This window comes from Mastigoproctus giganteus, chromosome 7 (assembly GCF_048544385.1).
Source record: "Mastigoproctus giganteus isolate SK-2022 chromosome 7, ASM4854438v1, whole genome shotgun sequence".
Taxonomy (NCBI): Eukaryota; Metazoa; Arthropoda; class Arachnida; order Uropygi; family Thelyphonidae; genus Mastigoproctus; species Mastigoproctus giganteus.
This window is the reverse complement of record NC_143581.1, coordinates 215894547-216382071: the sequence shown is the minus strand read 5'-3', so window position 1 is coordinate 216382071 and position 487525 is coordinate 215894547. Positions and strand designations below refer to the sequence as shown.

The following is a 487525-nucleotide window of genomic DNA, read 5'->3' as shown; positions in this document are numbered from 1 at the left end:
TTAGATGGAAGTATGTGCGACACAGGACACTGAACCCAGCGAAACACACAAAGGCTGTAATGAGAAACATAAAAGATCCATAACCAAAAAGATTGATAAAACCTATGCAAGTGTCCAAGACTGCATAGTTAGAAGAAACTACAGATATTACGCTTTAATTTCTGCAGACTTTTATGAGAAACATAAAACTGAACCACCCAGAGAGAGAGAGAGAGAGAGAGAGAGAGAGAGAGAGAGAGAGAGAGAGAGAGAGAGAGAGAGAGAGAGAGAGAGAGAGAGAGAAGTAGAAGGGAATTACCAACCAAGAAAGAAAAGAATAATGATGTCCAGCTCAGGACCCTGGGTGTGCCAAGCCCATACTCCCTTACAATGTGAGTCCCTGGGGATGTGCAGGATGTGTAAATAAGACCGTCACATTGCTTGTACCCCTTTGTAGTTATCTGGTCCTCTTAAATTTTTTTTTTTTTTTAAATTCGTGCTTCGAAGTTCTGGTGTTATTCTCTTTTCATTGCACAACTCTTCACCCACTGCCCTAGCGCTTGTGAAAACCCGTGTAGGGAAGAGTTGGATTCGATTCCCCGTTTCCGGCTGAAGTTCATAAATATTTCTTTACATAAGGAAGGAACCTTTATTAGATCATTTATTATTATTATTATTATTATTATTATTATTATTATTATTATTAACCATATGGCGCAAGGAAGTCTGAAGGTTATGCTGCACCAGCAAAAAACAAAAATATTTTGAATTACCCCGAGAGAGAGAGAGAGAGAGAGAGAGAGAGAGAGAGAGAGAGAGAGAGAGAGAGAGTCAGAAGTAAAAGGGAATCACCAAGAAAGAGAAGAATGATGATCTCCAGCTCAGGACCCAGGGTGTGCCAAGCACATACTCACCAGATGTGAGCCCCTGGGGACTTTTCATACATCTCATCCCAGTTAGATCGAAGGATGTGCGACACCGGACATTGAACTCTGCGAAACGCACAAAGGCTGTAAAGAGAAACATAAAAGATCCGTAACCAAAAATATTGATAAAACCTGTGCTGGTTATTGTTATTATTATTATTATTATAATTATTAGCCATATGGTGCAAGGAAGCCCGCGGCTTATGCTGCACCAGCCAAAAAAAGATTTCTGAACCACCCAGAGAGAGAGAGAGAGAGAGAGAGAGAGAGAGAGAGAGAGAGAGAGAGAGAGAGAGAGAGAGAGAGAGAGAGAGAGAGAAGTAGAAGGGAATTACCAACCAAGAAAGAAAAGAATAATGATGTCCAGCTCAGGACCCTGGGTGTGCCAAGCCCATACTCCCTTACAATGTGAGTCCCTGGGGATGTGCAGGACTGCATAGTTAGAAGAAATTACAGATATTACGCTTTAATTTCTGTAGATTGTAAGTAAGACCGTCACATTGCTTGTACCCATTTGTAGTTATCCTGTCCTGTTTAAAAAAATTTTTTTTTTTTTTAAATTCATGCTGCGAAATTCTCTTCAGACCACGTGTTCTCAATCCTCACTTTGTAAAACAAGAGTAAGGCGTAAAGATAGTTGTTGTTGTCGTTGTTGGACGTTAGCAGAACAACAACTTTAGTCCTTGTTGCGCAGTATATAATTTGTCTGTAAATTACATGCATTCTGTGGTCGATTTGCTGATAATTGGACGAAAAATTCCAGTTTTCAGGAGAAACAACCATGCTGTCGTCGCATGAGACTGATTAACACAGCCACATTGTGAAAAAATACCCATAAAATTCATTGCGTCATTAACGAGATTCTGATTATACCAACTGTGCGATCCACGAGGTCCGTAACGACCTCTTCCATAGAATTGTAACAATACAGAATTATTCAGAACATCAGTGTACTATGGAACATTCAGGGTTCCAATTACTATGACTAGCAGATCTAGTCCATAAGCGAGAATCATCCAAAACCCACAGCGTGTGGATCATCATGGAACAAATGAATACTTCGGCTGTGTTAGGGTAACTAAGATTAAGAACACGTGGACTTATACAGTGGTGGACAAAAAAAACTGCATCACTTGTGAATTTTTCAAATAATGTGTTTTGTGCTTGCATTGTGGGTTCCAGAAATGTTCGAAATGCATTTGTCAAATGGGTTATACATATCTCTGTGAATGAAATCCGATAAAAAGACTCTGCCTGATATACCTAATTGCCATAAATATCTTTCCAAAGGATAAAATGCGTAATTAATGAAAACATTAAATCATGCAAATGGCAATCATGACATTTTAAATCATGTAAAAAAATGCAAAATGAAAATCATACATAAATGCAGCTCATGCATTTCCTGGAAATGCAAATCATACAAATGGCAATCATGACAATCAAACATACAAATTGTACATTTTATTGCATTTACGTGTACAAACAGAAATGAGAAGTTAAAGTAATAGAATTATGTACCGTAAATCATCAAAATAAGTCCTCAATATTTTGTTCTTCCTCCTTGAGCTACAATTTCAGTTTTGCAGCGATCTGGCATAGAGTTAATTAATTTCTGGGTATACGGTTGTCCAATTTCGTGGTACTACACCCTTCAAATGCTCTCCTGCAGCTGAATCTTACTTGTTGGCTTCTTCTGAGCCATTTTAGATGACATTAAGTACCAACAATTTTCAATAGGGTTCAAAGCCAGCGTAATTCCAGCATTTCTGAGGTATGACTGCACCTTAAGGGAGAAAAACGAGGGAAAACATTGGTGTAAGCATGTTTTAAGCCTTATGAGACAAGACGACGAACTCATCATTAAATCTAAATAGAAAAAAAACTTATAAATTTTGATGTGTGGTAAGGTGCTCAATCCTGTTGAAAAATGAAGTTTTCTCACGTCTGTGTGGTGATCCCTAATAACGGGTTTCAGGCACTGCTCCAAGATAACAGTGTAGGTCTCTACATTCACCGTTCCGGTAATAAACGTAATTCGCCCCATCCCTTTGCTTGTTAGGCATTCCCAGACCATTTGACCGGCGGGGAAGCCGGTGTTATGCAGTCAGGAGGGTATAGATCCGATTTTCGTCTTCTGACATATCGCTTTCCATCCGAGCCTTGAAGGTTGAATTTATATTCGTCAGAAAAGATCACTGTGACCCATTTCTCTTTTGTCCATAAAACATGCACTTTAGCCCAAGCAAGTCGCTTCTTCCTAATTTGTTGGGTCAACAAAGGCTTCTTCTTGGGCAGATTGGCATGCAGATCACATTCCGAAAGCCGTCTTTGGATAGTTCGTACACTTGTTTCAAGACCAGCGGCCATCTCAAAGTCCAGTTTAAGATAATGAGCACTAGCATGACGATTGCGAAGACATAGCCATTTCAAATACCGAACTTCGGAAGGCGTAGTCACTCTCTTACGGCGTGATCTTCCAGGTCTTCTCTTTACATCACCGGTTTCACGCTTTAGTTTCAGCAGCCGGGATACTGTTGACTGGTGGCAGCCTATTTTATCAGCAATAGCGCGCGTAGGAACCCCATCGTTGGGCAGAGCAACAGCTACACTTTTTTTCTTGGCACACCCTTACAATGGAGCCAATGGAACATATTGAACCATGCTTACACCACCGCAAAACAGGATATTAATGAGCGTGTATACGCTTGCAACGCCGTATTTATAGAAACAGCTGAAGCAATACCTTGCAATTACTGTCTGGTGCAATAGAAGCGTTATATGACGCAATCGCTTTGCTTTGTGAAAAAAAATGACTATAATCAAACAATATCTTTTACGTTTCACCACAAATATTACTGTTTTTAAGGTGATGCAATTTTTTGTCCGCCACTGTATTTCCATGTGCACTAATGAAGTACAGGCTGGTCATTAAGTCCTGTACAGATTTCAAATAACCAAAGTTATACAAATGATAGAACCATTTAGTAAAAATTATACAGTGGTGTGCAAAACGTAAGGACCAACACTATTTCTAAAGTTTACAACCACAAAACCAAATGAAACAGCGTGTGGCGATTTGCATAACTATGGCCGTTCAGTTGAAAGCTGGTGCACATGCAAAAATTTGAATCGTGAGGAGAGGGCTCATATACACAGATAAAAGCAGCAGTTCAGCAATTAATTGCAAATTACTGAACGGTGAGCACGCTTGTTAGAGACATTCGATTGGTTTCATATAATGCTAAAGACAACGAAATAGCCAGTAGACAACATCTCGATGACTTTACCCGGGGTCCAATAATTGAGAAGCTCGAGGAAGGTCGAAGTGCGAGGAGTGTGGCTGGAGAGTTCGGTATCGTCCATAGCATCGTCTCACGTACAGGGTCGACTTTCACAACGACAGGTACAACTGTTCAAAGGACCAAAGTTGGTTGTCCACGAACAACAACGCCCAATAATGACTGCTATATACTCCTACAGGGCAAGAGGAACCGACACCAGACAGAGGGATCCATTGCAAACCAGCTCCACAGGAGAACAGGACGCAGCATTCCCTGGTTTACTGTGGCCAGGCGACTCCACAAAGTGGACTGTCTGCCCGGCAACCAGTACGCTGTGTTCCTTTAACACCTGCCGATTGGAGACACCATTTACAGTGGTGCATCGAACAGAAGGACTGGACAGCAGCGCAATGGGGTAAGGTACTCTTTACTGATGAGTGTAGATTCGGGCTCAGCAGCGATTCTAGATATCAGTTGATCTGACGAGAGGTTGGCACACGATATACTGAAAGGGATCGATATGGCAGTCGAGGTGTTCTCGTCTGGGAGGGGTTATCTTGGATGGACGTACACAACTCCAGATACTGGAGGGCGGTACTGCGACCAGTGCACGCTACTCTATCGAGGTAACCCTTCCCCATGTGCATCTCTTCCGAGGTTCCATTGGCCTCGAGTTCATGTTTATGGATGATAACGCCACACCCCATCACACTGCAGCTGTTGATATGCTTTTGGAAAGTGTTCAGTGTTCAGTGTGTTGAAGGTCAAAACCGTACCAGGGGTTTCTCCCATCACCGAGAGTTTACATTGTCTTGTGATATAGTATAGTGTAAATGCCAGATATTTAAAAGTGAATGGATATTGTACAGGTAGTGTTGTGCACCATGGTTCATCTGGTCATTTAGCCGCTGAGCCCTTAATGGGAACCAACGTTGCCCACACTTCGCCCCATGGAGGCAGACCAGGTACGCCATCACATATTTTGAACTCTGGCAGGCCCTGCCACCTAATTTCATCGGATTACAATGGCAAGGGCGTATAAAAAATAATAATAAAATAAAGAAAATTAATAAATAAAAAAAAAATTTTTAAATAAACAAATAAAATAAAAAAAATAATAAAAATAATAAAAATAAACAAATAAAATAAAAAAAATAATAAAAATAATAAAATAAAAATAAAATAAAATAAATTACTCTGTAGGGGTTATACGCAGAAAGGTGAATAAGACCGAAAAATTGGGCGAACACAAATTTAGTGCTTTTAAGTTTCGACTGTGGAGAGCATACATTGTGAGAAGTAGACAGGGTGGGTGGGGAGACTGAAGACTGGAGGGATAGAAGTTAGAAGTGAGGGGTCGATAGAGAGAACAACCCCTGCATTTAACAGTGGGACAGGCCCATGTTCCACCAGAAGGAAGATTACTTCCTAATTTTTTCCCCACGGGTGTTCTGCAGGTTGCCAGTGTTGGGTACCGCTATGTCAATCAGATAGGTAGCCTTTTCCTTTTTGTCCACAAGGGTTATGTCCAGTCTGTTGTGCGGGATTCTCCTCTCCGTTATTATGGTGCGATCCCAGTACAGCTTGTGGGTTGGGGTCTCTAGTACTGCCTGGGGTTCCTACTTGTAGTACGGTACACTTTCTTCGATCAACTGTTATTTCCTTGCTATGTGCTGATGTATTATCCTAGCTACCTGACCGTGTCTATGAGTGTACTCAGTCTGAATAATCACCTTGCGCCCTGCAAGAGTGATCACTGTAGCTCACCCTTCAAGTGATCTTGATGGAGATCATTGTATAGTCTGCAATGGAGTATCTTTTCTGTCATTCTTTCTAGCTTCGTTTGTGGCTCCTGATTGGGGAGGATTCCTCGCTTAGTTTGAGTGGGGTATACCGTTTGTCTATCTTCCTTATGGCCTGCTGGAGTGCTGCTGTGTGTTTCTGAAAGTAATCCTTCAGGTTAACGATCGCTGCCTTCTGTTGCGCAGTGAGGAATATCAGGCCCCTTCCTCCTACATTCCGACAATTGTGAGTCTCTCCACGGCAGATTTCGGGTAGTGTTGGCGTCTCTTGGTCATCATTATGCTTGTCTTTCTTGTGATATCCTCCAGCTCGGAGTTAGTGCAATCTATAATCCTGAAGGAGTATATTAGCACTGGGACTGCATAGGTGTTTATAGCTTTAAGTGTGTTCCCTCCGCTCAGCTTTGCTTTCAGCAGGCTTTTGAGGCTCTGATTGTATTTTTCGGTCAGGCAGGCCTTAATTTTCTTCTGCTGTAACTGCTGAGCCTGCATAATCCCCAAGTATTTGTAGGCCTTTCCCACTGCTACGGCTTCGATCTCTTTACCAGTCTGCAGCTGGTAGTTTCCGCTGACCAATTTTCTATGGTGCAATCCGCGGGTCTTGCATTTGTCTGGACCAAATTCCATTCTAATATGATTATTTAATTCTTCGGTGATCTGGAGTATTGCTGGAAGTGCGTGCTTCTCCCTTCCAGCGTAGAACTTGATGTCATCCATGCACATCAGGTTGGTGAGGGTGTACAGGTTCTTCTTTCCTTCTTTGAGGTTATATCCGTACTTGCTACTGTTGAGCAAGGTGGATAGCGGGTTAGTGCTAGACAGAACCACAATGGGCTCAGGGCATCTCCCTGAAAGATTCCTCTCCTAATGGGGATTGGCCTGTTTGTGATGTTTACGACCTTAATGGTGGTACTTCCGTTTCGCCATCGTTTCTCCTAGTAAGTTTGCCACTATCCGATTGACTTTCTAGATGTTCAGCGCCTCTATTAGCCAGCTAGAAGGCACGGACTCGAATGCCTTGCGGTAATCGATGTAGGCTGTTTACATGTTGCGGCGCTTATTGTAGGCTTCCTCAATAATCGCCGCGTCTATGGTTAATTGCTCCTTGCATCTTTTGCTCAGCCGCTTGCATACTTTCTGCTGTTCGGCCATTATGTTCTGGCTCTCCAAGTAGTCTGATATCTTCCAGGTTAGGCAGCTGCTCAGGTCCTTGTACATTGTTGGGAGACAGGCGATTGGTCTATATTTCGTCGGATTTCTTGTATCTTCGTCTTTATGCTTCAGACATGTGATTCCTTGAGTGAGAAACTTCGGGATTGTCTCTGGGTGCCTTATCATTCGATTGAACTGCTCTGCCAGGTGCTTGTGTGTGTGTGTGCACGTGACCTTCTTGTACCAGTAGTTGGGGACGATATCTATTTCTGGATTTCGCCAGTTGTGAGAGTTTTTGATCATTTGCTTTACTGCTTCCCGAATCTCCCAACCTCTCATATCTTGTACGTCCCTGGTTTTCTTTTTTTTTCTTTTTTTTTTTTATGCAGACCCTAAACTCGAGAGGTATTAGAACCTATAGTACTTAGTACCGTGCTTAGGTTGGAGGTTGGGAAGACAAAGAAGATATTTTTGACCATGGGCTTGAACTTCTGTAGACTGAAATTCAGAAAATACGTAAGAAGGAAGGTTGTTCCAGAAAACGGCAGACTCTTCTCATCATAGGATGACAACGGTCTGATGAGAACGATAAAGCTCTCATCATATGATGAGAGCTGCGAGATGAGAGACTGCTTCTACAGAGATGGGATACACTTAAATAGAAAGGGTGCAAGAATATTTGCTGATGCTATCGAGGCAGTGTTAGGTGGGTCGGAAAACTGCTAGCTTGGGGGGGGGGGGGGTACAAGGACTAATAGATTAACAGTAGCCACTGGCAGAAGTGAAAGTGATTCTTGCACTATTCTATTGGTATGGGCAGCAGCCTGGAAAACAAGATGCAGAATATTTCAGAGACTGCTGGGTGTCATTGCAGTGCAAGTAAACACATGGGTTGTGTTTGAATAACTAAGAATAAGAACAGGTGCATGTGTACTTGTGTGTCCACCAATGCTAGGAGTTTGGTAAATAAATTTGATGAATTTGAGGTATTGCTCAAAACATCAAAGGCAGATATTGTTGGGATATCAGAGACTTGGCGCCCCACAGATATAAGGAATGCAGAACTGGAATTTGGGGAGTACAATGCGTACAGAAAGGATAGACAGGTTAGGAAGGGAGGAGGGGTTATGGTATTAGTTAAGAAACACATAAAGTCCAAGGAAGTGAAACCGGTCGACATCGCTGGACAGTGCAGTGTCCAGTCAGTTTGGTGTAACATAAGCATTGGGAGATCAAAATTGAGAGTAGGAGTGTGCTATAGGTCTCATGACTCTGATGAGTGTAATAAGGAAATGTACAGGGAAATAGAGTGGGCCAATAAATCAGAGAGTCTTATAATGGGGGATTTTAATTTCCCAGATATTGACTGGAATTTGTGGGTTGGTCACTTACACACTAGCAAGGGTTTTGCGGATTTATTGGATGATTGTTTTCTACATCAGCACATTCGGGAGGCAAGTAGAGGAAGTAATACTCTTGATCTGATTATCAGTAGTGATTCTTCAAGCATTAAGAGTCTGCAGATAACGGAACCACTAGGTGGCAATGATCATAGTGTGCTGAAGTGGGATTTACTTAAAGAGGTAACTACCATCAGGGCTAAATTGAAGGGTTATCTTTTATAAAAGCGACTACGATGGTCTGAGACAGTATTTAAATTAGCATTAGCATTAGTAGAGGCATTTGATGCAAGAAAACAAACTTATGCAGCATCAGCCAAAAAAAAAAAAAAAAAAAAAACCACTCCCACTTCACCCCTCTGTTCGTTCAAAATACCTGTCCAGCTGAGCCTTAAACTTATTTAGACTATCAACTTCCACGACAAGGGATGGAAGTCTGTTCCACCAACCAACCACTCGCTGGCTAAAGGCAAATTTCCGCACGCCTATCCTACATCTGTCTTTCCTCAATTTGAATTTATGCCCTCTCAGGTGATTATTCTGAGTGAGAGGAAGAATCCCATCAGCATTGAGCATGCTCAAACCATTCAATGCTTTATACACCTCTATCAGATCACCTCGCTGGTGCCTAGTCTCCAGACACTGTAATTTGCAAATCTTAAGCCTTTCTTCGTAAGAGCACCCCTTTGTTCCATTCACTAATCTTGTTGCCCTTCTCTGTACTCGTTCCAGCAGCTCTACATGCTTCTTGAAATGAGGCCTCCAGGCTTGTATACAGTACTCTAGGTGTGACCTGACCATTGCCTTATACAAGGGAATAATCACCTCCTTATCCCTGCTAGAAAAATTCCTATATATCATTGACAATACACCATGAGCTACTCTTGCAGCCCGTCTGCACTGCTCAGAGAACTTCATATCTGCCTGCACAACCACCCCCAAGTCCCTTTCATTCTCTACCACTGTCAGTGCAATACCACACAGTTGATACGTTACTCTGGGGTTGCTGTTTCCCATGTGTAGTACTTTACATTTGTCAATGTTAAACTTCATTTGCCACCTCTCAGCCCATCTGCTCAACCTTTCCAGATCCTGTTGCAGCAGCATAGTGTCAGTAGTGTCCTAGACAACCCTGCCAACCTTTGTATCGTCTGCAAACTTCGACATTAAGCTTGATATACCATCATCAATATCATTTATGAATACAGAAAACAATAATGGACCCAACACTGAGCCCTGAGGGACTCCACTAATAACATTAGTCCACGACGAGCAGTGTCCATTGATTACCACTCTCTGTCTTCTCCCCCTCAGCCACCCCTTTACCCACAGCAGCAATTTGCCTCCAATGTCACACTGCTCCAATTTGTGCAGCAGTCTTCCATGTGCAACAGTATCAAAAGCCTTTCTAAGATCCAAGTATATAATATCAAAGTTATTCCCTGCATCCAGTTCCTTTGTGACTGCATCATAGTATCCAATCAAATTGGTCAGGCAAGACTTCCCCTTTACAAAACCATGCTGTGTCGGAGCTATCCTAGGCAGTCTGCTGACGAGGCAACTAGTGACGGTCGTGTTCAAAGCCCTAAGTGGATTTTTCTTATTTATTGATTTGAAATTATTGTTTTTCTAAAACTTTTGATTTAAATTTAGTAGTATAACATTATTTTGTGATTTTTTGATTAATTTGGTGTATTTATTCTTTACTCGGCCTTGTAAAAGTATCGGTAAGGGTTTCCACGTGTTCGTAACTACCGCTACCGTTAGTAACTTTCCCGTCATTGTGATACCGTACTAGATATACCGTAGGTTATATACCGTACTAGATAGCGTTAGTTGAACTTCGTTAGCAGTTAAATTGTACGTTTAAATAAATACATATAACGACTTTGATTACAAACGTAATATAATTAATAACATAACATAATTAATTAATAAATTAATAGAATCATGACTCAGACCAGAGCAGCAAAGCAAAAGGCTCAAGCTAATGGAAGTGCTGTGGCTCAGAGTAGAACTGAGGGGGGCAGTTGTCCTCTGACTGACAGCCTTATAAAATGCACTGTTTGCTTGATGTTTGCAGAGCAATCGGGTACGGGACATGATACTGCCAAGGGGGATGTTTTTGTGTGTGCGCGATGCAAGGAGTGTATCGATATCAGGCAACAACTCGGCGTTCTTGTGGGCCTATATGAGAGCTTGAAGGACAGGGTGGATGCCCTCGAAGAAACTAAATTGAGGGGCCCATCAAGCTCTCAGCTGCCCACATCAACGCCAGAGCTTGCACTTGGGCATCGAGTGACACAGAGACAACCCCTAAGGCAGAATGCGCTGGTCCCGAAGGAACTAGTAGTTGTTGGTGACTCTATTGTCAGGGAAACGGGGAACATGCTTTGTAAAAAAGATAGGTGGAACAGGACCAGGGTATGTCTGCCAGGGGCAAAGGTTGATGACGTTATAGAGCGAATATCATCTTTTAAGGGCACAAAAGGTGATATAGTTGTACACGTTGGCACTAATAATATTAAGAGCAGGAGACCGGCAGAATCACTTAACAAGTACAGGTCACTGTTGAACAAAAGCCGAGAATTAGGGTTGAATTTGAAAGTGTCTGCAATTCTGCCCTGACACGATAGGAGGGAGTATATGATGAGAGCCTTGTCGATCAATTTGGCCCTGGAAAGATTGTGCAAGGCTCAAGGGGTAGAATTTTTTTCAGCCTGGACTGTACTTGTTAACAGGAGAGATTGCTTCTACAGGGATGGGATACAATTAAATAGAAAGGGTGCAAGAATATTTGCTGATGCTATCGAGGCAGTGTTAGGTGGGTCGGAAAACTGCTAGCTTGGGGGGGGGAGACAAAGACCAACAGATTGACAGTAGCCACTGGCAGAGGTGAAAGAGATTCTTGCACTGCTTCTATTAGAATGAGCAGAAGCCTGAAAAACAAGATGCATGGTATTTCAGAGACTGCTGGGAGCCATTGCGGTACAAGTAAACACATGGGTTGTGTTAGGGTAGCTAAGAATAGAAACAAGTGCAGGTATACTTGCGTGTACACCAATGCTAGGAGTTTAGTAAATAAATTTGATGAATTTGAGGTATTGCTCAAAACATCGAAGGCAGATATTGTTGGGATATCAGAGACGTGGTGTCACACAGATATAAGGGATGCAGAACTGCAATTTGGGGAGTACAACGTCTACAGAAAGGATAGACAGGATAGGAAGGGGGGGAGGGGTTATGCTATTAGTTAAGAAACACATAAAAACCAAGGAAGTGAAGCCAGTCGACATCGCTCGACAGTGCAGTGTGGAGTCAGTTTGGTGTGACATAAACATTGGGAGATCAAAATTGAGAGTTAGAGTGTGCTATAGGCCTAATGACTCTGATGAGTATAATAAGGAACTGTACAGGGAAATAGAGTGGGCCAGTAAATCAGAGTGTCTTATAATGGGAGATTTTAATTTCCCAGATATTGACTGGAATTTGGGGGCTGGTTACTTACACACTAGCAGGGCTTTTGTGGATTTATTGGATGATTGTTTTCTACATCAGCATGTTCGGGAGGCAAATAGAGGGAGTAATACTCTTGATTTGATTATCAGCAGTGATTCTTCATGCATTAAGAATCTGCAGATGAATGAACCACTAGGTGGCAGTGATCACAGTGTGCTGAAGTGGGATTTACTCAAAGAGGTAACTACCATTAGGGGTAAAGGGAAGGGTTATTGCTTCCGTAAAGGCGACTACGATGGACTGAGACAGTATTTAAATTCTATACAGTGGGACCAACTGATGATGTTACCAACAGCAATTCAAAATGGGAAGCATTCAAAGAACTTATCTTGGAAGCTACTAGGCTTTACATACCAACTAAGAAATATTGTTCAAGGTTTAGGCCAAAATGGATGTCAGATGAACTAATGAGGCATATGGCAGAGAAGAAAAATGCATGGGATACATACAAATTAACACATGACACAGAAGCCTATGATAGATACAAGTTGATATGCAACCAAGTTACAAAGGAGGTTAGGCAGGCGAAGGCAGATTACGAGAAATCCTTGGCAAGGCATGCAAAGAAAAACAGCAAAGAGTTCTTTACTTATGTAAACTCTAGAAGGAAGGGGATGAATCAGATTGGTCCACTTGATATTGATGGGTCAAGTGTTGATGATCCTGCTCAGGTAGCTAACAAACTAAATGAATATTTTGCATCGACATTCACACATGAGGAGTTATTCAGCGAGGGGAATGCCAGAGGTGTATTCAACTCTAGCAGTAAGCTACAGAATCTTGAAATAACTGGGAGTAAAGTCGAGGAGAAACTGTTGAAGATAAACACAAGAAAGGTACCCGGGGTGGATGGGATCTATCCAGTTATATTAAAGGAGGCAGCAAAGGAAGTAAGCAAACCCTTAGCCATAATTATGAGAGCTTCCTTGGACTCAGGGGAGGTACCCATAGACTGGAAATGTGCAAATGTGACCCCAATTCACAAAGGAGGATCAAAGGCTGACACAAGTAATTATAGACCTGTGAGCTTAACTTCTGTTCCAGGAAAATTAATGGAGGCACTGGTTAAAGAAGCACTGCAGGATCATTTAGACAAGACTTCAGTTATAGCTCAGACACAGCATGGTTTTGTTAAGAGGAAGTCTTGCCTGTCCAACTTGATTGGATACTATGATGCAGTCACAAAAGAACTGGATGCAGGGAATAACTTTGATATTATATACTTGGATCTTAGAAAGGCTTTTGATACTGTTGCACATGGAAGACTGCTACAGAAATTGGAGCAGTGTGACATTGGAGGCAAATTGCTGCTATGGATAAAGGGGTGGTTGAGGGGGAGAAGACAGAGAGTGGTAATCAATGGACACTGCTCATCGTGGACTAATGTTATTAGTGGAGTCCCTCAAGGCTCGGTGTTGGGTCCACTATTGTTTTCTGTATTTATAAATGATATTGATGATGGTATATCGGGCTTGATGTCCAAGTTTGCGGACGATACAGGGGTTGGCAGGGTTGTCGGGGACACTGCTGACACTGTGCTGCTGCAACAGGATCTGGAGGGGTTGAGCAGATGGGCTGAGAGGTGGCAGATGAAGTTTAACATTGACAAATCTAAAGTACTGCACATGGGAAACAGCAGCCGCAGAGCAACGTATCAACTCTGTGGTGCTACACTGACAGTTGGGGAGAATGAGGGGGACTTGGGGGTGGTTGTGCAGGCAGATATGAAGTTCTCTGAGCAGTGCAGGCGGGCTGCAGGCGTGGCTCATGGAGTGTTGTCAATGATATGCGGGAATTTTTCCGGCAGGGATAGGGAGGTGATTGTTCCATTGTATAGGGCGATGGTCGGGCCACACCTGGAGTGCTGTGTACAAGTCTGGAGGCCTCATTTCGGGAGGGATGTGGAGCTGCTGGAGCGAGTGCGGAGAAGGGCAGCAGGATTGGTGAATGGAGCAAAGGGGTGCTCTTGCGGAGAAGGGCTTAAGTTTTGCAAGTTGCAGTTGCAGTGGGCACCAGCGAGGTGATCTGATGGAGGTGTATACGGCCTTGAATGGTTTGAGCGCGCTCATTGCTGATGGAATTCTTTCTCTAGCTCAGAAAAATCGCCTGAGAGGGCGTAGATTCGAATTGAGGAAGGACGGATGTAGGATGGACGTGCGGAGGTTTGCCTTTAGCCGGCGGGTGGTTGGTTGGTGGAACAGACTTCCGTCCCTTGTGGTGGGGGTTGACAGCTTAAATAAGTTTAAGGCTCAGCTGGACAGGTATTTTGAACGAACAGAGGGGTGAAGTGGAAGTGGGTTTTTTTTTTTTTTTTTTTTGGCTGATGCTGCATAAGCTTGCTTTCTTGCATCAAATGCCTCTACTAATGCTAATGCTAATGCTAATGCTATAACTGAAGTCTTGTCTAAATGATCCTGCAGTGCTTCTTTAACTAGTGCCTCTATTAATTTTACTGGAACAGACGTTAAACTCACAGGTCTATAATTGCTTGTGTCAGCTTTTGATCCTCCTTTGTGAATTGGGGTCACATTTGCACATCTCCAGTCTATGGGTACCTCCCCTGAATCCAAGGAAGCTCTCATAATTATGGCTAAGGGTTTGCTTACTTCCTTTGCTGCCTCCTTTAATATAACTGGATAGATCCCATCCACCCCAGGTGCCTTTGTTGTGTTTATCTTTAACAATTTCTCCTCCACTTTATTCTCAGTTATTACAAGATTCTGTAGCTTACTGCTAGAGTTGAATACACCTCTTGGTTTCCCCTCGCTAAATAACTCCTCATGTGTGAATGTTGATGCAAAATATTCATTTAGTTTGTTAGCTACGTGAGCAGGATCATCAACACTTGACCCATCAATATCAAGTGGACCAATCTGATTCATCCCCTTCCTTCTAGAGTTTACATAAGTAAAGAACTCTTTGCTGTTTTTCTTTGCATGCCTTGCCAAGGATTTCTCGTAATCTGCCTTCGCCTGCCTAACCTCCTTTGTAACTTGGTTGCATATCAACTTGTATCTATCATAGGCTTCTGTGTCATGTGTTAATTTGTATGTATCCCATGCATTTTTCTTCTCTGCCATATGCCTCATTAGTTCATCTGACATCCATTTTGGCCTAAACCTTGAACAATATTTCTTAGTTGGTATGTAAAGCCTAGTAGCTTCCAAGATAAGTTCTTTGAATGCTTCCCATTTTGAATTGCTGTTGGTAACATCATCAGTTGGTCCCACTGTATAGAATTTAAATACTGTCTCAGTCCATCGTAGTCGCCTTTACGGAAGCAATAACCCTTCCCTTTACCCCTAATGGTAGTTACCTCTTTGAGTAAATCCCACTTCAGCACACTGTGATCACTGCCACCTAGTGGTTCATTCATCTGCAGATTCTTAATGCATGAAGAAATTCTATACAGTGGGACCAACTGATGATGTTACCAACAACCAATTCAAAATGAGAAGCAGTCGAAGAACTTCTCTTGAGAGCTACTAGTCTTTACATACCAACTAAGAAATATTGTTCAAGGTTTAGACTTAAATGGATGTCAGATGAACTAATGAGACCTATGGCAGAGAAGAAAAATGCATGCGATACGTATAAATTAACATGTGACACTGAAGCTTATGATAGATATAAGCTGGTCTGTAACCAAGTTACAAAGGATGTTAGGCAGGCGAAGGCAGATTACGAGAAATCTTTGGCAAAGGATGCAAATAAAAACAGCAAAGAGTTCTTTTCTTATGTAAACTCTTGAAGGAAGGGGATGAATGAGATTTCTCCAGTTGATATCGATGGTTCAACTGTTGATGATCCTGCTCAGCTAGCTAACAAACTAAATGAATATTTTGCATCGACATTCACACATGAGGAGTTATTCAGCGAGGGGAATGCCAGAGGTGTATTCAACTCTGGCAGTAAGCTAGACAATCTTGTAATAAATGAGAGTAAAGTGGAGGAGAAATTGTTGAAGATAAACACAAGAAAGTCACCTGGGGTGGATGGGATCTATCCAGTTATATTAAAGGAGGCAGCAAAGGAAGGAAGCAAACCCTTAGCCATAATTATCAGAGCTTCCTTGGACTTAGGGGAGGTACCCATAGACTGGAGATGTGCAAATTTGACCCAAATTCACAAAGGAGGACAAAGGATGACATCAGTAATCATAGACCTGTGAGTTTAACGTCTATTCCAGGAAAATTAATGGAAGCACTGAATAAAGAAGCACTGCAGGATTATCTTGACAAAACTTCAGTTATAGCTCGGACACAGCATGGTTTTGTTAAGGGAAAGTCTTGCGTGACCAATTTGATTGGATACTATGATGCAGTCACGAAAGAACTGGGTGCAGTGAATAACTTTGATATTATATATTTGTATCTTAGAAAGACTTTTGATGCTGTTGCATATGAAAGACTACTGCAAAAATTTGAAGCAGTGTGGCATATAAAAACTCTTACTCTTAACATATTATGCCTTGTTGCATTTAGTTATTTTAAATATTACTATATAAACCTTTTGGCATCTCTCATATTGTGTGATTATCTTGACGACTGGGTCGTCATGTGTGCAATACCACGGTACCTGCCCATCCACCGATGATAGGTCAACAGCTTTGAAACGGTGCTGTCTGGGTCGTCGTGCCAACCGAGAATAAAGTCAGAAACACACTATTATCACTTCACGTGTATACCTGTCTAACGTCAAATGGGGGGGAGCTATATTTACCAATTAATTTATTGCTTGGAGGTGCACTGTTGTCATTGGCTGAATTCACAGGATAACACGTCGGCTTTCAAGGCCGAATGACATTGTGAGGAGTTCAGATTTTTCTGTTCGAAAAGAAATTTCGTTAGGCGTGACCGCGTGACTAGAGGAAAATGGATGAAATGCTTATAGAAAATTAAATTTTATGCAATGCTGCTTTGAGAGCACAAATAAGAATATCTGAAAACAAAAAACAACATCAAGGACGTTGCACCTGTGCCTATTCTGAAGCAACCTCCACTTCAACCAACTACTCGGCATACTCACCGCAAATGTCCGGTTACAGAAACGCTCAAAATTGATCAAAGGAGGAAAATAGAGCAGCAGTATTACTATTAACAAATTTAGAGTACGAACAAGTCGATCATTTCAATTTGCCCAACTCCTAACAATTTCTTACAAGTTCAATTTTTAGGGTTGAGAAGTAGTTTTTTGTTGTTATTAAATTTCATTAAAATTTTGTTTGGTATTTTGGCAGAACAAATCCTTATTCAAAATTAAACTTGCAGTAATTCAACTTTTCTTAACTAATTTTTCCTTAGCGCTGTTGAATTTCGAAATTGCGTATTTTGTCCTTGAATGTCATCCTTAATTAGAATATATAGGAAATTAAATTCTTCTTTATTCATCCGTAAGTACATCTTGAAACGATTTTCATCTTTTTCTAAGTCCTGCAATAAATGATAGAGTTCGCCTTTTTCTGTTCTCTTGCAGTTGATGGCGTGTATCCATTGCGTACTCTTTTGTTTTCTCGACTATAAGAAAAGTTCATGCACTTTCTAAATCTGCTTCAAAATCTGAAGAGGAGGATGAACTGTGGAAATTCATTTTGCTTCAGCTTTCCTCAAAGAGAATGACACATATACAATGTTACAGTATTGCCAGACGTACCCCATTTCGGGCTATAATACCCCTTTTTTGGAATTATAATAAATTTTCAAGATATCCATTTTTAAAAATTTGAAATGGGGTTGAAAAAAGCGGAAATCATAAAGCACCCTGTCGAGATGATTATTTAGGAAGAAAGAATTAACTGATGATAAAGTTGTTGTTGAAATGCACCCTTAAAGAAAAAAAAACGACGTTCTATCCCATTTACAAAGAGGGTTATGAAATATTTATATTACGCTAACTTTGTAACCTTTTACATTCTATTTGACTTCTTTTTTTATTGCATTGTAATGTTTTAAGGTTCAGGCAACAAACTTTTTTTTTTAATTTAAAATTCACAATGTGAATATCGATTTCCTATATGAAGAATATGTTCTGTTGAATTCATTCCCTAAAAATATTGAGACAAAAGACCTCAAAAATACCACAGATGTTTGGATAAATTTTTTTAAATGAATACGAAGTACGTAATACAGAAAAAAAATATTTTGTTTTTGCTTTGCCTCACTCAAATGCAATGAGTGAGCGAGTATTTAGCTTAATGTTTAAGGCATGGATAAAGGATAGAAATAAATTAGCCCTAAACAATGCTGAAAGAGAACTTTTGGTGAAAACCAATCAATTTTACAAACATCTGAGTTTGTAAAATCTTATCTTTGTAATTTTATCTTTGTAAAATTTACAAACATCTGATGTTTTTACAAACATCAGATGTTTGTAACTGTCGATAGTACTGTGCATCATACTAAGCAGCAACGTATGTGCCGGTTGTCCTGAAGCAAGCTGACGTTTCTTCTTCTCTTCATTTCTTTCTTTCAAAACACATAATTTTGGCCTCTCAATTTTCACATGCAAATTATTATATATTGGAATGATAGATGTATAGATGTATTATGTCTGTTGAAGCGTGTGTTCATTGGCCGATTTTGCATGTTGTTAGGCTGAAAAAACCAGAATGACGAGGGGTAAAAAGCTCACACCCTTTGGTTGAGATCGGTGAACAACAGCTTTGAATGAATATATATACGTCTGATATCTACACTAAAAAAAACTGCTATTCATTTAATCGCCCTCGTGGGCTTAGCGCAGTTGATAGGATTAACCTACTCCCCAAACTGAGTCCCATCAGTGATGCGAAGAATTTTTATGGATTATTTTTCTTAACGTGGCTGAGTTAGTTGGTCTCAAGCGAGGGTAGCATGGGTTTTTCTCCAAGAAACTTGGGTTTTTCGTCCAGAAAAACAGAAAATCGATCAAAGAGCACATGCAATTTACAGACAGTATATACGGAACAATATGGTCTTAGTCGCTGATGCGCCTAAAAAAAAAATCCATTTTATATCCAAAGTCAGGAAAAACTGTCTTTTGTAGAGTCATCGTTGCAAAAAATGAAAAAGATAGGATCATATTTTATTTAATTTCATGCGATTCTTGTGCTTTATAAAAAAAAAAAATTCCACAACCCACAGATTATGAAACACTACAAGACATTTATTCACACTTGAATACATTTATTTTCTGCTACATTTATTTACACTTCAATATATTTATTTTCTGCTACATTTATTTACACTTCAATATACAGTATTTATTTTCTGCTACATTTATTTACACTTCAAGACACAATTTCTATGTCATAATTAATTTCTGTTCAGCTTCTGCCGCTAGTCGTCACTGTATGTTTACATGTGCGTATTGTTTCTTACATGGGGCTACCAGTGGGAGTCTTACGCTGTGTGTCGTATTATGTTATACGTTGCATTGCATATTGATTTGAGTGCCACATAGTTGCAGCTACTACTACTGTGTGGTTGCAGTTATTCGCGAGTTTTGATGTAATGTTGTTTAGTGTTGCTGTAAGCTGAGTATGAGAGAGTGATGCAGCTGATGCTGTGTGATGGTCGAAAAAGTTTAAGGTACGTTCACTATAAACATTAACAAATTCATTTGAAGTCTGTGAAGCCCCAAAGTGCAATAGATAATATGACTAATGAATATTAGTTATAATGTCAACGTTCTTACCAAGAGTAGGGAGTTCACATCTACTTCAAACTATTCACCAGTTAAATTAACTTGATACACACATTAAAACAGCTACAACAGAAGCATGGTTTTAAATATAGTGGTACGAATACAGTTTTGCAAACTGTACTCAGTTTGTATTGTTTTTGTAACCTTGCTTGCTTAATATAGCACATGGAGTGGCGATTCCACATTTAAAGTTTCGCAGATTTTTTTTTTGGTGTTTATGGATTTTTATGTTTAATTAAGATAAGGGATAAAACTGACATCATGATGTGTAATGGCTTCGTCTACTGTATTACGATAACAGTACCGTACAGTTTTACTGTAGGGCAGTAAAACGTGCAGGGCAGCCTTCTTTGCTGCGTTTCGTGAAAATCTAATAAAATACCTAATTTAACTGCTCTGCTTGTCAACCAGTTGAAAATTCTCATTCGTTGTGCACATTATCCAAGTTTGTTTTAGTTTTTTTTTTTTTTGTTCAAGGAAGTTGTGCTACACTAGACATGATAACATTGAGTAGTTTTATAAATATGTTTTCACACAGCTCTCTCTCTATACACACAAAACTGATATTAAATCAAAACTAATGCTACTGGCATTAGTTTTGATTTAATATTTAATATCAGTTATATTTATATATACATATGGGCTTCGCAGATTAGCAAAATAGAAAAAATGGAGATTAAAATCTTACAATTTGAATGCACACAAATCAATGATTTAAAAAAAAAAATTCTGCTTATCCTCCTAGAGAGATGATGACATTAATGGATTTATGAATGAAATGAATGTACCAAGAGTAGAAATATTTGTTGACCCCCATTATGTATATGAGTTGTATTTAAAAAGTTCAGAGACTGATTTTATATCTGGAAATTGCAGTATCACTGCAACTTGTTCAGTGACTCAGCTACAGTGCTGGACCAAGGTACAGCACTGTACCTTGGTCCAGCAAGGTATTTTCTTGCCCCAGGCAGAAAGAATTTTCGGGTCCCCCTTTACTAAGAATATATATACTGTATATATATATTTTTTATGATTTGTAAAATTTGGCACTCCTTACAGAAGGGCATCACAGGCAGCCTTCTTTGCTGCGTTTCGTGAAAATCTAATAAAGTACACCTAATTTAAGGTGTGTTTCTGCTACATTTATTTACACTTCAATATATTTATTTCTAAGTGCCTTAGCACTTAGAAAATAAATATATTGCTAGCAGTGCCTTAATCCAGCACTGCTCAGCTAGACATAGTAATGCAAGAATTGTCCATTTATCTGCAGCCAGTCTGAATTAGTGTATATTGAATGGGAGGTGTTTTTTGTTTTTATTGCATTTTAAAATGAGTCATTATTGAGTAGCATATTTGCTTAAAATTAGGGAAAATTGCAACACAAATGTATAAAATATTAAAAACAGCTTTCACAGAAGGTGCTGTATGCCATTCAAGACTTTTCAGTGGTTTTCCAAGTTTAAAGAGGGCTGCTTGTCCATGTAAAATGATCCTCACTCTAGCTCCCCCTTTCATCTGATCAGGAGTGATTGATGTGTAAATACCTGCAGAATTGCTAGTGGAATTGGTATTACTTATAGCACAAGAGTTGGGAATGCAATGCATTTCAGCCAAGTTTGTGTCTCACATCCTTACTGATGATCATGGAGCAGCAGGTTTTTGCATGTCAGAATATTCATCGGTGTTTTTTTTTTTACTGACCTGCACTTTATTTATTCATCTTTATTGGTGATGAATTTGCTGCTGTATAGCTATGACCTGGAAATATAGGGGCTCAGTTTTCCTAGTAAAGAACTCTGTCTTCTCCAAGGCCCAAAGAAAGCAAAACAGTCTCGATAAAATATGAAAATTGTGCTTATCATATTTTTTTGATTCACATGCCACTGCATTTGAATATGTCTCGCATGGCCAGTGAACCAGCAATACTAAAAATCAGTTCTACAGTGATTACTCAGTACTTTTTAAAGAAACCATACCTCTTTGCAAGAATTTCTTGCAAAGAGGTATGGGTAACGAGGAACCAATTTAGGAAATTATTCAGAATGTGACTCATGAGCTATTAGCAATTCCAAAAGAGGCTTATTAGGCCTGATGTAGCTGAGTGGTCATGAGCAAGATTGTATAGCACGCGTTCCTTGAGTGGACTGGGGTTCAAGCCTGTGACTATTAAATACGATAAATATTTGTATCGATGATTTATTGTAAACTCTACTGACTTGGTTTCGTGCCGGAGTATAAAAGAAAATTAAATGCATCCAGAAGCATTGAAATCGATATATACAGTGTCAAAGAGACTACTTTAAAGAAAATTTATCTAAATATCTGGTAAGCTTCATTCCAAAATATTAGTTCAGTACCTGTACTTTTTTGATCACATACTACTTATAATTTCATTACTATCAGGGTACTCCTACACTGCATCTTTAATTATGGATTCTATAATTTTTCCTGTTACAGAAATTAAGCTTACAGGTCTGTAGTTGCTCAGACAACTTAGAATTTCCATTTGTGAATGGGAGAAATATTTTCACATTTCCAGTCTTCTGTAACTTTATCTGACTCTTAAGCATGTTTCCATTATTACTGATAAGAGTTTAGTGACCTCTTTAACTGCTTTTATTGCAGTAAAATGCCAGTATAACAGATTAAAGTAGGCAAACAAGTATATTTGTGTAATGAAATTTCTTTACACTGAAATGCAATAAAAAGCATCAGAACAATAGTTACATATTACAAAATAATTATAACAATAGAAATTTATTACTTACAATTTTATATTTTTAATAAAAATTCAAAAATTTAAAAATGTTGTGGTTTTATGCTTGTTATTTTCAACAAAACAAAACTTTTGTTCGTTTTGTTGAAAATAAAAAAAAAAGAAAAGAAAAAGAAAATTATAATTAGCTCAAAGGTACAGTGTCTTCCATTTTCATATTTATAAAATCTTAATAAGTGCAACTATCGGGTGATATGATGTACACAACCATACTTCTTCAGACAAAGCTGCAATAAACAATTTCAGTAATTCTGGGTCCTTATCTAACAGCACATTTCATGAAATATGGTATGTAACTCTGTGCAAACAACTGTCACTTCCAAAATTACTCAAGTAAGAAGTTAGACAGATTAAATTAGTTTCAAATCAGAAATTAAACTGCCCAGTTACCAAATCAGTATAGCATTGCCAGATTTAAAGCCTAATAATCAAAGAGTTAATGTTGCATTGTTTAAGGATTTTCTTTTCACAAATTTCATATACTGATTATATTTTTTCATTCATTGAATGCTGAATAATTATCACCTCAACTAACATCCTTCCCCTCTCAAAAACAAAAAAAAAAAAAAAAACTCTTTATGAATATAAATGCAGAGAGTTTGTGAGCTGTTTCCTTGGGTTAAACTGTACTGGTTACACTACTTCCCTGTTGTTAACTGATATGGATCATTTCTTTCCTTTTAGTATTCACATATGCAAAGAATTCTGTACTACCTTCCCAGACTTTGCCAAATTCTTTTCTTAATGTCTTAACCTCTCATCCCATGAGTAACTTGGTTACGTACTACTTTATACATTCAGTATTGAACAGAGTCTCTTGATGATTAGTAGATGTCCCAAGTAGCCTTCTTCTTTGATACCAATTTCATCAATTGTTTTTCAATTTCCAATTTGCACCATAGGTTTCCCAGATGAAATCATGCAAAGCCAGAATTATTTTATGAAACATTTTACATATAGATTGTGTATCCCTTAGAAATTCAGCTGCTTCTACTGGATCAAACTTAAATTATGTCTAAGGCCAGTATAATTCCTTTTAAGGAAATCCTTCCCCTTACCTTTAATAACTGTAATTTCCTTTCCTTGGATACTTCCTGTACCAAAATGTTATAATCACTGCTGACTAGTGGCTTATTAACTCAAGATTTTTTACCAGCAGAAGACTTGTAACAATTGCAGTTGGGTATTGAGCCATCTAGATGACTACTTTTTATATCAACTTGTTAGAGATGCTACCTGGATAGTCAAAATCCCCTTTAATAAGAATTGATTTGATTACTAACTTTAGTTGCATAGTCAGAATCCCCTGTAATAAGAATAGTCAAAATAACCTGGATAGTCAAAAAAATCCCCTGTAATAAGAATTGCTTTGATCATCAACTTCAATTGCATATACAGCTGATCATCATACTCAATGCATTCATTAGTTCTGTAGTGTGCTTCTTGCAATTGTGTTATGCCCTTCTTTATTGCGCCCCAAACTGATTCTAATGTTCTCCATCCAATGGACATACTCTTTTTGAATCTGTTTTCTTGTTGGAAGCATACCTCTCCTCCGTTTCTATCATATCCTTTTTTTTTCCCTGCACACATTGTATGTACCATATTCAAATTCTGCATCCACTGTATCAGAATGGCATCATATTTCTGATATTCCTATTATGCTGACAATTTTTGAATTAATTGGCATTTTTTATATTCATATTTATCAAAGTTAACTTCTAGCATTAATATACAAAGAGAGAGAGAGACTGTCTTTTATGTTTTTTGTATCCAAAACTGATCCCCTGTATTACTTATTGCAGTGCTTTCCCCAGGAGTTTTCCAAATAGGTATTTGATTATCTGAGCAACTTTTCAGTCATTTCCCGTTATTTTTCCATGGTTCCAAAGTCTTAGTCAATTCCAGCTCACCGTATTAGTATTTTGAAAATTCTCAGCAGGCCCTGTATTATCCATACTATTTACCAAGTTACTGTATAACTGAAGAGAATAGTTCAAAGTAGTGCACAAATCTTGATCTGTGTCACTAATCTGTATCTTTCTGTTGAGACCCCCTACTTTAATCTCCTCAGATTTTAGCAGTTTCCCTGGAAATTATGACTTCCTCTATAATATCAACAAAGATGTTTGCACACTTTTCTGTTCAAGTGAATTTCATCTTTACTAAACAGTGCTTATTTAAACCTGACTTTTTTACTTTTACATCTGACTTTCTCCAGACAAGAGTCCATAGAAAGAAAAATAGCACTGGAACCTACTCATAAGCAGCCTTGCAGAGTTCCTCAAGTCTAAAGTTAATCAACAAGGCTCTCATAATTGCAAAGGAATCACAATAACAATTTGACCTATCTCATGGCAGTTTCCAGAATTGGTTTGATTAAATCTGATATACTCTTTCTATATGATTGCTTATTAAATATGTTTCCATTAAAAGTTCATTTCAGAACAGGTAAACTTTTACTTAGTAAGAGCTACTTCCATTTTTGACATTAAAAACATTTTTACTGGCATTATTCCAGAAATTTTGTAACAAAAAACTGTCACGTGAAAAGCGTTACGAAAATTTATTCCAATTTAATTTATCTTTTTTTTTTTTTTTTTTGTCCTTGCCTTTTTCCCATTATATATATGAGGTCAGTGTTTTTATTGTTTTGGCATTAAATTTTTACGGCTGGATTCCCTTCCTGATGCCAACCTTCACCCTTTATCCGGGGTGGGGATATGCGGTGGTCATTCCCTGATCTTCCACATCCTCCGTATTTGGTGGTCACAGGCTCGAACCCCGGTCTAATCAAGAAGCATGCGCTATGTTCTACTGCTCCTGCCCACCTGGCTACGGAGGTGCCAATTTAATTTATCTTCTACTGGACCAAATTTAACGAAATTTTGCACAGAGCTTCATCTTAGCTCTATACTATAGGAAAAACTTTCAAACCTCTGAAAATTGCAGTAGTTTTTCCAGGATAGTGGAAAATATGAACATGTGAGCAAAGAAATTTTCTCACTTAATAAATGGGTTAATGTTGACATATAGCATATCGTTTGAAAGCTAAGGAACTTTGAAACAGAAATATAAGGTTTTAAGATACAAAAAAATTTTCAGAAACTGGGAAATGCATTAATTCGAAAACCCACCTGATTTCAAATCACCTAGTGATTTGAAATTTTCAGATTGAATGTAATTTTTTTCTTTACAATTAATTCTGAGGCTGGAAAAGAGTTCTGCACATTTATGAAAACATTCTTCAACTTCTTCTCTTCTTCTTCTTCTTCTTTGGTCCTTAGCTGGCAGCTGGGGGAGGCGGTTGGCCACGCAACCAGTATGCTGCTGTAGGTGCCGCAGGGTTTCGGACTTGCTCTGTGATGTTCTTCCATACCTTACGATCAATGGCATCAGTCCTGGCCTGGTTAAGGTCGAGACGTCGGCTCTTCAAGTCATTTTCCACTTGCTTGGCCCACGTTTTCTTGGGACGGTCCGTTGGATGCTCCATTGGGTGGGTCGTTGTCTCCAAAGGAGTCTGGATGGTATTCTGTTCGTGCCCATTCTACATACGTGGCCAAACCATCTAAGCCTTCGCTTCTGGATTTGGTCGGCAATGCTTGGTTGCTGTTGGCATCTGGCGCGGATGGTATCATTAGTGATGCGGTCACGAAGAGAGATGCCCAAGATCTGCCGCAGGCATCGCATTTGGAATACCTCAAGTTTGTTCAAATCTAACTTGAGACAAATCCATGTTTCCGATCTGTAAAGAAGAATGGGCAGGATCAAAGTCCGGAAGAGTCGGATTTTAGTCTTTGTGGAAATGTTGGTCCTCTTCCACAGACACCATTTGAGCGAGGCGAACGCAGTGGCTGCCTGTCCAATTCTGCTGTGGATTTCCATGGTGGATGCAACTTTCTTCTCCTGGACCAGCGACCCAAGGTATTTAAAGTCCTGCACTTGCTCGATCTGGACGCCTTCGAGATAGATGGTGGCTTGCGACCCATCTGTTGTCAGGGCCTTTGTCTTACCAGCATTGATCTTCAAACCGTATGGCCGGGCAATGCGGGCAATGTCGTAGAGGATGTCCGTGGCTTCAGCGTCGTTACTGGCAAGGATAGCACTATCATCAGCAAACATCAGGTCAGTCACATAGTGATCCTTGTCATATTGTATGCCCTGTCTATTTCTGAATGCTTGCCTCATAATGGCATCGACCACGATGTTGGAAAGCAACGGGGAGGCTACATCCCCTTGGCGAACTCCAGTTTGGATGGTAAATTCCTCAGATAAATCGTTCTGGATGCGCACCTGGCTGGTTAAACCGTTGTATGCAGTTTGGAGGAGTGTGATGACTTTTCGAGGTACATGTTCAACCTCTAGTAGTTTCCATAAGGCAGGCCGGTGGACACAGTCGAAAGCAGACTTAAAGTCAATGGAAACAATGACGGTTCGCTGTCCACACCGGATCCTCTCCTCCATCAGCTGACGAATGGCAAAGATTTGATCACAGCATCCTCGCCCGGGTCTACATCCTGCCTGTTCTTCTCGACTGGTTTGCTCGCGATGTTTTTGCAGTCTTGACTGGATGATCTTCATAAAGACCTTTCCGATGATGGAAAGGAGGCTGATGCCACGGTAGTTCTTGCAGTCCCGGTTATCACCTTTCTTGTGGATCGGTACGATAATGGCTTTCCTCCATGTTAGCGGAATTTGTTCAGTGCACCAGATGGTTTTGAGGAGCGAGTGTAGTCGGCGAAGCAGTACATCTCCCCCGGCTTTGATCGCTTCTGTGGTGACTTGGTCCACTCCTGGTGCCCTGCCATTCTTCAGGGATTGTATGGCTGCTTTCACTTCTTCTACTGTAGGCTCAACATCGACCATGGAGACCTCAGGGGGGTCGATCGAGAGTGCTGTTGCTGGCGGTCCCTGAGGTGGGTCGTGATTATACAAAGCTTTGAAGAATTCACTCCACCGTTGCAGGCGTTCGGATGGTGATCGCACGAAGGTCCCATCAGCATTCTTGATGTTGTCACTAGTCAATTTGGTCTTTCCACTCAGACATCTGAGGGTGCGGTAGAGAGTGCGGTACTCATTCTTGGATGCCGCCACTTCAAGATCGTCTGCCACTTGGTTCCAGTATGCTTCTCTTTCTGCTGTCATTCTTTGTCGGATTTCTCGGTTTAGCTGCCAGTACCGTTCAAAGTCGACCAACTTTGCCTGTTTCCATTTGTCCACGAGGTCGAGGCACTCGTCTGATATCCATGGTTGCGTTCGACGTCGCGCAGGTGGACATAGGGGCTTGGCACATTCCAGGATGGCATCATAGAATAGATCTGCTTTTCTTCTTCATTTATATCCTTGGGCACGGCCAGCATCTCGAAGCGGTTGGATAGGGCGATCTGATATGCCTGTTTGTTGGCAGCATTCATTAACTGCCTCCAGTCCAGCTTGGCTGACCGAGATGATCTTTTTGCATGCCATAATTTGAGCTGCACCTTAGCCCAGATGAGGTAGTGATCAGATCCGCAATCAGGTCCCCTCATGGCACGAACGTCCATGAGTAATGAGCGAAATTTGGCATTGATCAAAATGTAGTCCAGGATTGCTGAGTCCTTGCCAGATGGATTTCGCCATGTAAGTTGATGTTTTTGAGGCTGCTGGAAATGGCTGTTTCCAATGATCAGGTGTGACTTGGCGCATTATGGTCTTAGCTGCCGATGCGCCATAAAAAATCAAATCAAATCAAATCCAATGATCAGGTTGTTAGATGCGGCAAAGGACAACAAACTTGGACATCATCAGATCTTTTGATAAATACTACACGTAATGGAACAACTATAGATGTTGTATTTAGTCATGAACTGAAATTTCTTTAATGTAAAAATTATATATCCTACTTTAGTCATCACAGACCGTACTTTCAGTATCCGATATGTAATTCTTATTAATAAAATAAAAACATTGTTATATTATTATCCATGAATTTTATTAATATCTGAAAATTAAAATGTTTTTAATGCCTGCCGATGACTCTTAAATGTAAAACACGTTAAATATGCTAGGGGCAGGACACATGTACCTGGTACAGAATTTTAATATTGAATTCCATAGGTCATACATTATAGCTTATTTCAGGTACAAATCATCTTATCAGAGCATAGTATTACTCTTGAAGGATTTCTTAAATTGGTATTTACATAAATTTTCTCTAAAATTTGCATGTGGTGATGATTATATAACTAATAAATTCATTTCTATAACTTAATGATGTGGTCTGCGGTCTGCTGACACACTACAGAATAATTTTGGATATCTGGTATAGTATAATAGTGGGGAAGCATTTTTTGCATTTTAAACTAAGTAATCTAAGTTTTCTGTATTTATAAATAATATTGATGATGGTATATCAAGCTTAATGTCCAAGTTTGCAGATGATACAAAGGTTGGCAGGGTTGTAAGGACACTACTGATGCTATGCTGCTGCAACAGGATCTGGAAAGGTTGAGCAGATGGGCTCAGAGGTGGCAAATGAAGTTTAACATTGACAAATGTAAAGTACTACATATGGGAAACAGCAACCCCAGAGCAATGTATCAACTCTTTGGTACTACACTGACAGTGGTAGAGAATGAAAAGGACCTGGGGGTAATTGTACAGGCAGATATGAAGTTCTCTGAGCAGTGCAGATGGGCTGCAAGAGTAGCTCATGGTGTCTTGTCAATGATATACACGAATTTTTCTAGCAGGGATAAGGAGGTGATTATTTCCTTGTATAAGGCAATGGTCAGGCCACACCTTGAGTACTGTATACAGGTCTGTAGACCTCATTTCAAGAAGGATGTCGAGCTGCTGGAATGAGTACAAGATTAGTGAATGGAACAAAGGGTTGCTCTTACGAAGAAAGGCTTAAGTTTTGCAAATTTCCTCTATCAGATCACCTCGCACCGGCGAGGTGATCTGATAGAGGTGTATAAAGCCTTGAATGGTTTGAGCATGCTCAATGCTGATGGGATTCTTCCTCTTGCTCAGAATAATCACCTGAGAGGGCATAAATTCAAATTGAGGAAAGATAGATGTGCGGAAATTTTCCTTTGGCCAGCGGGTAGTTGGTTGGTGGAACAGACTTCCATCCCTTGTTGTGGAAGATGATAGCCTAAATAAATTTAAGGCTCAGCTGGACAGGTATTTCGAACGAACAGAGGGGTGAAGTGGAAGTTTTTTTTTTTTTTTGGCTGATGCTGCATAAGCTTGCTTTCTTGCATCATATGCCTCTACTAATGCTAATCCTTTTGTTATAATGCTTGGAATAAAAAGCATGAGATTTTAGTCCATCCAGTTTATGATATAAAGAAATGTATGTATTTCATATGTTCTCTGAAAGTTCTAGTAAGTATTTAACTGTTATGAGGTTATTTAATTGTAACATTTTTAAAGGCAAAATTTAGAGTGCTATTTTTTAATGAAACTTTTATGCATTTATCTTTCTTGCAGAAAGCGATTTAAATATGTAGTGGCCCTTCTCCTAGTTTCTCTGTTTACTTTGGAATGGCTGATATATATAATTATACCTTGGTTATATTGGCCGGCTTTCTCATCTACATTGCCAGAGGCCATCAGGATACTTGTTGTTGCAGATCCTCAATTGTTAGGCAATCGTTTAACAGGAACTGATACGTTTGGCTTCATCTCACAGTGGGATTCAGATAGGTATTAGTTTTATTCTGACTTGGAAAATGTTCCTCATAAAATATTTGTATTAAAAATTCAGTTCATGTTGAAATATATTTTCTTCTCTGTTTCTTAAATATGAAAATGTGTGACTACAGTTACCTTCTGTTTTTATTTTTAATGTATACAAGGGGGCTTTACTCCCTGCTCACGCCTTTTCTACGTAAAATGTAGAGGTATGATGAAATAAGAAAAATCTTTTCTACATAAAAGCAAAGGCATATTACGAGAAATCTTTGGCAAAGAATGTAAAGAAAACAGAAAAGACTTCTTTACTTATGTAAACTTCAGAAGGAAGGGGATGAATCAGATTAGTCCACTTGATATTGATGGTTTGATTGTTGATGATCCTGCTCAGGTAGATGACAAACTGAATGAGTATTTTGCATCTACATTCATACATGAGGAATTCTGCAGGGAAGTGGAAGTCTGATGTTATCAAACTAACAGGGAGCTAAATGATTTTGCAATAACTGAGAGGAAAGTGGAAGAGAAATCATTGAAGTTAAACATAAAAGAGGCACCTGGGGTGGATGGGATCTATCAAATTATATTAAGGGAGGCAGCAAAGGAAGTAAGCAAACCCTTAGCTTTAATTATGAGAGCATCCTTGGATTCAAGGGAGGTCCCCATGGACTGGAGAAGTGCAAATGTATCCCCAATTCACAGAGAGGGAGATCAAAGGATAACACGAGTAATTAGACTGTTAGTTTAACTACTGTTTCAGGTAAAATAATGGAGTCACTGGTTAAAGAAGTAATGTAGGATCATCTAGACAAGACTGCAGTTATAGTTCGGACATGGCATGGGTTTGTTAAGGGGAAATCTTGTTTGGTCAGTTTGATTGGATACTATGATGTGGTCACAAAGGAATGGGATGCAAAAAATAATTTTGATTTTGGATTTCAGGAAAGTTTTTGATACTGTTACACATAAAAGACTGCTGTACAAATTGCAGCAATGTGGCAATAAGGGCAAGTTGCTGCTATGGATAAAGGGATGGTTGAATGGGAGAAAACAGAAAGTGTAATCAATAGACACTGCTCTTCTTGGACTAATGTTATTAGTGGAGTCCCCTAGGGTTCGGTCTTGGGCCCATTGTTGTTTTTGGTATTTATCAATGATATTGATGAAGGTATATCAGGCTTAATATCCAAGTTTGCAGATGATACAAAGATTGGCAAGGTTGTTAATGACAGTATGCTGCTCCAACAGCATCTAGAAAAGTTAGTGAATGGGCTGAGAAGTGGCAACTAAAGTTTAACATTGTCAAATGCAGAGTACTCTGTAGTAAGTAAATAAATAAATAAATTTTCTGTTTATACTCCGGCATGACAACCAAGTCAGTAGAGTTTTTACAATAAATCGTCAATACAAATATTTATCGTATTTAGTAGTCACGGGCTTGAACCCCGGTCCACTCCAAGGAACGCGTGCTATGCACTCTCGCTCCTGACCACTCGGCTAAGTACTTGCATTTGTCAATATGGGTAACAGTAACCCCAGACTAATGTACCAACTATGTGGTACTACACTCAGGGTAGTTGAGAATGAAAAAACCTGGTGTTAATTGTACAGTCAGATATGATGTTCTTTGAGCAGTGCAGACACGCTGCTAGGACAGTCCATGAGGTTTTGTCAATGATATACAGTAATTTTGCTATCAGGGATAAGGCGATAATTATCACTTTGTATAAGGCAACAGTCAGACCACACTTTGAGTACTACATACAGGTCTGGAGGCCTCATTTTAGTAAGGATGTAAAGCTGCTTAAACGAGTACAGAGAATGATGGTGAGGGGAACAAAGGGGTGCTCTACCTTGAGAGTAGAGCACCCCTTTGTTCCTAGTCTCTGGAGACTAGGCACTCACGAGGTGATCTTATTGAGGTGTTCAACCCTTTGAATTCTTTGAGCAAGCTCAATGCTAATGGGATTCATTCTCTTGCTCAGATGCTACACTTTGATCTTAGCCAAAAGGCCGAGAAGCAGTTTTGCTCAGATGCTGATGGGATTTGCCCTTGCGCTTGAGGGAGCATAAATTCAAATTAAGGAAAGAGTTGCAGAATAGATGTATGGAAATTTGCCTTTAGCCAGTGAGTGGTTGATTGCTGGAAGCAACTTCCATCTGTCGTGTAGAATTTAAGAGTTTAAATAAATTCAAGGAAAAACTAGACAAATTTTGGAGGGAATGGATAAGTGAAATGGAAAGGGTTTTTTTTTTTTTTCTGGCTGATGCTGTATAAGCTTGCTTTCTTGCATCATATGCCACTACTAATGCTATCTCATAATACCTAAAAAAAAAAGTGGTTTCTTTGATTTCTTTACTGGAAATTCTAGAAATCTGTATTAATTATCACATAGACAGGAAAAATGCAGGTTCAAGTTTAATTTATTCTTAATAATTACATGCGTGTGCCAAAAAACAAATTTAAAATTATCAGCATCTCTTTCATTCCATTATTGAAGTACACACTCTTTACATTTTGTGGTAGCATTTCCAATCATTACACTCTTGCTTTGCATCATGGAAGATTGGCTGATGTCTAATTATTGATGCATGTGGGTTTTCAATTGACATCTTGCTGGTTGTCAGTCAACCTAATAAGAGAGATAATATTCAAAACTATTTGGATAAGAGATCCAATAATTTAATTATTTCCAAAAATAATTAAAAATATATGTTTTTAATATAAAAATTATATTAAATTATTGAATTCACTTTTTGAATTCAAATTTGAATTCTTTCTTTCTTTTTTTAAGGTTATAAGTTTCTTTTTTTTTAAGGTTATATTTTTTACCTTATTTAATTGAGTGAATATTTAAAAACACTAACACAGCCAGTTATGAGATAAGGATTAGCTATTAAGCAATGTGTGTATATATATACAATACACTTAGCACTTTTAGGAAAAATTAATCCAGTCAGTAGAATGACACATGATTTTTACTGCATTGAAAAGTTCATAGCTTGCAACATGAAACATGCCATTAATAGTCACTACCAAAAAACACAATACATACTGGGAAATATAAGGTTGTAATTTGGGTAATAGTAATCCCAGATTATTTTATTACAGTTGATAATAAAAATAACTCTGGTATAATTGCTATGAAGTGTTAAGGGAAGATAATTATTTTTTCATAAATTTTGATATTTTTATTTTCAGATTTGTTCAAAACACTTTTTCCATAGCCACTCAACATTTTCATCCAGACGTTACTATTTTTCTGGGGGATAATTTAGATGAAGGAGTGGTTGCAACAGACAAGGAATACCAGCGTTACCTCAAAAGATTCCTGAACGTTTTTAAAGCTTCCGATTTTAGCAAGGTATGGAAAGCTTAAGTGAAAAACATTCATATCCACATATCTACCATATGCACATATTTTAACTCTTGTGTGGCGCTAGATTACTATATCACAAGTGATTGCTTGTAGTATATGTACAGAGTGTACTTAAATTGATGTCAGATGTTCTGGGGGCGTATTCCCATCAACCAAACATTAAAAAAATTCATATAAACTGGGTCTAGAAATGCTTAGTTTCTTTCCACATGCCTTGATACCTCTACCAAGTCATGTAAACATGATGCTAGTAGAGATTCCGCCGCTCAGTGGAAAAGATATCTGCAATGGGTAGTAGTGTTTTGTTTTGCTGATTGGCTTTTGCTTTGTTGTTTACAAATGTTAGTTGGTTGTGGAAGATACTACAGGTTACTTTGGATTAACGAAATCGTAAAGAAAATGTATTTGGCAATTGAAATAGCAGAGATGCACTACACTTATGGTCTTGCAGATGGGAATGCATTAAGAGCACGTGAACTTTATTCAGAAAGGTATCCTGACAAGCGTTTACCTCGTCAAGAACATTCACACAAATCCACCATGCGAGAGACGACTCATTTGAGAGAAGATCTTTTGACACTGGAAGAACAAGAGAGGTACGAAATGCTGACCTTGAGGAATGAGTTCGTAATGTGGACGAAAATTCATCAGATAGTACAAGAAAGAATTGCAGTAAGGGAAGGAGTTAGTCATACGACTATTTGGAATATTCTCCATGAAAACCTTCTGTACCCTTATCACCTTCAATGGATGCAAGGCCTTACTGAGATAGACTTTCTGTCATGAACAACATTGTGCCAACTCATTCAACAAAAGTGTGCTGTGGTCCTGAATTTCTTGGCATTTATCTTGTTCACTGATGAGGCTGGTTTTACACGTAATGGGGTCTTAAACTACCATAGCAACCACATCTGGAGTGAGGACAAACATCAACATAAGTTCACTCTAAACGTTTGGGCTGGAATCGTGCATGAACATTTGATAGGCCCCTATTTTTTACCTCCGCGTCTGACAGGAGACATTTATCTGTAGTTTATTGAAAATGAGTTGCACCATTTAATGGATGATGTACCTCTGGACGTCGTCTGACAAATGTGGTTCGTGCACAATGCCACCCTGGCTCACTTTAGTTGGAGAGTTCGTCAGTATTGGAATGGCCATTTTCCTCAAAGATGGATTGATCGTGAGGATCCATTGAATGGATTCTTGATCACCAGATTTGAACCCAATGGATTTTTATCTCTGGGGATATTTAAAGTCCATTGTTTATGCAACATCCTGTGCCTGATGTTGACGTTTTAAGAGATTGTATCGTAAATGAATGTGAGCAAATACATAACACTCCAGGTGTATTCAACAGAGTACGACAAAGCATGGAACACAGGCTCAGAAGATGCATTGAAGTAGGAGGAGACCATTTTGTAACAGAATGTTCTGTCTTGTGTTTAATTTGTTTTTGTTTGTTTCTGTTAAACTTTGTCTTGTTTAACTGCGTTACTTGTTCTGTTGGATTGCTTATTAATTGTTTGATATTGTTAAACAATAAAATTCCTCTTACCTCAGAAACTAAGCATTTCTAGACTCGTGTTTATATGAGCTTTTTTTAATGTTTGGTCGATGGGAATATGCCCCTAGAATATTTGACACCAATTTAAATGCATCCTGTATATACACTGTAATTATAAAGGCTTATAATGTGGCTGTATAGAAATTATTTTGTTAATTTTTTATTTTTCTGTTTAATAATACTTTTATATTTATATGCACTGTAATTCTGAAATATCATCTTCATAGTTGAACGGTGATTTTTTTTTTTTTATAAATAACTTTGTAACCTAAGTGGTGGTTACACAGGCTGATTTGTTCATTCCTCAGGCTTTAGAAATTTATAATATTGTCATGTTTGTATGTTTATCAATAAATATTTTTGTCTAGTGACTAAACTATATATATCATAAGCATAATACAAACTTTGGTTTCTTTAAAAATATATAATAATAATATAATAATAACAATCATCATAAATGAAGTTTATGAATAAACAAGTTTCACATAATAAAAAAAAATTATAAAAAACTTTCATAATGCCTGCAACTTCTGTTTGTTCAATTTTTAGCTTATAATACAGCTGCATACGATTTAAAAAAATTTTTTTTTTATTGATTTTTTTTCTGGTCAACAGCACTGTATAGGCTAGATCATTCTAAAAAATGACTTTATATAAGTAAGTTAAAATTAAGCTTAGCAATTTGTCTTTATTTCCTCAAACTAGTTCCCATCAGCAGCTCTATATGAAAAATTTTCTTTTGCCTATTTGAAACATTTCTGGAACTTTTTTGCTGATATTGAGTATAGTACCCTCAACATATGCTGCTGGACTTCTCCAAAATGTGTCCAGAAAGAAGTCGGATGGAATCAAATTGTGGGGGGGGGAGGCGTTTTTCCATCAGAAATTATCTCACCTGTAAAATCACTGAGAGTTCCACGTAAAATGAACTGGATGGTAGCCCATGCCCCATATATGAGTTGCTCCTGTGATTTTACGCATTATGAAATAATCTTCAACATATAAAGTTGTAACATATTTTTTCACCTTATTAATTTATTTATAGTTATAAAAATGTTTCATAACAAATTTAGTTAAAATTCTGTTGTTTCAGGCTATTTTTATACCCGGAGATAATGATATTGGAGGAGAAGACAGTGAGCCATCTGCTGAAAAAGTACGTAGGTTTGATTTGTACTTCAAGAATGAGGTTATGGTTCCATATAAGTCTGTAGAATTTGTAAAAGTAAGTGAATTTTCTCCTTTTTTATTTTTAATTTTTTCTATAAAAGAGTTTTTCTAAATCTATACAAGTTAAAAAAGTATACTGATAGTCCTCCAAAAAAGCTACCTACTTGGTATGAAACTATTATAAGCCTTCAGTGTACCCTACTTTCAACTTAATATACTGTTCCCAGTGATGAGTCCACTTTTCAATCACTAATTCAAAGGTTGGCATCCTTTCAAGGCATCTAGACATCATTTCAAGATTACTCATAGCTGCATAAGCTAAACATTAAACATCCAAAGAGACATCACTAAAAATGTTTTTTGATCTCAAAAAAAAAAAATAAATAAATAAAAATAACAGAAGTCAGTGTCATTTCTAGAAAATAGGATGGATAGCCCAGTAGCTTATTTCTTTAATTGAAATTTGTTCAATCTACATACAATGTACATTGCATACAGATTGCACATAATGATGCAAAGTTCATAATCAAGATTTGCTATAATCCATTCAGATGTTTTAACGGACAGATGATGATATCCGGCCCATTTTTTTTTGTTGAAGTCTTTCTGTAGTGTGGTTCATCCTATTGGCTTTTATTTCCTCTCAAAAACCTGAAAGTGTATTCCTGTGTTAGAGAATGTTCCTTAAATACTGCCGACTATATCATGGTATTAGTTTCAGCACCTGTTTCCCCAAGTGAATGCTATTTAATGAACTTTTGTTTAAATTTCAAATCCATATCAGGTACTGTAAACATATTTGTACTCACAGGCCTTCCTTAGAAATGAACTGAGTGCAAGTGAAAACATGCTTGTATTTTTTTATTTTTTTTTTTTAATGATAATCCCAAACACGAGAGGTATTAGAACCTATAGTACTTAGTACTGTGCTTGGATTGGAGGTTGAGAAGATGAAAGAAGATATTTGTTGACATTAGACTTGAACTTCTGTAGACTGTAATTTTCAGGAAATACGTATGAAGGAAGGTTGTTCCAGAAAATGGCAGTTGAATGAATAAACGAGGAAGATGAAAAGTTGGTTCTGTGAGTTTGAAGTTGGACAGTAAATGGATGTTGGCTGGTGGCGGCACGTGTTCGGACTGTTTTGAAAGCGAGAGAGCGAGAATTATAGAAGCCATTTCAGAAGAACAGTGCCCATGGAAGTATCTGTAGAAAGGGCATGCAGCAGAAACAGTACATCTATGAGACAGCGAGTGGAGAGACTCTTAGAGAGGAGTCATTAATTAACCTAACTGCCCTCTTCTGAATAGAATCTAGAAGCCTGAGAGAGGTTTTGGGGACACCGCCCCAGATGTGGGAACAATAATCGATGGTAGGGTGAATTTGTGATTTGTACAGAGTGAACAGCTGTTTGAAAGAGAAGTAACGCCGAGAGCGAAAGTGAAAACCAAGTTTTTTAGATGCTGAGGAAGCAATATTTGTAATGTGCTTGTACCAAGAGAGATTAGAAGTCAGAGTAATCCCCAAAAGAAATATATCATCTTGCATAGAAATCGGAGTATTGCCAAAGATGAGCATAAGAGCAGAAGAATCCTTTTTGTGAGATAGTAATAGTAATGCTGACCGGGCTAGCCGGGTGGGTAAAGTGCCTGCCTGGCAACCCAAAGGTCGCGGGTTCGAATCCTTCCTCGGGCTTGGATCACAGTAAAATGCAAAAACTTTGGGAGGTGCATTATGGCAACAGAAGCCGATGCGCCAACAACTAACCAAAAAAGAAAAAAAAAAAAAAAAAGGATTAGTAATAATAATCATGGCATGTGATGCAAGAAAGCAAGCGTATGAACTTGTGCAGCATCACCAAAAAAAAAAAAAAAAAAAAAAATTCGCACAACCAGTCCCTCTAAATGTTTATCCAGTTCCTCCTTAAATTTATTTAACCTATCAACTTAAACAATGACAGATGGAAGTTTGTTCCAGCAATTAACTACCTGCTGGCTAAAGGCAAATTTCCACACATCTATTCTACAGTTGCCTTTCCTCAATTTGAGTTTATGCCCCCTTAGGTTTGTGATCTGAAGAAGTGAAAGAATCCCATCAGAATTCAGTGTGCTCAATCCATTCAAGGCCTTATACACCTCAGTCAGATCACCGTGCAGGTGCCTAGTCTCCAGCCACTGCAATTTGCAGAACTTAAGCCTCTCTTGGTAAGAAGATCCCTTCATTCCCCTCACCAATCTTGTTGCCCTTCTCTGTACATGCTCAAGTAAATCTACATCCTTCCTAAAATGAGGCCTCCAGACCTGTAGTAGTAGTAGTGGCATTTGATGCAAGAAAGCAAGTGTATGAGCTTATGCAGCATCAGCCAAAAAAAAAAAAAAAAAAAAATCACACCATTCCTTCCAAATGCCTGTCCAGTTCCTCCTTAAATTTATTCAACCTATCAACTTAAACAATGACAGATGGAAGCTTGTTCCAGCAATTAACCACCCGCTGGCTAAAGGCAAATCCACACATCTATTCTACATCTGTCTTTTCTTAATTTGAATTTATGCCCCCTTAGGTTTGTAATCTGAACAAGTGGAAGGATCCCATCAGAATTCAGCGTGCTCAACCCATTCAAGGCCTTATATACCTCAATCAGATCACCGCGCAGGTGCCTAGTCTCCAGCCACTGCAATTTGCAGAACTTAAGCCTCTCTTGGTAAGAGGATCCCTTCATTCCCCTCACCAATCTTGTTGCCCTTCTCTGTACACGCTCAAGTAAATCTACATCCTTCCTAAAATGAGGCCTCCAGACCTGTACACAGTACTCAAGGCATGGCCTGACCATTGCCTTATACAGAGGGATAATCACCTCCTTTTCCCTGCTAGCAAAATTGCTATATATCATTGACAAAACCCCATGAACTGCCCTGGCAGCCTGTCTGCATTGCTCAGAAAACTTCATATCTGACTGCACAATTACTCCCAGGTCTTTTTCATTTTCTACCACCTTAAGCGTAGTACCACACAGTTGGTACGTTTCTCTGGGGTTCTTCTACCCGTATGCAGTACTTTGCATTTGTCAAGGTTAAACTTCAGTTGCCACTTCTTAGCCCATCTGCCCAAATTATCTAGATCCTGTTGCAGTAGCACACTGCCATTACTGTCATTAACAACCCTGCCAACCTTTGTATCATCTGCAAACTTCGATATTAAGCCTGATATACCTTCATCAATATCATTAATAAATATACAAAATAACAGTGGACCTAACACCGAACCCTGTGGGACTCCACTAATAACATTAGTCCACGAAGAGCAGCACCCATTGATTACCACTCCTTCTCCCACTCAACCATCCTTTTATTCATTATAGCAACTTACCCTTAATACCATTCTGCTCCAATTTGTACAATAGTCTTCCATGCTCATCAGTGTCAAAAGCTTTCCTGAAATCCAAATATATGATATCAAAATTATTTTTTGCATCCAGTTCCTTTGTAACCACATCATAATATCCTATTAAATTTGTCAGACAAGACTTTCCCTTAACAAACCCATGCTGTGTCTGAATTATTGCTGCAGTCTTGTCTAGATGATCCTGCAATGCATCTTTAACCAGTAACTCCATTATTTTACCCGGAACAGAAGTTAAACTAACTGGTCTGTAATTACTCGTGTCACCCTTCGATCCCCCTTTGTGAATTGGGGATACATTTGCACATCTCCAGTCCGTGGGAACCTCCCCTGAGTCCAAGGATGCTCTCATAATTATGGCTAACGGTTTGCTTAGTTGCTTTGCCGCCTCCTTTAATGTAACTGGATAGATCCCATCCACCCCAGGTGCTTTTCTTATGTTTAACTTCAACAATTTCTCCTCCACTTTGCTTTCAGTTATTAAAAATCATTAATACAATTTGATAACCTTCTGCCATTTTCAAACCTTAATAATTCCTCATGTGTGAATGTAGATGCAAAATACTCATTCAGTTTGTTTGCTAACTGAGCAGGATCATCAACAGTCGAACTATCGATGTCAAGTGGACCAATCAGAATCATCCCCTTCCTTTTAGAGTTTATATAAGTAAAGAAATCCTTGCTGTTTTTCTTAGCATCTTTTGCCAAGGATTTCTCGTAATCTGCCTTCGGCTGCCTAACCTCCTTTGTCACCTGATTACAGACTAGCTTATATTTGCCATAGGCTTCTGAGTCACTTGATAATTTATATGCATCCCATGCATTTTTCTTCTCTATTACGAGTCTCATTAGTTCATTAGATAACCGTTTAGGCCTAAACCTTGAACAATATTTCTTAATAGGTATGAAACTTTTAGTAGCTTCCACGATTAATTCCTTGAATGCTTCCCACTTAGAATTTACTGTTGGTAACATCGTCAGTTTATCGCACTGTACAGAATTTAAAAACTGTCGGAGACCGCTGTACTCACCTTTACGGAAGTAAAAACCCTTTCCTTTACCCCTGATGGTAATTAAATCTTTAAGTAAATCCCACATTAGTACACTGTGATCACTGCCACCTAGTGGTTCCTTTATCTGCAAATTCTTAATACACGAATGATCACTGCTGATAACCAGATCAAGAGTATTACTTTCTCTGGTTTGCCTCTCGAACATGCTGCTGCAGAAAAGAATCATCCAATAAATCCACAAAGGTCTGACTACTGTGTGAGTGACCAACCCACAAGTTCCAGTCAATATCTGGGAAGTTAAAATCCCCCATTATAAGACATTCCGATTTACTAGCCCACTCTATTTCTCTGTACAATTGTTCATTGTACTCATTCGATCATTAGGCCTATAACACACTCCTACTCTTATTTTTGCTTTCACAGTGCTTATGTCACACCAAACTGACTCAACAGTGCACTGTTCATATATATCAACTGGATGCACTTCTTTGATTTTATGTTTTTCTTAATTAACAGCATAACACCTCCTCCCTTTCTATCCTGTCTATCCTTTCTGTACACATTGTACTCCCCAAATTCCAGTTCAGCATTCCTTATATCTGTGTGACACCATGTCTCTGCTATCCCAACAATATCCACCTTTGATGTCTTGACCAACACTTCAAATTCATCAAATTTATTTACTATACTTCTAGCATTGATATACATGCAAGCATACATACTACTATTCTTAGTTACCCTAACACATCCCATATACCCACCTATTTCAGGATGACTGCCATCCATCCCTGAAACCCCCAACACCCCACGCTCCAGGTCGCTACTTATTCCAATAGAAGTATTAGAATAAGTTTCTGCATTTCTCAGAAACTTCATATCTGACTGCACAATTACTCCCAGGTCTTTTTCATTTTCTACCACCCTAAGTGGTAGAAAATGAAAATGAAATTCACCAGCGAGGTGATCTGATAGAGGTGTATAAAGCCTTGAATGGTTTGAGCATGCTCAATGCTGATGGGATTCTCCCTCTTGCTCAGAATAATCACCTGAGAGGGCATAAATTCAAATTGAGGAAAGATAGATGTAGGATAGACGTGCAGAAATTTGCCTTTAGCCAGTGGGTGGTTGGTTGGTGGAACAGACTTCCATCCCTTGTAGTGGAAGTTGATAGCCTAAATAAGTTTAAGGCTCAGCTGGACAGTTATTTCGAACGAACAGAGGGGTGAAGTGGAAGTGGTTATTTTTTTAAAATTTATTTATTTATTTATTTTATTTTATTTTATTTTTTTGGCTGATGCTGCATAAGCTTGCTTTCTTGCATCAAATGCCTCTACTAATGCTAATGCTAAAGTGTAGTACCACACAGTTGTTACGTTCTTCTGGGGTTACTTCTACCCATATGCAGTACTTTGCATTTGTCAATGTTAAACTTCAGTTTCCACTTCTCAGCCCATCTGCCCAAATTTTCTAGATACTGTTGCAGTAGCACACTGCCATTACTGTCATTAACAATCCTGCCAACCTTTGTGTCATCTGCAAACTTTGACACTAAGCCTGATATACCTTCATCAATATCATTGATAAATATACAAAACAACAGTGGACCCAACATCGAACCCTGTGGGACTCCATTAACAACATTAATTCATGAAGAGCAGTGCTCATTGATTACTAGCCTCTGTCTTCTCCTACTCAACCAGCCTTTTATCCATTGTAGCAACTTACCCTTAATACCATTCTGCTCCAATTTGTGGTGCGTCCATAGCCAGGTGGGCAGGAGCAGCAGTGCGTAGCACACGCTTATTGATTAGACCGGGGTTTGAGCCCATCACCACCAAATACGGAAGATGCGGAAAGGTCAGGAAATGACCACTGCATATCCCCAGAGCAATATGGCCTTAGTTGCTAATGCTCCTAAAAAAAAAAAAAAAAAAAGCTCCAATTTGTACAGTAGTCTTCCATGCGCAACAGTGTCAAAAGCCGCTGTCTTTGCCCCATTGGAGAATTACCTGGAGAGGTTTCTCGAACTGGAAAGTGGATTGCAATGTGCTATCAACCAAACTATGGATAGGATTTCCACTCAATGGAAGAAGGTCATTAATATACAAGAGGAAAAGAGTGGGGGAAAGAACTGAACCATGGGAGCCAGCATTAGTGGAGAAGTTAGAAGACAGAGGACCATCTACCATCCCTCTCAGTGAGTGATCAGAGAGAAAACTGGATAACCAATTACAAAAAACAGTTGGCAAACCATAAGATGGAAGCTTGTTTAGAAGACCTTTATGCTAAACACGATCAAAAGCCTTTGAGATGTCAAGAGCAACTGCTTGTGTTTCACTGAACTTTTCCATTGAATTTTTCCATGAATGAGTAACATAAGCCAGGATATCACCAGTGGATCGACACTGACAGAATCCATACTGGCGATCATTGATCAAACAGAAGGTTTCTAGGTAGTGTAAAGGTAGGCAGTTAATTGATTTCTCCATTACTTTAGAAAGAGTAGAAGTAATTGCAATGAGATGATAATTGGATGGGAGGAATTCGTCACCCTTTTTAGGAACTTGTTGGATTTGAGCAAATTTCCAAGCAGAAGGATTAACTCCTTTGGAATAAGAAAGTGAGAAAAGGTGGCAAAGAACAGGAGTAAGTTCAGGAGCACAGGTTTTGAGAACAATTGCAGAAATACCATCAGGACCTGGAGCTTTCTTAGCATCAAGATTCGTCAAAATCCTTCTGACATCTTTTTCACGGAAGACCAGAGGAGGCATTGAATGGAGAGTGTTGGGAATGGTGGGAAGTGTTTTTTACCAAGATCATTAATACATGAGTCGGAAAAAAAATGGGATGCTAGCAGGTCAGCTTTATCCTTGGCTGAAGTGACAACAGAACCGTCTGGTTTTGATAGAGCTGGGAACAGAGATGGGCAAAAGTTGTGGCCAAAAGCTTTGGCAAGAGACCAGAATGCTCGGCTACCATTAGGGCAAGAAGCGAGTTATCTACTCTTAGCCTGTTCAAAATCTAGTTTGGACTGATTAATAACTGCTTTACAATTGTTGCGAGCTTTGATGTAGGCAGAAAATGAAACTAAAGGATTGGAAACAGCCAATTATGATATGCAACATTGTTCTTTTGAAGAGCCTTAGCACATTTATTGGAAAACCAAGGTTTAGATAAAGGATGAGATTTTAAAGTGGAGTGTGGAATAAAGGATTCCATTCCTACAAGAATAATTTCACTGACACTGAAATGTTGACATCAGAAGTTTTGAAACAGTAATCCGACCAAGGAAAATAAGATAAGAAATCTCACAGGTCATCCCGTTTTGCATTCTTGTAATGCACAACACAAGGATGGGAATAGCCATGAGATAAAGGCTCCATTGGAGAAGAGACAATCACCAGTTGTGATCTGAGGTACCTAAAGGACCACTCACTTCGACTGTGTATTTAGAAGGGTTGTTTGTGAGGGAAAAGATCAAGCATGTTGGCTGTATGGTTAGGATTGTCCGGTATTCTGGTAGGTAAATGAACAATCTGTGTGAGGTCATTAGTAATTGCAAAAGCCTCAGCATCTTGTCCAGCTGGGTCAGTGTGACTAGAAAACGGAAGCTAGCTGGTGTTGTGAACATTAAAATCACCAAGGAAAATTACCTCATTGTTAGGAAAGTTCGACTGGAGAAAGTCAGGTTGCAAAGAGAGGAAGTCAAAGATCTCCAAGTGGTTAGTGGAGTTGGGAGAATGGTAGAGATAACAGATGAATTTGACAGAATGAGGAAAAGAGATTTTAAGCCAGAGAAGATTGAAAAGGGGAGATTCCAAATTACAAAGTCTCTAACAGGGAATATCGGAACGGCCATATGCACAAGTGCCATCTTTGAGGCAAAAGGAATCACACACTAAATAATTTGGCAACTGAGATGAGCAGTAGTTGAATCAACCGATATCTGAGATTCTCTCAGAAAAAGTACATGGGGTTTGGCAGACTGCAAGTGGAAATGGACATCGTTGAGATTAGAATTGAGACCACGTATATTTTTGAAATGAACTAGGAAGTGTTTTGGAGATTTAGATCTTTTCGCAGATAAGCTTACTCTGTTAGTTTGACAATTCATGGTGTATTCAATAGTGAGAAAAAGTTGGGGGGAACATGCTATATGAAGTAATGAAATTTTTGGATATGACGTACACATAGTAAGAATTTATCCAGATCCTTGACATAATGTAGCCTTGACAATGCCCCCCCACATGCACACTACTCAGACTCCCTCCAGTTACTATCTGGCAGAGTAGCAAGATTATACACTAGCTGATCCGAACCTAGAGCTGTATCCTCGTAATATAAGGAAGATTGGATCTTGCCATGATGTCCATCATAACCTCAAAAGTCATCAGTCATACTGCATGATGGAAGAGATAGGGAAGGGTTGACCGGAACTTAGCTCTGGAGACTAAACATGGGTTCCACCACTTCAAGTCTCCAATAAGCAATGTGGTGGTATTGCACCGGTTGATGAGAGTCATCTACCACCTAGTAAAGATTACCACCACATCTACCACCTAGTACTTGTATCACAGTTAGATGTGTCATGTGGCAGAAGCAAAAGTTTCCACATCAGCCATTTGATGTGAGTTGCTTCAGTTTATTGCTTTTTGAACAACTCTCACAAATAATATATTTTTAATTTTTCTGTTTCTGCTGTCAAATTATAATAATAGTAGAGCCTATGTAGATATGCAAAAATATGAATATACTAGATCTCTTAATTTAAGTTCCACTATTCAGAGGCTTCTGAAAACAAGATGGTCAAATTTTACCCCCAGGTGGTGACTGCTTCTGTTTCATATGATGCAGAAGAGAAAGTTTCAAAAGTCAGCATGACTTGAAGAGTTTCTCGGTTTCATAACATATATTGCTTTTATGTTGTACTCTTTGCTACATAGCTGAAGTGCCTACTTTCCCTAAACACTATTTACCTTTTATATAAATATGAATATTGAATGTGGTGTCACAAATTATTTCTTCTTCTACCCACATACTAAAATTAACTGTTTAGGTGACTAATTATCAATTAATTGGCTAATTAGTTCTGAATGAGTCTTGTGATGAAAGTGTATTTAAGATGTATAAAAAGGCATTACCCTACGTTGCATCTATTATTGCCTTTTTTCAAAAGAAAAATAATATAATTAGAATTGAAAGATAGTAATTTTTTTTTTATTACATCATACCAAAACAACACAGGTTTTTCATGTCTCTCAAAACATTTGAAAACTCATTAAAGTCTTAGCTTTTTTTATATGATGTACATGATGTATGTAAGCTTATATTATATTATAAGAGTAATTTTTAATCCTGCCGAAAAATATTTTCCTATTTATAATAGAAGAGATGGAGGAAAATAGATGGAGACATTTATGAATATTCAAGCACACATTAATAGAATATTGCAAGAATAATAAGATGATGTTTTCAGAAAATTTCAAAATGCATTAGTTTGTGACCACATTGCTCACAGAAGCTATTTAAGTCTGAAGAATAATTTTTATTAATTGAATATTTCTTGTCTTTTTTTTTTTTTTTTTTTTTCTTTTTTAATCACTTTGAATTTAGAAGAAATTGAGAAAGGTTTGTTCATATTCAGATTATTTAACACACAAACTACTCAGGCCATGGTGTGTCAGTTCTCATGGTGTCCCGGTTCACACATTTTGAAGTATATTATGCCAATACAGAGTTTGCATGTTGTGCAGGCTGAAAAACCTGGAATAACTCACAGGGAGTGCCATACTTCATCTTCTGAGATCAGCTAAGTACAGCTTTGATTGAAAAGGCCTTTAAGAATCTCCCTCCAGTCTCTGATGGGATTTGCATCCAGGCTTGTATAAATGAGTGACAAGTGGCAGAAACTACTTTGCTATCACAGAAGACTTCAGAAAGCCTAACACATCTTCAGATATAAATGAAAGTGAATTTTAAAAGCTATCCTTCCCTGATCCTGTCATTGACCATTTCCATTCAGTTTTCACTTTCATGATATCTCGAAATTAAGATCCATGATTATGTTAAGTTAAGCCTATATTAAAAATTATTACTCTTAAATTATATTAAGTAAATTAGTTTTCTCTTATATTGTTCAATGGCCCATTGCCAGTGGAGTTTACAACTTCATTCAGATTCATTTTACAATGGATCATGCATTCAGATTCATTTTACAATGATCATGCATTTTTGGCAGAAGCATATGGATTTGACCAAAGGATGTTCATAACAGTGACCATCTAAAATTACTCCCTGATCATGACTAACCCCTTTGATTACATCCATAATACTGATTACAGTAATTTTTTTTTAGTATTATTGTTTAACAAAGCTAACATGACGACTACAAAATTAAAATTTTTGTTAATTTTTATGTGATTTGTAAGTATTGCCCTGATGGGCGTCTATGAGAGCTTGAGGTGTAGGGTAAATGCCGTCAAAGAAATTAATATGAAGAGCCCATCAGGCTCTCAGCTGCCCAGCTCAACAACAAAGCTCACTCCTGTGCATCGGGAAATACAGAGGTAATCGCCAAGGCAGAATGCACTGGTCCCAAAGGAACTAGTTATTGTTGGTGACTCTATTGTCAGGGAGACTGGGAATATACTATAGGTGGAACAGAACCAGGTTATGTCTGCCAGGAGCAAAATTTGATGTTGTAGAACAGATATCTTTTCAGGGCACAAAAGGTGATATTGTTGTACACGTTGGAACTAATGACATTAAGAGTAAGAGATCTGCAGATTTACTCAACAAGTACAGGCCAATGTTGAAAAAACATTGCGAGTTAGGATTGAATGTGAAAGTGTCTGCAATTCTGCCCAGACACGATAGGAGGGAGTACATGATGAGAGCCTTGTCAATCAATTTGGCCCTGGAGAGATTGTGCAAGGCTCAAGAGGTAGAATTCTTTTCAGCCTGGTTTGTGCTTGTTGACAGGAGAGACTGCTACAGGGATGGGATACACTTAAATAGAAAGGGTGCAAGAATATTTGCTGATGCTATCGAGGCAGTGTTAGGTGGGTTGGAAAACTGGTAGTGTGGGGGGTTACACAGACTAAAAGGTTAACAGTGGCCGCAGGCAGAGGCATCTTGCACTGCTTCTATTAGAATGGGCAGCAGACTGGAAAGCAAGATAATGGAGATTTCCAGGATTGCTGGGAGTCATAGTGGAACAAGTAAATACATGGGCTGTGTTAGGGTGGCTAGGAGCAGGAACAGATGCATATATACTTGAATGTACACCAATTCTAGGAGTATAGTTAATAAATTTGATGAGCTTGAAGTGCTAGTCAAGACATCAAAGGCAGATATGGTTGGGATATCAGAGACATGGTGTCACACAGATATAGGCAGTGCAGAGTTGGAACTTGGGGAGTAAAATGTGTATAGGAAGGATAGACAGGATAGGAAGGGAGGAGGGGTTATGCTGTTAGTTAAGAAACACATAAAATCTAAGGAAGTCATCCAGTTGATGCTGGTGGACAATACAGTGTTAAGTCTGTTTGGTGTGAAATAAGCACTGGGAAAGGAAAAATGAGAGTAGGTGTGTGCTGTAGGCCTAATGAATCTGATGAGTATAATGAGCAATTTTGCAGAGAAATAAGAGTGGGCCAGTAAATCAGAATGTCTTATAATGTGAGATTTTAATTTTCCAGATATTGACTGGAACTTGTGGGTTGGTCACTAGCACACTAGCAAGACTTTTGTGGATTTATTGGATGAGTTTTCTACAGAAACATGTTCGAGAGGCAACCAGAGGGAGTAATACTCTTGATCTGATTATCAGTAGTGATTCTTCATGCATTAAGAATCTGCAGATAAAGGAACCACTGGGCAACAGTGATCACAATGTATTGATGTGGAAATTATTTAAAGATGTAACTGCCATCAAGGCTAAAGGGAAGGGCTTTTGCTTTCGTAAAGGTGACTTCAGAGGTCTCAGACAGTTTTTAAATTCTGTACAGTGGTATCAACTGATGATGATACCACTGTACAGAACTTCTAAATCCGAAGCCTTCAGGGACTTAATTTTGGAGGCTACTAGGCTTTTCATTCCAACTAAGAAATACTGTTCAAGGTTTAGTTCATCTGACATCCATTTAGGCCTAAATGGATGTCAGATGAATTAATGAGGCTAATGGCAGAGAAGAAGAATGTATGGGATGTATATAAAGTATCAGGCGACACAGAAGCCTATGGCAGGTATAAACTAGTCTGTAATCAAGTCACAAAGGAGGTTAGGCATGCGGAGGTAGATTATGAGAAATCTTTGGCAAAGGATCCAAAGAAACAGCAAGGAGTTCTTTACTTATGTAAACTCTAGAAGGAAAGGGATGAATCAGATTGGATCACTTAACATAGATGGTTTGACTATTGATGATCATGCTCAGGTAGCTGATAAACTGAATGAATATTTTGCATCTACATTCACACATGAGGAGTTATTAGTATTAGTAACGGCCGCATGGTGCAAGAAAGCCTATGGCTTAAGCTGCACCAGCCAAAAAAAAAAAAAAAAAATCCGAACAAAACAATGATAAAAACAAAAAAAATAAAATAAAATAAATAACTAAATAATAATAATTAATAAAAAAAAAAAAAAGGAAATTAAACCTATCATCCTATGCGCTTTCCTTACCCAAAAGTACTATCCAGATGACCTTTGAATTTCTCCAAACTGTCGGCCTCTACCACCCATGAAGGCAACTTATTCCAGTAATTTATAACTGGCTGGCTAAAATAAAACTTCCTGCAGTCCAATCTAAACATTTCCCCCCGTAACTTGAATTTATGTCCCCTAGTTCTAGCATCATTTATAATCTTGAAAATTTTGTCCTCATTCATTTTACTGATGCCTCTCAGAGCCTTAAACACCTCAATCAAATCTCCTCTAAGGTGTCTAGTTTCCAAACTCTGCAACCCACATATTCGAAATCTTTCTTCATAAGGACGCCCTTTTGCCGATCTCACCAGGCGAGTTACCCTTCTTTGCACCCTTTCAAGAAGCTCAATGTCTTTCTTTAGGTGCGGTCTCCATACTTGAACACAGTATTCCAAGTGTGGTCTAACATAAGCCTTGTATAATGGGATTATCACGTCCCTATCTCTACTTGCAAAAGTTCGACAGATCATCGATAGGACACCATGGGCCTTCCTTGCAACCTGTTTACAATGCTCAGAGAATTTCATGTCTGACCATATCGTAACACCCAAGTCCCTTTCCTCCAGTACTGGGTTTAGTTGAACTCCACCAAGTGAATAAGTTTTTTTGGGATTACTGTTTCCCAGGTGTAATACCTTACACTTTGTTGGATTAAAGCACAGCTGCCATTTTTCTGACCATTCCTGAAGTCTATCTAGGTCTCTCTGAAGAAGCTCAGCTTGACAGTGATCATTAACTACTCTACCAATTTTAACATCATCTGCAAATTTAGACATCATGCCCTCTATCCCTTCATCAATGTCGTTTATGAATATTAAAAACAACAGTGGTCCTAATACTGATCCTTGGGGAATCCCACTTCTTACATCAACCCAATCTGAGGAATAGCCATTTATCACAACCCTCTGCCTCCTGCTCTGAAGTCATCCTTCTATCCATCTAAGGATTTTCCCAGTGATTCCAACCTGTTCCAGTTTATAAAGCAACCGCCATGTGGGACTGAGTCAAAAGCTTTGCTGAAATCTAAATAAACAATGTCGAAATTATTCCCTAAATCCAGCTCATGAGTGACCCTTTCGAAATAGCGAACCAGATTTGTTAAACATGATTTTCCCTTTACAAAACCATGCTGAGTATCCTTGAGAATTTCAATTCGATCCAAATGATCCTGAATTCCACCCTTGATCATTGCCTCCATGATTTTCCCTACTATTGAAGTCAGACTGACAGGTCGATAATTTCCAACTTCACTTTTAGAGCCACCCTTATGTATGGGAGATACATTTGCACTTTTCCAATCCAAGGGAATCTCCCCAGAGTCTAGTGATGCTCGCATAATTAGCCTCACCGACCGGGCTAGCTGGGTGGGTAAAGTGCCTGCCTGGCAACCCAAAGGTCACGGGTTCGAATCCCACCTCGGGCTTGGATCAAAGTACTGCAAAAACCTTGGGAGGTGCATTATGGCCACAGAAGCCGATGTGCCAACAACTACTCCAAAAAAATAAAAAAATAATTAGCCTCAATGGTTCAATGCACTCGCTTGCCGCCTCTCTTAAGATTATAGGGTATATTCCATCAACTCCAGGAGCCTTACTGGTCTGTAAGCTCGAAAGTTGTTTCATTAAATAATCTTGCGAAATTTCAATATCATTAATTACATATTTTTTAACTTCGCTCCCACAATTTCCCATTGCCACAAAAGGCTTTTCATTTGTAAATATCGATGCAAAATAACTTTTGAGTTCATCTGCAACGGCAGCTGGTGTATTTATTACTGTCCCCTTTCCCTTACGTAAAGGTCCGATCTGGTTTGTCCTGCTCTTCTTGGCATTTATATATGTGAAGAATTCTTTATCCCCCCTCTTTGCTCTGTTTGTTAGTGATTTCTCATAAACTGCCTTTGCCTGTCAAACCTTTTCTGTGGCTCTATTACACATCACCTTGTAGCTGTTATAGGCTTCAGTACTTTTTATTGCTCTGTAACCTTTCCACCCCACCTTTTTCTGCTCAAGTAATGTGGCAACTTCACTATTCATCCAACTTGGAACCCTCCTCGTGGAGTATTTTTTTAATGGTATATATGCATTCAAGGCATCTGTGATTAATGTTTTAAAAGCGTACCACAGTTCAATTGTATTCATTCTCTGCGTGATATCTACCCAGTTAATAGAGGCCATGTAGTACCTTAAGGCATCGTAATTTCCTTTTCTGAAATTAAAACCCATTCCTTTGCCTTTTACTTCTGCTACCTCTCTCGTCATCATCGACCGTAGAACTCCGTGATCACTTCCTGCTACTGGTTCCTCTACTGTCAGCCCTGTTATGCCATCTGATTCATGTGTGATGATGAGGTCTAGGATATTCTTTCCTCTAGTACTTTCCCTGACGTGTTGATACAAATAGCAGTCATCTAGTTGATTTAAAATTTTGTTCTCCATGTTGAGTTTCCTTCACATTTACTCCAATCAATTAGAGGCAAATTGAAGTCACCCATAATAAGGCATTGATGCTTACTTGCCCATTCCATTTGCTTGTAGAGGCTTTTGTCATAATCTTCACAATCACCTGGTCTGTAGATTACTCCTACTCGCATTATACCTTTGTTTCCAACTAACTCACACCATACAGACTCTATACTAGCATGTAAAATGTCTGAATCCGGGAAAGCTATCGTCGCACTCAGGCTGCTTCTGATAAGAAGCATTACCCCACCATCCCTTCTATCTACCCTATCCTTCCTAAATACATTATACAAACCGTACTTAAACTCATCATCCGCAATTTCTGGGTGGCACCACGTCTCTGTAAGCCCTGTTATGTCCGCGTTACTTGTTTTAACCAGCAGTTCGAATTCTCTCATTTTATTGACAACACTTGTAACGTTACTGTATAAACAATTAAGATTTACTGTTCTTGTATATTTAACAACCCTAACACAACCCTTGAAGTTTTTTAATTATGATATTAGCTACTCACTCACGTGAAACGTCTTTGCCCCCAGAACATCTAGATAATACGTCCAGTTGGGGTAACAGATAAGAACTCTTAAGGTATGTGCAAGAGTTGCATTGACCAATATTATCAGATAAACGCGTGTCAGTATTACCCACATCCCCCCTAACTAGCAGTTTCCCTGAACCTTTAAGGTATCCTCAATGATACTGGCAAAAACTTTTGCACCACCTTTGTTTAAGTGTATCCCGTCTCTACAAAACAAATTCCTTCTACCTTCAAGTGTGGGCCATGCTGATAGAAATTTACCCCCTAAAGCCTTGCAGATTCCTTCAAGTCTTGAGTTAATCCACAAGGCTCTTAACATATAATCCCTCCTATCGTGTCTGGGCAGAATTGCAGACACACATAGACATTATGGCTTAGCTCGCGACATTTCCTCAGCATGGTCCTGTATTTTTCCAACAAATCGTCAGATCGTGTACGTTTAATATCATTTGTCCCCACATGAATAATAATATTTTCTTTACCCCCTTTAAAATCTGACAATCTGTTGGTGACATCATCAATAGTTGCTCCCGGCAAGACATACCCTGGTTCTGCTCCATCTATCCTTATTACAAAAAATATTCCCCGTTTCCCTGACAATGGAGTCCCCTAATAAAACAATATCCTTTTTAACCAGAGTAGTTTGCACTTGGTTTTTCTGTTTTGAGGCTCAAATTGGGTGTGCATCACTAGGTAGATTGCTGGAGTTTTGAGTCCCTGACGAGCTCCCAGATGCATTATTTTCGAGGGCAAGCACTTGTTTTTTTCAGGGACTCGAATTGTTCCCTCAGTGCACCAAATTGTAATTTAAGATCGGTGCACTCCTTACATCGATCACAAAGAAAAGAATCCCCAGGTGAGGGGATTCTTTTCTTTGTGATTCAATTATTCAATGAGGGGAGTGCCAGAAGTTTATCAAATGCTAACAGGGAGCTAAGTGATTTTGTAATAACTGAGAGCAAAGTGGAGGAGAAATTGTTGAAGTTAAACATAAGGAAGGCACTTGGGGTGGACGGGATCTATCCAGTTATATTAAAGGAAGTAAGCAAACCTTTAGCCATAATTATGAGAGCTCCCTTCAACTCACGGGAGGTCCCCATGGACTGGAGGTGTGCAAATGTATCACCAATTCACAAAGGAGATTCAAAAGGTGAAACAAGTAACTACAGACCTCTTACTTTAACTTTTTCCGTGGAAAATAATGGAATCGCTGTTTAAAGAAGCACTGCAGAATCATCTAGACAAGACTGCGGTAATAGTTAAGACACAGCATGGGTTTGTCAAAGGGGGCCCTTATTTGAACAATTTGATTGGTTACTATGATGTGGTAACAAAGGAACTGAATGCCAAAAATAATTTTGATATCATATACTTGGATTTCAGGAAAGATTTTGATACTGTTGCCATGCTGGAAGATTGCTGTACAAATTGGAGCAGTATGGCATAAAGGGTAAACTGCTACAATGGAAAAAGGGATGGTTGAGTGGGAGATAACAGAGAGTGGTAATCAATGGACACTGCTCTTCGTGGACAAATATTATTAGTGGAGTTCCCCAGAGTTCGGTGTTGGGCCCATTGTTGTTTTGCATATTTATCAGTGATATTGATGAAGGTATATCAGGTTTAATGTCCAAGTTTGCAAATTGTACAAAGGGTGGCAGGGTGTTAACGACAGTATGCTACTCCAACTGGATTTAGATAAGTTGGGAAAATGGGCTGAGAAGTGGCAACTGGAGTTTAACATTGACAAATGCAAAGTACTGCATACGGGTAGCAATAACCGAAGAGAAATGTACCAACTGGGTGGTACTACACTCAGGGAAGTGGGAAGTGAAAAAGACCTGGGTGTAATTGTGCAGCCAAATATGAAGTTCACTGAGCAGTGCAGACGTGCTGTCAGGGCAGGTCATGGAGTCTTGTGAATGATATATAGGAATTTTGCTAGCAGGGACAGGGAGGTGATTATCCCGTTATACAAGGCAATGGTCAGGCCACACTTAGAGTACTGCGTAGAGGTCTGGAGGCCTGATTTTAGGAAGGATGTAGAGTTGCTGGAACAAGTACAAAGAAAGGCAACAAGATTGGTGAGGGGAACAAAGGGGTGCTCTTACCAAGAAAGGCTTAAGTTCTGCAAATTGCAGCACCTGGAGAGTAGGCACCTGTGAGGTGATCTGATTGAGGTGTATAAGGCCTTGAATGGGTTGAGCAAGCTGAATGCTGATGGGATTCTTCGTCTAGCTCAGACTAAGAACCTGATGGGGCACAGTTTCAAATTGAGGAAAGATAGTTGTAGAATAGACGTGCGGAAATTTTCCTTTAGCCATCAGGTAGTTGATTGGTGGAACAGGTTTCCATCTTTTGTTGTGAAAGCTAATAGCCTAAATAAATTTAAGGCTGAGCTGGACAGGCATTTGGAATAAATATAGGGATGAAATGGGAAAGGTTTTTTGTGGCTGATGCTGTTTTAAGCTTGCTTTCTTGCATCATATGCCTCTACTAATGCTAATGCTAACCTTTTTTGAAGTTTTGAAAAATGTGTAACTAGTTTAAGAACAGATTCATGTTAATTCAGTGCAAGAAAATTTGATATATGGAAAAATTCAGCTTGTGACAATTGAAGGATCTGACAGTTCAGTAACTACAACAATTCTGTGACTTCCATATGATGAATTTGGTACGTGACAAAAAGCAAGACAAAAAATTCAAACTCTTAAGGAAAGCCATAGTACCTCAGTTTCCCTCAAATTACTCTAACAGATCTTGAGGTATAAAAATTTAGAGTTAGAAATCAAAAAGTGAAAAGCAAAGAAAATAGCTTCTAATAAACATACCATGCCATAAATGCACAAACTTAAAACATACCATGCCATAGTTAATTTAGTGATTATGCTTAGTGTTTCTGATAGAGTGCACTATCTGCCTTTTGCTTTTTAATGCCTATTCCAATTTTTTATGGTGATATACAAAAAAGTACCATGGACAGGTTAAGGATTGGGAAACAAGAGGAAACTTGTTCACACTTTATTTTCACTACTGTAGGTTGCATTTTTGGGAAATATGTATGAACATAAGAGACGAAAAGTAAAGACCATTAGCATTTGCATTAATAAAGGCACATAATGCAAGAAAGCAAGCTTATGTAGCATCAACCAAAAAAAAAAAAAAAAAAGAATCCTTATTTCATCCATCCACTCGCTCCAAATGTTTGTCAAGTTCTGCATTGAATATATTTAAGCTATTAACTTCTAAAACGACAGATGGAAGTTTGTTTCAGCAATCAACCACCCGCTGGCTAAAGGCAAACTTCCACACATCTATCCTACAACTGTCTTTCCTCAATTTCAATTTATGCCCTCTCAGGCGATTATTCTGAGCAAGAGGAAGAATCCCATCTGCATTGAGCATGCTCAAACCATTCAAGGCTTTATACACCTCAATCAGATCACCTCGCAGGTGCCTAGTCTCCAGACACTGTAATTTGCAAAACTTAAGCCTTTCTTCGTAAGAGAAACCCTTTGTTCCATTCACTAATCTTGTTGCCCTTCTCTGTACTCGTTCCAACAACTCTACATCCTTCTTAAAATGAGGCCTCCAGACCTGTATCGCTGCTAGAAAAATTCCTGTATATCATTGACAAGACACCATGAGCTACTCTTGCAGACCGTCTGCACAGCTCAGAAAACTTCATATCTGCCTGCACAATTACCCCCAGGTCCTTTTCATTCTCTACCACTGTCAGTGTGGTACCACAGAGTTGATACGTTACTCTGGGATTACTGCTTCCCATATGTAATACTTTACATTTGTCAATGTTAAACTTCATTTGCCACCTCTCAGCCCATTTGCTCAACTTTTCTAGATCCTGTTGCAACAGTGTACTGTCATTAGTGTCATTAACAACCCTGCCAACTTTGTATCGTCTGCAAACTTGGACATTAAGCCTGATATACCACCATCAGTATCATTTATAAATACAGAAAACAACAATGGACCCAACACTGAACCCTGAGGGACTCCTTATAATAACATTAGTCCACGAAGAGCAGTTTCCATTGATTACCACTCTGTCTTCTCCCACTCAACCATCCCTTTATCCATAGCAGCAATTTGCTTCCAATGCCACACTGCTCCAATTTGTGCAGCAGTCTTCCATGTGCAACAGTATCAAAGGCTTTTCTAAGATCCAAATATATGATATCAAAGTTATTCTTTGCATCCAGTTCCTTTGTAACTACGGCATAGTATCCAATCAAATTAGTCAGACAAGGCTTCCCCTTAACAAACCCATGCTGTGTCCAAGCTATAACTGAAGTCTTGTCTTGATGATCCTGCAGTGCTTCCTTAACCAGTGCCTCCATTAATTTCCCTGGAACAGAGGTTAAAATAACAGGTCTGTAATTACTTGTTTGTAATTACAGACCTGTTATTTGGTCTGTAATTACTCCCCCTTTGATCCTCCTTTGTGGATTGGGTTCACATTTGCACATCTCCAGGCCATGGCTACCTCCCCTGAGTCCAGGGAAGCTCTCATAATTATGGCTATAGGTTTGCTTACTCCCTTTGCCACCTCCTTTATTATAACTGAATAGATTCCATCTACCACAGGTGCCTTTCTTGTGTTTATTTTCAACAATTTCTCCTCCACTTTACTCTCATTTATTACAAGATTATCTAGATTACTGCCAGAGTTGAATACACCTTTGGCATTCCCATCCCTGAATAACTCCTCATGTGTGTCTTTCGATGCAAAAAATATTCATTTAGTTTGTTAGCTACCTGAACAGGATCATCAACAGTTGAACCATCGATATCAAGTGGACCAATCTGATTTATCTCCTTCCTTCTAGAGTTTACATAAATAAAGAACTCTTTGCATCCTTTACCAAAGATTTCTCGTAATCTGCCTTCGCCTGCCTAACCTCATTTGTAACTTGGATACAGACCAGCTTATATCTATCATAGGCTTCTGTGTCACATGTTAATTTACATGTATGTATCCCATGCAATTTTCTTCTCTGTCACATGTCTACTTAGTTCATCTCACATCCATTTAGTAGGCCTAAATCTTGAACAATATTTCTTTGTTGGTATGAAAAGCTTAGTAGCTTCCAAGATTAATTCTTTGAATGCTTTCCATTTTGAATTTGCTGTTGGTAACATCATCAGTTGGTCCCACTGTATGGAATTTAAATACTGTCTCAGTCCATCATAGTCGCCTTTATGATTTACTAAAGCAAAAACCCTTCCCTTTACCCCTGATGGTAGTTACCTCTTTGAGTAAATCCCACTTCAGCACACTGTGATCATTGCCACCTAGTGGTTCCTTTATCTGCAGATTCTTGATGCATGAAGAATCACTACTGATAATCAGATCAAGAGTATTACTCTCTCTAGTTGCCTCCCAAACATGCTGATGTAGAAAACAATCATCCAATAAATTCACAAAAGCCTTGCTAGTGTGTGTGTGACCAACCCATAAAATCCAGTCAATATCCAGGAAATTAAAATCCCCAATTATGAGACTCTAATTTACTAGCCCACTCTATTTCTCTGCACAATTGCTCATTATACTCATCAGATTCATTAGGCCTATAACACACACCCACTCTCATTTTTCCTTTCCCAGTGCTTATGTCACAGTTCTCCCCTGAGCCACAGCACTTCCACTAGTTTGAGCCTTTTGCTTTGCTGCTCTGGTCTGAGTCATGATTTCTATTCAAGTTAAATAAAATTCCAATACAAAATATAACCCTAAACCTATATCCCAATTCAGTTATAATACTATATACAGGGTGCTTCAGTTAAACGTTTCAGAACTTCTAAGAGGAGTAGGGTACATCCTGACAACTCGAAATCATATAGCAATGTGGGGTCGGAAATGCTTTCCTGAAGCGGTGTTGTACACAGAAGCACCATAAAGAAAAGAGACCGTAAGTGAGAAATCGTTTTAATAATACATGAAAAGAAGCAAAAGGTACATGGATTAAAGTAAGTGTTCGAAGTTTCTTCCACGGGCTACAATGCACGCCTCACATCTCCGACGCATGGACATCCGAACATTCTGGAATACTCCAGGCGAAATCGAATTTCTTCGGCAGCTACTGCGATTCTTGCAACCAGCTCCTCAGCATTGTCAACAGGGGTGTCATAAACTAGCGATTTCATATGACCCCAGAAATAAAAATCAAGACATGATAGGTCGGGTGACCGAGCAGGCCAACCCACAGGACCACCACGTCCGATCCACTGTTGACCAAATGTGACATCCAGGTAGTTACGAACATCTCCGCTATAATGGGCAGGGGCTCCATCGTGTTGGAACCACATTGTCTGTTGTGTCGATGCAGAAATCTGTTCATCTCTCAAAAGTTGTGGCAATACTTGCTGCAGAAAGATCAAGTAGATAGGTCCGGTTAGACGACACGGTAACAGGTAAGGTCCGATGAGGTGATCTCCCATAATACCGGCCCATACATTGACCGAAAATCGAATCTGTGCTGCACGACGTCGTATTGCATGCGGGTTCTTGACCGCCCAGATATGGTCGTTATGCGTGTTGAAAATTCCTTCCCTTGTGAAGGATGCCTCATCGGAAAACAACACTTCAGCAGGAAAAAGGGGATTTGTAGCACATTTTCTAAGGTACCACTGTGCGAAAGCAATACAAGGTGCATAATCCTCCGGTTGCTGTGTCTGGACACGCTGCACGTGAAACGGATGCATGTCTTGTTCTCGGAGAATCCTCCAGACGCTGCAATGGGAAACCCCGACTGCGTTTGCTAGACTTCGTGTACTCGTTCTTGGATTCCCCTGTACATGCTGCAGCACATTCTGTTCGACGGCTGGAGTCCGTGCTGTTCTTACCCTGTCCCTGTCGGCTCTTTCAAATGAACCTCTCTCAGCTATCTCAGCTAACCTCTGGTGCAGTCTTGCAAAGAAATTATGACTGGGAATACGCCTCGTCGGATATCGTTCCTCGTACAAACGCTGTGCGGCTGGCCCACTACAATTTGCAGCCCCGTACGCCAAATGCATATCGGCTAACTCTGCGTTCGTGTAATCATCCATCCTACTAACTTGGCGTTCTTGTTCAAGAAATTCGAAATTCGCCTGGAGTATTCCAGAATGTTCGGATGTCCATGCGTCGGAGATGTGAGGTGTGCATTGTAGCCCATGGAAGAAACTTCGAACACTTACTTTAATCCATGTACCTTTTGCTTCTTTTCATGTATTATTAAAACGATTTCTCACTTACGGTCTCTTTTCTTTATGGTGCTTCTGTGTACAACACCGCTTCAGGAAAGCATTTCCGACCACACATTGCTATATGATTTCGAGTTGTCAGGATGTACCCTACCCGTCTTAGAAGTTCTGAAACGTTTAACTGAAACACCCTGTATATGTATTTCAGTATCGAATATTATCTCTGAGTTATATGACTATGACTTACGTTATATGACTTTCTTATACCCTGTCAACTTATATGTATTAATTTAGGATGTTACATTTGTCAATTCCCCCAAGCTAGCAGTTTTCTGACCCACCCAACTCTGCCTCGATAGCATCAGCAAATATTCTTGCACCTTTTCTATTTAAGTGTATCTCATCCTGTAGAAGCAGTCTCTCCTGTTAACAAGCACAGACCAGGCTGAGAAACATTCTACCCATTGAGCCTTGCACAATCTCTCCAGGGTAATTGATCGATAAGGCTCTCATCATATACTCCCTCCTATCGTGTCTTGGCAGAATTGCAGACACTTTCATATTCGATCCTAACTCACGGCTTTTTTTCAGCATTGTCTTGCACTTGTTAAGTAATTTCTGCCGGTCTCCTACTCTTAATATCATTAGTGCCAATGTGTACAACAATATTACCCTTTGTGCCCTTAAAGGATGATATCTGCCCTACAAAGTCATCAACCTTTGTCCCTGGTTCTGTTCCATCTATCCTTTTGCACAATATGTTCCCCGTTTCTCTGACAATAGAGTCACCTACAACAACTAGTTCCTTTGGGACCACCGCATTCTGCCTTGGGGGTTGCCGCTGTGTTGCGTGATATTCAAATGCAAGCTCTGGCATTGAAGTGGGCAGCTGACAGCTTGATAGGCCCCTCAATTTAAATCCTTCAAGGGCTTCCACCCCTGTCTTTCAGCTCTCATATAAGCCCATAACAATGCCCGATTTGGCACCTGATTTCCTTGCACTCCTTACATCGCGCACATACACAAAGCATTCTCCTTGCAGTATCATCTCCCATTCCTGATTGCCTTCACAAACATCAAACAAGCAGTGCATTTCAATAGATTATGATTCAGAGAACAACCCCCCCCCCCCCCCAGTTCTCCCCTGAGCCACAGCACTTCCACTAGTTTGAGCTTTTGCTTTGCTGCTCTGCGTCTGAGTCATGATTTCTATTCAAGTTCAATAAAATTCCAATACAAAATATAACCCTAAAAACCTATATCCCAATGCAGTTATAATACTATATACAGGGTGCTTCAGTTAAACGTTTCAGAACTTCTAAGAGGAGTAGGGTACATCCTGACAACTCGAAATCATATAGCAATGTGGGGTCGGAAATGCTTTCCTGAAGCGGTGTTGTACACAGAAGCACCATAAAGAAAAGAGACCGTAAGTGAGAAATCGTTTTAATAATACATGAAAAGAAGCAAAAGGTACATGGATTAAAGTAAGTGTTCGAAGTTTCTTTCCACGGGACTTACAATGCACGCCTCACATCTCCGACGCATGGACATCCGAACATTCTGGAATACTCCAGGCGAATTTCGAATTTCTTCGGCAGCTACTGCGATTCTTGCAACCAGCTCCTCAGCATTGTCAACAGGGGTGTCATAAACTAGCGATTTCATATGACCCAGAAATAAAAATCAAGACATGATAGGTCGGAGTGACCGAGCAGGCCAACCCACAGGACCACCACGTCCGATCCACTGTTGACCAAATGTGACAATCCAGGTAGTTACGAACATCTCCGCTATAATGGGCAGGGGCTCCATCGTGTTGGAACCACATTGTCTGTTGTGTCGATGCAGAAATCTGTTCATCTCTCAAAAGTTGTGGCAATACTTTGCTGCAGAAAGATCAAGTAGATAGGTCCGGTTAGACGACACGGTAACAGGTAAGGTCCGATGAGGTGATCTCCCATAATACCGGCCCATACATTGACCGAAAATCGAATCTGTGCTGCACGACGTCGTATTGCATGCGGGTTCTTGACCGCCCAGATATGATCGTTATGCGTGTTGAAAATTCCTTCCCTTGTGAAGGATGCCTCATCGGAAAACAAACATCTTCAGCAGGAAAAAGGGATTTGTAGACACATTTTCTAAGGTACCACTGTGCGAAAGCAAAATACAAGGTGCATAATCCTCCGGTTGCTGTGTCTGGACACGCTGCAACGTGAAACGGATGCATGTCTTGTTCTCGGAGAATCCTCCAGACGCTTGCAATGGGAAACCCCGGACTGCCTTTGCTAGACTTCGTGTACTCGTTCTTGGATTCCCCTGTACATGCTGCAGCACATTCTGTTCGACGGGCTGGAGTCCGTGCTGTTCTTACCCTGTCCCTGTCGGCTCTTTCAAATGAACCTCTCTCAGCTATCTCAGCTAACCTCTGGTGCAGTCTTGCAAAGAAATTATGACTGGGAATACGCCTCGTCGGATATCGTTCCGCGTACAAACGCTGTGCGGCTGGCCCACTACAATTTGCAGCCCCGTACGCCAAATGCATATCGGCTAACTCTGCGTTCGTGTAATCATCCATCCTACTAACTTGGCGTTCTTGTTCAAGAAATTCGAAATTCGCCTGGAGTATTCCAGAATGTTCGGATGTCCATGCGTCGGAGATGTGAGGTGTGCATTGTAGCCCATGGAAGAAACTTCGAACACTTACTTTAATCCATGTACCTTTTGCTTCTTTTCATGTATTATTAAAACGATTTCTCACTTACGGTCTCTTTTCTTTATGGTGCTTCTGTGTACAACACCGCTTCAGGAAAGCATTTCCGACCCCACATTGCTATATGATTTCGAGTTGTCAGGATGTACCCTACCCCTCTTAGAAGTTCTGAAACGTTTAACTGAAACACCCTGTATATGTATTTCAGTATCGAATATTATCTCTGAGTTATATGACTATGACTTACGTTATATGACTTTCTTATACCCTGTCAACTTATATGTATTAATTTAGGATGTTACATTTGTAAATTCCCCCAAGCTAGCAGTTTTCTGACCCACCCAACTCTGCCTCGATAGCATCAGCAAATATTCTTGCACCTTTTCTATTTAAGTGTATCTCATCCTGTAGAAGCAGTCTCTCCTGTTAACAAACACAGACCAGGCTGAGAAACATTCTACCCATTGAGCCTTGCACAATCTCTCCAGGGTAATTGATCGATAAGGCTCTCATCATATACTCCCTCCTATCGTGTCTTGGCAGAATTGCAGACACTTTCATATTCGATCCTAACTCACGGCTTTTTTTCAGCATTGTCTTGCACTTGTTAAGTAATTCTGCCGGTCTCCTACTCTTAATATCATTAGTGCCAACGTGTACAACAATATTACCCTTTGTGCCCTTAAAGGATGATATCTGCCCTACAAAGTCATCAACCTTTGTCCCTGGTTCTGTTCCATCTATCCTTTTTGCACAATATGTTCCCCGTTTCTCTGACAATAGAGTCACCTACAACAACTAGTTCCTTTGGGACCACCGCATTCTGCCTTGGGGGTTGCCGCTGTGTTGCGTGATATTCAAATGCAAGCTCTGGCATTGAAGTGGGCAGCTGACAGCTTGATAGGCCCCTCAATTTAAATCCTTCAAGGGCTTCCACCCCTGTCTTTCAGCTCTCATATAAGCCCATAACAATGCCGATTTGGCACCTGATTTCCTTGCACTCCTTACATCGCGCACATACACAAAGCATTCTCCTTGGCAGTATCATCTCCCATTCCTGATTGCTTCACAAACATCAAACAAGCAGTGCATTTCAATAGATTATGATTCAGAGAACAACCCCCCCCCCCAGTTCTCCCCTGAGCCACAGCACTTCCACTAGTTTGAGCCTTTTGCTTTGCTGCTCTGGTCTGAGTCATGATTTCTATTCAAGTTCAATAAAATTCCAATACAAAATATAACCCTAAACCTATATCCCAACGCAGTTATAACACTATATATATGTATTTCAGTATCGAATATTATCTCTGAGTTATATGATTATGACTTACGTTATATGACTTTTTATACCCTGTCAACTTATATGTATTAATTTAGGATGTTACATTTGTAATAACTAGGTCACTATATTTATTTAGTTAAAAAAGTACAATTGAATTGACAATGAAATTTAATAAAATTAATAAATTTTACTGATTAATTGATATCTAGTTGTATTAATTGATATCTACTGTACTCGCTATCTAGTTTTCCGTTAAACTTCACGCTAGCACACGTATCGTATAACAAATTGCCAAGTTACGAATGGTTAATCTATGGACACGGTGTTATTTACTTTCCAAATCACGCTATCTAAATTCAAAATAAACTACGGAGCTTGATTAGGTCTATAAGCTACTTATAGAAAATAATTTAATCTAACAATTAAGTCAATAAAGCGACTAAGTATAATTAAAACCTAGTGTTCGCGGGAGCTGCAAAACCTGTCCACACGTGGATTTGATAACCTTATTGATACTTGTTACTTGTATCAGTAAGGATATCAAATCCGTGGCATGCAGTAACTATTATCCATTAACGGATAATAGTTACTGCATGTCTTCTGATGTTTGTTTTCAATCGACATTATACTTTTTCTTACTGAAAGCAGCTAAAGTTAGTGGATTAAAGACAGGTGCATCAAGAGGAAGGCAGACAGGTCAACTTCCCAATGTCTGGGCATTATGGGGTGCACAGAATCAGTCTTAACCCCCTACATACAATATGGATGGACAGTCATGCTGAAGTGTTAGAAATTAATTTTTTTTTATTTGCTTTTCTTTACATCTAGATGCTCTCTCAACAAATGTTTTCTAACAACACCTCACCCACCCTCATCCAATCCATATTACTAGTTTCAGCTTAAATACTTTTACACAAAATAAATGGATTAAAAAAAATAATAATAATAAAAAAACACACACACACACACATATATTTTTTCCAGGATCCCTTACTAAACGGATGGTCAGTTACGCTCCCGGTATATTCAAACACACGCTTCTTGATTAGACCGGGGTTCGAGCCCGTCACCACCAAATACTGAGGATGTGGAAAGGTCAGGGAATGACCACTGCATATCCCGAAGCAATATGGCCTTAGTTGCTAATGCTCCTAAAAACCAAATAACAACAACTTTGCTTTTCACTTTTTGATTTCTAACTCTAAATTTTTATACCTCAAGATCTGTTAGAGTAATTCGAGGGAAACTGAGGTGCCATGGCTTTCCTTATTCTTACCTCCTTTCCCCCTTATGTTAGCATAAACCTTGTTTTGCACATGTATATAATGAATACACTACAACTCAAATGATATTTATTGTTGACTCATTTTCTGTATTATTTGTTTCAAAGTTGTCTGTTGGGCTAACTGTTATTTTGCCTGTTTGCTGTTAAATTTAAATATAATTGCCTTAATGCATATAATTTTGATAATTTGGACCTAGTTAAACAGGCAGATAACAAACAGAAACAGATAGCCTTGCAAATTATTGATTTGATATATTGAATGTTGCTAGCCCTAAAAAACGTACCATTCGAGGTATCCTATTATCAATAATTAGTCTCATAATCATTTTGTTTCTTATTATTTTATTGCTAATTATATGTTTATTTATAGCATTATAAGGTATAATGCAGTAAATCAGCACAAGCTGTCTTAGTCTTTATAGGTTCTTTTTGCCTAATGGCTCGCTCTGTATCAAACATCTGCTCTTTTGGGTCTGTAGATTCACTTTGAGCACTTATATTGTACATATACACTGTTACAGTAGTAATTATATGTATATATTATTTTAGTTTTTTAATTTATTTTTTATATTTCTGCATTCCTCCTAAGTCATCAAAGTTACTTTTGATTTTTGTCAAAATAAAAAAAAAAATTAATAATTAAAAAACTATATTTAATTTTAAACTGAGATTTTATTAGTTACCTGAATTTTGCTTTGTTTTAACTAAGCATATATCTTTTTATATGATGGTAGATGATACATATGCCATTGATCCCAAATTTTCTTGTTTGCAATATAAAATTGCACCCAGCATATGAATTATTCTTCAAGTAGCTGTTCTATTTATGCCTGGTTCTTTTACGATATGGTATTGGCATTTCTTTGATGACTAAGAAATTTGTTAAATGCTAGTGGTTTTCCCACTTGCCATTCATTTGGGAGGTCTGGGTTCAATTCCCACTAGAAGAATTCTTAAACTTCCTTCAGGTGTAGAAGTAACACCCACTCCCACTATGAGTAATTCTTGCCTTTTCAGCCTGCTCAACATGTAAGTCAGCTTGTAAATACATTCAATGCAGACATAATACCCTGTTGTAATATGGCCCGAGGTGCTGATACACCACAAAATCAACAACACTCATTCACTCTGTAGGAGCTGAATTTGGATTCAAAGCACTGAAGTTTTTAAAGGCCTTTTCACTTGTGGCCTGTCCCAGAGAGAAATATTAGGTTTACCAATGAGGAATTCCTGGTTTTCATTCAACATCCACAAACCAGAATGTTCGCACTCTTCTAGGCAGGCATGATACAGAAATACACAGAAATAAATACACAGAAATGTATTTATTCCAGAATTGGCAGTTTCTCTGATGGCAGTGAAATGAATAATGTTTTATAGTGGCATTAATACTGAGTGTACACGATCTGTTTAATATGAGAAACGTATTGACCATTTCCCATGTTTCCATAGATTGTTTGCTAATATCTGTTCTGGTTTTTTGAAGATAGTTCCCCAAGTGTACCTGAATATTCTTCACTTACTTTCTGAATCTCTTATTTGCTGGCCTCTTACTATTTGAGTAAGATTGGTCCTTCAAATGTTACTCATCGGTTTACATGATAATGTTTGGAGGTGCAAATGAAGCCCCAATACAAATAATTTTGAATAAAAATTATCCATTCACGGATTGTCATCATACTGCTGAAACACCATTGATGAAGTCATCTTAGATAACATAGCTGACAAAGGTGCCTGTTGAGACAGATGTTACCATTTCTCACATTATTATTTAAGGCTAAATGAAGTGTGTGTGTGCGTGGGTTTTCTCTTCTTGTTTTCTGTTTAAAAATCTATTTAAAACTCCTTAGCAGGTTTCAAATATTAATTATAGCACTTTCTTTCAGGTAAATTATCTTACTAGGTCTTTGAATTTTATGACGATCCCACCACCACCACCTGGAGCAATACGTCTTGTATTATCGCACATTCCGCTAACGCTGTCATACAACACCTTTGCCATCAAGGTATAAATTTTTTTTTGTGTGTACTAACTGAAATTAGCATATATGAAAAAACTATTTTTAGAAGCATTAAGAATATATTTTAAGATACTCTTGAGATACGTATTGCAAAAAAGGCTTTAATTCAAAAACCTATTATGTAATATGGCCACCTTTGGCCTATATTACAGCTGTAATCCTCCTGGGCATATTTTCTACTAACTTCTGGAATTTGCCTTAATTCCTAATGCAAAGCAGCTGCCAGTGCATGTTTTGGAACAAAGCAATTTTGGCAGCAACCTAATATAGCACTCCAGTTCGTCCCACAGCATTCAGTGTGGCTGAGGTCTGTCTGGGCTCTGAACTAGCCATTTCAACTTTTTGATGTCATTGTCTGAAACCAGTCCATTATGTCATAAGGTGTTGTTATGCCGATACTGACAAAACCGTTTCAGTAGTGCAGCCACAGGGTAGTTAGCAAATAATTGCCCAAAACACCTATGTAGGCCATGGACTGAATGGTTTCAGGCACTACCAGCATCAAACCAAGCCTGAAACAACCCCTTAACATCTGGTCATTTCCACCAAACTTCATGGTTGAGATAAAACACTCCAATAAGAAGGTCGGTCTGGGCAATTTTAGCACCCAGATACATCCATTGGAACAAAACATTATGTGGTGAGATTTGTCATTCTGCATCTTCTTACACTGTTTTAGAGCCTGTGAACACCTCTTCAAATAACATTTCACATTGATAACTACCAGTGTGAGCTATAGTGGACTCGCGAGAGCCCATTGTTATTTTTTTTGAAAATTTGCGAGCCCATTGTTGAAATGATCATTTATTTTACAAATGAAATCCTGAATTCAATTATTGACTGTCTATAGCTGGAACTATGGTGGGGCGAGCGGGCCCCATTCCCAGCATTTTAATGGCACAATTGACCAGTTATGTATTTTAAAATTGCTTCATTTTTGAGTTAATTACAATCGGACCTTTGTTTAACGAACTTCTTTATAGTGAATCTTTTTGAATTCCACTTGATAATTAGATTTAAAATAGTTTCTGTAGAATGAATGGATTACGAGAGACAAGTTTGTATGCATTGTTCTCACCTCTGGCCTTTAGACAATTTAGTTAATTAGAAAGCATAAATTAAGGATGAAAGGGATTACCATGCCACAATGTTAGTGGTGTCTGTAAAACCTTTGGAGCCACATTCAGAGAAGTCCCACTAGTTAATATGCTTTCCATATCCAATCAGAGGATTAAGAAGATTCCCGACATGGATAATAGCCTCTGATCAACCTGTGTTGTGGTTCCCCTTTACTCCGACAAGGAGTCATGTGTTTTTTGGAGAAGTGAGAAGTGATCTACGCATTTCAATAAATTTCTCCTGTCTATGCTTAGATGGTCACAGTAGCTGAATATCCGAATGATTCCGATATTTTGCACACTATTCAAAGAACTAGTGACAGTAGCGACGTCGAATGGGGAGTGCCTCCGTAGCCAGGTGGGTAGGAGCAGCAGTGCATAGCACACGCTTCTTGATTAGACCGGGGTTCGAGCCCGTGACCACCAAATATGGAGGATGCGTCAATGTCAGGGAATGATCACCGCATATTCCCAGAGCAATATGGCCTTAGTTGCTAATGCTCCTAAAAACCAAATGACAACAACAACAACAATCGAATGGGGGGGACAAGGCAACTAAGATACAGTGTATTCCGTTTATTTGGGGCAAATCTTAAAAAATAGAAACCAATCGAGAAAATAGCCAGGGTTTACTTCGCTTAATTGGGACAGCATTCCATTTAATCGGAGCAGGAGACCGCAGCACTGGAGGTTACCCTATGATTGTCTCCGACGGTACCACATGGTTCAGTCGAAATTCTAGAGGTCACAACCATAAAACAATAAAAACAGTTAGCAGTCACCTGTTTATTGGGCTGTTAGTGAAATCTATCATAAACAGACAGTAAACTTGATCTTACTGAATTTGCGATAATACCGACAGCTGGAATTCTGTGGGTTATTATGGTGAAATGTGTTTACACTTCCATGGAATCTTCAATCATATAAAAAAATTTAATTTTCAGATCTTCTCTTCATTCCTATTTTTAAAGCTTTGTAACCTCGTCACTCTGTTTTCACTTGTGTGTATTGTGTTACTTGGGCGCCTCCGTAGCCAGGTAGGAAGGAGCAGCAGTGCGTAGCACACGCTTCTTGATTAGACCGGGGTTCGAGCCCGTCACCACCAAATACGGAGGATGCAGAAAAGTCAGGGAATGACCACCACATATCCCGGAGCAATATGGCCTTAGTTGCTAATGCTCCTAAAAACCAAATAACAAAACAAACATTGTGTTACTTGCAATTTGTGTGTGCCGTGTTCTTTGTTATTGATTGCTTATCTTTTTACTATTTTAATTTTAACTTTCCCCCCACCCACAAATGTCAGTGAACAGAAATGTCAACTAGTTCGTATGCACATATTACAGTACGTATTAATTATTCCGATTTTCACGTATCATTTAATTTTTTAATTGGTAAGATAATAAAGGGTAAATTTGTGCTTAATATATCTTTACTTTTATAGCCTGTGGATAATATTCCTCCTATATTCTCTAATTAGAATCGCTGTTTAATAGAATTAAAATTCAATTCACAAACATGATCACGGTGACCGGCGCTTACTACACATCATATAGTGAACGGTACTTTACTATGGTGAGTTCGTTGTAATGTGATTTGATTGTACAGTGAACTAATTGTAAGGGGGGGGTACATTGTAATTTTAACTATTTACGTGAAACTTCGGATAATTGGGGCAGCCACTTAATCGGGCCAAAATGCACTAGTCCCGATGTGTCCCAAATAACCAGAATGGACTGTATTAAGTAAACTTTCCGAAGATGAAATGTTGGCAGATTTGGAACTGCATTGAGGCTTTCACTGTGAAAAAAATGTTCCAAAATATAATAGCATACAGCCAATAATTAAAAAAAAAAAACTGTATGCATGAAATCACCAATCTCAAAAAAAACCAGCGTGAATTAAGGATTATAGCTAAGGAACTCTATGTGGAAACTATAAAGATTAGTTGTGTGTTTTGGCCACAATGGGTAGCTTGAAACTTGCGGACGGCAGTTGAGGGTTGGAGTAATTATCCCGCTTTGTGCAAACATTTTGAATCAGAAAGTTAAATATTCTGGATTATTAAACTGACTTTTCAATCTGGAATTTCTTAAAGATTTAGCACTTATGATCGACATCCTGCAGGAGCTCAGACCTTTCAGAAGCTTTACAAAGTCACAGCATCAGTATAGTAAAAGCAGATAAATTAATTAATTATTCTAATTATCAATGCTATGGCCAATTTGAAAAATTATGAAGCTAAAATTGAGAGCATGTTGAAATTGAAAGAAATTGAAGGAATCAAAATCGAAAGTAAGAACACATTTAAAAAAATTACCTCATTACAAGTTATTAAGGATAAGTTTGCAACAGAGTAATTTTAAATTAAATAAAGAATATAATGATACTATTGACGATGAGGAATTGAAAGAAATTTTAAACATATGCTACCCAGAATCTTGGAATATGAAAGAACTTTTGTCTCCGTGGTAAGATGGTGAAAAATGAATAAGAAATTTAAGTTTTCTAATAAAATATGAAATAAAAATTAATTATTTTAGAGATTTTATCGAAGACAGTTTATCTTTAAAATCGAGTGAAATTCCCTTTTCAGTTAAGAAAGCCAGAAATATCTTTGAAACCATTGCGATTAGCAGTGCTGAAGCTGAGCAAGCTTTCAGCGTAATGAATAATATTGTGACAATTAAACACATTGCAGATTATGATGATAACCATACATCTAAATGGAAAACCATTGCTTCAATTTGATCCGGATTGTTACGTCACATCATTCCTCTGCAATCATTACTATTGAGCAAAGCAGATCAACAACAATTATTAATAAAGAAGTAAATCTATATGGCAATTTTTAGAATAAATTTTTCTTGAATATTTGTATAATATTTTTTTCATGTAATCTGATGTTTGCATACCTTTTCTAGAAGAGTGCTTTTTTAATATTTGTTTTTATATTGTAGAATGTTTTGTGATAGTATTTGTGATATGGGAAATATTTCATGTTATTTTTTATTTGAAATATTAAAATTTTATCATGAAAAAAAAAATGTATCCATTATATTTCCCTAGTTTTTAAAAAAAAAAAAGAAAGATGAATAAAAAAGTGGCACGTGCCGAGCGCACACACACACACACACACACACACACACACAGTAGATGGTTTTATGTGAACCTTTCTTGTTTCTTTTAGGTATTTTGATTACGAAATAAAAGAGCTTTTGTATTGTAAATATTTTATTGAACATTCACAAAATCATAATTTCTGGAAGATAAGGTACAACGAATTAATGATAACTAAAGTAAGAGATGTATACTTGCGATTGTATCTAAATGTCTCTAGAAAACAGCGTCAATTGAAGTACGGATCTTGTAGTTGAAACGACATATGCAGCTGTTAGGGGCAATTAACAATGGAATATTACGAAAATGCGAGACAAAAAAATAAATTGTTGAGAAATATTTGTATTGTTGCAGTCATACTTCAGGAAGTATGATTGTGACCTCATACTATTCAAAAATTCTAAAAACAACTTGAGACACTATCATATCCAGGTATCATTGTAAACGTGGGGGGGGGGGGAGTTATGATAACCAGGCTGACTCCAGATATCATACCAGTAACAAAAAATGCATCACACACTCTAATCACACTACTAAGTGAGTGCTCGGAGAAGACTAGTAGCGTGAACATGGGAAGCACCTCTGGCAGAAGCCGTGGATGACATCACTTCCGTGACTGATCAGATTTACTTGGCAGGAGTTCTCAAGGATGTTTCACCTCAAAAAGTCAGCAAAACTGCGAGCCCATTGTTAAAATATTCACAGCTTGATAACTATGATATTGAGCTTATGCATTACTACCCTACCATTGAATCAAGACTATGCATTCCCTACAGATGTAATTCCAAACCTTTTTCCAATGAGGTATTACCCAGTCTTCTATCTTTAAATAACATCCACTGCAATGGATTTTAAGAGGTTTGGGAAAGTTACAGTTGCATTCACAGAAAGGTTAATGATATGGTATCCAATCACCATTCCATGTTGCAAGTCTTAAGTTTCAATCCATGTCTCATAAAGTAAACTGCAGCCATTATCAATCCACTGTAGGATGGAAGCCTCCTCAACAATTCATGTTGAGGGAAATGGACCATAATCTGCCACACTGGTCCATTGCAGTTTTTTGGCAGATCAACAGTATTTAGCAGTCAGGGGCTTGAACCTCGGTCTAATTAAAGAGTGTGTGCTATTGCACTCCTGTTCCTGACCACTCGGCTATGGAGGCCTTCTCTATGTTCATACTGGTTTCTAAATATACTGTTGCTGCACTGGTAGACCTGCAAGTGTTATATTGTTGTGTCTGAACTGATATTCATGCCAAGGAAGCTGGTACAGTACACAATGTTTGTTGAGGGGTATCCAAATACTTTTAGCCATGTGGTGTATTTGTTCATTACAGTAAGTTCTTACTATTTTGTCGTAGATACATTCCTCAGAACTACGAAAACAATGAGACCAGCTAACCTATATATGTATTGACTTGTATATGACATGTATTGCACAAAAGATATGTTCCAAAGGGAAAAAGATATATATATATATATATATATATATATATATATTATTTATTTGAGGGCACCTCCGTAGCCAGGTGGGCAGGAGCAGCAGTGCATAGCACATGCTTCTTGATTAGACCGGGGTTCAAGCCCGTGACCACCAAATACGGAGGATGCAGAAAGGTCAGGGAATGACCACCACATATCCCTGGAGCAATATGGCCTTAGTTGCTAATGCTCCTAAAAACCAAATAACAAACAACAATATTTATTTGAGTATAAAGTACTTTAATAAACTATAAAAATATATCTAAGGAAAAAATAAATTGTGGTTCTGCCCTCTTGCCACTATGTCCTTGCCCTCTCTCTCTCTCTCATGTCATATATGATTTTGAGTTCTTAACTGTTTTTTTCTCCTTAATATAAACTTTGTATAACATAACCTGTAAATAAACAAAAGAGACAGACCACTAGTGTATTTCTGAAAGGACCCAGATGCTTCTGCCCCAATTTTTCTTAAAGAATCGATTTGTTTAATTTGTTTTTCTTTCTCTTTGTGAAGTTCTTTCTAACAAGAAATTTTATCTGCAATCTTCCTTGCCATATCACCACTATGTTCCACCTTAGGATCCTATCTGAGATGATTTTCATAGCTTGATTTATTATCATATGAAGGATTTCCAATAGTGACTTACATATCAAAACCTTTTCTGGTGCAGCTTATTCACCTGCATCACTTGTAACCATGTCTTCCATTTGTTTGTGCAGCATGATGAGATCATTGTTGGCTAAAGTCTCTCTTTAAACGTTTGACATCTCTTCCATATTGTCTTCAGTAACTTCATTAAAATCAGCCTATTGTGCAAGCCATGCAGCGTTGTTCTGAATATGAGACAATTCGGAATTGCATCATGGAAACATCATTAACAAAATCAAACCAAACTGTTTTGCACACCTGGTTTATGCATCTGACTGTTACTTTATTTCATCATGCCTCTCTTCTGTATTTTTCACTGCATTCACAATGTTATAGTTGTGCCAGAATTCCCTAATAACCATGCATTTCTTTGATAAGCTGTGAAAATATGCTTCAGATAATAAGCCTTAAATGCAGTAATCAGTCCCTGGGCCATGGGCAGTGATAGTGGCTAAGAGGAGAAAATTTCTCAGAATTCACAGAAACTACTTGTTACTAATCTTGACTGCTGCTGGTAATGTAGTCACTGCTATGATAGTCCTCTTTTAGATAACGTTCCTTCTGTAATTCTGGTTGGTAAATTAAAATATAACCTTGCATTAATGTTTACTAAAGCATGCTAAACACAAAAATCTTGAACAATAGATCTACATCAGTAATCCAAGATTGCTGGTACTTTTCTTGAAAACAAGCTGAAAAATACAAACTAAAATTTTAAAGCAAGCCACACCAATCCAGAAAAATACTAATAGTATTAGCATTTACTGTAAGGTGCAAGGATGGCCTAGGCATTTGCTGCACTAGCAAATCAAATAAATAATAAAAACCTTTCTTATGTGTTCCATCCCTCATGCAGCTGACTTTTAAATTCCCCAGCTGTCAGCATCAGCTATTCATGGAGGTAACTTATTTCAATGCTTCACAACTAGTTGGCTAAAATCTGTACCTCTTACTTGTTATTTGAATTTGTTTCTTAGTTCTAGTAATCTGTAACCAAAATTTTTCGTCTTGATTCATTTTACTATCGCCTCTCAGAGCATTATAGATCTTAATGAAAGCCTCACTAAGGCACATAGTTACCAAGCTCTATAGCTCACACATTTAAAGATATTTCGTCATGTGGGCACCCTTCTGCTAATTTTACCAAGTGCATTGCCCGTCTTTTCAAGAACCTTTTTTCTTTTTTCCCAGTTGTGATCTCCATATTTGGACAGAGAATAGGGAGGATGGAGGGCTGTTATTCCTCTGTGAATATAGTTTGATTCTCCTGTCTCACCATCAAATGTCCAATAAATCATCATTAGGATGCTTATTAGCATCATTAGGTCTCTCCTTGCTGGTATCTCTTGTAATTTATAAGTTATTTTGGGATTATTTCCCAAGTGCAAAACCTTGTATTTTACAGCATTAAAACAAATTTAACTGCCACTTTTCTGCAGCCTATCCAAGTTGTTCTGAAGGAGCACTTGTTGACACTGGTCAGTAACTTCCTTACCAATCTTGATATCATCTTCAAATTTTGTCGTCACTGCATGTTGTCACCTCTGTAATTTCCCTTCATCAATATCATTTAAGAAAATAAGAAACAACAGCTGTCCCATCACCAATCCTCTAGGGCTCCATTTCTGACACTAGCCCAATCTGAAGAGAAATTCTAGATAATTCCACTATTATTTCATACATACGACTTGTGAGTGATTCTTTTAAAATAGCTAACAAGATTAGTTAAACAAGATTTTCCCTTTACAAAACCATGCTGTGTTTCCTTGAGCATACCATTATAATTGAAATGCCTCTGTATTGCTCTAGTGAGTAGCACAGTTGGTAGAATCATAGAATCATGGTCTCCCCACACTGGGGGAAAAAGACCTGAGTTCGAGTCCTGTGAATGATGTAAGGAATTTTTATGGGCCTTTTTCACAACGTGGTTGAGTTAGTTGGTCTCCAGCAAGGGTAGCATGGTTTTCTCCCAGAAATTCTGGTTTTTCATCCATACAAACAGAAAATTAACCATAGAACACATGCAATTTTTCATCATCACAGAGCAATACGGCCTTAGTCGCTAATGCTCCTAAAAACTCTGTGACAACAACAGCTCATGTATTACAATTTTAATCATTGCCTACATGATTTTCCCTACTGCTGAAGTTTGACTGATTGGTCTGTAGTACTCACTTCAATCCTAAAACTGCCTTTTTGGATTGGTGATACATTGGCATGTCTCCAATCCAAAGGAACATTCCTTGAGTCTGATCATGCCCTCAGAATTAATTTTAACATTTTGATGCACTCTCTCTCACCACCTTCCTCAAAATTACTGGGTATGGGTGCCATCAACAACTCAGGTGCCTTACTTTCCTTTAAAATTTTTTCTAATAAACAGACCTCTGTAATTTCAATATAGCTAATTAATAACAATCAGATTCACTCACACAGTTTTCTTGGCAACAGGTTTTTCATCTGTAAAAATCAATGCAAAGTATTTATCAATTAATGAGCATCATCAGCTGGGTTATCTGTGACTTTCTCCTGTGTCCATTAGTAATGATCTTATCTGGTCCTGATTCATTGAATCTGATTCTTCTTTGTATTTAAATACATGAAAAACCCTTTGGCCCTGTTCTCAGTTGTTGATTTTAATTAGACATTTTTTAATGTGGTACAGTAGAACGTCGGTTATCCAGAATAATTTGAAAGGCTGATCTTTCTTCTTTTTTTTAAATAATGGTAGTACAGTAAGCTCCGGTTATAGTGATCATGTTTGCAAATTGAATAAATTGAATTTTGATTAAAATAAGCGAAAGATTGAGTTTACTACCTGTTTATAACAGATTGTACAAACAAAAAGCCCAATAAACTGAAAACTGCATATTATTTTTTTATTGTTTTATGGTTGTGATCTCTAAAATTCTGTGACCTTCAGAATAGAAAAATATCACAGAGACTACTGGGTTTTCTCAGAAACCATGAGTGAATTTCTGATTAGTTTAGCTCCAGATTCGGTAAGAATAGTATTGGCCCGAAACTGTGATTTATTATTTTTCTCAATTTTTTTCAGTAAAATGTGAACTAAAATAAATCACGTAGTTTTAACATTGCAACAAAAAAACTGAAATTATTGATAGAATTAGAAAAGGTGGAAACTTAGGAAATCTCTCCAAAGCTTTTAATGTGGGAACTTGAACAATTTATGACATCAAAAAAAATTCCAGTGCTATAACAGAATTTGGGTTTGTTATGGATAATGAAGGAGGATCCTAGCAGGAAAAAAGACTATGTCAAAACCTGAAAATGCCACTTTAGAGAGTGCACTTTATTTGTGGTTTCTTCAGAAGCGAAGTTAGGTAAACCAGTGTCTGGCCCAATGTTGTGTGAAAAAGCTTTGCATTTTAATCGAAAATTAAGACATAATGAATATTTTAAGACAAGCACAGGTTGGCTGAAAAACTTTAAACTGAGACATGGTATACATGAACTAGATATTCAAGGCGAGAAACTTTCTGCAGATGAATCGGCAGCAGTGTCCTTTAAAAGTAAGTTTGCTTCAGTTATAGCAAATTACGAGAAAGAAAACATTTATAATGTTGATGAGATGGGCTTATTATGGAAAGCATTACCGAGAAAAACCCTAGCCACTAAAAGAGAAATGTCTGCACCATGTTTTAAGATGAGAAAAGAGAGAGTTACAATTGCTGTGTGGAAATGCCACTGGAATGCACAGATTGTCCGTGCTTGTTATCGGTAAGTCGAAAAAACAGACCATTTAAAAATGTTTTCTAATTTTCTTGTTTTGTATAAAAATGCTTGGATGGATGTTTCTGTTTTCTGAGATTGGTTTATAATATTTTTTTATTTAATTAATCTCATTTAATTTAATCATCAAGTAAGATTAAATTTATTCAATCTTACCAGAAAAATTATTCGGAAAAAATTTTCTGCTTCGATTATCTGGAAAATTTGGCTATCTGGAAGAGGTCTGACATCAGTTATTCCAGATAACTGATGCTCTACTGTACTTTCATTTTCAATTTTGAAAATAATGGCTCTCTTTTAGACAATATCTCCCCTAAAGTAAAGAAATTGTGACCCTATTTTATACAGTATCTCCTTTACATCCACATTTGAGAATGGGAACTCATGAATGGTGCAATTGGGTCTGGCCCTTTAACATGCTGATTCCTTCTTTCAAACTCATCACAAAGTTTAGTAATCTCTGTAACACAAATTTACTGTGGGTGGTTTTCATCAGTTTTTCTCTATTTTTGAAATGCTGACTTGCAAAATAGGGAAGCTTTGGGGCTAGTTTTTCTTTAATTGTGAAACAAGAAGTTTTTAGATTTGAAAGCCTGTAAGGAACTTATCATTTCAATAATTGACTTTCCCTTGCAGCTTCAGATGCAGGCTGTTCAGGTTGGTAGTCTTATCTTTTAGGAACTTATCACCCTTTTTTGGTAGCATAGTTGGTAGAATAACCATCCTCCCCACACTGGCAGGAAAAGACCTGAGTTTGAATCCCATGAATGATACGAGGAATTCTTATGGGTCTTTTTCACAGTGTGGCTGAGTTAGTCAGTCTTGAATGAGGATAGCATAGTTTTTTTCTTCTGGAAACTTAGGTTTTTCATCTAGCAAACAGAAAATTGACCACAGAATGCATTCAATTTACAGACATAATATTTAAGGTACAATATGGCCTAAGTTGCTGATGCTTCTTAAAAATTCTTACCACAACAACAGGAACTTTTCACCCCTCAGTTAGAAAAGCAATTTTATTTCAAACAGGATTCCTGAAATCTCTTCAGGAATTTTCCATGATGCTGCCACTTTCTGCTAGTGTGATTACTGTGTTTGCAATATTTTCTTCAAACTGTAACTAGAACAGACACTTTGCAAGACAAATGTTTTGCACATATTCAACTTTGTATACTTATCTGTATGATACAAGGAAGAAAGTTTATATAATATCAGCCCAAAAAAAACCCCTACCCACAACATTTTGTCCATCTTCTCTAATAATAATCCTTCCATATTGAAATTACTCACTTCTGTAACACTAGATGGAGGCTTGTTTGAATAGTTGATGATTGTTCTCTGGCCAAAAACAAATTTTTATATGTTTATCCCACCACTATCCTTTTTCAGTTTAAATTTATGTTCTTTCTTTCTTTTTCTGTCTGTCTGTCTGTCTGTCTGTCTGTCTAATATTTTGAAAATCATTTGATTTTGACATCACCGACAGTAAGAAAAGTTGCTAAAGATCATAAGTGCTTATGAAAGGGACATTAAGAAAATAGTTGGAATAGTAGATTATTCATGTCACATTTATTTCTTATTATAAGGGATGAAGTCAGAGGCATTGGAAATAGTTTTTTCTATTTAACAAATCAGCTACTTGTAGTTTGCAGCCTGTTAGTTGGGAAAACTAGGGACATTCATTTGAATTTGTTTCATTCCTTTAACCTTCAGATGACATTGAGCCTCACAGTCAATTGGTCGGTATTAAGTGAAATCCAATGGTAAACATGATGTGAGATGAACTGTTGGTGAAAATGAAATATATAAGCAGAAGACAACTTACAAGAAAATTAATCTATTATGATGTATAAGAACAGTTAAACATTGGCTATTATCTTTTAATTAGGAAGGATAGAAATGTTAGTTAGATGGGAAAAATAAGAAGAGAGAATGATAGAAACAGAGATTTACAAGAAGCAGCCAAGTGTGAGGAACAATCTTTGGGTTTAGAAATTGCAGAGACCAGAGTGATTTTAGAATCACTGGTTAATACGTATTCTTTGTCTCATTATTGCTTTTCATAGTATACTTTGATTACCAGTTATACTTAAGTTTTATTAGCTGATTTCATTTTATCTGTTACACTTAAAATTTCTTGTCAGTTTAATTCTAGTTTAACAATTTATATATAGTTTATGCAAATTTTTATAACATTTTTTCCCCACCTGAACTAGGCTGTTCGTGATCTCAGTCCCCATCTGATTTTGTCTGCGCATGAGCACGTGGTAAGTGGAATTATATAATCGTATGGAAGACTGAATTCATTATTATATACAGGTATATAATAGAAATGAGTAGTAAATGACTATATATGATAGAGATGGATAATAAATATTAGAAAAAAATTATTGCTACTCATAAATGGAAAGAGCAGTGATTCAGTTGTTTTCTTGTTAGTGGTGTCTTTAAATGCAGTTTTTGGAAATGAAATTAAATTGCAATTAAGCAACAACTGTAATCAACTAAATTTTGATAAAGATTTCATAAATACAAAAAAAAAGATTTTTCTGGAACATGGGAACCCTCCCCCCAAAAAAAAACAAAGAAAACCAGTATTATACATTTTACCTTCCATACTTATTTTCCTTTAAAATGGGGAATCCTAAGCCATTTTACTGACAGACCTATGTGGCCATAGGCTTTGTAGACTAAAGTCATCATTACATAGTCTTTTTATGCTTTTATTTTTCTTTTTTCCTCTTCATCTTCTTCTTCTTTTCAGACATATATTATGATTTGTACTCTTGATTTTTTAAGGAGTCTTTGTGTGCTGTAATGTAATAACTAGATCGTATGTATAGCTTAGCTTAATTTTCAGCACACACCTCATAGTAATTCGCTTAGCTGGTGGAGAGTTTTACCACATACATAGTGGTTGTAGGATTCTAATAACTTACAGGGATTATGGGTTTAAAACTAAGTTATGGGCTATAAAAATTTTTTTTTTTTTTTTTAAGAAAGGAAAGTGCACCTTCCATTCCATGGTTGCCTAATTAAATTAAATTAAATTAAATGAAGAAAAAATAGAAGCTAATAGTCGCGCACGAGCGACTTTCGAAATTCGTCTTCAGTTAGCTATAGTGGGGGTTGTTGTTGTTGTTGTTATTATTTGGTTTTTAGGAGCATTAGCAACTAAGGCCATATTGCTCCGGTGCGGTGGTCATTCCCTGACCTTTCCGCATGCTCCGTATTTGGTGGTGACGGGCTCGAACCCCGGTCTAATCAAGAAGCGTGTGCTACGCACTGCTGCTCCTTCCTAGTGGGGGGGGGGAAGGGAGAGATCACGCTTGTGTTATATACGGGTTGGGTTCCTGAAATGCTTTTCAGTGCATGTGGAAACTTAATGCATGCTAAATTCCAAATGGAGGAGAAATTGGCGGGAATCTTTTTGTTTAACATGTTGAGTGATGTATGGCGCTTAAACCATTCGATGACGAGGGCTTCGTTTTCAAGGATTTTGTAGCTAGAATTTAATTTAACTACTGTGATGGCTGAATCGATGAGTGGGTTGTGATTTTGAGATTGGACGTGTTGTGTTAGTTCTGTACTTGCTGAATTAGTTTTGAAGCTATTAAAGTGGTAGTATGCACGTGTGCTGGAAATTTTTGATGTCCCGAATTTTGCTGTTGTACTGCCTATGTAACATGCTTGGCAATCTGATTGGCATCTGATCAAATATATAATGTTGTTGTAATCTTGTGTCTCGTACTCGTGTGTTGTCTTGTATGAATTGAATTTGGAACTTAATTTGTTATAAGATGTGAATATTAATTTGATATCTGTATTTTTAAAAATCTGTTGAAGTCTTCTAGCGTATTGTTGATGATATGGGAGCGCGATAAGGGGTTTATGTATCTTATTCTTGTTCACGTGGTTAATAATTTTGTTTGGGTTATTAGGGTTATTATGAACTTTGGTGATGGTTTCTTTTATTAGTTGTGATGGGTATTTTCTGTCTGAATTTTTTGGTGGGGTATTGCAATTCTACAGATAGGTCTGTTTGTGTGTGGCTATATTTTATATCTGATATACAACAGCATTGTATATCTGGTTGTATAGAACTGCTTTTTTGATGTATAGAGGGTGGTGTGAGTGGTAATGTAAGAATTTACCTGTGTGTGTGTTTTTCTGTATATTTTGGTGCCTAAAGATGTGCTTATTTTGTATACAGTGAGGTTTAGAAAAAATTAATTTTATTATCGGTTTCTACTTCGAGGGTAAATTTGAGTCTTTCATGTGTTGTGTTAAAGGTGTTCAGTAAAGTATTGATGGTGGTTCTGTTGCCTATTAAGAGGGTGATGTGAGTTCTAAAACTCACATCACTGTTACTTGACGCCAAACAATTTAAATTCCAAAATAACATCTACGAACAAATTTTTGGCCTTCCCATGGGCCTCGGTATCTCTGCTCCTTTATCCGAGATCTACCTCGCATCTATCGAAGAAAAAATTCTCCAACCCTTTCCCCCAGGAATTAAACTATACATGAGGTATGCAGATGACGTCCTCTTAATAGGCAACAGAACCACCATCGATACTTTACTGAACACCTTTAACACAACACAACACATGAAAGACTCAAATTTACCATCGAAGTAGAAACCGATAATAAAATTAATTTTCTAAACCTCACTATATACAAAATAAGCACATCTTTAGGCACCAAAATATACAGAAAAAACACACATACAGGTAAATTCTTACATTACCACTCACACCACCCTCTATACATCAAAAAAGCAGTTCTATACAACCAGATATACAATGCTGTTGTATATCAGATATAAAATATAGCCACACATAAACAGACCCATCTGTAGAATTGCAATACCTCACCAAAACATTCATCGACAGAAAATACCCATCACAACTAATAAAAGAAACAATCACCAAAGTTTATAATAACCCTAATAACCCAAACAAAATTATTAACCACGTGAACAAGAATAATAATAAGATACATAAACCCCTTATCGCGCTCCCATATCATCAACAATACGCTAGAAGACTTCAACAGATTTTTAAAAATACAGATATCAAATTAATATTCACATCTTATAACAAATTAATTTCCAAATTCAATTCATACAAGACAACACACGAGTACAAGACACAAGATTACAACAACATTATATATTTGATCAGATGCCAATCAGATTGCCAAGCATGTTACATAGGCAGTACAACAGCAAAATTCGGGACATCAAAAATTTCCAACACGCGTGCATACTACCACTTTAATAGCTTCAAAACTAATTCAGCAAGTACAGAACTAACACAACACGTCCAATCTCAAAATCACAACCCACTCATTGATTCAGCCATCACAGTAGCTAAATTAAATTCTAGCTACAAAATCCTTGAAAACAAAGCTCTCGTCATTGAATGGTTTAAGCGCCATACATCATTCAACGTGTTAAACAAAAAGATTCCCGCCAATTTCTTCCCCATTTGGAATTTAGCACGCATTAAGTTTCGACGTGCACTGAAATGCATTTCGGGAACCCAACCCGTATATAACACAAGCGCTCTCTTCCCCCCCGCCCCCACTATAGCTAACTGAAGACGAATTTCGAAAGTCGCTCATGCGCGACTATTAGCTTCTATTTTTTCTTCATTTAATATAATTTAATTTAATTAGGCAACCATAGAAGGAAGGTGCACTTTCCTTTCTTAAAAAAAAAAAAAAAAAAAATTTTTATAGCCCATAACGTAGTTTTAAACCCATAATTCCTGTAAGTTATTAGAATCCTATAACCACTATGTATGTCGTAAAACTCTCCACCAGCTAAGCGGATTACTATGAGGTGAGTGCTGAAAATTAAGCTAAGCTATACATACGAACTAATTATGATTTGTATTAATCAGCCTAATGTGCAACTGTTTAAATGTTGATAATAATCTATATTCAACATTCATATCACTGTCCAGTTTTAAAATATTTGCATTTATGCATATTTTAGTTTCCATCTTAGTTGATGTTGAAGCAACATCAAAGCAAGCATAATTAATCAAATCTGGTTAACTGCAAATAAATGAATTGATTGAATGAGAAAATGTTTTTTTTTTTTATATATAGCCATTTAATAAATATATAAGATGTTTATATACCTGTAGCTGTATACATTTTTTTGGTTTGTCATTTTGTGAATAAATTTTTTTAACATGCACAAGTTATATGGAATTGCACAGTTTTAATTTATTAATTCTATTCCAGTCAGTGAAGTTGCTGTCTCACCGAAAAACAGGTGTGAGAACCAAGCTGATTTCATCATTTGCATACAATGGTATTCAGCGAATCAATCTGACAGATGAAGAATATTTATGTGAAATAATGGTCCCAACATGTTCATATAGGATGGGTGTACATAAAATGGGCTTTGGTGCATTGATTATAAGTAAGTACTTGAAGTTGTCAAGCTCTTAGTTTTGTTCGGTGCATTCTTATGTTAGAAGGTTGAACATGTCCTTGTCGCATTTTTATTCTTAATATATGGTGATCAGAACTGCACTGTGTGCTTAACAGACTCATTTGTGATGGAAATAGCCTACATGATTTTTGACCTTCAGTGATCTCAGCCTTTCATCTGCTCTACTTTTATGTTGATTGCCACTTGTTTGAAAGTGAATTTGAGCATAAAAATGATTTTGTCACTTGAAGCATGATGTTTCACATATGCTCTGTAGTGTAAGGGAGTACATTGAGTGGGTAGAACTTTCAAAAAAGTTCCCTGATGTCCTTCCATGCTGCGGTACATGGCAATTAATTATCAAATTTTGTAAAGCTGATTCAGTTATAGTTGCTCTGCCATTTTGCATACTTATTATTGTTAACTGATATAAAAATCCAGGAAATTTTGGTTTGCATATTGTCATGTCTGACTAAGTGATTTTGTAAATAACCACTAAAGGTTGATTTCTTATATGGTAGCAGACAAAATCACTTTTTAGTTAGCTTTTGCTTGTTTGCCTATACAAGATTACGGCCATGAAAGAATTTAATGGTATGAATTATGCCAAGCATATGGATTATTGCTGAAGGTTTGATACTTTATTACTACTAATAAAACGAATATTTTGGGTATTTATTTTTTTCTTAATAATTCTGGTTTTATATCTCCAATTGTGTCAATAGCCAAGACAGGCGTTTGGTTAGTAGAAAGTCCACACATGATAATGGAGGCATTATTATGTAATCAGGCAATTGCTGCATGGCATACGGTGTAGTAAATGGGAAATTGTATTTTTATGTCAAAATGATTAGCTAAAAATGCTATTTCAGATTTGCATCCCTTCATAGGTAACGTAAATGAAGAAAAATTGACCAGACTTGCTTATAAGAGGATAATGTCACTCACATGCATAAAATTTAATTTTTATTTGTTTATTTATTTATTTATTTATTTTTTGGGTAACGTAAAGAAAGCCAACACAAGAACCATGGAAACTTATACCGGTCAAAAGCATTTCCTAGTACCGCAGCTTCTCCCTGAATTCTCGGTAAGCAGATGGTTTGTGTTATTGGAGTTCATGAGTGGGCTGAAATTTACTTATGGGTACACCCTCCAGACTGCCTCAGTCTTAGGGTGTTTATCCCACCTTCCCGCTGTTTTAACCTGATACAAAAACGACTTCTACAGATGGTATGTGTGTTATCGGTAGTTGCAGTAGAAGTCATTTTCCTATCGGGTTAAAATAGCAGGAAGGGGAGATAAACACCCTAAGACTGAGGCAGTCTGTGGAGGGTGTACCCGTAAGTAAATTTCAGCCACAAAGGCAGTACACTCACGAACTTCAATAATCTGCTTTTAATAATGAGAAAAAACTAATCAATACATCGTTATCGACTTCTACTGCCATTACCGATAACATGCACCATTGTTTGCCAAGAGCGCAGGGAGAAGCTGTGGTACCAGGAAGCGCGTTTGACTGCTAAAAGTTTCCCGTGGTTCTTGTGTTGGCTTTCTTTACCATTTATCTTTTTTTTTTTTTTTTTTGACAAAAAAATAAATTGAATTTACTGCTGCAATGCTGCCTATCAACTTTGCTTACAAGCATTAGGAGCAGTTTTTTATTTATAATAGTTTCAAAAATCAGTGCAGATGTACTCTTTTAACAAGATAAGATGTTATACTAGCTGAAATTAAAGAAGGGTATTCAGTTCAGATCCAGAGGGTGATGAAACTGGATTGAATAATTCATATATAAATGTAGGTGATAAAATAATGGGTTTTATTTACAGTAATACCCCGAAGTTACGTGATAGGTGGGTCCAACGAAAATCGCGTAAGTCGGGGTACAACTTTGCATATAAATACATATAAATTTTGTTTAATTGGGACCAAGGACTAACAAAAACACTAGTTTAGAAGAAAAATATTTAGTAAAATTGCAGTTCTTTATATTTATTAATACAAAATATGTATTAAAAAAAATAAATGAGTTACGTAAAAAAGTTATTTCGATGGCTTCATAAAATCTAACAAATTCGTCTGACGACACAGCGCCTTCTTTTTTTCACGCAGAATTTCTTCGTAGCAAGCTAATAATTTTTTTATTCCTTGCTTTGTAGCTATAACACGTTCTTCGTTGGAGTTTGTGTTCTAAAATTTTTAAGCCCTTTTCAATTGAGCTGAGACCTGTCAAGCTTGCAATTGTCATGTGCTTTTCTGGGGAAACTGGGTCTGAAGTGTCGGATACTTCAGTGACGTTTTGCTCACGCATCTCTATGAGCTCATTCATTGTCAGCTCCTGACTATGTGAATCCAACGGCTCGTTGACATCATCACCATTGACTTCCAAATCTAATTGCCTGGCAAGATTAACAACTTCTATCACATGAGCGACATGATCAGTGTCTGGCGTTGTTTTCATCTCGTTTTTGAAAAAAAATGGACAAAGTTTCTTCCAGACACCATTCAATGTTTTTTTGTGAATTTCATCCCAAGATTCTTCAATGATTCTTACGGCATCTAAAACATTGAATTGTTTCCAAAAGTCTTTAACAGATATCTCACTATTTTGTCTCATAGCTTCATTCAGACGTGCAAACGAACGACTCGTGTAGTAAGCCTTGAACGTTTTGATGACTCCCTGGTCCATCGGTTGAAGCAAGCTGGTTGTGTTTGGAGGCAAAAACACAACTTTCACACGTGGGTCGAAATTAATTAGGGTGGCAGGAGGGTGACCGGGTGCATTGTCAATAAGAAGCATCACTTTAAATAGAATCTGTTTAGACTTGCAATAACGTTCGACTTTGGGTTGTGGTGACCGAACCAGTCCTCAAAAACAGAAGCTGCCACCCAAGCTTTATGATTTGATTTCCAAATCACTGGTAAGCTAATTTTAGATATACACCAAACGAAAAAATCAATAACCGCGTAACTCCGAGTTCGCGTAAGTCGGGGTATTACTGTATTTTTTATACAATTATTTTTTTACAAAATTTTGATTCTGATTTTATTTTTGACAATAATCCCACTCTGTTTGGCTATAAAGTTAAAATAGCAAAAAAATTAATATTCAGAACCATTTATATACAGCACTTAGTTTTTCAGTTTTTACAAAATTTCACATTTCTTGGAAAAAATTAACTCAAGCTCACATACATCCTTGTCCAGAAACTCATTTGTGAAAGGATTAACATGAAAATAAAATTATTTTATTTAAATTTTTTTTTGATATGAAAAATAAGAAATAAAGTTTGTAATTAATTTATATGAAAAAAGTTAGATTGAAAAACCATGTTTATGTTTGAATTAATGACTTGAAATCTAATGCCACAAATTATTTTATTATTTAAATACATTTGCTTATTATATATAAGCAAATGTATCTCTTCCTGAAATTTACTACATAAAGGCTGCTATTATATATATATATATATATATATATATATATGTATATATGTATATACAGTTGGACCTCTCTTTAACGAACTTCCATATAGCTAATTTTTTTGATTTCCCCTTGGGCATTACATTGAAAAAATAGTTTCTGCATAATGAACTAATTTCAAGAAACCTGGATATGCATTGTTCGCACCTCTGGCCTTCAGATAATAGAGCTAATGCTGTAGAAAGCATGAATTAATAGCTAAAAGGATTAAGATTTAATTCCTTTAGCTTTTAAGAGCTAAGGGATTGATTCTTAAGAGCTAAAACATTCCACAATTTAGTCTTGCCAGTAAAATCTATGCAACTGAGAAGTCAGGTTTTTACGAGTTGCCCGTAAAACCTATACAACCAAAACCTCTTTGGTTTTGGTTGTATAGGTTTTACACTTGTAAAACCTATACAACTGAGAAGTCACACTTGTCTACTTCTATCTATGTATCCACAGCTATTGGCAAAGATTAAGGCATATTCGTGTAGATCTGGGAATTAAAAAAAAAAAAAAAAAAATTGCTTTAAATTTTAATATCCCTGCCAGTATGTGTCAACCATTCTGAAAAACAGTGTTTCGATTCTCAAACTGTTTGAGCAAACAGGACCCAGGCAAAAGCATGTGAAATTATGCCTGTATGAAGATGTAGATGAAGCCGTTTTTAAGTGGGTGAAGTTGATTTGAGACAAAAACATGCTGATATCAGGGCCATGAATAAAAGAAAATGCTATGGAGTACACATCTTTTCTGGGGCATAAAACATTCCAAGTCAGTTCTGGTTGGCTGGACAAATTTAAAAAGTGCCATGGCTTACTCAAAAAAGTTATTTCTGGTGAAAATGGAGTCACAATTGAACAAGACTGTACTCATTGAAAGAAACAATTTGAAAAACATTACTACGAATACAAAGGCATATTCAACGTTGATGAAACGTCTATTATTCAAATGTTTGCCGAACATGACACTGACTTTTAAAAGTGATAAATGTTTAGGTGATAAAATAGTAAGGACAAGAATTAGTCTTGGTTTGTGTAAATATGACTGGTAATGAAAAACTGAAGCTTTTGGTAATAGAAAAAAGTAAACAACCCCAATGTTTCATTAGAGTTGGACTACAACAAAAAATCTTAGATGACAAATGAAAATTTTGAACAGTGTATTTTAAATTTTGATAAAAAGATGATGCAAGAAAACAGAAAAATTGCATTGATTCTTGACAACTTGCCCTGCTGCTTTCACTCGGTAATTTCGAAACTTACAGGTGTGAAGCTAGCTTGTTTTCTTCCCTCTGAATACTTCATCTAACTGCAACCAATGGAAGAAGGCATTATCAATAATTTGAAAATGCACTACTGATGGTGCATACTGAAAAAAATTATACTGAGAATAGAAACCAACCAACCTATAGATTCTGTTATAGATTTGCAGATGTGCACATGTGTAAAGTCAAGATGTGACGGACATCTTGACTTGAACAACAATTAAGAACTGTTTTGCAAAAGCAGGTTTTGATAAAATGCCAATTAAATGCCAATGAGTGGGATGAACTACTTGAAGATATTGAGCAATCTTGGGAAGAACACCAAGTGAGAGTTTTGAGCAGTGGAGAAATTGTTCTTGACGAATTTTTAGGAGTTGATAATGATGTCATAGTAGCTGAATATCCGAGGACTCTAACATTTTGGAGAGTATTCAAAGAACTAGTCACAATATCAGCAGTGAGTTGGATGAAAAGGAGAACAATATTAAACCCACCAAACGTCAAATGTTGGCAGCATTTGAAACTTTGTATCGAGACCTTCAATGTGAAGAAAATGTGCCAGAAAATATATTTGAGTGTTTAAACAACTGCAAACATTTTCATGAACAATATACAGTAAAATCCAGTGTACAACAAAAAATAACCAGATATTTTACGAAATAATTCTTATTAGTGCACATCATGTAAGTAGTCATTTCTTAATAGGTATGTATTAATAAATTAATTTTTTTAAAATGATAGAAAATTTATTCATTCCCACTTATTTCTGATTTATTTCCTATCTTTTACTATATTTCTGAATGTTGAATTACAGTATTTTTCATTGTTGAAGCGGTCATATTTCTTATATAACGAAATTTCTGTTTAACAAATTTTTTCAAGCAAACGATTGATTTTGTTATATAGAGGTCCAACTGTATATTATTAGAATTAACATTAATGGGAATAGAGTTTGTGGCACTAATTAACATTAAATAAATTGATTTTAACAATTTGCAGTCACCACTATGTCATCATAAAATTCCACTTTCTATTTGATATTGTAGTGACTGCAATGTTTGGTATTACCAGTTATAAAATTTGTTTTCCTGCCTCACTGGTATGGGAAAACAAATTATTGTAATGTTATCTAGTAGTAGTAGTGGCATGTGATGCAAGAAAGCAAGTGTATGAGCTTATGCAGCATCAGCCAAAAAAAAAAAAAAAAAATTCACACCATTCCCTCCAAATGCCTGTCCAGAGTTCCTCCTTAAATTTATTCACCCTATCAACTTCCACAATGACAGATGGAAGTTTGATCCAGCAATTAACCACCCGCTGGCTAAAGGCAAATTTCTGCACATCTATTCTACATCTGTCCTTTCTTAATTTGAATTTATGCCCCCTTAGGTTCGTAATCTGAACAAGTGGAAGGATCCCATCAGAATTCAGCGTGCTGAACCCATTCAAGGCTTTATATACCTCAATCAGATCACCACGCAGGTGCCTAGTCTCCAGCCACTGCAATTTGCAGAATTTAAGCCTCTCTTGGTAAGAGGATCCCTTCATTCCCCTCACCAGTCTTGTTGCCCTTCTCTGTACATGCTCAAGCAAATCTACATCCTTCCTAAAATGAGGCCACCAGACCTGTATGCAGTACTCAAGGCGTAGCCTGACCATTGCCTTATACAGAGGGACAATCACCTCCTTTTCCCTGCTAGCAAAATTCCTGTATATCATTGACAAAACCCCATGACCTGCCCTGGCAGCCTGTCTGCATTGCTCAGAAAACTTCATATCTGATTGCACAATTACTCCCAGGTCTTTTTCATTTTCTACCACCTTAAGTGTAGTACTACACAGTTGGCACATTTCTCTGGGGTTACTTCTACCCATATGCAGTGCTTTGCATTTGTCAAGGTTAAACTTCAGTTGCCACTTCTTAGCCCATTTTCCCAACTTATCCAGATCCTGTTGCAGTAGCACACTGCCATTACTGTCATTAACAATCCTGTCAACCTTTGTATCATCTGCAAACTTTGACATTAAGCCTGCTATACCTTCATCAATATCATTGATAAATATACAAAACAACAGTGGACCCAACACCAAACCCTGTGGGACTCCACTAATAACATTAGTCCACAAAGAGCAGCACCCATCGATTACCACTCTGTCTTCTCCCACTTAACCATCCTTTTATCCATTATAGAAACTTACCCTTAATATCATTCTGCTCCAATTTGTACAATAGTCTTTCATGTGCAACAGTGTCAAAAGCTTTCCTGAAATCCAAATATATGATATCAGAATTATTTTTTGCATTGTTCCTTTGTAACCACATCATAATATCCTATCAAATTTGTCAGGCAAAACTTTCCCTTAACAAACCCATGCTGTCTGAATTATTGCTGCAGCCTTGTCTAGATGATCCTGCAATGCATCTTTAACCAGTGACTCCATTATTTTACCTGGAACAGAAGTTAAACTAACTGGTCTGTAATTACTCGTGTCACCCTTCGATCCCCCTTTGTGAATTTGGGATACATTTGCACATCTCCAGTCCGTGGGTACCTCCCCTGAGTCCAAGGATGCTCTCATAATTATGGCTAAGGGTTTGCTTAGTTGCTTAGCCGCCTCCTTTAATATAACTGGATAGATCCCATCCACCCCAGGTGCTTTTCTTATGTTTAACTTCAACAATTTCTCCTGCACTTTGCTCTCAGTTATTACAAAATCATTAAGTATCCTGCTACAATTTGATAACCTTCTGCCATTTTCAAACCTTAATAATTCCTCATGTGGGAATGTAGATGCAAAATACTCATTCAATTTGTTTGCTATCTGAGCAGGATCATCAACAGTCAATCCATTGATATCAAGTGGACCAATCAGATTCATCCCCTTCCTTTTAGAGTTTATATAAGTAAAGAAATCCTTGCTGTTTTTCTTAGCATCTTTTGCCAAGGATTTCTCGTAATCTGCCTTCACCTGCCTAACCTCCTTTGTGACCTGATTACAGACTAGCTTATATCTGCCATAGGCTTCTGAGTCATTTGATAATTTATATGCATCCCATGCATTTTTCTTCTCTGTTACGAGTGTCATTAGTTCATTTGATAATCATTTAGGCCTAAACCTTGAACAATATATCTTAATAGGTATGAAACGTTTAGGAGCATCCACGATTAATTCCTTGAATGCTTCCCACTTAGAATTTACTGTTTGTAACATCGTCAGTTGATTCCACTGTACAGAATTTACAAACTTTCTGAGACCACTGTACTCACCTTTGCGGTAGCAAAAACCCTTTCCTTTACCCCTGATGGTAATTAAATCTTTAAGTAAATCCCACATCGGTACACTGTGATCACTGCCACCTAGTGGTTCCTTTATCTGCAAATTCTTAATACACGAATGATCACTGCTGATAACCAGATCAAGAGTATTACTCTTCTCTGGTTGCCTCTCGATTTATATGTAAACAATCTGAAAAAATAAATTGATGTTTAGATTCAATTGTTCACAGGGTAGTAGTGGTTTTATTTCATTTTAGAAATCACAGAGTAACTTATACTCTAAGAAGTGAAGTATTTAGCCATGGTGTCAACATCTTGTGAAGGATATTTCTGATGAAGAAATGGTACAATTTTCTGATCGAAAATTTTATTTAGTTTTGTCAGATAGCGAGAATGATTATTTGAAATCGAGATATTTCTAGTAACAATAATAAAGAATTTTATAACAACCTGTCACTTGAAAATGGTGTGAGAATTTCAAGACCAAGCAAGGTAAATGAAGTTTCATTCAAACATTTTCCCCCTTTACTATTTTGAACTGTGGATTTAAATTGACTACAGCAGGCTCTCGTTATAACACAGTTCGCTTTATGTTGATTCTCTATAATGCTGTTCTTATATTATAACCCGTATCTGACTATAACGCTGTCACAAATCACTATAATGCTCTTTTACAGATTGGCACATTTAACGAAATTGTTTCATTTGATGCAGTCGATAGCTTGAAAATGAATAGCAAAACAGCATTAAAACGTTTCCCATGCCGCCTTGAGAAATTTTCCCACGCTCAGTGAAATTTTCTTGCATGCTAATTTAATTGCAGTACAGTGACTTGTTATGTAGTTCAGAGATCAACATTTTAAAAAATGATCAAGTATATTGCTTGTAATATTTGCATTATATGCATTTATCCAAAGTCTAGTCATCACTTAGTACAGTATTAGACATTGTGCATAATGGACAGTTTACTCAAACATTGTACCATAATTAATGCAACCAACACAGTTACATTTTCGAAGAGTTAATAATGGCGGATAAGAACGAAAAAGCAACGTCTAGACAGTACGAAGACTACAAATGTAAGAAAAAGACTGAATTTGAAAATTAAATTAGACATTTTGAAGCGAAACGATTCCGGTCAACGACAAGCGGATGTGTGCCATAATTTAGGACTGGCAAGTTTAACTGTAAGAACAATTATAAAAAATAAAGAATTAATTTTAGCAGTGGGAAAGACAGCTGTTCCACTGCAAGCAACTAGGGCTAGGCCGGCTATTAGGATTGAAATGGAGAGAGTTTAACTAATTTTATTGAAGATAATATCCAATGCAGAATTCAGTTAAGTTAAACATTATAAAATAAATGTGGAACCATTTAAAAACTAGTAAGGGCTGGTTGAATAGATTTAAAATTCAAGGAAAAGCTGCAAGTACAGATCAAGGAGCCAAACTTTCAAAAAAGAACTTGTTAAAATTATTGAAGAGGGGTGTTATGTGTTATACTTCTCAACAAATTTTTAACATAGATGAAGCAGGACTTTTTTAGAAATGAATGCCTAAAAGAAGTTTCATATTGAAAGAAGAAAAAAACATGCCAAGTTTCAAAGCGGTGAAGGATCGGTTGACTTTATTGTTGGGTGGTAATGCTGCGGGGGATTTAAAATTATACCCCTTTTAGTTTACCAGGAAGAGGGCCAAAGTACAACCCAAAATCGACACATTTTTCATGATTAAATTCATCAGTTAAATTAAATCAATTTAGATCAATTAAATTCACAATTTTAATTGGAATTTTAAATTTAATTTTGATACGTAAGTAGTTACCACATAATTATATACATATGTCATGCAAAATATTTAATATTCAAACTGTATTTGAATATTTAATATTCAAACTGTATTTGAATATTAAATATTTTGACCGACATTTGTGCATCTTTTCACTACCATTTATTATTGATTAGGAAATATCCTATGGCACCGACTGCAACTCACAAATACATATGTTACCTTATGGCAGGGGTGGCCAACAAGTCGATCGCAATCTACCAGTTGATCGCGGCTTTAATTTCGGTCGATCGCGACAAATTTTAAATATATACATATATAAAATAGATTAGTCAAAATCTAAATGTTATTATTATGCGCCCCACTGCATACACTTATTAAAATCCGTTGAACCACATGACTACGCTTGTCGCTGCTCAGCCGATAGGCTTGTCTATTGAAAATTCGCGCAGTTACGTTGCGGACAGCATAGTGTATGCGTTGAATTCTTATTTAGCTTACTTAATATTAATAACTAGACAGTATTTATACGTTAATTTAATACCCTATGATTTAAAATGAATACTACGAAAAAGAGTAAAAAGTATCATTTAATGATAAAAGAAATATGTTGTTTGATTTGCAATGATTCCGTGGCTATACCCAAAAAAAGGAAATTTAGAAAGGCACTTCAACACACTCCATAGTAAACACCAATTGGATTTTCCTCCTGATAGTGGCCTTAGAAATAATAAATTAAGATAACTTAAATCCAGATTATTCGCACAACACAATTTATTCGTGGCACCTAATTTACAATCTAAAGCAGTAACTGTCACATCATTTCAAGTGAGTCTTGCAAAAAAATGCAAACCATTTTCTGATGGTCAATTCATCCAAGATGCATTTTTAGAAATAACAGATTGCCTTTTTGAAAATTTTAAGATCAAAAATGAAATTAAAAGTGCTCTTCAAGATCTGCAATTATCTCGAAATACTGTGACGAAAAAATGAGAGCGAACGTTTGCGTGCTGATATTGCTAATTTTGTGTCTTTTTCTTTATAACTGGATGAATCTACAGTTGTCAGTGATACAGCTCAATTGCTCATTTTCATTCGTATGGCTTTCGATGATTCTGCCACTAGAGAAGAACTGCTGGGTATGGTTTCATTAAAAGGAAGAACTAGAGGTCTTGATATATTTAATGAATTCAAAAATTTTATTGAAAAAAATTAAATTACCACTATTTAAGCTCATATCAATAACAACAGATGGAACTAAAGCAATGAGAGGAAATCTTAATTGATTCATCGCATTGAGCCAAAAGGATGATGAATTCCCAGATTTTTAGAGTTCCCACTGTATCATCTGCCAACAAGTGTTAGCCAGAAAAAGAATGAATACCAAAAGTGTTATAGACACAGCTTTCAAAATTGTGAATTCCATCAGAGGACAGTCTCTTCAAAGGAGACTTTTCAGAATGCAACTCGATGAAAATGAACCAGATCTGATATTACACACAGATGTGAGGTGGCTGAGTCGGAATAAGTTTCTACAGAGAATTTGAAATTTGCAGAATGAAATTAAAAAATTTGTTGATCAAAGGGGAGATGATTATCAGCAGCTACAAGATGTAGAGTAGTTATGTGATCTGGATTTTTTGGCAGATTTTACCAGTAAATTAAATGATCCGAATTTGGAATTACAAGGAAAAAATAAAAATGTGGGTGACATGATTAGTAGTATTTCTGCATATAAATATCAATTTTTGGCAATGGCTAAGGAAAAAATAATTCGATCATTTTGCAAACATGCAAGGTCATTTGCAAAAATATCCTGTTTTTCAATTTAATAGCGAAAAATATGTGTCTGAAATTGAGAAAGTTGTGGATGATTTTTAAACCAGATTCAGTGATTTTAAAATAATTGAAGTTCAATATATTTCTTATCCAGAAATTGCAGAAAAAATCGCCAAGATTTTTCAAATAGAGAAAATATTACTTGAAAATTAAATTATTACATTGCGAAACGATATCTTCCTAAAAGCCAGATAATCAGAAAAAGACTTTTGGATATATGTTTGCCAAGAAAAGTACCCAAATGTAAAAAAATGCAGTGAACTTTTAAATTCCTGTTTTGGTTCCACATATCTATGTGAATCAGCCTTTTCGTATTTGAAACAAACAAAGACGAAGAATCGCTCTAGTCTTATGGACTTGCTGTTGTTGTTGTTATTTGGTTTTTAGGAGCATTAGCAACTAAGGCCATATTGCTCCAGGAATATGCGGTGGTCATTCCCCGATCTTTCCGCATCTTCCATATTTGATGGTCACGGGCTCGAACCCCGGTCTAATCAAGAAGCGGGTGCTATGCACTGCTGCTCCTGTCCACCTAGCTATGGAGGCTTTCTGTGGTGTAGTTTTTTACTACACCACAGAAACTCTTTCGAACAAGGTAGATTCTGATTGTTCTGTATAGTGTAACTGGGTTTCTGTTTCGCTAAAGATGTTGTTTGGTGTTATTATTAACATAGTACTAAATGAAAAACTGATATATAAAAGAATTTCTGTCTATTCCACATTGGTCTGTGGAATGGATAGAGAAGAATTCCATTTTTTAAGAATGTATTTAGAATTTTCTTTAGATATTTTGGATGTTATACTCTACTCAGTAACAAAAGAACAAACAAAAAGAATTCGAAGCAAGTAATTTAAAGTGAAAAATATTGTTGATTATCTGGATGAAAATTTGCAGAAATATTGCATTAGATCAGTGGTTCTCAACCTTTTTTTGACTCTAACCCCTTTCGGCATAATATTTTTCATCCCAAACCCCTTTCAACATAATATTTTTAAAGCAAACTACCAAACCTATATTCTCTGAAATCGTATAATATTTCTAATTTTTTATTATAAAATATTTCTGTACTACATTTTTATAAGCAACATAGCATAATAATAAAAATTATTATTAAGTATTATTTATACTTTGTAAAGCAGTTATTAATCGGTCCAAACTAGATTTCGAACAGGCTAAGGGTAGAAAACTTGCTTCTTGTCCAAATAGTAGCCAAGCATTCTGGTCTCTTGCCAAAGTAATTGGCCACAATTTTGCCACATCAGCGAAAGATAAAGCTGACCTGCTAGCATCCTATTTTTTTTCCAACTCATGGATTGATGATCTTGGTAAATCACCTCAAACCATTCCCAGTACACTCCATTCAATGCCTCCTGTGGTCTTCCGTCAAAAGGATGCCAGAAAGATTTTGATGAATCTGATGCTAAGAAAGCTCCAGGTCCTGATGGTATTTCTCCATTTGTTCTCAAAATCTGTGCCCCTGAACTTACTCCTGTTTTGTATCATCCTTTTTCACTTTCTTATTCCAAAGGTGTTTTTCCTTTGGAAAAACACCTTTGGAGTAAGAAATTCCATTGACTGGATATGAGTAAATTTTGAAATTTACTCATATCCAGCCAGTTCCTAAAAAGGGTGACAAATCCCTTCCATCCAATTATCGTCCCATTGCGATTACTTCCTTCCATCCAATTATCGCTCCATTATGATTACTTCTACTCTTTCTCAAAGTAATTGAGAAATCAATTAACTGCCAACTTTTAAACTGTCTGGAAATCTTTCATCTGACCAATGATTGCCAGTATGGATTCCATCAGTGTCATTCCACTGGTGATATTCTGGCTTATGTTACCCTTCTATGAACAAATTCAATGGAAAAGTTTGGTGAAACTCAAGCCATTGCTCTTAACATTTCAAAGGCTTTTGATCATGTTTGGCATGAAGCTCTTCTAAATAAGCTTCGATCCTATGATTTGCCAGCTGTTTTTTGTAATTGGGTATCCAGTTTTTCTCTGACCGCTCACTGGTTAACGGTTGATGGCTCTCTGTCTTCTAACTTCTCCACTAATGCTGGTGTTCCCCAGGATTCAGTTCTTTCTCCCACTCTTTTCCTCTTGTATATTAATGAACTTCTTCCATTGACCAGAAATCCTATCGATAGTTTTGCTGACGATAGCACATTACATTCCACCTTCCAGTTAGCCATTACATTCCACCTTACCTTGCTGTACTAACTTCTCGAATATAGACTACCATTTCCTTAAATGCTGATCTCCAGGTAATTCTCCCACTGGAGATCAGCCTTTCAATCCTTCTAAAACTTAGTCCTGTCTAATATCTTGCAAAAATGATTCTTCCGCTCCTATGTTTATCTTTGATGACACTTCGACTTCTAGGCAAGATCTTGGCGATTACCCTGACTTCTAATCTCTCTTGGCATAAAGAACATTACAAATATTGCTTTCTCTGCATCTAAAAAACTAGATTTTCGCTTTCAGCGTTACTTTTCTTCCAAACAGTTGTTGACTCTGTAAAAATCACAAATCCAGCCTGCCACGGAATATTGTTCCCAGATCTGGGGCAGTGCCCCAAAACCTCTCTCAGGCTTCTAGATTCCATTCGAAAGAGGGCAGTTAGATTAATTAATGTCTCATCTCTAACAGAGTGTCTCTCCACTCTTTGTCTCAAAGACTTTTCTATAGATACTACCATGGTCACTGTTCTTCTGAATTGGCTTCTATAATTCCCACTCTCTCTCTCTCTCTTTCAAAACAGTCTGAACACATGTCGCAACCAGTTAACATCCTTTTACTGTCCAGGTTAAAACTCACAGAACCAACTTTTCTTCTTCCTTATTTATTCGTTCAATTTCCGTTTTCTGGAACAATCTTGTTTCTTATGTATTTCCTGAAAATTACATTCTGCAGAAGTTCAAGTCTAATGTCGACAAGTATCTTCTGTCATATTTTCAACCTTCAACTCACGGTACTAAGTACTGTACTCTAGTTTCTAAAAAAAAATACTTATACATAATACAATGGTCTTTGAGAATGAAAAAAAAAATTAGTATGGAAAACATTTATTTAACATGATATACTATAAGATAGTAAACTAATTATAAGGAATTGTGGGAGATGCAGTTTCTTTCTTTAGAAATTCTTTACTTTTTATTTAATTTTATTTTACTTTGTTTATTATTAGTTATATTTTGTAGTTTACAATATTATACCTATGTAAATCTAAGCAGAGGTCATTACAGAATTTTTATTGCAAACCCCCTGGAACACTTTCGTGAACCCCTAGGGGTTCGCGAACCACCTGTTGGGAACTGCTGCATTAGATGTGAAAGTACTGTTGGTTGTCAAGGGTAGAATTTCATTCATTTTTATTATAACCCTCAAAAGCCAACAAAATGGGTCTGTTGTGTATTTGTTTTAGCTGATTCAGAAACATATGGGTCTGTTGTGTATTTGTTTTAGCTGATTAATAAACAGAATACTGGTGATAATTTTAAGATGATTATAATAAAAATGTTGTTGAACAGAATATCATTAAGCAAGGTAAACCGGTATTAAAACCAGTTATACTGCTTAAAATAAAATTTGCAAATGTTGACTTTTAGGCTAATTTAATTATTAACTGTAGCAGCCTCTTAATGCATTCATTGTAATACATTTTCTAATATCCCATAATCAGTTTCCATTAAGTATGGAATTGTAATTATGAAAAAACTTCAACATGATTATTAATATTATTAGTTAAAAAATATTGCTGTTCTAATAATAGTAGGAGTAATTCCAGTATGAATATATAGGGTTTGTCTTTTACAAAAGATATGTCTTAAAATTTTGTTTTATCATTTAGATCCAGATGGATCATTATTGTATAGTGTTTATTGGCTTCCATCACGCTTATTCCATCTCTATGCTTATATTGGCCTCGGAATCATATCATTGCTATTGTTATTTCCATTTCCCTTGTGGCTGGTTGCTGACTATCTGATGAGGAAATCTGATAGTTCCATGTAGTTATTCCTTTTTTCCAAAAGTAAGTAATAAAAATTTTGTAAAAATATGTTGCAGATTTTTAAAATTTTTTATTTATTTATTTTTTTTACTTTTAATAATGTGTCAGAATGCTACAAAACTTATCAAATTTTTTTGAAAGCATTGTTTGCATTATTGTAAATGTTTTTCATCATTTGGAAATTACCATATATTTAAGAGTAATGATTTTTTGTAGTAATAAGATTTAGTGCCGAATAATATAAGAAAAATATTAAGTAAATTTTTTTGTTCTTACTTTATTAGTTTGCAGCCAGATGGTGGGATTTCTATTTGGCAAAGTAGTCTTCTCTAGTGTAATGTACCTGCCCCAATCATCTTGTTTATACCGGTCCTTAAATACAGACAAAACCACCACATGAAATGCTTTAAGAACCTCTTAGGTGCCCTTGAGCTGCTGCTACTACTGTTACTCCTATTATTCTGGTATGCTGTACATTGATAGGCTGTCAGAAGCTAAGTTTACCTACATGTGTCAAGCTTGTCACCCCATTATTTCCTGTACATGAGTTCATCTTATTCTTTATTGAAGCTCCATGTGTTACTTATGCAGGAAAAACACAATCCAGCAAAAAAATTAATTGGCTGTAATATTTCATACCTAACATAGCTATTGCCACCACAGCATGAACTACCATCATCAATGTATCTTCAAATAACACAATTTTCATTATCATCTGGAGCAAAACAGAACAGCCAGGACAGGACAGCCTGCAAAACAGTGTCCACGGTTGCACTCCAAGTCATCTGTGGCAAGCTACCAATCCAACATGATGTAGTCTTTCACCATCTTCAGTACTACAGAAGAAAGAGCCTCCCTGCAAGAAACAGAGACTATGCAATAAACCCTAAACATGTCAAAAAAAAACAACAAGAGAATAAACCAAGAAGTGATGCATGGAAAAGGGAATGAACTGGCTCTCTAGGAAGAGCCACATATGAATTCCTACCAGGAGCTAAAGTATTCAACAAACAATACGCTGCATGGTTCAGCTGCACTTCACCTATTGTTTTTGCTGACTAGACATGGCAGCATAAACTCAAAGTTATATTCTCTTAGATTAACAGGCTCACTCCTCTGTGGATCACCAGAGACAGTCAATCACCTAATCTTCCAGTGCCACATTTATCAGGCCTAAGAGCTCAACTACAAATACTCACTGATGTATATGATCAGGAAAAAATCTCATCTCAGCTGCTGAAAGATTCAACTCGTTTGCTGACTTTGCAGACAGCCTCTTCAAGTGCAGGCAAAGAATCCTTACTACTGCAAACAGAACCCAGATGTAGGACGGACACCGATTTGGACACTCGGCAACAATGAGAAAGACCAAAGCACAATGCCAAATTGAAGAATCCTGATCGGAACCAAAGGGTTCCACTTTTCTCAGAGGATGCCTCTCTCTTCCATCCCCTGCTGCCTAAAACTTTACCCCTTCCATTCCTGAAACCTGACTTCTCCCACTGACATACAATCTTCCTTCCACTCTCACCTTTTTTTTTTTTTTTTTTTTTTTCTTTTGTGAGCCTTCTTGTTCTGTGCTTTATGCCTGCATGGATGCCAGGCACTGGCAAACAACACTCAACAGAACAAACACACCCACCACCCACACTCACCACACTGCCGGCTACAGCAGCTAATGGGAGGAACCCTGGAAACCACCAAAAAAAACATAAACATATCTGTATCATCTGAGACAAGTCCTCTGTGACAATGTAATGGTTTTACCACTTGTCACTCATTTGGAGAAATATGGGTACAAGTCCTGTTGACAACTGGAGGAATTTCTAAACTCTTCAATCAAGGCTGTAGTCAGCCAGTCTCAGTCAGTGGGAGTAGAGTTTGTTATGTTATTTGGTTTTTAGGAGGATTAGCAACTAAGGCCATATTGCTCCGGGATATGCGGTGGTCATTCCCTGACCTTTCCGCATCCTCCGTATTTGGTGGTCACAGGCTCGAACCCCTGTCTAATCAAGAAGCGTGTGCTACGCACTGCTGCTCCTTCCCACCTGGCTACGGAGGCGCCTGTGGGAGTAAAGTTCCCCATGAGTTATTCCGAGGGTGTTTTAGGCTGCACCATATGCAAATCGGCACATGAACACACACTTCTACAAACACAATACTCACAAGCAGATTTGGATAACACCTGTGGACCATTAAAATAATTATCATTATCATCATCTGGGACATTGCTAATCCCACACTGGTATAGTTGTATGTATTTTGCCACTACATACTTTTCTTTTTTTTGATCCAGTTACATATTTACAACACTGTAGCCCACTTCATCTTCCCCATTGGAACCAAGGAATGGCCTGGAGCTGGCATCCATGTGTTTCATCATTCCCATTTCTTTCAATAAATCTTAAATGATTTGTTGAGAGAAATATCCAAGGGATACAAACTTTATAGAAACTGAAATTATGTTTATCTGTGTTTCTCATTGGCAATTATTGCTGTTTTTGCTGTTTCTGTTATTATTTATGAAAAAATATAATGCATTAAAAAAGTTGTCTTTTTTTCAACAAATCATCCAAATATGCTGACCAAACTTTATTCATCAAAATCTTCATTCCCTGTTCAACTTTATTCAGCAATATCTTCATTCCCTGTTTGTCTTTTTATATATTTGTCCTTTAGCATCAATGAAAAACAATAAATGGAATAATTACTTTGGTAGAGCAGTTGAGAGAGTTATGCAGCACATGTGCCACTTATGCTACACACTCAAACTGTTGTATGCCTTTCACACTCTTGTATTTGATGGTACACTAAAAGTAAGACCTTTCATATGCCTTCCTTTTGGGTTCTTTTACTCTTTTTCCACCTTGGCAGTTTGTCTTAGCAAGACTAGTTTTCTTTCTTATGATGTTCACAAACTTATAGTATTCCAAGAGTACCTTAAGTATAAAATTGAAGTTCCAAACTTATGGAACTCTGATTTTGTACTCATTTGGCATTCTCTGTGTATAGTATTCTCATGAATGTTTTTCTTGTGTGTTATCATGTAAATATACATTATGCACATTTATAGAACATTCTTTCAGGCACCTCTGTAGCCAGTTGGGAAGGAGCAGCAGTGCGTACACATGCTTCTTGATTAGCCCGGGGTTCGAGCCTGTCACCACCAAATACAGAGGATGCATAAAGGTTAGGGAATGACCACCGCATATTTCCGGAGCAACATGGCCTTAGTTGCTAATGCTCCTAAAAACCAAAAAACAACAGACAGAACATGCTTTCATGAGAATCTATAGCACCAAGCATATCTCATCAAAATATATAATGATACTTTTATCTTGCCACTTTTCTTCTCTCCAATTAGCATTATGTTGAAAACAGAAATTTCATCCTTTCTGATATCTTTATTATGTATTTCTAATTTTGATCATTTTATATTTAAATCTGTTTTACATGCTTCTCCTCCATTTTTAGCAATTCATTGTTAACTTCTTTCATTCTTATTTCCCAGTTGAACAATCAAATTATAATGGCACCATTTCAAAGTGAGTTGGCTTTTCATCCACCGATGAAAGGCCAACTAGCTTCAAAATGGTGGCGTCTAAGTAGTAGTGGTTGTGATGGTGTCCACTTAGAATAAGTGACAATAGTCTTCTCTATTAGGTGGGTCGGAAAACTGCTAGATTGGGGGGATACAAGGACTAATAGATTAACAGTAACCACTGGCAGAAGTGAAAGTGATTCTTGCACTGCTTCTATTGGAATGAGCAGCAGCTTGGAAAATAAGATGCAGGATATTTCAGAGACTGCTGGGAGTCATTGGGGTACAAGTAAACACATGGGTTGTGTTAGGGAGCTAAAAAAAAGAACAGGTGCATGTATACTTGTGTGTACACCAATGCTAGGAGTTTGGTAAATAAATTTGATGAATTTGAGGTATTGCTCAAAGCATCAAAGGCGGATATTGTTGAGATATCAGAGACGTGGTGTCACACATATAAGTAATGCAGAACTGGAATTTGGGGAGTACAACGTCTACAGAAAGGATAGACAGGATAGGAAGGGAGGAGGGGTTATGCTATTAGTTAAGAAACACATAAAATCCAAGGAAGTGAATCCAGTCGACATCGCTAGACAGTGCAGTGGCGAGTCAGTTTGGTGTGACATAAGCATTAGGAGATCAAAATTGAGAGTAGGAGTGTGCTATAGGCCTAATGACTCTGATGAGTATAATTAGAAACTACAGGGAAATAGAGTGGGCCAGTAAATCTGAGAGTCTTATAATGGGGGATTTTAATTTCCCAGGTATTGACTGGAATTTGTGGGTTGGTCACTCACACACTAGCAAGGCTTTTGTGGATTTATTGGATGATTGTTTTCTAAATCAGCATGTTCGGGAGGCAACTAGAGGGAGCAGTACTCTTGATTTGATTATCAGTAGTGATTCTTCATGCATTAAGAATCTGCAGATACAGGAACCACTAGGTGGCAGTGATCACAGTGTGCTGAAGTGGGATTTACTCAAGGAGGTAACTACCATCAGGGGTAAAGGGAAGGGTTATTGCTCTCGTAAAGGCGACTACGATGGTCTGAGACAGTACTTAAATTCTATACAGTGGGACCAACTGATGATGTCACCAACAGCAAACTCAAAATGGGAAGCATTCAAAAAACTTATCTTGGAAGCTACTAGGCTTTACATACCAACTAAGAAATATTGTTCAAGGTTCAGGCCTAAATGGATGTCAGATGAACTAATGAGACATATGGCAGAGAAGAAAAATGCATGGGATACATATAAATTAACATGTGACACAGAAGCCTATGATAGATATAAGTTGATCTGTAACCAAGTTACAAAGGAGGTTAGGCAGGCGAAGGCAGATTACGAGAAATCTTTGGCAAGGGATGCAAAGAAAAACAGCAAGGAGTTCTTTACTTATGTAAACTCTAGAAGGAAGGGGATGAATCAGATTGGTCACTTGATATCGATGGTTTAACTGTTCATGATCCTGCTCAGGTAGCTAACAAACTAAATGAATATTTTGCATCTACATTCACACATGAGGAGTTATTCAGGAAGGGGAATGCCATAGATGAAGTAAACACTGGCAGAGTGAGCTAGATGATCTTGTAATAATTGAGAGTAAAGTGGAGGAGAAATTGTTGAAGATAAACACAAGAAAGGCACCTGGGGTGGATAGGATCTATCCAGTTATATTAAAGGAGGCAGCAAAGGAAGTAAGCAATCCATTAGCCATAATTATGAGAGTTTCCTTGGACTCAGAGGAGGTACCCACAGACTGGAGATGTGCAAATGTAACCCCAATTTACAAAGGAGGATCAAATGCTGACACAAGTAATTATAGACCTGTGAGTTTAACTTCTGTTCCAGGAAAATTAATGGAAGCACTGGTTAAAGAAGCACTGCAGGATCATCTTGACAAGAATTCAGTTATAGCTCATACACAGCATGGTTTTGTTAAGGGAAGGTCTTGCCTGACCAATTTGATTGGATACTATGATGTAGTCACAAAAGAATTGGATGCAGGGAATAACTTTGATATTATATATTTGGATCTTAGAAAGGCTTTTGATACTGTTGCACATGGAAGACTGCTGCACAAATTGCAGCAGTGTGGCATTCGTGGCAAATTGTTGCTATGGATAAAGGGATAGTTGAGTGGCAGAAGACAGAGAGTGGTAATTAATGGACACTGCTCATCGTGGACTAATGTTATTAGTGGAGTCCCTCAGGGTTCAGTGTTGGGTCCATTGTTGTTTTCTGTATTTATAAATAATATTGATGATGGTATATCAAGCTTAATGTCCAAATTTGCAGACGATACAAAAATTGGCAGGGTTGTTAAGGACACTACTGATGCTATGCTGCTGCAACAGGAACTGGAAAGGTTGAGCAGATGGGCTGAGAAGTGGCAAATTAAGTTTAACATTGACAAATGTAAAGTACTACATATGGGAAACAGCAACCCCAGAGCAACGTATCAACTCTGTGGTACTACACTGACAGTGGTAGAGAATGAAAAGGACCTGGGGGTAATTGTGCAGGCAGATATGAAGTTCTCTGAGCAGTTCAGATGGGCCGCAAGAGTAGCTCATGGAGTATTGTCAATGATATACAGGAATTTTTCTAGCAGGGATAAGGAGGTGATTATTCCCTTGTATAAGGCAATGGTCAGGCCGCACCTTGAGTACTGTATACAGGTCTGGAGGCCTCATTTCAAGAAGGCTGTAGAGCTGCTGGAACGAGTACAGAGAAGGGCAACAAGATTAGTGAATTGAAGGAAGGGTTGCTCTTACGAAGAAAGGCTTAAGTTTTGCAAATCACAGTGTCTGGAGACTAGGCACCGGCCAGGTGATCTGATAGAGGTGTACAAAGCCTTGAATGGCTTGAGCATGCTCAATGCTGATGGGATACTGCCTCTTGCTTAGAATAATCACCTGAGAGGGCATAAATTCAAATTGAGGAAAGACATGTAGGATAGATGTGCGGAAATTTGCCTTTAGTCAGCGGGTAGTTGGTTGGCGGAACAGACTTCCATCCCTTGTTGTGGAAGTTGATAGCCTAAATAAATTTAACGCTGAGCTGGACAAGTATTTCGGAAGAACGGGGGGTGAAGTGGAAGGGTTTTTTTTTTTTTTTTTGGCTGATGCTGCATAAGCTTGCTTTCTTGCATCATATGCCTCTACTAATGCTATTAGTGAAACGTTACTTATTCTAGGTAGTGCAATACATGGGCAATTCATTGTGAAGGATGAGCACAATATGAGATATACAGATGAAATGATGCCTTTCACGCTATTACCGTCTACACCAATATATAGATATAGAATCTTAAAATATTATGCCTAGTTGCATTTAGTTGTATTTATATTACTTTATGAAATATATTAACTTATATTTCATGAAGTAAAAAAGCTAAAAATTGTGATGTATCATATTCAACCCCCCAAAAAGTATTGGACCCTCCTGGATAAAGAAGCGAATCAGAACGGTGTATAAGGAAGGTATAACAAGCCACACAAATTAGTTATTCTCATTGTGGGCACAGACAGCCAATTTGACTGATTTAGAGAGGGAATTTATTGTTGGATGTCATACTGTTGACTTGTTGATTCATGCAACTGTTGATAGCCTGTGCCATCCAAAGTCAACTACTATTGATGCTCTCACAAAATGGAAGCATGATAGTAGCAGCACTATCCAGCATTGATAGGAAGACCATGGGAGCTCACCCCATGTGACCAGAGGGTACTCAGAAGGCCAGTATAATATTCTCATCAGATATTCCTATAAAATATCAACCAGGAGTTTAAGGCATCATCAGGAGTAAAGGTCTGTACCCAATTTTCATGGGAGAGCAGCAGCACATTAGCATCACCAATTGCAATCAATGGCCTTGCCATGTATGGCATATTGAGTGCTGTACTTGGTCCAGCATTGGACCAAGTGGTTTTGTGGGGCGACAGAACTTGCTATACCCTATTCCAATTAAATGGGTGGGTGTGGATGATGGAAGTCTGGAGAACATTTGCTGTTGCAGTGCATTGTGCCAACAGTGAAGTTTGGAGGAGGTGGTTTGTGATTCCCCACAACCACCAATGCCTAACAACATTTTTGACAGTTCCATGCACCCTACAGTTGCTGTTCTCTGGTACAGATCCTTGTTTGTTTCAACAGGATGCTGCCTTATGCCATACTTCTGATGGTGTTTTAGAATGGTTCATTGACAATTATACAAAGCTGGGAATGGCCAGAGTAGACTTTCAGTTTGAACCCTATTTGGTCTGCAGGAGGAATGGAGGACTGTACCTACTGCAGTCTATTATTCATTGATATTAAGCCTGTCCAGGCAGGTGGATTGTATCATATCAGCCAAAGGGAAATTGACACCCCTATTGAAGAGTGACAGTACAAAACCAACACATGGCCAGATACTCTTTGGAGAATAGCATATTTCAGTGCTAGCATTTTACTACCTAAAATTTTTCAACTTACAGTGAATTAAGTAGTTGATATTATACTGCTTAATTCATTGTAAGTTAAATTGACTCTGATATTTGTTAAAATTTATATTTGCTTACTTATTTTCATTTATGTATTTTATAGAAATCTGTTCATTATTCGGAGAGGACCATATGCACCTATTCTCTGTTACGGCAAAAAAAAAAAAAAAAAAAAGACTTAAAATGATACTCTCTTTTAGAGATTATATTGTTTCCAATATAAATACAAGTTTTTATATATTGTTACTTTTTTTTTTATTTAAGTGATAATACATTGTTATGAACATAATAATTTCAGTCCATTTTATTAGAGAACTCAGTTTATTGTTAAGTATGAAATAACTCGAGAGTCTGTTTCTCTTTCTATATTTAAAAGTGGAATTTTTTTTTGTTTTTGAAACAGATATTATAATTAGTTGCATATATTAATTTAATTAAAAATAAATGACCGAATATAAAATAAGCAATTTTCTTATATGGGAATTTATTTTATATTAAACTTTTATATCTAATCACTCTGAAGAGAAAAATTATACATCTATAGCTGGATACTTCAAAATTTTTAAATACTGTTGAGTAATTCTTTGCCCATTTCAGTATAATTTTGAATCGAATCAAGGCTGAAATTAAAACAGAAATAAATATATACTGCATCCAAGACTTTTTTTTTTGCAATTTTTGCAATTTTTGTCCCTGTAATGATTAAATGGATTAAAATTTGATTAAAGCTGCATAGTCCAACTTACTCCACTAAGCAAATTAATGCTATTAAAGCACCATTGCAGTGGTATCTTTTGAATATATAATGACATATTGTATGCTCATTGTATAACATAAAAGTTACCATTATCACAAAAAACTACTCCAGGTTTACAAAATATTTTTTGTTCTGTATGCCTTTGTGATAGTCTTCATAATAGTAGTGATCAAGGCTTTTATTGATCACAGCAGATATATTGTGTACGACATTTAATATATATATACATGTGGATTACTGACATTGTATTATAATTGAAACAGAGAGTCAGCTTTTCTAGAAGCTAACAGTGGTTCTTTTTTGCCCAAGGAGATTGTCAGGAACACTATTGTATTTTTTAGAATCATTTGAAGAAACAAACTGGGTATAGGTCAAACAGATGATACAAAACAAGAAACAAACAGCAGTTAGTAATCCTGTCAAATAGAACCAGGCTCTCGATGTTATCTGGTTAACTTAAATATGTTAGTTAAAATTATGCTATCCTATCAAGTATAACAAATGATAAACTTTACCAAAATTACCCACAGGCTGGTAAAATCCACTTTGAGCACTGTACACAGCTATAGTACAGCTGTGAGTTTGTTAAAATCTGAGTATAAAGGTTACACAATGTATAAGAGTAATTTGTATTGCTCTTGTACTTTAAATATCTTTAGTGCCTTAAGTGGGAAATATTTGTGAGAGTGTGTTTCTACTATTGTTTCACCAAGGTAAATAATTTTTATTTACTTTCTTTTTTTTTCTGTTTTTTGTTATTGCATGCTAGATTTGTATGCATATATTTACCATTGTTTTTATTTTATTTAAAGGCACCACAATATAAATTAATAATTTGTCTAGTCGTATTTTGTGTTCGGTAGATATTATAAATTTAATCTTGTGTAGCATGAATATATATATAATTATATATATATTCATGCTGGTAGGGTAGCCACTACTAGCAAACAGAAGTTAAATGCAGACCAGCATGCAATAAAGTCAGGGAATTAAGGGTTTTTTTTTTTTTTTTTTCTGTTGTATTGCTTAGGTACCTCTTTATTGCCTGTATCTATTTCACTTTTTTTTTTTTTTTTTCTTCTTTTTTTTTTGCTATTGAAAATATTTCATCAATATAATTAAAGACCAACTAAGATCCATCTTTTAATAGTCAATTTTTCATATAAAAGAAATATAAGAGCTATTCAACTAAAAAGTTGAAAAAGACTGATACCTATGCGAACTGTTCTTTTACCAAAGTGAAATCTCCACGGATATTAAGGTACATGCCCCAACTTTTCACTAGAAATGAGACACTCATTGCATAGAATGATGATGACTTTTGCTGAAAGAATCTAGTGGCCATCTGCTTTATATTAATCATCCTTGTCTTTCATTGCTTGCTTGAGAGATTCAAAGACAAAAAAAGCCACAAGGGATTAACTTAAAAGCATGGGGAGGATTCCAATGCCTTCCAGTGATATTAATCTAAGTTTTCCCATTTAGGAATGGTGGTACAAGAGCTGACACTGTTATGGTGAAAAGGTTTTGGACCTTATTTCCATCATTATTATTCTGGTGTATTGTAATATCTTTGACTGCTGATTATTGTGCCATGCTGAAAAAACTGATTCAGCAGCAGTCTGTAATGATCAAAGAAAGAAGTCGGTATTAACTTAGTCTATACTTGGCATGGACCAAGAATTCTTTAGTGGTGGGAGAATGCAGTGTTGGCATTGCATACTAAAGAACTTGTTATTAAAAGTGTAGTGATGATACCATAACTCATCTGTAGCGGTATGTTTGAGACATTCATAAGCCTTCTGATATCAAGTAAATTGTAGCAGGCTTATTTCTCGTTTCCCTATTCTGAATTCTTACATCGTTTATACATAGCTGTGCTCCCTATACATCATACAATGGTAGTTATTAGCAGATTTACCTTCCAGTTGCCAGAAAATTAATTACAATTATGCTGTGTGTTCCAGTTTGGATACTTCCATTTTCACAATACACTTGATGTAGTAATAGGCTACTAATAAATTAAATTACCAGTGAGCTCAATAAGTAGGTAACAGTGGGTTTGATAATTAAGATGAACTTTTAACACAGGCACAGCCATCCAGAACCTAATAACAGGTTTGCACAAGTCCAACCAAGCCTGTGGCAGCATATCCCTGATTTGGTGTGTGGGAAAAACACTATTATATGCATCCTGCAGTGGTCATGCATTTCTTTTTATATGCAGCCCATGTAATGGTCATCAGTCTATGCTGGAAATGTCAAATTTGTCCACATTTCATTTGGATGCCTCCCTTATATCAAATAAGTATATAAAGAACAGAAATTTGTTAAAAGTGACTTGATTGTATCATGTCATTTGTAGTGGTTTTTTTTTTTTTTTTATTGGTTGTCATCCTATACCTCACTGAACAGATGTACTTATTACTATGAATGATAAACTTGATCATATTGGTTTCTGACACAGAATTTTTTTTTTGAAAGAAAGCTTATGCCATCCATCTGTCAGTCATACATTAGTAAACAAATGTTACTCACATTCAAGCAGTAACTGTTGTTTTTTTGCTATTTTTTCCTGTGGCGGCATAAAAATTAGTTCAGATTGTATTTCTTTATGGTAATTACGAATCATAATAAATATAAGAATCTTGTGTAGGATAAAGAAATTTTTAAAGTTCTAAATAAAAAGATCATCATGGCAGGTTTTTTTTATTAGGTAGATTATTAATTTTGACTTGTTATTTTTTAACTAAATTTGAATGTATTTGAATCCATACCAGATGTTAAAAGTGATGAAGTTTCCCATTCGTATGATCGAAAGATTTGCCATACAGTGCCTAATCTCGCCATCTGCTCTAGCTTTTGATGGTATCAGTTAAAATTTTAATTATATTTGCTATTGCAAAGCAAATTTATCAGTTAGAGAAGCCTGCACATAGCTAATAGTGGCATATGCTGTGTATTTCCCCTTTTGGCCATCAGCTACACTAAAATGAGAAATTTGCATTTTTTAAATTATTTTCATTATTCATGTATCGCTATGTGATTGTTTAATAAATGTATCTATTGTAGACCAATATTTAATAGATTAAATAACTCACACTAGTACTGAGTTAGAAGGAAAGGAACTTACGTACACACCTTATATAGTGAACTGCTGATGATTTAAGCTATTTGCTACCACAGAGCTTTCTGATTTATATTGTGACAAAACCACCATCATGCGACAAGTGGCAAAACCAATCATCATTTGGTGAGGTATAAGTTCAAATACCCTCTGAGATTGAAGGAATTCTTTTCCTTTCTTTAGTTGGAGCTGTAATTAGCTAATTACAATTTCATGCATGCAATTATAAAATTGTTGGAAATGGTTGAAGAAGCCATTTTGAGCCACCTTCTCTCATTACAGTAGTTTACATTTAACTGTTTCATTAATTCCTTATTGTGTGCATTTTAACTTTCTGTAATCCTGTACTGTGCATTTAACTTGCTGTAACAGTTTAAATGTTTTAAACAATTTATTTTTAACAACATCCGATGTTGATATATAGCTCAATCACCAACATTTTACTATTGCCATGCAAAAACTGGAACATGAACTGTGACTGCTCTCCCTATGAAATTTAAACTTGTTGCTTCCACATAAGCATATCAAAAATAACATGCTGAACACGTTTCACATTCTCTCATCTCCAAGATATGGGAATTTTTTGAATGTTACTTGTGTATGTTCTTTCCTTTTTAACATGGTACTAGTGTGAGTTACCTGAAGGTTAAAGAAATAATTAAACTTAGCTTTAATTTAGAAGTTACTATATATGTAAATATTGATTTAATTATTTATTAATATCATTTAGTAAGTATAATTAAATTTTTGTTTGTTAAATATATTCTGTTAACATCTGTACATATGTAGGAAAATAGTTAACAAATTAACTGTGGTAAATGGTTTTTAATAGACATGTTCAAGATTACTATGTGGAAAATTGTGTGCATTTTTGATAGCATTCTGTATAAAGAAGGGTAGGGAATGGTTTTAAGGTTTTATTTTTACTCTTCCTGGTTTCTAGTTGAATTTCATCCTGCTAGGGTAGTTATCACACCAGTTAAAGGAAAACAAGAAATAGTTGCTGTCATATAAGAAATACTAGTAGCAATAGCAATGTAAAATTAAAAGGATAAGTAGCAGTTTTAGCTTTTGTAGTAATAAAATCCATTAGGCTGCTTCTGAATATAACAAAATATGGAACTATAATAATTTTGCAAAAAAGCACCCAAGACAAAAATTTCATAGTTTGCAAATGTCAGGAAGGATTTTTATATATTATAATTATTTAAACAGTTTAAATCTCAAAGATCAGAAGAGATATTCACTTGATTTTGTTGATTAAGGAAATGCACTGTATTATTTTTACAGAGGAAATTTTTGTCAATAGTCTGAACTTGCTCAAAAATAAATATTTGAGCCATGATGTATTAAAATTGCTCAGCTATGTGCCTTTTACTTCAATATAAACATATTTTATGCAGGCATGTGGTAAAACTGTTTTGAAAGAGTTTTGTATTTTGTCTATCTATATATCATATATATCACAAGCACAATTTTCTAATAAAAAGTCCACATTTTATTTATTCTTGAAGTACTTATTTTATTAAACTTTGAAACTAATATTGTTATATGAATTAATATACTAATAACTATATATAAATTTTATGCACTAGGTGGATTATATATTTCTGATTACAAAAGGTATGATTTTGTGTCCTGAGGCATAACTATGCCACTGCACTCATAGTGGAATATGAGTTCAGAAGGGGTCCAAAGACAAAGATATTAATTTTAAAAAAATAAGTAAAAAAATTTACATTTCTCCTTCTGGGTGGGGCCACTAATTTACATTTTTTTGGTGGCCAGCTTTCTGTAGTTATGTCCTGTTTGCATTGTAGATGTACCTGAAAGTTATGAAAAATAGTGAATATGGTCTGTGTAATCATATTGTTTCATCTATGCATGTGTATGTTTGTGTCAGTGTTTGTGTAGATTAGGGCAATAGCCTCAGTTTTGTATGTAACTGTGAGGAAACTAAATTTTTTACAAAATACGTCAATCTCATATTATGGAAGCACTTTGTCACATATTATAAAATTGCATTATACACTTTAAATAAAAAGCACTGCTCCAAAGTGAAAAGTATACAGTAATTGGGAATTTAATGATACAATTCTGAACATTTTCAGAATGATTTGTCATTTACTTGTAAAAGAATAAAAACATTCAAAGGAAAAATTAAATGCAAATAGAAACATTAAGGCATTCTTTTTCTCAGGTAATGCACATCTTTCCAATGAAATTTTTTCAAGTGATGATGGTAATATCAAACCTTTTCTATACCATTACCACAGTCATACAGCCTGTGAATCAGGAAGCCATATCAGCCATAAAGGTTTGTATTGAAGGAAGAAGTCAAAAAGCATTTGGTTATTTTGACCGTTTGCAAAATGATTAGAATATTAAGTGAAGGAAGGAAAAGTTGGTTTACATGGAGGAAGAGGACACCTTAAAGGGTCTTATTGAATATGCTAATTTTGATATGGAATTAAAAAAAATATATTTTTGTGCTCTAAGAGAAATGAAAAATGACTTTACGAAACTGAAATATGGTAGCATCTTTACTGAACAGAAACTCTGATTTCTTCAAAAAATAAAAACAGTATGATTGAGAAGAGACCTATGTCTAATTGAATTTATTATTACTTTGTATTCACTTCTGTTTTTAACATAAGCACTCATAAACTTTTCTTCCCCATCATATTTGTTTCCTAATATTGTTAAATTAAGATAATGTTGCTGAACTGTGGATAAATTTGCTTGATTTTATGAATTATATCTTGAACATATTTGGACTATTCCCCCCCCCTCCCCCTAGTCCAGATTAGTGAGGTTTTATTGCTATTTATTTAAAATGTATGCCATCATCCAGGCCATGGTTATAGTACTAGTTGGTATCTCGTTGGTGGATAAGTTGGCAAACACAAGTGAATGACCGATGATCCAATGATCAGCAGTTTCTAGAAAACCTAGTTTCCTCACTGAAGGTGCAAGCAGAGGATTGGCTGCCACAAACTGACTGGACTTGCCGAAATTAGGTTCACTTGACTTGAGTGTCACCTGAATATCAGTAGTTTCAGATGCAATGTCACCTGAATATCAGTAGTTTCACTGAAGGTGCAAGCAGAGGATTTGGCTGCCACAAACTGACTGGACTTTGCCGAAATTGGGTTCAGTTGACTTGAGTGTCACCTGAATATCAGTTCCATCAGCATTTTAGACTCCCTGGTAGCAAGCACAGCTTGGCATATCTGAGAGAATGTCTGTGACACCCTCACAGCTGTTTACAAAACTCAGGCTACTGCCATAACTTGTACAATAATGATATATGGCTCTCACAGAATGTGGTGTTTTTGCTGTAAATTTATTTGAGTTTTTATTCAACATTTAAATAATATAGCTCCAAATAACTTTGCTGCCCTTTTGCTAGATAACTAGTTGTGTACTGAATGTGATGGTACTATGTGTTTTTCTATTTCATCCTTTCCTTTTGTGTTTAAATGCAAATGCATAACTATTTGCAATATAGCATGCTAAGTAAACAAAAACTATTAGGGCTAAGAGTAGTGCTCTTCTGTCTGAAAATCAGTATTCTTGTAACAGATGGGATAGATGGTACCCACATTAGTACTCAGAGGGTACTTAAGTGCATTAGTACTTAAATACTGATACAGATTATAGTATATAGCCTATCAGTACAAACAGTTAGTGTGATATCAGTAATTTTAACTAATTGAGAACTGGATAGTTTAAATACTCAGTCAGCAATAAATCTGCCAACTGAAGTACTCTGTAATATGATGTATGTGTATATGCATTTAAGTGCTACAAAACACTATAGTGTGTAACAAGAATTATTAATGGAAAAAAAAAATTGTTTCATTAAAAAAAAGAACAATTAATATGAACATTCAAACTAATTAAATTCTATTGCTTTTGAGTCATTGAATTTACAGTTTTAAATGCCAGGATGTATTAAATAGTGGTACATTTGAAAAAGTTTAAAATGTTGTTCTGTAATTAAATAAATCTTTTACATCAGTTCTATTCCATATCTGATCACCCAGTTGTACCATTACCATTTTTCTTCATTTTTAATGTACTATCATTATTGGCTTGATAGATAAAACTAAACTGTATTTTTCATGGACATTTTTATAGCACACATCAGTCAGTCATAAGTACAAATAGCAAACTACCATAGAAGGCTTTGCTTAATTTTACCTCACTTGAAATGTACTTTTAAAGATTTTAAAAAGAGCCAAATCAGATTATATAAGCTTTGCTATTTTTATTCACAATACTGAATGTAATACTATATGCCCAATTCCCATGGCAGAAAAATTTCTTATCCTGCACATTTTTCATGAAAATAGGATTCTGAATATTAAAAAACACTTTCCCATGCCATAAATAAATTATAGTAAACAGCAGAAACTGTAAACATGATTCACCAGTAGTTAAGGAAATTTTCTTTAGTAAAACATTTTAGCTCTATTCAATGTGTGTGTGGAGGGCATTGCCAAACATGGATAATTGTCGATTATCCATGTTTGGATAATCGACATCCCACTGTACATGATTTCATTAATAATTTTTCTGGCAATACTAGGAAAGTTAATAGCTAGTTCATAAACTGTGGTACTACTTGGTTGACTGCTGCTGTATAGGATATATAGAAAAGTTCCTCATTGCTTTTGGATATGGCTTGATCATTTCTGTACTGAAACTTCAAAAACATTGAGAAGCACTACGACAGTATTTGAGATATCATCAGATTTAGTCTTTTTGTCAAACACTGGTTTATAAGCAAAAATAGTTTGGCCAAGACCTTTGGTACCTGTTAAAGTTTGAGCTTTCATTTGATATCTTAGTCTTGCCTCTAAGACTTGATTATTGCATCTTACTGTTTGGACACAGTTGATTCCCTTTTGTTCTGCTGTTTTAATTTATTACCAAAGAAAGGTTGTTTATTGATTCTTTGTATTACTTAATGTTTTATATGGAAAATACCAAATTTGTTAGCTAATTTAGCCCTGTGAGGGCATGTAAACCCTCAAATAACTGTTCCCATTATGAAATTTTAAGTGTTTAAAAAAAAAACTACTAGTATAAGTATGTTTTATTTTTTACAGTGCTTATGGTATTATATCGTAGGGGGGGGGAACCCTAATGAGAATTTTTAATTTCAGCTCTAAAGGGTTTTGGTGAAAATCAGTTCAAAACTCATGGACAGCACTCTATAGTGGTTATGATCACTATATTATCCTCCCACACCAGGTGAAAAAGACCTGAATTTTAATCTTATCAAGAGAATTTTTTTTTATTTTTTTATTTCACACTGTGGCTGGCTGATTTAGTCAATCTCAGGCAAGAGTTGTACACTAACCCTCGCCCACCAGAAAATTCTGATTTTCTATCTAGCAGTATAAGCAGACAGACAAATCACAGGAATTATGTGGCAGTTTACAAACAGGATACTCGGGAATCTCATAGCCTTAGTTACTTTGATATGAAAAGAAAAAACAAAATGAAAGAACATCTTTATTGAGCAAAGTCCTTCCAATGTGGAGTGTGACTATTTTAAAAAGCAGACAAGTGCCTTCTGTGCCACTACCCAAAGCATTGCAACTCAAGCTTTGAGTAACCCAGATGATAATATCCTAAATTGATTGAATAGGAAAAAAACCATACATCAATATATATTGTCCTTTCTTTTCTATGTACAGTTCCATATTTTTTTGCATTTTTGTTGACACTCTAAACATTTCATTTTCGGAAATGAAAATGAAATGTTTAGAGATTATATATACAGAAGTGGTAGATAATCTGTCCTCAGTCAAGTTTCAGAAAGTTTGTTTACTTGCTTCAGAAAGTTTATTTATTGCTTTGCTACTGTTACCCTGATCACGGATGTTTTCCTTAAATTGAAAAACCCTTTGACTTTTTTCCAGGTTTTTGCCATAAAATTTTATTGTTCTTCATATTCCTATACATATTTTTCGCAATGAAAACAACATGCTATTCAGCCTGCCAGATATCACAACAGCCCAAATATTAATACAACAGCCCAAACATCAAATATTAAACTGAATGGCCATTTCATTTATCACCATTTTACAAGTACTGAGTAAACAGGGTGTTCATCACTGCATTAGTGGTACACAGAAATCAAATTCTCATGAAAAATTATTAAACTGATCCCAAAAGTAAAAAATAAGTATCATTGCACAACCAGCTATGCTTCATATGATTTATTACAAATATTAGTGCCTTGCTTAAGAATAATTGCCCCAAAATCTTAAGGTGACATTTATAATTGTGCTGTAGAATATTAAATAAAAATGGCAATAAGTTTTTTATGTAAAAAAAGGGCATTGTTATTATTTGCTTCAAATTTATCTCTACAGTGCTGTGTTGCAGTAAAATAAATACTTAATATCAAATTTGCTTTTGATATCTGTTTGGATAACAAAATCAAAGATATACTAGAAACATTCAGTGCTAGTTTATAGTATAGTATTTAGTAGTACCAGAAGTGTGATTCAAACCCATGACCTTGATTTCTTGAGCAAGCATGCCACCCAAGACCAATCTGACAGTACATTTAGAAAGAATGTAGATCTGCTGGAATTGGTGCAGAGAAGGGCAACCAGATTGGCAAAGGGAACAAAAGAGTGCTCTTACCAAGAAAGGCTTCGGCTCTGAAAATTACAGTGTCTGGAGGTTAGGCACTTGTGGGAGATCTGATTGAGGTGTTTAAGGCCTTGAATGGATTGAGTAAGCTAAATGTTAATGGCATTCTTCCTCTTGCTGAGACTACACACATGAAAGGGCATAAATTCAAGTTGAGGAATGATGGTTTCAGAATAGGTATGTGGAAGTTTGCCTTCAGCCAGCGGCCGTTTTATTTGTTGGAAAAGGCTTCCATCTGTTGTTGTGGAAGTGGGTGGTGTGAATAAATTGAAGGAAGAACTAGGCAAATTCTTGAAGGGTTTAGAATGTTGAAGTGTGTTGGTTTTCTTTTTTGCTAATGCTGTATAAACTTGCTTTCTTCTATCATTATCACTAATTCTAGATAGGTCAGTAAAAGAAGCCAAGAAATATTTGGTGCACAAGTTCAGTCTAATGCAATTAAAATGTAAGAATAAATCTAGTGCTGTGAAATATTTAAAACAGTGAAAAAAAAACCAAACTGTCTCTTTATGCATTTTTTAATATCCACAAGAAACGTGAGTCTGCTTCTTCTTCACATTATGTGGAAAAGGATTTGGATTTTGATACTCATCTGTAATGAATTGTATTGTTTTTTTTCCCAGGTGAAAAAACAGGCAGGCCAAACCATAGAATACACATAATTTACAGACATGATGTACTGATGCGTTATGTCCTTTGCTGTTAGTATTTATTCCAAACAGCTAAAATTGTTTTATTCTGTCACAAATAGCAACAATTTTTCAACAAATTGTTTCTGTTGAGATAGTTTTAAATAAAAAGCAATTCCCCAAAAATTAAAATTAAATAAAAATTAAAAATAATTTTAATGAATAATTTAAAATATTGCAATCTTGGAAAATTTACAATATTTTTAGTATTGAAAATTTTCTAAGCAAGATGATTTATAGCTTTCTTCTCATCTAAAATGATATTTATAAATATTGTGATAATAATAAATAAATTTTCAGTCTATATGCCAGGCCGGCCACATGGGTCAAAAGAGAATATGAGATTGAGAAAGAATATTACTATATATTTCATAATATCATTGGATTTTAATATGGCATGAGTATCTTTATAGTATCACTGCTTTTTTTCTGCGTTACATATTTTCTACACTGTATGTCATTGTTTCTATGCATTTGCAATATATTAAATTATTCATTTTGTGAAACATTCAGTACTAGGTTATGGTATAGTATTTAGTAGTACTAGAGGTGGAATTCAAACTCATGACCTTTATTTCTTGGGCAAGCATGCTACCCAAGACTAATCTGGCAGAACAGGTTCACATTTTAGCTTAATGCTAATGACTACCTCTGTATGGAGATTATATGTACATATGGATTTTAGTTCAATTTTGATTTTCGTGTGCTTTTAATTTGAAAAAAAAATAGTAGTACATAATACTATTCAGTAATACACACAGTATACTGGTATTGCTCTCAGATAATACCTGCACTTATAGTTTTTATAAAATGTATATGTTGGTGTGATTTTTTGCCATTTCTGCCCACATTAGACATACAGTCATGATGCACATAAATATCAAAACAAGTTAAAAACAGCAAAGAAATCTTGCAGTTTTTGACTTAGTAGCACAAGATGTACTTTCAAGCATAATAGTGTAATTTATAGTTAATAAATATAATACTGTAATTTATAGTTAATTTACTTATTATCCCGTTATGCTGATTACATAAAGTGGCAATGATAAGAAACCAAGGAAGGCTTCAGTACTGTAAATTACAGTATCTGGAGACTAGGCACCTGCAAGGTGATCTGATTGAAGTGTTTAATTATTTGAATGGGATCAGCAATCTCTCATTGCTGATGGAATTCTTTCTCTTGCTCAGACTACACACATATTTCCTTTTGTTCAGAATAATCACCTGAGAGGGCATAAATTCAAATTGAGGGAAGACAGTTGTAGGATAGATGTGTGGAAGTTTGTGTTTAGCCAGCGGGTAGTTGATTGGTGGAACAGACTTCCATCTTTTGTTGTGGAAGTTGATAGCCTAAATAAATTTAATGCTGAGCTGGACAGGTATTTGGAACAAACGGAGAAGTGAAATTGGAGCGGTTTTTTTTTTTTTTTTTTGGGCTGATGCTGCATAAGCTTGCATAAATTCAAATTTAAAAGGCTGGTTGCAGGATAGATGTGTGGAAGTTTGCCTTCAGCCAGCAGGTGGTTCATTGTTGGAACAAACTTCCATCTGTTGTTGTGGAAGTGGGTGGTTTGAATAAATTCAAGGAAGGAATAGACAAGCTACTTGAGGGATTGGACAGGTGATGTGAGAAGTTTTTTTGGCTGCTGCTGTATGAGCTAGCTTTTCTTGCATTATTTGCATTACTAATAATCATGAGCTGATGCATTACCACACATTGAATGAAATATGTTTCAAAGTGTAATACTGGTGATTGAGATTTGTTACAAAATATTGAATGAGTATGGAGTTCTTGATTTCTTTAGAAGGCTGCAATTGCTGTGTTTTTCAGGCACTTCTTTTAAAATCAATCAATAAAAAATGTTAATCAACATCAATAAATCATTTGAAGTATATTTGATTGTACAGGTGTGTGTGTGTGTGTGCATGTGTATTTTATTTATTTATTTTTTTTTTTTTGTTATACTTATTCTATTTCAATGATTTCTCATGATATTTTTGTTTTTGTCAGTAATGGGCATATACAGTAAATTCTCATTATAGCACTTTTGAGGAGACTACTCCTAAAAGCATGTTATAAGCAGGGCTCCCTTTTGGGAGACTATTTTTCATATTTCATTGATGCTTTGGTAGATAAGGATTTTTTTTTTTTAGTATTATGAAGCAGTGTATGTAAGTTGCAAACCTGCAAACTTAGTATAATAAATTTTTTTTTTTTTTTTTTTACCTTTGCTCTTGCATGCTATTAAAAAGAATGAAATTTGAAAAGGATTTTATTAAATTAACCTAAACATATCTTCAGTATTATGAATATGATAAATTTAGTATTAAAATAATAATGCTGTTGTTGATGCCATATTGAACATATGCACGTGTGCGCACACAACTAAAATATAATCCTCTTCCTTCAAAATCAGGAGAAACAGGATTATATCTAAGTTTATTGGGACCTTAAAAAAACAGCTGAATGGGAGCACTACAGATGTTAAAAAAACTGCATGGCACTTCACAGGATTGACCATATGGCCAGAAGAAAAGAAAAAGGAAATCAAATGTGTGAGAGTGCTCTAAGCAAAAGTGTTAAGCAGGGAACTTGCTGTATGCCACACAAGATTGTTGATGTCATCCTTTTAGAACAGGCACAAGCAACTTATTTCTGATTGAGGGCCTGATTGAATTGCATGTGGTGCCTAACAGGCTGGAACTCTAACTTATCAGTATTATATTTAAAAAAAATTGTTTCTTTTTTAATAAAGCACGGTATTCTTCAATTTAGAAAAGAATTTAAGAACGCATCAGTGAAAAGCCACTGTTGCTTACTTGCTGGTACTACCTTTTTCTCTTCTGCCAAACATATGCATTTGAAGAGTATAAAAATTTGTAAAATAAAACTCCTTAAAACAAAAAATATATGCGAGATAAATGTACATTTCTAAAATGGATTCTCATTAATCCTTTCATGTGTTATGCATGTTTAACACATGTATATACACGTTAAATAGGTATGGGCTTCGTGGCATATGCTTGTATACCTTTTGAAGGACATTTCAAATAAAGAGTGCTTACATACGTTTGTTCAGAAATGTTCAATTGTGTGCTACTGTATCTTATCTGAGTTTCAAAGTAATTGCAGACTGGTCCTAGTTTATAGTCATAAGAAAAGTTCTAAATCTTAGCTTCAATTTTTTGATTTGGGCTTACAAAAGCTGGTATTGAATAAATTTTTTGGATTTCTGATATAGATGTGCAAGAAATGAATCAGGTGATACATAAATAGATGTAGAGGATATTACTGCATAGAAAACATAACAGTAAGCTTTTTTTTTTTTTCATGTTTGCAATTTTTTTTTCATAATTGTCTTCAAGATTTTTTTAAAAATTCTAATCTGATTTTCAACAATAATTTCACTCTAGTGTTGGGCAGTCAAGTCAAAATAAAAACACTAATATTTAAAAGCATTTGTGCACCACATGCCTATTTTTAAAAGACTTCCACAAAGAAACCATCAAAAACTCACTGCCTATAGCCTGCATGCATTTGAAAAATTCACTGTTGTGAGCCTATATGCATTCTCAGAACTCGCTGCCATGTGTTGCCAGGAACTCGTATGCAAAATATTAAAAACTACATGGCCATGGGATAAAGATCTGGGTCAAAAGAAGAAAAGCTTCAAACAAACTACTGTATACTGTGAGATAGCATCCTGTCACTAGAAAATTTAATCAGAAATATTGGCAGAGTGGATTATTTGCAGACAAAAAAATGGTGGGGTTTAGGAATTATTGAAATGCTCTTCTTGTTTATATCTTCCTGTTCACTAGGAACTTGCGATTCCTAATGAAATTATGTTAATATTTTGGGAATTGTTATTTGCTTGTATTTAGATTTTGGGAATTTTATTTTAAAATTTTTGCACCCTTCAAATGCAAGTGGTTGAAAATACAAGGTAATTTCAGAAGAAAATGTGACTTTTTGTTAGTTCTTTCTTAAATTCCATTCTGACTTTGAGAACACAGCTGCAGTATTGGAAAAAAAAAAAATTGCTACTGGAGTACTTTATATTCAACAAAAATACGGTAGTTATTAATTTGAACCAAAAGAAAATTTGCAACAATTAATGCAATGGCCATGGTCAACAACAGTTACTACTGCATAAAAGAACTTAACTTTGGTTGTAAAGATAACACAGAGTCCTGTGATCAGCTAAGTGCACTTGTAGATCTTACATTTTTTATTTCTCAATGTAATCATACTTCTACCATTCTTTCTTATTTGTTTGTGTATTACTAAAAGCTGTCTGGGGTTGAATACAATCAGCAGGCCTGGAGTTCCTTATATTTGTTATACAAGCTTTAACAATTTAAACAAACACATCTTGAATTTATTTTGGCAAAAATAAACTTAGGTATTTGGTAATTTGCACTGATTAGTAACCCTTTTGTTTTAATGGTGGTAACACGTGATTATGTGGTTCCACAGATGGTCATATATGTATATTTTTGTATCATATCAATCTATAGTTTACTTCTGATTACTGGTTTTAAAACTGACAACTTGATGGCTAAGACATTGCACTGGTTATTTATTATATGATAAGTGTATTTTACTTATCATTTATTGTAGATTTGTTTCAGTGATCTCATCAAATGCACATATTGTGCCTAATTTTAACTGCTTCAAATAACAGTATTTTTGCTGTGTATATTGTGTAGAGTTACTGATGAATTTTTAATATATATAGCAAATGGTTGTATCTTTGTAAGTTGCTATTTCATCAGATAAACAACTGATATATTGTAATATTAATATTTGTAATATTCACTCAAACATTTTAATTTGATAGCACAACTTTATGAAATAACATTTTGTATGAATAAAATCTTTAAGGAAATATATTTCCTATATTTGAATGGCATATTTTTAAAGAAGCACTAAACATTACTGTTTTATGCATTTGCAATGATGCTGTTAAATTATTTTTAAGAATTCCTTCTCTAGAGCAGTGTTTCTTGACCTTTTTCATGTATGAGCCAGCTTCAAGCCATTTGAGACTCCAAATGGGTTCATGATCCCATGTTGGAAGCTTTGCTTCAGAGAGAAGTCAGGGCCACAACTTGTAAGCCTTTGTTATTGTAAAATTTCTTCATTTTTAAATGTTATCTTCTGTTAATGATGTAGATAAAACTTAATGTAAATGCTTTGTTTCTTACTTTATGATGTAAGAAATTGTAATTTTGTATTTCAAAAATATTTTAAAAAATTCTGTGACTAATATTGTATTAAATAGTCCTTTAAAACTAACAAGGCTTTGTCTAGTTATTTTTCATTTGTATTTTCTGTAAAGAATATAAAACCTGTATTTTTATTTACAAAATTATATACAAGTACATAAAAACCACATTTACAGTTTTAAAAATGGACTGCATTATAGCACAGAATTTAAATGAGCCTTAGGTGTGCAGTGTTACTCCAAAGTATATTCATCATAAAAATGTTATTACTGCATGTATATATGCAGGTATACAAGCAATGAAAAATATTAAAAATGTAATATCTTGCAGCTAAACATTTGTCATAATAGTTGGTATAAAGATGAAATCTTGGAACAGTCATATGTATCTCATCTGGGATCAAATTGATGATATAACTAGTACTTCAGATCTGTCAGATTTTTTTACTATGTTTCTAACATTAACATAGAAGCAAGTACACACCGATGAGCCAAAACATTATGACCACCTACCTGATATGATGTTGGTCCTCCACATGCAACCAAAACAGTTTGTACCTGGCGAGGCATGGACGCTACAAGATTTCTTAATGTGTCTTGTGGTATATGGTACCAACACGTAACCAGCAGATCCTTTAACTCCTGTAAGGTCTGTGGTTGAGACACCACAGATCATCGGAGTTGCTGTTCCAACAAAAACCACCAGATGCTCGATGGGATTGATGTCTGGGGAATTTGGAGGCCAGGGCAATACCTGGAAGTCTTCCTCGTGTTCCACAAACCAGTCTCGAACAATCCGAGCTGTGTGGTATGCCGCATTATCTTGCTGAAAGATGGCACCGCCAGAGGGGCCGTTGCCATGAAAGAATGTACCTGGTCATCAATGATGTTTAGGTAAAGTGTAAAGTGTGTTTGAGTCAGATGGCACCAGGGGTCCCCCCCCATCTCCACGTAGTATACATTGTCATGTGATACAGTACACTAACGGCCAGAGATTTAAAAGTGTGTGGATCTTGTATATTTGTAATGTTTTGTACCGTTGTTCTTTTGGCTAATGGGACCCACCGTTGCCCACACGTAGCCTTGTGGAGGCAGACCAGGTACAGCCAGTTTAGTTATTTACTCTGGCAGGCCCTCCCACCTAATTTCTTGAGATTTCAGTGACTAGGACCTAAAAAAAAAAATAAGTTACTATATTTTATGCTGAAAGGGGGTAGGCCGAACAGTAATAGGGTTGTTGCATGGTTGACTTAAGTTTTTGAGTGTGGGTTTGGAAAATTTTGGTTTCATTAGATGCGGTCGCAAAGTTAGAGGGTGGGGAGACTGAAGACAGGTGGGGTCAATAGAGAAGGCGACCCCAGATGGTCAGTGAGGCATGCCCATGCCCCACCAGATGGAAGAAAATGGGGTGGTGAGGAGGGGAGGAGACAATGGACTTCTGGACCGAACACGAAACAGCGGTGGACTGCATCAGTTTCATGTCCGGTCCTGTTGCAAAAGGTCCTTAGTCTGGTTTGCCCAATCTTTCCGTTTCAATATTTCAGTTCAATTAGGTTGACTTGTTTCATTCAGTTACTGGCTTTAGTTGTGATGAATAGCAATAAGTGTCCTCCGCCTAGAAACACCTCTTGCGCAAACTTCGTGAAGGCAGGAACTCCTCCCTCGAGTCTAGAAGGTGATGCTCCAGTCCTGCTGGTAGATATGTGAGTTCTGTCATACACTGCAGTCATTAAAAGTTTCAATATGTTGCGATACTAGATCATAAGTATTCGGACACACCATCACGTTTGGAAGAACGAGTAGTAATGAAATTAATAAAGTGTAAGCCAATAACTTTGGCTCCTATAACAACATTGACCCATTGTTGGATACTTTCGGCAGGAATATGTCCGTTCCTACTTCACTGCAGTCTCCAGTTGAGCTGCAGAAGAGCCATTTTGACCGCACACTTAGCTGGTGTTCCACTTCATCCCAAATGTGTCTAATTGGATTCAGGTCTGAACTCTGGGCCAGCAAGGCTAATTTTTAGGCTTCAGTTTCCCCAAACTACGTTTATAGACTGCTCGCTGTGTGGGATGGAACGTTACTGTGCTGAAATATGGAGGGACATATTTCTACAGCACTATCAAGGTTTGGTCACTTCGGAATTGGCTGAGATGTTAGTGTATGACTCGGTATTGATGGTTTTTGTGATTGCAACTAAAAATGTCAAAATCTGAATCACGAGAAGAGGCCCCCTCCCTTCCTAACTTCGCCTGCTTCCTTTATTAGGTATGTTCAGGGTCTGACGGCACCTAGGATTTCTCCCATCTCCGTGTATGTTCTCAGTATCGGACAAGCCAGAGATTTAAAAGTGTGGGGTTTTTACTATGTAGTTTGTTGTGCCCATTGTTCGTCTGGCCTGTTAGCCGCCGGGGCCCTAGTGAGACCCGACATTATCAATACCTGCCACGGGGAGGCCGGCCGGATGTTACCAATATTTGTACTCTGGCAGATCCTGCCACTTACTTTCCTGGGATTTCAGTGGCTAGGACCAAAAAAAAAAAAAAAAACCGCGGTTGAAATTAGTGATACTTAACAAGTTAGTATTAATAGTATGCGACGTGGGGCTGTGCGGTAAAAGTGAGTTTTAAAAACCAAATAGGTTCGGGCAAGAATTTTGATGTTCTCTTTTAATTTTGACATGTAGGGCTAAACGCTGTGCAAGACAAAAGTTTGGGGGAAGGATGAAGACTGGGGGGGAAGAAATTGGAAATAAGGGGCCGACAGAGTAGATGGCTCCTTCAGGTAGTGAGGCATGCCCGTGTCCCACCAGAGTGAGAAAATTGGGGGGGCGAGGAGAGGCAAGCCTCTCCTCCCCCCTTCCCAGGAGTTTGGAAAAAAAGATCTACTCAAGAGAGCGGCTTTGGGTCGCCAATAGGCTGTCCCGGCGGGAGAGTGCCACCGTATGTTGTCTCCAGTTTGCAGGCCCTAAAAAGCTGGCCGTTGAGTCTCATCTAGGTGGGACACTAATAGGGGGTTAAATCTTGGATGTCATCCAGACTGCATGTGGTCTGGGTCTTATTTTCTGGTCATTATCTTGGGGTCATAATCAAGTCTACTGGCTATCATTATGGGGTTTTATCCCTTCCTTGATGTTTGCTAGTCCTTACACTACCTTTTTTTTTTTTCATTATGTAGTGGGTCTATGCTGCAAGGTCTTGGGGCAGTGTTCCTTTGTTCTGATGTCTCGACTATTTAAAGGTGTTTTTCGCTTCCATTGGCGGTAATCATGACTCTTGTGGTTAGACAATATATTGTCGCTTGTCTTTTCTAGTGCATTTTGTAGTCAGTCCAAGGTCTGACTACAAAATGGTCGGAAGGGCTCCGGCCAAGACCTGTAGGGCAACAGTGCTAGTGGTGCTGCAGGCTCTGGTAATGGTTAACAGGATGGTTCTATGGATTGAGTCGATTTACGGCGGTTGATGCCTTTTGATACCAAACCGCAGAGGCATATGTTATGGCTGGTAGGAATGTCGTTTTATAATATAAGGAGAGTACGCGACGTTTAAGTCCCCAGTCACGACAGACCACACGGCCAACAGTGCAGAGTACTTCCTTATCTTTGTCCTTAGATGTGTGAGATGCTGCTTGAAGGAAAGATTACAATCTAATATCACAACCAGGTACTTAAGCTGGCTTTGGAATTTAATTGTGGTGTTGTTCACCTTTATTTGAGACGGCCTGCGCAGGTCAAGGGAGCCTTTCAGTAAGATTGAGGATGTTTCAGTCGGTGAGATTTTTAGGCAGTGTAAGATGGTCCAGTCCTGTAGTATCTTGATGGCATGGTTTGCTTTTACCTCCAACTGGGCTCTACTGTCGGCAACAATTTTCAAGATCAAGTCGTCGGCAAAAGCTTGGGTTTGGACGTCACCAAGGTCCATGGCCAGGAACTCATCCAGGACAATGTTCCACAGGAGCGGCCCCAGGATGAAACCCTGGGGGAAACCCCTGCAGACACGGCGGTTTACCCTACCATAGGGTGCCACGACACTAATACTCCTGCCGGTAAGGTAAGACTTGATAGCGAGATACAAGTTGAAAGGAAGGTTGGCTAGCCTTAGTCTTTCCAGGACACTCGGCCACCAAATAGTGTCGAAAGCCCCAGCAAAATCTATGGAGATGATTAGGTAGTATTTACTGTTGGAACTGGCCACACCGTGCAGCAGATGTCTAAGTGCCTCTACTGTTGAAGACTTGGGCTTAAAGCCGAACTGGGTAGACAGTGCAGTTCAGCACCCTTGTAATGTGTGTCAATTCGCGCATATAGCATTCTCTCAAATAGTTTGCTGTTCACCGGTATCAAAGCTATCGGTCTGTAGGTGGTTGGCTGTTGTGGAGGCTTCGTGGGTGTTTTTGGGATCAGTTTCAGTCCCGCAGTCTTCCAGTTTCTTGGGAAGATGCCTTGATCCAAACAGTTATTGAACAGATGCTTCCTTTATTGTGAGCACTATATATGATGACGCTCTTCAGGCACTCTCTACACCTACAAAAGATCTCATATGAAAATTGTGTAATGCAACTCGCCTCCCCTAGGACCTATTTCTACTGTCCAAGAACGATGGGCTGGGCACTACTGCAAACTACGTATGGTGTTTGTTAGTGCGACACAGAGCCATTAAGCCCATCAGCCTACTACTTACAGAGACGCCATTGTGAACGTCTAAAATCCAACGTAATGCTTTTCAAAGACTTCAATTGGCTCTCTTTCATCACTGAAGACTTGAATAATTTGAAGTTGTTTAATTAAAAATATTGGTTATTTCGAATAATTATTATTTCATTCTTTATTTATTTATTTTTGCCCATTTTAACCTCCTATTTTGTATAACGTAAAAATCACATTCATCTTTATATAAGAAATTTACCTTTAAGCATTTTATTTACAGTTCTATATTTTTCCTTCTTCGGATTAATTAGTTCATTTAAGAAACTTTGAAGACGATTGAAATTCGAGATCAATAGTTTGCGAAATGGTTCGTTGTTGCAGCCTACGAGTAAGGGATTTTCTTCTTGGAATTATTGATTTAACATTTACCGAAGCCATGCTGCTCTGCTTCCCAGGCTCAAACGGAATCTGCATTTCAAACACGCCAAGTAATGCTCGGATTTCATTTTCACTTATTTACAGCCGATTTCGGAATAGATTAATGTTTTTTTCGTAGCCTTCTTTCAGCTTGGTAAAATAAATAAATTAATTAATTGAAAAACATCTTTATTTATATTTGTTACCCACGTATTCAGCTAATAGATTTTTGCCAAGCGAAGTATATTGAGCTTTATATGTATTCGTTCAATATTTGTCATTTTCATTTGTTTAAATCCTTATTTTTTCATGAAATGTTTCTGACCAGTTGCCCCAGAATTCGCCCTTAATTCACAGCATTAGATCTAGGGAAAAATCAATATTAATTAACATTGTATTTTCGAGGAATTCAAATGATCTTGAATGCCTTTCTCTACAGGGTTCGCCACGTTTTCTGGAGGTGGCAGGAATGAAGAAAGTCTTATGCGTGGATTTTAATCCACGAACCAAGTACCTTTGTATAAAGCATGCCACGGCCCTTTAAATTAAATAATAATAATAATAATTTTAAAAAAAGATATATGTATATGCATATATACACCTGGATATTTTAAAGCTGAACAGCATCAGAGTTACTTCGAATTATTCAAACTTCTAATTATCCAGTTTTTCACTCTTTTTACTAAGCATGTCAAATAATCATGGGAATTTACCATTACAATATGAATTCTAAGAATGTGATCTCTATTGGAAAATGCAGCATTAGGAAAGTAATATACACTCTTTGTTGGAAACCACTGTTCAAATTTCACTTTTTTTTTTTTTTTCTGTAAGAGAGAATATTTAACAGGCTTATGTTTTCCTGCCGCTCCAAATATAGCACGGTAACCAATCTAAAAGTAACCGTTTATAAAAGTCAAGTTTCCAAGCCGTTGCTGGTATCAATAAGAGATCAACAGTTGCTTGCTAACGTGTTTTTTTTTTTTTCCCCCCCCTTTGGCATCTTTTCAAAGCCTTTGGAGTTCTTGTTTACTTCGGTACAAGTTTCAAAATTTGAAAACTGTAGTTTAATAAGGGAGAAGAAGAATCTACTTTCTAACCGGTGTCAGATTAAGCTATGGGATAACAGGGTCCTTGTCCCCTTTGAGTCGTTTCGTTTATCCATCTTGTGAATTCACAGTTCCACGATCTCCTCTTTACTCTTGAGATAAGTGGACAGTGTCAGGTAGAATTCCGTATTCTTTAACGATTTCTGAATTTCTAACTTCTTATTTGTTCCTTTATCTACTTCGTTAATCACATCTACTTTTTTGGCGAGTATTCGACTTCTGGATGTAACTCGTTTATACATGTTTGGCAAATACCCATTCAACTTTGGAGAAACAGTTTTATGACGGTCACAACCGCCCTTAGGTAGCAAAGTAAAATTCTTATTTTTTCTAGGGAAAAAATACTTCGGCAAATAAGTACGGCTAGACAAATTCCTAATGTAAATAATTGCCTGGGCGACATCGAATTATCCAACGGCAGACTTTGAATTAATTTTTCCTGAAAGATTATATTTCAATAAAGGATGCTGCGACTCCTGGGGTTATAAAGTTTGGGTGGTAGTATCCGGTGTATGTCTAATTATGGTAATATTATTTAATCACAAATTACTTTTTAATATAACTATTACTAATACTGAACAATAAATGTAAACTTTTTTACTTATTTACTTTTTTACTTCGTTTTTATACGTTTTTTTTACGCTGTTCAAAAATATCCTCAAAATTTATGTAGTAGATTTATACAGTTATTGAGAAATATTTTTTGTCCTTGTTCATCAACATTGGAACAGTTATGTTATAGAGGTTTGCTAGAAAAATAATAAAAACCATATAACTTAACATAGCTTTGTACAGGTAGTAAACCATATCTTATAATATCATATAACTTACCATATCTTTCTATAATATCTTTATACAGGTAGTAAATTTATTACATTTAATTGAAATTTTTAATCATTATTTCTTCTTAATAACCTATTTAAATTATTCTTAATAACCTATTTGGCCGCTGGGAACGCTACATGTATTTACGTGAACGCGCTATGCAAACGCTTTATAGTATTTTAGAAAGGTGAGTGCGGTAGCAATTTTCGGTGTTTTTTTTACAAACTAAAAGTTGTTTAATATTAACTGTAATTGCTTTTTATGTTGCTTTATGCTCATATTTATGCTTAAAGCAAATATAAAATGTGAAGTGTGTGCGAAGTTTGAAATTATATTCGTTTCAGTTTATCACTATCTGTATTTGTATGGATCGTCTGCTTTGATTAACTTTACTTGAAGGTCAAAAACTAGCACTGCAATATTTTGAAGTGAAAAGGTATAATTCCTTATTGGAACTTTCTGTTTCTGCTCTGTGAATATGAATACCAGCGTATCTTTCGTTCTACACTCAGTTTCCTACGCCAACAAGGAAGATAACAGGTAGGATTTTTTATTTTTTTAGCATTCCGAATTTCCTTTTTTATCTTTTCAATTTAAACCACTGTGGAAATTAAGCAGTGGCGTAGCTACTATGGTGCAAGAATTAGCTAAGCGTGAGGGCCCATGAAGACAAGGTCCTTGAGTTTGTTCCGATATATTTTTTAATAAATATAGAAAGAAAACTATATCAAATAATAATAATAATATTTGATATATATACGTAGTTTTCCACATAGGTTATTACTTACGTTTCTCGTAACTGTGGCTAGTGTTATTTTTTAGTAAAATTTAGTAAAATTTAAAATAAAAGACTACAAAAGAAATTCTGTATGGCAAAGCAGATTGAATAATATTGCTCTACTACCTATTGAACATAAAAAAGTCACTAAAATAAACCTTAGACAACCGATTAGTGATTTTGCATACATAAAGGCAGTCAGATGAATTTTTATATATGCGCCCAATTTATAAATTAATTATAATCTTATAGGTTATAAATTAATTATAACCTTATAGATTATAAATTAATTATAATGCTATAGTTTTGCTTATATTGATGTACTGACTTTTCCAGGAATTTATTATATTTGTTGAATATTACTTAAAATGCACATTATAAATAATTTCTTTACTAGTTTACGTTTACGGCTGTAAAGTTCTTTGATTAGTGGAGACATGAGGCAAGGAGTACCCATGTTCTATCAATGATTTATCGAATATTTGCCATTAGAGATAGGGAAAGCATAATCCCACTATATAAGGCAATTGTAAGACTGAAGTTGGAATACTGTGTTCAAGTATCGAGACCGCACCTAAATATAAAAGAGATATCGAGCTTCTTGAAGTGGTGCATAGGCCGGCGACCTGCCCTTTTAGTTTTTTTTTTTTTTTTTTTTTTTAAGCCAGCTAGTTGTTAATTGCAGGAATAAATTACCTTGGGTAGTTGAGGCTGACAGCTCGTAGAGATTCAAAGGTGAGCGCACTAATTGTATGAGGAGGAAAACACATAAGATTATTATTTTTTGTTTTATTTATTTTATTATTATTATTTATTTATTTATTTTATTATTATTATTTATTTATTTATTTATTATTATTATTTTTTTTTTTCAAAATGTGGGCTACAGAGCTTGTCAAGCAGGCAGGCCTTGGAGGAGACCTGATTGAGGTCTATAAGGCTCTGTGAGAGTACAGTAAAATAATAATTACAGAACTATGGACCATAAATTAAAATTACTGTGAAGAGGTTCAAATTGCCTTGTAGGAAGTTTTCGTTCACCCAGCCGGTTGTTAATTATTGGAGAAGTTACTACCGTGGGTCGTTGAATTATTCAAATAACTTAACCTTTGTGGAAATTTTCATTGTTATTGAACTCGTATAGAATTTATTGTCCAGGAAATCTTTAATAACAACAGATAATGTGCGTATATTGCAATATGGCCCATCACGAATATAAATTTTAAATTTTGAATTTCTATTATATTTTATACAATCCGAAATTCTATTATTTGATAAAACCTCAAAATTGATTTTGACAAAGTACATATTGCTCATTACAGAAACAAGAGAACCCCTTATCGTTTTTTTTTTTTTCCCTTTCAATCTGGGTGGATGACCCCGTAAGAAGTAACCCAATTGTAGGTATACAGCGATAAGTTTTTGTACGTGTCTGTGTAACACTTTACCTACACGTTCTGTATAGATTTATCTGGGTATGTCTTTTGTGATATTCTTTCCCCATGAACTAATACATATATTTTAAAAAATATATGTATTTATGTATTAGATATAGTATATAATACTAATGAATTAAAACTGTAAAAATAGTGGGGAGATAAAATAAACTGGATATGTCGAATGCACCAAAGCGCGAAAAGCAGCAGCAAAAGATGCAAATGTATATATATTTCTATATTGTAATAAATATGAGTTACACGACGGCCAAAGGCCAAAAGCAAAGATAGCCGAAATATAAATAAAAGAAATAAATAAAAAATAATTTAAAAATGGTGACCTGTAAAATAAAATAGATTACATGAAAATAAAGGTAATGGTAGCTGGCATCAGATAAGGGTGGGCAAATTTGGATATGGTTCAAAAAAGGGTAAATAAAAAAATGCAATTAAATCTGATGTCAGCAAAGGTAAAAGTTGACACATGATCAGGTATTTCATCAGGGGGACTACATCTGACCATGTATCAAAAGACTGCGTTTCTAGACTAATTTCTGATTTCTGAATTTGACTGCGTTTCTAATGATATAATTAGGATACCTGGTTCCTTGGCAACGCGACGCTGTTACCCCTCTTGCTAGTCGACGAACCCACCGCTTGAGAGTTACGATACAGTCGGCTATAAAGTTCTTTGATTAGTGGAGACATGAGGCAAGGAGTGCCCATGTTCTATCAATGATTAATCAAACATTTGCCATTAGTGATAGGGAGAGCATAGTTCCACTGTATAAGACAATTGTAAGACTGAAGTTGGAATACTGTGTTCAAGTATCGAGACCGCCCCTAAATATAAAAGAGATATCGAGCTTCTTGAAGTGGTGCATAGGCCGGCGACCTGCCCTTTTAGTTTTTTTTTTTTTTTTTTTTTAGCCAGCTAGTTAATTGCAGGAATACATCACCTTGGCAGGTATATAGATTCACTGCATTCACGCAGACGGTAATTTGATGTCAGTATGAATAAACGTCGTGAGTTAACCGACTTTGAAAGAGAGATGATAGTGGGTGCCCAACGCATGGGTCACTCTATCGCGGAAGTGAAGCAATTGTACTATCCCCGTTCGACAGTATCAAGAGTGTATCGGGAATACGCTATATCCGGTATAACATCTTATCGTGGACGGTGTGGGCGAAAAAAGGTGGTGGATGAACGTGACCGTCGACGTCTGTCTGGCATTGTTTCAACCAACCGGAGAGTGACAGCGGCACAAATCACCACCGACTTCAACGAGGGAGGTGCCAAAAAAACTTCTCCACCAACACCATCAGGCGATCATTAGCCGCAATAGGTTATGGGAGCCGCCGACCCACCAGCGTCCCATTGTTAATATCACGACACAGGACTGTACGCCTCAGCTGGGCGAAAGAACATCGGTACTGGACCTTGGATGATTGGAGACGGGTCTCCCGGTCCGATGAGTCCCGTTTCTAGTTATTTCGAGCGGACGGGAGGGTGCGTATCTGGCGGAAACTGCAAGGAGCTATGCAGCGGTCATGTCAACAAGGAACTGTTGAGGCAGGTGGACGGTCGGTAATGGTTGTTTGTTTGTTTGTTATTTGGTTTTTAGGAGCATTAGCAACTAAGGCCATATTGCTCCGGGGATATGCGGTGGTCATTCCCTGACCTTTCCGCATCCTCCGTATTTGGTGGTAGCGGGCTCGAACCCCGGTCTAATCAAGAAGCGTGTGCTACGCACTGCTGCTCCTTCCCACCTGGCTACGGAGGCGCCTCGGTAATGGTCTGGGACGTGTTCAACTGGCAGCACACGTTGGTACCTCTGGTACGTCTAGTCGCATCTGAACGAATTTTTTTTTTTGGTTGGTGCAGCATAAGTCTCAGGCTTCCTTGCACCATGTGGCTAATAATAATAATAATAAATGGCGCTGCAGCAAGCTGCAAGATGTCGTGATCAAGTTCAAGTAGCTCAAATCCGGTTGCAATTCTTGGGATGATCTGATCCCGTCAAAGAGTGGACGGATATATATATTGCATAGTATTAGGGTCAGGTGTCGCCTGTGGTTTCCCACATCTGCGGCATATGTACACTGTGAAGAAGTACAGAATTACTGTAAATGCCAAAAAAGTGTTCTGTGTTGAATACGTAGTATTGTGTTGGGTGTCCTGGCATTTTGCCGCAGGGCCCCTGGTGGGACACCACGTTGGCTCCACACACCGCTAGTAGGTAGCCAGACTGCCCATTATTCTCTGGCTAGTCTCTGCCAGGGTCGCCTAAGCTTCCTGACAGAGACCAATGTAAATAAAAAAAAGTTTGTGTGTGGGCTTTAGAGTCAAGAAAGGGAGGAACAGGTAGAAGTATGGGGGATGAAGAAGGCATCCCCCAGGTATAATGGAATGCATGCATTCATAAAGCGAAAGTAGGGAATGGGAGTGAGTGGACGGATAGTGGATAGAGCAGCCGTCAGCAGTCGCTGGGCGAATGGCGAGGACACACGCTTCATTAATGGTCGCAGTGAATGTTGGCAGTCCCGCCCTTGTGTGAGTTGATAGACGCAAAACGGTATAACGTCTGACCATGGACTTCTCTGCGTGGTAGCACAGTGGTATCGTCACCGTCATCTCCACACCGGGTATAAAAGGCCCGGGTACGAAATCCATCGATGACGCCGGGAACTTTAATGGGCTTTTTTCACCCGTGGCTGAGTTAGTCTGTTTCAGGCGAAGACAGCAAGGTTTTTTCGCCCAGCAATACAGGCAAATCGATCTGAGAACACACGCAATTTACAGACACATTACACAAATGGGTATATAGTAGAAATTCGGCTTGACTCTAATAAAAATAATTTGAATTGCCCATGGACTGATTTTGTGTTGTGGGTTACCATTTCAGGTTTTCCGAAACTTTTTGTGTTATTTCGTTCAATATTTTTCTAAATTTTTTTCTAGTCCCGTCTGGGGCAGAACTTTTCCTGGCTCCAAGTTTTTTTCTGGGAAAGGGAATTCTCTTTCTCGCTCCCTTCCTTTGGGGATGGATTATTCTGCTAGTGCTGTTGACTTGGGCCGTTCACAGCACGGGATTGCACCCACCGATATTGCGCTTCCATTGATGGGTGCTTTATCTTGCCTTTAAGGCAAAACAACAGTTGGCTGCTTGAGATCTTTCGGATTGCTGCCTCCTAGCAGCAAATTGGGCGGATGATAACACGAACACATGGGCTGTGTTAGAGTAACTAAGAGTAAGAACAGATGCATGTATACTTGCATGTACACCGACGCTAGGAGTATAGTAAATAAATTTGATGAATTTGAAGTGCTGGTCAAGACATCAAAGGCGGATATTGCTGGGATATAAGGAATGAAGAATTGGATTTGGGGAGTACCGTGGGTACAGAAAGGATAGAAAGGGAGGAGGGGTTAATATGATAGTTCACACTTTGGTGGCCGAGCGTCCTGGCCAGACTCAGAGCTGCAAATCTTCCCAGTAACCTCTATCAGACCTTACAGAACTACCTATCCAACAGATTCATAGTAGTGAATGCGCCCTATCAGACCCTCTCTAGAAGCATCCACCGGGGCTGCCCGCAGGGTTCGGTCCTGGGACCATTCCTATGGAACATCGTCTTGGACACCTTCCTCGTCTCGGACCTCGGAGAAGTGGATGCTCAAGCATTTGCCGATGACCTCATTCTCTCCGTCTCGGCGAACTCAAGGGCAAAACTGGAAGAATCTGCAAACCTGGCCTTGGAGCTACTGCAGAACTGGGCAAAACAGAATCACCTGAGAATATCACCAGAAAAAACCAACTCAGCCTTGCTGAAAGGGAACTTGGACCTAAGACGGCCTCCTCAAATTAAGATAAACCAGAGGACAATAAAATTCTCCAAACAACTCAAGTATCTAGGGGTCATCCTTGACCACAACCTATCCTTCAAAGACCACCTACAAAACATCCGAACCAAGATTAGGAAATATGCTGCCCTCGTTGCTAGGGTGGCTCGAAGGGACTGGGGCCTTGGCCGGCGTACGCTACATATCTTCTACAAAGCCATATTCATACCTATCATCACATATGCCTCTGGCGTATGGTATCACAAGGCTACTACCGCAGTCAACCGACGTATCATCAACTCAACCCAAAGGTCGATTCTACTATTTACTTCTCGTGCCTGCAGCACGGTGAGCACCCACGCTTTACAGGTCTTGACCGGAGTCCTCCCCCTTGATCTGGAGATTGTGGGCAAAGGTTTACTTTACCATCTTGCAAAGGGCACCTCAAGGACCTGTCTCGGACATACAACTGACCCAGCAAATAACCGCACCGCTGAAAAGAAGAGGCTCTACGCTCACCTGCTGCAGGTGTGGCAAGAGAGATGGACAAACTCCCATACAGGGGAGATAACCAGAAAGTTTATACCTGACGTCGGCAGGGTCTACCCTAAGTTCCCAACGTGGTTCTCACCTGGACTCCATGCAGCATACCTTCTCACCGGACATGGCGCCATCAATGCCAAACTTTGCCTTTTGGGAATTGAAGAGGACCCTACCTGTGTTTGTGGTGGTCTAGAGAGCTGGCAACATCTAATGTATGATTGCCAGCTTTATGACGACCTCCGCAACATCTTAATAACAAAGATCTTATATTGTCCTAGAGGACGGGAACACAACATACTGGAAACAAAACAAGAGTACCTGGCTTTCTCCTGCTACGCCCAAGAGCTGTTCGCAAGAAGACGAGTGCTCGCTGCAATGGAGCAGAACTGAACCCTATACATGACAACCAGGAATAACAACTGAACCTACTTAATAAAGGACAAGAACTGACTTACTAAACTGGACGGGACCTTGTCCCATGAGTGATATCCCAAATGGGAACACCAATGCCACTGAAGACCAACTGCAGCTTGCTGCTCGCCATCTTGGCTCTCAAACCATGCTCCCTTGCATGGTCCTATCTTTTCCTCTCTCCCCCGGCAGGGGGAGGGGACGGTATCTTCCGTCCCCTCACCTCCTTGCCACTCCCCTCTTCGCCTGGTGGGGCATGGGCCTGCCCCGCCGATTATCTGGGGTCGCCTTCTCTATCGTCCCCATATTTCTGTCTTTTCCCCCCAGCCTTCTGTCTCCCCCCACCTCTACCTAATACGCAAGTGTACCCCACATAACTTAAAATTTAATGACTAAATTTAATTCCGTTCACAGTAAACTCATTTGGCCTTTCTACACAATTTTCTTAACCCCCACTGAGCGAAAATTTCATTTTATTATATATATATATTTTTTATTTTTTTTTTTTTAAGGTCCTAGCCACTGAAATCTCAGGAAATTAGGTGGCAGGACCTGCCAGAGTAAATATTTCAATACTAGTGTACCTGGTCTGCCTCCACGAGGCATAGTGTGGACAACGTTAGGCCCCAGCAGGGGTCTAGCGGCTAAATGGCCAGAAGAACAACGATACACAACACTACACTCATACAATATCCATACACTTTTAAATCTCTGGCCTTTACAGTGAACTGTTACATCCACAATGAAAGCAACGCGGAGATGGGGGAAACCCCTGGTGCCGTTAGACACGAACACACTATACACTATACACTATGCTAGTTAACAAACACATAAAATCTAAGGAAGGGCATCCATTTTACATTGGTAGACAGTGCAATGTCGAGTCATTTTGGTGTGAAATAAGCACTGGGAAAGGGAATATGAGATAGGTGTGTGTTATAGGCCTAATGAATCCGATGAGTATAATGAGCAGTTGAGCAGAGAAATAGAGTGGGCCATTAAATCTGAATGTCTTATAAGTTATAATGGGGTATTTTAACTTCCCAGGTATTGACTGGAACTTGAGGGTTGCTCACTCGCACGCTAGCAAGGCTTTTGTGGATTTACTAGATGATTGTTTTCTACAGCAGCATGTTCCAGAGGCAACCAGGGATAGAATACCCTTGGTCTTATTATCAGCAATGATTATTCATGCATTAAGAATTTACAGAATTAAAGGAACCACTAGGTGGCAGTGATCATAGTGTACTGATGTGGGATTTACTTAACGATGTAACTACCATCAGGGGTAAAGGGAAGGGTTTTTGCTTTCGTAAAGGTGACTACAGTGCTCTAAGAGATTTTTTAAATTCTTTACAGTGGGACCAACTGATGACGTTACCAACAGTAAATTCTAAATGGGAAGCATTCAAGGAATTAATCTCGGAAGCTACTAGACTACCAATTAAGAAATAAGGTTTAGACCCAAATGGATGTCAGATGAACTAATGACACTCGTGGCAGAGAAGAAAAAATGCATGGGATGCATATAAATTATCAGGCGACAGGGAAGTCTACGGTATATATAAGCTAGTCTGTCATCAAGCCACAAAGGAGGTTAGGCAAGCGAAGGTAGATTACGAGAAATCTTTAGCAAAGGATGCTAAGAAAAACAGCAAGGACTTCTTTACTTATATAAACTCTAAAAGGAAGAGGATGAATCAGATTGGTTCACTTGATATCGATGGTTCGACTATTGATGATCCTGCTCAGAAATCTGACAAACTGAATGAGTATTTTGCAACTGCGTTCACACAAGAGGAATTCTGTAGGGAAGTGGACTACAGAGTTTATTAAACTCTAAGCTTAATGATTTTGTAATAACTGAGAGCAAAGTGGAGGAGAAATTGTTGAAATAAAACATAAGAAAGGGATCTGGGGTGGATGGAATAGTTATGTTAAAGGAGGCGGCAAAGGAAGTAAGCAAACTCTTAGCCATAATTATGAGAGCATCCTTGGACTTGGGGGAAGTCTCCATGGCCTGGAAATGTGCAAATGTATCTCCAATTCACAAAGGGGGGTATCAAAGGGTGACACAAAAACACAAGTAACTACAGACCTGTTAGTTTAACTTCTTTTCCGGGGAAAATAATTTAGTCACTGGTTAAAGGACTCCATTATCCAATAGTATCCAATTTGATTGGATACTATGATGTGGTCGCAAACGAACTGGATGCAAAAAATAATTCTGATATCATATAATTACAACACCCTACATATATGTAGGATGTGGCAATTTGGCTGCAGCGACATGAACAGATTGATTGCTAATATAGTAACCACTGATGACTCTCCTTTGGAAGTCGATAAACACAGCGCTTCGATCCATCTACAGTACAGTACTATGCCTCTCTCTGCTGCTTACCTTTTTTCTTCTCCTCAATCTCTCACCCCTTCTATTTCAAAAAAAAAAAAAAAAATATATTATTTTTTTTATTTATTTATTAATTTTTTTATTTTTTATTATATTTTTATTTATTTTATATTATTTATTATTTATTTTTTTATTTTATTTTTTTATTTTTTTTTATTTATTTTTTTTTTTATTTTTTATTTATTTATTTTTTTTTTCGGCTCTCCCTGGGAAGCTCAGGCTAACCCCAGGGTCGGCCAGCCAGAGTTCTCTTTCCACATACCTGGTCCGGCTCCCAGTGCCAGTGACGGTAACCAGCAGTCTGTGGTGTTCCACAGACCCTAGGCTAAGCGGCCAGATGAACAACATAACCCGCACTAAGCAAACATGAACATACACTAACATATGATATCTGGCCTTGACAGTACTGTACTGTCTTACTTCACAAGAGATTCAAATGCGGAGTTGTGCGAAAGCACCGGTGCCGCTTGTCAAAAAACACTGTCACTATGTCACTAGTACAGTACTATGTTTCGTTGACCGTCTGCGCGGTAGCACAGCGGTAGCGTCACCGCTCTCCCCACATCGGGTGGAAAAGGCTCGGGTTGAATCCCGTCGATAACACGAGGAACTTTAATGGGCTTTTTTCACTCCTTGGCTGAGTTAGTCGGTCTCAGGCGTAGATAGCAAGGTTTTTCACCCAGAAACTGGGTTTTTTAGTCCAGCAAAACAGGCAAATCGACCAGAGAACACACACAATTCACAGCACAAATGCGGGTTTATGTAATCAATTACAGGTAACCCTAATATAATAATATATTTCGTTGGCTGTGTGGTATCATAGAGTAATTATCGTAAAGATTAAACAGAAATTGTTGTCAGTTCAGAGGTTTATGCTATAATGTATGTAGAATAGTTTCAACCAATGCTATGCAGGTGCTTGCTGGCCATTTACCACTGAATTTGTATATAGTTTATCGGGCATATTGTTATTTTATTAAGAAAGATGTGACTGTTTCATTTATGAACATTAGTTGTGATCCAACTAAAGATTTGGCCACGGCCAAGAAGGATATATTACAACAGTTGATATGTAAATAGCAAGAAAGGTGGGATTCTAGTGACACCAGGGAGGTAACTAGGTTATTTGTCTCCAGTGTCACTTTTGCTTTTTCTAATAAAATTAATAATTGGTTTTTCCCGGAAATGGAAACATCATATGTCCTTACTGGCCATGAGTCATTAAACTTTAAGTTGTATTATTTTAATTTGTTAAGTTCTCCATTGTGTATTTATGGATTGCTTGAAACTTGGAGGCATGTTCTTTATGACTGTAATTTATTTACTGTGCAAAGAGATAGCCTGATGTCTCAAATTGAGGATTTTAACCATGGTAATGAAAGTAGTTATTTGTCTAGTAAATTTAGATTTGAAGTATTGCAACAATATTATGTTGCCCTGTTCATGAGGAGAAGACACTGGATTAACCTTGCAGTTACGCATTAAGGCACTGTTACTACTAAATGTTACTGTTTCTTACTGTAGTTTTGTTGATAGGGGGTAAAGGTGTTTTGTTTTTTTTGTTATGTTTGTATGTGTATGTCTTCTTTTTTTTTTTTTTGAGGGCTTCCGGGTTTGGGCAGCCTGAGAGCCGGAATGCTGGCACCCACCAGTCTTGCACTTCACTAGTGGGTGCGGGCAGGATGATTGTGCTTAACTGAGATAGTCAACCCAGGCCCGGCTCCTTGTGCTAGGGACGGGGGCCGGGTTGCATTTGTCTGTTTGATGGTTGCTCCCAGGTGGTAGAGAGGCCTGTTAATGCACACACACACACACACACACACACACACACACACACACACACACACACACACACACACACACACACACACTGTGTGTGTGTGTGTGTGACATAATTGCATTGTGTTGTGTAATATAACCCCAGGGACTCACATCTGTTGAGTATGAGCTTGGCACACACAGGGTCCTGTGCTGGATATAATCATTCTTCTCTTTCTTGGTGATTCCATTCTACTTCTCTCTCTCTCTGGGTATTTCGGATTTTTTTTTTTTTTTTGGCTGGTGCAGCATAAGCCTCAGGCTTCCTTGCACCATATCACTACTACTAATAATAATAATAACACAGCACCACTCCACCAGGCCATAAGGAAGATAGATAAGTGGTATACCCCACTCAACCTAAGCGAGGAAACCACTCCCGCCCAGACGGTACAATCAACGAAGTTAGAAAGATGGGCAAAGAAGACACTCCATGGCAGACAACACTACAATAACCTCCATCAAGATCACATCAGTAACGTTGCTTCCAATGCATGGCTCACAAGCGGGACGCTCTTTCCCGAGACTGAAGGATTCATGCTGGCCATCCAAGACCAGGTAATCAACACCAGGAACTATAGAAAATACATCGCAAAGGCGCCCGGAATATCAGAGGACACATGTTGACGATGCCATCTGGCCTCAGAAACGATCCAACATATCACCGCGGGGTGCAAGGTGATCACCCAGACTGAGTACACTCATAGACACGACCAGGTAGCCAGGGTACATCAGAAGCTAGTGAAGAAATACCAGTTGACCAAAGAAAGTGTACTATACTACAAGTACGAACCCCATGCAGTACTAGAGACTCGAACCCACAAGCTGTACTGGGACCGCACTATAATAACGGATAAGAGCATCCCGCACAACAGACCGGAAAGAACCCTCGTGGACAAGAAGGAAAAGGCTACCCACCTGATTGGCATAGCGGTGCCCAACACTAGCAATGTCCAGAAAACCCATGAGGAAAAAATTAGGAAGTGCACGAACCTGAGACACGAGATCAAGGAGATGTGGCATATGGAAGAAGTATCAACCATCCCAATCATGGTGTCAACCACCGGTATGGTACCAAAGACTATATATCAGCCTAGCAGCAATAGGCCTCCCAGAGAACACCTCCAAGGAACTCCAGAAAGTCGCAATCCTGAACACCTGTAGGATAGTCAGAGATTTCCTCGACCGACAGTAACACCAGACATTACAACTACCCTGTGTACTTGGTAGCAGTACTTGTCACGGAGTGAAATTCCTCAATCAGGGAGAAATAATATAAGAGCAACAACAATAATAATAATAATAATAAAGGAAAATAAACAACCGAATCTTCGATGAGGACCCAAGAGGCTTCTATGGGAGTCTCGGAGAAGACCGGAAAGAAGGGAACGGACCACCCAAGCAGAAGACAATGGAAGAGTTCTGAGGAAACATATGGAGCAGGGAAGTAAGACGTAACAGCCGAGCCCCCTGGATAGAACTAGAACGCAAGAAAACCAAGGACTACAGAAATGAGAGAGCGGGAGATTCGGGAAGAAGAAGTAAAACAGACGATTAAGAACTCTCACCATCGGCGAACTCCAGGAATAGATAACGTCCACAACTACTGGTACAAGAAGCTCATTTGCACACACAAGCACCTGGCAGAGAAGTTCACCCGAATGATAAGGCATCCAGAGAAAATCCCCTAAGTTTCTCACTCAAGGAATCACATATCTGAAGCCTAAAGACGAAGATACAAGAAACACTGCGAAATATAGGCCAATCGCTTGCCTCCCAACAATCTACAAGAACCTGACCAGTTGCATGACCAGGAAGATATCAGACCACTTGCAGAGCCAGAACATAATGGCCGAACAGTAGAAAGGATGCAAGCGGCTGAGCAAAGGATGCAAGGAGCAATTAACCATAGATGCCGCGGTTATGGAGCAAGTCTACAAGAAACGCCGCAACATGTATATAGCCTATATCGATTACCGCAAGGCCTTCGACTCCGTGCTTCATAGCTGGCTAATAGAGGTGCTGAACATCTACAAAGTCAATCCGAGTGACAAACTTCCTAGGAGAAACAATGGCGAAATGGAAGTAATTCCATTTCGCCATCAAGGTCGAAAACATCACAACAGGCCAATCCTCATCAGGAGAGGAATCGTTAAGGGAGATGCCCTGAGCCTATTGTGGTTCTATCTAGCACTTAACTAGCGAGTTAAGTGCTAGATAGAATCTTAAGTGCTAAATAGTCTCCTGTCGATGTGGGCTACCGGAAGACTCTTCTCACGTCATTTTTGAATGCTCCATTTACGAGAACCTAAGATTGGCTCTTAAGGCAACGGTTCCAAACTTGTCTCTTCCTGGATGTGAGGAGATATTCATATCTATCAACAACTTCCAGGCCCTTCAAACCTGCAATGCTGCTTTTAATCGCAAGAAGACTTTCAACCTCAATGTTAATTCAAGAAATCAAACTGAAAACAGACCATAAATCATAATACAGCCTCTTGCCTCTTCTGTCGCCCTGATGACGTCATATACAAAATTGCAGATGCTGCACTTTTTTTTTGGCTCATCCTTTATCAACACTCTCTACAGCTAAATCGTTCCTCTGCTCAATGATATCACCAACCAGTGACTTCTGAAACCACTCCAGATTAGCAGAACAGATTTATATCTAGAACTTGTTCCTGTCTTGCAGATCTCGTTTTTGGATGACATTACTACTTCTGTTTGACTGCACACCTTTTCTCCTTGTGGACCACTTTGGGCTACACTGGATAAACACATGGATAAAGGCATTTAATTTTTATTTAATTTTTTTTTTTTTTTATTCTTCATTTCTTCGTCTTCTGCTGTCCTGTCTCCTGGAAATAATTGTGTGCGCGCGCACATTTGGCCAACCTCAACCGTACTGTTGAGGTTGGCCATGGTACATGCATACTTGTGGCCTACCTCCCCATGATGTAGACGGACACTGGGCAGGCTTTCCAGGTGATCGCCTGCCTGGTGATAAAACGGCCAGACACAATTAAACAATAAAACACACACTGCACAAACATAATATTACCCATATTTCTGGACTTTTACAGTGCTTTCTGTAATCATCACATCACAGGTGTACAAAGGCGGAGTTGAAGTTTAGTTCAAGTGCCGTTCTACATAAGATACTATACATGTTTACATCTCTACCTAAACAACATTGATGACCAAGTACACTCTTTCATAGCAACGGTCTTCCCCTCTGGCGGTGCCGTCTTTCAGCATGATAATGCGCCATGCCACACCGCCCGAATTGTTCGAGACTGGTTCGCGGAACATGAGGAAGACTTCGAGGTATTGCCCTGGCCTCCAGATTCCCCAGACATCAATCCCATCGAGCATCGTTTGTGTTGGAACAGTAACTCCGATCTGCGGCGTCTCAACCGCAGATATTACAGGAGTTAAAGGATCTGCTGGTTACGTGTTGGTACCAGATACCACAAGACAAATTTATAAATCTTGTAGCGTCTATGCCTCGCCGGGTACGAGCTGTTTTGGCTACACGTGGACCAACATCATATTAGGTGTCATCAGTGTACATCACTACTTCAGTAATTACACTACTTGCAATAAACATGCAATAAACACGTCACCATACTCGGGTGACAATGACTAAGGTTCGTTCTGCCCATTACTATTTTATAATATTTCTGCTCTAAGCATATTTGTTAGAAGTTCTCGTACGAAATTTCCCCAATTTTCAGAAACATGCATATTTCTTTCGCGAGAATTAATACTGCCATTTACCTCAGGTTAGGTAAAATATCCCTAAATATTCACCGAATTGAACTGGAAGGTGTTTGTTCTGTATCACGTTTATGTAATTTTTCATTTGTAATTTCGTGATTCATAAATGAATCACGAAATGTAAAAATTATGATTGTTTCAAAGTTTCTTCCCCCAACCCCCGTATGTCCCACTAAGGGGAAAACGGTAATGATGGACACTCATAGGCGCTCACCTTGTTTACCTATTAGTAAATTCGGCCCTGATCCCAATACAGATTTTGGGACATCAAGATGAATGGTGCGTCCATTCTGTCCAAACCATCAAATCACCGCCACGACGGGTAGACGTTATATTAGAGGAACTGTAGTGTGGTTCACATTCTTTCAAGATAAGACCACGTCGAGAAACGTTTTCCAAGCCGAATCCTGACTAATATGCGAGGAGAAGGACACTGGTTTTGGCTCCAGAGACGGTGTTGTCTGCACCAAGTAAATTGTGGTCTCCTGTGGGGGTAAGGCGAAGAGTAACATAGATTGTGGATCATCTTGCATAGAGCTCCCTTTTTGAAGATTTCTGTGTTCGCCTTGAAACTGAACTGTTCGTCCGTTCCGAAGGCTGAGAGCAAGGAAGCGAGTTACCTGCTGTCATCTCTCTATGTCGTCTCACTGTTAGCGTCGGTTTATACTTCGGGGCGACTACATAAGGTCAGAGGAATTCACAAAATAGAGAAAGAGAGGACATGATCACTGTATTTAGTAGTCACGTAGGCTTGAGTCATGGTCACTCAATCGCGTTTACTTCTGTACACATGTACTTGAACACTGGGCTACAGTGGTCTAAATACTTTGTCTATAGTCATGGATAGCTACATAGGATCAGAGGAGGGTACAAGATAAAAATAATACAAGAACAGTCGTATTTGTCAGGCACCCGGACTAGAAGCACGGTCGACTCAAACGCACGTACTACTGACCAGTCTAACAGTCGTTGAAGTATTGTGCCTCACCTTCGACTTCAAAGGGGGCACTCAGGGGTTATATATTTTCCTTGTTGTCCCTGCCTAAGATCAGATATCTTTCCCTGCTATCAAAAGCCTGGAAAGTTTCGTTGACATCCCCTTCGTCCTTCTGTTAATGAACCATCTCCTTGGACACTGTGGCACTTGAGTCATGCTGGTCTTGAGTAGGACCCCCGCAATTTTATACTTCGTGGTTTTTTTTTTTTTTTTTTTTTTTTTTTTGTTTTATACACCTGCAAAAATCGACTTTGTTTTATGGATATTCTCAATAGAAAGCCCGATCTTTCTGTTTACTTATTCCTTGTGATAGGAATGCAGCATAGTGGGACTTTAGCCATTTCATTGAGTATGCGTTTTTAGAATGGGGATAGAGATTGAATTCTGGTGTCCGCTGGATTGGCTGTTGTCGTCCTCCTCTTCTTTTTCAGTTGCGATAATCTGGAAATTACATTCTTCACATATTTAAGACTGCCCACACCTCAGCTTGCGACTGTTCTGCCATTATTCTGCTAATTCTTTATATTCCAAAAGTGTACATTGCATTCTACAGAAAGAGAAATCCCAATCAGCTGCATTCTGCAGCCGACACTTTTATAGCTGGCTTGATTTACATCTTCTTCTTGACAGTATAGTGGTTTCACCACTCTTTTCACTCGTTTGAAGGAGTCTGGGTTTCTATTCCTATCTATGACCGTGATTCACTACTCCATAACACAGCTGTCCAACGATCCAGGGACCAATTATGACGGATTGTGCATCAGGCATATCAACGCTGTGCATTGCGAGCTATGATGTTTAGTTTCCGTGCTGCAGTACTTTCGTAAAATTCACAACAATGCAGTTCCCTACGTATCGTCGTGTACTACACTGCTCGACAAAATTAACAAAACGCGTAGTAAACGTGGTGTAACTCGTGCAGCTTGCGATGAAGCGGAACAAAATTTGGTAGGGTGGTGTACCATAGAATAACGATGTAATGTGGCGGCAGCGAGAAACATCAGACAGGAATGAGGGACATTTATAGGGGTTGTATAAGAATTTCCAAAAATGTCACGTTACAGAAATCGATACAAGATGCTCGAAAATATGGTCACACGACATCAGTAAGGCGTTTCTTCTCCAACGGTTAAACTGGCCTGACAGCGTTGAACCATGCTCGATATAAGGGTGCCTATAAGATTCTGTGGTAAGAAATCCCATTCTTCCACCAGCGCAGACCTTAGCTCACCGAATGATCGAGGAGTTGGCCGTCGGCGTGCAATGCGACTCCTAAGAGCGTCCCACACATGTTCGATCTGATTTAAGTGTCATGATCATGCTGGTCACCGCAGTCGTCTTCAGTTTCAAGATATTGTGTGCAGTGGTGTTGTGTATGAAAAGAAAATCTGGCCAAATGCACCCCTAAAAAGTCACACATAGTGTTCGAGGATCTGTTCTCGGTACTTCTGCGCAGTTGCGGTATCCCTATTAAAAACATGAAAAGGGGTGAGGTCGTGGATCATTATTCCATCCCACACGAGAACACCGCCTCGACTATAAGTGTCCCTTTCTCTGATGTTGGAGGGATCGTACAGCATTCCATAACGTCTAGGATCTGTCTCATCAGAGAACAGAACTGTACCCCATTTGTCAAGGCTCCAAGTCACATGTTCACGGCACCAGTTTCGACTAGTTCTGCGGTGGTTTTGGGTTAATTGGATAAAATCCGCTGGCTTTCTTGCGTAGAGTCCACTTGAATTGAGCCTTAGCACAGTCCAGTGGCTACAGCAACCTCAAGAGAGAAAGTTGATGACAGGACATTGTAGGGTTCATCTTACTTAGAGCCAGACAGCGGTTTGTTCTGGTTGACTTAGACCTCGGATGACCTTGGCAAGGTCTTCTTGTAATGATTCCTGTCCCCTGAAACTGCTTCCATAGTGCCGAGATGACACTGCGTGACACATTAAGCCAACGTGCCATTCCCACCTGCGAGGCTTCAAGTTGTCCAACGGCCCGCCATCGCAAAAATCACCCAAACGACGATGACTTGCCATCGCGAGTACTGGAGATATGACTGTCTCACTGAGCAAGCCAAAAAAACAGGAATGAAGTGATGTGGTCGCATACCCGTGTTTTTATAGGCATGAATAATTTGAATAATGTGTGGCTCTGTAAGGTGGTAGATCGATTTATATTGGATACTCGGAATTTGCATGCCAGGATACCTATTATATCAAATGTTCGCCTCTGGCGACACTGTTCACAATAAAATATTCATGAAAAACATTTTGTTCTGTTAATTTTGTTGAGCTGTGTAATATCAGTTCCTTTTGCCATAGATAAACCATCACGACCATGAGGGATGGTAAGGGGGGGGAATTAAGCTTCCTAAAACTAAAGTTTTGCTTTATATGGTGCTATTGTATTGATGTGTCGACGCTTGTAAAAGTTACCAGTCTAGAACTCGAGTCCTCCCAAAACAAAATTTCTAAATGCGCCACTGGCTGTGGCCTCCCTGAGAGCCTTGTTGAGGATATTTTACTACGACTGACTGGTCTACCTACTACTGTTCTGAGTGCCCACCCGTCTTCTGTAAATTTTTGCCATCTCCGAACGTTTTCCAGCTGTAGTACATCATGATATTTCCATCTATTTTATTAGAGTCACCTAGAAATGCAATTTAAACTACCCACGTGTATTGTGTCTGTAAATTGCTTACGTTTTCTGGTCGATTTGTCTGCTTTTCTGGACGGAAAACCCCGGGTTCCGGGTAAAAAACCTGGCAATCTATGCTTGAGACCGACTACCTCAGCAACGGAGTAAAAAAAAAAACCTATAAAAGTTCCTTGTGTCAACGTGTTCGACGGGATTCGAACACGGGCCTTTTCCAGCCGGTGTGAGGGGAGGACGGTGACGATACCACTGTGGTGATAATCTGATAATAATCTGATAAATATCAGATTATCCGTAACTGATTACATAAACCCGTATTTGTGTCTGTAAATTGCGTGTATTCTCAGGTCGATTTGCCTGTTTTGCTGAACAAAAAAAACCCAGTTTCTAAGTGGGGGGAGAACCTTGCTATCTACGCCTGAGACCGATTAACTCAGCCACGGAGTGAAAAAAGCTCATTAAATTTCCTCGCGTCATCGACGGAATGACGGTGAACCCGGGCCTTTTCCACCCGGTGTGGGGAGTATGGTGACGATACCACTGTGCTACAGCGCACACTGGTCAATACGTCAGTCACAGTTCTAAAGTGTTGCAATTTTGGTCCAGTGACACAAACAAATTGGTTGCTAATATCTCATCCCATGATGATCCCCGCTGGAAGTAGCTAAGCTCAACGCTGTTGTTGTTGTTATTTGGTTTTTAGGAGCATTAACAACTGAAGCCATATTGCTCCGGGGATATGCGGTGGTCATTCCCCTTTTTTTTTTTTTTATGTGAACCCCCAAACACGAGAGGTATTAGAACCTATAGTAATTAGTACCGTGCTTGGGTTGGAGGTTGAGAAGACGAAAGAAAATAATTGTTGACATTGGACTTGAACTTCTGTAGACTGTAATTATCAGGAAATACGTATGAAGGAAGGTTGTTCCAGAAAACGGCAGTTGAATGAATAAATGAGAAAGATGAAAAGTTGGTTCTGTGAGTTTGAAGTTGGACAGTAAATGGATGTTGGCTGGTGGCGGCACGTGATCGGACTGTTTTGAAAGAGAGAGCAGGAATTATAGAAGCTAATTCAGAACAGTGCCCATGGAAATATCTGTAGAAGAGGCATGCAGCAGAAACAGAACGTCTATGAGAAAGCGAGTGGAGAGACTCTGTTAGAGATGAATCATTAATTAACCTAACTGCCCTCTTCTGAATGGAATCAAGAAGCCTGAGAGAGGTTTTGGGGGCAGTGGGAACAATATTCCATGGCAGGGCGGATTTGTGATTTATACAGAGTGAGCAGCTGTTTGGAAGAAAAGTAACGACGAGAGCGAAAGAGAAAACCAAGTTTTTTAGATGCAGAGGAAGCAATATTTGTAATGTGCTTGTGCCAAGAGAGATTAGAAGTCAGGGTAATCCCCAAAAGAGATATATAATTTTGCCTAGAAATCGGAGTGTCACTAAAGATAAGCATAGGAGCAGAAGAATCTTTTTTGCGAGATATAAGACAAGACTGAGTTTTAGAAGGGTTGAAATCAACTAAGTTGTCTTTGCCCCACTGGAGAATAATCTGAAGATCGGCATTTAACGAATTGGTAGCAGATTTTCGAGAAGTTGAAGCTGATTGAGCAGGTTTCTCAAAATGGAAAGTGGAATGCAATGTGCTATCATCGGCAAATGTATGGATAAGATTTCCAGTCAATGGAAGAAGGTGATTAATATACAAGAGGAAAAGACTGGGGGAAAGAACCGAACCTTGGGGAACACCGGCATTAGTGGAGAAGTTAGAAGACAGAGAGCCATCTACCATCACCCTCAGTGAGCAATCAGAGAGAAAACTGGATAACCAATTACTAAAAACAGTTGGCAAACCATAAGATGGAAGCTTGTTTAGAAGACCTTTATGCCAAACACGATCGAAAGCCTTTGAGATGTCAAGAGCAACTACTTGTGGTTCACCGAACCTTTCCATTGAATCAGTCCGTAAATGGGTAACATAAGCCAGAATAACACCAGTGGATCGACACTGACGGAATCCATACTGGCGATTGTTGATAAGATGGAAGGTTTCTAGGTAGTTTAAGAGTTGGCAGTTAATTGATTTCTCCATTACTTTAGAAAGAGTAGAAGTAATTGCAATGGGACGATAATTGGATGGGAAGGATTTGTCACACTTTTTAGGAACTGGCTGGATATGAGCAAATTTCCAAGCAGAAGGAAAAACACCTTTGGAATAAGAAAGTGAGAAAAGGCGGCAAAGAATAGGAGTAAGTTCAGGAGCACAGGTTTTGAGAACAAGTGGAGAAATGCCATCGGAACCTGGAGCTTTCTTAGCATCAAGATTCGTCAAAATCCTTCTGACATCCTTTTGACGGAAGACCACAGGAGGCAATGAATGGAGCGTGTTGGGAATGGTGGGAGGTGTTTTACCAAGATCATTAATACATGAGCTGGAAATAAAATCGGATGCTAGAAGGTCAGCTTTATCCTTGGCTGAAGTGATAACAGAGCCATCTGGTTTGGACAGAGGTGGGAGCAGTGATGGGCAAAAGTTGCGGCCAATAGTTTTGGCAAGAGACCAGAATGCTCGGTTACCATTAGGGCAAGAAGCAAGTTTTCTACTATCAGCCTGTTCAAACTCTAGTTTGGACTGATTAATACAAAGGGTACTAGGAAAGTTTTGCAATACAGCTTTGTTTATTTAATTTTTTCAAAGTAATTTCCTCTACATTCAATACACCTCTCCATCCTCCGAAACCAATCTTTAAACCAGTTCTGCCAAGTTTCACTAGGGAGTAAAGCACACTCGTTGTCCCAAGCCCATAGAAGGTCCTCATCACTGGAAAACCGCCTCCCTTTTAGCTTCATTTTCACATGCGGGAACGCATGCGCAAAGTCGCAGGGAGCAAGGTCTGGACTGTAGGGAGGGTGCTCGAGAAGTTTCAGTCCTGTCGTGGTCAAATATTCGGTGCAGGCTTTGGCGCGGTCAGCTGGAGCATTATCGTGATGGAAGTACCAGGTGTCCATTCTTGACTTTGGCCGCAGGTTCTTCATAGATCCAATGACTTTAGGCAGGCATTGTTCAGTATACCACTTAGCTGTGACTGTCTTCTGCGTGTCCAAAACGACACGTTCCACAATTCCACTCGATTTGAAAAATACGGCTATCATTTTCTTCTTTACAGATCGGGATTTTCTGACAATTACGGGTGTGTCGTCATCATCAAAGACCCAAATTTTGTTTTGAGCCTTGGTCGGCAGATCGTAATAGTACAGCCAAGTCTCGTCACCTGTCACGATGTTGTTCACATACCGAGATTGTCCCTTATCAAACTTTTTTAACATCTCCCGGCACCAAGTCACACGTCGTGTCATCTGCTCTTCAGTCAGTTGATGCGGCACCCAGAGAGAACAAAGTTTCTTCACGTGCAAATGATCTTGCAGAATCGAACGAATTGCTGGTGCATTTAGGCCCAAAGTATCCTCTATCTGTTAGTAGGTCACTCGCCTGTTTTCGTCAAGCATTTTCCTCACAGCAGTAACGTTTTCCTCCGTAACTGACGTTCGTGGCCTTCCCGGCCTCTCAGAATCCTCCAGAGTGAAATTTCCCCTTTGGAATTCTCTATACCACCTGAATATCGTTGTACGATGTGGACAATCATCATCTAGTGCAAGAGTCATTTCTTCTAAGCACTGGTCTATGGTTAAACCACTCACGAAATTATACCGCAAAACTGTCCTTATCTCATTTCGTGACCACGATGCCATCGCAAGCATTTTACACTCTCACTACTAATGAATAACTGAGCCCATCGACTTGGCGCGGCGGCTACTATGCACGTATGAACATGTCTCAACATGCAGCAACAAGCAGCTTCCTGTGATTCACTGTTGCGTCATATTGCAAAACTTTCCTAGTACCCTTTGTAACTGCTTTACAATTATTGCGAGCTTTGGTGTAGGCAGAAAATGAAACTGAAGAATTAGAAACAAGCCAATTACGATATGCAACATTCTTCTCCTGAACAGCCTTAGCACATTTATTGGAAAACCAAGGTTTAGATAAAGGACGAGATTTTAAAGTGGAGTGTGGGATAAAGGATTCCATTCCTACAAGAATAATTTCACTGACACGATCTGAGCAAACGTTGACATCAGAAGTTTTGAAACAGTAATCCGACCAAGGAAAAGAAGAAAAGATGTCTCGCAGGTCCTCCCATTTTGCATTCTTGTAATGCCAAACAACACGAGGTTGGGAATAGCCATGAGATAAAGGTTCCATTGGAGAAGAGACAATCATCAAGTTGTGATTTGAAGTGCCTAAAGGACCTCTCACTTCAACCGTGTACTTAGAAGGGTTGTTTGTGAGAAAAACATCAAGCGTATTGGCTGTATGATTAGAATTGTCCGGTATTCTTGTAGGTAAATGAACAATCTGTGCTAGGTCATTAGTAATTGCAAAACCCTTAGAATCTCGACCTGCTGGGTCGGTGTGACTAGAAAACGGAAGCCAGCTGGAGTTGTGGACATTAAAATCACCAAGTAAAATTACCTCACTGTTAGGAAAGTTGGTTAGTGGAGTTGGGAGAACGATAGAGACAACAGCTGAATTTGACACAATGAGGTAGAGAGATTTTAAGTCAGAGAAGATCAAAGAGAGGAGATTCCAAATTGCCAAGTCTCTGACAGGGAATATCAGAACGGACATATGCACAAGTACCACCTTTGAGGCGAAAGGAATCATACAGCGAATAATTTGGGCATCTGAGATGAGCAGTAGTTGAATCAACCGATAACTGAGATTCTGTCAGAAAAAGTACATGGGGTTTGGCAGACTGCAAGTGGAAATGGACATCGTTGAGATTAGAATTGAGACCACGTCTATTTGTGAAATGAATTAGGAAGTGTTTGGGAGGTTTAGATCTTTTCGCAGATAAGCTTGCTCTATTAGTTTGATAATTCATGGTGTATTCAATAGTAAGGGTGGGACATGCTGTATGAAGTAATGAAATTTTTGGATATGGCGTTCATGTGGTAAGAATATACACAGAGCCTTGACATAACGTGGCGTCGACAATGCTCCCCGCATACACACTACTCGGACTCCCTCCAGTCACTGTCTGGCAGAGTAGAGGGAGCAAGATTATACACTTGCTGATCCGGAAGCCTCCTAGAGAGTTACCAATAGGTTCGGTCCGGTGTACTAACTAGCAGCCGGCCTGGGAACACCGTTTGAGAGCTGTACCCTCGAAATGTAAGGAATATTGGATCTCGCCACGACGGTCATCATAACCTGAAAAGTCATCAATCATACTGCATGATGGAAGAGATAGGGAAGGGTTGACCGGAACTTAGCTCTAGAGACTAAACATGGGTTCCACCACTTCAAGCCTCCAATAAGCAAAGTGGTGGTATTTTACCGGTTGATGAGAGTCATCTACCACCTAGTACTGCCTGGTAACATAGAGGGGCGGCGTTCCTCCATGTGGTGTGGGCGCCACACCTCGACCCCTGCTTACGTTGGTTCACACCTGGGTGGTCACCCACCATGTATTTGTGCATGGAGGTTATACCCAGAATTAGTAACAGTCCCACCATCGCGAAGGTGCAAAATGAGAATTTCGCTGTCACAGACCGTCCGGACTTCGCCATAATTGGGTCTACTTGACTTGAGTGTCACCCGAATATCAGTTCCATCAGCGTTTTAGACTCCCAGGTAGCAAGTACAGCTTGTCTGGCTTATTTGAGAGAATGTCTGTGACAACCTCGAGGACCAGACCTTTCCGCATCCTCCGTATTTGGTGGCCACGGGCTCGAACCGAGGTCTAATCAAGAAGCGTGTGCTATGCACTGCTGGTCCTGCCCACCTGGCTACGGAGGTGCCTAAGCTCAACGCCTCGACTTATGTACTGTATTTCGTTGATCTGTTTGCTTCTAGCGTGAACACAGTTACTTTTATACCTGTTCCAACTCGTTGGGTGAGAATTATAGCATATACAGTATTTCCCAAATCCCAAGGGTGTTCTGATATTTATTTTACCTTTTGCATTATGTTGCATGACCACCATGACTTTACGCTATACATGTATTTTGTTATACGCTGCGCCAATTCATTGAAACTGTTCAAGCTATTTACCTTGCTCATGTATAAATTTCACGAAATGTATATGTTTTCAGGAGTTTCCATGAGTGTTTTGTTGGGTACGTGTGTTTCTGTGCAGCTAACAGAATTCTGTTAACAAAGGCATCAATTTATTTGTAGTTAATTAATTGTAATTCCACTAGAAAATGGATTTTCCCCTTCTAGAAAGGCCCTCGTGGGTAGCACATTGGTAGGATCGCTGTCCTCTTCTCATTGGATGGAAAAGACCTGAATTCGATTTCTGTTGATGACTGGAGAAATTTGTGCCTTTTTCACAACGTAGCTGTCAAAAACTTAATCAGCGACTAAGGCCATATTGGCCTTAGTCGCTAATGCTCCTAAACCTTACAACCACAACCGTCTAGAAAGAGGTTTCTTTGGGGGCGCCTATTACGTCTGCAGATGGGCTAGGAAATCATAAATTTTATACACAATGATAGTGAACCTATGGAACACATGCCGAAGTGATAATTTTCCGTGGCAAACCAAAGGTTCAAATTGCTTCCTGGGAACACAATATTCAGGTCTGGAGAAAGGGACTTCTTCCATTCAGTAAATATTCCACTCTGGTATAAGGCCTACATGAGTTTACGGAATGGGGACCTATTTCATCGCTAAAAGGTCTCACAAAGAGTTCAAGAATTTCGTCTCTTCCCCAGAGATATGACAATTCCTCTTCATTAAAAACCAGTTCCTCCATAATAAACGCTTTCCGTGAAGTGTATCGGTTGGTTTTGAAACTCTTTCCCTGTCCAGATGGCGACACGAGAACATTGAAAATTGGACTCCATATTTTATGTAGACTGAATTTGTACCTATCACTGCTCTTAGGTCTAAACAACATAACAACATACATGCGATACGTTGAAACATGCCTTTCTCTGCAATGAGATGAAAGGGTCACAAATCTTAAGTCTTCTGCATACCTTCTCTTCCATATCTGTGGGATCTAGTTCGGTGGTAGATGTTCCATTCAGAGGCAGCTGCAAACTCTGAAGAAAATTGCGCTTTACCGTCTCCCTATGTGGTCTGGCAGTTAGTGCCAGATATCGATCATTTGCTTCATTAGTGCATGGCGCCATTATATTTCTTAAAAAAGAATTACGATTTCTTTGAATTTAGTGAGGTACGACTGGAAAAATTGATAATGCGCACTTTATAGTATATTTTAGTGGTGCTAACATTAAATTGCCCATTGCGAAAACTCACGGCATATTTGATGTCGTTTAATTAGAATTGGCATCCTCCTCTGCTTTCCAGCTCATTCCAATTATTCACGAGATGTTCAGATAGAACTGAAAAAAGGGTCTATTGCTGTAAGAAAACCACACTATTCAGGAAATCTCTTGAAGTTCCCTCCATCATAAATATTTATCTGGAGGTATTTTAGTGGTGAGGATATGTGACCTCACCGAGAATTAATCAATACTTGGATATGATGGACAGTATCATCGGGACCCTTACATATACCAATGTATTGGTCGTGATGATCCTGTCCAATAAGAATCATGCTTTAGGTTTTCTTCGATACCGTTATTTGAAAGGTCGTTTTGAAATAAGGATACCACCTTTCTTTGAAAACTGCACAGAAGAGCTTGGTTAGAAGCTTGATATTGATCAGATGTAAGTGTCTTCAAAAGTAAAGAATTAAAAATTGAACACGATACAATCTATTTTATTTTGGATACATCTAACGACTATTGGTTGGTTATTGTTGTCTACGACTACAAAGTGTATTGGCATTATTAAAATTATGGTTATTTAAATTACAAAACCTGATTGTATTTTAACAATTTTAATTATAAGTTAAAATAGCCGCCCTTTTTAAATTTCACTAACCACTTAACGTTGGAGGCGTACTATCTGTGAACAGTGGAGTTACCCTGCCGCTAATGCTGAAATTGGCCCAAAAACTATGCAGTTTATAATTTTTAAAGTTACCTGAAGAAATGGACAAGCACAGCAAAAAAATCAGACAAGTCCCAAAAGTTAAAATTGAGCTTTATTTAACTTACTCCATTGTTATAAAATCTATTCCAAAGGACACTTTGGAAGAAATGTAGACTTGTAATGTGAATTTAGAGAAAGAGAATTTTTAACCTAAAATTAGTCTCTATGAAGAATCGAAAGGTAGGAAAGAGATATGCTATGACTACTAGATGTGTGACGTGTGTTCACCCTCTGGTTACTTTATTAATTCTCTTAAGATGGGGTGCACAAACAGAAGAGAAACTAATTTTTTTTGAGGAGTTATAATCATCATACTCCAAATTATGGAGGTTGAAGGTTCATTCGAATATACAACGGGATTTTCGATCAGAGGGAATTAGTGAAAGTGAGGGGAATAAGAAAGAGGGGCAGAACAGGTATGCGCATCCCTATCTTAAGATAACGAGATAAAAGCAGTAACCGGGTTCAATTTGTTGCGCTTTTTTTCATTGTGATTCATGTGTTCATTATGGTGTTATGCATGTGTATCTATCAGATAATTTTAAGAATATCTACGAGAATAAAGACACCCCCATTGGGATATTATAAAGAGAAGTGAAAACGAATCTGAACTTCTCAGTTCTCATTTGCGTCTTATGTACATGATGCACAAATGTCTACTTTGAGAAACAGGCGGAAACACACCTGTAGAAAGGATAAATCTTTTTACCATGATATGATAATGATTGTTGGAAGTCTTCAGAGATGAGCTGTAGGATGATATTGTGTCAGAATACAGACACAGAGCTACTTTCTTCTCTGGAGCAAGTACCACAAAAAATAAATTAAGAGGGCTAAACAGGTGAACAAGATCCGAGGAAGAAGTCGATGTCTGGCGCTCCGAGCAGTGTCAACATCACCTGAAGTACATTGCAGATGTTCGTTGATATCGTGGTCTGTTATCGCAGGTTCTGTTGGTTTCCTGAAGAAATGAAAGAAAAACTAACCCATCCCCACCCGAAAGGAAACCAATCTAATAAAATAGAATCTGAAACAGTTCAGGAACAATTCTATATAAACTTGTCGAAATATATGCTTTAAATATGCTCTAAGTAACAAATTTTCAAGGGAGAAGGGGGGGGGGGTGTTTGAACAACACGATCCCCACGGGCATTGTCAGCAAAGGAGAAGGGAAGAAGGTCTGCATTATTTACTGAGTTGTACCACTATTTACAGTTAATGAGACTGAAGCCACTCGTAATGGTCTGGGAGGTATTTGGTTCTTGGGTAATCCCAGCTCTTTTTACCCAGGGCAATAACTTCCCTGTCATGAACGCGACTCGCGAGGCAAACCCAGGTCTTCTTCCTGTTGATTTTTAGCACTACGGATGGTCCATGATAGCACCATAGCCAGACAGGTTCTGTAAGGCCACACACACACTCACACACACACACACACCTCTGTCTTTTTCTTTCTCACTCCTCATTCGTGACAGGGAATACTACGAGTCTCGTGGAGGTGACTGCTGGTATTTCGGTTAACTCCCATTCGTGTCTGATTCCGGTTTCTTTATAAGTTCACGAATGGGAAGATGCAGTTGGAGAGGATCCCTGAGGCGACGCAAGTCCTCTTCCACTTGAGCAATGGCATCGCGGAGAGAGTTGTATTGTTCAACATCTAACCCTTGCTTCTGTGCTTTTTTGTGGAACATGGACAGAAATTCTCTGTCCGTTACTTGGGGGAAAGTATATTCCTACAAAGAAAAAAAGTAAAGTAATAAACATTTATCGTATTTGAGCATACAATAATTTTATTTTTATTTTATATATTATTTTATTTTTATACAATAATTTTATAATAAAAGTATTAAATTAGCACATGGCTACAGGCATCGAGTGTTGGAACTACGATTCTAATTATGAAAATAGTCGATACATAATTACGTTGCAATATTCTTAAAATGAATTATAAACGAATAAAACAAATAGAAAATAGAACAAAAGTAAAAATCAAAATATAAAAGTAATAATAAAACAAACAAAAAAAAGTAAAAAATAACACAGCTCCGAAACAGCAACATTTGAATTCGAAAGCTTTCATCTTAACCCCTAAGCCAAGGGTCGGCAACCTTCTTTGAGTGAAGAGCCATTTTTGATATAATTAAAAAAAAAGAGAATCTGAAGAGCCGCACCTCACTCAAGCTGGGAGGAGGGGAAAGGGTGGGGGAGTTTTTTTTTTAAAAACGGAATAGAGTGAGAAGGTGTTTTATTAAAATAATATATTTTGAAATATTATTTATTAATACTGAAAAACCGTAACAAACATTCAATTAGGTACGAATTAATATGACTTTTCCTTCTGAACTTCTTGAGCGAGTCTCTCAACATCAGGCGAGTTATGCCGCAATTTTCATCTTTAAACATGCTGAGAGACTCGCATTGTTCAGATGGTTTCTTGATTTATTTTTAATATAGTTCATGTTCGAAAATATTTTCCCGCAGAAATTCGCCGAACCAAAAACTGAGAGAAGCCCAAACGCAAATATTTTCAAATTTATATACGCGTCCGGTAAGCTACTCCACGCATCGAACACAATTTGGTCTTGCTTTTTCAACTCATCTATCGCCGTCCATTTGTGTAGAATTGCAAGGGCAGCCTTTTGCCTTTCCAAATCCTCAATTTCAGTGTTAAGGCATTTTAGTATTGCACTTTTAAGTCCTCTAATTCCATTTCAAATTTTACTTCATGTGGGCTAAAAGTTAAAGAGCCGTAGGTTGCGACCCCTGCTCTAAGCGACCCGGGCTGATAACAGTGGGAGAATTTTAGCTGTGATAGAAAGCAAGGTTTCTGTTTCCAAGATTTTCTCGGAAGTTTTTGAAAGCATGCTGCTTCGCCATTTTGATTCATTTAAGGAATACTTATCCTCATAGAGTTTATGTTCGTGCCCTCCCCCATGTAAGCACAAGATCAAAAATTTTAATAAAGTACAGTTTCAGTATGCTCTCACCTGATTTTTTTGTTTATTTATTAAAATTAATTCATTTTTATACTTATTAAATTCACAAAGCCTAGTCAACCAAACTTTTTTCGTGTTACGCGGATTAGTTAGTACTAATCTCTTACAAAAAGCACATGAATATCTTACAAAAAAAAAAAAAAGCACACTCGTTCTACAAAGAACAAGCCTGACCAAAGAAAACGTTGCTTCAAAGCTGCTATTGTACCCAGAATGTCTAACTGACCAATTGATATCAGAAATAGTTCTTATTTTCTCAATGTAAGACGGTATCCTCAAAATCAAGATGCAACAAAACACTCACTGTGAACATTTAATGATAATTACAAAATTCGATATATCACAACCAAAAAGTTTGAGTGCCACGTCGGATTATGCTAAACACATTTTAACAGGAATTTGACAAAAAGTCTGTGTTCAATGTTACTCTTTCACTGGTGACACAACCTATCAGAAATCTGTACGTTGTGCACGAAACATCGAACACAACTATTTATGTAATTTAGCAGTACCCACATACGTGGGCGGCATTATTTGACTTTTTTCCCAGATCTGTGTACGGAACCCGTTTACGGATGTTAGTCTAGAGTCAACAAATTCATAAATCTGATCCTGACTGCACTAATATTTTATTCATCGTATCTTTTGGAAGCGTCAAATGTACAAATACATGTAATGTGAAAAGTCCAAAGCGGGTCGAACATCAGTCATCGACGAAGAACGCTTACTTAAAAATCTAATTTTAAATTAATTAATTTAAAATTAGATTTTCATTAAGTAATTTTAGTAATTCATTTTCATTCATTTATTTAATTAATTTAATTAAATTAATTTGTAAATTTAAATATTTTTTCTTAATTCTTACTCACCTGCCGAGTTAGGACAAAATAGGCATACATTGCCATAGTAGTTCCGTAAGTAATGAAGTAAGTAACTGGTTCCATGATGTCCCATGAGTATTCCCACCACGTCAGTCGAGCTACTACTCCAAATTGGACGCCCATCAATCCTAAACCCAACCAGGATAAGTACTGGATGCGTCGCCTAGCTGCAACAGCTAACTCTTCTCTCTTCTAGATAGTAGTAAAAACCAAATGATGAAACAAAAATTAAAAACGGAAATAACATTTTAAAAAGGCACTTTTTATTACGAACATACTTTCACAAATGTTTAAACTTTTAAACCGAAAAAAAAAAAAAAAAACCCCAGCCAGATTACTTATCGATTATCAAATGATTCTTAAAATTCTGAATACAGTTAAAAATAGGAGGAGAAGGTATAGAAAAAAAGTAGGCTATAAGTTTCAGATGCTTCCATTAGTAACAGTTAACATATCATATTTATTGCTGGACTTCAACACCAACTAAGAATATTTTCTGATGCAGACTGTACTAAGATTCCAATCATGGTCGCTTGTTATGTCCAAGCATCCCTTTCCGACGCTAATTCTCTGATGCCCGCCTTCTTCCTGTCGCTCTAACGGATAAAATTGATCGCAATTCAGTGGAATCTGTTTTCCGACGATTTTATGGAAACCACATTTCTCCTCCTCCTAACGTGTGCACCTACCAAATTCCTTCTTTAGTATCAAAAAAAGGGCTATTTTCAGGTACCAAAAAACAAAAAGTGCCAAAAGACACCCCTGTCAGCCAAAGATCTATAATTTACTTCGATTCTTGGGAAATATTTAGTTTCTTTTTGCCGAGAATATGCGTTCTTCCTGAGAAGTTAGGACAGAAATGGATTCAACTCAATTTGGACTTTTTTTGGAGATTTCGCTAAAGAATCCTTAAATATGTCTAATAGAATAACAACTACTCTGTATTTTCTATAATTTTGTCAGAATATAGATTATTTTCCCCAGGATCGGTGTCCTGGATTAGATTAGGTTAGTTTTCCATCGAACTGGAGGAAAGTTTTTTTTAGCTTTTTCTCCCCACTGTGTCCGGGTTAGTTGGGCTTGGGCAGGGGTTACATAGTTTTTCATTTAAAATGAAGCTTTCGTCCATCGCGAAAAAAAATATATCAATCATAAAACTCGCAACTTACAAAAATATAGTTAACCTCATGGCTTTAGTTAACTCGATGCTTATAAATAACCCTTTATGTACAATGACGATTTCTCTCTTTTAGAAAGGTTTTTAAAGTCATTCCAAATTTCGTTAAAATGGAACAAATGTAAATCCCGCAGTTAGACTATTTTCTATTGACATCTTAGATTATCCATATACTGTACACTGTGATTATCTGAAGCGCTGAAATATTGTTTGTGCTAGAGTGATGATTGGTAGATTGAATGGGATATGGTGGATGTGCAGAAAAGAAAAATTCGCGGTTTAAGCATTGTACATATGAAAGTGACTGTTTTTTTGTTATCAATTGATATAAATAATGCAAATTTATGTAATGTAAATTTATTATCAAGATATATAAATAATAAATTATTAATTATATCTGTTTATTCGTCGATCACGGAAAATTCGTGAAATACGCGTTGCAGTTTATTATTAAAAGCCAGAAGGTAATCAGTGAAGTACATGTACAAAATTCTGAAAATTACGTTGTAAGGTTTATATATGCATTTATTGTTGTCTTGTGTGAAAAGTTTGCGTGTACATTAGTCTAAAAATTAAAATAAAATTTAAAATTTTCTTTTAATTTTTAGATTTTTTAATTTTTACGGTAAGCATGAGAGGAAAAGATGGCACAATGTTTGAATATATTTTATTCGTTGGCCAAACATGTTATATGTATTTTATTTTTATTTTTTTCTTTGATCTTCTGAATCTGTCCAAATACAGTATATTTTTTTTGTCAGTTTTTGCGTAGGGTTAGGAAGAGGTTCCTTAGGGAATATTATCATTAATTGAACTAAAGGAGTAGTTACATTTACACGCGATTTGGAAAATACAGAAATGTAATTTTTAAACAATAGAAATAGAAAAATAAATATAGTATCATAAATTATATACAGCGTATCTGTTTAACTTTAACGCTAATCCAAAAAATATAAGACCTAAATGCCGAGGAGGTAGAAATCGGCTTAAAGAATTATGTGATTGTAAATCAAGTTCCTTCTCTTTCTTTTTAATTTCTTTATAGAGTTCTTTATAAGGTAATACAGCAGCGTAGAATTTTTTAGTCCTCAAAAATTTCGTGCATTCAGTAAATAAGAGTGATCTCCAAGATAGCCTCCAAAGTGACTTCATGGGTAGCACTGTGTCGGTGAGAATTACCTTTAAACCACACCACTGATTAAGATTCAGAAACTGGAGGTTCGTTTAGTAATAAGAGATCCAAGGATCCAGAATACTATGGAGGCAAACAGCGTTATTTACTTGATCTCCATCTACGGCATTGTCGTAACGCCAATTTTTTGATAGATGTGTGTATATATATATATATGTCGAATTATGTATTTATTTTTAACATATCGTGTATACATTACAACACGATTTTCGTAAGTAATTTATTTAGAATCCTAAATAAAAATAATTAAATAAAAGAGTAATTAAAAAATTATTAATAAAAAATTCAAAGCACCTGTAAAAGTAACTCAATGTGTATTTGAAATGCAGCGCTTTGCTAAAGCAAAGTGACGAAATGTGTTCTGTCATGTGCTTTATTTTAGTCTGTTTATTATGCACATGAATTTAAGTTTGTATGCAGGAGCCATTCCAGGTAAGGACTAAAGGGGCTGTATACCCCTCCCCCATAATAAAAATGGTTTTATTTTTAATGCTATATGATGATGATTAAAGATGACTAGATCATTAATGATTCCCCCAAACACTACGTTAGCCCTCACTTAGAAAATCCTGGGACGACCCTTGCTTGTATGTGATAAATTTTAATCTTTAATAGTCCGTCCAGCGTAACATTCATAGCAATGCAATTGTCGGAATATGCAAATCAGTTTCTTTAGAAGTCAGAATCTTTTTTTTTTTTTCCTTTTTAGGCAGTGAGCAATAGATTTTCATCAAATAATTTTAAAAATATTATACCATCTTAGCTGAATAATTTTGGAATGACTGAAATCATATATTAATGAAATTAACGCATTAAGCGACATGTTTGTTACTATTTCTATTAATGCTATTTTGATAAAATTTACATAGTCATAGTAATGTGTGTTGGTAAACAGAGCAAAATTATTAAGGGGGAAGAGTCCTTTGAATAATATATGAAGAATTAAAACTTCCAACGAATCTGATCCACTCAGGGGCTATTGTATTGACCTCGTCACCTAGATGGCTTTCATCAACCGGTGAAATACCACCACTTTGCTTATTGGAGGCTTGAAGTGGTGAAACCCATGTTTAGTCTCTAGAGCAAAGTTTCCGGCATCCCCCTCCCCCCATACTTCTCCTTCAACGCTAACCCAAGCACGGTACTAAGTACTATAGGTTCTAATACCTCTCGTGTTTGGGGTTCACATAAAAAAAAAAAAAATCAGAAAAAAATTTTACTGTTCCAATATAAATAAAAGACAAGCTGAGCAGTATCCCAAAGCAGGATTGAATTAATGAAAACTTTCACAAAGACCGAAAAATGAGCTTGGTTTGCTTCTCCTATTGTCTGGAATTTAAGAGGAAGCAAAATCAGCCACCATTTTAAATAAGTGGGGAAGTCAGGAATTTTCCCGGGCGGTTACCATCACCATGTGTAGACACTACCAATGCTTTCCTATATTGGTTAAACTCAAGCAAGAAAGAAATGTAAGAGTACGTACCTACCTTCTCTAAAGGCTCCAATTCTTGTCTCAGCCTTTCTAGTTGCCCCAGTAGATCTTTCTCCTGCTGTAGTTGGTACTGATCTATTTGGAGGACTTCGTACATACGGGCAATCTGAGTTTTGATGTTTGAAAGGGATTCAAGTTCTTCTGTTGTTAGCCTTCCTAAAACATAACGAGAACTACAAATTCACACTTCCTGGAACCAAATTATATATTATTTAAATTATATACCATATTATAAGTACATAAATAAGCTTTATAACATCAACATTTGGCGATCAGGTTCTTTAAGGAAGCAGTTTTTCTTTCAATTATGCTTTACAGAACATACTGTAGAGAGACGGTTCATGTGGTTGACTCAGCATATTTATTAAGCATACGATATTACGCAAACCGTTTTTATGTGAAGACCGGGTTAACTTTGTATAATTAATTCGCTGCTTATGAAGCCAACCGCCTGCAGAAATTTTAGTATCCAACTGGAGCAACCATTCAGAGGTCCAAAAACATGGAAACCGAGTTGAGCGATCCGGTTGTAAAGAGGGTTTATCCAAAGCCTCGCATTTCAAGTAAAATACTGTTCATTGGGTTCAGAGCATTGAGTACCACAAGGTGGATTCCGTCCTTGGTGACGGAACAAAAGTACGCAATACCTTTTCTATAATTGGGAAATAAATAAATCTTTATTGTTCAAAAGATGTACAATAACCTTTCGCAGCAAGTAAGCTGGGGGTTTTACAAATGCGATATCTTTCTTATATCGCATTTGTAAAACTATAACTTAGAATGGGCGGGTACAGATGCATCACAGGTGTACTACATGTGAGACCATTAATACGGTATTTAAGGGATACTGTATCTAGGAACTTTTACATTTCAAATCAGGAGCACATATCCTTTGGATTCAGACAAGACACATGGATTCAGACAACGAACATTTTCAAAAGGTGCCAGCCGAAACATTTTAAAAGGATGTCTGTCACAAATTAGCGAAGATTTGCTCGATATTTTTAAGCATTTGCTTGCATTGGCAGTAAGCATTCAGATAACACCAATTTGCATTACGAGCTCATGCTTTTAGGCGAGGTGAGAAGATGTTTCCTGGAGCATGTGTCCCAAATTTTCGGTTCTGAGATTATCCCTGCAAGCATAATTGTGGAAAACACGAGTCATTTTCTTCTACAAGAGAGGGGAAACCTAATTTCCACAGTATGAACTAGCTTGGATGCGAAATACAATTTGGCTATGGCCCATGTACTGAAAGGACAGAATTCATGGGATACCTGGTTCTTAGGCAACGCGATGCTGTCACTCCTCTGGCTAGTGGACGAACCCACCGCTTGGCAAGTATATAGGTACACTATATTCACGTAGACGGTAATTCAGTGTCAGTATGGATAAACGTTGTGAGTTAACCGACTTTGAAAAAGGGACGATAGAATGACCCATGCCCAACGCATGGGTCATTCTATCGCGGAAGTGGTACAGAAATTGTACCATCCCTGTTCTACAGTATCAAGAGTGTATCGGGAATACGCTATTTCCAGTATAACATCTCATCGTGGACAGCGGTGTGGGCGGAAAAATGTGGTGGATGAACGTGACCGTCGACGTCTGTCTCGTATTGTTTCAACCACCAACCGGAGAAAGTGAAAGTGTGTTTAGGGTCAAACGGCACTAGGGGTTTCCCCCATCTCCGCGTAGTTTACATTGTGGGTGAACCAGTTGACTGGAAAAGCCAGAGATTTAAAAGTATATGGGAATTGTATTTGTGTGGTGTCGTGTACCGTTGTTCATCTGGTCATTTAGCCGCTGAACCTCTGCTGAGGCCCAACGTTGCCCCGTGGAGGCAGACCACCAACCCATGACTTAAGTTACTCTGGCAGGTCGTGCCGCTTAATTTCCTGAGATTTCGGCGGCTAGGACCTAAACCAACCGGAGAGTAACAGTGACACAAATCACCGCCGACTTCAACGAGGGAGGTGCTAGAAACATCTCCACCAAGACCATCAGGCGATCATTAGCCGCAATAGGTTATGGGAGCCGCCGACCCACCAGAGTTCCATTGCTAACACCACGATACAGGATTATACGCCTCAGCTGGGCGAAAGAACATCGGTACTGGACCTTGGATGATTGGAGACGGGTCTCCTGGTCCGATGAGTCCCGTTTCTAATTATTTCGAACGGACGGGAGGGTGCGTATCTGGCGAAAACCACACGAAGCTATGCACTTGTCTTGTCATTAAGGAACTGTTCATGCGGATGGATGGTCAGTAATGGTCTGGGGGTATGTTCAACTGGCACAAGTTGGTACCTCTGGTACGTCTGTCGCATCTCTGAACGATCCAGGGTACATGTCCATCCTTGCAGACCATCTGTATCCTTTCATGGTCGCCGTGTACCCACAGGGCAGTGGACTCTTCCAGCAGGACAATGCACTTCCTCACAGAGCCGTGGTGACTAGAACATGGTTCGAAGAGCATTCCACAGATTTTACCACCATGGAATGGCCTCCCCGTTCACCGGACATGAACCCTTTGGAGCATCTTTAGGATGCTGTGGAAAGGTGCGGTCGAGCTTTGGATCCTCCACTCAGAAATGCGACGGAATTATAGACAGCGGTGTAGCAAGCATGAATGGAAATACCTGTGGAACGCTTTCGTGAAATAGTGGGCTCAGTGCCTCGCCGTGTGACTGCCCTTATCCGAGCGACAGGTGGGCCTATCCGTTACTAGGTAGGTATCCCATGATTTCTGTCTACTCAGTTTAAGCAGCCAGTATTCAGCTACATTCTGTAGATTCTTTTAGTATTAGTAATGCCCATATGGTGCAAGGAAGCTTAAGGTTTATGCTGCACCAGCCAAAAAGGAAAAAAAGAGTAAAATGATAATAATAAAATAAAATAAACAATTAATAAAAAAAGGAAATGTACAACCTATGCATTTCCGTCGTTCCGTAGGTAACTGTCCAGTTACCTACGGAACGCTTTCGTGAAATAGTGGGCTCAGTGCCTCGCCGTGTGACTGCCCTTATCCGAGCGACAGGTGGGCCTATCCGTTACTAGGTAGGTATCCCATGATTTCTGTCTACTCAGTGTAAGCAGCCAGTATTCAGCTACATTCTGTAGATTCTTTTAGTATTAGTAATGCCCATATGGTGCAAGGCAGCTTAAGGTTTATGCTGCACCAGCCAAAAAGGAAAAAAAAGAGTAGAATGATAATAATAAAATAAAATAAATAATTAATAAAAAAAGGAAATGTACAACCTATGCATTTCCCTCGTTCCGTAGGTAACTGTCCAGCTGACCTTTGAGGTTCCCCAAACTGTCAGCCATGTAGGTGGCTTATTCCAGTACTTTTTAACTCGCTGGCTAAAATAAAACTTCCTGTAATACAGTCTAAACATCTTCCCCCGTAACTTAAATTTATGGACCCTAGTTCTAGAATCACCATGAAATTTTGGTCCTCATTCATTTTACTTTTGTCTCTCAGAGCCATAATCACCTCAATCAAGTCTCCTCTAAGGTGCCTAGTGTCCAAGCTGTGCAACCCACATATTCGAAGTGTTTCCTCATATGGACGCCCTTTTGCCGATCTGACCAGGTGAGTTACCTGACTTTTTGACAACAGGAAGATGTGCTGATGCCTATTTTTTCAACACCACATAGGATGGCTGCATAGCCATATCTCACAATTTATTTCGGTACTAGGGTTGGGTATTTTACGTGACGAAATTATTTATCGACCAACCAGTGTATCCTTTGAAATTTTGTGTGTTGAGATTTTCTGCATGTGAATGAATCAGAATTTGGCGTCAAGTTCTAACTTCGGATCGGTGTACAATTGGATACTTGGTTGTTATACCTCCAATTTTAGTACTGGCTGCGGTTTTTCGATGTTTAAAAGAGACTGTTTTCGCTAGTCTCGTTACAGAGAAGAGCAACGAGATTCACGAGGGGAACAAAAGAGTTCTCTTACCAAGAGAGACTTCGGATCTGCAAATTGCAGCGTCTGGAAACTGGGCACTTGCGAGGAGACGTGATTGAGGAATGGTTGAAGTCTATGAACGGATTAAATAAAATGTTGATGGCATCCGTACTCTTAAATTAATGCCCCCTTATGTGTGCTCAGATAACACGGATATGGGGGAAGCATAAATTTAAATTTTTTTTTTTGGCTGATGCTGCATAAGCTTGCTTTCTTGCATCATATGCCTCTACTAATGCTAATGCTAACATGGGGGGGTGGCATTCCTCCATGTGCTGTGGGTGCCACACCTCGACCCGTGCTTGCAGAATAGCTGCGGGCAAATTTTCTTTCAGTCAGAAGGCAGTTGATTATTGAAATACACTTCCATCTGGTGTTCTGGAAGTGGATAATTTGAACAAATTTAAGGAATAATTAGACAAATTCCCAACATCAGCTGTCGATCCCCCCCCCCCGACTAGTGATGTTAGGAACTTTCTCTTATTTGTTGGCTGATGCTTTGTAAGCTTGCTTCCTTGCATCATTTGTCACTGCTAATACTAATACTATTTGAGCAGATTTTGGTGGGTTGATGAACAAGTGAAACTAGATAAGTTTTTAGGTTGAAGAGCTTTGAGTGGATTACTCCAGATACATTACCTCCATTTATGCTCAAATGATCCTGGTTAGAATTTTGATGCTAATAAATAGTATCAGTAACGCGGTTAACAGGATTCCCAATAGGACATACATTCCTTGGGGAATGCATGTTGTTGTTATTCTGTGGGGGAGTTGTTGTGTCAACTCATGTAGTGCAATGGTTCTTTCACTCATAAGGGAGGTAAGAAATCATAGGATGTCACCATGACATACGAAGTATTGTCTAGTGCGTGAATGACGGTTGGAATGTGGATGGCATCGAAGGTTGCTTGGATTTGCATTAGGAAATAAATTTAAGATGTTTTATACTGTACGAGAAAAAACACGTTCCATCTGAAGTTCTTGCAGCTAGAGAACATTTTTCAAAAGATTAAAACAATGAAATACGAAGTTTGGACTGAGTATTTCTCTTGATTGTTGCATCTCCGTTTCAGTTGCAACTTTGATTTAGTCTGTGTGCGGATTTGTTGCAGATCCTACTCTTTAGGAAATTTCTTTTTAATTTAATTATTATTTTTTTTTTGTTAGTTGTTGGCGCATCGGCTTCTGTGGCCATAATGCACCTCCCAAGGTTTTTGCAGTACTCTGATTCAAGCCCGAGGCGGGATTCGAACCCGGGACCTTTGGGTTGCCAGGCAGGCACTTTTACCCACCCGGCTAGCCCGGTCGGATTAAGAAACTTCATACATAGAAGTCAGAAGAATTGAATTCGGTTTCAGTGTTCTGTGAAAGTCGTTTCGGAACGCTATTTGATAAGATTCTAGTACTGTATGTATGTATGCTGTGCTGTACTCTAAGAGTACATTATTATTAACAACTTACTGAGTTTTAGCTACTGAAGCTAGCTAAAATTCGCTGGAACTAGCTCACAATATTTTCTTGAAGTACAAAAACGGTTGAATGAGAAGCATCTTTATTGTAATGTGTAGGAAATGATATAAGCATACATTGTTTGTTACTTTGTTTGGTTGTTACATTGCTTCCCAGTGATTAAATTTGGCCAGAGGTTAACAATAAAGACAGGAAAATCTTTTTGAAAAAAGGCACCTGCTAAGAAATCTACACAAATTAAATTACAGCCACTCCCCATTCACCCACCTTCGTGCAGTTATGGTCGTGTGCGACGAATGTGATCCCGCAATGTGTGCGGTACAGTTCTGTAGTAAGGTCCCGTAACGGTCGTATGACGTACCACGACATGCTGGTAAACCATTCCTTGAATGTGAAAAAAAAAAAAAAAAAAAAATGACCAAGCCTTTAATGTAGAAGCCACAGCTTTTGCTTATTTCGGTGTTGGCGATAATGTATACTTTCAAACAAAGCTTTGTTGCTTACTCTCTGGGTCGAAATGATGAAGCCATGTCTCATCCACCGTTATCCCCTTTTTCAGAACCTCACGATCTTCAGTAACCATCCGTAGCAGCTCCTCAGAACATCCATGTGAACTTGCTGTTGATCAGGTGTAAGTGGTCTTGGAATCCAGCATGCACAAATACGTGTCATATGCAAATGGTAATGGAGAATACCGTACGTACTTCCTACATATTCTCAACATCTCTGCGAGTTGCCTTACTGTTACATGATAAGCTTCTCTCACGGTTACAAAAGCAGTGTAAATATCTTCTTTCATCTTCTCAGCCTCCAACCCATGCATTGTAATAAGTACTATAGGTTCTAATACCTCTCGTGTTGGGGTTTTCATTAAAAAAAAGTGTTTATGGTTTCTGTGGTGATAGCAGTGGTTGTAGCTCCAGGAATTCCGATTTTTGTGAATGAATCACGTCCATCTCTAAAAATTCTAAACAACCCGAGAGCTGTGCTATACATGGAAGCACAGATTCACAATAAGCCTCTTTTAACATTTCATACCCTTCAGCTGATGTTTTCTTGAGACGGAAACAACATTTGAGAGCAGCATGCTGTTCCTCATGTGTCACGTCCATTGTTACGTCGGCGAAACTGAAGAGGCATAAATTTTACCGACCGCTCTCACGAGTCAACTGCACAGTTGGTATGTGATGCAGCTTGGTTTGGTCTTAAATTCCTGCTCAGCCAGAAATAGCAAACAGTACGGTTGCTCATGAAAAAATTATGATCATCCTTTATTTAACAGCCCTCGTAAAAGATGGAAGTTACAGCACAACTGTAAGCATACGCGTCCAGATATTTACAGGAGAACATTAAGATGTGCCCGAATTAATCAGGCTTAGTGGAACTCTCCGGTCAGACTCGGATCTGGGAAGAATAACAGCTGAGGATTTAGGTTATCAGGCCGTAGAGGAAGCCTATAGTGGTTTCGGCCGATGGTCACGAAGTATTCGTCATCTGTATACGGGATCCTGAGCAAATTTCTTCGATGTCCAGATCCTGGGCGCGCGAAAGCATCTGCTGTGGAAGAAATCGGTCGGACAGGTGGAGGCGTGTGTGAAAACGGATCATTCAGTTTGGAGTTCACCGAAGATAAGATGCTGGTATCTTCCAGGCATAGGTATCTCAGAAGAAGAGAGAGGAATGAGGCCAGCCAGAAGTTTAACTGTGAATGGAATCGCTTCATTCAGTAAGCCAAGGGAGCCTCAGAATATTGATAGTTGTTGGCCATGGTGTGGTCCGAAACTGGGGTGGTAATTTGAGTCTGTTTGAGCCCATTTGAGAATATGAGAAGCCAATACTCAGAGGCGTACACTGGTTTGATGATAGAGGGGAATTCCGATGCCCATATTTCGTCATTTTCCGGCTATTATGCTAATAACTTTAAAAAATGACATATAAGGTGCCAGATGTTTTTTAATAAAATTTTAAGATTTTCGGTTAACCTGTTAGAGATTTGAATAACTCACCGAAAACGTCGTTATATGTTCTATAATCTGTTTTATTTTCTACTATATAAGGCGAAGCTCCAAAAAGAATTTTCAAATAAAAAAAAAGTAGGTTTAAAAAGAATAGGTATTTCTTTTAAAAGAATAGGTACAAAACAAAATTATTATTGTAAGTGGCGCCTAAAGCCGTCTTCCTTACGTTGCGTTTCGCAAACTAAGTTTGGTACTTGTTCATTGATTTCATATTGCGGAGGCACCTTCGCCACGAGTTTCCCTGGTAGTGCACTACTCTAGAGTAGTGCACTACCAGGGAAATGCACTACCTATACTCACCAGATGTGAGCCCCTTTATATGAGATAGTAGTATTTAAGATCAGGCGCCACCAAGTGGTTTCTCACAATTGCGCACAATACATGAGATGCGAGAGGGTGCACAAAAATAAAATTAAGTGATTAGCGAAAGTCGGTGCTACGAGTGCTGTTATTGCACTCGTCGCGCCGACTTTCGCCAATCACTTAATAAAGCAAAATTATTTATTTATGCTCACGCAATAACTTATTTATAACTGCCATTATAATCATATTGAATTACCGTAAACAAGTACTGACTGATCTTTTTTTCTATTTGTCGCATAATTTTATTGAATAAATATTTTAAAGCAATACTGGAACAAATTTTTTTCTTAAATTAGAAACAACTGTGCACCCAGAAAATCGCAACCATACACTGTACGTTTACCAGTTTTTGATGTTGAAATTTTCTAAATTTTGAGAAACATGCCTTTCTCGGCCATCACACTTTGCTGTTCTAAGTGAAATATAATTTGGTTTTTTTGTTTTGTTTTTTCACAATAAAACTATGCATCTTATGGACAGAAAGTACGGTGGTCGTAGAACAAAGATTCGAAAAATGAAAATAATTGTAATATGCTTTAAAAGAATATTTTGAATAACTTTTTTCATTTATTTTAACAAAAGATAATAAATCAAATGCAGTTTGTAAGCTGTCATAACCTGCGATTACGTTTTACCTTGTCAAAATAAACAGAATTCACTTGTATAAAATAATGCAAAAAAAAATTCATCGCTTATCGTAAAAGATATTTACAGTTTCTTTATACGATCCAGTCACATGGGACTCTCATTCTCGATCATTTTACCGCAGTCTCCGGTATTATTGTGATAGATGAAGCAAAGAATCGATCAACCAGAATCAAAAATATATATAAAACGTAAACAGGCACATACTCTAGAGATAAAATTCATTTTTTCCTTCAAGTAAATGGATACTCTCTGAAGATGAATAACGAAGTATTTCTAGATATTTTGTAAGAACAGAAAAGAGAGGGTCTTCAATGATATGCCAACTCCTTTTCAATGTAGAGATATAAAAATCAAAATATTTCTATTAAATTAATGGGAAGTACTTACGGTGTGGAATAGTATTTATTTTTCGGTGAGTTAAAGCTTGTATTAACCTTCGTGGTGAGAAAAATGCACACACGTGAAGCTGAAATTCCCATTAGAAAAATTTATGTTCGCCAAGTAAAACACGTAAAAAATTGTATGCAGACTTTCACATCTGTTTCTAGGCCACAATAATTATAGTGCATTACAACTTAATAACTATAGAGGTCTTCCCTAATGTTTACACACGACATTAATTTTTTTCTCCATTTCTAACTAGGGAAAATTTTAAGCAAATAATTTTCATATGTTTGGCTAATAAAAGATTATTAAATCACTTTAATTCAGCACATAACTTTTTAAAAAAGTTATTTTATATTCCGATACAGTCCCAAGGTGGTTAGAGGATCATATTATAATTGTCTAGGTTTCTCTGATTATAAACAAATAGAACTCTAAGGTTCTTTACATTGGTGCGGGCGAAGTTTTTACGGCTCCAGCTAATAGAGAAGTTTTTCTTAAATTTTTACCATTTTATTGACTTAATTGGGATATCAATTCATTTTCTAGAAGTAGCTTTATATTCCTAATTACGATACTTACTTTATTTTGAAAGAGATTTTTTAGGTTATTACTTAGTATCGGTAAAACCTGCCGCCGTTGTTGTAGTATCGATACGGAATAGCGTAACGTATATCTAGAACCTGATAGCGTAAGGTATAACGTAAAACTAGATGGCGTAATACGTAGCACTGCAGTAGAAATCTGTTAGCTTAGTATAGTATTGGCAATTAATCAATTAAATTTATAAATCTTTTTAATTTTTATTGTTAATTAAATTGTATTTAAACGGAAATCATGTCTCAGACTAAAGCAGCAAAGCAACGTGCGAAAAATAGCGAAAGTGCTGTGGTTCGGGAGAGAACCGAAGGGGGCGATCCTCCAACGCATCACAATCCAAAAAGAAAATGTGCAAAATATGACATGTTTGCGGATCTTTCGCAAACAGGACACAGGACATGATCTAGCCATGGATGATGTCTTTGTGTGCATGCTAGGTGAAGAGAATGTGAAGAAATTAGGCGCCAACTCAGCGTTCTGATGGGCGTCTCTGAGAGCTTGAAGAGTCAGGTAGTGCCCTCAAAGGAATTAAAATGTTGGGGCATCAAGCTCTCAGCTGCCAAACTCAACGCCAGAGCTCACTCTTGTGTACCAGGCAACATAGCGGCAATCTTCAGGGCAGAATGCGAGGTTCCCACAGGAGCTAGTTATTGTCAGTGACTCAATTGTCAGAGAAACGGGAAATATATTGTGCAAAAAAGGATAGGCGGAATAGAATCAGGGTATGTTTGCCAGGGGAAAACGTTGATGACAGTGTAGAGCAGATATCATCTTTTAAGGGCACAAAAGGTGATATCGTTCTACAAGTTGGCACTAATAACATTAAGTGTAGGAGATCTGCGGATTTACTTAGCAAGTACAGGTCAATCTTGAAAAAAAGTCACGAGTTACGGTTAAATTTGAAAGTGTCTACAATCCTACCCAGACACGATAGGAGGGAGTACATGGTGAGAGCCTTGTCAATCAATTTAGCCCTGGAGAGATTGTGCTGGGCTCATGGGGTAGAATTTTTCTCAGCGTGTCTGTGCTTGTTAACAGGAGAGATTGCTTCTACAGTGATGGGACACACTTAAATAGAAAGGGTGCAAGTATATTTGCTGATGCTATCGAGGCAATGTTAGGGGAGTTGGAAAACTGCTAGCTTGGTGGGATTCACAGACTAATAAATTAACAGTAGCCGCAGGCAGAGGTGGAAATGATTCTTGCACTGTTTCTATTGAAATGAGCAGCAGCCCGGAAAGCAAGTTGATGGGGATTTCAGGAACTGCTAGGAGTCATGAAACAAGTAAATATATGGGCTGTGTTAGAGTAACTAAGAGTAAGAACAGGTGCATGTATATATGCATGTCCACCAGTGCTAGGAGTATAGTAAATAAATTTGATTAATTTGAAGTGCTGGTTAAGACATCCAAGGCGGATATTGTTTGGATATCAGAGACGGTGTCACACAGATATAAGGAATGCAGAATTGGAATTTGTGGAGTGCAATGTGTATAGGAAGGATAGGAAGAGAGGAGGGTAAGCTGTTAGTTAAGAAACACATAAAATCTAAGGAAGTGCATCCAGTCCAGTTGACTTTGATGAACAGTGCAATGTTGATTCAGTTTGGTGTGACACTGGGAAAGCAAAAATGAGGGTAGGAGTTTTGTTATAGGCCTAATGACATTGAGTACAATGAACAATTATACAGAGATATAGAGTGACCAGTAAACCAGAGCATCTTATAATGGGTGATTTTAATTTCCTAGATATAGACTGGAACTTGTGCTTTGGTCACTCGCACACTAGCAAGGCTTTTGTGGATTTATTGGATGATGGTTTTCTACAGCAGCATGTTAGAGAGGCAGCAAGAGGGAGTAACACTCTTGCTCTGATTATCAGCAGTGATTATTCATGCATTAAGAATTTACAGATAAAGGAACCACTAGGTGGCAGTGAATACAGTGTACTGATGCGGGATTTACTTAAAGATGTAATTACCATCAGTGGTAAAGGGAAGGGTTTTTGCTTTCGTAAAGGTGACGACAATGGTCTCAGAGATTTTCTATACAGTGGGACCAACTGATGATGTTGCTAACAGCAATTCTAAATGGGAAGCACTCAAGGTAGTAATTTTGGAAGCTACTATGCTTTTTGTTTCAACGAAGAAATATTCTTCTAGGTTTAGGCCCAAATGGATGTCAGATGAACTAATGAGACTCCTGGCAGAGAAGAAAAATGTATAAGATGCACATAAATTGTCAGGCGACACAGAGGCCTATGGTAGATACAAGCTAGTCTGTAATGAAGTCACAAAGGAGGTTAGGCAAACGAAGGCAGATTATGAGAAATCTTTGGCAAAGATTCCTCATCATCTGGATGCAAAGAAAAAAAACAGCTAAGACTTTTTATATAAACTCTAAAAGGAAGGGGATGAATCTGATTGGTCCACTTGATATCAATAGTTTGACTGTAGATGATCATTCTCAGATAGCTGCCAAACTAAATGAGTATTTTGCATCCACACATGAGGAATTATTCAAGGAAGAGGGGGTCAGATGTTTATCAAACTCTAACAGGGAGGTAAATGATGTTGTAATAACTCAGAGCAAAGTGGAGGAGAAATTGAAGTTAAACATAAGAAAAGCACATGGGGTAGATGGAATCTATCCAATTATATTAAAGGAGGTAAGGCAAAGGAAGTAAGCAAACCCTTAGCCATAATTATGAGAGCATCCTTGGACCCAGGGGAAGTCCCCACGGACTGGAGATGTGAAAATGTATCTCCAATTCACAAAGGTGGATCAATAGGGGACATGAGTAATTACAGATCTGTTAGTTTGACTTTTGTTCCAGGGAAAATAATGGAGTCACTAGTTAAAGAAGCGTTGCAGGATCATCTAGACAAGACAGCAGCAATAATTCAGACACAACATGGGTTTGTTAAGAGGAAGTTTTGTCTGACCAATTTGATTGGATACTATGATGTGGTACTCTGCGATATTTATTTCGCCAGGGCCCAGAGAAGATTGTTGTCGGATATCGGAAAGTGATTAATGAAAAGAGAAAGTCAACACTGTTCAAATATTTCCCCAACAGTCATTTCTTCATTGTGTATTTTATGTCAGAGGTTCCCAAACTTTCTCGGTTCCCGGCGCCCTTAGTGTCTCAGTAATTTTTTCACGCGCACCTAGACCAAAAGAAATACCTAACAGTTCCGTTAATTAAGTAGTTAGGTCCAAACAACTTAATAAGAAATGTTGAAACTGTGAACTACCTCGAGCCAGTAGTTCGCGCGGTGTCCGACAGATGTCGAGTATCGCTGTGTTTCCCTCGAAAATTTAAAATATTCCGCGGCGCACAGTTTGGGAATCGCTGTTTTATGCAATAAACATTTAATTCCATAATTATTTTCATTATCTTTTACATTGTATACAGTTAAAAAGTTATTTTTAAAATTCTTTATGAACATTCCAGAAGGTCAAGGACCAATTATAATTTTTCCTATTGATTATTATATTCGATTAACGTGTTTCCGTTTTGCGCGATGCGCTGGCGGGACGAATTAATCGCGTTAATCGAGGCCAGCTTGTAATGACAGTATGCTGCTGCAACAGGATCTGGAATGGTTGGGCAGATGGGCTTAGACGTGGCAACTGAAGTTTAAAATTGACAAATGCAAAGTACTGCATATGGGTAGCAGTAACCTCAGAGAATTGTACTAACTAGGTGGTGTTACACTCAGGGTAGTGGAGAATGAAAAAGAGCTGGAGGTAATTGTGCAGTCAGATATGAAGTTTTCTGAGCAGTGTAGACTGGCTGCCAAAGTAGGTCATGGAGTCTTGTCAATGATATAAAGGAATTTTGCGAGCAGGGATAAGGAGGTGATTATCCCTTTGTATAAGGCAATGGTTAGGCCACACCTTGAGTACTGCATACAGGTCTGAGAGCCTCGTTTTAGGAAGGATGTAGAGTTGCTAGAACGAGTATAGAGAAGGGCAACAAGACTGATGAGGGGAACAAAGGGGTGCTCTTACGAACAAAGGCTTATGGTCTGCAAATTGCAGCTTCTGGAAACTAGGCATTTGCGAGGCGATCTGATTAAGTTATATAAGGCCTCGAATGGATTGAGCAGGCTCAATGCTGATGGGAGTCTTCCTTCTGCTCAGATTACAAACCTGAGGGAGCAAAGATTCAAACTGAGGAAAGACAGTAGTAGAATAGATGTGCAGAAATTTGCCTTTAGCCAGCGGGTAGTTGATGGCTGGAACGAACTTCCATCTGTTGTGGAAGTTGATACGATCTAATTGATAGCTTAAATAAATTCATGGCAGAACTAGAAAAACATTTGGAACGAATGGATCAGTGAAATGGGAAGGTTTTTTTTTTTTTTTTTGGTTAATTCTGTATAAGCTTGGTTTCTTGTATCATATACCTTTACGAATGCTAATGTTAATACAAAGTTAGAAATACCCAATGAAGTTCAGTATTTTTATTCCTGATTAGATGACATTGCATTTTTAAAGTATAAAATATTAGTAAAGCTTATTACCAAACTAGTAATCTTAAGTGTCCAACTGATTATGTATAATCCTTTTCTTCTTGAGTTATAGCGCCTTTTCCTTCTAATTTCAGATAACTATACATTGTGTATTTGCCTAAAGAGAATAAAAATTTTATTCAGCACATAAAAGTCACAGTAGAGTACGTAAGATTAGTGTCAGTTGTAACTTAAGGTGTGTATTTCATATGTCACTACAAAATGCTACTTCCGATCAAGATGTTCTTCCCGCCTCCACTTGTAAGAAATATAGTCTCTCTCTCTCTCTCTCTCTCTTGAGCTTTGGGCTCCTTTCATTCAAGAATCTGTATTTAAAAATAAGATTCTAATTGCTCGGCTAACTTTATGCCTACTCATATGCTTTTTAGTGTTAAATTTGGAAGTTTAGAATTTATCTGCGCTATCATCCTCTGAATTGATTTGGTTTTACCTCCGATGCCATTTCCACCAAATTCGCTTCGCCAGCCTCTTTTTCTACCAGTAATTTTTTAACGTCTTCACTAATCATATCTTTCTTTTGGGAGCATCGGCGACTAAGGCCATGTTACTTTGTGTATATTGTCTATAAATTGCGTGTGTCCTGAGGTCGATTTTCTGTTTTTCTGGACGAAAATCCCGAGTTTCCGGGAGAAGGAGCCATGTACCCTCGTCTGAACCCGATAAACTCAGCCACGTTGTGAAAAAGACACATAAAAATTTTTCCTTCATCGACGAGATTCTAACTCAGGTCTTTTCCACCCGGTGTGGGAAAGAGGGCGATTCTATCAACTGTGCTACCACGAGAGCTTCAGTAGTCATATCATCAAAACGTAGCAAGTTCTACTATCATACCGATTCCGTTTTCTGCTGATTCGATCATATTTTATGAATGAACTGACTCTGGCCATACGTTTTTCCACAACGCACCTGTTGATAGTTTTACTTCTTTCAGCGATAAAGTTATGATTCTAATACAGTCCACAATTGAGAATATCTCCATGCCTCCATTACTGGAGACTAGGCACCTGCGCGGTGATCTGATTGAGGTCTATAAGGCCTTGAATGGGTTGAGCAAGGATTTCTTTACTTATATAAACTCTAAAAGGAAGGGGATGAATATGATTGGTCCACTTGACATCGATGGTTCGACTGTTGATGATCCTGCTCAGATAGCAAACAAACTGAATGAGTATTTTGCATCTACATTCACACGTGAGGAATTATTACAATTTGAAAATGGAAGAAGGTTATCAAATTGTAGCAGTGTGCTTAATGATTTTGTAATAACTGAGAGCAAAGTGGAGGAGAAATTGTTGAAGTTAAACACAAGAAAGGCACCTGGGGTGGATGGAATCTATCCAGTTATTTTAAAGGAGGCGGCAAAGCAACTAAGCAAACCCTTAGCCATAATTATGAGAGCATCCTTGGACTCAGGGGAGGTTCCTACGGACTGGAGATGTGCAAATGTGTCCCCAATTCACAAAGGTGGATCGAAGGGTGACACGAGTAATTACAGACCAGTTAGTTTAACTTCTGTTCCGGGTAAAATAATGGAGTCGCTGGTTAAAGATGCATTGCAGGATCATCTAGACAAGACTGCAGCAATAATTCAAAGCATGGGTTTGTTAAGGGAAAGTCTTGTCTGACAAATTTGATTGGTTATTATGATGTGGTCACAAAGGAACTGGATGCAAAAAATAATTTTGATATCATATACTTGGATTTCAGGAAAGCTTTTGACACTGTTGCGCATGAAAGACTACTGTACAAATTGGAGCAGAATGGTATTAAGGGTAAGTTGCTACAATGGATAAAAGGATGGTTAAGTGGGAGAAGACAGAGGGTGGTAATCAATGGGTGCTGCTCTTTGTGGACTAATGTTATTAGTGGAGTCCCACAGGGTTCGGTGTTGGGGCCACTGTTGTTTTGTGTATTTATCAATGATATTGATGAAGGTATATCAGGCTTAATGTCGAAGTTTGCAGATGACACAAAGGTTGGCAGGGTTGTTAATGACAGTAATGGCAGTGTGCTACTGCAACAGGATCTAGATAATTTGGGCAGATGGGCTAAGAAGTGGCAACTGAAGTTCAACCTTGACAGATGCAAAGTACTGCATATGGGTAGAAGTAACCCCAGAGAAACGTACCAACTGTGTCGTACTACACTTAAGGTGGTAGAAAATGAAAAAGACCTGGGAGCAATTGTGCAGTCAGATATGAAGTTTTCTGATCAGTGCAGACAGGCTGCTAGGGCGGGTCATGGGGTTTTGTCAATGATATATAGGAATTTTGCTAGCAGGGAAAAAGGAGGTGATTGTCCCTCTGTATAAGGCAATGGTCAGGCCACGCCTTGAGTACTGCGTACAGGTCTGGAGGCCTCATTTTAGGAAGGATGTAGATTTGCTTGAGCGTGTACAGAGAAGAGCAACACGATTGGTGAGGGGAATGAAGGGATTCTCTTACCAAGAGAGGCTTAAGTTCTGCAAATTGCAGTGGCTGGAGACTAGGCACCTGCGCGGTGATCTGATTGAGGTCTATAAGGCCTTGAATGGGTTGAGCACGCTGAATTCTGATGGGATCCTTCCACTTGTTCAGATTACCAACCTACGGGGACATAAGTTCAAATTAAGAAAGGACAGATGTAGAATAGATGTGCGGAAATTTGCCTTTAGCCAGCGGGTGATTAATTGCTGGAACAAACTTCCATCTGTCGTTGTGGAAGTTGATAGGTTAAATAAATTTAAGGAGGAACTGGACAGGCAATTGGAGGGAATGGTGTGATTTTTTTTTTTTTTTTTTTTTTTGGCTGATGTTGCATAAGCTCCTACACTTGCTTTCTTGCATCATGTGCCACTACTACTACTACTACTACTACTACTACTACTACTACTACTTCAACAGAATTAATTGTTTCCAAAATCCATTGTAATGAGTTTTAAAGGTGGATATAATGCCTTGATCTAATGGCTCAATAAAAGAAGTTATATTAACGTAGTACAACTGTAGTGTTAGGAACATAACTTCAACGTTTGGATGACTTAAATCTTTTGGATGGCCTGGTGTACTATCCAACAGTAATAAAACTTGAAATCTAGATTTTTCCACAAGTTCAACAAGCACAAGTTCAATAGTACAGAACGTACCACGCGGATTTCCCAACAAAATAAAATACAGGGATTTTTCAATAATTTATTTTGACTAGCGAGTCAACAGCGGAGATTCAAAAAGAGTGGAAATGTTGAAAAATTACATCCAACATAATTGCAGGGTTTTCCCCGCACAAAAGCTCAAAAATACCCTGTTATCCGAGGTTTACCGAAATTCTCTAACCGTGTTATATAAGTGTTGTGCAAGGATTGCCGCAAATTATCAATCGTGTTAGAGCGAAACCGTGTTGTGGAAGTACCATGTTATATGGGGGTTGCCTGTATATATATATATATATATATATATATATATATAAATTAGATAGTATGAATCAGAGCTGTAATACTCAATATGTTCTACGTTGATAATAATAGTAAATTAGTAAGAGGAGTTTACCTCAATATAGTACGTGGAACACTTCCGTATGATACCCTCCAGAAATTAAAACGGAAAAAACGAAAAAATCGACAACTTACCGGTACATTAAAGTAAAATATAAATAATTAAATAATCAATTTAACACAATTCAAAACAATTAAAATTCAAATTAACGTAATTAAAAGAATCTAACGAAAAAATTCAAAACGATTTTCCTTCCTGAAGCTGACAATGCTTTTCGACCGACTGTCGTGATCACAGGAATGAAAATTACCGAATCAGGCTAAACCTGCAACTTAAATAGTGATTATGTGTCTTCGCGCATGCGCGTAAAGGTCCACGCATCGGAGATCAAATATGGCCGCCGAACATTAACAGAATTCTCGTGTAATTTAATTTCAACGGTTTCTGCAATTAATAGTCGCGTATAATTACGTTGAACGTTAAGTATTTTGGCCTCGTTAAATAAAAAAGTATGTTTTTCGTTAATGGCATGAAAGGCTAATTCTGACGCTGCTGAACGAGAAGCACGAACAGAGGCTTCGTGTTGATTTACACGGATATTAAGAGAAAACCGCGTGGAACCCTGATAAGACGAGTCGCAATCACCGCAAGAAATGTTGTATACTAGATCATTAATTTGTGTTGCGAACGCCGAAAGAACCGAGCGATTGTTCAGTATAGTGTGTAACTTCCGTATAGGCCTAGCTATAATTTTAAATTCGGTATCTTTAAAGAATCTGTTAAGCTGTTTGTGCCACTGTTCAACATATGGGACAGAAATAAAGTATTTTTTGATATTACTATTGTTGATTGGTGCAGTATTTTGTATCCTATCCTTAGCTTGTACCCTAATTCGATTTATTGTGTTAATGGGATAACCCCTGTTCAAGAATCTGCTAGTTAATATTTGTATTTCTGAGTCTAAAGCAGAATCCGTCGTTGAATATTTATAGGCATTTAGAAATTGATTAAAGATAATCGATCTTTTGTAGGTGAACGGGTGGTAGCTATTATAATGTAGAAGCATACCGGTGTTTGTGGGTTTTCGATAGATGCTAAATTGTATTTTGTTCGAGTCCCGGGTAAGCGTGAAATTTAGAAAGTTTAATGACTTAGTATCCGTATCTTCCCTTTCCAATGTAAATTTGAGTCTAGAATGAATATTGTTAAACGAATGTAAAATATCTTGGATAGTACTACTATCGGTAATAACTAGAACATCGTCTAAATACCTCCCATAGTATGTGATACGGGGACGAAAAGGTGTCAAATGTATCTGCTCAATCGTTGAGAGATAGATCTCTGACATTAAGCCACTCAGGCTCAAACCCATTGGTAATCCAAAAATTTGTTTGTACACCTTGTCTCGAAAGGTGATGTAGTTAGCCTCAACTAATAGTTTAATTAAGTGAAAAATCTCCTTTATAGGCAGCTTCGTATAATTAATCGGTGTCGAGTTTTTATTTAACATATCCCAAATAATATCTAATGTGTATTCAACGTTTACATTCGTATATAATGATGTAACATCTAATGAGAATAAATTGTCATTGTCGCCGAGTCTACAATCTTTAAGATTATTAAATAATGTATCGTAATTCTTAATCCCAAATTGTATAACCTGTCTAAAAGGTTTTATAATGTTATATACATGTGTGGCTAAGGCTGAAAATGCCGAGTTCCTGTAGGAAACAATAGGTCGAATCGGAAATCCAGGCTTGTGTAATTTTACCTGACCAAAAAGTGCAGGAATATTGTATGTTCTGGACTTCAATTCCTTCAACTGAACCATAGTAATGTAGTCGTTTTTACGATATGTGGTTAACGTTTTATTGTATTGATTTACCAAATTGGTAAACAGTGTCGGGTCCACTTCACAATAAGTGGAGCTATCAGATACAACTGAATCTAACTTATTAATATAATCATGTTTATCTAGTATTACCACTGTATCTCCTTTATCTGCCCTCTGTATAATAATGTCCTTATTTTCTCGAAGTTCTCGTAAAGCTGAACTGTCATGTGTATTCAATTTAGGAAGTCGTGTTTCTTTTATGTTATTCACTACTTGGTTAACTTGTTGAATAAATACATCTTTTTGTGGAACACTACGAAGTCCAAATTCAAAATCAATTACGCATTGTTTTTTTGGCAGCTTTCGAGGTGGTAAATTATAATTTAATCCTTTGGATAAAAGTGAAATCTGGTCCTGCGATAGTGTACACGAGGAAAGATTTGTAACCTGTTTATATGTCGGTTCGTTGGATACTGGGTGAGGGGGTGTTCGTGAACTAGCCGACATATTCTGTGGTAGTGCGTTATGTGTCTGTGGGGGGGATGTCACCCAACTCGTGTGAACTTGGTCGCAAGCTCGCGACAATGTGTTAGAATTCGCATGAACGTGTCTTGAACTATTCGATAATGTTTGCAACTTATTAACGTGTCTGTTTTTTATTTCTGAGGCTTGTGCTTCCCGTCGCAAATCTATGGAGGTCTTCAATACAGACCAATCGTTCGGATGTAGATAATTTTTTAATTTATCGCGAAGCTTCCTAACCTGGGAAAGGTATTTTTGTTTATCCGAATATCGAGATTTTAAGGCAAGCTTAACAATATTACGTGATGTCGCCAGTGATAGTTGTTTTATGCCTGAAATTTTTTGATTTAAATTCACCCTGGCAAACTTCGGAACGATGTTGTTTTGAAGGCAATATTTTAGGAAAGAAATATGGTAACTTTGGGCCGAGTACCTTAGTGTAGATTTAATGTAATTTTGTACCAAGCCATTCAAAAAATCTCCCATAATTGTGTGTATCGATTGTATACTACTGGAGAGACAGGAAGTGAATGAAATAGTCAATAAGAGTTTGAAAATTAATTAGATAGTATGAATCAGAGCTGTAATACTCAATATGTTCTACGTTGATAATAATAGTAAATTCCATTTACTACTATATATATATAATGTAGAGGTAAATAATAGTTGCTAAGAAAAGAAAAAAAGGAAAGATGAGTAGGTAGTATAGCTACTAAAGGGCGAAAAAATTAACACATAGAAATAAACTATATAGAATAATAGACTATATAGACTAAACCCTATAAACTATATAGAAATAATAGTATACCCATCATTAATTAACATTATAAATGTAATTGATAATGTTAATAATAATGTAATTGTAAATGTCTATTATTAATATTTGCAACAAACGTGATGCGTTTAATTTTAATGTGGTCAACTTTACTCATTGGCTATTAAATATTTCTAAAAACGTCCATTCTAATATTATTCTTTCTCAGAATAATGTCTAAGAATGGCTACTATATGTAACGATTTTAATTTGGTAATTACTAACATTAGAAAATTCTATCTTACACTGATTTAAAATTCATTTTCCCTATCTTACCTACAATATCATTTTCATAAGGATTCAATACTATTAATTTCAAAAACCTATTTTCTGATCAGTTTTGTCTTAATAAAATTCTCGATTAACTTACATATTATTTTCCAGTATATTTGCTTCTTATCTTCTTGAATCAAATAAATTTTTTCCAATCTCATGTGTTTGGGTGTGCATATTTCGTACATAATAACACTTAGTTGTTACCGTATTCTACGGTGATTGTTTGTTATTTGGTTTTTAAAGGCCATATTGCTCCGGGATATACGGTGGTCATTCCATGACCTTTCCGCATTCTCCATATTTGGTGGTGACGGGCTCGAACCCCGGTCTAATCAAGAAGCGTGTGCTACGCACTGCTGCTCCTTCCCACCTGGCTACGGAGGCGCCTATTCTACGGTGAAAACATGTTATACCTTTGAATGTAATTTGCAGAATGCTCATACATAAATGATGAATACTAACTTTATACGCTGTCTTCCAATTTTTTTTTTTTATTTTTATATTTTAGTGGTAGGATAAAAGCTCATTATTGGTGATTTTTCACTTATTTCGGCCGGGGCACCGGTCTAAATTATCTCTCCTTTTTGACTTTCATTTCAGGATATTTGTGCTTTACTTTTATTTTATTCAAAATTTTAATCAAAAATTTTAATTTGTATACGTTCTCCTCCCACACGCAAATTTTTGACCTCCTGAGGTCGCTACTATCTATATCCTTAATTAATTTACTTTCTCCTATGTGGTTCTTTGACTCGTTCCCGTCATATTATTAGTTTCTTTTATATTAGGTAAATTCACTTCTATAACCAGTCAGCCCATATTTTATTTAGTTTTAATCATCCTTTTCACTGCCTTATTTACACATTCTGTCTACCGCTTTCTACATAATTTCTTTTTTTTTTTCATTTACTTTTTTTCTCAGTAATGTGTACATCTGCCACATGCTACTTATTATTTTTACTTCCATGTGCTTCTTACCACTATTCCCCCACTGGCTGCTATATATATATATATTTTTTTTTTTTTTTTTGTTTTTGTTTTGTTCCTCTGTCGTGTCAACCGTAAATTACATGCCCGCTTTCTATATATCCTCCCTTATACCCTTATTGTCACATATATTTTTACTTTGGATGTTTCTAAAAAATTTTCCTTCTTATCTTTCCCTTAATTCTATTTATTAATTTTACTTTGCCATGGCACGTACTTTATGTTAGAAACAGAGGACACTATATTGTCGTCTTTTTGTGCAATTCTGGTGGTTGACACTTAAGGAGATGTCAGGATTGTAAGATATGCGACAATATAATTGTATATAAGTATTTATTTATATCTATATAGTGTTTAATATATGTTAACTTTTTTTCACCTTTTGTAGTATTTTTATTACCTACTGTAATCTTTACTTTTTTTTCTTTCCCTTTTTTCTTTTCTTTTCTCAGCAGCTATTATTTAACTATATATTATACAATTATGACCGTTGAGTGGATGCTTTGTCTATCAGTGACCCTTGTCCAGAAACTTTTTTCCCTTTTTTTTTACACTCTTCCTTTTCTTTTTCATATAGTGCCGACCGGGCTAGCTGGGTGGGTAAAGTGCCTGCTTGGCAACCTAAAGATTGTAAGATATGCGACAATATAATTGTATATAAGTATTTATTTATATCTATATAGTGTTTAATATATGTTAACTTTTTTTCACCTTGTGTAATATTTTTATTACCTACTGTCATCTTTACTTTTTTTTCTTTCCCTTTTTTTCTTTTCTCAGCATCTATTATTTAACTATATATTGTACAATTATGGCCGTTGAGTGGATGCTTTGTCTATCAGTGACCCTTGTCCAGAAAATTTTTTCCCTTTTTTTTTACACTCTTCCTTTTCTTTTTCATATAGTGCCCACCGGGCTAGCTGGGTGGGTAAAGTGCCTGCTTGGCAACCTAAAGGTCGCGGGTTCAAATCCCGCCTCGGGCTTGGATCAAAGTAGAAAATGCAAAAACCTTGGGAGGTGCAATATGGCCTCAGAAGCCGATGCGCCAACAACTAAAAAAAAAAAAAACTTTTTCACTTAGTATCTCAAAAAAAAAAATTAAAATATCTCACAGTCTACTTTCATTGATAGTCATTAATACTGTTTCTTCCAAAAATGCGCTCTTTTTTATCTCTCTGTATTTATCCTCCTTATACATACCAATCTTGATATATCTCCTTTATTTGATTTTCATCCCCAAATTTCCATCTTTAAGCTGTAATATGTATAATATGTGTAATACCTATAATATGTGTTTCTCTTTCCTGAATCTGCTTCAAACAGTTGCTTAGTAATCGTAATTTATCGTCCATGAAGGTGAGGCTCCAATTCCTTTTAATCCTTTTAAGTTCCCCAAGGTTCTCCTTTAATTCCTCATCTGTTTATGCTATATATAAACAGTCTGTCGTCCCTGTTCAAATCGGCAGACTGGAACAGGCAGGTTGCGTGAAGTTTTACAAAGTTATTAATTGAGCGCTCTCTCTCTCTCTCTCTTGGTTGAACAACATGTTGAAGAATATGTTTCTTTCAAGATCATGAGTTTTAGGAGTTCGAGATTTACTCTCAAATTAAGATAAATATCTGGAGTAGCATTTATATTGTAAACGCTCCGGACAGCTACATAGGGTAAGAGGAGTTTACAAGATAAAAAAATAAAAGAACGTTTTTTTGCGGTCACATTGACTCAGGTCAACTCAATGTACTAACTACTGTACTTTAGCTTTGACCACTGTGCTACGTCATGCCAAAAATGTTCTGTTTATATTCTCACACGACCACATACGTGAGAAGGATATGACTAACCAATGATTAATTGTATTACATTTCGAGTCTGCGGACGAGGCTATTAGTGACGGTCGTGTTCAAAGCCGCTAAGTGGATTTTTCTTATTTATTGATTTGAAATTATTGTTTTTCTAAAACTTTTGATTTAAATTTAGTAGTATAACATTATTTTGTGATTTTTTGATTAATTTGGTGTATTTATTCTTTACTCGGCCTTGTAAAAGTATCGGTAAGGGTTTCCACGTGTTCGTAACTACCGTTACCGTTAGTAACTTTCCCGCCATTGTGATACCGTACTAGATATACCGTAGGTTATATACCGTACTAGATAGCGTTAGTTGAACTTCGTTAGCAGTTAAATTGTACGTTTAAATAAATACATATAACGACTTAGATTACAAACGTAATATAATTAATAACATAACATAATTAATTAATAAATTAATAGAATCATGACTCAGACCAGAGCAGCAAAGCAAAAGACTCAAGCTAATGGAAGTGCTGTGGCTCAGAGCAGAACTGAGGGGGGCAGTTGTCCTCTGACTCACAGCCTTATAAAATGCACTGTTTGCTTGATGTTTGCAGAGCAATCGGGTACGGGACATGATACTGCCAAGGGGGATGTCTTTGTGTGTGCGCGATGCAAGGAGTGTATCGATATCAGGCAACAACTCGGCGTTCTTGTGGGCCAATATGAGAGCTTGAAGGACAGGGTGGATGCCCTCGAAGAAACTAAATTGAGGGGCCCATCAAGCTCTCAGCTGCCTACATCAACGCCAGAGCTTGCACTTGGGCATCGCGTGACACAGAGACAACCCCTAAGGCAGAATGCGCTGGTCCCGAAGGAACTAGTAGTTGTTGGTGACTCTATTGTCAGGGATACGGGGAACATACTTTGTAAAAAAGACAGGTGGAACAGGACCAGGGTATGTCTGCCAGGGGCAAAGGTTGATGACGTTGTAGAGCGAATATCACCTTTTAAGGGCACAAAAGGTGATATAGTTGGCACTAATAATATTAAGAGTAGGAGACCGGCAGAATTACTTAACAAGTACAGGTCACTGTTGAACAAAAGCCGAGAATTAGGGTTGAATTTGAAAGTGTCTGCAATTCTGCCCAGACACGATAGGAGGGAGTATATGATGAGAGCCTTGTCGATCAATTCGGCCCTGGAAAGATTGTGCAAGGCTCAAGGGGTAGAATTTTTTTCAGCCTGGACTGTACTTGTTAACAGGAGAGATTGCTTCTACAGGGATGGGATACACTTAAATAGAAAGGTTGCAAGAATATTTGCTGATGCTATCGAGGCAGTGTTAGGTGGGTCGGAAAACTGCTAGCTTGGGGGGAGACAAAGACCAATAGATTGACAGTAGCCACTGGCAGAGGTGAAAGAGATTCTTGCACTGCTTCTATTAGAATGAGCAGAAGCCTGAAAAACAAGATGCATGATATTTCAGAGACTGCTGGGAGCCATTGCGGTACAAGTAAACACATGGGTTGTGTTAGGGTAGCTAAGAATAGAAACAGGTGCAGTTATACTTGCGTGTACACCAATGCTAGGAGTTTAGTAAATAAATTTGATGAATTTGAGGTATTGCTCAAAACATCAAAGGCAGATATTGTTGGGATATCAGAGACGTGGTGTCACACAGATATAAGGGATGCAGAACTGCAATTTGGGGAGTACAACGTCTACAGAAAGGATAGACAGGATAGGAAGGGAGGAGGGGTTATGCTATTAGTTAAGAAACACATAAAAACCAAGGAAGTGAAGCCAGTCGACATCGCTGGACAGTGCAGTGTGGAGTCAGTTTGGTGTGACATAAACATTGGGAGATCAAAATTGAGAGTAGGAGTGTGCTATAGGCCTAATGACTCTGATGAGTATAATAAGGAACTGTACAGGGAAATAGAGTGGGCCAGTAAATCAGAGTGTCTTATAATGGGAGATTTTAATTTCCCAGATATTGACTGGAATTTGGGGGCTGGTTACTCACACACTAGCAGGACTTTTGTGGATTTATTGGATGATTGTTTTCTACATCAGCATGTTCGGGAGGCAACTAGAGGGAGTAATACTCTTGATTTGATTATCAGCAGTGATTCTTCATGCATTAAGAATCTGCAGATAAATGAACCACTAGGTGGCAGTGATCACAGTGTGCTGAAGTAGGATTTACTCAAAGAGGTAACTACCATTAGGGGTAAAGGGAAGGGTTATTGCTTCCGTAAAGGCGACTACGATGGACTGAGACAGTATTTAAATTCTATACAGTGGGACCAACTGATGATGTTACCAACAGCAAATTCAAAATGGGAAGCATTCAAAGAACTTATCTTGGAAGCTACTAGGCTTTACATACCAACTAAGAAATATTGTTCAAGGTTTAGGCCAAAATGGATGTCAGATGAACTAATGAGGCATATGGCAGAGAAGAAAAATGCATGGGATACATACAAATTAACACATGACACAGAAGCCTATGATAGATACAAGTTGATATGCAACCAAGTTACAAAGGAGGTTAGGCAGGCGAAGGCAGATTACGAGAAATCCTTGGCAAGAGATGCAAAGAAAAACAGCAAAGAGTTCTTTACTTATGTAAACTCTAGAAGGAAGGGGATGAATCAGATTGGTCCACTTGATATTGATGGGTCAAGTGTTGCTGATCCTGCTCAGGTAGCTAACAAACTAAATGAATATTTTGCATCGACATTCACACATGAGGAGTTATTCAGCGAGGGGAATGCCAGAGGTGTATTCAACTCTAGCAGTAAGCTACAGAATCTTGAAATAACTGGGAGTAAAGTGGAGGAGAAACTGTTGAAGATAAACACAAGAAAGGCACCCGGGGTGGATGGGATCTATCCAGTTATATTAAAGGAGGCAGCAAAGGAAGTAAGCAAACCTTGGCCATAATTATGAGAGCTTCCTTGGACTCAGGGGAGGTACCCATAGACTGTAAATGTGCAAATGTGACCCCAATTCACAAAGGAGAATCAAAGGCTGACACAAGTAATTATAGACCTGTGAGCTTAACCTCTGTTCCAGGAAAATTAATGGAGGCACTGGTTAAAGAAGCACTGCAGGATCATTTAGACAAGACTTCAGTTATAGCTCAGACACAGCATGGTTTTGTTAAGGGGAAGTCTTGCCTGACCAACTTGATTGGATACTATGATGCAGTCACAAAAGAACTGGATGCAGGGAATAACTTTGATATTATATACTTGGATCTTAGAAAGGCTTTTGATACTGTTGCACATGGAAGACTGCTACACAAATTGGAGCAGTGTGACATTGGAGGCAAATTGCTGCTATGGATAAAGGGGTGGTTGAGGAGGAGAAGACAGAGAGTGGTAATTAATGGACACTGCTCATCGTGGACTGATGTTATTAGTCGAGTCCCTCAGGGCTCAGTGTTGGATCCATTATTGTTTTCTGTATTTATAAATGATATTGATGATGGTATATCGGGCTTAATGTCCAAGTTTGCAGACGATACAAAGGTTGGCAGGGTTGTCAAGGACACTACTGACACTATGCTGCTGCAACAGGATCTGGAAAGGTTGAGCAGATGGGCCGAGAGGTGGCAAATGAAGTTTAACATTGACAAATGTAAAGTACTACATATGGGAAACAGCAACCCCAGAGCAACGTATCAACTCTGTGGTACTACACTGACAGTGGTAGAGAATGAAAGGGACCTGGGGGTGGTTGTGCAGGCAGATATGAAGTTCTCTGAGCAGTGCAGACGGGCTGCAAGAGTAGCTCATGGAGTATTGTCAATGATATACAGGAATTTTTCCAGCAGGGATAAGGAGGTGATTATTCCATTGTATAAGGCGATGGTCAGGCCACACCTAGAGTACTGTATACAGGTCTGGAGGCCTCATTTCAAGAAGGATGTAGAGCTGCTGGAACGAGTACAGAGAAGGGCAACAAGATTAGTGAATGGAACAAAGGGGTGCTCTTACGAAGACAGGCTTAAGTTTTGCAAATTACAGTGTCTGGAGACTAGGCACCAGCGAGGTGATCTGATAGAGGTGTATAAAGCCTTGAATGGTTTAAGCATGCTCAATGCTGATGGGATTCTTCCTGTAGCTCAGAAAAATCACCTGAGAGGGCATAAATTCAAATTGAGGAAAGACAGATGTAGGATAGACGTGCGGAAATTTGCCTTTAGCCAGCGGGTGGTTGGTAGGTGGAACAGACTTCCATCCCTTGTGGTGGAGGTTGATAGCCTAAATAAGTTTAAGGCTCAGCTGGACAGGTATTTTGAACGAACAGAGGGGTGAAGTGGAAGTGGGTTTTTTTTTTTTTTTTTTTTTTTGGCTGATGCTGCATAAGCTTGCTTTCTTGCATCAAATGCCTCTACTAATGCTAATGCTAATTTCAAAGTTACAACTGCTCCACGACATAAATAAAATCAATTTGAATTGGTATGCTGAAAGCAAAAAACTAAGTCACAGACGGGATTTATAAATTCACCATGTTTTAATGTAACGATAACATATACTTTTATCTGCAATAATAAAGCCGAAGAAAATAAAATATACTTTGTTGCAATAAAATACATTATAAACTCTAGCAAACAATGCTCGAAACTGAAAGAAAAACCTTTCCCGTTATATACAAAATGTTATCTATACGAGGAGAATGTCTATTTGCCTCAAGGGTTTAAAATTTTTGCCAACATCAGCAATTCGCTTATTATTCTGTTGTTTTCGATACCATTTTAAGGCAGTCAGTGTCAGCTGACATTTTGACTTAAACTTGAAAAGAAAATACTCCAAATGATTATAACGTGAGTTCGCAGAAGTGACGGCAGTCTGATAACCCCTTTTGTACATTGAGTGACAGCTCTCCTCTTAACGCCAACTATATTTTGACAGCCTTTAATGACAGTTAATTGTACTCGTAAATTAGTGTGCTTGTTAGTCAAGTGGAAATCTGTCTCAGACAGCTTTCGTTACTGTAATCATCCCGGGGCTTAGATATTAGGAACAGATAATCTCTGATTAATAATGGTCAGCCGACTATGAAGGCAGAAGATTCAAACTAAGTCACAGACGGGATTTAGCAAGCTATAAACAGCGTATATCATGTTTCCAATAAGAAATAATATAAAAATAATAAATATAATAATAATGTAATATTTTGAAGACTAAATGCACAAGGCATATGTTATGGTTTATCGGTGTAAATACACCATAGTTTACCCATAAATGTAACTACATAATTAGTGTAACGGCATCGTTTGATTTTATCTCATATTGTGGCTACCTTCACAACGAGGTGCCAGGTATTGCACTACTTCGAATAAATAACGCTTCTCTAGTAGAGGAGACTAGTGTTATTTATTCTCAGTGGGCATCACCATCTAGACGCGATTCGGAGCTTGTTGGCTCGCTTATCGATGAGGGGGGCAGGCACCCTGATAATGCAAACATGCCATCACGGTTGCGAAGTAAATTCCACAACATGAGATGCCAAATGGTGAAGACAACGATTTAGTCTTCAAAATATTATCATTATCTTCACCATTTGGCATCTCTCATATTGTGGAATTAACTTCGCACCCGTGATGGTATGTGTGCATTATCAGGGTACCTGCCCGCCCACCGATGAGTGAGCCAACAAGCTCCGAACCGCGTCTGAGTGATAGTGCCCACTGACAATAAATAACAATAGTCTCTTCTACTAGAGAAGCGTTATTCATTCGAAGTATTGCAATACAGTATCTGGTATTTCGTTGTGAAGGTAGCCACAATATGAGATAAAATGAAATGATGCCATTACACTACTTATGTAGTTAAATTTATGGGTAAACTATGGTGTATTTACACCGATATTGTATAGTTAATTTCAACCCATAACATATGCCTTGTGCATTTAGTCTTCAAAATATTACATTATCTTCACCATTTGGCATCTCTCATATTGTGAAATTAACTTCACAACTGTGATGGCATGTCTGCACTACAGAGTAATAAGTACAGTGGTCACTTCCTCAATTACTCCCAGCGCCATCCTTGTATGAACATAGAACTGACGCAGCCATAAAAACCTAGAGAGTACTAACGCGCATGCCCAATGTTAATAAAGTCGTTACTGAATTTGATTAGTGTTTTTGATTAGCTTTTTTCGTTATTATAATTATAATTATTTGTGTAGTTGTCTACTGACATCGTGGACAGAAAGAAGTGTTTCTTTCGTAGCAAAGCTGGAGTGCGATTCCCCCGATTTCCGAAAGAACATTTAAGGAAATTAATCGTAATTGATACAACTGGGAAATATTTAATGAAATGTTAAAAAAAAAAACTCTTTTGAATAGCTAATTCATAACTTATTACATTAATTAATATGAATAATGTATTGATATTAATCGAAGTAATGGTTTATCTAATAATTAAATAATTTAAATCTAGATATTTCTAGATGGCAGCTCCCGAGTGAACTGTTCACAAGAAAGTCATAAGCAGGTTTCAGTCATTATCTGTATCAGTACCTTTCTTACAACACCAATATCAAAATTATCTGAATTCTGATAAGAGTTGTAAGAAAGATACTGATATTTGTATCAGCAAAGGAAGCAAAGCTTATCTCTCAGTAACAGCATGGAATATACACCGATGAGCCAAAATATTATGACTAGGCGAGTCATTATGCAAATCGAAGCAACTGCAGATGAACTACGGCGCGTGCTCGGGTCGGGACACGGTATAAAAACACCTGATATTAACTCCGTTAATCAGTGTTACCCTTGTTCTTCAGATGGGAAAGGCAGCGGACTTGAGGTTGACAAAGGCCAAATTGTAATGGCCACACGACTGGATCAGAGCATAAAGTGTAAAGTGAAGTGTAAAGTGTGTTTAGGGTCAAACGGCACCAGGGGTTTCCCCCATCTCCGCGTAGTTTACATTGTGGTGTGATACAGTTCACTGTAAAGGCCAGAGATTTAAAAGTATATGGATCTTGAGGTGTGTGATGTTGTGTATTTTTTTTTTTCATTCATTTATTAATTACACACAATATAGTCTGAACATTATGTACATAAAAGTATATACATGATTTATATACAAGATATATTTACATATAATTATATGCTCTGACAAACATTAAACTCTCGTGTGTGTGTGCAAGTGTGTTCTTATTCAGGGTAGCTCCCAGGCATAAGCCCAAATCTACCTTGAGAACTTGGGAATATATAGTCTTTACAAAGCAGTCCTTAAAAGGTATGTTAAATTACCTGAGTCTGATTTTACTGTAGCGCAATTCGCACTTGAAATCCCGCACCCACTGGAGGTAGTGCAATACCAGTGAGTGCCAGCAATCCCGCTCCCTGGGTTGCCCATACCAGGGAGCCAGCAGGAAAAAAAAAAAAAAAAAAAACACGTATAATAAAACACAATAATATTCAATAGTCTGGATGGCACAGCTATAAACTTCAAAAATCACAGTTCAACTGAATATTTCCTCAGCTGCTGTTTCACATGCACTGGAACCTCCAAAACCAATAACGATACTATCCAGCAATCTCCAACTGTACGCCATGGATAATAGAACCTTTAGACCACCAGACCCGACGCAATGAATCTGATCCAGCACGGCAGAATCCAGAATGGAGTATTCAAGATCGCAGCACAAAAGACAACCAACCAGAGCACCTGACCCAACACCATGAATCAGGTCCAGCAGCCCAGCCGCCAGCCAGATGTAGAAACAAATAGTGAAACTCCATGAAGACAATTAAGACACTAGGTTTGCCTCTGAAGAAAGGCTCTGAGAACAGTTCTTCTTGCAAAAACAGCAGCTGAAAATTCCTGAAATAAATTAAAACAGTCACGATTTGCAATAAGCAAATGCACTGTATCAAATGATAAGTCAGGAATATGCGCCATCAAAATCCGCCTTTGGTCTTCATACTCTCGACATAAAAAAATTACATGCATCCAAGACTCCTGCTCGCCACATATACAGAAAGGATCTGTCTCCAACCCTCTCTCATATAATTTGGCCCTAAGTGAGCTTAGGGCCAAATTATTGATAAGTTATAAGCCCAATCGGCTGTGGCTGATTTCATTTTTAATAACACTCACAGTGCTTCGTCATAGTAGAGAGTAAATCCCGATAAACCAACGAGTCTCGGTCATCCGGAAATAGTTATATGGAGAGGAATATGGACAAAGGCAGAGACCCTCTTAGGGAAACCCAAGGCAATGAATGCACTATCATTACAAACCAACAGAACGAAGGGATGGATCCTCGTTCCGGGACCCTCCAAACAGGTAAGAAGAAAAACAAAAAAGGTTTGATATCAAGCCTTTTTTGTTTTTAAATAGAAACAGCGATTGCGACAAAGGAGACTAGCGATGACAGGATACAGGAAACCTCCCTGGATCCTACCTTACCCGAGGGTACAATATATGAAAAATCCCTGTTCCTGAAAACTACTCTAGAATCCCTCTTTAAAGAGCAAACAAACAGTCACCACTGCACTAAGGGCTCAAATAATAACATTGTGGAACAAACTTGACGCACTCCTTGTCGAAGCCTACCTCGAGAGCGAAAGGGCCAAGGCTAAACTGCAAGCCTACGCTGAATGTGTGGTAAAACAAATGCCACAGTGTGCACCCACATATGCACAAGCGCTGAGGACCACGGCTCCAGATACCTCTCCTCAACTGCCACGCGTGGCAACTACTACAAAACGCTCCTGCCGACTCCACACCTAGTAATATTGAAACTGACCTCAACAGTATAACACCAGACTAGTGAAAAGGTGAAACAAACCATTATGAAGAACCTCTCACAGGATCTAAAGACTAAAAAATCAAATCTGTCCGAAAAATAAGGAACACGGGTATCATCTTTGAAACCCAGGCGAAGGAAGATGCAAACGAAATCCTCAAAAACCCGAGGATCCAGACACTTGGTTTAGAGGCAGCGTCCCCCTAGAAAAAGGGCCCCAGTATAGTCATTTTTAACACCAACAAGTATCTAACACCAGAAGCTCTGCAGGAGGAATTATATTCCAGGAATCTTCAGCATGAGTACCCAAATGTGGAACCAGCGACACTGATCACCCCAAAATTCCAAACAAAATCCAGGACAGGAGACCACACATTGGGTGGTTGAACTCACACCAGTGGCATGGAAAACGATTGCCCAAACAACCAGGGTTTTCATACATTGGGGCAGCCATCGCTTCAAAGAGCGTGTGTCTGTTTTCAAATGCTTCCGTTGCTGTCGATTTGGATATACGACGCACACCTGTGCCCAGACAGAGCCTACTTGCGGCCACTGTGCAGAGAAAGGCCCTGAGTTTGGCAACTGGCCTAAAAAAGATGACCCGCCCACCTGTGCAAACTGTAAATCACAGAAGATTCCAACGGACCACTCACTCAGGGACAATCAGTGTCCCATCTACATCAAACTAAGGGTGCGTACCAAATGAGGATTGATTATGGACGCACGCCTTAGACCTTTTAACCTAGACAGGGTCAACTTCGCGGAGTTAAACGCACAGCGATCTAAGGCCGTGGCCGGACAACTCACCAAGAAAGCGAATGAACAAAACCTCAACATCCTACTTATCCAAGAGCCATATGTGCACAGCCGGGGGGGTGAGAGAATATCCCCTATCCTACAAAATAGTTCAGGACAACAGAGACAACCCCTGGGCTTGCATTCTGGTTAGGAACCCTAGTATCACTGTAACCAAGATTTCCAGCTACTGTACATCCTGGGCCGCCTACGCCCATATTATAACCTCGCTCGGCGAATTCTATGCAATCTCATTGTACTGCCGCCCAGGGGGAGATATCCTACCAGGTGCCTGCAGAGTTTACTCACAGAATTCCAGAATGCCAGGATCGTCGTGGGAGCGGATGTGAACTGTCGATCCCCGACTTGGTTCAGCCAAACCCCAGGGCATCGCAGCGCCACAAATGGACAACACCTAGAGGAGTTCCTGGCAAACAGTACCTTCACTATACTCAATCAGCCAAATTAACCCCACCACCTTTTCCAGCACAATGTGGGAAGCCACAATTGATGTTACACTCGCCTCAAGGTCTCTGGCTGGTCACCTCTCGGGATGCATGGTCAGGGAAAGCTGGACCACATCGGACCACAGGGTCATAACCTTCGCGCTTTGGCGCACCATAGACAGGCAACAACCAACCCGACAAATCCAACATAGACACGCATACAGAAGGCATTCCATTCATTCATTCATTTATTAATTAAACACAATATAGTCTCAACATTATGTACATAAAAGTATATACATGTACAAGATATATTTACATATAATTATATGCTCTGACAAACATTAAACTCTCGTGTGTGTGTGTGTGTGTGTGTGTGTGTGTGTGTGTGTGTGTGTGTGTGTGTGTGTGTGTGTGTGTGTTCTTATTCAGGATAGCTCCCAGGCATAAGCCCAAATCTACCTTTAGAACTTGGGAATATGTAGTTTTTACAAAGCAGTCCTGAAAAAGTATGTTAAATTACCTGAGTGATATTACTGTAGCGCAATTCGCACTTGAAATCCCGCACCCACTGGAGGTAGTGCAATACCAGTGAGTGCCAGCAATCCTGCGCCCCGGGTTGCCCATACCAGGGAGCCAGCAGGAAAAAAAAAACAAAAAAACACATATAATAAAACAACCATAATATTCAATAGTCTGGATGGAACAACTATAAACTTCCATAAATCATAGTTGAACTGAATATTTCCTCAGTTGCTGTTTAACATGCACTGGAACCTCCAAAACCAACAACGGTACTATCCAGCAAATCTCCAACTTAACGCCATGGATAATAGAACCTTTAGACGACCAGACCCGACGCAATGAATCAGATCAAGCACCCCAGAATCCAGAATGGAACATGAATCAGGTCCATCACCCCAGCTGCTAGCCAGATGTAGAAACAAATAGTGAAACTCCATGAAGACAATTAAGACACTAGGTTTGCCTCTGAAGAAAGGCTCTGAGAACAGTTCTTCTTGCAAAAACAGCAGCTGAAAATTCCTGAAATAAATTAAAACAGTCACGATTTGCAATAAGCAAATGCACTGTATCAAATGATAAGTCAGGAATATGCGCCATCAAAATCCGCCTTTGGTCTTCATACTCCCTACATAAAAAAAATTACATGCATCCAAGTCTCCTGCTCGCCACATGTACAGAAAGGATCTGTCTCCAACCTTCTCTCATATAATTTGTCCCTAAGTGAGCCGTGTCCTGTTAACAAATAAGAAGTGTACATAGAAGGCGTAAACCAAGATGCCACGGTTTTTGCCAATGCATAGTTCACCCGGGGAATATATTTCCTCGTCACAGCTCCAACATCACCACTTTCCCATCTGGTCTGCCATAAATCCATTAATTTGTTCCATATTCGTTGTTTTTCTTCTTTAATATTATTCTCCAAATCGATTGTAATATCCAAAAACGTTATTGATGTACCCTTTTTCAATTTGTACAAAAACCCTCTTTAGACAAAAAATAAATCCAATGGCATGGTACCAGCAATTACCTGTAGGGCGTTTGTAGACGCTGTTCTAGGTACTTTCAATAAAGTTAATAACATAGAGCGCTGAAGCGATAAAAGTTTCGATCGAATCCTAGTTTTAGTTACCACAGAAAACCAAGCAACAGCCGCATATGCTACTCTCTGGAGAAAAATAGTCTTATAATACAATGACAACACCCTCTTATTCAATCCCCACTCCTTACGAGAAATCCTAGCAATAGAGCCTGTAAAGTGTCTTACTTTTACATTTAGGTGTGAAACATGTGGTAAAAAGGAAAGTTTGTCGTCTATGATTAATCCCAAATACTTAGTTTTAGCAACATAAGGAATTTGAATTCCACCTAAAAGAACTCTTGGAGGTCTGCCGTAATCAAATTGTTTCTTAAAAACCATAAAACAGGTCTTACTTGCAGAGATCTTCAATTTGTTCAAATTGGCCCACTGCATTAAATCATCTAAAACTGACTGTATTTTACTTTCCAATATAAGTCTTGAGTGCCCAGAAACTCCAATCACAAGGTCATCAGCATAGGCTATCTTAGCAAACTCTGTACTCTCCTTAACAAGCCACTGATCTAAAACTGCATTCCAAAAGAGGGGTCCCAAAACCGAACCTTGAGGACAGCCTCTCGAGACACTGGCACTATATGACAGATGACGTGCACGCACAGTAATAAATCTGTCCTGAAAGTATGACCTTATAGTATTAAATATGTAACTATTACACTCTGCAAGCACTAGAGATTGAAGGGCACTTTCCCACCATACCAAATCAAATGCTCCTTCAAAGTCTATAAAGACCATAAGGACATATTTCTCAGAAGAATCCTTGATGTAATTTAAAAGAGATGTTATGGCGTCCTCTGTAGAGTGCCCCTTCTTAAATCCATGCTGATCAGCAGAACACAGATGCTTATCCTCTAACATCGCAGAAATTCTGGGAGCAAGTAACCTTTCATAAACCTTACCCATGTTCGCCAAGAGAGAAATTGGTCTGTATGCTCTCGGATCAGTCCTGGGCTTACCAGGCTTATGCAATATCTTTAGCAGTGCCATCTTCCACGGTCTTGGAAAAGTACCTTCAGTGAAACATTTATTAAACAAATTTAACATAATTTGAGGAAAGTAATCATAAAACTTAATGATTACTTGATTTTCAATTAAGTCCAAACCTGGACATTTCTTAACGTTCAATTTAGCTACTGCTGCACCCAACTCCACCGAACTGAAGAGTTCAACTTCAGCGTCACTTGGTCCTGTAAACTCAGAGTTCATCCGGCGTATCTCCGCTTGTTCAGGTGAATCATCTTCAAGAAGATCCTGAGGAAATAGTCTTCAGAAGGCAGACTGGCCACTCTTCCAGACTACCTTAAGAGAAGCAACACAAACCCCTCTAAATAGAGGGGCTGAGCCCGGACCAACGCCAAACCGCCGTGGTGAACCTCATCACTGTCGCTGCAAACCGCTCAATTAAAAGGAAAAACCCAACTCCAGGGGCCGTCCCCTGGTGGTCCTTGGAATTACTCAGAGGCGAGGCGAACAGAGAGCACGACGTTCCTGGCCAGCAGCAGAAATAGACCAACTCCGTGACCACTATCGCGCCGCAAGAAATTTGTACACGGCTCTAATCCGACTCAGGAAACAGCGCTCACGGGAGCAACTAGTTTCTACGACCGGAAACGAGCACCCTGAGGTGTTGTCTACAGAATAACGACAAATGAACTCCCCAGGGGAGAAGTCATCCCCGCAACAAAGACGCCGCTAAGGACTTATACCAAGACCTGGCAGGATAATATCAACAACATCTTGGACAGCATGTTTCTGGGACATATTACTCCCACTACACCAGAACAGCAACAATTATGTTAATACAATGATACCTATACTACCACCAATAAGGAAGAACCGCTGACCATCACCGAACTTCACACTACTGCAGCAAAACTGTGCAACAAGAAATCACCGGGTATGGACCTACTGGAGCCTGAAATCGTGAAGGCTGTCGAAATAATTTCAGAGGTAATACTCGCCCTCTTTAATCACTGCCTTAATGAGGGATGCTTTCCACAAGCTTTGAGGACTGCCAAATTTCGCTTAATCTTGAAAAGTCCAAACACGCAACAGGACCTTCCGGAGTCATACCGACCGATAGCCCTTCTCTCAGTACTAAGTAAACTCTTTGAACACCTCCTCAAAGATAGAATCGAAACCTGCTACATGGCTGCAGGCCTACAATCACAGAATCAATTCGGCTTTTGGAGGGGCTGCTCCACTCTGGATGCCCTGGAAAATATTAACAGAGCTGCTGAAACAACAAACCATAAATATCTACTTGTAATCGCAATAGATTTTGCCGGGGCATTTAACACCCTGTGGTGGCCAGGCGTCCTCCGCAGACTCCGGAAGGCCAACTTCCCGGCCAACCTATACCAATGCGTCAAAACATATTTTGGCAACAGAATGGTTGTCGTAGAAACTCCATATCGTTCCATTTCCAGACAGATCTTCAGAGGCTGCTCACAGCCTCTGAAGATCCCACAGGGCTCAGTCTTGGGTCCGCTCTTCTGGAACATGGTCCTCGATGGTTTCCTAAACATAGACCTAGGTCGTGTGCAACTCAGGCATACGCGGATGACCTGACCCTGGTACTGCGAGAGGACAGCAGAGCCAGGCTAGAAACGTCTGCTGTTCGTGCCATTGACACTTTACAGAAGTGGACCGATGAAAACAATCTCTGCATATCCTCAACCAAGACCAACTCAGTACTGTTGAAAGGTACCCTGTACATCAGGACACCATCCCAAATCCGCATCCAAGGCACTTCAATTAAGCTCACAAAGGAACTAAAACACCTCGGGGTTGTCCTAGCAAATAACCTCTCATTCACTCCTCATCTGATCTACATACAGAAAAAGATCAGAAGATACTCTGCTCTGTTCATGAAGGTCTCCCGAGGATTGGGGCCTGCGGAGGAGAGCCCTCAAGCTATTCTATAAAACCGTATTCCTGCCTGCCATAACGTATGCCGCTGGCGTGTGGTACCGGAAGGCCACCACGGCAGTCAACTGAAGAAAACTGGACACCACGCAGCGGTATATATTACTTACATTTTTTTCATATTTACATACATTTTTATTACATACAAAGGGTACTAGGAAAGTTTTGCAATACAGCTTTGTTTATTTAATTTTTTCAAAGTAATTTCCTCTACATTCAATACACCTCTCCATCCTCCGAAACCAATCTTTAAACCAGTTCTGCCAAGTTTCACTAGGGAGTAAAGCACACTCGTTGTCCCAAGCCCATAGAAGGTCCTCATCACTAGAAAACCGCCTCCCTTTTAGCTTCATTTTCACATGCGGGAACGCATGCGCAAAGTCGCAGGGAGCAAGGTCTGGACTGTAGGGAGGGTGCTCGAGAAGTTTCAGTCCTGTCGTGGTCAAATATTCGGTGCAGGCTTTGGCGCGGTCAGCTGGAGCATTATCGTGATGGAAGTACCAGGTGTCCATTCTTGACTTTGGCCGCAGGTTCTTCATAGATCCAATGACTTTAGGCAGGCATTGTTCAGTATACCACTTAGCTGTGACTGTCTTCTGCGTGTCCAAAACGACACGTTCCACAATTCCACTCAATTTGAAAAATACGGCTATCATTTTCTTCTTTACAGATCGGGATTTTCTGACAATTACGGGTGTGTCGTCATCATCAAAGACCCAAATTTTGTTTTGAGCCTTGGTCGGCAGATCGTAATAGTACAGCCAAGTCTCGTCACCTGTCACGATGTTGTTCACATACCGAGATTGTCCCTTATCAAACTTTTTTAACATCTCCCGGCACCAAGTCATACGTCGTGTCATCTGCTCTTCAGTCAGTTGATGCGGCACCCAGAGAGAACAAAGTTTCTTCACGTGCAAATGATCTTGCAGAATCGAACGAATTGCTGGTGCATTTAGGCCCAAAGTATCCTCTATCTGTTAGTAGGTCACTCGCCTGTTTTCGTCAAGCATTTTCCTCACAGCAGTAACGTTTTCCTCCGTAACTGACGTTCGTGGCCTTCCCGGCCTCTCAGAATCCTCCAGAGTGAAATTTCCCCTTTGGAATTCTCTATACCACCTGAATATCGTTGTACGATGTGGACAATCATCATCTAGTGCAAGAGTCATTTCTTCTAAGCACTGGTCTATGGTTAAACCACTCACGAAATTATACCGCAAAACTGTCCTTATCTCATTTCGTGACCACGATGCCATCGCAAGCATTTTACACTCTCACTACTAATGAATAACTGAGCCCATCGACTTGGCGCGGCGGCTACTATGCACGTATGAACATGTCTCAACATGCAGCAACAAGCAGCTTCCTGTGATTCATTGTTGCGTCATATTGCAAAACTTTCCTAGTACCCTTTGTATATACAAATATAAATAGATACAAACACTTTCTATTTACAATCATCGCATTCTGCGTAAGAAACAATTTTAATTATACAGCTTCACTTGCAAGCAATAAAACACAATAAAAAATATACTATGAATGTATGTATGCGGATGTACTTGTTTTGGGTGGTACCTAGACGTTTAGTCGAACTCCACCTTGGAAAATCTGTGTTGAGAGAGTAACTGGGTCGACACTCTACAGCGGTCAATCACTGCCCATTTATAAGCATGAGTAGTTGTGCCTGGTCCTATTATCTAGTGCTGCTAAGAACACACATAGTTTCTATGTTAACAGTTGTAAGGTAGAAATATAATTTCATGAATACATCAGTCAATACTACTGTCCACTTCTAGAATTAGTAAACAAGGTGCGTCTTATTTTAAACACCTTGTCAGAAAAGGATTGGAATGCTGCAAAGTTCTTGGCATCTTGAATCAAACTATCGAGGTTGTCAGTCCTAATAGGTTGAGTGCTGTTAAATAGTTCTTGTCTGAAGTCGTCATATGCTGGGCAATAAAGCAGACCATGCCTCCAATCTTCTACTGCCCCACAAAAACACAAAGGGTCAGGTTCAAGTCCAAATTTACACAATTTATCCCGCAGTGAACCATGTCCAGTTATTAAATATGACGTTGTCATTGAAGGATAAAACCATCCCATAACTTTCTTATATACAGAAAACGTTGAATCTTCAATGAACTCCTTGGTAGTGAGTCCTGTTTCACTGGATTGCCATCTGTATTTCCACTCCTCAGTGAATTTTGTCAAAAGATTAATTACTTACAATAACAAGAGCTTGCAATACTGTAAGCACGCACGCTCTCCAGGCCCTGACAGGGACTCTTCCTCTAGACCTGGAAATAGTCTTCCGAGGCCTAACATATCAACTCTCTAAGAGACGGGAGGCTAACCACCTGAACTTCACCGTGGACCCTGAAACTGACCACAAAGTGGAACGCAAGCGTCTCCTCGCACATCTCAACAGAGCTGGCAAAACCGCTGGCAGACATCAACCAAAGGTGAAATCACCAAAAAATTTATTCCTGATATCCAACTGGTGTACCCAAACTATCCACCTTGGCTTTCTCCTGGACTTCTCGCCACCTACCTGTTGACCGGCCATAGCGCCATAAGAGAAAAACTCCATGGATTCGGATTGAGTGACATCCCCCTATGCCACTGCGGTCTACGCGAGACATGGGGGCACTTGATGTACGACTGCCCACTGTACGAAGATCTCCGCTGTCGATTTATAACCACCACCCAAATAATGCTACGAGACCAGGAATATCTGATACTAACTGAAAAAGATACCTATAGTGCCTTCACTCAATATGCGTAAGACCCCCTTCACAAGAAGGCGGACTCTCCCGCATCCACCAACACAACAGCAACAACCATGAAATGAATAACCTCTGACAGCAAACAGTACAAACCAACAACTAACTGCCTCAGTAAAAAAAAAAAAAAAAACCCATGATAACAGGATCACACGAACCGTACCTAACCCACAAAAAGTGCACACCCGATATGTGTACCTCCCCTGGACGGGACCCAGCCTCATGAGTGACTTTCTACTGAGCTGAATTTCAACCAGCCCAATGACACCACAGAGCTCTCTGCATATGCCAGCTATAATGGCAATCGGTGCCGGCGCTCTTGCTGGACCCATCTTTCTTTCCCCCTCCCCTACTCGCCAACCCAGATTTCCTCCTGGTGGGGCATGAGCATGCCCAACTGACTTAATGGGGTCGTCTCCGCTATTGATCCCATTTATTCTGTCTTTCTCCCCCGAGTCTTCAGTCTCCTCTCCCTCTCTATCTGCTCGCCAGCGTATACCCCACAGGTCAAAATTTAATAGTTCGAAATTAAGTTCGCCCACATTTCAGTCTTTCAATCTAGCGTTCAACCCACGCAAACGTAATTTTTTTATTTATTTTTATTTTTTATTTATTTATTTATTATTATTTTTAAGGTCCTAGCCACTGAAATCTCAGGAAACTAGGTGGCAGGACCTTCCAGAGTAAACTACAACTACTGGGTACCTGGTCTGCCACCACGGGGCGAAGTGTGGGCAACGTCGGGCCTCAGCAGGGGTCTGGCGGCTAAATGGCCAGAAGAACAACGGTACACTACATCACACACCTCAAGATCCATATACTTTTAAATTTCTGGCCTTTACAGTGAACTGTATTACACCCCAATGTAAACTGCGCGGAGATGGGGGAAACCCCTGGTGCCGTTTGACCCTAAACACACTTTACACTTTACCTAAACATCATCAAGATTCACTCGCTTCTTCGAAACAAGGAGGACATTGTTCTGCAAGAGGAAGAGACTTACAAAGCCTTCACACTTTTTGTGCAAAATCTGTTCACAAGACAACGGACCCTCCCCTCCCCTTGAGGAGGTATCCCAAAGGTTCACAAATCCATGAATAGGACAATATCAATCACGAGACAACAGCCAACCCTCAATGGCCCAGAGTAATGGAAACACAACTAAGACTGTGACTCAACTCGGTCAAAGACTCAACAGAAGACCAGAAGAACCTCATCTTTCCCTGTTGGGCACCTGGACTAAAAGGGTCATATGACTCAACATACACTGTTTCTCTCTTGAACGGTGCTTTCTTTCCCCTCCTGTGAGGAGAGGGGGGCTTTGTCCACACTCCTCCCCTTCCCCAAATCTCTTCCCTCTGGTGGAGCACGGGCCTGCTCCACTGCAGTCGCGGGGCCATCCTCTCTATCGGCCCCTTACTTCCTTTTCTTCTCTCCAGTCTCGGAGCAATATGGCCTTAGTTGCTAATGTTCCTAAAACAACCAAATAACAACAACAACAACCCTTCAGTCTTCACAGCCCTTTACTGTTGACTTTCACAGCGTTTTCAGCCCTACTCGTCCAAATTTAACTACATCAAAATTTCTTGCCCGACCCATTTAGGCATATAGAAAATATTATTTCAGCGTAGCCCCTTTCAAGCATCTAAATTATTCAATTATTCTAACAAATGCTAATAACTAACCGCGATTTTTTTTTTTTAGGTTCTAGCCACTGAAATCCCAGGAAAGTAGGTGGCAGGAACCGCCAAAGTACTATATAGATAAGTACTATATAGATATAGTACTATATTAGTGAATTGTAAATATATGAGTTGTAGAATGATTAATGCGTAAATACTGTATATATTAAACATAAAATGTGTATATAATATTTCGGGACGAGACTACGTGTTCAGTATATGTAACCCACTGCACGTAGTATCTCGTACCCTGATATGTACTTAGCACCCTCCTGGCACTTTGCCATCCCGGGGTGGTTTCCTTATGGAAATAAACAGATAATAATAATAGTAATAATAATAATAATAATAATAATAATAACACCCGGCCGGCTTCCCCGTGGCGAGGTATGGTAACGTCGGGTCCCATTAGGGGCCCTGCGGCTAACAGGCCGGTTGAACAAGGGCACAACATGCTACATACCACACGACCCATATACTTTTAAATCCCTGGCTTGTCCGATACAGTGTACATACGCGGAGATGGGAGAAATCCCAGGAGCCGTTAGACCCAAATATACCTATACATTATTTCTAACTAGGGCCGTTCTTCCCTTAGACCTGCCCCCTTTCTATCCCCCCCTCTTTCTCCTTCTTCTACCTAGAGCCCTCCTAAAGTTCTTTAGGAGTGTTCAGCACGACGATAGTAGAATCCGGCACGCCTTCACGTGGCAGGGTTGGTGGGGTGGAGGCAGCGACTCGGTTCTCTGCTCCCCACCTGCTAGGTTGCCGATCCGACCATTACACACAACAGAACAATGGCCGGAAGGAGATGCCATATTACAAGAAGAAATGAAGCGGCTAATGGGGAAAACTCCGGGCTCCGCTCACGCAACCCAACCCAACACACACACACACCATTTTTTTTTTTTTTTTTTTTAGGCTTCCAGGTATGAGCAAGCTGGTAGTGGGATTGTTGACACCCACCGGTATAGCACTACCTCCGGTGGGTGCGGGGTGTTCGTGCAAACAGCACAGACAGTGAAGGAGACCCTTAACCGGGCTTCGCGTGCGTAGGGATAGGCACCAGGTAACAGATACTCAGGTTGTGCCTGTTGCCTGGTGACAGAAAGGCCTGTTTTTTTTGTTTTTTTTTTCTTATAACATATTACACACACTTTACACTACAGGCCCATTAGTAGAATATTTGAACACAGAATATACAGGTGGAAATGGATGTTAGTCTGGGTGCCACCTTAGACAAGTACATATATAATAATAAACAAATAATACCCAAACATCATTGCTGACCAGGTACACCCTGGTCAACGGTCTTCCCCTCTGGCGATGCCGTCTTTCAGTAGGATAATGCGCCATGCCACACCGCCCGGATTGTTCGAGACTGGTTCGCGGAACATGAGGAAGACTTCCAGATATTGCTGTGGCCTCCAAATTCCCCAGACGTCAATCCCATCGAGCATCTGTGGTTTGTGTTGGAACAGCAACTCCGATCTGCGGCGTCTCAACCACGGGGCTTACAGGAATTAAAGGATCTGCTGGTTACGTATTGGTACCAGATACCACAAGACACATTTGGAAATCTTGTAGCGTCCATGCCTCGCCGGGTACGAGTTGTTTTGGCTCATCGGTGTATGTCATGAAATTCAAGGGTTATATTAAAGACTGTGACACACTGTTTTATTATTACTATTATTAATTTATTTAGTTTTCTTGCTTGTACTGGGCACATAAGTCTTTAGTCTTGCTTTTAATTATATGACTTAAATCGACATGCCTTTTTAATATACAGTTCATGTGATATTATTATTTCAATTTACAGAAGACTACATATAATTCAAATATCTTTCATATGTAATGAGAAACTTCATAAATTAGAAGAATTTCAATTATAAAGTGTGATGTTTATGATTTTTGTTATAATGCAAACTCAATTAAATAGTGATCTAAATGAAAGAATGCTGAACTACCTTTGTTAAAGATAATAACTAACTCAGTAATAAAGCAGTAAAAATTTAGTCACAGATAATTGTCTTTCAAATTTTCCATTGATTCCAGATTCTTTGTATTTTTGTGAAGTATAGAAAAAAAAAAATATATATATATATATATATTAGTGACTCTGGTTAGCAGCTAAATGATGCAGGGTTCGTTTCATAGGATGCCAGGCCTAAAATAATAAATAAATAAAGGAAAATAATTAAATAAAAATTAAAACCGAAGTCAAAAGGAGTTCAGTTCATAAAATCAAAACCTAAAACAAGAGTTGAGGCTAGTCAAAGTGACCAGATGTAGATTTATGGAGTTAAGATCAAATAAGTAATATTTTAAAAAATAATGGGCCCGTGACCACCAAATACGGAGGATGTGGACAGGTCAGGGAATGACCACCGCATATCCCTGGAGCAATATGGCCTTAGTTGCTAATGCTCCTAAAAAAAAAAAAAAAAAAAAAAAATATATATATATATATATATATTTATTTTATACATTTTAGCCAATGTATATATACATTGGCTAAAATGCAGCCTAGAAGGAGATTAAGATGACAATCATGTGTGGCAGTTGCAATAACATTAATAAATAAAGAATTTATATATATTATACTACTGTATATAAAATTGTGGGTAGTTATAGCAGGTTTCAGTATAATGAGACCAGTGCACCTGTCTCTCTGTACTGAAACCTTTTATTATTACATACCTGAACCCTGTAGTGTGTATATAAAATTCTGTATTTATTAATGTTTATTGCAACTGGCACACATGACTGCCAACTTAATCTCCTTCTAGGCTACATTTTAGCAATGTGTGGCCATTTGTATTAAAAAACCATTAAAAATATTGTTTATTAAATTGTTATATATGTGTGGAAACATAAGTAAATTATCATATTACACTGAAAAAATGAATTTAAAATATAAGGAGAAAAAAAGGGGGCGGAGAAAAAGGTAGGGGCGAAAATAATGGATTTGAACGGAGAAAGGAGCTGTCTGCATCGTTACCAGACGACTCTTATAACCGTTCTTTCTCTTTTCCCGAAATATTTACTTATGTTTATATTTCGCTATTCTACCGTCTTTCATAGCATTTTTTTTGTATCGAAATGATAATTAATTATAAATATCTCATACTAATAATCAGTGAATCGATATAGTACCCATCGCAACTAAAAAACAGTAGAAAATTCTCCAGGAACTCTTTCCGGCCTGTTTCCATGTTCATACAATGATGGCCCCACTTTATATGCGTTTTAACATGTAAAAGGAATTAACATTATCGTCTATGAGAGTGTCCACTCTGTATCTTACTACTCTGTGGTCTGCATTATCAGGGTACCTACCCACCCACCGATGAGTGAGCCAACAAGCTTCGAACGCGTCTGGGTGGTGGTGGTGCCCACTGAGAATAAATAATTAGTCTCCTCTACTAAAGAAGCGTTATTTATTCTAAGTAGCGCAATACTGGTATCTCTTTGTGAAGGTAGCCACAATGAGATAAAATCAAAAGATGCCGTTACACTACTTATGTAGTTAAATTTATGTGTAAACTATGGTGTAGTTACACCGATATTATATAATAAAAATGTAAGTAATATAAAAATAATCTACTCTAATCGTTACTATCTGACTCTGTTTAATCTGACTCATTAGGGAACTCTTTTTTTTTTTTTCTCGCTTAAATGAAAATAAAAAGTTTCGTATTAGAAAACCGAATAATGAAAATGCGTAGTAAGGAATAGTTAACCGAGAAATTACTGTATTTTTCGAGAATGTTCTGAGTGATATACTTACTGAAGTCAGGTGGGCACACCCGATATGTACGATCGTTGATCATCAGGTGAAAGTCATCTTGCATTAAGAATTCAATGCTTGTAGATGAGGCTATCCTAACGCCATCTGAAACAATTCCAAACTTTGGTTATATGATGTTATTAAAATATTTTATTTAGAATTAGGCTATATCTTTAAAAATAGTAATACAGATGTACACATTTAAAAATAATAATAATACATTTACGAAACACTTTCGGAGCCCGAGATTCCTTTGTGGAACGCGTTCAGAACAGCGTTCTGTAAAAAAATTTTTCAAATAGTCCGTATGTGTCCGAGAAACAATATTTAACTGCTGTATTTGTATATTTACAATTACATTGTGATTTACCATTAAATTGCGATATTTTTCTAAATTGTTTTTGTAATCCATACATATATTATATTGATCCATTTATATTTCTTTAGTTTTCTGCCCCAAATTTTATAGGTTTCATTTTGAGATGAATATGTTTATAGATATTTTATTTATTTATTTTTTCATATCTTTAAGATGTTACAGGTTTTCCTATACCAAATATAGTAGAAAAGCAGTTAAGCGACAGAGCATCAACTCGAGTTTCTAAAACCACAGAAATGCAGAATGAACTTCTTTAACCGCATGGTAAATGTGCAAGGTGCACTGAAGGTCACATCAGGCGAAAATATTCCTCTAGCAAAATAATTTTTAATTGATCAATGGATGTTGGTCTTCATCGAAGATTCCCCACAGGTCTTTGCAGTTCGTCCGAAATTGGTTCTTTTGAGATGGAACTGGGACTGTGAATGAGCCCAACAGTATTACATTACTAAGCCAAGAACCCTCTCAGTTGGAAGAATGACTACGAGCGTTCTCATACAACGCTGTATGGAAAGGGGCTCGTTGTTGTTGTTTTATACTTCAAAACATCTTAAAAGTTATGAGATGTTAATGTATTGTTTCTGTAAAATTGCAAGTATTCTATGGACTGCTTGTCCGTTCTGTTAGATGAATAACACGAATTTCTGGAAAGAGAAGGGAAATTCGTACATCTCTCACCCAAGACCGACTAAACTCACTAAGATGCGAAAAAGTCGATAAAAATTCCCCACCCTCCATATGAAGCCTTTCCCACTGTGCAGTTTTAATATTGGCATGTCTAGCTTCCTTTCACTTGCGAACGAAATTCCTGATGGAGGTAAGTTTTGCCCTACGACATCCTGCTCACCACTTGAACAAACTCAAATCGAGTGAGCTCATTTCGTTTAGCCATGTTGATTTTTAAATTATGTCTGTAACTTCTACTTATATATTATCTATGCTGCTGCACTGCCCTATGGAATATTTGTGCAATCCACAATTTGAATAAAAATATACTTAGTTAATGTGCCAAATACTTTTGCTAACATGGTTTATTTGATGATAAAAATATACGTACTTAAAATGATACTTACTGACAGTGGAGGGGAAATACTTCTACCTTTGATCGTCATAAATAGAAGCCTTTTGTTTATATTTGACAGGCTGGTTGAGTTTATCCGGAGCGGTTTCCGAGCGAGGAATGAAATATGACTTGAAGTGCACCCTCTCTAGAGTTTCTATTGAATGAGGAAGGCAGAAAATAGCATCGTTGCGCAGAGACTTAACACAATGTAATAAGGCTAAGCCTTGATGACGTTAAGTGTCTATTGATGGGTAGAAAGATTCCATGCAGGAAATAAGAAAACCAAAGATTACTGCAATTGTGCATGTCACGCACAGTATACCAACGACACATTGAAGATGGGAGCTCATTCTAGAGGACTACTCCTTTGTGAAGTTGCAGGATCATCAGAGAACGTGTGTACACACTGGCGGAAGTTGAAAAGCTCAGCGAGAGGCTCAAATGTCATATGCAATCTCAGCATAGCTTTGATTTGGATGGTTTTAATGTCAAAGCCGGTGATATATCTTGGTGACCCAGTTCGCCAGGACTTTGTGCTTACATTGGGAATCCGTTAGGTATATCGTATTGCGTATTTAACACCACATTTGGATATCAAAGTAACGCTAATGTTAATTGTAAAATTGCGACATGCTTCTAAACCGAAGTGAGAGGATAATTTAATAATTTATTGGCAGTTTCAACTTTTTAAAGATGAAAATGTAACTTTTGTTAATTCTCACCTGTAGTTTGTACATGTAGAAAGTCGATTCCTTTATCTTCGTCTTGAATATTCTTTAAGAAATCTCCTACGGTGCTGCTGACTGGTCGGAGTGTGAAGCAACACTTTTCCCTCCTGGAGGGTAGAGGGACTACTATGATGGGAAGGCCATGGTGGTAGGTCACAGTTACTTCTGCGGAATGGAACATCACTTAGTAAATGTAAAACTAGAACATTAATATATATTTGAATTAAACGTTGCCATTCAAAATTACTTTAAAAATTAAATTTTATCGTTCCAAATTTAGTCTCTCTCTGTTTCGTAAAGTTTATCATTCCAGAAACTTTTTTCATTCCTGAATTAGAAAACCAACTGTGAAATGCAGTCATTTACATACTGGCTTCACGGCCTTCTAAAAACCTTTATTCAGCCTTTCTCTGAGATTATTCTCTCAAACAACCTTTTTTCATCAATTAAGTATGTTTAAGGGAAAACAGTTCAAATTAAGATCCACTGCCCTCAATGCTCAAGTTTATCAATGACAAAAAATTTATTTTAATTCAGACGCACTGAACCCAAAACAAAATACGAATAACGAGTAATGCGATCAATACCCCTGGAAAAATCACGGAGAATGAAAAATCGTAGTCCCAAAGAATCTCCAAGTGTTTATGGATTTTTTTTTTTTTTTTTTTTTTTGCCAAACTGGGAAGGTTGCAGTGAAGCGTTCTTTAGGGATATGTTTGGAACACTAGTAAACTGCACTAGATGCTGATGATCGACTTGGAAATGTTATCTATGAAAAGAGTTTTCCATTGTTCAGAAACAGCCAGAAGTCACTTGGCTCGGGGTTCGATGAACGTGGAGGGTGTGGGCTCAAATTTATGCTCAGTTTGGTTCAGTTCAATTTGTTTTCCCTAAAAGATTCTTGAAATCTGTGCAGCACGATGGGGGAGGGGAAGCATTGTCATGGCGGAAGCGAAGATGAAACATAAGACGTGAACAGTCTTGCCGCAAAGATAGAAGGAATTTCTCCTTCAGCACTGCCAGATAGCTGCTAGTTGTTTTATGCTCATCAGTAACTTAGGCTATGTTGAACTGTATAATATAACTGTAAATTGGTTGTGTTCTGTGGCCGATCTGCAGTTTTGCTGGACGAAAAAACTGATAAATGACCGGCTTACTCAGCCACGAAAAGGGCCCATAAAAATTTCTCACAGACGTGATTCGAACTCAGGTCTTTTCCACCCACCGCCCTCGTGGGCAGCATAGTTGGTAGAAATGCCGTCCTCCCCACACCGGGTGGAAAAGACCTGAGTTCGAGACCCATCGATGACGAGAGGAATTTTTATGGGCCTTTTTCACAACGTAGCTGAGTAAATTGGCTCAGACGAGGGTAGCAAGGCGTTTCTCGCGAAAACTCCGGGTTTTCGTGCAGCAAACAGAAAATCAGCCACAGAACACATGCAATTACAGACAGTATATACGAAGCAATATGGCCTTAGTCGCTGATGCTCGTAAAATCCCACAACAACTTTACCGCTCAGTGTGAGGTGGACAGTGATTATACTATACTACCGCGAAAGCGATAGCTGTTTCCTGTAAATGTAATGACCATGGGAATAAAGCCTCCTCTAAGGCTCCATTCCCATGGACCAGCGGTTTCCAACTGGTGGTTCGCGAATCCCCAGGGGGGTTCGCACTAAAAATTGTGTAATGGCGTGTGCTTAGATTTACATAGCTATATTTTTGTAAACTACAAAATAGTTTAATATTAATTTATGGGATTCGCTCAAAATTTATATTTAGTTGTGGTTTGGGTCACGCGCCCTTATATAGCAAGCATGACAGGATATTAGTGGGGAGGGAGATTGGTTGCGAATGTGCCGATATGTATTGCACCGTTCCGCTGTGATAAAAGGGTTATAAAAATTGTAACTAATAATAAACAAAGAATACAGTAAAATAAAATTAATATAAAGAATTGCCAACGAAAGAAACCACACTCCCTCAGTTCTTTATAATTAGTTTACTATCATACAGTATATCATCTTAAATAAATATGTTTTCCATACTAATTTTTTTTTCATTCTTAAAGACCATTGTTATGTATAGGTACAGTACTTAATAATACTTTTATATTATTACGCAATATCGCCTAGTTAAAAAAAAAAAAAAGAAAGATTTTTGTAGTACTGTGCTGGAAATATTTTATAATAAAAATTCAGACCTATTATACGATTTCAGAGAATAAAGGCTTAGTGGTTCGCGAAAAAATATTATGTTGAAAGGGGTTCGCGAGTTAAAAAAGGTTGAGAACTGCTGCGCAGCATGGACACTATTTTGTCTGCACTTGCAACATTAAAAGTCCACAGTTGTTATATTCACCGTTCTCCCCACACTGGGTGGAAAAGATCTGAGTTCGAATCTCGTCAAATGACGAGAGCATTTTTTATGGACCTTTTTCACAACGTGGCTGAGTCAGTCGGTCTCAAGCAAGGGTAGCATGGTTTTTAATTTCAGAAACTCGGGGTTTTCATCCAGCAAAACTGCAAATCGATCACAGAACACGTGCAAATTATAGACATTATATACAGCGCAATATGGCCTAAATTGCTGATGAACCTAAAACCCTAGCAACAACGTTAAAGGAACATTACTATATTTAGCGGTAATTTTGGCGCTATTACAAGATGACACAGATATTATGCATTACCGATTGATGATTTAATTGATTATAATTATTACTTTTTAAAATAGTATACTGTATGTTTTAAATGCACATTAATTAATATAAAATATAATATATATACTTATATTAATTAGTAAGGATCTGTCACATGATACAATTTATCTGTATGGTGTTTGTTTGTTTGTTATTTAGTTTTTAGGAGCATTAGCAACTAAGGCCATATTGCTCCGGGGATATGCGGTGGTCATTCCCCTGACCTTTCCGAATCCTCCTATTTGGTGGTCACGGGCTCGAACCCAGGTCTAATCAAGAAGCATGTGCTCCTGCTCACCTGGCTACGGAGGCGCCCTATATGGTGTAAGGTTTCCAATATTTTGACTCGCAATGCGTTATCTACCCTTGTAACTCTCCTGAGTGGAGAATGTTGTGTAACAAGTCGGAAAACTATTTGCAGGACAGAGAGCGACAAGCGAATCGATACTCACCACATGATAACCCGCCTTTAATTAAACCCGATAATTAGGGTGGAACTTATAAAGTGTAGGAATGCACACTACAGCTCTAAAATTTAAACGACATCGGGAAATACTGCAGTAAAATGATGTTAAATACTCATTTTATTACTGGGGTAACTAATTGATTAAAATGTGCAATAACTGATGTTATTTACTGAAATAGAGAGCTCTTGCAATAGCTTCGTGGTAGGAATTATGGTGATTAATCAACTAATTAATTCGTACATTAAGCCAACAATGCGTTAAGCAAACGATCTGAGGTCGATTAAGCCTACAGTTATTCAGAAATAATATCCCAGTTTATATCTTCATACAGTACTTTTACAATTTTTTAATTGTCACTAATTATTAATAATTATCAGTATTTACTGCGTTAATTATCGAAAGTATTATGAAAGATACTTTTAAAAATAGCATATTAGTATTTAATCAGAATTAAAATTATTATTAATACAGCACTATTAAACTTTAAAACATTGTACAGGTAAATCCACCAGGTGAATTTCCTAAGACATGTTAACTGTGCTTGGAGGTTACTCCAATGGTTTCTTCCTTACGCTTGGCGAAAATCTTTTTTACGATCTCTCGTTTTTCACCAATAATTCAATGATCAACACGTTCTCTTCCGAAAAATGTTTGTGCTACGTCAAATGCGATTCGCGGTAGCCGTCCATCGATAACACTGCTGACAGTATGACAAATGTAAATAACTGTTAACATCGCTCCATAAAATGACGTACTGTATTATAGAAGTTCAGTTACTGCCGTGCGGTGAGTTGAGCAATACAATAATATACATAGCGCGGAATTACTTTTTTCTAAGACAAAAAAAAAAATTACGATGTGAACATTATGGTTTTTTTGTTTTTTTTAAAAGTGATTGTAAGTGGACGCCAGGGTAGGAGCTAGAAGAGAAACAACGTTTTGTGTATTTTGGAGTGTATAGTTCTTTTCTGAATGTAATTGGATGAGACGTTGTTTTAAAACTGCTAAAAAAATTCGTCGAATTTTAAAAATATGGCGCATACGATGGTTATTCAGCGTTAAGTTTAGCATAATTTTTGAATATCCATCTGTGTCACTAGCACGAAAACACGTATCACTCCACTTATAGACAGTCAAAGCACACACACAAACACGAATTTTCTGTGCGCATGCTCCAAACATTGGAACTCGCAATTATGCACCCATTTATTTTAAAAAATAAATGGCGCTGAATTTTTAATAATCCCAAACATGAAAGGTTGTTGAACCAAGAGTATTCCAATATGATGGATGGGTTGAGGAGTGTGAATCAAGATAGTTAATACTGGCCTCAGATATACAGTAGATTTTCGAAAACTAAAGCTTGGTTGCTTTGGCGGCCTCCCAGATTGTCCTGTAAAAACATATTATGCATCGTTTTCACTCAATTTCTGAGGTAAAATACTAATTTGAATTTAACAATGTTCGCGTGCCGTCCGAAAAGTAGTGTTACTGCATCGCATATCGATACAATAACGATATTTGCTAATTCTTGTTAATCAACAGAATAAAAGGAAAGTATTTTCAGTTAAATAAAACTTACTAAAAATAAGGAATTAAAATATATATATATATATTAAGATTTTTAAAAATGAGTTCTGTTTCCTTGAAAGGAACTGTTAAATGAATCTAGCGGCGTTATTTCACATATATATATTTTTTAAAAAAATATATATTAATGTTCAGTTATTATATAAAGTTTTTAATTAAAATTGAATAAAACAGATGGACATTCGCAGTTGGTTCTCAGCAATCTGGCAAAAAAAGAAGTAAAACGTAGATAAGAAAATACAAATTATGCGCCTCCCTTCTCACGTAACTATCCAGTTGACCTTTGAATTTCTTCCAAACTGTCAGCCTCAGCTACATACAGAGCAACTTCTTCCAGTAATTAATGATTCCCTGGCAAAAAGAAAACTTTCTATAATCTAGTCTAAACCTCTTCCCCTGTAATTTGAATTTATGGCCCTTGGTTCTGGAATTCTTTATAACAGTGAAAATTCCGCTTTCATTTATTTTGCTAACACCTCTCAGGGTCTTACATCCTCAATCAGGTCCCCTCTAAAGTGTCTGGTTGCCAAGCTGAGTAGCCCACATAATCGAATTCTTTCCTCCTACGGTCGCTCTTTTGCCGATCTTACATTGCGAGTTGCCCGTCTTTGGACCTTTTCAAGAAGCTCGGTGTCCTTTTCTCAGATGTCTCCATACTTAGACACAGTATTCCCAATGCGGTCTTACAATTTCCTTATGAAATGGGATTATTACATTCTTATATCTACAGGATGTCGTTCGTTAAATCATCGATAGGACGCCGTGAGCTTTCTGTCCGCTGTTTACACTACTCAGAGAACTTCATATCTGCCTATATAGTAACCACCAGACCACTTTCTTCCTCTATTGTTTTTAATTCAATCTCACCAAGTGTATAAATTATTTTGCGGTTGCTATATTATGTCATTCCATATTGGTCCTCCTAACCAGGAGTTCGAATTTACCCACGAATTCAGTCAGTTTTATTAACACATTTGACATTATTCTAGACAGAGTTAAGTTTAAATATTCTTCTGTAATTTACTACCCTGACATACCTCATGAAGTTAGTTAACCTTGTTTCCGCAGCTTTATCTTCCCGTTCATTTGAAATGTTGCCCCCCTCAGAACGTCGTTCCAACATCAGCTGTTGCGGCAACAGAAGAATTCTTGAAATGTGTGTAAGAATAACTTTGACTCCTATTATCAGATAAACGCTCATATACATTACCCTTCTCTGTCCCTCGTAACTAGCAGTTCCTCTGAACCTTTAAGGTATTTCTCAATGATACAGACAATAACCCTTGAACCATCTTTGTTCAAATGAATACAGTATTTACAAAACAAATTCCTTCTGCCTACAAGTGCGTTCCAGGCTGATAAAAATTTTCCCCCTTAAATCGTTCAGGGGTCCCATAAGGCTTTCAGCATATAATCCCTCCTCTCGTGTCTGGGCAGAATTGCAGACATATACACGAATGACCAACCTCGCGGAATTTTATTAGCATGATACTATATTTATCCATCAAATAATCATGTTGTTTTCAGGTTGTCAGGTTTAATATTGTTTGTGCTGATATGAATAAGAACACTCTTTACTCCTCTTAAAATCTGATAATGTGTTAGTAACATCATCAATTGTTGCTCCTGGCAAACACACCATGGTTCTGGTCCACCTATCTTTTTATTACAAAAAATTTTATCCGTTTCCTTGACAATAGTCCCCAAATAAAACTAAATCTCCTTCAACCAGAGCAGTATCCACTTGCCTATTCTGCATCACTTGGCATGCCACAAGATTCTTGAGTCCCCGATGAGATCCCAGTTACATTTGTTGCTAGGGCCAACACACTTTTCTCTAGTTACTCATATATATGCATGTATATTTGCATATAAATGCTAAATATATATATATAGTTATTATAGTAAAATATGTATTATATAGATGCTGAATATGTATCTAAACATAACACTATACAGTGGGCCTTAATGCAAAATAACTTATAAAGACTAAGATAGCCTGTGTAGGTCTACAATGCCAGGGTATGGCATTGCAGACCTACACCATAATTAGTGATAAATATATAATACAATAATGATTATGTAGCTAATTATTGATATATAGATACACAGGCTATCTTAGTCTTTATAAGTTATTTTGGCATTAAGGCCCACTGTATACTGTTATGTTTAGATACATATTCAGCATCTACATAATACATATTTTATTATAATAACTAGATTACAGACGGATGTAATGTTCAATCTACTATTGATGGCATTAATCTGATCTGGCATATCTTTTACTTTTATCCCTATATATATATATATATATATATATGTATGCGAACGCGTCTAAAAATATAAAAACGGTACCGATTTTGGTCAGATGGTTTCTCAGCAATTCAATTTTTATGTTCCTTGATGAGGGTATTCTTCCTTAATCTTATAAGTAAACGCTGTCTGTGACTTCTAGATTGATTCATCTCTTGAAAGAAATAGATGTAGTTGTTCTGCCAGTCTTCGTAAAGAAAAAGGAGGAAAATAACTTTAATATATGATTGACTGTAAAGGATTGTTGTAGTTCACCAAGAGCAATGGACGTTTCACTGTCAATTGCCGCGAGCTCTACAAAAAATAAAAGTAAGCTGATCCTTTGGTTTTTCTCTCAATTAGGGGCATTATTAACCGATCCTTCGTTCGTTTTGTTTCATCTTAATTAGGAGCATTATTAGTTGCGGAGCTCTTGCTTGGTCAGATGATCAAGCAGAGCTCTTTCCGCTGTTTTCTGCCCAAGATCAATTTCAGTTTCCAGTTAGGCTTGGCTTGAGATATAATTGGAGAAATTTGTGCTAACAGTATGTTTAACTAATCTTGAAAGATCGTGTGTATAGTATTAATCTTTATTATACAGGATTGTTAAAATTAAAGTATCCCGATGTAGAGGGCTCTGGAGCGAGTTCTAAGGCTCGTACTGAAGAGAAATTTGGACAACATGTACAATAAAGAATGCGCTCGCCATTTATTGGGGGAAAAATGTTACAAACGTTGTCACTATGTGGCGCTGCGGCAATACAAATCACTTGAACAGCACTACAATTGTTCAATGTGTCCTCCATTTTGGTCAACAACAGTTTCCATTCGAAGAATAGCATTTTCTACAGCAGAACATAACATGTCAACTAGAATAGCCAGCACATGACGTCTAATGCTGTCTTTCAGATCTACCAGAGTTTGACATCCTTCCCGATTCACCTGGTTCTTCAAAAACCCCCACAGCCAGAAGTCGCATGGGGTGAGGTCCGGTGATCAGGGTGGACAAGATGTCTGAAAACAACGGCTTATGATCCGTTCGCCTGTAAAGTGTTGCCTTAGCAATCTTTGGACACAACGGTGGATGTGGGGTGGCGCACCATCTTGCATGAATATGGTATCCAAATTTCGCAATTCCAGGGCTGCAACAATGTTGCAGCTCTGGTATTGCGAAACAGGTGCGGGGTCCAGTCGGTGTTACCTGTTCAAAAAAATATGGCCCAATCATGAATGTGGCCGTAAATCCACACCACACTGTCACTTTTGGAGAATGCAACGTGACCTCTTGGATAACTCGAGGGTTTTCTGTTGCCCAGATGCGACAGTTGTGCGTATTCACTTGTCCATTTAAGCAGAAGTGGGCTTCATCACTCCAAAGGATGTTCCATTACCAAGTGATATCCACTGTCATTCGCGCCAGAAACTGAAGTGCGTATGTGAAACGAATATCTGCATCACCAAGCTTTAGCTGCTGTAGCATGTGCATCTTGTAAGGATAGTACCGCAACACCTGACGCATTACTAGCATTACAGTGGAATACGGTATGTCCACTTCACGAGGAACAGTGGCACACTTGCGCTACTACATGGAGATTGACTTGATAAATCCATTACAGCTATAGCCACAACTTCAACACTAGAGGCGTCTACTCGTTTTGACGCACACTTGCGCTACTACATGGAGATTGACTTGATAAATCCACTACAGCTATAGCCACAACTTCAACACTAGAGGCGTCTACTCGTTTTCGACCTCTACCTTGTTGAACACCAAAATGTCCTGTCGCTTCAAATTTCGCAATCATTTTACGGACAGCACAAACAGTCCACGTGGGCCTTATGCGCTTCTGACGCCGGAATTCTTTAATAGCCGCAGCTGCATTGTTGCTGTTCTGACAGTACAGTTTCACTAATAGCGCCTTTTCCTGCAACGCTGTTGGCATTGCTGCTGTAGTGCAAGCAAACATCTACTGTATGATTTTGAAGAGACTGCTTTGCTTTTATACAGTAGAGTAGAGCTGAGTAGTGGCGTTGTGGCAATAACTCACGATTATGCAAATAACTTACGTTATTTGCATAATCGTAACTAAGATGGTTACGCGCCATACAGTGACAAATTTTGTAATTAATTTTTGTTTTCCAATAAATGGCGGGCGCATTCTTTATTGTACCTGTTTTCCAAATTTCTTTTCCGTACGAGACTTAGAACTCGCTCCAGAGCCCTCTACATAGGGATACTTTAATTTTAACAAGCATGTACTTACATATGTTCAGCTACAGCTAATGTTATACGATCTTACACACTGCTTGGCTACATTATTCGAACCTTGAGGTTTGGTCTTCTGTATATGCAACAATCTATGCAAAATTATATATTGAGCACGAATGCGCTATAAAGCTGCATGACCCGGTTAGCATATATCGGCAACGAGGAATGGACAGGTCTTTACAGATTCCCAAAAAGGTATGATTGTTGGTACGCGTTTAACTAGTGCTGAAGCAGAAAGGATGGTTGCATTTGTCGAGCGTTCAAAGAAATGCCAACGAATGGAAAAAAGTCTGGAAAACATTCGCGAACAGGCACAATTGTTGCCAAAAATGGAAGGTGACGGAGTGAGGTGCTTGACGTCTTGATCGGATTAACAAGTATAAACGATGGAATAATTAACCTTTGCATGGAATGCGAAACATCATAATGCATCAATAACCGCCTTGTGCAGTTATTGATACATTAATAACCGAACAAGGCGAAAACACCATAAAGACCACTGCAGAAGTAGGAGACCACAGAAGACACTGATCTCTGACACCAACCGAATAATACGACTGCAGTGGTTTTAGGAACAAAATGGGTGGACGCAAGAAGACTGGAAAGTATGTGATACGAGGATACGCTTTTCAGCATCGATGGCAGAGTCTTTGAGGCTGACACAAGACCTTCTCTCAGGCAGGACAAATTGGGTTTTCTAGCTGGGAGTCTAAAACACTGGAACTGATATTCAGGTAACACTTAAGTCATTTGGGCCGAATTTCGGCGAAGTCCGGTCGTTCTGACAACCAAATGGTCTGCTTACACCTCCACGGCACCTAACATGCTAAGGTGACCACCCAGGTATGAACCAATATAAGCAGAGGTTGAATTGTGGCATCCACACCACAGAAAGGAATATATTCCTCTCTGTTTCTGGCCAATACTAGATGATAAATGAATCTCATCAACCGGTGCAATGCCATCACTTTGCTTATTGGAGGCTTGAAGTGGTGAAACCCATGTTTAGTCTCCAGAGAAAAGCTCCAGAAAATGGTTGATATACAGCAGATAGAGGCAGATGAAAATCCAAGTAATATGGACCAAAAAAACCAAACTATTATATAGGGTCACCCAGTAAGTTATTCATTTTCCGATGTGTGTACTGTGTCTGTACATTTCTTGCTTTTTCCGATCGATTTGTCTGTTTTTCTGGTCGAAAACTCCAGTTTCTGGGAGGAAACCTTGCTATTTACGCCTGAGACCGACTAACCCAGCCACAGAGTTAAAAAACGCCCATAAAAGTTCCTTGCGTCATCGACGGGATTCGAACCCGGGGCTTTTTCCACCCGGTGCGAGGACTGTGACGATACCACTGTGCTACCCGCGCAGACTTAACTGTATGGAAAGTTGTGTCTGTATTCACCAAGTATGGAAAAACAAAGTCTGATTGGACAAATTGTGGCAGAAAAGAGACTGCCAGAAACTGAAAAGGATTGTAACCTGAAATCATAAAGCTTCTGCCTTAAAAATAACTGCAGAACTTAATGTGAGTCTTAACAATCCAGTTTCTCGAAAAAACAGTTCGGCGAGAATTTCATAAATCTGAAATTTATGGCAGAGCCTCTATTGCCAAGCCACTCGTTACAAACGGTAATGATAGAGAGACGATGTAACGATGTAAGGAACAAAAAAACTGGACATTTGTTGAGTGGAAACGTCATATTTTCAGATTATCTATCATTCATACTTTTTCCAACTTCAGGGAGAGTTTACGATTGGCGAATGTCAAAAGTAGAGCATCGTCCTGACTGTCTTGTGCCACCCGTTAAACATGGAGTATCAATAGTGGTTTAGGCAGCAATATCTTGGTATTCTGTGGGTCCTATCATCAGCTGAAGGGACGAATTACTGCCACTGATATTACTGTTCCTTTATATTCTGAATGACCAGGTTCATCCTATGGTGCAAACATTGTTTTTCCACAAGTGACTCCACGTTTCAAGATGATAATATTCCAATAAGCATAGCCAGATATGTCTAATCCTGGTTTGAGGAACTTGAAAATGAGTCGAAGCTTCTCCTATGGCCTGCACAATCACCAAATTTAAACATTATTGAGCTGCTGCTGTGGGCATATTTGGAGAGGAGAGTGAGAAGCAGATTTCATCCATCTTCATCGCTCAAGGAGCGTGAAACGTTCTTCCAAGACGAATGGTCCAATATTACTCTCAAGTTCAAGGTTTATTTGAATACATTCCACATAGAATGCAAGCTGTTTTAAACGGAAAAGGTGGTCCCCAACACCATATCAGTGTATACCTGTAACTTTTATCACAGATATTCCCATTATTTTATCCACTCTCTATACAACTTATTGCTAAAGTTTTATTTTTCCTCCTAGTGAAGTCAGCAATTAACGAAAAAAACTCCTGGCTTATTTTACACCTACAGAAATTTCTTGCTGTGTGAACCCAACCAAATCCTAGAACATCTCATAAAACAGACAGAAATATTACCAAGATAAATTGCTTCCTTTTTCACTAGTGAAACGTAAGGAAATGATGGATGAGTCAAAGTCAGAAAGCGAAATTAGTTCGCTAGGGTTTACCGAAAGAAGTAATTTTAACTTTTTACCGTTTAATGAATGCAGAATCGTCGGTAGCAATTAGAAGCATACTGAGAGAGGGGAAATAAGGAGAAAAAAAAAAGCATCTCTAATCAGAACTATATATAAGATCAATAAAACTGCCCTTTTTTAAAAACATTTCTTTATCCTAGCTGAAGACATTGTGTGTATACACTGTAACGTATACAGAAATTGCCTAAGCAGCTGAAATGGGTTAGGAAGACATAAACCGTTGATTGCAAAAAAAAAAAAAAAAAAAAAGAAAAGAAAAAAGTAACTAATAGAATTACAAAAACCAGTTAAGTAGCTCATTTGGGATAAAACGCCTCTCTTAATTCTGTGTTAAAGAATTTCAATTAATTAACAGAAATGAATCGCAGTACTCACTAGATACCAGGACTGCTTTAATGTACAAAGTTAGTGGAACGACTCAATCACAGATCTAACATATATTAATATTCGATTATTTCAATATTTCGTATTTTCTCGCAGAATTTATATCATCGTGTCATATTTGACTCCATTTTTGAGTTGAAAACTATGGGATAATATTTTTCTATATATGAAATTGTACAATTAAAACAAGTTCGACTCATGAAGGTTCTCAGACCGCTTCAAGACTGAGGTGAGTATTGCTTAAACCAGGGGTCGGCAAACTTTTTTTGGAAAGGGCCAGATCGTAAAATTTTTAGGCTCGGCGGGCCAAGTAGCAAGCTCGAAGATATTTACATGGGTAATTCTACTCAGAGCAACAAAGAAAAAAAAAAAAAAAACAGGTTCAAAATCTTTTTATTAGGAAGTGATATTTATACACATGCTGACACTTACAAAAAAATGAATAAAATATTTCCATTTATTAATAAACGTATTATAGAACTGGTTAAATTTTGTACTAATGCGATGAATGTAATTGTTTTTTTCTGAGATAATATTTCATCACACTGGAGTTCGAAGTTAGTACTTCCTATCATTAAAGTTGTTTGCAAATGGTCATCCGTTAATAATGATCTGTATTGCGATTTTACATATTTCATTTTCGAAAATGTCTTTTCACATTGGTAAGTACTCCCAAATACAGATATAAATCCCCGTGCATATGATTTTAATTCACGACCGTATTTATCTTCCGAAAGATATTTATAGAATTGGGTTAGATCCATTTCTTTAAACCTAACCTTTAGCATATCATCATTTTGCAGATCAATCACTTCCAATTGAAGGTCTGATGGAAGCTCCTCAATTGTACAGCCAAATGGATTTTGAAATATGGAAATGTCTTTTGCACTTGCATGAAGATCCGAAAAACGCTGTTGTAACTGTAAAGTTCAGAAAATATATCCGCCGCTAATTTTTTTGGGAATGGGGATTTCGCTAATATTTGAAATTTTTTACAGCATGGAAAATGGTCAAACTTGGTTAATGTGATTTGTGTTTCAAACAATGCAAATTTTTGACGATATGACTTTACGATAGAATACGTTTCACATATGAGCACTGTTTTCCCCTGTAATTTTAAGTTAAATTCGTTAAGATATCCCACGATGTCTTAATAAACTCCATTCAAATGCTAATTCCCATAGCCATTCATTATTAGATAATAGTGGTTGTGGGCAGTTTTTCTCATTTAGAAAAATTTCTATTGCGTCTCTGAGTTCAAAAAATCTCAATAAATCTTTTCCATTGCTGAGCCATCGAACTGCTGTATGGTAGGACAAATCAGGATATTCGGCTTCAATCTCTAATAAAAAATCACGAAACTGACGATGGTTAAGTCCACTAGAGCGAATAAAGTTAACCGCTGACACAACTGGTTCAATAACACCTGACAGATCGAGGTGTTTCCCACAAAGAGCCTGCTGGTGAATAATACAATGAATTACCAGAGGTTTTGAACGTTTAGTTTCTTCACAAGCCTTAAAAATTTGTCCAACTAATCCTTTTCCCGTTACACACATATTTTTACCACCATCAGTTGTGACATATTTTAATTGATTCCATTGCAAATTGTACTGTGTTAGCGTTTTCTCGACTTCCTTGAAGATATCTTCGCCTGTAGTTGTTCCATGTAGACTATTCATAGAAGATAATTCTTCAGTAACCTCAAACTCAGTATTGACTCCTCGAATAAACAGCAACAATTGGGCAGTATCAGTAATGTCTGTAGACTCATCAAGAGCGAACGAAAACCACTTGAAATTTTTTGTCTCGTCTTTTAATTGACTCTTGATGTGGCTCCCGATGTCCTCAACTCTTCTAACAGTTGTTCTCGCCGAAAGACTGTGAGATCGAAACAAATCCATTTTCTCTGGACACATTTCTTCGGCTGCCACAAGCAAACATGATTTAATTAATTCACCATCGGTAAATGGTTTCCTTTTCTTGGCTAATAAATGAGCTATTCGTAAGTTTACTTTAGTTACTGCTTCATTATCATTTTTTATTTTAACGAATAAATTGCGTTGTGATGATGCAATTACGTTTTAAACTTTCCAATTTTAGCTTCCGTTGATTTTCTGTGAGTTTTGAATATTGTGCCGCGTGCTTACTTTGGTAATGACGACGTATATTGTACTCTTTTTTTTTTTTTTTTTTCGCACAGCTATTGTGTTATTACATAATAAACATGATACTTTGTCATTTATTTCTATGACAAAATAATTCACACTCCATTCAGCTTTAAAAGCACGACATTCGAAGTCCACTTTTCTCTTCATATTTGGTCTTGAGGGTGACATGGAAACGGTGGGTAATAAATAAAAGGAAAAAAAAAAAAAAAAAAAAAAGATTGCAGAGCGCCGTGACAGACAATACCACGTGCGCCGCTAAAGCAAAACTGAGAGAAATGCTGGCAACACTTGTTCTACGGTAGACGACAGAATGCGAATATGCGACGTCAGTAGCGCCACGTGCGGTCATTATCTCAACTCGACTATCGGCTATTGCAGCGCGTAATTTGATTTATTTTTAATTTTTTTCATGTAAAAAAACAATATTAACCCGCGGGCCGGATCAAAAAGAGGGAGCGGGCCGGATTTGGCCCGGGGGCCGAAGTTTGCCGACCTCTGGCTTACACGAACATGTCAACACACTAACTCTTAACAACATCTGCATTTGAAACAGACAATACCTCCAAAATGGATCAGAAAGAACCACATTAATTCATTAATATGCTGAAACTATTCTATTAACTGTGTAAAATAAATAGGGTTATCACAAAATCATTAAATGTTCCATACTGTGAAGCAAATCAGTATAAGTTCTCTGTCTTCCAATACAAAAAAAAAAAAAAAAACATTACTTCTTCACAAATGGGAAGTAGATTGCTATTTATTTAAATAAATTTATGTATTTGACGTTTGAAGCTTTTCAGCAAACTAGCCTTTTATCGAGTTACAGAAATGATGCTCTAAAACTACTTGTACGTAATTATAATTTATATTATTAATTAAAAAAAAACAACTAAATTTAAATTTCATGATTCCATTAGAAACGATAGGAGCAATAGGAGGACTCCTGAGAATTCCAATAAGTTCGAAACAGAAAATGTTTGTGATTGAAATTACGGCTTTGCAATTTACGTCTTTCTTCTGTCTCCGGAGATATTGTAAATATATGAATTTCACCACTGGAGGCCGCCGATTACCCAACATCATTCTAACCGTTCCAGCAGCTCCCTTTCCTTGCTCGCTTTGTGTAAAAAGCTATTCCGAGTCTGCTTAAACTTAATAAACTTTAAGTTTATTAGCTTTAAACTTTAATAACCTTAAAATTTATACTGTCTTCAAACGAGTAATTTAGTTCTGTTTGGCAAACATTCCTCATATACGTAATATATATATATATATATATATATATATATATATATATATATATGATTGGAGTATTATATATATATATATAGCAGTTTCCTTCGTTAGCAGTAACTTTTCTTTCTCTTTCAACGAACGTAGTAAGTATGTTTGTTATCTTCATCTTTAACACGGATCAGCAAAGAAAAGTATCATGGTGAATTGAAAAGAAAGAGTTTGCGGATTTGTACTCGAAACGTCATAATATGCATTATCTGCTGTGACAAAAAGTAGGTGACTAAGAGGCAGGCCTAGGGTGTGAGGTTCAACTTCTTGTGGATGACTGGCAAAACATAATAACTCTACAATCCACTTGTCCCTATTAGACTTAGAAAAGCAAAGTGAAAGTTATAGTAGGAGAGGAAGAAGAAAAGAAACGGTGCAGAAGAATGAAAGGGACTAACTCCTTGAGCACACACCACTCAGACTCCTCGAATGGGTAACTCTGCCCCAGTGGGGAAGACTGTTGTTATCCTCGGAAACTCCAGGCAGCATAAAGCACCCCCTAACGGCACCCTTTCGTAACTAGTCGGCTTCATCATCGGTGGGTGGGCAGGTACCCTGGTAATGCAATATGCGATACAGTTGCGAAGTTATTTCCACAATATGAGAGATGCCAAATGGTGTATAAATAATGATGTATTAGAAGACGAAATACACAAGGCATGGGTTTAGGTAATTTACTATATAATATCGTTGTAGATACACCATAGTTTACCCATAAATTTGAACTACGTATGTAGTGTAAAGGCATCGTTTTAATTTTATCTCATATTGTGGGTGCCTTCACAACGAGATAGCTGTTATTGCACTACTTCAAATAAATACCGCTTCTCTAGTAGAGAAGACTACTGTTATTTATTTTCAGTGGGTACCACCACCCAGACGATCGGTTCGAAGCTAGTTGGCGTCATCATCGGTGGGTGGGCAGGTACCCTGGTAATGCAACATGCCATCACAGTTGCGAAGTTTATAGTTAATTACCTAAACCCATAAGAAATTATGCCTTGTGCATTTCGTCTTCTAATACATTGTTATATATACACCATTTGCACCTCTCATATTGTGGAAATAACTTCGCAACTGTGATGGCATGTTGCATTACTAGGGTACCTGCCCACCCACTAAGAGGTACAAGCTAAAGATTATAATGATTTATGCACCAACATCGAGCCATGATGATGAAGAGGTTGAAGAAATGTACACTGAAATTGAGAGTCTTCTAGATGAGCAGAAAACCCACTACACTATTATTATGGGGGACTTCAATGCTAAGGTTGGAAAAAGGCAAAACAGCGCAGAAAGAGGAACTATAGGAAATTTTGGAATTGGTGAAAGAAATAAAAGAGGTGAAAGACTTGTGGAATTTGCAGAATCTCAAGGACTGTCAGTAATGAACACTTTTTTCAAGAAAAGGGTGAACAGAAAGTGGACATGGAAGAGTCCAAATGGATTAACAACTAATGAAATCAACTTCATCCTCGCTAACAGAAGATATATTGTGAATGATGTTACCGTCCTGAATAAGGTAAATGTTGGAAGTGATCACAGAATGGTAAGATGTAGGAAAGGAAAGGAAAAAACTGACTCGAGTAAATAATACAAAGGTCTTTGAAATAACAGAGGAGGAGAAAAAGCAGTATGTACTGGAACTTAAGAACAAGTTTGAGCTTCTGCAGACTGCTCAGGACCAAGATATCGACGAGGAATGTTACAACTTTCTGAAAGTGATAAAGCCCAAGAAACCTATAGGGAAACAGAAATCCAAAGAAGAAAAAATTAGTCAAGAAACACTTGTCATGATGAACCAAAGACGACAAATGAAGAGCAAGAAAAACACTGACAGGGAGAAAATTGAGTATACTGAGTTATGCAAAGCCATTAGAAAGAGACTCAGAGAGGACATAAGAAGATTTAACACAAGAAAAGTAGAACAAGCATTAAGGGAAAACAAAGGATTTAAATCAGCAGCCATGAGCAGTAATACAGAAAGACAAATGATACTGAAACTGAAGAATAGCGATGGTGTACTTATAAACAGCAGAGAAGGCATAATTCAAATAGCAGAAGACTACTATAGAGAATTATACAAGGAGCGAGGGAATGATACCAGCAGTGGGGAACATGGATTGCAAAGTAGCAACACTACGACATACCCGATATTCTTCCTGATGAGGTAGAACATGCATTGAAGAAAATGAAGAATCGGAAAGCCCCGGGGGAAGATGAAGTTACTGTAGAGTTGTTAAAATTGGGAGGAAGAGACATAACACAAAAACTGGCAAGGCTCTTCACAAAGTGCATTAGAAAAGGTGTGATGCCTAAGCAGTGGAATAATGCAATCATAGTTTTGCTGCATAAGAAAGGAGATAAATCAGAAATTGGAAATTATAGACCAATTAGCTTGTTATCCCATATCTACAAGTTGTTCACAAGGGTCATTACTAACAGATTAGAAAGAATACTTGATGAGAATCAACCGAAAGAGCAAGCTGGCTTTAGGACAAGATTCTCAACTATGGATCACCTTCACGTAATATCACAGCTAATGGAGAAAGCAAATGAATATAAAACACCATTATGCCTGGCATTTGTGGATTATGAAAAGGCATTTGACTCCATACAGCATAAGGCAATGTTTCGGGCACTGGAAAGACAAGGCATAGATACTCCATATATTATGATTTTGAAGAAAATATATGAGAGTGCTACATCCTTTATTAGACTAGACAAAGACTAGCAAATTTAAAATCGAGAAAGGAGTTCGACAAGGAGACACAGTATCTCCGAAGCTGTTTACTGCTGCCCTTGAGGAAGCTTTCAGAAGATTAGATTGGTCGCAGAAAGGAGTCAATGTGAACGGAGAGTACCTAAACCATTTACGATTTGCAGATGACATTGTGGTCATAAGCCACGATCCCAAAGAATTAGACGAAAATCTTAATCAGTTATGCACAGTTAGTAAGGATTTTGGACTAAAGATGAATATGGCTAAAACAAAAGTAATGATGAACAAGTATGCCACGGAAAGGGAAATAATGATTGAAGGAGCAGTAATTGAAAAGGTGGAGTCATATACTTATCTGGGACAAGTTATTAGCTGTAATAATGATAAATGGCTGGAAGTCAAGAGAAGAATAAATTTTGGATGGATAGCATTCAGGAAATATAGTCACATACTGAAGAGCAATATCCCAGTTTGTCTGAAACGTAAAATAATGAATAAATGTATACTCCCCACCATGACTTATGGAAGTGAAACTTGGGCACTCACCAAAAGAATGGAAGAGAAGCTAAGAACTACACAGCGAAGAATGGAACGAATTATATTGGGAATCAGACTGTTAGATAAGAAGAGAAACGCATGGAATAGGCAGCAAACTCAAGTAAAGGACATTCTTATCAAATCTAAAGAACTAAAATGGTCTTGGGCAGGACACATAGCTCGAAGACATGATGACAGATGGACTAAGAAAATAACAGAATGGTACCCAAGAGGAGCTAGAAGAAAACCTGGAAGACAAAGGCGGAGATGGATAGATGAAATTCATGAGTTTTTGAGTAGTAAATGGATGGCCAGTGCTCAAAACAGAAGGAACTGGAAAGTTGCTGGAGAGGCCTTCATCCTGCAGTGGATTGAAAATGGCTGATGATGATGATGCCCACCCACCGATGATGAAGCCAACTAGCTTCGAAACGATCGTTTGGGTGGTGATATCCACTGAAAATGAATACTAGTAGTCTTATCTACTAGAGAAGCGTCATTTATTTGAAGTAGTGCAATACCAGCTATCTCGTTGTGAAAGCACCCACAATATGAGATAAAATTAAAACGATGCCTTTACACTACATACGTAGTTCAAATTTATGGGTAAACCATGGTGTATCTACACCGATATTATATAATTAATTACCTAAACCCATAAGAAATTATGCCTTTTGCATTTCATCTTATAATACATTATTATTTATACACTATTTGGCATCCCTCATCTTGTGGAAATAGCTTCGCAACTGTGATGGTATGTTGCATTACTAGGATACCTGCCCACCCACCAATGAGAAGCCAACTAGCTGCGAACCGGTTCTGTCAGGGGTTGCTTTATGCTGGCCGGAGTTTCCGAGAATAGGTAACAGCAGTCTTCCCATTGGGGCAGCGTTGCCTATTCGAAGAGTCTGTGACTTAGTCTCTTTCATTCTTCTGCACCGTTTCTTTTCTTCCTTCCCTACCATAACTTTCCCTCTATTTTTTTGCTTTTCTAAGTCTAATAGGGACAAGTGTATAGTAGAGTTATTATCCCACACATACAACTAGCTTCGAAACGATCGTCTGGGTGATGGTATCCACTGAAAATAAATAACAGTAGTCTTCTCTACTAGAGAAGCGTTATTTATTTGATTTAGTGCAATACCAGCTATCTCGTTGTGAAAGCACCCACAATGAGATACAATTAAAACGATGCCTTGACACTACATACGTAGTTCATATTTATGGGTAAACTGCACGGATATTATATAGCTAAAGACAATGTAATATATGTTCCGTCCCTCTCTGCACAGTCAATGTGACTTATCTGCCTTCCTAAATCCCATGTGTCTTTCAAAGTATTCAACTATGAACAGAATTTTTCATATTTCGATCCGGATTAGCGAGGGTTTACTGTAATTTAAAATGAATTTATTGAAAGTCATGAATTGTTAAAAAAGTATTTTTTGCACTTGAACAAATTATCAGTAAAATATTTTAGATTAGAGTTATTACCCGAGAAGACGAACTCATCTGCCTATGTGTATGATGTCCATAAATTTCATGTGTTCTCTGGTCGGTTTGCCTGTCTTACTGGAACAAACAAAAAAAAAAAAAAAAAACGGGATTGCTAGAGTAAAAAACTTTGCTATATTTGTCTGAGACCTATTCACTCAGCGACGGTGTGAAAAAGACCCATAGTTGTTCGTGTTATTGACGTTAAAATTCGAATCCAGACCTTTTCACACGGCACGGAAGAACAGTGGTTATAACCACTGTGCTACGCGAAGACTGAATTATTCCTTTTTTTTTTTTTTTTTTTTTTTTGCCATGGTAAAGTGTTTTTTAGCTTACTTTCCAAAAATGGAAAGAGGACTAACATGATTACCATGTGCATGCACGCGTACGTGTCTGTTGATATGGGTGTCCCAGTTAACTTTTGCATTTATGATCTATTCCAAATAACTAAATTTACATCAAAAGTGAGTGGGTAGTATCATTTGACAAAAGTATTTTCTGGTAAAATTGACACACGGTAATATTTTGACGTGAGTAGTTTTACCTTGATTTGTTATTTTGAAATAAGATTCGAGAGATAATAAAACATTGTCTTTAAATTACAATAAAATATTGTAAAAGTATTTTTTAATGTGAGAGACAAATTTTATGACAAGAAAAATCAGTAATACATATTTAAATACATAATGTGCGTTGTGTACCGATATTTGGGAGTAAAAAATTTCGAATCGCCCAGCACGTACTGAGATTCTAGTTACGGCTGCCTATGACCAGGTATTTTTTATTATGGTTGTTTTATTAAAGTTGAAGTTCTAGGTAGAATTACCTAGAACTTCAACTTTATTACTAGAAATTTCAAACTATAAATATTTTCGAAAATATTCAAATGAAATAACACTAGTCAGTTCGAAAATTTCAATCAGAAATAGAAAATTATTTTAATTTCTTAAAATAATTTTCTATTTTCAATTTTTGCTGATTTAATGATAATCCACTGAGCTAGTTACTAGTACACAGTTTGAAATTTCATGTCAGGAGCAAAACCTTTTGAAAACTCAAGTAAATGCTCGTTCCAAAAGAAACACCAAGAACTACATTTTACTGGCACCGCTTGTAAAATGGCATAAAAGCTAAGTGCTATTCATCGATCTGGGTTTTACGATTCAGTTATTCACAAAATATGCTTTTTCGCCTTTTATTCCAACTTTCAAATTTATGTATCGTCCATTCAGCACTTATACGTGCATGGAAAACCCATTCATGCGGTATCTTTGTAAGGTCACTGTTTTTTAGCGCAGATTTGGAAGAGGGGAGAGTAATCCAAATTAATAAACCAAGAACAAAAATTACAAAGAAATTCAAAATTTTAGTGATCCTTAAAACGAGAGTAAAGATAGAAAAACGGTTTCCCCCGCTGAAGGTCACTCCTATATCTTTTATAAACTATTTCTAGTTCTCGAACAACTCGCATCGAAAAGGATCAGGGATGATTTATTCCGAATTGGCCAGTCATTGTTATTAATGGTATCTCTGCAACTACGAAAGGACTGCATCGGTTAATCAAGAGTTTTTAATCAAGAAAGTCCTGAAAAATCTCCCTGATTAAAATTCCCCACTTCTCCTTTCATTTGTCAAAAATATTCGAATTCTAATTAAGGTTCAAAAGGTCTTTGCGATGGTGTCCAAAAAAAAAAAAAAAAAAGCCGGAAAGAGGAGAATAAATTAAACCTTTAAATTCTTGCCAAGGTTACAAATGAAAAGCATTTCGAGCAAATACAAGTAGAGTAGACCATCGCTAATTCAGACCAAAGGGATGAGAGAGTGTAGTATGAATTAGTGAAAAGTCCGAATTGGGGAATATAATTTTGTGTAAACTTTTAAGTCATAGTACATAAAAGGAAATTTATTCAGAATCTAGTCATATATTATAAATATGTATATTAACATATGTTGATCCACAGTTTGTGTGAGAACTACAGTACTGAGATGTAAGAAAAGGCACTTGTATGTATAATCGTCTCGATAAAATTTTATCGGAAGGATCTGCAGGAATATTATCTAACAATAAAAATATCCTAATCATTTATTTCATTTGTATTTAATTTTCCCTTTTTATATTTAATTTTTACAAAGTGATTGTGAAACCATTCTGACAGAATTTCGAAACCGTATCATTAAATTCTTGTTTATAAAACTTCTTCGTTCTGCGTAAATATATACCGTACATGCATAAAAAAGGCAGTCCGAAATCGTGAGGTTTTATAGTGTATTTTTATCTTAAGAATGTACTTTCTAAATGTAACATTGGCATTTATGGGTAAACCATGGTGAATTTGCGAATTTATCAATAAAAAAAATTTAGGAGATATTCAGTGGTCTATCAAACCAGTCATCTAATAAAACCCAACTGTTTTATAGAAATATATCAGAGAAGTATCACATTTGCAAAAAAAGATAAGCGTTGAAGCCTTCTAAGAGACTTTTTAGGTTATACCACTTCCCAAATTGGAAATGGTATTATGCGCTTTATTTTTGGCTTCTACCTCAAAAGAATGTTATCGAAACTCATTGGAATATGTTTTTGTCTTCTTTTTCTGTTGTTCTTTAACTTTACAGACTACAGCATTCATTCAGCATGCCCCTACGCTAAGCTCAGTAATCCCGCGTTGACAGATCAATACAACGTACGGAAGAAGAAACAAAGAACGCTGAAAGTTTATTGGAGTAATAGTTTGCCGGTTCCAAAAGAAAGAGCGTTAGTTGTATCTATTTCGCGTCTGTGTATTCTGTCGGTAAATTGCATGTATTCTATGGTTGGTGTTACTGTCTTGCGGGATGAAATGCACAAACTACCGGCAGCAAAAATCATGTATTCCTCACTGCGACACTTTCACTCTAATTCAACTATATCATGAAAACATCCGGTAAAATTTCCTCCCGTCTAGACGAGACTCGAACCCAGACCTGTTCTACATGGTGAGAAAGGACGCTGATCGTTATCACTACGAAATCAGAGGTAAGCGGTTGGTTTCTTAAAACACATAATATTTAACTTCACTTGCAATATGACATTTAAACGCTTATTACTTAGCATTCTAATTAGAAAGGGTTTATGGGAAAAAAAAATTAGTGTCCCTTAACTACACTAGTGCTCGAAAGCTAAGGAATAACAAGAACAGATCTCAAAAATCTTTTTATTAGGTTATGAAAGAAACGTTAGCGTGATATTTTTTAATGTGTCTTAATAACACAAAAGGACTAGACAGATTTCGATCTGAAAGTACAGTTATGCAAATTAATTCATGAACGGCCAAAAAGGCTTGCATAATCCATGAAAACCTACCCTAATAAGGCATACTATTTCCATCTTTGCGTTAGAGCTGAAGTAAGCTGAGTGAGGTCGGTGGAAGGGAGAATGCAACTGACAAAATGATTATCGTCCATTAAAAGAACGTCTTGACCAATTTCTACTGCAAAATGCAAATGTAAAAGGTTATGGATCTATCTCGACACTTACAACCGTAAAAATTCATCACGGGAACACACAAAGATTGTACTGCCATTGACAGTGATTTCTGCACAAGCCACTACACGAATAACCTCCAAACGCGTTCCTTTCCGTGATTTTAGCAGGATGAAACCTGATTTCCCCATTATCTCCAGATAAAAGTGCATCGAGAATCTGACTAAAGACTGATATAATTTGATCAAATTATTTCAGCTGAATAAAATTCAACATGGAAGCTGTTTGAGAGAAACAACCGTTTCTTCTGGGATTTTACCAATTCTAATTATCTTCGTTACATTTCATAAATCACATAACTGAATATTTTATCTGATCATGGTTTTTATGTACATTGCAAACTTAGCTTGTAATTTCTTATAAATAAAAAAATATATATTTTTTCTTCCTTTGCATCCTGTACAAAAAATAAATAAATAAATAAAATAAAATAACAATAAATTGAAACTTAAGATCCTGCAAGAACTATATATCTTAAAGAACATGGATAGTACACATTAGCATTAGCAAGGGCACATGATGCAAGAAAGCAAGCTTATATAGCATCAGCAAAAAAAAAAAAAAAAAAAACATATACACACACCCTTCTCATTTCACCCATCCACTCGCTCCAAAGGCGCCTCCGTAGCCAGGTGGGAAGGAGCAGCAGTGCGTAGCACACGCTTCTTGATTAGACCGGGGCTCGAGCCCGTCACCACCAAATAAGGAGGATGCGGAAAGGTCAGGAAATGACCACCGCATATCCCGGAGCAATATGGCCTTAGTTACTAATGCTCCTAAAAAAAAAAAAAAAAAAAAAAAGAACAACTCGCTCCAAATGTTTATCTAGTTCTGCCTTGAATCTGTTTAAGCTATCAACTTCTACAACGACAGATAGAAGTTTGTTCCAGCAATAAACCACCCGCTGGCTAAAGGCAAACTTCCGCACATCTATCCTACAATTGTCTTTCCTCAATTTCAATTTCTGCCCTCTCAAGCGATTGTTCTGAGCAAGAGGAAGAATCCCGTCAGCATTGAGCATGCTAAAACCATTCAAGGCTTTATACACCTCAATCAGATCATCTCGCAGGTGCCTAGTCTCCAGACACTGTAATTTGCAAAACTTAAGCCTTTCTTCGTAAGAGCAACCCTTTGTTCCATTCACCATTCACTAAACTTGTTGCCCTTCTCTGTACTCGTTCCAATAGTTCCACATCATTCTTAAAATGAGGCCTCCAGACCTGTATACAGTACTCAAGGTGTGGCCTGACCATTGCCTTATAGGGGATAATCATCTCCTTATCCCTGCTAGAAAAATTCCTGTATATCATTGGCAAGACACCATGAGCTACCCTTGCAGACCGTTTGCACTGCTCAGAAAACTTCATATCTGCCTGCACAATTACCCCAGGTCCTTTTCACTCTTTACCACTGTCAGTGTAGTACCCACGCAGTTGATATGTTACTCTAGGGTTACTGCTTCCCATATGCAATACTTTACATTTGTCAATGTTAAACTTCAGTTTCCACCTCTCAGCCCATCTGCTCAACTTTTCTAGATCTTTTTGCAGCAGAGCACTCTTATTATGTCATTAACAACCTTGCTAACCTTCGTATCGATTGCAAACTTGGACATTAAGCCTGATATACCATCGTCAATATCATTGATGAATACAGAAAGCAACAGTGGACCCAACACTGAACCCTGGGGGACTCCACTAATAACATTAGTCCACGAAGAGCAGTGTCCATTGATTACCACTCTCTGTCTTCTTCCACTCAACCATCCCTTTATCTATAGCAGCAATTTGCCTCCAGTGCCACACTGCTCCAATTTGTGCAGCAGTCTTCAATGTGCAACAGTATCAAAAGCTTTCCAAGATCCAAATATATAATATAAAAATTATTCTTTGCATCCAGTTCCTTTGTGACTACACCATACTATCCAATAAAATTGGTCAGACAAGACTTCCCCTTAACAAACCCATGCTGTGTCTGAGCTATAACAGAAGTCTTGTCTAGATGATCCTGCAATGCTTCTTTAAGCAGTGCGTCCATTAATTTCCCTGGAACAGAAGTTAAACTAACAGGTCTGTAATTATCCGTGTCTCCCTTTGATTCTCCTTTGTAGATTGGGGTCACATTTGCACATCTCCAGTCCATGGGTACCTCCCCTGAGTCCAAGGAAGCTCTCATAATTATGGCCAAGGGTTTGCTTACTTCTTTTGCTGCTTCATTTATTTAGTATAACTGCATAGATTCCATCCACCCCCAGGTGCTTTTCTTATGTTTATCTTCAACAATTTCTCCTCCGCTTTACCCTCAGTTATTACAAGATTATCTAGCTTACTGCCAGAGTTAATACACTTCTGGCATTCCCCTCCCTGATTAACTCCTCATGTGTGAATGTAGGTACTCATTTAGTTTGTTAGCTACTGAGCAAGATCATCAACAATTGAACCATCGATATCAAGTGGACCAATCTGATTGATCTTCTTCCTTCTAGAGTTTACATAAGTAAAGAACTTTTTGTTGCATCCTTTGCCAAAGATTTCTCGTAATCTGCCTTTGCCTGCCTAACCTCCTTTGTGACTTGGTTACAGACCAGTTTATATCTATCATAGGCTTCTGTGTCACGTGTTAATTTATATATATCCATGCATTTTTCTTCTCTGCCACATGTCTGATTAGTTCATCCGACATCCATTTAGGTCTAAATTTTGAACAATATTTCTTAGTTGGTATGTAAAGCCTAGTAGCTTCCAAGATAAGTTCTTTGAATGCTTCCCATTTTGAATTTGCTGTTGGTAACATCATCAGTTAGTCCCACTGTATAGAATTTAAATACTGTTTAACACCACCGTAGTCACCTTTACGAAAGCAAAAACCTTTCCCTTTACCACTGATGGTAGTTACGTCTTTGAATAAATCCCACTTCAGCACACTGTGATCACTGCCACCTAGTGGTTCTGTGGGGGTCGTGCTTGTTTATTGTGGGGGTGTTGTGGGTATTATTGTTTTTCTTGGTTGCCCTAATTTTCTTTATATTTTAATTATTGTAATTTATCCCCTTTTTTATATGTATATCCCCGTAGTCCAATCCTCCCACTTTAGCATCTGACTTGTTTGTTCTCAGAAGATTACCTGACTCGTAGGGGACCTTAATTATTTTAAGTATTTCTCCACAGGATTGGCTGAGTTTCGGAATGACAGACTCCAACACTTGAATGTAAAATAAAACAATGTTTATTAACATATCATACAGAAATTAGCAATAGTATTTGGTCAAACTATATTTGGCTGGTGACTTGTTAATTCATTAACCTTTATATGTGTAAATATCTTGTTCAAACTCAATTGTTTCATCATCAGATATTCTATTCTAATACACATTATTATTCATTATGACATGGTGTCTCTTCATGTTCTTTACAGGGACTTCAATAGGTCGTGTCATACACTTTACATAGATTCTTCCCACTCTTCTTCCGAACAGTCTGTATAATAAACCAACTACTACCTGCCAATGAACTGGCTCACAAAAACCTTCAGAGTTCGTGTCTCAATTTGTAAGAAAATTTCATTTATTCAATAAGACACCTTTTCTGCATTCAGGTCAACAGGAAATATTAATCAATTCAATTTAACGTTACCCTTCAGAACAGTTAATCCTCTATACCTTTATAATATCACTTATTAATTAGCCCCTACTTAAATCAGAAATACTCCCCACAAATCAACTCATAATAAATTGAAATTTCAACCTTCAATTTCATACATATTATAAAAACCTTTCCCAACATTAAACAATTCTCAGTTAACTATCATACCCTCTCCTTCCAGCAAGCATTTATATGAGGAGCTTCACTTCAAATTATAGGCTGCGTCCGTCTTAAATACATTACCCCTTTATTCATATATTCATTACTTAAATATACACATTTTTCTCCTAAAGTCCTCTCCTTAATAAATTAAGTACACCTATTTCGGTAAACTCTCTAGCACTTACGTGTTTGGCCTGGAACTTCCCTCTCTGCTCGGCTTCCTTTCATATCGGTCATTCAGGTACTGGAATGCGGGGGCGCTCATTTGGGGATCTCGGTGATTTATGGTGTTTCCCTACCGGGTACTGCACGGCTGGAATCAATCAGTGTTGCATACTCTTTACAGGTCAGCATTTCTTCTTCCGTGGATAGAGGGGTTTTTTAGTAGGTCAATGGTTCGACCACTCATTCGACTGGCTTTGCCTATATAATTCTCAGGGTGTGATTCTTCCTCACTATGGCTTCCATGTTTACAGGTGAACATTCCTACTGGCTGTCGGGATATGCAGAATTTCTATCACTGCTTCCATCTATCTCAGGTCTGCAGCTATCACCCAAACTAGACTACTGCTCTGCTTAGTATCGTTCTCCAACTCCTTCAAACCATCCTCCAGACCGCTCCGAGAACTTCTTCAAACTCCTCCGAAAACTTCTTCCGAATGCCACGAAAACTTTTCCAGAATGCCACGAAAACCTTTTCAGAATCTCCGTCTCAAAATTCCCTCTCCTTTCTTCCTGGCCAATAGGAGATCTGCACATCCCTTTTCCTGTGTTCTCATTTGTCTCCTCTCCTCTTCCGTGGGCGGGTCTTCTTTACTCTTTGTGCCCCAACTTCCGTGGACCTCGAACATACCAGAACAATCCAGAAAGAGAAGCGGAAGTTCCGGTCAGCTGAGAAGCGTCACAGCTCCTCCCGTGACCTCACGCGCGCACACCTGGTGACGTCGCCCACCTCTAATGGCGTTTCACCGTGAAATTTTTTTAAAAGGGCCAGCTTAAGCACTCTTGGCCCTTTCTATGGTGCATCTGCCTCTGTCTTAATGGGGGATTTGTCATGGTATATTACTTTCACTCACTCGTCAAAGAACTTCTATACAAACAAGCTACTACTAAACAGAGAGTGACTGGAAGGTATTTTTGAATTCCAGTGTTTCTTAATCCATGTTGTTTGTACCAGAAAACCACTATTCGTACTACAGTTAAATTCTCATAATATTTAACAATTTTTATTAATTAATGTAAGGACGGGTCCTTACAGTTCCTTTATCTGCAGATTCTTAATGCATGAAGAATCACTACTGATATAGTGCATAGTGTGCATAGTGTTAGGGTCAGGCGCCACCTGTGATTTCTCACATCTGCGCCATATGTACGCTGTGAAGAAATACAGAACTACTGTAAAAGCCAGAAAAGTGTTGTCTGTTGTATATGACATATTGCGTTAGGTTCTGTTGGGTGTCCAGCATTTGGCAGCGGGGCCCCTGGTGGGACCTCACGTTGCCCGCACACACCGCTAGGAGGTAGCCAGGCTCATTACTGATAATCAGATCAAGAGTATTACTCCCTCTAGTTGCCTCCCAAACATGCTGATGTAGAAAACAATCATCCAATATATCCAAAATTAGGCGCCTCCGTAGCCAGGTGGGAAGGAGCAGCAGTGCGCAGCACACGCTTCTTGATTAGACCGGGGTTCGAGCCCGTCACCACCAAATACGGGGGATGCGGGAAGGTCAGGGAATGACCACCGCATATCCCGGAGCAATATGGCCTTAGTTGCTAATGCTCCTAAAATCCAAAGAACAACAACAACAACATATCCAAAATCCTTGCTAGTGTGTGAGTGACCAACCCACAAATTCCAGTCAATATCTGGGAAATTAAAATCCCCATTATAAGACACTCTGATTTAATGGCTCACTCTATTTCTCTGCACAATTGCTCATTATACTCATCAGATTCATTAGGCCTATAACACACACCTACTCTCATTTTTCCTTTCCTAGTCCTTATGTCACACCAAACAGACTCAACATTGCATTGTCCACCAACATCAACTGGATGCACTTCCTTAGATTTTATGTGTTTCTTAACTAACTGCATAACGCCTCCTCCCTTCCTACCTTGTCAATCCTTTCTGTACACATTGTACTCCTCAAATTCCAATTCTGCACTGCTTATGTCTGTGTGACACCACATTTCTGATATCCCAACAATATCTGCCTTTGATGTCTTTACTAGCACTTTAAGCTCATCAAATTTATCAACTATACTCCTAGCATTGGTGTACATGCAAGTATACATGCACCTGTTTCTGCTCTTAACACAGTACCCGTAACACAGCTCATGTATTTACTTGTTCCACTATGACTCCCAGCAGTCCTGGAAATCTCCATTGCCTTGCTTTCCAGGCTGCTGCTCAATTGCATTTTAATAGCAGTGCAATAATCACTTTCACCTCTGCCAGCAGCTACTGATAATGTTTAGTCCGTGTATCCCCCAAGCTAGCAGTTTTCCGACCCACCCAACTCTGAATCGACAGCATCAGCAAATATTCTTGCATCCTTTCTATTTAAGTGTATCCCATCCCTGTAGAAGCAGTCTCTCCTGTTAACAAGCACAGACCAGGCTGAGAAAAATTCTACCCCTTGCACACTCTCTCTCCAGGGCCGAATTGATCGACAAGGCTCTCATAATATACTGCCTCCTGTCGTGTCTGGGCAGAATTGCAGACACTTTCAAATTCAACCCTAACTCACGGCTTTTTTTCAACATTGACCTATACTTTTTATGTAATTCCGCCGGTCTCCTACTCTTAATATCATTAGTGCCAACGTGTTCAGCAATATCACCCTTTCTGCCCTTAAAAGATGATATCTGCTCCACAACGTCATGAACCTTTGCCCCTGGCAGACATACCCTGGTCCTGTTCCACCTATCCTTTGACATCTCCTTTCTGCATAAAACTCTCCCACGGTGTTTGCGTGCCAAATGCTGATTGTCTCTGCATGCGCAAGAAGAATATTTTACATATTCGAGTTTCATATAATCCGGAACGTCGCCGTTTTTACAGAATTATGAAGTTGATTTCTTTCTGCTGCTGTCACCACTTTAATTAAAGTGGTCTCTCCGAAGATCTCAATTAAATTGTCTTACTGCTTTCGTACTGTTATACATATTCTGAAGGGATCGGCATTCTTTTAATATTAATCTCATTTCATCCATATGCGCAAAAATAACACAGGATTTCGTTTACTAATTCGTCATTATTTACTTTAATCGTATTATAAAACAAAAAGGCTCCCCAGGTTTACTCGAACCTTCCAATAAGTAAACAGTTGCTAAGAGAGAGAAGAAGAGGATGAGGCCCATTTATTTCAGTCACTCGTGGATTCATTTCATTCACTTGGAAGAATCGACAGCAACAAAGCCCAAGATGTGGGGCTGTCATTTAAGACAGAAAAACGTCTTTATAAATGATTTCTTAAAATATCCGAGAACATTTTTAAAACCTTTTAAAAAATGTGTGCTTTTTAAAAATTCCTGAATGATTTTAAATAAGTGTATTCGTTTTTAAAAATGCCTAAAATGCTTTTAAATAAATAAATGTCTGTAGTGCATTTAATAAAAATTCTGACGCGCTTTTTAAAATACCATTTTTAATATCAAAGATGGGCTTTTAAAATGTTTATTAAAATTCGAATGTTTTAACTTTTTAATGACTAAAAATATCTTTTTTAAAATGCAAGAAATACCTTTTTTAAAAAGTACGAAATGATTTTTTTAAAAAAATGTCTTTATAAATATCTGAATCGTGTGTGTGATATCGCTGGTGGCTCCTAGGCATTTGCCCATCCCCACCTTGTTCATCTGTGGTGGTCCAGAACTTTCGCAGATCGGGTCCGAAAAAGTGTTGGCGCTCGTGTCAGCCTAATGTGCTGGTCTGGATCCACTATCACCTGTTCTGCTGAAACGCACAAAATCCCGCACCCACCGGAGATAGTGCAATACCAGTGGGGGGCCAACAATCCCGCTCTCAGGTTGCCCAAGCCAAGGAGCCAGCAAAATAAAAAAAAAAAAAAAAAACTGTAAATTAACTAGTAATTATTTTACTCAGAAATTCTGATCATTTTACCTGACTTGAACTTAGCTATTAGATATTACAACGTAAGGAAATTTTAAAGTTAAAACTTTAACTGTATACAAAAGCATTTAAAAGGACAGCTAGTGGGAAGTAGTCACGATGAGACTACTACCACAGGAAGCATGTTGATATTCGTCACTCCCGCTCCAAGATACACATCTGAATTGTGTGAAAAATGTGCGAATTAAAGTAATTAAAAAAATTATTTTTAAATATGTAAATAAATATTGCATTAGGTATGTATAAAACGCCGTTGTTGTTGTTGTTGTTTGGTTTTTAAGAGCATTAGCAACTAAGGCCATATTGCTCCGGGGATATGCGGTGGTTATTCCCTGACCTTTCCGCATCCTCCGTATTTGGTGGTCAGGGCTCGAACCCCGGTCTAATCAAGAAGCGTGTGCTACGCACTGCTGCTCTTGCCCACCTGGCTACGGAGGCGCCATAAAACGCCGCTACAGTATTTAAATATTTAAAAAACATCTAAAAATATCTTCTCATTAAAATATCTAAAATATCAAAATTAAGATGTCCGAACATGTGTTTTTGATATTCATTTTTTCTCAGGTACTACATGGTACTTGTTTGACTGGAGAAATTTGGTCATACTGAGACTCTTCCTATAGCAGGGAGAAAAACAACAAGCGATTCAAGGTCACTAACTGAGCTTTACACTCCATACTAACGCTATGAAAGAAGCCAGCGAGTGACATTGAGCTATGTGTTGTTTCTCTCTCTGCTATAGTCCAACCTGGACGTCAAATCTCCGAGGAGTTTATTGACGGGGCATGTCAAGGCATTTGTCTGCGCGGGTAGCACAGTGGTATCGTCACCGTCCTCCCCACACCGGGTGGAAAAGTCCTGGGTTCGAATCCCGTCGATGACGCGAGGAACTTTAATGGGCTTTTTTCACTCCGTGGCTGAGTTAGTTGGTCTCAGGCGTAGATAGCAAGGTTTTTTTCCCCCAGTAACTGGGGTTTTTTCGTCCAGCAAAACAGGCAAATCAACCATAGAACGTACGCAATTTACAGACACAGATACGGGTTAATGTATTTAATTACGGGCAACCCTAAAAAAAAAAAAGTGTGCCGAGCGCGCATAGGGGAAGTTAAGTGAAACTTCTTTAGGCGAACATTTATCACTTAACCAACGATCCCGTATTGACCGTATGTATGCCACAGGCAACGAATCCGCATGAATGGAAGCCTCAGAGATAGGAGACGTTTCGTTGCCAAATCTAGTTTAGGCAAGTGCTGTGGCATTGCATGATATTTAAAACCATTTGACTTCGATAGAGCCGGAATCACTTTGTTCTTGAGAGAACCATGGCAGCTGTTATAGGCCGACATTTGGCTTACATTCTCATATGCTGTTTGAAGAAGATCTGTGCTACAATCTGCAAATCGTTTTTGAACCAAAGACGATGCTGGGTATTACGCCCGCTACATGTTGAACGATTTGATGGAGTACAGTACTTCTGGCAGTCGGTTTTGGCTTCTTCACTTTTCGTTTACGACTGGGCTTCGAGGTCTCTTTATCGTTTTCATTTGCAGTATCAACTTCCACAACTCCTTCTAAATTCACTTCTAACATTTCTGGGGAGACGTAAGGCTCTGAAAATGTGGATGGGTCTTTTCTGGCTTCTTTGTTCAACTCCATCGCACGCTGTAATTTCTTCTGCTGTCGAAATAGCTTAGATCTCTCCTTTGTACTCAATGGAGGTGGCTTCATGGTCGCATTGCACGTATACGTGCGCTATACGCCTTACAACGCTCACTATTAGTCTTCGGCATGTTGAATTATAAATTCTTTTCCGTCGAAATTTTTTATTAAATACGGTGGAGAATGACGCGATCATTCTCTGATCAGACTGATTGGGTCATGTAACTCGTGCCTAGTACAGAGTGGTGCGATGGTGGTGGAAGGGGGGATGAATAATTTCGTGTCGCATTTTCTTGGCAATTTTTGTAAATCTACGGACGCATTGCACATGTACGTGCGATATACGCATCACTCACCCCAGGTTTACGATTGCTTCACTACGATCAAATCACTTTAACATGGACACTCCATAACAAAATGCCGTCATCACATGATATGTAGTACACAGAAAGGACAGAATTCATGGGATACCTGGTTCTGGGGCAGCGCGACGCTGTGACCCCTCTCGCTAGTGGACGAACACACCGCTTGGCAGGTATATAGGTACGCTGCATCACTGCATTCACGTAGACGGTAATCCGATGTCAATATGGATAAGCGTCGTGAGTCGTGGATCACACTATCCCCTTTCGAGAGTATCAAGAGTGCATCGGGAATACGCCATTTCCAGAATAACATCTCATCATGTACTCTCGCATTGTTTCAGCCAACCGGAGAGCGACAGTGGCATAAATCACCGCCGACTTCAACGAGGGACGTGCCAGAAACGTCTCCACCAAGACCATCAGACGATCATTAGCCGCAGTAGGTTATAGGAGCCGCTGACCCACCAGAGTCCTATTGCTAACAGCACGACACAGGACTCTACGCCTCAATTGGGCGAAAGAACATCGGCACTGGACCTTGGATGATTGGAGACGGGTCTCCTGGTCTGATGAGTCCCATTTCCAGTTATTTCGAGCAGACGAGAGGATGCGTATCTGGCGGAAACAGCACGAAGCTATGCACTCGTCATGTCAATAAGGACCTGTTGAGGCAGGTGGACGATCGGTAATGGTTTGGGGCGTGTTCAACTGGCAGACGTTGGGATCTCTGGTACGTCTAGACGCATCTCTGAACGGTCCAGGTTACGTGTCCATCCTTGCAAACCACCTGCATCCCTTCATGGTCAGCGTGCACCCATAGGGTAATGGACTCTTCCAGAAGGGTAATGCGCTGCCCCACAGAACCTTGGTGACTAGAACATGATTCGAGGAGCATTCCGAAGATTTTACCACCATGGAATAGTCTCCCTGTTCATGGACATGAACCTTGTGGAGCATCTTCGGGATGCTGTGGAAAGGTCCGTTCGCGCTTTGGATCCTCCACCAAGAAATGCAGCGGAATTATAGACAGCGTTGCAGCAAGAATGGATGCAAATACCTGTGGAACGCTTTCGTGAACTAGTGGACTCACTGCCCTTATCCAGGCGATAGATGGGCTTACCTGTTACTAGGTGGGTATCGCATGATTTCTGTCCACTCAGTGTAAGCGCCGGTGATTGTGATAACGTTTACGAATTGAATTTTAATTCTATTAACGGCGATTCTAATAAGCGAAAATAGGAGGAATATAAAAGGGTATAAAAGTAAAGATATATAAAGCACAGATTTACACTTTATTACCTTACCGATTAACAAAATTAAATGATACGTGAAACTCGGATGAGTATTTTCCAAAGTGAACCGGCGCATTTAGCCTTGTACGATAGTTGGCTGTTCAGAGAGCCTGCAATGCTTTTACTTATGGCAACGTCGCATTTTCGTTGCGTTTTTTGTCGATTCAAGAATACAAGTTACTCCCATCTGAAAACTGCCTGGACTGCGCCTAAAGAAGTTTCACTTCAAAACGCTGCCCCACCCGACTACATGAAAAGGTCCCAATAACCAGTAATACAGTATTCATTTTCCCGACACCCCACTACACACACACACACACACACACAAATAAATAAATAAATAAAAATATATAAATAAAAGATCTCCCATTGATACTATTAATTTTGCCCTGACAGAAATAATCAATTCAAGAGACAAAATTGCTAGGATGCACGGTGTTACCGAATGCTGACTTAAAGTTTCTGACGTAACTATTCTAGATTTAAGATTAATCATCTCACACGTTGGGGAAGTTTGATTTGTCTAACTTAAGAAGCGTCTTTTTTTTTGCATAAATGGTTCTGTCTGCTAAAGGTTATAAAAATTATAAGTTACTTAAGTTAAAAAAATCAAAAGCTTTTTTTCTCATTCTCTGGTAATGCAATTTTCAGCCGCTGTTGAGCAAAAGACGTTTGAATCTGGAACAAATAATCCGTACCTAAAAAAAAATTTCAGCTCATCTAGAATTTTTTCCATTAAATATTTTTTCCACATATGTTATGCAATAAAAAGAAATTAAGCTGTCAGACTGTAACAGTCATCGTCTGTCTGTCGGCCTGTAAGAATTCTGCTTTGCAAATCCATTTTCTAGTTATCGCAAAGAGCATTTTGTGTTATTATTCAGCTGCTAAGTAAATATGTTCTTTAAAGATTTTTGTAACAAAATTTAACCGTGGTTACTCAAAGAAAATATACTCGATTTCACTCTTGTGTAATGTCACCTTAATAACAGCAAAGTAAACGTAATAAAAATTTTTGCCTTCTTTTTATTTCTAGTACTAATAATTCATAAAATAGTTGCCGAAGTTAAACAATCGTAGCTTCTTGTCGAAAGAAATCGCACGCGATCCACAAATATCAAGAGCTTAATGAGATGGTTTCTCTTTCTGACCGCAAAAAAATTGTACAAAAATTTCAATAAAAAAAAAAAAAAAAAAAAAAACACACCATGACAAACTGAAGTTAATTAGTAGCACGTCTAAGGCGTACGATGCTTCAGACGTGCCTGAGAGCAATAGTTCTTATAATTTCTCAGATACTTAAATTTCATAAAATAGTTTAAATACACTACCTCTCAAAAATATTCAGACGCCTATAATGCAAGCCTGATTCCAGGGTTAAATAATAGCAGCAGCCCGTATTAATCATAACTAATACGGTTTTTCAGAGGGATATGTTTGTCTACTTAAGGTTTTATGTGATATCACCCTAGATGATATCACATAAATCCTTATCTACAATATTGAATTAAATTATAGTGGTTTGTGCTCACAATAATAAATTAAATTATAGTGGTTTGTGCTCACAATAATGAATTAAATTCTAGTGGTTTTTTAAAATGTAAAAATGTCTGAAAAGTTTATAGAACAGCTCCTTAACATGAAATTACTGGTTAAAACGAAAAATAACTCTCACCAAAAGTTACTGTCTCGTAACATTTATGGGAACCCTGCAATGGGGGTAAAGAAAGGGAGACTCCGTAGACAGGACATCCTCCCTGTTTTCAGACTTGGCTCCATATAACTTCATTCTCTTTCAGAGTATCAAAACTTCGATAAAAGGGACCGACCTTCATGCTGAGGACAGGCTGTGCGAATGAATCTGAGCCCTCTGAAATTACTGATTTCGAAATTACAGATGAATATTTATTAGAAAAACTTTCGAACCTAAAGGTGAGTAAGACTCCTAGAGTGGATGGCATATACCCATTAATTTTGAGAGAGGCAGCCATAGAGTGTAATTGAACCATTATTGAGGATAATTATGAGGGCATCATTGGACTCGGGAGAGATTCCTTTGGATTGGAGAAGTGCCAATGTATCGCCAATATATATAGAAGGTTCTAAGGGTGAAGTCTCTGTAACTGCCAAGCGGTTACTCTGATGTCATTGGTACGGAAAATGTTGGAGGTAATGATTAAGAGTGCAATGGGTACATTTAGATACAGTATTCTGAAGGTTTTGTGAAGGCTGTTTTAGTAGGCTATTCTGACACACTCGTGAGTTGGATGTTGGGACACATTTTATTTGGATTTTAGCAAGACATTTGACTCATTCTCTCATGAGAGATTAATGTATAAGCTGGAACATGTTGGAATTATTGGAAAGACTCTAAGATCACAGGGTAACTGCAAGGCAGAAGGTGTTCAGCTATCAATATATGTCAGAAGTGGAGTTCTCAAGGATAGGTTCTTGGACCACTGTTGTGTCCGAGTTTCATAAACGACATCGACAAAGGTACAGGGGGTATGATTTCAAAATTTCGGAACGATGTAAATATTAGGAGAGTCATTAATGATCAGTGCCAAGCAGTGCACCTTCACGATGACTTGAACAGGCTTCAAGAATATTCAGAAAAGTGGGCTGTGTTTTAATGCAGAAAAATAGGACACACACAGAATAGATCAAAATAGGATACGGCAAAATAGGTTCTTTTGGAGGGGAACATCACCTCCAAAAGAACTTATACACTTATTGTGGTTCAAATAAAAACAGCAGAGGAAGAAAGGGATCTGGAAGTTACGATACGGACAAATATAAAGTTCTCTAAGGAGTATAAACAGGCGACAAGAAAAATTCATGGCATCCTATCGATGATTTACCGAACAATGATTTATCCTGTAGAAATAAGTAGGTAATAATTTCACTGTATAAGGCAGTTGTAAGACCACATTTGGAATATTGTGTTCAAGGACGTTGACCTCATCCGAAAAAATACAATGAGCTTTTGAAAGGGTACAAAGACTGGCAACTTGAATGGTGAGATTGGCAAAAGGACGACCGTACGTGTTAGCTACAGATCTCGGCAACAAGGTACGATTGAGGTTTATAAGGTTCTGAGAGGGGTTAGTGAAAATGAATGGTAGCGAAATTTTCACTGTTATAAAGAATTCCAGAACTAGGCGACATATTACAGAGTAAGAGGTTTAGACTACACTGAGTGGACAGAATACCTACCTAGTAACGGGTAGGCCCACCTTTCGCCCGGATAAGGACAGTCACACAGCGAGACATTGAGTACACTAGTTCACAAAAGCGTTCCACAGGTATTTCCATCCATGCTTGCTGCACTGCTGATCATAATTCCGTCACATTTCTGGGTGTGGAGGATCCAAAGCTCGAACGGACCTTTCCACAGCATCCCAAAGATGATCCACAGGGTTCATGTACTGTGAACGGGAAGGACATTCTATGGTGGTAAAATCTGCGGAATGCTCTTCGAACCATGTTCTAATCATCACGGCTCTGTGTGGAGGCTCATTGTCCTGCATGCAGGGTCCGTTGCCCTGTGGGTGCACGATGACCATGAAGGGGTGCAAGTGGTCTGTAAGGATGAACACGCAACCTGGACCGTTCAGAGGTGCGTCTAGACGTACCAGAGGTCCCAATGTGTGCCAGTTGAACACGCCCCAGACCATTACTGGCCGTCTACCTGCCTCAACAGTTCCTTGTTGACATGACGGGTGCATAGCTTCGTGCGGTTTTTGCCAGATATGCACGCTCCCGTCCACTCGAAATAACTGGAAACGGGACTCGTCGGACCAGGAAACCCGTCTCCAATCATCCAAAGTCCGGTGCCGATGTTCTTTCGCTCAGTTGAGGCGTAGAGTCCTGTGTCGTGGTGTTAGCAATGGGACTCGGTGGGTCGGCGGCTCCTATAACCTATTGCGGCTAATGATCTCCTGATGGTCTTGGTGGAGACGTTTCTGGTACCTTCCTCGTTGAAATCGGCAGTGATTTGTGCCACTGTTGCTCTCCGGTTGGCTGAAACAATGCGAGACAGACGTCGATGGCCACATTCATCCACCACCTTTCGCTGCCCACAGCGCTGTCCACAATGAGATGTTATTCCAGAAATGGCATATTCCCGATACACTCTTGATACTGTCGAACGGGGAAAGTGCAATTTCTGTACCACCTCTGCGATAGAGTGACCCATGCGTCGGGCACCCACTATCATCCGTCTTTCAAATTCGGTTAACTCACGACGTTTATCCATACTGACATCGAATTACCGTCTACGTAAATGCAGTGATGCGGTGTACCTATATACCTGCGAAGCGGTGGGTTCATCCACTTGCGAGAGTAGTAACAGCGTCGCGTTTCCAGGTATCCCATGAATTCTGTCCCCTCAGTGTAGATTGTAGGTAGTTTTCTTTTAGCCAACGAGTTGGTGATTACTGAAAGAAGTTCCCTTCTCAAGTTGAGGCTGACAGATGGAAGAAATTCGAAAGTCAACCGGATAGTTACTTACGCGAGAAGGGACGCTCATAATTTGTATTTTCTTATCTACTTGTTTTTTACTTTTTTTTTTTTTTTTTTTTGCCGGTGCAGCAAAAGCCTGGCTTTTTTGCACTCTATGGCTAATATTAATATTATTTCGGGTGTTTTAGAAGTCCAACAGCTCATATCTCTGAAATGGATATTCGTGTAGAAGTTCCAGAAATGTTTCCAATAGTAAATTCAACCTAAATTTACTTTTAAAGTCGTTTTTTTGAAGTTATTAACCGAACTGTGTATGCACTTGGAGCAAAATAAGGTTCTAGAAATGGTTTGGCAGTGTCAGTGCTGATTCGAGTTCAATAGAATATAGTTTTTAGACTAACTGAATTTGAAAGATTTTCGATATTCGATTAATTGTTCAATTAATCGAATACTATGACGACTGAATTAATTGATGGATTGTCGTAGATGATCCAACAATTAATTCGATCATCGTATATTTAGAATCGCCTACGTCAAAAGACACGCCAGTTCCCTGTTAAATTTTTGGAATTATCTGAGCCCCTTTTTATAAAAATTAGTTTGATAAAATTTAATAGTCTGTTTTAACTGGGGATGACCCTTAGCTGAAATTCTTCTGTAGCGAGCCCCTTAAGAAATTGGCAGCACACCCGTGATTGATATGTCCATAAGAAATAACAATTTCACTAGAAACTTTGCGAACAGTTAAACGTAGATCACTCCTGATCACATCACGAACAGTTAAACGTAGATCACTCCTGATCACATCACGAACAGTTAAACGTAGATCACTCCTGATCACATCACGAACACCAGCTATTGAATAATTGGATTTTGAAGTTGTAGAGCAACACAGCGAAGATCATCTTTGACAAGCGGCCTTCTTTAAGCTTTGCTAATCACTGAAAACCCTTCGAACGACACATAGCATCTTCTCCGAAAGCTGTTTTTAACAATTCTTAGATTTCTGTTGCACTTTCCATATGAAATAAAATTTGATAAATTTTGTGCTCTCTAAAATTACTTAAAAATTCGACGAAACAGTATAAATCACCTTCTATTCAATGCGCGCTATTTCAGTCTCTCTCTCTCTCTCTCTCTCTCTCTCTCTCTCTCTATATATATATATATATATATATATATATATCCATGTATATTTTTTATTTATTTATTTATTTTTGTAAAATGCGATGGGCTATTTTATCCGTTTCTGCGTAAAAGAAAATACTGTATATAGAAAAGAAAGCATATATATATATATATATATATATATGCAAAAACTGTATATACTGTATATGCAACAATATGTCAACGATATCAATAAACTGTTGAATGAGTTCTTAACGACAAAAGCGCTATCATAAATATCACACCATTCGCAGTATTAACAAAAGTAGCAGCTTAATAGCTGCTACTTATGTTAATTAGGATAAGTTGTTCTCGTTAGTTTTGCAGAAATTTTAAGATAATACCAAAAAGGGAGAGCACTGATTGTATTAAAATTTAATAAGTAATAACTACAGACGTAAATGAAGTTGAATGAAAGTAACTGGAAGTAGCAGTGATGTCAGACGCAAAGCCTTCGTGTTTAGAGTCGAATAATTATGATTTATTGTTGAAGTATTTTAATTCAAATGAATTGTAATTAATTAAACGAAGAAAAATCTTCCATGCATTAACATTTTAATTTAAACTAAGTGTGATCACTGCTGTAATACGATTTACTTTGAATAATAACGAGAAATTTAATTGTGCAAATGATTATCACGAAAGGGCCTTGTGTACTGGAGTTCATAGTTAAGAGAAAAATACAGTATAACCCAGTGAATGTATTTAATAACACAAATATACAGTAGAAGCTTTCGAGGCTGACGAGTCTCTTTATCAACTAATAGATTGAAATTTGAATACAACTAATATAGTTATGCGTGCAGTGACATGCGTCGCACGGACATGCGCAGCGTTTGTCGAGGTGTACAATGGTTGTCTCCAGGAAGGGGTGCATTCTACACCTCGACAAACGCTGGAGTAAAACAGCGCATGTCCGTGCGACAACAATAGGAAACCAGCTTGAATAACGTGACTTCACTCTCAGCTCACTGCACTCATAACTATATCAGTTGTATTCAAATTTCAATCTATTAGTTGATAAAGAGACTCGTCAGCCTCGAAAGCTTCTACTGTATATTTATGTTATTAAATACACTAAGGCGCATTTAAGGCTAGAGCCTCAAGCTGCGAACAAATTTAGACTATGTATATAAAGTGCTTAGCATCATAATACACAGCCATTTCTGAATAAACAGAAAATTTTTAAGGTGGCATCGTTTTAGGTTATAACGAGATATAACCTAAAACGATGCCACCTTAAAAATTTTCTGTTTATTCAGAAATGGCTGTGTATTATGATGCTAAGCACTTTATATACATAGTTATTAAATACATTCACTGGGTTATACTGTATTTTTCTCTTATGTGTAAATGAGTTTGAAAGCGATCATTTTTTTGTCTGCTGCTCTGCACTACGCAAGTTTTGGACATGCGCAAAAAATGTTTTAAAGCAGACGTGAAAAAAAAAACAGTTTTATGCAAGGATTTCTCTCCACTTATTTTACACATATCTGGTAATTTTCAATGAAGAAAAATTTTTCGCTGGTAAAGTCATCATCATCATCAGCCATTTTCAATCCACTGCAGGATGAAGGCCTCTCCAGCAACTTTCCAGTTCCTTCTGTTTTGAGCACTGGCGATCCATTTACTACTCGAAAACTCATGAATTTCATCTATCCATCTCCGCCTTTGTCTTCCAGGTTTTCTTCTAGCTCCTCTTGGGTACCATTCTGTTATTTTCTTAGTCCATCTGTCATCATGTCTTCGAGCTATGTGTCCTGCCCAAGACCATTTTAGTTCTTTAGTTTTGATAAGAATGTCCTTTACTTGAGTTTGCTGCCTAATCCATGTGTTTCTCTTCTTATCTAACAGTCTGATTCCCAATATGATTCGTTCCATTCTTCGCTGTGTAGTTCCCAGCTTCTCTTCCATTCTTTTGGTGAGTGCCCAAGTTTCACTTCCATAAGTCATGGTGGGGAGTATACATTGATTCATTATTTTACGTTTCAGACAAACTGGGATATTGCTCCTCAATATGTGACTATATTTCCTGAATGCCATCCATCCAAAATTTATTCTTCTCTTGACTTCCAGCCATTTATCATTATTACAGCTAATAACTTGTCCCAGATAAGTATATGACTCCACCTTTTCAATTACTGCTCCTTCAATCATTATTTCCCTTTCCGTGGCATACTTGTTCTTCATTACTTTTGTTTTAGCCATATTCATCTTTAGTCCAAAATCCTTACTAACTGTGCATAACTGATTAAGATTTTCGTCTAATTCTTTGGGATCGTGGCTTATGACCACAATGTCATCTGCAAATCGTAAATGGTTTAGGTACTCTCCGTTCACATTGACCTCCTTTCTGCGACCAGTCTAATCTTCTGAAAGCTTCCTCAAGGGCAGCAGTAAACAGCTTCGGAGATATTGTGTCTCCTTGTCGAACTCCTTTCTCGATTTTAAATTTGCTACTGTCTTTGTCTAGTCTAATAAAGGATGCAGCACTCTCATATATTTTCTTCAAAATCATAATATATGGAGTAACTATGCCTTGTCTTTCCAGTGCCCGAAACATTACCTTATGCTGTATGGAGTCAAATGCCTTTTCATAATCCACAAATGCCAGGCATAATGGTGTTTTATATTCATTTGCTTTCTCCATTAGCTGTGATATTACGTGAAGGTGATCCATAGTTGAGAATCCTGTCCTAAAGCCAGCTTGCTCTTTCGGTTGATTCTCATCAAGTATTTTTTCTAATCTGTTAGTAATGACCCTTGTGAACAACTTGTAGATATGGGATAACAAGCTAACTGGTCTATAATTTCCAATTTCTGATTTATCTCCTTTCTTATGCAGCAAAACTATGATTGCATTATTCCACTGCTTAGGCATCACACCTTTTCTAATGCACTTTGTGAAGAGCCTTGCCAGTTTTTGTGTTATGTCTCTTCCTCCCAATTTTAACAACTCTACAGTAACTTCATCTTCCCCCGGGGCTTTCCGATTCTTCATTTTCTTCAATACATGTTCTACCTCATCAGGAAGAATATCGGGTATGTCGTATGTGTTGCTACTTTGCAATCCATCTTCCCCACTGCTGGTATCATTCCCTCGCTCCTTGTATAATTCTCTATCTAATATACTAACATTAAAATTTAATATAGTTTTAACCAACAGCACAATTATTACTATTTTCAATTATTTCCCCCTTTCTTTGTTTGAATGAGAAAGAGGGAGAGAGAGAGCGCTCTACTGTAAACCTTCCATTTACGTGTTAAAAATTCTTATATTTCCACGTTAGTTGTTTATTGTATTTTTTTTCTTTAATATTAAACCGCTTTGCTTTCTTTTTGAATATTTTGGAGTATTCAAATAAATCGAAAATCTTAGACAGACGGAAAATTTTACTTTCCATTTAAAGTAATCTCTTTTTTAAATAATTTCCGAAATCATTTCTGATTTTTGAAAATGCTGAACTGGAGGTTTTTTGTCTTCTACCATTAGGAACGTGCAGTGCCTTTTTCCTATATCACATGAAACGAACTGGCCACATTGTGCCTCATTAAAACAATTATGCACACGAAGCATATTTGTAGGAATGACATAAATGCGAGCTCAATATCATGCAATGTCTTTATGTAACCTAGCAACGCGATGTACTTTGTAATAAGGATAAAAAAAAATAAAATAAATAAAAAAAAGAAAGGCGTGCAAGTGATTTGAATAGAGAGAGAGTCAATAAATTCGAAATTCTATTTTTAGGGCTAATAATTGTTTAACTTAGTCATACAAGGGCTTCGAATTTCATTCTTCCAAAATGACTCATTATTCTGAAAGAAATATCTCACGATAATTATTCATAAATAAATAATCATTCATAAAATAAATTTGATGAGCTTGAAGTGCTAGTCAAGACATCAGAGGCAGATATTATTGGGATATCAGAGATATGCGGAAAAATAGATGTGCGGAAATTTGCCTTTAGCCAGCGGGTAGTCGGATTGGTGGAACAGGCTTCCATCTTTTGTTGTGGAAGCTAATAGCCTAAATAAATTTAAGGCTGAGCTGGACAGGCATTTGGAGCGAATGGAGGGATGAAATGGGAGTTCTTTTTTTTTTTTTTTTTGGCTGATGCTGCATAAGCTCGCTTTCTTGCGTCGTATGCCTCTACTAATGCTAATGCTAAAAAATAAATAAAGCAAAAACAGAAAGAAAGTGATTCTTGTCCTTTAACAACCCAGACCTTAAAATGCAATCTGATGAATAATAAATTAATATAAGTACCATATATGAGCATAGGCTTCTACAAACAAACGTAATCTTATGACCTTATTCTAATCATACGTATATGCGATAAAGTTGAAGATATCGTTGGAGATATGGATCCAACTCATCCATAGATATCACAAGTATGGGATGTGCTGCGGATATATATACTGATCAAAACAATTATGGGATCACTGCATCTATTGCATAATCTACTGTATCGATATCCACTGTGGTCGCAATGAGAGCACACGCTCACGGACTATAGTTCACGAATAAGATGTTTCGCAGACCCATCTCATTCGTGAACTATAGGTGCAAAAGACAACGTACCTGTCGATTTGCATATGCAGCATCTGAAAATGTCATCTCAGATGGATTTACCCGATTCCACTGCTTGGAGAGTTATCCGGAGATCGGAGGCAGGTCAGTCACAACGCCAGTTGTGCTATGCCTTGGTGTCCCACAAAGTGTCATTAGCAGGTTGCGGAGTCGGTGCCATGAAACCTGGACCGTTCGTAGACGCCCAGTTCAAGGTCTTAGACCCAACAACGTCGACCCAAGATCACTATATCTCTTTTTCTCTCTCCTTGCTTGTCCGTCACAATTGATGCGTGAATGCCATCCAGTTACTGGGATGTTTTACAACAGCGACAGGAACAGGAGTTGTCACACAAACTATCCGATATCATCTGCACAGGCATGGACTTTAGCATTAGCATTAGTAGAGGCATATGATGCAAGAAAGCAAGCTTATGCAGCATCAGTCAAAAAAAAAAAAAAAAAACCACTTCCATTTTCACCCCTCCGTTCGTTCGAAATACCTGTCCAGCTGAGCCTTAAATTTATTTAGGCTATCAACTTCCACAAGACTTCCACATCAAGGGATGGAAGTCTGTTCCACCAACCAACTACCCGCTGGCTAAAGGCAAATTTCCGCACGTCTATCCTACATCTGTCTTTCCTCAGTTTGAATTTATGCCCTCTCAGGTGTTTATTCTGAGGAAGAGGAATACTCCCATCAGCATTGAGCATGCTCAAATCATTCAAGGCTTTATACACCTCAATCAGATCACCTCGCAGGTGCCTAGTCTCCAGACACTGTAATTTGCAAAACTTAAGCCTTTCTTCGTAAGAGCAACCCTTTGTTCCATTCACTAATCTTGTTGCCCTTCTCTGTACTCGTTCCAGCAGCTCTATAATCCTTCTTGAAATGAGGCTTCCAGACCTGTATACAGTACTCAAGATGTGGCCTGACCATTGCCTTATACAAGGGAATAATCACCTCCTTATCCCTGCTAGAAAAATTCCTGTATATCATTGACAAGACACCATGAGCTACTCTTGCAGCCCGTCTGCACTGCTCAGAGAACTTCATATCTGCCTGCACAATTACCCCCAGGTCCTTTTCATTCTTTACCACTGTCAGTGTAGTACCACAGAGAACTTTATGGAAGAAGACCTAAATATTCTTAGTATTCTGACAAGATGACGAAACACTACTTGATATTCGTGTGTGCTCTCCACTGAGTGCCTAGATCATAGGATCAAAAAGAATTTGCGCACTAGAAAATCATTATTAGACTGTACCTGTACTCATCTGTGGTCTTCATGATGATTCCAGGTACAGCCTGCAGTCGAATTCTCATCGGGTCAATGTGTAGCATGAGAGATGAACCCAAAACAACCTTGTGAAAGTACAGGAACACAGTGAAATCAGCAGAGATGAACTGCCGATATGGAGAAGTATTAGTGTTTCTGATAATGCAGACCCTTCACATCAAGAATGGTAATAGATGAGATCCTGCAATTCACTGTTTTTCCCTACGATTGTGCTGTAGGCGAAGAGTTAGTTCCAATGGATGGCATTGCTCAACCTCATAGGAAACAGCTGGGTTGACTTGCGTGCTCCCCCGTTCCCCTCCGACTTGAATCCCATAAGGCATACGTCTGGGACGCCGCCCTAAAAAGACGTACTGCAGTTCGTCCGGACTGTTCAACTTGAAACCGGACTTACATATAGTGGCAACAGATTCAACAATTCATCCGCACCTTTATTTTATCGATGTATTGCAGGTGCGAAACATATCTGGCAGCTGCTGAGAATCATATACCGCATTAAAGTAGCTGCCCGTATACATGCCATCCAAAACGTGACAAAAACAATCCGTACAGGCTTATAGCTTTCTTCGACTTTACTACATCATGAGGTACTTGTGTTATCATATTTCTACAAGCATCATTTGCACAAATTGCGATCCTCTGATTGTTCTGACTAGTGTAGTATGGCAGATCCTCTAATTGTTCTGGCTAGTGCAGTATGGCAGACTATAGAATGTCAAGTTGTGTTTCATGATAGCGTGAAATCTATGCCACAATAGGACACACTGTGTCACTATGCAGGTCGGAAGAAACTCAGAAAATTTACGAGTGCTACGGAGGGTTATCGGGTGAGTGTGTCGATCAGTTTTGTACAGGTGGCCTCCAGTGGTCTACACATGGTGTGTTGTGAGAAAAGCACTTGACTAACAGTGATTATGCCACTGTTTTTCCACATTACTTGGTTTGGTTCCTATGTGAACGGAAGGACTCTGAGTTTTGGTTATATGGATATAGCACCAAGATAGTTAAGGTCATAAAGCATTAGTATATGGTCTCTAAATTGCGTGGATTATATGGTCGTTTTCCCTGTTTTGCTGTACGAAAAACCCAATTTTTCCGTAGGAAAACAAGCCCTGCCTCGAGACAAAATAATTCACCACGCTGAAAAATGCCAATGAAAGTTCCTTCCTTCCCCCATGGAATTTGAAACGTGGACTTTACCACACGGTGTGGAAGGACTATGGTCATAACCACCGTTACAGCCTCGAAAGCGTGATCAGTAAGACATTTTCTCAGCGAGGAATGAGTTGTCCTCTCTCTCTTTCGTAAGGTTCGGCGTTTCATCCTACAGATCTCCATAACATCCATTAAATTTGCACAAAAATATACCGATGCCTCATGATCTTAGTTTCCTGGGATCTTACCGGAAAACATCCATCCCAACTATTTTAAAGTTGATTAGGATTGTTTTCAACTCGTGGAATAAAACATCAAATTTAAGCCCGAAAACTTTATCAACGCAAACATATATATATAAAATTATTTTTAACCAGATTCTAAAATTGTTAATGATACTTAATGTTTTACTACATGTGTTTTTAGAATAACAGTCCTGAAGGTAGGGAATATTAAAGTTCTTCAAACCAAGCGCTCTCAAGCATTACAGACAACTGCAAACTTTAATCAGAAATTTTAAATTTGCTTGAAAACTACTAAAGCTAAATTTATGCTATTTTTTATCACCAATTTCTATATCAGCTAATTAACGAATAAAACTGGGGTGGAGGAGAGTTAATAAATAATAAAATAAAACCAACCCGCGTCCCGACTAAGTGGGCCATGTGTGAGAAAAGCAGAGCAAAAAAGTTGCTCCCGTCATTAGAATTCGGTTTGTTCAAAATTTTCACCGTAGGAGTTAAGATGTGTCAGTATACAGAATAGTGTCGGCTTTTAAAGAGATATGATAGCTTCATTTTTATATCGCTAATGTCTCAAATCGTAGGAATTTCAAAAAGATTAAGTAAAAATTAGTTACAGGATTTTTGTGAAGTACAAAAAAGGGGTTTACGGCTGAAGCCTCACACTACGAGAAAATTACTAGGCAAACAACTTAGTGCAAAGCATCATTTTAGGTCGTAGTAAATCATCGAAGTAGGTGAAGGAAATAGGATTATTGTCATGCTGTTGTTATATGGTTTTTAGGAGCATTAGCAACTAAGGCCATATTGCTCCGGGGATATGCGGTGGTCATTCCCTGACCTTTCCGCATCCTCCGTATTTGGTGGTCATGGGGTCGAACCCCAGTCTAATCAAGAATCTGCAGATAGAGGAACCACTAAGTGGCAGTGATCACAGTGTGCTGAAGTGGGATTTACTCAAAGAGGTAACTACCATCAGGGGTAAAGGGAAGGGTTATTGCTTTCGTAAAGGCGACTACGATGGTCTGAGACAGTATTTAAATTCAGAGTGACCAACAAAGTGACCAACTGATGATGTTACCAACAGCAAATTCAAAATGGGAAGCATTCAAAGAACTTATCTTGGAAGCTACTAGGCTTTACATACCAACTAAGAAATATTGTTCAAGGTGTAGGCCTAAATGGATGTCAGATGAACTAATGAGACATATAGCAGAGAAGAAAAATGCATGAGATACATATAAATTAACACGTGACACAGAAGCCTATGATAGATATAAGTTGATCTGTAACCAAGTTACAAAGGAGGTTATGCAGGCGAAGGCAGATTACGAGAAATCTTTGGCAAGGGATGCAAAGAAAAAGAGCAAAGAGTTCTTTACTTATGTAAACTCTAGAAGGAAGGGGATGAATCAGATTGGTCCACTTGATATCGATGGTTCAACTGTTAATGATCCTGCTCAGCTAGCTAACAAACTAAATGAATATTTTGCATCGACATTGACACATGAGGAGTTATTCAGCGAGGGGAATGCCAGATGTGTATTCAACTCTGGCAGTAAGCAAGATAATCTTGTAATAACTGAGAGTAAAGTGGAGGAGAAATTGTTGAAGATAAACACAAGAAAGGCACCTGGGGTGGATGGGATCTATCCAGTTATATTAAAGGAGGCAGCAAAGGAAGTATGAAAACCCTTAGCCATAATTATGAGAGCTTCCTTGGACTTAGGGGAGTTACCCATAGACTGGAGATGTGCAAATGTGACCCCAATTCACAGAGGAGGATCAAAGACCGACACAAGTAATTATAGACCTGTGAGTTTAACTTCTGTTCCAGGAAAATTAATGGAGGCACTGATTAAAGAAGCACTGCAGGATCATCTAGACAAGACTTCTGTTACAGCTCGGACCCAGCATGGTTTTGTTAAGGGGAAGTCTTACCTGACCTGTTTGATTGGATACTATGATGCAGTCACAAAAGAACTGGATGCAGGGAATAACTTTGATATTATATACTTGGATCTTAGAAAGGCTTTTGATACTGTTGCATATGGAAGACTGCTGAACAAATTGGAGCAGTGTGGCATTGGAGGCAAATTGCTGCTATGGATAAAGGGGTGGTTGAGGGGGAGAAGACAGAGAGTGGTAATCAATGGACACTGCTCATCGTTGACTAATGTTATTAATGGAGTCCCTCAGGATTCAGTGTTGGGTCCATTATTGTTTTCTGTATTTATAAATAATATTGATGATGGTATATGAAGCTTAATGTCCAAGTTTGCAGACGATACAAAAGTTGGCAGGGTTGTTAAAGACACTATTGACGCTATGCTGCTGCAACAGGATCTGGAAAGGTTGAGCAGATGGGCTGAGAGGTGGAAAATAAACATTGACATTTGTCAATGTAAAATTAACATTGACAAATGTAAAGTACTACATATGGGAAACAGCAACCCCAGAGCAACGTATCAACTCTGTGGTACTACACTGACAGTGGTAGAGAATGAAAAGGACCTGGGGGTAATTGTGCAGGCAGATATGAAGTTCTCTGAGCATTGCAGATGTGCTGCAAGAGTAGCTCATGGTGTCTTATCAATGATATACAGGAATTTTTCTAGCAGGGATAAGGAGGTGATTATTCCCTTGTACAAGGCAATGGTCAGGCCACACCTTCAGTACTATATACAGGTCTGGAGGCCTCATTTCAAGACGGATGTAGAACTGCTGGAACGAGTACAGAGAGACCGCATTTCAAGAAGGATGTAGAGCTGCTGGAACGAGTACAGAGAAGGGCAGCAAGGTTAGTGAAGGGAACAAAGGGTTGCACTTACGAAGAAAGGCTTAAGTTTTACAAATTACAGTGTCTGGAGACTAGGCACCGGCGAGGTGATCTGATAGAGGTGTATAAAGCCTTGAATGGTTTGAGCATGCTCAATGGTGATGGTATTCTGCCTCCTGCTCAGAATAATCACCTGAGAGGGCATAAATTCAAATTGAGGAAAGACAGATGTAGTAAATAGTATAGATGTGCGGAAATTTGCCTTTAGCCAGCGGGTAGTTGGTTAGTGGATCAGACTTCCATCCCTTATTGTGGAAGTTGATAGTCTAAATAAATTTAAGGCTCAGCTGGACAGGTATTTCGAACGAACGGGGTGAAGTGTAAGTTTTTTTTTTTTTTTTTTTTTTTTTCCCCCTGGCTGATGCTGCATAAGCTTGCTTTCTTGCATCATATGCCTTTACTAATGCTAAAGAAGCGTGTTCTACGCACTGATGCCCCTGCCCACCTGACTACGGAGGCGCCGATTATTGTCATTAAAAGTTAGTTGGTTATGTGCATACTAAGCGCCAAAAAAAAAAAAAATAAATAAATAAATAAGTATGTTCGTGTCAGACGGCACCTGGGATTTCTCCCATATGAGCCGTCAGTATATTGTGTCTGTAATTGCATGAATGAATTCCTCGGTCTGTGGAATTAAAACCCCAGTTTCCAGGAGGAAAACCATGTAACCCTCGCCTGAGACCGATGAACTAAGCCAGGTTGTGAAAAATTGTGAAAAAGCGTCATACAAATTTCCCGCGTTATTGGTAGGATTCAAACTCAGGCATTTTTTACTTCGTGTTGGGGAGCGGTGATTATAACCATCGTGCTCGCGGCGAGGGTATAATTACAAGTGGGCAATATTGTATAACGCATATCTTCTATGTTCAGTTTGCCTATTTTGTGGGATGAAAACTTGAAATTTGTTATTTTTTACTTCATCGTCCTCGTTTAATGCGTTGAAGAAAATAAGTTAAAACCAGATAATAGATTTTTCTTTTGAGTATCGTTTTCAGGGACAAAGTGAATTTTTGTGCTGTGACAGATAAAGAGTAATCGAGGTTTTTTTATTCCTTTTAGCATCTGAGCGCAAGGCACTTTCCACTTTTGTCTAAACGATTTCTGTTTTTTTCAGCGGAGTTTTAAATGTTGTTTTTATACAACAAAACGAAGTTGTTTGTTGTACAAAGGCAATATTTAACACCTCACCAATCCTTGGACTATTTCTAAACAAAGACCACTTTTGATGGCGCTTTTTTGGTGAAAAAAGATGTCTGTAGTAAGGGAAGTTAGAGCTTGACCGACAGTAGAATTGTAGAAGATAAAAACCGTACTTTTGATTAGTAAAGTCAGAAGTGCGTAGCGTTCTGTAGCCTTTTTTACTGCAGGGTATTGCAAATATTGAATAACAAATTATTTAGAAATATACACTGAGTGATCGCTGAATAATGACCACCTACTTAATACTTCGGAGGTCCTCTTTTTGCCCGCAGTACAGCAGCTATTCGACGTGGCATTATTCAACAAGATGTCGGAGGCGTTCTGGAGGTATGGTCAACCAAGCTGTGTGTAATGCTGTCAGCAAGGTAGGTATGGAGGTCATTGATGTATCCAGACGCTTGATATGCTTTTCCATAGTGTCCCACAAGTGCTCTATGGGATTGATATCGGTGGAAGTTCGAAGGCCAATCGATATGCAAAGTGCAAAGTGTGTTAAGTGTCTAACGGCACCAGGGGTTTCCCCCATTTCCGCGTTGCTTTCATTGTGAGTGTACCAGTTCACTGGGAAGGCCAGAGATTTAAAAGTGTGTGGATCATGTGAGTGTGTTATGTTATGTACCGTAGTTCTTCTGGCCATTTAGCCGCTGGACCCCAGCTGAGGCCCAACGTTGCCCGCACTTCGCCCCGTGGAGGCAGACCAGGTAACCACTAGTTTAAATTTGCACTCTGGCAGGTCCTGCCACCTAGTTTCCTGGGATTTCAGTGGCTAGGACCGTAAAAAAAAAAAAAAAATTGCATGGGAATATTGCGCTAGAATTAGAAAAGCCAAAATGGTGGGCGAACAGCGTGATTTAGAAACGGTTATTTTTGGCGTGTGGGGCATTCGCTTGCATACAGATAGAGTTGGGTAGGGAGAATGAAGACTGGGGGGATAAAGACAGAAGAATGGGGTCAATAGGGAAGACGACCCCAGGTGGAATCAGTGGGGCATGCCCATACCTCACTAGAGGGAAGAGTGGGGTCGGCAAGGGGGGAGGAGACAGGAAAGCCGTCGCCTCCCCCCGCCGGGGTAAGGGAGAAGAAAGGGCCGAACAAGGGAGCCGGCTCAGATCACTAACATGGCGTGCATGCAGCAAAGCTGTGGCTTCGTCAGGTCCGTGGCAGTGTACTGTCTATTAGTTGGTCAGTGTTGGGATAGGATTCCGTCCACTGCTGTTCAAATAATCAGGATGTCAGTGTGGGATGGTGTCACTAAGGGGATATAGATCTCATCCAGTGAAGTCCTAGTCATTGTTGTCCGTTTCATGCTGGAAGTCAGAACTGTGTTCCTCAAGCCATTCCTATAACAAGTGCCCGATGGCTCGGCGCATTGTCATCTTGGAAGATACCATCGCCATTCGGAAAAAAAGTGTAATATAGCGGGGTGTACACAGTCAGAAAGCAGTTGACGATAGCGGAGACCAGTGATACATTGTTCGACATGCACCAGGGGTCCGAGTTCCTGGCAGTGAAACATGCCCCACACCATACAACCGTCTCCCCCTGCCTGCACTTTTGATACCATGCATGAGATCAAGAGCCTCATGTTATTTCGTGGAGTAAATAACGTGACTCAATCGACCAGCACACCCTCTTCCAGTCTTCTAACGTCCAACTTGCATGTTCTTTGCACCAGGCGAGTCTTTTGCGCCGATGAACCTTGGTTTGGAGAGGATGCCATAGGGGTCGTCTGCTGGTATAGCCCATACATTCGAGCGTGCGACGCATGGTCATGCCAGATATTGTTCCGGGTTGTCCCATGTTGTATTGGGTAGTCAACTCTTCAACAGTGCTGCGCCTGTTCGCCTGTACGAGTCGATAGACCCGGCGCTCATCTCTAACATCAACCTTTCGCTGACCTTTGCAGTTTTGTCGTCGGGTCGTTTTTTGACCATTTTGGTGCCATTCCTTTACACTTTAACTACGGCGAGTTCAGCCGTTTGGGAAATCTAGGAACCAGCTCGTCGAGTACCCACAATCTGTTCTTTATCAAAGTCCGATAAATCCTTCCTTTTACCTATCATACTCGGAATTTTACTACCTTCTGAACCACTGACACCTTATCTATGCTACGTAGGTCGACTAACTCCGCACTCTCGTACCTCACATGGTCAACGGGTCGCATTCAGTTTTCATGAGTGGTTATATTCAGTGATCACTCAGTGCAGATATGTTTTTTCGCTAACTTTCAGAATAAGAAAATACGGTTAAACTGATTGTAATATAGCGAAATATTGTGTGTTCCGAAAGATCTTCAATTATTTTCATAAAAAATTTTTCTCTGTCACATGGACCAAGCCTGATACAACTTTACAGTTTTTTTTAAAATCTTTTACCATAAACGCTTGCATGCTTTCGTCCACAGCAGTTTCAGTGTGACCTCTGTGAATTAATTCAAAATATGATTACTATGATTACTAATTCTGAAATTATCATATGATTTTATAAATGAAAATCAGAGAAATGGAGACTAACAGTTTGATTTTTCCCCGAGCGGCCACTGGAAGGAGATGCGGGTCTTGATCGAGTTTTGCGTTAATTTTATAAGCCATTATACGGTGACATTGGAGCTTTGATTTTGATATTATAGCACGATATAACGTTACTTGTATATGCGTAAGGTGAAAAGGTCAAGGTGGGATCAACCATTTATGCCACGCATCTTTTAAGGAAATGGATGGCAAGGGAATGCTAATCGGAGTAGTAAATCATAACATATTTGATAAGGAATGTCTGGAGGACATAAGACGTTCGATTCTTAACTTACATAGCCCTAAGATAGCTCATGAAAGTCCTAGTAATGACACCAGTTTAGCCATTTTCGAACCAGTGAGAGACGTTTAATAAATAATCTCGATAAATAAAGGGACAAAAGTACAGAACTAGCGGGATTAATAGTCTGTTCTCAGCATAAATTGCTCTGATTGCTCGTTATGAACGTATTGTCAATCTAACAGCATGTGATATGGGTATCATTGGTTGGTTGAGGCTGAGTGATTAGAGTGATCAATATAATAGGCATGTATCGTATAAATTGAAATTATCAGTTTATAGGGATATACGTATCGTGTATTTGTCTGTAGAAGTATGTTCGAAAATCTTACTCTATCCGTCTGAGATCAGCTAACTATAACCTCGATTGAAGACTTGACAAATTCCTCCAGAATAGTATTATTATTATTAAAATCTTTTTTTTTTCCATATCGGTCGGCACCCCCGGAACAGCCTGGTTCGGCTAGAAGGGTGTACATTATAAATATTCAAAGCGATTACATTGAATTTAAAAAATGGGAAAACATTGTATTTACAAGTAAGCTAACATAGCCACTGAAGTTTCAAAAATTTGAAGGTGGTACAGTCAGTGGTCCTAGTTTATATGCTTCGTTCAGGGTGTCCTGACTGCTTCGAGCTGCAGAAAGCTGAGGCATCAAAGTTATACGGTCCGAACGTCTTCGTTGGAAACACTGATCATTTCAGGCTTTTCAAGTTTTGTAGTGAAGATCTAAGGAAAGTTGTTGCATTGCACCGGGTTCGTTCGGTGGTCCGAGGGTTTTTTCGTCACTTCCCAGATATCGGGTAAATCCATTCGGCCACAAAGGAGTTGTGCCAAGGTGTACAGATTCCTCCCCTTGATGATGGTTTCCCCATAGTTTCATGCAGAGGTTTGCGTACAGCAGCACGCTCCAAGAGATGGTAAAAGAGTGGCCCATCGCTCTGTTTAGCCATCTCAGGAGCCAATACTCGACCCAAGAAATCTCTTGAGCTGAGCAGAGGAGGCAACTGACCAGCGCACAGATGCATAGAGCGGTACGGGGTCAAATTTCATTGGATGTAATCCAAGTTGAATCCTCGAGGCTTAAGACCGACCATTTCTAAGATCGACCAGTACTACACTGGTGTGCACAGCTTAAGGACCAACACTATTTCTAAAGGTTACAACCACAAAATCTTTACTTAAGGTATTCTTTACTGATGAGAGTAGATTCAGTCTCAGCAGCGATTCTGGACGTCAGCTAATCTGGCGAGAGGTTGGCACACGGTATCACCCTGCAAACATCACTGAAAGGGATCGTATGGCGGTCGAGGTATTCTCGTCTGGGGATGCGTTATCTTGGATGGACGTACACAACTTCAGATACTGGAAGGCTGTACTGTAACCGGTGCACGCTACTGTACTGGGGTAATCCTTCCCCATGTGCGTCTGTTCCGAGGTGCCATTGGCCCCGAGTTCGTGTTTATGGATGATAACGCCACACCCCATCGCACTGCAGCTGTTGATATGCTTTTGGAAAGTGAGGACATTGTTCATATGGATTGGTTTGCCCATTTCCATCGATCTAAATCCCATCGAACACATATGGGACGCTCTGGGGAGACGCCTAGCGGCACGTCCACACCCACCAGAAAATGTTCATCAGCTGAAGATGGTGCTGACAGAGGAATTGACGATGTTACCGCAAGAACTTATCAAAAACATTGTTCTAAGCATGGACAGGCGGTGCAAAGCCTGCATCGACATTAGGAGTGGCCATATCTCCCACTGAGGACCACCTCTTCCCTTTGTCACATCTTTGGCAGTGATCCATCTGTATCATGGCAGCCAGTGCTATGTTGCCATTTTTGAATAAAGTCCCTCTGTACCGTTTTGTTTCCGTTGTTGTGTCGGTGTTGTTTCCTTCGTCATTTCTGTACCTCACGAGGTTCCTTTGATATGCCTTTTCCATATCCAGGCGACTCCTATGAGAAGCTACAGGTGAAAACCTGATTGGTCCTTAAATTTTGCACATCAGTGTAGCAATACAGTTCACCTCTTGATTTATATGTTGTAAACTAACTATTTTTCTTATTGGTTATTTATGACTAAATAATTAAATTATTAATCATTGCCATAGGTTTAACAAAAGAAATCTATAATAAAACGTGAAAGCTGTGAGGGGATTAGTAAAATGAATGAGGGAAAGATAATCTAATTGGTCAGTGACACAAAAACGAGAGGGCGCATCTATAAAATATTAAGGGGATATAGTAGTTTACCTTTGGGCAGCGTGCTGCGGAATGTTGGATCGAGTTGCTTGTAAAGGCCGCTACACACGTTCAGGTAAACCTGTCAGTTATGCCTGCGCAGTCACGCCTGTACAAGTCTACCGGACGCCACCAAGGCGCAGGCATGCCTGTACAGGTCCTACCGGACACCCATAATGCATTCATTCATTCAGTCGGCCGACCATGGCAGTGCGCTTGCCACGTCGCTACAGACGCACCGGTCTGCCTGCACAGGTCACTCCGGTTCAGGCAAATCGAATGATTTTCATATTTCCTCCGGTCGCCTGTGCAGGTCAAATTAACTGTGCAGTTTTATCATCCACACGCTCCGGTAGACCTGTACAGGCGTGCCTGCGCAGGCATAACTGACAGCTTTACCTGAACGTTTGTAGCGGCCTTAAGGGTGACCAAGGCGGAGGAGAGTTTGGAAAAATTCAAGGAAGAATTGGATATGCACTTTCTGACGATGGGGTAACACGAAGGTTCCCTCCCTCGTCAGAACCAGAATAAATTTGTTTCCTTGCATCATTATGCTATTTTATACTAATGATAATTAAATTTAGTCTGATTAAGCAATAAAATAGACGAAATAAAGGTTACATTACGTTTATTACTAACTTCGATCACTATTTCATAATGAACATAAAGATAAAATAGGTTAGTGTGATTGCAAATTGTAATTGTCAAGAATCTGCAGAATCAGTGTGATTCAAGCAACATTTTTATTGATAGTCAGCCGGCTATTGTTATTGGTACAGTTTGTGGGGCTGAAAGGCCTGTTTCATACGAACAAATTCAACCATGAGTTGCCCTTTAATTTTATGGTAGAGTGATTAAACCGAATATCAGCTATGTTTGCATTGACTGAATGAGAGTTCGCACACGGCGATGGTAATACAAAAATGATTGTACGGTGTTTAACTTTCAGTCTCATTGCATCTCCGAACAGGATACTGTAAAAATTTCGTACAAGTGTTAAAAGTTTTAGTTTGTCTGAAAGCCGTACTTGCCATCCTAGATTTGAGACAAACAATAACTTCTGTAAGGCGGTCAATCAGTAGGCCCCTCTCCTTCCGTAGAAGGAGCATGAGTTTTTGTTATTAAAAAAAAAAAAATTATAATGAAAATGCTACAAACTGAAATATTTTTCTTACCTCCATGAATGATCTCTCGTGTGATCGTCAAATTTCCTCTGTAGACCAAAAGAGGGAGCTGGTATACAAGAACTCCCTGTAAAGTAGAAAAAAAAAAAAAAATCCAAACATATTTTTAGATTAGAATAAAATACAATAAATCTTTAAAGATTGGACTAAAACCCAAGGGATGGTTATGAAAAATAAGTAATTTTGTTTTAATCTTTAGAAATGACAATAAAAAACGTGAAGTATGTCACGATATGTTGATATAAACGTAAAACAGGAAAGGGACAATGGCATGTTTAAAACTTAAACCAGTCAACGAATGTAAGAAATAGAAATTCAAAATAAAGAGATGGTGTTTTGCAGTGTAATTCGGATTCTAGTTAGTAAAATATTGATTTTTTCCTTCTTTTGTTTTGGTGAAGGGGCAAAAAAAAAAAAAAAAAAAAGGCAGTCTGCTTTTGTATTAGTGGTTCATTCCTTCCTTCTAAACATTCGTTGTGATCGGTTGTATTTTTTACTTCGATTTGCCGTCTATCTCATTTGCATTAAACCAATGAAGTGCATTCGTCCGATTCTCCCCAACTGTATATCGAAGAATGCTTTAACCCTGTCATTTACATTTGTTTCATGATCGATAAAACAGACGCATTTTTATCTGCCGAGACTGTACCGGTCTATAACCATATTATTTAGTTATTAGTTCAGACATTTAAAAGGAAAGCTCAATCCGTGTCAAATGTATGCACGTTGCATTGGCGCAGACTCTTAGTGAGAATTATTGTGGATTTAAAAAAAAGAACACTAAGTATTTGATGCTGTGATATTCTCAGTTATGCTTCGATTAAAGATAAGAAATTCCATGTCAAGGACTGCCTATATGAATAAAAAATTAATATAACATGGTGATATTATTAACATATGATTATGTAAAGTATTGCTCTCACAAAGCAGAGAAAATATTGCTCAATGAACCATACGAATAGTAAAACCTTTTATTTAAATTTATTATTGAAAATAAATTTTATTAAGTAATTTTCTGGCTATCTATTTTTGTTAATTAAATATTAATCGACAATTATTTCTAATTACTTAAAATAATTTAAATAATTTGAGTTATCGCTTTAGTGAATCAATTATTATTTAAAGAGTTATTTTAATGGTTTTAATTAACGTAGAAGAAAGAGACTCTTCAATTTTGTTTAATAAAACGATTCAGAACTATCTGAATGCATAAAGCATTTTAATTAAAAGGATCATGTTCATATTTTATGGATAGGTAAAAGCTTTAAATAGTGATAGATCAAATTAATCATTTATTACCACAAGTTGGAAAGCAACACTGGGAAAAATGTACTTTGTGTTTACAATGGTTTGTATTACACAGAATTTATAGGATTCACATATCTGTACAGCATAGTAGTTGAAAATTATTAGTTTTACGGTGGCTCCCTCACCTGGTAATTTACAGTACTTATAGTAGCGAATGTTATAGTATTGTAATAGATTTTTAGAACGAAAATTAACAGCAGAAACATTTTGGTCTATTACCTCATATACCGTCCAGAAAACAAATTTCCGTTTACGGCTTTAAAACTACCTGTAGGCTTTACCCGAACCTTTAGAGTAAAGAAAAAAAAGAAAAATAATCCGTTTTATGGACCTTACAGTGATTGTTTTGTGGCCCTAACAGTAGAACGTTTTCCAGTCACAGAAGGGGCTTTCAACAAGAAGTAATATTGTATCCACATTTAGAATCCTTCAGCGGGAATATGTCTTTAGAAGTCGGAGCAAAATACAATTTCACCGATATCTAAAATGCCAGCCTACTGCACCACTAGGAATTCAAAAAACGGATGAGTTTATGTAGCAAGGATTAAATGGAAATATTCTGGTGAATGTTGAATTCTTAAGGCGAGCTGAGATTCTGCTACCTCAAAAGGTAAAGCAGATTGAAATAGTTACTGAGTTTTTAGGCATTTACTTTTCTGTTATCCTCTACATTTGGCATATCGTATATTCTCATAAAATGCCCAAAGCAACAAAAAAAAAAAAAAAAAAAAACACTCAACCCTTATACAATGTCTGCATTTTACAGAATTGCATTTTTTTTAATTGGTAATTCTACGCCGGTTTGGATGGATGAGTAACTCTCGTGGCTTTCTAAGTATGGTATCACGGTAAATTAAAAAAAAAAAAAAAAAAAAACTGGAGCAACGGAAATTTAAAATTAAATAATTTTATTTTGTAATAGATTTTTATTTTATTTTAATAAAAAATTAAGACCAGAAATTTGTTAATCGGTAATTTTATTTAATTTGACACACAGCCACCACTTTTAGAAAAACTGACGAACTTCAGTTAATACCATCTTTCATCTTACACTTTGCAGTTATCATATTAGAAAAACAGATAGGGTAACGAATTATTTTGCATTTAGTAACTATTAAAATTAAGAATACATATTATCACAATTAATTTAAAATTGAAACTTTTGTAAATAAAATTTATTACATAACAGAAGCGTCAGCGATACCTCTTAAAAACGAACTTACACAATGTGAGCGCAGTGTATGAGTCACAATGGACATATATTTTATGTTTATCTTTTATCACCTCATTTTGGGAAATACAATTGTAAATACCTGATGAAGTTTGGCGTGCTTATTTCCGTCAAATGGGGGGGAGGTACATGCTACACACATTGGTAAAGTTAGTTTACATAAGAGGTATCGCTGCCACCATGTGAGGATTTAAACCAAGTTCAGAATTAATTGCAAAAACTGAAATTTAAGTTTATATTTTTAATAGTTAATAAACAGATTATCCAGACGCTTTTCCCCCTCTAAGATGGCGCTTTATATAGTCATCATTTAATAAGGGAACAAAAAAAAGTACATTCATAAGATGTTATACCCGAAGCTTATTATTAATGATGTAGAAAACAAGCAAACAAAACAAGTCGTAAGTGCTCCGACATCAGACTTTTTTAATACTTCATCACTGAATAAATAATAGAATTCAACAAGATTTTACTTCTGCATTATAATTTTATAGCCATTTCCTACTTTTATTATGCCCTCTAAGGATCTCATACGCATATAAATCTTTGTTATAAAAAAAGCAGTCCTATTCTTTGCTCAATAAAAGATAACAGGGCTCCACTAAATTTACTCAAGAATGTAGAACTACTTATGGAGACGGCTACGTGAACGGTCATTTTCTCCGGCTAAAATTTAACACGTGTGCTTCTGGCGTTGACGTAATTGAACGCAATGCACGGAGCTTATTTAAATACCATTATTGCAGTATTAACCAAGATTTAATAATTATTTGAAGGACTACTTAAAAGAATACCGCAACATACATAATAGAAAATTTGAATAACAGTGACGTTTCGAAGATTGTTACACATCTTCCGCAGAGCGATATTAGTCCATTATCAACTAACATTTTAGCACAGTCCATTGTTAGCAACGAAATGTACAAGTATTGTACCAAGTTACATGCGATTAAATACACTCTTTTTGTTTGTATTTTACGTGTTTCACCGAAGATCTCTTTTCTCAGTGACCAATAGTAATTAGTCATTACGATGGCATTTCCCTTCATTGATATCTCTTCTCCATTGCTTTAATCTTCTGGTGAGATCTTTCTCCTCGTTCTTTGCTGACATTACCAAGATTTTCAGGAAGGCAATCCAAACTGGTGAGTATGGGCTTGGCACACCCAGGGTCCTGAGCGCTGTCTGTCTGTCTCTCTCAGGGTAACTCAGGAAGTTGGTGCAGCGTAAATCTGAGGCTTCCTTCCGCCATATTATATTATTATTAGTCATATTATGGCTAATAATAATAATGTAAAGAAACGAATCTTGAAGCTCATATTAGAACTCAGCCATTGAAATTTAGCCAGCATTTTCAAGAATCATTGTAAAATGTGGATCCTTCTTTTTTTTCATTAACCTTGTTCATCGTTTCTACACATTGTTCATTCAGTGTTAGTTGGAGAGCATTTAGTAATTAGTTTCTTATTGAAGTCGATACAGAAAACTTGTGCCTTTTCGATTTTGCTTCGGCACGCTAATAATAGTTAATATATTATAATTAAATTAAGGTGTAGATAAAAATTACTCGCGTATGGAAATTTAAAAGCTTTTAATTTTTACAAAGTTTAATTATCAATAGACTTCCAATATATTTTTAGCAGACTGATATGGAAAGTTGGCAATATAAGAATTTAACGCTAATAAGCAAGGTAAACGTCACGTCGTAAGAAAAATTTTCTCCTATTACTACAAACTAAGGATGTTATTCCTTGAAGGTACTGTCAGCCATAACTATTAAAGAGACAGTCAGCATCTTCAAGGAATAACATCCTTAGTTTTTAGAATTAGGATAAAATTTTTCTTCCGACGAAAGCCACGATTTCGCTAATTGGGATGCTGATACTGTTGGTATACAGGTGGTAAGATGATATCATTATTATTACCACCACCAAAACTATCTTGGCCACATTTACGCACAGTAAAATTGTGAGTTATGCTTTCGAAGCATCGACTGCCTGTTCTGGTTGCATGACGACAACTATCGCAGTTTCTGAAAGCACTTAAAGCGAATTACGCTTACTGATAAATGTTTTCTCCCTTTGTTACGCACCTAATTGCCGGAAAATTGTGGAAGCACTTTGTAGCAGACTTATATTCGCTTGAGAGATGTAGTAAACAAAACAGTCGTATCTCAGCTATAGTCAGTGACTGAATACACCTGAAGCGAGAGGAAGAAACAGCCGTCGAATGGACTGTAGAGATTTTATTATCCGAATTTCAGTCAGAGGTTCTTTATTTATTTCCTTATTAGATTAGGTGTAGAAAAACTCGTTATAGAAAATCACTGCCAGAAGAAAACCTTCTCTTGATATGATTACAATATTAAACCAGCATTTTGGCTTCGCATTTCACCATAAAATTGAAGTACTCCACATTATACGAGTATTCAGTTATTCAAAGAAGCGCTGGTTCGGCTCACTTAATCGAGATTAATGAATTCATTTCCTGCACACGTGACTCTTTTAATTAAATAAACGGAGTAATATCGGCCAAATTTCATCAATCGGCTGCTTTCAGATCAAAATTAGTTTTGTGTAATACTGTGGTAGAAACCAACAGACGAATTTAAATAATTGAAACACACAATGAAAATGGTATAACACAGTAACATCTACACTGCCCTCACAAAAGTATTTGGACACCTTCGGCATCAATGAGACTACACGGGAGACTACAAATATAAGCAGCAGTCAGTATGAGTCTCAGTGCGCTGTTTCATAGTGTTTTAATTGTCGAGCACCGTCAGTCATCTATCGTAGCGTACTACGGCAGTCCATTCGAATCTTTCAAGGTCGACTGTAGCTGACGTTAGCAAATGTCGAGATGACATAACTGGCTCTTCATTGATCGCCAGTCCCTCTCCATAAGTGCTTTTTGTCCACATGATCGCTCCATGACCGTTGTATTACTATTTTTATGTCTTTCACATCGACTCCTTACCGTACGTAAAAGGCCTGGCTTCGATATCTGTAAGGAAGGGAATGGAACTCTCCTCCATCCTCAGGAAAATTTCTGGATCATTGATGTTATCATTATTTCTTTAAAAGGGAGGATATGGAATCGGAACTGAACCTGAAACCTTCCCAAGGCCAACGAAACATGCAAAGAAAATTTGGTATGGATCTCACACTTTTCCTTCTCACATAATGCCCGAGAAATGGAAATTTCTTTCATTTATATACACACATTTCTCTAGATTTCTGACCGTCCAAAACATGCTTTCATTTACAGATAATTCGAGATGGTTCCACAAATGTTCTAAAAGACACAAATATAAAATTTTATGAAAATGTTTATTATAACCAACGTTTCAAGAGTAATTACGTATTTCTATCATCAGAGAACTTTTAGTTACAGATTTCTCTCAAGTGTTTTAATTTCGTTGAGAATTGTTTAGAAGTCTTCAAACGTGAATTCTCTGATGATGAAAAAATGTAATTATCCATGAAATATCGGTGTAACAATTAGTTTAACCTAAACCTTTATCCTCATTTCATCAAGTGTTTAATGACGCAAGAAATATGAAACTATACGTACATCTTAGCTCTCCGAACTGGATAAAGGCATATTCTGTTCTTAACAAAAGTGAATAACATGCATCGTATTAATGTCGCAACATTCAATTTTCAGCAGTGTACGGGTCGATACTTAGCCGAACCATAGAAAATTCTCCAAATCACGCAACCTTATTTAAACTCTTCCGATACCACCAAACTTTGAGGCACTAATGAGTAGTTTCAGCATTTCCCCATGGAGATGAAACGTGCACACATTCATTATCACATTTACTTTGTAGCATTCAAGGTAAGCCCAAATCAAGCCCAGTTCTTTTGAATAAAAGCTAGTGACAGTTTTCTCGTCATACTAATGCATTAATGACAAATAGCGAACTTAATGAAGTCTTGACATAATTTCACTGAGTGATGTCCTGTTCATTGTATACTGAAGTATTGATTTTTATTTTATTGCTGTTTCTATGCTGCTGCAAACAACTGCAACATATCCTAGAATTATCGACAACAAAGATGAAACATTACAAAAATGAAGGGAAATAGTACTGAGAAATGTAATGTGCGTATTCATCTTTTCCTTTTATTTATTTATTTTTTCACTGCCTATTTTCTATTCAATCAATAATTCATTTCAGTAATAGCGAAGTGCACTCGGCAAAGCGTAGTTCACGATACGATTTCAATAACACCTTCTTATGCAGGTTACAGAAGAAGCTTTTTCTTAAATGGAAAGTATTTCAGGTGTAAAGACGCCATTATTTTAAAAAGAGCTAGGAAATTGTCGTCATACTTCAAAGCACACACAGGAGACATCTCAGCAAACAGTTTCTTTTCAGAGTGAAATAAGTCTTATTCGACTTATTCATCCAAAAATTAATTACGGAAAAAAATCAAATGAAGTTTTTCAAGAAATTAAAGGAAAGTAATGGAGAAGTTAACTTGAACACCGTACAATAGCAAATAATAGTATATGCTGTTATTTGTTCGCTGACAAGTCCTAAAAAAATTGTCATATTATGGTTACCCCAAAACAACCTCATTAACCATGTATTATATTCATAAAGTATGTGTTCTCTGGTCGGTTTGTCTGTTTTGCTGGACGAAAAACGTCTGGAGGAGGAAAAATTGCTGTCCTGATAAATACCGACTCAAACTGGCCACGGAGTGAAAAAAGGCCATAAAAGTTCCTCGCCTTATTAACGGGATTCGAATTCCTAAATGAAAATTATCTGGAAAGCGATTAGTCTCTCACTTTTTCCGCTGTTTTTGCATTAACAATTTTAATTTTAAATGAGAAATATAAGCCTGGTAATTGATAAGAAGACAGTGTATGTTCAACGTATTATAACCAATAGTCAATACTACCTCATTTTACCGGCGATATCAGTTTAGATTTACCCCAAACGTTGTCTAACGAATGCTCGACTCTCGAATTGTCTAATTTTAGCCTGTATCCACACTAAACAGATATATATGACAGACACTTCAAATTCAAATTGTTTAATGGCACCAGGGCTATCACTCATATCCATAGTTATGTCTTACTGTTATATCCATAGTTATGGGAATCGAACACACGAGTGGCAGATAGTGATGTATCCTGCTGACTGAACATATGCAACAGATAGATAAAACGCCTAGTGCGCGCTAAATGGTTATAACTGTGAATAGTTAGGCTCGAAACTATGTAAAATAATACTAGGCTATAGGTGACAGCGAGAAGATTTCATATACATACCTAAATTTGGCTAAGCTTCTATGGATGACCTCAGCTGCAGCATTTGTTCTGACAGTTGGTGTGGATCTGACCTCTGAACAGGGTCATTACAAATAATGAAACATGGCGTTTTCTGTGTGATCTGTAAATGAAACATCAAGCATCATGTGGACATCACCACTATCACCCAGGAAACACGATGATAGTTGCTTGTTATTGCATGATTCTGGCTGAAGAAAAACTTCTGAGGAAGAGAGTACGCGTGTCTACTTTTCCCTCCATTCACAAACTTATATAAGTGCTCGTGTCAAACCAGTCTGTGTATTTCGCACCTGTATGTGCCGATTTGATATATACAGGCACTGCATTCATTGGTAGTTACTTCAGGTTCCGAAACTTTTGAATTCACTCTACCAGTATTATTGTAATATAGTAGCCACAGAATTATAGTTCCTAGAATTCATGACTAGCACTTATTCAAATACCAGCTCAATGGGCTGCCTGGGTCAGTTAATTGTCTGACAGCTGCCTGGGTCATTGACATTTTAATGTTCTCAATTATCTGTTTGTATCACTGAAATTACTAAAATGGCACACCTTTTAACGAACTAAACAAGAACAGCACTATATTTAGTCACGAAGTAGCAGTAGTAGTAGTGGTGGTGGCATGTGATGCAAGAAAGCAAGCGGATGAACTTATACAGCATCAGCCAAAAAAAAAAAAAAAAAAATACACGACCATTCCCTCTAAATATTTGTCCACTACCTCCTTAAATTTATTTAATCTATCAACATCCACAACGACAGATGGAAGTTTGTTCCAGCAATTAACCACCCGCTGGCCAAAGGCAAATTTCCGCACATCTATTCTACATCTGTCTTTCCTCAATTTGAATTTATGCCCCCCTTAGGTTCGTAATCTGAACAAGTGGAAGAATCCCATCAGAATTCAGCGTGCTCAGCCCATTCAAGGCCTTATATACCTCAATCAGATCACCTCGCAGGTGCCTAGTCTCCAGCCGCTGCAATTTGCAGAACTTCAGCCTCTCTTGGTAAGAGGATCCTTTCATTCCCCTCACCAATCTTGTTGCCGTTCTCTGTACACACTCAAGCAAATCTACATCCTTCCTAAAATGAGGCCTCCAGACCTGTACTCAGTACTGAAGGCGTGGCCTGATCGTTGCCTTATACAGAGGGACAATCACCTCCTTTTCCCTGCTAGCAAAATTCCTGTATATCATTGACAAAACCCCATGACCCGCCCTGGCAACCAGTTTTCATTGTTCAGAAAACTTCATATCTGACTGCACAATTACTCCCAAGTCTTTTTCATTTTCTACCACCTTAAGTGTAGTACCACACAGTTGGTACATTCCTCTGGGGTTACTTCTACCCATATGCAGTACTTTGCATTTGTCAATATTAAACTTCAGTTGCCACTTCTTAGCCCATCTGCCCGAATTTTCTAGATCATGTTAATGACAATAATGGCAGTGTGCAGTAGCACACTGCCATTATTGTCATTAACAACCATGCCCACCTTTGTATCATCTGCAAACTTCGACATTAAGCCTGATATACTTTCATCAATATCATTGATAAATAATATTGATGTTAGCTAGAATAGTGATCAACAGACGCGTGTGCTGTTGTATCTTTGCATTTGACCATTCAGCTTTCGTATGTGATTTTTTTTTAAGAATATTAAATTTATAACTATGGTACTAATTAGTAACATTCAACCAGCACACGCGTTGAATGTTACTAACACCTACTTCTGGGTTTAATTACGTATACCCGAATTAATAAAAACACACATTAAAACAACTTTACCTACCACGCTGCTGGTTCAATTGGTATTGTTCTGCTTATAATAGCCAGATTCACAATGTCAATTAGTCATTTACGCAAATGACTAATTAACATTGAATGAATTAATTAATTGGTGCAAACGCACCAGTTAATTCATTCATCAAATTCTGGTTAATATCATAAACTCCATTCCAGGTTGAAACTTTTCGATTGATATATGTGATTTATGTTTGTAGATGTTTGTACAAACATATATAATTTATGTTTGTAGATGCAAATCGAGAACAGTATCATATACACTGTTGAAGAACGGCTTTGATAACGTATAATAGATTCTTCCATTAGTAAAATATATATATATATAATTAAACTTTAAACTCTAGCATTTACTTCGAGCCCAATTTGTTTTAAATCTAAAAGATTCAGTCCAATTGAGCAAGCCAATCTATTTTACCAACTCGACAAACATTTCGCTTCGAAATTCTTTTCTGTCTTTTTCTTGTAGCACTTGGGTAAAATGACCCCGACTGTGATCTCTTCATGACATGTAACAAGGCCTCAGCAAATCTATCACGGAATGAAGTCTCGATAATAGACCTTCGCCTACTGTAAAGAACTAACATTCCTGTCTGATAGTAGCAGAACTCCCAAATGGTAATTGACAAAGTTCAACTACTTACTCCACTTTCATCAAACTGATTAATTAATTGAAGTAAGTACTGGAACACACTTGATAATGATCCTAATATAGGCGGACATTAAAATTTACGAAGCACATTGGAAAAAAGTTCAATTTTTATTTTGTCTTACAAAGGCACTTGCAGGAAAACAAAGGCTTAACAAGAATGTGGAATTTGCAGCTGCAAGTTCTTAATGCTTTCTACCAGAATCGAAGACAGGACATTTGTCTCTGCAATCGATATGTAGGTCACACTCTCGCTTCTTATGGGAATGGGCAGCAGCAAAATGGGAGAGGGTTCTGTACTGCAAACGGCGCTACAAAGAGGGCCCAGTCTGTTTAAACATCCAAAGAAGAAAAAGAAAGAACAGGATACTTGTAATTAAGTTTGTCACTACGCTTTTGATAATGCGTAGTGACAAACTAATCTTCTCTTGTTTTTCTAATCTTCCCTTGTTAAACAATTAAGAAAACAAATTGCTTTGCCCATGCATAGAGATTTCAAGAGTAAAGTGTATGCTACTCATTAAAGGCCATTTTATGCTCTGTTCCTCGCTTCAAATTATACAACAGGTATTTTAGATGGAGATATAACCGATCATTTCATCCGGAAGAGGCTGAATTCGGGCCAAGGACATTTCTGAGATAGTAGAAAGAAAGATAACGACTTATCTACAACAAAGCGAATAATTGAATCGTCACTGCGAAAGATCGAGCTTTTTTGATGATGCAGTGAGCGTATAAGTAGGGATTGCTTTTACACCAAATATGCGCCTCGGTAGTGATTGTTGTTTACGAGTCCCATAAATAGCAGCAAAACTCCCCGTAGTTTTAGATGTGATCTCATCGTTAGACAGCTGTACTGAAGTTTATCGCAAACTACATTATTTCTTTCAGACAATTTTTAGTGATATATTTTTTCACTTGAGTTATGCACCACTTAAATATATCTAATAAGATTAATTGACTGATAAGCCCGGTATATTATTTGTTTAAATTAGCTTGATAAAACTTTGCGATATTGTTTAGACCTAACGATAACAAATGTAATCTTACATTAAGTTGCAGAGATGAATTAATAACATCACTTTGCTGGCGCTTGCTTAAAGTGACTCTAATTTGTCTATTCCTCATAATAAAAATATTAACCTTAAAAACATTCACTCATTAAAATCATACAGAGCACTTGCCACGTTCACGAGTTGTTTCAGTTTGCACCACTTTTATAACCGTGGAAATCAGATAAAATGTTACAATACATCATGAGTGAGAGGATAGCGCCAATGTTGTGCAAAAGGCAGAGTTTCAGGCAAGCAAAATTGCGAACATCAATAAACGTTTTACTGACCCCATAATAAATTGCAGTATACCAGCAGGAACAATAAAATTCATTTATTATGCAGTACTGTATTAAAAAAAAAAAAAAAAAAATTCAAAAAAGACAGACACACATCATCGGCTCCTCAAGTCCTTGATTCTACGAAACTAAATCAAGCAAACCCAGGTTCTTATTAAGCTTTAAATTAAATTTGCTTAATTATTAAAATATTTATATGGTATACGTATAGCACATATGGATGACACTGTGTTTGGGCATATTAGTATATATGCATAATATGCTATTTTCTTCACCATGTTCGTCCGCATGTAACTCAACTTTCAGCTAATGGATTTTCGTGAAATTTTATATTTCGCTCTTTTAGAACAATTTGTCAAACATTCCTAAATTTCATTAAAATCGGACCAATGAAAATCCGAAAATTATTTTTATTATTTTTTCATATATATCACACATAGGCTATACATACTGTGTATTGTAGCTGAAGCACTGGATATTGTTTGTTGCTATGCGCTAGTTGGAGGAATGAAGAAGCAATGTGGCGGGTGCACAGAAACGAAATTTTCCCAGTTCGTGCATAAAGTCATTCCTTTTGCTCGTTGATATGAATCGTACTGTTTTTTTTTTTTTTTTTTTGGTTTTTGTTTCCTGTTGGAAATCGTGAATTATTACTAGTTACTACGCCAGAAATGAAACGCATTACATACATTAACTAACTTGTCTACTTTCCTGACTAGTTCAGATAATCCACATTCCACTAATCGAATCCCCCAGAACCGCCATGATGTGCTGCGAAGCGCTCTTTAAAATATATTCAATTATTTAAACTTCGCAATAAATAAAACAATTGTAATTTCAAGAAATATCAGCTAGCGATTTGAAATTTAAGAATTTGTTTTATGGCAGACTGTACGAACAGTTAGACAACTGTATTATTTTTTATCTGTTTCTGGCCTACTAAGATTGAATTAAAAGGCAATGTAAAGGCAAAAGCCCTTTTCACAAGGAATCACCTCTCTTTTGCAGTGCTGTACTTTCAAATAAACACCATTTTTTATCTAAAGTGCAGAAGAATCTAATATTAGGCGTGTTAAGAGCGTAAAGCGCTCATTATTTTCTCTTTGTCCGTCCGTCCGTACTAAATTCAGCTCTTATTGGATGGATTTTTACAAAATTTTATATTTGGCTCTTTCAGAAAGATCGCTGAGCCATCCTAAATTTAATCAAAATCAGACCAATAGAAGTATGGCAAGTATTATTTCTTTATTCCTCTATCAACATTGGAAATTCGTTTCTATTCCGAGTGGACGGATTTTTATGAAATTTTATATTTGGATGTGTGGGAAAAATTTGTCGAGCTATCCGAAACTTCATTTAAATCGGACCAATAGAAATCCGAAAATTATTATTTTTTCTATACATACCACATAAGCTATCCATATACTTACAATCAAAGGACAGAATTCATCGGATACCTGGTACCTGGGCAACGCGACGCTGTCATCCCTCTCGGTAGTGGATGAACCCACCGCTTGGCAGGTATATAGGTACACTTCATCACTGCATTCACGTAGACAGTAATTCAGTGTCAGTATGGATAAACATCATGAGTTAACCGACTTTTAAAGAGGGATGATAGTGGGTACCCAACGCATGGGGAATTCTATCGCGGAGGTAGTACAGAAATTGCATTATCCCAGTTCGACAGTATCAAGAGTGTATCGGGAATACGCTATTTCCGGTATAACATCTCATTATGGACAGCGATGTGGATGGAGAAAGGTGGTGGATGAATGTGGCAGTCGACGTCTGTCTCGCATTGTTTCAGCCAACCGGAGAGCAACAGTGGCACAGATCACCTCCGACTTCAACGAGGGAGGTGTCAAAAACGTCTCTATCAAGACCATCAGGCAATCATTAGCCGCAATAGGTTATGGAAGCTGCAGAGCCACAAGAGTCCCATTGCTAACACCACGACACAGGACTCTACGCCTCAATTTGGCGAAATAATATCGGCAATGGACCTTGGATGATTGGAGACGGGTCTCCCCGACGAGTCCCGTTTCCAGCTATTACGAGCGTACGGGAGGGTGCATACCTGGCGGAAACCGCACGAAGCTATGCACTCGTCATGACAACAAGGAACTGTTCAGGCAGGTGGACGGTCAATAATGGTCTGGGGCGTGTTCAACTGACACACGTTGGGACCTCTGATACGTCTAGATGCATCTCTGAACGGTCCAGGTTACGTGTCCATCCTTGCAGACCATCTGCATCTCTTCATGGTCATCGTGCACCCACAGGGCAATGGACTCTTCCTGCAGGACAATGCGTCCCCACCCACAGAGCCTTGATGACTAGAACATGGTTCGAAGAGCATTCCGAAGATTTTATCGCCATGGAATGGCTTTCCCGTTCACCGGACGCGAATTCTTTGGAGCACCTTTGGGATGCTGTGGAAAGGTCCGTTCTAACTTTGGATCCTCCACCCAGTAATGCGACGGAATTATGGACAGCGGTGCAGCAAGCATGGATGGAAATACCGGTGGAACTCTCTCGTGAACTAAATGCTTTACAGTGTGACTGTCCTTATCCTGGCGAAAGTGGGCCTACCCGTTGCTAGGTAAGTATCCCAGGATTTCTGTCCCTTCAGTGTATATTGCAACCGAAACACTGGATATTATGTTTACTGTCATCGGCTGATTAGAGGAACGAATAGGCAGTATGGCGAATGTGCAGAAACGAAATGTTCTCGGTTTGCGCATAAAAGGCTTTGCGTTTTGTTCGTTTTTGTTGTTAATCATGATTTATTACTATTTGCTAATGCGAATTATATCGCATTATTTGCTGATCATGATTTATTACTATTTGAAATACAGTGCGTTACATGTCAGGAGTTAATGCTCCTGAAATGTAACCCGCTGCGTACATTCATTAACTTGTTCAGTGTTATTAGTAGTAGAATGGCCAAATGATGCGTGGAAGCAGACTAGTTCTAGTTCTGCCTCTATAAAAAAAAACCCAGTCACTCATATTTTCCCCATCGCTAAAAAGTGATTATCCAATTCAACTTTAAACTTTATGAAAGTCTCCGTCTCAGCTACCATGGAGAATAACTTATTCCAGTAATCTAACTAGCTGTTGCTCCCTAAGATATTTGTCCCCCCCCCGTTCCTGTCTCTTCTATCAGTCAAATTATGTTTTCATTCATTTTACTCATTTTGCCACCTCAATCAGCACCGTCCCCTACCCCAAATGCCTAGTTGCCAAACTTTGTAACTTCTAATGCGTTCCTCTAAGAAGAACAATTAGTGCTCGTTATTACCAATGTTGTTTATTCTTCTTTGAATCCTTTCTAGAAGTTCTCTTATCTTTTTTTAGATACGGCTTGCAGTCAACACAGTATTCTAAGTGTGTTATCGCCATCGTACCTAAGTTGTAACAGAGTTTGGTTCAGTCATTAACTACCCTCCATACCTTCAAATCAAGATAAAACCCTGGCAGCTCACCCTGCTCTCACTCCCTCAACATTATAATTTAGATCAGAAACAACAGAGGGGATCGCATCATCGAGCCCTCAGGGACTCTACTTGACCATCCATTCTGAAGATTGATGATTTATGAATATCCTCTGTTTCCTACGTTTCAGCCAGCCCCGATCAAACTAAGCCTGTAATCCCACTTCGTTTCAGTTTTACATGCGGGACTGTACCAAAAAGCTTTACTAAAGTGTATGTATATAATAACAAAGTTGTTTTTTGCATCAAAATGTTTTATGACCTCGTCATAGCAGACTGGTCAGAGAAGACCTTTTCAAAACCATACTATGATCTATTAAGGATACCGGTACTATCCAAATGGTCTCTTTTCTTATCCTTAACCACAGATCCCATGACTTTGTCCGCCACGGAGGTCAAACTCGCCAGTCTGTAGTTTACCAGAATATCTTTCGCACTTCCTTTGTGGATTAGAGAGATTAGCCACTCTAAGGGTATCGTCCCAGAATCTAATGATGATTTCAATGACATTAAGAGTTCGATATACTCATATACCGCCTTTTTAGTCTAACTGGAAGTATCGTCAATCTCTGGAGGCTTATTTCATTTCAGAGATTGTTAATCACTTATTTTATAGCAAGCTGACTGTACTTCATTGTTCAAATGCACCTTTGATTGTAAAGATCGTTGCAAATACCATTCCACCAACTCCAACTTGTAAAACGTTTATCTTATTTACTCCCTTCTTTTTTGTATTCGCATATGAGTGGAACTCCTTATCCTAGTTTTTTTTTTTTTTTTAATATATACTCTCTTTGCCAGGGATTTATCGTAATAATCTTTCACCTTTTCTACCCTATCAGGGGTTTTGTTATAAATATGCTTTCTTGCATTAAATGCCTCTACTAATGCTAATATGCTTATAATTATCATATGAAACGGTATTTCGCAAGAGTTTGTCACTATCCCATGCTTTTTTTTCATTTCCCCATTGAAATATTTCAGGTCGCTATCAACTTGAGCGTTTTTACTTTGTCGTTCTTCTGTTCTGAAATTATTGCATTAACCGATTCTAAGATAAAACCTTTAAACACTTAGTGGTGTCTCCTGTTAGTAGAACCCAAGAAGTAATTCAAACCACTATATTTCCTCCTTTATTGAAATTTAAGAAGTCCTCACGTTTTCCTTTGACCACTGAGTTTTCTTTGAACGCTACCCATTATAACATAGTAGTCACACTCTGCCATCGATTCCTATACGGCCCTTCGGAATCCTTGGCGGGAGCCAAGTCAAAGATGTTAGAGTTCTCTGTTCCGTCTCTGACATGCTGGAAAATAGTTATCCAGTTGGTTCAAAAATCTGACTCAATTGGCGTATTGTTGGTACACTATTTTAAGTCAATAATAGGTGAGTAAAAGTTACCAATCATAAGGTAATCGCACTTGCTTGCCCATTCGAGAAATAATTCAAACCACTATTATCATCTTTCCTTTACCAATAATTTCACACCATACATACATTTAAAAGATGTTCCTGTGCGAGATGTTTAAAAGTTATTGTCAGAAGGGGAGACATCAGTTAGTGCAAACTTGTAAGAAACAGTTGTTACAGTTGTCATGGAGCTTTCAAAGTTTTACTTTGTAAAATCAAAAATAAATAGCTGACGCTTCCTTTTGGAAGAAAATACAGTTTATTTGAAAGAGAGTGCAATACTCAGGCAACTCGTAACAGTGAATGGTCAGAATCGGTAGGAGAAACTTAAAACTATGTGAAAAGATTTTTTCTCTTTAGCTGGACTAAATCTGGAACACTACGAGCAAATAAAAAGGAAAGAATCGTCGAACTCTTCTCATATATTTTCCACGTGGAAAAACATTTGAGAAGAGTTCTTTGGAATGGTGTCCGCAATTTCTCTTCCATCTTTGGTTAGATTATTATTTTAAATCTGCAGAGCTTACCTGCTCAGAACTCACCGCTGAAATCATTGTTATGCAAATTACAAATGCTTTATCCATTCACTGGTTTCCGGACGAATGCTTTGGCCATTCCGGATACGAAAACCCCATATTAAAACTAGCATTAATGTCCATCTTCATTTTCTGCCTAAACTTAAACTGAAAATAAATGCAAGCTAAAATTCATTTTGAAATATCCAGGGGCAGAAAGCTTCTTGTCCAAGTAATTTTTTTTTTTTTTTTTTTTGATTTGGTAGTTATTGGCGCATCGGCTTCTGTGGCCATATTGCACCTCCCAAGGTTTTTGCAGTACTTTGATCCAAGCCCGAGGCGAGAATCGAACCCGCGACCTTTGGGTTGCCGGGCAGGTACTTTACCCACTCGGCTAGCCCGGTCGGCCATCCAAGTAATATTCTGGCTTTGTGGACTCTTGTTCAGTCACACAAATATTAAATAAAATATTGTAAAAAAGTTCAGTTGTCCATAATTTTTTTCTGTAAATCATTAAAAAATATATACACTATATATATTTTTAGAGACAAGTGGCTTTTTGTTCATTTAAGTTCAAAAATAGAATTTTTCATTTTGTGACGGGAAGTTTGATGCTCACGTTTGCATGAAGATAAGGAGGGTTTAAAAACAGTTGGCAGGTGAGTCATTATCAGCAGGCTTCACCTGTCGATCATTCGATATTGTTTTCCTGTGTTGCTACAGCCGCCACGTATACAGCTACAACAAAGCCATTTTAACCGGTATAAATCAAAAATAGCAACTCCCTGATATAATATGAAGTTCGATACAAAGGAAAAAATCAAGTTAATTATCTTTTTTTTGTAAATTTATAAGAAAGCAATTATATTAAAAAAAAACAGGAAGTTTTTATAGATAGGCTGCTACAGTAAGCTCATTAAATATGCTGTTATACGAAAGCAATTACCACAATTTGCATACTTCAATGAGAAAGAAATTGCCAATGCTTTAAAGTGAACTACTGTACATTTATTCACTTTGTGCGGTCTGCAGTGTCGGCTAGGTTTCTCTCTCTCTCTCTCTCTCTCTCTCATCTAAGCGGGTTTGTTTTAGTATAAAAGAATTAGTGGTTTTTCGATATCTTTCTGTTTTAAATATGTGGTTTAAGTTATTATTTTAATCAAAAGGCAGTCAGGAATTTTCTTTTATTACACGTACAGCGTTATGTCAATTAAAATAACATTTTATTCATAATAATTCTTTATTAATTTTCTTTTATGTAATACTGTAGGTGTATAATTAATGTAGTAATTATCATAAATTTAATGTAGTACATATACACTGAAAGGATAACGAAATAGGACTAACTCAATGGAAATAAGTGGACCACTGGAATAAAAGCTCGGCCCTGGATAATGTAGTGAGCATTCAATGCATGAGTATGTGTACAGCTGGTGTGGTGTTGCTTGTTACAAGGATGAGACGGACTTTCAACAAGGCATGATTATTATTGGTGGAAGGTAGGAAGTGTCTCCATTTCCGAAACAGTGTGTCTAATGAGCTTTTTCCAACTTACATTTTGGCAATACTGTCGTGTATGTACAATATAATACATATAAAGCCAGTAAAAAAAAAAAAAGCGGCGAAACAACCAGTATGAATAAAATCTGGTGCGAAACCGATAGTTAGTGAATGGGAGTGAGAGAAGAGAGCAGTGGCTTGTACGGACCAACAGATTTTAGCAAAGCTTTGATATATTCTTCATGAACGTCCTGTTCATAACTTTTTGCATTCGTGGCAAGATACTAGTGGACGAAAGGATAGTTAAAATATAGGAGACAGATAGCAGGGCTTTGCGTTGAGCTCCTCACTGCTAAATGATATTGATGAGGGCGTATCAAGTTTAATGTCTAAGTCTGTGGATGATACAGATGTTGGCAGAAAGGTTAATGACAAAAATCCGGATATGCTACTTTAAGAAGACCTAGATAACTAACTATACTAACTAACTAAATAACTAACTAAAAAATAGTTAGTTATAATAATAATATATAACTAAATAATAATAACTAAAAAATAACTAACTAAATCGACATTCACACATGAGGAGTTATTCAGCGAGGGGAATGCCAGAGGTGTATTCAACTCTAGCAGTCAGCTAGAGAATCTTGTAATAACTGAGAGCAAAGTGGAGGAGAAATTGTTGAAGATAAACACAAGAAAGGCACCTGGGGTGGATGGGATCTATCCAGTTATATTAAAGGAGGCAGCAAAGGAGGTAAGCAAACCCTTAGCCATAATTATGAGAGCTTCCTTGGACTCAGGGGAGGTACCCATTGACTGGAGATGTGCAAATGTGACCCCAATTCACAAAGGGGGATCAAAGGCTGACACAAGTAATTATAGACCTGTGAGTTTAACTTCTGTTCCCGGAAAATTAATGGAGGCACTGGTGAAAGAAGCACTGCAGGATCATCTAGACAAGACTTCAGTTATAGCTAGGACACAGCATGGTTTTGTTAAGGGGAAGTCTTGCCTGACCAATTTGATTGGATACTATGATGCAGTCACAAAAGAACTGGATGCAGGGAATAACTTTGATATTATATACTTGGATCTTAGAAAGGCTTTTGATACTGTTGCACATGGAAGACTGCTGCACAAATTGGAGCAGTGTGGCATTGGAGGCAAGTTGCTGCTATGGATAAAGGGGTGGTTGAGGGGGAGAAGACAGAGAGTGGTAATCAATGGACACTGCTCATCGTGGACTAATGTTATTAGTGGAGTCCCTCAGGGTTCAGTATTGGGGCCTTTATTGTTTTCTGTATTTATAAATGATATTGATGATGGTATATCAGGCTTAATGTCCAAGTTTGCAGACGATACGAAGGTTGGCAGGGTTGTCAAGGACACTACTGACACTATGCTGCTGCAACAGGATTTGGAAAGGTTGAGCAGATGGGCTTCGAGGTGGCAAATGAAGTTTAACATTGACAAATGTAAAGTACTACATATGGGAAACAGCAACCCCAGAGCAACGTATCAACTCTGTGGTACTACACTGACAGTGGTAGAGAATGAAAGGGACCTGGGGGTGGTGGTGTAGGCAGATATGAAGTTCTCTGAGCAGTGCAGACGAGCTGCAAGAGTAGCTCATGGTGTATTGTCAATGATATATAGGAATTTTTCTAGCAGGGATAAGGAGGTGATTATTCCCTTGTATAAGGCAATGGTCAGGCCACACCTAGAGTACTGTATACAGGCCTGGAGGCCTCATTTCAGGAAGGATGTAGAGCTGCTGGAACGAGTACAGAGAAGGGCAACTAGATTGGTGAATGGGACAAAGGGGTTCTCTTACGAAGAAAGGCTTAAGTTTTGCAAATTACAGTGTCTGGAAACTAGGCACCAGCGGGGTGATCTGATAGAGGTGTACAAAGCCTTGAATGGTTTGAGCATGCTCAATGCTGATGGGATTCTTCCTCTAGCTCAGAAAAATCACCTGAGAGGGCATAAATTCAAATTGAGGAAAGACAGATGTAGGATAGATGTGCGGAAATTTGCCTTTAGCCAGCGGGTGGTTGGTGGGTGGAACAGACTTCCATCCCTTGTCGTGGAAGTTGATAGCCTAAATAAGTTTAAGGCTCAGCTGGACAGGTATTTCGAACGAACAGAGGGGTGAAGTGGAAGTGGTTATTTTTATTTATTTATGTTACTTTTTTTTTTTTTTTTTTTTTTTTGGCTGATGCTGCATAAGCTTGCTTTCTTGCATCAAATGCCTCTACTAATGCTAATGCTAATGCTAATGCTATACGGCTAAGTGGAAATTGAGTTTTAGTATTGATAAATTCAGTGTACTGCATAAGAGTAGCAGTAATCCCATAACAACATACCAATTTGGTGGTACCGCACTCAAGGTGGTGGAGAACGAAAAACACCAAGAGGTAATTGTACAGTCCAACATGACATTTTATAAAGAGTGCACACAGACTGCTAGGATAACTCAATTTCCATTCTGTTAATGGGATTTGCTAGCAGGAACAAGGAGGTGGTTATCCAGCTATATAAGGCAGTGGTTAGGCTGTACCTTGAGTACTGCATACAGGTTTGCAAGACTCATTTTAGGAAGGACTATATCTATTGACAAATGAGGTGGGTAATTTTTTTTTGTGGTTTTTGCTGTATAAGCACATATTACATGAAATCATATTGCTTCCAGTTCTAATGCTAATTAAAAAATTGAACTCTTTTCAATTTTAATAGGATATCGAGGAATGAATGAGGTTGCTAATTTATTCTGTCTGTTCTTCGAATGTAAGTTCCTATGAAAATCACATTTGGTGGTAAAATAAGTAGTACGTTGTATAAAAAAATATTTTACGATAAGAAATATTCATCAAAAAACTCTCATCATGAAAAACTTGTAAATTAAATAATGATAAAATTTATTTTTAATTGAATTTAGTTTTTTTTTAAGTAGACAAATTGAAATCACAGTCATTCCGTCATTTCTTCTAAAGCACCCTTTGGTTTCAAAACATTAAATTCGCTGAATAATATATTCCACATCTTGATATTAAATCTGTTTCTTAAAAACTAACTTTGCACAGTATATCTCTGATGGTAGTAATTAGCTGGTTTCGTATACGAACTTCGTCTGGTATTTATAATTTTATATCCCCAAAACGAGACTGGTCATTTCTTGTGTCTCTATAGAAATTCAAGAAAGAAAACAGGACTCTGATTTTAAAAATCAGGACTCGAAATTCAAATTATTATTTTTTATATGAAATAAATTTAGTAATCACCTTCACAGACGATTTTGCAATAATAAAAGTGACCTTAGCGAATATAGATTCCTTTTTGGAAGCAACTGGTGCAGGTTTTAGAGAAAATTTTCAAGGACACTTGAAGTTCAATCAATGTCTATTGATTTCAGGGGCGATTAGTTTAGTCAGTCACACGGACCTCCTGGTATTTCCTGTCAGATCAATAACAGCTAAGATTTAACGGGACGATGCTTTAAGTCTACACCGTCTCATGAAAGATCAATATCCAACACGGGAGAGAATTCACAAATAATCGACATATCAATTTAAAGTTATGATTTGTTTTCTTCCATCTAATTTTATAATGAGTACATATCAGTTTTCCGTAAGTCCTATTTAGATTTGAACGTAAATAGAATTTATTTTTTAATGTAAAAAATTATCGTTTAAAAACTTTAATTTCGTGTTAAAGACAGTAGATGGCCCTGCATAGTTATGTCTTATGTAAAATGCCCACATTTTTCATATTAATTTACAGATATTTCCCATGCATTTCCCTCCCCTCCCCCTTTGCTGTGCCCCTTCTTGCTAAAGAGTTGTTTTGACCGTTTCAGCAGAAAATATAAATGCCAATCGTACATGAGTAACCGCTATCAGTTTCTTGTCAAATATAGAATGGTAAAATTCGACTTAGTTGCTTTCTCAGTTATAAATTCCCTTTGCCATTATTTTCCTAACTGAAGATAACAGTCGCTACGTAGAAGTAAGTTCACAAGTCCACGAAAATACGAGCTTCGCTCTCCCTGACAAATACTGGTCAGTGTGTCTGATGTTGACCGCGTGAGAAAAGTGTCCCACCCTAGTTCAAGCTCGGTGTGAGGCGAAAGTTCATGCGATAAGGAGCATATACCCTGGTGGACGATGAGCGAAAGGTTGTTGTTTTGTGGTGGCTTTTGGTAGAAGCAGTCGGTTAGTTAGTCTGTATGAGAGAGAGTGAAAAAATACAGTAGTTTTTGGAAACGGGAATTACGTTACAGAATGACTGTACAGAGAGAAGCTTGAAGAACAGCGCAAGAAGATACAGAATGAGCGAGCGAAGATAGCAGAACCCGAAGGAAGGCTGCGAAAGCACGGAATCCCCTCACCGAGTTCCGCCCCCCGTAGAATGAGTCATCCGTATTTAGGTAAGTCATCCCACAGCTATACATAAACCTTACTCCTCAATAATATAATTAATTATGTTAGCATTGATAAATTGTAAAATGTCCTAATACCGCTATCTTAAATAGCACATCATTTAGATGGTCGTCTATCACAATTAACGATAGATAAAATAGTGCACAATAAGTTAAAACACATCTTATGCGCGATAGTTTAGTATTGACACCCATCACGTTTGTATAACTATGTCACATGCCAGTTCTTGCCTGAGATGAAGTATCCACACGAAGAACACCTATGTGAAGAGCCCATTAATTTCCAAAATATCAATAGTGCTAAGAACTCTTAAATACTTCCATAAAAATCAATTTATATTATTGTAACCAAATGATTTAGGATTTGCTTGTCACTGCCACTAGGGCGGTAGTTATTAAATATGTACCATTTCTGTAATAGATTGCATTAAACTATGTTTTGTTTTAAACATATGCCTCAAGCCTATTCTCCATTCACACGAATGAGTAAGTAAAGAATTATATATAGAACTTTTATTGCGGGTACTCGAATTTCTGCCTAGAATTGGAAAGAGTTTGGGTATTGACACAACGCCCTGGTCAAAGCTGCAGTTTTCCTATTCCCTGCCGTTGAATAGGGTTACCGAGGGCCGAGACCATTGTCCTAATATGAAAAACCACTAGACAATCACATGAGTATACTGGGGTTATCATTGAACAAATGATTAAGGAAGGAAAACGTCCCGCCATACAGATGTGTTGTCCAGAGAAGTCCGAACGAAAATAATAATAATAAATAGTAAGAAGTATATATAACCCCCCCCCCCAGTATAACACTTGTGCCAATTGTGTCCAGGATTAAATATTTTGCGGGATGAAAAACTGTCTACACAGAAGAAGAAGTCACAAAGAGAAAGAATCTAAAGGGATTACTGATAAGTAGTAAGATTGTTGATTTCGTGCACTAAGAGAATAGGTAGGAGGCATTACTCCTTTGCAACAACACAGGACATCTACACTAATTAATAAATTATTGCTATTTTTATAATTAGATTTAATAAACAAATGACTACATGCTATAACACACTCTTGTTTTAAATAAGTGATTACTAACATCATAATTTTGTTTCAGCAACAGGTAAGTCACATTATTTTGGAAGACAGGGGCCCAAAATTAGCAATTAAATTTCCCAATTCCTAGTAAATTTAATTAAAAAAAAAAAAAAAAAAAAAAATGGAGGATCAGATTCCTCAAACAACAGGAACATCATCCCCCCTACCTCAAACACAACAGCCACCACCCACCCCAGAACCAGACAGACCGCATTCAGCAAATATCGCAGGTTTTTTAAGTCTTGTGCCATTATTCTTTGGCAAAAATGATGAAGGCCCTTCAGTCCAATTGTTTTTCGAAACTTTGGAGAGTGTTGGAGAATTAGCACTCTGGGGACACAGAGAACTGTTGGCAGTCTCGAAATCTAAACTTCGCTCTTCGGCAGCAGACTTTTTAGCCCAATCTTTTGAATTACGCGGGGAAAAGAATTACAACATATTTAAGAATGCTTTTTTAGCTCAGTTCGAAAAAACGGAACCAATTATCACTTCCCTTCAGCAGTTCGCCAGTGCTGTGCAAGAACCTTCGGAAACCATTGCGAGTTATAGCGTGCGCGTGAGGAATTTGGCAAGGGCAGCTTTCAAAATTCAGGGAGAGACACCTGAAGTATTAAACATTTTAGACCAGGCAATGCTGGCCCAATTCCTTAGGGGAATAACGGGAAAAATTAGAAAAATGGTGCTCACACACAATCCTTTAACTTTTTCACAGGCAATTGAGATTTCGAAGAGAGAGGAAATTAATGACCAACTTACTCACACAAAAACTCTCCCTGTACATGTTATTAATAGTCCTGTAAGGGCCGAGAATGAACGGGAGCGACAGGAAAACAATCCCAAACACATTCTTGAACCCATTCAAGATCAAATACGCGACTTACAACAATCGTTAAGTTCATTATCAATAAATCACGCAACAATCAACAATTTAGAGACACAGATAGCCGCCCTGAGTCAGCAGATGCAAACTATGAAGGTGGGCAAATTTTCCCCTCCCCACGGTCAAGCAGCATTAGGCGCTACCTACCTCCACTCAGACAGCGCAGTAGATCCGCTAACCGACGCTAACGTGACCTTCAGACCAGAGGTCGTTGACCGCCCGGAAAGACGCATAATCTTGCCATACTACGGCCGGCAGCAGGCAGCCAGAAATATGGTAAACAATCGCGAACGAAGGGAAAGACGCATTTTTGACGACCGTCCGAGCTTCCATCAACCCACTCAACTTTTCCGCAGTCGCCCGTGCACAAATTACGAAACGGACATGTACACTGCATCCCCAAAAATTAGGACGCCCTATGCTAATAATCAATATTGTAATTTTAATGAAAATCGAGATCAAGCTGCCAATAGAATGTATTATGCTGATCATAATAGGAGTAATATAGACTCTTATTCTAGGATAAGGAGAGGAACATATAGGAATGAGCATATTCAGGGGCAAATTCGGCCAAAAACATTTCAGGGCAGACAAAATAATTATACAAATACTGGAAGCTACAGGCGAGATAGAGATAGAAATTTATGACTAAAAAGGGGTTCTAAACTTAATAAGAAGGATTCGCGATGTAATAAAACCCTTTTGCCAACCCCTAACTTTAGTAAAGTTAGTAAGCCAGAAGTCAGAGACATCAGAACACAACATGGCATTTACATTCTGGAGGATAATACTAAACTACCTGTGGTATTGGGTTCTGTACAAAACATTAAAACTAGATTTCTTTTAGACACAGGTGCTGGCGTTTCTTTAATGAGTGCAGATTTATTTAATAAAATTAAAAATGATACATCGTTAGATTTCAGACCTCCAGAATTAACTGTAACCGGAGTTTCAGGAAATATTGTGCCTATACACACTACAGTAACTGTCAATATTAAATTAGGTAATGCAACTTTTAGGGAGAAAGTTTTGGTAACTTCAAAAAATTTTAGTGGCAAATATAACATCATCCTCGGCTTGAACATATTAAGGAAGTTTTCATTCAGCCTAGACTTAGGTAAAGGGATCATACGATCAGTTCCATTAGGGATTTGCCTGAGGGAAGAGGATATTCGGCAACAATTGGTGAATTCCACACCCACAGTTGCTAAGCTTACATGTAAACATGTGCTCCCAGCAAGCACAGAACAGGTGGTAACAGTATCTTGTGACCAGCTTGCTGCTCCTCCCAAACAACTAGTATTAGCAGGGCCAAATTCAAACTTAAGCCGGGATGATTTAGCAGTGAAATATTCGGTAGACCAGGTAGACGAAAGTGGGAAAATATCTGTGCTCGTCGCCAATTTAACAGCGGAACCGCTGCATCTTCCAAAAGGCATGGGTATTGCGTGTCTGGAGAACCTGAATCCTCAATCAATTAACCCTAAGAGCCAGGAAAGAGGCAAAAGGGAAGTTTCTCCAGTGACCATAGAGGACTTTAAGCTTGATCACCTGACTGCCGATCAAAGACACCAATTATCAGACCTGTTACGCAAATACTGGGATGTGTTTGCCAAATCACCAGCCCAACTAGGCAACTCAAAAGTTATCCAACACAGAATTAAATTGACAGACAACATTCCTGTTAGACAGAATGCTTATAGAACCCCCTTTTTACTAAAGGATGAGATTCGCAACCAGGTCCAAGAACTTCTAGATTCAAACATTATTGAACCCAGCTGCTCTCCGTATGCCGCGCCCATCGTCCTGGTGAAGAAGCGAGGTGGGGGATACAGGTTATGTATTGATTTTAGGAAACTTAACGCCAAGACGATCTCCGACGCATACCCGATCCCTTCCATGAGTGAGATACTTGAACTTCTGGGAGGCGCGCGCTACTTCAGCTCTTTGGACCTCGAAGCCGGATTCCACCAGATTGAAGTGCACCCCGCGGACCGCCACAAGACAGCTTTTACTACAGGGGAATCGCTGCTACAATACCGGCGCATGCCTTTTGGGTTAAAAAACGCGCCATCTAGTTTTGTGAGAGCAATGGGGCTTGTCTTGGATAATTTACAACGAGATTCCATTTTCGCTTACTTAGATGACATAATCATAGTGTCGAAATCTTGGTCCTCACACCTTTCGAAGCTTGAGAAAGTTTTCCAGCGCCTGAGAAAGTACGATCTGAAGCTGAAACCAAAGAAGTGTGAGTTCCTAAAAGAGCAAATAAAATACTTAGGTCATCTCATTGATAAGGACGGTGTCCGTCCCGATCCAGCGAACGTGAAGGCCGTTCGAGAGTGTCGAGAGCCAAGAACAATGAAGCAAGTGCGATCGTTTCTTGGGATGACAGGATTTTACAGAAAGTTTGTCCCAGAGTACGCAGAGATAGTCAGGCCGCTAACCCAACTTACAAAAAAGAACACCCCCTTTTTCTGGAACAGTGCCGCCCAAGAGGCCTTCGACAAGCTGAAGGTCGCTTTGACCACACCACCCCTATTGATTTACCCTGACTTTTCTAAACCATTTTTTGTGTCCTCTGACGCATCTAATTATGCAATCTCGGCTGTGCTAGAGCAACAAGTTGACGAAAATCAAAGACAGCCAATCGCTTACGCCTCCAGACTACTAAAGAAAGCAGAGACTATGTATAGTACCACAGAAAAGGAAGCTTTGGCAATAGTCTTTGCGGTATCACAGTTCAGACCATTCTTAATAGCCTCCAGTTTCACACTAATAACAGACCACCAACCATTAAGCTATCTTCTTCACTTAAAGAATCCATCCCCCAGATTAGCTCGCTGGAGTATGCTTCTACAAGAATACAATTTCAAAATCATATACAGGCCGGGTCGACTTCACTCAAATGCCAATTTCCTTTCAAGGCCAGTGTTAGAGGAAGAGGAAAGACAAAAGGGGCTTAAGAAATCCAAAACTGCTGAATTAGTTGCTCCTATAGCAGCAAATCCCACCATAGAGTCACTGATCATGCCGCAACAACAAACCAGAACTTTGATTAGGAATCTCCAAAGGGAGGACCCTAATTTGCAGGAGTTAATTGAGCAATTAGAAGGAACACTACAGGCAACAAGCAAAGTCCCAGATTCCTTCTATCTGAGTGAGGACAGGATACTGTATCACTACACTTTACCTGACCATGGAGCTACTCGCTCAGAGCCCTGTGAACAGTTAGTAGTTCCAACCAGCTTGAAAGCAGAAGTGTTGAAGTCCTGTCACGACAGTTTTCTCAGCGGGGGCCACCTGGCCCTACACAAGACGTTAGAGAAGGTTAGAAAACACTTTTTCTGGCTAGGCCTTTTTGGCGACGTCAAGAATTATGTGGAGACTTGTCCATCGTGTTTGGAGCGTAGAGGGTATAACCCTAAGGCAAAAGCAGCCCTGATGAGAGTTCCTAATGAGAACTCACCTTGGGTCCGAGTGTCCTTGGACATTTTGGGACCCCTTCCAATGACTTTGAAAGGGCACAAATATTTACTGATGGCAATAGACAATTTTACCCGTTACGCAGAAGTAAGCCCGCTTTATACCCAGAAGGCTGAGGAAGTGGCCACAGCTTTCATAAACAATGTGATCTCGAGACATGGGATTCCTAAATACATCCTAACAGATCAGGGCACTAACTTCATGTCATCACTGTTACGACAGGTGTGTAAAAAGCTAGATATTCATCAGCTTCATACGAGTTCCTTCCACCCCCAAGCCAATGCAAAGGTCGAACGTCTAAACCGCACCTTGGCAAACATCCTGTCTCATGTAGTGAACGAGTCTCAAACGGACTGGGATGTCATGGCCCCACTAGCAATCGCTGCGTACCACGCGGCAACCCATAGTTCCACACAGGAATCGCCAAACTTTTTAATGTATGGCAGAGATTTGGTGTTGCCATCTGACTTATGGCATTCCAAAGAGAGACATTCATATGCGTCTTTGGAAAACTATGCAGAACTATTGTGTGCACGCCTTCGCAGATCCTATGAAATCGTCTCTCAGCACCTGGAAGAGGCAGTGCAGAGGCAAGAGGATCGTAGAGCATCCGTTGCAGTAGACAAAACCATCCGTGTAGGAAGCCTTGTTTATCTTTTTACCCCTAAGATAAAACCGGGCACTACAAAGAAATTGGCTCGTTTGAGCACAGGTCCCTACCGTGTGATCAGTCAGCCATCATTAGTGAATTATGAAATACAGCACCTGTATAACCCTAAAGATAAACAAATTGTGCACGTGGACAGACTGACAAAGGTTATTGACAGGAAAGTGTTTCCCGAACTGAGAGTAGAGGAGTCAGAGGAATCAGAGGATAGCAATTCACCAGACCAAACAAGCACTACATCAGTGCCCAAAGAGACATGGATCTTTGATGAACCTTTAGTGGAGGATTGTGATCTTATCCCACCTATAATTCCCCGTCCAACTATGTCCAGGCCGACCAGCTTACCCGTATCAATCCCGTTGTCATCCCTCCCACCAAGAAATCAGGAGGGCCAACCAAGGACAGATCAGTTAGTGAGACCTGAGGGAGCTGTGCAAGCACCTACTCAGACCCACGGATATAATTTACGTAGTCGCGACCGAGTAACTCATGCCCCACCAAAGGAAATTGTGGTGTCCCAGTCACAAACTGAGGAATTAGTACCAGAGACAGCTTCAGTGGAAAGAGCAGATACAGTGGTTGACACTCCCAGCAATGTAGCTGAAGCAGAAAGAGTTGTCACCCCAGATCAGAGTAACAACACTCAAGCAAACACAAGCCAAAGCGAGCCACCAGATAGGATAGAAAGAGCAGTTCAGTGGATATTGGGTCCACATCTTGCTGAGAGATACCTTCGACCAAGCGATGGCAGTAGTTCTGATCTGGCAGGTATTCTGAGAGATGCCTGGAGAGACTAAAGTGAGGATAGTGATGTGTATCGGTTTCAAGGAGAAACAAGCCATAATTACAGTTACTAGCAAAGTGAATGCTTTGGCAAGACAGTTGTGTACACCGAACGACCAGTTTCAGAACCAGCACCAGTAAAATTTAAAAAATAATAATAATAATAAGATTGGTGACAGAAAGTGGAAGCGGGAAAAAGGATTGAGAAGTATAAATGGCACAGGTGGAAACACAGAAGAGAGAAGATATGAAAAAAAAAGGAGAGAAAAAAAAAAAAAAAAAATCTTTTTAGCATTCTTGTAAGGCATTCAATGTACAAAAGGTTCGATTCCGAATCTGTATCTAATAGCTAAATCGGGGAAGGAGGAAGGGATATACACCTGTATACACATCCCCTGCATAATAATGCATGAGATGAAAGGGACAGAGAATACTGAGAACTATAGGAGCAGATGTGAAGAGCAAGCACAAGTCTTTTTTTTTTTTAGGAGAGAATGAGGAATGATTGGGAATTTAATTTGCATTTCTGCTTAAACTGTGGTAGGACCATTGAGAAAAGGTTTCTTTTTAATTTACATATCACTTTACCAGTACAAAAAAAAAAAATTTATGACATCAGGAGATCAAGATTTTAGATAAGTAGATCATCTTCCTGTACTAATGTGAAAAAAAAACACTTGTGTTATTTCAAGAGAAAGAGAGAGGGGATAAGCGAAGTTATGATAAGAAAAGGATCAAAGTACATAACTGACCACAGAGGTGAAGAAATTGATCAGTTTTGTTGGATTCTGGCAGTGTGTTTTATCAGCAGCCAGATAAATGGATGGCAAATTGAATGACATGGCACAAGTAGGAAAATAGAATTAATTTATCTTTATAAATCTCACACAGAAGCACGAACCACTCCAATGAACCTTGAAAAAAAAAAAAAAACCAGAGATTTTGTATCCGAATTCTATTCAAATATGACCATTGAGCTAATACTATTAAAGCAAACACCTTTCTCCACCAAATATATCTAGACTTTATGAAATTATGCGGTATAAAAATGGAGAGAGGAAGGATACAGGTGGCTGAGGGAATGTCCGGAAATCCCCTAGTCACTTTTTGTTTTCCCTCTCTCTCATTGCACATCGAAATCCAAAAGTCAAGAGAGAGGATCCTAAAAAAAAAAAAAAAAAAAAAAGGAGAACAAGAGGGAGATAATATTTGGTTTCTTTTGGAGAGAGGATAGGGCAATTGGCCTGGGGACGGCTGGTTCCTCCCAGTCACTAGTTGTTTTTATCACTTTCCAGAGAAAAAAAAAATTTAAGTGAATAGGAGGTAACTTCTGAACTTCAAGATCTAGACTTGGGATCCATCTTCTTGTACTACATATATATAAATAATATATATTAAAAAAAAAAAAAAAAAAAAAAAACTTTACTGTGGAAAGAAATCCTCAAAACAATATTAATCAGAATTCTAATTCCGTCAATAATTTCTTTTTGAATAAAGTTTACCTACTAATGAGAACTTCATCATGTATGACAGTAGGGAGTAAGTGATAGTGCATTAATGTAAGAAGGTCAATATAGAACAAAACATATAGGTAATATTGACTATAAAAAAAAAAAAAAAAACAGAAACAAGATTGCTGAAGTAGTGTACTCATGTTCGTGCCTTCAAAAATCCAGACTGCTGATAAACAAAACATTGTGCTAATTAGGAGAATCAAGGGCTATTTTAAAATAAGAGAATGATTTCTAAAGTTTTTGTTTTCTGATGGGGATATTATTTTTTTTTCCATGCATGGCATGTTTGATTTTGCAAATGAATTGAGTAATTCGTCTTCGGAGAGGTATGCAAGGAAACCAAGAAAGTGACATTTGAGGTTGTGAGTGAGAGCAGGAAGAATGAATGAAAGGTAAATGCGGAGTATGTATGGTACCAAATACTCCCTCACCCGGGATTCAAAAGTATAAGGAGGAAAAGATGTGTAAGTGGGGCAAATCTTTAGTATGGAAGAGAGGATGGATGGAATGCATAAACAGAAGTATTTTCTTCACTAACTAGTCGTGTTTATCCGTCCTTGTTTAGTCGCGATGGTGGAGTTTCACAGGTCTGTACGATGCCTCATCGCTAGAATGCTGACCTTCCTCCTAGCACCTTTACGTTGGATACAGAGGGTGACCACCACAGAAAGGGAGATCCCAGCGCCTAATCAATCCATAGGTCCTTGTCAGGAGTCTTCTGGAGCTGAGCTGATTCTAACCCCGCAGCAGCTTTCCCAGCAAGAGCGGAAACAAAAGGAAGTAAGGCGGTCTCAACCCATGAGGAGGAAACTTAAGGCAGCCCTGGAAATGCGTTTTCCCTGCCACTATGAGAACCATGGCACGAGAAGTTTCCTAAATTGGAAAGGTGAGGTGCAGGTTTCAAAACATAGACTTGGGATGGTGAATCGCTTTGTCCGCCCAACCTGGTGCACACCTGCCCTTCCCCGGTCACCAACGACACACCCCCTTGGATCACTTCCTCCTTTCTCGAAGTGGATCGTCATTGATTTTCTATTTGCCAGTAACCAAGAAAGTGCACTCAAAGTAGAGGAGATTGCCCTAGTAAGTTGGGACCATCAGTATATTGCATCAACCCCAAAGGCAGGAGCGTTTGCATCTCAGCATTTCGGATCATGGTTAAGCATCCTTACGAAGCCATACCAAACGATCATAGCTATAGGAGAAAGAAAGGCACGAAGCCTGGAAAAAGTCCTTCCCTTCCGGACTGTGGTGGATGCTAAAGTCTTCTCCTGTCCCGATCCAGAATTCTTGCCTGATGCAAGAAACAATCCCTTTCATTATCCCTGGAACCACCTGGCAGACCACTGTGCAGTCCGCACAGTGAACCTTTGCACCCAGTGGCTGGAATTCATCGGTCTAGTGAAGGCAAGAAAAGCTCTTCCTGAGAACTGAATAGTGAAAGTGGTTTACCACAAGGCCATGTGTTAACAGCCAAGAAAGACAAGGCCAAACGTGGAGACAGAAGAGATTGTAATTCCATTCATTTCTGTGTAAGGAGATTGCTAAGGTCTACAATATTCAAAAGAAAAATTATATATATACATATATATATTTTATAGACCTAACTTTAATATTTTTATCAGCTTTACATATATATTTCTTTTATGTATGTTGCAGTGTTCCATTTTAGTTATTAGTTCATGTCTATGTTATTGTGATGTTTAGTTACATGTATACAATTATAATGTACTTGCTTAATTAACTTCAGATGCTTTGTGTCCATGACCTAAGGACAGTTACTAATTGTATGATTGTTTATGTTTTATGTCATGTCTGTGAGCCAAGTGAGGACTATGAACAGAAGCAGTGCCCAGAACATTCCTTGGAGGGATAAGCTCCCTTAGTGTGTCTCCAGCCTGCCAAAGAAAGACTTCGCCGAATCATGAACTAAGGAAGAACTTTTCTTTTACTGCCTGACAACCTCAGCCTGGAAGTCCAGATCTGTTTTCTGTTGTGCTTCAAAATGCTCACTTATTTAAACCAGGGAAACTGTTAACTGAAGCACGGACTTTAGTGGTGAGAAAAAAAAAAAAAAACAATTTCTCAACAGATGGGTGCAGACAATGGCCTCCATGTGGAGAGCGAACAGCATTGAGAAGTGTGAATACATTAAGTCCACACAGTGAACTAAGTGCTATACGCTTTGTTTTGTTTGTCTTGTATTTTATTTGATTATATCCATATAATATGTTAGTAATTAAGTTTCTTTTACATACTGTAAGAGGAGGAATGTTTATGTTGTCCCCCCCTGACAAAAGTCAAAGCCCCAGTAGGTACGTCGAGAATTTCAGTCTTAGTTGTGTACCCCGACTGAAATCCTCAGCGGTAGTGGCGAGGAGTGTAAAATGCCCACATTTTTCATATTAATTTACAGATATTTCCCATGCATTTCCCTCCCCTCCCCCTTTGCTGTGCCCCTTCTTGCTAAAGAGTTGTTTTGACCGTTTCAGCAGAAAATATAAATGCCAATCGTACATGAGTAACCGCTATCAGTTTCTTGTCAAATATAGAATGGTAAAATTCGACTTAGTTGCTTTCTCAGTTATAAATTCCCTTTGCCATTATTTTCCTAACTGAAGATAACAGTCGCTACGTAGAAGTAAGTTCACAAGTCCACGAAAATACGAGCTTCGCTCTCCCTGACAAATACTGGTCAGTGTGTCTGATGTTGACCGCGTGAGAAAAGTGTCCCACCCTAGTTCAAGCTCGGTGTGAGGCGAAAGTTCATGCGATAAGGAGCATATACCCTGGTGGACGATGAGCGAAAGGTTGTTGTTTTGTGGTGGCTTTTGGTAGAAGCAGTCGGTTAGTTAGTCTGTATGAGAGAGAGTGAAAAAATACAGTAGTTTTTGGAAACGGGAATTACGTTACAGAATGACTGTACAGAGAGAAGCTTGAAGAACAGCGCAAGAAGATACAGAATGAGCGAGCGAAGATAGCAGAACCCGAAGGAAGGCTGCGAAAGCACGGAATCCCCTCACCGAGTTCCGCCCCCCGTAGAATGAGTCATCCGTATTTAGGTAAGTCATCCCACAGCTATACATAAACCTTACTCCTCAATAATATAATTAATTATGTTAGCATTGATAAATTGTAAAATGTCCTAATACCGCTATCTTAAATAGCACATCATTTAGATGGTCGTCTATCACAATTAACGATAGATAAAATAGTGCACAATAAGTTAAAACACATCTTATGCGCGATAGTTTAGTATTGACACCCATCACGTTTGTATAACTATGTCACATGCCAGTTCTTGCCTGAGATGAAGTATCCACACGAAGAACACCTATGTGAAGAGCCCATTAATTTCCAAAATATCAATAGTGCTAAGAACTCTTAAATACTTCCATAAAAATCAATTTATATTATTGTAACCAAATGATTTAGGATTTGCTTGTCACTGCCACTAGGGCGGTAGTTATTAAATATGTACCATTTCTGTAATAGATTGCATTAAACTATGTTTTGTTTTAAACATATGCCTCAAGCCTATTCTCCATTCACACGAATGAGTAAGTAAAGAATTATATATAGAACTTTTATTGCGGGTACTCGAATTTCTGCCTAGAATTGGAAAGAGTTTGGGTATTGACACAACGCCCTGGTCAAAGCTGCAGTTTTCCTATTCCCTGCCGTTGAATAGGGTTACCGAGGGCCGAGACCATTGTCCTAATATGAAAAACCACTAGACAATCACATGAGTATACTGGGGTTATCATTGAACAAATGATTAAGGAAGGAAAACGTCCCGCCATACAGATGTGTTGTCCAGAGAAGTCCGAACGAACGAAAGTAAGTAATTAATAAGCAAGCAAGAAGTATAATAAATAAACCCCACCCCAGTATAACACTTACTTTGTTGATCTCGTAGATGTCGACTAACCCAAAATGCGTATTTTCAACTCCAGTAGTTCTACTGCTGGCATCTGTCGCTCGCGGAGTATTATGGAATTTTGTCAACGTACAACGCGGTCAAGTCCCCAGCTGCTACCGTATCGGCCATAAAAGCTGAGGTGTGTCGATTTATTGGCTTCGTACCAAAAATTAGATTTACCAAAGTAGATCCGCATTCTGTTGTAGAGGGCGATCTAGGGGCACTACTACGCATGCGTGTACTAAAACAAGCGCTGTTACTGTCAGCGGAACGAGAATATGGGATCAGGAATTATATTTTAAGATACTAGGAAGAGAAGAAGTTCAGTAAACGAAGGAGGGAAATGAGGAAGTAATCCACGTTTTTTTTTTTCCAATTTTGTTAAAAGAAAAACTATTTTATTAGCCGGATCCACAAGGGATAAGTAATTTAACAGATTGTTTATTATGGCCACCATTATTCTGAATTATCTCTTGACTTGCTTAGGGTTTAATGTTTTGATTTTATATTATTTTTTCGAGGATAAAAGTGATTTATTATGCAAAAATGCATAATATAACAATAAATAATTAAGCATTTATAATTTGTTCCGACGAATCTGTTATGTTTTTTAGAGATTAATGTACGATAAAACCGACTATTCGAAAACCATATTGGTTATTTTTCAATTAGCTGTCGAAACTTAAAGCATCATCAACGGCGATCGAATCGCGAATAGAAAGTATTTACAAAATAATATCAAAGTGCTTTCAGAATTCAGTTAATAAAAGTAAATTGCTGCATTCTCATTTCTAAAACCTCTTGAAATATAATTTGTTATTCTCCCATTAAAAGAAATAATCACGCTTACTATTCCAATGCAAACGCTGGTTCAAAGTAGTATCAGCGAAAATTTAGAAATTTATATGCAACCAAATTTTTTAATGTTCAAATAAAGTGTGATTACTTTAACATCTACAATATTCAATTTTCAAAAAAAAAAAAAAAAGTTGGAAGATCAGTTATATAGTTTTAAAATATTTGTTACCGTAAATGGTTACTGTTACTGTAAATGATTATTATTATTATTTTTTTTTTTTTCAGCCATATTTATCCACAGCATTTGTTTCAGTTTGTGTGAGTGCGCAACCCAACTTATAGCATTGCGCTTATGGCAAAATCCGTTTCACTTAACATCGCGTTTTCCAGGAACATGTCGATGACGTTATGTGGAGACCTCCGTACAGGGGCCAACTTAATGCTAGTGCGAACGATGCGACAACACTGGCCTTGCTCTTATATTGGCTGCGCGCTTTCTAGAAATATTTTTCATACCTATATTTAAAAAAAAAAAAGAATTCGGAAAAAAATATTGAAAGTATGTTTGGGAGAATTTTTTTTTCCTTAATCGATATGATTTTTATTTTTCTAAATAATTACTATTATACCACATGGGTTTTTTAAGTTAGTTTATTCAGTCTATTGACTAAATATAATATAAATTATAATATTAGTAGGCCGGAATCTTGCCGAAACCCATCGTCAGATCATATTTGGTTGTACTGGAGGACAAAAGAACAAATTGTAACAATTAATTATTGGTGCGCTAAACGAGAGAGCGAGAGTTTGGAAGATGACTCTCACTCTGGAAAACCCTCAAATTGGATGTTTATATTAACACACTAAATAGTAAGAACCAGAGCTGTAATGCTCAATACATTCTACGTTGATATCAGTATTTGTAAAATAATAAGAGAAGTTTACCTCAATATTGAGGTAAATTTCTCTTATTATTTTACAAATATTAACACACTAATAATTAGTTGTTACAGTTCGTTTCTCTGCCTTCTATTATGGTGTGATGATGGGTTTCAGTAGGATTCCCGAAACGTTATCTAATTGTATAGTGTATTTTATCAATAGGCTGAATAAACTAACTTAAAAACCTCAAGTAGTAATAGTGGTTATTTAGAGAGATAAATTTCGTAGAAAATCACCATGTGACATCCTTTCCTAACTGTATTAAAGTAATGTATGATTTATTTGTTTATTCATATATTTTTTACAACTAGATATTTTTATGTAGTTGTAAAAAAAGTATGTAGTTCAAAAACAAATTTTATTTCATTCCCTAAAAATTCTGTGAAGTATGCGAGACTTCCTTTATTAATTTTTTTTTAATAAAAGAAGTCTCGCATACTTTGCATCGCGTATCGAGATTTTTAAAGCTGCCCCTACCTTTCCATATAAGTTACAAAATCAAAAAAAAGAAAATCACTGTATTTTAACACGATGAACTATAGGAGAAGATATAAACCAGATTTGTCCGTGGATGTAAAAAATCAATGCGCCTGAAAGTTGTATCTTTTCTCTTGTCCGCTCCATGTTGGAAGCAATGAAAACAAAACGCGGTATTCCAAAATACAACAACAACAACAACAGAAAAAAAAAACATAACTCAATTTACAAGAAGTCATAATACAAAAGGAAATTTATCAGTACTGTACGGATTTATTCTAGTGAAAGCGAAAAATAAAACTAGAACAATCCCCTAAAACTTATGGCTGCTGACAGTAATACAGCCAGACGCTAAACTAACGCGCTACCATGGAAGAATAATAACGTACTTCTGGCAAAGACCCAGACTACCATAGATAGCATCAACCGATGAGTTTTATACCCTAAATTTTTCTTTTAAAGTTTTGTTATTAAAGCGAAACTTTAAAAGAAGACTTCCGACGGTAATACTTAAATATATTGAAGACAATAAGCGGTCCCAGATAAAAGTTTTATCACTTTATCGAAATGCAAAAATCTCAGTTAGTTACAATGGGAGGAAGTGAATTTATCACTTTTGAAATAACGACATTTTTATTAGTGCTATATGTGCTCGATAGATGGCCACACTGTACTTCTTAGATGAATGAATGCCGCTATTATCGACCTTCGTTTGTGAGATCTAAGCATTATATTAAAAAATAAATAATTTTTGTTTAAAAAATAAATTACTTTAGTAATCTAAACATTAAGTATTCCATGTTTTAAAATGAAACCCACTTTTTTTTATTTGGCTTGTATTTAAATAGATTAAAAAGACAGAGGATATTAATGACGTCATCACAAAATAAATTAGAATTCAATCAACCAAAACGCATCTGCATTGGAAAAGAAAAAAGTTTATATTTAAAGAAACAAACAAAATGATTTTGTTTCTTGAAATATAAACTTTAATTATATGCCTAGTAGAGGCCGTACTATTATTAATGATCCATTAATTGCTGAGCTATTGCAGGCGATTAAGGAAAGTTTGAGACTCTCATTCATCGCACTTTGTTTAGTAAGATAATTTAAATTTCCTCAAAGTTTAAATTAGCTGATACCCGATCAGTCTGAATAAAAAAAAAAAAAATTGACAAATATCAGACAAGAGGGGAGGAATACACAGAGAACTTAAAGGCTACAGTTAATGGAGGTAAGCACCGGATTTCTGCTGACATCTTATTATCGAAGGAGCTGACGAAGTTAAAGTTAAGGATAAAAATCAAGAGCTTTTAAATCTTCGGACACTCTACTTTAAACATCAATTTTTAGTGTGCACGGGAGAACTGTCAAGTGTCAATGCGAACTAAAATTGGATGAAGGCATGTGGCCATTTGGGATCAAGAAGTTCAGAAAAATGGTTGTTTTTCAGTCTATAAGGCAAGGAATAAGGTACAGTTAGAAGGGTGTCCGATAACAAAAAGAATAACTACTAGTGCATTTCGAATTGACACCATAAATTGTCAAATTGTCAGATTTTCAATTTAAATTACTGGCAAAACAAAAATGGCTGCCAAGAATAACAGGATCCCGATAATAATTGCTTTACATCCAGGAAGTGGACTTAAAATTCTTGACTGAGTTTCATTCCAAAATGAGATGGACTATTCAATGCGTTAGAAGAACAGAACAGGCAAAAGGTGTATGCGAGCAGTATAAGAAAGTTCTTTTAAAACGAAAAAATAAATTTCAAAGACAGAAAAATTAGATACAAGATGCAGTATAGTTATTAATAATTAATGTAACTATTAATTTGATATTTAAAAAATATTAATAGAATTATGACTTTATTAATAAAATAAAAAAATACTATTAAAAATAATTATTAAAACAAATATGCTAATAATATATAATTGGTAAACTTGTTATAAAAAGAATATTACTTTTTTTCAAATGTTTTTTAAAATAAATAATAATTAGATTATTTTATTCCTGAGAGTTTCAAAAATGAACATCCTTGATTTTATTTGTACTGCACGATTAAAATATTATTTTAGAGACTGTACCCATTAATTTACGTTGCTTCATAAAAGAAAATAATTCTCATTTTGAAGTATAAAGCCGTTAACTTTCCGTCGGAAACCTGTAATTGGTAAATTTATATTCTGCTTTCTAACTTGTTAATGATTCTAGTCATTACCTAACTTTAGAAATGATCCCGGTTTCCGATTTTTTAACTGCTTATCGGGAATGGTTAGTATAATCCCGTGAATAGTTTGAAATGCCCATAATAAGCCTAAGGATGATTGAAAGAATAAATCATGACGTTGGTAAACACTGGAAGTTTGAGCAGTAAAAAAAAAAGAAAAAAAAAAAGAACCCACGTACCTCCTTTGCTTAATTTATTATTATTTAACATTACATTAATTATTATTAATTAATGACATCGAGTAATTAACATTGATTGATTAGCAAAGCCTTAATTTTAAAAGGTTTAATCCCTCTATTCTAATATTAATCCCTCCGGCATCATCCTAGCTGAGAGTAGCTGCCATTTTCAGGAAGATTTTAATTTACCTGTTCAATGATTTTGCGTTTAAGCACTGTAGTATTTTCTGCTGAGAATTTTATGTCAATTTAGTGATAACAGATACTCAATTACAGGAGAACTATGAAATAAGGCGTTTTTTCTAAATAAAATCGATTAAAAACAAACAAAAATAACATGTAGAATGCGATATCACAGTATTGCTGAGAAATGTGTCGTGTCGCGCTAGAAATTAGTCCCACCAAAAATAAGTATTTTTTGACCATAAACAAATCATATATGCACTACGTGGTTTGCCAGTTTTATATTTACAAAACAGAAACCTTTATAAATAACAATAGGCAAAAATACTATCCAAGAACATTACTATTAAACTAAATCTTTACGAATCGCACAGAAAGAAGGAAAATATTCTCTCCTCCTATCCATGCCATGAATTTATATAGTAAAACTAAATTTATTAGTTCCCCAGAATTTTCAGACCCAAAAGTATTATCTTGTGTATCTCTCTACCTGTGAAATATTTTTTTTAACGACGTCTTCCCGTTTCATGTACACACGCTTAAGTGCGTGTACTAAGCGTATCAAGCTGTGAGCTGAATTGCCTGTTCGGAGGATGTATTGTCCAAAGGATCACTCTGGCTGTCCATTAAACTCCGATATTAGCTCTCAAACACTTTCTTCTGCTTGCTGATAAACCACTCGGCGGTTGTTTCAGACATAGTCTAGTAAAATGCACACATTGTCTGCGGTTATAGTCACCTAAACTTTCTATTAACACAAAGTTCAGTATTACGAAGATAATCTGGCTGGAGGCACCGAAGTGTTTTGATGCTGCCGTTCTTACTGGTTGCACAACTGGAAGATCTACTCTTTTCTTTATCTCTCTTTCTGCCCCCCCCCTTGGTTTTTCCCTTTTCACTTTTTGATATATATATGTATGTATGTATGTTTGCGTATATATGCTAAAAACCAATATATATATATACTTAATATATATATTTATTTATTTACTTTTTTTTATAGTTAATTATTATCTTAGTTAATTATTTTTATTCTTTTCTTTCTCTTCCTTTCGGATTTTTTTCCCCTCTGGAGTGGGCCCCAGAGAAGGGGGAAAAAAAATTTTTTTTTTTTTGTCTCATACTCTGAGACCATAGGTGTCCCATCTACTGGAACTGGCCCACCTTCCCGTGGTGTGGACGAGTACCTAAAAACATCTGTCCAGGTGACCGATGCTTCTGGGTAGTCAAGCGGTCAGAACATAACAACAGAACACACACATAATACACAAAAACCGACGTCACACACATATCTGGCCCATTTGTAGTGATACTGTTCTTCACAGAGATACGAGGCGGAGTTGAACTGACGTTCTAGGAGCCGCCCCTTACATAAACACATGTCCACACATGTCCACATTACGAAGATAGACGGGAAGTGACGCGCTTCCTGTCTATCTTCAAGAGAAGGAAGTGACGCACTGCAAACAAACGAATATCCGGAATATTGTAAAAATCTACATTATGAAATGAGAAATCTTCTGCTCTCACTCTCTTCTTTAAGCGAAAACAATTATTTTATCATCTGCGTGTAAATTTCTTCTAATTTAATCGTCTGCACGAGATTTCGAGTCTATGGACTTCAGTTAATTTTGAATGACGTTGTTGTGAGAAAATGAAATTGTTTCACGTGAACAAGTTGTCTAATTGGATTTACGAACAAAAATTAGCAATACCAAAAATCAATTGGTTTTGACTTGCGTTTAAGCTAGAAATTAGTGTCATGCGTTTGAATTTAATTATTAAACAAATAGATTAATGCTAGTATGAATACTCATGATTTAATACGAAATCTGTTATACATTATGAAACTGTTCTTGCATATATTGGTCGAGTTTCGCAACTACAAAGATAGATCATATATCACTCGAAGAGTCCCAACCAGGAATAGGGTTTATGAGTTAACCCGAACTTAATGAGTTAATTTTTAAATGTGAATTTAAATAATTGACGCCTTGCCTTTGGTTGACATTTTGAAGGGTGCCGTCCTTTGAAACGAGGTGAGCAAACTGCAGGTGAGCTGCAACTGCCCCCTGCATTGAAAAGTGCCTGTATCGGGGAAAGGAGGAGCTCTTCTTGTCCCAATACAGGCAAGGAGAGCTCCTCCTCTTTGCTGCCCTTTTTTGTGCACCCGTGTTCCCTGAACTCTAAGATGGCTCTGATTTGGAAAGTTGAATTAAAATTTTATTCAGTATTCCAGGTATCACAGAAATCCCACCTTGCCGTTTGGACCGAGATCGAGACAAAATGGAAAGATAAATCAGATATTTTAATTTTACTAATTATACTTCAGAATGGTAACAAAACAAACCCATTCAAATTGATTGCCACTCTGGTCACGATAATAATGTCGAAATAGTCACCTCGTAGAGATCATCAGATTTCTCTTCGATGGTCAGGGTTTGGTAACGGCTGCATGTCCATTCAATTGTAACACTACCTAATCAGAGGAAATTATTTGTCAGTTCCAGTTCCTGTCTGTGTGTGTGGTTTGGGTTAACAGACGTACTCTTTAGACAGCGTGTGTACTCTTTTTCGTGGCTTCTGCTTTTGTATTCTACTCTTTGTTTTTTTAAGCTGTGTCCACTACTGATTACGAGGCCACCACTGGTGGACTCGTAACGTTGATGGTGGAATGGTCGAAATAATTTAAAATTGATTATAATATGAAGCTATTTACATTCCATATTTCCGTTTATATAAATACAGTTATCGAAGTACAACTTTACATTTTCTCTCCAGACTGAACTCGGTCCATCACAATTAAAATTAATTCTCAGTATGAAAGGCCAGAAAGATTTCGGCTCTAAAATAAATAACGGCTTCAAATTTATAAAAGCATAATATTTTCAAAAAATATAAATGTAATATGCTGTATTCCCAGAGGTCTTGTTTTCGAAGTTTGGAGTGACACACCTGGGACACTATATGCAGCTCATTACGCTCACCATAGACGCCTCCGTAGCCAGGTGGGCAGGAGCAGCAGTACGTACCACACGCTTCTTGATTAGACCGGGGTTCGAGCCCATGACTAGCAAATACGGAGGATGCGGAAAGGTCAGGGAATGACCACCGCATATCCCCGGAGCAATATGGCCTTAGTTGCTAATGCTCCTAAAAAAAAAAACCAAATAACGTTCAACATAGCTTCACCTTTAGTGACAGAATTATTTATTAGATTTTATTCATAAATCATCCTCATTACGCTTAAAACGACATTAAATAGTTGTATTCCAAACAGTTCCCCATGAAAAATAAGTCATGGAAGCAAATAAAGACTGATTTATCTATTAAATCTATTAAATTAAAAATAACAAAAAAAAAAGTAGATGAACTTAATTATGCAAATTGGTTACAGCATACACAAATGTGTTTCGAATAGCTTTATTCAAGATATAAAGAATAAAAATTGAGAAAGAGGAATTTGCCCTTCTAGGCTCGCCTTATGCGATAAGAATAGAGATTTTAAAGATAATGAAACTATGCTACACAATTTCTGTGGGAAAGCCGTAATACAAGATAATGCAAATCTATCAGTAGCTTACGAACGGCGAACAAAATATAAATATTCAAGATAAAGAAAATGCACATCGGCAGATTGTGTAGATAGTATGTTCGAACAGCTTCATATTTCAAGACAAACGATAAAACGGGAAAAAGGGTTGTTCTTGCTTAGAACACTTCAAATTTCGTTATTTTTCTAGTTCGATAAAACACATTACCAAGAACAATACGTTATTGTATTACCACAGCTCAGAATTAGATAAATGGATAAAGTTCACGTTTCTTCGGGTATATAAAATTCAGTATCTTTATATTCACTTTATAAATATAAATATTAACAGAAACGAAATATTGCACACACACAAAAAAGGTCGTAATGCAAATCCAAACGATGAATTAAGAATAACGTAAACAAAGCAATTGATATCGAACATCCGTAGGGTACTTTAATATATACTAGTTGTATGAGCATAAATTTATGTAAAATCCTAATTACGTTGAAAGAAAAATGTATGGGGCACTCTGTTGCAGTCTATAAATTTTAAACGTAGTGTATGCAGTAAAATCTACTGTTTTTAGTAAAATGAATATTTTATACATTTCAGACGCCAGCTAGAAAGGTCTGCTTATTTAAATAGCCTGAAGGGAAAAGATTTCTTCGTTTGGCTATTTAATAAGCGGAAGTTTGTAGCTCGCGCGTGATTAATTGCGTATATTAAAGTAATCCTTTTATGCATTTTCTGTATTTGGCGACAATTTATAATAGCAATTATGCAACTTATTATTAATATAAATATTAATATTTTATAATTTAACCCTTTAGCCCATTTATTTTATGCGTTTCGTATTTTCATAAACTTACAAATGGAGAATTAAAAAAAAAAAAAAAAAAAAAAAAAAGAAGGTCTGCTATATACTATGTATCCAGTAAGTTTCTTAAAATAAACTTTTCTTCCCAACATTTTAACAGGAAAAAAAAAAAAAAAAAAAAAAAAAAACAGGGACATTGCCACAGCTGTGTTTTTCTAGATGAGGGGAGGTGGTGTAACTTTCGTCCAGCGTCTGGTCGCTACTTTTAGCGTTCTGGAGAGCTAGATGTGGGACCGTTGCCAATTTGCTAAAAGTATGGCAGTTATTCCTCGAGCAACCTCATGTGACAGCGACAAACGCGACCCACTTTGAAGCTTTTGTCGGTATTAGAAGATGTTCCCCTTCAAGATGGAATGTGAGCGACACATTGACGTCTAGTTTTCTTGATTTCATGAACGAGCAGTTGCTTTCTCGATTGCCTCCAGGCAAACATTGTCCTAAATCTTCGGTAAAAGAAATCGTGTGGCGTTTTTCGATATGGGAAAATTTGCAATGATTACGAATGCTTCATAAAAAAATTTACTACGAAGAAACAAAGACTCGTTGTAAATTCAGCACGAGATTCCTGCAGTAACAACACATTTCGTGGATTTTATTTAGGAAGTAGGATTGGATAAACAGAATAAAACAGAAGGCGTATGAGAGAATTCACTTCGGGCGGTGTACTAGCCCGATGTACTAGCTATTACAGGATTCTCAGCTTTAGTAGATGTTGTAGCCATGTATTGAGAATTCATTAGAGCTATGTAGTCAATATTAGTAGAGGATGAAATGGAACAATACTGAAGAATGATATAAGCTAGGTATTGCAGAGATAATTTTTGTCTCAAAAATGTATTATCTCAACATTGTTTATGTTCTGAAATTAATAATATATTCAAAACACGAACACATGTAGAAAGAAATATCTCTAAATAGGCAGCAGTATCAGGATACTGCTAGGATTTGGGAAAAATGGAAACCATGTCGCAATCCATGTGTCAGGAATAAGTATAAAAGGAGCTGTATACACACTAGAAGTAAGAAACTCAACGAAATACAGTATATGGGTTGAGGCGCATTGAGTTATTTCTAAAGGAGAGTTAACATAGGATGCCATATTGGCAGTTTGTTCAAGCCATTGCAGCAAAAACTTAACCTAGGTCGGGGATCAATGGCTATCATTTTGTGTTGAGTAAAATAAATATGAAAAACTCAAATATTTTCTCCGAGCCATTCATTTATTAGGCGTAAACAATTCAATTATATTCTGCTGTGCTGTTTATTCTGTTCACTGCTTTTTAAATCATCCTGTATAATACTTTGCAGCTCCCAAAATTTGCGTTTTTTGTAAGTTATCGCCGTCCTCCCCACACCGGATAGGAAAGACCTGAGTTCAAGTCCTGTCGATGACGTGAGGAATTTTAAGAGCCTGTTTCACAACGTGCTGAGTTATTCGGTCTCAGGCGAGGATAGCATGGTTTTTCCTCCTGGATACTATGGCTCTCAGGTTTTTGTCCAGCAAACAGAAAATCGACTACAGAACACAGTTAGTTTACAGACAATATTTACGGAGCAATATGGCGTTAGTCGCCGATGCTCCTAAAACCCTACAACAACAACCAGGTCCATGATAGCTGATGTAATCACCAAATGGAAACATCATTGTGCTACTACAGTCGGAAAACGTTCGGGTAGACGGGAGAAATTGAGGCAAAGACACTGGAGGTCGCTCAGAAGAGTGGTACATAGATCTTGTAAATCCTAATCGAATATTGTCAATCAAGAGTTCAGGGAGGCCATAGGAACTTATATTAATATAAGTACAATACGTAGGCAATTGCATAGCATTGGATTTTACAGAACAGCTGCAGTGCCAAACCAAACATTACAGCATACAATGCACAGCGTCGATTTTCTTGAAATGTTATGAAGTGACGAATCATGGTATACTGTTTTCCATCCGTTGACCGTGTTTGGGTCTGACGGATGCCCGAAGAACATTATTAAAGCGTGTTGTTCTAACAATGAAGTTTGGCGGAGATACTCACACCATCTGAGGCGTGCAGTTGTTGTTGTTGTAATAAGGTTTAGGAGCATCAGCGACTAAGGCCTTATTGTTCTGTGTATGTTGTTTGTAAATTGCTTGCGCTCTGAGGTCGATTTTCTGTTTTTCTGAACACAAAACCCTAGTTTCTGGGAGAAAAAACCATGTTACCCTCGCCTGAGACTGACTAACTCAGCCACATTGTGAAAAAGGCCCATAAAAATCCCTCCCATCATCGACGGTACTTGGACTCAGGTCTTTCCACTCTGTGTGAGGAGGACGGCGATCCTACCGACTCTGCTACTCACGAGGGCGGGCTGTGCAGTATGACATAGAGTCATACTGAAACAGAAAAGGCTATCTCATACCCATACACTTTTACATCTCTGGTCTAAACAGTGTTCTGTTTCACACAACAATGTATAATACGCGGAGATGATGAAAATTACTGATGCCGTTAGACACGAAAACACTACACTTTTTCCTCATCCGAATCCTGCTTCTAGATTCTGTATATTGACCTTCTGGATTTGTGCAGAATATCAATTGTTTACTAGACTAATCGGAGCGTAAAGTAATTCCCCATTTGTTCAGGTTCCTGATTGAGCTAAATAACCACACACCCCAGTTCGCTAGTGATGGGCATTAATTAATTATTAAATTATTAATTATTATAATTGCATATAATCTAAAAAATGGATTATACCCAAATTAATCGATTATTAAATCGACAAAAATGGGGAAAAAACGATAGCGGAAGGATTCAGTCTAATGTTATTTCTTTTTCTCTCAATTTCATAATCAACTAATTTTCATATAATCGATTATGATAATCCCATAATCGAATACTTCGATTATGCCCATCACTAATGTTTAACGTTTCAGAAGTTAAAATCACTAATTTTAACGTTCCATCACTAACGTTCAAGTTCCAGAAGTTAACATCATTAATGTTAACGTTCCATCACTAACGTTAAAGTTCCAGAGCGTCTTTAGTTTCGTTTATGGAAAATTACGCCATCTGAATTATTTTCTTCTTTTAGTACATTGATCCACTATTTCTTGCTTCCATCTTTCCCGAAATAGTGTATTGTTATAAAGGTAAAAATAAATGGTAAAAAAAGTTTGGTGGACACACTATCATTCTACGATATGTATCAAAGGAGGAGGAGGGAAACTTGGTTTCTGTAACTTTTGCTTTCTTAATAGCACAATCTGCTCTTACAATGTACGGAGATATTTCACGTGAAAACTGAAATGCAGAAGCAGATTATACTGTACTCTTCTCCACCCTGGCCAGAGGAGTGTGGACGAGTCTTTATTTGCTCGGTGTAGTGAATGGAAACGGCCATATTATGTTGTGTACTTTACGAAAAGTGTTACCGGAGAATCAGTTCTATTTCATCTCTGCGGGTACCCAGGAAGCCCTTTTATCGATTGGCCATAAGTTGAAAATTTTTTTATAACTTCATCTCTTATTGATCGAAAAGAAGGAATATGGTCTGATCTTAAATAGTTGGGCTCGTAAAATGAGATACATTTTGATGTCAAACAATTTTGCTTGTGGTGTGGATGAAAACACTAAGAACAACTTAGCAAGAACTTATAACTAGTATAATTAACGAGTATAACTATAGAAAACAGTAATCGAAAAAGTTATGTATTACACTAAGAACAACTTAGCAAGAACTTATAACTAGTATAATTAACGAGTATAACTATAGAAAACAGTAATCGAAAAAGTTATGTATCCTTCTTGAATGCTTCTTGGGCACTACTGTGTACCTGTGTTCTCCTACAGAGTGCTCCAAATAAACAGCTGTTTTTTTTTTTTTTTTTTTTTTTTTTTTTGGTGTTTAGTAATCAGTCATCTGCAATTGTTACAATAAGTTATAAAAGGTGCTGGAATGTTATGGGGTCGCCTAATATGAAAAGAGATACACTGGTAACAGCCGGAGCCATCTTATTCGGATCACCCTGGGCTTGAGGAAACTTTCGGTTTTATTGGTGTAAGTCATCTGTTCGACCATCTCCTAGTCTAAGTATTCTGAAGAAATCACAGACATTGTCTTTGGTTTAAAGAATTAAATAATTAAAGAATCATTGAAGCAACAATCAACCAGCCAACGTAGCCCTCTGACGGCTGATAATTAAACCACATTGATCCGTATGACGATGTATCTCAAGGGCTAATTTTATTCTGATTTTTTGATTTCATTTCCTCCATGCTACACTGTATGTTTTATATTGATCAATTTATTGTATACTATTAGTTGTCCTCGGCGTTGCCAGGGGAAACTCAATCATTATATAAGTAATACTTTGGTAACGCAGACACATAGCGCTCTAAAAAATCACTTGGATGAATGTTTTGAATAATTTCTAAATTGCACAATGAACACGCCTTTTTTTTTTTTTTTTTACACACCTTAAAAAAAATTTTTTTATCCTTGAAACGCATTTTTGGTGAACAACTAATCAGAAGAATTGCTGGATTACTGCCCAATACTAAACCAGATGAACAAAATTTGAGTTGAAAACAAAACCTCGACTAGCCAACAGAAGAAGTCTCTTATTCTAAAGAATTGCCGGATCACAACCTAGCATTATGATGCTTCACAGCTTAAAATTTGGACCAAATCGTAGCCTCGACCATGCTCTAAATGAAAAGGTCATGTCAAATTTAGTTGTACCGACACCTATGGTCCGAATGGGGGGGGGGGAGAAGAGCAAACTTCTTTACACAGTATATTATTGTGTAATTCTAAGCAGTATATGACCAATTTACAATATTAAATTGGGTTATTGCTAGAGATTTCGACTATGAACCACACGAAATCATGGCTAATCTATACTGTTTCTATTTTTACAAGCACATTTGCTACCTGTGGTGTCCTTGACGGTAATTACAGTCATCATAGGAGTATCGATTGTTTATCTTCAACTCTTATCTTCGTGAGCAGCGCCTTATCAGGTCTCCATTCTCCATTCAAACTCAATTCTGGCATTCAAAACAGAATGGAGACCATTTTATTTTGAATGGTCTCCATTCTGAATATTTCGCAGTTGCTATGTAATATGATTTAAATTGCTGTTTGGACTGTTATTCTTCTTGGCTTATTCCGTCCATAGAGGATACTTTGTCAACTAGATACCAACTATCTCCCAGTAAATATGCCATATCAATTAATATAATGATCCATATTTTTCCATCATTGTCCGTATCTCTAAAAGTGCAACTGTTTTCAGTGAAAATCAGTTTAATCTCTTTCAGCTAATACTCTAATGGGACGGCACCCAATTTGTTGTTATCAACGAGTCTCTCTCTCGCAAATTCATTCCATTCCATCTCACACGGACTTCAATTTCTGCTAGGTGTCTCTTCTACAGATATTTCCACAGACACTTGTTTTCATTTGAATTTGCATCTATAATCTCGTGCTTGCTCGTAAAGCATTTTCATCCTTGAATTATGTCCTACACCCACATGATCTTAATTTATTCAATAAACATCCATTTTTGTGAAAAGTACTGGCGTAAAATTTTAGAGTGTGGTGTACTTGCATTAAGTATTTGACTTTGCAGTTGGTGGAGACAGAAGGAAAGATGTTGATAAAGGTGGAACTCCTGATTATATGGAATATTTATCTGATTGTTGGTTCTTTACCATAATAGGATATGCTCTATTTCGTAAATTGGTACTGAAAGTATTGCATTAGCCCCCTTTCTATTCCACAGAATTCAGAAACATAAGTAAACGTGAGTATGATGGACAATGAATAATCTTTTGAATTTGTGCACACAACTTCTCTTAACCTGACAGCCTTGTAGCGCTTCAATTATTCTACCTTCTTGTCCTCTGGAAATTTTCTCTCGCTTAGCTAGAATAGGAGCAAATCACAATTATTACAATACAACTGCGCAGTCCCAAAAGAGCCTAACATAGAATAAAGTCCACAACTCTCAGTTGGCTTTACGAAGGATGCGTATACAATATCTAAACCTGTAGGTTGCTTTTAATCTGTAAAGTTAAGTGCAGCTCTCTTGATGAGTATTAGAAATTCTATTACCCTGGAGGCATACTTGCCAACTCTGTGTTTCTGCGCCTTAGAGAATTGTGTTGAATAACAGATACCTGCGATGTCCGACTGGCATTAAATACGTGCATAATGTATCCAAATACTTTAGCACCTTTATACCCCATCAAAATGACTTAAGTGAATCTTCAACAGCCCTATCCGTAAAATTAATAACGCTCAAATACAGCCCTTTGACTTAATTCATTAGTTTTCAATTTTAAAACGGATTTCTTCTGCCAACGGCGTCAACGCTTCCAGTGCTGTTCTTACTGTTAGTTGTAAGGGCCATCCTGGATATTAAAAAAAAAGTCTCCCCTAATTAATTTCTGTTTAATAGATATTAAACCTGAAGGAAGAAGCAGTCAGGCTAAGTCCATGACGAATATTTTTAGAATTAAAAGGAAAGTCAGGTATATCTGGAGACCACCTACGATGAAAGACATGTTTCTCCAACTGGAGAATAAATATAAGAAAACTTCGTATCCCGAAATCAGATGGCTGTTGTGAGTATACAAAAGCATTCGTGAAAATTAAAAAAAATAATAATAAATAAACTTTTAATCTGTGGCAAATACTTTTAATGAAAATCCTTTACTAGAAACAGTTGCAAGAAAAAAATCTACCTAATCAGAGTTAATAATCACAATTTCCTCCCAACCCCAAATTGGGAATCATCTACCAACACGTGACGTTTTATTAAACGAGCAACTAACCGGTTGACATGGCAACAAAGCTTAATCGGAACAGGGAAACGAACTGTAACTTAAATAGATGACAGAGTACCTCGACTATTCATGAAAAATTCAATGCATACCCTGCGAAACGTGTTGTGCACAAAATAAAAATAAAAGAAATAGCGGCTGGCCAACAGATGAGGTTTCCACAAAGGAAAAGAAGTGGTTTCATGACGTCTCAATTAATGTTTTCTTTGAGTACACAAAAACAGTTCGATATCATGTTTCTCAAGTAGCTTTTGAAAACTTGTAGTGCTTAGAATAAAAATAAAACAGCGCATGTCTGCTAACGAGGATATAACCAGCTGATGAACGAAATATGGAGAGGACTCTTCAGTCATTGTCCATACAACTTCAACTAAAGTTTTAACTTAGTGGAAAGAGAATCTCTCTCTCTCTCTCTCTCTCTCTCTCTCTCTCTCTCTCTCTCTCTCTCTCTCTCTCCCCTATCAGCGGTTGTGGTTATTTAAGCGAGGTTTGACCTTTACACACTTCCGACTGACCGATAATTGCCAAGCGACACAATGTTATGAACAGCTGATTGGACTTGTCGTATGAACAGCTGATTGGACTTGTCGTTTGGCCGTTACCACAACAACAGTATTTTACGCTTGGAAAGAATTAAATGCGAGAATACAAATCAGTAATATCACACTACACTGATAAAATAAAATGGAAAAATTATTTTTAATATTTACTAGGGGGCTGCGCTCGCTTCTTTTGATAAAATAAAATAAAATACTTACAAAAGCTTTCGACTCTGTGTGTGTGTGTCTCTTCCTCAGCTATGAATACATAAATACGTTACTATATCTATATAATATCGGTGTAGAAACACTATATACAACTCTTAAAGAAAAACTACGATCGTAGTGTGAAAGGCATCATTTCATGCATTGCACTACTTCCATAAGTAACGCTTTACTAATAGAGGCGACTATTTTCACTTATTCTCGGTGGGCACCACCACCCAGACAGTACCGTTTTAAAGCTAGTTGGCTTTTCATCGGTGGGTGCCTTTCACACTGCGATCATAGTTTTTCTTTAAGAGTTTTCTGTGGTGTATCTACACCGATATTATATAGAATCTTAAACTCTTAAAATATTATGCCCTGTTGCATTTAGTTTATTTAAATAAATACGTTACATATGGAAATCAAGAATGGTACCGCGTGGTCGTGTTAGATAAACGGCGTGTGACCACGATTAAACAGAAGCTCGTTTTTCCACAGAAAAACAAGCTTTTGTTACGTATTACTACGTAAACTGCATTTGTCTTCTCCCATTGGCTGAATAAATATTATTAGGAGGAAAATTATTTTAATGTATAGAAAGATAACCCGGTATTGAATTACAAAGAAGAAAAAAAATTAAATTTGGATTCTAAACCAATTCAAATATAAAATAATTAAAAATTATAATTTTTTTAAAATTAAAGTTTATATATAATTCAAAAAAAGATGTTTATATGACACCATCTGGCAGAAGAAAAATAATTACAATTTGCAATTTTAAAAGCAAAAAAAAGGAAAAGAAAATCGATTTCATTTCCTTACTCAAAACGCGTAATGTGTTTAACAGACAACAGCTGTTTTACGATTATTCTGAGCTGACTTTCATTTGTGGCCCACTTCGCTTGTTTTCATATCATTCCTATTCAATACGCCTGTACTATCTTCCCAAAAATAGATGCACACACCTAAATTACTTGCATTTTATTCCTCGAAGATTTCCTTTTAATAATTTATTTTCACTTCTTCCTGTGTATGATCTGTGGTATGACAGGAAAGGTTAATACCCTTGTGGGTGTTGCAGTTTCCCTTGCAATAAAAAACCGTAGCTCGTTTGACCTCTACTTCCGCGGCACAGCCAGAAATGATGACCAATCACGTAAAATGCTCACAGGTCACATATCGGCAGCGGATTTAGTGCTGCTTCTTGCAGATGCCAGCTTCGTTTTATGGGTTTTGATTGATCGCAAGGGTTCCAAACAGTATCGCATTGCTTCTGCGGTAGAAAGGTTTAAAGAACTTCGAAGATGTCTTGCTGATATATCCTTCGTCCACATAGCAATAAAATGGAGTTGTCACATCGACGATCGAGTAACAGACAGACTAGAGAGGCTGTCGCGATTTCCTTTCATCAAATAAGGTGTCGATGCCAATCTGATAAGGGCCAAATTACGCCGGTCTGCATATCGGGGGGGGGGGAAGCATTCTCTGCAGAAATTCGGGAATTCTGATTTTGAAAATAATTTTGTTCCATTTGTACTTTAATTGAAAAATGAAAAAGTCCATTTTCTTATACTTTTGTTTCTTTTTGTGTCAAAGCAGTTAAGGCTGTGAGGCATCATTGTTATACTGTATTTTGTCTGTATATTTCATGCATTCTATGTTCGGTTTTCCATCATCCGAGACCGATTAACATTGTCCACGATATGAAAAAAAGCCCCTAAACATTCCTCCAGTTTTGATGAGATTTGGAACTGGGTCCTTATATTTTGTCAAATTCGAACCAGGTGGAAAATTGAGTCTAGGAGATCAGAGCTCTTCTAGTACCGACTTCCCCTTCCTTCCTTCGCTGTCCTAGTCACACACAAAAAACGTGGCATTCTGTGTAACTAGACTATTGCCGACCAAGTAGCATGTACAGAACTTTCCACGTATTATTCTATCTTGCTCATTATACCGGACTTTTAAATTAAGAAGTTCAAAACTTTCATGCAGATAGAAGTAAACGTTTACAGTAGCAGAAGCATAAGCCATTAGTTACAATTATGAAATAAAATGCCTTTCAGGGTTATTCTGGAGGAGTCAGTAAACTACATTAAGTCACTTTCTTAATAAGCAGTTTCAAAGCTACACTGATTGGCCAATTTACTAGTAGCATGAGCTAATAGTGTTCGACGCTGTTTGCCCGAATCACAGCTCCAACACACTTTGGAACTAACAAAATGGTAAAAAGCGACAAGGTATTGGACCATTCATATAACAAACCTGTCCTCAATTCCTGGAGTTTTGCAAAAGATGGTGCCGACGAACACGCCTTTTCCAATTCATCCCACAGATGGTCAAATGGATTGAGAATGGATTGTTGTTGTAATAGAGTCGACGTTGTGTAATGAGTAGATGGTCAAATGGATTGTTGTTGTTGTAATAGAGTTTTAGGAGCATCGGCAACTAAGGCCCTATTGCTCTGTATATACGTTATGTGAACTGTGTTCCGTGATCGATTTTCTGTTGCTGGAAGAAAAAATCCAGTTTCTGGGGAAAAAACCATGCTACCCTCTCCTGAGACCGACTAACTCAGCCACGTGAAAAAGGCCCGTAAAAATTCCTTACGTTATCAACGGGACTTGAACTCAGGTCTTTTCCACCTGGCGTGGGGAAGGACGGCGATTCTACCAACTGTGCTACCCACGAGGGCAACCAAGGAAGATGCTTGAGGTCTTCCTCGTGTTCTTCATATCAATATTTCACACATTTCGCGCGGTTGATGATTGAATTGTCATATCGGAAGTACTCCTACCTATGTATGTAACATTCTTGAACACACGCACATCACGTGACGTCTTCGATTTGCATATTTTGCATAGATCGTTGCATATAGCCAAACCTCCATGGTTTTAATAAATTGATCAAGCAGTGTACTAATATGGAAGACCTGCAGAAATTACAGCTGTAGGACTTTCTAACAAAATAAGGAACACTTCACGGTTTTTGTACCAGAAAGGAATGAACCGGAAAAAGCAGAGTTCTTCACTTGAAATGTGGATACATAGCGTCATATCACACCGTATAAAGATATACGGTGTGATATAACGCACTAGGACCCTGTACATGCTCTTTTTTTTTTTTTTTTTTTTAACCCAAGCTTTCATACAAGGGATTTCAAAGATTTGAAACTGTAGTTGGGGCTATCGTTTCATTTGTCGAGTGTGTACTTGGCAAGGTCCAAGTCAGACAGATCATTTCCTGTTTTCTGGAATAGTGTAATGGATGTGTGCACACCCACAGGCTGACAGCTGCTTGTTTCGCAAGGATATCATCTATTTGCGTTTCGGTCTTCCATTCTCCCGCTCTGGGCTGGGGAAAGGTTTAGAGGGTCACTACATACCAACGCATCAACATCATTTGCGGATAACTACATTTATTGTTGATCTTGGTGAGTCCGTGTCAGATAACATTGTCACAGATGTGGCATCAATCAATAGCACTTTGCTTTTGTTTGGAGAGGGCTTTCTATACGAGGTTTACCATTTTTATTCAAGTATAGTGAATTTGAAATAACTAACACTTCATATCTTAAATTACATTGAAAGGCTTCATTAGTTTGAAAAACATGGTTTTAAATATTTAAGTTTATTTTTAATACCACTTAAATTTGCATTCTATTTTCATTTTATTGTCTTCAGAAATTTAATTACGAGTCATGTAGATTAGGACATTAACGCCTTTTGCTATTATAATAATTATAAGCACCATATTTGCAAATGAATTTTTGTTTATTACTTTGTTTGAAAAATATATCAATCTGTAATTTGATACACAAGACAACCACGATTTCTTTTAAATAAAGAAATCTACACTTCAAACTTTCAAATAAAAAAATTTGAATTATCTAAAACTAGTTGTAACGATGCCTGATCAAAATAGACTTTGAAAGAAATAAATGATGTTTGCATACCACTATTAGCGATGTTTAGTCTACTACTACTCACAGTGGAAGTTTTTGAAACTCGTACCAGTTGCTAAAGATACATGGCAAGGGACGTATAGCCTATTAAGGCATGTGCCAAAGTATGAAATCTGAATTGGCAACGTAGGCATTCTTTCTTCTATCTTCCGACTCTCCCGTCTGTGTTCAATGACCGATGCCTTATGGGATGTTAAGCTTTTCCTTCCCTGTGGATATAATTTTCATCCTTACGGCGAGAAATATATTTTTAGAAATGGAAATGTCTTTTGCACAGGGTATAGTAATAATCATGATGAGCTTGCGACGGTTATTTTTTATTTTTATTATTTTTTTTTTTTTTTGAAGTTTTCATGCCGACTTCTGTGATTGTAGTCAACATTAAAACTTGTCTGCAGTAATTCAAAATCCAACATTAAGAACTCGAAACGTACACTTTATGAAACCTTAAGATTAATTATGTTTACAACTCGGCGCAGGATTCTAAATTCGTAGCCGGAGTGCAAATATGCTCCAGGATTAATTAACTGATATTGCGAATACGAATAAATATATGCTTGAATATTTAATATTTTATCCTCTTACTTCAAAGGCGAATAAACAAGCTATATTACTGTAATATATTGCTAGCAGTCACAATGTACGCCGATTCGTGCCAAGAATGAGATGTAAAGATGTACATAGATTAAGACAAATTCTTATGATTATTGTTATATAAACATCATTTTGCTCTCCCAGTTCTTTAAGTTGGAACGAACCTCAACATTACGTGATTGGTTTTGCATCGGGAGAAAAGGTATTAATAAGCTTTAATTAATCAAGAAAATTATCAAAATATAACCAATTTCGAGTTTGTGATCTTTTTTACGTGAAACAGTGCCCTCTAATGGGAATAAAATGAAGCACCCAAGAGATGCTTCATTTTATTCCGGGGAAGGGGATATTCCCCACACGAAATTCGAAATATGATCAATAGGAGCCAGAAGGACAAGTTAGATGTATTAGTACAACACAGAAGTCAGTTAATCAAGATGGTGCCATGACAATCGACCTATTTGCGGACGTGTCAAAGAGTTTCGAGATCTGCTGACTCAGAGATGACAGCACAATCTAAAGATGACATTATCTGTCAAAAAAGCATGCAAGGAAGCAACGTAATACACATCACCCATAAAATAAGTTCACGGATTGATAGACAATTAACTTTGAAAGGACGAACAGAGGAAAAGATGAAATTCGCCTCTGAAACAACAAAAACGGTGTCAAGCACTAAAGAAATTTAATAGAAAGTATTTGTTTATATACGAGTACCTTCTGTAAATAATTGCTGTAAATTATAGGACTAAATTTCATGGTAATACGCTTTGGAACTAACATTTATTAACAATGTCTGAATTTATGGAACAAGATTTAATTTTCAAAATGTATTTTATCTTTTAAAACGATTAAATATCTGAAATTAGTAAAATAATGGTAAATCCAACTGCTAGATGGCGCTACTCTAATAATTTAGATCATCAAATAATTGGAAAATGCAATTAAAATGCCAAAAATGTTAACGTAATTGAGAACACGCATCAAATAGATCCTAGGACTGCCTGTCCTATTGGATAACCATTATCCAAACCAAATGTGGAGTGAGATATAGTTCATATATAATTCCAATATGCCGGCTTTGGAAACTACTCCACCGGTAATGGGAAAAGCTCTAGAGATTGTCTTTCGCAGTCACAACAAACGCGAGTTCATATTACAGTGGTGGTCTCTGCCCCCAAGGAATCGAATATACGGTTTGTTAGGTCAAGCTTTTTAACTCAACTCACATTGATGGAAAGCCTGACCACCAGGATAGTAACGGCAATTTTGTTCGTCATAAAATTACTTCGATTAGAGATATATATCAAATAACTTTGAAGTATTTTGTATTTTTGCTATCATCATGCACATGCATTGAACGAGGCATTTCAAATGCCTTTCGTTTTGTTTTACTTTCTTTCATTCTGTTTAAATTAAACTGCACCCGCCCCACGCGATAGTTGTGTTATTAAAAAACTTCTTGTAGATCCATGGATAGGTACTAATGGTTCTACTAAACAATCGGATACGTTGATTGTTCTATATGCACTGGAAGTATTGCTCGAGAATGATCATCTTCCCCAAGCATAAGCTCACACAGTTGTTGGGAAGAAAATGTCCTGGCAAACAACGTCATCGGGGCGGATCGGTGTGCGACAGTTGGTTATGTGGCCAGGGTGCTTGATCAGTCATGGGCGCGCCTACTCCATCATCCGTGACAGACTGTACAGGAAGGTTTGTGTAAAGATGTTTACCAGTGTTTCAACTATGACAGAAACGTCATCGAATGGGACTGCGTCTGCAGCATCCAACTCGATATTGAAGAAGGAAGTGACTTATTGGATAGCATTGTGACTGTGCATAGGACATGGTACAAATACTTTGCTCAGAGAATAAACGGAGAAGCTAATGTAGCACGTTTGAGCACAAGGAAATAATTTTGGTATTTTTACTAGTAAGATCGAAACACCTTTGGGTGTAAAAAAAAAAAAAAGAAAAAAAAAAGCTGAAGCTAAAAATAATAAAAATATTATTAATTCCCAAGCGTAACAAGATTTAAAAATCGGAAAATTAACTTAATAGTTAATGTCATTCATTTTTGAAAATATCATTACTTCTCTTTTCAGATTGCTTCCCAACAACCTTTGTCTAAAAATTGAATGAACATGCTCTAGAAATTTCAGTCCCCATAAACTTCTGTGCCCTAACATAATGCTTTTTTTTTTATGTCTAAATGGACTTTTTTTAGTATGACTGAATTCATTATTGTTTTTTTCTAAATAAAAATAAATCTGTTGTTCATACTGCGGGATAGGTACATAAGGTCAGAGGAGTTTACAAGGACAGCGCTATGTTTAGCAGCCACTTGAACTTGAACCACGTTCAACTTCAAACCAGCGTGTTTGATCACTCAGCTACAGCAACCAAGTGTAGTCCATTTTGATCTGAGCACCGCGAAGTTTATGCTCATGCTGTTCTTTCATTAATTGCTGCAAAAAAAAAAAGAAGCATATATTCAAACCGACGCACTGATCGACACGCCAAGGCAACCATCCAAAAACTGTACTGGGTGGTTACTGAGCATCCTCACAATTTTCATGCTTCAGTCAAACTTATGTCTGGTGTTTTCTGTCGTTTTTCTGACGTCCTGATGAAAGTGATAATGTTCTTCGTGAACCAAACATTTTCCGAGCTCTATTATAAACTGTCGCATATAAATGAGTCCTTGAAAACCCGAACAGTCACGTCACTGTAGCACAGAGATGCTTATTTAGCAGCCTTATCACTATTAACAAATAAATTACTTGTCTCCAGTATTATTTGCTACTGCTACTTTCCTAGAACGAAAGGCGCAGTTATACTGTGAACAAGTCACATGAAAAAATAAATCTTGATTTAAATGCTTTCAAATTGCTGTCTTCGGATAAATGAGAAATTCAAAAAATACCCGATGAGAAACCGTAATATAATCACCACTCATTTTTCTAATAATATTAGCCAGTTAATCAAAACTTGCAACGTTAACCCGAATTTCACCTTCTACTTTAATTATCCGTAAAAGACAACCATCAAACTTAGGAGAAAGCAAATTACGCTGACATGCCAAGAATTTTTCACATTCCTCTGCCACCAGGTGATTTAATCCATTCTAAGATTACCTGAACTCTTGACACAAAGTTCCAGCTGAGAATTCTCACAATTTTCTTCTGATCTATCAAGAGCTGCATATAGCTGGGTGGCTTCAAAATTGCGCTTGGTGGTTGCTACTTCTGTCCAGTATGGAAAATGCAATTAGCAGGACCAGATGAGATCCTTTTAATTGCATTTATGCTTGGTTGCCACAAATTTAATATATTTAAACCGTTATTTATACACAAAAATATCTAATTTCGGTTTCAAAAGCAAAAATATCTAATTTATCTAATACATATCTAAATATCTAATTTATCTAATACACAAAAATATCTAATTTCGGTTTCAACAAACATTACACTGGGAAGATCATATATGTTCCCAAAAACCGGCGTAAATAAAGGCGAATAATTATCGCCTAATAAAAGAACTAGAAAATGCCCTTTATTACTAAAAAAAACTCAAACTTCATAATTAACATTGTTTAAATGTATTTAAACACCATTTGTATAAATTATTACACGTATAGGAAACAGAGAATCTTTGTAGCCACCTAAGCAGCAAAAATAATATACATGTATTTCAATGAACACTAAACTTGGATGTGACGTATTCAAAATTTCAGGACGTACAGCGCCACCACTTGATATTTTGGAAGAAAATTAAATTATTTAAATCCGAAGCGATATAATAGTAGTAGTGACATGTGATGCAAGAAAGGAAGTGTATGAGCTTATGCAGCATCAGCCAAAAAAAAAAAAAAAAATCACACCATTCCCTCCAAATGCCTGTCCAGTTCCTTCTTAAATTTATTCAACCTATCAACTTCCACAACGACAGTTGGAAGTTTGTTCCAGCAATTAACCACCCGCTGACTAAAGGCAAATTTCCGCACATCTATTCTACATATGTCCTTTCTTAATTTGAATTTATGCCCCCTTAGGTTCGTAATCTGAACAAGTGGAAGGATCCAATCAGAATTCAGCGTGCTCAACCCATTCAAGGCCTTATACACCTCAATCAGATCACCGCGCAGGTGCCTAGTCTCCAGCCACTGGAATTTGTAGAACTTAAGCCTCTCTTGGTAAGATGATCCCTTCGTTCCCCTCACCAATCTTGTTGCCCTTCTCTGTACACGCTCAAGCAAATCTACATCCTTGCTAAAATTAGGCCTCCAGATCTGAACGCAGTACTCAAGGCGTGGCCTGACCATTGCCTCATACAGAGGGACAATCACCTCCTTTTCTCTGCTAGCAAAATTCCTATATATCATTGACAAAACCCCATGACCTGCCCTGGCAGCCTGTCTGCATTGCTCAGAAAACTTCATATCTGACTGCACAATTACTCCCAGGTCTTTTCATTGTCTACCACCTTAAGTGTAGTACCACACAGTTTGTACGTTTCTCTGGGGTTACTTCTACCCATATGCAGTACTTTGCATTTGTCAAGGTTAAACTTCAGTTGCCACTTCTTAGCCCATCTGCCCAAATTATCTAGATCCTGTTGCAGTAGCACACTGCCATTGCTGTCATTAACAACCCTGCCAACCTTTGTATCATCTGCAAACTTCGACATTAAGCCTGATATACCTTCATCGATATCATTGATAAATATACAAAACAACAGTGGACCCAACACCGAACCCTGTGGGACTCCACTAATAACATTAGTCCACGAAGAGCAGCACCCATTGATCACCACCCTCTGTCTTCTCCCACTTAACCATCCTTTTATCCATTGTAGCAACTTACCCTTAATACCATTCTGCTCCAATTTGTACAATAGTCTTCCATGAGCAACAGTGTCTAAAGCTTTCCTGAAATCCAAATATATGATATCAAATTTATTTTTTGCATCCAGTTCCTTTGTAACCACATCATAATATCCTATCAAATTTGTCAGACAAGACTTTCCCTTAACAAACCCATGCTGTGTCTGAATTATTGCTGCAGTTCTTGTCTAGATGATCCTGCAATGCATCTTTAACCAGTGACTCCATTATTTAACCAGAAACAGAACATTTGCACACCTTCAGTCCGTGGGAACCTCCCCTGAATCCAAGGATGCTCTCATAATTATGGCTAAGGGTTTGCTTAGTTGCTTTGCCGCCTCCTTTAATATAACTAGATAGATCCCATCCACCCCAGGTGCTTTTCTTATGTTTAACTTCAACAATTTCTCCTCCACTTTCCTCTCAGTTATTACAAAATCATTAAGTATCCTGCTACAATTTGATAACCTTCTGCCATTTTCAAACCTTAATAATTCCTCACGTGTGAATGTAGATGCAAAATACTCATTCAGTTTGTTTGCTATCTGAGCAGGATCATCAACAGTCGAACCATCGATGTCAGCAAGTAAAGAAATCCTTGCTGTTTTTCTTAGCATCTTTTGCCAACGATTTCTCGTAATCTGCCTTCGCCTGCCTAACCTCCTTTGTTACCTGATTACAGACTAGCTTATATCTGCCATAGGCTTCTGAGTCGCTTGATAATTTATATGCATCCCATGCATTTTTCTTCTCTGTTACGAGTCTCATTAGTTCATTTGATAACCATTTAGGCCTAAACCTTGAACAATATTTCTTAATAGGTATGAAACTTTTAGTAGCATACACGATTAATTCCTTGAATGCTTCCCACTTAGAATTTACTGTTGGTAATATCGTCAGTTGATCCCACTGTACAGAATTTAAAAACTTTCTGAGACTACTGTACTCACCTTTACGGAAGCAAAAACCCTTTCCTTTACCCCTGATGGTAATTAAATCTTTAAGTAAATCCCACATCAGTATACTGTGATCACTGCCACCTAGTGGTTCCTTTATCTGCAAATTCTTAATACACGAATGATCACTGCTGATAACCAGATCAAGAGTATTACCCTCTCTGGTTGCCTCTCGAACATGCTGCTGCAGAAAACAATCATCCAATAAATCCCCAAAAGTCTGACTAGTGTGTGAGTGACCAATCCACAAGTTCCAGTTAATATCTGGGAAGTTAAAATCCCCCATTATAAGACATTCCGATTTACTAGCCCACTCTATTTCTCTGTACAAGTTCATTGTACTCATTCGAGTCATTAGGCCTATAATACACTCCTACTCTTATTTTTGCTTTCGCAGTGCTTATGTCACACCAAACTGACTGAACAGTGCACTGTTCATCTATATCAACTGGGTGCACTTCTTTTGATTTTATGTTTTTCTTAATTAACAGCATAACACCTCCTCCCTTTCTATCCTGTCTATCCTTTCTGTACACATTGTACTCCCCAAATTCCAGTTCGGCATTCCTTATATCTGTGTGACACCACGTCTCTGCTATCCCAACAATATCCGCCTTTGATGTCTTGACCAACACTTCAAATTGATCAAATTTATTTACTATACTTCCAGCATTGGTATACATGCAAGCATACATGCTCCTATTCCTACCCTAACATATCCCATATATCCACCTATTTCACGATGACTGTCATCCGTAACTATACAGTAGTTACAATTAGATGTGTTTTGTAGATACAGTAAACGCTTCAGATTTAAACGATTAATTTTACAAATATTATTGGGATCGTGACGTAATACATGACGTCATGTAAAAAAGCAAACATATATTGGATAGTTGCCTATACCTGGGATCCACATATATTCAATAAAAACAACATCACAAAGTCATATTAACTAATAGAAATATGTGTCTTGCGAATGCTAATCATATTATTTCTCTCAAACTGACGTATGCAAAGCACAATGTTTGACCTTTAACGAAATCAATACATCATTTCAAATCAAAGGCAACGATCATTTATGAAACCGAATTTTACAGGCACCATTTAACAGTGATTTGTAACGAGTGTAAGAAGCTATAAAAAGCAGTTTGAACTCACGAAACGTAGCGTGCATTTCAGATGTCGAATAATAAAGCGAAACATTTCCTCGTCCAGGCATACTTTCTCAAAAGGCACAAATATGTTTTCTCTGTAATCAAAAAAAAAAAAAAAAAAAAAAAAAACACCCCGATTTAATGAAGTAAACACCCGCTCACGCGAAGTGCAAATATTTACAGCGAATAGCAGTGAAATTTGCAGCATGTTAAAGCCTTTATGCCAATCATTTAGCTTTCTTTCATCAAATTTGTTTATTTATAAAATGATACGACTTAAAAGCGAAAATTCATATACACTGAACTTCAATGTTTTTAAATTAAAAATATAATTAGCTGCACGATTTGAAGTTGAATAATGGCTATATTGGTAACTCCCAACGAGGCTCGGTTGCTGCAGGGTTTTAGACACATCAGCAACTTAGACTGTATTGCGCCGTTTTTAATGTCTGTAAATTGCGTGTATTCTGCGGTCGATTTATTATTTGCTACGAAAAACTCGAGCTACCGTGAGAAAAAAAAAAAAAAAAAAACCACGAAACCCTCGCCTGAGACCGACTAACTCAGCTACCTGGGAGTCTAAAACGCTGATGGAACTGATATTCGGGTGACACTCAAGTCAAGTGGACCCAATTTGGGCGAAGTCCGGAGGGTCTGTGACAGCCAAATCCTCTGCTTGCAACTTCACGATGGTGGGACTGTTAGTAATCCTGGGTATAACCTCCATGCACAAGTACATGGTGGGTGACCACCGAGGTGTGAACCAATGTAAGCAGGGGTCGAGGTGTGGCATCCACACCACATGGAGGATGACTCTCATCAACCGGTGCAATACCATCACTTTGCTTATTGGAGGCTTGAAGTGGTGGAACCCATGTTTAGTCTCTAGAGCTAAGGTCCGGCCAACCCTTCCCTATCTCTTCCATCATGCAGTATGATTGATGACTTTTGAGGTTATGGTAAACATCGTGGCGAGATCCAATATTCCTTACATTTCGAGGGTACAGCTCTAAAACGGTGTTCGCAGGCCGGCTGCTAGTTAGTACACCGGACCGAACCTATTGGTAACTCTCTAGGAGGCTTCCGGATCAGCTAGTGTATAATCTTGCTAACTGTATTCTGCCAGATAGTGAATGGAGGGAGTCCGAGTAGTGTGTATGCGGGGAGCATTGTCGACGCCACGTTATGTCAAGGCTCTGTGTATATTCTTACCACATGAACGCCATATCCAAAAATTTCATTACTTCATACAGCGTGTCCCATCCACTTTTTCTTACTATTGAATACACCATGAATTGTCAAACTAATAGAGCAAGCTTATCTGCGAAAAGATCTAAATCTCTCAAACACTTCCTAATTCATTTCACAAATATACGTGGTCTCCATTCTAATCTCAACGATGTCCTTTTCCACTTGCAGTCTGCCAAACCCCATGTACTTTTTCTGACAGAATCTCAGTTATCGGTTGATTCAACTACTGCTCATTTCAGATGCTCAAATTATTCGCTGTATGATTCCTTTCGCCGCAAAGGTGGTACATGTGCATATGTCCTTTCTGATATTCCCTGTCAGAGACTTGGCAATTTGGAATCTCCTCTCTTTGATCTTCTCTGGCTTAAAATCTCTCTACCTCATTGTGTCAAATTCATCTGTTGTCTCTACCGTTCTCCCAACTAAATTCATCTGTTGTCTCTACCGTTCTCCCAACTAACTTCACTAATCACTTGGAGCTCTTTGACTTCCTCTCTTTGCAACTTGACTTTCTCCAGTCCAACTTTCCTAACAGTGAGGTAATTTTCCGTGGTGATTTTAATGTTCACAACTCCAGCTGGCTTCCGTTTTCTAGTCACACCGACCCAGCTGGTCGAGATGCTGAGTCTTTTGCAATTACTAATGATCTTGCACAGATTATTCATTTACCTACAAGAATACCGGACAATCCTAATCATACAGCCAACACGCTAGAATACCGGACAATCCTAATCATACAGCCAACACGCTTGATCTTTTTCTCACAAACAACCATTCTAAGTACACCGTTGAAGTGAGTGGTCTTTTAGGAACTTCAGATCGCAATTTGGTGATTGTCTCCTTCTCCAATGGAGCCTTAATCTCATGGCTATTCCCAACTTCGTGTTGTTTGGCATTACAAGAATGCAAAATGGGATGACCTCGAGATTTCTTTTCTTTTTTTCCTTGGTAGGATTATTGTTTCAAAACTTCTGATGTCAATGTTTGTTCAGATCGTGTCAGTGAAATTATTCTTGCAGGAATGGAATCCATTATCCCACACTCCACTTTAAAATCTTGTCCTTTATCTAAACCTTGGTTTTCCAATAAATGTGCTAAGGCTGTCCAAGAGAAGAATGTTGCATATCGTAATTGGCTTGTTTCTAATTCTTCAGTTTCATTTTCTGCGTACACCAGAGCTCGCAACAATTGTAAAGCAGTTATTATTCAGTCTAAACTAGAGATCGAACAGGCTAAGGGTAGGAAACTTGCTTCTTACCCTAATGGTAGCCGAGCATTCTGGTCTCTTGCCAAAGTTATTGGTAGCAACTTCTGCCCATCTCTGCTCCCACCTCTGTCCAAACCAAACCAAATGGTTCTGTTGTCATTTCAGCCAAGGATAATGCTGATCTGCTAGCATCCCATATTTCTTCCAACTCATGTATTAATGATGTTGATAAAACACCTCCCACCATTCCCAACATGCTCCATTCAATGCCTCCTGTGGTCTTCCGTCAAAAGAATGTCAGAAGGATTTTGACGAATCTTGATGCTAAGAAAGCTCCGGGTCCCGATGGTATTTCTCCACTTGTTCTCAAAACCTGTGCTCCTGAATTTACTCCTATTTTTTGCCGCCTTTTTTCACTTTCTTATTCCAAAGGTGTTTTTCCTTCTGCTTGGAAATTTGCTCATATCCAGCCAGTTCCTAAAAAGGGTGACTCTTTCCCATCCAATTATCGTCCCATTGCAATTACTTCTACTCTTTCTAAAGTAATGGAGAAATCAATTAACCGCCAACTCTTGAACTACGTAGAAACCTTCCGTCTGATGAACCATCGCCAGTATGGATTCCGTCAGTGTCGATCCACTGGTGATATTCTGGCTTATGTTACCCATTTATGGTCTAATTCAATGGAAAGGTTCGGTGAAACACAAGTAGTTGCTCTTGACATCTCAAAGGCTTTTTATCGTGTTTGGCATAAAGGTCTTCTAAACAAGCTTCCATCTTATGGTTTGCCAACTGTATTTTGTAATTGGTTATCCAGTTTTCTCTCTGATCGCTCACTGAGGGTGATGGTAGATGGCTTTCTGTCTTCTAACGTCTCCACTAATGCCTGTGTCCCTCAAGGTTCAGTTCTTTCCCCCACTCTTTTCCATAGTTTTGCTGATGATAGCACATTGCATTCCACTTTCCATTTTGAGAAACCTTGCCCTGCTGAATCAGCTTCAACCTTTCGAAAATCTGCTACCAATTCCTTAAATGTCGATCTTCAGGTAATTCTCCAGTGGGGCAAAGACAACTTAGTTGATTTCAACCCTTCTAAAACTCAGTCTTGTCTTATATCTCGCAAAAAGGATTCTTCTGCTCCAATGCTTATCTTTGGTGACACACCGATTTCTAGGCAAAATAATATATCTCTTTTGGTGATTACCCTGACTTCTTATCTCTCTTGGCACAAGCACATTACAAATATTGCTTCTTCTGCATATAAAAAACTTGGTTTTCTCTTTCGCTCTCTGTGTTACGTTTCTTCCAAACAGCTGCTCACTCTGTATAAATCGCAAATCCGTCCTACCATGGAATATTGTTCCCTCATCTGGGGTGGTGCCCCAAAACCTCTCTCAGGCTTCTTGATTCCATTCAGAAGAGGGCAGTTAGGTTAATTAATGATTCAGCTCTAACAGAGTCTCTGCACTTGCTGTCTCATAGATGTACTGTTTTTGCTGCATGCCTCTTCTACAGATACTTCCATGGACACTGTTCTTCTGAATTGGCTTCTATAATTCCCGCCCTCTCTTTCAAAACAGTCCGAACACGTACAGCTACCAGCCAACATTCATTTACTGACCAACTTCAAACTCACAGAACCAACTTCTTCCTCGTTTATTCATTGAAGTACCGTTTTCTGGAACAACCTTCCTTCATACGTATTTCCTGAAAATTACAGTCTACAGAAGTTCAAGTTCAATGTCAACAAATATCTCCTTTCGTCTTCTCAACCTCCAATCCAAGCACGGTACTAAGTACTATAGGTTCTAATACCTCTCGTGTTTGGGGTTTACATAAAAAAAAAAAAAGCTAGGTTGCAAAAAAGGCCCTTAAAACTTCTTCGCGTCATTGATGGGATTCGAACTCAGATCTTTTCCACCCGATGTGGAGGGAACAGTGATTCTACCAATTGTGGATCAGCTAGTGTATAACCTCGCAGCCTCTACTCTGCAAACACTGACTGGACGGACTCAAAGTGGTATGCATATGGAGGGAATTTTCGAGGCTACATTATGTCAAGGGGCTGTGTATATCCGTGCTGCGTATATATCATATCCAAAAATTCCATTACTTCATACATGTCCTCCCTACTTTTACTTTACTATTGAATGCATCATGAACAGTTGAACTAATAGAACAAACTTAACTGCCTGGGTTGCCTGAGCTTCGTGAGAGAGACAAAAAAAAAAAAAAAAAAAATGGAAGCAGTGAGTAAGGAAATAGTGAAGAAAGGTGGCGGAACGGAGAAGGGAGCCTGCTGGAGGTGGAAACAGGGAAGAATGGGGAAGGGGACTGGCCTCAGAGGTAGGAAGTCATGGGAGACAGATGCTCTCGTGGGAGTTCCATATGAAGCCCACATTGCAAGGATCAAGGATTTTAACTCTAGAAGGGGTTAGCATGACATGATAAAAATCCCACGACGGAGAGCCGTCGTCAGCAGATCCTTCTCGGGAGGACGGCCCGAGTTTGCATTTTGCCAAGGTTTGCACTTAAATTCCACATGGATGAGAAGGAAGTGTCCATGTCAGCGAGGAGAAGAGAACAGAACGGGAACACATCAAGCAGGCTGGAACTTTATAAGTGACTGGGAGCTGTTTGTTGGATGGTTTGTGGAGGAATTGATGCCAGGATAAGGCATCTTCGCTTGAAGAGAGACGTAGCAAATGTGGAAAAAGTTGTGAAGGCTTCTTAGGAATTGATTAGTGCTCTAACAGGTTGCATGGTAGTCAGGTTAAGATCTGTGAGTAGTTGTTGCCGGAGGTCAAGGTAGATATTGCCAGAAGAGATTAAGTGTTCCCAGTCTTCAGTTTCTTCACAAAAACATTGATCATCTTCAGAAAGACCCAGATCATGCAGCTTTTTCTTGATGGCGCCATGTCCAGTTAAGATAACGTGATATGATGTGATGTCTCTAGGTTTGGTGTAAACCATTGAAGGCACTTCTTATCAATCGACTAGACTAAGGGAAGTTCCTGGTAATGTGACCGTCGTCCCCACTTGACCATGGAGCCTGCCAGATGGAGATGAGTTCAGCCCAGATACGTTTTTCTCTCTGCTTTGATGTCGGTGTCAACCTGTGTTTGAATACCAAGGAAGGAGGTAACTTGATTCTAGCGAACGCAGTAAATTAAACCCTGAAAATGGCATGAAGATCTAAGGGAAGATTACCAGTGAGTACTTGGAGAGCTGCAGTAGAGGTTGTTCTGCAAGAGCGGGTCATAAGTAGTAGGTTGATTCTCTGTGTCGGTTCAAGATGGGCTTGGATGAATCGCTTGTTGGTCCGGTGGTACCAAACGTCTGCACCATAAAGGACAATTGGAATGAGGATGATGGAATAGGTGAGCTGAAGGGATTTACCCTTCAACTCCCAGTCTCTCCTAGTGACACGTGCAAGCATGGCAGTAAACTGCCTTGTCTTGTCTCTGATTGCCTTCAGGTGAGGGATAAAGGATGGCCATTTCCACCTGCAGTCTGCCCACTTACATTTTATGAGAGAATCAGAATTATCATTTGCCTCAGCTAAATTGTCCTAATTATATTCGCTTCAAAAATAGTACTTGTGCATATGTCCGCTCTGATATTCCCTGTCAGAGAATTAGTAATTTGGAATCTCTTCTTTTCGATCTTCTGTGACTTAAAATCTCTCTATCTCATTCTGTCAAATTCATCTACTACCTCTCATTCTCCCAACTACACTAATCACCGGGAACTCTTTTGACTTCTTTTCTTTGAAACTCGATTTTCTTCAATCCAATTTTCCAAACAGTGAGGTAATTTTCTTCGGTGATTTTAATGTTCAAAATTTCATCTGTTCCAGGCTTTTGCAATTACTAATAACCTCGCACAGATTGTTCATTTATCTACCAGAATAGCAGATAATCCTAACCATACACCCAACACACCCTTGCTCTTTTTCTCACAAACAACCCTTCAAAGTGCGCGGTCGAGGTGAGGGGTCTTCTGGCTACCTCAATGACAACTTCCTGATGGGTCCTTCCCGGTGGAGCATTTCTGTTCTTCTTTTCCTTGGTTGAATTATTATTTTAAATCTGATATTAATGTTTGCTTATATGTCAGTGAATTTATTATTTTCATCCTTATATGTCAGTGAAATCCTTTATTCCACATTAAAATCTCATCATCTATCTAAACCTTAGTTTTTCAATTAGTATACTAAGGCTGTTCTAGATTAGAATGTCGCATATCGCAGTTGGGTTGCTGTATGCGACAGGTTCATCTTCTGACTACACCAAAGCTCGCAGCAATTGTAAAACAGTTATTAATCGGTCTAAACTAGATTTTGAAAAGGCTAAGAATAGAAAATTTGCTTCTTGTCCAAACGGTATTCGAGCATTCTGGTCTCTTGCCAAAGCTGTTGGCTGCAACTTTTGCCCATCTGTACTCCAACCTCCGTTAAAACCTGATGGTTATATTGTTTTCTCAGCTGAAAATAAAGCCGAGTTGCTAGCATCCTGCTTTTCTTCGTCAATAAAACTCCTAGCATCCTACTTTTCTTCGTCAATACAACTCTTGTTTTGACGATCTTGGAAACCACCTCCTACCACTCTCAGTACACTCCACTCAACGCCTTCTGTGGTCTTCCATTTAAAGGATGTCAGAAGAATTTTGAACAATCTTGATGCTAAGAAAGTTCCAGGTCCTGATAGTATTTCTGCACTTGTTCTCAAAATCTGTGCTCCTGAACTTACTCCTGTTCTGCGTCGCGTTTTTTCACTTTCCTATTCCACTGGTGTTTTTACCTCTGCTTGAAAATTTGCTCATATCCAGCAAGTTCCTAAAAAAAGATGACAAAATTCTTCCCATCTACTGATCGTCCCATTGAACTTTAATTTACTCTTTCCAAAATAATGAAGAAATCTAATAAACGCAAACTCCTAAACTATCTCGAAACCTTCCAAGTGATCAATGATCGCCAATACGGATTCCGTCACTGTTTATCCACTGGTAATATTTTGACTTATGTTATCCATCTATGGAATGCAATAGAAAAGTTTGATGAAAGTTAATAAGTTGCTCTCGACATATCGGAGGCTTTTTATCGTATTTGGCATAAAGGTCTTAACAAGCTTCCATCTCATGGATTACCGACCATTTTTTTGCAGTTGGGTGTTCAGTTTTCTCTCTGACCGCTCACTGCGGCGATAGTAGATGGCTCTGGATCTTCCAACTTCTACACTAATGCTGTGGTTCCACATGATTCAGTTCTTTCTCTCACTTTTTCTCTTATGTATTAATGACATTCTTTTGGCTGTAAATCCTATCTATAGTTTTGCTAATGATAGCATATTGCATTCCTCCTTGCAGTATGAGAAACCTTGCCTTGAACAAACAGTTTCAATTTCTGGAATATCCGCCAGCAATTCCTTACATGCTCATCTCCAGATAATCCTCAAATGGGGCAAAGATGACTTAATATCAATCCTGCTAAAACTCAAGTGTTGTCTTATATCTCGCAAAAAAGGAGCCTTCTGTTCATCTTTGAGGACACTAATATTTCTAGATAAGATCACATATCTCTTTTGGGGATTACCCTGGCTTCTGACCATCTTGGCATAATAAGCACATCACAAATATTGCTTCCTCTGCATCTAAGAAACTGGGTTTTTGGTTTCGCTCTCTGCGTTACTTTTGTTCTAAACAGCTACTCACTCCATACAAATCTCAAATACGTCCTACCATGGAATATTGTCCCGGCATCTGGAGTGGTGTCCCCTTGTAAGAGACGGGTACTGAGTAACCCGTCTCTTACAAGGTCTGTCTACTTGTATGCAGCAGAAATGGAACGTCTGTGAGACAGACGTTCATGCCTTTTCTGTAGATAGTTCCATGGGCACTGTTCTTTTGATTTGGCTTCTGTATTAAACCCTCCCTCTGTTTGTTTGTTATTTGGTTTTTAGGAGCATTAGCAACTAAGGCCATATTGCTCCGACCCTCCCTCTGCGAAGCCAGTTTAAGCACATGCCACAATCTGTCAACATCCATTTACTGTCCAATTTCAAACTCAGAGAACCAACTTTTCTTCTTAATTTATCTCTTTAACTTCGGCTTTCTAGGACAACTTTCCTTCGCATGTATTTCCTGAAAATTACAATCTACAGAATTCAACTGTAATGTCTCCAAGTTTCTTCCTAGACTTTAACGCACATAGGGTACTAAGTACTATAGGTTCTAATGCGTTTCGTGTATAGGGGGTTTCATAAAAAAATAATGATAAGTTCTTTTCATGGAATAGACAAAAATTTCAAAATATTAACTGGCAAAAAATATTGGTGTTCAATTTATTAATGCATTTCCCCTGACAAACGCCCGATAGCGGTAATTTCTTGCGGTAAAACATAGTTCCGAACATTCACAATGCGTACCTCATGTTCCACAACTAGAAAGAGGGAGAGATAGGGGGGGTAACGTTTGGTTGGGGGATTCGCTACGCGACCTTGCGTTCGCCTCACATGAGTTTCTTTTGATAGTTCGACGAATAAAACTATTTTTTAGGGTCTTTTCAGCTACTCGCTTTCGGCAAGGGATATTTGCATGTAGCGCATGAGAATACAAGAACTTATCTTATCTCGTAGTAATGGCCCTGATAAAAAAAAAAAAAAATACACGTTTCTTCTCCCAGAAACGTGATTTCATTCTCAATTCGGTGGCAGAGCGCTACACCACATGCTGAATATTTGATTGATGTTTGCTTTGTTCTCGGTTTCCTGTCATGAAGGTCATTTTCCTTTCCGTTGACAAATAGTACCGAAACGGTATAGTTTCTTTTAGATGTTCCAGGGGTTCGTGTGTAGTCGGGCTATTTGGCCTCGAGATTGCTTCTTGCCCGTATCTGCTATAAATGCGAGCAATCTGTGGTATCTTTTGCACAATATACGGGACAGTTCCATCGTATTTAAATTGCTTCTAAGCAAATGACCCAAGTTTCTCACACATTTCTCTTTATGTTACACTTCCGCAAAACTGGAAACTTTTTTTTATGTTCAGCAAGACACCCTATTATTATTTTATTACTAAAACTTGAAACAGACTAGGCATAACTGAGTGTGGTTAGCGTGCTGGTAGAGAACACCACATATTGCGTGTTCGAGTCCACCTGACACCACAAATACGCGGTTCCCGAATGCGTAGCCATTGTTTATTATTATTGCTACCAGAAAATTACAATAAAAACCGTATTACAATGTGCGAATCCTACAATATACTAGTTTACGACGAATAAGGGATCAACAATGTTCAGATGTGTTAGAATAGAAATTTATATACTTGCCTATCTATTCTGGTTAAAATGACACTTAGGATGCTCTTTATTATTTTATTAATTGGTTTGATTTAACTTCCTAGAATGAAAGGTTTGAATTTTAATGTTACTTTATTTTTAAGAACTATTTATTTTATTATTTTATTTACACTTTACAATTTTAATCTACAATTACAATGTTAAGCTGAAGAGGTGAAATTGTAGTTATCATTCATGATCAATCGATCATGAATGATAAACAGGTAAATTGTTGAGAATTTGTCAGTGGTGTTCATGGTGTTTGTAGGTGCACATAGCCAGAACACGGATGCATAACCTCATTTGTCTCTACCTTGGTGATTGTAATGAAAAGCCAGTATTCAATTTGTCTCTTCAACTGCCGATCAAATAAATATACGCGCCTTATCAATCATGGTTTGAAATCCTTCTGTCAACTCACCTTTCAGCACATAACATGAAACACTGCCTTCCATTCTTCTTTAGGCCATATTTGAATTATGTGGTACTATAAATGTGCTTGTTATTAAGTTAGACCGCTGGAACAAGGTAATTCAGTGTTTATCCATAACTGCTACACTGTTGAAATATAGTCATTTGGGTCTCCTTTAGTAGAGATGAGAACAGCAATTCTCCTTGATGCTGACTTTACAGGGTGTGCACGGTGGCTTTTATTCATATAAGAGTATATTAATATAAGCTTATTCATATAAGAGTTTCCTATATTCATCGGCAGGTATCGTCCTCTGATTCATCTTTCCAAATGATTCAGGTTCAAATCCGAGGATTGTAAGGGCCAAGGATAATCTTTAATATATTCGGATGCTTTTAAAACTATTCTTGAAGAATCCTTGTAATGTGTGTACAGTGTTATTGTAGGCCTGAAACATTCCACTGCAAGCTGGGTACATCGTCAATAATACATTTAAGATCCCAATCTACATCAATATTGAGTTACGCCGAAGATCTGTCGCCTGGTCTGATGAATCCCGCGTATAACTCTATCATGTTGATAGGCATATACGCCTATGGAGAAAGCAACACGAGCCCATGGTACCTGGACGCGCTGTTGGTGTTCGGCAGGCTGAAGGCGAACCCAAGTGAGCAAGTTTGGGATCTACTGAAAAAGGACATTCGATGCTATGATGCTAATAGAGCCGGATACCTGAGCAATTTCGATTCACTTATTTTCAGGTCTGTAATAAGCAACAGGCCGCATTGAGCCAATGAAATGTTACATCATAGTTCTGGCCGTCGATTGCCTCTTGCCATCATGTTTTTTCTTCATTATCCTGCTGCAGTTTTTCCTTCTATCTCACTGTATCATATCACATTCGTATCCGACTTTCGTCTTATGTGGGCTGAAAAACTAATACTACAGCCTCGATTGAAGAGGACTTCAGAAATTCCTCCAGCCGTCAACGGGACTCGAACCAAGACATTTCCAAACGAATAACAAGTGACGAATCACTATACTCTTACGGAGGGTATTGAAATTTTATTTTACAGATTATTATTAATTCAGTTCTTATTAAATATGGTCAATTACATATTTGTTCAGGTCAATTTCAATGGAATCCATGTACTCTTACAGACAGAAGTTGCGCTGGTAAAAAACCTCTCACTGAGTCTTAACCGAGTCGTCATCGGGTGCATCAAAATATAAAGCTTGCAGGCTTTACTTTTAAATTGTTTGTACAGACGTTAATTTAAGAGACTTGAGAACAAACAACAATGAGAACTGGAAAACAGAATAATTCGATCCCCTTGCGATTGAAAGAAATCCTTTCACAACAGATTTCAATTAATTTCATATTTGGCACAACGTGATGACGAAGTAATTACAACAGAAAATGTGTATATTATTCGTACGTGATTAATGTGGCAACGTAGAAATTGGAAACCTGCGAGATGTTGTACATCAGCGTTAATTAGTTCATATTTCTAATTAACCCCACTCATCTCCCTCTTTGGTCCTCAGTTTCTAGCTAATCCCGACAAAACGAGGACCAATTAACTGCGTTCTTGGTTATTTGTGGCTCATACCATGGTTGTTAGTAAGACGAAAAATCCTATCATTTCCGGCAGACTTTACTCTTGTAGTATTCTTAAATGAGTTCTTAGTATTCTTAAATGATTTCTTAGCCGCCTAACATAAAATTTATACGTTAAATGAGAATGAGTTTGTTTATTAAAATATAGCACGCACGCACAGCACAGTTGGTAGGATCGCTGTTCTCCCCACACCGGGTGGTAAAAACCAGAGGTCGAAGACAAAGAATTTTTATGGGTCTTTTTCACAAACTTGGCTGAGTTTGTCAGTCTCAGGCGAGGGTAGCATGGTTCCCCCCCCCTCGGAAACTCGGGTTTTTTGACCAGCAAAACATAAAATAGACTTCAGAACACACCCAATTTACAGACAATATATACGAAGCAACATGATCTTAGCTATCGATGCTTAATAACAACCTGATATGGAGCGCGTCCTGCTAATACAGGTGTGCGCCTTCCTTGCCTTCCTGCCCCAACATAGATAACGCATTATTGTCCAGGACGTCTCGATAGACCTCAGTATTGAAAGTTTTGTTCAAAACAACAAATAGTCCCAGGCTAAACCATGAAAAACAGCCCCAGACCATCACGTTTCTTCCACCAAATTTCATTGTCGAGACGATAGTCCAGCAGGTAGTTTTTCCTGACATCCACCAAACCGAGGCACAACCGTTGGACTGTTAGACCACGTATCTTGATTCCTCGCTCCAAAGCACAGCTTTACATTTGCCTGCGGTCTGAAAACAGCGGGCCTTACACCAAGTTAGACGAAGTCTGGCATTAGTTGGTGTGTTAGTAGTTTTGTGGACGGCTGCGCAATCATAGTAATCCATATTATGGAGCGTCCTGCGTCCAGGTACTGACATACGTCCCGATCTTTTGCTGTGTGCTGCGAAAACATCGACCTGCGTCGTTCCCAGCAGACGATTCTTTGCATGACTCATCTGCCACGTTCTGTTAGTTTCAGTGGTTTTCCGGGTCTTTTTGTTTCAGCACCAGTCTGTTTCCATTTACAGATCACATCACTGACTTAGGGATCTTCAGTGCTGTTGAAATGGCAGGTACAGACCGACTGCTTATGGTACGCTGCTAACATTCTGCGCTGGAAGTCTGTTAGTCCATCAGTCGCGGTACCTTGCATTCACATCATACTACTGTCTCCTCGAAGGACTATGAGCGTATAAATAGTTATCTGACACGTGGTGCTTGGGTAGGACGTTATGAATTATCAATGGAGGGGTGTTTCGATATTAATGTAGAGCAGTATAAATGAGGGGAGATTCAAAAAAAATTTATATTCACCCAGAAGTAGTTGTGATAGAAGATTGAACCAAACACTATGTATTTAAATTGTTCAACATAGTCGCTAGACAAAATGACAAATTTTTGCCACCTCTCAATACACTTCCGCAGGCCACTTTTGCAGAAGTCCTCTGCCCTCGAAAGGCTTCAGGGCAGGAATGAGGAAGAAATCCGACGACACATGTAGGGAGAGGGAGGAGGAATAAGCAGGATGCAGTAATATTTCAGTTTTTCCTGGCACATTGACAACATTTCATCTGCGCATTGTACCCTTTCCTTCTTCTGCTAAGTGGTCGAAAGTCTGAGAATCCATCTAGTAGACTCTTTACTCATATGCAGCTGTTGATGGATGATGTTCACGGATCTTACACCAGTTTGGAGCTCTACAGCTAGTTCTTTTACGCTAATACGGCGATCTTCCAGGATTAATGCCTCAATTTTTGCAACATTCTCCTTTGTTACAGCAGTTTCTGGACATCCTGGGATTTCTTCATCACGCACTAAGGTTCTTCTACATTTGAGTCGTTTTGCACATTACCAATGTGCAACAACGCTGTAACCTAGGAAGTCTTATCCTAAGCATCTACCATTTCTTCTTTGATTGTTTTGGATTCCCTTGCAGAAAGAGGTACCGAACCAGTGATCCGTATTCCACTTCATCAATTGTAGCACTGCCGACCGGGCTAGCCGGGTAGGTAAAGTACCTGCCTAGCAACCCAAAGGTCGCGGGTTCGATTCCCGCCTCGGGCTGGATATCACGATGGTGCCGAACCAACCGGTTGGTTGGATATCCCGGCCACGATACACGAAGGAAGCAAGAATAAACTGGTTCCTTCGTGTATTGATCACATCATACGAAATAAAAAAAAAAAAAAAAATTGTAGCACTTACCGGTAACTTCATTCAGCGCTGAAAATAAAAAATAAATGAATTGTCAGATCGAAACCAAAATTTGTGTGGTCCCTATAGACATTTCATGGTACCAAACAAAAAAGAAATCCATCTTTCACAACTACTGGGTGAATACAAACCTTTTTTTTTTTGTTTTTTTAAACTTTGTATGTATATATTATGTGATATGTTATTATATTTTTTTGTTTTAACATGACTGTCGGAAAGTTGCCTGCTGCTTGAAAGCAGCAGGGCAATATCGCGTTCAATTTTTTTTCTTCAAGATGAAATTTGGTCACGTTTTGAGCGATATCCGTCAATTAAGAATACTCTGTGTCCCTTTTCTTTTGTCATGATTTTAACGGGTTTATTAAAAGTTAAATATCGATTCCACACAACTTCAACTTGGAACAATCCTGTAATTTACCGGCAATTATTAATTACTCAATTGACCTGTATGCAGTACAATACTTATAATTGCTGGCTGCGGGTACCTGTTATTTATGTGCTCATGAAATATTTATAGAAAATTACCCTCATCTCTCTTTTAGCACACTTTATCGCCCTCATATTTTACTCTCAGCCATGACATTCCGTCGGCTGCCTTCTAACCCGGTTTATCGTCCATAGACTAACGGTCGTAATGGCTTTCCATCATTTATTCTTGTCATCCTGTTTACTTTGGTGTTGATATATCTCTTCGAGAACTTTTATGCCACCTGCCGTCCCAACTTATTTGTCATATATTTATATAAAACCAATCATTGTTAGAATGGTGGGTTTTAGACACGCATTACAAATAAATAAGCAAAATGATCGAGAAAGATATAAATTACAATAAATATAATTTATTCAGAAACAGCTGAACATTTGATGTACATATTTAATAGAAATGCAATGTGTATGAAATCACGTTTACAGCGAAAGCGTTACGAATATGTAATCAACTCAATTGCAGTTTCGTTTTGCACCTTTTCTAATTGACAAAAGGAGATTGGATATACATATTCTAGCTGAAGCGATTATCATGTTTCTTGTGCTCCAAAAAGTGGCTTAATTTCTATGAAAATTTTGTTGAATTTAGATTTCTTGTATTAAATTTGTCTCCTTATTGTTTTTATTATTCGGATCACGTATGTGGATTTAAATTCATAATTAGTATTTCAAAAGTTTAATTAGAATTAAGTCTTTTGCCTGCTTAGGAACATGATGTAGGTAAGCACTTGCTTGTTAGATTTTGCAGAATTATTAAAAGAGTATATATCGTTTTACTACAAATAGTACTAAAAATTGACTCGTTTGTTTTTAACTAATTTGGAACAAATTTTAAGATTTTGATTTTTGTCTCTCCCGAAATATGGCATATCTCCTGGATTTTGATGAGCTGAATCCAAATTTGAAGCCACATATTGCCTAACACCCATGGGCCCTCGTAGGTAGCACAGTTGGTATAATCGCTGTCCTCCCTACACCGGGTGGAAAATCCCTGAGTTCGAGTCCCGTCGATGACGTGAGGAATTTTTATGAGCCTTTTCACAACGTGCTGAGTTAATCAGTCTCAGACGATAGCATGGTTTTTTTTTTTACCGGAAAATCAGATTTTTCGTCCAGCAAACAGAAAATCATCGACCTCAGAACACACGTAGTTTACAGACAATATACACGGAGCAATATGGCCAAGAAAAATCTTGAATATATTCGGATGCTTTAAAAACAATCCTTGAAGAATCCTTATAATGTGTTTACGGTGTCATTGGCGGCCTGGAACATTCCATTGCAATCTGGGTACATCGTCAATAATACAATTAAGATTTAATCTACATCAATGTATAGTTACACCGGAGATCTGACGCCTGTTCTGATGAATCCCGTGTATAACTCTATCATGCTGATAGAGTTATACACGGGATTTTTAGAGTTTCATACGGGAGGTGTATTTTAGTCGCTAATGCTCCCAAAACCCTACCAAAACAACAACAATAACAGCACCCATGGATTTAGAGAGGAATGCTGGGGTTATGCTTATTGGAATTTTCAATGAAATTTTAACAAGTGTTACAATAAACGATGTAAAAATATTAGACTTTTTGTTGTTTTGCGATGATCACGAGCCTCCATAATCAATGTATCTTAATAGTCTGCCATCAGATTGAGCTTCCACCTTCCTTTCTCCACGTATATCTTGATGTAAGCGTTCGCCGTGTTCATCACTAACGTGTCCAAGGTTATCTGTCAAAAAAGATAACTAGGACTGCAAGAAGTGTATTTTAGAAGGCGTTTGGTTCAAAAAATTATCTCAAACTTTCTTGAAGGATTTCCAAGCTTCCAGTTCTAATGGATTTAACACTCTTTCAAAACATGACATTATTAAAAGCACGTACAACTGCATTTGATACTCAAAAATAAACTAAACGTGAGTTTACTAATACTTAACGTGAACCTACGCACTAATTACTTCGACTGATTGACTTGTCTGGAAGATTTGCTTTATATATTCGTCTGACATATAGAGGGCACTGGTGATACAATAGATTAAAAACTATTGGGAAACTGACCAGTGTAGCAAGATATACAAAACTCCTGGTTACAGGACTTTTTTAGTCAGCAGTCTAACTGATATGAACAATAGACCAAAATCGAAGTACGTTAAACTAAAATATGAACATAGAGCACTTTAGGGCTATAAGCCTCAGGTTGCGAAATAGTTAACTGACATGCAAGTTAGTACAAATACATAATTTCTGCACGCAGCCAACTACTGTACTAAGTAACTAGGAATTGCCATCATTTAAATATACTTCGTAACCGGGTTGTCATCATTGCAACACTCGGGTACCTGCCCATCTACCGATGAGGAGCCAACAAGCTCTGAAACGGTGCCGTCTGTGTGGTGGTGTCCGCCTAGAATAAGTAAAAGTAGTCTTCTTCAGTGGTGAAGCGTTACTTATTCGAGGTAGTGCAAAATTATGGTAACTCGTTGTGAAGGGAAGGTATTCACAATATGAGATATATTTAAATGATGCTAACTTGCATGTCAGTTAACTAAAATATGAAATATCTTTTGAACTGTTCTGATATTGTGCTAGTTAAAAATACGCTGCACATTTTGAAATGAGCATTAAAAATATACTTAAGTCCACCAAATTTTTATTTAAAATATATTTCATAGTTGTTCAGTGGGATGAGTACCGGGAAACGGCCATCACGCTGGGATACGGTAGTACATACGTTTGAATTAGCCATGGTTCAAACTCACATGATCGCTAAATACGGTAATGTTCTTGAATTTGTCTGTCTTGTAAACTTCTCGGACCCTTAAGTGTACGTTCCGAAGATAATTATAAAGAGATAATTATTATTATTAAAAGTGATCATTAATGGAAATTCATTGCTTACAATTACTGTACAATTCTGTATTATGGGATTTTTTAAAAGTACCTCATCCTATTATAATTTGTGTTTTATTGATTATTTTGACATTTTTGTAATTTCAATATTTATCTAGCACTAAATATGGTTACCACTAGAAAAGGGAAGCATAACATGTCTCGAGGTAAGATATCGCAGGGGTGGGGGGGAGGAGTTAGTCTTATTTCTTGTACTCACTATGACATGTATGCAGAGCTTTATTTGGCTAATGGAAATGCACTTTTGTGTGCCGTAGGGAGTCAGTGATCTGAAGTAGACGAGGACGAGTTTCTGAAAAGGAGAGTAGCTGCTCTGAAGGGTAATAAAATTGGGGATCGGCAGTTATTTGAGTATACAGTACTAAAGTTATTCGACCCAGGGATGGATCGTTAGACACCGACTGAGTGTGTTAGGTAGTCCGTTTGTTCAAGGGAAGGAGACTCAGTTCAGCTAATAATTATTCAGCATTAAATGAATTTTTGATAAGTGAAAAGCCGTTCAGGAGAAATTATCAGCTTTAAAAGTGAAGAAAGCACAAGAAGCTGATGGTATTTATCCATATCTGTAATTTATCCAGCCTGTATCTGTAATAAAAGAGGTACTCTTAGACTTGGGTGAAGTTCCAGAAGATTGTAAATGTCTAAATATTTCTCCTACATGCAGAGAGAGAATTCTCAGAGTAATCCCAGCACCTGTTGATCCGTAAGATATCTGTGGCAGAAAAATTATATGGTATCTGTGGTTAAGGATGCAGGGTGGTAGTCACCTAGATATGCGTATGCTATTATAAAAAAAGTCACGAATGTGGATTTCATTAAGGGGAAATATTGTCTGGCCAACCTGGTAAGACTAGTACAATGGAACTAGATACAAGAAATAACTTTTATATAATTTATTTAGATTTTTGAAAGACTTTCATACACAGTCCGATGAATGTCCTGTGCATAAACTGGAGAAGTGGGGCACTGAGGAATTGGCTTCTACAATGGATAAAGTGTTAGCTAACTGGAAAAACACCAGCTGGTAGCAGTGGTTATAAAAGGACAATACACAGAATGGAACAACATTAATTAGGAATACCTCAAGGTTCTGTGCTAGTGCTGTTGTTGTTTTATAATTTTCATTAATGATATTGATATTACAGATTTCATGTCAGAACTTGCTGATGATATTAAGGTGACCAGGGTACGCTGGTATTTAGCATTAAGCAAACAAACTATGCCACTAAATGCATCACTCTCATATTGTGAAAGGACTTCACCACGAGTTGCCTCGGTATTCCACTTTTTGTTGATATTTCTCATCGGCATAAGTTAACGACCTACGTTTATAGGTCGTTCAGTTACGATACCAACTTCCCCACCGGCGAGGCGCCAATAGCGCTGAAACAGCGATCTGGGAAATGGAATACATTTTAAATAAATAGCAAAACATTTTTCTATTGTAGCAGTATCTTTTATTTAAATTTTATTTATTTATTTTAAATCCATTATGAAGGTATTGACAGAATTTGATTTGTTGTTTAAATTTTTGGACATCGGTCTATTTATTCAACACAAATGTGAAATGCGTTACTAAATATAGGATTCCAAATAACGGGGACGATAAAGTACTTTATCACATAGCAAGGTTCGACAGAATAAAAGGATTTGCAAAATTAGAAGCGACGTATATGAATGCATTTCAAACCATGCGAAGAACGGAGTTGTTTTCTAATAAAGATGGATTAGTTCTTCAGAGAATAGAGTACAGTCCAAATGTCACGTACTTTGCTTGCAATGTAGATTTTTCGTGAGTTATCTGCCCAGCTGTAAGTCGTAATTGCATCGAAAGTTAGCATGCACTGGAAGCTTTGTAAATATTGTTCTTTTAGGTAATCTTCTAATGCAACGGTTATCAAACTGTGGTAAGCGCACCGCTGGTCGCTTGCGAGACTGTTTTTGAGTGGTTGGGCTGTTTGGATTAGCTCCAATTTCCGCTTGTATAAACCACACAATTTACTTCGGCTATCTGAAGAATGTATGAGCGTAAAACTTCAAGTGTACCTGAAATAAGATTCGGAAAACACATATACACGATGCCATAAATTCTTTCTAACCCTTGAACTCATCTTTCAACTTTAAACAATCTGTATGCGCAGCAAACTGCTCATGGAATTTAAAAATTACTCCATCGCTACTTAAAATAGAAATAAGCTTGTTATTTTAATAATAGTATAATCTTAAAATATATACAGTAACAGCTTAAATATAGGATAATGTTATCAAAGTAGAATAATAACCGCTGCATGTCATTTAAAACTTAATTGAAATAATTAAGGATTAATTTTAAATTAATATTCGATTAGCTTTAAATATTAAAATATTTAAATTAATTAAATATTTTGCAAGGAAGCCCAGCAACAGCATCTGTGTGAAATTTTTTTTGAGTTGAGTTACGCATGCGCAAGACGGTTTGTAGAGATTTAGTTGCAGGCGAATCTTGGTAACTCGTGTGTTGCCAGAGGATGCATGCATATGCGAATGACCGCTTAGGGTATTACAGCTGGCCGAAGTAATGTCTCCACAAAGGGGGAAATAATGGCCCCATTTAAGTACGGCTGAGGTGGTGTTTTTTTTTTTTTTTTTTTGTAACGCTTATGCAGCAATGGAACAAGTAAAATGCGACCGCTAAAGCTAAAGTAGAATGTATAGGCCATTTCGAAGCATTCTTGGTAACCAGATGGAAGTAGGCTGCTTTAAACGACGTAATTCTCGTCTTATGAAGGAAGGAAGGAAATCAGAGTAGTTCTTCGAACCAAGGAACGAGTATAACACTAAACATTTCCTCCCATTTTGTTAAGGCTGTAAGAATACTTAAATAGAATAACGGAGATGTTTGTTATGGCTTTGTAGAAAAGAAGCGAAATGGATCCAGTGTGTATCAGCCAGAATTTAAATGTGCATTGACCCCCTTTTACAATTTTTTTTCATGATACTAAGATATGTTTTATGCGGGTGCATACGTACACGTGCCTTGAGTGACCGGGGTTCAAACCCGTGACTGCTGAATACGGTGCTGTTTCTTGTATTCTATCTTGTGAACTCCTCTGACCGTTTGGTCGTCCCGGAGTATAAACAGAAAATTTATTTATTTAAATAAAACTAAAACACTAAAACAGATGAATAAGTGTATATGGTAAAAATATTAAATATATATGTTTTAAAAAATGGAAATGTATTTGTGTATGTTGTTTGGAGAGCGTCAGTAAACTTCATGTTTTTTGTGGTTGGTTGGTTGGCCTGTTTTTATGATTGATTAGACATTTAGTTACGATTGATTAGACATTTAGCGGCGCCTTATGGCGACGCCCTCTAGTGGCAGCATCGGAATTTATTTCTTTATTCTTTAATATTATTTTTCAATTTTGTCTTTCTATGGCATAACTGTTTGAGAAATGCAGTGCAGCTTTGTAATGAAGCTGTGTGTGGGAATTGAGGGTGAGAGAGAGCAGACTGTATTCTGACTACGTTGCGTAATTTGAGGATAACTGTACCCTTGAGGCCCATAAAATACTGTTTTATTGGTCACTTGTGACATGAATTACAGGTTTTCCACTAAAAGTCTTGTCCCAAGTTTCGTGATACTCTGCAAATGAAAAATAGTTTTCCGAACTCCATACAGATTGCCTGAAAAGAAAATTTAGCTGTGAACTAAAGAAACATTCTATTTCAAAAGAAAAAAACTGATCTTGCGTAATGCAGTGTGGGCTTACTTAGGTTCACCTACTTCGACGTATCTGTAGAGAAAAATAATTAACGGAAAATGTTTATATGTCGTAGGCGCATCTCTAGGGACAATACTGACGAGAATTATCCAAAAAAAAAAAAAAAAAATCGTAATCTGTCAATGTTGAACGTTTATATTTTGTTATTTTAAAAAAAAAAAAAAAACAATGTTCTTTCTGCACGTGTTATGGTCATTGACAATGCTAGGAACAGGTTGAAAATAGAATTACTTAAGGAAAAATATCTCGTAGCAAGTTTTTAATAATAGAATTTTAGTAAATTACAATAGTTATTTAATAGTTATATAATTATATTTATATAATAGTTATATAAAAGCCTTTGTCTTTATTTATAAAATAATTACTGAAAACTTATTTTTTTAAATTTTCATAAAAAGTATTTCGGTGATTTGATACGGGTAGAAGCAGATATTTTTTGACGAGTTATGTTCTCTAGTTTAATGGAGTGTAAGAAAAAAGGTCATATATTTCTTATAATGATTTAGACCGCCTTTTCATTTCTTACAAAATCCCATTTTGTCTATTTTATGCGCATAATTTTAAATATTTCCTAAACTATGAATATATCAGTTTTGATTATTTGTACATTTATTATTTCCGTGGATTTAATTATTTATAAAACTTCATTACGCCATAATAAATTTTTAAAACAACCTCATTGAATTTATTGATTTTGCTACTAATATCTCTTCTCCAGTAGTCACTGTAGTTGTTCCATCCTCAAGGCATTCCAGAAATCCATTGCGACTTTCTCTGCTAGATACTCATTTTCAGTTAAACATGTGCTAATTTGCATATTTCAGAAATGGCACGCTTTACTCGTAAATTAGAATGTGTGATACTTATTACACATTCCAAAAGAACACGTAAGAAAATTATGTTCTATCTCGCAATACACAAATTATTTCATTCTAATTTAACTAGCAATTGTAATTAATAATGTATATCAGAATTCATATAAAATTCAATCAGAAATTATTGCGTAGATCGTAATCTAATAAAGATGAAAATGTAATATCACTTTTCAATAGAAAATCTTAATCACAAAATTCTTGTAATAAAAATGTGAAACACTCACATTAAAATTGTCCCATGAGTACATACCTTTTTTTAACTAAAAATAAGTGGAGCTATAGGTATCAACGTAGACAAGAAATGAACGAAAATTAGGTAGCATCTATCTTACGAAGTACATAAAAATACGTAATATACTTCCTACAGTGTTCTTAATTGGAAACATTGGCAGGGGCTGAGAGGCGGAGATCATCAGGATATGATGTCCCATCATATCCTGAATGTGTTCGATGGGTGATAGATGTGATGAATGTGCAGACCAAAGAAAAATATTTACGTTACGTAGGGACCACTGTCCGGATATGACAACCTTATGTGGGCGGGGATTGCCCTGCTGGAAAATAGCATTTCGAATGGAGCGTAGTAGGCGAAAACACTGGTATTAGAATGATTTCAACATAATGCCTTGTTGCCAACGTGCCGTCAATAGCGACCAGAGGTGTATGGCTGTTGTAACTGATGGCTTCCCCATATAATGATTCTGTGTATTGCCTTGGTGCCGCTCCCTGATGCAGACTAGATTGCCTCCATACTGGCGTGTCCCCAGATAACAGAAACGTGATTCGTCACTAAAGACAACACGATACAATTCTTGTCCAGAAGCAGCTCGCTCTGCACCACTTCAGGTGCTGACGACGATGGGATGGCTTCAGAGGCAGACGAGGTAACAGATGGCGAGAAAGCAGCCCACTTCTCGCAGTCGTTTGTCAATCTGGCAGATTGTAATAGACCCGTTTCCTGATTTCCTGTCTCTAGTCGGGGGGGGGGATTCATCCATCCTCCCGTTCTGACGTTCTTCTGATTCCACCAAAGCCCTGGAGACGTATTCGAGTACCTTCTTGTACCCATTGTTGCCAACAAAATCCAGCTGGTCGCGTATCACGACCCATACGAGAAACGATTTGCCGTGTTGACTATACAGCTTCTGACAATCCAAAAATTCGATCCCAAAATCCGTCATCTGTAAATAACGTCGCCTTACACGTGCTAAAAACACTGCACACCCTTAGACGGCTATTCGCCAAGCCTGCTAATATTAGTCTTAACACGTTTTTATAACAGCTTCAGATTCCTACGTCAGGGCAGTTACAAACACCTTATTGGACGTTCTACTCCGCCGGTTAATTTGACGTGCTAATCGTTTACGTATATGGATAGATCATAGTTCTGTGATCTATATGGATAGATCATAGTTCTGCACATAGTTTTGTCCATTAGTTCTAGGTAGGGAATTTCGAATTTCAATGACGGCCAGAGTAAATGTTTATAAAAATCAGAACATGACGAACATGGAGAATTACCTCTTTTAAAACTGCCGCATTCCCTTAAGAAAGAAAAAGGAAAAACGGACTTCGCACAGCAAAATCACTGTGTCTACAAGAAAGATAGATTAAATGGAAGTAAAGTAAAACGAATTTTTTTTAAAAACAAAACAGTCTATATTAGATTGTGAGGATACTTCCATTCATTCCTTTCTCTAAGCATTCGTTTGTGTCTTATTTTCTGGCCGTTTTTACGATAACTTCACATTAATGTGCTTTGAGATTTCTTGTCCGGATACTTTCAAAATCATTAGTGTTATTGGTGGATATAGAACAGCATGAAATGTGCGTTTAAATTCCTTTTTATTGTCTTTCCCTCACAAATCTTCTTTAGGAATTTATATCGGCTCTTAATCGCTATTAGAAATTCGTTTTCATCTAGTATTTGACCCATTTATTTTCTTACAGAGTTTGATCACTTCTCCTGAGAACAAGCACGATGTCTAATGGCGCATTATTTATAATATAAACAGCGCAACTTAATATTTTATGCAAACAGAGCGGAACAAATTTATAATAAAAAATCAAGGAACTTCCGAGACAGAGAAATTCCGATACAATAAACAGACACATGGAAAACTAAAATGCATTTCAAATGCCGAAAAGATCTATTTGAGCTATCTAAATGAAATATGCAGTACATCAAATCATGTGAGTGATGTTTCCTTGAAAAAAAAAAAAATAATAATAATAATAAAAATTGAAAGACAGAAATAAATTTTATGTTGACAAGATCAGTTCACTTCAAGTCCAAATAGCAAACTCAAATGCATCCACCAGAACTTCCAAGAAATACTCCAGTCACGTGGCTCTGTTGAAAAAAAAAAATAAAAAAAAAATGTAGCAGAATACAAACCGTTCACTTGATCCTTGACAGGTGACGTTCGCAAACACAACACTTGCGCGCCAGCAAAGAAAAATTGCACCACTTGGAAAGATGCAAAGGTGGGCTGAAAAGAAACGCAAACAGATATTGATTCTAGCATACTTCACGGAAAGAAAGAGGGAGGAGATATTTTATGTAAGGGGAAGCATTGATTCTGTGGTGTTTTCTACCAAACTACATGAACTTTTTTTGAGAGAAGTGATCGGACACAATCTGTTCTTCAGGTTTTCCAGGTTGCTTGATGATCGGAATACGAAAAAATACCATACTATGAATGTTGAAGGGCAGAAAAATAACTTTTAAAATAAGAATAAATTCAGATGTTTCATTTGCCTTACTAAACCCTTAATAGTTGTTCTACACATCAGTGACCTGATTCATTGATCACATTTGTCATTCCTGTTCGCGTCGCTCTATTTGTTCAAAACTTCAACAAATGTTTCGTGATTTAACTTCTGATTGCTTAAACTCTGCTTTTTTGGCTAAATCTTCATTAAAACTCATTATTAAATTGATCTATTACGCTGATAACACACCGATTTAAAATATTAACAATTGCATTGAATTTGCTGTTTTTTAATTTATTATGGTACTTAGCGATACACCTGTCCTATCATCATGTACCCTTAATAAATTAAAAATGTAAACTGTATTGTCACATGATGTTGCGGCAAAACTTAGCAGAGAAGGTTGGTCTCAAGCAATAGTTGCGTGGTCTTTTCTAAGCAAGAAGCGTTACTTCAACACAAGTTAAAATACAAAATTTTAATCGAGCCCGTGAGCCACCAAATATGGAGGATGCGGAAAGGTCAGGGAATGACCACCGCATATCCCCCGAGCAATATGGCCTTAGTTGCTAATGCTCCTAAAAACCAAATAACAACAACAAAATTTTAAATAGCTCCATCAGTAGTGCTTCTCTGCGTTATGTTTTTCATTCGACCTTCTGGGGACGTTGTTGTACCTCCAGTGTAGTCATTTCTAAAGAACTTGATTCTGATCGCTATCACCTTCACTAGAGGGACAACAGCGTCCCCAGACAGACGATTGAAAAACATAACGCAGAGAATATTACGTTAAATAACGTTACCGATTAGACTGTTTCAAATTTTGCATGGGCTTTTCTCACAAAAACTCCCGTTTTTTTTTTTTTTTTTTTTTTTTTTCACACAGACAACCAATCTTAGAATATACTCAACTCGCAGACATGATATGTCAGTGCCCCGTGGCCCCCAGTTGCCTTGGTGCGAAACACAACCAACCATTTAAAATTTTCGAGATTCCGCTTCCACAGTGAACCAAAGCTATCGTTTAGGCTAAAGGTCGGCGGACAGGTTTCATTTGCTTCCTTAGGAAAATGTTTTAAAACAAAAATATGGAAGCTATGCGAAAAATTTGAATTATTTCCATTGTACACTGTCCGCTCGGTAACACAGTGGTATCGTCACCGTCCTCCCCACACCGGGTGGAAAAAGCCCGGTTCGAATCCCTTCAATGGCGCGAGGAACTTTTACAGGCTTTTTCACTCCGTGGCTGAGTTAGTCGGTATCAGGCGTAGATAGCAAGGTTTTTTCTCCAGAAACTGGGGTTTTTTCGTCCAGAAAAACAGGCAAATCGACCTGAGAACACACGCAATTCACAGACACAATACACATGGGTATATGTAATAACTTACCCGGTAACCGTAATATAATAGTTTGGTTTTTTGTACAACTCGAGTCTTCGCGAGTATCACAGTGGTTTTAATCACCCTCTGTCTGCACCGAATGGAAAAGGCCTGATTCGAATCCCGTTAATGACGCAAGGAACTTTTATAGCCTTTTTACACTCCATGGCTGAGTTGATTGGTCTCAGGAGAGGACAGCAAAGTTTGTGCCTCTTGGAAACTCGTGTTTTTCGTCGAGAAAAACAGGCATATCGATCAGAGAACATACAATTCGTGGGCATAATACATAGATTGGTAGATGAAGTTGTTCTCCAGTGACCCCCTTTTTGTACACTTAATGATTTTACTACGGACTTTTGTTTTCGTATAAACTCGCTAATCATTATACCCAGATGCGATTCTACTAATGGGTCAATCAACGTTGGGAGTCTTTCCCAAAAATCAAACAATTATTTGATAAAATTGATACAGAAAATATTTGAGAGCTTCCTTTCAGTTTGCATTAACAAAACACTTGTCCAAAAGCAGTCAAATTTATCCATTTCAAATTATATATTGTCTAGCTAATTTATTACTACTCCACTACTGAAATGGAAAGGCCCCTTCCAGTGACAAGCAGCACCTACAAAATCGAGTAATTGTCAGAACATATAAAATGTGGTTAACTCATTGCATCAAGCACAGAAGACATGGGAAAACAGTTACATTGTAAAAGACCGTCTCGTTGGAGCTTCTGTAGAGGTCATGGAATATAAAATCAAAGGGCACTGTCTCACAGGTGTATTCAGCATAGCTACGAATACAGAAAACGTCTGCAGAATGGAAAACATGGGGAAGGAAGAAACTACTGCGGTTTAGGGATAGATGTCTGCTGTCTCGAATTGTCACGCACAATAGAGAGGTCACAGTTCAGCAGCTAGTGAAAGTTACTGTAAGAGGTTCTGGTGCAGCAGTATCAACAAGAACTATGCGCACAGAATTGAAATATCTGTAGTTTGGGAATCGGGAAAACGAAAGCTTCTTATTTCACAACTTCGCGGTAGCACAGTAGTTATAATCACCGCCCTCCCCACACAGGGTAGAAAAAGTCTGGGTTCCAATCACGTCAATGATGCGAGGAACTTTTATGGGCTTTTTCACTCGGTGGAAGAGCTAGTCGGTCAGGCGAGAACAGCAATGTTTTTTGATACCCGGAAACTTTTTTTTTTCAGAAAAGTAGACAAACCTACCAGAGAACACACGAAATTTACGGACGTAATACACATAGGTGGATGAGGAAGTTGTCGGGCCAACTCTAATGTGGCAAGTTTCTCATTTCACCGCATTTATTTTCAAACTCAAAAATAACTCTGTTGCAGGAAAAGTATTATTTCAATTTTTTTCACAATAGATTTGATAGAATTTCATCACTGAGTCTCATTTCACTCGTTTTACAATAGATTGTTTGTGTCCATCGTTTGTGCTTCCCACTGTTAAAGATTTTGCAGTTGATATAATGATGTGGGTGAGGCATCTTAATGCATGGACGGGTCCTCAAATTGCTCCGCACAGACGCATCACTTTAAGAGTGTATTCAGGAATCCTTGACGACCAGGTATTTTGCAAATGCATTACTTTCATTCTGGCAAGCATGAAACTTTCCAGGCTGAAATAATGTCACTTCTCGTCTCTTCCTGAACTTGAAACCATCGTAATGGCAGAACGGACCAAACTCGACTCAGATGTATTCAGAAACCATGTGGAAAATCTCGTGTTTCAGCTGTAATTTCGATTTTAATCACTGCCCATGTGGGTAGTGATTACAGTCGAAACTATGAACATATGCCAAATGTTACACTGGTGTTCATAATGAATTTCAGTTAATAATTTAATTAAGTCGAGAGAACGAACCAACATCGCCTTCAAGAATTTCTGGGGACAAATTCATTTCGAGCTTAAAAACTTATTTTATTGTGAAATGCTTTGGCTGAGCAACGCTAATTTGCTAAGCGCGTTTACGATGTGATTCATTGGACTTTATCCCTCTTGTGAGAGGAATGAAGTATAAATATGTCACTAAAGACATCTGGGATCTAATTTTTGTTTTAATTCAATTTTATATATTGTTAGATTTTTATATTCATTAGATTATTTACTTACTTTTAGCTTTGTCTACAGAGAAACTCTACTTCAGTGGTCTCCAAAGTGGGAGGCGCGCATCCTAGGGGTACGCGAGATAATCCGCAATAAATCAATATTTATTAATTATGAAAACTTTTTAGTTTTTCGAAACGTAATCGAAAATAAAAATTATAAATAAATGTTTTTTTAATACTTCAATATGCGGCTTTGTTTAATCGCGTGGCTTTATTTGATCATGCCATCGATCACGCACGTTCAAGTACTTGCATTTGGCACTTGAACTTCAATTTAATTTTGTTTTGTATTTTTTTATTTGTGATCGTTTAAAATTATATGTGATTTTAGATATAATGACTTCCATGTAAATGATTTATAAATAAAAATATATATTAAACTTATATATTTAATTTTTTATTGCGGGGTGCGCGCTAGTCTTTTTAAGTAAAATAAGGGTGCGCGTTAGTCTTTTTTAAGTAAAATAAGCGTGCGCGACCACAAAAGTTTGGAGCCCACTGTTCTGCTTAATAGACTAACGTGAGCATAGACAGTTAAAAGCTAGAACAATGATGAACAGACAACACGGAATGATGAAATACCCTTGGGGATACTCATTAAAGTTATAAATAATACATAGAAACAATCGATGAGATGCTGTGATTGAGTAGGACACAGTAAGTGAACAGATTGCAAGACAATCACACTATAGAGCAGTAATGGATTATAGATTGAATAAAGCTCTACTAATAACTTGAAGTTTTATGCTAAAAGGAATATATCCTTACACTGGTACCAAAAAGTTAAGTAACGTCCATAAAATTTGAGATAAATAAAAATATTTGATTGACGAAATTCTATCAAATATAATCGATTTTTTTTTTTTTTGATTGTTGTTGGCGTATCGGCTTCTGTGGCCATATTGCACCTCCCAAGGTTTTTGCAGTACTTTGATCCAAGCCCGAGGCGGGAATCGAACCCGCGACCTTTGGGTTGCCGGGCAGGTACTTTACCCACTCGGCTAGCCCGGTCGGCAAATATAATCGAAAAAGTATTATAATAATACTTTTTCACAATACATATTTATCCTTAAAAATCATGAGAATGAAATCATTATAATGAAAAACTAAGGGGTTAGTTGGTCCGCTGTAATTCAAGGGTTTAATGACAATATAATCACACCCTTCACGACAGCCAATCAACTTTCAAGTATTTGCGAGACACTCATCCATTTTTGCTAATGTTGCTAAAGGCTGTTAGATTGCCGTTCTTGGTACATTTAAGGCACTGGCCATGTCAGCCTGCGACTATAATGCTAATGCCTTGCCAATAGCCACCTACCGCTCCGAATCTTCCAACTCTCGTGGTTAAAACGGTGCTTACGATCGTCATCCTATCACACCACTATGGCTTTTTTCACAACGTAGTAAAGTTATTCGTCTCGAGCGAGCATTTCTACTGTTTTATCTTCTGGAAACAGTTTTTCTTCCAACAAACAGGCAAATCGAACGAAGAATGCAAGCAGACGTAGGCACAGTATATTGGTGCTTCATGACCTTGGTTGCTGTGGCGCTTAATACACACCTAACACGCCTCCGAACCTACTAAACTTCTACATTGCATTCTACAGAAGGAGAAAACACAATCAGATGTGTTCTGTTCTGTACTGTGTTAGAATAGAAATGGATGGTGCTGTTGTAGGCCATATTTTTTATACCCTGCCTGATTTGCATGTTCTGCAACTTAAAGTCGTATTCTGATGTCATTTGCATTTTCGCATCGTATTACGTCAGGTCATTCATGTAAAAATTTCGGCAATTGCTTTTAAAAAATAAAACTGGTTCTAACTTTGTATAATGTAGGACAGATAAATATACAGTAACCATACAAACATACCCATCACAGAAACAATTGCCAGGGTAAACTCTGATTAAAACAACTCTTGAATATTGGTGTAGTTTGGGCAATTCTCTCAGGTGAAAATCATAAGGAAATGAATACAGGCGTCACGAAGTCAACTGTGGCAAAATATCTCAAGTGGCTTCAAATGGTGTTACAATGTGGTAAACTTATTTGGGAAATAAATTTATAAAGCAGAAAATGTATCATGAAAAGACTGCTGGCCTGAGATAACTATTACAGGAGGTTCGATATAACGCCAATATTACAAAACTATGATGGGTGGATTCTGCGAATAGTCCATTTTAATTAACTCATTGTACCCTACCATATGTATATGTCTGTAAACATGAATTCTATATTGAATGGCCAATTTATTAAGTACACCTACGAAATAGCGAGTAGACCTCCCCTTTAACCTTCAGAATAGACTGATTTTTTGTGGCATGAACTGAACGTGGTGTCGAAAGCGTGCCACAGGGATTCCAGGCCATGTTGATTTGTTGAATTGTTGAAGATTTGAGGATTGCGGATATCTAATCCGAAGAGCTCGTTCTACTTCAGGATCGCTGTTGACTGGATGTTATTTGGTTATTGAACTACACCAATAGGCAGTCGTACGTGAAAAAGCAAGCAGGGTTACAGTTCCCGGCTTCAAATCTTTTAACAGTCCACCATCTCAAAGAATCATCTGAACGACGATGGCTTGCCATTCTGAGTTCTGGAGATTTGGCTGTACCACTGAGCAAGCAAAAAAAAAAAAAAAAAAAAAAAAACGGAAATGAAATGATGTGGTTGCAACCCTGTTTTTATAGGCATGAATAATTTGCATAATTTGTGGTTCTGTACGGTGGTAGATCGATTTATATTGGATACTCGGAATTTGCATGCCAAGATGCCTATTATATCAAATATTCGCCTTCAGCGACACTGTTCACAGAAAAATATTCATGAAAAACATTTTGTTCTGTTAATTTTGTCGAGCAGTGTAGTTTGTGTATGCTTTCAATCAGTAGCTAATAAAATATCTGTTGAATAAAAACTTTAAAAAATTATAGCCTGATTGCTTTATTTTTATGAATTATATCCGAAAGTAAGACTAATGACGCTAATTAAGTAAAATATAAAGAGAATGACAGCTTTTTAACTATTTTATGTACAAATTAGTTTTGAAATTTTGATTATCTATTTATTTTCAATATAAATGTCACTACTAGGGCCTGGAATATACATTCATCTGCCCCAAGTGTATTATGTTTGAATTTCCTGTGTTTTCTTGTCGATTTGCTTGTTGCTGGACGAAAAACCCGAGTTTCCGGTAGAAGAAACTTTGCTGTTTACGCTTGAGACAGTCTACTCAGCCACAGAGTGAAAAAAAGCCCACAATACCTCCTCGCGTCATTGACAGGATTCAAAACCGGGCCTTTGCTACCCGGTGTGGTAAGGACAGTGATGATGCCACTGTGCTACCGCACATATTTGTTCTCAATAAATAAATATTTTGCAAGTAAAAAATGCGAGAGATTTTTTGCATAATCTCTCATAATGGAAGTAAACCGAAATTAATATTTTATTATTCTCGTCAAAATACATTAATATTCAAAGCGCATGTAATTCACCGATTTTCAATATTTACATTTATAATTTGTTATTGATAAATATTGAATTTTATTTTTCTTTTGAATTGCTTAAACCTCAGGTGGCGCTGCTTTTCCAAACAATTAGTAAAAGATAACTTTCAACGAATCTAGTGTAACACGACAATATTCTAGCCTCGGTAAGTCAGTTAATGAAAGTAATACAACTCAAACACCACAACTCACATTACAGTTAGGCACGTGAGACTTTTTAAATGTCGTAGAAATGTCACGTACGTGAGTGGCATAATGTGTCGTAGCAGTCCTGATGTTGTGATGCGATTCACGAGCTCGGTAATTGGAAAACGGGCACACTAAATGCGATGTGTGTGTACCACAAATGGATTATTGTTAGACTTCCTTTAAAACACTTTTCTACGTCACATCCGGTTTCTGCTGGAAAGCCACAATAGGAAATAAAGTGGAGATTTTCTCTGAGTCATAAAACTTTTCTGCTGTTCCTGTTGGTAAGTGATTTGTTTAGTATACGCCGTCCACCAGTGCCGTATCCAGGTGCCATCGTAAGGAGAGAAGGGGGGGGGGGGCATGACGCCAGGTTTTTGAGTGTTTTTTTTAGATAGACCTAGGAACACTTATATGCATGGGCAAGGAGGGTATATGCCCCCTCTGCTCCTCCTGAATACTCTCCGTATTACACCGAGAAATAACTTTTCCGCATACTGAATTCACAATAAATAATTGGTTGTTTCTGAGCTTCTGGGATTCTCGTGTAATCTAAAGACAGTTGTAATTTTTTTAGTTTAACTCAGCACTTGAGCACTGAGTGTGTTTTAGCCGCCATTTTAGGTTTTTCAGTTTCATACATGTGATTGATTTAATTCCCAAGTGTACGTAAATTGTATTATTTATCTTAAGCCTTTTCTTCTTTGATATACATTTACAAAATTTATTTATACAATATTAACAAATGCAGACAGTCTTCTGCTTCTAGTGAAGTAGGTTGGACTGGTCGTTTGTAAATTAGAAGGCGCTATAAAATTGTTCAGGGAGCATCACAAAAATACAGTGGCAACCAATATGGGTTGGAGTACGGCGTATACATACTTTTAAAATGGAAAATGAAGGAGACTAATAGACCCAATGTTTATATTTTATTCAAAACTCTTTTAAAAATTTTATTATTAGCAGGATTAATTTTAAAAAAATAAAAGGCTTAAAAAACATGTTTTTAATATTTATTTTTTTATTAAAAATTAGTGACATACAATAAGTAATGCAGTCCAGTACTTATTGCAAATAAGTTTAAAAGAAAAAACGAAAAAGGGCCGCTATTGTCCAAGCACAATTAAAAAAAAAAAAAAAAAAAAACTCCAAAAAGTTTTTCAGGTATCAAATAGAAAGTTGTCATATGCCAAGTGCACCGCCAAAAAATATGCGCATAAGAACTTAATATTGGACTTGAATTCCATTAGTCGGTAATTTTTGTTTCCTATTTTTAAAATACTTCAAGAAGTAAAAAAAAAAATCTGAATAAATAGCCGATATCATTACGTGTAATAAATCGAAAGACTCTCTCTCTCTCCTTCGATGTTATTGTAATTCCACTGAAAAATAGAACTAGCATCTTCCGGTATGATCATTTATTTTAACAATTTCAATCGTGTATTTTTGTACAAGGGGAAATACATAAAAATATTTATGTATTTCTTTCAATGATTCTACACTGTTGTGTGTGTGTGTGTGTGTGTGTGCGCGCGCGCGCACGCACGCACGCACCATTGATATTGCCAAAGAGCACCAATGAGTTTCACGCTCTTAGTGTAGTGTATGTTTATGTTCTTGCTTATACTGCGCCACGACAACTAGGTCAGAGAGTTTACAATTAATCATTTTGACAATGAATATAATTCTTAACCGTATTTAGCATCACGCAACTTGAACCATTTGATCCACTTAAACACGTGTAAATTTTTATTTGTATCTGTATATCACTAGCTTTCTTTTAACATTTAAAATAAACAACATATCTATAAAAATTTATTTGTGAAAGTTATAGTCATATCTGACAGATTAAACTTACAAAAACACGTGAATAAAAGTATAAATTTATTTATTTAAATATTTAAATAAAAATTATAAGGAAAATGGAAAATTTGTACGGACTTCGTGGGATGCCTACCATCTCTTAGCCAAACAGTAAACAAATTAAGATACTTTTTTTTGGTTTTGTTTATTCTTTCTTTCTTTCTTTCTTTCGTGGTCATTCTGGAAAGTAAATTCATTCATCTGCCCACTCAGTGGCAATCATTAACTAGTCTGGTGCACTGAAAGATGTAATCGATTATCGATTCTCTCTTTCATAAGATACGAAAGCAGCTTTGGATACCGAAGAGCTGGTTGGTTGCATGTCAATTTTAATTGTGAAGGAGGTTAGAAAAGTGGTTATCCTTGTGTCCGCTGCTAAAGATTTTGAATATGCAAATACAAGCAAGAAATGATTTGGCGATGACATCTTTTATAAGCACTGACTGTAAGTGCGCACAGGCAGCTGATTCTGTTGTCGATGGCCTCGTTCAATTTTTTATGTTCGTGTTGCTTTTGTTTGGCGCAAAAACAACACGAACAATAGTATCAGTCCTTGATGGGTGATGCTAGGGTGGCACCCGAGTTACCCGATTGAAAAGAGCCCAAATTTCAAGGAGCTCCGCTCAATCCCGGTAGTCCGGTCAGATGGACCAACCCAATTTTTACAGAGTTCCATCGACTGGCTCTGGGCTAGAGCGTATTTTATATAAATTATTGTGTGTATTCTATGGTGGGTTTGCCAGTTTTTATAGATGAGGAACTCCAGTTTCCGGGGCAGGGACGTGCAGCCCTCGCCGAGACACCAATAATTCGCGCAGAGTCCTTTCGATGAATTAATGAAATATTGAATTACCGTACGTCACTAGCTCACGTACATTAAATTAACCGTACTTCCACAAATTAATATGCTTCGTTTGTAGATGTTTGGTATTCCAACTATTGGCCGGCAATTTATCAAGCGAGAAACGGGCAGAAAATTGAGTGAACTGAAATATAAACTGAAGCATCGAGTACCAGAGATAATAATTATCGTCTGATTGCAATGTAAAATAGTTTCGAATCAGCATAGCGTTCGAGTTCGCCAAAATATTTATTCCAGAAATGCTTGAAAACTCACTTCGGTATATGTAGTCCAATATGTCAGAAATACGACTCCAGTTATGCGCACTGCGATGCCACCAACCAGTTTGCTGCCATGCAGTAAGTACACTCTCCCCCCCCCCCCTTGTAAACAGTGGAGTTCTGCCTTGTAATAACACAGAGATGTAGGTTCAACATATCGTACGTGACACTTTTAACACCCGAACAACCATTCGTAAATTCTTATCACCAGCTAACCGTTTGCTCTAATAAATGATTATCTTCATCTCGTTTACTATGGCAGAAGGTTTCCGCCATTTCTGTTGCATTCATCGTTAAACGGGTTAATTTCATTCGCTGAAATCTGGACTTGTGCCAAACGACAGTTAATCTTTTTACATTGGTGATACTTCGGCTGCTGAGAATTTTCCCGCATTCATTTTAAAATATCCGAAAGAACTTAAATCTTTCACGCCTTGAAGACAAGAGATTATAGGAATTAAGTGTCATTAAGAGATTTTTTATTCCTGGAGAAGTGCTATGCGAGCTAATCGGACTTTTATGATGGCAGAGAATAATTTTGCGGAATCGAAGTTTGCATTTGTTTCTTGATTTGCATAATTGCAAGAGTCATGCGAATTCGCCATCATGTGATTAGATTTGTAACTACAGGAGAACTTTGTCTCGGCGGGTTTTCATAAAATGGCAGTGGGACTGTAGGTTAAAATGTGAGATCATCTGATCTCTTTACTTGTGTGCTTGCCGCGGATTACACGTTGGATTTAGATGACTTAGTAGCTTTAACTAGATAAATGATCATTCTGAGAATTGTGAAAATAATCTTATTTCACAATGTCATCTAGGACTTTTAAATTAATATCGCTTTTACCGTACATAACGAGTTACTTCGACATTATACTTACACTTAATCTCATACTACAAATAAATAAGTGAAATATATAGCGATATTAGAGTTTATTCAAATATAAAATTCAACTTTAAGACTCCATATAAAATAAAAATATAGGTATGACTTTAAATAATGATGATAAATAAATAAATGCCAACGTGTACATAAATACTAAATTCGAATACAACATGTATTACTGTAACGTCTTTGGCAGATGTTAACAAACCCATGCTGTGTCAGTTCAGACACAGCATGAGTTTGTTAAGAGGAAGTCTTTTCTGACCAATTTGATCGGATACTACGATGTGGTCACAAAAGAACTGGATGCAAGCAAAAAATAATTTTGGTATTATGTACTTGGATTTCAGGAAACCTTTGATACTGTTGCACATGGACGACTGCTGTACAAATTGGAGCGGTATGGCATTAAGGGAAAGTTGCTGCAATGGATAAAATAAACTGATTTTAATAATAATAATAAAATAAAGGGATGGTTGAGTGGGAGACGGCAGAGAGTGGTAATAAATGGACACTGTTCAACGTGGACAAATGTTATTAGTGGAGTCCCCCAGGGTTCGGTGTTGGGCCTTGTTGTTTTGTGTATTTATCAATGATATCAATGAAGGTATATCAGGCTTAATGTCCAAGTTTGCAGATGATACAAAGGTTGGCAGGGTTGTTAATGACAGTATGCTACTACAACAGGATCTAGAAAAGTTAGGTAGATGGGCTGAGAAGTGGCAACTGAAGTTTAACATTGACAAATGCAAAGTACTGCATATGAGTTTAATGCACTTGATTTTATACCCCAAGAGAAACGTACCAACTGTTGTTGTACTACACTCAGGGAGGTGGAAAATGAAAAAGATCTGGGGGTAATTGTGCAGTTAGATATGAAGTTCTCTGAGCATTGCAGACGGATGCCAGAGCAGGTCATGGAGTTTTGTCAATGATATACAGTATAGGAATTTTTCTAGCAGAGGACAAGGAGGTGATTATCCCTTTGTATAGGGCAATGGTCAGGCCACACCTTGAATACTGCGTACAGATCTGGAAGCCTCGTTTTAAGAGGGATGTAGAGTTGCTAGAATGAGTACAGAGAAGGGCAACAAGATTGGTGAGAGGAACAAAGGGTGCGCTTACGAAGAAAGGCATAAGTTCTGCAAGTTGCAGCATCTGTGGACTAGGCACCTGCGAGGTGATCTGATTGAGGTGTATAAGGCCTTGAATGGTTTGAGCAGGCTCAATGCTGACGGGATACTTCTGCTTGCTCAGATTAAGAACCCGAGGAGGGCATAGATTCAAATTGAGGAAAGACAGTTATAGAATAGATGTGCGGAAGTTTGCCTTTAGCCAGCGGGTAGTTGATTGCTGGAACAGACTTACATCTGTTGTTGTGGAAGTTGATAGCTTAAATAAATTAAATAAATTTAAGGCTGAACTAGACAGACATTTAGAGTGACCGATGGGTGAAATGGGAAGTTTTTTTTTTTTTTTGGCTGTGCTGTATAAGCTTGCTTTCTTGCATCATATGCCTTAACTAATGCTAATGCTAAAAATTAGTTAATGGATACGCTATATTTCAGGTGCGTTCGAAAATTTAACAATTTGTTTTATTAATAGAACTGAAAAGTAAATATAGTTGTCTTCTTATCAACTATTTACTACAATTATAACTTTGTAGAACACTTAATAAGACTATAGTTTTACGTTCTCCAGAATTATCCGCTCAGTTTAATTACAGCTGTATAATATATATTACTCTTCTCCCTTACACTCTTTTTAAAGTCTCTCTCTCTCTCTCTCTTTTTCTTGTGACCATGTATCAGAAACGACACGATGTTCACAAGTTTTACATAGCAGCGCTGTACGTATTAAAACTATGAATTTCTTTCTTTACATACAAAGAAAAAAGAAATAATAATTGGCGGATTTCTGTTTGTCTGATTTTAATGAAATGACCTGACAAATATTTTTAAAAGGTCCAAATTACATGAAAAGCTGTTCATTGGGAGTCGAGTTATTACATGCGGATGGACAGACATGGTCAAGGTGTCAAGGTGCGTTTGTTTTAATTGCGGTCTCCAGGGTTCCCCCTATATACTGATGGCCTCCGTAGCCGAGTGGTCAGGAGCGAGAGTGCAGTAACACACGCTCCTTGAGTAGACCGGGATTCAAGCCCCTGACTGCTAAATACTGTCGATCTGCCAACTCGCACTGGACCAGCGTGGCAGATTATGGTCCATTTCCCTCAGCATGAATTGTTGAGGAGGCTTCCATCCTGCAGTTGGTTGATAATGGCTGCAGTTTACCTTTTTTTTTTTTTTTTTACTGCTGTAGCATCTGAAAAGGCAAAAAAGCCAAGGCCGGCAAGTGTGTGTAAATATGTTCTCTGAGCAGTGCCAGAGCAGATCATGGAGTGACCTGTTCTTGCACTCGTCTTCGCACTGCCAGGGGTCAGGGGAGCAGGGGACGAATTCGCAGCCACGGACCGGGTGTCCCCTGACTCCCAACCTTGGCCACGAGGAGGCACGCCAGGGACAACTTTATTACCAGAGACACTTACTGGGGCTATCAGGCAAGCCTGGGAGCCCCAAGGTGTTTAGGGAAAGGAAGTGCAAATAAGAATGAGAAGTATGGGGATTGGAAGAAAAGGGAATAGAAAGTTGAATAGAAGATAAGGGAAAGAAGAATAGACATCCCCTGAAATAGAAGAGAAAAGTTTACAATAGTAAAAAGAAATAGTGTATAGTGAACTATATTCTGTTACATTTAAACTCTAATCTAAAGATACCTAGACATATTTGAATAGAGCTGTAAAACTAGCAACCAAACAGTATCAATGAAAATATATACAAGTCTAAAATCATATACAAGTCTACAGCCTATAACCTATTGCCATATGTCTTCAAAAGAAAAATATTCACAATAAATGTCAACAGCAAGAAAACATTAGTGTTTTCGACACTATCTTCTAGAACGAAGTTTCCTGAAAGTTAATATCTTTGGTCTTGTACTTGGTCTTTAAAATTCAATACATGTAATATATATCATTAACAGGACTTATTTTCCTGCAAAACATAGCCATTAACCTCTCATAAACACAAGATTCAATTTTCAACAACAATTCTTACGAACAACTTACAATAAAAGACCGAGTGAAACTCAGAGCCAAGAAACCCTTATAAACTTTTTGATGTAACACCTCATTAACATTTACAATGCATTTTCGTCTCCTAAACACACTATCAGCAAAATCAGAGAAATACAAGAAATTCTCCCTTGTTTCCACCAACCGTGGAAAATCAGAGGGACTATATACATTTGTCAAAATCTGAAGCTGATTTCTAACATCTCAATAGTGGTTACATTCTAGGATTAAATGATCGACCGTCTCAACAGCTCCACAAGCGCGTAGAGGCGATGCGTTCAATTCAAGTGCATTTAATTTAGAGTTTATACTCGCATGACCTGTAATCATAAATGTGACATTTAAGCCAGGACAAAACTATTTTAACTTCTTAGTGTATTCAAAGACATTAGGAATAAAACTATATGTAACCCTGCCCAAAAGAGCAGCATTCCATTCCAATTGCCAGTTTCTCATAAACTCAGATCTTAATCTAGAAACATCCTCCTTTTCAGATAAATCCATGTTCAATGTATAATTACCAGTATTAGCTGGGGTATCCCTTCTTCGGTGATATAATGGATACTGTAGTATTATTTCATAGTAAATAGGTATTCAGCCATTCAGAACCTGCAAACCACCCTCTGGAGGTGGCAAGAAGGAAAAAAACGCTGAGATTGGATAAGATATTTTTTCACCATACTATTAATCACCTTAAATTCCCATGCACCTGCCGCATAGCTTATGATAGGCAAAAATAAACGTTTTTAGTATAGCTTTAATATACTTGATTTTATACCCCAAACGTTTTTACTAATTTTAAGTATTTTCCCTGTTAAAGCCTTAATCTTCTTCAAAATATACTTTACATGTTTGAAAGAGAGTTTATGATCGAACATTACTCCAAGATATTTGTATGTTCTTTCTAGTTTGATACATTGATTTTTAAGTTTAACAACAGGCGGTCTGTTTAGATTTAAGTTGCCCTTAAGAAGAAGCTGTTCGTTTTGGGAACGGAAATAACTAGTTTGTGCATATTGCACCATGAGTTAAGGTCATCCAAAATGTTATTTGATTTTTGCTCCAATCTTGAGTTTCCCATTATCAAAAGGGCCAGGTCATCTGCTTAGATAATCTTTCTGACATTGTCATGATCAGAAGCTAGCCACGCATCAAGGACCACGTTCCAACATATTGGACCAAGTACGGCTCCTTGAGGGCAGCCACGAGTAACCGGTCTCATGACCGAGCAAGTGCCCGAGGAGACCACAAGGTTTCTGTTGTTGAAATAATCTGTAGCCAACCGGTACAAAGGAGCTGAGACCCCAGCCTTCCGGAACCTCACCAGGACACTTTGCCACCACAGGGTATCAAAGGCCCCTTTGAAGTACACGAAAAGACCGAGGACGTATTTAGAATTTGAAGCAGAAACAGTATTTATTGCCGCATTGATTGCGTCCGTAATAGTACACCTGCCCTTAGTGAAACCAAATTGAAAAGAAACACATAGGTTTCTTGAAGTATAATAATTTTTAAATCTTAATACAGTTAGCTTCTCTAGTACGTTCCCTAAAACGGGGAGAAGCGCGATGGGGCGATATGATGTTGATGCTTCCGCGGGTTTGTTCGGAGATTTAAGCAAAATTTTTTAAGTTTGCCAGCTTCCATGGCTCTGGGAAACAGCCAGCATTCATGAAAAGAAAATGCCAATGATATCACCAATATCATGAACTCCTGGGAAACAGGAGTTCATGATATTGGTGATAAGCCGTGGCCTCAACCTCCAAATCCTTTTGAGGACTGAAACCTCAACCAGATCTAACCCCGGACATTTTCCATCCCGCATGGAACAGATTGCATCAGAGACCTCATATGCTGTAAATGGATCCTCATTTGCGGGACCTGCATACAATAAATGTTGCATACGCATATCAGTTTGCTCTGTACATTCAGGGAATGAATAATCTTGATGAGTGATCCCATCGAGGATAGCATTCATAGTTTCTTGCCAAGATAATGTCTCTGTACAATTTAGTTTAATAATTGTCGAGAAGGTTTCAGCAGGGTGAATTTTTTCCGCGACGATCTTGTAGGCTAACCTCCAATGCTCATTTTCTGAACCAAATGCGTTCAGGTGAATTTTTTCCGCGACGATCTTGTAGTCTAAACCCAAGGCTCTTTTTTGAACCAAACGGTTCAGGAAAGCTAAGTGATTTTCTTTGTGGATGGTGTTAAAAATAATCTTTTCGCAGCCTTATACAGCTGTAGCAAAAGTGCAATTTCCTCTGCATCCCTGTTGCTTCTTCTAGCATGCTGATAGTCGCGCCTAGCAGATTTCAAGCCATTTCTTAAATTGGTCAATTTCCGTGTCCACCAAGGCACTGCATTTTCTTTTCTTTTCTTTTTAGTAAAACTCTCATTATAAACAGCAATTATTAGATTTGTTGTTTTCTCAACCTGCTGTAAAACATGTAAACATTCAAGACTTATAATGAACTCATCAGAAGCAGCAGAACAAATTTTTTGGTCGAATTGGCTCCAATCAACATTGCTTGTCTTAAAGTGTGGAAAATCATAAGTTGTTCTTGGACGACAAGAATCAGTTTTATACATTACATCAAAACTTATTACATTATGGTCACTACTTGACCATGATATATGAACTTGCCAATTTTGAATGTATTTTCCAAATGAACGATTAGAAAGTGTTAGGTCAATAAATGACTGCCCAGTAGAAGTAAAAAAGGTAGGAGGGTGACCTTGTGTATTCCATAAATTTAGATCTTTTGTGTGATTGAAATCTTCCAGCAGTTCTTCCTTCTGATTGGAGACAGGGCTGTTCCACATAGGAGAAGCAGCATTGGCATCAGTCAGTATGACAATTCTTTTTCCAGCAAGTCTAATCAACAAGTTTTCCAAGTAATTTAAGAATGGTTCAATGGGTTGCGTGTCCTGGCTACATCTCATGTACAAAGACACGAAAAATATCTGCCCGAACCATCCAAACTAGAACAAACCGCATAATTCGTGCAAAGACTATTGATTTTGGTGACGGTGATACCAGGATCAGCTACGACCAGGGCCGCTCACTCTCTGGCTACAGCGTTTTCTCCCACACACCTGTAACTTCAGTATTAGATTGGATTACAGTATTTTACAATTATTCGGTAAGCCCTCAATAACTCCTTTATAAGAGTATAACTCTTGAAGTCCTAAAATTTTGATATTCTGATCAGAAATCATTTTTGAAACGTCATTCATAACGGATAGGGCTCCCTGGAAATTAAGATGGAGGACTCTAGCACTACTATTGATATCATCTTGTGAAGAAGAGAATTTATTCATAATTCATAGTTTTCACCTGCCCTTGGGTCCTGAAGTACTCGGGGCACTTGGGATCCCTGTATGAGTGATCAGAACTTCGTTTTCTGCTTGACAATTCGGACATACAACTGGAGAGTTTTTGTTAGGGCAGTCATTAAACTGATGTCCTCGAGCACCACAGTGCCCGCAATTACTTTCTGTCTGACGGCAACGTGAAAACAACGTGACGCAACTGTAAAATCTTCTATACCATGAACGGACCAATTTAAATACACTTTATTATTTAACTCTAAAAATATCTTCCAAATAGCACCAGGAACCTCAATCACCCAGTGAAAATAATTTTTATTTTTGGATTTAATTTTAAAGCGAATTTTAACCTGTTCTTTCAGGTCCTTCTTAATATAGCCGGAATCAGAAAGATTTTTATCCAGCAAGTTTTCAATAAATTCCTGATCTAATGTGTCTTTCCCTACATCGTACACAATTATCGTTGGACAGGTTTTTTTGGGCAAATCAACATTTAAATTATGTTCTTTAAATTTTGTACATTTTAAGAGACTCCAGATCTTTGTTGCTGGCAGTCTAAATCAAGATACCACGATCTCTAACTTTCCGCACCGCTTTTATCTTAATTTGCTTCAACTCAGCCTTGAATTGCTTAGTTATCACTTTTTTTGACTTCCTCACTTGTTACATTCTGAATCTTGACCTGCCTTAACTATAATAACATGCCTTTGCTGAATACCCTTTGGAGCTGAAGTTTCTTCGCAACTGAAGTTTGTTCGCCCGTACCTTTCGCAGCCACACTGGCATAGGTGGCAGCATTAGGAGCACAAGACGCAATTTGTTTTGCTAGCTTACATTTGAGCTTATCATTTTCCGTGCTTAATTCAAAAACCAATTTTTCTATTGAGTTAAATATCTTTGTAACCTCAATAATCGTAACCTGTCATGCCACCCTTCAAAGTATCTAATAGACTATTTCTAAGAGCAAAAACATAAGAGGATTCTGCAGGTATGATTGATTCTTCAACCATACCTGCAGAACCCTCTTGGCCTGCAAAATTTGAATTATCCAGCTGTCCCTGAGCTGGTTCCAATCTCGGAAACTGTTTGCCAAAAATATCATCTAGCTGGTTGAAAGGCTGTTGGAAATCATGTAGCCCTGCCTCCAGAACTTCTAGTAGAACTGTGCACGATAGACAGTTTAAACAAGTTATCATCAGTTATCTTTAATAGACAAGCTATCACCAAAACACTGAGTAGCTTGTTATTTGTTATTTGGTTTTTAGGAGTATTAGCAACTAAGGCCATATTGCTCCGGGGATATGCGGTGGTCATTCCCTGACCTTTCCGCATCCTCCGTATTTGGTGGGCACGAGCTCGAACCCCGGTCTAATCAAGAAGCGTGTGCTACGCACTGCTGATCCTGCCCACCTGGCTACGGAGGCGCCACTGAGTAGCAGAAAATCCTCAAGAACAGATCTGTATAGTTATCACCAATATCCGGCCAACTATACAACAGGGTGGACCTCAAGACCCCTTAATTAAGTTGTTTAGCAAATAAATTGAATATAAAGAATTACTACAAGGTATCCATTAAGTTTCACCAACACAAAATTGCATGTCGCTATACTTCCCCAAAGGAAAACGTTGATAAAACTTGGATGAAAAATCACACAAAACAGAAAAAATCTGAAGTTTGCAATTTTATATCTCACCAACCGTCAAATAAGGGGCGCTCGAAAAACTCACAAAAATAAGTAATTGTGCAATTTATCCAAAATATTAGTAGCACGCCAGGAAGTCCTACCGGGAGCTCACCAAAGAGACTCAAAGTTTTGCCCAAAAGAAGCCCAAAAAGGCAAATTTGAAAAATTGCTAAATATCAATAATTTTTTATTGATATTTTTAATATAGGAACGAGTACCAGGGGCCTTAACCTAAGCCATATAACCATAAAATCCACATTTATATCCATAATAAACATTCTGTAATGCAAAGCCAATATTTTCTCTATAACTATATATTTCACCTCAATGTCAGTTTAATACACTTGGTGGCCTCCACACAAAATGGCAGCCTCCTAAATGTAAAACCTGCCAGAATTAACGCGCAGAGACGCTGTAAGTATAAACTGGTGTTCAAAAAAAGTGCATCACGTAGGATTTTCACATTTCTAACCCTTTTTCGCGATGCTATGTTACATTAATGACTAGCATCACAAATATAAACAAAAGATATTTATTAATATCTTTTTTTAATTACTTAGCAAAGCTAAGTAATATTTGACATGTGCTCTCAAAATATTTCAAAATGAGCATTTGCAACCTTTATACAACAGTTTTGGTAAACACGACAATTATGACTGAAATGTTATCAGAAGCCCTCAGTTTGCTTCAGTTTATCATCTTAAATGGAAAACAAAATGAAAAGTTCACCAGGTGCAAACTAATATTTACTTGAACCGCCTCTGGTCCTGATGACAGCAGCATACCGTCGAGGCATTGACACGATCAATTTCTGAATATAATCAACTGATAGTTCGCAGTTCCAAACACGAATTATGGCTTTCACGAAGGGTCTTTGGTTTCTTTCTGGCAACTGAAGATTCCACACGATGCCAACAGTTCTCTATAGGATTCAGGTCCCGGCTGTTTCCTGTTCAGCTAAGAGTTGTAATGGACCGTTCTTCCAACCATTTTTTCACCTGTAACAAATGTAAACACATTATTGTCGAACCTGTAATGCAGAAATGAAGCTAAAGTAACTACAGAAGCGCCTACTTACACTTTTAGCCCGATGACAAGAAGCAGAGTCGTCCTGAAAGGTGCAGTTACTTGGCAGGTTGAAAGGGTCTCTAATGGTTGGCAGCAATTTGCCTTCCAATATAGCCAGGTATCTATTGACATTTACGGAACCTTTTATAAACTGCAGGTAATAACCTACTCCGCGATACGAAATGCACCCCCATATCATTTGGCTGGTAGGGAATTTCACTGTAGGCACCATACAGTCTGGATGGTATTCTTCACCACGTCTACGGCGAATCGTTTGTCTCCCATCAGAGCCATGCAGGTTGAATTTCTTCTCACCCGAGAAAAATAACTGACGTCCACTGCTCAGGGGTCCATTTGACATGCTCCTTTCACCGAAATAATAGGGCCTTTTTCATTTTTTGTGTGAGGAGGGGCTTCTTCTTAGGACGACGCGCCTACAAGTCCATTTTTGAAGAGGTCTTCTGACTGTTGCTGATCTTGCTGCCACTTCTGTATTTTCTTCCCATTCTCTTTTCAGCTCAGACAAAGAAGCTTTACGGTTTTTAAGGTATAAGCGCTTCAAAACGCGGTCCTGTTTTGGCGTAGAGACTCGTTTGCGTTCGGTTCCTTTTTTCCTATCAGTAGAACCAGTATCCTTGAGTTTAGAAAGAAATCTACTTACTGTCGACTGATTACAAGATACTCTATAAGCAGTATGACTGGAAGAACATCCTTCCTCACGTAAAGCAACAATAGCACTTTTTCTTCGTGGCGTCAACTGCACGTAACTCGCCATCCTCACACACGCAAGGAATGACTGGAACTCTTGCAGAGCGTGCTTATATAGCTGAAAGTAAAAGCTGATGCAATATTACGTCATCACCTACGCGTGTCAATCTTATCTGATGCAATCTGTAAGAAATATTGCCATATACTTACGTTATTCGGACGACAATTACAATTTTAAGGGGTGATGCACTTTCTTTGAACACCAGTGTATGTATGTATCCATATTTGCAAAAGCAGAACTCAAAATATGCTAAGACAATATACAAGTTTGGCCATTAGTATTTCACATTCACTGTGATGTCATGACAATATGGCAGCCTCCTGTAAGTAAAATTGCGCCAAAAGTACGCGCGTTTACGCCATTACAGTTGAAACTGATGAAGAAGGCAAGATGGCTGTCTTAACTATTAAGACCATAGTATTCTGCATTTAGCTAACAACTACCAAAAAAAAAAAAAAAAATATATATATATATATATATATATATATATATGTATACACGCGAACGCATCTAAAAAATGAAATGAATATGAATCTTAATGCGTACAGTCTATAAAATAGATGTAGATCTTGATAAATGCATTTTACTTTAAATAAACATTTCCTAATTTTATCGTTTTATTGTAGTGTACACTTTCATAAAATTGTAAGCATTTCTTTTAGTATTTACACAAATGTATTCACTTGTGTAAATTGTGCAATTTACACAAGCTGATTGATCAATGTGAACAGTCATGATTTTTTAAGAAAATGGAAAAATCGTATCAATCAAAAGATTTTTCCGGTTTCGTGAATCCAGTTTTTTGTCTTTATGTTAGCTGCGGTCGTTTCAATCATATGAAAACTTCCTCTTGTAGCCGTTATTCAAACAGTTTCTGAATTTTTGCTACCGGCTGGCTATGAAAAAATCTGCATATCATTCCTTCGTTGAAGCGCTCTTTTCAAAAGTCCATCTTCTTAATTTCTTGTTTGACTGCATGGACATCGAATCTACCACCTTCGATTCCTGTAGCAAGAATAGCACAGTCCTGGACAAAGGTCAGCAGTACGCATTGTGCTCTTAGTTCATTTCTATGCTTATTAACATTTTCAATTTATGATTCTTCCATTCTTCTTGGACACAGGTTTGTTGGTTAGCTTGGCTTGTTATTAGTACGTTCTACTGTTTTAGCTGAATTCGTTTGTTGAAGAGTTTATAAGAGTAGCGGTCACATAAGTGCACCGTCCCACATTGCAAGTTAATGTTTCCTTAAAATGGTAGAATTATGGGCCGGTTTTAGAAACCAATCAGAAAAACATTTGAAACGCTGCCTCACTTCGGAAAGAAATGAGGTGCAGTGCAGTAAAGTTTTGCTTAACGTTAGTCAGAGTAACTTAAATTAGCCCCTTTAAGATTATTCACTTGATTTCGCATTCGAGGCTTATTTTTAGCAATCACAGGAAACGCTTAAAACCGTTGTACTCCTACTGATGACCTTTAAAGGAACGGGATGATGCCCAAGAGGTCTTTCTAAGGTATACAGTGTACCGTTAATACTTAGGAAATTTTATCTCCAGCATACATCACAGTGAAACTACAGACAAGCAGCAGTTTAATACGTTTTTACACTTCACAGTGAAATTTCACTGAATTCTCTTAATATTTTGTTAGGGTATTTTATTTTAATGATGTTTTTAAGAAGAAAAATGAACATAAGGGTTATCCTCACTTCAGAAACAATTTTGCTTAAGATTAGATTGATCTGTTGTGATTATACTGTCCATGTCAAACTTTCTGATAAACCTGAACTAATACTTGGGGACTGAACTATTATTTGGAAAATGATGAAGCTTACCAGCTATTCGGATGGCTGTCTGTCGAAGTAGACTCGATCTTACTGTATACAACGATTCTAACGCTTCTGCAACCTCTGGAAGTATTTTTGATAGGCTTCTTTTGGAATTCCTAATACACTGGTGTGCAAAACTTAAGGACCAGTTAGGTTTTCACCTGTAGCTTCTCATAGGAGTGGCTTGGATATGGGAAAAGCATACCCAAAGGAACCTTGTGAGGTACAGAAATGATGAAGGAAACAACACCGACACAACGGAAACAAAACGGTACAGAGGGACTTTATTCAAAAATGGCAACATAGCACTGGCTACCATGATACCGATACATCACTGCCAAAGATGGAACAAAGGGAAGAGGTGGTCCTCAATAGGAGATATGGCCACCCCTAATGTCGATGCAAGCTTTGCACCGCCTGTCCATACTTAGAACAATGTTGTTGATACGTTTTTGCGGTAACATCGTCCATTCCTCTGTCAGCGCCATCTTCAGCTAGTGAACATTTTCTGGTGGGTGTGGACGTGTCGCTAGGCGTCTCCCCAGAGCGTCCCATATGTGTTCGATGGGATTTAGATCGTAGAACGGGCAGGCAGGCCAATCCATACAAACAATGTATTCACTTTCCAAAAGCATATCAACAGCTGCAATGCGATGGGGTGTGGCGTTATCATCCATAAACACGAACTCGGGGCCAATGGCACCTCGGAACAGACGCACATGGGGAAGGATTACCTCAGTACAGTAGCATGCACCGGTTACAGTACCGCCTTCCAGTATCTGGAATTGTGTATGTCCATCCAAGATAACGCCTCCCCAGACGAGAACACCTCGACCGCCATATCGATCCCTTTCAATGATGTTTGCGGGGTGATACCGTGTGCCAACCTCTGCCAGATTTGCTGACGTCCAGAATCGCTGCTGTCCAGTCCTTGTGTTCGATGCACCGCTGTAAACGGTGTCTCCGATGGGCAGGTGTTAAAGGGACACAGCGTACTGGCCATCGGGCAAACAGTCCACCCTTGTGGAGTCGCCTGGCCACAGTAAACCGCGATATCCTGCGTCCTGTGCTCCTGTGCAGCTGGTTTGCAATGGATTCCGCTGTCTAGTGTCGGTCTCTCTTGGCCTGTAGGAGTATATAGCGGTCATCACTGGGCGTTGTTTTTCATGGACGACCACGACTGGTCCTTCGAACAGCTGTATCTGTCGTTCTGAAGGCCGACCACGCACGTGAGACGATGCTATGGGCGATACCGAACTCTGCAGCCACACTCCTCGCACTTCGACCTTCGTCGAGCTTCCCAATTATTCAATCCCGGGTAAACTCAACTAGATGTTGTCTACTGGCCATTTCGTTGTCTGTAGCACTGTATGAAACCAATCGAACGTCTGTAACAATCGTGCTCACCATTTGGTAATTTGCATATAACTACTGAACTGCTGCTTTTATCTGTTTATATGAGCTCTCTCATCACGATTCAAATTTTTGCATGTGCACCAGCTTTCTACTAAACGGCCACAGTTATGCAAATCGCCACAGGCTGTTTCGTTTTTGGTGTTGTAACCTTTAGAACTAGTGTTGGTCCTTACGTTTTGCACACCAGTGTAGTTCCTGAGAGGCGTTCTGAATAATTTCCTCAGTTGTTGCAAATCTGAAACCTCTCAAGTGGGGCTTTAGGCTTGGGAAACAAACAAAATTTAAAAAAAAAATAAATTTAACAGGAAGTGAAATATGGTGAGAATGGCAGATGGGAGACTACAGTGATGGAGTGCTTCACAATAAATTCTTAAATGGAAAGCGCCGAGTGTGTAGGGGCATTGTCATGATGCGATCACCTATGGACAGCTAGTGGTCGAACATTAGAAAACGTTTTCTCCCGAAATGGTGGGGTCGTGAGCCTAAATTCAAAGCAGAATTGGATGGCTACCTTGTGACAGTAGTATGAATATTCTGTTTTGTTTTATATTGTTTTTTTATTTTATTGTTATTATTTTGTCAGATGCAGAAAAGTCCACTTCCTAACATCATTTGGCATTACTAATAATAATTTCTAATTCCTTGAACCCATTTTCTCCAAACGGTATCGTTCGCTCAATCGCTGTAGAACTATTTTGTAGTATTTCTGCTCCACTGACCATGCGGAAAAAATTGATAAGGAACAATGCTTGTGAGTTAAAAAATTCGATAAGCTTTTTTTTTTTTTGGCTTTGGAGAAAGTGTCGACTTCCAGTGAGAGGACATGGCCTTTGTTTCTGGCTCATAGCCATACACCCACGATTCGTCACCAATAATCACGGACGAAACAAATTGCGGGTTTATAGTACATTGATGAAGATCCTGACATGCAGAACTCGCCGCTTTCTGTAATCATCAGTGAGAATGCGAGGCACAAACTTGGTAAGCGTCACATTCCCAAATCTTGTGTTAAAATTGATTGGCATATTCCATAAGAAATAACAATTTCACTAACAACTTTGTGGCCAGTTAAACTTCGATCAGATTTCGAACAAGAATGATGAAATCTTTGGTTTTCGAAATTAAACGGCGCCTAAAGCCAGGATCATCTTTAACGGACAAGCAGTCCTCTTTAAACTTTGCGAGCCACTAAAAACTCTTCAAACGACTCATAGTAGCTACTCCGAAAATGTTTTTATCATTTCATTGGTTTCTTTTGCGCTTTTTCCTAATTTGAAACTTCATTTGACACAAATGCGCTGTTAGGTAAAATCGCTCATTTTAAAATGCGGCGAAAAGCATAAAACTCCTTCGATTAAACACATGTTAATTCGCACTGACTACTTTTAAACGGTAGTTTCATGCCTAGATGAGCCACTGAACATGGTCACCACCAAAAAGCTCCCCAGAAGTGAAGTGATTCCATCCACAAAGACCCCTTTTGTAACTACGACCACGAGTTGGCACGCATCGATAAATAACATATGTACTTGATGTAATATTCAAACAGCCAGCTGCTCCAGCCACTCCGCAGCAAATACATTTGTGCGAAGACAACAAAAGCTACACCACGCAACAGCAGGAGCCTCCGTTCACAGCCGAAGTACTCAGTATCGCAGCATCAAGACTGGGAGACAGAAAATCACAGGGACTAGACTTACAGGAACTGGAAATTGTGAAAAAGGTGGCGGAGTACAATCAAGAGCTTCTCCTTAATTTCTTTAACCATTGTCTACAGCGTGGATGGTCCCCAACAGACTGGAAAATGGCGAACATCAGGCTAATTTTGAAAAATTCTAGAAAACCCCATGACCAACTAGATCCTATAGACTTATCGCTCTCCTGTCAGTAATAAGCAAGTTGTTTGAGCATCTTCAAAGACAAAGAATAGAAATATATTACAACAATGTCAACTTACTGTCCCCAAATCAATATCGATTCATAAAGGTTCGTTCCATTGTTGACGCTCTGGAGAACATAATTGAGGGTGAAAAGAGTACGGGCAGAAAATATTTTTTAGCCATCTCAGTGGACTTTGCCGGGACGTTTGACGCACTCTGGTGGCCAAGCGTCCTCGGCAGACTCCGTACAACAAATCTCCCTATCAACCTGTACAAATGCATAAAAAAATTATCTATCACAGTGAGCATAACCGTCAGGACACCGTATAGCAAAGTTACGCGTCAAATCTACATAGGGTGTCCACAGGGCTCTGTCTTGGGCGCCCCTACTATGGAACATCGTACTTGAGTTCCTGAACATAAACCTGCAGCATATCCAGTCTCAAGCATATGCAGACGACTTAGTCCTTACCATTGCCGCAGATACTAGATCGCAATTGGAAGCCGCAGCAAATAGAGCACTCCCCCACTTTACAGGACTGGGCTTAGCACAATGACCTGGAAAAATCACCAGTAAAGACAAATTCCATCCTACTTAAAGGCTCTCTGAACGTAGCGAGGCCACCACAAATCAAAGTACAAGGGAGAACTATCCGGTTAACAACCGAGATGAGATATCTTGGAGTGATCTTGGATAGGAACCTATCTTTCACACCACACCTGAAATATCTACATACCAAGATTCGAAAATATACTGCACTCGTGGTAAGAATCGCACGTCGGGACTGGGGATTAAAGCAACGCGCGCTCACCCTCTTCTATAAGGCTGTGTTAACCCGATAATTACCTGTGCATCCAATATCTGGTTTTCAAAGGCCACCACAGCAATTAACAAGAGGAACTTGACTCGATTCAGCGCGTCATCCTGCTCACCATCACCCGGGCCTGCTGCACGGTCAGCACCCATGCCTTGCAAGGGCTGGGCCAGTTCTAGAAATAATCAGATGTGGTTTGCTTTATATGCTTTCCAATGGTAAAGCCATCTCCTGTCTGTATTTTACCACCGACCCCTCAAATGACGTCAAGACCGAGAAGAAGCGCCTCACTGCATACTTGCAGCAGGTCTGGTAGGCTAGGTGGACACACTCTACAAAAGGTAGGCTAGGTGGACACACTCTACAACAGAAAATTCATACCTACAATAGCAACAGTATACCTGAAATCTCCCACATGGTTCTCCACTGGCGTCACCTTTTTGTTAACTGACCATGGATCTATCAGAGGAAAGTTCACTGCACTCGGGATCACCGAAAACCCACAATGCCTCTGTGGTTCCCTTGAAAGTTAGGACCACCTGATGTACGAGTGCGAAATATATGAAGACTTGAGATGCCTCCTTCTAACTAGGATATATTATCTTCCTAAAAACCAAGAACAGCACATCCTCGAAAGAGAAGAAGACTCTATCGCCTTTACGCGCTATGCATACGATTTATTCGCACGACAGAACACCCTACCATGGATATAGTCACTATTTGAATCATCATCTAAATTCTAAACCAAGAGAAGACAACCACTTATATTTTGGGAATCAATGCAGAGGCCTACCAGCAAATGAGACTACACCACCACCACCAAATCTGAGAAGATCCAGTATAAGGCAGCCACAGCTGCATTCATATTTATATCCCTACTGACACAGATCACCAGACTTTAGCTACCGCACCACTGAAATTGATATCACGACCGGACCTGAATGAGAAGAGTAAGATGATTGTGCCAAATGGCGATCGCGCTTGTGCTCCCTTGCATGGAAACTTTTCTCCCACTTCCATCCCCTATTTTTGCCTGATGGATGCATTCCATTGTACCTGGGGGATGCCTTCTTCTTCACCCCAGGTAGAAGTAAGCTTCTACCTGTTCCCCCCTTTCTTGACTCTAAAGTCTACACACTCTAACTTCTTTTTTTTATATATATATTGGTCTCTGTCAGCTTAGGCGATCCTGGCAGAGACTAGCCAGAGAATAATGGGCAGCCTGGCTACTTCCTAGCGGTGTGTGTGTGCGGGCAACGTGGGGTCCCACAAGGGGCCCTGCGGCCAAATGCCAGGACACCCAACAGAACCCAACACAATACTACGTATTCAACATAGAACATTTTTCTGGCATTTACAGTAGTTCTGTATTTCTGCACAGTGTACATATGGCGCAGATGTGGGAAACCACAGGCGGCGTCTGACCCTAATACTATGCACACAATGAACATGTTGGGACAAGTCGAAACTAGTTCAGATACTTCAATTTCAAGATAGAAATCATCTTCCCAGAACCTTTTCATCATGTCTCGTACACTAAATTAATTATTAGCACTTCTTAGGATCTTGTAAACCAACGGATAAATCTCTTGTGACTTGATACTTTCTTCACGATGATATTTCCTACAGCTTTAGTTTAGTGTATCGGAAACTCTCGTTTCGCGATGAAGGTAGATATAAATCAGTAACTCTCCATTAGTAAAACAATGATAACGTTCAAACCAATTTCTCAAGTTTCTGTTGAAGAATAAACTGTTTACCTTTTTCCAGGGTATGAGACTCTATTTTCCCTTGTTCATAAAGCGTAAACTTTATGAGTTTACCTTCTTCCATCTCAAAGAGATCTGATACAGTTCTTTTCATTTTCTTCTGGGAGATTCTTCAAACCATCTAATTTCCAGTAGATAGCTATTGCATCATTAGCAATGTAACCTTAATCATTCACGCATGAATATATGCTTAAAGAATATCGACATTTATTGATCGTTGTAGCTCAAAGCAAGTTAAAAGGACGAAACTAAAATTAATAAAAACATTACAGCAATGCATGAAACTTAATTACCCACCAGGCCATACTTTTCATATTCATTTGTTAAGTTGTGTATAATCGTTATTAAGCTCTACTGCCATACAACAATAGTGAAGCGATAGATCATGATTTATATATTTAGGAAACTGATAACAAAAAAAAATACTAGCTCATCAAAAGGGCAACCACTTCATTTGCGCGAACTGAGAACATTTATTTTTTGCGCATCTGCCATATTGCCTATTCATTCCTCCAATAAATGCATGGCAGCAAACATAATATCCAGTTCTTCAGATATAATTATGAAGTTTCATTAAAATCCATATACAGTATACGGTATATAGATTTTAATGAAACTTGGGATTACTCAATAAATATTTCTAAAAGATATAAATATAAAATTTCATGAGAACCCGTAGTACAGTGGGATCGAGTAGTTACATGCGGACAGTCATTGAGACGACAATAAACGCTCTAGGCATATGCGAATGCGCCTACTAAGCAGTCCATAAATAATTTAAAAACAATTACCATTGTTTCAACTAATTTTTGATATACAGACGTAATGTCTGTATTCAAACAAAACAAATATTGATTTCTTATAAACTAAGTATTTATATTAAAAAATACACTGAGTGATCACTGAATTATGACCACCTACCTAAAACTTCGTAGGTCCTCTTTTTGCCCTCAGTACAGCAGCTATCCGACGTGGCATTGATTCAACAAGATGTCGGAAGCGTTCGGGAGGTATGGCCAACCAAGCTGTGTGTAATGCTGTCAGCAATGCAGGTATGGAGGTGATTGGTGTATCCAGACGCCTGATATGCCTTTCCATAGTGTCCCACAAGTGCTCTATGGGATTGATATCGGGGGAGTTCGAAGGCCAATCGATATGCTGGAAGTCAGAACTGTGTTCCTCAAACCATTACTGCACAACAAGTGCCCAATGGCTCGGCGTATTGACATCTTGGAAGACACCATCGCCATTCGGGAAAACGTGTAACGTAGCGGGATGCACACAGTCAGCAAGCAGTTGACGATAGCGGAGACCATTAATACGGTGTTCGACATGCACCAGGGGTCCAAGTTCCTGCCAGTGAAACATGCCCCACACCATACAACCGCCTCCCCCTGCCTGCACTTTTGATACCATGCATGATGGATGAAGAGCCTCATGTTGTTGACGCGAAATCTGTACACCACCATCCACGGTGTGGAGTAAATAACGTAACTCATCCGACCAGCACACCTTCTTCCCGTCTTCTAACGTCCAACTTGCATGCTTTTTGTACCAGGCGAGTCTTTTACGCCGATGAACCTTGGTTAGGAGAGGATGCCGTAGGGGTCGTCTGTTGGTATAGCCCATACGTCCGAGCGTGCGATGCATGGCCATGCCAGATATTGTTCCGGGTTGGCCCATGTTGTATTGGGTAGTCAACTCTTCAACAGTGCTGTGCCTGTTCGCCTGTACGAGTCGTCGGACCCGGCGCTCACCTCTAACATCAACCTTTCGCTGACCTTTCCAGTTTTGCCGTCGGGTCGTTGTTTGACCATTTTGACGCCAGTCCTGGTACACTTTAACAACGGCGGCTCTCGAACACCCCACCAATTCAGCCATTTGGGAAATCGAGGCATCAGCTCGTCGAGCATCCACAATCTGTCCTTTATCAAAGTCCGATAAATCCTTCCTTTTACCCATCACGCTCGGAATTTTACTACCTACTGAACCACTGACACCTTAACTATGCTATATAGGTCGACTAACTGCGCACTCTCGTACCTCACCTAGTCAGCGGGTCGCATTTAGTTTTTATAGGGGTGGGGTGGTCATAATTCAGTGATCACTCAGTGTATGCTAAAGCAAAATTACTTTCATCCTTGGGCAAATTTTCCCCCAGAAATACGAGTAAACGAGAATACTACAGTATAACATTTTATGCTTTAGAGAATCGCTACACTTCAAGACATTGAGAAGTAGCTACGATTCAATCAAAGATTCCTCTAGGATTGACGCAAATGGTAGAAATGGGCTTCCGCTAAAAGTAAGAAAGAAGCATCTACACGGAAATTGAAAGAACAGATGCTATGGAGGTTTAAAAGGAAGGGGAAGGGAATGAATTAATCCCAACCAGCTGGAGTAGATGACAGAGCGAAAAGGTTCTGAATTTAGAATAGGTCGAGTACCTAAAACAATATCCTGTGTAATCTCCCAGTGGGAGATTACACAGGATATTGTTTTAGGTGGCAAACGCCAGCACATTGGAAAAAAGGCCTAAATTTCCTGACTTCAGCGAAGAGGATAACTGTATTTTAACATAAGGCCACTACAGACTGATCAGGTTTACGTGCTATTCATGATTATCTAATATTGAATAAAAATTGCACTAAGAAGGGATCTATCTAGATGACGCCTTTTAAATTAAAGATGTTTGACCTATCCTCCTGCAAACAAGATATAGCATATATAGATTGAAGTTCATTAATTGATTTTTCGATTCAGTCCTCGCATATAAGAAAAATAAAATGCATTTATTCCACATTGGAAATGATACAGAACTTCCTTGTGCAAAAATAGTTTAATTGTTTACTTCACTTTGGAAACACTCTTTCCTTAATACAAGAGATAATTGAACTCTATATTTTGGCTCAGAAGAAATAGCCATATGAAGAGAACAGAATTCATTAAATATTCGGCATCCCTGTAAATTATTCTGCCTTTTCCAATCCATTGGAATGCCAGGGAGTGTATTGAACTGTTGATGTCAATTATGAGGGCATCTTTTGACTTCGGAGAGATTCCTTTAGATTAGAGAAATGCCAATGTTACGGCAATACATCAAGGCGGTTTTAAGAGTGAAGTTGATAACTACAGACCGGTTAGCCTGACTTCAATGATAGGAAAAAACTTAGAGGCAATGATTAAGAGTGCACTCCGGAGACATTTAGATAGATATTGCATTCTGTAGAGCGCAATATGGTTTTGTTACAGGAAAATCATGTATAACTAACTTAGTAGGCTATTTTCACACAGTTACTTCTGAGCTAGATGTACATAGTTCATTTGAATTTTAGCAATGCATTGGATTCAGTCCCTCATGAAAAGGTTACTGTATAAGCTGGAACATGTTGGGATTACTGGAAAGATTCTAAGGTGGACTGCTGAGTGGTAGGGCAGAAATTCAGAGGGTTGTGATCAGTGGATATTCTTCAGATTGGTGTAATGTCAGGAGTGGAGTCCTCCAAGGATTGGTTCTTGGACTACTGTTGTTTCTCATTTTCATAAATGACATCGACGAAGGAATAGAAGGCGTGATGTCAAAATTTGCAGATAACGTAAAGATTTGTAGAATAGTTAATGATCAATACCAAACAGTGCTCCTTCAGGATGACTTGAACAGGCTTCAAAATTGGTCGGAAAAGTTGCATGTTTTAATACAGCAAAATGCAAGGTCTTACACTTGGGGAACAGCAACCTCAAAATTAATTATACACTGGGATTGAATTAAAAACAGTAAAACATGAAAGGGATCTGGTTGTTACGATATGGGCAGATAAGAAGTTAGCTGAGCAGTATAGACAGGCAGCCAGGAAAGCCAATGGTGTCATATAGACGATTAATCGAACAACATACTACTGTAGAGATAGGGAGGTCATAATCCCACTGTATAATGCAATTGTAAGACCATATTTTGAATACTGCGTCCACGTATAGAGACCTCATCGGGAAAAAAAGACATTGAGCTTCTTGAAAGCCTCCAAAGCCAGAAAACTCTCTTGGTGAGATCGGAAAATGGGTGACTGTACGAGAAAAGACTCCTATTATGTTGTCTACAGAGCTTGGCAGCTACGCACCTCAGAGGTGACCTGATTGAGGTTTATAAAGCTCTGAGCGGGGTTATTAAAATAGATGAAGGTGAAATTTTCATTCTTATGAAGAATTCCAGAACTAGGAGCCATAAATTCAAATTACAGGGAAAGAGGTTTAAACTATATTGTAGGAAGTTTTCTTCTTTTAGTCAGCGAGTCATTGATTGCTGAAATAAGTTGCCTTTCGCAAATAGTTGAGGCTGACAGTTTGAAGAAATTTAAAGGTCAACTGGATAGATACCTATGTGAGGAGGGAACAAAATTTGTATTTTCTTATCTACTTTTTTATTTTTAGCCGGTGCAGCAAAAGCCTGTGGCTTGCTTGCACTATATGGCTAGCGAATACTGTTGCTATTACTAAATAAGGTTACGTTTCCCTAGGTTATATACCAATGGGCATCAATTATCCGAATTTTCAAATATCCGAACTTATAGTCTGCGCGTGCAGCACAGTGCGTCGCCACCATCATCCCTGCACCAGGTGGTTAAGACCCAGGTTCGAATCCCGTCGATGACGCTAGGAACTTTTATGGACTTTTTTAACTCCGTGGCTGAGTTAGTCGGGCTCAGGCATAGGTTTTTTTCTCTCCCTGAAACCGAGGTTTTTCGTCCAGCAAAGCAAGCAAATCAACCAGAGATCACACGCAATTTACAGATACAATACACACGGGTAGTTGAAATTACATTTCCAGGTGACCCTAATAAAATAGTTTAGTTTAGTTTTTATCCGAATTATAAACGAATTTGCAGATGGTTCCGCCACAAGCACTGTTCATATATTAGTTTACTTCAGTTAAGTTAAAATTAGGTTACAATAAAACACATTTAAGTTATAATAATAAGAATGCTGTGCCTTCTTTCTTTTAGGAGTAACAGGTGTAAAATCCAAACGTGTGAAGTGTTTTATTCTGTTTTGAGGGCAGTGGTGAAACCTTTTTGAAATGTGTACTGTAGAATAAGTCGTGTTTGCAGTTTCTGCTGTGATACTTTAGTTCATTTATGGCATGGAAAAACCTATATTGATGTTCAGAATTCTGCTTGCATAAATATTTGACCAGGATGAAAGAAATTTTGCTCTTTTGAGAATTTTACTTACGCAGTTTTCTAAGATAACTTTCTTTAGTTCAAATAATTGATATCCTAGTGTAATTTTGCTTTTAAATAATGGAATTCAAGGTCGATTAGGACTAAAATGAGAATAAATCTATAATACCAAGGCGATATCTGTAGCCTGGCACAAGAGGGAGAGCTGTGGCAAATGTCGTATAAGGTTCCCTGTTTGCAATTTACAAATCATAAATAAAACATGGTGAATTTCGATTTTTTGAGAACTTAATCTCTCTACAGATTGTACAGAGACGAGTTCCAACTTCTACGCATAAATACTTTCTCTCCATATTACTTGCTCACGTACAGTACATTCTAATCCGCTTTTTTTTTATTTTTCCATATAAAAAGAGGGTTCAGGTTGTTCGATTTAATTAAGAATAAAAAAATGCAAGTTTAATTTTTTTTTAATTATCAATAGTTACGAAATATTAGTTTATTCAAAAGATGCTCTTACAAAATATTTTGGTTCACAGACTTTGTGAATCAAGTTGTAATATGATGATCAAGTAATCTAGCGGTTTTCATATCTCAGCTATTTAACTTAAGTAGTTCTTGAGTTTAATGTACATGTAATTATAATTGTCTTATTCATTATAGTTTTGGAATTAGGATTCCAGCTTGTTTTTTTGATTACAGCCCAAGACCCTCATGGGTAACACAGTTGGTATAATCATCGTTCTCCCCACCGGGTGGGAAAAGACTTGAGTTCGAGTCCTGTCGATGACGGGAGGAATTTTTATGGGCATTTTTTACAACGTAGCTGAGCTAGTCGGTCTCAGGCGAGGTTAGCATGGTTTTTCCTCCCGGAAACAGTTTTTCGTCCAGTAAACGGAAAAACCTCCCGACTACTTAAAATCGTTAGGTAGTCAGAAGGTTTTTTTTTTTTTATTAATAAAATAAAAAGGCTGTTGTTGAAGATATTATTTGTCCTTTGTATCCAGTATAGTACCAGAATAAAGAATAAAATTCAAAAGTGCGCTGTTTTCAACCATTTCCTACCTTTTATCCCAAAAAAAGAGGGTAATTATTCCATTAATAGAAAAATCATGCACTAAATCTCGTTCAGTTTAGAATTTCTGTACAAGTATTTACTTTCATGTCAGTATTTCATTCTGATATACGAGTTATCTAATATTTTTCCATCCTGCAAAACTTTAATGCTACTTCATGTTTTTAAGATAATCTCGATAAAAATATACGTTCGTACATAATTTCATGCCATAAAAGATAAATCTCGAACTATTAATTTGATGACAAATAAATATGTTCTTCTTACAGACCTTATACTTAATTGGAGTGTGTCTGAAAGCAGTTAATCAAGTTACAGGGGGGGGATGCAGATTTGTTACCATCACACTAATGTCATTGTTTTTGTTCGAATAAGCTTCTCGCTATAACGAAAACAGCTGATTCTCATTAACGTTGCCTGGTTGCTATGCAAATGGCCGACGATATATATATATGACTTCTATTCGCTATCTTCTATCCATAATTCAGAACTCGTATCTTAGCAACCGTACTGGTTTTATCAGGAAAGTAATGGAGGCCATGCACCCTTGGCCGTTATCAGAAAACTCCGGCGCTAATGTTTTTTTTTTTTTTTTTCCCTTCTTCGTGTTCTTTTTTATTTCTAACATAAATTCCAAGGAAAACTGAAAGCTAGCTATACGCTGCCACACAAGAAAAAGAATCCCCTTTAGTCACCACAGACATAACGCAGAGAATTGAAACCAGAAGGGATTTAACGGATACTTTTTTTTTTAATTAAAAATATCAACATATATTTTTCTGAATCACAAGAAAAACAGAATTTTCATAGTTCTGAAAAAAGAATGTGTCCCAGGCAGAAATTCATCAACTATTTACAGCTTTGTTTCCCAAAATTAGAAGGACTATTTCCTCTGTCTACGAGACCACAAGACAGCCGGCCGATATGTAACTAAGCGCAATATATATATATTAATTGAAAGTTAATCTTCCCAAGCAGTCATTCCAATATTGCTTAAGTCTTCTTTAGGATTTAATTTAGAAAGCGAACAAATAAAGAAGCAAATCTCCTGGCTTAGCCAAAAAGTCAACAAAAAAAGAATTATGGAAATTTTAAAAATCCTTTCGTTCAACGATCTCTTTATGTGCATAATACATCGACGCCCCCACCATCCCCCTTCCTTCCTAGCTGTCGACTAGAAGTATGTCGTTGCCTTATCAAGCGATGATACATTAAAGCTAGTTTGAAAAATAGTCACAATTTTATCTCCCTATAAAGATGTATTCACATATTAATGGTTGCCTATATTTTAAACAGGAAGGTAAGATTGTCTTTACAGATGTATGGGTGAGAGATGGCATGAAATGAATGTATTGAAGTTCAACAGTTATATTATCTTAGGAGTGTGCTGTTAGATTCATCTGACCTACGATGGTAGTCGGTTGTTAAATTTGGGATGATTTGCTGATACCATTAAGAGACCACAGTTAGATACCTACCGAATACCTCATGGGACCATATTTTGCTTGTAATATAGCTTGTACACATCTTGGCATGGACTCCATAAATTATTTCAGGGTGTCCTGCGATAATGCTACCCATGCTTTGCACAATGGGTCCAGTAATGCCCGCACATTGCCTGGTGGGTGTTCGTGGCATCGAATGTCCTTTTCAGTAGGTTGAAGCATGCTCAGTTGAGTTGATATCAGCTGAGATGGGCAGCCATAGTAGAAGGGCGAATTCATTTTCATGTTCCTGAAACCAGTCAGCAACCTGCTGGGCCTTGTGGCAGGGCACACTATCTTGTTGATAGACGCTGGAGTTGTCTGGATACACTGTCATCATGAAGGGGTGTACTTGGTTGACGACGATAGAAAGGTAGGCATTCCCATCGAGCCGTCAGTTAACAGCGATCAGGGACTCAGAACACAACACAACACATAATCTAAAACCACAACACCACCGCCTCCAGCCTGCCGAACACCAAGGATCAAGAACATCCAGATGCCATGGCCTCATGTTGCTTTCTCTAAATATAGATAAGTCCATCAGCATGATAGAGTTATAAAGAGGATTCATCAGACTAGGCGACAGATGTCCACATGTCGGTGTTTCAGTGTTGATGCTGACATGACCATGCAAGATGCAGTTTCTTGTGTCTCGTAGTGGTCATGGGTACTCGTGAGTGCCGTCGATTGCCATAGCCTCTACGAGCAAATATCCGGGGCGTAATCCAAGTGGATATTGGTCTTGCTATTCCTACGTTGCATTGGGTGGTTAGCTGGGCCATTGTGCTGCGTCGTGTTATGAGACGAGACACATGATGCTTACAATGGGCGTCGACCACACGCAGCAGTCCCATGTGTGACCGTTGGCTGGTTGTTCGACCGCTGTTGAGTTAGTCTTGGTAGAATTGTGAGACCACAGAACGAGGGCACTTAAACAGGTTGGCTATTGTTGAGATACTGACACCGGCACGCCTTGCGCCCACAATCATTCCGCCTTCGAAGTTGGAAATATATCTACACCAACCCATTTTTCCTCACGGACACACAAAAACTGATCGCCACGCTCGCGAACTAAAATCTTATATTAGCCGTTCCCGACTTTGAGCCTTCACCAGCTTCATACACCAGTCTATTCCTACACAAGGGGATATTGCAAATTTAAAGTCAACTCAGTGTACGTGTTAATTACAACGACACAATAATATTGGAAACAGAAAACATATTTTGCTAATGAAGACGTACTTATCGTTGAGCTTTAACAGCTGAATTAAAGGCTTTTATTGACTATCAAAAACTCAACCTCCAACAATTTAATGAAAACATCTTTAAACTTTAAATTTGTTTCTTAAGCAACAAAGAGTTAAATGAGCTTCCATTATAAATAGTTAACTGTATTAACAAACTATTTTACTGTCATTACCCAACAGGAAAAGAACACTTCATTTCTTGCAATAACTATGAATCTTGACATGCACAATAAAGGATGTTGGTCATTCTGAGTTTAAAACCTAGATTATTAAATACCTAAACGTTTTATTTATTACACCTTCATATTTGAAGGTGTAATAAATAAAACGTTTATTACACCTTCATACTCGTACAATAATTGAATAAGAAATTTAGAAACGTTATGGCTCTAAGAGTTTCTTTAATTATGAGAGTTGGATCGTATAATGTTAGTAATTTTCAATCAGACCTTCCCCCTTAATTAACTTTCAATGCGTACACGAACAAATAACCTATAATTGTCACATGAAAGCATAATTGACGGTTTTAAGATAATGTTAATAATAAAGGGATAATATTTATACACATATTTTAAATTATAAAAGAAAATGTAATTTTTTTCTGAGTTACTGATATTAAAATCATTGAAACATGAAAATTACTTTCAAGAAATAGCTTTCAACTAATGGTTTCTTGCAGAAGTTACTTACTACTCTTCCACGTGGAATTAAACGAAGAATGGAACAATCAAAATATTTTTATGAATTTATTTACGAATTTCATGAATCAAAATTTAATTTATGAATTGGATAATCTGAAAACCTGTCGCTACCAAATTGATTTCGGAGTGCTGTTCATCGACAATTGCATCACATCCTCTCTGATTAATGTCCAGAAATATTCTGCAAGCATACTGGGCTTCCACCTTCCTTGGTAATGTTTTTTCACGGTAGCAGTAACTTGATGAAAAAGTTAATTGGATTCATCACCAACGTGTCAAAGGTTATCTGGGAAAAGGTGTAAATGGAATGGAAGAAGTGTATTTTTAGAGACGTTGCAATCGAGATTTCAGTAGGCGTGTAATAAATTCTCATTCACTCAAGATTTCATAGTTGCCTGCTCTGTTGTTGCTCAGAAAAGTTTCACAAACTTTCTTGAAGGATTCCCAATCTTTCATTTACAAAATATTTTTTAATGAAAACCCCAAGCACGAAATGTATTAGAGCCTGTAATACTTAGTACCGTGCATGGGTTGTAGTTTGAGAAGACAAAAGATATTGTTGACATTAGACTTGAATTTCTGTAGAGTGTTATTTTCAGGAAATACATGTGAAGGAAGTTTGTTCCAGAAAACAGAAGGTGGAGGATAAATGAGGAAGAAGAAAAGTTCATTCTGTGAATTTGATGTTGGACTGTAAATGGATGCTGACTGGTTGTGACTGGTACAAATGTCAGTTCAGAAGAACGGCGCCCATGAAAGTAACTATAAGAAGAGGCATGCAGTGGAAACAGAACGACTTACAGTCTTTCCACTCTGTGAGACAGAGTGGAAAGACTGTGTAAGAGATGGAACATTAATTAACCTGACTGCCATCTTTTGAATGGAGTCTAGAAGCCTGAAAAAGGCTTTAGGTTCAACACCCAGATTTGGGAACAGTGTTTAATGGTAGGGCAGATTTGCGATTTGTACGGAGTGAGTAGCTGTTTAGAAGAAAAGTAACTGCGAAAGCGAAAGAGAAAACCCAGTTTTTTGGATTCAGAAGAAGCAATATTTTTTCATGTGCTTATGCCAGGAGAAATTAGAAGTTAGGGTAATCGATAATAAAGATCTTGTCTAGAAATCATAGTGTCATCAGATAAGCATAAGAGCAGTAGACTCTTTTTTTGCGAGATATAAGACGACTGAGGTTTAGAAGGATTAAAATTAACTAAGTTATCTTTACACCACTGGAGAACTACCTAGAGATAACCATTTAAGGAATTGGTGGTAGATATTCGAGAGGTTGTTTATTTAGGGCAAGGTTTCTCAAACTGGAAGGTGGATTAGGAGTTCCAGTCAATGTATACGTATATATGTAAATATATACGAGGAAAGGAGTGGAAGAAAGAACTGAACCATGGGGAACGTCACAATAAATGGAGAGGTTAGAACGAGCCATCTACCAACATACCCAGAGAGTGTTCATTTAACACTCTTTCAAAAATGTTTATCTTTCAGGAACCTTGATGTAATGAACGACGAATACACCTTTAATATTGGCATCACTAATGCGCCGAAACATTAGTTTTGAATATTGAAAGTCATCTCCTTTTCTATCCATAGCTTTTAAGAAATTTTCAGCAGACTTAAGTATATGTGAAGCAGTGGTTAAAAATATATTTATCCGAGTTTGTTCAACTAGTGGCTTAGAGATGACATTTGTCTTTCCCGGTATAAGATTCATGGGAGGGGGTTTAAATGGTTTTGAAAAATTTAAAAACGCGTTATAACTCCGACTGATTTTCCTGCCTGTGAAGTTTGCTTTATATACTTGAATCCGTGTGACATGCAGGGAGCAGGTGGGGATTAAGATAGTCTAGAAACTGCCGGAAACTAACTGCTGCAGCAAGATCTAGAAAACTAGCAGTCCAACTAATTAGCAATTAGTCCAACCAGTTAATCAGCAGTCCAACTAATATGAGCAAATAGACCGAAATCTAAGTAGAGTAAGTGAAAAATAAAATGTGAAATATCTTGCGAACTGAGGGCGCTAATAAAAAATAAAAAATAATAAAAATAGCGGCATTTGAAGTTTTTTTTTTAAATTGGTAAAATGCGGTCGAATTTATAATATTTGAATTCGCCCCTTGAATGCAACGTTTGTACATAAAAGTTTTATTATGTTCCATAAGCTTTGTACGATGCCGTTTAGATTTGTACGTCCTAAATCCATCAGGATTTAAAAGTGCACAAGAACGGAGTATTTCTAATTGGGCAGATCTTATTTACTCCCTTTTTCGTCCTTCAGATTAGGCAAATATTATTATGAAATAAAGACTATATCCGTTCATTAAAAAAAGAGAGAAAAGATTAGGGGTGAATAGAAAACTTTACATTGTTTTCCTAAGTTATTATAATAAAGATATAGGATATGTAATTGATATCAGACAAATATTCTTTACGTATCTCAGAGTAAGTGTGCTCGTAGCGGTAGTAAATATGAGTTAGATGGCTTTAAGAAGAGCAGTTTATTCTTCACCAGTATTTTTCACTTAACCCGGGACTCTGAGAGATAGGTCGTTCCGTCTTGTCTATTGATCGGGGGACAGCCGTCTTCGACATGGTGATGTAAAGGTAATAGGATATTCCACAGAAGCACCGTCTTGCCCCCTGCAACGGAAGTTACGCTAGAACGCGCGTAATTAATGGCTTCATTCGCACTAGCAAAGTCAATTCAGCGAAACTTAGATAAAGAGCCAGAAAATTTTCCAGCCGTCGACAAACTGTGAATTTCGATTGAGAGCTGGCGAACATTCAACTGTGTTACCAAACTGGACAAGTTTTGATCAGTAAATATCGGCTACTTCTGTTCTGTGTTGACTTCAGAAAAATGGCAAAGATGCGTAGCTTCCAAAACAGCTGTTGATGTCATCGATTTAATTGGGACGCCGATCACAAAATACATGTGAAATATTATTAATCCTAATATATTATATTAGTCTGGCATCCACTGGTATTACGCTTTCTCCAGTGGATGCCGGATTCTTTGTGGTCTTCACCACCGCACGCGATTATAGGAGACTGCTGCACCCATATGACTTGCGCTTCTTCGTATGGGTGCTGGTAATATTACATTTAGTTTAGTACGTGTATAGTTGGGCCCGCCTCCTCGTGGCGTGGACTGGTACTGGGGAAGCAGCCTTCCTGGTGATCGCTGTTTCCTGATAGCTAAGCTGCCAGAAACAACTAAACAACACACACACACACACACACACACACACACACACACACACACACACACACACACACACACACACACACACACACACACACACACACACACACACAACACTTATTTCTGGCAATTGTACAGAGTTTTGTATATCATCATAGAGAATCATGGCGGAGATGAACTAACGTTTAGGGGCAGCCTTACATAAGACACAACACTTGTCGACATGTCCACATATTATATTAAAGTATATAATCCTAGTATATTATATCCTAACCTTTGATTCGATGCTTCGTAGTGTAGTAGAACATGAAGAATTTTGAACTTTTAGTTTAAAAAGTTAAAATTTTTTGCAAACATTTGAATATAAAATAAATATAAAAATCTTTTATCATAGTTAAACGAATCGTTATTTTCGTAGGATATTTCCCTCTAGAACAGGGACTCTTAACCTGCAGAATGTTATTTTAAATAAGGTATTTTCAAAATTGAATTTTCTGACGATGTATTTGCATTTAAAATTTTTGGAGCTAAAATAAGGGAGGTGAAGTGTGAAAAGGTAAAGTTTCTGCATTAGAAACTGCAGTAGGCGCTTTTTGAAAATGTTTCAAGTGCCTATTGATTTCACCACGTCCGTCCGTCTGTCCGCATGTATGAACGCTACTTCAGTGTGCGGATTTTCTTGAAATTTTAGATTTAAATTTTTTAAAGAGATTTTTTTGAGTCACCTTAAATTTCATTAAAATGGAGTCAACAAAAATCCATCTTTTTTTCCCCTTTTATACGTATTTCGATTTATCTATTGTTCTGCTTTGGGATCGTCAGGCATTACTTTATAAGGAAAACTAATATCGACATCAAATTTTCAGCATTTGTTCTGTTGGTCCCTGTGAAAGTTTTAGGCCAAATTCCAATTTATACCTATGGAAATGTATATATAAATGAAAGTGCCTTTGCGATATTCAGTCATCACCCGATAAGCACAGTCGGATCCATACTAGATTTTCTTAGTTGAGAAGGTCCTCTGAGAAAGTTTTAAGCTCAATTCCGATTTCATAGTCATCTCAGTTTTCCCTACAGAAACTTCTCCATAAATTTGAAAGAACAGCTCCTCTCCCTTTCAAAATTTAGAGTATTGCTTAGAGACCTCTATACGAAATTTCCATTTCGATAGGTTAGCCTATTTCCTTTTACCCATCACATGAACACCGTGTGGTAAAGTTTTTTTGACATTACTATTAACACACTGCATAAGAAAATTGGTATTAATAGATAAGTGTGGAATACAAAGAGCCATTATACTGCAATATTAGCTATTGTTTGAACGCAGTTTCCCCATGGAAAAAATGTTATAACTAGTTGCTCAGAGTAGCCTGAAAAAGACCATTTAATCCGTAATGTAGTTAAATTACTATACCTGGATATTTTCTTACATAATGAAAAAAACAGAAATTTTATTTAAAACTCTAAAATTGTATTTATGTTAGTGAAGTATAAAATAATACAATAATATCTTAACATTGGTACAGGAAAACAAAGTATTTTTAAATCATCAATAGTTAGAACTCATATATGAAGCCGTACTTGACATCTGCAATGTTTGTTACCTAGCTGGCAATAACTGTGACATTAATACTAGAATACAGTACAGTACTATGTTTTAAAAACAATATATTTACTGTCAATGCAAGAGAATTCCCTATTTCTCTATTTAGCGCAGTACTGATGTAAGCGGCATTGACGTCATCTGTTATGTATTATTAACATTTATGTAGTAGTAGTAGTAGCATGTGATGCAAGAAAGCAAGCTTATGTAGCATCCATCAGCCAAAAAAAAAAAAAAAAAAAAAAACTATATCACACATCCATTCCCTCTAGAAGTTTGTCCAATTCCTCCTTGAATTTATTTAAGCTATCAACTTCCACAACGACAGATGGAAGTTTGTTCCAGCAATTAACTATTTGCCTTTAGTCAGCGAGTATTTTAGCTTCAAACTGTCTTTCCTCAATTTGAATTTATGTCCCCTCAGGTTCATAATCTGAGCAAGAGGAAGAATCCCATCGGAATTGAGCCTCTCAACCCATTCATGGCATTATACACCTCAATCAGGTCACCTCGCAGGTGCCTAGTCTCCAGACGCTGAAAGTTGCAGAACTTAAGTCTTTCCTGGTAAGAGGCCCCTTCTTTTTCTCCTCACCAATTTTGTTGTCCTTCTCTGTACTCACTCAAGCAACTCTATATCCTAAAATGAGGCCTCCAAACCTGTACGCAGTACTCAAGGAAACTATTTATTTTATTACTTTTGATAACTTGACCTGTATGTTTTTATGAAAATTTATTGAAATATTCTTATAAACTGAGACGGGCCGCAAAAAATGTTTAGGCGAACAGCATGCGGCCCTCGAGCCGCTGGGTGCGCATCACTGGTATAAATGAAATGTTTATTATTTTAATTAAAAAACAAAAATCTATAAAATTAATAAGAAATGTATGAATTGCATTTACACACTTTTTTAATTTCTGTGAATCCGGTGTGCGGCCAGAAATTTCATCTCAAGGTCATAAAATTATTTACCTAGGGTCGCTTATTCTTGTTCCTCCCCTGTTTCTACATCGGTTCTCCTTGCTGAAATCTCAGCACGGTGTTCACATTGCTAACCACACCTAGGAGCATGCAGTCTATTATTCAGTGCACTGAGATAGCAATGAGGTGAGCTATCATCTCATTTATGCACTCCTCATGACGTAATCAAACCATCATCAATAAAAATATCGTTCTTGTGTATTAATTTACTTATAATTTTGTTTCATTTATACAAGAATGTATAGATATATAGGCCTGTGTAAATGAAATATTTATTATTATTATTACATATTTTTAACTTAAAATAGCATGAAATGGCGAGAACCGTACTTTCTAGCAATTTGACATCTGTTAGACAACAGACACTCTTTGTTTAACCGGTTTGCTGCTAGACAGGAAGAGAATCCGTTGCCTATTTTCATGGAAAACTCAACGAGTTACGTTGAAACTCGTTTCTATACGGAAGAGTACAGGTGTGCTTTATCAGCTGCTTATACCACATTCTTTCTGTATTGGCAGTAAAATGAATACGACCTGTATCAGCTTACAAATCGGCGCTGCACTCTATTATTAACGTGAAAATTACCCAAGAATAAATACTACGCTTAATCAGTTCCACAGAAAACACCTTGTCAGTATTATATTTTTATCAATTATGATACAAAGTTAGAATTTTAATTTCCACACAAATGATAATTCACTGTTTCACCACCATTTTCAAAGAATTCTATGGCACGTGGTGCTTTCAATTTTGATGTCATTTAGCCCACGGTGTAGAAACTCTCCGTACTCTCACGAGAACTGATATAATTACATTTATTCTATTTGTATATTTTTATTATTTATTAATTTTTAGGAACCTTGACATCAAACTTATCAGTGATTATACTCATCTGCAGCTTAAAAGACTATGCCTTTCTCGCTATACGTGAATTTATTTTAAAGTGTCTAAAGGCCTGGATGTTAGATAGAGCACCTCAATATACCGCAATATACACCGGCACTTATAAAGTGCAGTCTGCTATTTATAATATGTGGTTCCAGGATGAGAGTCTCTTGAAGCATGAAGAGAAAGATTTCCATATGGGCGATCAAAGAATAAAAATTCGACTTACATCCTACTTCACAACTAATTACCTGGTCTTAAATAAAATCGAAGCATTTATATGAGAGTAATTAGTATATATCATTACTTTTTGCAGAATCACATATATAATTCTAAATTATTGTTCGAATTATTTATTTTGTTTGAATAAAATTAACTGCGCGTATTGTACCACCCTGTGGTGAACATTAAATTGAGCATGAGCATTTTTACAAGGACGTTGTAGTAGTAGTGTTTTAGGAGCACAGCGACTAAGATCATATTTCTCCGTCTATATTGCGTGTGTTCTGTGGTCGATTTTCTGTTTGCTGGATGAAAAACCCAAGTTTTCGGAAGGAAAACCATGCTACCCTCGCCTGAGACCGACTAACTCACCCACATTGTAAAAAAGCTCATAAAAATTCCTCATATCATCGACAGACTCGAACTCAGGTCTTTTCCACCTGGTGTGAGAAGGACAGCGATCCTACCAACTGTGCTACCCACGAGCGCTTACAAGGACGAATGATATATATGTATATACGGGAACGTCTTATTTAAAAACACACCTAATGCTACACAATTTGATATTTTAATATGTAATTAGAATAAAAATTATTAGTCTTCTAACAAAAGAACTATTTATTCACACCCAACAAATATATTAATTTGCTTCCCTTCTACAATATTTTCTCTCCCAAAGTGTTAGCAATGTTAGATTCAGTAGAAATAAGGGAAAGCTCTTTAAGGATTCTTGAGGCATGCCCCCATTGGTGAATTCGGGAATAATCTTACGCCGATAAGAACAACTGGAACAGTAATACCATTCTATTTTCAAAGCATTGATGGTGTGGAATTCATTCCTCACGTCTTCTAGATGGTGCTGTTAATTCTTCTTACAAATCTAAGACATTTATTAGTGAATTGTTAATCGGTTTACGTTTTCATTTCAAATTCCTGTTCTGTTTCCTCCATATAAATAGAATTTATTGCCCTTGGTAAGCGCCTGCGCATCAGACTCAAACCTACTCGTCCTCTTCCCCCAATAACGCCCAGTAATGTTACTGTTCGGAAACAAAAATCTTCTTTGTGTTCTTTATAAAATTTAAAAAAAAAAAAAAATCTTAGTAAGAAGAGGCGTGGAGGAACTTCAGCCTCTGCTTGTTGAAAGAAAAACCGGTCTTGGTGGGCGGCCAAGGAATGCTAGCTGATATCATTCAGTGACTGTGCAAGATTTAAAGCAAGTAATTAAGAAGAGAAATGACGTCATTGCTCGTTACTATTACGGTCAGTAAGCGTTTCGTTCTTCTCATCTTAAAGTTCTGTGATTAAAGGTAATGAATGCTCCAACACAGAGGCATAACATGGGACAAGAAAGAGCAAAGCGTAAAGGTCCCATGAAGACTGGAGGGGGAGGGATAACGGGTCTCCCTCAATAAAAAAATTATAAATATTGTATAAATAAAACTATTAATATTATATAATACTAGTAGAGGACTACCATACATTATTTCTTGCTTTTCCAGTAACGTTGGCTAGTGTTAAAATGCCATTTAATAAATTAAAAATAATAAAAGACCATGAAAGAAATTCTATAGGGCAAACTACATTAAGTAAATAAATTTTCTGTTTATACTGCGGGACGACCACATGGTTAGAGGAGTTCACAAGATAGGGAGAATACAAGAAACTGCACTGTATTTAACAGTCACGGGGGTGAAGCCCGAACACTCAAAGCACGTGTACTTATGTACTCTTGCGTTTGGCCACTCGGCTAAATGATCTCGTTATACTAATTATTGAACAAATTAATGTAGCGAGAACAGCCTAAAATGGACATTACAGAACGCTAATTAGTAATTTTGTAAAGGAAGACGAATTTTTAAATAAGAACCTTTTTATAAATTAACCTAATTATATTAACGTTATAAATTATTACATCAAAATAATCAAAATATTATAAATATTTATATTTCTAATATTAAATAAATATTATATTATTCAATTGATTATATATTTATTATTTTATAAATATTATTTATAATATAATACATTTACTATTATAAATGTTATTTATTTTATGGGGGGATTTTCTAGCTATGCCACTGCCCCAACGATACTGAAAATGCTGGTAACGTACTGCCTGAACAAAGTACAAAAACCTGAGAGTTCAGCTTATTATGATAAGGAAGGAAAGAATAATATAACTATGAAATCACTGTTTTAAACCGTCTGTTTTCAGTTACTTTTCCTTCCTTGTCCTAAAGCTGAACAGAATAGGTGATAAAGAATTTGTGAGTTTAAATTCCAATATATAACATCTGAATTTAATATATGATGGAGTTTATAACAGTTTGCCTGAATATAAAAATGAACTGTAATTGTAGAAAACACTTTCCGCCATTTTTCAATTTAATCTCCTTTCTTAACTCTGGCCTTGGTTTTAAGGTTCTTAATCTTGTGGGATTTAATCTTCAGGTTATTAAATTAAAAATTTCCGAAACACCACCGATTCATTTTTTCAATTGTCAAAACGATTAGAACTCAATTAGCAGTAGTAGTAGTAGTAGTAATGGCAAATGATGCAAGAAAGCATACTTATACATCATCAGCCAAAAAAAAAGAAACAAAACCCCTATACAGTACACCCATCCACACCCTCCAAGAATGTTTCTAGTTCTTCCTTTAATTTATTCAACCCATCCACTTCCACTGCAACAGATGGAAGACTGTTCCAATATTCAACTACCTGCTGGCTGAAGGCAAACTTCTGCACATCTATCCTGCAACCATCCTTCTTCAACTTGAATTTGTGTCCCCTTATGTGTGTAGTCTCAGCAAGAGGAAGAATGCCATTTGCATACAGCTTACTCAATCCAGTCAAGGCTTTAAAGACCTCAGTCAGATCTCCCTACAGGTACCTCGTCTCAAGACGCTGCAATTTGCATACTACTGATAATCAGATCAAGAGTATTGTTTCCTTTAGTTACTCCCTAACGTGCTACTATAGAAAACAGCCATCCAAAAAAGTCTTGCTAGTGTGTGAGTGAGTGACCAAACCACAAATTCCAATCAATATCTGGAAAGTTAAAATTCCCCATTATGAGACAGTCTGATTTGCTGGTCCACTTACTTTTTCAAAACTTAACTAGGTTAGGACTAGGACGTCGCCTTGTAACTTGAAGCAATTAGAGCCCACCCTTGCCTTATTTTTTATTGCATAGTGCGATCCATTTCTTGTTTTTACTTATAAGCGAACGAGAAAATGTCACAGCATAAAAAGAAAACCTTATCTTAAATAATTACTGAATTTTTTAAATAATTAACTTAATTATTTAAATAATTATTTAAGATAAGGGCTGACGCAACTGACCATATAGTGACATCTGTATATTTTATTTATAGCGGTCACTTTGTTAAGTATACTTATCCTTTTCATGAAATGGAGTACACTTTCTTAACAGCATCACGTTTGTACCATGCGATAGAAATGGTGGGAAGATACGCAGGGATGCAGCTTATCTTCCTATTCAGTGCGAGGATGGGAAAGACGAAAGATTTAAATGATTTTGAAGGTGGTACGGTAGTCGGCGCCTGACAGCGGAATGAATAGTTTGCAACTTCAATCCTGCTGGGGTCTTCATGTACAACTGTGTCTCGGGTGTATTGAATTTGGTCCAATTACCAAATAACATCGAGGCAATGAATATTGAGGTTGTAAACAGCTTGTTGATCCGAGAGGCTAATGGAGGCTGAGAAGGCTTGTGCAGAGTAACAGAAGCTAATCAGTCAGTAGAATAACAATCCAGCACTAGTGTTAGCCAAAGAGGCATTTCAGAATGCACAGCTCGTCGTGCCTTGTCACGGATGAAGTATCGCAGCCGACGGCCAAACCGGGTTCTTCTCCTGTCAGGAAGAAAAGAAAAACAAAAAAAAAAAACAAAAAACGATTACAGTGGTAGCATTACCACTGCTGATAGGAGGATCAGAAAACAGCATGAGTCCATGGATTTATCCTGCCTGGTTTCAACAATGCAGGCTGGTGGCAGCGATGTAATAGTTGTGGATATAATGTATGCAACTGTTTGCGGTGCCAGTGGTCACCTACAAAACTGCGAGGTGTGTTTCTGTGTTGAAGCAAAGCTCTGTCAAGGCCATATGGGTGTGTGAGTTGTGGGTTGTTATGTTGTTTATCTGGCTAGTTACTGGGAGGCCCGATCACCATGGAAAGGTCTTTCAGCATCCATTCACTGGCACGAGGAGCCGGGTCAGGACAGTAGGAGGGACGCATGTTGAGGACCGCCACTCCAGCAGAACAGGGAGAAAGTGGGCCCAGGAAGCGAAACGGGGAATAGACTGGTTTGTGGACATAGTGATTTTTGTCTGGCGGGTGGCACCGGGAGTTCCCCCAACCCCACTGACTGATATGTTGTGGTGCACGTTGGACTCCTTGATACCAATGGAGCAACGTCAGATGCCACATCAGGTTTGGCCATAATAGCCCTTGCACTGAAAAAAAAAAAAAAAAAAACATTCCATCAACATTATCTAGAAGTTGTTTCCGATCAGGCTCATCCGTTCATGGCTGCAATGTATCCATCTGCGAATAGTTCTTCCAGTAGGGTAATGCGACATGTCACAAGGCTACAAACGTTCAGAATTGGTTCCAGGAAGATGAGAATGAATTCAGCCTACTGCGATAGCTTCCTCAGTCAACAGATGTCAACTCAATTGAGCACCTATGGGATGAGGCGGAACGAGCTGTTTGAAGTAGAGATTCACAATATCAAATTTGCAACAACTGTGGGAAGAAATCGAATTAACTCGGATCAGCCTGCCTGTAGCACGATTTCGAAACTTCTTTCAGTCCATACCACGACGAAACCAGGCTGCTCTGGGAGCTAAAGGCGGAATCCGTTGCTATTAGGTAGATGTACGTAATATGGAAGCAGTAATAACAGCCCTAATAAATGCTCCAATATAATGTGTATTTCTATTTAATTTACACACAGGAATATGCAGTTTAAATAGAAATACAGCTGAACCTCCAAAATCCAGCAATTCATTTTCTGACTATTAGGAACGTGGGTGAATAGACGGAAAACAGCTGTGCCGTATGCTCCAGCCAAATAAGGAAATCTTAAAAGGTCAAAGGACTGTCTGTTGCTATTCGCGAAAAAGATTTTTCAAAGAACAGTAAACATGTACAGATTGTGGTGTTTGCAAACAAATTCGTCACAGCGACTTTCATCTATTTGTATTTGTCGGTTAATATATATCGTCTGAAGAAAGCAAGTAGTCCAGAGGATTGCGATGCAAGCAAAGATCACTATTTCTTTTGGAAAAAAATAATTTTTAAATAAAAGCAACAGCGGAACTTCAGTGAGGTAATTGGGGTGATTTCCTCAACTGTGTGCGATGTATTTTGGAAGGGAAAATAATGTTTTTATTTGGTATACATATTAATGTGTATATTAATATTCTTAATTATTAAGGTTGTCGCTTGTAAACTGAATTATTTATATATTTCGTTCTGAAGTCGAAATATATAACGAAAGAATGCTTCAGGAGCTCCACCACCCACGTTTAAATTTCCTGAAAAATTGAAAGACTGGAGTGCGTTTTTGTTCATGTCGGCTAGAAAATGTAAAATGTTTAGACATTTGACATTTTCTTTCTAGCACAGATACATTTTCATCCATTTCTCAATATTTTCAGGATCTCTGCACAAAACTTCTCACAAATTTTACAGATTTTTACAAATGTATAGAAATTTTCGAATTCCAGTAGACGACTGTGGATGTAATGAAGTATTTTTGCTCATAGAAATGCGTTGATCTCAACTAGTTCGCATGAAAAAATATTTATCTTTAGAGTTTCTCCAATGTAAAACGTTAAATTGCTTAGGATTTTGAAGTAAAGTTGTAAAATAGTGCTTCTTTTCGCAATTCAAATAATCTGATCAAATATCGATAGCCAAAAGAAGCATCCGCCACTGCCACATTGGCAACTCACATGACCTTACAATGTCAAAGAGCTCACCTACGCGAGAGAAAATATAATCGACTTCTTTCATTGGAAACCAATAACGGTTGAAAGAAATACAAGTTTCCATGCCTTGGAACAACTTATTTGTGCATGAGATTATTATACAGTGTAAAGTTAAATCAGTATTTAAGTTTCGGTTACTGTTGTGTAAATAATTCGTTTCTTGGACTGAATTAAACATTAGGCCTAAGTAATATATTCTGAAAGTATTATTAGCTTTATGTTAAACAAATTGTCCATTTTATGTAGCAATGGAACAGGTGACGCATATTAAGTCAGTGAGATCTTTGGAAAGAGAGAAAGTACTTTTATTGATCTGCTTTCCTTTAAGTAGAACAAGCAGGAAATTTTTCTACCTTAGGTGATGTCGCGTGACATTGAAGTATACATATTCAGCGTGTCCGCAACCGGACTTGCGGTAAGGGGACACGCCCACATTTATCATGACAGACACAACTGGTGGTTGGAAGCACGCCACACTTGATTTTTTTTTTTTTTTAAACCATACAAATGGTGCAGATGAATATATATACAAACCGACAGGTGTTTTTAAATAATTGCTCACTTTGTCATGCGGTGAATACGGTAAGCGAAGAGTGCCTGCACCCAAAGAAATTATGATCGCAAGAAGCTCAAAAATTAATAAATATATAATGAGAAAGTTACAGATAGCACGTAGTAAATTCCTTGACCCAGATATCAAAGGTGAAGGAGAAACATTTATGGTTAATAAAACGCTGTGAGCTAAAATCCGCTAATATGTAGTATGTTTTGATGCCACACCTCTAACTTTAAAATAATTTAGTATTTTTAAAAAATATATTTATACTGATAAAAAGGTGAAGATAGTGCGATAAATTACTTTGTTCTGATGGTTATTACTTTATAAGTACCATAAATAAAACCGTATGAATAAAATGGTCCAGGAAACGGTAAGAATTTATAATGTGATTATTGATGGACTTTCTCAGCTTTTTTTTTCCCCCTAAAACCCTACAATAAAGAATCTTAGGTGTAATCTTTCTACTTAATGTTTCTGTAATATATGGTCCTCGTGGGTAGGACAGTTAGTGAAATCGCCGTGCTCCCAACAGCGAGTGGTAAAGACCTGAGTTCGAGTCCCGTCGATGATGTGAGGAATTTTTATGGGCCTTTTTCACAGCGTGGCTGAGTTAGTCGGTCTTCAGGCAGCGAGGGTAGCATGGTTTTTTCCTCCCAGAAACTCGGGTTTTTCATTCGGCAAACAGAAAACCGACCTCAGAACCCCAAGTTTACAAACAGTATACACGGAGCGATACGGCCTTAGTCGCTGGTGCCCTTTAAACCCTACAACAATAGTCTCTGGCAATGAGATGAAGAAGAGTCCGTTAGGTTGTTGTTGTTGTAGTAGTAGAGTTTAGGAGCATTTGCGACTGAACCATACTCCATGTTTACAGTTTGTAAACTGCGTGTGTTCTGTGGTCGATTTTCTGTTTGCTGGACGAAAAGCGAGTTTCTGGAATTAAAAAATCATGCTACCTTCTTCTGAAACTCAACTCAACCACGACTGAACTCACCCACGTTGTGAGAAAGACCCATTAAAATGCCTCAAGTCATCGACGAGACTCGAACTCAGATCTTTTCCACCCGGTATGGAGCGGACAGCGATCCTTCGAACTGTGTTATCCACGAGGGCAGTCCATTAGGTGAGGCTATTATAAACCGATGATGAGGGTCACCAGTAAAGTTATCTAGTTATCATATGTAATCCTTATGTAAGATTAAAACGTTTGTTTCATTATGATTCAATTTAATTATTAAGCAAATTAATTATTTTTTCTTTGAAATGAAAATAGCCTTATTTATATGCATACAGAAGCATACATATGTCGTTGATGGTAGTATAACTAAGTATAATCGTTATGTAAGGAACATTAAGTGCTAATTATTATTAAATTAATTATTTCTCTTAGATTGAAAATAAAGCTGTTGGGTAACTGTTTATCTATTAATGATTTTTGTTAAAACGGAAATGGTAAGACCTTTTTAAATTTAACATTTCACTTAAAATTTATTCCAATTAATTATTACGTTTCACATACATCAAAGGATTTTTGTTTAATGTTTATTCAAATTATATTCGGGTGAATTATCTGATTTGTAATATTTCCACTGTTTGTCACTGGATGTTGGTGTGAATTTTTTGTTGAAAAGGATATAGTGCATCGAAGCCTTTTTAACTTTCATCTTTAAATCTTGTGTGTGTGTTTCAGACTTGATTCAAAGTAATTATTATTTTTACATATATAAAAGGATTTATTTTCTTTAATGCTTATTCAAATTGTTAGTTTTCTTTGAGAATGCAAATAAAACCAAGATTAGATTATTTCTTTGAGAGTGAAAATAGCTTTGTTTGGAACTTCTTGCTCAAATACACAATGGCAGTCCTACCACCTGCAGGACATCTTAGCAGTAACACATAGAGTTGGAAAGCACTTGGCTTTCACGAATGGGCGAAAACAAACACATTTCTTTTAAGATAATAAAACACTCAAACCTACGTTGGTTTATTTGCGATTTGGAAATAAGTACATAATGGACTAAAACGTTTCGTGGTATTTTCTTGTCCATCTTCAGTGACAGCTCCCTTTGCAATATGGTACTACAAAGTGACGGTAATATTTCAGACAGCTGTCACTGAAGAAGAATTAGAAAATACCACGAAACGTTTTACTCCATTGTGTACATATTTCCAAATCGGAAATAAACATAATTAAACCAGTTTGAGTGTTTTATTATCTTCAAATAGCACAATTTACCTGAGCACCATGCCGCCTAAGGAATATCTAAGAAACACATTCAGAGGGGGAAGAAGTTAAGGAGACCTTTTTTGTTAACAGTAACCGTATATGAATTTTATGGATGCTGTTTGCACAGATATCGCTGGCAGTTTCATCTCTCACCGTCGTAGCGACAGGGAAACGTGAAAATGCCACTAGAGACATGAAACATCACCTAATGGCGTACATGCAATTATGTAATGCTGTCTGTTGTGATTTGGTGAATACAGGAGAGTTTGCATGTAGTTACTTCTCCAGCTGTTGCCTTTGTCACATCAGAGCATGTACATACGCCTTTTCACAATTTCAAACATGGTCCAGATGTTTTTGGCTGTTCTTAATGTGCTCTCAGCTTGTTAATGTTTTTTATTACCTATTTCCTGCCTATAAATTTCTTATCCAAATACTCAACAAACGAATTACTGGTGTCTTCTTGATTGGTTGAGAACTTATGCTTCTTGATTGTAAATTCGGTATATTTTAATTCGATTCTGAAATGATATATATTTAAAACATAAATTATGTTTTAAAACTAAAAAAAAAAAAAATTTTTTTTCCTTACAACTGATTTAAGTTGTATAACATTTAATTGAAACTTTCAGCCTTTAGAACCGTATTAAGTTACTACATGTGATGTCTCTTTTGCTTTTATTCCAACTATACAGTTAGTTTTGGTGCTTTTTATCCTGGAAAGGCTTCTCTAACTAAAATAAATACGATTTTTCCCCCACAGTTGTATGCTTACTTACATATCATCTGCTCTTCTTGTTAATTGGTTCCTGTTTCACCTTCATATTATTTATTAAATTATTAAACTAACTTTTCTGCATTTACAATTTTAATTCTAAATGCAGAAAAGTTAAAGTTCTCCTAAAATAAAATCGTATTGTGCTGTATATCTATGGTTTTCTGTTAATTTTATTTTCCCATCAGGCAACTTCTCTATTAAACATAAGCTAATGAATATTAATAATTGTTTACATATAAAACCTAACAAAGAGTTTTTAACCCTTTGAGTTGACAAGCATTTGGAACTAGAAAAACATGAACACATAATATTGAGCTAGGCACTACAAATATTGAAAATTAAGATCATATTGCCAGCAAAATGGCAAATATATATCTTTTGGTGCCAGCGGTGCTTTCCACATTGAGCAGTCTGATGTCCAGCGTATCCTCTACAGTCGGGTATCCCCCCCTCCTCTATCGCGTTAAGTGGATCACAATGGTACACAACCATGGGCATAAAAGACGATGTTTAGTAAGAATTTAGTAAAATTTAGCTGTAGTATTATCGATACACACTACTGCGAGCATATCTTTCCTGTGTCCTGAGAACATATCTTTCTTTATGTTTCAAAAATTACAGAAGTTTCTGAAAAACATATGGTCATCCTGTGTTTTTGCATCTGTCCAGGTGACTGATGATTCTGGGTAGCCAAGCGGTCAGACACAACAACAGAACACACACAGAATACACACAAACATACGCTACTTATTTCTGGCCCTTCTAAAGTGGTACTGTTCTTCACAGAGATACGAGGCGGAGATGAACTGACGTTCTAGGTGCCGCCCATTACAAAAACACATGTCCACATGTGTTTTTGCATTGTCTACGCGGGTAGCACAGTGGTAGCGTCACCGTCCTCCCTGCAACGGGTGGAAAGGCTCAGGTTCGAACCCGTCGATGACGCGAGGAACTATAATGGTTTTTTTTTACTCCGTGGCTAAGTTAGTCGATCTCAGACGTAGATAGCAAGGTTCCCCCCCCCAGAAACTGGGGGTTTTCGTCCAGCAAAACAGACAAATCGACCATAGAACACACGCAATTTACACACATAAGACACACAGCACAATAGATGAATTTAATTATTCGGGTGGCCTAAAAATAATAGTTTGGGGTTTTTTTGTGTGTTTTTGCATTATAGCACGTAGTGAGGTTCAGCCCAAGAAAACTTGCACAAGTTTTATTTTCTCATATATTCCTCCGCAGCCGAGTGGTCACAATCGGGAGTGCACTAGCAGACGCTCTTTGAGTAGACTGGGGTTCAAGCCCCTGACTGCTAAATACGGTCGATCTATCAACCCGCACTGGACCAGCTTGGCAGATTAAGGTTCATTCCCTCAACAGGAATTGTTGAGGAGGCTTCCATCCTGCAGTGGGTTGATAAAGGCTGCAGTTTACCTTTATATTCGAGAATCTGTTGTAAATTTTTTTTCTAGCAAAATCATAAAACTATTTTGTCATAGTTCCAAATGTTGCTTACAGCAATATTAACATGACTTGCTAATAGGGTTGACATTTGCATGTTGGATAACTTTAAATATTATATGTTCGTGTTTTCTGTAATTCCAAAATGCTGTAGTATCAGCGACTAAGGCCATATTGCTCTTCCCTGTGTATCTGGTCGATTTTCTATTTTCTGGACGAAAAACCCGAGTTTTCGGGAGAAAAAACCATGCTACCCTCGTCCGAGACCCACTAACTCAGCCACGTTGTTAAAAAGACCCATAAAAATTCCTCACGTCATCGACGGGACTCGAAATCAGGTCTTTCCCACCCGGTGTGGGGAGGACGGAGATTCTACCAACTGTGCTACCACAAGGGCTCCAAATGCTGATAAACTCAAATGCTTCAAAATTTTTGTTAGGTTTTATATTTAAACAATTACCAGTATTTATTACTTTAGTTTAATAGAAGTTTCCTAATAGGTAAACTAAATTGACAGAAAACCACAGACAAATAGTATTCGATTTTTCAGGGGGGAAAAAACAAAAAAACAATAAACATAGCTGAGCATAATTTTAATTATGCTCAGCTATGTTTTTTCTTCTCTTCTCAGGTGTATCGTTGCAGAATCAAATTAAACACCAAATTATATTCAAGTTGCACAAATAAGTTCTTATTCGTTTGTTGTTTTAAACAACGACTTGCTCTTTTCAATTCTAAAAAAACAAGGCCTTTTCATGAAAATACGGTTTTCATCATAGTGTGTCAGCTGTAGAAGTAAAACTGCTCAGATGTCAGAAAACGTTCTAGTTTTAATAACAGGACTGCAAATTCATTATACTAAAATAAGAATCTTATTTTTATAATCAAGGTTTTATTTTTACACAACGACAAACAAATTGATGGTTGTTGTTGCTGTTGGTGGTTTTAAGTGCATCAGCAACTGAGACCGTATTGTGCCTTTCTGAGTTATTTATGTACAAGTGTGTATTGGTTGAAAACTCGGAATAACTCACGGAATTGGGGAGAGAACTACTCCCTCTGCTTGAGATCGACTAGCTACAGATTTAACCGATCAGGACTTTAATATTCTCGAATCATAGCCTGAAACCGAACCCAGACCTCTCCAAATAACTGAAAAGTAGTTAAACCACTATACTGTCATTGAGGACATCAATTAGTAATAGTATTCGCCATATAATTCAAGGAAGCCACAGGCTTTTGCTGCACTGGCAAAAAAAAAAAAAAAAAAACCCAACCAACTAGATAAGAAAACATAAATTACATGCTTACCTCCTCACACAAGTAAGTATCCAGTAGACCTTGAAATTTATTCAAAACTATCAGCTTCAACTACACGCGAGGGCGACTTGTTGCAGCTATCAACGACTCGCTGGCTAAAAGAAAACTTCCTACAATATAGTCTAAACCTCTTTCCCTGTAATTTGAATTTATGGCCCCTAGTTCTGGAATTGTTTAGAACAGTGAGAATTCCACCTTCATTCATTTTATTAATCCCTCTCAGCCTTGTAAACCTCAATCAGGTCACTTCTGAGGTGCCTGATTGTTAAACTGTGTATACCACATAATCGGAGCCTTTCCTCATACGGTTTCCTCATATCCTTCTGCCAATCTCACCATTCGAGTTGCCCGAATTGTGAACTTTACGCTCAAAGCGACAAGTTTCATGCTTTGTTAGTAAGAAATTGTTTATACAATTTGAATGATATTTTTTACTTTGAATCTGCAACAATACATGTTTAAACTAGAAATTATGTTCATCACCAAAACTAAGTTGTACAACTTAAATCAGCCGGAAGAAGAAGAAGGGGGGAAAAAAAAAACATAGCCAAACATCATTTCCATTTTAAACATGTAACGTTGCAGAATAAATGTAAATACTGAAAAAGTAAGTTCTTAACTAATGAAGAGGGCACCACCATTCTTTTAGTGATATTTGAATAAGAAACTCAGCCAGAGGAAATGGGCAATTAAAAAACGTTAATGAGCTAACAGTGAATTACGAACAGCCATTGGTCCCCTGCTTGAAATTGGGAAAAGATGTACACACTCTGAAGACAAAGATGAAAGGTTGACAAGCAATTGAGCACAAAACTCCTGTGTTCACGAAATCACTTTTTAGTAACGGACACCATTAAATGGCCACCATAGATAGCCGAGTGGTCATACGCGAGTGTGCATAAGTCAAAGCACGTGTGTGCTTTGATTGACCGGGTTTCATGCCTTTGACGGCTAAATACGGTGCTGCTTCTCGTATTCTCTGTATCTTGTGGACTCCTCTGACCGTGTGGTCGTCCCGGAGTATAAACAGAAAAATTTATTTATATACATTCATACCTCTTAAAGCGAGACATGAAACTGGCTGTGACATGCATGAAAACGTGAAAGCAGTGACATCCGCTGAAAGCAGTTAGCGGATGTCACTGTTTTTTTTACAAATCATAATTTTCATGAATATAACAGTTTGAATAAGCATTAAAAATCAATCCTTTAATTTATATGAAATATAATAATTAATTAAATAAATTTTGAGTATAGATGAAATTTAAACAGGTCGACGTACACCTAGAGCAAAATCCACAGCATAATACGGTCATTTTTATTCTCAAAGAAAAATAATTAATTTGCATAATAATTAAACACAGACGTTTTAATATTGTTCATATAAGGAGTACTTAAGCTAACTAGGTGAAAACTCCTGCTGTTCTTGCCCAAAGAAAATATTCGATTTACTGTATAATGCCTACACCTAATGCAACTCTTCTCCTTTCCAGAAGCAATCTGTGGTTCCGATCGTCACCTGTATACAATCACCCTCCATTGATCGTTGGGTTTCGTGGGCTTATCGACTATTTTGATCAATGTGCGCTGGTTTCTTACAGTAGTGGATGTAACGGCTTATCATGTATTATATGTATAGGTTTGCTTGTTGTTTGTTCGTTTGTTTATTGTAGGGTTTTAGGCGCATCAGCAACTAAGGCCATATTGTGCCGTAATATGGTCTTAGTCATAATACGCCCTGCGCCGTATTATGGCCTTAGTCATAAAATGTCATACGTCGTAATATGGCCTTATCTCCTAAAAGGCCCTTAAAAATTCCTCACATCATCGACGGGATTCGAACTCGGGTCTATTTTCACCCCGTGCGGGGGTGGATGGCGATTCTACCAACTGCGCTACCGACGATGGCATAGGGTTTCTTTCCCCTCATGGAGGCCATACTCCCTCTACCTAAGGTTGTTAATAGGCTTGACGTGGCCGAGTGGTTAAGTGGTAGTACAGTACAGTAGTATAGAATACGCGTTTGAGTTCGAGCTCAAATTACCGCTAAATAGGGTAATGTTCCTGTTTTCTCTAACTTATAAATCCCCTCTGAACATAATTGGCTGTTTGTCCCTGGGTATAAACAGAAATTTATTTAATAAAGCTTCGCGTGAAGAGACTTTTTTTTTTCTCGAATTCCTGTCTTCAATGGGATTCGAATCCAGACCGCTCCAAACTAGTCAAAATTTGCGAAACCACATATTGCAGGCTGAACTTGCGTCGTTTAGTAATATCAAATGGTAAAACCCCAAATGGGAAGTGTGTTATTTTATTTTGAGCAGTGCTGGGACAAGATTAGGGACAACTGGAATATAAGGCCTTAGGACCTCTGTTCTGGCAGTATCCAACATTTTATCATTATCTCTATCAGCTCTAACCAGCTCTCTGGACGCAATGAATGAAAAGCAGAACATAATCAACTTTGCTGCCCCCCCCCCTTTTTTTTTTCCTATTATCATTCAGTTCTGACAACAGTTCTCACATAGGAAATTCGAAAACGTGAACTTAGAAAAAGGTCTGTCATAATTTATTCTTAAGGTACATATCCGATTATAACAAATCAACATAAGTTTTGATGCAGCAGGATGGGCTACATCTGCCAGTAATGTCTTTTGAAACACGTAAATAAAGTCTGAGGGAAAACTCTAATGTAGAGACCAAAACCCATGATAAAAGAATTCCATCGTTTTACTGAGGCTTACGATAGTAATAAAAGAACAGGATAATTTCACTATCTACATGAATTTATAACTTTCACTTGCCTGTAGCTCACCGACTTATATTTAGAGAAAACAATTTTAATAACGGTACCAACATCAAATATTTGCCTACTCCAAATATGTTTAAATTATAGGAGTGATACCAGCTCCGTATTTGTGATTCCGGGAAGTATTCGTAGTCAGACTACTAAATTCTCTAAAGATATTTTCTTGAGGGAAGTAAACCTTCATTGAATAGCAAACACCAATCGAAATATGCAGTAAGACATAATTACAGTACATTCGAGCAATCGTCAAACGTGTACACCGAGATGAGATTATTGAACCTTCTTTTAACGTAACATACTAATAGTATCTGCAGTATGAAGATGAAGCATTTGGCAGTACTAAATGAGGGATGTTCCAGGTGAAGTAAGTAACAAACCATTCATTCGCGAAATTTAAAGAATGATAAAAAGAGATGGCCTTACAGAAATTTGACTAACTTCTTTTTATTTAGTAAGATCAAAATAATCAAAATCTTTATTATAACTAATGCACACCAGTCTCGTATGGTTTGGAAAATGTTCATGAAAACGTTACTCATCGGAATTCATTGTTTCAACAATGAAGTTTGGAGGAGGAGGTATGCAAGACGTGGTTTGATTGTAATGTCTAGAATTGATATTGCAGTTCCTACTACTTATGCCAGAAATTATATGAAAATGATTCTCACACCTATGAAGATGAAAATATGCTGAGCCATAAAACGAAGCCATTCACTCACCTCTTTGTGGACAACAATTTTTCTGTTTGCTTAGCGGACATAGAACACTCGGCCATTGCTGAGCACTTCTGGTCAACCCGACACGACATTGACCCACGGTGCAGTGTCATGGTTGTCGATCGGTCACGCCACTACCGACGCCGCGCCTGGTTGGAGTCACTGAACATCACGTGCTCTAATACTTCCGTCAACAGAAACAGAGGATGTCGTGTTCATCCTATCATTGAAGCAACCATTCTCATGACTGACAAACGGTGGCAATGTTCCCATACGTCACAACCACAGACTTCAACTTCCAAAAGTTGTTGCATTAGTTGTTGCATTACGCAGTTCGCTGTACATGACTGCCATCGCACGCTCTTAAGTTCTACGTTCCTAAAACTTTCAATCCAACGGTTAACTGATGAAGGGCAACATAAAGCCCGAAAGCTTTTTGTATTACTGGTTACTGTATGTATCTAACATATTATGTTTTTACAGTTTAACATTAAACCCTCGTTTAACTACAACTCTTTATTTTATTTTACTTTCCGTTCCGCTCTGTGCTACATAATATAGAATATAGAACTGTAGCCAGCATAGGAAGTTAATTCCGTGTAAATATTTTTGAGATGAGCAGAAACATCACGTCATGATACAACCGACGTGCCACCTTCTTCGACTGCCCGCCATAGTCGAGTGGTCAAGCAAAATTGTGCATAAGCACACGCGCTTTGAGTGACCGTGGTTCAAATCTCGTGACTACTAAATAGTTTCTTGTTTTCTCTCTGTCTGTCCTGGGGACTTGCCTCACTAGGTGTTCGTCTCGGAGTATAAACAGAAAAATTATTTATTTATAGCTGACAACTGCTTTGAAGGAAGGAGAGTAGAAAATTTAGCTGCCCTCCAACGTAAATACCTTTGCCGGTACTCGGTGAATAGCATTCTTGCTATCTCACTGTGTGAAAAAGGCCCAGGTTCGACTCCCGTCCCGATGGCAAATTATTTATAAATAAAACAAATAGTATTACATTACATTTACTACACTTGTTAGCATTAATGATTTCGTATCATTTTGTTCCTGAACTTCAATTTAATTTTGTTTTGTATTTTTTTTATTTGTGATCTTTTAAAATTATATGTGATTTTAGATATAAGCCTACCATGTAAATGATGTATAAATAAAAAATATATTACACTTATATATTTATTTTTTTATTCCGGGGTGCGCGCTAGTCCTTTTAAGCAAAATAAGGGTGCGCGACCAAAAAGGTTTGGAGACCACTGCCGTGGAATGTCAAACTGACTAAAAACGAACGCAATTTAGAGACACAATGATTGGCGTCTCGTGACTTCAGATACCTTGATGCCAATTCTAAACAACCCAACCCAGACAATTTTATAAATTGATTGCCATACTCCCAGACGAATCATAGTTGCCATCAATGCCAAAAAATAGACCAAGGTACAAAATTCTGAATAAACATCCATTTTTCTTGAAACATTATTATCTGAATAGTTTTATGACTATAGTGTACATAAAATTATACCTTCTGCAAATAAAATAAATATAAATAAATAAAATTTGCTCTCTGCAAACAGAAATTTTATTTCAAATGTATTTTAAAAGTACTTGATTGCGATATTATCACCCTCTTCTGCTTTTGCTGCTTCTATGAAAAACGATTTAAACAATTATGAAAACCTGATTATGCAGATTCGAAATCCTGGGACATCGTGAACAATCTTTTCCCAAATTCATGCATAACAGCTTACAATTTACGTTCAAGAGTAGAATGGTCTTTGTATTCTCGTGATCATCATGTTTCTATGGCAACTATATGTTCTCTCTAAGAATTTTATCTCTACAACTTCCTTCAGATTTTTAAAAATATATAAATTGTTTTTCCTTGGGATTTCTTCCAGCAATTTCGTCTTCGGGTTGATGTTTTGTGTAGTCCGGAGATATTAACTGAACTCTTTGCATTATTTAATTTATTCTAACGCACACCATTACAGGATTACTACTACTACTATTTACAATGACTGTGAAAAATATTTCAGTTTTAACGAATTTGTGATAAACATAGTTAAGATTGATAATAAAATTCAATTTAACTTCGTAGGTGTAAAGTGGAAAAGGATAAAGGCAGAGGAGTTTTTGTAAGGTTTCAGCATAAAAGTTATATATATTTATATATACTGTAATATCAACTAAAGTATCCCCCTCCCAAAGTCATATCGCTTTGAAATAACTCCGATGAAAGTCTTATATAATTTGTGTATTATTTTGGAGATTTAAATATTTTATCATTTTGAAACATATTTTAAAATTCATCAAAAGAGCCATCTAGCACTACATTATCCCTGAGTTGATGAAAACGATCAAGAGAATTATTGGAAGAAAGAGGAGGCTCTTAATCAAATGAAACGCTGAATCATTACCATACAAAATCCTTTATAATCTACCAGAGATTGGATCCAAAATTTTACTCTCTCTCTGGAGTACATGGACGGACCACTTTGAACTTTATCTACTGTACTGCAGTGGTCTCCAAAGTGGGGTGCGCGAGATAATCCTCAATAAAATCGTGAGGGCTGTTTTCCACACTGATATATATTCTCGATATAATACATTATATGTAGATATAATGCATACCATGTAAATTATTTATAATACAGATAGTATTGCATTACATTTACTACACTTTTTACATTAATGATTTCTTATCATTTTGTACTTGAACTTCAATTTAATTTTGTTTTGTATTTTCTTATTTGTCATATTTTAAAATTATATGTGATTTTAGATATAATGCCTTCCATGTAAATGATTTTTAAATTTAAAAAAATATTAAACTTATATATATATATATTTTTTTTGTTCCGGGGTGCGCACTAGTCCTTTTAAGTAAAATAAGGGTGCTCAACCAAAAAAAGGTTGGCGACCACTGGTGTACTGTAGTGGAATTGGTTAGGAAAGGGGACGGAGGAGATCAAACATTAGGATCAGGACATAACATCCTTGACCTGAATGAAAGAGGCTAAGGAAAGTTTGGTTACATTGGCTCTACTAAGTCCGAGGAAATAGCGAAAAGCAAACCTTCTCAATTATGGGACTGTTATTTGATATCTGCACAGATATATATACAGGATGGTACAGCATTCCTCTGTCAAACTTCGTAATCATGTTTGGGCTGGGAGGTTTATTAAAAAAAAAGTTATTAGAACTACTTAATTAAAGCACCCTGAAATTGTTTATATATAAATACCACAGTCAACTGATGAATGGTTCTTAAATGCTTGGCATGGACGCAAAATTTTATGAGAACACACCTTCATTCGTATTGGAAAACGTTCCACGTGTTGTGTAGCTACAGATGTAGTGCCATCACAGTGGAGAACCTACGACTATTATGGAAGACGGTCAAGGGCTTGTACATGGCTACTCCACTCTCCCGAAATTAATCCATTAGATTTTACAGTACTCTGTCCCTAAAAGTATATCCCTTGTATACCAACAAATGGCATACAAGACTGAGGAGGGGGTGCGCCGAGACCCACGGTAGTTGCATCTTCTGCAGGAAACGTTTGTTCGTCGATGTCACGACGTCCATCCGGGTTGAACGTAAAAGTCTTTGGTCATTAAAAAGTAATAAAAAAAAAAGAAAGAAATAGAAATGTAATAATAAATAATAGCGAAAAATTGTTTGCATGCTTATTTGAATAAAAAAATTTCAAGAAATGTGGTCGTCTCAACAGCTTTCAAAATTCTCAGGGAAGTTCTGACTCATACTGAGTTCAATAAATCAGCGAAAGAAAAGAAAACATTGAGTTTCTTGTAGCAAGCAAAATTACTCATAAGATCAACATTATGATGATGTACCTTCGAGGTTCGTCTCATCTGTTGATTATATTAAATTTACGGTATTCACTTCAAAAAGCTTAACATTACTCCGGAGCGGGTAATTTGGGATGGTACATTAAAGAGTAAATTGAGCAAAAGATGAGGGAAATCGATTTCGTCACTTACAAGATTACAGATAACGGGAGGTACATAAATGAAACATCTTACACAATGATGAGTAAAGTGCCGTATGGTATGCAATCTTATGTCTGTAACATGAATATTTGGCCAAATTTTTCGGACTAGGTACACCTGGTGAGGGCTCAAGATCGTTAGCCTAGTTACAAATAGCAATCAGTGATCAGTTAATAATGTTCTTTAATATTTCTTTTTATGAAGTCAGTAGCTTATTAATTATTCATTACAACTTTTAATAATTAAGTTTATTTTGTTTGTAAATAATTTTATAAGCGCTAATTATTTATATTTTAATATTTCACTTATTGTTAGATTTTCAGAAATTTGAAAGTCAGTTTTTTTTTTTTTTTATAAAATTGTAATTTCTAATAAATGTTTTTATAACTGCCTTTGGAATATCTTTCAAATTTGTCTTCATAAATTCTTATCTTCTTAATTTTAAAATGAAGATACAACTAAACCAAATTTATAAATTTGGTTTGCTATTTTGTTTCTAGAACGTAATTAGGGACTCTAATAAATTCCTTTCTGTGATTTAGCATAAAAAAAAACACTAGATACCCAAGATAGAGTAAGCTGTAAAACATTAGAACTCTCTGTCTCTCTCTCTTTCTTCGTAACTCTATATTTTAATTCTTTAATTTTGGGATAAAGATAAAGAAATATAGGGTTCCAATCGGAACCCTATATTTCTTATGTACTTGTACGCTCTATTTTATCAGCTCCTTTTAACTTATTTTTCATCCATACAGAGGAAATAGTATTTCCTACAAAGAAACCTTTTGCAATTCTTTTTTTTTTTTGTTTTGAACAATGGCAAAAAAAAAGGAACTGGAATTCAAGGTGAACTTGTCAGTGATTTGGGATATAGGTCTATAGTAAAAGGAAAACCAGTTCGTAAATGGTCCACGGAGTTTCGTTCTAGAAGAGACAGTCTGACGTTGGAAAAATTAACTCACTATCCTTCTCCCCAGTAAATGCTGCACCATTTATTAGGAAGAAGGGAAAAGGAGAATAAACTATATTATGAATTGCATATGAAATTTCTATAAAGGACAAATTCCTGAACTCCAAATGACACTCAGTCCCTCAGGATTTAATCCATTAGGGACATTCTCCTCCTTAATGTCTGTTATCTCCCACAGATCGGAACCTGCAGTCTGTGACCGCCTTTGACGACAACATACCTATGATACGTGTCGCTTATAGAATCCAAGCTGATATTATGTATATGGGTCATGCTGTTTACATCAATTTCCAAGCGCTGGTTTCCATGGCATCGGTTGGGTGTTGATCACAAAAAGAAGTGTGTGGTGGGGGAAAAGGGGGCTTACGTACCCCCAAAAGATGACACTACGAGGAATACTAACACCACTAGTCGCTGCAATCACGGCATGGTATGAATTTAAGAGTGTAATGGAGTTGAAGAGAACACATAACGCTGTGGTTGCTTCTAGAGAGCGTGTAGGAAACAAGTAGGCAGGTCTTCACACAAATTTCCTCAAAATTCTCTGCAGTACCACAGGAAGTCGTTGAAGAACGCAATAATTAATTTCACCGGTGCCCACCCTGCCAACGGAAATCAGCAGCCTACTGTTCAAACACACTCCACAGCACGGCAATCAATATTTCGTTTCTCCGACTGTAGCCCAGCTGTGAACGCAGCATTGTTATATCACCGTATCAGCTGTCAAAGTGGCAAAAGTTGTCTTACGACACGTCGTCACGAGGACACAGAATATTCGAAGTTTGCTCGAGGGAGAGCGAGGAATCCAAATACTCCACCAATCTCCAAGATAAAGAAAATAGACTGTGGTTAAATCCTCTTGGAATCCTATAATTTTGTTTGAAAAAAAGAAAATTGTCACTCGGACTGAATTAGGCGTCTCTTGCATTGTCTTAACCTTTCCTCTTTCATTTTTTCCATCGGTCGTAGACGCACGTTCACTCCAAAATAATCATTCGAGGAATTCAATAAACAATGGATGGCTCTGAATCCACTGTTCATTGAAATGCGACCACTGATTGGTTAAAACCCTGGAAATCCTAGAAAGGAGCGTGTTAGCCAGTTGGAGGAAGGAAGAGGAATAAAGAAGACATTGTTCTTCAATTCCTTAGGCATTATCCACTCTCATCTTCAACGTTTACCAGACTAAAGGAAGTACGCTAAATCTTTAATCACTTACCTTCTCCTTAAGCAACCCTTTCATTCTGGTCCCCCGCCTCCAGTTCACTAAACCACACCCCACTAAGTCGACCCGCCGCATCGCCATCATCTCTGTGCAGCCGCCTTAGTACTGTCATACTGCCGCGTGCTTTAGCTGTACACACCAACACTGCGTCGTGACAACCATAAAGGAATCGGATTGGCTGAGCATCATGACGTCACCTTCTCATTCCAGTATAGTGGACGTGGTATTTTACTATAGTTAGAGTAAGGCAAAGTGGGAAGCCAGCGAGGCCAGAAAACTCTGGTTTAGAAAACTATTTGTTCGTTTAATGAAAGCGTTGTTTACAGAACGGACGAAAGAAGAAGCTGTATTTTAATCTTATTCTTATGCTTCATGGTGGCGCCATCTTTTGCTCTTTGAGAAGACCATGTTTCAATACCAGACTTAAAAATGACTGACTTGTTTAGAAAAAATTATAAATTTTATTAAAATTTTAAAACAAAAATTAAAACTGGAAAAAGTTGATTATGCATGAAAATATTAAGAAGAGTTCAAATAGTGATTTTTTTTATGATGGCAGCGACGTCTATAGTAATGGACCTGGTGACAAATGCGAAATCTATTTTGAAAAGAAATCCTAGCTTGGAATATTCAAGTCATTCGCGATGGCAGCAGTACTGCCACCTACCTAATTAAAGCTTAGTTAAAAATAAATGTATATTCGATTATAATATTCATTTATGTATAGTATGCTCAGTAAAGTAATACGAGGGGCAAAAATAAAAAAATAAAAAATTTAAAAAATCGTCATTGGGTTACTGTAATGTACTGGGTATTTTTTCGTCCACAATTTTTTTGTACAAAATTACCATAACGATCTGGAGGGGTTAAAATCCCGCTATGGTACAAGCCGTTCTAGCACCTTGTAACCAGTCACGCACCGCTTCCTGAATTGTCTCGCCGTTCTCATAGTAATGACTTCTATGATCTTGCAAGGACCCAAACAGGTGGTAATCTGTGAGAGCCAAGTAAGACATGAAAGGGGGGAGGGAAATGAAGAGACACTTCTCAGCTGTACTTTGCGATCGTCTCCGATGTCAGATCATGGTGTTTTTCATTGTGTGCGTTTCATCAAATGCATCTTGCAGTTAATTGCTTGAACCTACGAATTGCATGGATTTTTTTCTTTTCTTTGAGTAGGAAATCGACCAGTATGCATCATTTAGCATCCCAAATTTGGTACGTCCCTAATATATTATACCGTTATTCTTAACAAAGAATGACAAACTGTTTGTCTCCAAAACAAGCGTCTAATAACTGACTCCGCGTTTAAAGATGGTAATTGCTTAATAAATTTAAGTGGAACAGCCTTTTTAAGTAAGTGGTCATTAATGTCACTAAAAAAAACGCATTTATTTTTACTAGAGAGAGTAGGGGGGAATGACATCTTAAAAAATTAACAGCGATCGTATGAAACAGGGCTCATACATATATACTGCCGAGGCAAAATATTTGAAACCTCGCCCTATTTTGTTAAAGACAGTATAAAAAATATGTATTGAAATCAGAGACCAAAAATTTGAAGTCGATATGGACAAAACACATATTATAACCAACTTCCAGAAGAGGGCATTGTTGATGTTCGAGAAGCTAGGGCCAAAATATTAAGAACTATGAAAATCTATATTTTATTATTATTATTATCATCATCATCACCTCTTTCCTCTCCTGATGGGTTTTTCCCATTCTACGACGGGTACTGGTACCAGGTGTGTGAGATAGTCGTTATGTCCATTTACTACTATAGGTCGAGGAACTCTCTGACTATCCTACAGGTATTCGGGATCTCCGCTTTCTGGAATTCCATATGTGTTCTTTGCAAGGCCTTTTACTGCTAGGTTCTTATGGAGGCTCTTTGGCACTATGTTGGTGGTTGAGACAGTGATTGGGATGGTCATTACTTGATTTATATTCTAGATTTCTTTTGACTTCCTGTCGTAGGTTTTCTGGAGGTTGCTAGTGTTGGACAACGCTATGTCGATCAGGTAGGTAGCCATTACGTTCTTGTCAATGAGCGTTCTGTCTAGTCTGTTGTGCGAGATCGTTTTGTCCCCTATTATGGCGAGGTCCCAGTATAGTTTGTGAGTAGGGATCTCTAATGTGGCCTGGGGTTCGTACTTGTAATGCGGTACACCTTTAATCAACTGGTATTTTTGCTCTTATTGTTATTATTATTATCTGCTTATCCATCCAAAAAATGCGGACCATCGCGGGGCGGCTATGTGCCAGAAGGGGTGTATTATTTAGAATCTGTTGTACGAGGTGCTACATATAGACTGTGTTACTTATAGAGTACATGCGAGTTCGACCCGAGAAATTTACACAAAAGTTAAATTATATACAAAATATTGAAATTATACATATTCTGAAGTTATATAAGTTATTTGTAGATATATAATGACTAATGATCAACTATTTTAAATGTAGCTGTTTATTATTGCAGATTTCTAGGGTATTGATCGGGAACATATTTCTCGGAATTCAGATTTTTAAGGGTTTGTCGAGGGGGAAGGCAAGAGTTAGAATAATCTCTTCTTGCCTTCTTTAGTCCAGATTTTAAAGCTGATACAGTTGGAGCATCTATTCGGCCTGTTATGAGCCGTGCTAGAGCGAAGATGTTTCTTACAGCCATTAGATGTCTCCGGGGGGGGGGGGGGGCGCCCAGATTTACTCGGAAGATGGATGTGGAAATATTGAGATGGTTGCTCATCATCCCGCTCATCTATCTTAGTTGCCAATATTCTAATCCGAGGTATCCGTTTAGGTAGGAACTAAGAGCAGAGGACCAAATTTCAGAAGTGTGAAGCGGTATTAGTGTAAAGCACTTCCGGATATACTGGGAGATCAGCGATGGATTGTATACTTCCGCCAGCTCCTGTCGTATGGTCAATATTAAAATTAATAGGAAGTAGTTAGAAGAGACGAGATCCACTTCCGGAACGAATAAGTGTTGCGGAAAGGGAATAAGACAGGAGAGGAAATGTGAAACTGCTCGGCGAATCGGCAGTTCGACCTCTCTAAGGTCTAATTGCCGATCTGTCAAGCAGTTACTGAATACTTTCAACCTGGGCCAGAAATACCCATAAAATCTGTAAAGTGCACATGGAACTGGAGCTCGGCAGCTGTCTCCGTATTTGTAGACCATTAGTTTTAGCTAAAATGGGAAAGGCTCCAATGGCTTGGCTCACACGATTGCCTTGTATCCTGGAAACAGATATTATGGCCTGATCAATCTTGATGTACATTCTTTTGTACACAAGGCAGGTACACTGAGTGGACAGAAATCGTGGTATACCTACCTAATAACGGGTAGGCTCACCTTTCGCCCGGATAAGGGCAATCACACGGCGATGCATTGAGTCCACTAGTTCACGAAAGCGTTCCACAGGTATTTCCATCCATGTTTGCTGCACCGCTGTCCATTATTCCATCGCATTCCTGGGTAGAGGATCCAAAGCTCGAACGGACCTTTCCACAGCATTCCAAAAATGCTCCACAGGGTTCATGTCTGATGAACGGGGAGGCCATTCCATGGTGGTAAAACCTGCGGAATGCTCTTCGAACCATGTTCTAGTCACCACGGCTCTGTGGGGAAGCGCATTGTCCTGCTGGAGGAGTCCATTGCCTTGTGGGTGCACGATGACCACGAAGGAATGCAGATGGTCTTCAAGGATGGTCAAGAACCTGAACCGTTCACCGATGCGTCTAGACGTACCAGAGGCCCAACGTATGCCAGTTGAACACGTCCCAGACCATTACCGACTGTCCACCTGCCAGAAGAGTTCCTTGTTGACATGAACTTCGTGCGGTTTCTGCCAGATACGCACCCTCCCGTCCGCTCGAAATAACTGGAAACGGGATTCATCGGGCCAGAAAACCTGTCTCCAATCATCCAAGGTTCACTGCCGATGTTCTTTCGGTTCTTTCGCCCAGTTGATGCGTAGAGTCCTGTGTCGTGGTGTTAGCAATGGGACTCGCGACGTTTATCCATACTGACATCGAATTACCATCTACATGAATGTAGAGATGCACTGTACCTATATACCTGCCAAGCGGTGGGTTCGTCCACTAGCGAGAGGGATGACAGCGTCGCGTTGCCCAGTAACCACGTATCCCATGAATTCTGTCCTTTCCGTGTTTAGAGCGTGTCGGCAACTGCAGAGGCAGTTGATCCATTACACATTGTGTCTTCTTCTGCATAAACTACAGGAGGTATTAACTTCTGCATAAACTAAAGGAGGTATTAACTTCTGCATAAACTACATAAACCTATAGAGTACATGCGAGCTCGATCCGAGAAATTTACACAAAAGGTGAATTATATACAAAATATTGAGAATTTGTGTTGAATGTTCTCACAACATGGGTTGGATAGACATACATGTCTAACAAGCACGAAGAGAGGCATCTGCAGATTTTAAATTTACAAAATCATGCTTAGTTAACAATTCCTCCTTTTTACCAAGGAGCGTAACCACTTCCAGGATCCACCGTGCTAAATCTGTTCGTCAGTGGGAACGTGTTGGTCAATTCGCCCGGCTTCCTTTCTTTATCGGAACCCTATTAAAATCTTTTGGGACAGATTAGAAAGCAGTAGTATACAGACACGCAGACTGTTCTCATCTCTGAAGGAACTAGAGGAGTTATTTTTCGACTTAATTATTTTTCGACTTAGTTATTTTTCGATTTAATGACTTAAAATTTCACATATATCTTTTGGCTACTAGTTGAACCCATGCCACCTCGAATTCAAGATGTAATTCAGGCACATAGAAGTTCTACAACATACTGAAGTTCGGTTTCTGATATTTTGGCTAGGGTACTAGATGTCACTTTTCACTAATAAGTATTAGTGACAAGTGGCATATCGAAGTAAGCTTACTGGGATAGCTGCCCCTAATCCTGCATCGCAAAAAATAATAAATAAAATAACCAAGTAATAATAATCAAATAAAAATACAAATAAACCATCAGATGATAATAAATATCTACATATATAAATTTGAACGTTACCTTTCAAGGCCTCACAAGATGGACATTCGTTGGTTGCCATTGGGGCGCCACGTGCTTGGATCTTATCAGCGGCTGTAGAACGATTCCAAGTTGCAGTTTCACACAATGAAATTATCCAACGACGAACGCACAAAATAACTTTGAATGCGAGGTAAGTTTTTCATCAACTTAGGTTAATCGAGTTTTCTTTTACTCTAGAGTTCCCCTCCATGGTCGCCGCCATCTTGGCGTACGTAACGTTCTATTTCGCTTTCTGAGATCAAGGCGATTTGAAATTTTCATCGAATTTACCTAAGTTGTATTAATAATACATAAGTTATTAATAATAACTTATTTAACATTTACAGTATATTCCATTTATAATACACATGAAGTAAATTTAATCAACTGTTTTTAGAGTGTTAAATGATGAAGTTTGCTTTCTTTATACAATTGAAAGATCCAGCTGTATAAAGTGTTTATGATGGGTACAGTTTAACGTTGTTGCTAGTGTGGCATTCAAATTATGCATGGACAGTAATAATAAAAATAATAAATAAATAATGTTTCTCAATTCTAAAATCATTTAGCAGAAATGAATGGACCTTTAGAAGCCTTCATCTGAAGTCCGCGTGCAGAAAAGGCACAGGTGCGATTCCCGTCTGCAGGGGAAATTTTTTGCCATGAGTTTCCACGACGTGGTTTAATTAGCTGGTCTTGGGCGAGGGTTTCGTGTTTCCTCCCATCCCCTCCTCAAGTAAACTTTGATTTTTAATTTAAAAAAAAAAAAAACAGATCAACTGACAACATAATACAAAAGAATAAAATTGCAAATTTACAATACATTTTCGCACTCGAGGTTAGCACAGCGGTTACAACTGCCACCCTTCACATGTTATGTGAAAAAGGCCTGGGTTCGAACCCACCTTGGGAACTTTTATCAGCTTTTTTTCACAACGTGACGAGTTAGTTGGTCTGCAACTGATAATAATATTCAAGGTGGTGATGGCGAGACTGGATCTAATTTCAGCGAAGTCTTGTTGGTATGTGAGAACCAAATTATCTGTTTGCACCTTCTCGATAGTGGGACTGTTGTTAACATTGGGTATGACCATCCAGGTGCGAACCAACGAAAGCAGAGGTTGCGGTGTGACGTCCACACCACACGGAGGAATGCTGCCCCTCTGTGTTACCAGGCAATACTAGGTGGTAGATGACTCTCATCAACCGATGCAATACCACCACTTTGCTAACTAGAGGTTTGAAGGGGTAGAACCGATGATTAGTCTCCAGAGCAAAGCTCCAACAATCCCCCCCCCCATCTCTTCCATCATGCAGTATGATTGATGTCTTCTGAGGGTATGATTGACATCATGGCGAGCTCCAATCTTTCTTACATTTCGCGGGTACAGCTCTACAACGGTGTTCGCAGGCCGGCTGCTAGATAATCCTCCTGGCCAAACCTACTGGTAACTCTCTAGAAGGATTCCCTTCAGCTAATGTATAATCTCGCTGACTCTACTCTGCCAGATAGTGACTGGAGGAAGAAAGAGTAGTGTATGTGACGTGGGGGGGGGGCATTGTCGAGGCCTCGTTATTTCAAGGAGCTCGGTATATTCTTACTATGTGTACTCCATATCCAAAAATATCATTACTTTATATAGCATGTCCTCCCCACCTTTTCTTACTGCTGAATACATCATGAATTTTCAAACTAATAGAAAAAATTTATCTGCGAAAAGATCTAAACCTCCGAAACACTTCCTCGTCCACATATACACGTTATTTCAGTTATAATCTCAATGATGTCCATTTCCACTTGCAGTCTTCCAAACCCCATGTACTTTTTTTGATAGAATTCCAGTTATCAGTTGATACAACCACTGCTCATCTCATCTCATCTCAGCTGTCCAAATTATTCGCTGTATGTTTCCTTTCGCTTTAAGGGTGGTACTTGTGCATATGTCCACTCTGGTATTCCCTGTCAGAGACTGAGTAATTTGCTTTCTCTTTTCGATCTTAGCTGGCTTAAATCTCTCTTTCTCTACCAAATTCTCTCAGACTTATATTTTGGCTCTGTCGTTCTCCCAACTCTACTAATCACTTGGAACTCTTTGACTACCTCACTTTCTTCAGTCCAACTTTCCTAATAGTGAGATAATTTTCCTTGGTGATTTTAATTTTCGCAACTCTAGCTTTCTTTCGTTTTCTAGTTGTACGGACTCAACTACTAGAGACGCTGAGGCTTTGCATTTAATAATGACATGGTACAGATTTTTTATATATCTACCAGAATATCAGACAATCCTACCCACACAGCCAACACGCTTGTTCTTTTTCTCACAAACAGCCCTTATAAGTACAATAGTAGTAGTAGTAGTAGTAGTGGCACATGATGCAAGAAAGCAAGTGTAGGAGCTTATGCAGCATCAGCCAAAAAAAAAAAAAATCACACCATTCCCTCCAAATGCCTGTCCAGTTCCTCCTTAAATTTATTTAACCTATCAACTTCTACAACGACAGATGGAAGTTTGTTCCAGCAATTAACCACCCGCTGGCTAAAGGCAAATTTCCGCACATCTATTCTACATCTGTCCTTTCTTAATTTGAACTTATGTCCCCGTAGGTTGGTAATCTGACAAGTGGAAGGATCCCATCAGAATTCAGCGTGCTCAACCCATTCAAGGCCTTATAGACCTCAATCAGATCACCGCGCAGGTGCCTAGTCTCCAGCCACTGCAATTTGCAGAACTTAAGCCTCTCTTGGTAAGAGAATCCCTTCATTCCCCTCACCAATCGTGTTGCTCTTCTCTGTACACGCTCAAGCAAATCTACATCCTTCCTAAAATGAGGCCTCCAGACCTGTACGCAGTACTCAAGGCGTGGCCTGACCATTGCCTTATACAGAGGGACAATCACCTCCTTTTCCCTGCTAGCAAAATTCCTATATATCATTGACAAAACCCCATGACCCGCCCTAGCAGCCTGTCTGCACTGTCAGAAAACTTCATATCTGACTGCACAATTACTCCCAGGTCTTTTTCATTTTCTACCACCTTAAGTGTAGTACCACACAGTTGGTACGTTTCTCTGGGGTTACTTCTACCCATATGCAGTACTTTGCATTTGTCAAGGTTGAACTTCAGTTGCCACTTCTTAGCCCATCTGCCCAAATTATCTAGATCCTGTTGCAGTAGCACACTGCCATTACTGTCATTAACAACCCTGCCAACCTTTGTGTCATCTGTAAACTTCGACATTAAGCCTGATATACCTTCATCAATATCATTGATAAATACACAAAACAACAGTGGACCCAACACCGAACCCTGTGGGACTCCACTAATAACATTAGTCCACGAAGAGCAGCACCCATTGATTACCACCCTCTGTCTTCTCCCACTTAACCATCCTTTTATCCATTGTAGCAACTTACCCTTAATACCATTCTGCTCCAATTTGTACAGTAGTCTTCCATGCGCAACAGTGTCAAAAGCTTTCCTGAAATCCAAGTATATGATATCAAAATTATTTTTTGCATCCAGTTCCTTTGTGACCACATCATAATAACCAATCAAATTTGTCAGACAAGACTTTCCCTTAACAAACCCATGCTGTGTTTGAATTATTGCTGCAGTCTTGTCTAGATGATCCTGCAATGCATCTTTAACCAGCGACTCCATTATTTTACCCGGAACAGAAGTTAAACTAACTGGTCTGTAATTACTCGTGTCACCCTTCGATCCACCTTTGTGAATTGGGGACACATTTGCACATCTCCAGTCCGTGGGAACCTCCCCTGAGTCCAAGGATGCTCTCATAATTATGGCTAAGGGTTTTCTTAGTTGCTTTGCCGCCTCCTTTAAAATAACTGGATAGATCCCATCCACCCCAGGTGCCTTTCTTATGTTTAACTTCAACAATTTCTCCTCCACTTTGCTCTCAGTTATTACAAAATCATTAAGCACACTGCTACAATTTGATAACAATGGAGATAAGTGGTTTCTCCAGACACCTCATCACAACTTGGTGATGGTCTCTTCTCCAATGGAGCTTTCTCTTGTCGCCATTTGGAGAAGCGACCATCAACCTTGTGTTGTTCGGCATTACAAGAATACAACATGGGATGATATGCGAGATTTATATTCTTCTTTTCCTTGGTTGGATTACTGTTTTAAATCTGCTGATATCAATGTTTGCTCATATCTTGTCAGTGAAATTATTCTTGTAGGGATGGAATCCTTTATTCCACACTCCACCTTAAAATTTCGCCCTTTATCTAAACATTGATTTTCCAATAAATGTGCTAAGGCTGTTCAAGGTAAGAATGTTGCATATCGCAATTAGCTTGTATCCAATTCTCTCCAGGTTCGTTTTCTGCCTGCACCAAAGCTCGCAACAATTGTAAAGCAGTTATCGACCAATTGCACTTACTTCTACTTTTTCTAAAGTAATGGAGAAATCAATTAACCGCCAACTCTTAAACTCTCTAGAAACCTTCCATCTTATCAACGATCGCCAGTATGGATTCCGTCAGTGTCGATACACTGGTGATATTCTGATTTATGTTACCCATCTGGCTTATGTTGGACAAATTCAATGGAAAAGTTTGGTGAAACTCAAGAAGTTACTGTTGACATTTCAAAGGCTTTTTAATGTTTTTGGCATAAAGATATTCTAAAAAAGCTTCCACGTTGCACTTCACAAACAGCTTGAACTTCTGGAATATCCACTGCAAATTCTTTAAATGCTGATCTCCAGGTAATCATCCAGTAGTCATAGATAATTTATTTGATTTCAATCCTTTTAAAACTCAGTCTTGTCTTATATTTCGCAAAAAAGAATTCTTCTGCTCCTATGCTTATCTTCGATGACACTGTGATTTCTAGGCAAGATCACATTTCTCTATTGAGGATTACGCTGACTTCTAATCTCTCTTGGCTTTTATTCTCATTACAAATATTACATGGAATATTATTCCCACATCTGAGGCTGTGTCCCCAAAACATCTCTCAGGCTTCTAGATCCCATTCAAAAGAGTGCAGTTAGGTTAATTAATGACATCTCTAACAAAGACTCTCCACTCTGTTTCTGCTGCATGGCTTTTCTATAGATACTTCCATGGGCACTGTTCTTCTGAAATGGCTTCTGTAATTCCCGCTCTCTCTTCCAAACAAGTCCGAACACGTGCCACAACTCGTCAAAGTTACTGTCCAACTTCAAACTCACAGAACCAACTTTTCTTCTTCGTCATTTATTCATTCAACTTCTGTTTTCTGGAACAACCTCCCTTCATACGTATTTTCGGAAAATTACAATCCAGAAATTCAAGTCTAATGTCAACAAGTATCTTGTTTGATCTTGTCAACCTTCAACCCATGCACGATACTAAGTACTATAGGTTCTAAGACCTTCTGGTGTTTGGGGTTTACATAAAAAAAAAAAAAGAATATAAATTCAAATACAGATTCAGTCTACTGAAGCCTGATCTGCCTTTACGCTTAAAACACAAACACACACACACACACACACACACACACACACACACACACACACTTAAATTAACACAATATATTGTCTCCTTGTCATCTTAGTTGCTTCTGTATAAGTTTAAAAACAAAATAAAACATCTGAAGTAATACATAACTGCTTTACCTAAAACAAAAATAAGTAGAAAAATAAAAACTTTTAAATTGGAATTACCAGATTCTCTTCGAAAAATGCAATAGATGCTTATTCTCGCATAATAAGGATAACAGATCCATTTTTTTAATGTGTAGTTCCTTAAAGGCACGTATGTTGAGTTTCTCAAATGCGCGACGTCGCCTTGAAATTTCTAAGTTTTAAGTAAACATGAGCGTGAACTCTGAAGAGGAAAGTAACGAACCGTGAAGCAGACAATGCTTTTAGTTACAACGCTCAGCTCGGAATTCGTGACCTTGTGAAGGGAGCTACTTCCAAGGGTTATCTTCAACTGCTGGAAACTAAGCAGTCATCGAACAGTGACGCATTCGACTTTTTACCGTACTAGAACGTGATGTGGAGTTCCATCAAGGGAATTTAAAGATGTTGGCCCAAAATATTAAACATGTGTAAGATGGAGGGAGGGTTGAAACGTGGGGAAGGATTCCGGTACAGTATAAGGTACGCGCTCCTTGTTCCGCAATGAGATATGAAATTGCGAATTTAATCTAGAAGGACTGTGCAAAAAAAGTAGTGGCAATACTGCTTTGTTCATGAAGAAGAGCCAAGTTATGATCGTTCGTGTGTTATCTGTACAAGGTGTGTTGCTTGTAAACAGTTACTGGAGAGCAGTGTGGCAGTTCAGTGAAGACTTCTCATTCTATAGAATGTTTGCATGGCACGAGCAAGATTCAGGTCGAAATTAAAAGCGCAGTTTCATGAAGTTTAGTGTTTAGTATTACATGTCAAGCGGCACTGGAGTTCCCCACCAACTCCGTGTTGTTTGCTTTATGTTGCAAAACAAACTCTATCAAGGCCAGATAGTGGGTGTTATTTTGTGTGGTGTGCTTAGTTTTGTGTTAGATTATGGTGTTGTTCATCCGGCCTCTTAGCCGTGGGACTCCTAAGAAAACTAAGGTTCCCCGTTTCCGTCCACGATCACGAGGAGATGGCTGAGTTTTATGAAGTGTGGGTTGTTTTGCAATATGCTTGTTTGTTGTAGGGTTTGTTATTATTGTTTTATTATTATCATCATCATCAGCAGCAGCAGCAGCATATGGTGCAAGGAAGCCTGAGGCTTATGCTGCACCAGCCAAAAAAAAAATTTCTGAATTACCCTGAGAGAGAGAGAGAGAGAGAGAGAGTCAGAAGTAGTTGTTGTTGTAATAGGATTTTAGTAGCATCGGCAACTAACGCCATTTTGCTCCGTATATGCTGTCTGTAAATTGCGTGTGTTCTATGGTCAATGTCTGTTTGCTGGACGAAAAACCCGAGTTTTTCGTCCAACAAACCTTGCCTGAGACCGACTAACTCAGCCACGTTGTGAAAAATACCCATAAAAATTCCTCACATCATCGATGGGAAAAACGTTGTGAAAAAGACCCATAAAAATTCCTCACATCATCGATGGGACTCGAACTCAGGTCTTTACCACCCGGTGTGTGGATACGGTGATTCTACCAACTGTGCTACCCACGAGGGCGTTGTAGGGTTGTAAGCGCATCACCGACTAATGCCGACTTGGGCTGCATATACAGGGTGTTTCAAAAATAATGGTCAATAATTTAAAGGTGAAAAGTACAAACTAAAATAAGCAAAAAAGTCCCAGTGAACATCGGGCCGCAAATGAACCGTTTTCGAGATAATGTACATTTTCTGTTAAGATCCGCCACCGACTATGGGAGCACTCTGGGAGGGTAGTCTGTATTGCTGAGACCTTGTACACGCTGGATATGGTAGGGGTACAGTAATTGGCGATGTAAAATTCGCCACACACTGCTATGACTCAGTACAAGCTCTTGAAGAGCAACCTTCCTTGTCGAAATTCCTGGATTTTGTTCTATTCTTTCTAACACCCTTTCCTCAACATCAGGTTATGCATCTCGGCCTACCTGTTCGTATTCCATGTTCTCTAAGGCGTTGATATACCCTGATGATTATGCGCCTGTTGGGCTTCCTTCGGCGGGGAAATGCTTCTTGGTAAAAACGTGCAGCCTCGAGTGCACTGCTGTTGGCCTTACCATACATGAAGTCCATGTCTGCATGCTCTTCGTTGCTGTAACCTCCTTTCATGTTGACCAACCTTTGACAAGTATTAGTTTGCCTGCTACGTCTCAGAGCATTGAGAAAGGGGAAAGAGAGAGAATGAGCATAACCAAACCTAAACAAACAAGTCAGTGGTGAATCCCAACCCTTTACAGTTCACCGTGTCAGTGGTGGATCCCAACTAGAAATGTGCAATATCTCGAAAACGATTCACTTAAGGACTCATGTTTACTAGGCTTTTTTTGCATATTGTAGTCTGTACAAAAAAGTAAAAAAAAGTGCAGCCATTATCAACCCACTGCAGGATGGAAGCCTCCTCAACAATTCATACTGAAGGAAATGGACCATAATCTGCCACGCTGGTCCAGTGCGGGTTGGCAGATCGACCATATTCAGCAGTCAGGGACTTAAACCCCGGTCTACTCAAAGAGCGTGTGCTACTGCACTCCCGCTCCTGACTACTCGGCTACGGAGGTACAGTTGACCTTTAAATTATTAACCATCACTTTTGAAACACCCTGTATATTATCTGTAAATTGCGTGTGTTCTCTCGTCGATTTTCTGTTCTGAACGAAAAACTCAGGTTTACGGGATAAAAATCCATGCTGCTCTCGCCTGAGACAGACTAACTCGGCCATGATATTAAAAGGTCCATAAAAAGTGCTCGTGTTATCGACGGGATTCGAACTGAGGTCTTTTTCATCCGGTGTGGGAAGACGGCAGTTCTACCAACTGTGCTCTCACGAGGATTCTACAATATGGACCAAGGAAAGTAAAGGTATCTGGAATTACTACATGATGTATGTAAATTACTTGTATTCTGTGTTTGGTTTTCTATTTTCTTGATGTGAAACATTCTTGAGGCACCTCAACCGAGTAAGTCACGAAAAATGCATCACGGAAGTGACGTCATCCGGCTTCCGACAGAAGCGGATTGTAGTCATTTGTTGAATAGTATGATTGCAACAATACAAGTCTGTATTTGTATTGTTACAAGTAAATGAAACGCGAAGGATGTTTTATATAAAACTATCTATCTATCTTCTCATTTTTTTCCCTCCCCACAAACAAATAGCATTCTTCGCTATTCTCATGTATTGGAACACTGTCGTAAGGATGCCCAGATAGTATACCAAAAAAATGTATTTTTCAAATAAAATAAGTCTGTTTTTTTTATTTTATAATTATGGTATCACTTTTTACACAATTATTGTACATATTAGCGAAAAGGTTTTAGCAGAAAATTGGAGATGTGACGAATTTTATAATGGCTAAGGCGGTTGTTTTACTAATTATTCATTGATGAACGCTCTGTAAATGATATGCGCAATGTCTCTTGTAACTTTCCCAAGTGGATATAACGTTCCAATGGTAGGAACGGAAGCGGGGAGGGGAACTGTAGGTAATAACATCCCCGTAGTATTGTAATGACATTGGCGAATATTTACTGCTGTACACAACCCTGTTAGTCTTCCCTTCAGATAAGTTTAAGTGTGGAAAAAACGGAAACAGTAATATGGAATAGGAGAATTTTTGTCATTTGGGTAATATGGAACAACGGACAACTTCAGGACATTTAGTAGAAGAATGGCAACTGAATGATTAAAATCAGCTAGAATTTCAAATCATATATACTGTTAAATGGAATTTGTGTTATACTAGGAGTCAGAAAAGAATAAATTTTAGTATGATCGATGTCATTGGGGAGGTGGGATGAAGAAAGAATCGCCATAGAAACCTGTTTGAAAATAACTGGCTATTATCTCGGAGACGGTAGATAACCTAAGAAACGTCATTAAAAAAGTCTGAACGAGAAGGGATAATGTTTAGAACAGACCTATGGAAAGAATAAACAAGAAATAAAGATTTAGAAGGAGAGAGAGAGGTGGAAGTGGAGATACAGAAAGATCAAGAATGGAAAAAGGTAAAGAGTGAGGATAACACAAAAATAAAAAAAGAACAGTAAATGAAGAAAACGAAAAAAAATTGAGAGAGGGAGAGAGAAATTCAAGCTCTTATTTTAATGGCACTAGTGCTTGTCTCTCATATCCAATTATATGCACTTGTGTTCAAAGAAAGTGCGTCACCTAATAATTTCACATTTCTTGCCCTTTTTCGCGATGGTATGTTACATTAATGACTAGCATCACAAATAGAAATATAAACAAAACAATTTATTAATAGTTAAGGCAAAGCTAAGTAATATTTGACAGGTGCTCTCAAAATATTTCAAAATGAATATTTGAAACGTTTATACAACAGTTTTGGTAAATATTTTGGCCGAAAAGTTATCAGAAGCCCTCAATTTGCTTCAGTTTATGATTTTAAATGAAAAACAAAATGAAAAGTTCACCAGGTGCAAACTAATATTTAGTTGAACCGCCTCTGGCCCTGATAACAGCAGCACACCGTGGAGGCATTGACAAGATCAATTTCTGAAGATCAAGTTCGTGGTTCCAAACACGAATTATGAAGTTCATGAAGGGTCTTTGGTTTCTTTCTGACAACTGCAGATTCCACACGATGCCAACAGTTCTCTAGAGGATTCAGGTCCGGGCTGTTTCCTGCCCAGCTAACAGTTGTAATGGACCATTCTTCCAACCATTTTTTCACTTGTAACAAATATAAACATATTACTGTCGAACCTCGAATGCAGAAATGAAGCTAAAGTAACTACAGAAGTGCCTACTTACACTTTTCGCCGGATAACAAGGAGCAGAGTCGTCTTGAAAGATGCAGTTACTTGGCAGGTTGAAATGGTCTCCAATGGTTGGAAGCAATTTGCCTTCCAATATAGCCAGATATCCATTGGCATTTACGGAACTTTTTATAAATCGCAGGTGATACTCCGCGATACGAAATGCACCCCCATATCATTTGGCTGGTAGGGAATTCCACTGTAGACACCATACAGTCTGGATGGTATTCTTCACCACGTCTACGGCGAATCGTTTGTCTCCCATCAGAGCCATGCAGGTTGAATTTCTTCTCATCCGAGAAAATAACTGACTTCCACTGCTCAGGGGTCCATTTGGCATGCTTCTTACACCAAATTAATCGGGCCTTTTTCATTTTTTGTGTGAAGATGGGCTTCTTAGGACGACGGGCTACAAGTCCTTTTTGAAGAGGCATCTTCTGACTGTCACTGCACTTGCTACCACTCCTATATGTTCTTCCCATTCTCTTTTCAGCTCAGACGAAGAAGCTTTAGGGTTTTTAAGGCATAAGCGCTTCAAAACGCGGTCCTGTTTTGGCGTACAGACTCGTTTGCGTGCGGTTCCTTTTCTTCCTATCAGCAGCACCCGTATTCTTGAGTTTGGAAAGAAATCTACTCACTTTCGTCTGGTAACCCCAGGGGCTCACATCTGGTGAGTATGGGCTTGGCACACCCAATGTCCTGAGCTGGATATCATCATTCTTCTCTTTCTTGGTGATTCCTTTCTACTTTTGACTCTCTCTCTCTCTCTCTCTCTCTCTCTCACAGGGTAGTTCAGAATCAGCATAAGCTTCAGGCTTCCTTGCACCATGTAGCTAATAATAATAATAATAATAATAATTATAAGACACTCTATAAGCAATATGACGGGAAGAACATCCTTCCTCACGTAAAGCAACAATAGCACTCTTTCCTCGTGGCGTCAACTACACGTAACTCGCCATCCTGACAACAAGCAAGGGATGACTGCAACTCTTGCAAAGCGTGCTTATATAGCTGAAAGTAACAGCTCATGCAATATTACATCATCACCTATGCGTATCAATCTTATCTGATGCAATCTGTAAGAAATATTGCCATATACTTACGTTATTCGGACGACAATTACAATTTTAAGGGGTGGTGCACTTTCTTTGAACACCAGTGTATATACAGTAACGCCGCTTGCTTATGACGCGCCTGTGTGCAAAGTCTCATCGGCATCCCCTCTCCAAAAATAAACAAATAAAATAATAATAAATAATGGTATATATTATTTTAATAATGATCAATGAACATATAACAAAATACATTTTGTAATTTAAAAACTACAATAATGATCTAACACTTCACAAAGAAATAAAAAATAAAATAAAATAAATCTTTTATAAGAATGTAATGGGCTAGTAAATTTTTGAGTAATGTTCATTGTAAAATCCAAACAAAAACGATAATAATCATTCTCGGTTTTTAATTTAAAATTTTAAAATTTGAAAACTATTAAATTCCTAATGGCACTTCAATATATATATATATATATATATACTGAGATAATATATATTGTCTTCATCTTTTACGTTCCATGTGCTTGTGCTTTGCCTCAGAAACAGAGACTTTATATTTCCGTCTTTTCATGAAATCTTGGTGTTGACTCTTGATAATGACACCAGGGTTGTCCATTATCCGACAATACACTCATCTATTTTTATTTGTGCATATATATATATATATATATATATATATATATTTCTTTATATATGTTCTTGGGCTAATTAACATGTTTTGTGGATTGAAAAACTGAGAATAACTGGGAAAATTTCTACTTCCTTCGCCTTTGATCGGCTAAGTGTAGCCTTGATTGAAGAGACCTTTTCAAATTCCTCCAGTCATAGACGGGAATCGAACCGAGACCGCTCCAAACGAATAACAGATGGTGATGTAGGGGGAAGAGAGAGAGAGAGAGAGGACTGGATTGTTTTGAATTTTCGTAAATACAACTAAATTAGTGAGATGTCTATGCAAATCCTAAATTTTCCTGTGAGTCTGAAAAACTCGGTGTGAAAAGAAAAAATAACCCATAAGAGTTCCTTCCATCGACAAGATATTTGTAATTTATGTTTTCCGCAGTGTGGAAGGGCAGTGATTTTAATGATTGTGCTAGTTGCGAGGGCATAATGAGGACAGAATGAAAACAAAAAAGAAGAAAGTTAAAGCTGAACGGTAGAAAGCTAGAGAGAAAAAGGAAGAGGTTGAGATTGAAAAAAATGAAGAGAGAGGGGGAAAGAAAAGGGTAAAAGAAAGAGATAAAAAAGAGGAGAAAGAGAGAGTAAACATATTAGATATGATACTCGTATCGTATATTCATTGGGCACTTTATAAAATAAAGCCGTATGCTGCTGCTAAAACTGAAGGGAAATGCGTGAAAAGCAATGGCAGTAGTAATTGAGTGATGGGAATCTTTTAGTAAGAATAAAATACAACAAGTCTAGAAATAATAGTTACCTTCCTTTTGAAATATATTCTCTGCTTAGAAATGTAGTCAACATTCTAGAGCGCCAGCAACGATAAAGTTTAAAGAAAAACAATTCGTCTTCTTTTGAAGCATGTTCAACTGATTGAGGTTTGCCTCTGCTTATTTTTTTATTCTTAAAAGAGTTCCTTTTTCTTTTTGACCTGTCAATAAACTCTGTCTTTTTGCTTTCGCTAGTGGTGATTCTGTAAATCAGACAAAATGCTCTTTGCCGTGTTGTCGCTCTTTATCTTCGATTTCTCGTATGTAATCGCCAAAGCTAGATGATCACTTTAAAATGTCCTAATACCGCTAACATCAAATGCTGCAGGTGGCGTTTTACAATCACGTCTTATAAAGGTTGTTACTGATAACACGAGTCAATAGCCAAGTGCACGAACGGATATTTCGAGGCAGTACGTGGGCACAATTCCCACTGCAGATAGATAACTTCCAGAAACCCCCCAGGGATCGAATTTGCGAGTATTGGGAGAACAGACCGAACAGTTTGACAATCTGGAAATGCAGCTGTTTGACAATATTCGGAACTGTAAACAGTGGTTTGCAATTCTGGAATCAACTATTCAAATAAATTAAGTAAACAAGTATAATCAATCACTTACAAATTTTAAAATGAACTTTAAAATAAATATTTCCATAATTTTTTTTATTAAAAACATCAGCTGGACTATGTCCCTTGTACATACGGATCCAAGAAAGAAGATATATATGCCACCAAGTACAATATTTTTTGTTTTTTACCATCCGGAGTGGCAAACTGCTTTATCTGTAGCTAAACAAAATCGTTTATTTAGCTTTCGGTGTCCTGGATATGGCCATGGTAGCAGAAATTCTGCTGACCGACTTGGAGCTTTGCCAAATGGATCAATTGTAACACTAGGCACAACAACACTTGCAAGGAAAACAGAGCGAACAGCTCTACGATCCTCCCACACCAAGAAAAAAGGGGAAATCGATAATAAAATCTAAAAAGCGAAACCCACAAGCAAGAAGAAATAGTATATAAACGAAGAATAGGATGGATTTTGTCAAAGGCGACAGTTTAGATCTTCTGTTTTGTGTCACATAAATCCATTTCCAGAATAAGGTAGGTGTGGAAGTGATGAACACAATATAAAAAAAGTATGGATGAATGAAAGCAGAATGAGACAGAGGAAAGGGAGGAATGTAAACTTTGAGATATGGGATTAAACTGCAGCAGTTCTCTTAAACCAATATTTCATCCTCAAAACTCAAAATTCAAGCGGCTATCCCAGAAAATCCCGGTGGATTGTTTTTGATTCCTCAGTCTGTTCATATGAGAACACCACAACCACGGTAGGCATCCTATAGCAACGGTTCCCACACTTCAGAAATACACTGAGTGATCACTGAATTATGACCATCTACCTAATACCGTGTTGGACCACCATTCGCAAATATAACAACCACTGTTCACCTAGACATTGAACCCATTGATGTCTGAAGATATACTTAGGGATCTGCAGTCATGTTACCTGCAAGGCTTTCTACAGTGTTGAAATAGATGACGGTTGCGTGTCCATACGCCTCACTTCTTGCTCCAAAACATCCCACAGTCGTTCAGTTGAAATAAGATCAAGCGAACTCGGAGGCCAATTTCTCCAACCACTTGTTCACAGTGCGGGCCCTATGACACAGTCCATTATCGTCATGGATAACCCCGTTGTTTCTGTCCAGGAACAAATGCAACATGGCAGGATGCACAGATCTAAGAGCTGCCAGTAGACCTCACCAGTGAAACGTAGGTCCACACCCACCAGGGGTCCATGGACTCGTGTTGATTGCTCCACACACGATGGCATCCGTCGTCGAGTTGCACTAGTCATTTGGACTCATCCGACCAGCACACTTGTTTCCAGTCCTCCAGTGTCCAACCAGTGTCGACGATTAACAGCGGTGAGGAGAGGGTGTCTCTTGGGTTGTCTGTTATGCAACCCCATATGTCTTAGTGTGCGGCGCATCGTGATTTCGAATATTGTTCATGCATTCTCCATATTGTATTGCGATATGAACTGTCGCACAGTGACCTGTCGTTGAGCCCGTACAACACACTGTGCCTTTCGCTTACTAGGAACATCCAGTTTCCGTAATCCTTTACAATTCTGTCGGCGGGAGGTGGTTTGGCCCGTTCAACACCATTCTTCTACACCTGAACCATATTGGGCCGTGAGCAACCGACAAGAATTGCCGTTTGCGATATGGAAGCACCCGACGCACGAGCTCCCACAATCATGGCCTTTTGAAACTCTTTGATATCTTTACTACGTCCCATAACTGCTACTTTATCACTTTGACTTGCACTACAAGATGAAAATTGCTATTGCTCTAGCATAGGAGGCTGTTCGGCTTTTTATGCTGCGAGCTATGCAGCATAGCCTATTACGGATGGAGGTAGTCGTAATTCTCTGATTACTGAGTGTATTAGGAACAGTAAGTGGAAGAGGGATAATACAGCAACATCCGTGCCCGGGCAGAGCAGGTGTTTTTGTCTTCCTCATTATGTCATGTGCAGGTTGAATATAATTAAAAAGGTCAATCGTGATTAATTATGGTGGGGAGTTGTATGTTGATTTGGCTTATTATTACCTCATATGTGTAGCAAGGTTAGCAGATGTGCCTGATATTTTTTCCCTCCTGTTATCTGGATGTGGTTTATTCACATATATGGAGATATGTGTCAACAGTACCACCAGTACGTTATTGAATATAACTGAAAGATCAGAGGTTATAATAATTTTGTCAATTATTTTCGTGTCCGTGTGGTTGTGGGTTTTAATTTTGACAGAGCTTTTTCCCCCCTTAGATTGATGTTTTTGTTTGTCTACCTCTGCACCGTATGTGTAGCAAGGTGTATCTGACAATTTTTCCCTCGTGTTATATGGGTAGGACCCTATTTTCACAGTTATACAGATGTATGTCAACAACACCAGCAGTATGTGTTTGTGTCCTCTGGAATTTAATTCCCAGTTGTGTCGTTTGTATTGGAAAGGTAGTGCGATTACATTTGATTTTTTATCAACTCTGACAGATTCCTTTTGACAGACAAGTGGGTAGAACCGAAATTAGAGGGGAGGGAAGTGCTATTTTACAATTGGAAATGATGATATTGATGCTTTCTCTGAGGCAGCTGGAATTCAATAAATTATGTTGGAAAGCAGGTGTGAGTGAATCTGTTGCTGGCTTTCAAAGATTTATTCATAAAGTATCAGATTATTCTGTATTCATATGACAATAATTTTTTGAGGTGATATTATTATAATTGATGTCAACAAATATTACAACAAATATAGCTTCACGGTTAGAACCCCTGGCTTGTAGCCATGAAGGGTATTGTGCACAGCGTGTGCCTTTTGTAGGCAATAAAGAGTTCTTCTTCTATTATTTAAGCGTAGGATCTCTATTTATTAGACCAATGATAATAGCAAAAAAAAAAAGTTCACAAAGCATGTATTCAGCACATTATGAATGTGATCCCTGCATGAAATTATATGTATACTTTCTTCTAAGATATTTGCGTGTTTTGTTTGAGAGACTGTTTCGATACTATACTTTTTCCTAGCACAAAGAAATATCCATTTTCATTGTGTGACATTCATCTCCAGTTTCGCTGACACGATAATAAGAGCAAAAAAAGTTCATAGAGTATGTAGTCAGCATAGAAAATTATATGTATACTATAATTCTACTTGCCTGTTTTTTTTTCTCTTTTTCTTTCTCGCGTTCGAAAGTGTCTATAATTAAAATTAATCGTCAGTTGGCTGAACATGCCTATTTTTTATTAGTGTCAGTATATAGAGATTCGGTGTGTCTGTTTTCCTTTTTTTTCTTCTCATTTTATACTGATCGGGGTTTGTTTTCAGCTCAACAACAAAAGCAGTTTGCTAGTAATAAACGTGGCGTGTTTCTCTTACTGTCTGAATGTCCTCTGAATGCTATCTAAATTATGTACACTGGTGTCACTTTGTGTTTTTCTGTCCATTCTGTAATGATAGAAATAATCAGAAGCCTCACTAACGTGTACGACTCTCCAAAAAAGGTACAATTTTGTATCTATCTAAAAAGAAAGGGGCAGTTCCCACTGCTATCTTTCAGTAATAGTGGAAACTGTCAATTTTTTTTACTACACACAGTATCTAAAATGAATAATGATAAGTTTTTTCGTTATATCTAATGTTAAGAAATATTATTAAGTGTTCATTAGTATCTGCTTAAATCTCGAAAAGTTTAAATTCGCATTTTGTTTTGCCAAGCTAAGTACAGGGTTGTTAAAATTAAAGTATCCCTATGTAGAGGGCTCTGGAGCGAGTTCTAAGCCTTGTAGTGAAGAGAAATTTGGACATCAGGTACAATAACGAATGAGCTCGTCATGTATTGGGAAAAAAAGTTAGTTACAAATTTGTCACTATATGGCGCTGTGGCAATACAAATCACTTGAACAGCGCTACAATTGTTCAGTGTAGCAGTAGTATTATTATTAGTAGTAGTAGTGGCATGTGATGCAAGAAAGCAAGCGTGTGAGCTTATGCAGCATCAGCCAAAAAAAAAAAAAAAAAAAAAATTACAAAACTATCCCCTCTAAATATTTGTCCAGTTCCTCCTTAAATTTATTTAACCTATCAACTTCCACAACGACAGATGGAAGTTTGTTCCAGCAATTAACCACCCGCTGGCTAAAGGCAAATTTCCGCACATCTATTCTACCTCCGTCCTTCCTCAATTTAAATTTATGCCTCCTTAGGTTCGTAATCTGAACAAGTGAAAGAATCCCATCAGAATTCAGCGTGCTCAACCCATTCAAGGCCTTATACACCTCAATCAGATCACCTCGCAGGTGCCTAGTCTCCAGCTGCTGCAATTTGCAGAACTTAAGCCTCTCTTGGTAAGAGGATCCCTTCATTCCCGTCACCAATCTTGTTTCCCTTCTTTGTACACGCTCAAGCAAATCTACATCTTTCCTAAAATGAGGCCTCCAGACCTGCACGCAATACTCAAGGCGTGGCCTGACCATTGCCTTATACAGAGGGACAATCACCTCCTTTTCCCTGGTAACAAAATTCCTGTATATCATTGACAACACCCCATGACCTGCCCTGGCAACCTGTTTTCATTGCTCAGAAAACTTCATATCTGACTGCACAATTACTCCCAGGTCTTTTTCATTTTCTACCACCTTAAGTGTAGCACCACTCAGTTGGTACGTTTCTCTGGGGTTACTTCTACCCATATGCAGTACTTTGCATTTGTCAATGTTAAACTTCAGTTGCCACTTCTCAGCCCATCTGCCCAAATTTTCTAGATCCTGTTGCTGTAGCACACTGCCATTAACAACCCTGCCAACCTTTGTATCATCTGCAAACTTCAACACTAAGCCTGATATACCTTCATCAATATCATGAAGGTTGGTCAACAACAGTTTCCATTCGAAGAACAGCATTTTCTACAGCAGAACGATACACCTGGTTCTTCAAAAAACCCCACAACCAGAAGTTGCATGGGGTGAGGTCCAGTGATCGGGGTAGCCAAGAAGTCTGAAAACGACGGCTGATGACCCGTTCGTCTGTAAAGTGTTACCTTAGCAATCTTTGGACACAACGGTGGATGTGGGGTGGCGCACTATCTTGCATGAATATGGTATCCTGAAGGCACCCACGTTGTTGCAGCTCTCGTATTGCGAAATTTGCCAACATTTCATAATATCGCTGTCCAGTGACGGAACAGGTGCGGGGTCCAGTCGGTGTTACCTGTTCAAAACAATGTAGTCCAATCATGAATGTGGATGTAAATCCACACCACACTATCACTTTTGGAGAATGCAACGTGACCTCTTGGATAACTCGAGGGTTTTCTGTTGCCCAAATGCGACAGTTGTGCGTATTCACTTGTCCGTTTAATCAGAAGTGGGCTTCATCACTCCAAAGGATGTTCCATGACCAAGTGATATCCACTGTCATTCGTGCCAGAAACTGAAGTGCCTACGTGAAACGAATATCTGCATCACCATGCTTTAGCTGCTGTAGCATGTGCATCTTGTAAGAATAGTACAGCAACAACTGACGAATTACTAGCCTTACAGTGGAAAACGGCATGTCCACTTCACGAGAGATAGCTGGCACACTTGCGCTGCCACATAGAGATTGATTTGATTAATCCACGACAGCCATAGCCACAACTTTAACACTAGAGGCGTCTACTCGTTTTCGACCTCTACCTGGTTGAACATAGTGGCATAGTATTTTGGGTCAGGCGTCATCGGTGGTTTCCCATATCTGCGCCATATGTACTCTGTGATGGAATGCAGAACAACTGCAAAGGCCAGAAAAAAGTGTAATGTCTGGTTTATGAAGTACTGTGTTTTGTTCTGTTGTTGTGTCTCTGGCCGCTTGGCCGCAGGGCCCTAGTGGGATCCTACGTTGCCCGCCACCACCACTGGGAGTTGAGCCAGGCTGCCCGTTATACTCTGGCTGGTCTCTGCCAGGGTTGCCTCAGCTTCCTGACAGAGACCAAGTAAAAAAAAAAAAAAAAACTTTTTGTTGAAGAGAGCACGCTAGGAATTAGAGTAAGAGTAGAGTGGGTCACAATGTAGGGTTTGTTTGTTTGTTATTTGGTTTTTAGGAGCATTAGCAACTAAGGCCATATTGCTCCGAGAAATGCGGTGGTCATTCCCTGACCTTTCCTCATCCTCCATATTTGGTGGTGACGGGCTCGAACCCCAGTCTAATCAAGAAGCGTGTGCTACGTACTGTTGCTCCTTCCCACCTGGCTACGGAGGTGCCTTAGAATGTAGGGTAAGGAACAGAGATGGACCAAGGTGAAGGGCCCACCCGGTGATTTAAGGCGAAGTGGGGTAGAGGGTGTAGGGACATAAAGTCACAGGGACAGGTGGCCCCGGATGAGCGCGATTCGCCTTGCGCTCTGAAAGGATATCCCGCACTCAGCAGAGTGCCAGCACCATAGATCCTGCACCCACAAGAGGGTGCCAGCATAATCCTACCCCAGAGTGGGGTTTGCATGATAGCTTTGTTGCTATAATTTCCTGCACACTAGGAATTAGAGTAAGATGTGGGTAATGCATTTATTTTACCCCTGTTGAGGTTTGCAATGATGGTGGAATGTTCCGGTCAGGCCTGACATGGGTGTGATAAACCCGTCTGGTGTTAATAACTGCCTGTGCAAATCGTGTGAAGGCTACATAAGATGTTTCATCGTTTATGAGGTTGTGCTCCTGTTGGCAGGGGTTGGATTGTATCTCGGTGAAGAATCGTAGGCGGTAATCATCATATGAGGGGGAAATCGTACATGACGTGGACCCAGGACTCCTCATCTCCACAGTGGCATTAAAGATTGTTTTCGATACCGAGCGCTGTTAACTTTTGCTGGAATGGGCCGTGCCCAGTAAGCAGAAAGGTTGCCTGCAGTCCAGGTGAATACCAGGGAGGAGGCTTGGCATAGGTAAGGGCGATTGTGGGGAAGAACTTCTTAGTTACTTCTCCTTTCTTTGTTGCATTCCAGGACTCCTGCCATACACGCTGCAGGTGGCTGACGACACGACTTTTTTCTTGCTTATGGTCATTTGTGAGGTCCATATGCAGATCCAGTAGTTGGGTATACCTGTCTTGTGGCGCTGGTAGAGGCCTCTTTTAAGTACTTCCAAGTAGAGGGGCATGAATCCTGCGATGACTTGGAGCGCAGGGGTGCTGACAGTGCAGCATGCCCTGGTAACAGACAGAAGCATAAATCGCTGAATTGAATCGAGTTTACGCCTATTCCGCTCAAGTGTTGTTCTAGTGCACCGTATGGAGGCCCCATAGCAGACTTTTTGAACGCCAAGATGTCCTATCGCTTCAAATTTCGCAATCATTTTGCGGACAGCACAAACAGTCATAGGTCCACCTCTTATGGGCTTCGGACGCCGGAATTCTCTGATAGCCGCAGCTGCATTATTGCTGTTGTGATAGTACAGCTCCACTAATAGCGCCTTTTCCTGCAACGTTGTTGGCATTGCTGCTGTAGTGCAGGCAAACATCTACTGTATGATTTTGAAGAGACTGCTTTGCTTTTATACAGTACAGTAGAGCTGAGTAGTAGCGCTGTGGCAATAACTTACGATTACGTAACTAAGATAGTTACGCGCCATACAGTGACAAATTTTATAACTAATTTTTTTTCCAATAAATGGCGAGCGCATTCTTTATTGTACCTGTTGTCCAAATTTCTCTTCAGTACGAGCCTTAGAACTCGTTCCAGAGTCCTCTACATAGGGACACTTTAATTTTAATAACCCTGTATATAGTAATATAGTAATGGTTATCTTATATAGTAATAGTAATAGCCATAGAGTGCAAGGAAGGCTTTTGCTGCCCTGGAAAAAAAAGTAGATAAAAATATACAAACTATTTGCCCTCTCACTTAGGTAACTATCCAGTTGACCTTTGAATTAATTCAAACTGTTAGCCTCAACTACCTGTGAAGGCAACCTGAATAATCTAGTCTAAACCGCTTCCGAATAATTTCAATTTATGCCCCAGAGTTCTGGAATTCTCTATAACAGTGATAATATTCTACCTTCATTCATTTTACTAACCTCTCTCAGAGCCTTATAAACCTCAGTCAGGTCACCTCTGAGGCGCCTGGTTTCCATGCTCTGTAGCCCACATATTCGGTGTTTTTCCTCATATATACACCCTTTTCCCGATTTCGCCTTGAGAGTTGCCTGTTTTTGAACCCTTTCAAGAAGCTCAATGTATTTTTCGTATGAGGTCTCCATACTTGAACACAGTATTCCAAACACAGTATTGTTATAGTCTTACAATTGCCTTATACAGTGGGATACTATGACCTCCATATCTTTACAGGATAATGTTTGATAAATCTTCGATAGGACACCATGGGATCAGAACTAAGCAGCTGAATGAGTGCTGCTTAGTTCTAATCATTAACTACTCTACTAATCTTTACGTCGTCTTCAAATTTTGACATCAAGCCGTCTATCCCATCGTCGATTTCGTTTATGAAAATCCGAAACAACATAGGTCCAAGAATCGATCTTTCGGGGAAGGATCTCTCTTCTGACTTTACACCAATCTAAAGAATATCCATTAATCACAACACTCTGACGTCTGCCCTGCAGCCAAGCAGCAATCCATCTTAAAATTTTCCCAGTAATCTAAAAATGTTCCAGCTTGTACAAAAATCTCTCATGAGGGACTGGGTCAAATGTCTTGCTAAAATTCAATTAAACTATGTCGGAATTGTTCCCTACATCCAGCTCATGAATAGCTGAGTGAAAATAGCTTACTGAGTTAATTAAACATGATTTTCCCTTAACAAAACCGTGTTGTGTGTCCTTCAGAATGTCATATCTATCTAAATATCCCTGGACTGCACTCTTAATCAGTGCCTCTGAGAATATCCCTACCAGTGAAGTCAGACTAAACGGTATGTAGTTACCAATTTCGTTCTAAGAACGCCTTTATGTACTAGTGATACGTTGGTACTTCTCCAGTCCAAAGGAATCTCTACCAAGTCAAAAGATGCTCTCATAATTAACTTCGATGATTTAATACATTCCTGTGGCCTCCCCAAAATTACTGGATATATGCCATCAACTCTAGGAGCCTTACTTGCTTTTATGCTCGAAAGTTTTTCTAATAAACAGTCATCTGCAATTTTTAAATTACTAATTTCGTATGACTCAGCCTCACTTGCACAGCCTGGTCTCAACATGATGGGTCTTTTTTCTTCAGTAAATACAAATGCAAAGTACCTGTTCAATTCATCCACAACATTAGCTGGGTTGTCTAAGACTTTCAAACACCCAGTGCAGATTTTTTTTTTTTTTATGTATAATCAAAAACGTTTAGTATTACTTAATATTTTATTAAAGAAGATAAAATATGAAAAATTAAACTATTTTGTTAAAAATTTGTGATTTTTCCTAATATTTTATAATAACTTCATTTACAAAATACAGAGAATTAATAAAATTCTTTAATTTTAAAATTTTTCAGATAAAAAATGCCCAAAAGAAAAACTGAAGACGTAAATATTATAAATAAAAAGACTTGCAAAACATTTAAAAAGGATTGGCTTTTAAAACAAATTGATGCTGAAATTCCATCATCAAACAAAAAGCAAAGCCTAAAACTAGGAGGAGATATTTTTCAATACAATGAAGAATATGGTGTCGTCTTCCGTCCACTCAACCACACACATACACGGTATGTGTGTGTGGTTGAGTGGACGGAATGTAAAAATGCTGACTTTCCCTATTATATAGTATTTATATTATTTTTATAACAATAAACTCACCTTAAAAACATACAATATAAACTACAACCGCTACAGTCCTTTATATATTCGTAATGTAATAATTTTTTTTCATATAAATAAAAATCAACACATATAACTTTTCACTATGCACTATGTATTTGTAAATAAAAGATGTGGGAACATGTCATGCAATAGCGAATCTTATGGCATGAGCTATCCCCCTTCCTATATCCATTCTTCCACCAATACCCCTGTCACCATCTAGTATATCGGCTGTGTGTGCGGGAAGTAAAAGCACCTCTGCAACTTCATAGAAATCATTGCGCGGCCGCGCACACGCGTAGCTTAGAAGGAACCGTGGTTGGCACATTGTATCACCCCGCAAACATCACTGAAAGGGATTGATATGGCGGTCGAGGTGTTCTCGGCTGGGGAGGCGTTATCTTGGATGGACGTACACAACTCCAGATACTGGAAGGCAGTACTGTAACCAGTGCACGCTACTGTACTGAGGTAACCCTTCGCCATGTGCGTCTGTTTCGAGGTGCCATTGGCCCCGAGTTCGTGTTTATGGATGATAACGCCACACTCCATCGCACTGCAGCTGTTGATATGCTTTTGGAAAGTGAGGACATTGTTCGTATGGATTGGCCTGCCCGTTTCCATCGATCTAAATCCCATCGAACACATATGGGACGCTCTTGGGACACGCCAGCGGCACGTCCACACTCACCAGAAAATGTTCACCAGTTGAAGATGGCGCTAACAGAGGAATGGACGATGTTACCGCAAGAACTTATTAACAATATTATTCAAAGTATGGACAGGCGGTGCAAAGCATTCATCGACTTTAGAGGTGGCCATATCTCCTACCGAGGACCACCTCGGTAGGAGATATGGCCACCTCTAAAGTCGAATGGTGACCATAACAACCAGTTTGAGTTTTGTTTATGTGTATCATACAATTTTCATCCAACAAACGTAAATAAATTACCGTATTGCCTTTTTAGGCTTGTTAGCATATGCATAATACCCCTGTTCCCTTTGTTCCATCTTTGGCAGTGATGCATCTGTATCATGGCAGCCGGTGCCATGTGCCATTTTTGAATAAAGTCCCTCTTTACCGTTTTGTTTCCGTTGTTGTTTCCTTCATCATTTCTGTACCTCATGAGGTTCCTTTGGTATGCTTTTCCCATATCCAGGCCACTCCTATGAGAAGCTACAGGTGAAAACCTAACTGGTCCTTAAATTTTTGACACCAGTGTATTTTATCAGCTGCTTAACATTTGTCATAAATATTATTACCATAACTAAAACTGTAATTATACGGGTATTAATTTATTTTTTTGTTATTAGCTGTACTTTCACGAATTTCTTTGATAAATACATTAGGCATGACCACGGGAGCCGGCAGGATATTTTGAAAGGGGTATGTTGTTGTTATTTGGTTTTTAGGAGCATTAGCAACTAAGGCCATATTGCTCCGAGGATATGCGGTGGTCATTCCCTGACCTTTCTGCATCCTCCGTATTTGGTGGTCACGGACTCGAACCCCGATCTAATCAAGAAGCGTGTGCTACGGTCCTGCCCACCTGGCTACGGAGGCGCCATTTGAAAGGAGTAACAGGAAAAAATATCCGATTTTCTTCTTATTATTATAATACTTAAAAGATTATTTAAATATTATTATTAAGATTATTGAAGTACATTAAGATTATGATAATACTATAAAATATTTAAGGGCAAAGGCTTCATGCTACGAGGTGGAAAGACTAGCATATTAGTTAGTGCAAAAGCATCATTTAAAATGATGCTTTTGCACTAACTTATATGTTAGTCATTCTACTTCGTAACATGAGGCCTTTGCCCTATAAATATTTTATAGTCTATATCACTGCACACCGTCAGGCATCTCTCATATCGTGAAGTTATACTTCATAACTGGGTTGTCACTATTGCAACACCAGGGTACCTGCCCACCCATCCACCGAAGAGAAGCCAACAAGCTTTGAAATGGTGCCGTCTGGGTGGTGGTATCCGCTGAGAATAAATAACAGTAGTCTTCTCCACTGGTGAAGTGTTACTTATTCGAGGTAGTACAATACCATGGCAACTCGTTGTGAAGGCATTCACAATATGAGATATAACCAAAACGATGCCAATTTAATTAATTAATTTAACTACTTTGGTAGATGGCTACGTTAAAATGATGCTTTTGCACTAACCTATATGTTAGCGATTATTATAATACTGTACTTAAATATTTGATTATATGATTATAATGTGTATGATATAAATATTTGATTATATGATTATAATGTGTATGATATAAATATTTGATTATAATGTGTATGATATATATATATATATATATATTTTAATTAATATGATAAATAAAAGTAAAGATGGCAGTTCGAAACTCCGGAAAGCTTAAAAAATTACATCAAAACGTCAAAAGAAAGTTACGATAGCCTACATCAGATAAAGGCGGGAAAAATTTACTAAATATAGAACTCCGAAACGGGGAATAAAATATGAAAAATTAATAATGAAATCTGATGTCAGCAAAATAAATATTGATGCTAAATCAGGTATTTCATCGGGGGACTACACCTGACATAGCATCAACGGACTGCGTTTCCATACTTGCCCATAGTTATGCAAGAGAAAATTTATAAATGTTAATAAACAAATATATAAAAAAAAAAAAAAACGAAAAGGTATCTCTTACAAAGTATGGACAAGGTAGTCCCTACGCAGTATTATAATGAAAATATAATTAAGAGAAAAGGGTGAATATTATAAAAAGTAGAAGATTAAAAATATTATACCTGAAAATGGCGACACGAAACTACATGAGGTCAAAACGATAGCTGAAAACAAAACAAATAAAACAGCTACTAACGAAAAAATAGATGACTAGTGACCTCTCTAATCAGTTTTTAAGACAGTATTTTAAATATACAGAATAAGGTGAAATTTAGGTAGATAAGAAGAAATGTGGCGAGAAGTGTACCAGAGAGGACCATATATATAAAAAATAAATAAATAAATAAAACGGGAGAGGCTGTGGTTTTAAGCTTAGCATCGCGCAAAGCAGCAGATGGCTAAAACTTAAATTAATATAAATAGTGCATTAAGACCAATAGAGATAACAGAATGATAAAAATTGTTTGGACAAATAAATGCACCAAAGCGCGCAAAGCAGCAGCAAAGGATGCAGATGTATATAAAATAATATAAATGCCAATGCAAGCAACACTAAGGCCACAAGGAAAAAATAGATTAACTAGAGAATAAAGATTGAAGCCAGCAAATGGCAAACCGGAGTTAAAAACAAGACCATATAAAGACTGAATAACAGAGATGGGTGTAATTTAAAGAACAGTATCGCGCAAAGCAGCAGATGACTAATTCTTAAATTGATATAATAATATAATATATAAAAGATAGTATTAAAGAGTAAAAACAGAAAACATCAGAGAGTTATGTCAGGTGTAGTCCCCCGATGAAATACCTGATTTAGCATCAATATTTATTTTGCTGACATCAGATTTCATTATTAATTTTTCATATTTTATTCCCCGTTTCGGAGTTCTATATTTAGTAAATTTTTCCCGCCTTTATCTGATGTAGGCTATCGTAACTTTCTTTTGACGTTTTCATGTAATTTTTTAAGCTTTCCGGAGTTTCGAACTGCCATCTTTACTTTTATTTATCATATTAATTAAAATATACATATATTTACATTTGCATCCGTTGCTGCTGCTTTGCGCGCTTCGGTGCATTTGCCATATCCAGTTTATTTAACTCTCTGATGTTTTCTGTTTTTACTCTTTAATACTATATATATATATATATATATATATATATATATATATATCATACACATACTGAGATATAGAGTCTTAACTTTATTTTTTTTAAATACAGTCGGGATTTTGGCCTGTCAGGATTTTTGGCTGTCGGGATTTTGGGCGGCACCGTCCCTTTAACAAACCCATGCTGTGTATTAACTACTACTGCAGTCTTGTCTATGATCCTGTAATGCTTCTTTGATCAATGACTCTATTATTTTTCCAGGAACGCATGTTAAACTAACAGGTCTATAGTTATTTGTGTCACCTTTTGAACCTCCTTTGTGAATTGGAGATATATAATTGCACACCTCCAATCCATGGGGACCCCCCCCCCGAGTTTAAGGAAGCCCTCATAATTATGGCTAAGGGTTTGTTTACTTCCTTTGCTGCCTCCTTCATTATAACTGGATAGATTCCATCTGCCCCAGTGCCTTTTTTATGCGTAACTTCAACAATTTCTCCTCCACTTTGCTCTCAGTTATTACAAAATCACTTAGCTTCCTGTTTGATAAGCTTCTGACATTCCCTTTCTTGAATAACTCCTCATGTGCGAATGTATATATGTGTGTATTATTTATGAATTGCGTTTGTTCTGAGGTCAGTTTTCTGTTTGCTGGATGAAAATCCCGATTTTCCGAGAGAAAAAACCATGGTACTTTCGCCTGAGACAGACTAACTCAGCCACGTTGTGAAAAAAGCCCGTAAAAATTCCTTACGTCGTCGATGGGATTCGAACTCAGGTCTTTTCCACCCGGTGTGGGGAAGATGGCAATCCTACCAACTGTGCTACCTCGAGGGCTTTTTTTATTAAGAATATTTGAATTAGCATTAGTAGTGTCTGCGCTGGTAGCACGGTGATATCGTCACCGTTCTCCCGATACCGGGTGGTAAATGCCCGAGTTCGAATCCCGTCGATGGCGCAAGGAACTTTAATGAGCTGAGTTAGTCGGTTTCAGGCGTAGATAGCAAGATTTCCTCCCCACCAGAAACTGGGGTTTTTCCGTCCAAAAAAACGCCAAATCGACCAGAGAACACACACAATTTACAGACACAAATACGGGTTCATGTAATGAATTACGGCTGACCCTAGTAAAATAATAATTGGCATATGGTGCTAAAAAGCAAGCTTATACTGCAGCAGCCAAAAAAAAAACCACAAAAAAACTTTCCATTTCACCTATCCATTCGCTCCAAAAGTTTGTCTATTTCTTTCTTGAATTTATTTAAGCTATCAACTTCCACAACGACAGATGGAAGATTGTTCCAGCAATCAACTACCCTCTGAATAAAGGCAAATTTCCGCACATCTATTCTGCAACTTCTTTCCTCAATTTGAATTTATGCTCCCTCAAGTGCGTAATCTGAGCAAGAGGAAGAATCCCATCAGAATTTAGCTTGCTCAATCCATTCAAGGCCTTAAACACCTCAATCAGATCACCTCGCAGATGCCTAGTCTCAAGACGCTGAAATTTGCAGAACTTAAGCCTATTTTTTATTTTTCTTATAACAGTAGACTTACTTTCTCAGTTACATTTTTTTGGAATCTAAAATAAAAGTTTGGAATCTAAAATAATAAAAAAGGTCACTTTTCCATAATATTCACAGAGATGACTATTCTCTAGACTAGAGAGTAAACGGCTTAAAATATATGTTTCTTTTGTATCTAAACGAGGAATGATCAATATTTCTGTTGTATTTATTCACTAATCAGGATGAATTTCGCTAAAAAATGTACAAAAAGCATTTATTAGGATATATTACAGCGTAGCCATAAAGTATGGAAACATAGATAATATTACTTTATTTTTAATTAAATAACCTAACCTAATTTTTAATGCATAATTAATTATTCATTGCTAACGAGAGACAATACATTGAACATATCATATATTGTAATTTAATATCAATAACCGGAAATATCAAAGAGGGACATACGCACAAGTTCCACCTTTGAAGTGAAAGGAATCATACAGCGAATAAGTAGGACGACTCAGATGAGCAGTGGTTGAATCAACCGGTAATTGGGATTCTATCACAAAAGAGAAGTGGGGCTTGGCAGACTGTAAGTGGAAATATACATCATTGAGATTGGAACTGAGACCACGTATATTCGTCAAATGAAGAGCAAGTGTTTGAGAGGTTTAGTTCTTTTCACAGATAAGTTTATGCTATTAGTTTGACTATTTATGATTTAGTCAGTAGCACAGAAAAGGTGGAGGGGGCATATTGTATTAAGGAATGGAATTTTTGGATGTGGCTTACACACAGCAAGAATATATTCGGCTCATTGACATAACGTGGCCTCTACAGTGCCTCCCCCCTTCTGGATACACACTACTCGTACTCCCTTCAATTGGCAGAGTAGAGGCAACGAGATTATACACTAGCTGATCCGGATGCCTCCTAGAGAGTTACTAATAGGTTCGGTCCGGTGGACTATCTAGCGGCCAGCCTGCGAACACCGTTTTGAGCTGGACCCTCGAAATGTAAGGAAGATTGTATCTCGCCATGCTGTCCATCATGAACTCTAAAGACATCAATCATACTGCATGATGAAAGAGATAGGTGTTGCCGGAGCTTTGCTCTGGAGACTAAACATGGATTTTACCACTTCAAATCTCCAATAAGAAAAGTGGTGGTATTGCACCTGGTTTTGAGAGTCATCTATCGCCTAGAATTCGCTGGTAACGCAGAGAGGCGGTGTTCTTCTGTGTGGTAGAACGCCACCTCTCTGTGCACTTCGATCCCCGTTTACATTGATTTACACCTGGTCACCACCGACATACTAGGTGCCGAATTCAGGACTGCATGGTGGGTGGGAGGTTATATCTACAATTATTAACAGTCCCTACCATCGTTAAGGTACAAAAAGAGAATTTACTTGTCTCAGAACGACCCGACTTCGCCGACATTTGATCCACTTGAATCAAGCGTCACTATCGGTTCAATTAGCGTTTTAGGCTCTTAGATAGTAAGCCCTATCTTGACATACTTGTAAGAATGTCTATGACATTCTCTCAATTGTGTCAAAAATAACGAGGCAGTGGGCCCAGCGTCTATGGTTCAGATTGGCGCATCATGGTGGTATCATGCTGTTTGTTTTTGCTGCAGAGCAACTAAAGCTATGAGGCGTCCATGGATTATACATATTAAATTGCGTGTATTCTATGGTCGGTTTGCCTGTTTCTCTAGATGAAATGTCAGAGTTCTCAAAATCTTAAATTCCTTAGGCGAATTGGATCAATAATCGATATTATTATAGCTATCCAAGATTGAGATAACAGTTATATACGGTTTTCAGCTGCCGAAGGTAGCGAAAATCCGTATATAACTGTTATCAGCGAGAAAAAAAAAAAAAAAAAAAAAAAACATGAATAGCATACCCACGATAGTGCGCTTTCCGCATAACTTGAGCAGTAGCATCAGCCATGGAAGTTATCCCATACTCACCCACCATCCCAGTCATGAAAAGATTATCAAGTATTTTGACCAGTGAATGTTGCACTTCGTGATCCTCTTTTCATATTTCATAAATTAAGGCGAACTGAGTCTCACTTGAAAAGTCTTTAATTACATCCACGTGTAACTGCAAAGATTCGAGCCGAGTATTTTCTAAACGAATAATATATTCATTCAGCCATAGATAGCTGAATGGGCAAGCCTCCCAAAATAAGAGAGCAAAATTTCAAAACAATAAAACTTTTAGAAATGGTGAATGCAAATTTAAGTAACTTGTATGCAAATGACGGCAAGAGAAAAGGAGAGATATTCAGTATTAACAAGACAACTAGAATTTCATTAAGCAAATATTTACTTCATAAACTTCGCACCTGCCATGCCGAAAAGGATCTGGAAGTGCTAGCTACGATGCAAGAATGTCTTAACGTATAAGTGGCTTAGTTATATCACCCCAACAGCCTCGAATGAAGGAACTAAAGTCACGTTCGTTGCAAGCGTGGGACAATCACAAAACTTGGGCAACCTTTGGATAACGATCATGATAAATAATTCTCGTGGCGTTAAAATGGCTTTATGTGTCGTTCGAATACACCGGGAACTTTTCATGTTACAGTTCTAGTACATGGAAGAAATCATCTCAGAGCCATGGAAGAGAGAGAAATTACGAAGAACATTGAAACTCCTAAGTCTCCTCGTATGCCACAGTGCCGCTTTGAATGAAGTTTATAACTTCAGGAATTAAAAAATCGCTGCCCATTAATACTTTTTTAGTAAATGTTGAATTCTTCAGACGATGTTGTGAAGATTATTTACAAAACAATTTTGCAGTTGTCTTTCTTTTAGCTCCCGTTAGCTGGAAGAACGTATTGCCTTTTAAGAATTCATTGAATACAAGTAGGTTACATTTTTGTGATGGCAATTTTGTATTGAGGAATTTTTGTTAGGTAAGTAGAATTCTTTGGACAATTTACGTGATGGACTTCAAAGCTTTTGCAAAGGTAAGCATTAAAATATGCTTTACGCCTATCCATAAGTTGAGAGCAGCGAATAAAATTTTATCAAACTTTGTAATAAATTTAAATAAAGAAAAATAATCTTAAGTAACAATTGTAAAAACAGGCTGGATATAATAAACGAAATCAATTTGCATACAAACCTTCCATGCATGCCAAATGAGAACCATATAGAAATGCATTGATTTCGATGCATTTTTGTATTATTCGATTTCAGAGTCTCTTTACGGTTTATTTTGTAGCGCACCCTCTCAAATTTGTCACATGCGCCTCTCCAAAAAGGTCAAAACGATCGCATTTAGCCGAGTGGCTGAGATTGAAGATAACAGAGGAAATGGAAGAGCTAATCAACCATACAATTGCGGCGACAATCCTAGAAAGGTTTTGCGTAACGGTACTAATCTGTTTCCAGGCGCGAGTTTTCATAACTTTGATTTCTTCCCAAAAATGAAGAGCTCAACGCTTTAAGACAGTAGTTGCACAGAATGATGATGATGATGATAATGATGTGGTGTTTTATGACGCGTTGGCAACCTAGGCAATGATGCGCCAATTCCAGTACACAAGGGTCAACGCTTTAAAAAGCAATTGTGAAAGATCAGCGCTTTCAAACAATAGTTTCAGGGTACCACTACTTTTTGAACACCCCTCGTAATTATTTCGATGGGTATCGCACAAAGAATGTATGTATGTATTTAAAATGCAAGTAGGGGTTTAATTTTGTTTAGGTATTTTATCCCTCACTTTGTATGAGTATTTATGGCAGTACCGTTTAATTCAGTGCTCCTTAACTTTTGGAAAATAGTAGGCCGATTATTATACAGATTTGGGCGATGTAGGAGAAAGTGTAATTTCAATGGAAAAATGATGTAGCCTGGACTGAATGTAGTTCACGAGAACTCAGATGAAATGGCCAGTCATTGACAGTGGCAAAGGAAAAAAGAAAAAGGAAAAAAAAAAAGATAAAACAAGAAGAACAGCTTCTGAAAAATCGATATTCGGGCTGGTCTAAGCACGAGAACGTTGGCTGTAATAACAGTCTTGTGTGCCGTAGTTTAAATGGTGGTAGGTAGGTGTTCCCAAATGTACACCCCGGCAATAAGCCGACAGCTATATGAGACTTCAGAGATGACATCATTAATCCTATTCTCTGGTAAGAAGGTGAAAGAAAAATTCAAGAAAATGAGGCGTTAAAGTATGGACTTCATTTTCGCAGGTGACTGGCACATCAAATTCCTTACTTTATTTATTGTCCCAAATTAAGGTCATCCATAACATGCTTGTCCTGCACAAGGAATTCTCATTAACGCATTTTTCTATTCATTAAATTACAAAACCGCATTGCTTCTCGTTTCCTGTAATCACAGTGTGTTTAGCTTTTAGTCTGTCTAGTTTAAACTCATAGAATGACTTGTTTAATGAAAACAGCCTCGAAAAAAATTTATAAAGACGTAGAATAAAATAAAACAGAAATACAAGTGTTTAAAACGAGACAACTTTTAAATTCTTTTAATCGTTATTTAAAAAACTAGCTGCTCTTCAGAAAATTTACTTTTCTATTTTAAGTCAAGGATAATTATTGATTAACACTTGTAATTTTGATTTCAGTTAATTCTTCATCATCCACATCACATCACAAAATTGGATTTAGTGGTTTGTTACCTACCGTATTTATTCGTATAATTATATACCTGATCTAATTCACATACTCTTCTTCGGGGGGGAAAATCAAAACTATTATAAAAATGATGCTAACCAAACATAAATGAATGAAGATAAATTTTCTGTTCATACTCCGGGAAGACTACACTGTCAAAGGAGTTAACAAAATAGAAAATACAATAAACAGCACCGTATTTAGCAGTGTCGGTCAGAGGAGTTAACAAAATAGAAAATACAATAAACAGCACCGTATTTAGCAGTGTTGGTCAGAGGAGTTCACAAGATAGAGAGATATGTATTGAGTAGTCAAGCGAGCTTGAACCACGGTCTCTCAGAGCTCGTGTAGTTATACACCCTCCTGCCTGACGTCTCGGTTATGGCGGTCCTAAACTTTTATGCCTGTTCTGCTCAGGGTGTTGGAAGGTTTTTTTGTAGTTGTTGGCGCATCAGCTTCTGTGGCCATAATGCACCTCCCATGGTTTTGCAGTACTTTGATCCAAGCCCGAGGCGGGATTCGAACCCGCGACCTTTGGGTTGCTAGGCAGGCACTTTACCCACCCGGCTAGCCCGGTCGGCTGTTGGAAGGTAAAAATGCAGTATTTTTATATATTACATATAAATTGGTATCACTATATTCTCAAAACTATTATCACTGTGATATCACTATATTCTCAAAATTATTTTGAATCTGCTAATTTGAAGGAAATGGATGTTTTTTCGAGATATAAATCTGCGAGTTCCTCGTTGGTTTTATCCTTCCTTTAATGAAACCAAACAACCCCAGCTTCCTTGTGATGTAGTTCTACGATCTTCTCTGAAAATATGGCATGAAAATTGGTGCATAGCGACTGGAATTGAGCCCATAATTGCTTTATGGTATTTATTACTAGTAAGGCCAACTGATGCAAAGAAGCAGACTTGTTCTGAATCAACCAAAAAAATAAATAATAATGTAAAATAATAAAATAAAACACAATATTCATCTAGTCCCGCCCTCATGGGTAGCACAGTTGGTAGAATCGCTGTCCTCCCCACACCGGGTGGAAAAGACCAAAGTTTGAGTCCCGTCGATGATTGAGGAATTTTTATGGGCCTTTTTCACAACGTGGATGAGTTAGTCGCTCTCAGGCGAGAGTAGCATGGTTTTTTTTCTCCCGGAAACTCGGGTTTTTTGTCCAGAAAAACAAAAAATCGACTACAGAACACACGCAATTTACAGACAATAAACGGAGCAATATGGCCTTAGTTGCTGATGCCCTTAAAACCCTGTTACAACATCTAGTCCGATCCCCACGAGGTAACCACCCAATTCTGTTTTGAATTTATCCAGACTCGCTCACTGCTTTTGCTACATTGGTGAGCAACTGATTGCCTGTATTCGATAATCCGCTGTCCATAAGTTAACTTGAAGAGATCCAGTATTCTGTTATTCCCAGAGATTTTGTGTTTCCAACCCCGACTCTTGTCTCACTTATGAAGGAGGCTCCCTTTAGATGTCTAGTTGGCAATCTTTGTAGTCTACAAAAAGTATAATTCACATAGAATTCAAACGATTTTGTTCTACCAATAAAATTCTACAAACTAATTTTCAAATAAAGATTTCTAAATTCTTTCTTCGGCTTTTTCTATTAGCAAAATCATTAACAACGTCATCGAAATTCATAATGCGAGCAAGTTAGTGCTGAAATAAGTAGTGTAGGAAGAATTTCAATACCAAATTTATAGAAACGCTTTTGAATTTCTTTAAAAAAAGTTGTTCATTTACGCAGTTCGTTACATTTCAGGCGTAATAATCAATAATTAAATAATTAGTAATAATTAATAACTATTAATAATTTCATAATTGATAATAATTAATAACTATTAAAAATTCAATAATTAGTAATAAATCAAGATTTATAATTAAAAATGAGCAAAAAGCAATGACTTTTATGCGCGAACCGAGAAAATTTCGCTTCTGAGCATCCGCCACGTTTCCCATTCATTCCTCCAACCATAACATGCCAACATGAACAGCCTATGTGATATACATGAAAAGATGCATAATAATTTCTTGAAGAAATAATAATTTCTTCAAGAAATTATTATGCATCTTTTCATGCATTATGCATCTTTTCAAATAATTATAAATTGGTATCATTAAGTATATCTCATATTATGAATACCTTCACAACGAGTTGCCATGATATTGCACTACCTCGAATAAGTAACACTTAACCATAGGAGAAGACTAATGTTACTAATTCTCAGCGGATACCATCACCCATATGGTACCGTTTCGGAGCTTATTGGCTCCTCATCAGTGGGTGGGCAGGTACTCTGGTGTTGCAATGTTGTGAAGGTATTCCAATATGAGATATACTTAATGATGCCAATTTATAACTATTTAAGTAGTTGGCAATGTACTGGAATGTAATGGAATGATGCAATTGCACTAACTTGTACATTAGTTATAATATTATGATTATAAATATCATAATAATATAAATACAACATGACTCCCAGTGTACCTGAAGTTCCAAATGCGGTTTAAATATCATCCTTCTCAAACTAAAATGTATGAAAATTTCCATGCAGTGTAAACAGGCGGCAAAGAAGATCATGGTAGCCTGTCCATAATTTATAGGACCTTTGATAGTGGGGAGAAGGAGGATGGTTAAACCGCATTTGTTTCATATTTTAGTCCACATAGGCAACAGATATCAGTAATTTTGAAGCAACAGAATAATCACCCCTTTGTCTTTCCCGAAAAAATTTCTCTATAATACTGACAGAACTCCATGAGTTTCTCTAGTAGCGGCGTTATGAGGACTTTTGGTTACATCATTAATTTTCACCCGGATCATAAAATTTTCATTACAGAAATCGTTCTCCTAGTAAGCGTTATTTAAAAAGTATTTAGAGAAGTATCTCATTTCTACTGCAGACTTTGCAGCATCAATTTCGTAATGCTTCAGAATAAATTGTGCAGATCGACTAGATATGTAATAATTTTCTGAGCCTTGCTTGTCACGATAGGAATTACCTTTCACTCATCTTAAGTCCTGCAAATTCTCAATGTAGCAACAATTGTTGAACCAAACACAGTAGGGTTTATCTTGAAAGATTTATAAACTTTTGTCATATATTAGTCATATATTATTAAAGACATCTGTTTCTCAGCTTTCAGGCTTGTCATCCTTAGACTTTTAGGATTTATCATTTCTGCAGTACAATGGAGCAGTTCAATGTTTAGTTTGGATTCCATGTTCAGATTCAATGAATTTGCTGGTTCTGTTGCTATTGATGAAATAAATTACTCGTCCGAAGAGTATATTTTACCAATGTTTTGGTAATTCGTCTTCTTGGCCATGTTGTTTATTACAATAATCTGTGGTACAGGGTATTTATAAAGTTATGGAGATTTTTAACTTCCCCAAAGATGAGATTTTATCTGTAAAAAACAAAAAAAAATCGCTGTCCTTTTATAGGTACATTATAGGTCAATTGAGAACAACTGACATGGCTGAGCAGTTAAATGTACCCAGGATCCCGAGGTTAATTGACAGCAGGCGTTTAATGACGTCAGTAAAAATGTACACTGGAGTAATAAACGCCCCAAACATCTGGGATTTCTGTCAGTGGCACAATCCTTAGAGGGTTAGTGTGGGCACAGAGCCCACACTAACCCTCAAATACAACCGGTTGAAACTGTGTAGTCGGTTCCTACCTGCCCAGGCACTCCCCAAAATTCAGGCACTGCTCCGTCTTGGAGTCGACCTTCAGAAATTAGCTACCGACTACAAATACCGTCACATGCTCCTCGAGTGGATTCCATCTGTGGAACTAGGATAATTTCCTCCATATGACGTTTAGTCCTCATTTTTCATTATTATAATTTACATGTTTGTAACTCATAATTTCCATGTAACGGTATTTTTTTTTCCTTTTTTCCAATTAATTTCATTTATAATGTAAAACTCCTGGCCATGTCGCCGTGTTGAGTATTATTGTCTCTAGTACATGTCCTGTACTTATTAGCAATAAAGAATTTATTTATTTATTTATTATTTATTACATTGATAGATAAGGATTTGCCTATTAAAATTGCATCGCATGTTTATTGACATCCTGTTTGTGGAAGATGTTTAGTAGTGTGACTCTGTTCAGAGTCAAGGCACTTAAGGCAATGAGATCAGTATACTATACACATATACTTAAGTGCCAGTGTATCACGTAAATATAAAATGCGTGTATTCGTTGTTCGGAATGCCTGTTTACTGGATGAAGCCTGGTTTTCGGGAGGGTGGGAAGAATCGTGCAATCATCGCCTGACATTGACTAATTCGGCTACGGTGCACAAGCAGCCCAAAAACTGGAATATAATATTCCAGTCAAATTAAAAAGATACCCCAAGATATTCCAGCATGCACTGCTGGCATTAAAGAGAATATAATAGTGAGTTTTGAAGAGTATTTGGAAATAAGTGTTACAAAAATGCCTTTAAATAGGAAGGCATCGTTAAATTAAAATATAAGTTTAAAAGGAGCTTCTGCAGTAACGATTGCTCCATAAATTTCTAAGTAAATATTAAAAATCAAGTGCACAGAAAAATTTCTAATAGTGGTCAAGTGTCAGAATATGAATATTAAAGAGTTGGAAAGAAAGATGACATAAGAGGTAGTGCAGTGGAAGAAAAATTCTCCAAAAAAAGCGACCAAAGGAAGCATGTAATCATGTAATCGCTGTCTTTTTTTGTATGCAAAGATAAATTATTACTGCCCGTAATTTTTTCCCCTTTTTTTTTACCACCTGAAATTTTTATACACTTCATGAAGAGGGAACTTGTTCTTCGTTCTACGGCTGCCCTGTTTATGCGAACTCATTCACTGGAAGAAGTGAACGAAATCGAAGTAAATTGAAGTATGCCCTGTACAAAAAGAACAGAGCGATCGGTGGTCGTTCAATTGAAAAGTGATTGTGAAGTGTTTAGTCTCTGATAGATTTGAAAGTGGTTCGAAAGCATCTCCCTTCACCATTCATAATTGTTGTAGCCGTTTGATATGTTTGTTTTTTTGTTGGGAAAAGTGATTAAGCACCAACTGAAATGCAAGGCCCTAATTACAAACTGAATTACAATTTTCATGTAGACGGAAACGATAAAAATGGAATTGGCACAGTTCCACAAACTTTCTCTCTCGTCATTTCTCATGTTCTGAATTTAATTTTCCTAAAAACATGTAGATTCACCGAGGAGGTGTACCGGATTTCATTTGGAAAAGATCACTCAGTTCGGGGAAAATAAATGAAAATTCATAACTGTCAAGGCCTTTTTGTAATTCTCTGTGGGTGTTTCTGTTAAAAAATCACTCAAGAAGCCATCGAATTATTTTGGAGTATACTGGATGGATTCTCTCCTACAGTTCTTGATCAAGTTAGAATAAATCAGGCAAATTTATGAAAGTTTTCTTATAAAAATATTTAGCGCTGGCTTTAAAGTTTTAAATGTTATCGTTATGTTCCGGCAAGATCACATAAATGAGAGTAGTTAAAATTAGTCATTTGACAAGAATATGATCACTAACCATATTTTAAAGCACCCAACCTTGGAATGCTTTTGAAAGTCTCATTCTTCTTTCGCTGGAAAAACTCTTGGAAACTTCTTTCTTCCAACTTTTGATGGCAGCGGCTATTGTAGAATCACGTGATTTCTCAGTAACATTAAAAGGTACGAAAATCTCTCATGTGTGGTGTATGTTTTCTGGTGAGACACATTTTTATAGAAGGGAGAGGTGAAGTGGATAAGCAGAACTTAAACAGGAGGTTGTTTTAGGATTTTTTTCCGAGGCAACTAAGGTATGAGGCGTTCAGTAATCGTGTCTGTAATTTATATGCATTCTGTGGCCCATTTGCCGGTTTTTTGGGATGGAAAACCCCAGGCAAAGGACCATGAAAACTAGCTCATGCAACCCTCGCCCCAGGATGAGGTTGACTAATTCAATCACGATATGAAGGGGGAAAAAAACTATAAGAGTTCTTCCATTTAGAGTGGAAAGTATTAGTATTAGTATTAGCAATATGGTGCAAGGAAGCCCTAGGTTTTTCTGCACCATCCAAAAAAATTAATTAAAAAATAATCATAAATAATAAAATGAACTATTTATTTTGATTCCTCCTCACGTAGGTATCTGCCCAGCTGATGATTGATTGACGTATTTCAGACTGTAATGTACTGGTAGAAAGACAATCCACCCTGGTTCTCTGGAAGAAAGGAACAAAAATCACAGTATTGTGGCGTTGGGCAGTTTCCCCTCAATCGATAGATAGTGCAGGTAGGTTCCGCAAAGTTTTAAAACTGGTTAAAAATACGTATTTTAATACGCATTTTAAGAATGCTTTGTTTTCTAAAAGTATACATATACACTGGAGCCCAAAGGTTAAATTACAGATGAAAAAAAAAAACAAAAAAGTATGATAGTTGACAAAATAATCGATACAAGTCAATGAAATTCGGTATGAAAGTCCATTTTTTTTTTGACACAAACTAGGCATGAACTTACTGAGTAAAGTAAGTTCATGCCTAGTAAAGTAAGTTCAAAAATGAGAATCCAACAGAGGGTGTGTAAACTTTAATATGGGATGTGAGTACCTCTCTTGATGATAAGCAGCTGTATTATGCACTGCACATTACACCTCAGTGCAAAATCACATATAGGAAGTTATTTGAAGATGCTAGGAGGTGAGTTAATTCCACAGCTTAATGAGCTCGGAGAGGCACCACAAGGACTCTTTCTAGAGAGTGCCTCGCCACACCATGCTCTCCCTATTAGTCCTCACTTGTGGTAGAAAGAGGACCAGTGGAAAAGGCTCCGAGATCGCCAAAATTAAATCTACTAGATTCTTTGAGGGAGTTTAAAACCTTTAAGTATGTAATGATAACGAGGCTTTTCTTGCTGTGGATATATCAAGTCACAAGTTTACACGGAAAAAACTGATAATATCGAATTAAAGAAGTCTGCTTGCCTCAGTATTTTGAATTCTTACTAATAAGAATTCAAAATAACATGCTTATTCGCCAGGAAACTCGCCTGAATACATAGTGGATTATGGACACTTCGAACAAATACAAAATAAACAGTCAGGAGAAGTCAACCGATGTTGGTTACGCTTATCTTGAACAGTTTCTTAAACGACCTCTTGTTTCTTTAATGATGACCATAACAACCAGTTTGAGTTTTGTTTATTATGTGTATCATACAATTTTCATCCAACAAACGTAAATAAATTACTGTATTGACTTTATAGGCTTGTTAGCATATGCATAATACCCCTGTTGTCTTCATTACGTCCGTCCGTCCGTCGCCATGTAACAACTCAACTCCCAATGAACGGATTTTCATGAAATTTACATTTCGGCCTTTTTTAAAAGATTTGTGGAGCCATTCTAAATTTCATTAAAATGGGATCAATAGAAATCCGATAATTATTATTTCTTATTTTTCACACTCCTCATGTAATAACTCGACTCCCAGTGGAAGAATTTTCATGAAATTTTTTATTTGGACCTTTTAAAAAAGATATTAAAAAAATCGGACTAATTTCATTAGTCCGATTTTTTTAATATCTTTTTTAAAATTCGATACTTATTACTTCTTAGTTCGCTCGTCCGCAATAACTCAACTGTCAGTGGAGGAATTTTCTAGAAATTTTATATTTAAGTCTTCTTAGAAAGATTTGTCGAGCAATCCTAAATTTCATTAAAATCGGACGAATAGAAATCTGGCAATTATTATATATTTTTTTTCATACACACAAGTATCACGTAGGTATCCTGTGTTATATGTATGTGATAATATTTTTCATACATATTGTATACGCTACGTGGATATATCCATATACCGTATATTGTAGCTGATGCAATGGATATTGTTTCTTGCCATGCGCTGGTCGAAGATAAATGGGCAATGTGGCGGGTGCGCAGAAATGAAGTTTTCTCGGTTTGCCCACATAGAAGTCGTGGTTTTTTCTTTTTTTAATAATTTGTACTATTTCTAACGCGCCTGAAATGTAAGCTAACAGGTTTTAAGCCATCCTGACTTTCGGTTCAATTGAAGTTAACCGTGAAGTTTGATTTCAACGGTCTTTGCAGCCAGTTTAGAAGAACTAGCCAAATATTCCATTCAATACTTTGTTGGACACGCCATTTAGCGAAAGAAAAGCGGCGGAACCTTAAACCTAAGACTTTTACTTATTAAATGCACATGATTAATGTGAATTCAACACAATTTTCTGATCATCAATTATCCGGCTTCTTCTTCCTCTTAAAGAAAACGATTACAATAGAACATTGATGTATAGCTACTGTCGTTGCAAAGTAAACAAGATTTCCAGCACAAAATCATGCCACCGTAGTTTTAGCAGCTTTTAGTATCTCTGGTTCGCGCACGTTATTGTCAAAAGAGACTAAAACTAAAAGAACAGACTATCCTTTCAACGGCGTGTATCCGTGATTGGTTGTTTCCTTTCTGCTAAGACATCGAAATTAAGAACGATAAATTCTGAGCTGTGCAAGCTCAAATTCTACATAACATCTTTTGATACCATAAAATGCGAGGACAGGGTTTATATGATGATTTCGTTCAAGACTTGAACGAAATCATCATATCAGCCAGCGACTGACCTGAAGGAAAGCATCACATACCATGTTGTCAATATTTCCCTTAACAAACTTCGGTCAACTGTTGCTGTGCTGCGCTTCAAACATATTTGCATTACCACACCGAGCAGTTTTATCTTCGTTCGTAGCTTTCTCATAGTGCATTGAACTTGAACTCGATAAAATAAATGGTAACCTTTGTATCGTTCGTGTGGTTGCATGCAGCGCCAAAAGAACCTTGGTGTCACTTTTTGGAATTTTTTTGTGTTTTTCGCTTCCGCACGATGTAGACACCTTGTGTTCCAAATTTCAACTGTGACGAATTCGTGGTTTGCTACCTACAGGCGGCCAAAGGGATTCATTTTAATTTTAACCATCCTGTATTTGAGTGTTTATGTGTATACGTACATGTGTTTGTATGCGTGGGGGAGCCGAAGGAGTCAGGATGCCCAATGGCTCGTTTGGTACTCTGCCCCCTTCTGAAATTTATTTTTTCTTATACCTGTATTTTGTAATAGGAAGCTTCATTATAAAAAAAAGGCTTCAATTTCGATGTATTGAAATGCATCTCATTTTTAGATGCATCTTTATTTTTAGAAATCATATTTATAAAAAAAAAAAAAAAGTCCGCTTGTACTCCAGACTTGACTACCAGGTCAAAGGAGTAATTTTGACAATGAATACAACCATAAGTTGTATTTAGCAATCCTATGAATTCGAACCATGGTCATTCAAGAGTGTACTACTAGTGCTGACTATTTAGTAAGTTTTTTAACTTTATCGAGATACAATTTATATAATCCAAATTGGAATAAAACGTTTAGATAAACTTCCAGTTAATTTAATTATATTATTGTAATGCAAGAGCCAGTAAACTTGATTTTAAATAATGTTATCAGCTTACAGCTTTAAAAGCCCGATAATATTTAATTAAAATCATCAGAGTAGAATGCAGTTCTTGAGAACTTGGTCTCGTATTGGGTCATATAAAACGTTCTCAGAAAGTAATTAATTAATATATAAAAAGTAGCGAATTAATCAGAGATTAATGCAGTAAGACGCACTAATAGTTTAAGCTGCTGAGCCACCATTTACTTATTAAAAAACATTAAAGATAAACTTCAAAGGATATTACATTAAATGTCTTTTAGCGCTGTCTTCTTATGATTAATGGGATTACCGACAGAATCAATCACCAAACATCACCTCATTTTCTGATCATCAACCTTTTTTTTTTTTACCTACGTCCTATCGATAACAGCTATCGCATTTGTTGAGAAGGTCAGGGACAAGCTCTGCATATCAACACATTTGTCAAGTCAATGCAGGAATCGATCTGTATAATTGTCCATTAATTGACGATAAAGCAATAATTCCCATGAAAAAGCAGATTTAGTCTTTACCTATTACAAGCAATTTGGATGGACATTGAGGGCAAAAATTATTTTCAAACACAACAAAAATAAAGTGTTGAATTCGCTCGTTTCACTCTATATATTTGTATTTTTTTATTTTTTTTTAACATACAGTTGTGGAGAAATCGGGGAATGGAATAGCATTATATTAAAAAGGAATTGGAAATTTTATGAAGGTTTTCAGAGTTACAGAACAATTACCCAGACTTCAAATTTTATGCTTAATATTTCCAGGTTATTAAGACTTCTAAACCAACTTTGTCTGCTAAAAATGATAATACGATTAATCTCACACCAGTGTCCTTGACGATAGTTCACTTTGTAAAAATCTAAGACAGTTTCGAAGCTTTATATTTTTTTATTTCCTAAGACATTTTTCGAAAGCTAGGATAACAAAGTTATTACACTTAATGTTGCGTGAAAACTGGAAAGGTGTGAAGAGTGCTGAGACGCAAGAATTATACATGGCGTAATTAAGGAAACTTTTAAAAATATCGAAACTTTTTTAAGTTGCTGAAGGAAGTTGCCAACAGATTCCAGAGTTTAAAAAAAATATCAAAAAATATTTAGATAATCTAATGCAATAAGCGATGAATTGTGATCTCGCATAGTTTTAAATAAGAGCTCAGATTCATTTAAAGTTAAAAATAAATATATTCTAATAAATCTGTGATATTAAAGTATTTAGAGGCTTACATGTAGGTCAAGTTGAAAGAAACGAACTGAGCATTAATGGCTTCTTTAACGTCTGCTACTATTCAGATATTCCTTAGTTAAGTGTGCTGGTTTGAGATTACATCAAGCGAACAGGAGCCGTTCACTTTGTTACAAGCTAAGCAAGCTGTTTTTTTTTATTTCTTTGCTTTCTTTTTAGTTATTTGAAAAATCTAAAAGAATTTGTTTAACCCTCCCAATAAATTACATATATTAAAATAAATATAATGAAATATTTAGCTTTATATTTTGCGCAGAATTCAGTAGACGAGTTAATTCGATAGCATACTGTAAACCAATATAAAATCAGTTATTTTTATATTTCTTCTGCAAACTAAAATTAAATACCGAAAACTCAATTAGTAGAACGGTTTTTAATCATTGAACTAAATTATCAATTTTACAGGAGAGCCGGAGTATTGATAAATGTTTTCAATGTTCAGTACTGCAGTCCATTATTAAAAATATAAAATAATTAGCGCCATAACTACATAAAATCTTTCTCACAGAAAAAATAAATTGTTTCCATGAATAGGGCCAAATGACTAATAAAAGACAATTTTTATTTTTTCATTTTGCTTTCTCCGATTATATCAATATTTTTTCGATTCTCCATGGCAACTGTGATCGCTAACAAAATTATACAAATACAGTACCAGCCTCTAGTAAGTCATATGTTACTGTAAGACAAAAGTAGTACTTTCCATGAATTTGTTACAGAGGATTTGAGTGAATTAAGTTCTCAATCGAAACCTCTTGTTTTTTTTTTGTTTTTTTTACTTCTTGGCATTGGTTTCTTATACGTGATATTACTGTAGTGAGCTGCTTCGACATCACAATGCCAATAAAATGCACACTTGTCAAAAGATATTTTAGAAAGTTGTGCAATACCTTTTAGTAGGCAGCGTTAACAACCAGAACAAGTATTATTAGTTCAAGATTCTTCTTTGAATTTATTAACGATGGAATACATTTTCTGGATTTACTAGCAGGAACAGATTAGCTATTTTGCAAAGTCAGCCATCCATGGAAAGCGAGTCCTGGTTTCCAGATTCAGTAGATAACGAAGAAATGTAAATATACAACGCCAGTTCGTTTTAAAAAAAAGGGATCCAGCAAAGCATTGCTACTAAAAGAAGGGGTTTAATGCTATATAGAATAAGCGCTAAGGCAACTAAGGCCATGATGTAACAGAGAAAAAAAGTCACCCCGAGAACGATCTCATCTACCCATGTGTATTATGTCCATAAATTGCGTGTGTTCTTTGATCGATTTGTCTGTTTTTGCTGGATGTAAAATCCCAGGTTTGCAAAAAACGTCCATAAAAGTTCCTCGCGTCATTGACTGGATTCGAACCAGGGCCTTTTACATAGTGTGGGAAGGACGGAGATTATAACCACTGTCCTGCCGTGCAGACGCTGAACAACTAAAATGAATTCAGCCGTTCAGTTATGTGCGCGCATTAATACATCAACTAGGTGGCAGCAATGATCAAGTTCGGGTGGCGTATTTAGCGGCTGTTTGAAATTTGAAAATAGCGATTCAACTAACAATGTATACATAAGAAGAGGTGCAAAGAGTTGTTCGATTTTTTTGGCTAAAAATTGCGAAAACTGTGGAATCATTGCCAGTCAAGCGTACGAGTGGTGTGATAAGTTCAAAGTGGCTGAACATTAAGGATCGATGAAGAACGCCGTAGTTGTCCCCAAACGTCTGTTAATAATGTGAACATTTGAAGCTATTAACGCGGTAATGGAGGACAACAGATGGATGGCTTGCTCTCAAATTGCAGAACTCGACATTTCGTAGAGGTCAGCCTACGACATTATCCATGACAAATTACGGTATGCAAAAACGACAGCAACCTGCATCCCTAAAGGGCCAATGGGCACATATTTTGACAGTCATCAAATTTCAATACTGATAGCTGGGAAGCATTGCCTTTCCTCGTAGGCAGTCACAACAATTTTTCTTATAATTATAACACATTATTATTATTATTATTATTATTATTATTATTATTATTATTATTAGCTATATGGTGCAAGGAAGCCTGAGGCTTATGCTGCACCAGGCAAAAAAAAAAAAAAAAAAATTTTTCTGACTTACAACCCAGAGAGAGAGAGAGAGAGGGGGGGGGGGTTGTTGAAAAATATATTTTTGAAGACTTACTGCTTCTTAGAATACTTTCAAGAAAGCCGTAATTTATTCATTTGTTGTAAAAACAAACCTAATAGTACTACCTAACTGCAATTAGTAGAACCCATACAATGAAATTACAGTAATGAAATAATAAAAATAGGCACCGACGACCCGTCTCCATTTAATGACAAGCATTATCTCTGGGGGCCTCAGCGTACTTCGTTGTTACGATCCAGGTCTACTTTATTGTATTATATTAGCTAACAAAGACATCCACCACAATCATGCGTGTTATTTGAAAGCATTGATGTATAAACCCCCACTATATTAACTGCAAATAAGTCCTCCATCTTCGTTAAAATGAACTCTCACACCACCATATAACTTACAAACAGCTTTATTCTCTGTAATGCTCCAGGCAGCGTCACGTTTCAAGACACTTACCAGTCTCTTGATCACACGCTTTTGTACTCATGTGATCAAATGACTAGTAAATGCTTGAAACGTGATGCTATGCCAGTTGAATAGTAGGAAACAGAGCAATTTCATAGCTATAGTGTGGGGAGTATTAATTTAGATGAATATCGTCTCCCACGAAGAATGCTGAAAGTTCATTTGATTCGTGGAGGTTTAAGCTCCCTCTGGTGATGAGAAAATTTATTAAACTATGGTAGTTATGATATTCGACTTTTATAAATGCAGTAGAAACTTATAATTCTTAACCTTGGACATGAGAAAATGTGTAGGGACGTTCCACACTGAATTATACATAGCCATACTGGTGTGTATAAATTGTTGTTTTTTTTATATATTTTTATTCGTAATTGTGTAACTTTTTACATGAAATTTGACGTCCACATGTAAAAATGTCAAAACACGGCATGCAAATCGGGCGGACTGTAAACATGTACTGCAACAGTACCACTCATTTCTCTCTGTAGATTGCAACGTGGACGTTTGAAACATTCAGATCAGTGGATATCTATTGGCAGGATGATGGCAGGACACTTGCAAGATCACAAGGGAACGTCACGATGAGCGACTGCACTGATGTACACATCTTTGAAGGAGGCATCTTGACGGTATAGGTATGAAATACTTGAGCACGATGAGGCTTTTCAAATATCATAGACGCTGAATCCTATTGGCCTGCAATCAGAACGCTAAGATCTGTCCCTGTCGAGGTTTGGAATTTATTACCATAAGTTCTTGTCATCAGTCCTGTAAATAGCATCATGAGAGCTAACTGTTTGGCTACGGCCGCCGTAGCCGAGTGGTCAATCGCGCGGGTGCCTAAGTACACGTGCCTTGAGTGACCGGGGTCCAAGTCTGTGACTGCTAAATACGGTGCTGTTTCTTGTATTCTGTCTATTTGTGAACTCCTCTGACCGTTTGGTCTTCCCGGAGTATGAACAGAAACTTTATTTATTTACCAGGGGATATTCATGTGTTGTTGTAGCGGACCCTAGGGTTTTCCTCATTAGCCCCTATTGTACTTCTTGTGTTGAAGCTTACGCCAAAATTGGCCATTTGTATGTGGTGTGTTGGGTGTGTAAATGTTATGATGTGTTCTGTTGTTATGTTGTGGGCCAGTACCTGGCTCTTAGCAGGTGGGAAGCGGCAACACCTGGTTACAACGTCCCATCCTCCATCGCCGTCACGTGGAGGCGGTCAGGATCTACTACCATCATGCTAGTCTATATCGGAACAAAGTTCCAGGATAGATAAAGTTATGAGAAAAGGAAAATGGGGATAGCAGGAAAAGTTGGGGATGGGTGGGGAAGGAAAAGAAGTGCAGCGGGGGGTCAGAGAAGGGACCCGCCATAATAAAAGGAAGTTAAGAGAAATTAAGAAAAGATAAAAGAAAAAATAAAGAAAAAAAGAGGAAATGGAGGCAATTTTTAGCCTTTGTAGAAGCCACATATCGTGGTGTAATCCTATCCTAAATTAGGATTAGCAATTCCTATCCTGTGACCAGGATTAGCAGATGTCGAGGCGGTTCCTCAATAGATCCTTCAGCTTGAAGGGTAAGTCTTCCAACGTTGAAGATTTCTACATCACTCCCATCAATTCGATAGGAAAATCCTCTTGGAGCAAAGGCATATGTTTGGCTGTCAATTGGTTTTCATAATTATTTTAATTTCGGTACTTACAATCTGTTATAAAGCAGTATTACTTATTCATGCACTTCAAATACGTCCCGCCAACATGTGCACGCAGTAATGTAAGTTTGCAATCTCACGCTTTAGGTAGCTGGTGTAGTTCGCCGGCAATCGCATGGGAAGGCCAATGTTCAGTGGTATTTCCATGCACGCGCAGGAGTGCCCACATGGGTAGCATAGTTAGTAAAATCGCCATCCTCCTCACACCGGGTGGAAAGGACCTGAGTTCGAGTTCCCTCGATGATGTGAGGAATTTTTACAGGCCTTTTCACAACGTGGCTGAGTTAGCATGGATGGTCTCAGGCGAGGGTAGCATGGATGGTTTTTCTCCCAGAAACTTAGGTTTTTCGTCCAGCAAGCAGAAAATCAACCACAGAATATACGCAATTTACAGACAATATACACACAGAGCAATATGGCATAAGTCGCTGATGCTCCTAAAACCCTACTACTACTACTACTATTACTACTGCAGCACGCGCAGGAGTTCAGGCATCATCAGAGTAACACACATTACAATTTGGATCGGTTGCACAACGTTTGCAACTCAATGAACTTTGTCAGACACGTTGCATTTTGTTATACCTTTTCTTGGATGAGACAAGTGCAGAATTATGTGATTTTACAACAGATTTATGAATTAACATTCAGCTTTATCTTTAAAACTAAGCATATTTCTAGTGCTCCAAATGAAATAGTCTTTCTGGAACTGGAATGGAATAATCTCACAAGGGATACCTTCGACCACCCAATTCTGTAATATTTTGATAAGATAGTATATTTTCATTATTTAATGCATCGAAAAATTTTATGGCATCATGTTTAAGAAAAAGTGCAATGGCGGTCTATTTATGTTTCTTTCGGATCGCTCAGAGGTTTTATTGGCTATAACAATATGACTCAGTGTCCATTGATTTTCTCGAAACTGAAATATTACTCTGACAACCAAATATGACACCATAGTACGGTATACGACATTATGCGCGGTCTCCCATCCATATAGGGTTCACGCTAGAGAATTTATGGGCACGCATCTTAGTCAATAATCCTGTCTGAGTGGCCATCATTAATTCTAATTCCGGTTAATAACTGAAATGATATACAGTGTCATATCATTGTGTCAGTAATGCAAAGAATAAAAATTATGGATCAGTAGAAAGAAATAAAATCGTTCGTGTGTGTAGCAAGAATTGCTTTGGGTTGTTCATCTAGATTTACGTGTCTGATCTCGTGGAACTTATTCATCGCTTGTCTAAGATTCAAAGAGAATCTTCTTATTTTTGACTGGAACATTTTTAAAGATAAATCTGTGCGTTTTGATGATTTATCTTTAAATTGCATAGTTTTGTACATTTTATATGCAGGCAACAGTTTATATTTTGTCCAGAATTTGTGGGAGAAAGTTTTAAAAGTTATTATTATTTGTTGTTGTTGTGTGCCATGAATATGAATTAAATGATGTGAGGAAATATGATTTAAACTCTGAAACAAAGATCATCTATACTTTACAGCGCATGAATTAGAATATATATTATAAATATAAGGGGGGTTGTTCAGAAAGTAGTGGTAATAGGACTGTTACAAGAAAAGAGTTTTATTTAAAATTTTGTGGGTTTATTAGCTCTTTGGCAAATATGGCTGTAATAATTATCTGATAAACATTTTGTAAGCTGCCATGTTGAAAAATTACCAAAAACATTGCTTAGCCTTTGGTTGATTGTTGTAGATGTTTAGGAGCATCAGCAACTTGGGCAATATTTCTCCGCATTGATTGTATTCTGTGGTCGATTTGATGTTTTTTTGGTGGATGAAAAACCACGTTTCTGGGAGTAAAAACCATGCTACCTTCTCCTGAGGCCGACTAACTCAGCCACGTTGTGAAAAAGGCCCGTAAAAATTTACGAGATTCGAACTCAGGTCATTTCCACCAGATGTGGGGAGGATGGCGATTCTACTAATTGTGCTACCCACTAAGGCAGAAAGTGGGTGAATGAGAACATCATTGGCGAGAAAAATAGGAACTAGAGGTACATTTGAGAGCTGGAAAACTGAAAAGCGCTCAGATTTATTAATTCTCGATTTCTTTCTATGTGGACAACCAACAAACTTAGTAGAAAAATTAGCAAAGAAACATTTCAAAGAGTAACTCTTAACTTTAGACGGACGATTAGATATTGATCAAAGATTACAAGGAATGTAGTAACATTTAATTCAAAGACTGCAAGTATTGAAGTGTAAATAATCTTTGATAAGGCAACAGACTTTTGTAATAAACTGTATATATTCCTAACTTTTGAAACTAGATCTTTTCACTACCTAGACGGTCGTTTGTGCTGATTTCCTCGACCGCTTCAGGCTTCCAAATTTTTAGCCTTGAAAACGTCTTCTCTTCATGGAAATAAAACTGAAGTTTTTCATTTTAAATCTTGAATGCTTCTAGTGGTCATCCTTGCAGCTCCCCTAATATAAATGATCCTAAAAGAAAAAGAGACTAAATCCCATATATTACACGGTATTCATTATGTGCTGGAAGTATTCTTAAAAGACACAAAGTTCCTGTTAAAAAGGATAATTGCAGAGCAGACGATTACTTTTTACTTTTTTGATAAAGCCTGTACGAAAACATGCTTTATCAAAAAAAGTAATTAGTTACACGAACAACATCTAATCTTGTTGCTGTTGTAGGGCTTAGGAAGATCAAGGCCATATTGCTCCGTGTATACTGTCTGTAAATTGCGTGTGTTCTTTGGTCGATTTTCTGTTTGCTAGACGAAAAACCTGAGTTTCCGGGAGAAAAAACCATGTTACCCTCGCCTGAGACCGACTAACTCTGCCGCGTTGTGAAAAAGGCCCATAAAAATTCCTCTCATCATCAACGGGACTCTAACTCAGGTATTTTCTACCCGGTGTGGTGAGGACGGCGATCCTGCCAACTGTGTCTGCGCTGATAGCACAGTGGTATCGTCACCGTCCTCCCCACACCGGATGGAAAAGGCCCAGGTTCGAATCCCATTGATGACACAAGGTTCGAATCCCATTGACCACACACACACACATCCCATTGATGACACAAGGAACTTTAATGGGCTTTTTTCACTCCGTGGCTGAGTTAGTCGGTCTCAAGTGTAGATAGCAAGGTTTGTTCCTCCGGCAACTCGGGTTTTTCGTCCAGCAAAACAGGCAAATCGACCAAAGAACACACGCAATTTACGGACATAATACACAATGCACGGCAGAGGAATTTAATTATTCGATTGGCTTAAATATAATAGTTTTTTTTTTATGCTGCGTCAGCCAAAAAATCAATCAGGTCCCTCGCAGATGCCTAGCTTTTAGACGCTGCAATTTGTAGAACTAACATCTTTCTTCAGAAGAGTGCCCTTTAAAAAATGCTCTTTATACTCCAGCACAATCACTAAGTCAGAGGAGTTCGTAATTACTTATTTTAACAGTGAATACAATAATTATTAATCGTATTTAGCGGTGACGCGGGCTCGAACGACAGTCCACTCAAACGCGTGTGGCCCGTGGTTCTGCACACCCATGCTTGACCTCTTGGCTACGTCGGGCTGTGCCCCTGACTAATCTTTTTGCTCTTCTCTGCATCCTTTCCAACAGAGCTATATCTTTATTAAAATGGAGTTTTCAGACTACTCAAGATGCGCCCTAAACATTGTGTTATACAGCAGGATAATCGCCTCCATGTTCCTGCTGGCAAAATTCCTGTATCTCATTTACAGAACCCCATGAGCCAGTTCTAACAGCCTGTCTGCACTTGTTGGGAGACCTTTACGTTGGTCTGTAAGCCTGTTTTCACTTCAATCGAGATATAAATATCCACAATTTTAGAATTTAGACACAGGTGAGTACATGTTAATAGCGCTGATCAGCAAGATGGTCATTCGTTTACATTCCATTGGCACAATAACTTAGTTAATATTAATTAAAGGATAAGAGAACTATTATATGAAAAATTTCTTGATCGGGCAAAAGTGATTAAACAGGGGACATTTTAAGGTTACATACAAAAGACCCTATTCATGTAACTGTGATTTATTGTCTTGAAGTTAGTTATCGGGTATTGCTTAATGTGCTTTCACAACGTGGCTGAGTTAGTCAGGCTCAGGCGAAAGAACTTAATGTGCTTTCCCAACATGGCAGAGTTGGTCAGTCTCAGGCGAGGGTAGCATGGTTTCTCTCTCTCTCAGAAACTCGGGTTTTTCGTCCAGGATACAGAAAGTCGACCACGGAACACGCAATTTACAGATATATTATATGCGGCGCAATATGGCCTAAGTTGCTGATGCATCTAAAACCTACAACAAACAAACAAAACAATCTTAATGCATCGTCTGCAGGTTGAAAGTTGGATAAATTGCCGTCTGCGCGGTAGCACAGTGGCATCGTCACCGTCCTCCCCACACCGGGTGGCTGAGTTGGTCGGTCTCAGGCATAGATAGCAAGGTTTTTCCCCCAGAACTGGGGTTTTATGTCCAGAAAAACAGACAAATCGACCATAGAACACACGCAATTAACAGACATAAGACACAGCACGGCAGATGAATTTAATTATTCGGGTGGCCTAAAAATAATAGTGGACTATTATTTAAAATATAAAAATAATAGTGCTTCGATTGTTTATTGATGAAATTTTTTTAGGAAGTCACTATCAATTTATTTTAGTTTAGTCAGAATTTTACAAGAATCGATCTGTGGGTTGTGGCTCGGAGATCAACAAAACTAGAATAATTAGCTTTTTTCTTCGCTGTTCAACCAAGGATCTTATTTTTTCACAAATCTTATTTTTTCACTCCATGAGTCACTGTGGCAGTTTGTTAGGCAGAAGGAAGTGGGAATTTATATTGGGCCTACCTCAGTAACATTCCGCTATAAAATCTGTTTTACAGTTAGTTAGGGTGGCAGATACAGTATTTCAACACCATAAAGTATTACTGAACACATCGTCATCGTCATGTATGATGTTTCTCATTCCGGGTCACAGACATGGGTCAGTTGATCCTCTGCTAGCCTACTGAGCAGATCTGTCTAAAGCCTGTAAATATGATCTCTAAAATGGTAAGTTTTGGGTCATTATCCTCAAATTTTAGTGCTCCTTTTCATTAGGAATCAGGATACGGCCAATTAATGTTTCAATACTGACTTCAAGGGACTGGTTCCATGTTTGAAGCACGTCAAATAATTTTCTAGGTCAGCCATCTTTTTTTAATTTTTTTTTTTATGATGCAAGTATTCATCTGATTAAGGTCGGACCACAATCCTATATTTTGATATTATCAATTTAACAGCAGATATCTTGCCTATTCATAATGAAAGGGTCCTAAACGAGCCACAAAAGACAGTACAGGCTGTATATTGAAAATTTCCCTCCTTAATCCTGAGCCCTCATTGGTATCAAAGTAAAGAGTGGTAGGAAAGGCCTAGGTTCGATTATAGTCTGTGGACGAAGTTGAGAACTATTTCCCGTTAGGAAGATGGGATGGGATTTTAAGGCTGGTTAGATCATGACCGAGTTAGTGAGCCTCAGTATGCATGGTTTTAATTCTGTAAAATAAAAAATCAGCCAGTTTAGAGAAAAAATAATATACTGATCCCTAAGTTGCCTCTCTCTCTGCAAATTCTAAACACCCAACCCAAATCTTTAATCTTGGTACACCTATCTGTCTATCCTTTTCCTAATCAGCACTAAACAATCTTGGGTTGATAAAAACAAATTTTTCTCATAATTCTCGTGTACATTGTCTTTAATGTAAGCGATTTCTCTTAATTGGTTTTCGCCGCAAATACATCGGA

The 487525-nt window shown here is 38.0% G+C and overlaps 2 protein-coding genes and 1 pseudogene across 2 annotated transcripts; 1 reads left to right on the top strand and 2 right to left on the bottom strand.

The window, feature by feature from the left end:
• The first annotated feature begins 29861 nt into the window (after positions 1–29861).
• On the top strand, positions 29862–99185 carry Mppe (Metallophosphoesterase). Its single transcript, XM_090378564.1, has 8 exons — positions 29862–29917; positions 30001–30216; positions 33407–33569; positions 36245–36376; positions 66813–66932; positions 79288–79338; positions 83330–83510; positions 99022–99185. The coding sequence occupies exons 1-8, from the start codon at positions 29862–29864 to the stop codon at positions 99183–99185; spliced, it is 1083 nt and encodes a 360-aa protein (XP_090234690.1).
• Positions 32108–32229, bottom strand: LOC150083679 (U2 spliceosomal RNA; annotated as a pseudogene).
• A 58294-nt stretch (positions 99186–157479) lies between the features above and the next one.
• Positions 157480–428500, bottom strand: LOC150083677 (calcium uniporter protein, mitochondrial-like). The gene is made up of 7 exons (XM_090378117.1): positions 428373–428500; positions 272379–272454; positions 213872–214042; positions 211708–211812; positions 165178–165338; positions 161310–161513; positions 157480–159177 (listed from the first exon to the last, which is right to left on the bottom strand). The coding sequence occupies exons 1-7, from the start codon at positions 428460–428462 to the stop codon at positions 158962–158964; spliced, it is 1023 nt and encodes a 340-aa protein (XP_090234243.1). The 5' UTR covers positions 428463–428500; the 3' UTR covers positions 157480–158961.
• Between the last annotated feature and the right edge of the window lie 59025 nt (positions 428501–487525).

What these genes read in the sequence shown, in the direction of transcription:
- Mppe (XM_090378564.1), top strand. Translation starts at nt 29,862, where the DNA reads ATGTATGTATTTCATATGTTCTCTGAAAGTTCTAGTAAGTATTTAACT. An exon ending in AAGCTTCCGATTTTAGCAAG is followed by an intron (nt 33,570 to 36,244) that starts GTATGGAAAGCT and finishes CTGTTGTTTCAG; the next exon opens with GCTATTTTTATACCCGGAGA. An exon ending in TGTCTGCGCATGAGCACGTG is followed by an intron (nt 79,339 to 83,329) that starts GTAAGTGGAATT and finishes ATTCTATTCCAG; the next exon opens with TCAGTGAAGTTGCTGTCTCA.
- LOC150083677 (XM_090378117.1), bottom strand. Translation starts at nt 428,462, where the DNA reads ATGATGGCGATGCGGCGGGTCGACTTAGTGGGGTGTGGTTTAGTGAAC. An exon ending in ACGAGAGATCATTCATGGAG is followed by an intron (nt 214,043 to 272,378) that starts GTAAGAAAAATA and finishes TCCATTCCGCAG; the next exon opens with AAGTAACTGTGACCTACCAC. An exon ending in ATTTTGTCCTAACTCGGCAG is followed by an intron (nt 159,178 to 161,309) that starts GTGAGTAAGAAT and finishes TTTTCTTTGTAG; the next exon opens with GAATATACTTTCCCCCAAGT.